The sequence below is a fragment of the Acinonyx jubatus genome, chromosome E2, assembly GCF_027475565.1.
Source record: "Acinonyx jubatus isolate Ajub_Pintada_27869175 chromosome E2, VMU_Ajub_asm_v1.0, whole genome shotgun sequence".
Lineage (NCBI taxonomy): Eukaryota > Metazoa > Chordata > Mammalia > Carnivora > Felidae > Acinonyx > Acinonyx jubatus.
Genome location: NC_069396.1, coordinates 24,309,661 through 24,830,000, shown reverse-complemented (window position 1 = coordinate 24,830,000; position 520,340 = coordinate 24,309,661). Strand labels below are relative to the sequence as shown.

At 36.7% G+C, this 520,340-nt stretch overlaps 1 long non-coding RNA gene and 2 pseudogenes across 2 annotated transcripts; 2 read left to right on the top strand and 1 right to left on the bottom strand.

Moving 5' to 3' along the window:
- Positions 1 to 47,341: 47,341 nt before the first annotated feature.
- On the top strand, positions 47,342 to 296,741 carry LOC113604316 (uncharacterized). Of its 2 annotated transcripts, none has more exons than XR_008293911.1 (7): positions 47,342 to 47,642; positions 161,159 to 161,271; positions 188,876 to 188,978; positions 195,353 to 195,468; positions 283,167 to 283,304; positions 292,968 to 293,225; positions 295,053 to 296,741. It is a non-coding gene; the product is annotated as an uncharacterized LOC113604316 (long non-coding RNA). The 2 variants fall into 2 exon arrangements; XR_003426175.2 differs by having other exon boundaries at positions 161,159 to 161,292.
- LOC106981632 (40S ribosomal protein S15-like) lies at positions 206,432 to 208,031 on the top strand (annotated as a pseudogene).
- A 5,262-nt stretch (positions 296,742 to 302,003) lies between the features above and the next one.
- Positions 302,004 to 304,496, bottom strand: LOC106981631 (AP-3 complex subunit beta-2-like; annotated as a pseudogene).
- Positions 304,497 to 520,340: the final 215,844 nt, after the last annotated feature.

Sequence of the window (520,340 nt, the reverse complement as noted above, 5' to 3'; positions counted from 1 at the left end):
CAGGGTCATCTGATTATGCCTCCTCATAAATGGCCAAATTAATCTCAATCCCTTTAAAAGGTATAATTCCTGTAGAACCCAAGAATATGTGGTTAGTTACTGTCACTCCTGAAAAGTTCTGTTTCTCTGGTACTAACTGATAAAGACGGGGATTTCTCAAAGTCAATCACTCAAAATAAAGAACTTAAATCTCTTTTAACATACCTCTGGGAAGCAGATCTACATTAACCTCGTCTAGGACTTCTCTGGCAATAATAAGGTTTAAGAGAGTGCACAGCCACTGGTGATTTCTGCAAGTGATACAGTGAGAGGACAGAGACAATGAGGCAAACATAAAATGGGACCTGGGATTAAGGGATCTTCCACTCAGCCATGTGTAGAATGTTGGAAATTAATGTGCTATTGTTTAGCAGGCAGCTGTCAAGTTATTGTAATTTGCAAGATGCTTTTTTTTTTTTTCCTCTTCTCCCTCACTGAAGGCATGTTAGAAATGGCTTCATTTCTGAGGGATGACAAAGTTAATCCTATCTTGAGTTCCATTTGAAGAAAGTGACACTCAAAGCTTGTTTTGCATTTATCAAATGAGCCAGTGAGTTCAACATTTACTGAGCACCTCTGAATGGAAGACTCACGGTTGGATACCAGGGTTATAAAGATGAATTGAGAACAGTCACTTCCATCAAGATATTTAATGTCTGGTGGGAGTTACAAACAGATCAGAACTTTGTAATTTTCTTTTCTGGAAATATATGAGTAGAGGTCAGCAAAGGGTAGTAAGGGAAGACACAGATGGACCTAATGGGTAGTTTGAAAGTTTAAGAGCAATGGAATGGAGACAAACCCAGAGAAAGGAGACTAGTGCCCAGACAGGGTCCTGGGTTGGGTATGGGTCTCTGAGGTCTTTAACATATCCAGGGGCAATCTGTGTCTCCACAGAAATATCTCACTGTATTAGAATTATATAACGGTGTTTATTAAATACAATTTAATTACAAGCCCTTGAGCAAGAACTGTGTTTTATCTTCTAGCATCTAGCAGTGTGTGATATCCTGTGTGCACAAAGTAATCAAAAAGTGGCAGAAATTTAGCCACGCCTAAACAGAGATTTTGAGAACACTATTAGTGGCACAAATCTAAGTTCAAAAGAAACAAAACACAGGGCTATGACTGTGATACACAACAGCAGTTCAAAAGCTAGGACAGCAGTAAACGCTTCAGGAAATGGGGATCTAAGGTGGGCAAGGAGCAATCATCTGGCATATCGGCTCTAATAAATAAAGGGATGCTTAGGAATAGTTCATAAGAGGTGGTGAATTGTGAGGGTGCAGGGCCAGTTGGTAAGTTTACCAGTACAGGAGTTGTTCAGATGAGGTGAAGAAATAACTAACTAAATAAGTAAACAAATAACAAAAAGGACCTTCATCCCTTTGCATCCGCTTTATGCCAAGGCATGCCAGAATAATGATTGCTTTAAACTTCCATGACCCCTTCCCTACATTGATCTGCTGATGAAAATCTTCCAATCATAAGGACTGCACTGCACCCCAAATAGAAATGCCATAAAGTTTATTTTGATAAATTGTACTCATTCTGTACCTGAGAAGCCTACCACAGATGAAACATATATCAGATGATTACCTGGGTTCCCACTTGCTGAGGATGTCCTACTTGCCAGTTGGTCAGAAGTGATCAGCCACTGCGGTCTTACTTTGATCCATTGCATTTTATTTTTTCTGCAGCCAAAGAACTTGGCGTCCAAACAGAAGTGTCGTCACTTGATAATGGATATACTTGAATCAGCCAAGCTACCCATTCAGCAGCAGGATATTTGACAGCCTTTCTGATTAAAGAAAAGAAGGTACTTTACAAAAAAGTTCTCTCATGTTCATGAATTTTCAAGGTGGGACTTTTATTTTCCATCTGGCATCTGTTTCTTTCTAATTTTCTCACTTTAGGTGAACAAACTGTAGGGGATTTAGGGAGAGTTCAAAGATATCATTCTGAGGCATAAGGGCAATCACCTGTACCACTTTTTAAAGAACTGTAGGTTAATCGGCTCACTTCTCTGGGCTTAAGCGTATTTGTCTGTAAAAAAGTTCCCATCATTCATCTCTACATTCATTCATTCATTCATTCAACAAGTATATACTGGAAATGTAGTATGTGGCAATCTATGTACCAGTAATATGATGGTAAGAAAAAAATCCTCTATTATCAATGAATTATAAGGGGGGAAACCTTTCCCATTTTTCCCTTCTAAGTTATTTGGTCTAATCATTCAGTTGTCCTGAGACAGATTAACAGGAGAAAAACAAATCTAATTGTGTATATATGGGACTTATAAAAATATGGGAATTCAAAGAAGTGACCAATGCAGGCAGCTTTCAGACAAAGAAACAATACATTTGTGAAGAATGGATAAAACAGAAGGTTTGGGGTTGGGGGAGTAAATAAGTGAAGCAGTAAAAAGTTTTGTTTATATAGCCTTCTGGCTCCTTTACCTTCCCTCTCTCCAGTGATAAGGATGTCTCTCTTCCTCCTGGTACAGGGAGGGCACTTTTCACATGGGAGATTTATTTTCTGCTTTCAAGGGTCAACGGAGGGTCAGTGTGTTTCTTGCACTGGCTGTTTCTTAAGTAACTTTAATTCAAAACAAGTCAATATGCCAAAATGCGTATTCTCCCCCCTCCCCAATCATGAAGTTTAATATGCATTACATGTACTTGAAAGGTTCCTATAGCATGAACACATATAATAGGGACCTTCACGTGCTCAGAAAGAGGCCTGTGCAAAATGACACTTAAATTGAGATGTAAAGTTTAATGATGAGTTAGCCAGATGAAAAGGAACAGAAAAGAGTTTTCAAGGCAGGGAAAATAGTATACGCAAAAGACCTGTGGTTGGAACTGGTTGTGGAAGTCTGAAGAAAAGGCCAGTGTGAATGTAACGCAGAGAGCAGGGAACCAATGCAGCTGTGTCCTTGCTTCTGATCTTTCTCGAGCATATAAAACACCTAGGGATTTTCTTTTCAATGCAGGTTTTGGTTTAGCCCGTTCTAAGTGGAGACAGAGCAGAAGCTCTTCCAGAGAGACCTCCCCATGATGTCAGTGTTCCTGGTCCAAAGACCATGCTCTGCATAGTAAAGTGCTATATGGAGTTTGGTTTCTGCCACTATGACCAGAACGGGGGATTGTGTTGTTTATTTCAGCATTACCTAAGAAAGGTGGGGATGGGACATTAGGCATGCCAAAATAACAACTTTGTCATTCTCTTATTTCTTTCTCTCTTTTCTCCTCACACTCTTTCCCAATTTTTATGTTTAGTCTCTATCCAATGCAAATGTAGAGAGAGGAGCATTTTGCGTTACTGTAGAGAGCCTTTTCTACCCAAGGAGAATGGGGCATGACTCCTCTGACTAGTTTCATGGCAATAGTTTGACCAATCTTTGTAGCTAGGACGAGTCATTGACCCATCATGGGTCATAAGTTTACACCCTGGTCAGGTGTAACCTGATTTACCCAAATATATAGTTATCAAGATATGAACACTGAATAAAGAATAATTGTGAGCTTATCAATGATCCCAATTTATGTCTCCTAATAATATCAAAACAAAAGAATAAATTTAAAGCTGTAGTGTAGGATTTATTAGTGCTTAGGCAAGAAGCAGAAGGAGATGTCATTTTACCCTTTAATAACTCTATTTATTTATGCACTAACACAGGTAAGCAATCATTATTTAGAAGGAAAGCAAGAAAATGACAAATTAAATACTACTACTACTAACCTCTCAAAATGTACATTGGAACTAAATGAACAGAATTCTATTCTGAGTTGCTCTAATTTTATAGACAATTCCTGTGGGTGTTCAGAATAGAGTCAGTAAAGGTCAACAACATTACATGTGATCCAGGACCTTATCACAAGCTCCTCCAGCATGTGAAGAATTATTATGAGACCAGGGGCTCTTTCTTCTCCTAACAGCAGGTCCCTTTTAGTGGAGAGAAAACAACAGTTGAAAAGGAAGAAGTCAATATAAGAATGCTATATCAAGGTCACTGTGATATGGTTATTAAAACAACAACAACAAAACACTGCAAAAAGATGCAAGCTTGACTTATACTACTGTGACCCTGGGCATATCGTTTATTCATTTATAATATGCATTGATTACATATCATGATATGTCCTTGATTTTAAGAGGTTTGGTCTACTAAGGAGGACAATAATAGTTACAAAAACTTCTATAAGAAGAGAACTTTGACAGGGAAGAATATCATAGGGAAATGGAGAACTAAAACTTGCCTATGTCAGTCAGAGAGACCTTCACAGAAGTGGAACCTTTTCAGGCATTTCAGCTGAGGCATGAAGACTTAATTAGTGGAGGATTTTCAGGCTGCAGGAAACTTAAGACAGAACAAAGAGCCACTTACAATTTCTCATGATCTCTCAGGAGACTACACAAGTAGGTCAGAAGGGCAGGTGGATATGGTATGTGAGCATGTGTGGGGGGGAGCTGAGGCAAGAAATAGGATTGGGGATGAATTATGATGAAAGTAGATTAGCCTGAATAGGTAGAAGGGAGATACCACAACATAATTTCTCTGCACTTCAGTTTTTCACCTTTTAGATCAGCATGAGTATGCATATATGTTTTCTCATTTAATAGTTGGAAAAACCTCAGAAGGTAAGCATCTGGCACTTTGTCAACACTTAATTAATATCAGTTGTATGGGGGGGAATAATTTTCCCTTTACCCTTCCAGGTTCTTGGCTGAGACTTCCCTGTAATAAAAGATGGATCAACATGAAAACAACAAACTGAAGTTTAGTAACAAGTATACATCCTGCATACATGGAAGAGACCCAAGAAAACTGTGTAGCTCCCCACAGTGGTCCAAGCCATCACCTTAAATATCCTCTCTACCTAAAGACAGAAGAAGATGATGCTGGGCCAGACCGGGAAGCCAGTTCTGGGAGATTTTTAGACAAAGCACAGTAACCAAAGGTATGATTTTTGTGCAGATTTAAGTCACTGCCTTCTCCATTGATAACAGTTTCATTGATTTAGTCATCCATTGATTTAGTCATCTCCCTCTTCCTGATACAAACAAGGTGCCTCTTACAAATGGAGATTTCCTTTATAAATGTAAATATGTCTCACCAAAGGATAACTTTTACTTTGTTTTCAGAGTTTTTCCTGTGCCTGCTTCTGGTTATTAAAAATAACCAACCTAAAATAGTCATTTTGCCAAAAATGCATATTTTGTGGTGGCCAATTCTGCTCTGCTTCTGTTGAATGAGAATCCTATTGATACTGAAAAGTAGAATGAGGTGTGTTTGTGTGTGCATGTGTATGTGTGTGTGATGTACAAATACAGTGGCAAAACTTCCTGTAAGGAAAGAGATGGAAAAGAAGTACCTTTTCTCCTAGATTTTCTACCCTAAAATAAAAAAATAGATAACCAAAGAATATTCTAGAAGAATTTATAAACACTAAAGTTTGTAGGGGAAATATTATTTATTTTATTAAATTTTATTTAACTTTTTTTAGAGTTTCAAGTACCAGATAGTGTTGGTAAATGTTTCAGAATAAAGATCCTATTTGATCCTAACTGATCCGATACTTCCAGATCTATGTAGTCATAGAGCAACTCCACTACGAAGTTAATTGCTGTCCCTATGTTCAAGTGAGGAATTATGTGTATGTGCAGTTTGGTGGTTAGAGAATTGAATGGAGTTTACACTGTTGAGTAGCAGAAACCATAATCCATATGACTGTAGTAATAGCCTTCTATAAAACTTAGCTGCCACTCTCTTCATGAACTCAGATCCCATACTCTAGCAGAAGTAGAAGGAAGACCTAAAAGATGGCAATAAACTCTGCTGTGCTTTTTACTACTTTTTAAAGTTTATTTTGAGAGGGAGAATGAGAGAGAGTGGGGGAAGGGCAGAAAGCAAGGGAGACGGAGAGAATCCCAAGCAGGCTCCTGATTGTCAGCGCAGAGCCCAATGTAGGGCTTGAAATCACAAACTGTGAGATCATGACCTGAGCTAAAATTTAGAGTTGGCCACTTAAAATTAAGAGTTGGCCAACTGAGCCACCAAGGTGCCCTTGCTTTTTAATTCATTCTCTTCATTAGAGTCCTGTAGTGATCTACATACTTGTGTTTAATGCTCCATTGTGACTTTGACATCTCTATATATCTACCAATTATATTAAATTTCTCCTTTTGAATATTGCATCTGAAAAACAAAACACAATAAAACAAAAAGAGACACACAAATACAGATGCCCACACAAAACAATGCCACAAATTTATTCAAATGGCAATGATAGAAGGGAATACAGGGAGAAGACAGACAGGGAGGTATTTTGCAGTTTCTCAAGATAATGTGTTTGTACTTTGATTTGTGTGTGTGCGCACATCTTTAACATTATTACCTCCTCTGAACTTTAAGGACATGTTGGGGAGGACAAAATTTTTACTCTACTCTTCAAGATTCTTTTGGTTGGTCTAATAATTAAATTGACATGGGGCATCCGGGTGGCTTAGTTGGTTAAAGGTCCGACTTTGGCTCAGGTCATGATCTCATGGTTCATGCACTCACACCCCACATCAGGCTCTATGCTGACAGCTCAGACTCTGGAGCCTACTTTGTATTCTGTGTCTCCCTCTCTCTCAGCTCCTCCCCTACTCATGCTCTGTCTCTACCTTTCAAAAATAAATAAATGTTAAAAAATTTTTATAAATTTAAATTGATATGGAAGAGATGAACAGGAGAAAAACAAATTTAATTACATACATGCAGGGGTTCCATAAGAATATGAAACTCACAGGCAATCAGGCAGTTGAAGCTTATAAGCTGTCCTGAGCTAAAAAGAAGTGGGTAGGGGTCTGGGACTTTAAAGGAAAGAAGACAATTCACAGGAAGATGAAAAAGAGTAAATATTTGGTAAACAAGTGTTCACTGGATCACACAGAAACCATGGGACATGGAGAGGAACTTTAACGAACAGATTTTGCTAAATGCCTCTTTGTCTACCACCCACATTTCATATTACAATGTAGTTACCTGTGGTGATAGCTCTCTTCCTGAAGCAGATCCTCTACCTATACTCTTTTAGACATTTAGGAGAAAGGGCAAAGAGTCTTTCTGAGCCTTCTGTTTCTCAAAAAGAATCAGCCTAAAATAATCCACATGCCAAAGAGACACATTTTGGGGTGGCAAATTTTGTAACCCTACAGACATGTCATGGTACTCCCACAATTCTGCAATAAATTTACAATGTATTAAGAAAATGAAGCAAGGACTCATATGTTCATCTGTGTCAATATGATATATGCTTCATGTGACCTATGGTTTTTAGACGTGATCTGTCATATAGGTGCTCAGGAAACATCTATTGAATGCTTAATTAAAGTTACTTACTTATCAGAGAGGAAAGGGTAGTATCAGTATAGGTAATTATTTCATTATGTCTTTATTTCCTGCTTTTTTTTTCCTTATATCCTTCTCTTTTGATGAAGCAGCCTGTCCAGCTTTTCTCCTTTCTTTCCAAAAAATTCTGTTCAATTCCAAAGGCAAATGGCAGAAGATTTTCGAATGTGTGGGTATATATGTATGTATAAGCCTCTGTGTGTCTGCGTGCATGAGTTTCATTGTGTATCCATTAGTATGTATGTATGTTCCTATGTATTGATATAGGCATGAATTTGTGTACACAAGCTGTTTACATGCACATAGATGTATATCTGTGTACACGTGTCTGCATGTGTGAGCTTGTCTCTGTATACACAGGTCTATGTGTATCTGTATGTATGCACTGTATATCACACATACAACGTGTGTGCTATGTGTGCATGTCTTTATGTGTGTATTTTTTAATCCATATGTATCTGTGTGCCTGTGCAGACATATGTGTGCCTCTGTGCACATATGTGCCTTTGTGTATATGTGAATTTGTGTGTGTCTGTGTATATAGTTACCATGTGCATGTGTGTCTACTTGTGTTAGTTTGTGTGTCTATACGCACGCACCATTAAACCTACTTCCTACTTTTTAAATAAATGAAAGTGTTGCTTGCAGAAAAAATAAGCCACTTAGAGCCTAATGTTCTGGAAAAATTCATATTAAAAGACATCTGCTTATACCAAATTCTGTTTTGTCTACATTTAGCCACAGGTGTTAAAAAAATGATAAGCACTTGGAAAGTAGACAAACCAAAAATGGTAAGAGTATTCATATTTATCTTAGCTTTCACAATGAATCAAACTATAAACAATGAAGAAAGTGAGTTTTCATAAGTGAGTTCTGTTTGGTATAAATGGGAGTCATTTCTCATAGAAATGTGCTGACAGTAGGCACATTCTGAAAGCTTATAGTGCAATGAATCTGCTTACCTGATATTAATTTACTTTTTATAGTTTTTTAAATACAATATTGATTAAATTAGCATTTGGATTAATGACCTTTTAAATTCAGAGAGACTGTACCAGTACTGTCTTAATACAGAATGATCCTTGTAAGACCAAAATGTTTGAAAATCAGGGTATTTTCTAAATATTTTATACCTATATTCTGCATCTACGATTATATATTCACAACATATGTTTATATTAATTTATACTATATAAACATATATACATAAATTTTTAGAGATTGAGGTGTTATGCAGATATGCACACATGCATGTATTTGTTATATATATTTATATACACATGCATGTTAAATATATTTATATATTTATATTTATATATGACATAAATCAATTAATGTAAGTTATCTCAAAAATTCTCTTTGAGCCCCTGATAAATGCTATATTATTATGCTAGATACAGAATACCAAGTGACAAAACACATGCCCGGACTTTAAGGAACTCATTGAAAAATGAAAATATGGGATCCTTTGTTTGAAAAGCAGAAAAAAGTGTTTTTAAAGGTACACACAAAGATTTTTCCTGTTTTCCATGTTCTCTTCCTCTTGACATGTCATGGTGTTTTGTTTTTTAATTCGCTAGCAAATGCTTGTCTAAGTGTAGAAAAACTAAAATCTTAAGTTATTAGCATGCATTTTACTATTCGTCTTTATATTGTGCAGTGACAGTTTTAAATTCAAATATCAAAGCATGTAACCTTTATGCAGAATTGCTGAAATTACCTAGTCTTAATACATGGTTCATCCTTCAGGGGTGCCTTGAACTTCCCAGAAGAGAGGAACACAAGCCAGTCTCCCAAAGTTTGGAAGGAGGAAAGGAGGAGAGCACCAGATAGGATGTTCTGGTGATGCAGAGCAGGGGGATACTTAGGGAACAAACGAGGACTCTCACAGGTACGTTGCCCCTCTTATCAGCACATCAGACCTTATTGCCAGTGTCCTAGCCAGAGATGGTGTGCGAATTTGAGCTAGGCATCTCCCCGTTCTCATGAGCCAATCACCTCACCATGGAAGATGGGCAAACTCCCCAAGGATCTTTAAACCTGGTGCCTGAAAGTGCTAGGTACCTAGATAGAGATTACCAAATCATACTGCCACCAAGAAGCAGCCTCCCTATGGCCAGACACCTGCCAGATAATCTGGGGTCCTGGCAGGTCACTGTGGGAGGGCTGCCACCAAGACCCTCCCCAAGAGACTATGGGTATGTGCACCAAGCCTTCCCTTCACCTAGAGGAGGTGAATGGAGGCAGCAATGGGGAGGCAGGGTGGGAAGGGGAGGCTGGGCTGGGATCCCAGAGGTAAGGGAATGGACAGCTGAGAATCTGTTCCTGGGAGGCTATGGGAGGTGGAACCGCTGGTGAACCAGGTTCCAAGACCCAGGCACATGTCCCACTAACCCATCTTACAATGCACAAATTCAAAGAAATGAATAAATATTTCAAGATAGCAACTACAGAGAGCATTAACCCTTCTGGAGAAGGTGAAGGGACTGGTCGCATACCCGTAACACCAGACATGAGTAGACAAGATATAGTTCAATGGAGCAACAGAAACATATACTTGAGTACAGATTTGTCATGGAGAAAGGTGTTAAGGGACAGTTCCTAAAGAAGTGAAAATTTACCTGAGCTAAATTTTGAATCTGAATCTGAGTTCTTTGAGCCAGTAAAGGTTGGGAAATGGCATTCCAGGCACAAGAAAGCCCATATCCCAAGCCTCAGAAACGTGGAAGGTCATGGCATATTTGGAAAGCTGCAAATGATGATATAGTGGCAATGTGTTTGTGTGTGCTTGCTTACATGTGTATGGACAGTAAACAAAGGTGCAAGGGGAGTAATAGGCATTTGGGAGTTGGTTTGCATTGTGATAAAACTTGTATTCCTCTATAGGAGCTTGGAGCTCTGTAGATACTTGCGATGAATTAAGACTTGGTATGTATACTCAAGCTCAAAAATGAGACCTTCAGTTGACAAACAGCAAAACAGAACAGGGTACATTATACTCTCCAGTCTCAATGTCAGAAATGTGTCATTGATATTCAGCAACATCAAGCCAGCAAAGGTCTTAGGTTGAATGGGAAGAAAAGAGTTCACATATTAGACTATGTTTTTAAGAGTTTTCTGATTTCCCCCTATTAGGGCATGTCATTCATGTTATTAAATAACTTTTGTTAAATTGAACTTGGCAGTGAGGTTTTAGGCCACCATCACTATAGGTATATGCCTGCATAACACCCCATATAATTTTCTTACTAAGCAGAGAAATCACTTTTAAAACTATCTCCATTTCATTTGTGTTTGATTTTTTGGGGAAAAAAATGCGAGAAATAAACATTCTTTTTTCCTGTCCTCTACCTTGCTTATAAAGTTAGGATTGTAAATCTGAGATTACAAACAAAACCAGAAATATTTGCATGGCATATTCTTTGTCAATGACTCATAACAAGAAGAGATTTCAGTGTTTACCATGAAATCTACTTTCCAAAACACAAAATTTAGGGGATCCCTAGATCTTCTTCATCTTCTCACTTTATAAAAGGTCCTGCTTTCAGCATTCCCAAAGTATGCATAGTCTTCTTGTTTTATACACTCCTGAAATCCTACATTAACTTGCCCCAATGATGGAGAATATATTTGATTATGTAATGCTGACATTAAAAACAAAAGAGCCAGTTATTTTACCAGCAAATTGAGTTTATCTGGGAATTGCAGAGGAATTGAAATTCAGGGTGAACAAAGTGTGATGAACCATAGGCAAGTCCAGAAGAGCGAAGAGAGGGACTTGCTTCTATAGGAGAAAGGAGGAAGCTGCATGGGGCTGTTTTGCTGATTTCTTACTGACTAATCTGTTGCCAGTTCAGTTGGTGAAATCCTTTCTTCCTCCTGCTGGGGTGTGTCAAGTATGCTTCCTTCTGTGGGGGAATATGAGCTATGCTTCTTGCTGTCAGTGGTGGCGCCTGAGAGCTCCTCCTTTAGGGCTCCTCAACTCCATTTTAAATGAGGTTTCCTTTATTTATTTTTTTGCAATACATATGTTAAAATATGCTTAATGTAGTATCCCTTTCTAGTCAGATTTCAAATATAACGGGGACCATGTTTTTTTATTCCCTTTGGCACATACAGGCCACTAGCATTGATGTTGGCTAGTAGGCAGCTTTTAATATTTGTTGTATTAAATTGAAATCCATTACATGAATTAGTCAATGGCAATTAACTCATTTTAAAAATCATAAAGTGGAGGCATAGTCTTGAACTTCTTTCTTCAAAACCGGTATTTAATTTCTTTTTTTTTTTTTTAAGGTGTAGCTTAGGTTACAGATTCACAGCCTGAGTCATAGACCCCTTTATCAGGAGTAGGATGTGTGCGAGTAGATCATGTAGAGGTGATGTTGAATTATAAGAGGGATCCAGCAATCCACAAGCATGTTAAGATTTTGCAGTCAACGAACACTAAGTTTTAACTAATATTATGTAGATGTTCATGGAATTTGAACTTGTTAGGGAGGTCTCTTTATTTCTAACAGAGTGAGGAATCCATGGTCTGTTTGAGGTTAAAACATAGTTTATGAGTGTGTTTCTGTGCACGTATGTGTGTTTGGGCTGGGAATATTGTCGGTAGAGATGGGATGCATTCTTTTTTTCTCTTTAATATTTATTTATTTTTGAGAGACAGAGACAGACAGAGCGTGAGCGGGGGAGGGGCAGAGAGAGAGGGAGACACAGAATCCGAAGCAGGCTCCAGGCTCTGAGCTGTCAGCACAGCCTGACACAGGGCTCGAACTCACGGAGTGTGAGATCATGACCTGAGCTGAAGTCGGGCACTCAACTGACTGAGCGACCCAGGTGCCCTGGATGCATTCTTTTTTCCTAGAGTGTGTTACTATTCACTGTAGAACTTGGCTATTTTTGTCACCATCCTCATCTGCTTTACTTTTTTAACAACATTTTAAAAAAATTATTATGCTGAGCATTTACCATGTGTAAACACAAAACAAGCTGATGAACATGCACTCACTTTCATCCTTAAAACAATCCTGGCAGATAAATATTCTTATCTGTATTATGAAGACCTTGAGGCTGCCAGGGAGTTAGAGACTTTCTCCAATTCCTGGAGTCCTTGATGGGGAGAATGTGGGATTCAAACCCAAGTCATTTAAACTGCAAAGCCATTGTTCTTTCCCCATATATGTTTCTCAAAATGTTGTTCATGGATCAGCTGTAGCAGACTCACTGGTGGGCCTAGAGTCCTGGCTAGGAATGCGTTTGCACATATTTAGAGGGTGTCATTCATGGGACATCCCTGCCCGGCCCGATCTCCAGGACTATAAATCTCTGGAGAGGGGGACCCAGGAATCTGCATTTGAACAGGCATGAGAACCACTACACCACAATGTGCTGTTATGTAAGAGAAATTATAATTGATGGAATTTTAAGTCTACATTTAAGATCAAAATTGAGAGAGGTGTAAAATAGCAAAACAGGATCCGATGATTGCTACAAGAAGTCACTTCCTTCTATCTTCCTTCACCAACTCTCAGGTTCATATTGCTGAGTATATACCGGCTATGAACACTTCCATTTCGGGCTGATAGATCTGAGCATCAAATTCTATCATTAGGCAGCATTTCCTGTGGCTATATGTTAGACATTGGAGCTGCTGCATGTATAATAAGTTTTGCATGTGACGTCAAAGGTCTATTCTCAGACCTTTAAGCTGATTGGGATTTTCTTAGTCTTTGTTTATTTTGGGAAATAGTTTAATCTAATCTTTATATATGCTAAGAAAATGTCAATTTTAGCTTCAGTCCAAATACTGTATAATCACAGCACTCTGATGTAAACTCCGGAGCTGAACTTGAGCAAACTCCACACATTCCATTTTGTAACGTAATAACCAAGCTTAAATCTGACTGCACTGGGAAACGACCAAAAACGTAAGGGCAATTTAAAGCCTAATGATCATATTTGCTGCTGCTGATGGCGATGATGATGCCTGTTCTCTAAAATGACTCCAGCCAAGGAAAGCAAAGTAATTGATTCTGAGCTTCTAATTTTAAATTAAAAGGAAGGAATGAAGGATAGGCAGATGGAAGGGAGAAAGGAAGGAACAGAAAAAAGAAAGAGAGAAAAAGAAAATTGTTTTATCCAGCAACTGATCTGCAGTTTTTCCAAAATGCAAAAAAGTTTCATTTTCAGTGGATATACTTCTGTCTTTCCTGGTCCAGATCCAAAATCAGAAAGACAAAGTTGATTGCTCCTCACCTGTGTTGTATCTGCTCTGCATATCCAATAAATATTTATTTCTACCTTTTTGGTCATCGGCTTGCTGCAGGAGGCAGCATAAGCTTAGGGGTTAAGAGCATGTGTACTGTAAACAGACTGCTATGAATCAGGACCCTGCCTCTTTACATTGTGTAAATAAATTTAACCTCGTCGCTCTTGGCTTTTACTCCTTTCCTAAAAGGAGGGATGATAACACCTCGTATCGTTTTTAATATTAATCAAGATAATATATGCAAAACGGTCTGCCCAGAGGTTGCTACACGTTATGTTCTCATAGACATAAGTTATTAATAAACCCACATAGATTTTAGAACAAAAGGCTGGTGAAGACATTTATTAAGGATGATTGATTTGGAGATCCAGCTTGAAAGAAGTTGGTCAGTGGGCTAAGCATAGAGTACAGGTGTTGATGGTATCATAGCTTAACAAGTAGAGCATTTATTTGACAAGTGGTGCTAATGTAGCTCATTGGAAGAAGAAAAGGGACTTTACATTGATCATTTGACTTCTGGGAGCACACACTGGGCTCTGTGCTCCACGTTTATTAATTCTTGCATCCGGGTTTGAAAGGTTGAGAATTAACCAGAAAACAACCACAAAAACATGGAATGAAGAATTTTATTTTGTGGGAGGTCATTGATTATAGTAGAAATGGTAGTCTTAGAGTTTCTAACATTTCCTTCCTCAAAAAGCCTGAGCAAGTCATTTTACCTTCTTTTGCATCTGTAAAATGTAGCACTGCCTGCTACATCCCAGCGGGATGCGAGCACAATCCTGAGACAATGAGCAGAGTATTTACACAATATTAGAATTTATAAAATAATCTTTCAGACATTATAATGTTTCATTTCATTTTATTTCATTTCATTTCATTTCATTTCATTTCATTTCATTTCATTTCATTTTATTTTATTTTATTTTATTTTTCCTGCTCTTCCTTATAAACAGGTATGTCCATAGTGTCACATAAAACTGACCTATAGAGTTGCTACAACTCCTCTACACCAATACACTTATTTATTTATTTTGAGAGAGCATGCATGTGTGTGCATATGAGTGGGGGAGGGGCCGAGAGAGAGAGAGAGAGAGAGAGAGAGAGAGAGAGAGAGAATCCTAATCAGGCTTCACACTGTCAGCACAGAGCCTGATGCGGGGCTCAAACTGATGAACATGAGACCATGACCTGAGCCTAAATCAAGAGTCAGACACTTAACCAACTGAGCCACCGAGGTGCATCCAATACACTTTTTAAATTTCTTTTTTTTTCTCAATAACCTATTCATTTTACTTTGCAGAATCCCTCTTCTGCCCTGTTGGATGAGTTTTTGTTATCCTTTAAGACACATCACTCTCTCAAAAATAAATAAACTTAAAACAAAAATTGGGGGTGGGTAGCCTGGGTGGTTCAGTCAGTTAAGCATCCTACTTCGGCTCAGGTCATGATCTCATCATTCATGGGTTCAAGCCCACATCGGGCTCTGTGCTGGCAGCTCAGAGCCTGGGGTGTGCTTGGATTCTGTGTCTCTCTCTCTGCCCCTTCCCCACTTGTGCACACACATACACACATACACACTCTCTCTCTCTCTCAAAAATAAATAAACTTAAAAAAATGACACATCAAAATGTCCTCATCTCTCTGAAGACTTGCTCTCTCTATCTAGTCTCCTATATCTGGCCATTACCTCTTTGTGGTCACATAACAATTTTCATATGCCTCTTAGTACTCGTATCAAATTACCTTCTAGTTTTCTGCATGCCTGTCTATATCTGTAGACAGCTAGCTTCTTGAAGAGAAGACATATTCATTTTTGTATTCATTGTATCTTGCATGTTATCTGGCAGAGACATGTCTTCCTTTAGTACACGCTTGTTAAATGCAACAATATTCTCCCACTAATATTAGTACCATTAATATTAGAGAGGCATTCCTATTTCAGTTTTGGACACATTACCATTAGTGAGAAAATCAGATATCAAAGAAGAAATTCCCATTATGCTTCATATAAAGCATGAAAAAAATCCTGATATATCTACCATATACCAAGGATAATGGTGCAATTTTAATATAATGTAATAAAGAAGCATTCATAGCATATATTATGTGAGTCGTATCCCTTCTTCAAAATGTATTGTAGGTATTTCTGGCTCTAAATTGTTAAAAAGGTCTTGGGGCTTCTTCCTGCATTCAGTGCCTCCCTCTACCCCTCTACCCTAAACACACGTATATCCTAAATTCAAACACTTCTTGATCTGAACTCTCTCTCTCTTTTTTTTTTCTCAGCAGCTATTCACTTTTTCATTAGCTCTAATAGTCCCAGTAGAACTTTGATCTCACCATTCTTTCATTATATCCATTTTACATTATCCTACATTATATTCAGGAGTTGCCACATCATGGGTATGCTGACACCAAGTAGGGGTATAGTTAGTAGTTTCAACACACTCCTGGTAAGGTTGATTAGCACTGGGCAGCTGAGCATATAGTTTAAAACTCTTGACCAATAGCACTTGGATTTCCTTATGGTCTCATGCCCGTCTATAGCTAAGTGGACATGAAATCAATATGCACTCATGGAAAGCTGGCCCTGATGAGATACATTCTAAATAATGCAGCATATTGTAACAGTCGGATGGTGCGTAATTCCCTCCATCTAAAACAAAATTGATTTTTGTCTTCTAACTATTATCCCTGCTCTGCAGAGGGATCTGTTTCACTTAGTTTCAAACATTTCAGCCATGCACCATAAACAAACACTAAAAGATTCCATAATATTCTCAAGATCGTCCACTCTCAGCAGCAAAGAAGTGCCACTAAGAATGCTAACGGCCAAGAAGTAATAAACCATCAAAAACTCCATTGCAAATGCTCTGAAAATCCCTTTCCTTCCACAGCTCAGCAAGACACAGCTCTGTTTACACTCTCAGGCCATGATCCATAAAGTTGCCTTTGGCCTCAACTGACCCCCTTTCTCCATGTCAGAATTGGAGAGAAGAAACACTCACAAGATGGAACAAAGAATTGAATGGTCTACTTCTTGTTTCTGCCAAGTTAGTGTCTGCTACAAAAAGAGAAACAAATGAAAAAAAAAAAAAACCTAATTAACTTAAGTCTAAGTAAGTGCTTCTTATTAATATGCATATGAATCTCCTGGTGATCTTGATAAGTTTCTGCTTCACTATTTCTGAGGTAAGGACTGAGATTCTGCATTTCTAACAAGCTCCCAGGTGATGTTGATACTGCTTGTCGGAAGACCACATTTTGAGTAGTGTGTTAGCAGAATTTTAATGAAGCCCCTCCCCAGCCAAGGGGAAAGGAGTTTGCTGTTGTAATTAAAGTCTCAAGTCAGTTGACCCTACGATATGGAGGTTATCCAGTGGAGCCTGATCTAATCTCATACGACCTTTAAATGGCAGGGTCTAGAGGGAAAAGAGGAGTCAAAGACATTTGAAGCGTAAGAGGGGTGTGACCAGCTGCTACTTTGAACGTGGAGGGGGCACATGAGAAGGACTCTGTCGACTTTGAAGAGGTGAGCATGGCCCCTAGTTGGCAGCCAGAAAGGAAATGGAGACCTCCAAACTGGCTGACACCTTCGATGAGCTGGATTCCACAGCAACATGAATGAGGTTGGAAGGGGGTTCATGCTCAGAGACTCTGGAACAGATAGCTGCCTGGCTGCTTTCTGCCTTGTGAGGCTCCACGTGGGGAACCCAGCTTGGCCGTGCTGTGCCCAAACTTATGACCCACAGGAGCTGTGAGATAATAAATGGTGTTGTTTTAAGCTGCTAAATAGTTGGTAATTTGTTACACAGCAACTGGAAACTAATTCAGGTAAGAAGGTTCTAATTCAATCCAACCAACTAAAATTTTGCCATTCGTGTCTGGGTAAGAAGTTCTGATCGTTTTTCCCTCAAAACCTAAGGACAGTCTTTTTTTTTTTTTTTTTTTTTTTTAGGTTTATTTATTTTGAGAGAGAGAGAGAAAGGAGGAGGGGCAGAGAGAGAGGGGGAGGGAGAGAATCTCAAGCAGGCTCTATGCTGTCAGTGTAGGGCCCAACTTGGGGCTTGAACCCATGAGGCCGCAAGACCCTGACCTGAGCTGAAACCAAGAGTCAGAAGCTTAACCTACTGAGCCACCCCACCCAAGTACCTCTAAGGATAGTCTTTTTAAGACAGAGAAGAAAGAATTTGCCGTCAACAATTTACATGTAGTAATCTCATCATAAATCTCTCACTACTGCAATAAATTGTCAAACTTCTCTGGACTAAGTGTCCTCAATTTAAAAAAAAAAAGATTAATAACATCTGTTCTAAACAACTATCACTAAAGATAGGTTAGGAATCACAGACAAAATAATGAAAAAAGACGTGTAAACTGGAAAATGCTTGACATATATACAGAATCAGATACGGCACTCGTTGAAATTATGCCTCATTGAACTTTTCTCTGGTCATAAAAAAAGTTCTTGAGATGTTAAAATACCGTAGCTTACTGCTCAAAAATCCCATCATTCTAAGTGAGACTCGATGAAAGTGAACATAAACACTTTGAAAATACCTTGTTGTCATCTGCTCTTTTTATCGGAGATAGTAATTTAACAGCAGAGTCTCAGATACAAATGTATATCATGTCTTCTTTAAGAGCTGTAAAGTAAAAGCTGTATTTTATTGGATTAATTGGAGAAACAAGTCCATTCCAACTTTCTTTCTCCTTTGCTGTCATATGCACTTAGGTAGATTGTAAATTATTCAGGTATTATTTGCAAACAAGATTGTTCTCAGGTGAACAGAATGGAAATTGCTGAGAGAGGATATGGGTGAGCTGTGAGTTAGGAAAGAGCTGTGCAAATGTGCTTAGGGTTAACAGAAGAGTTATCTAATATTTAAGTCTTCCCCATGCATCGTGCCAAATCATTATTTTATGGCAACCTTTCCTCTGTTTTTAGTGTGTGTTAACTTTCTGCAGTGAGCAGATGTGGCCACACACATTCTGTTTGGCAGAAGGCAGATGCCAGCCCCTGAAATGGGTGCCCAGTTCCAAGGGCAACATCTGGATCCCTGGCTTGGCTGTGTTCCTGTCTGTGCTTGTGGCTATAAAATGCCCCCTGGAGACATTTTATGATTAGTCTGCAACAGAGTTGGCATGAGTGTCTTGTCTCCCTGGCAACCATTTTCCCTTTGATTCTTATACATCTGCTCAGTAATATACAGTATTTGGGAAACTGCTCCCCACCTCATTTCCAATCATAAAGCAGATGACAGGGGGCTTTTGTTGAATGGCATATCATTTTCCCTGGTGTCTGAAGCTATTGTTTTCCAGCACACTTGCAACTGCATCAGATTGCAGAGTGAGCCCTCTCTGCAAGGCCAGTAGGTTTAAGACTAAGTGTTAGACTCTAATGAATACTCAGTAGCATGTCTTGAACCTGTGAGGATTTCTCAGAAGCCAGGAGGGAGGAGGCAGTTGAAGCAGCCTGACCAGTCTTCTTTCTTGGATGAGAAGGACCTGGTTGGATGAAACTGTATTCCTTTATTCTTCCTTTTTAATATCTTTCCTCTGCTCTCTCTCCCCTCTCCTCTCCCTTCCCCTCTCTTCCCAACCCGTCCACCACTACCCCCTACCCCCTCCACCATTCCTTAAGGCAGTAAGAACTCAGACTTCTTCATTGAAAAGAGCATTTGCTATGCCTTTATTAACTCCTTATCAGAAAAAAAAAAGCTGTTATTAACCAGGTAGTATCCCTTAGACTGCTCTTTTGTCTGTAAAGAAATGGGGATGTAGGGATGGGATTCAGGCATTTGCCAACACAAGATCAGTTATTAGCCATTCCCCAGGTGAAACAGGAGAAGAGATTGATTTCCAGCCCATCCTTCTTTCCAGCCTATCCTTACCATGTCTGTAAATAAGTACTTGGTATGTGTGCAGAAGGAAAAGAGTTAAAATTTCAGAAGAATCTACTCTGGGCAGGAATTTACAGAAAATAATTAAAGTAATTACAAGTACCCTTTAGGATAGGAGTGTGTGATCCCATTTTATAGATGAGGAGGTGCAGCTCTGAGAAATTTAACAGCACTTTTATTCCAGTGACTTGTGTAATGGGAAGAGTACAACGTATACCAAGGGAGGATGCTTAATCTAACAGGATGCGGTAGAACATGCCTTCAAGAATTAGCTTAACATCACCACTTTTTAGGAAGAAACAGTTGGAATTATCAGGGTGAGATTAAAGATGCTTCCAGAGAGAGAGAGGGGATATCTTAAGCTAGAGCCCAGAGGCAAGCATTAGAAGTCACAATTTGTGGGGCGCCTGGGTGGCTCAGTTGGCTAGGTGACCAACTTCGGCTCAGGTCATGAACTCACAGTTTGTGAGTTCGAGCCCATGTTGGGCTCTGTGCTGACAGCTCAGAGCCTGGAGCCTACTTCGAATTCTGTGTCTCCCCTCTCTGCCCCTCCCCTGCTCACGCTCTGTGTCTCTCTGTCTCTAAATAATAAATAAACGTTAAAAAAAATTTTTTAAGAAGTCATGATTAGCACAGGAGCTGCTAAAAATAAATAAATAAATAATTTTAAACAACTCAACTCTTACCTCCACTAATTCATGGGAACAGATCCCCAATACTGCATCTCATTGGAAACTTCTGTAAATTATCACCTGAACATTCCCCGACTCCTCTTCCCCTCCCCACAAAAAAAAAAAAAAAGAGAAGGAAAGAGAGAGAGAAAACTGTAACAGTTACTAGCTAAATAGATCATTAGGAAGCTAAAAAAATATATAGTTCATTTAGGAATGATGTCAGCCTGAGAACAGGCTGTTGTGAGGCATGTGTCTCTGTTTTATTCAGCTGCCTGCTTACTGCCAACCTTCCATCAGCCAGCAGCTTGTGAGTAACAAGGACTCTTGCATTATAGAACTCAGAACAGGATCTGGCCCACTACGTTAATGTTTAAAACACCCTGTAGCTTCATTTCCGTTTTCTTCTGGATGTCATCAACATTCTGTCCTTTTGTGTTGCAAATATATTATGGAAATGACAGCTATATGGACCTTTTCAAACTACAATCTTGAATGGATCCAGATTACCAACCGACCCCCCACACACACACACACAAAAGCTAAATAAATGAATCGTGAATGAAAATATAATTTCAAAACCTAAAGAGTGCTTATCATAGCTAGGGAAAAGTCCAAAAGCCAGCTAAGAGTGCAAGCTTCTGCTCCCCCCTCTCATGGTATGACCTTCAGTTACTCAGCCATATGCACTGAGGACATTTAGGTTTCACCATTTCAGAAATGAGGATTCATAAGACCAGTGACTTCATCAGAAAGTTGTGAGAATTAAAGGAAACAATTTACAGAAAATGCTCAGAAAGAACCTAATAGTAAAATGGTAATTGTAAGCATTCTGGCTGGTGGGTTTACAGGAAAGCCAATGTTGAGACGGAGGTTAACATGAAGGAAGATTATTAGAAGTTATCTCGGGCTCTGCACCAGAGGGTAAAGGCAAGGAAACTGGACTGGGGAGAGGAGGAAGGTGGGCTGGAAAGCAGTCATGAGAAGGTGTCTGCCAATCCCAGGGAGAGCTCCAGACCTCAAAGAGCCCTTTTGAAGTGTTGTAGATTGGGGTGAGGGTCTGTTTTTGGGTAAGGCAGCTGTCATTAGCCTTAAGCAGTCCCCAGACCAGGCTACTCCAAGTAACTGAGATAGTAATTTCTCCCTCTGTGAGGTCAGATCTGGGAGGCACAGTAGAGTATTACCATGAATTGGATAGTCGTTGTGTCTTGTTATTGCTTTGATGATTCTTCTGGTTCTTTTGTTCATCTTGAACCGTTTTCTCCCATCTCTTACTTCCTTACACAAAAAATAACATCTGTGGAGGCCAGTGCAATAGTATATATGGAGGGCCATATAACACATATCTAAATATATAAAAGGTAGGGGCTCTTGGGTGGCTCAGTCGGTTGAGCGTCCGACTTCGGCTCAGGTCACGATCTCGCGGTCCATGAGTTCGAGCCCCGCGTCAGGCTCTAGGCTGATGGCTTGGAGCCTGGAGCCTGCTTCCGATTCTGTGTCTCCCTCTCTCTCTGCCCCTCCCCCGTTCATGCTCTGTCTCTCTCTGTCTCAAAAATACATAAACGTAAAAAAAAAAAAATTAAAAAAATAAATATATAAAAGGTAGAAAGCAGGCTCCCAGATAATTAAATGCATATGGGCACTGTATCTTTACAATGACCTGGAAGACTAAGTAGGAATTTAGAAATTCCAGACTGCATGGACTGGGACAGGGTGGTATAGGGAAAGCCACTCCCAAGGACACAGACCATGATTGGCTCCCTTTCCCATCCCAACTCAGGCTTCACCACAAGAAGCTCACGTGAATATGTGTGAACTCCCAGCCTGCCTTTCCGAGCACTTATCATAACTTCCACAAATAACTGTGCTTTGCTGTCCCTCTGGGTGAGCGCTGCATACTCTGGTGATGTAATCCATTCTCAGAAGGGCAGACTTAGGGAAGGTGTGTAAAGACATCTCAAAGCAAGCTTGGGACAGTTAGGGAAAGGAATTCTGGGGGGCTACACACCTGGACAAGATCTAGAAGGGGATACCTGCAGGCGGGCCTGTCCATTTGGCCCTAGAGACAGCTTATTCTGTGGAAAGATGCCCAGCTGAAGGACCAGAGTGGGAGCTCTCTAAAGCTTGCATAAGGTGACCTAATGTCTTGCTAGCCCACGATGGAGGGGTTCCTCAGTTGTAGGATATTCAAGGCTGGAATCAGCCAAATGAGTAAACTGGTCATCCTTGTAGGTTCCAAGCCAGAGTCCTGCCTTCTCAGATTGAAGGACGGTACTATGCTTACACATCCCTCTTCCTTCTGCCCAGGAAATATGCACATGCTGTTCCTTCTCTGGGAGGCAGGAGTCTCCATCCTCTCTGTCTACATGCCTAGTTAACCCATTCTCCCCCTGCAGATCTCAACTCCGTAGTCTCTTGCTCAGGAAAGACTTACCGGATGTCTTTCAGAGTGCAGTTTGACCTAGTCTGATGCTCATATGGCAACATGTGCCACCACCTAAGAGTTTATCATGGTGGCAAGTGCACGTGCATGTCTCATTGCAGGCAACCATTTTTCCATCATCAGCAACCTGAGCATCTTCCACATATGCTACTTTACAGAGTGCAGCAGCTCATTCTCAAGTGCCCAGGAACAGACATCCTCTTCATTTGTAGGTCAGAGCCTTGGGGTGTGCTGGAAAGGGCGGTCATTTCTTCTCTGGGCTCTGATTGGACTATTTATTAAATGCTTGGATAGAGAAAAAGTCTTTCAGTAAAGTTCTCCTGTCACTGTGTGGCTGAATAGAGTTTGAACAATTCCCTGGGGTGCAGTACATCGCCTCTTTTGGATTTTGTGATAAACTTCTTTTATCCAGGTAGGATGGTAACCCTGCTTAATTGATTAACAAACATTGACTGAACCTGTATAGCGCCTGCCTCCTCCAATATATACCATCATTTAAGTTAGCAATTAGAGCTGTAATGTAAGTAAAACAGGGTCATGAGGCCAACCCCCTCCATTTTAAAGAAGGCATTCAGGGAAGGCATCTCCAAGAAAGTAACATTGATGTGACACCCGTGAAGACAGAAGAAACGAGCCATTCGGGTATCAGGGAGAACGCATGGCCATGGAAAGGGCCATGAAGTGGGTATGGTTTTGCAGGTGTGCCCCAGAGAAAGAAGAGCCCAGCAGCTGAAATCCACACACAGAGGGAAGGGGGAGCAAAGGTGTGGGAGGACCACATGGTGACCAGAATTCCAAGACCTCTTTATGTGGTGAGGAGTTGGTGAAGAGTAAGTGACTGCTTCTACCCCACCACACCTGCAGACTTAATATGTGGGGTCTTAGTATGCAACATCTGAGACTTGACATTGACATGCTGACAGGGGAGGAGAGGACACCCAACCCAAGTTTCCAAGGAGGAGGCCAGGTGAGGCAGGGGACTATGAAGTGAAGATGGACATGGAATGAAGAGAGGTGAGACACCAGGAAATAGTAAATGCTCAATATATGCTGGCTCTCGTCATTAAAAAGCCAGGCAGTCTGCTAACTTTTAAAATTGTAAATGCCACAAATATTTGCCTTATATGTGTAATGGGGATAATATTTCCTCTCTAATAGAATAGTTAGTTTACACATGTTAAGTAGTTCCTTCAAGGTTAGGCAATTAGTAAATGCCTGGGGCAGGATATGAAATCAAATGTATGGACCCTGCATCCCAGGATCATAACCAGTTACACCACACAACCACCTAATGAGAAGGGAAGGGCAGTGTGGAGGAATGTAGGGAATTCTGGCTGATGGATGCCTGGAGCATGTCTTTTGTGAGCAACAACATTTTAAAATGTAATAGTAATGGGGCACCTCAGTAGCTCAGTCAGTTAAGCATCTGACTCTTGATTTTGGCTCAGAATATGATCTTACAGTTGTGAGATCGAGCCCCACGTCGGGCTCCGTGCTGAGCATGGAGACTGCTTAAAATTCTCTCTCTCTCCTTCTCTCTCTGCCCCCTCCCCTGCTCTTACTCTCTCTTTGCCCCTCCCCCTACTCATGCACGAACTCTCTCAAAAAAGAAAAAAAAAAAAAGAAAAAAATAAAATAAAAGATAATAACTAATTCTATCATAAAATGTTTCTGGGGCACGTGGATTGCTCAGTTGGTTAAGCTCCTACTTCAGCTCAGGTCATGATCTCAGGGTTTGTGAGTTCGAGCCCCGAGTCGGGCTCTGTGCTGACAGCTCAGAGCCTAGAGCCCGCTTCAGATTCTGTGTCTCCCTCTCTCTGTGCCCCTCCCTGCTGTCTCTTTCTCTCAATCTCTGTCTCTCTCAATAATAATAAACATTAAAAAAAAAGTTTAAAAGATTTTTCTGCAGAAATATAAAATAATAAATTATTAGAGGGAAATTTATATAAAATCCCAATTCTTGGAGATATAGATTAAGTCCTGTGAACACTGATTATTATTGTCTGTCATCTTTCTGTAATATATTAACATACATTTAAAATAAAATGTCTAAGTTGTACTATACTCCTCTACTTACTTACATGCTCCCATGACATTAAATGTACTTTGAAGTTATTACCCTGTTGTCTGTATAATACCTTACCATAGATAATTTATTTTACTCATCCCCTTTGTAATCACAGTTTGTTTTTAATTTATTTTTTATTGCAACCAATATTGCAATGAATAGTCCTGTAAGTTCATTTTGCAATATATACAATATATATATATGCAATATCTATATATATATGCAATATCTAATCATTTTATTGTACATCTGAAACAAGTATGTTGTATGTCAATTATACCTGAGTTAAAAAAATGGGAACAAAAAAGGGTCCTCATAAAATAGACAGTGGGGATAGTAGACCAATTTGTGAATCCCACTGAATTTGATACCTAAAAATTGTTAAAATGGTAACTCATGTCTATTTTGCCACAATGACAATTTATAGAAATAATTTTAAGTGTATAAAAATCCCCCCAAATTATTAAATGATCAAAAATTAATTTTCTCTATATAGTTTGATAGAGCTGAAATATATGCATATGTTTATATTTTATACATATTATTCAAGCAACATATGATCTACCTTCTTGATTTTTTTCTTTTTGTTCTCTCTCCTACACTGTTGATCTCCCATGCCTAGATCAGTGCCTGGCTTGCAATAAGGATTCAATAATTCATTGTTTGAACATAATTCCTGGTTAAAGGATATGAGTAAGTTTAAGAGAAAGCATTTTTAAAAGGGATCAGAATCGTGCAAACATTAGGACTTTTCCAGGGTACAAACTAATTCAGCTTTAGCCTTTACACTTTGGTGGGGAGGGAGGCCGTGTGTACACATATTGTAAAACCAAAGCCATCCCTAATTGCCCCGTATTCAGACAGTCCTGGGGTGCACTCATTTCCTGATATTCAACAGAACACCAATCTTCACTTAACACAGTTAATGATATAATTTTTATTTTTAAAAGGGAGAGCTGATGTTCCTACCAGCTTCAGAAGATGTTTCAAATCTGGTTGTGGAGCCATTCTATTTCCAATTAAGCAGTGGGGGGATTCAATTACAAGCTGTGGGAAGCAAAGAGTTTGTGTCAATAAACCAGCAGTGGTATTAAGGGTGGTTTTCTGGTTTGCAAACATTAACAGCTTGAAACCGAAAGGCGTATGCTTTTCAAATTATCTAACCATGCTTCTCATGTAGACAGGATTAAGAATACCTGAAACCCAGCCCGGGGTTTCCTTCAAAAGCATTTTCTCTCCTGGAAGTCACAGCAAATTTGTGCATTAAAGTAGTATATTAAAGGGCTCACTGGGAGCTTGTTAAGGAGGTTAAGTGATTTAAAAAACAAAAAAAAAACCCAACTATCTGGAAGAAGGCAACATAATTTGTAGCAGGGTCTGGTTAGAGAAGAAAAGGGGACTATTTACTTAGAATAGAAAATTTTTTAGTATGATAGGGTTTTTTGGAAATACATACACTGCATACAAAACAGGAAACTGCGGCCTCAAAGGGTGAAAGTAATATCCCAGCCCCGTCAACTAACTGTTAAAAATAAATTAAAATGAAGACCAGACTTGAAAATCTCCCAGACACAACCATTTAAGCTGTGTGAGCAAAACTAAATCCAGCTTATTTCATGAACATAAGTGAAATATAGGTGGTTTCTTGTAAATGCTTCTAATAATCATAAACAAAACTTAAGTCATCTTCCCAACGTGGCAGAAGATATATCTTCGTCATTTTTAACCAACCCTCTGCCATATGGAAGCCCCCGTTGTAAAAACCAATCATTGTAAAGGTGAGACGAAATACTTATTGTCACTTCATAAGCCATCCTGTAACATCAGGCCTTTGAACTTCATACCAGGTTTGGGTCTGAAGTCCTCCGTGAGCACTTTGTTTCTTTGCCAGTAGAGTTCTATCAAGTAAAGCTCCCTGAATTTTCTTCTGACATCATGAGTAGGTATAAATTGCCTAACAACGTGTCAGTGTTCTGCCAGGAGTTAGATACACAAATAGACTAATCCTCAGTATCTGCCTTTAAGGAATTTATAGCTCATCTAGGATCTATTCCTCCATCTGAAGTTCTTTTTCTTCAGTTCTCCTAACTCACCTAAAGCATGCTGATGACCTTCTCTCTTGCCTTTTATGTTTTTCACTATGTCTTCCTACTTGGAAAGACAGCAATTTAAAATTCTTTCATTATACTTAGTTTTGAAAGACATTTTTGCTTATATGACTGGTTGAGAGCATTTAGCCAGCATGTCATTCCCTTTGGAAATGAAATTTCCCTTTTAGAAGGGAACACTTCCCCGCCCCCCCAACCTATACCGTTTGTTTCCAAAACAAGGGCTGTATCCATTTAACTTTCCCCGAAGCTGAAACTAATTCCAGCTTCTCACAAATTCCAAGGGAGGAGAATAAAAATTCACCTGGTTGGTGACTTTCCAAGACAGAATTCAGCCTTTTTCCCCCCTCATTCTGTTCTGCACATATTAGAAGTAAGTTGGGCATCCAGTCAGAGCAGCCTGCTATAGCTTTATAGCTTAATTCAGGACTGAAGAGATAACATACCTTTTTGGTCTCATATTGAAAATAAACTACATTTTCTAATCGGATTTTGGGGGTACCAAGTTTAGGTTTTGACCTCCATGTGTCTATTGGAGTGTCAATTGGTTTTGACTTGGGGAGGGTAGAAAGAGGGTTTTATTGGACTGGGGAGAGAAATCCCGAACCACATTACCTATGTTGGGCCGAAGAGCAACTGTGTATGTAGTAGCTTTATTTTCCTGCTGAAGGAAAAGGTTTCTCAAGGCTGAGAGAACCATAGCCACCACATGGCTCCTGGAGACAGTATTTTCCTGGTCAGCAAGGTAAGAGACTGATGAAATAAGGTGGCTTTTGCTTTTCTAGCTTCTGTCAAAAGAAAGAATGGGTTGTGAACGGGACGAGATTAGTATGGGAGAGAGAAGGGAGTAAGCAGGTGATACACAAATAAATTAAATCAGGGCTTCACAACTTGAATCCTGCAAGGTAATGGATAATTGAAGCTATTCTGGAGAGCCTCAGGTAACTAGGGATGGCAGAGTGGAATTTTACTTGTGCCTTGTTCTCTCCCCACCCCTTTTTTTTTCTTCTTCTGGATCTTCTATCATTTGGAAGGTGTGTGTGTGAGAGGGGTGGTGGTCTTTGATGTATTAAAATGTTATCAATGATTTTTCCCCCTCCAAATATATCTATACTCATGTATAGATCAGGAGAAGCTCATTTTTAACTTAGACCATCACTTTTCCAGGATGGAATTGGGAACTTTATGTGGGTATGTGTACAAGGATGTGTGTGTGTGTATGGATGGATGTATATATATGTATATATATATATATATATATATATGTGTGTGTGTGTGTGTGTGTGTGTGTATGTGTATTTACATATATATGTTTGTATGTATATGTACATATATAATATATATCTGTGTGTGTGTGTGTGTGTGTGTGTGTGTGTGTGTACAAAAAATATCACATATAACCTCAGGTATGTGAGGACAGGGGGAAGCAGTTAAGAAAAGGGGCAGAAAAGGACCAAGAAAATTGGATGTCCACCCTCCTTTTTCTGCATGAAAGAATCAATAACATGAAATGGATTCTGTATGACATCGTGGTAGACTAAAGAATGGCTCCCCAAAGATGTCTGCATCCTAATTCCTGAAACCTCTCAATATGGATTTTGCAAATGTGAATAAATTCAGGATCTTGAGATGAGGAGACTATCCTGGAATATCTGGGTTGGCCCAATGAAATCATGAAGGTCTTTATAGGAAAGAGATGGGGAGTCAGAGTCAGAGATCGATTAGGGATGATGGAAGCAGATGGGGGGATATGAGGCAAGAAACGTGGGCAACCTCCAGAAGCAGGAAAAGATAAGGAAGCCATTTCTTCCATAAAACTTCCAGGGCAGATGAGCCCTCCCAACCCATTTTATACATCTACACTCCAGAACTGTAATAGAATAAATCTGTGTTGCTTTAAGCCACTAAATTTGTGGTAATTTCATATGGTAGCAATAGTAAGCTGATACAGGGATGCTTACTAAGTGGTAAATGAATCAATATTATACAGTTCTTATTTCCACATATTTGTGATGGAGTGAAAACAGACCTTCTTTTTCTACATGTGAGGCCCTCTGAAAGGTGAAGGCATTTAAAGGGGATATTTGCCACTATTTTTCTTCCTACTGAGAGATTTTCAGGTGTATCCCAAGCCTGGAAGTTTCTGGAAGACTCACTGCCAGGGGTTAGCCAATATATGCTTCCTTAGGGAGAGTCTTTGAGAAATTACGAAAAAAAATAAACACCCATCATCTTCTCTATAATCATTTAGTGAACTATTATTATGAACAAGCTTTTAAACACAAAGGATCAGATTTACAGCCTAGACCTAGGCTTAGGCAGAGGGGAGGCAAGTTTAATGTGAGCAGTTCCAAGAGTCTGGCAGGTTGTGAGTGTTGGGATTCATTAACAGACTAAAAGCCCGTTACATACCGTGGAGCCATTCTTTTCTAAGCGTTCAGTTCACTTCTTACATAAGGAAATAACATTTAATAGCTTATTCAGGAAATAATTGGATTTTTAAAACCCTAAAATTAATTACAATATAAAATTATTGCATTTTTTCCTTAAACAAAATAGAGTAGTAAAATTTTGAGTGTCTTAACTAAACTCATCTTTTTTTTTCCCAGATAAACTTCTACTTCAAAGAAGTTCAGATTTTAATAGTTCTTAAAATTATCTTTTTAAAGAAACTCTAAACTTTACTATTATAGTTAAAATTAGATTATAAAATCAATCTAATATAAATTGAATCATTAATTAAGTCAATTTTAAAAGAAATAATTCAATTTCATTAAGGAGTTGTTACACTGATATTACAAAGTGAATGGATTCCTGTAATTAAAAAGCATTGAATTCCATATGACCATTTATCTTTCCCCCTCTTTTAACCATTTTGGTGAATTTCTAAAACAGAATTTAATTAAATGCTGAAACAAAGGCGTGATTCAAAATTAAAATTCTATGGAAGAACTCACTGGCTAATCATCAGAGCAGTCCCCCTCACGCCCAATATTTTGAGAACCCATAACCATGTAAAGTATATATGAAATTATGAGAATGTATAGAATACAATGGCAACTATTGAGATGTTACTCATTATCAGTGTGTTCCCCACCAAGGAAAGGGTTCCTTTGGGGCACCTGGGTAGCTTAGTCGGTTGAACGTCTGACTCTTGGTTTCGGTTCAGGTCGTGATTGCATGGTTTTGAGTCCGAACCCCACGTCAGGCCTGCTGCTTGGGATTCTCTCTCTCTCCCTCTCTCTGTGCCCTTCCCCCACTTGCTCTGTCTCTGTCTCTCTCAAAATAAATAAACTTAAGAAAAAAAAAAAAGGAAAAGGATCCTTTTGTAAATGTTTTAGACCAACTTTTATTAGGCGATTGACGTTGTCTAGGAGTTTAGACTTGAGTTTAAGCTCTGTTTTCCAGAGTTACATATGGTAGTATTTAAATCTTACAGAAAATAAGTCACACATTTGGATGATCATAATTTTGAAGAAAGAGACTTTGAGGTCAGATAGACTTTATTAGTGTTACTGAGCTGTGTCTCACCATTAACTCCACTGAGGCTCAGTTTCTTCATCTGTAAAGGTAGAAACAACGTCTCCCATGTGGAGTTGTTATGAAGATTACATGTAATATCACTTGTAACGTGTCCACTGCATGTCCTGGAACCTAGGAGATGGTACGTAGATATTAGCTTTTCTCCCTTTTACCTTATCAAATTGTGGAATTTTAACAGGAGAGGGAACAGTTGATCTCAGTTAGATAGTACCTACCAGTGGGAGAGACTTTTTTTCTATCTTTGCTTCCAAAATAGTACATTGCAATTTCCACTAGGTAGTTGAAGTGGGACATCTTTTAGGTAAAATAAGCCTGTGGTATAATGGCTTTGTGAGCAAATTTGTGAACTATAAAAAATATACATACACATGTGCAAGTGAAGTAATACTGTTATTCTCCTACAGTTCTACAAATAAGTTTTAGCATATGCTATTTTCCAACTTTCTCTTCAGCTTCTCAAATATATTAATTTGAATGACTTTCATCAGTGATTTTGTCCACAGACCTGCATCTTTAAAAAGCTGTGGCCACACCTCCCCTTTTGCCTTTCTCCAATACTTTGGACCACAGTAGCTAATTGCAGTGTCTAATTGTATCCTCAGTTGGCTGATTGCACCCACAATTAACTAAATATAAGTACCAAGCGTCTTGGTACATTCAATTTTATGCTTCAAAAGTAGCCTGTGTGAGGAGGTAGTTGGCAGTTGGCTATCTTCAGGAAAACAACTTCTCAGACTGGGAATCATAGGTCTAATTTTAAAGCCTTCAAATATTTTTTAGGTGGCATAGGCCATCCATAAAGCTGGTGGCTATCTTAGTGCACCTTCAAGAACATAGAATCCAGATGAGTTGCAGACAGTCCACAATTTCAGAAAAATATCAGTAAAGGCATGAGGTTACATCTCATTGGCTCGTTCCTTATAATAATAGTACTTGAGCGGCTCCTGGAATTGCTGCCCTGGTCAGTATGCATGGAATCATGGCGGACTTTGGAATAGAAGAACCTAGAAGCACTGGGGCCATCCAAGGCAGGTTGGAATCCCCTTCCTCAGCAGTTAGAGAGGCCTCTCTGAAGAATTGGTTGCAACCATGCATTGAATGCAGGTGGTCTTACAAAACAGGTGCTTTCAAAACTGACTGGGGGGCCAACAAAAATCCCACTCTGGAAATCGGGCTGGAAATGCCATTGGGATGGAAGCCTGTTGTAGCCTGTGTGTGAACTTCCAAATAACCTCAAGTCTTTGGCAAATGTGTCAAACTCAGACTTTTGTTAAGACTGTTCAACCGTCACTAGAATGTTGTTTTGAAAGCAAATCAAGAGGCTATAGAAATATTTCTCTCTAGATTAATTAATTAGTAACAAAACAAAACAAAAGTTCCCTATTCGAGTACCCAGAAAATAAACAGATTGGAGAGCTAGAGAAAAAGAAGAGAGGGATGTGTATGGAAGAAATTTCCAGCTTTTGTTTTCATAATTTTAGGCTGAGCAATCCTCAGTGATCTGCCACTTCCACCATAGTCTTTTTTTTTCTTCCCAGCAGCATAGCTTTGCTTAATGGTTTCAAGCAGTAGCTTTCTCTGCCTCAGGGGGTGTCATCATAGGGTGTCTGAGTCCTAACTCAGATAAATAAGTCCCAGGCCAGGGATGAGTCTGTGACTTCTAATTTCTAGTGCAGATTAGCGCGTGCATGGTATAAATAATGACTGCATTATTCTGTATATTTGAACTGGGCAAACAGACCCTATCCTTTGTCCAGCTCTATAAACCATATACTCAATATGTTATTTCAGCTCTTTCTTCTTTTTTTAAAAATTTTTTTAAGTTTATTTATTTAGAGAGAGAGAGAGAGAGAAAGAGAGAGAGAGAGAGAGAGAGAGAGTGCAGGGGAGGGGAGGGGCAGAGAGAGGGAGAGAATCCCAAGCAGGCTTCACACTGTTAGTGCTAACCCTGATGCGGGATTTGAACTCACTAACTATGAGATCATCGCCTGAGCCGAAATCGAATCAGACGCTTAACTGACTGAGCCACTTAGGCACTCCAAGCTCTTTATTCTTCTAATGCATTGAACTCGTAGTACCACCTTGTTATAGACTAGTCTTACATATGTCTCTCAACTCTCTTGATAGGTGAGATTGAATTTTTTTTTTGTAATAGTCTTTGGTAAAATAGTCTTTGGTAAAATAAAATAAAATAGTCTTTGGTAAAAAAAAAAGTATTAAAAAATGTAATAGTCTTTGATAACTATGGTCTGGGTTGTAGGCAAGGTAAGCTTATTATAAAAATTTGGAGATTAAAAAATGCAAAAGAGAGATAAATTTGTTGTTCTTGAGTGTGGCTTTTGGGGGTAAAGGGGAAAATGGGAAAGAGGGAGAAGAGGAGAGGGACCAGGGGAGGATGCACATGCAGCCCACGACAGGGATTTTGGCAAGATTGTTTTAAGACAGGAATGCCTAAGGTGAGACTTAATTCACTTGGGCAGGCAAAGCATAATGCTACCCCAGTAAAGTCTACTCTATTCATGGGAAAATATGTAAGTGAATTGTGTCTGTTGAAACCAGTGTATTAGGTCATGTCTGAACACACATGTTCAGAGGTGTGAATTCAGAAACAAAAGGGTCCGTGGAAAAATAAGTTCCTAGGAACTTTCTTAAATGTAAGGAGGCTGTTGACTTCACCATGTCATGAACAGGGGTGTTCCAGATAAACTTACATAAAAACTGAGGAGCCAGGGAGATCTCAGCTGACATCTGACTTACCCTTTACTCAGAACTAATCCAGGTTCTGCTAAAAACACAGATACGCGTGTAAAAATAAGGCATTCTTGTGAGATGCCTCTATCCCAGTAAGGGAGACCATTCTGGTCAAACATTCACACGGCACCATGATCCATGCAATATCAAGAATGTGAGCAACTTGTCATGGCAATAAACAGAAAGCTCAAATGGAAGACCAGCTCCTGGGATGCTCAAAGTCTTTCTGAGGCAGGCAAATTCTACAGCATGTATTCAGAGGACAGATCCTGCTCTAGCCTGTAAGTCTTAACTTGTGAGAGATATTACACCAGAATTAGATGCATCAGAGTTTCTGGACACCTTGAAAAATCAGCAATTTCCTAGACTCTCCTGGATCCCTTTGAACAAATGTGTTTTTTCATGCATATCTTTTATCCTATTGGATCTTCACATTGGAACTTTTCTGGATAGGGAAAGAGAAATCTGAAGTGAAACCTTGGTATTTTCAGCAATGTGGAGTTTTAAAGAGTTTAGAAAGTTCAAATGAGGTTTGCATGGCAATTTATAATTCTAAGTTCTTGATCAGAAACGATGGGGGAATCACAGCCTAAATGGCCCTCTTTTAATATTTCTTAGAAGTGATTTTCTTTTTCCATCTATAGGAGAAAATATTCTGCCTTTACCAGTAAGCAGGCAGCTGTCATTTATTTTTTGGCATAATTTAAAGCTTTTAAATGCTCATTTTTAATTTTAATAATTTTGGAGGTGTTCACTTGTGCATTAAAATTCAGAAAGCTGGCGTAGCCCTCGGCTTACCTTCAGGGCAAAACTGTGTGCAAGACATGCTTCTATGAGATAATTTGTTTCCTAATTGGCATCCGTTTGCTGAAATACAATTAAAGTTATTGCTCTAATATTAACATCAACATCTTGATTGCTCTGTAAAATATGAATATTTATAAATTTTTTCTTCTATGGTAGATATCTCTTAGGCACTTTATTTTTTGGTATTGGCAGTTTCTTATTTATGAAGAAGTTTTAATTTCTTACAGAAGAGTAATAACATAAGGGGAGCCTGGGTAGCTTGCTGAGGTTTAAAACACTGTAAGTTTAGATCACTTAGACTCTAAATAGCCATGTGTGGTGTCATTTGAATGACCTGTGTTTGGGTTCTGGAGCCAAATTGACATGAAAACCTGAGAACTGAATCACTTCTGCCTACTTTGCACCACTGTGGTCAGGAGCACATGAACTAGACAGTTTAGTGGTCCCTTACTGAATAAAAACAATGCCTCCTTATGCATAACCCTTTATAATGTACAGTAGGCTTTGAATCAATCTCAGGGGTGATTTATTTAGGAGACATGCTCTATCACTACTAAGTTCTTAGAGGTACCATTTTCAGGTTCTCTTCTTTCTTTCTTTGTTTCTTGCTTGCTTGCCTTCGCTCTCACTCTCACTCTCACTCTCACTCTCGCCCTCCCTTCCTCCCTTCCTTCCTTCCTTCCTTCCTTCCTTCCTTCCTTCCTTCCTTCCTTCCTTCCTTCCTTCCTGTCTTCCTATAAAGTAAAACATTTGTAGTGGCTTAAGAGGAAGCATGTAAGAACATAATTCTGTAACTATATATTCATAATAAAAATGATTACTGTTGATCAGTTAAAATGTTTAGATTACATATATTCATCCATTAAACTCTTTTCACCTAACTTTTAAATTGGAAAAGTAATGTAAGATATCATTTATGTGAAGCTATCAAATTTTAGAAAGGGTATATACTAAAAAATTAAAGCACTCTCTCATCTTTGAATATTTAATTCTCCTCTCTAGCAGCAACTTCAGTTGAGTTCCTTAGCTCTTCTTCTTCCTCCCTCCCCTCCCTTTTCTCTTGAATAATTATCTAAAATCATTAGATGGGGCCACACAAGACAGACATCCTGAGGAGGTCAGAGGTTCTCCAATGGTCCAATGCATTCATTAGAGCTGCAGCAAAATGAAGATTCATTCTGTGCCAGGGGTAAGGATCCTACTTGATTTGAGTATAAGACTCCAAGAGGGAGGGTAGTAGGGCATGTACATAGTGAGAGCCACAGCAGGAATGTAACGAGCAGATCTCCACCATACACATGGGTTAGCCAGAAGAGAGATTGGTTACTTGTAGAGTACAGATTATGAAATCAAATGTTAATTATAATAGAAGCCTGGTTTCTCACTGTCAGATAAGAGTGTTTTAAATGCAAAAAGGAAAAAAAAAACCTGTGATAAACCCTGGTGTTGAATTGGAAGATATTCATGTGAGCTTATAGTTTTTAAAAGATAGAGATAAAGATTGGATATAAATATAAATGTGAGACTTGTGTGTGTGTGTGCTCGCATGTGTGTGTGAATGTATTTCTAGCCCTGTCCACTCAAAGAGCCTGTTATCTATGATACCCAATGGCAAATAATATACCTAGTGCGCCCACATCATGGTTTCTAAATGTAATTTCTACCAAATGGAATCAACACACCTTGGAGAAATGGCTGATTCCAAGCCTGAAGCAGGAAAAAATAAGCCAGAAAATAAAAAATGATGAAAGCATATAAAAATAAACAGACACCAGCTTAAACGGGCTCCCTCTGGTCAAATCTGCGTGGATTTTAGCATCACATTAAATAATGAAAGTAATGGATGAAAACTCATGGAATAAGAAGAATCCCTAAGACCATAGTGATATAAATATATGGATAAATTAATTGAAAGGTTGATGAGGAATGAGATTTGTATAATCTCATAATCTCTCTCCCCAAAATACTTATTATTTATAATGGGAAAATAACTTTATAATGGAGAAGCCTGGAAACACCCCCTTAATCAGATGATCAAAATTAACATCACCAGTAATAGAATACATTGAAATTTAGTGCCTTCTGACAGGATGCAATGAAAACACAGCATTACTACTATGATCTTGTTGTCAAAGATACATCACCTAATTCTAGTAATGAGGGAACATTAGGCAAACCTAAACTGAGAGAAAGTTTGCATTGTAACTGGCCTATGAGAAATGTGGTTATAGAAGTCAAGAGAAGATTGAGGAATGTTCCAGATCAATGGAAATTAATAGAAGATGACAACTAAATGCAATGTAAGACTCTGGATCATACATTTTGTTTGAAGGATGTTTGTTGGGATAACTGGCAGAACTTGAAGAGGACACTGGTGAAACTGGAGGTGTCTGAAGGTTAAATAGTAATAATACAGCAAAGTTAATATCCTAATTGTTACGGTTCTATTATGTTGTGTAGGAGAATGTCCTCAGTGTTAGGAAATAATTTTTTTATGCTTGTTTATTTTGAGGTGGGGAGGGGCAGAGATAGGGAGAGGATCCCAAGCAGGCTCCATGCTGTTAGTGCAGAGCCTGACACTCGATTTCACAAACCATGAGACTATGACCTGAGCTAAAACCAAGAGTCTGACACTTAATGGACTGAGCCACCCAGGTGCCCCAGAAAATAACTTTAATTATTCAAGGGTTTGGGGCAATTTACTCTCAAATAATTCAGGAAAACCTCATTTTCACTATTCTTTGATTTTTCTCTGAGTTTCAAAATAAAAGTAAAATAAAAATTCTGTGTTTCTAGAAATACCATCTCCATATGAAATCAGTTGTGAGTATATAAGTCCATGTTTATATTTTGTCACACAAATGAGAGAATGTACATGCTATTTTCACTTGGCATTTTTCTCCTGGGGGTGATCTTGGCAATCACTACATATTAACATATGTACCAGGCATTCAAAAGTACTCATTTTTTTTGGAAAATGGGAAATTAACCATCTGGTTCCTCTGAATCAAAATTCTATAGTCATATTCTGATCTCAACAGAAAGATTCTACTGCTTGTAGTTTGGGTGTCTTTCTTGGGCTTGGATATATTTTGATTCTTTATGCATAACTAAACTTGATTTAATTGCACTCATTTAAATTCATGTTTTTCTCAGGTAAATTCAATTAATGTGTGTGTGTGAGAGAGAGAGAGGGACAGAGGGAGGGAGGGAGGGAAGGAGTGAGGGACAGAGGGAGGGAGGGAGGGGAGAGAGTGACAGAGAGAAAGAGAAAAGGAAAATATACCCAAATATTAATTGTTACTTTCTTTGACTTTGGGGATCACAAAGGTTTAAGATATTTTTATTTTTATCTCTAATTCAACACATTGTTTTAGAAAAGAAATAACATTGGATTATTCTTAAAATACAGTATTGAATGCAAGATACTTTTTGAAGGCTGTAATTGTTTGGCTCCTTATGTGGAGCATCCTTCCTCAGTATACACATTCGTAGTACCTGTTTTGTCACAAAACTCCAGGTGCAGCTTGAAAAGCCCAGAACACAGAGTGACCACGATCAGGAAAAACATAATTCTAGGAGAGTTAGGTTAATAGTTGTTCCTATTTGGGTAAATGAGGCACTTTCTGGAAGTTAGCATGTGAGACGTAGAAAATATGTGGTACAATGCATGTGGAGGACCTGCCAGTGGCTGGCTCATATTCCTCAGACTTTACTGTAGATAGCTCCCCTTTGCCACTGTCTACCTATCAGTGTTTGAACCTTCTTTCAGTAAGCATGGACAGCCACTTGCTCCAGTCAACAAAAGTCTAGAAGTGCCAGAGAAAGGACATTATGCCAGAGCAACCCTAAAACAGTGGCCTATAGCTCATGGTATGTAAACACTTGTTTCCTTACCCATACGGAATGTCTAAAGCCTGAGTGTTGTACTGTTACCCAGATTTTCTCTCCTGAGATGAACACTCCAATTGCCCACATTTAGTCGGCTAAGTGACATATTCTTCTTTGGCTGACTTCCATCCCTGTGTCACTTCCTCATATCCTGTCAGTGTTCCCTGCACTAACCAAGTAACCTACTTGTACTCAAGTCTGGTATCAGGGCCTACTTTTGGAGGATTGCTAGCTGGACTGTTGGTAACAGTAGTATCTGTGGCTAGATAAGGACCTTGGAAAAAAAGATCTCACTTAGGTGTTGGAATATAGTTCATCATGACCTGAGATTACTAAGAGATACAGGATAGAAGTTCAGGGCCAGGTACCCCAAGGTCATCTAGTGGCTGCCATGACCATCTGAACCTTGAATTTTTATGACATGCCCTCTTCAATACCTTCAATGACTAGGAATTCAGACCCTCTTGAGTTAGATTTCTACTTGTCAGAAAATTCTTTGTGTGGACAAAGAATTAGATCAGTGAGTCAATGTTGCCATATGGTTCTCAGAGTGTATGTGATAAATGGTTCAGGGAGGATACTGATTGCTTACAAGTAGAGTAGGGCTCTCACCTCTCTTATTTACATTGCACAAGTAAAAATTCGGCCAGAGATAATATCATCTTTTTCTGCCACTGTTTGACCTGGAGCCAATTTTACCAAGCCCAGATCTAACTTCATTGACCTTCAATGTTCAAATGACCCCTGAGATGCCAGCCCATGGCTATGCCTTTAGCACTGCCGTCCTCTGCAGGGAAGCAAGTGATATTTAGATAGCCAAGAAATTCCTAGCAAGAGCTAACAAACTGGAATTTTCCTTGTCTAACTAGCTTTGGAGACCTGTGATTTTTCTAATCTGGCTGCTCACAGCAAAGACAAGAGCATGAGGGACCATATAGCCATGTGCACTGTGGACGTCAGTTGACTCCTGTCGAGCCAGTGAAATGCATTCTTAACCAAGGCAGCAAAGAAAGCTGCGGGATTCTTTTCCTTTTCCTAAATAAAGTATCAGGATACCATCATCTGCATAGGCCCAGGAGTACCTGTAGACAGGAATGCAATAATGTTTTATTTAAATCGAGAAACAATCCTTGGAAAAGCCTCGGGACATCCCCAACTCTTTCCAAGCTAGAGATTTGAGAGCAACTTTTAGAAATAGAGCCACTGAGAATGGCATGTGAGTCATGCAAGAGCAGCGAGAGGCAGAGCATCCAACAGGTGATGAGAGGTTAGTGGGATAGCACCAATGGGATGTGTCCTGCCAAGCCAATGCAGTGCAATGAGGTTATACAGAGAGGAAAAAATAGACAGGTGAAGTTTCATATTGTGCATTTAATTCCTGTAGGAGAGACAAAGACAACAAGAGCTCTGCTTGCACTTATCTTTAAAATACATTAAATCAATTGCATTCTAAAAATGTTCCTTAAAGCCATTTGAGTGTTGGAGGAAGGCTCTTCTTTACGTTTCACTTACAAGCGTGGAGTCTAGAAGGAAAACCATACAACCTCATCTAGATCAGCTTGTGCTGGGTTGTCATTTCTCTCTTCTCCTGGCATTATATCTCTTCTTTCACATCTCCTTTGCCTATGGGGACCTCAAGGTCTCCCGCAGAATATAACATTCAGTTCTGGACACCATATTTGAACAACATCATTGGCAAATGGAACCAACTTCAGCAGAGAGATGTAGAGTTATGGCACAATTCCTCACAATGTCCAATGAAGAAAAGTGTAAGGAATTCTCTTCTGTGAATACTTGGTATGCACATATCTGTGAGATACAATATGAAAAAATGTTTTAATAATTAATGGATGACTTTTGTCTCTCCTTAATGTCGAGAGTATTCTTGAATGTGGAGATGGTTATTTTCCCTAGCCAAAAAACCCCAACTTTCCTTTCATATAGTAAGCACTCAGAAAATGTTGATTGAAATCTTCTTTAGTTATACATAAAATGATAGTCCTTTGAGGGCTACCATTCTACTTCCACTGACCTTTTGTAAAACCATCCATCGAAACATTTATTTCACTCTACTGGGCTTCTTTTTACTTCTTGATCTCCCTTACCAGATCATGAGATTCCTCGAGGGTCATATATCATTTCTGGTGCTACTGATACCTGGTACACAGTAGCCCTTCCATTAAGGTCGAATGAATGGATGGATGAATGAAGATCCCGTAACCTCTGACTAGAGCCATCAGATGAGTGCACTTGGGTGGTTCATTCTCAATTTCTTCTAGGTATACTTTTTAATTTAGGTAGTGTTTTTAGGCTAGCAGGTAAAGACTATATTTTCTATCTTTATATCCTTGTGTTTTCTCTCTCTTGTGCAAGAAAATGATGCCTTGCTATTCATGATTACTACTTTTATTCTAGCAAGGAAGAAGTGTGTATGAGAGACATGACAGACTCACATACTACAGCTCAACAGATTTCTGGGCCCAATCAATCCCTGCTGGCCCCTAGACTCTGCAAACGACAGGATATATGAATGAATGACAACTTTGCTGTACTAATTCATTTCCCCATTGCCCCCTTTGGCTGGACCAGTTTTTCTTCTCCTGGCATCTAACTCTCTGAATTACCTTCCTTGGGAATTGAGATCTTATTTTCTCAGTGTAATTATATTTGTCAGACTCACCTGCCAGTTTGTCCAAAGAATGTTTCAATGATCCCGTTGTTAGCGGCGGAAGTAGTCCCCAGAAATATGTGGCGTGACAGGTATGGAAACTTACTTGGAAGAGTTGCTAATTGTATTGCTTATTATTTTAGTAGCCTCCAATCACATATATATTCCAGGGTTCTTAACATTTGCATTTGCCTACATGTATGATGACTGTGTTCAGAGATACATTGTTACCCCTCTGCTGAGTCTAAATCCCGTAACTACAGCTGTCCTGCGTCAGTAGTGGAGTTCTCTGATCTGGAGTGCAACAGTCACTCGATAACTAACTATAAGATATGTTAGTTTAATTATCTGGCCCATTCCTCATGCTTTATTTCCATTTATTAGGCACATACCATGTGCTAGCAATTTTCACACATAGTTTTAGAAAGGTTAAAAAAATGAGTCAAAATCAGAAAGCTAGTATATAATAGAATCATATTTTTACTTTAGATTTATATAACGTCAAAGCTTATATTAAATCTACCAAACCATGTGCGTGTGTGTGTGTGTGTGTGTGTGTATATATATATATATATATATATATATATATATATATATATACATACATATATATATAAAATATTGACATTGAAGCAGATATTTCATTGTCATTCATTGTCAATATATATAAAATATTGACATTTAAGCAGATATTTCATTGTCATTCATTGACACATTCATGGCTATATCTTAGAAACCTTTAAATACTATATGAAATATGATGTTCCATAAGCATATGGCAGTTTTACAAATAGTAGATTTTCAAGTTTCCTTTTTTTAATGTTTATTTATTTTTGAGACAGAGAGAGACAGAGTATGAGTGGAGGAGGGGGCAGAGAGACAGAGAGAGAGGGAGACACAGAATCCTTAGTAGGCTCCAGGCTCTGAGCTGTCAGTATAGAGCCCAGTGTGGGGCTCGAACCCATGAACTGTGAGATCATGACCTGAGCCGAAGTCAGACGCTCAACCGACTGAGCCACCCAGGTGCCCCTTCAAGTTTCTTTTTGAATAAAGTATGCATATATTTCAGTCCATGCTGATAAATACCTTTTGCATTATATTCAGTTCCTAACATTCTTTTGTAATACTTAATTGGATTAGAAAACACTCCACTGCTGGGTATTTATCCAAAGAAAACAGAAACACTAATTAAAAAAAGATATGTGCACCCTTATGTTTACTGCATCATTATTTATAATAGCCAAGATATGGAAGCAACCCAAAGGTCCACTGATAGATGAATAGATAAAGAAGATGTGATATTATATATATGTGTGTGTGTGTGTGTGTGTGTGTGTGTGTGTGTGTGTGTGTATAGTGGACTATTATTCAGCCATAAATAATGGGATCTTGCCATTTGCAGCAACATGGGTATTATGCTAAGTGAAGTCAGACAGAGAAAGACTAATACCATAAGATTTCACTTATAGGTGGAATCCAAGAAACAAAACAAATGAACAAATGAACAAACACAAACCATAAACTGACTCATAAATACAGAGAACAAGCTGGTGGTTGCCAGAGGGGAGGGTTATGAGGGATGAGCAAAATAGATGAAGGGGACTAAGAGGTATAGTCTTCCAGTTATAAATAAGTCATGGAAATGAAAAGTATAGCATAGGGAATATGGTCAATAATATTGTAATAACATATGGTGACAGATGGTAACTACATGTATCATGGTGAGCATTGTGTAATGTTTATAGAATTGTCAAATCACTATGTTGTTCACCTGAAACTAATATAATGTTGAATGTCAATAATACTTCAATAATAAAAACTTTTTTTAAAAGGCAAAGGTGATCCAAATGATCAAATTATCTCTTTGACATTGGGCCCTAGTATATGCCTCTCTCTTAAGCTGTAATTAAAAAATATGAGAATCGTTTAACAATGTATAAATATATCAAATTACCATATTGTACATTTAAAATATAATTTATTTGTCAATTATGCCTCAAGATACCTCAAGAAGAAAGAACTCCTAGAAGTTTGCTTAAGGCTCTTCCAAGATTTTTTTCTGTTCTGACCAGGTTTTACCACCATTTCAGTAGAAATGAATGAATCACTGAGAAATTCAGACTTTGGGTCCATTTCCGCCATATCACCACCCATGCACACCAGTCATGTTGTTTACAATTTAGTTAACTTAAGGTTAAAAAAATGATACCCAGTGCTTGCAAAGATACACTGAAACAATCACTTGTTTATAAAGCTACATTTTTATAAGTCATTTGGTAAGGAACTTGGCAATATGAGAAGAGCTTAAAAATATTTATAAATATTGACCTAATAAATATGCTTCTGTGAATATAAACCAAGAAAAATATTCTGACTACATAAAGTGTGTGGGGAAAGGGGAAACACTAAAGGGCAAAGAAGATTATTGTAATATGTTTTACTACAGTACGAAATAGGGGGAAAGATATGAATGTCTCCAACTGGGAATTAGTTAAGTAGCCTATGGTGCATCTGCTTTATAAAATATTATAAGATCTTCAGAATGATAATTCTGAAGATTTTCTAATAACATAGAAAATACTTAATGGTATCATATTAAGTAAATTTACTTTGCTGTAACTGCACGTGTATCTATAATCCCTTTATACCTAATCTTCCATGCTTTTGTTCCTAAGAAACAGTTTGTAGGATTCGAACTCATATTTCTAGCCCCATGGCTCCCTCTGCAACACGTCTTCATTAAAATCTAACAGTCTTTCGTGCTCCTGAGAGAGAAGAGAATCTAAGTAGAGATGTAAAATTGAAACAGGAGGGATGAGGCTAGCCTGCAGATGAGCAATACAACAGTTTCAGTCTCGGATGAAATCCTGTATGTTTTTTTTTTCTTCGTTTGCTTCCTGAAGATCCTTTAAAATCTTATTTCTCAGTGAGTAATTTTGTCTTTATGGTACAAAAGGTAATTCCCATACCTAATATTGTTTCTAAGCACATGTGAGTACCCTGCTGAGTTATATATGAGTTTTTTTATGAATATGACACAAAATGAAAATTCCATTTCTTGAATTGAAAAAAAAATTAAATTGACTTTCACGCTCAAGTGAGTTGTTTCAGGGACTGGAGGGGGTGGTGCAGGATAGATTCAGTGCATCACCTACTCTATATTCATGTGTAATTGATGTAACTTTTAGCAATTGTTCTACATTTTCTAACATCATATTCAAAGGGTAAAGTTACAGACCTTATTGATTTTAAACAGATTTTAGGTTGCCCTCATCAAAAATTGTCTCCTCTTGGGTAAAGGCATTAGCAGTATCTTTAAAAAGATGTTAAACTGCTGAGCATTCGAAGTTTTAGTCCTTCTGTTGTTTGAGTTAGATTCTGGTATATCTCGCAATATGCCCATTATGTAGTAAGAAATGGGCAGTCGGCATTCTAACTGTCATTGCTCATATTTTCTTCAATTTGGGGGCCATTTTTATAAAGCTCCCTAGACGGATAAACAACGCTTTGGTATAGGGCATGGGATACTGTTTTTAGTGGCCCTAGTTGGCCAGTCATGAGGATGTCATTTCTGCCGGAGCAAACAATTAAAGTTGTGAATAGACAACATATTAGTGCTGATATGTGAGAGGGTTTTAAAGCCTGTGCAGGAAGTTTCACAGAGAAAAGATGATAAAAAAGAAAATGCATACACATTGGTGATGTTAAAGACGGCTTGTTCAAATTATAAATATAAATTATGAAATGTCACATGTTATATAAATGAATTTTCACATGGAAAACAATACTGGTTAAGTATCCTTATATTCCATGTGTAATGTTAGGTTCCAAAGCTTTTTAGTTAAGCAAAGGATATTTGCTGTTAAAGATGGAGTTATGGGCTCAAACTCAAGTCATATGACTGCAAGACCATCCATTATGTCATCACACAAGAGTGAGGCAGCCTTAGAAGACACATGTGCGCACATGAATATGAGCTCACCCATGCATGCACGCACATACACACAATGTGTCTTTAATGAACAGTATCAGTTATGTTTGTCTTAATCTCTTGTGTGTTCCTTGAATGAAAGTATTGCATTATACTTACTGATAAATCTGGAAAGTCTATTACTCTGTCAGGCATATAATCAGTTCTCAATTAATATCTCTTAAGTGTGAGTGAGTGACCGTGTATGTAATCATGTATTTACAGAGAGAACATGTTAAATGTTCTTTAGGTGTGTCCTAGAGAAAATCTTTATATATTAATCAACTCAAATAATTCTTATACCGGGAACAAATAACCTTCTTTTTTTACTCAATCAATAGTAAAAGGTGAATTATTCAATTTATATCCACATACTTTAACAGAAGAGGGTTTGGTGAGCAGAGCTGGTAAGCGCAATTGATATCCTTTGCAGAAATTTAACATTCTCACTTCCTGATGGCTCTGCTCTTAGCAAGAATATACTGGCCGAGGTGCCAGGACAACAGACGTTCTAAGCTGCTTATTACTACCTTGCTATGCAGGAACCATAAATGCAGCTTGTGTGAAGGAATTCAAGTGCAGGCTAATTGTTTTAAGTGTCTTTAATTGCAGCCTTCTGAGATCATTGGTCACTATTTGTAATATTATCTTTCCTTCCAGAAAGGAAAATGTAGCACTTATGGGAAATAACACAGACTTCCATACAAAAATTAAAACAATATGTTTAACTGATGATACAGATAAGAGGTGTTCCATTTGGCGCCCTTATGTTAATTAAAATTTTAGGGTGATTCTGATTTCAATGCACTGTTCACTCTCTCCATTTAAGTACATTGTGTGCCATAGTTTAGAACCATGTAAGTGTTAGTGTTAGAAAACACTAGATGGTATCTAGCCAACCTCCTTATTTTGAGGATGGTCACAAAATTTTCCTGAACTCTGCTAGCATAGAAGATCTCTCCGGAACATGAGGAAACATATGGTTTGACATTTCGAATGAAGGATTCTGTGTAGAATTCTAGACATCTAACTCCTCTATAGATTCTCAATTTATGTGATAGAATAACTCAATAGCAAAACTTGCTTCTAGGGAAATCTGAGCCTCTGGCCCTAGACAAATTGAAAACATACCTGCTCTTTTGTATTTCTTATCGACTGACCCTGAAGCTTATGGGTTTTGTTTTTTGGGGTTTTTTGTTTTCTTTTTGTTCACTTTCTTTTTTGTTTGTTATTGCATTTGAACTGAATGATTCCATGAGCTTAAATTTGTATCTGTGGCATCATTATTACTGTTGTCATATTTATTTCGTACAGCATATTTCTAACATGAATCGTTACTAGCTGAACTGACATTTTGAAAATATACTTAAGAGAATACAGCCTTTTCTGAAGGAGAGAGGATGGTTCTGTTATGTCATAATCATAAAAATTCTTTGAGACTATAGTGTGATACTCTTTTTTTATGACATCCTGGACACCCTTTCTTGCTGAGGCTTTTGCAGGGGAAAGGGAAGGCAGAAAAGACTAAGGTGAAGGGTAGGCAAACAGGAGAATCACCCAGTGAGCATGAATTAGAGAAAAGATGGAATCACAGCGTGGCTCTCCAACTGTGAATGGTCAGGATTATTGGATACAAAGTCACTGAATGTACTTAATTCATTGATCAACAAAGCAATTTGGTCTTTGCAACCTTGTGAATATCAGAAATGGGATTTTAAAAGTGATTGTTGTGTGTATTATGTGGCCCAACTCAAAATTCATTGAACGTAAACTTCCTGAGAAAGCTTTAGCGTTTGAAAATAATGCTAAGGCTGAGCAAACAAAGATAGAAGCCAGGCTTACAAACAACTCAGTTTGGTGAAGTCAACAACATAGATCAGCATCTGGGAGATATGTGTTCTAAAAAGAAACCAAGCTCAAAGCATATTTTCCCCCCGTTGGAAATCAAGGTGGAAAAAGCCAATGCTTAAATAGTTTTTTAAAGGGGAAGTAGAGTTCTATGTAGGTAAGATGGTTCAGAATGTCTTTGATATTATGGGTATTGCATAGCAGATAGTCCTTCAGATATCTAGGCAACTCTTCATGATAAAGAGAGGTTGTCAAAATAGATATAGCAATACACATGTGGCAGAAGTAGACTTCTACTTCTTGACCTTAGTTTCTGGGCTTCAGTCATTCATTCCCTGCTTCTTCCTTATCCTGAATGTCCAGTCTCTAAACCATCATTTCCATCTCAAGAAGCTCACATTTTCTATGCTCATTTTTATGCGCATACATTTGAGCATAAGATCTTCCAAAACACACAACAGAGCCGCCAGATACTTACAGGGTTCAGCATCTAATTGCACATATTATAGATTTTGTATTTGATATGAGAGATTTTTTTCTGAAAGTGGTAGTAGATGGTGTTGAAAAATGAGTGCCCTGTTTTTTGTTTGTTTGTTTGTTTGCTTTTACCTCCTTAAGTATTCTGTAGATGAGGGTGTCCTTGCTGCCAAGATCTCTCACAATCCAAGGAAGAGACTACACCATCAAGAAACTCACAGGTCAAAAGTCTCACAGGAAGAGAAAGACATGTCAATATCCTTGGCTAGCGTGAGAAATGTTCGTGGCTTCATTTGGGTAGGAAATTTATGTCTCCTGAGAATATCCCTGCTCTGTTTTGGTCACCTTGTAAAGAATGTCAGAGCGGCTCTGCACTGTGAGCCTAGAGCCTGATGTGAGGCTCAGACTCACAAACTTGTGAGATCACGAGCTGAGAAATTAAGAATTGGATACTTAACCGACTGAGCCACTCAGGAGCCCCTTGGAATTACATTCTAATTGTGGGAGCACTCTACCTAATCAGCATCACCTGCTGTCTCAGTCTTAACTATAGGCGGCATTTAGAGGAAAATGCAGTACTTTCCCCTTATCCGCAGTTTCGCTTTCCACAGTTTTAGTTCCCACTGTCACCTGAGGTCTGGAAGCCAGCGATCCTCCTTCTGACGAATCATCAGAAGGTTAATAGCAGTCTGACTCTACCTCGCAATGCCTGCATCTTTCACCGGGCTTGGTCTCCTTACACAGGCGTTTTATCATCTCCCGACATCAGAACAAGAATGGTGAGTACAGCGCAATGAGATATTTTGAGAGCGACCACATTCACATAACTTTTATGGTACAGTGGGCCCTTGAACATGAGGTTACAGGCGCCGACCCTGGGCAGAGCCAAAAATCTTCCCCTAACTTTTGACTTTCCCAAAACTTAACTACTAAAACCTGTTGACCAGAAGCCTCACCGATAACGTAGTCGATGAACACGTGTTTTGTACGCTATATGTATTATATACTGTATTCTTACAATAAAGTAAGCTAGAGGTAAAATGTTATTAAGAAAATCATAAGGAAGAGAAAGTTTACATTTACAGGCCTGTAAAACAGTCATGTAGAAATGGGCCCGTGCAGTTCAAACCCGTGTTGTTCAGGGGTCAGCAGTGTATTGTTGTAATCGCTCTATTTTATTATTAGTTATCGCTAATCTCTGCCTGTTCCTAACTTCTAAAGTAAACTTTATCCTAGGTGTGTATAGATAGGAAAAAACAGGATGTATGGAGGTTTGCCACTTTCCATGGTTTCAGGCATCCACTGGGGGTTTTGGAAGGTATCCTCCATGGATAAGGGGGACAACTATATAGCATTGGTCTGAATGCCTTGCTTGAATCCATTTTTTTATGGCACTCCATATTGTCTGTTCTTTCCGACTTACAGAACATTGTTTGCTTTCCCTTTTTAACTCCTGCCTCAGTATTCAGAGTGTTACTTGGCGTTATTTTCCCAGCTACATGCAACCTCAGCTGCCCTCTGAAAGTGAGTTTTCTCCTAGCAAGCCTGCCACATATTTCCTCCTGCCATTTAATCGGGCTTATAAGCAGAAATTGGGTTGCTGCCAAGGATGTAACTATCCAGGGACCAAAATGCCTTCCATGTGGAGCCATTTAATGTTAGAGAACATAAATGGATATTTGTATTGGCCATCGATTTCTCTATGAAGGGAAATATTTTTGCCTTGACCAAGCTAGCTTAAGTGGGTTTAGGCCCTGGTTGCAGCTGGACATGCAAACTCTCACACCTTCAAGGGATGATGTGATGATTTTTAAGTGTTAGATGTAATGATACACAGTGCAGTCAAGGTCTGGTCCCTATAATTTGTATTGGTTTTTCTCTCTGCATCCATCTACCCCTGTTGGTCCTGCTTTTAGATGCTATTACTTCCTGGAAGAACTATCACTTTGATCAGAAAATTTGAATTCTTACAATATTCCTAGTCACTCCTCTCAGAAGGAGCATAAAAGGCTGGTTGTGCTCCATTTTCTAGTGCAGTACAGTGCCTGCTACCCAGGAGAAATACAAAGCCTATACCATCAGGATTGGGACTGGATGCATTCATGTGACAATCATATAATGAGTTGTGAAATCAGGATTTTTAATGAAACTCCATTGTCTGCCATACAGATTAGAGTATGTCACCCTCCTGAACAAGCAGAAACATTTCCAGATTGATTGAGGCGTCTTTACCGAAGCAGTATCTCCATTTATTTTGCTGGGGCCTTTAACCCCTAAGAATAGTAGCTGATTGTAATTGCATAAATGGCATAATATTTTAGAGACCTATGGAGAACTTGTGTGGAACTGAAGGCTTTTTTCAGCACAGCCTGCCTTTGTACATAGTTCCTACTCATTTTCCTGATTTCATTAGTAAGGACATTTGTATGGAAATGGATTAAGGTTTATAGGTTTATTTTATTGTGCTGTAGTTTCAGCTGTAATTATACCACTGATGGATTATATTAAACTGCTTTGTGGGAAGCTTTCAAAACATATCAAACTCCGGAAGTGCTTTTGATCTACAAAATCTTTTTTTTTTTGTCCCACCTGGAGTTCCTGAGACACTCTGCCCCTACTTAGCTTGCCCACAGCTCCCAAGTCATACCATTTTTCTTTTTCATTTTTATAGTTAAAGGGCACTAACTTAGCTGTGGTAAATATACTTGAAAGACCCTCTATTCCCAAGTATATAAATGTTCATAAAAGTAAGAAAAATTGAAATAGAAGGAGAAAAAGAATGAATAACAAGTTTAGTCTTACTGTATTTTTTTAAATGCTTACCTATGACATTATGAATAAAAAATTGTCTAGAATGTAGAAACATTTTCATGAATGTTTGAATCACTGAGGGGTGAGAGTGTTGATGTCAATTCTGCTTAATTTCTTTCTAAGGTAATCTATGATTTCTGGGGAAATGACAGAGGACAGTTTTATCAAGGAGTCATTTGACTGGACTTTATGGCTCATCAGTGTCTGTCATCAGATTACAACTTTAGCGGTTCAAAATTTAGAATTTATTCCCTGTTCTTCCTTCCCTAGTTTGGGAGGCTAGGGCATAAATGGTTATCAGCTCATAAATTTTTAAAGGACCACACTCTTAGAATATCCAAATATAAGGGCCCAATCTCTGGCCAGTGTTCTATTCAAAAGGAAGTGAACCTAGAGTCTTACTAATGAGGCAAAGTAGAATTCAGTAGTGAATCTGGGCATCAAATGTATATAGCCATTGACTATCCCATATTTCCAGGTACCTACCAAATACTCATCGGGCATATAACCAGTTCAAGGAGAATGAAAATATCTCGGTTTCTGCACAAAGGCCTGCTCCTAATTTTATAACCCTCACATAATATTTCTTACCAGGTTTGCCCCATTTCAATAAAGGGCATCACCAGCTCAGGCCAAAAAAACCAAGTTGTCTTTTGTCACCCTCTCAGATACCTTATCCAATCCAAAACCAAGTCCTCTTGATTTGCTCTAATTTAAAAATTGATCTCAAATTGAGCGAGTTTCCCAGCTTCAGAATAAACACCCTAGTTCAAGCAACATCGGTTTCCCTCCTGGATTACTGAGATAATTTCCTTCCTAGCATGCTTTTGTACCTTTATTCTTATATGTTTATGGTACATTCTACACCTGGAAACCAGAATGATGTTTTAAAATTGAAAATCTGAACATCAGTCGCCCATTCAAAACTGTCTAGTGGTATGTCGAGGTAGTCAACATTTATTCCAGACCTTGCCCTGGAGCTACAAGGCTCCATTATTTTCTTGCCTTCCCTACCTTCCTGACTACATCCCCCATCCTTCTCTCCTTTGTTTATTGGTCCTGAAAAACACTGGCTTTCTGGTCATTGCTAGAACATGCTCAACTCATCTGTGTCATAGCAATTTTTATGTTCTTTTCACTCTACCTGGAATGTTATTTCTCAACATCTTTCTGTGTCTTGCTTCCCATTCATTCATGTCCCTCTGCAAATGTTGTCTGCTCACCAATGCCATTTATAATCACCCTATCCAAAGTGACTACTCCCCTCCTCCTTTTAGCCCCTATTTTTATTTTACAGAAATGACCTCTATATTTCATTTCACATTTAGTCATGTACTTTTAATTCTTTTTTTAAAGTTTATTTATTTTTGAGAGAGAGAGAGCAGAGGAAAGGCAGAGAGAGAGGGAGAGAAAGAGAGGATCCCCAGCAGACTCTGCATTGTCAGAGCAGAGCCCAAAATGGGGCTCAAATTCATGAACTGTGAGATCGTGACCTGAGCCAAAATCCAGAATCACTCGCTTAACCGACTGAGCCACGTAGGTGCACCTAGCCATGTACATTTTATTCTTGTTTCTCACAATAAATGATAAAATTCTGGGAAGATGGAGATTTTTGCTTTATCCACTGGTGTTTGCTGGTTCGTCAAGTCACGTAGTGTATGACACGTGATAGGCACTCAGTAAGCATTTGATGTCTTAATGACCAAAGCAATGAATGGAACAAAGAGAGGTTAATATTGAGCCCTGAGGAATTTGAGCTTTTAAAACTTGAGGAAAGGTAAATAAAGAGGAGGGGCTGGGGATCTGAGAAAAAACCTAGAGAGCTACTAAATATGGTAGACCCTTGACTTCTCTTCCATGAATATGTATTCCAGTGAGATATTCAGTGCTTCTTAGAAAAACAAACAAGTCCTCAAACTGGCATCTGGGAAGGGAGGGAAAAGCAAAGGAGAAGTGGAATCATTTAGAAGCTGCAGACTGTTCCTTTAGCAAATGACTGAATGCTAAATTTAATTGGATGTGCTCCACTAGAGAAAATAGTCTACTCATTAAAACATCAATACTTGAAGTTCCAAGCAATCTGGCATCTTTTTTGAATTACAATATGTGCAAAAGAAAGACTCCTACAATGTTTTATCCTGATAATAGTTTTTATCCATAATTTGTATTGGGTGTGCAATCTGTGGAGATGAGAATTTTCTAGACATTGATCATCTGATTTTGAATCAATGTTATAAGCGTATCTGTATTTGTAAAACTGATAGAATGTTATATTCTAGTCCCATGAACTTAAATCAATTACAAACACGCAAGTTTTCATAGACTTTTTATTTTGATTTGGAACTCAAAGATCAGCTTTGTATAGTGGAAAGAATGTAAGCATTTCAAAACCCTGACCTGAGTTTTTGTCCTAGGTTTAAACTTCAGTAACTCCTTAACCTCAGGCTAGGTCTTCAAGCTCAGTTTCTGCAGATACAGATTAGAGATTATTTTGAGGTGTGCTTTGAAGATCAAATGATACAACATTTATGCTTGAATTTTATAAATTTAAAAATATCATTAGGGATATTATAACAGCAAGTATTAAAGTTAATGCGGGAGTAAACTTAATAGCTTTGACTTAATAGATTTTTGATTTATATGCCAGTTTGGCAGTAAAATTAAACTTCATCATATGGTCTTCAAAATCCTATACAATAAGGCTCCTGACTATTATTCCCAGCACACTGATCTTGCTTTCCTTCTAACAGGTCAGGCTCATTCCACCTTGATGTTTCTCAATTGTTGTTCCTTTTTCCTGGAAGTTTCTTCCTTTAGATGGCTTGGTCCTTTGCCAAATATATGATGCATTTCAAATAATATGTCCCCAGAAAGTCCTTACTTGACAACCTGAAATAAAGAGTCACCTCCTTTTATATATACCTTCACAAATAGGTGCTTCTTAGCAAATTTGGCCCTTATGCACTAACTGAATGTAGGTATTCATGCATTACTTTATTTCTGTGTTTATTGATTTATTGTGAGAAATAAGAATAAAATGTACATGACTAGACACATCTGAGTGGCTCAGTTGGTTAAGCGTCTGACTTTTGATTTCGGCTACAGGTCATGATCTCACATGATCACGCCTTACTCTCTTTTCACAAAGAAATCTAAGTTTTGTGAGAGCAAGAATTATTATTCATGGGCATAGTCTTAGTGTTAGATCCATGATTGTAGAAGGAAAGAAGGGAGGAAGGAAGGAAAGAGAGAAAGAAGAAATGATGTAAAGTTTGAAAGAAAAAAGAAAATTTAAATTGGAAGATCTTTTGAAGAGTTTATGACATTATGTGGCATACATTTAATCCCTAATAAGTGATAGTTGTAATGTTTATGGCTGTTTTGCCGCTGTTGTTAGCTTTGCATACATTCAGTCTTCAGGGGATAGGAAATAAAACTTTTTTTTTTCCATAGGAAAATAAATCTTAAGAGTTAGCTAGGATATCATTGTTTCTAGAAAATTCCTAGGATGAGTTAATGCCGAATTTAGCACTTAGCTATTGTTCAGTTACCAGTGGAGCCATCAGCAGTGTTATGGGAAATATTATGAGAAGCACATGGGGGACCTAATACCTGAAATTTGAAGAAATTAGTTAGTAAAACCTAGGTTTTCTGAACCATTAAGTTAAGGTATAACCTTTTGAAAATTTCAAAATGTATTTGTTTCTGTTAGGCATTCCATGGTTTATGTATTACAAATATATATTGAGATTATTGTGGCATTTTGGTTGAGAGAAAGATCTATTAACATTTTCTATTCATATTAAATTATCAGTGATATTTTAATAGTTTTTCCATCCTTGGAGAAATGTCAGATTTATTTGTCTTTTAAGCCCACATATTGACCATTAATCCCCTAGGTGTCACCATGTGTGTTGAACGAAGAAATTAAAAAAATTATTTTACTAGGCATAAATTTCGCTTCATTCAACCATGAATAAGGCATCATAAAAAATTTAAAAAAAATTTAAAGTAATTTGTAGGAGGATGATGAAATAATGAAAGAAATAATTAGAATCCATAAGAGTCTGATTTTAATATAGTAACAATGGTAATAATTATTAAAAAATTATAATTATCATCAAAGTCATTATGCATGTTGTTTTTGAAAATTGAAACTATTAATCAGGGAGATATTTGATAGCAAGACAGTTCCTGATCCTTATGCAATCCTCCATGTATAGGCCGGCCTGACAAGCAGACAGTAGCATTAAAAAAGAAGAAAATAAATACGTTATTGTTGACATTGCCTTATTCAAAACCCCTCTTTGCTTAATAGGTTAGGTTTTCCTGATAGCTCAGTATAGACTGAGCAGTTTGGAAGAGGTTCAAGATGTGTTTTAATAGGGCATGTCTGAGAAGTAGCAATTACAAATGAAATACTTATTGTAAGTATTAGGAGGTTTAATTGGAAAGGAAACTATTCTTAAGAGAATCATCTTGAATCATTATCTTGTAGTGCTAAGTGTACTGTGCTATATATATTTTCAAACTAAGTAATAACCCAATTAATATTTGAAATTCCTGAAAGCCGTTCTGGTGACTGCATTCACAATGTGGCCCATGTAGGAAGTAATCCCAGTGAAGCCAGAGGAAGACATTCCTTCATGACTTGTATTTTCTAAGCTTTAGGTGCTTTATATTCTACTGACTTGGTAGCTAATCATTCATTTTCTCTTTTGCCAATTACCTCCATAATTATTTTTTCCTTTCAGAAGCTTCCCTCTTTTGTCAGCTTCTCCATTCCAAAGATTTCAGATCTTTTCAGAAAATCATTCTCAAATAAAGCCTGTAGGAGATCCTTAAGTCATTCTTTCACTTGGGCTGATTTTTATTGTGTTTTTCTCATTAACAGTCTTCCTTGAAGGATTTGAGTGAAAGAAACAGGTGTATTATTTTATATGACCTCATTAGTTGGAAATCAGGGTTTGCATAATTACATTTGACTTAGAGTTAGAACTTTTGTTTATGGTTTTGAGATTTAGAGATTTTTTTTAAGATTTCTTTTATTTTCTTTAGCCCCTTTCCAAAAGTTAAAAAGACTAAGACATTACAGAGACCCAACGGGCATTTTCTAAATTTCCGTTAGAAATAAACAAGGATGTTGAATTGAACAAAAGCTAGCCTAAGCACTCATTTGAAATCAAACCAGAGGTAAAACCTATTGTTTTGGATTACAAAAAGCTTAGTCAGAGGATAAGAAGTTTGAGCTTTTCTCTACTTCCTGATTTGCATTTTTTGAGGCCTAAAACATCTCTTTGTTCTTGGAACTCCTATATAAACACAGTATCAATGCTATATGATTGTCTGGCACATTTTTTTTTTGGTAATGATTTCATAAAAGATTTGGGTACATGTATTTAAGTATGTATTCTTTACATGTTAAAATTTATCTGATGAGAAAAAATAAGGTCTCTAGCAGGCATTGGTGATACATATTTATGCTACTGAAATACATTTAGACCGAGGATTTATTTGTAAATGTATGCTTGACCATTTGTACATGGATGTATCCACTCCTATGAGAAATACTAAGCATCTTGTGAAAAAGTAACATGAATTCAGAATAGTCTCTGCAAATAATATGAGACAGGAACAATCTGTGTTAAAATGGAGTTTAATACACAGGATTATGGGAGTGCAGAAGAGAGACATTTTGGACCATTTGAAAGGGTTTGCCATCTGAGTAAAGCCTTGAGATAGTGCTTGAATAACTGGAAATAGAAAGGAAGGAAAGCTAACCAGGCTAAGGGAATAACATCAACAAAGGCACAGGACATGAAACAAGGCCTCCATTGAAATGTCAGAAATGGGAAATGAAGAAGCAATTTTGCCCAGCTAATGTCATAAAATTGGAACACTTTAACACCATTTCTGCCATCTCTTGTACATTTCTTGTACTTTTACTTTGTCAACTAGGAGTGTTATTACTGTTCTGTGTGTGCATTTAATGTTTGCTTAAATTTGCTAACACACATCTGTAACTTACTTTCTTCTTTCCTTGTATATCATACTTCGTATCTGGAGTCTTTTTCCTTCTGCTTGAAGCACTTGCTTTACAATTTCTATTAGTGAAGTTCTGATGTGATATATGATCTGTTTTTGCCTTTTTTTCTATCATTATTCTTTATTCCTTAATTGAAGGACTTTTTGTATTTGTAATTCATAGAATTATTAACCTATTTGGATATTTTGTGCTTTCTATTTATTCCACTTATTGTAGCTTTTCATTCTTTCTGTCCCTACCTCCCCCCCCCCCACCTCTTACTCTCTGTCTGATTTTGATTGTTTGAGAATGGCTTCACTTTTTCTCCTTACACGTGTGGTATCAATGCCCACTGAATGACTAACCTAGAAATTACATATGCATCCTTAACTCATCAAATTCTAATGTCAATCAAGGCCAATATTTTCTCTCCTGAATAACAGAGAAATTTCGTATAAAGCTTTTACTCTCCTCCTAAATTATATGGTATTGCTTTTGTGTATTTTAATTTTAGTTGATTTAAATTCCACAAAATATTATTTTTTACTGTACATAGTCAATTTTTATCTACACATTAATTATCTATTCCATTATGGAACTCTATCCAGGATCATTTTCATCTGACAGACACATACCCTTTAGGGATTTACCTTTAGTGTAGGCTTGAGGATGGAAACTTCCTTTTTTCTGTGTCCATGTCTTAAATGTCTTTACTTTTGGAGAATATTTATACTGAGAACTGAATCCTAAGTGGGCTCTTGTTTTTTGCTTTCTATGTTTTATTTTTTTCACAATGAAGGCATCATTCCACTTTCTCAGGCTTGCATTGTTCTTGTTGAGAAGTTAGGTGTCAAACTTCTTTGAAAGTAGTGTTTTATTTTTCTCCTGTTCTTTAAAAAAATGCTCATTATCTGCTTTCTATACTGGTTTACTCTGATGTGTCAGGTTGTGGATTTATTTTGAATTATTCTGCTTGAAAAGTTTTGAGGTTTTTGAAACAGAATTTTTTTTGCTCTAGAAAATTATCAACTGTAATCTTTTCAATGTTTCTTCTGCTTTTATTCTTCTTTCCTCCTCTCCTTTTAGTATTTTCACCTTTTTTCACTCTATTTTCTATATCCCAACTTCTCTTTGAGTTTACTCTATCTTATCTTTCCATGCTGAAATGCAGATACTTCAGATCTATATATATTCCATTTCACTAAGTATGTTTTCTGCTCTGCCTAACCTCCCATCAGAAATGTCCAGTGAATTGTTAAATTTAATTGTTTTTCATTCTCAAATTTCTATTTACTATTTTACCTCTTATATTTTCCTGTTCCCTACACATATTTTCAGCTTTGTTCTTTATTTGTTTAAATATAATTATCTTTAAAAAATAATGTTGGTTTTCAGTACTTAAAATTCAGTGTGACTCTCTTTCTGCTCCATATTATTTTTCTTATGGTTTTGTTCAGATTATCTTACTTCCTTTGTCACCAGCTAAGCTTTATATCCTGGTCCTGGCTTTCAAAAAAGTATGCCAGTTTCTGGAGGCCTGGAATAAATATCCTTTTTGCAGAGAGTTGAAGTGTTTGATTCTGCTTGGTGTCTGGGAGAGTACCATTTTGGGACTCTCTAAAATCAGATTTGTGGCTTGATGTAGCCTGCTCCACCTCGATTATGTGTAAACCTAAAGAAACCAATGCTGTGGCTAAAACTTCTCAGGAACGTTTTATTCTCTTGTTTCTCATGCTGGGCTCAACACTCCAGTATTCTTTTCCTTTGTTATTTATTTTTTCAGGAGGGAGAGAGAAGCATGTTTATGCTTGCCCATCCTGAAATTCCAACGTAATACAAAGAAGGGTATTCTCTGAGACTCTTACTTTTGATGAGTCTGGCGCTTGACTTAGAATTTCTCACTGTGTAAAGATAGCACATCAAAGCCCTGAGTGTGATACTGGCAGGTGCCACCAGGGGGACATGGCGTTGCGCTTTAGGACTTTAGCTTACCGACTATCTTTTCAGATCGATAACTCTTTTAAAATGATTACATTAACAGTTTTTAAATGTTTATTTTTGAGAGAGAGTGAGCACTCAAGCAGAGGAGGGACAGAGAGAGAGAGAAGGAGACCCAGAATTTGAAGCAGGCTCCAGGCTCTGAGCTCTAAGCACAGAGCCTGACATGGGGCTCAAACTCATGAACCGCGAGATCATGACCTGAGCTGAGGTCAGAGGCACTTAACTGATGGCCACCCAGGCGTCCCGATGATTATGTTTTTAATTCTAACATTTGTGTTGTTTTCCTAGGAGAGACGCTTAAGACAAATTCACCTACTGCACCGTAGTTTTTCCTGACTTCTTAGTTCTTCCATTTCTGATGACCATTTCTGTAATTATTTTTGCATATTACCAAATTCTATGATGTGAACTTGAGGTTCATAGATTCCTTACAAAAATGAAACAAAAACAAAATAATGGGTGCTGTTGAATAACTGATATTCTTAAAATTTTTATCATTTTGTATTTTGTCATTATTTCCTTTCTTCTTTTACCAGTAAAGTGACACTAATACTTACAGCTTAATAACCATATCTTTCCACTTCAATATCTTTCCTTCCATGAGACAGGGTGTATTTGTGTGGCTCATAATTTTTCACTTGCCAACAATTTATAATTTTGATACATATATAAAACAAATATATATTTGTTTTAGAGCACTAAAATTGATATATGCACATAGTAGGAAATCAGAACAGTAGATAGAAAACAACCTATGATATTTTGGCTCAACTGTTGTTACCATGTAGGAGTATTTCTTTTCACTTTAGCTTAGTAGACTTCTATTATAAAGCTGTTAAGCATAAAGTGATACATCTTTTCTCTCTAGGTAACATGGGTAAATGCTCATGGGTAAATTGGATGGACCAATTAGGACTTTGGCATCTAGAAACAGAAGTTCACTATTCAAATTGATGTAAATGAAAAGGGCATCTATCACCTCACAAATCAATGAGTCTTGTTGGCGCATGGCACATGAGGTATGTATAGGTGAAGCTACTATAAAAATGAGACTCCAAAATTCATGGTTAAACGAGATGTTATCTTGACTGGTTTATTGCTGACATTTATTAGTGAGTGTGTAATATTGCATTAACTGGTAGGCTCGAGTTACAAGCTAATACTCTCAGAATAGCTCATCTCTGGTTGACTTCTAGATCTCTATTTATACCAGGGCGGTTTCCTCAAAGTCATAAATTAGATAAGGATAATAACAGTAGGGCTTATTCCATTAGAAAATACACATAAAACACTTAGACATGTTTCTGGAACATAGCCAGCACTCTGGTATTTGCCATTTTTCATACTCAAAATTTCACACAGGTTGGGATATAATAATACATAGAGTTGGAATGTTATATGCGTTATTATTTCCCCAAAGTTTTAGGTAAACAATGGAGAAAACTAACAACACAAACCAGCTGAAGTTCTTCCTTTTCTGGAATTTTACGACTCATCAAATTAAGAAAGTTAGACTTTGGGCATTTACAGCAGAATTATGTTTTGTGTGTGTGGGAGGTATTTTCTGACCACAGCCTGATTTTCTCTGGTTTTAATAGTTTCTCAGCAGTGGTTCAGCTGATAATCAGGAACTTTCTTTTCTTTTTAAAAAATGTACATAAGGGGCACCTGGGTGGCTCACTTGGTTAAGTGTCCGACTTCAGCTTGGGTCATGATCTCATGGTTTGTGGGTTCAAGCCCCACATCGGGCTCTGTGCTGACAGCTCTGAGCCTGGAGCCTGCTTTGGATTCTGTGTCTCCCTCTCTCTGACCCTGCCCACTCACACTCTGTGTCTCTTTCAAAAATAAATGAAACGTTAAGAAAAATTTAAAAAATGTACATAATATCTATAGTGATAATTAACTGTATCATCACATATTCATATTTCTGTTCTAAATTAAATTGATTTTTTCTCCATCTATGGACGTGGTACGTCTGTAGCGATGTCAGTATATGCCACGTAGACACTTGGATCGCTTCTAAAGCCTCTTTTCTCACAGAGAGTAAGTATCTGCTCTGTAACGCTTACATACAAGTTTTCCAGTTTGCCAGAGGAGCAGCACAGGGTGGGCAAGGGAACCTGTCCCACATTTGTAGAGTGTAGACAGTCACATCTAGAAAGCATCTTAGCGGCCACTTTATTTTTCAGGGGATGACATGGAACCCCTGAGACTGTTTCCTGATCATGCCAAGTGACAGCATATAGCTGCTCACCTCCATCATTTGGAAGAATTGGTCAGCCTCTCTCTTGACAATTTTAGTTTGGTTATTTCCTGTGTCTCTTTGGGCTGTCTCATCAGTGATTCAAAGGACTCCTATAATCTCCCTGGATCTTAAATTCTGAATCATAATGACTTTCCCACAGTACTTACCGCTTTGAAGAGCTGTTCAAGTTTTTCTAAATTCTTCTTAGATTTTCTGCTACATTTACAGACACTTACCCTTATTTCCATTATTCATGAAGGCATGCAAACAGTTGGAAAATCTAAAAATGTTAGCCCATGATTTCTTTATTTTTAATTCCTGATCATATTTGGATTAAGTCTACATTGAAATACCCTCTAGACATTAATTTTCAGTAGTTGCTTTGTAAAGCCTTTATTTTGCTTTTGTTCACAAACAGGGCACAGATGTGAAATTTGGCTGGACCAGTTAGAAAGACGTGGGCATCTAGAAACAAAAGTTCACTATGCAAATTGACTTAAATGAAAAGGGAATATATTACCTCACAAAGCAACAAGTCTTGTTGAAGCGTGGCATATTAGGTGTGTATAGGTTAAGCTACAATGAAAATGAGACTCCAAAATACATGCTTAAACAAGATGAGCTATTTTCTTTCTCAAGACGTAGGTGGACCGTATGTAGAGGAGGGTATTCAGGGCAGGTAGGTGGCTCTACTCTGTGAAGTCCTCCTCCCCAAAAGTTCTGTTTGTTGTTACTCTAGCATCCTTTGTGATGTTATCATTCTTCTGTTCATTTCTGCCTCATTTGGCCCCATGTAATATGTTCTAGCCTATAGGAGAGGGGAAAAAGACAAAATACAAAGCAAGCAATTTCATTTTAAAGAAGTAACATGAAAGTTGAAAACTGGGCAGTTCTGTTCACATTCTGTTTATAAGGACTCCTTCTCAAGGTCATACCTAGCTGTGAAAATGACTGGCCTAATAAAATTGAAATGAATTTGGGGTGCCTGGGTGGCTCAGTCGGTTAAGCAGCCGACTCACCTCAGGTCACGATCTCCCGGTTCATGAGTTCAAGCCCCGTACCTGGCTCTGTGCTCACCACTCAGAGCCTGGAGCCTGTTTCAGATTCTGTGTCTCCCTCTCTCTCTGTCCCTCCCCCTCTCCTTCTCTCCTTCTCTCCTTTTCTCCTTCTCTCTCTCTCTCTCTCTCTCACTCTCAAAAATAGATGTCAATTTTTTTTAATTGAAGTGAAATTTTACTACTAAAAAAGGAAGGAGAGGAGAGTGGATAGGGCTTGCGGGTGGGAACAGTTAGCACTAGCCATAGGCAGGTTTCATGGTGTGTTGATTTAGTAGCTCAATTGTATCAACTTGGTTCCTTTGTTGTTTTCTATCCTCAACAATGTGTCAGTTTTCCCTTATGTCAGTTCCCCTCATTATTCCAAGAAAAGCCAGAGAGGAGCCAATTTACCAGTCTAGATATAAGATATTCAGGGGTAAAAAGGACTATTTTTTTTTAAGATTTTATAGCTAGAGTGATTTAACCTTACCCAGAAGCCCTTTGGCAGACTCTCACAGGGTTACGTGCCCATTGATGGATCCTCAACGAGAATCAGAGCGCTATTATTATTTAGAACAGTTAGTATTCAGCTGAGCTGGGAGTAGTAGGTTCTAACCCGGGGAAAAGCCAGAGGTAAGAGGTAGGTGGTTGAACAAACCTGGAATTTTAAATTCAAGGAAGAAGAGGGAGGATGGATACAAAGTAGCCACTGCTTACTGACCAACTATGTTGTGAGACCAATGAAAAGTACAGCTTTCCAGCTTAAAATGGTTCCAGGAATCTAATAATCACTTTTCTTTCCCAAACAAATAAAGAAATTAAAGTCCAGATTGTTTAAAGGAGTTATACAAGGTCATATGGCAAACTAACGGTTTAACTGTATAATGTCATTCCTCCAAACGCCCCCCAAGCAAACAAATGTGCCTATAAATAAACAAAGCAACCCATTTTTCAACATATGTTTATGTTGATAAAGCAACAGCTATATAAGTTTGTACACATGAATGAACAGCTAGAATTCATTATAACACTTTCTGGAAGGGGCTTTAAAAATAACAACTGTCTCCAAGTTGTAATTTTCCACTTCTGGTCTTCAAGAAAAGCAATCACTCTTTCTGTGACTTCCATCAGGTCCAGACGTTTGAAAGGTATGGTGATTTACATCAGGCAGTGTTGATTCTGCACTTATCATGTAACTAGTTCTGTGTGGAAGGACAGTGGGTGGGGGGTGCGAGAGACAAAAATTCTACATGAGGAACATGAAGCCATAAAGTTAATATGGGTGCTGGAGAAACATGAGGAGTCAGAATAGATACTATGGACTGTAGTGTAGAAACTATTCATCAAGTAGATGGCTGTGGATTTCCAGTTAGGGCAGTTTTGTAAGCGTACTGAATATTAGAATAGAGGTGTCCCTGTGGAGTGCTCAGAATGACAAAGACAAAGACAGGGATATTAAGACAGCAGTGAGAAGAAAGGACACTAGCTCTTGGAGATGAACCAGAGAATTGGACAATGGTCCACAGGGACCCCACTGGAGTCATGCAAGCCTGTTTTTTAGATTGCTCTCTGAACTTCTCTCTGAAGAGTGAGGGAGACCTGTAGGAGGTTTTTAGCAGAGGATGAAAATAAAATTAGATCATTAAAAAAGATGAATTGGATATGTGTGTGGATGATAAATTGGAGAATGGAAAGAATGAAGTCAGTAAAACCAGTTAAGGAACTGTTGCGGTAACCAAGGGGCAACTTTCTTTTTTGTTTTGTTTGCTTTTTAGTAAAGGTTTAGAAAGGCACAAACGGAAACAGAACATAAAGGAGAACATACTTAAAAGGTGGAAGAAGCAGGTCACAATATATCTCCAGAGGTCAAAATTTGAAGAGATGTGTGGCCACACTTCAAGTCAGTATAAGACAGAGCTTTCTCATACGTAGAACTTTCAAAAACTGTAGTAAGCCGTCTCGTTGGGTAGCAGCTTCCTCATCACTGAAAGTTGTCAATCTGAGGTGAAAGGAAACCTGGAAAAAAAAAAGTATTATCTTAACTTGTGCATCCAGGGTGATGAGGCAGAAAGGTGGTAATCAAAATCTTTCATGTAAATCATGCAAATACTTGATGACTCTATTCTGGAAATGTGTCCTTAGATAGAAGAGCTTAATAAACACAGGAAAAATATTTTCAAGAAAACACCCTGCAGGTTTACTAAACTTGAGGGAGGGAAGGAGGGAGGGGGGAGAGAGAGAGAGAGAGAGAGAGAGAGAGAGAGAGAGAGAGGGAGAGAGAGAGAGAGAGAGAAGATAAATAATACAATACAAACTAAATGTAATGTGTGTATTTTAAGTCAGTGGTTTTCAACTGAGGGCATTTTTTATTTCCTAGAGGTCATTAATTAATGTGTGGGGACACTTTTTCTTTTCACAACTGGGGAGGTGTTACTAACATCTAAGTGGGAGAGGCAAGAGAGTCCCCCAGTCCCCACTCTATAGAAAAAGAAAAGTATTATCTGGCCCAGGATGTCAATAGTCCTGAGGTGAGAAACCCTGCTTTAAATGAAAAGGTACACAGCCACTCAATCACCGTTCTTGTTTGGTTTGAAATTGTGTATGCTGTTGGTCATACATTTCGCTGATTTACAGATACACGTGTAAGGGATACAGGAGCTGAGTTATTTCCCCAGTGCATGCTGGAAGTAAAGCGTCAGAAATAAAATGTGTCTAAGAGATTAGAATAAGACCGCATTCTTCTTGCTGTGAATGACTTCTTATTCTATTTCATTATTAAAATAGGTTCCTCTTCTCGGAGGCATAACATTACTGAGTGTGACATCTCATTTAAAATTGTCCTTGAGAACAGTAGATAATAATATTGTACCTGGTTTCATAATTTGACTCAAAAGCTAAAAACCAACCACATTTGTTAAGCACTTTCCTTAAAATTGGTTAACGTGTGCAAAAGTTATAAATTAGAGCGACACCGTCAAAAAGGCCTATTTGAATCACACCACAATGAAAAAGTATGCCTTAAGTTCAATAGCAAATTTGTTATTAATATAAACCTTGTCGATGATCCCAGTAAAGAGGACTTTCTGATGGTGAACATTGTCAGACTCCTAAAAATGATTATGTAGCAGATGAGGGGCTTTCCCTGTGGTATAGTCATTAGAAAAGACCTTAGAAATTGCCCAGTTTCACATGATGAACAGGTGCTCAGAGAAAGGAGTCCAAAGACTCATTTTTGGTATTAGCAGTTTATTTGCAGACGAGGAACCAGGTATTCTGACTCCCAGCCTGCTGCTGCTTCCAGGACTTCAGGGTATCTCAATTTAAGAGGAGAACCCATGTTTCAAGGGATTATCTAATGCAGATTCTCCCAGGTTGGCCTTTGTAGTCACTGGAACTAGATGATGCTGAAGAAGAAAAATGGCAATATTGCAGGGTACACCTCAAGAGTATATTTGTTTCACATTTGCACATGGAAGCATCTGAATTCATTTTAATTAAAATCATAGTTAACTTAAAAGATACTCAACTTTGTCTACAGTAACTTGACTATGGGATTTTAAATGCATCGATTACCAGCTAATGTCCCATGGTCCACAGCTTCATGCACAACGTAAAAACTGGCCAAACTCTATCATGATTAATGTTTTAAGCCTGGTCCCTCTGTCTCAAGTGACTTTCCCTTCTTTCTTTCTTGGTCTAATCCCCATCCCCCATCCCTGTAAGATCTCTTATTGAGTGTCATATCCTCTGAGAAGCTTTCCTGACCATCCTCTGGTTTAGGTGACATTTCTCTATTTTTAAGCCTCCTGTGAAGATAGCTATTACAGGACATTTCACACTATAATTTATAACTTTCTTTCTATTCCACTAAGGAAGGTGACCCTTGAATTGTGTTTCATCCCCAGCTTATATCAGTGTCAACAGTAAAGTAGATTTTTGGGGAGCTGGGTGACTCAGTTGGTTAAGCATCTGGCTCTTGATTGTCGCTCAGGTCGTGATCTCATGGTTCATGAGACTGAGCCCTGTGTCAGGCTCTGTGTTGACAGTGCAGAGCCTGCTTGGGATTCTCTCTCTCCCCCTCACCTCTCTTCCCCTCCCCTGCTTATGCACTCTCTCTCTCTCTCTCTCTCACTCAAAATAAATAAACTTAAAAAAAATAGAGTGTTAATGAATGCAATCTCAGTCAATAAAATTTGTAGTTTCTCTTCTAATATCTTTAAAAAGAATATTCTGTGCCTTCTTTTCAAATCTAATCTTTCCTTTCAGAAAATAACCCACCTTATTTAGTTCTTCCTATTATTCTGTCAACAAAATTATGTTCAGTTAAGTGCACCATAGAATGATGTCTTTCATATATACATGTGTACATATACATATACACACGCACACAATGATAGAGTAGGTTGGGAGAGAAGAAGCTATGCCATTTATAGGTTATTACATTTGGCCAGGTTCAATGTATCACTAATAAATATGTGAATCTCTGAAGAAAAATGATAATTGATATTGTTGATAGAATGCCTACTTTGTGCCAAGCAGTATCCAGACATTTACAAATTTGTACCCCTAAAATTTGCAACTATCTTAAAAGTCAGCTAGACAAATAGTCAAGAACAAATTCTTTGAATTTGGGTCTTGGCTTTGAATTTTTGACCTTTGCATTTGGATTCTGTCATTGATATTATTAGACAACAATACATTCATTAATAATAATATCAAAAGGTTGTCATAAAAATTAAATTAGTGCCTTAAAAACCCTAGCACATGGAAAGGTATCAGCATTTATTGAATACTTGTTTTGTACCTTTTCATTATTATTGTTATGTAGAGAATTTAAACCCATTCAAAAATCTGTCTCCCTCCTTTATGTTTGAGTTGAATAAATCCATTTTCAGTTAATTATCTATTTGAAGAATATTCTACTTAATTGCTAAAATAACAAGAATTAGGGGAGTGGTTTGGTTGACTTTCACTTTACTAACCTGTTTCTCATTCTTTTCATGAAGCAGGGATCTGTTTAAATTTTGTCAAATTTGTGGTTGTTTGAAAAGATAGGTGTAGCTAATTCATCTGCCTCTGTGTGAGCCCATAGCACCGATCACTCTAATCCTGCAGTGCTTTGACAGGCTTACAATCTAAGAATGAAATGATCGAGGAGAGACAGGATGGATATGCTCAGTGGTGTAAACACAGGGATAAGGAAAAGCAGTGTGGCTCAGACTCAAATGTGATAAATTTCAGTAGCTAGGTTTGAAACTTATTACCTTTGATTCTTTCCAGATCCAGTTAAAAGCACTTTCTGTCTGAGAGGTTTGTTCTGGTGATTCCCCTCCAACACCAATGGATTGATTCATGTCGTGTGACACTATAGTAAATACTATGACATGGCATATGAACCCAGCTCTTGGGCCTTCCACCGGACTGGTGCCCCACCTATACACCACCATGCAGGTGGTCAGTCACTGCTCCCCTTTGCCTCGCTTCCACTGTTTGTGGAGGAGTTTGAGTGGACGTGTTGGTGAGCATGTGGATTTATCACACTTTTTAAACTGTGGCTCTTGCTCTTGAACCTGGATTTCTCCTTTTGACCCTTGGCTCTCTTTATGGACTCAGCTTGTTCTCAAACAGAATGCTTTTGTGGACAATACTTACACCCAGTTCTAGGGTATGGCCTCATTGTAGTCCCATGCAACACAAGGATCACTCAGCCAGTCCATCACATTTCTCTGGGTGCAGTACTCCAGCAGGACAGCACACAGGTGCAAAACAATTAAATTTTTAAAGGCTCCTCTGAACAATTAAACAACTTTCTATGGAAGCTCAGCTGTGTATTTAACTGTCTTCTCTGCTATCACAGACCTTCTTATGTCTAGTTTCAGCCCTTACTCTAACTAATGCCTCTCTGTGACCCTTCCAGGGAATATGGGAGAAACTGAGTAAAAGAGGCAGTAACCCATAGTCCAGTGGAGCTCTGAGGGGGTCCCTGGACTAGTAGCAACAGCCACCTGGGAACTTGTTAGAAATGCAAATTTTTGACTCCCACCCCAAACCCACTGAATGAGAACATCTGGGTTTGGGGTCTATCAATGTGTCCTTTAGAAAAGCTCACTGGGTGATTCTGAGGTCTGCTGAAGTGTTGGAAACACGGGCATAGTGGTTACAAGTATGGACTCTTCCTTCGGGTCAACTGGCCCAACTCATTTCTAGCTATGTGCTCTGGAAAGATATTAAACAGCTCTGTACTAGTTTTCTCATGTAAAATGCAGGTAATAATGGAATCAACATTATAGGATTGTGAAGTATAAATAATTAATATAGGTAATGCCCTCAAAAAGGTGCCTGCTGCAGAGTGTTTGATAATGATTATTATAGCAAAGACCAAAAGAAGGCATTAACAACAGATTCCAAACATTAGGGAGGTGGTTAAAATGCCTATATTTCTGAAATCTATTCAGATTTTCACATTATTGTTATTTTCAGTAATTCTACTCTATTGTACTTTCTGCCTAGAATGAGAAACATGATTTGATTTTTTAGTTTGTCAAGTATAACTGCTCCTGTATTTCAAGTGAAAGAGAAAGAAATATGTGTTTTTTTGGTTATTAAGTAAATACTAGTCAGTCTTAGAAATGGAAAGTAAAAGTGCAGTAATTGAATCCTGGGTGTTATGGAATCAAAAAGTCTTCTCTTGGGAAGAGCCTCAGAGATCAGCTGTTGCCATCACCTGACAAACACATGAATTTTCTCAAAAGTACAGCCAACCAGGCTTTGTCATTCACCTCATCTTTAGTAAGGGGAATTTCACCACCTCACAAAGCAAGGAGTTGACTTATTGGACCTTTTTAATTGTTGAAATACAAGAAAATCTGCATTCTCTTTACTCTCTGTCCCTTCATATGCAATCTGCAGGACAAAGTACAAGTCAGTTAACTTCCAGGAGCCTGCAGTGCTCTCCCTACAAGGAAGACAAGCACGTCAACCCTCCAGGTGTATCCTAAGGATTCCATGAGGAGACACCTGTAGAGCATGAAGCCCTGAGATATTATTCACCAAGCGACGTCTCTCTGAAGAGAAATGTCTGCAAAATAGGAGTAGGCTAAGACATGGGGCTAAAAGTCTCTACTTCCGTAAAACAGATGATCATGTTAGCGTGATTTTAATATGGGAGACAAGACACAGGAAGTGGGTCTTACTGGAGGAGATCTAGGTTAAAGAAAAGGTTCATAGCAACCAACGTGTATTTACAGCTACAATAGGTTTGTTTGCTGACTGTCCTTTCCTTGACAGCACTCATTGCTATTTATGAGATAACTTATTTTTGGTACTATTAGAATGTGATTTCCAAGCTTGCCTGCTTATTTAATCTTTCCTACTCCTTGATATAGTTCTTCCCACTTGTGTTTGCAAGTGTTTGGATGTCACCTTTTTGTTAATTAACTCCTTTATTTTTTCTGTCTCCTTTTTGTGTGCTCTGCAGCTTTCCTTTTTTTTTTCTTTTTGTGGTTTCCTAGTGACAGCTTCTTTTCAGTTCGTCTTCTCTGTTTGCCTTTCCTGAGAAGGAGCCAGTGTCAAAATGTTAGCTCAGTCAGGTTTCCCATTACCAGCTCTGCAAATCCCCAGGCCCCTCTTGTATTTAGCAGTCTAGGAGCTATTATGGCCCAAACATCATTTTCAGATTGTCATGTAAATACATTCACAAGGTGCAAGAAAATAGGAAAAATACAAACAACTGTGAAATAATGATTGCTGTTGCCTTACCTCGTGCCCACTCCGTGTTAGAGATATCCAAGTTCTTTCATTGGAAGCTGATACAGCTATGCTGTAACTGTGAAATTAATTATCAGCTAGTAGGGTTAAGGACTTAAGGTGTGAAAATTGCTGGTTGACAAAAGCCCTGGCTCCATTATATCTTAAAACTGAAGGAGATAAAGTGAACTGGTCTCAAAACCTTGAGTTTATTAGTCTGTTAACAAATACCCCTGGAAGGTGTCCTATAGGGAAGAATTAGTCAAGTAACAACAGCAGCAACAAAATAAAAATGAAGTAGGCAACTTCTACATGTGGTATCTTCTTGGACCTTCAGTGTTCTTAAGCAGATACTTGGGCATTAATTGATATTTGGGCATTAGTATCAGGTATTCCTTGGTCAGAAAACAAGTTGGGTTAGATGAGGTGAAAATATGTGGTCTGCCTCACAGGGCAACTTTAAAGAATTGTTCTTTCCCAACTGTGTGGTCCTGGTAAAGTTCAACAGAAAACTCATCTTTCTAGCTCAGAGATTGGTACCAGCAGGACACCTGACCAAAGAAACATGGATGAGAGACTACTTGATATTTGATAAACATATGTTCTATTCCTAGTTGAAAGTTGTTAAGATGCTTGGCTTAGAGTTGTCAGCAGTTACCTTTCCTCTTCCTGGCAAATGTTTCTTTCCAGAGAGAAGCTAACAGAGAGAGGGAAACAAAGATGACACTTCAAGAGGGAAATATAAAGCCCCTGATAAAATGGTCAGAGCCTCTGGGCTCCAGCCATACCTAAGCCAGCTTTGTTTCTTGCCTTGAAGGTTTCATGAGTCAATAAATTCATTTTTATTTGAGCTCTCTCAGCTGGGTTTCTGACCCTTGCTACCAAAGACTTCTGACTAATATAGAAGTCCTATTAAGAACTATCTCAATTCCAAGGTAAGCTATTCTTTTTTGAGTGCCTAAATATGATAGGTCTATAACAAGCATTGGGGAGCAAAGATATGTGACACATACCTTGACTTCAATGACCTGTTCCTCTTACTGAGAATATAGTGCATATTACGCGAATAGACCCTTGTGTACTGGAGGGTAAAAATAATGATTAAATAAGGAATAGGAAATGTGTACTACTAAGTCATCTGAGAAAACTGATTTTAGCAAGCAGATGCTAGGAAATAAAACTATCACAGTGTCACTTTGCAAACAGGTTCAGAAAGCTTCATAAGTTAGTATAAGATCTCTTCAAGGGGAACTAACATTTATTTAAATAAACTCAGGCATTTGGACAAGAGGTACCTGAAATATCAGTTACGAAGACTTGGATTAGTGGCAGACACCATGATAATTAAGAGAGATCTTACATTTTACATTTTCTGGCTATCCACAGACTTCTTGATACCCCCACCCCTCAGTCTGCCCCATTGTCGTCCACCTTAGGAACTCCTGTTATATTAAAAACTGCTCTTACATGTGCCCTCTTCTCTGAAACCCTCCTCCTCCTCCTCAAAGACAGAATGAATTTTTGATCTTCTGAACCATTTAGCTATCTCCATAATTTTGATGCAATAGGTTCCTACCCTCAAGGAGTTTATACTGTGTATGTAGTTCCCTGATTTGCATTGATTCTCCTCCTGTATTTTACTTGGGACTATCCCACACCTATACCAGTTACTATGTGCAGTTATTACATTAAAAATTTTAATAGTTATGATCGTTTCTGCATATAGTGAATAAGCCAGTGTATATTTGTCTTTTTGCTAGGTATTCATTTAAGAGATGAATAGACCTTAACTTAGAAGATCTGAGACCTTGACTAAAGAGGGAAACCTAACCATTCCTCCTGGTGATATTTCTCTTTCTCTCTCCTTTGGAGACCTCATGGTGAATAAGGCCAATGAACTACAGAAATTAGTGTTCATGACACAGTCACGTCTAGGCTAGACATGGTTTTATTTCATGTTCACTCTGTAGATCTCTTTCATTAACCTTATTCATAGACTTTTGAAAGTTCCAGTGTGTCTTAGCAGAGCTACCAAAAGCATTAAATAGTAAATAATCCATGTGGATTTTTCCTACGCTTGATGCGGATGTTTAAAAAGTGCACAGAATACCAAAGGAGACAGTGGAGATACAAGAAGTAGAAAATAGAATGAGAGCCTGTTTGAAGAGAAGGGGATATTAAGAGCAACAGAATTTGGAATACCTGCTCAAGCTGTTCCTCCCCACAGATATTGCCCCTTGGCTAATAACCTTGAAGGTTTTAAGTTTTATATGACCAAGGGATGCCATGCGCCTGATGATAATCATGCATTCTCGATGCGTCCATACATTCATTCAGTACATTCCGAGTGCTAACATCATAACAGGCGCTACTGTAAACATTGAGATCAAGTCTTCAACAAGATAGATGTGGTTGATTAGGTTGCAGGGCTTAAATTCTAATAGGGAAGAGGATCTATAAAGAAGTAAATGCATAAAGAAGGAAAGTAGTCTTTCTACTGCCTACAAAAATGTTGCATTCTGTGAACAGAAGAATGAGATAAAGACTACGTATGAGAAGGGGGAGATGCAAGCTGATATGCTCAGGAGGAGGAGGAGTTAGTAATTTCCACAGCCAGAAGAAGAGCTATCTGAAAAGAGGTAACAGCAAATGCAAGTGCACAGCTATTGCAAGGGGTTTGAAGTTCAAGAATCCAAAAGGCTGCCATTGTGCCTGTGATGTGCTCAGCAGTGAGGTTTCGTGTTAGTGAGCTGGAGACTTCATCCATGAGAGGCAAGACCTTGCATGGCTCTAAAAGAGTTTGTGCAGAGTTTGCTTTCAACCAAATGGTGACAGAAACATTAAACATTTTTAAAAGAGTAGCATGGACAATATTTTCAAAATACCACTATGGTGATTCTGTGGAGGACAGTGCATGATAGGAGAAGTAGAAGAAGGAAGATTTGTGTGTCTTGGATAAGGGTGAACATGGACAGTAGCGAATGCAAGTTTTCGAGGGAGATACTTCTTGGGTTGAGTTTGGTAATCTCTCTGTTCCCTTTCCAGTCTATTCAATCCTTAGGAAGTTTCTCAGTGTTGAAATACAAATATACAAGATTAATGATACAACTCTACAACTAATGTGTGTATTTGGGTAATGTCTAATATAGATACTAGCCATTGCAGGGGCTATCACATAATTACCTACATAATTGCTCTTCCGTTAATATTGATGATATTTGCTAACTTTTTGAGAAAAATAAGAATTGTCCTATGATACCAGGAGACAGGCTTATAATTTCCTGTCTATTATTATTGTTATTATTTGATTTCAGGAGTAGAATTTAGTGAATCATCACTTACATATAACATCCAGTGCTTGTCCCAGCAAGTGCCCTCCTTAATGCCCATTACACATTGAGCCCATCCCCCCACTCAACACCCATCCAGCAACCCTCAGTTTGTTCTCTGTATTTAAGAGTCTCTTATAGTTTGCCTCCCTCTTTTTATCTTATTTTTCCTTCTCTTCCTCCATGTTCATCTATGTCTTAAATTCCACATATGAGTGAAATCATATGATATTTCTCTTTCTCTGACTTATTTCACTTAGCATAATACACTCTAGTTCCATCCACATTGTTGGAAATGGCAAGGTTTCACTCTTTATTGATTGCAGAGTAATATTGCAGTGTGTGTGTGTGTGTGTGTGTGTGTGTGTGTGTGTGTGTGTGTGTGTACAGGCACCACATTTTCCTTATCCATTCATCAGTTGATGGACATTTGGGCTCTTTCCATAATTAAGCTAATGTTGATAGTGCTGTTATAAACATTAGGGTGCATATGCTCCTTGGAATCAGCATTTTTGTATCCTTTTAATTTCCTGTCTTTCAAGGTAGTAGAGGTATGCCTCTGACAGGGTTCATTACTAAGAATAGGTCCTGCTTCAACAAGGTGCTGTCCTCATCAGATCCTCTATGCCAGCCTCCTACCCTCAAATTCCAACCCTATGATCTTTGTTCTGGGATTATCCAGGAACCGATGACTTCTAATGTTATTGCTTATAATTAATAACTGCTACTTTTGAGAATTCTAGCCCAACTTATAATGGTCCTGACTGTGCTTTATGCTAACCCTCCCATCCCTCCAAGGATTCTGACCCCAGTCCATTTCCTCTCTTTGTCCTTTGTAGCTTGGAGTCCCCAGCACTACACAAGCTGAGGCAGGTCAGATCTCAGCACACATCCCCTCATTTTAACATGGATAACATTCTTGCCTCACAAACACAGTTGCTACTATTTGCGTTTCTTCTGGATATCACCTTTAGGACTAAGTCTCCTGAAAATAGTTGCCAGACCCTGCTTCACTTTGCTCTGTCAATATGTTTAAGAACACTTACTGGAGTTAGTTTTCTGTTCAGGTACAGATGGTGGTGGAGAGACTATTCAATGAGAAAATAATATAAAATATAGAGCTGTCACTAAGGCATAATTATAAAAACAGACACAAAACTGAATTTACATGACCCCTGATATTCACATTTATTTCTAGTATTTTAAGATGGAGCATTCTTCTACTTTTTCTGAATGGTGTACAACCAAACCTTAATTTTCAGATCCTTTCTAGCTCAGCCTAATGGATGCCTCTTACTGATGGAATGCCTTGTGCCTTGGCCAAGGGGTGAAAAAATATTCATCTTACCAAGCCACCTGCAGGGACTTTAAAATCATGCTGAGGATTTGGAATTTATCCATTGACAGTAGAAAACCTTTAAAAGGCTAAAATAAAAATGAGCTTAAGTCCCTCAAAAAGTGTTCTTCGAGGGGGCACCTGGGTGGCTCAGTCAGTTAAGCAGTTGATTTTGGCTTAGGTCGTGATGTCATGGTTTGTGAGGTGGAGTCCCGCATCAGCCTCTGTGCTGACAGTGTGGAGCCTGCTTATGCTTCTCTCTCTCCGTCTCTCTGCTCCTCACCCTCTCTCTCTCAAAATAAATAAACATTTTTTTAAAAAAAGTGTTTTTCTGACTCTCTCCCTGTTCACTCCTGTGTTAAGGAGCATTTAATTACATATGATGAAACATCAAAGAATGCAGCTGATAACAATTTTAGTTTATAAGGGAACGGTTCTTGGTATTAGTTATGCCCTTTAATATCCATTAATGTTTGATCATTTCTTTATACATTTTATTTATGTAATTCAGCTCTTTCAGTTAAATTACTCAAAACCTCTATTAGCTTCGTTTTGTGTTACTTGATCTGTCCGAAGCTGAGAAAATTGTATTGAAGTCACATTCCATTTTCAAAGAGCTATTACTTTATTTTGATTCAATATTTTGTTACATAATGATTTATGACTCTTAAGTCCATTATGAATTGTACCTTTTATCAATATGAAATGATGTTTTCCCTCCTACCTAATGTTGTTTAGCTTTGATTTTCATTTAGTCTGCAATAAATACTATCTCAGAATTATTTGCCAATCTTTTGAACATTTTTCTAACTAGCATCTTTTTGAGTTAGGCAAGTATATAATCTGAGAATCCTTATTACAAGTGACATGTTAGAAACCATTTCCATCTTTTGTCATCATTAATATAGATCTCCAGAAATTAGGTGGAAAATTCTGATATTATATAAATATAATTATTATAATTGTTATATTATTTTATATATTATATATAGTTATATATAATATATTTAAATATATAATATATTTAATTGTAATTATTATACTTTTATAATTTGTTATATTTTATTAATATATTTATTATTTATTACAATTTATTATCTTTTGCAATTTATAATTATTATAATTATAAATATTATGTAAATATATAAATATAATAGAATTTTATATTTGATATCATAATTTTATATATATATATATAAATTCACATCTTCCTTCATCTTTAGTAAGTGTTCTTCTGAACAAATGTAATCTTAGTGAAAATTGAGCTAACAAAGGTATTGGTGAATTTGTATAGAACAACTATTAGTTTCATATTTCTCTGCTAGAATAAGGTAGACTATTTTGTAGTAATGAAGGAAGGAAGAAACAGAAAGGACAAAGGATGGAAAGAAGGAAGGAAGGGAGAAAGAAAGGAGGAGAAAGGAAGAAGGAAGGAAGCAAGGAAAGAAGGAAGGAAGAAGGAAAGATAGAAAGAACCTCAGTGGCTTAACACAGTAAAGGACTTTTGTTGTTATGGCACACTGTGAGTCAGACAGTTCATCTAAGGGGTTCTCTTGCAAAGGGTGACTCAGAGATCCAGGCTCCTTTTCCTTCTCTGGCTGTGCTACCACTTGGGGCGTGCGGCTCTGAAGTTGCTATAGAGCAGTGAGGACTGTAGAGTATAGTGCACGGCCACCCACCTTTCCTCCTTTACATCACTTTTACACATTTGCTTATTTTGTAGGAGAGCTTCTTAGTTTGCCTTCTATTCTGTTAATCCATTTTGATGTCTTGTCAGTTCCTTTTTCTGTTTGCGTACATAAATTCTTCTGTTGCATTTTCAGTTCCCTTGCAGTTTTTTTCCTGCCATCATACAGCTGTCTTTTTTCCTCCTAATGACACATTGTTATCCCATAGACAAAGTACTGAAGAGAGCAAACCTGTTTTATAGAGAATGAGGCATTTTGGATTCTTTGGAAAATGTCAGACATTTACCTAAATCTTCTTCTAGTTTTACTTGTAGTTTTGGTTGAATGATAGGATCATCTGAGTCTTCGTGATGATGTGCTGGTCTTTTTTTCAAACTCCGAGGGCTCATTTTCCCCCCATCTGCTGGCTCTGCGGAAATAGAGCAGTGCTCTGAACGGACTCAATTGTGTGTACAGGTGTGTGAATCAGTCTTGATTCTGATTTCATCAGGTGATTCTTTGCCCTGCTTCCTTCTCTTACCTCTGATTCCACTTGAAAATAAAGTTCTATGTGGCTCCAGCTCACTTTGCTCTCATGGCTTCTTGCCTCACTCAGGAGTCTTGCTGCCTTCCTTTGCTCTTAGATGTCAATGCCATGTCACAACTCAGAACAGTGAGGTGGTTAATACTTGTTAAGTTAACTTTTTAAAAAACAGGAAATCAGAAGACTACTACTTCATTCTCCAATTGCCAATTCTGAGAGTGTTTGCTTGTATTCTTTGAAAGATTATCAAATGTAGTTTTAGAGACTGAGATCTGATTCCAGTTGCCCACATGCTTACTTAATAACACACACTTGCATTGCCTTTTTTTCTTTCCTATTTCCCTTTGTATAGTCTTTTGTTCCTATTCCCTTGTGTTTCCACTCAAACTCCTTATGCACAATTCCTCCTTTTCTAGCTGTGTGCTTAGCTATGTTGTAGCTTAACCATCTCCCCCTATATCATGCCCTATTCTTTTCAGTAATTAGCAGTTCATAGTTTGATATAGAAAAAGAGGTAGTTATAGTGTCAGTTCAGCGAGAAATAGTATACTACAGTCATATCAAAACTAGTAACTACATCCAAAAGGTACAATTAGAGAAAATTCTAATTAGTACAAACCTGGGGCCACAGAGGGAAAGAGAGAGACAGAGAGACAGAGAGAGGGAAAGGGAGGAAAGGAGGGAGGGAGGGAGAGAGAGAGAGAGAATGAGAATGCAAACTAATGCAACTGCTTTCTTTTCAGATGAGAGGATTTGCCTACAGTGACAAACCAGAAGAAATTGTTGGCTATCGATTCTAATTCCAAAGTGAGCTATAGAGATGTTAGACAGAATTCACAAGGATCTGGGTTGAAAGAAGTTTACACTGTCTGCCTTAACTTTTGATTGTGTTTTCAGTTTAATGTGTGTTTTCACAGGAAATAGGAAAGTTGAGATACGCACACCCAGGATTGCTGTTTAGATGCCACACTAAACTTTTATATAGTTATATTCTTCAGTAGTTTCTAACTCATAAGGAAATAATATTATCTTGCATTTTCCAGTTTGCTAAAGCAAATTAACCACATTGTTGACTTTTGCGGTCTTCCCTTGAATGGGAAAAGCAATAAAAATGAAATAATGGTAATAATCACAGTTGCTGGAAGGTTCTCTTCACGGTGCATATAGAGAATATGCACCCATAAATGAAAACCCATAGGATCAGATCTTCTTCAAACAGGTCACTAATTAGCTTCTATAATTAACACCTTACTACAGTAGGGGGAGCCAGGTAATTATCTGGCATATTCTGAAGGTGAGTCACCTCATTTTAAGTAGCCATCATCCTGGAAATACAATTGCAGAATAACAACTTTTGCATGTTTAAAGGAGTCATAAACCTCCCCAGCAGTTCTAAGTACAGCTGTGTGAAGTACCTTTTCCTGTCTGTGTCAGCAAAGAGATTCTCGCATGAAAGCTTTATCAATTTGATCATAGTGTCAATGAACAGCTTCTATTTTTTTAAAAGACGCTCTCATTTCTTGATGCAAGAGGCTGAAACTATTTGAATGTTAGAATTTAATCTTTTTTGTTTTGAAGTTGTCTTTTACATAATACTATTTCCTAATCTACTCAACTAGCATAGTATTTATTCCTTGTAATTGGCTACTTCTTACTCAGACAAGGCCTGTGTGAGCTGAGGAGAGTACTCAAGGAGAAATTCTAAGGAAAAGGAACTATCACAGGTCATGTTTTGCAACCTGTAGATATACTAAAAGACATCAAATTTTTTCTTGATATGTTGCCTCCTATTAAGACACAATGTCTTTATTCTTCATCTGACTTCCTCAACTCTGTTCTACAAATCTATCACTCTACCTGGAAAAGGAAAAAAAAAATACACACACACACACACACACACACACACACATACACACACACACATTCATGATCTTATCTGTTCAAGGCAATTGAATTTCCTAAGTTACTGTTAATAAAAATAAAACCACTAGCTATCAACTAAAAAATCTTAACCTAGTATGGCAGTGTGTTAAGTATTTTGCCTATATTAATTCTAATCCTTTCAAAAATTTCATCATGATTCTTACCTGTATTTTTACACATTAGTAGTTTGAGGCTTTGAAGTATTCATATATTCAAAGTGGTAGAAATTCTGACTCGTTTTGATAAACTTCAAAATACTCTTTGCATTGCTTCATATTGCTTTATACATTACTGGGGTTGGTTTGCCAAATAATATGATAGACATTGTACCTTAGATACACACATGTGGATATATCAGGGCTGTATTAGGGAAAAAAAACCCCACAAACTGTGAAGATAGTCACATTTCGTTATTGACTATACTAGGAGTGGGAAAACAATGGCCCATGAACCAAGTTCAGTGAGCCACCTGTTTTTGGAAATAAAATCTTATGACAACACATTCCCACCCAATTGTTTACATATTGATTATGTCTGATTTCACATTACAATGACAGAGTTGAGTAGTTGTGACAGAATTTATCAATTAGAATTTAGCTCTTTTTATAGGCTTAAGGACTACAAGCCTAAAAACTTTACAGACAGTTTATAGACAGTTTGCCAACCCTTGGACTAGAACGTTACTGTAGTAACTGTGCTGAAGTAAGGTTCTATTAAAACAATGCATATACATTTCATTAACACTGAGTCTCAGGGACCTAAGTAGAACATTAATTTTCTTTTTATTAGGTGAAATTCTTCCATGATCCCTAAACTGCTGTTTTTCAGCTTTACTAAAAAAGTGATGGGGTGCCTGGGTGGCTCAGTCAGTTGAGCATCCAACTTCAGCTCAGGTCATGATCTCACGGTCCATGATTTCAAGCCCCGTGACAGGCTTTGTGCTGACAGCTCAGAGCCTGGAGCCTGCTTCGGATTCTGTGTCTCCCTCTCTCTCTGCCCCTCCCTTGCTCATGCTCTGTCTCTTTCTCTCTCTCTGTCAAAAATAAACATTAAAAATTTTTTTTTAAAAAGTGACAATTATATTTTCTTAATGTGTTTCCCTCTTTGCAATATATTTCTTAAGTTAAACCCAACTATGATTGTTAATACTGTGTTGATATCTTTATCTTCTCACAAATCATCTTTGTCTATTTATTAAGTTTATTTATTTGGAGAGAGAGAGAGAGAGCATACACTCATGTGCATTAGAGAGGGGCAGAGAAAGAAGAAGAGAGAAAATTCCAAGCTGCCAGTGTGGAGCCTGACACAGGGTTTAATCCCACAAACCATGAGATCATGACCTGAGCTGAAATCAAGAGTTGGACGCTTAACCAACTAAGCCACCCAGGTGCCCCACAAATCATCTTTAAATAGTGCCTCATTTATACATCTAATCTATTACAAAGTCTTGTAAGTTCTGCCTCTGAAAATTTAAGATTTCCTCTCTTTGTACATTTTTATTCTTTTATAACTTTGTATCTTAAATATTGTAGTCTCTTACTAGTCACTTCTTCCTTTTGTCAAAATAGGCAGTTTTTATTTTCATTTTTTTATATTTTTTATTTATTTTGAGAGAGAGAGAGAGTCCCAAGTGCCCAAGAGAATCCCATTCATGTGTGCCCAAGCAGGGGAGGGTCAGAGAGAGAGGGAGAGAAAGAGAATCCCAAGCAGGCTCTGTGCTGTCAGCACAGAGCCCAACGTGGGGCTCCATCCCATGAATGATGAGATCATGACCTGATCTGAAATCACGAGTTGTATGTTTAACTAACCAGTGTCTCCCAGGTGCCCCCAAAATAGGCAGTTTTTAATTTCTCTGTTCCATCTATAATGAAAATAACAAGAGTAATAATAAAAACAATGGCAACAATAACAAAAATACTTAGGTAGCACTTACCAAATGTATAAACATATTTGATCCAACAGCTCAATGAATTTTTTATTATTTTAAGGAATATGAGGAAACTGAGGCACAGAGGGGTTAAATAACTTGCACCAGAATAAGCATTTGAGCTAACATTAGAATCTGTATCTTTCTCAACAGTCATCCTCATGTCCTTTGTCTGCTTTTAGACATGTCATCTCTTTACTGAGACCTGTTGGGTTGATTCTCTGATCTGAGAATGGCTATTTTGATTTAGGCCTCAGGAATATCCCCAGCCCCTCAACCCATATTCCAAGTCATGATTTCCAGTCTCAGTGCCTTTATCCATTTGTGGTCCATGATGGCAGTGGGAGTGCCTGATGGGAAGGCTTCATAGAGCCTCGAGTGACCCAATTTTTCAGAGGGTATCTTTCCTGTATTGTGGGTTCTGGGCTTAGGGCTGGTTGTTACTTCTTATCTCATTCTAAAAAAGAAAATGTATCTGGTCTTTAACACCTCTTGCCAACTGAATTTTATCTGTAGCTCTAACATTATCCATCCTTTCTTCTGAACCATGCCTTGTTTATATCCGTGCTTAGTATGATTTCTGAAGTATGGTTTTCTAAATACGGTAAAACCTTAGATTGTGAGTAACTTGTTCTGAAAATGTTCCACAAGAGGAGCAAACATGTCTAATAAATTTTTACTTGATAAATTAGCACTGTCTTGCAGTATGAGTAGTACATGATGCTGAATGTCACATGATCACAACTGAGCCAATGGTTCTTGAAATTTACTTACATATATGAGTGCTTTGGATTACAAGTATGTTTTGGAAGGAATTATACTTGTAAACCAAGGTTTTACTGTATTTATTTTGTGGCTTTGCTCACCTGAGCTCCCTTGTGTAGGTTGCCTTGGTTTTGTTTGTCACCTTTTTTATGTGAGAACTGACTTTACAATCAGCAGAGGAAAAGGCAGTAGAAACGTTGGAAGTGCATGCTAGGTAGTCATGATGTCACAGTTTCTACCCTACTCACAGCACTCTGTGACCTGGTAGTCCTTGTCTCTTTTGAGCCTCAGTTTCTTCTAACAGGAAACAGAGGTTGTAACAGTAGCTACCTACTGTAAAATGCTGTTATGGGCACTTGATGGGATATTTCATGGAAAATGTTTAGTATATGGGCTGGCACATAGTAAGCACTCAATTTTAGTATGAATGAACATGATCTTCTAAGTAAAAAAAAACAAAACATCTGGGATAAAGACTGGAAAACTTTTCTGTAAAGATCTAGATAGTAAATATATTAGGTTTTTTGGCCTGAGAGGCAAAGTAGAGGACATTATATAGACATTTGTACAACATTTAAAAATTTAAATAGCTCTTAGCTCAATGGGCCATACATAAATAAATGGTGGGGTGGGTTTGACCCATAGGCTATAATTTGGTAAACTCTGTTCAAGGAGAGAAATAGCAAACATAGCTAACACATACTATATTCATAATTTGGATTATTAATTTTTCCTTCCTTTTTTAAAATTTCTAACTAAATTGAGAACTCTTTGGGTCATAATTCTTATTTTGCCAAAATTATTTTTCTCTTGTTTTCATTGTTCTTTATCTTTCCAAAGATTATACTGTAATATAGAGTGATTATATATTTGTGTGTATAGATAGCCATGTATATATACATCATAGAGAGTGACGTGTGTGTGCACACACACACACACACATATGTATATATTGCTGTTTAATAAGTTACATATACGTATATATATATGTGTGTGTGTATATACATGCGCGCGCGCACACACACACACACACAAATTGAGAGAAGAAAATTTGTATAGGCACCAAAAAATATCCTTATAATAAATAATAATTCATCAGATTACCAGATCCATTCCTTATCTCTGTTGCTTACATTCTCCCATTTGTGTTTATATTACTGGAGGCCCATGTTATCTGTTTTTCATTTTTCTTTTTTTTAATGTGATTTGCTGTGACTGGGGCTGAAACCTGCATTTATAATCACCATTGCTCATAGGATTTGATTGTTTAAAAAATTAAATCACAATTACCTGGAGGGAAAAGGTTGATGGAAACACTGAGAACGAAACTCTGGTAATTCCATTTATGCCTTCATCTTCCTTGCAGAGTCCAAGATTCTCTTTTAGGCCATGCTCTGAGTAGTTTTGTAAAGTTGTGATACAAAAACCATCAGGCACATTTTAAGTGGTGTTTGACTGTTCTTCATTTAGGTTATGAAGGGGCTCTTCTTTGCTGGCTTTTTTATATTTTATATTTCTCACTAATGAGTCACTAGTCTCCAGTACGGAGCAGTAATACAACTTAATTGTATTTATACATAAGTGCAATGTCCGTAGTCATCTAAAGCTTTGGAAAAAGACTGTGGTGATTCAAATTTAAATATCATGCTCTTAGAGGGACGTTCTGTTGAAGGCACCTGTGTACTGGTACAGGCCATGGAGCAGCTGCATTTCTTTAAATTAAGTGGACAAGGCTTTAAAGTAAGTATTAGTAAGAAAATGGCCCAGGTTTTTTATTATGGCACTGAATTGAAGGTTAGTAAATCAACTGCATTTTCCTGGAAGAAGGTAAACCATTGAGGACATTTTTCTGGTTTTTGTTTCCTATCTCTTTGAAAGAGAATTAGAAAGAACATATTTGAGATGCCTGGGTGGCTCAGTGGGCTAAGCATGGGACTCTTGATTTTGCTCAGGTCCTGATCTCACAGTCATGAGATTGAGCCCTGTGTTGGGCTCCTCACTGGACATAGAACCTGCTTAAGATTCTCTCTCTCCTCCTGCCCCTCTTCTGCTCACTCAAATATGTATGCTCCTTCTCTCTCTCTCCTCTCTCTTTCTTTTTCTCTCTCTTTCTCAAAAAAAAAAAAAAAGACCTTATACTACTTAGAGTGTTGAACCCTGAGATGGATATTGTAGACACTTCTGTCATCATCACAGATTTCTCAGTCTATAGATGAAAGAATAGTGTGAGAGTGGTTATATTACTCCCTGAAACTAGCATGGCTACTATGAGGCAAATCTATTAATTCTAGCCCACATGTATTTGATTCCAATACCCATGTAAATACCTAACTATATTTTTATTGCAAAATAATCTTAAAATTAGCAATCCAGCTATATTCTTTGAGCATAATGCAATAATGCATATTATTTTAACTGATAATTACTGTTATCATTATGCAGTACTCTGCCACTAAATAAATACTTCAGTTTCGGAGATTATCTGTGATTTGGTAGGTTGTAAAATGTTGATAACGTGATTCATGGGAGAGAACCATCTCTTTTGTGAGAGCAGGTATACTCCCTTACTGCTTTTTCAGTGGTCCCCATTCTTAAAGCCAGTCTTGATACCTACTGGCAATATTCCCGATATCATGGATCAGTCTGTCTGGGAGACTAGCTCAATCCCTAAGTATCCTTCTTGGTTTTACACCAGACTCACTTTTTCACTCTTCATGCTTTCTCTTTCTGGCTCTCTCCAGTTTCATGGCCTCAACTAGACATGCCCTGTATTTCCAGTCAAATAACATAACAGTCTCCCAAATCAACCTCCCCAAATGGGACATGTAAATTCTGCTCCCAAATGGTCTGACTCCAGAGGAACCATTTCAGTGATTCCAAGGAAAAGGAAGAAGAGCATAGCATACTGATCCTATCTTCATTTAAAATTTTTATTCATCATGAATTTTTGCATTAGTTTGGAATTTGTAAAATATTGCATTACATATTATTTATCTAGATTACTGAATTTTTTGGCATCCCCTTAAATTCTGTGCCTGTAGTAAGTGCCTCATGTGCTTTACCCTTGTCCCTTCCCTGTCGGGATAAACACTGTCCTAAAGGCAGTCTGACTGGGCTTAAATCCTTGGCCCACCACTTCCTGGCTAAGTTCCCTTGACCAGGTTACTTAACCTTTCAGCATTACTTTGTCTCTTACAAACTGAATACAGTAACAAGCTAGCCAATATGAATGTTGTACATTTTAAAGAAATACTTATATGGGAAATATTTGGAATAATTCCTAGCTAATTAAAAAACATTTTTTAAATGTTTTTTTCATTTTTGAGAGAGAGAGAAAGAGACAGACAGAGTGTGAGCAGGGGAGGGGTAGAGAGAGAGGGAGACACAGAATCTGAAGCAGGCTCCAGGCTCTGAGCGGTCAGTACAGAGCCCGACACGAACCATGAGATCGTGACCTGAGCCAAAGTCGTCAGACGCTTAACCTACTGAGCCACTCAGGCGCCCAAATTCCTGGCTAATTTTAAGTGCTATTAAGATATTCACTATTATTAATAGATTTGAAATCTTATAAAAAGGAAGTTTAAAAATAGAGATACATCTTTATTTTGTATTTGAGAGAGAGCGCAAGAGCATGCCAGGGTCCAGGTTGGGGAGGGGCAGAGGGAGGCAGAGAATCCCAAGCAGGCTCAATGCTGAGCGTGGAGCCCAACATGAAACATGGGGCTCGAACCCACACCCTGGGATCATTACCTGAACCAAAATCACGGGTTGGTCAGTCAACCAACTGAGCCACACAGGTGCCCTAGAAATATATCTTTATACATAACTCATTTACTGATTCAGTATTTCTAGTGTGAGGCCCTAAAGCAGTAGTTGAAGAAATAACACAAGATACAATATTTCCTCGTATCATTTTAATGATCAGCTTTGTTGGAAACTCTTGTGGAAGATGAGTCTCCTCAACTCCTCTCATTTTTACCCACTTCTTACTCTCCTCAGTATTCTAACCTAGGTTCACATTCTAATCTCCTCATGCCTATAGGAATTAAAGAAATTTCTACATGGTTTCCCTGCCTCTAAAATTACAGCAATGTAGAAAATAGGAGAACAAGATAATTATGTGAAAACACATCAGATAAAATCATCACCTTTCTTAAAAACCTTGAGGCTCAAAGTTAGAGTGAGACAGAAACTTTGAACTTTTAGCTAGTGGATATAGTCCTCAATGATGTGGACCAGGTCAAAATCTCCAGGTTCATCTTATATGCAGTTTTAGATAAACATTTGAACACCATTTCTCAAAATGGTGTTTCTATTTTTGTGTGTTTGTAAGCCTTGTCCTTATACTGCAATATGGCAGAGAGAAAGAGAGGGAATATATATAACTTCAGATAGTGATACATGCTATGGAAAAAAACAAATCAGAGTAATGGAAGAGAAAGAGAAGGAGTGTGGGCCGAGATTTTTGATAGACATGACTTAAAATAAGATGTTTAACTAGGGATCTGAGGAAACATGAATTCCAAAAAAAGGGAAAAGCAAGTGACAAACCCCTAAAGTAGGAACAGATTTAACATTTAAAAACAAACGATAACTGGGCCAGAATAATCAAAGAATGAAGTTGAGAGAGAAAGATGAGGTCAGACATGTAATGAACTCCATATCATTGGCAGTTTTATAACTTGGGGAAGACTGGATATATATATATTTTTTTTTTCTGAGTGTGATGGGATACTGATGAGTTTTGAATAGGGGAACTTGATGTATTTGTTCATGTTTTAAAAGGTTTCCGTGTGGAAAATACACGTTGTTGGGTGGGAGGAATGGAAGCAAACAAACTAGAGGTCATGATTGTTGTCTAGCCCAGACACAATGATGGCTTTTATTGGAGATTTTGTAAAACTGTTGAGAAGTGTGTAAAGCCTGGATCTTTTTAGAAGGTAAAACAAATGATTGGAAAGAAAGAAGTAATACTGTCCCTATTTGTGGATGACATGATTTTATATATGGAAAACCCTAAAGACTCTATCAAAAAACTGTTACACTAATAAACAAATTTAGTAAAGTTGCAAGTATAAAATCAATATACAAAAATCTGTTGCATTTCTATATACTAATAATGAACGCTTCAGAGAAATTAAGAAACAATCCTTCTTACAATTGCATCAAAAAGAATAAAATATGTATGAATAAATTTAAGCAGGTGAAAGACCTGTACACTGAAAACTATAAGATGTTGATGAAAGACACTGAAGAAGACACAAATAAATAGATATTCTGTGCTCATAGACTGGAAGAATTGATATTGTTAAAATATCCATACTACCCAAAGCAACCTACAGATACAGAGAAATCCCCCTCAAGATTTCAATGGTATTTTGCATATAAATAGAACAAACATTCCTAAAATTTATAGGGAACCATAAAAGACCCCAAATAGCCAAAGAAATCTTGATAAAGAAAATCAAAGCTGGAGGCATCACATTCCCTAATTTAAAACTATACTACAAAGCTATTGTAACCAAAACAGTATGATACTGGCATAAAAACAGACACATAGATCAATGGAACAAAATAGAAATCCTAGGAATAAACTCATGCATATATGGTAAACTAATTGCCAACAAAGAAGAAAAGAATATACAATGGAGAAAGGACAGTCTCTTTGTTAAATGATATGGGGAAAACTGGACAGCCATATGCAAAAGAATGAAGGTAGACTTCTATGTTACACCATATACAAAAATAAACTCAAAGTGGATTAAAGACTTGAATGTAAGTCCTGAAACCACAAAAATTCTAGAAAAAAATAGATGATAAGCTGCTTGGCATCAGTCTAAGCAATGTACTTTTAGACCTGACTGCAAATTAAAGACAACAAAAGAAAAAATAAATAAATGAGGCCACATCAAACTAAAAGGCTTCTGTACAACAAAGGAAATAATCAACAAAAGGAAGTAGCAACCTGCCGAATGAGATAATATATTGCAAATAATATATCTAATAAAGGGTTAGTATCCGAAATACATAAAGAACTCATACAAGGCTATAGCAAAAAAAAATCTGATTAACACTGGGCAGAGGACCTGACTAGACATTTTTCTAAACACATACAGATGTCCAATAGGCACATGACAAGATGTTCAACATCACTATTCATCAGGGAGCTGTAAATCATAGCCACAATGAGACACAACTTCACACCTCTTAGAATGGCTTTTATCAAGAAGACATGAAATAACAAGTGTTAGTCAGGGTGTGGAGAAGAGGGGATCCTTATAGCACTGGTGAAAATGTAGTTTGGTGCAGCCACTATGGAAAACAGTATGGAGGTTCCTCAAAGGATTAAAAATAGAAATACCATGTGATCCAGCCATTCCAATACTAAATATTTATCTGAAGAAAACAAAAACACTAATTCAAAAAGATATATGCACCCCTATGTTCATTGCAGCATTACTGGCAGTAGCCAAGATATGGAAACAGCCTAGGTGTCCACTGATGGCTGAATGGATCCAGAAGTGGTATATATACACAATGGAATAGCACTCAGCCATAGAAAAGATTGGAATCTTGCCATTTGCAACAACATGGATGGACCTTGAGAGAATTATGTTAAGTGACTTAAGACAGATAAAAACAAATACTATATGATTTCACTTATATGTGGAATCTAAAAAACAAAACAAGTGAACAAATAAAACCATACTCACAGATACAGAGAAAAGAATGGTGGTTGCAAGAGGGGAGGTTTGCTGAGCAGGGGAGAAACTGGTCAATAGGGTCAAGAGGCACAAACTTCCAATTATAAAATAAGTAAGTCATGGGAATGTAATGTGCAGCATGGTGACTAAAGCCAGTAATATTGTAGCATACACTTAAAAGTTGCCAAGACAGTAAGTCCTAAGAGTGCTCATCAAAAGAAAAACAATTGTAACTGTATGGTGATGGATGATAACTAGACTTATTGTGGTGATAATTTCCCAATGTATGCAAATACAAAATCATTACATCGTATACCCGAAACTAATATAATGTTACATGTCAATTATACCTCCATAATAAAAAAAATAAGAGAAAAGCAATGGGACTTGCTGAGTGAATGAAAGCATTTCCTCTAGGGTTTTGACATCTCCACACCTTTCTTTTCTCCTTTCCAATGCCTTTTCTTCTGCATTTCTGTCACTTTTCTCTCATTATGCTGCAGTCCCCTGGAACTCTAGCCAAATATGCAGGTCCCCCGTAGCTTTTTATATGCATTTGGTGCTTAATGACAAAATTAAAGTCATTGGAGTTAAAAATGAATCACCATTTGCAAGGGTCTAAGTTCTTTAAATCTGCAATTCTTTTCCTTGTTGTAATAAAGAAGAAATCCTCCTTGGGTACTTCTGTTAAAATGTATGATTGCATGCTTCCTTCTCACCCATATGAGATTAAATGCAATCTCTTCCCCTAATACACAAGTGCCTATGCAGCTTTACAGGTGAATTAATTGTTCATTTCATTTGATTTTCTTCAAATGAGCTCCAGTTTATTTCTCCTCAATTTGTCTTTGGCAGATTTATTTTAAGTCTTTTATTTCAGTTTCTAAAGTATTTATCCTCTGGGTCTATTCTCTTTCCTGTAGGATGGGAGACTAATTATTCTTCTCCTAATGAATGTTCTAAATGTATCCCATATGGTGGCATATGTGTGCTCAGACCAAAGATGCTTTGGGATAAAATAAGTAAATTCCTCTCGTGGGGTTTCCTTACAAACTTCGCTTTGTAACAGTGGTAAGTTCAAAGATTCATAGACTCTAGGTTGCTATAGAGATCATCTTCTTCCCCCTGACCTTCCTCATTTTGCAGTTAGGAGCAGAAGCCTAGGAACTACTTAGCTGCATTATGAGAGAGCTGGAGGCTGTGTATCAAGAAGCTTGAGCTCTATTCCCAACTCTGCCACTGACATTTTTAAATGTCTTTTGTATTACAGTCCCTTGATTTCCAGATGAGAAAACTGGTCGAAGAGAGATATACATTCCTAAGGGGAGTCTTGTCTAGACCTACCATTCCAACTTAGGCTTCTTTCTTTCAAAGTAATTATCTTTGTTTGTAAATAATATAAATCAAGTAATTATACTAATGAAAGTTTGAATCCCTTTTGCTCATACAGTATGTGTATTTTTGTTCATCTTACCTTATAAATAATAGGCAACAAAATATTTTGTTGAATGAGTGAATGAGTCTATTACATGGTATTATAAAATATCCATTAGTTGTATAATAGAATAGCAAGCATTTTATCTACTTAAGTTAGCTTGATCTTCATAGGAAGCTAGTATATTTGGAAATACTGCCTGTTAAAAATGGGAAACTGAGGCTCAGAAAGTTTATATACATTAGCACTGGCCAACTCCCAGAACTAGAATATGAATATGTCATCTCATTTCAAAATCCAAGGTCTTTCCACAATACCAAACAATAGTTAAAATTCTCTGCTGTGTACCAACCACTGTTGCTAATGGCTCTACATGTTTTTTGTCATTAATTTTTCAAAATGACTCTAAGTGAAGTGCAGTTTTATCCTATCAAGAAAACAAAACTTGATATTTATGAATCTTTTTGTCAAGGTCAAAACAACTCATAAGTGGGGTAGGACTTGAATCCTTACCTATTGTTTATCTGAAATTCCTATTTAATTGAATGTTGTATAATTTTATTTTCTAAATCAGGCAATACTATCCATAAGGGATCCTTTCCACATAATGTCTTTGGGATCTCATATGCTTGCATATGTAAAAATTGGACAAGTGGCATTCTGTTATTTAGTTTGTATAGAGAGCCTTCTGTCATGTTCCTTGAGTCATCAAGGAAAATAACGTACTAGGTTGTTCATTTTTATATGTCTAGTTACACATCAGTGACTTGTCCCTACTTAAGTATTTACTTGATACATATGGATAGACTTTGTAGTGGGGATAGAGGGAGGAAGATGATGAAATGGGAGATATTAATTTTTATTTCTAAAAGAGCCATTGATTTCCTCTTACTCAATGCCAATTTTAGGCTCCATATTTTAGTAAATAATATACTTTTCCTGCTGCAAATTGTGTGATTTGGAGGAGAAAATGCAGTTAATTTTATTTTTAGGCCTTGAGTTGGTAAGAGATATGTTAACTGTATCATGTAAGTTTCTGTCTAGTTGCTGCCCAGTGATTATGTGTAATATTTAAATGTGCATAATTATGCAATTTGGGTACCATAAATTTACTATAAAAGGAAAATGGAACATAAGAGAAAAGAATGCCACTTATGGTGAGCTAACTATATGCCAGGCAATGGATTCATTGTTTTTGTGTTATTTGTCCTCATGTCGTAGCCATTAGGGCCATAGGATAACCCTTATGTTGTAGATCAAGAAAATGAACTCATGAGAACTTAGTAGTTTGCCCAAGGTTCTCTATACAGTAAGCACTAACGTAGAATTTAAATCTAAATCTACCTTTACCTGAATCTAAAGCCACTTACTTATTTATTTGGATAAAGAGCTCATTGTAAATTTAAAATGCTATATAGCAAATCTTCTTTGTTTAAATGGAAAACATTTCAGAAAAAAAATATCGGCAGCTATATTCCTACCACCCAGAATTAACAATTGTTAAAATATTTACTTATATACTTCCTATGTTTTTGTTGCTGCAAATGTTGCTTTTAAGGGAAAAAAAATATTTCTACTTATTTTTGCAAAATGAAAAGTATATAGTATAAAATTCAAGAAATGCAAAATACTGCCGAAAGAAAATTTAAAAAAATCACACAAAATGCTGCCATTAGACAATAGGAGCCCATAATTCCAAACATCTTCCTTACATACATAGAAACGTAAGAAGAGCAAAGAGGAAAAGAAACAGAGGGAAGAAAAATGTAGGAATAACAGAAATAGGAAAGGAAATGTAAATATAATTAATTTTACAAAAATAAAATCATTAAAATGCATTCTATTAAAAACTATTAAATTGAATATTACTTGGCTGTTTCATAAGTAAAATAAAGGGAAGTAAATCTGGAAAGATGAACAGAATTCACTTAAGTGTTTCTTTACCACAATGATCTTATTTACTTAAATATTCTCTTAAGCTAAATAATAAAAAGTAAAATAATAAAATAATAGAGTATTGCAGAAAGAATATTGAGCACTGTACTTATTTTTAATGATGTGTATTAATTTTAGACAACAGAGTAGCTTTTTTGTAAAATATTTATGTATTTTTGAGAGAGAGAGAGTGAGCGAGCAGGGGAGGGGCAAAGAAAGAGAGAGAGAATCTCAAGCAGACTTGATGTGGGCTTGAACTCACAAACTGTGAGATCCTGACCTGAGCTGAAATCAACAGTCGGATGCTTGATCACCTGAGCCACCCAGGCGCCCCTCAGGGTAGCTAATTTGAAAGATGAAGACACAAGAACTTTTTCTTCTACCTATTAAAATTTGTGGGTGTATATGGGTGTGTGTGTGTGTGAGAGAGCGCACGTGCACGTTTATAGTTTATAGACCTGGAAAATACAAAAATAGGCCTTTCACATTTTTCTATATCCATAATTCATGTAGTTTTCATTCATTTCAGTGTTATCATTATACTTACATGGACTTCATGTTTACCACTGGGCTTTTTATCATGGATTTTTCATTTTTGGATTATTTGCTTTGATTCTCTTTTTAATTGGTGGGAATTTGTCAAGTGGTTTTTCAAAGATCTCAGAAATTCTCTGATGATTCTATTCTTTAATGATTGAGGTGTCTGCTTGTCTCCTTTGTAGTCTGAAGGCATTTAGGCTAAGCTTAATCTTCTCAAGTGTCACCCTCATTCCCTCAAAACACTATGTATGTTTTGTTGATATGCCACTCGTTATTTTCCTAGAAGTGAATATAGCTGTGCAAGTGGCTGAAACCAACATAATTTTTCCTTCATGCAAGTGATGTCTTTTGTGTGTGTGCCTAAATGCTTGACAAATTCTTCTTTCATTCTCAAAAGTAGACAGTTTATCCAGAATGTATATTGATCCTAAACTTTTGGTATCCTAAACACTTTGTGTTCTTTTGATCTGTGTATTCAAGTAGTCTTTCTTTTCAGCCATATATCTTGCATTATATGATTAGATAAATTCTCTGTTCCATATATAGCTACTTTATTTTAGGGTTACTAGTTACCTCATGTTAAGTCACAATATCTTCCAAATCTGTTAACTAACCTCTAATTGTTTTACTCTGCTGTTTTCATCTGTATTCACTATGATTATCCCAGTGTCTGTAATTTAGGTTTAGAGTCTGTATTCTGTTCTTTGCATATTTTAAAATTTATTAGTTGCATAATGAAAACATTTGATCTCTAGTGTGTTTCCTTCAACCTGTGATTTTCCTTTTTGTTTACTTGATGGTTGTAACACTTTATGGAATTCAAGTTCTTAATTAGTTATTCTATGATACAAAGCAATTTTAATGAATTGTGAGTCAGGCTTTATTGTAGATTGTGCCCTTTTATTCTTATTTGCATGGCACATTCCCTTTTCCTCCCATGTTTTGTTTTAAGTTTTGGATGTAAATTTGCCATATAGTTTATTTTCACCTTTATTAGTTTGGAGTGACTCTGTAGACAAACATTTGTTTTGATAGAGCAGAAAGAGTCAAGTGACCCACACTATATCTGAGAACAGTTCTTTGACTTTGAGTAACTCATGAGGACTTTTTCTTGTGTTTCATCAGCTTTTTTATACCTAAGGTAAATGGGTGGGGTGAGAGTGGGCAGGTGGTGTTGGAGGAGCATAGACAAGGCCAAGTATAGACTTTGTTAAAGTGCATTAATTTTGTTCTTTTCTGGGACTGTTGATACAAGAGTATTTGTTGTACCCTAAGTCAGCTTCAAAATATGAGGTTAGGGATTTACAACTTTTACCTATTGTGGTTATTGCTGTCTTCATTGTGTTCCCTTTCCCCATTTGCTCTTTTTGCCTTCGTGGTGTTTTCTCTGACTTCTAGGTTAGCAGGAGAAACAAGAAAATAAGACTACCCACTAATTAGTGAGAATTCCCAGAATACTGTCAACTCACCACTTTGTTTTATAGGTGATACCTAAACTCTGCACTTAATTCCATGTTCTTTTTTTTCTTTCCCCAGACACCACTTGCTGAAGGTTATTGTATGAGGTTTTCTCCTTCTGTCTTTGTGTCTCTCTTTTTGCTGTTGGTAAATCTTCCCCAAGTATTAATGATGATGCTGAAAAGGTTCAAAATGAGTCTCCCCCAAATCCGAAATGTGCTACTTTGAGCTGAACTAAAAGATTACCTTGAGGTGAAGTCAGTTAAGGCTCAGAAAATTTTGGAAGGGCTTTTACTTCCCCTTGAACTGCCTGAAATAATTCAGACAGGAGGCCTGGTCCAGGAAGAGAACTGTCACCAAAGGTATCTATAAAGAATATGGGCTAAGTGTGGTTAATTGGGAGTAAGCTCTACACGAGATCAGTTTCCTTTCTGTGTCCCACAGTCTCGGCATGGCAGGTGGTATGGCAAGCTTTTGTCTTCCAAATATTTGCTCTTCCCATCTTCTTATCAATTTATTTCTCCCTTTTGAAGTCTGAGACTCCTACCCCTTCTCCTTAGCTTAGGTTGGCATATTAAGTCCCAATTGCCTGTCTGCCTGGGAGTTTTTATATTCTTATGAGGCTCTCATATATACGTAATTAATTTTTTCCTGTTAATCTGTCTCATGTCAATTTAATTAAGAGACCAGCCAGAAGAATCTAGAAAAGTAGAAGAAAACTTTTTTTTTTCTTCTTTACAATGATGATGATATAAGACATTAGGGGATAAAATTCTTTGAGTTTTAATGTTTATTTAGAATGTGAATTTTATTTTTTTATTTTATTATTTTTAGAGAGAGAGAGAGTGCAAGCAGGGGAGAGAGAGAATCTTAAGCAGGCTCCATGCTCAATGTGGAGCCTGACATCGGGCTCAATCCCACGACCCAGGGATTGTGACCTGAGCTGAAATCAAGAGTCAGACACTCAACTAACTGAGCCACCCAGGTACCCCATAAATGTGTATTTTAAAACGTTATAGAAACCCATGGGGGAGGGGAAGGAGAAAAAAGAGGTTAGAGTGGGAGAGAGCCAAAGCATAAGAGACTCTTAAAAACTGAGAACAAACTGAGGGTTGATGGGGGGGGGGTGGGTGGGAGGGAGGGGAGGGTAGGTGATGGGTATTGAAGAGGGCATCTTTTGGGATGAGCACTGGGTGTTGTATGGAAACCAATCTGACAATAAATTTCATATATTAAAAAAAAACAACATATCATGTGTCCTACCTTTCCACCCCTAACTCAGCCAAAAAGCCTACTTCATTAGCTTCTCAATCATATTCTGTTGTTAATATGTATTTGTTCATCTACTGTCCCCAGTAAACTGTGACATCTTTGAAGATAGAGTGTGTGCCTTCTCTTCCTATGTTTATCTTTTACTCATAGTTCCTAGTCCCTTGTGCTATGTGTGTAAAATAAATGAATTTACATGGTGCCTAATCTAAGTTCAACATAGGATTTATTTCTTAAAAGATGGGGCTTTCTAAAAAATAATGTAGAGATTTTTCAAGGAATTACCTACTGGTAAAAATACCGAATATGCATCTGGAACAGCTATGTGAGAAGATTTTCTACATAGTTGAAATTGGACATCATGTTCTCCAGTTATGTTTTTACCAAGAAGCACTTACTTAGAAATTCCCACAAAAACTTTTCCACAGAATTTCCAGCTAGATGTCCTTGAATCAAGAATTCTTTTAAATATTCTAGAAACTTTTGGTACACGGTAGTAGTTCATCGGTAGGAATGGTTCAGTTAAATTTCTTCCACACCACCTCTTTTTTCTTGGACTTTTTCCCAGTGATTTTATATAGCAACAGCAGCAACAATAATAATACCACTGATATGATATTAGGAACAGAAACAAAATAAATATTTCAGTCTTATTAAAAAACCTTTATGGTATTTTTCTATTGAATCTGAAGCTCTGGCATTATCTGCGACTGTTTTGAAGGCAATGTGAGAATTCATTCAGATGCATTTTTAAGCTTATGGTTATTAGCTTTCCAAACTTGGAAGTGTCCCTCGTGGTCTCTTCAATAGCAGTATCCTCTACCTGACTTTCAGTCTTTCCCTGCGAACAATCTTGGGAGTGCAGACCATTTTAAAGTAAGATCAGTTTGGCAGAAAGGTTTATTTCCCCTTCTTTTGTTGCCTTGATATACTACTAGTTTCAAATGCTTAATTTAAACTTGAAAGAAAACTCCTGATGTCCTTGCTTTACGTTACTAGAGATCCAATAGTGTACCAGGTCCTGAGGTAATAATCTATTCATAAATTTATAGGAACAGTGAATAACTTAGTAGGATAAACTTAGACTAGGTCAGGAGCTTTAAAAAAAACCCTTCTGGGAATTCTAAACACAGGCATAAACCTCTTTTCACTTTTTATGTGGCTAAAATCTAAGCATTTAATAAGAATAATAATTTTTGAGCATCCGGTCTGAGTCTGACTGACACTCCAAATACTGTGTGACACCATGTGCATATTGCTTTCTGTTTTTCTGAGATAGAAAATTGAATCTCAGAGTTTACAGCCAAATTTGTAAAATGTAGGACTAGAATTTGAACTGAGTTCTTTCTGATCCTAACCCTGTTATGAAACAGTATCCCCATGCTTAGGCTGAGCTGACTGCCAAATTTAGAATATAAGAAGAAAATGTCTAGCTTTTATGTAAAGGTAAGAACAAATGAAAAGTTCAGGAGGAATTCTATGTCAGAAGTGGAATTTTTTGATAAAGCAATTCATAGAAAAAGAAAAAAAAGAGGAAGGTAGGGGAGATCTGGTGTCAGGAATTCCAGTATTTTTTTCTCCAGCTTTATTGAGATATATTTGACATATAACATTTTAGGGGCGCCTGGGTGGCTCAGTCAGTTGGGCATCCAACTTCAGCTTGATCTCACAGTTCGTGGTTTTGAGCCCCACCTCAGGCTCTGTGCTGACAGCTCAGAGCCTGGAGCCTGCTTCTGATTCTGTCTCCCTCTCTCTGGCCCTCCCCCACTCACACTTGTCTCTCTATCTCAAAAAATAAACAAACATTAAAAAAAATTAAAAAAGAATATGGCATATAACATTTTATAAGTTTAAGGTTTACAATGTGATGGTTTGCTATGTACATATATTGCAAAATGACTAGCACAGTAAGGTGAAGGGGAGCAAAATATCACCCCCAAATATACCTCTTTGGTGTAAGATTTATGTTGAGCTGATTATTTTTAAGAAACAGCAGACACAGGAGTACCTCAGAAAACCCAGTGGAAGTTACCTTTTCTATGAGACATTTACATTTGTAAGGGAAATCTCCATCTGGAAGGATGCTCTTCTCTCTGTACCAGGAAGAGAAAGATGACTCTAAATCTCTAGAAACACTCATCAGTGGAGAAGACAAGGACGTAAATCTGCATAACAGTCATCTCTTTGCTGTGCTTTTCCTGGTAACCTCCCATTATTGTCTTCCCCCTTGCTCAACACCTTTTTTTTTTTTTTTTTTTTTTTTTTAGCTGGGGGTGGTATTTAAGGGGGATGGCTTGCGCCATAAAGTAGAGTTACTCCATTTTCCTGAGTATATGCCATGTGTATAGGAGGTATACATGTTATTAAACTTATTTCTGTTTTTCTGCTTTTAATTTGTTTTCTTTTAATGATAGGGGTGTCTCAGCCAAGAACCTAGAAGAGCATGGAGAAAATTATTTTCCTCCCTTACAAAGATTAGTTAACACTTTTATCACCTTACTTAATTATTATTGGTGTGTGGTGATAACATTTAAAATCTCTTCTCTTGCTCTTAGCAGCTTTCAAGTATGTAATTCAGTATTGTTAACTACAGTGATAATGCTGTATATTAGATCCCAGAACTCAATCATCTTATAATTGGAATTTTATACCTTCTGATCAAAATCTTCCCATTTCCCCCACTCTCCAGCCCCTGCCAACTACTATTCTACTTTGTGTTATGAGTTTGGCTTATGAGTAAATGGTTCCTTTTGAGAGGTTGAAAGAATTGAAGGATGTGAGTCAGTTAGTGCAGGTACATGGATGAAGAACATTAAAGACAGAATTAGCATTTAGTGCAAAGAATCCAAGGCAGGAGCATGCATAGTTAAGTCATAAAACAGTAAAGAGCCAAGTGGAACTGGAGTCATGTGGGTGGAGGTAGGAAGGGGCCTTGGTCAGAGAAAAGTTAGATAACAGAGACCAGATGACATATCATAAACTGTAAAACAGAATGGATGTGAGGCAGAAAGAACTGATGGAGCTTGTGCTGAATTAGAAAGTGCACACCCAAACTAAGGAGCTTTGGGTTACATTTTATAATAAAGAAACACAGTTCTGACCAACAAAACACATTAAAGGATGACATTCAACCAGTGAGACATTAGTTTGCAATTCCTAATTTAAATTCAGCAGTTTCCATTTATAGAAAACGATGCCGGGCCTGTAAAAGTTTAGTGTCACATTTAGCAGTTGTCAAAATTTTGTTTTCTAAATTCCCATCCGTTTTCTTCTTCATCTACAAAATGTGGTGTGACTTGGCAAAATCTTAGCAAAGGGGTTTGAACATAAGCTAGGAGAAACTCAATTTCCATGGAAAGCTTGGAGTGACTGAGATATTCAATAATCTGAAAGAACAGGCTTGCTTTTAAGAGCTGGTTTGTTAAATTCAGAGCAATATCCCTAATTCCTCATGGTAAAGTACAGATTGCCCCACCAGTTGAATGTTCATCAATGGAACTTGGTGAAATGACTTTTGGATTAAATTAATCCTTTCCTTTTTTCTATCCACTTCTGTGGGAACTATAATTTTACATGATAAGGATTCTTTTTCTCTCCTAGTATGCATTTATATCTTTCATCCTTTAAAACATGTTGGGGAGAGAGGAATTTCTCCTTCTACCCTCAGAAGTTCTTCTGGCTGGATAGATAATTGACATGGGACAGAGTAACAGAAGAAAAAAACCTCAAAAAACAAAGTTTAATTACATGTGAACAGAGGTCCAGTAATAAAAGTGAGACCCAAGGGAATGACCAAGGCATATGGCTTTTCTATGTTTTAGGTAAAGAAATATAAACCTGTGAGGAATTGACAGGACAAAGAAAATTTATGTTTGGGAGTGTCAATTAATAGGGAATTCCAGATAGAAGTTTGTTAGGGTAGTAAATTAACAAAAGTAACAAAGTTTAGTTTTATATCTTCAGTACTGAATCCTCATCACAGGTGATACGGTTGCTTCTCTCAGTCTTCAAATGAAGGAGGGGCATCCTTCACATGAAGGATTTATTTCTTGCATTCAGGGAGACAAAGGGTCAAGATGCTCTTGTATCAACTGCTTTTTGAGGAACTTTAATTCAAAATAATCATTTTGCCATTGTAGCAGATTTAGGATGGTCTTCCCTGGGTTTCCATAAATATTAAGCCTTAGGAATGCAGAAAGAGTCTTTCTGTCAGTGCCTGCTGACATCATGTGATGTTTAAATTATTCTCTGTGAAATATCACAATGAAATGGAAAGAGCATACCATATAGTTGAATGTCCCATGTTCTAGGACCTAGTGAGTTCATATGTGTTTTTTTCCCTTCACTTTCAAAGAGTAAAAATAAAATAAAATAAAGTAAACAGTATTAAAGCTCCTGAAGCAAGTGACTTTAATAACTGATTTTAATGACCCCCTAATTATTCACACATCCTTTTTAACAATTATAGAAAAGGTTTTAGTGCATTGTAGGCCTTGATAAATTTCATTTTCCCCTATGTATTTCCAAATGCCATGTAATATGTGAAGCAATATCTGACACATAACAGCTAAGACATACCTAATTGGATGGGTGGAAGGATAGATGGATGGGTGAATGGATAGATGCATGGACAGACACATGAATGCATTAGTCAATCAATAAACTGAATTGCATTTCAGAGTTAATCTTGATAGACATCTAGTATTTAATCTGGTCAATGACAGTATCTAAAACCACATCTAGCTTTGAAAATGTATGGTTCCACAAATTTTGTTTATTTTGTACATTGTCAGCATCATATCGTATGTTTTTAAAAAATGTTTGTTTGTTTGTTTATTTATTTATTTATTTATTTAAATAAATGTTTGTTTATTTATCCATGCATGGATTTGGAGACAGTGCACATACATGTGTGAGTGAGAAGGGGCAGAGACAGAGGGACAGAGAGAATCCCAAGCAGGCTCCACTCTCTGAGTGCAGAGCCTGACACAGGGCTCGATGTCACAGATTGTGGGATCATGGCCTGAGCTGAAATCAAGAGTCAGATGCTTAACCAGCTGAGCCACCTAGGTGCCCCGGGGATACATGGTATATTAAAGAAATGTTACTTCTTTATATGTAAAAGTTAGATATATTAGGAGTTGCTTACATAAGATTATATGATTATGGGGCTCTTCTGATTCACAAAACGCTAAATTGGGTTAAATTTCTTTTAGGGATACAGTGATATATCTATATTATATGTATATGCTATATATAAAATATGCTATATTTTTATTAGTTTTATGTCTTTTTGTTGAAGATTTTTAAAACTAATATCTATATCCAACGTGGAGCTCGAACTTACAACCCCGAGATCAAGAATGGTATGCTTTTAAAAAAATAAGAAATAATTACATGCTCTACCAACTGAGTCAACCAGGAACCCCTAGAGTCTTATGTCTTCACCAAAAAACAATATTAAGACTGATAGGAACATTTGAAAACTATAACAAGATGTCCTTATTTTATAACTGAGGGCACTGAGGCCCAGAATGATCAAAAAGAATCTTAGTTTGATCTTGTTCATTGTACCTAAGTTTCTTTTAAACTTACTGATTTTTGTCAAGCAAAATCAGGAGAGAGTTTCAAGTCACTGGGACCGAGGTCAAACGTTACATTTGGATGAATGGAAACCTAAGATATTGAAGTTTCCTAAAGCTGTACACCCTTTTGTAAGCACTTCATTCTCTTCTAAAGAGCTTCACCAAAAATCCTAAAATCTTTGCAGATTTTTCTTCACCTGATGTGTTAAATTTAAAAATTAATCCAGTGCCCTCAAATCTATGTTTCTTGTTTTACAAAATAGTTTATTGATTAGATGAAGTCTAAACAAAGCTTCCTACATGAGTCATTGATCAAAATAAGATCCAAGAGCTCATTAACTCAGTTGTCAGATACCTTCATTTATTCATAAGCTTCTTTTTTCCCCACTAACCTTTCACAATAATAAAAGCAAAGAGGTTATACACTTTTATGTTTCACCAAGCATGTATCAGTCACCATTATGCTCTTTTCCAAAGGAAATTTTGGAGAAAATGTACATCCCAAGTGTCTTATTTAGAGGATGAAAGCTCCTAGCCATCAAATTATTTGATTCATTATTGTGGCTTTACTAAGAGAAAATGCAGCTGTTTAATGTTTCTGTTTTGATGTCATTAGTGACTAGCATGATCCAACCATAACACAAAATACCAACTCAATAAAGGAGTGAAGGATCTTTTTGAAAATGTTCTTTGGATATTTCTGATGGTGAGGGGACTCCTTAGTAGAAGCTTTCAAACTTGATCCCTGAAACTGGAATCAACAGGTGATTAACCTGGCCTCATACTTACTCAGAGCTTCTATGTACAGAGCCTGAGCTCAACTTGGGTAAATGGTCCCATATTTGCATGCATGGATTTGGATGTATATTTACAATATGTCATCTTTTGCTAGGGTGACTATATAATTTATCATCCAAACCAGAACACTTTTGAGAGTGAAAGATAGTCCTCTGAATAATTATGCTGGGACAAGCAACTCCTGTACAACAGGGACTTATCATCACCTTGAATTTAGTTGAATAAATGACAGGTCTTGCTGCGATTGCCCTCTCCCATACATGAGCCCTGTTCCTCACTGAAGAGGATTTTGCACATTGTTATTCCAGGATGACTTTCAGTACAAACACTTTCCCTCCAGACTTTCTAATTCTATGCATCTCAGGTTACTCTTTTGCGATGAAGTTCCCTAGCTCCCTAGCTCTCATTGATTAATTTTGCTGAGCAGCACTTAGAGTTTGCACTGCACATCATCATTGGCTCTGAAATTGTTTGCTCTTGTTTCATATATATGTAAGTTTTATCTTCCCAAATATACCACAGGTTTCTCAGAAGCAGGGAGGAATGCCTTATGCTATTTCCTCTCCAGCATACTTAACATAGGAACTGCCAGTTAACAACCACAGTCATGTATCGAATCATTAAACTGGGCATGCTAAACTTTTTTCTCCCCCACCTACCTTGTTCTTTCTCATTGCACCCCAGCTGCACTGGCCTGCTTACCATTTCTTTAACATGCCAGGCACATTGAATTGGTAGTACTCATTCAGATGGCCTGCCACCTGTTTTTCTTCATTTATTTACAGGTTGGGTTTCCTACTTGAGGCTCCAAAGTGACTTCTTTAGTAAAGAGTTCCTTGGAACTCATCTATATTAGGTCCTCTTTCTCTCCCATTAGCTCACCCTTAGCTGCTCTCCTTGTTTTATTACTCTATATTATTACTACTCTATTTCTCTTTCTTTTACTTCTTTTCTAATGTCAGATATGCAAAAAGATGTCACTACTTCCCCCAATAAGAAGTAAGCTTTATGTTTTGTCTATTATTAACATCTAGAGATGTGTTAGGAACATAAAGAGTCTTCAACAAATTTGTGTCTCTGTTGAGAGACGATAGCAGGGGAAGAAAAATATGTCCAAAAGAACAGTAGCAGTGGGGAGGAAGGAAAATACGGAGCAGTTTATTTGAGAAAGAATATGAATCATGTTTTCTAGACTGTGGAACCTCTACTTTTGTACTTGAACTCAGATCCATCTTTTGACCTCATTTCCTTTGAAGTTCTTACTAGCTATGCTATGCTGAATGATTACCAAGGATAACATAAATTCTTAGTAGTTTTCCATTTCTAGAAATTCTTCAACATATCTTCCCCGTGAGGAGTTGGATGGAAACTAAGTTATGTTTTTAAATTTGTTCTCAGTTGAAAAATCAAAAGTAAGCAGGTATGAACACCATGCAGAGCTCTTTCTTTTCATGAGATATTAGGTCTGGGAAAGAAAGGGTATGGAGGCAACATCTAACAACTGTGTTAGGTGCATTGCCTGTCACCACTCCTTACAAGACAAATTTAGCCTCTGTTGCTTTAAACTAACCGTACATGGTCCAATGAAAATGGTAGGCTATACACAAAGTATGTTAATGGATTCACTTTTGTACTGTCATTGTAGATAAAATTTAACTGCATCGTGTAAAATCCTTTTCTAGGGATGTTAACAGTGCATGTAAAATTTGTTTGGCTATGAAACACCCTTACCATTTTGAGAGTCACTCTTTCCCATCTATGATTATATGGTCAGTATAGAAGCTGCCACCTTTTAATATGATTCGAGGAGTGATGACAGGACTCAGGCTCAGATCATCACCGTAGCTCAAGGTGCATACCTCATCAAACCAGACCAATGAGGAACTTTCTCATGGTTTTGTTAAATTGGAGCCAGAAGGAAAAGCCCTTTCCTCTTTGGCCACAGAAGTCTGGAAATTAATAAGACTTAAATTACCCTTTATATGTAGAAAGGCAGTATTCACTTTTACCTGTAAAAATCAAAGACAGCAAACAAAACTAAAAAACAAACCAAAAAAAAAAAAAACTCACTCAGACAAAACGACACCAATAACTAAAGTGTGAAATACAGATTGATCATATTTGAGTGCCTGGTTCCAGTTGTCCAACATAAACTCTAAAACCACCTTTTCCTTTGCTTTAATTAAATGATTCAAGAAATTCTGTTCCAGCACATTTGATTTTCTGTTGCTCATTTTTGGGCTCTTAAACTCTAATTTATGTTGTTAACCTTTTTGGGGTGGGAGACTTTTCTCCTGTGATGCCTCTCTTGAAATCCCAGATCAAATTACTCACTCCCTCTTCTCTACCATTTACTCAATTTCATGTTCATACTTCTATAATTACATGTCTCCGTGCAGTGCATTTTTTTGCATGTGAGTTTCCACTGCTGTATTCTATGTTTTGTCAAGAGCAAAGTTCTGTTTTTAACCTCCATTGCTAGAACCCAGCACTTTAATCTCAAATATTAGGTTCTCAGTAAGTGTTTGAAATCATAAATAACCTTGGAAATTGCGCTTTTTTGTCTAGCTAAGAAATTGAGGGTAGTCCACTGATGTGATTCCTGATATTTGACAGAAATGATAATTCAAAAGCAAGTAAATACTATATTGCATATTTGACAGTTGCTAAGAGAGTAGATTTAAAAGTTCTCATCACAAGAAAAAAAATCTGTAACTATGTATAGTGACAGATGCTAACTAGACTTATTGTGGTGATCATTTTGCAATATGTGTATGTATATATATATATATATATAATCATTAAGTTGTACACCTCAAACTAATGTGATGTGATATGTCAATTCTGCCTCAACTTAAATGTGTGTGTGTGTGTGTGTGTGTGTGTGTGTGTGTGTGTGGAGAGAAAGAGAAGGGCAGAAATCAGGCTAAAAAATACAATGCATAGTATGATCCTAGTTTTGAAAAAGAAACAAGGTATAGTATTATTGTAAGTGGAAAGCATATAATGATTTTCTTCCTTATATTTATCTATTCTCAAATTAATATGTATTGTATAATTTTAGAAGTCTGAAAGTAAAACATCTCTCTGTCATGGGATCATGAAAAAAGGAACCCTTGGAACATATTATTCATCATAACTATGCATAAGTGCACTGTAACTTCTGGCTAGTGACCCGTTATTCTAAATGGAGAGGAGAACCTCTCTGCTCCTCTGCAGCATGTTGACTCTTCACAGATTTTACGTTGTCTGAAATTTGAATAAACCCTGCTCCCCCAGGGTGGGCAAAATAAACAAGTAAATAAGCTTCAACAGAATGACATTGATACTGGAGGCTTTCTTGTTATATTCTATGCAACGTTTTGGTCCAATCCAATCTTTTACATTTGCAAACTCAGATATACTCTTTCTGTATGTCTTACTGTTCATCAGAATTACCCTTATCTTTCTCTGCTCCTTTTTGGGGCATTTTATTATAATCTCTTAATTAAATGACACTCAAAATTAATTTGCATTTGTAAAAGAAACGTGTACAATATCCAAATCTTCCACAATCTAAATATTGTTCTACTTAACTCACTTTGCTTCTCATGCTATATAACTTAATTTTTAATAGGAGTAATGTGGTTCCTTATTGGTTATTTTGCATTTTTCTTTCTACTAAATGTAGAGGATAAGAATAATAAGAAAGGCTTCAATGGATTGACAATGGTCATTCTAATGGATCATTTGATATCAGGTTTACTAACGTAAATGCTTTTGCAAAATTATACATATATCACACATTTGTATATACTTCTATAATTTCATCATCCAGATGGGTTCCAGGAAGGGACATTTAAAATATATTTATGTGAAAATTATATTTAAATTGAAAATAATCCAGGGGAAAAGTATAGTAATACTTCTGTTATTATAATGATGCCGTCAGAAGAAGATACAAGTAGTGTATACATTGAAACAGGCTTAGTACAATGTGTTTATCTTGGCTCTGGCAAAAGTAGAGATACTTCTACCTAAAGTTTATTAGATAGGAATCATCCTTGGTTAATTCAAGCTAATTTTAAGAAAAATAAGGTCTCTAGATGCCCACACTTCTGACACTGGAAATGGATTTACATCTGTTTATAATTGGAATTATGATTGTTTGTATTTATATATATTTTTCTGTGTCTAAAGTTCAACCTTGCAGCTATTTTAACCATTAAGAAAAGTATAAAAAGACCAAACATTTAATCTGTATACTAGAAAAACTTTATTACACATGAGAGAGAAGTAAAAAATTTTCCCTGTCTTCAATTTCCATTTAACTTATCTTAGGCCGTTAAAGTTATGTGTACAGTTAAATAATTAGAATAAATGCTATGATGTTGATCCTGAACTGGATGCCAAAGACACTTTGTTAGCTTTCAGTCATAAAGATAAATTTCAAGGACACCAGGGTGGCTCTGTCAGTTGAGCGTACCATTTTGGCTCCGGTTGTGATCTCATGGTTCATGAGTTCGAGCCCCGCATTGGGCTTTGTGCTGTTAGCACAGAGCCCACTTTAGATCCTCTGTCTCCCTCTCTCTGACCCTCACCTGCTTGCGCTCTCTCAAAAATAAACTTTTTTTAACAAAGATAAATTTCATAGCCTGTAACTTAGTATTCCAAGGTTATTTTCTGATTCTTCATTCTAATTTCTTACCATTTATTGATGACTTGGCACTCTATAGTTCAAATATATTGAACTCAGTACACTTTCCCAAATATACCTTAATCTGTGTATGTTTGTGTGTGTGTGTGTGCGTGTGTGTGTGTGTGTGTGTGTGTCTGTCTGCCTGTGTGCATGCACTTCGTTTGAGTAGCATATTTTACTCACCCTTCAAAACTGGGACACATCATTTTTACAGATAGGTAGGTTTCTCTCAGATGGACAAGAGCCTGACTTAAGCATCTATTACCCTAGAGTTAATCTTAGCTCTGTCACTGATCAGCTCTTAGGCCAGGGACAAGTTGCATAATCTTTCTGTATCTCAGTTTTTTCATGTGTAAAATAATGACACAGTAGCATCTAAATGAGCTACTCAGCTGTAAGCCTATAGACATATATTCTCTTCACACAATTTCAGGTATTTAGGGGATGTTTGTGTAAAGACTGCCAAAAAATAAGTTTAATTAATATAATTTTTTCTATACTGTTACTTCTTTGGCCTAGTGATGCACGTGTTAATCTTAAAAATAAAACTGTCAGTTATTTTATCAGCAAAAATGGGCTTTTCAAGAATATCAGAGAACTACAATCTGGGACATGGAAGCTATGGCAAAACTGTAGACAAGTCCTGAAAAGAAAGGAGAGAAACACTCTTTTATAGACGAGAGGGCAGAGTTGGGAAGACTGTTATAAGTAGAAAGTCCATCAGAGTGAACTGGGAGTTTGAAATATAGTGACTTCTCATTGGCCAAGTTGTGACACTCATTGTCTGGGCTGTTGCTGAGGAGGATAAACCTTTCTTTTTCTCTTTTGGGTAGTAGAGTAGGTAAAATAGTATGGACTTGGAAGGTACCTCTCTTCTGTTGGGGTCCTCGGTTGAATGATAGAGTGAAAGACAGAGTCCACTGCTGACCTCCCACCTCCATTTTAAAGATTTCCCTTTGTTAATTTTCACACATGGGTAGGGAAAAAATGATAATTTTAGTGAGAAGCGGTGTGTGTGTATGTGTTTAGTACACACTTCAACTGACCAAACAGCCCTGGGATTTTTGCTGTATTTCCAGCAGTCCCCAGGAATACCTCTTTCTGATCACACACTAACCTGAAGATGGCACATCATCAGATTCACCTGGTAACTCAAAAATACAATGTCCACATTCCTCACTTCCCTGAACCCCATTAGGTGATGATTCTGAGGGTCTAGAGTAAATCTGCGACATTGGGTAATTTTAATTCGCAGTCATATAGGGATGATCACGATGCGTATCTCTTCCCCTTCCTTCTCCTCTTTAATCTTTCCTCTTTCTCTTATTGTATTTGATTATTATATTCTATCCTGTCTGAAAAGCTAAGTGAAGGCATCCCAACTCTACCCCTGTTGCTATGCATTCGTTCATTTATTCTTGCCACAAATCCTTACTGAGTGACTTTCGTGTGCCAGAACTGTTCTGCCTGCTAGGGGCACATTGTTTCTTGTTTGGTCTGAGGGCAGTATTGGTGAGTAACGGGCATTCAGACTGCATGAATCTCAATCCTGCATGAATCACTGCTAGCTCTTGTGTAAACTGTGTGGTCTCTAACCTCATTCATCCTGTTTTAGCATTTCTAGCATGTGGATATCATTGTCCCCAGTTTTCCAGATTGTTTGTGAGATTTAACATGGGATCTTTATTGTATTGTTACCTGATAAGTTCACACACTTGTTATCATCTTATTAATAGCAATATCAATAGTCAGGGAGATAACATATAAAAAGTAAACAAGTGAAAAATTAGAAGGTATGATAAGTTCTACGAAGGGCAAAGATTGGATGCTTGAGAAAAAGCGAGGAAACAAGATTCAATGAGGTGATCAAAGAAAGTTTCCTGAGAAAGTGATAGTTAAGTTGGTATGTGGAAATTAAGAATAGACGTGGTCCAAGAAATCCAAGGGCGGAGTATGTCTGGCAGAGGTAGAAGTCTATCTAAAGGCTTGCATCTGGGAACCATTTGGAATATTCCAGAGACTGAAAGGCCACCGTACAACTATGGCCCATCATGAGAAAGAGATTGGCTGTTTCAAAGGGGTTCTTGCCCAAGACTTGGTGGTTGCTGAAGCACCTGCATCCCCTAAAGCCATTCTCTGTCCCTAGACATTACACCTGTCTCCTGAAGTGTTGGCCAGTGTTGCTGCTGAAGACATATCAGGTTTATTTGCTTAAGCTGTGACAAGCAAGGCCAAGGCTACCCACCTATGAGAAGATCTCTGGGGCAATTACTTACCTAGAACTTCTCTTTCATTTAAACCCTCTGTCTTCTTGTACGTAAAAATGTCACATAGTGTCATGAGTACAAAGGTGTTCCTCTTTGCATTTGAAATGTCTTACAGAAGTTTTACCGAATCAGTTCTTTTAGACTAATTTTTAGGCACATGTTGCTGCCACATGGTTAGGAATTGAAATCCAGAGGCCTATTACAATTTATACTTCCACTTTGCAACTTAATTGCTATATGACCTTTTACATACATTTTAAAAAAATGATTACAGTATAAAATTAAACAAAATAAAACAAAAGCTTAAAACAGCAGCTACTTATTAGTTCACACTTCTGTCATTCAGAAGTCTGGGCATAGTATGACTGTAATCTCAGCCCAGGGTTTCAACAAAGTGGAAATCAAGAACTCAGCTGGACTCTCATCTAGGGTTCGTGGTCGTCTTCCAAGCTCACGTGATTACGGCAGAATTCAGTTCTTTGCTGCTGTGGTACTGAGTGTCCCATTCCCTTGCTGGCTGTCAGCCAGGGGCTACTCTCAATACTAGACACTGTCTTCATTCCTTTCCATGTGGCGCCCTTAATCTTCAAGCTAGCAGCAGAGAATCTACCTCGTGTTGAGTCCTTCTAACTCTGGGAATGCTTTCTTCAGGAAGAGCCTGGTACTTTATAAGGGCTCACATGATTAGGCCATACTTACCCAGAAAATTTTTCCTTTCCTAAGTTCAAATATGCTGTATAAGAAAACCTAGAGTCTGGAGTAACAATCCCATCACATTCAGGGTGCCCAGCCATATTCGAGGGGAACAGCAGAAATGTTGGGGGCTTTCTTAGAATTCTACCTACCACACCTGTCAAGACTTCAAGCCCTAGATTCCTTCTCTGTAAATCAAGGATGATAATAGGCCATGTCTTTGAATTGCCATAATGAATAAATGAGATGATTGATGTAAAGTGTTTGGTGTGGTCACTAGCATGGGAAAGCTCTTTTAAAAAATTAATACTGCTACCCTGTTCTTCCTTCTTCAATCACCACCAGCACCTCCACTGCTACATTCCTGAGGTAGAAGTCTGTGTGGTCTGTGGCAGCTGGCATATCCTTTATATTCATGTTTTCTTTTTTTCTTCGCTCTAAGATGATCATTTGACAAAGAGACCAAGGACCCTATTCGCCCCCAACAGATCCCTGCAAGACTTTCTTCCTCATCCCTCACTTAGCATGTGATTCCTAGATTGAATGCAATAAGGTTTCGTATGTACCCATTTTTTCTGCAATACATACACCCCAGATGAACTCTTCTAAGGCAGACAAGTGATCAGTAAATATGTGTTTTATAATCAGACAAAACAGTATTTATACCCTGGCTCTATTAGGATACTTAACTTCAGGGATGCTCCACTTCCATACCTATGATAAATTACATCAATGATGCCTGCCATACAGAGTGGTGTTAAAAGTAAATTATTCTATGCTGACTTTCAGATAAATTATAGCCGTGTTATTAATGCAAATGTAGCACAATTTATCATACCACTTAAGAAAACTACTCATGTTGCAAATTTTCAACCTTGAACACCTAAAAAAAATATTTAATGTGATATTTTACTTAGTTTTTTTTAGCTTGAAAAAGAAGACAAACATGACTAATTGTTCATCTTAAGCTTTTGCTTTCCAGATGTTCATAGGAGGATAACTTAAAAACAAGAGACAGAGAGTGAGAGAAGTAAGTATTTAGTACTTTGTAGCATTTCATTCTTATTTCTATTCTGTCCAATTTATTCTGGGTGAAACATCAAACTCTTTACATCACAGGACATGAAGAGCGCTATATAGGTGTGGATTTTGATGGATGTGACATCTGTAGGCGTTCTGGTTACTTTTTCTTACCCTGAGCGTTCAGGCTGATTGAGTTATGAACAGTAGTGGGCTGATCGCTTCGATTCATGACATTTCCTGTTTCTCCACCTGAACCCCCTTCCTCCAGATCTGGTGTCGCCAGAAAACAAGCAAAGTGATACAGTTGCAACCACCTGTATCAGTAAATGCTTTTCATAAAATGGAAACTAAAATAGGGGGAGATCTATCTGCTTCCATAACATCCTAAAGAGCTTGAAATGGATTTGGTGACACTTGATGTTTCACTTATTGGTATATTATCTCCAAGGTAGAGCTATTTTTATTATGTTTAAAGATAATATCACCATTTTCTTTTCCTCTTCTTTTCTTTTTGAATGACATAGAGTTATTTCCAGAATTCGAAGTGCATTCCAAGTAAAGCCATGCTCAATTGAAGGGTGATTTTTGTTGTTTGGTACAAACATTTCAATTGTACACTTAAAGCAGTGAAGGTCCCATTTTTTACTAAACAGAGATATAGTTCATTCACTAAAGAAATACTGATTAAACACCTACTTTTGCCAAGTACAGAGTTAGGCACTGAAGATACAGAGTGGCATAGAGTTATTTAAAAGAACAGTCAGGAGCCATACTGTCCAGGATTAGCATTTACTAGCTGAGATACCTTGGGCAAGGTACCTATAATGTGGATAATAATAGCACCTACATCATAAGGTTGTAATGAGGAGTAACCATGTTACTATTTGTAAAATATTAAAAAAAAATTAATGTTTATTGTTGAGAGAGAGAGAGAGAGAGAGAGAGAGGGAGAGAGACAAAGCATGAGTGGGTGAGGAGCAGAGAGGGAGACACAGAATCCGAAACAAGCTTCAGGCTCTGAACTGCCAGCGCAGAGCCCAATGCGGGGCTCGAACTCACTTGAGTTCACAAACCACAAGATCATGACCTGAGCCAAAGTCAGATAACTGACTGAGCCACCCAGGTGCCCCTATAATATATTTTAAAACACTGCCTCTTATGTAAGAAGTTCTCTGTAAGTTTTAAAAGCCATAGTAAAACTGGAACATTTACCTTCGTGTAGTTCACAGTCTTTGGGGAAAAAGACCAGTAAATTGACTGTATTTCTTTGTTATTAATAATTGAGTCTTCATAGAAGTAACGTCATGTAACTAATACATGTTGGGACAGAGAGGTGTGAAGAGAATAAGGAAGGCTTCAAGGAAGGATGATGCTTGATTTACATTTGAAGACTGAGTAGGCTTTGATGAAGAATAGGGGAGAGAAAATTCTAGGCACCGTGTTCTATACTGAGCAACACAGGCAAATGACAGAGCAATGAAACTGTGGGGGAGGGAATCATGGGTGACAAGGGTGGAGGGGCTGTGTGTTGATAGTTGTTTATTTGTTTCCTGTGATGGCAGCAAAGAGTCCCTGAAGTACTAGAACCCGAAGTAGCTAAAATGACAGACATCAGGCATACTATGTTACGAGAGTCCTATTAGGAGGCAAGAGGTAAAGGCAGGGGAACTGGCCAGGAGCCTAAAGCAATAGGCATGGGCCTGATGAGTCAACTGCAGTGGAGTCAAGGTGGGAAAACAGGTGCAGTACTTGACTGATGGGAAGTAAACAATGGAGAGGAAATACATTTGGGCCACTGGGTGAAGAAACACAAGGAAATTGAATTATTAACCCCTAGTCATTCCTGGTATAGTTCATCCATTCACATTGCATAGCAAAGAAGAAAAAAATGTCATTTTTTTTTTTTTGGCAACATTGATGGCAAATGTTGCATCAGTCAGCAGAACTTCATGAATCAGTGGTATGCAACCTTAGACTAAGGGCACTCGTCTTTATAATTAGAGAATTAGAGAAGAGTGGAGTTATAAAGCTTCTAATCTGCACTCCTTTGGATCAGAGAGATTAAGGATTTAGATGAGATTTTAGGTACTTTGTTAGCTTTAGCACAACTAAAAGTGCATGAACTCTGTAATTAGTTAGACCTGGTTTGAATGAGTCACTAGATCTGTTATTCTGGGAAAGTCACAGTTTTGTTTCTGTTTTCTCATCTGTAAAATTCACTTGGTTAATTGACGCTAGTCAGGCTTTGTCACTGGCATGATGGCCACGCAAAAAGAACAGACATAATAGCAAAGAGGGACACTACAGATGGGTCCAACATTATGGTTTGTACTTGGGCTGATCTAACCACTTCTGAGTGTTCAAGTTGCCAGCAAGAGACCAATGTGAAGCATTACTCCTCAAGGTGTCAACAAACTACTGCCTATCAGTCTGGATCCCTTTCACCATGGAAAAGATAGTGGTTTATTCACATAGGAGTAGATACTTCTGGGTATGGGTTTGTTTTTTCTGCTTTCAGGAATTACTTACAGAGTAATTCTACCATTATGAATATGTCTAAGTGATCTCTTGCACACATACACTGAAATATACAAGCCCGAGCAGCGTTGTTCATTCAAAATTTTAGAAACAACACTTGACGGCCTAACATTAGGAGAGTGGATGAATGAATAGACTGTAATAGTAATCCAGTTAAAGGTTATACAGCAGTCAAAATGCAAGTACTGTCACAACAAGCAGCAATATGGAGGAAGGTTAAAAAAACATTAAGTGAAAACATTACGTCTATGATAATACCCTTTTTATCAAATTAAAAATAACTGAGAGGATCCAACATATGTGTATAACAAAGTAACTATACTTAGCATTATATAACTATATAACTAAGTATCTATACATATATATGAATACACACACACATCTTCTTTGGGACTAGGACTATGTGAAAGAAGCAAGGAAATGAAAAATATGTGATTGGAAGTAAAAATTTCTGGGGAGAGTCTTGGAGATAAGATGGTGAATCATTTGGTTAGTTGTAGGCTATACTCAAGAATCAGGGTTTTATTTTGGATGGTACGTTCATGATACTCGTAATATGATTCTAACTAAGTAAAAAAGTGATGAACGAGGGTCATGCCTAAATTGATGGTGTCATCATCAAAAATTATAGTAAGTGTATTGTCATCACAAATTATAATTAATTCCATTCAGTGAAGCCTAATATGTATGAGTGTGTGTCATGAGTGTTTATGCATATTGAGAATTAAAGTCAATGGTGAATCAGAAAAGTGTTTCCTTAGAATATGTATATGCTTTTGGTGTTTATACATTTGTGATGGTTCTCAAATATGAATACATTATTTGACAAGTGTCTTCTCAAAAGGCGGAAACCAGTTCCCCTACCCTTGAGTGAGTGCCAGACTGTGTGTCTTGCTTTTTATGAACAAAATGTGGTAGCGGTGATGTCAGGTGACTTCTACAACATGCTATAAAAGGCATAACAGCTTTTGACTTGGGATCACTCGGTGGGAGAGAAGCCACCTGCCATACCGTGAGACAGAGTTGCCATATTTAGCAAGCAAAATATAGGAAATGGTTACATTGAATTCAGATAAACAATGGCTATGTTTTTAGTATAAATATGTCCCTTGCAATGTTGGGGACACACTTACACTAAAATTTTATTTGTTTACCTGAAATCCAAATTTACCTAAGCATCCTATACTTTATCTTAGGACATTTATAATAATCAAGAGATCTACATGGTAAGGCCCAAAGCCATTCAGAGAGAGCCAACCAGGGAGCTAATTCTCCAGCCCCAGTCAAGCCTTCAGATGACTGCAGGCTGATGCCTTGACATAAATGTCATGATAGACCCTAAACCAGAATCACTGAGCCAAGCCACTCTTGAAATACTGAACCACAGACACTGTTAAATAATAAATGCGTATTGTTTTATACTGCTAAGTTTTAAGATAATTTGTTCCATAGTAATACAGAACTCATAAAGCAAATATCTCCTCAATCATGGTTTTTAGAATTATGATCCAAAGGGGGAGGGAACTGATGTAGATCATTTGTTTCTAAGATATCTCTCAGTATATAATCGTTTTGTTTCAACTCCAGCATCACTAGGCCTTAAATGGTGATTAATTCATGAAATTCTGACCTCTTTTAGAATAATCCATTTTCAAGGTTCACTAAAACTGTTCTGTCCCAGAACAAATCAGAGTCCTTTTTATCTTCATGCAGCCACATTTTATTTTCCTAATTCTGATTTAGATCTCAAGAGAATAGAAAGAAAGGGTGTGCATTTTGATGGAAAGTAAAAGCTGTCATTTTATAAATGAGAATGCTTCTATTTCGTAAAGTAAGAAAAATATCTTCCTTTCCCTACTCCCAATAGGATTATATAGGTCAATTAGTTTTCTCTGTTTCATCACAAGCAGGTTCTGTGACCACTTTTTCTCTTTGTTGATTACTTGGCAGTTTTTTTCCTTCTATAATATACAGTACCCCATCATTTACTTTTGAATCCTGTATGGATATTTGTATCTAGAGATTTACCTTTTTTTTTTTTTTAGTTTCCACGTTGAGCATCTGTGTGTGTATCTACTTCACCAAAAATCCACCAGTTATTTTGTGCTGAGGACTGTTCATTTCTCCACCTCTCCTCCCGCCATGGCTGCCCCTACCCACCCCCCCGACCCCGCTGGCCCAGATACTCCAAAAAGAAATGCCCCGTGATTATGGTTCATGTGGGAGATTGAGAGCAAGTTGATATGTATCCTGATGTTTAGGAGTTCTTGATTACAACCTACAAATGCCCCTGTCCTCCCCTTTAAATAGTTTACCAGTTTAAACTGTCCCAAGAGATTTCTTTGCCATAATAATTCTTCATCAATAAGATGGAAGCATAATGGAAAAGTGCAAACTGTAGGAATACTTAGAGGGAACTAGAACAGCAAATATGACTTCTCATATTTACCGTGAAACACATGGTGGAAAATAGATCAACTTTCCTCCTTAAAATACACAGCTGTTAATTAATTGCAGGGCATTTCCCCCTATAGTATTTTACTCGTAATTCATGTAGTTCTTGGTATAGTAGAGAGTGTACTGCCATTGCAATCAGAAGATCCAGCGCATCCCTGGTTTTGCCACATGTAACTATCTGATTGTTGAGAATAATTCAAATATTCCCTTGACTCTAGCAACTAAGTTGGCCCTTACATTCAACTTTTACTCCCCTTTCCATAATCCCTATCTTGTTTTCATTCTGTGGTTTTGATTTTTAATTTCTAGCTCAATATTCTATTATTTAATGAATGTCTTCTTATTTTAAACCAACTGAAATCCTTTGTGGGTCAACTATGGAAAATACTAAATAATGGAAGTGGCTGCTGTCCTTATAATTTGAGGAGCAGGTTGTAGATCACTTATATTAATTACAGTGCAAAATACTAATTTTCACAAATATTTAAAGTAGACATCTTTTACCCATTTTTGTCTACACAATTAACATATGATGCATAAGTCATTACACTTCTTGCCCACTCCCATATACCTGCTTCTACCACAGTCCTTCTTATCTCTGAGATTCTCATCTTTTTCTTTTTAGACCTCTCACCAGCTAGCTAGCCCCTTTACCGTTGTCCATGATTCCATATATACTCCCACCTCAGGCTTTTCCTTCACCATCAAGTGCAGAATCAAGTACAACTTTTGAATCTCTGCCTATGAAAAAAATTTCCCCTTGACTCTTTCTCTCAAGGTTATGGCTGTCATCAATTTTTGAGTTGCATACCACATACTGATCCAGCCCATCCAAAAGATGTACAGAAGTTGTTTCCTTCCTTTGGGGGTCATATAGGAAGTTCTGTTTTTGTCATAGGTCTGAACTGAGAGAGGGATGCTAAGGGACTTGAGAGATGGGGATTTGAGCTACTGGCTCACACTCCTTGCCCTGTGGTCCTGCTCAAGCTTGACCCTGGATATACCATTTTCATCTTTGATAAATTGTTATTGTGCCTATTCAACTTATTGCTTGCTAGGTCTAACAGAACACAGCTCATGATGGGTAGTTATAGACAAATGGTCACTTAGTATCTTATGGTTGAGTATGCTGTCTCTACCAAGGCCTGTTAGTGTGCTGGGAGCTGTTTACAAAGGTGGTATAATTCTCTGCTGAAGATGGTGTGGCCTCACTCCAGAACTGTGATTTCCCCCCCTGGGACATGCCAGAACCTCCACCCTGCATCTTTTCCCAGTACTGGTATATCCACCACTGCAGGCTCCACTATGCCCTATGGTCCAAGCAATAGGCTTGCTTCCACCATAGCCTGAAACTCCTGGAGAACCTTTTCCTGCCCTTGGCCCCATTCAGAACTGAAAGTTTGAATCATTGAGGCTAACAGAGTAATTCGAGGTGTGGAATGTATGAGCTCCAGAAGCTGAAGAAGCTTCCCAGGTGCTGCAGTTCATTCTTTATGTAGGGGATATAAGAGGTTGCAATTTGTGTTTTGTTTTTCAGAAATATTTCCATATTCCCCTGATCACCAGACCCTTAAAAACTGTATTGATGTGCCAACCCTCTGAAGTGGATATGTTACAAATATAAAAACTGGCTCAAGTACAGGAGCTAAGCAAGGGATTTTATTTTATTTTACTTTAAGCAACTGCTCTCAACCTCCTGCTCATCCATTCTTGCTTTTTTTTGATTTTACATTAAGAGGCACTCTTGTTGGCTGCCCATCTGTTTGGTTCCTATGTATGCTATGTTTTATTAAACATCTTCACAACTCTGTGTGGGTCAAGACCTCTTGGCTGCTACTCACACCTTGTCAGTTTTTATGTAATTATGAACCCCTGGGATCTCGAAGGTAAGCAATGCCACCTGGCCTTTATTGCTTTGGTACCCCCATGTCTGCATTGCTATTAATGAGTAAGTTCTTTGTTAGCTTCTTTTACTCAGTCCTGGCTTGCAGAAGAGAACCACTACTAAACTTTTTCTTGAGGCTTGTTGTCTGTCACCAGAGCATTACAGCCTAGGTAAATAGTGTCATCTTGGTCTTCCCAAGAAAGGTAATACTTCTCTCTTTACATAATATATCAACCACAGCATTTTTACTTTCCTGAACCTTTCAGTCCTTTCCTTCACCATCTCAAATGGTAATTTAGGTACCCAACTTTGCTCAGAATGGGTCATCACTTTATCCTGGATTCTAGAAGACACAAGTAGCAAGAAGTTTCACCATTTCCTAAGGTTTTGCTAAGAGTGTTAGATCTGACCTCCCAAGAGAGTGGCCCCAAGTTAACAAACTCTCCTTTATCCTGCCTGATGTTATGGTCCCCTGGATCAAGTGCTGTCAAAACCCAGTCTGGTACATGTTGGCTAATTCTTGTCGTCCCAATGGGCTATATAGTCCCTTCCTCCATCATCAGGCCTAGCATGGCTCTGGCTGGGTTATGCTATGCCTCAACTCTATTTACTGGATTGACAGAAATGGATTTGGAAACGATACTGATGAGGGCCCAAGTTGCCATGTGGAGAGAAACATATGCAGTGTCTTCTTATAAGGAGAGGTGCTTGCTCTTACTAGTGAGGTACAGGTCAGATTTTCTGGCCCTGAGAGCTGAGAGCAGTCTGGCAGACTAAATCTTTGAGGGCATCTGCCTGTGTATTTCCAGCATATTTGTCAGGTTCCAAGGTTTTACCAACAAAGTTCCTGGCCTTGGCTTAATTGACTTAAATCAGTTAAACTTCAGTTACCTTTGGTGTTTGATGATTTTGACTGTGATGCTGTGATTTTGGGTTTCAGGCTATATAGTTTCCCATTGCAAGAGGTAAATTGCCTCTTTCTAAGCTACCAACTCACCCCTACTTCCTGTACTTTTCAAAAACCTGAGCTATTAATCTGGTCACCGTATTCTCATCTACTGCATCTTTCCCCCAAGTTACAATGGAGAGGAATGATTTATGCCCTATGTACCACCCAGAAATGGGTCCTCACTGCCAGCCTGAAACTATGATGTCAGGTCAAAACCTATATCGTCACTTACTTTCTCAGACCTCTTTTTGCCTATCTTCCAGGAATTAGATCTTGAGGTGTAAGTTCTCAGTATGTCAGCAGTCAAGAGAAACATTTGAAAATCTCCTGCTTTAATGGTGAAGAACAAGAGGTTGGTTGGGGTTGTAGTGTCTGTGAAAGCTATATGGGGTGGGGAAGCAGGACTGGTCATAGAGAGGCTTCACATGGTGATATAGGTCTGACTCTCATAAAAGCAAACAGGACAAGAAGTGGGATTAGACAAGGAGCTCCTCTGACAGAGATGCAGAAAAGGGATGGGGTAGGCTTTCTTGTTGTGTTCCTGATTTTAAAACAAAGACTTCTTTTAAAAAAAGAAATTTAATATTTATTTATTTTTGAGAGAGAAAGACAGAGTGAGCAGGGGAGGGGCAGACAGAGAGGGAGACACAGAATCCAAAGCAGGCTCCAGGCTCTGAGCTGTCAGCACAGAGCCCGATGCGGGGCTCGAACCCACAAGCCACGGGATCATGACCTGAGCCAAAGTTAGACACTTAACTGAGTGAACCACCAGGCACCCCTAAAAGAAAGGCTTCTAAGGTTTCCACATTTAGGCTATGAGCTATGTGTTTTGTTTTCCTACGAAACTCACCATAGAAGTACAGAGGTTTGTACCTTTTTTAAAAAACATAATACTGAAAAGTGGTATCATGAATAACTGCTATTTATTGTGGAATTCTTTCTTTATTACATAACAATTTAGTTTATTCTAATTTAATAAGATGATAAATTACATTTATCAATGTTATGATATTAGCCCATCCCTGTATACCTGGAATAAATCCAACTTGGCCATAGGGCATCATGCTCTGTTTTGTTTTTAATATATGTATAGATTAGATTTGATATTTCATTCATGAATTCTAATACATTCATGAGTAGAACAAGCATTTGGTTTTCATTTCTTTACTTTTTATTTTATTTTTTTTTTTAATGTTTGTTTTATTTTTGAGCGAGAGAGAGAGAGACAGAGTGCTTGCAAGGGAGGGGCAGAGAGAGAGGGAGATACAGTATCCGAATCAGGCTCCAGACTCCAAGCTGTCAACTGTCAGGGCCTGACATGGGGCTTAAACTCACGAACTGTGAGATCATGACTTGAGCCGAAGTCAGATGCTTAACCAACTGAACCACCCAGGCTCCCCGGTTTTCATTTCTTATAATGGCTTTGTCCAATTTTGGTATTGGGAATAGCTGGTTTTGTATAGATTTGTGAAGTATTTGTCTTTTTTCTAAAAGAGTTTGTCTGAAATTGGACTGATAATTTCTGACAGAGTTGGATAAAACTCACTTATAATACACAATTTGGCCTGATGTTTTATTTATGGGAAGATTTCAAACCAATATTTTATATTATTTAATAGAACTCTCTTTGAAGCTTTGTATTTTTTCTTGGTAATGTATACATTTTTTTCTACAAGAGTTGTCATTTTATCTAAATTTTCACATTTTGACAAGTAGTTGTTGATACAACATGTTGTATCTTTTTAATCTCTGTTGTAATTATTTTGTAATATTATTATTATTATAGTATTTGTTATACCTTCTCTGTTTTCTTCTTGATACGTTTTACCGGAAATATGTACATTTTGTTAGTTACTTTTCTGAGAACCAATTATTGTCCTTTCTCCATCTCTCATTGTTTTATCTCCTTTCTTTGAATTTACTTTGTTGGCCATTCTCTAACTTCTAAATCATTCATATTAAGGCTTTCTTAGAAAAGTAAAATATTTACCAATTTGTCTTCAATTTCCAAGTATATAGGAATATTTTCCTTTTTATTATACACTTGTAATATCATTGAATCATGGTTAGAAAATATAATTGATTCAATGCATTTTGCTTAAAATTAGGTAAGGCTTTCTTCATTCCTTAGAACCTGTGATCAATTTTTGTAGATAGTATAATTGTTCCTGAGTAGGGGATGGGGATTTACTATGTACTTTTTCTATGCAGAACTTGATAACTATATTTGTTTATGTCAGTTATCTGTGAAGTTCAGATATCTGTGTCCCTTTTGACATTCTGACATCTTAAAATATAGTGATCAAGAGTGATGTGATAAAATTTCCTTCTTGTTGGCAAATCTGTCTCTATAATTCTATTAACTTTTGTTTTATATATTTTGAAGCTACATTAAATCCAAACATATTTAAAATTACTGTAACTTCTTGCTGAATTGAACTTAATATTCAATGTCTCTACTCCTATAATAAGCTTTGTCTTAAAATATACTTTATGTTACAGAATGTAGTTGCACAGGCCTTTTCTCTCAGCATTTGCCTAATATGTATTTCTCCATTGTTTATTTTGAATATGTGAGTGATCTTATGCCTTAGGTGTATCTTGCACAAAATAGCATATATATGGATTTTTAAAAACATAGTTTGACTTCTGGTTTCCAGTCTGGTATATAAGGAGCTTGGAAGATATCATTTCATTTTAACAAGTAAAAAGCTGAGCACACTGAAAAAAGAAAACATCAACCACTCTTCTCAAATCCTTAAGAGAAATGAGGCTTCAAGGCAAACTGCTGTCCCCAAAATTGGAGAGAAAAATAGGCAAATATAGATAATCACAATTTAATAAAGCAGAATCCTTTATTGGAACCAGTGTCAGAGTAGAAAAACCAGAACTGTAACTGACAAATTTCTGGAGGCTCAGTATGGAAAGTCTAGAGATGAAAACTCTGGGGGACCCAGACCGTATCCTCCTGACTCCCTTTTGTGAGTTTTGCCTCTTGGAGCTCTATCAGTTTCTTACAGTGAATATCATAAAATTTTCCCTCAGGCTCTATTGGGGAAAAAAAGGATCATTCTGTTCTTATGAACAAGGTCTGCCCTCAGGAGAAACTCTTTAACCAGAACCTAACCTGCTAGAGTTTTATCAGACCTTCACTGATCTGAGGAAAGAGAAATTTCCAACTTCAGCCATTCTAGAAATCCTGTCTCACCTACAGGAGGGGGAAAAGCTGAGAAGCATTAGGGAATTCAGTTCTGAGACACAGAACCACTAAAAGACCGAGACCTAATCATAGGACTATAGAGTGCTTCTCCTCTCCCTACAATTTGCCAGCAAATTACTAAAGTCATACTAAAGTCACATTACTAAAAACAATTGCTTTTACCCAGTACATCATGTCCAGCTATCAAGAAATAATTAAAAGACCTAACAAGTAGAAGCAAGCAAGCAAGCAAACAAACAAACAAATAAACCATGGTTTAAAGAGACAGGGAAGCATCAGTACTAGACTCTGATATGGCAGAGATGTTGGAGTTATCAGACTGGGAATTTCATATAACCATAATGAAGTTGCTAAGGACTCTAATGGGTAAAGTAGACAGCATTCAATAACAGATTGACATTGCAAGCAGAGAGGTGAAAATTCTAAGAAAGGACCACAAAGAAATGCTAGAGATCAAAAACAGAAGTGAAGAATGGCTTTGACTAGCTGATTAGTAGACTGGGCATGGCTGAGAAAGACTGTGAGCATGAGGATATCTCTTTATAAACCTCCCAAACTTAAAAGCAAACAAAAATGATGGGAGAAAAGATAACCAACAGCTGTGTGACAACTACAAAGGTATAACATTCATGTAATGGAAATACCAGAAGGTAAACAGTGATGGAAAGGAACAGAAGAATTATTTGAAACAATGATGACTGAGAATTTCCCCAAATTAATGTCAGGCATCAAACCACACATTTAGGAAGCTCAGGGAACACCAAGCTCGCTCTGTCTATCCATCCATCCATCCATCCATCCATCCATCCATCCATCGCCCATCTATTGAGAAAGGGAGAGAGAGGGATCAGTGTATGTTTATGTTTTTCAAGCATGAGATTGGGAAGAAGAAGAGGTTTCTGTAGAGGAGCAGTAAGACAGGAGGAATATTGCAAGGGTGGGGAGTTGCAATATTCTGGAAATAAAGTGAAGAAACTAATTTTTTTCCCCTTGGAATACTGGTTAGATGATGATGATATGTCCAGTGAGAGGATAATTGATAAAAAGCCAAAGATTGCAAAATGACGGTCATTGAAAACAGTCTTGGTGAGGTCTTCTATGTAGTGGTAGGGAGAATGGTTTAGTAGGATCAGCTAAAGAGAAAATGTAAAGAGAAGTTGAGATACAGCATATAAATGTTTGTGGCGATATTTTGAAATTAAAGTGATTTTGTCTTTTTAGTATGTCATTAGTCTATTAAGATATAAATTCAACATTTTTGGTATGCAGTTACATAAATTTTGACAAATAAGTACAGTTGCATAATCACCACCACATTCAAGGTGTGAAACAAGTCCATTATGACCCCAAATCTTAATATGCTCCCTTTAGTCAAGGTAATTTAGCCAATACCAAAATTACTAAGTCCTTGGCTTTGGTGTAAAACCCCCTTACAAGAACCTGTAATTATATTACAGAAAGCCAATCAGAAATTAACATGGTTAATCCCTGAATTGTTTTGTGAACATTATATAATTCAATTACTTATACACAAGTAAATAGCCTTTGAATAAACCAAGATCAGAATTTACAATTAAGTGACTGGACATGGTTGTTTGAATTAGTCACTCAAAAATCCCCCACCACTTAAAAATGGAGGCAAATAATTTGTTGGAAAAGGTTCTTTTGCAAAAACCTTCAGAGACTTTTCATATGTGGTTTAATCAACCTTAGCAGTCTTTCTCTGCTCACTTGTTACTAATGCATAGATACAAAGTTGGAAAGTGTTACATTATAGTAACAAGGAAGGAAAAATGTGTGCCAGGTCCAGACTTTGTTTAAATATTTGTTATACCCTAGAAGCACATAAATTTTTTTAAATATTCTTTTCTGTAAGAAAAATCAGTAAGCTGAAATTTGGCAGACAGTTTAGGTAATTGTTTCAAATATCTAAACATTAAGAGTTTGGTGCAAAGCATTCATTATCCCTAAAAGAACCTCTAACTCTCTTGAAACACCTTGTCTCCTCCAAAGAAGACAAGAAGGAACAGAGGGATGATAATGTTTAGATGTTTTACAGTGGCAAACTGGATAAGCTTGTGAGCATATCCATTATTCCCATTCATTTAAAAAAATAATAGAAGAACTAAATAACATGCTATGTTAAATTGTTTGCTCTAGGAAAACACGACAGGTTCTTCTCCTGATACTGATTTCAGATGGGCACCAAGTGTATAATTCCTGCTCAGTGACTGGTGTAATACATCCATAGTACTTCTCTGTTCAAAAAATCTGACAGCAGAATAAGCACTATTGTAATAATATTCCAAAATGAAAATGAGAATGAATGTCAGAAATAATGATAGGCGAGAGTTTCACAGCCTGCATGTCCAATTTTAATGAGAGAAAAACTGAATTTCTAATAATTCCTCATTATTTATTTCAAAGTACCAGAGGCAGACCTTTGTGTATAATGAAAAATAAAGACATGAGGGTCTCTTTGAGTATTTCTTAGAAGATAAAAGTAAATAAATACATAAAATGTATTTTCTACTCTAATGTAAAAAGGATCATGAAAATTAAACTTCCCAGAATTCTACTGGCTCTATAAGAAATCCACCAACCCTTCTTTCTGGCCCCAACACTCTTGAAACAGCTTTTGATGAACAATACATTTACATCTGTCAAAAACTACCCTTCAGATCTACTTTCTAGATCACAACCTTAGTTTGCTAAAAAGAACAGAAACATCAGAGGTTAAAAAGGTAAAATTTTTAAATGATAAGAAATGAGGACAGATGACAGCACTCAATCCCATGCTAATAACAAGCATAGAGGTCAAGTGGTTGTGAAACCATTGACAAACTGGAACTGTATATTTCTATGGCATTGTAAAGTCATGTTATATTTTCTCCCTAGGATAATGTCAACAAAAATAATAACGATAATAAAACTAAAGGTGTAGACGGTGGTGTTATGAAGGAGGAATGAGATGGAGAGAACCAAGCATTGAGTAGAACCAAGCATTGTCATTTTTCTGTTCTAGTCTCCCCAGTTTTTACCATCAATTTTATAACCTGCACTTTTATTCATTATACTTTCTTTATGTTTACTATTTATTTTAATTTTATAATATTGTAGTTTTAATTCAAGGATAAAGTAATACACAGTAAAGGGTATATTAAAATACATAAAATAGCATACTGACACTTGTCCAAATACCACCTTCAAATAGTCTTGCACCTTTGGTGGTGAATGCACCATTCTGTGGGGAACTAGGCTAGATTAGTTCATCATTTTCCCCGTTAGTTATTATATAATTAAGACTTACTGTGGATAAGATTCTTTGTCAAGTGCTGAGAAAATAAGGGTTCATTGCATATTATTTTTGTTCTTGTGGCACTCACAATCCAGTAGGGAAGGAAGACTCCTTATCAGATTAGACTAAATCACTTTTATGATTCTTTCCAACATTAAGCTTCCATGACATTCTGTATCTATGAAGCAAGTTGGAAGCCAAACTTAAAACATACATAGAGTTTTTGACTTCTCAGACATCCCTGGAAAGACTTAACATTCATCTGATATTCAAGAAGTTGAAAGAGCAATTTAAGGAGAAAAAAGAGGCTTCTTCCCAGAACATATTATAAATCTATTAGATATATCGAAATAAAAGGTCACTGAGTCAAGTGAGCCAGGCAGTTTATATCCAAGAACAATATTTGTAGTTATGAATGTAATGAAATCTTTTGCTTCAAGAATTAATTTCCCCAATGTATAGTTGGCTGAATAATTGGTTTGGTGAAGGCAGACAAGTGTTCATATTTCTCAAAAGCGATATTGGCCACTGCTCATTTGAAGGCACACGCCTTTTTGTGGGATGGCACCTGCCATGTTCCTGTTAAGCAAATGGGGCTTGTGATAATTGTCTGCAAGTGGCAGAGATATGGCAGACACACTGTCACTCAGCATCAATTTAGAATTTGATACCAAATGTTCTTGTCATCATAAGCTGTGTACATGAGTCCCAACATGGACAGTGCTTCAGTTCTGATGTCACTGTCATTTTTCTAGCTTAAAACGAAGGAGATTCAGATATTTAGTCTCTGATGCACCTGAAGCTCAAATTTAGAAATTTTCTTTCCATTTTCAGAAAAATTACCTTTGATGAGTACTTTGTCTAAATTTATTTTTGAAAATACAGAAAGCAGCTTTGTATTTTGTTCTAATTAACCTGGTTTGAAACTACAGATTTGTATTAATTTCAAATGTCCTTACAATGACAAAGTCAAATGAAGTGCTTTTCTGAAGAAAATTTGTAGCCTATGGGCTAGATGGTATTGTCATTAGCATAAGGAAGAAGTTTCTGTCTCATTTACTGACTCCATCTTGCCATCCCCCAGAAGAATTGTCTCCAAAACAAAAGAATTGTCCTTGTTGCCCCTTGTAACTGTGTGTTCCTCATAGTATTCATGGTACACAGAATTAGCAGGGGGTCATCCGACTCCATATGGATCATTTCACAATCCCTTCTGAAAAGAAGGTATGTTCCTAGTCCAAGAACTCAGGGACTCCTGCCTTGACTGTTTTTAGTGAGCAATGACTCTGAAGAGTTGGAGAGAAATATTTGAAATTACTCTAGCTCTGTATCCAAGTGTCCTGTTTCATGGAGTGAGAAGTTAAGAAGAGAAGAGCAATACTAAAAAATGGAAACTCCATCACTGTGTTCTTTTGTTATATGTAAGAATCATTCTGTGCATAAAAAAAAAAGACAAAGGATTGAGTAGAAAAACCTATGGGGTAAAGGTTATCCCTTTGTTTTACAAGAGTCAACATTGGGATCAAATGAACCCAGGTTTGAATTTTACTAGTCATTTGAATTTATTCAGCGTGCTTGACCTATCTACACTAAGCTTCCTAAGTTGAAAAAAAAAATGAAAAGAATATTTGGCATATTTTGGTTGATTAATGCTTAACCCAGTGGCAGTATTATTTTCTAGTAGGTACTTGAAAATAATCTTTGGTATCATTATCACCATCCATGGCATATCGAGATGAAATATTCACTCCTTAGGCATAAGCAAGCCACAAGATAATGGTTAAACCCATAGGAATAATGCTCACATATATGAAGATTAGAGTTAATGGAGAGGTCATAGTCCTGATGATCTCTTTATCCTCCAGCAATAATTCCTGACCAGTTAACACCTCTCAAGAACATGTGTTTTCTTGAAGTTGTAAGACCCAAACTTTGTATCTCTGCAGATCCTATTTACTACCTTATTCAGGATTCCCCAAAAGCAACATGAAGCAAACAAAGGATCACAACAGCATGGCCATTTTTTGCTCTTGGGCAATTAATCATAATTTGAAAAGGTTAGTCAGTGTTGGTGCTAGGTATTTAATCTCTGCTCTTTTTTACTATCTTGCCACTTTTATCCACTTATTAATAATAATTATCTCCCACAATGACTATAATTTCATTTTAGGAAGCATCATCTGTTAACCTCTCTATGAGCCTCCTGTCTTGAATACTGTTGACCCTGTCCTCACCTCTCAGAAACAAATGAAATCCTCAAAGTGAAACTTAAGCTAATCAATGTCTGAAATTTTCAAGGTTTTTAAAGAAATAAAAGAGTTTTTCTAATAAAAGTCTCGTGTAGGTGTACAATACATAAAACAAAATGAACTTGATTTGAAGTATGATGAGTTTAGCATCCTACTCATAAACCCTTCCTTTACTGGATTAAGTAATTTGTTATTTTAGTGATCTAATACAAATTCCTCCTTATTTTTTGTAAAGTCACTAGTGTTTCCTTCCAAGAATTATCACTACCTCAGTTCATGCATTCCCTGTTGAAGCTATCAATCACAACGCCCCTTCTCTCTCATCACTATAACATCTTAGACTAGATCATTACATTTTACCATCTCTTTTGCCTTTGGAATGACAGCAAAACCTAAAGCATGTTCACTGAAATTTGGCACTGAGATAGCAGGGAAAAGATGATGGTACTGTTGGGGGATCCAAAGTTTTAACTTAGGTTTAGAGTAGCTAAACATGATGGAGAGAGGTTACCTGATAATAAAGTTAGCAAAAGAGGATACTGCTCAATCAGAAGTCTTAATGGCATATTTTACCTCTTGATTCAGATGTGCCCCAAGCTAAACTTACCCTTAGATTTACCAGTATTTTGATTCCCCCCACATTATTGCAGTATTGGATTATTGGTAATTATAACTAATTACTGTTAAGTATAATTAATTATTGATAATTAGTTAATTATACTTCAGTGATCCCTGAAAGAGACTTGAAACCCTCCCCTTCACCTTCTTTTCTTCATCATCATCCAGCTCAGACATCAATCCTCTTTTGTCCTAATTCTTTATAATGACATGCATTCAATAAACACTAGCAAGATTTTTAAAAGCAAAAGATCCATACATAATACTTTCCAGAAAAAGAAGCTACTTGTCTTCCTAAAATGTTTGTTGTTCATGAGCCAAAAAATGTATACAATTAACTAGCAATGATGGAGATTAATGCATATACAAATATAAGGGAACGTCATTACCATTCATTTCTTTAGATTACAAAGCATGAATCATTTTAAAATTCACTTTGAGTATAATTTCTTAGCAAATGTCAAATGCCATTGTGGCATTTTCAAATTAACCTAGATATCAGAGTTGAACAAAACCACACACACACACACACACACACACACACACACACACATCATAAAATGTATCCCTCTGTTACTCTGTAGTTAGTAAAGACCATTTGTCTTATTATTTTAAAAAACAAACAAACATACTAGTTAAGGGGAAAATCTAAATATTTCATCATCTGCAATAGTTCCATATGACCATGAGATGGTAATTTAGATCATTCATATTTAAGACGTTAGGAGAAGGTTAGTAAGCAGATTATCTTAATATAATTTAGTAGGAGGAAACTTGGTATTTTCATTATTTTCTAGATCTTGTGAGTCTAATATATATTAATTCATTTATTCCATATATGTTGGTCTCATGCTTACTGTGTGCCAAGTTCTGTGTTGGGTACTGAGCTATGTAAAAGCAAAGACAAAGACAAACTTCTTGATCTCAAGGACCTTACATAATATTCTGCATTTAATACAGATCATTTGCATCAATTATTAAAAATTATTCTTGTTCTCAAAAAGCTTAAAATATGGAGAGAAATACAATAATCATACAATTGCAATGCTTTATGTTTCATTCATATAATATTTTTAAGCACTTACTATGTGCCCAGTACTGTATTAGATGTTAATGACACAGTGAGTGGCAAAACAGTTCCTGACCTTATGATTAAGTGGACAACATTAAACACATGAATAATTTCAATACTAGGTAGAAGAAATTTAGATCTGCCTCTGAGGAGTCCTGGGTAGGATGTTCTGTCAGCATACCTCACCAAGGTGTGCAATTCAGGGAAGGAGAAGCAGTGTATAAATTGCAGAGTAAATTCAAGCTAGCAGGCAAAGAGTTTGTTAAAGGGCAAGAGTGACCAAGGTATAGGAAATGGGGCCCCTTGGGAGTATGTTCATGATATATAGAACAGAGTACTAGAAATAGAAAAGTGTGGAAGGAGAGTATAAGAACAAGCCAGGGCCTGATTATGGAGCACTTCGTAAGCCTTGGTATGGTGTTCAGACTTTACTGACCAGGAGAAGGGGGATACTTAAAGATTTTAAACCAGGGGAGATATGATCGAATTTGTATTTCAGATATATCCTTTTCGCTTCTGTGTGGAAAATGGTTTGATATAGAAACTGTTCACAATGCTTATAATGTGCAGATAAAGAGATGTGTTCTGGAATTATGAGCAGATTCTTAGAGCAATGGTTTTAATGCATGTGCCCAGACATCCTGGTCATTCCTGGAATATGCATAGTAGATTTAAAAAATAGTGGTATATCAGCATTATAAACCAAAAAGGAATGTATTCCTTGCTCAAATCCAGAGATTTAACAAACTGTCCCACCATTAGCAATAGCATAAGTTCAGAGTCAAGTGGAGAGTCAAGATTAAAGCCTTAAGAATAAATGTTTTAGTAAATAAATCTTTGAATGATGGCAAGTATAAAACTGTTAATTTTATGTAATATTGAATATTAATGAAGTGTTATGAGGACTATTATTATATAATCCTCTTGTCAACCCTATGAGACACAGAGTCTTTGATTCACTTATCTAGTAACCTGAAATTAAGAAAGATTAGGTAATTTGACCATACAGTTAGTGAATCAAAAGGCCAGGATTCAAAATGAGCCTGGTGAACTTCAAATTTGTTTTATTTTTCCTTTAAAAGGCAGCGACAATTTTACTTTTGTGGAAACTAGGGAAAGAAACTTCCAGTATGTCTCAGTTCCTTCCTAAATTTTTGCCATACATTTTTTTATTCTGGATCTCTTAAATATAAAGATAAATTGGGACTTTTTACCATCTCTCTCTGTAAAGGAAGAATGCAGAGGAGGCAAGCCCCGATATAAGAAGATGTGGAAAAGGAAACTGCCCCACCCCCCCCATCCCCACCCAGTCTGGGGATAAAATGAGTTTGAAAAGCTAGAAAGCATATATTTCTCCATTATCTTCTGACTGTTGTCACCTGGGTGCAGCTTCCACACTAGCTTTGGCAAATATGTCCCTTTATCTAACAATGAGCAGTTAAATTGAAAACCCAGATATGGGGAAAATATGTAATATTATTACTAAAATTTTATGATGATCTTATCAACAAATTGAAGTTAAATTCTTGACTTATTGTATGTTTTATTATGTCTTTGCCCAAGGGAAGGCAATTTGACTTTCTTGATGTTGCTTTCTTTTTCTTTCCTTTCAAAGCTATGATTAAGAACTAATTTATTTAGATCTGGCTGTGATTAGTTGAATGATTCTTCTTCTTGTTGTAATTAATTTTCAGACACTTTAATTGATAGTACCTGTACTATATTTAATGCATTTCAAGGTACTAGAATAAAAATGTTGCTTGTTGAAGTATTCACAAATCCACTCCACTAAAGAGAATACTGATTTATTCTATATCAACATTTTGTATTTGTTTTTTAATGACTATTATGGAGGAGAATACTTGAAGTCAATTGTATGTTTCTTTCAACATATTTTAGGGAGAAAGATGCAAAATTATTTCACAAAATAATACAGTGGTCCTTGACCTGAGGGCTAGGGATTGCTAAAATATGTATGGATGAGCTTTGGTGAAGCCTTTGAAATTATATATGTATGTACACTCACACACATACTACAGACATGTAGATTTTGATGAATTTTCCATATACGTTCATGACCTCAGCAGTTTTTAGTTTCTCATATAGTTTAGAAACCCTGTATTGAATCACCTTTTGAGCATTTAAAAACATAGACAATCAATTTCTAAATCAGAATTCCAAAGATTTATATTTTGAGGCTTATCCTGGATTTAAACCCAAATTGCATACTGGCATACAATATACAATAGGGATTGTACTGGACATATTAATTAGTTATGTCTTTTAGCCCTTATAATAGCTTTGTGAGGTTGTAATGTCATGATTATTTTGAAGATAAACTGAGAAGCTAAGTTGAAATCTAGGTACTGATTATTAATTACAGTTTTATCCATGCTCAAACATTTAAGAAGTTCATATCTTTAAGAAATATAAGGAGAAGCACCTGGGTGGCTCAGCTGGTTAAGCATCTGACTGGCTTAGGTCATAATTTTGGGTCCTTGAGTTCAAGCCCTGCATCGGGATCTGTGCTGACAGCTCAGAGCCTGGAGCCTGCTTCAGATTCTGTGTCTCCCTTGCTCTCTGCCCCTCCCCTGCTCATGCTCTGTCTCCCTTTCTCTCTCTCAAAAAAATAAACATTAAAAAAATTAAAAAACATATAAGGAGAAATTATTTTTCATTTTATATTCCTGAATTTTAAAATTATTTTTTCAATTAATATCTTCTTGGCTTCTCTATTTTCCAAGAGCAATTTGTATTGTAAGCGAAATATCTAACTTTAGATTTAAGTCTATTGTCCTATTTTATTCTTGAATATGAAATTATTGGAAATGATGAGCTTCTCCTTGAATTTTCTGGTCTTTTTTTCCTTTCTCTGAGGGAATAAATTGCTACCAACTCATCACTTACTGAACTGTATTAAATACCACACTGCATACTTTTGACATTCATGATAATAATCAAGCAACCTGTTCCACCTAATATTTCATTGAAAGATCTTCCGTATTATAATGTTATACCAAATATTGTATATTTTAAGGTATTTTTAAATCATTCCATTTTCTTGCTGAAAGTATCCTGACAGAAATGCATGGGGGAAAGAGCATTGCAATTTAAATGTCACATTTATCTCTGGCAGTAAATTCTACACACAGGCAGGTGTAGTCTCAGAGAGGTTTCCCTGTCAGTTATCAGCAATCTGTTAGTTCCCCTTACAACTTTCAGGAAGACTTTCACAGGTATGGATAACTCTTGATTTAAAAATTTAGGCAATGCCGTATCAACTTTTTTTCTTTTGACTTAATGAACCAGAGTGTAACCTCTGTATATTTTTCTTTAAAATTTTATATTTTAGTTCCGGATAACTTGTCCACACATCAGTGAAAGGATGGAACATTCTAGAGAATATTAATATACCTTTGACAATTTTGTCTTAGAATTAATTACAAATGCACGCGAAGGGATATGAATGTCTAGCCAGCCACTGCCCCCTGTCGAGTCCCTCACTCCTCCTAGGCCTCTCCCAGAAGGGAGACTTCCACTGCTCTGCCGCTCTGAAATAAGGAGTGGTCATCTGAACGCCTTTGCCTGCTGAAAGGTGAAAGTAGTGATATGTGTGGCTTCTGTATGAAAGCCCTTAATTGCTGGGGCCTGATGCCCCACCTCTCTCTCCTCACTGCTCCGGTTAACGTGGAAGTGTGAGTTGATGTGGAAGTACAATACTGAGCCATCCACCTGAGAAGAGTTACCATGGAGAGTCTTCTAACCCACAACTGATTCTCTGCGAAAAGGAAACAAAGCTTTGTTGTGCTTTGCCTCTAAAATTTTGGGTTAATTCTCATCTCATCCACATCTAGCCTATCCTGAGTGCTACTAGTCCTTCACAGAAGAAGAATTCCAATGTGGTGCTGAGCCATCACACTTACAATAGTGGTTTCGAAATGCTCCAAATTTTAGTTAAAAAACCCTCTCTTCTGGGGTGTTTGGGTGGCTCAGTTGGTTGAGTGACTTGTGATTTCTGCTCAAGTCATGATATCACAGTTGTGAGGTGGAGCCTCTCTCCCCTTCTGTCTCTCAAACAAACAAACAAACAAACAAACAAACAAAAAACACTGCCTTCTTACAGATTTTTAATTAACATATAAACATCATCCTTTTCTTCTCCCCTACATTTCAGTAACAGCTTTCCCAACATTGTATTAATGTCTCTGTATTAAATGGGAGGACTTAAGAATATGCACAATAGCAGAATATATATTTTGAAAATGACCACAAAAAATTCTATCAGAGCTTAAAGCAAGAAAGCACCTGTCCAGTTTGCATGGCCCATCCACCTAAGAATGTCACTCAACAAAAAATTGGTAATGGATATCTTGAATCCATGTCCATCTGATTCCACGTTTTATGTTCTTTCCACTAAAATCTAAACCTTTTCCTAGCTAATGAAACCTAGCTCCCAAAGTTGTCATGAGGATTAAGTGGGATATCTTGTGCAAAGCCACCAGCCCAGAACCTAGCACCAAGAACTACTTGATAAATATGAAGTTAGCTTCAGAAATGCTCAAGATGCCTTTAAAATTTTAATCAGGGGCCCTCACATATTAAAATTGTCAAACGGCAATCGTTTCGGTCCTCAGTGATTAGTGTCTTTCCACGATAGATCATAATGCTCTTTCCAGGCCTTTAAAATGAAATTGCAACTTAATTCCGCATCTTTTTTGTTTCATCTTGCTAAAATCTGAACCTATGCCTGGGTTTGCATTATAAAATAGCTAAATTTTTCAGTGGGCTTCCTTGCATAAAATTGCCTTTTTCTAGTTGGATCTACCACTTTTGGCATTGTACTGATAAACTATGGAATAGTCTCAAATTCCATTTTCCTTAGCAAATTTCACTCTAAATAATCTTTAGGAAACACGCGCACACATATGTGCACATACCCATGCTCACACACAGTCTGAATTTTCCACATAGTTGAATATAAATGTATACACCCCTTTATTTTCATTTTTGTTATTGATTTTATCTTTATGAAATATTTCCATTGTTGGAAATATTGGAAAGATCTAAAGATGGCATTTTATTTTTGTTTGTTACATTTCTAGGCAAAAGGTCAATAGTTTATAACTAGATATTATATTAGATATTAGAAATATGTATTTAAGGGAAACAATCAAGGGAAAGGATATCGTGGGTATGTTTTGGGAAAAATAGCCAGAGTTGATGTAGGTTTATATCATTGATGATACTGACACAGGTTTCCTCTGTTAAGCTGTTCGGTATACTGAAAGCATATGAATGCATCATATTAAAAGAACATCTTCATTTGCTCTGCCTTTTCAGTACTTACTGAATATTTAGCACTCAGTTTCTACTTGCAGATTAGGAAATGCATTTATAAACACCTAGAATGTTAGAAATGTAAGCTGGCATATAGCTTACAACTAGTTTCCTGTCTTTGAGTAGAAATAAAATTTACCCTTTTCTGGACACAGTTTGGTCTTATGATACCAACTCCTATTTGTAAAACCTTTAATGTGTCTGGAACAAGGTGAGGCACAAATAAGTAAACCATTTAAAAAAAGAAGACAACAAAGAAATAAGCAAACTAGCTATATTGACTTGGAAAATGCACATAAGCGATGTTATCTCTTCCCCACTTGGTTGTTGTGAAATCATGGAGGATGTTAAAGCATCATGGAGAATGAAGGATTTTTAAATGTAAGCCAGTCTTGGCTTCCCAATTGACACAGGGAATTTAATATCATAAAGTTCAACTTGTTGAATTGTGGGACAGAAGGATAAACTTCTGCTTTAAGAGTATAGACTCTGATGCTAAGTTGCCTGGAACTCAGTCCTAGCTGCTTGATTTTCTAGCTTTAAATTGACTTTGGACGTGTTACTTAATCTTTCTGCCTCATGGATTTTTCACCTTTTCTATAGGACAATAATGCTTTTCAATTCATAAACAAATTAGAAAAATAAACAAGGTAATAAGTGGAAAATAAAGAGGCTTGCATGTAGTGTACATGATGTGCAATAAACATATCATTGCTTTATTATTTTTATTTTCAAGATTTTCTAGAACCTCAGGCCATTATAAGTTCTACATGTCTCCTGTCTAAAAAGTACATAAGAAAGTCTTTTTGCATTTAGTTGGTGCCATGGGTTTGATTTATTGTTCTTGCTGCCACTGATCGTTCTGTGTGATGGTAGCATCTCCTTGCCGAACTTAGCTTTGTTGCTGTATCCATGATTCAGACTCTAAATCTGGGGCCTTAACTGGGTGCTGCTAACAATTTCTGCCAGTTTAATTTCATATAGTTTAGACTTTTGGTAATTAGTCCACATAGCCATTTTTTAATTTAATCTCCAGGGAATTCTTTGGCTCCCACATTCTGAACAGCTTGGATCAGGGTGTTCTCTGCGATGAGAAGACAGCATTTCATATGTAAAGAACACCCTCTCTTTCCTTGCTCTCACACTGTGAGCAGCATCCGGTCATATATAGTTATTACAGAATCTGAATGCAGCTTTCAAATCAGTTCCAGATTTAACTAATCTCAATTCCGTGTGGTTAATATTAGATAGTGATTTACCATTGAGCATTAATTACGTCAGTCCAATATTATACTTTGATAAATGTCTTTGATTATTAACAGTGCTGGCAAATTATTTAATGATTAGGTGCAGGACTGATTAATAAGGTTTGACCGTTAACAATTATATTTTACTATTTCAGTTTGACTCTTATTGAAAGTTTGTCTGCTTTTAGACTGATGATTTGAATGATACATGCTAATTGATTTGCATCCATCATTCTCCTTCATTTACTCGTAGGAACTGTATTTGTAACCGTTGGGTAGTCTATGGTATGCATTTAAGAGGTACTTTGGAAACCAATCTGTCCCCAAATCTTTGCTTTATTGCTCCAGATTTTTAAGCAGTTCCACATTATAGACACAAAGAATGACTTGGGATTCAAATTAAAACAAGTTTAAATAGACTGCAAAGCTTTCCTCAGCAGACTGACTTCTACATTAAATACCCAAATTAATGCACATCACCATTCAGGCAGTGAAGACACCATTTTCTAGACTCTAAGCCATAATGTCTACTCTTAAAAAAGCATAAAGTTTACATAAAATATTTAAGTTTCCTGCATACCATATTACTACATCTCATGTCTGTTTTATAACTCAAAGTAAAACTTATTTCACTTATTATCCTTTAGTGATTATGACCAATATCCAGCAGATCATACTCAAATTGTTCTTAAAGGTTAAAAACCAATATTTTAAAAATGTTCATTCACTAATTTATTCATTCAATCATTTGTCTATTATTCATTCATTCATTCATTCATTCACATCTTTGTTAGACTCTTCTATCCATTTATTAATGATCTCTTTTGCATTCATTTCCTTTTTCTTAGTAATGATCTATATTTACGAGTCAATCATTTTTGTACAATCTTATTTTCTAGGTATGTGTCCTGATTAGCTTAAGCTAATCAAAATAACCATAAACCTGGCCCCAGTAATAAGCTCAGGTTGAATTTGTTAAAAGCAATAATTCATGATGATGATGATGATGATGTAACAGCTATGAATATATACCAAATGCCAAATGCCACAGCACACATCTTCAGAAAGTAGAAGTTCTGGGGGATAAACAAGGAGAGAGAACAGAAATACAATAAACAAAAAGACTACCTTAATAACACTTAATGTTAGTGAATGTTGACATTCATCATTTCATATTACATATCTATTGTCAAAATAACATTGTATAGGAAATAACCCAGAACTTCAGTGGTGTAATAAACATTTGTTGCTTAGGTGCTGAGGTGGTCAGCTGTTCTTTTCTTGGTTTGCTTAGACTTCTGGAGGTTGGCTAGCTGCTAGCTGATTAGGAAGGCCTTACTGGAATAATTGAAATGACTTACCTCTGATCCATGTAACTCTCATCGTCCTCCTGGGATCACTGGGTAAGGCTAGGCATTTCCTTACCTACCATGAGAAGGGAAGAGTAAGCAACCCCAATAGTCCTTCTAATCCTCCCTTTCTGTAGTGTTTGCTAAGTTTCAAGTAGCCCAAAGCAACTCATATAACAACAAGTTGGGGTCACAAAGGGAGGATATTACAAAATTATAAGGCAAAGGGTATATATAAACACATGAAGTGCATAAGAATTGGGACCATTATTATAATCTACAAAATACATTTGACCCTTGAACAATATAGGAGTTAGAGGCACCAACTGCCAGTACAATAAAAAATCTGTGTATAATTTTTGACTCCCCCCAAATTTAACTACTAATAGCCTACTGTTGACTGGAAGCCTTACATAAACAGTTGAGTAACACATATTTTGTATGTAATACTTAATATATACTGCCTTCTTACAATAATACCTATCTTTTTCTTAATTTTGGGAGGCAGATGTCTAGGCTACATAGCTCATTTACAAGTTTTCTCAAATGGACAATTTTCCAATAAAAATAGTTATTTTCCAATAGAGAAATTTTCTAATATACTTATTTATTGAAAAAAAATCCATGTATAAGTGGACCCAGAAGAGTTCAAACCCATGCTGTTCCAGGGTCAACTGTACTTTATTTAAAAGATGCTGCAGGGACACCTGGGTAGCTCAGTCAGTTGAGTGTCTGACTCTTGATTTCGGCTCAGATCATGATCCCAGTGTTGTGGGATGGAGCCCTGCATTGGGCTCTGTGCTGTGCATGGAGCCTGCTTAAGATTCTCTATCTCTCTCCCTCCCTCCCTCCCTCCCTCCTTCCTTCCCTCTCTCCCCCTCCACCCTTCCTCTTGACTCATTCTCTTTCTCTTTCTCTAAAAGAAAAAAAATGATGCTGTGTTACAAATAATTTTATTACTACAATGACTTCAATTTTGTCATGTTTTTATTTCTCAGCCATAATCCTCTATTTTATATTTTCTACCATAGTTACTATTCTATTCCCTTAAATAACCTACCATGTGTACATTTTCCTTATCCCTGGGGCCACCTAAGTACATGGTTTGTGGGGAGAAGCATAGTTACCTTGCTTGGAATGCTCCTCTGCTAGGAAAACCAAGCTGAAATAAAGAAGGGAACCATACAAAAAAAAGTCTGGATTATAGATTTCTATTTTTGAAATCTTGTAGCTTTCACTTAACATTTTATGAGCTTAGGAATGTATCCACATACTTCCATCCCAACTTTCTTCCAATGTGCAACTGAAGCTCGGGTATAATTAGAGAGATTTGTAATGGATAGCATATTTGAGATTTCAAGGCTAGCCTCTGGTTTAATGTATGATAAGTGAATGGAAAATTTTTTCCTCAACTCTCCCTCGTTGGGTAGAAAGAAACATACAGGTAACTTTTTCTACCACACAAGGCTCATACCTAAGAATTTAACTCCATGAAAAAAAAACTGTTCTACTTTCCTTCTAGTTTAGAAACTATCATGAGTGTACAATTATGAGGAATACTTTCAATTTAAATATCCAACTCTGCTAATCTGTTTCAATTTTTAATAGTATCTTTTACTACACGATGCCAAAGTGCTTTCCTTTCTATCGTCTGCCAAGAAAGGTGTATAGACACAGTACATAAAAGGGTAGTCTGTCTCTTCTCTTTGGGAATTGCGTGTTGCCATCTTCTTTAATGTGTACGTGGTTGCCTGTTAGGAATCCATGTTCCTTCTAGCTACAAGTTCCACATAGGGCTTCTAATAAGGTGACCTTTGCTCTAGGATTTCTCTGTTGTGGATGAAGTATTTCCTACCAGTCAAGGTCATCCTTCCTGCTCCGGGTGCTAATTTGTGCTGCTCTTAATCCAGTCATATTATTGATAGTGGAGTCCTTGGTATGTGTTATATTGAAATATTACTAATGTATGAACTGGAACATTACATTTCTAATCTAATCAATCAAATAGCATACATATGCAGTGGATGCTTGGCTAGTAAAAAGATTAATTGCCATGTGCAATGAAAACTAACTCTCTATAAGGTGAAATATTGCGTGTCTCCCACAGAAAGATGGAAGCCTGAACACTGTGTTAAGCTAATGACTACTTCTGCCATTCAACCATATGGATTGCCTTTCAGACAAACTGAAATGAAGATTAAAGGCATGTAAAATCAACTCTCTATTAAAGCAGTTAGGGCTTTTCTCCAGATTCTACAGGAAAATTATGCAATCTGTTGCAAAACCAAGCACTTGTCTCCCAGATGGTGCCCAGAATCTATCTGAGCAAACACTTCTTTCCTGCTCTGTGTAACAAACCAGGCATATTTCTGATTCTCTGTGCTTGATTATGCATCTGAAGACATTTACACGGGAAGGACCTTGTAGAGTTGCTGTGGATTTGCATTGTAAAACTCCAGAATGTTGTAATACACACTTTGAGAGCAAACCTGAAGTTAAGAAGTAAAAGATGATTTGTTTTTTGAAATGTACTGTACTGTTTGTTTTCCTGATTTGCTGGGTATCTTTTTTTTTTTCCCAAAAGTATTCTGCTTCGGCCGATCAAAACTAGGGCCAAGAGTCTTTGACTGTTGATAATCTTTTATTAATTAATGTGCATCTGATTGCTTTTTGGGAGGCCTATGGTGAATTAAATTATTGAGGGTAGGATACATGCTTTTAATTATTACTGAGGGAGTTTTGGACAGAAAGATCATTCTTATTTAAATAGATGCCTGTAAGGGTTTTGGTTTTCTTCTCCTGTAGAGTAAATATGTTTTTACATATCTAGTGAATAGTGATTGTTGGTGAATGCTTCTGAGGATAAAGGTCAGGCCATATTGTTCGGCACATCTTTTCAGCAGTTTTGCCTGGGTTTCCTTGTCTTCTTCATGCTTGTCACTCATTCTGTTCGTCCTTGGCCTAACTAACTCCATATTTCCTCCAGCTCATGTCAGATATTCTTAGTTCAGGAAGATATTTCTCATCACTTAGAACTGAGTTACGTGTCTGTTATTTGTTTCCAATGGAAGCAGTATTATTCAGTACTCAGAAGAAATGAGCTATCAAGCAATGAAAGACAAGGAGGGAGGGGAGGATTAACTGCATATTGCCTACTGAAAAAAGCAAGTCTGAAAAGGCTACATATGTTATTATTACAACTATATGGCATTCTGAAGAAGGCAAAACTATAGAGACAGTAAAAAGATCAGTGGTTGTCAGGAATTCAGGAGAGGAGAATGAGTGAATAGTTGAAACACAAGATTTTTGCGTCATGAAACTATTCTGAACAAAATTTTAGGGCTCCCTGGGTGGCTCAGTCAGTTAAACAGTCAGCCAACTTCGGCTCATAAGCCCATGGTTCGTGGGTTGTAGCCAAGCCGTGTGTCAGGCTCTTTGCTGACAGCTCGGAGCCTGGAGCCTATTTTGGATTGTGTGTGTGTGTGTGTGTGTGTGTGTCTGCCCCTCCCCTGTTCACACTTTGTCTCTCTCAAAAATAAAAATTAATATTTAAAAAATTCTTTAAAAAATTTTAATGGTCTGTGAACCTAAAACTGCACCAAAATTTTTTTAACTTAATGGTGGATGTATGCCATTATGCATTTTGTTAAAACCCCAAGAATTGAACAACACAAAAGGTGAAACTTAATAAAAACCCTGGACAATAGTAATAAGAAGAATGTATCGATATTGGTTCATTGATTCTAGCAAAGGTACTACCTTAATTCTGGATGTTAATATAGGGAAACTATAGACTTGTAGAGTGAGTATGGGGTTGAGTGTGTGGAGTTCTCTGTATTATGTGTTCAGTTATTCTGTAAATCTCACACTGTGCTAAAAGATAGACTATTAATTATTAAAATAATACATTCAAAATGTTGACACTCAAATTGATAGTAGGTACAAATAATACAAGTTTTTAGTCACAATTTTTGGCTTCTATCTCTCTTAATCCTCCCTCAAATAAACAGATTCTCTACAGATTCGTTGAATCGACAGTTAAAAGGAGAAATTAATGTTTTTGTCCATGTTTAAAAGGTGACGGAGTTGTACTGAAAGGAGAAATATATCAATGCTTAAAAATTATATTAATGTGTTTTCCTTTAAGATACTGAAAGGAAATAGATTTTAGTATCATTGAACATAGTTTTCTGTATCACCATGGTTCATTATATGCATTTATTTATTCTTTAGAAACATTTTTTTCATTGACTTACATAATACAATGACATATAAGCTAAGATTCCTGAACAAGGGACTCATAATCAAAGCGAATGAATAACAGACATATAAATAGGTGAAGTTTACTGTGTTGTCACATGTATATAATTCAATTATATCAGTATGTTAATCTCAAATGTAATTTAAAATATTTTTTTCTGAACTAAAATAATGTTAGGCATATTATGGGGTAGAAAGGGGACTTTCTGTGCTTTTTAAAAAAGAAGTAAGAGACAAAGGTGTGAAGTAAGGCTTAGGCAAGATAATTGGCCAAGAGAGGTTGTATCCTAAACTTCTCTAGCTGATGTTTTCATTGTTCATGCATTTAGAGATATTTAAGGGACAAGTTTGAGAATAACTGACATTATCCAAGTCATAAAGCATAAAATATTCTTATGTCATAATGTTATCTCATATACTGAGAAGAAAGGATGTAGGGGCACCTGGGTGGCTCAGGTGGTTAAGTATCCAACTCTTGATTTTGGCTAGCGTCATGATCTCACAGTTTGTGGGTTCGAACCCTGCGTCGGGCTCTGCGCTGACTGTGGAACCTGCTTGGGATTCTCTGTCTCTCTGTTTCTTTGCCCCTCCTCCACTTGCTTTTTCTCTCAAAAATAAATTTAAAAGAAGAAGGAATATAAAGGTTAATGTCTACAAGAAACTTAAAAGGGAGTTTTAGGCAAAGGGTGCTTTTAACATCCTGTGTAATAGAATGGATTTCAGTTTATGAGCAAGAACTAAGTCATCAGAAATTTTTGAATATAAAATGTAGCTGACAAATGGCTCACTTGGGATCCTTGACCCTAAGAATACTATAAGCTATGGCTTCTCTAATAAAGAAGGGAAAAGGACCCAACCCTGTGGCAGTGTCCCATTAGAAGACTATTGTAGTTAATCAGTTGAGAGACTGATTTAGTTACGATAAATAACAAAGATGAAGAAAATAAGAGCTGTATCTGTAAGACATCTGAAGAAAAATCAAGTAGATTTAGCTACTGATGGAACCCTTACCTTGTCCAAAAAGTGGTTCCACATCTTTCATTTAGATTTGGTGATTTGCAACCAGTTAAGTAGGTGACTTCCCTAGGTGACTTTATGTTTGGAACGGCATCGGTCAATGATGCATATATTTCATGCAGGTACTCTTGAAAAGCATTATTCCTCTTCTGCCAATGGACATATAGTTTAAATTTTAGGAGTCACTAGGATTAAACATGTTCATTTTTTGAAAATCCATATGATAGAATAATTTACAATTGAGGAATTTGTAGGGGAAACAAGGTTAGGAAACCAAGTTCCCTGAGAAGAACATTATATTGATAAACTTTTGAATGATATCATGGTTACTTAATATTATACTTAGTAGTATACATTAGTAAAGATGATATCTGTCATTTTATATATCTGAATGCATAAAACCACTTGCCCTTATTCTAAATGGTGTTTATTTTACCTATGTAACACATTCTTGAGATGTGACACTAGATGAAATTTTTCATTATTATCATATCTTACATATCACCTGGAGACTTATTTCAGAACTAACTTTAAGCATAATATATTTCCTTAATAATTTATGTTAGTTTTATGCATGGATCATAAGTAGATGTGTTCTTTTGTTTTATTATCTTTTTTAAAAATAGTATATAGGTCTCTTCAAAGGGAAGCATACTCTGTAATATGGTAGCTTTGCATACACACAATTACACATCTCTTGTGACAGAGGTAACCATTTCATATTTGCTAAGAATTCATCAAATTTAAGACTTTGTGATTTCTGAATTTCAGGTTTAGTTTGGGTCTTTACTATATATATACTATACTGCAAGTATCTGGATTTGGTTGGAAGAACATGGCTCTTCAATCAATGTTTTTGTTTAGGTATTCTTTAATTCTTAAAGAACAGTTTGTACTTTAAGACAAGAAATTTTAAGTTACATTTTGATTGTATTTTGGAATTAAAATGTATTCAGTATTTTTTTCTGTAAAGGCTCAGCAAGCTTTATCTGTAAAACTCCATATAGTAAATATTTTAATCCTAGTGGGCCATATGGTCTCTGCCACAACTACTCAACTCTGTTTTTATCAAAGCAAAACAGCTACAGACAACACAATTAAGACCATTTACAAAAGTAGGTGATGTGGTAGGTCTTGGCCTACAGGCCTTACTTAGTTTGCTAACCCCTGATTGAATGGTATATAACATGGTAAATGAAATTAGAGAGTATACAACACTAATATTTAGTTTTATACCCAGACTTTAGGCTAAATATCTTTCTTATTCAACTTTTAGTTAGTGTGGTGTCAACACTTCACTTTCTATTGCTGACTATGAATATCTTGTTAAAACCACCAAGATGATATGTGTTAAGGAAGAAGGTCTCCCTTGTAAATACCTTAGAAGAAAAAAGAAACAGACACAGAGAGAGAGGCATTAAACAATGCAAATAGATTAAATAAATTGACCAAAGGAAAACAGTGTGAGAAAAAAATATTATTCCTGCAGTACATTTGATTCCTAAAAGGTATATAATAATAAAATCCAAATTTTGGCTTAGTTTTGTGTCCAATGCAAAGAAGGAAACCTGGAAACCTGGTCGATTATAAAGATTTTTTGGCCAAAATATATTTAAATGATTTAAATCATTTAAATGATTTTCAAGACTGAAATTAGGTATTTCTGGGTTCCTGCTAAAAAAAAAAATGAAGAGAAAGTATGATGTAGTACCATATTGAGACATCCAGAGAGATTAGAACAACATATCACATAGCAATTTTCTTTTTAATACTTTCTTAAAGTAAGACATAATAACACCAAACCAGAATTTCTTGAGTGTTTCAATAATTAAATAGCAAGCGATAAATTAATATCCCTGAAATTATACTTTATTGATTCTACTCTTCTGTTAGTGGCTGGTGGCTTTAGGATAGGTGGTGGGATCCAGAAATGCTGCTGACTGATAGTCTGGAATGAGCTAAGGACAGAGTAGAATTTTGAGAATATAAAGTAATTGTGTCATGAGGAATCTGACTAGCTTTTGATGTTTGATGGCTGACAGCTAAGCGTCACTCTTCCTTCTTTCCCTTATACCTTACATCTGGACTAACTGATAAAAATGCCTGAATCTTTTTGTTGCTGGGTAGGGATTCAGATAAGACTCTGCCTCCACACAGAAGTCTCACTTTGGCTTCACCGCCTGAACACAATAAGAACCTGGAGTCAGCCTCCTTTGCTTACTCTTTCAAGCCATTTTGGATCCTTTAGAGGGGACTGCCTTGTTTTTTCCAGACATCTCAATTACCTAAGTAATAGCTCCTTTCATACACATTTGGTGTGTGTGTTGGGGTGGGGGGTTGTTATCAGTGTTGACCACTAAATCTTTAGGTAGGAGTCCCTCCTGTTTTTTGCAGGGTGACTATAACAGAAGTGTTTACAACAACTGATGTGTATCAGATTGTGAAAGACTGAATTTCTGCCTTATCACAGTATGAGCCTGACTACCACCATCACTCTGATCACCATGAACTCTGTACACAGGTTATGGCATGATTAGAGCTTTGCATCAGGGAAATGCTTCTGTTGCCTCTCTAGATGCAGAAAAGAGGTGGAAGGATCTTGAGTAGAGATTGACATTGGCCAGGCAAAATGAAAAGAAGGGTAAATATGAATGAGAAATTAAGAGAATTTTGCAAGTGACTGAATATATGTTTACAGTACCACAAATGGAATGATAGAGGGAGAGAACAGCAAACAGAAAAGAATCAATGACCATACCAAGGTTTCAAACTTCGGTGGTTAGTCTTAGGACTCCAGGAGGAAGAACAGGATTTGTTGGAAAATAAGGTCTTTTTTTTTGGAAATGCTGACTTTGATATTCTGATGGGTTATCCCATTAAAATAACTAGAAGAGAACTAGACCTAGAACTGTCTAGCAGACTAGGCATGAGGATTAGGAGTCATCTCCATTGTGGCAGAAGGAATTCTATGACTAGATAAAGTCCTGAAGGATGAAAGCTTAGAGAGAAGAGCAGGGAATGGTGGGATATTTCACATATTGTAATTATATGTCAGGAAAGATACTGAAGCAATTAGAAGGAGCTTTGAAATACTTAAGTAGCAAAATAGTTCCTTCAGAACTACAGATCAACACCAATACATATGACCAATATCAGATTGTATTCTGTCAAAAAATCAATTGTTTAAACATACTCAAGAGTTTGAGGTACTAATGCAAAATGTGGTTGGCTACAATTATATTTTACTTACTGAGTTGATTAAATTAAGAGACAATAAATTCTGAATGTCGCTGATAGGATTTGTAAAATTATCAGGCTATTCAACCATTCTGGTCAAAGAGGCTAAAGGAAGGAAAGAAATTTATAATTTCATGGTTGAATGACATAATGAGAGCTATTAACTTAATTAGTCATTATTAAAGTAACACTCTATGCTGGAAACAATAGTGATTCTTTGGGGCATGGGGCTTTTCAATTCCACCTAAAATGTTTTCAGAAATCATATATGTCTCAAATCTTTAAATTAACCATGATTTTATTCATGATTTTCTCTTACCTGGCTTTTTAAAAATATTGCCCTCAGAATATTGCTCTACGAAGACATATAACTAAATGGATAGAGATGACTGCATAAAAACTAAGGCATTAAAATGAGTTTGAGATCTATTTATTAGCCTTGAATACTAAATATAGGGATGTGAGAGAAGTTCCTGTCTGATTCAAATATATATCTTTTAAAACAAGAAAATATGCCCTCCCTAGGAGATACAGTTAGGTAAAGTGGATATTGTCCATTGTCATGGACAATGACAACTTGGTGGTTCTTGCCTGATTAAAATCTTCAAGTATTTATTATTATTATTATTATTATTATTATTATCATTACTATTATTATTTTGAGAGAGAGAGTGCAAGTGGGTGAGGGGCAGAGAGAGAGAGGGAGAGAATCTCAAACAGGCTCTATGCCCAGCACAGAGGTCAATCCCAGGACGGTGGGATCATGACTTGAGCCAAAATCAAAAGTCTGACACTTGACCATCTGAGCCACCCAGGTGCCCCTTTTATTGTTATCATTAATGTTATTACTCTTATTATTACTTAATCACTTCACTTATTGAAGCTAGTAATGGATGGAGGTAATTTTATAAATGAATGAGAAGCAGAGTAGATTTTATGTCCACTTTAACATATGTAAATTGGACACATTTCATGTGTCCTAATAGAATTCCCATTAATATAATGACAAAAGACTAATATCACCTCTTTAAGGCTAGCAAACATATCTGATTTCCTTCATATCAAGGAAGGTATCATGATACAGCTGAAGTTCCTTCAGTATTGCTTTGTCTAGTAATAAAGCTGATCTACTTGTTTCTCTGTATGGGGAATGGAAAAGACTGACGGGCATATGGTAGACCATGGTTGGCCTTTTTGCTTAAGTCCTACAATGTGAGAGGATGGTCATTTCACAGATAAACAGTTGTAAACATCTTCTTATAATGAGGTTAATTCCATTCTAATTTGAACCTTGAGGTTCTCAGAAACTTGGGATTCATGTGCTTTAATTAACATGTCCCACTATATTGTCATAACCAGAGCTGTAGATCTGAAATCATCTCCATCATAGAAACATAAAGAGCTCCAAATGTCTTCACTTGCTATGGAAACAATGAATGATTCTGCTATTTATGGAGATAAAAGATAACTAAATGATTGTTCTTAAAACCTATTTTTCTCTTCTTTGTACCCTGGGTTTAGGCCTTTTTCCTCCCTTTTAATTCTGCTGGCCAAATTCAGAGATATCGTAGACCAGTCACCCTTTACTGTGTATATTTTATCAAAGAAACCTTGCCATAGAGTCTGCTGGTTCTACACATCAAATTCAAAAATATAAAAATAATTTAGTGAGATTTATGAGGAGTTTATATTTCTAACATTTTACAAATGTATTACATATCATAGAAGGAATTTTCCTAGGGTAGTATATTGCATATTATTTTTCCATGGCAAGACACATTAATTGCCTGGGAATTGAAGTACAAGTGTGTAAAAGATGTAGCTTTTATTGCTGGGCCAAGTAAACAATTACAGAGAGACTATTTACTGAAGGCCATATTCATGAATAATATGGCAGGAATTTGTCTAAACACATCAGGCTGTTTAACAATACTTTTTATTGTGTTTGTGTTTAAATATTTAAATTGAATTTATTTTGTGTTCTAGTTCTTTGAATTTTGTTGAATATATGTAAAAATGTAACTGTTTTCTTTGTGTAAAAATTAAAAAATTTTCATCTGCCCTCTCTTTCTTAGTAGATAAAACCCCCGCCTCTTTCCATGTTGATTGTACTCAACTTTGGAAGAGAAAAAAATGACTACACCTATTTCTTTTCAGTTTTAACTTTCTGATTTTTTTTCTTTTTAGCTAATGTAGCTGAAATCATAAATCCATGTGAATATTTGGCAATGATCAGTTAGTCTGTTTAATACAGTCACCCAAGTGAATGACTTTGACTCCAAAAAGTAACTGCTTAGTAAAGCTGTACATTTTGCTTAATTATGAGAGAACTAATTCATACTTATATACTCTCCCTATATGAATATATATAAAACTTAGTGATTTTTCCTCTTTATAATCAATTTGCTTCAATTTTATAATGTGTTGGTAACAAGTGGGAAGTATACAAGTAATTGTTAAAAAGCAGAATGATAAATGCAAAGTTTTTTAATGTTTGTTTATTTTTGAGTGAGAGAAAGCGGGGGAGGCACAGAGAGAGAGGGAGACTGAAAATCCCAAGCAGATTCTGCACTGTCAGCACAGAGCCCAATGTGGAGCTCAAATGCATGAACTGTGAGATCATGACCTAAGGCAAAATCAAGAGTCAGGATGCTTAACCAAGTGAGGCACCCAGGTGCCCCAGAATGATAAATGCAAATTTAAGAATCAAAACAGAATATCATTGGATTAATATGGTTGGTATGTCTAATGCATCCCCCATAGTTGATTCTGTGAACTAGGTACTTAAGGAATATTAGAAAAAGCTTAATGGCTATTTTCAAAAACTGTGGGTCTAAATGAAGATGTTTCCATATTTATATCTATTCATAAATATTAAGTAGAGAAACCGAGAATTTCCCATTAAATGGTAGATTTGGGCTGTATGCATGAAATCTTAATTTCCAAATGCCATCCTAACTCTTGCAAATGGTGCAATTTTTCCTGTTAAACTATCACACGAAACTATATTTTAGGCATAGACTCTGGTCGATAGAAGTTTCTTTCTTTACTTTCTTAGAAACCACAAACAATTATGTGGATAAAAAAATTTTGTGCTGACGTATTTCATACCCAAAGATGCTCATGGTGGATCTGTTGCATTACGAGGGCGAACCTTCTAAGGATGGAGACAGACTTTCTTGAAACTATCCATATATTCAGTTCATCCCATACACTCCAAACAAATACATCCTGTTGCCCTTACTGAATGACAAAAGAGTAGTATGAAACTATAATTATATTTATAACTAATACTGAAAAAGATACCCACTTGCCATGCTTAAGCTGGATTTCTACTGGTTCAAAGAGCATAAATGGGACAAAGAGTACTGCAGTTGGCTCAGTGTAGGGAAATGTGCCAAATTTTGTAGTCAGGCCATAGGGATCTATTGCCAAAAGGAATGTGGATTTGCTGTGCAGCCAAGGATAGAGTGGCATCAGTTAATCAGTCATTGTTCCCATACTGATTTCTAATATTGCTCATTTTATTAAAGTTTGCTTTACCTAACTTAAACTAAAAAGAAACTTAATTAACTTAAATTAATTTCCAAGTGATTCCAAATAGCTAGTATACTGGCATGGTGCTAAACAAACAAACTAGCAGACAAAAAGCAAAAACAAAAACAAAAACACATTACTTTTTAGGATTAAACTTTCCTAAAATAAGAGAATGATCAGAATCAACAGAGAGTTTAGAAAAGTGCAATGCTTAACATGTCCCTAAATTCTGTCCTCACCATCTGACTCCTATATAATCCATAGGCTATGTTTTAAGTCCTGGAATTTAGGCCAGAACATGTTTTTTATGGGTGGCCTAAAACAGTTAATTTAACCATTGTGCTTTTTGGAAATAAAGGCAAACAAACAACAACAAAAATAGCATATCTGTAAAATGAATATGACCAAAATTTAATACTTTCTGAAGCCATGATAAACCCACTTGATGTCATTGAGTCAAGGGGACAGGAAAACCGGCAAAGAACCTACATTTTCCAGGTGTTAAAGATTTGAAAGCAGGTTATAGGGACAGAATATCCTGCTCTGAATTTGTTTTCCCAGCAAGATTGCTAACACTAAAGGAAAAGAAAACTAGAATGCCTAAGCAAACCCAGGGGATTTTCCAAGGAGAGGATTGTGAAGGATGTTTGCTGGTACAGATCGCTACATTGGATAAACCCAGTTTTATGTTTCTATTTACATATTAATTGTAATTCAACTATGGCATAATTAGGGAGGCTCAAAACATGGTTGTATAAAAACACCAACTGCATCAACAATAAGTATTGGGCTTTTGAGGACTGACACAAAGTTTACTTAAAATGCTGTCACAGTTCTTGTCTCTTGATTTTATTCATGCAGTTTTCATTTTAATGATTGATTTATTATTTCCCATAAATTGAAATGAAGCTACTTTTGGCAGCAATACTCTTTCATTCCATTATCATTTCACATGGAAAAAATTTTCTTGAAGACTTTAGACATCACAGTTAGTGATTTTTTTTCAAGCAAGGGAATAGAATAAGTGAAATCTATCACAGAAGGCTGAAAATTATTTTATGCATGGAGGTTAGACTAGTATCATGCTAAATTTCTATATTCTGTTCTTTAGGGGTTCAAGAAGATAAAATATTTAGGATTTCAAACACTAAAACAAGTGTAAAAAGGAATTAGAACTAAACCATTACATAAATATAATACTAAACAAATATCAAGTTATTTATAAATGATATGACTTATTACACATACAAAAGATGATAGAAATCTCTGTATAATATATTATGGGCTCGGAGGCAAAGGAGGTGCTAGGTGATTTTGCCAAGTGTGTGAAGAGGAAGCCTGAAGCTAGTGAGATGAGGAAGAGCAAGCCTTTTCTTTGGCTTCATGTTTTTCTTCCTGTCTCATTTTATCCTTCTCTTTTATATCTCTTTGTCTCATCTTTCTCTTTGGTCATTTTTATATCTTACCCTTGTCTTCATACTTTTTCCCAAAACCTGTTAATTAGCATGAAATACCTATTGTGTCATACCTTTTCAGTACGTATGTGATGACTATGGACAGCATTGCTGGGATTTGGTGGGAGTGCAGAAGGATGGAATGTAAATGTGAACTATTTGCTGTGAAGAAGTATTAGTGGTGGCAATATGTTCATGCTTTCATCTCTGTCCCACTTTGTTAAATGACTACTTTATTCATTCAGTAGAATTACCTCTGAAATAGGAGATCTTAAACAGTGTGTACCCTGGACCTCGTTAGCAGTGTGGTCAAGTCTAAGGACCTCTTCTCAGAATACTTTATAAATACATAAAATACTTAGGATTACAAAGGAAACAAATTATGTCAAACATATTGATCAAAATATGAAAAATGCAAATGTGTAATATCATATATGGGTTTTTTTTCACTGAAATAGTAAATAACCTGTTCAGCTGTGGTATAATAGCAATCATAATTTCAAAATTGTGAAGCTATTAATGATATTTACAGATATCTACACAAATGTAATTTAATAGGAAAAATACAGATGTGAAAATATCTAGGGTTTCATATTAGTGACAAAGTCACAAATACTGATTCATTATACTGTGGCTAGATAATATTTTTAATCCAAAGGTAATGCAAACTTTCAGTTAAAAGGTAACAAAATTAAAGACATAATTGTGTTTTATTTGCCATCTAAATTCAGAATAACCCGCATTCTGTCCATAGATCCCATATTAATAACACTTGCTGTAGATACAGAAACCATCATCTCTCAATTGATATCATCAATATCTCTCAACCAGAAGTTTACAAATTGTTGGACCAGCAATTCACCTGGGAGCTTTACTTTAAATTTTCTTTCACAAATACAGCTTCTAGGACCCACCTTCAAACAGAGCAGTGTTCTAGATAACTATAGTGCTCACCTGCAGTGGAGGACCTTTTAAGAGAAGTAGTCTCAGAATCCTTGGTGAAACTATGCCAAGAAAATTTTCTCAATCTAGTTCATAATACTCCTTCAAACCATAGCAATAGCAACGATAGGAATACTTAAGTGAGCAGGTACATAGTTGCAATATCTCTCATGCAAGTAACTTTCAGCAAATTGGCAGATAACCAGTGTTTGTGTGTGTGTGTGTGTGTGTGTGTGTGTGTGTGTGTGTGTGTGTATGCATGTGTGTGTGAGACATCCTAAAGAATTGGCAATATAGAAAGATACAAAGCATAGAAACAGAATATAATCCACAGGGTTGGATTTGTTTTTCTAAAGCTATCTTTATGATAGACACATGCCTTAATTATTCCAAGCTTCAATTTGGAGAGGAAAAAAGGTAAGGCATACCCACAGAACCTATTTTAGTGGATAGCAGCATAAGCACTCAGATAATAGTTGTGGTTATTATTATTGCTGTCATTGTTATTTAATTTCTGCTGCAGGACTGAATTTTCTGTTTTCATGCTCATCTTAATCCCAGTAGGGGAGAATGTCTTTGTTACCATAATAAGCATCAATCTCTTTGTATGTATTTTGTCTATTTCATACTTCTTTTAGGGGAGATTCTCAATACTCTCAAAAATCAGAGATGTTTGTATTATAGCTGTCCACTCTGATGAAGATGAAAATCCCAAACTTCCTCCTTCTACCAAGAGTAAGGACTTGTGCAGTCAGATATAGGGGGATTAGAAGAGACCCTCATAATATGAAGAATATGATTCTTATCTAGGGAGTTGGAGGGCATTATTGAAGATACTCAAGAGATTAAAGAAAACTCTAAATATCCTTCAGAGACCAATTCACTATGACATAAATATGGAAAAAATACTGCCCCTGACTTCCCCCTAGGTGTGTGTGGGGGGGGGGGGTGTGGGGTGTGTGTGTGTGTAGGAACATCTACTGTGGTTGTTGTTTTTGTTGTTTTTCAGTGGTAGTTCCAACTGGCAAAATATGGATAAAATCAAATCAGAAATTCATTACTAAAGCAATTCAAAGACACTCTAAGTTCTAATCAAGTGACACAAGGCACTCCTGGGTGAAAAAAGTGAACGCCATGTCAAAAGGAGGCTTAATACGGTTAAGGTAGAAGAAAGACACTCAGCACTCCCTCTTCCCTTGAATGCAACTAAAAGAAAATATAAAGATACTTATATGAGGATTCTGGAAATTAAATAGGGACATATGGACAAGACAGGAGAACTAAAACCCAACATGATTCATAAAGCAGTGAGTTAGCTATTTTTTCTCCCATATTTCCTGACTTAGACTCTAAATCAGCCCAAACTACCAAATGGATGCAGACAGATAATATTCCTCTCAAACAGAAAAACCAAGAAAACTAAGAAGGGGGTCCCTTGTACAGTGGAGCTCTTTTGATTCTCCTGGCCCTGTCCAAGTCATGCTTCACTTACAGAATGGATTTGTTTTGGCAGCAGGGTGGGCTGGTGGAGACATTGATCCCATAGGCTATTTTCTCTTGCCACTTTGCCCACTGGAGACCCAGACACAGAAGTGTAGAACAGTGCAGGGAAGCTAAAGCCCCTGCTTTCTAGCAAGAGCACTGGGAAACATTAGAAGCCCAGGGAGCCCTGCTGGGCGGGGTGAAAACCAGCATGAGTGTGAGAAACTCCTGATGGCTTTCGTCTTAGGATGTCCCCCACACTTTTGTAGGTTTTTGCTTTTAGGAAATTCACCAAGTGTCATGATATAATGACAAGGGAGATTCCCAATGGCTCTGGCCATAGAAGAGGTGAGGAATGATACTTCTGAAAGTTCCCCAGAGTGGTCTCTATATTAACAGATTGCTCTCTGGGGTAGAATTTACCAGAGTCTTAACCCACATTGGGGTAAACGCATTTCTCCAATTCATTTTCCCTTAAACTTCCTGTCTCACCTAAGTTGAGGGAATGCTAAGAAACATTTGTGTTTGAAACATCACAGCCTAGAAACATGAGATCACTAAAAACTGAGATTTAATCATAAGATTATAGAATGCTGCTCCTCCCTTTTTCCTTATTATCATGACCAATGGACTCCAATTTAATAATAGCAAATTATAGCTAAAAGATCTGCAGGGTACCAACTATACCCAAGGAAGGGTTCTTATGGAAGTCCAAAGACAACAAGAGAAACAACACCAGAGTACTTTGAAGCCCCAGGAATGTTTAGCTATGGCAAATATTAAACATAGACCAACTCCTACTTACATTAACATAAATCCTCCGATGAAAGCCTTATTTGTTTCAGTTTCTATTATCTAATAATTATGTTCAGCTTTTAATGAAAAATTATGAGTAATGTTAACAGGTGAGAAAAACCACATTCTCAAGAGACAAAACAAGCATCAGAACTAGACTCAGATACAGGTTTTGTAATTATCAGAGAATATAAAATAACTATGATTAACCCGTTAAGACCACTAATTGAAAAAAGTAGAAAATACTTAAGAATGGATGGGTAATGTAAGCAGAAATGTGAAAACTCTAAGGAATGAAAAGGTAGCTAGATGTTTTGTATGAATATAAAGTTTGAGAAGTGCCAGTCTCGAACATAATTGCAAAGAGATTTCACAGAAGATTTAATGGATTTGAGGGGTACCTGGGTGGCTCAGTTGGTTAAGCGTCTGACTTCAGCTCAGGTCATGATCTCATGGTTCATGAGTTTGAGCCCCACATCGGACTCCGTGCTGATAGCTCAGAGCCTGGAGCCTGCTTCAGATTCTGTGTCTCCCTCTCTCTCTGCTTCTCCCCTGCTTGCGCACTGTCTCTCTTTCTCAAAAATAAATAAACATTAAAAAAAAAGATTTAATGGACTTGAATCTCTCTAGCAAGGCAGATATCCACTTGATTGCCCCAAGAGTCCTATTCATAATAAGTTTGTATCTTCTGAGCCAGGAGGCCAGCACTTACTCAGTATTTTTCATCTTTTGGGGGGGGGGGATATTTTCCATCTTGAGTAAGGAAAATGAATTATAAAACATTTTGTCTAGATAATGCCCAAGGAACATTTAACCTAATGCTGTCATTACAAATGTAACTACTGTGAGTTAGAGATTCTTATGCTTTCTTTTGATATTAGCAAAATAGATTGGGATTTTCATATAAAGGGGATGTTCCTGGTTCTATACAATACTAAAGGAAGGCAAAGCTGAGTTATAACACCACTGAAACATCTTTTATTTACAATGATCCTTGGGTTCTTTAAGCATAAGAAATTTCTAATACTCTAACTATAAGCTAGGAATCTAAAATGATATTTATATCTAGAAAATAGAAGGCAAAGAGAATCTGGTAAATTTCCATCAGCCTGACAGCTTATCCTCCTCTTATCATCACGCTTCTTTGCCAGTGCCATCAAAGTTAAAAAGCAAGTTGAAAGTTAGTTAAAATCGATCCTCACATGACTCTACAATTTTGAAAGTTCAGGAGTCCTCCCTGCCAGTTTTCAGTTGAGAAAACTGAAATTCTGAGAGCTAAAGTAACTTACATATGACCTTACCTCAGCTGGGCCATGTGACAATAACTGTAATTGTTTGGAAAGGCATTCAAGTGAAGCTTCATGAAGTAAAGAGTGAATACAGGCACACCCTGCTTTATTGCACTTCACTTCATTGTGCTTCACAGATACTGTGTTTTTCACACATTGAAGGTTTTTTGGCAACTCTGCATTGATCAAGTCTTTTGGCACCATTTTTCCAAAAGGATTTGCTCACCTTGTGTCTCTGTGTCACATTTTGGTAATTCTCCCAATATTCCGATTTTTTCATAATTATTATATTTCAATTGCCTCAATCTCACGATAAAACTTTAACAGATGAGGAAAGAAATCAGCGCATCGCGATGGAATATATTGCCAGTGAAGATGCTGTGAACATTGTTGAAATGACAACAAAGGCTTTAGAATATTACATAAACTTAGTTGATAAAACAGCAGCAGGGTTTGAGAAGATTGATTCCAGTTTTGTAAGAAGTTCTGTGGGTAAAATGCAATCAAACAGCATTGCATGCTACAGAGAAATTGTTTGTAAAAAAAAAAAAGGAAAGAAAAGAAATAATCAATATGGCAAAATTCACTGCTGTCTTGTTTTAAGAAATTGCCACAGTCACCTCAACCTTCAGCAACCACCTTCCTGATCAGTCAACAGCCGTCAACATCAAGGCAGGACGCTCCATCAGCAAAAAGATTACTACTCACTACTCACTGAAAACTCAGATGATGTTTAGCATTTTTAGCAAGCAAGTAGTTTGAAATTAAGGTGTGTACATTTTTTTCTACATGTGATGCTATTGCACACTTAATAGACTACAGTGTAGTGTAAATGTAAGTTTTAAATGCACCGGGAAGCCAAGAAATTCATTTGACTTGCTCTCTTGCAGTATTTGCTTTATTGAGGTAGACTGGAAGGAACCTGTAATACCTCCAAGGTATGGCTGTAAATAAATCAACACATGCATGTGTTGGTTTAAACTGCTTTTAAATGTAAACTAAAATATTTAAAACAAACCTTAAGTAACCACATCGGTTAAAAAGCTTGAAAACACATCCAGTGGAATTCAAATCTTTGTATATTTGAAAATAATGCTACGCTCTTCCTATAATAGATTGTTTCCCTTAAATTATCATAATAATTTCTGATAACTGAGGAAAGAATAAAGTCATTTGGAAGTCAAACACATTATAAGCTAAAAAAAACACCAAAACTGTTTTTCAGCTATAACCATCTAAAAGGTATTGTGCAAGAAGGATATTTTACATTGAGGCAATCTCCTTAGGAAATGCTACAATAAACCCAATTTTCTTGTAGAAGAATTTTCACTATTTTAAATCTCATTTTCTTTTATTTTTATAGATTTTTTGGTAATACAGCTCAGGAGATTGGTGACAAAAACAACATAATGAATTTTCAGGCTGCATAATTTATGACTTCATACTCCTAGCAACAGTTTTAACCTCCACTCATATTTACATTTGCCCTCTATTTCCCAGATTCAAATGGTCTTTCTAAGGAGATTGGTTTCATGCAGAGACAGGATAGTAATCAGAAATTTTTACCTTACTCACTATAAATCAGAGTGATTTCTGTCTGCATTTGTGGCCACCATTGAAACAAAATACACCACCGACTGGGGGATGCGTGTGGGCTGTTCTAGAGTTTTGATTTCCAATAAAGATACTTTTTCAATTTGTTTAATGTTTCCAAAATAGGGGTGTGGTTTCCTGGCATATTAGAACAATTTAACTAACAGCTCAAGTCCTTGCTAGTTCATAAAAACATGTGTAAGTACCATAATTATAACCATGTTTGTGATATAGAAAACAAAAAAGAGAAATGAAAACAGAGAAGCATATATTTTACTGACATTTTAAAAAGTGAATTGCAAACAGAGCACCTTTCAACTTCAGCTCTTCTGCAGAACTAAATCAGAACAGGATGCTTCCTCCCATCACCTTAAGTAGATTGGAGTCATGTGGGGTGGGGGGTTGCAGCAGAAATGCTATCAACAATGAAAAAGATGAATAAATTACTCAAAAATTTGAGTCAGAAGAAACTGACATTCAAAAGACCCAGGCAGGCCAGACAGTCCATTATCCATTTAACCACAGAACTGACTCAGACACAACTGCCTGATCATTGCTGGCCCAGATGCTACAGCTAGAAAACTGTCTGCATTAGTGAGGCATCTGGATGTAGCAGTTGCTACAATGAGGATGTGATAATTTACAAGAACCCTAAAAAAACAAAACCCAAGAATTTTTGCTTTTCCAAAGAGAACATTTGGGCAAGTTACCAAAACATCACACACTACATATCCTGGGGGGTAGCAAGGAACCAGCCAGGCATTGCTGTGCCTTAAGTACAAATTCAGACTTGCTCACAGAATTGCACACACTTGAAGTTTCTTAATATCACTTGGGAACAGAAAGTGCTGAATATGCTGATGAGCCTGCCCCTTTGCTATTTTCGTTATTAGATAGTAACTGTCGAGTACATGTTGTTGGATACAAAGATGCGAAAGGAAAAATTAGGTCATGTCATGAAGAGAAAGAAGAAAAGTTTGAGGATATGTTACCATTAGTCCACATCATGATGGAATAGCTAATTAATTCTGAGACAATGTCATTTAGAGCAGCCAGCTGGAGTTTTATTAATGATCAATCAAAACAAAGGGCACATTTTCCAACAGGTTATTCTGGTATTATATAGGTTGGCTGTTCCAGCAGGTAGAATTAAGTGACAGTTATATCACCACTTGACCTGTGACTTTTCAGCCTGATATACATAGGCTTACCTCTTTACTTGCTTTAATATCTAAGACCACTTTGTTGATTCCAGACAAATTCAATAGGCAATTTACTAAAAGACAGAGTGGAGAGTGCTCTATGTTAACACAAGAAGTAAGCTGAGTCAGAGAGGGAGTGCCAAAGCCATGGCTAAATCAAAAAATAGAAATAAAAGTCCCAAAGAAGGTGCTGAATTGTCATTCATTTATTCTGCAGATGCATATTATCGATTTGTTACATGTAATAAGAATGGACAAGAACAGACTAGACTCTTCTTTTGTTAAGATGATCATTTGACTGGTGACTGGCATGGGGTGATTGTTTAGATCACGTATCCCTTGGCTCCAATTCTGCTTTACTTCATCAACTTATATGAGGCTTCGGTTTTCTGAATTCTCATATAGTCAAAGTCTCTAGGTTGTATTACTTAAAGTTTGAGAACCACTGGTCTACTGGGAGTAAGATTGCTAACCTGACAATTGCATTGAAATATCATGACACAGCACCTCGCCTCTTGTTTTGTTAGCAACTCTTTATTTAAAATTTTAAAAATTACATTAATGAATTATTTTTTTTATTTTTCTTAATCCAAATTTTACATTCTAATGAAATAGTTTATGTATGTAAATCTTCTCAAGATTGTTTTATCTAAAACACACTTAAACATTCTAGAAAGTAGACAGAATAACATATGATATTGAAGTGATATTACATCAATTACATTTTACAACAGTTCCATAAAATTTGCTCTTTTACCTTCCAGGAAATCCCTACTCCCTTTCCAGGTTTGAGGCTTTAGCAATAGGGCACAGAGAAGGGGTACAAAGGATTTATATACCATTATCATGAGGAGGGCAAAATGAAGTTTCTTAGAGTTAAGAGTGGAGACTTTAGAATCATAATACATGGACCTCCCAAGCCTGCGAGGTGTTACTTGCATGATATATGTTTTATGAAGTAACCGCTATCCTGATTTTTATCACAATAAATTGCCTTTACCTGTTCTTATACACCATGTATTTATTCTTTTGTGTCTGGATTGTTTTACTAATGATGGCATTTTTAGATTAACCCATGATGCTGTATCAATAGTTCACTCATTATTGCTGACGTTCTTATATTTCATAGATATTCCATCTTTTCCTAATCTTTTTTCCTGTAGATGGATACTTGGTTCTTTTCCAATTTTATGCTGTTAGGAGTAAAGTTGTTATGAACGTTTTTTGCACACATGTTTTCTTTTTTTTCCCAGTAAATACCTAGAAATGGAATTGTGGGGTCATTGAGTAGATGCATCTTTAATTTTATGCAACACTGTCTTTAGTTGTCAAACGTGGTATTTTAATTTTACATTCGTACTAAAAATGTTGAGAATTCCATCGCTCGACAAACAAGCCAATACTGGATATTATTAGTCGTTTTGTTGTTGCTTTTGTAACTTTTATTGTGAATGTTAAATACTGCATAGCTGGGATTTTAATATGCATTTATCATATGAATAATTAAACATTTTTTATATGCTAATTAGTTATCTGTAACTCTTTTCTGACATCTCTGTTCAAGTCTTATATTTTCTTATTGAGTTATTTTCCTACTGATGTGTAGTTCTTTCTTGACTAAATACATATATGTTGGCAGTTACATGTATTCAGATGTTTTATCCCATCTCTGGCCTTTTAATTTAATTAACAGTGTTTGGGGTAAGCCAAAGTTGTGTGTGTGTGAGTGTGTATATTTATATATTCAAACTCCGTTCTCTCCTTATTTCAATGACTGTGCTTTTTAGGTCTAGTTTAAGAAAATTTTGTCAAACCCAAGGTCATGAATATTTTCTCCTATTTTCTTACACAAACTTTATTGTTCCCAGTGATGTGTTTATATCCATGATCGTCTTTGACTTAATGTTTGTATACAGTGTCAACTAGTAGTCAAAGTAAATTTTTTTCTTTATGTGCCAAACATTTATGGAGCACTTTGTAATATGTTCCAAGCATTCTTCTAAATGCTTTCCAATATTACACTAATTACTACAGAAAACTTGTGAAGATTTTTTAAAATAAGCTCTATTTTTTAAAAGCTGTTTTAGGTTCACAGCAAAATTAAACAGAAGATGTAGAAGCTTCCCATATACCTCTTCCCCATCCCAATCACCTCTACCACTATCAACATCCACAGAGAGTGTGGATATACTTCTTTTCATCAGTGAATCTACCCTACCACATCATTATCACCCAGCATCCGTAGTTTACATTAGCATTCACTCTTGGTGTTGTATATTATATAAGTTTGGACAAATGTATGATGACATACATCCACCATTATAGTATCATACAGAAGAGTTTTACTGCCCTAAAAATCTCTGCTCTGCTGATTTACCCTTTCCTCCTCCCTATCCCTTGAAAACCACTGTATTTTTTTACTGTCTCTATAGTTTTGACTTGTCCAGAATATCATATATTTGGAATCATACAGTATGTAGCTTTTTCAGATTGGCTTCCTTCACTTAGTAATATAAATTTAAGGCTCCACCATGTCTTTTCATGGCTTCAAGTTCATTTGTTTTTAGCACTGAATAATAATCCATTGCTTGGATCTACCACAGTTTATTTACCTACTGAAGGACCTCTTGGTTACTTTCAAGTATTGGCAAGTATGAATACAGCTACTATAAATATCCATGTTCTGGTTGGATATGGACATAAGTTTTCACTTCATTTCAGTAAATATCAAAGAGTGTGACTGCTAGGTCGTATGGTAAGAATGTATTTTCTTTTGTAAGAAACCGTCTTCCAAAGTAGTTACACCATTTTGTATTCCCACTCATTGAATATGAGTTCCTGTTACTCTATATCCTCAGCAGCATTTGGGTTTGTCAGTGTTTTATGTTTTGGTCCTAACAGGCACGTAGTAGTATCTCATTGTTGTTTTGATTTGCAATTCTTTTATGATATATGACATTGGTTATCTTTTCACATGCTTATTTCCTATCCATGTATCTTTTTTTGGTGAGGTATATACTCAGGTCTTTTGCCCATGTTTTAAATTGGGTTACTGAATTTCTGTTGAGTTTTAAGATTTCTTTATTTTGAGTTTTTATTTTGAGTTTTGAGATTTCTTTATTTTAATTTATGTTTGTTTTATTTTGGATAATAGTCTTTTACCAAAGTTACTTTTTTCCATACATTTTCCATTTCCTCCAGAACCAAATTTTGAAAAGATATTTAGAGATTAAATATAAATCTCTATCTAGATGAGATTGTTCTAAAATTTTTATGGAAATGCATTGACCCCAGAATAATGAAATCTTGACCAAGAAGAATAAAATAGGAAGAATCACTCTATCAAATATTATGGCCTGCTATCTTGCTACAGTAATTTAGACAGTGTCGTACTGGCAAGATAGGCACACAGATAAATAGGCTAGAATAGAGAACCCAGAAATGGAATGATACAAGTATGTCCAATTGATTTTTGACAAAAATAATAAAGAGAAAGTCTTCATGATTTAGGTCTGGTCAAAGCATTATTGGACTTGACATCAATAGAACAATTAATGAAAGAAAAATGGTAAGTAGGACCTCATCAAAATTAAAAACCTTGGCTCTACATAAGCCCAAGTGATGATAAACTGTGTTACCTCTTTGCTCTAGAATACTACTCGCCAGTGAAAGAAATGGATTATTGATGCATGCAACATCTCAGACGAATCACGGACTTATTTTACTAGTTGATTTTCTTAATTTATGTTTATTTATTTATTTGGAGAGAGGGAAAAGTAGAGAGAGAATCACAAGCAGGCTCCATGTGCAGCTCAGAGCCTGATGTGGGGCTCGATCTCCTGAGCCTAAGATCATGACCTGAGCCAAAATCAAGAGTTAGGCACTTAGCCAACTGAGCCACCCAGGCACCCAGATTTTCTTAATTTTAGAGGAGACTGGGTTTTATACTTAATCACAGAATGTCTGTGTCAGCTTTTCCATTAGCCTGAGGAATATTACTTAGTCCAAGGACATAGTCTTTATTTCTAAACCATGACTATTGTAGAATTTCAGTGGAAAGTTTTCATGACACCCTTTTAAATAGGTGTGATTCAAACATCAGAGTGTGTTTCCCTGCTGTCAATAGTGTGGAACTATGGTCAGATTTTCAATATTCTGTTGTTTTTTATGAGACTTCTTGAAGCCTACATGTGCACAGATAGTTTAGGGTCAGCCAGAGTTTTATGGGAGGTTTGTAGGCATAGTTAGGGGCTCCACTCTCTGTGGTTATGTCCTTAATTTCCAAACACTTTGGCATCCTCAACTTCATTCTCTGACACCTCAATCCAGTAAGATTGTTATTGCTATTTTTGCCTGAATTATAGCTGCCCCACCCAATGCAAACCAGAACCTTTTTGGGAAAGACTCTTTAAGAATAAATCTTGTTCAGTACCATACTTTTTATCAATAGTCATGTTCCCTTTAATTTTTCTCTGCTTTTGTCTCTAAGGGAAGTAAAATTCATTGTTATCTAGAGGCAGATTATTCCTATATAAACTATTCCACCACTCTTACTAGGAATGGGACTCTACCTGGGTGCTTTAGAAGTTAATGATTTTCCCTAAAGAGATTCACTGTACTAGTCATGGTTTTTTTCCCCCTTATTTTCTGATGTTTTGACATCTTGGAGTCTTGCTGGGACTGCCCCTTCCAAGGTTCACCAGTTCCTAGAGATAACTCTTGGGGGAAGCAGACCTTTCAAATGTAAAACAACCAACAATAGGGGCGCCTGGGTGGCGCAGTCGGTTAAGCGTCAGACTTCAGCCAGGTCACGATCTCGCGGTCCGTGAGTTCGAGCCCCGCGTCGGGCTCTGGGCTGATGGCTCAGAGCCTGAAGCCTGTTTCCGATTCTGTGTCTCCCTCTCTCTCTGCCCCTCGCCCGTTCATGCTCTGTCTCTCTCTGTCCCAAAAATAAATAAACGTTGAAAAAAAAAATTAAAAAACAAAACAAAACAAAAAAAAAAACAACCGACAATAGTCTCTGGGCCATTACTCTCCTGCCCTAATCACCCTTGGCCAGGTATCAGGCCACTAGAAACAGTTCCAGTTCTTCCCAAATCCTGAAACCTATTCCCACTAGCCAATACTAAAACCGATTAACTTGCTTCTCCCCTTCCTTTCTGTGAAAACCACCATAAAGACTCTTGTTCACATTTTCCCCTCACTCACCTACCTCATGTCTGATCCCAGCCCTTCCCCCTGTTGGTCTGTGTGGCATGTCCTGTTTTATGTTAATCAAGAAGCAACCCAAAGTGTTTGTTTGGGGTCTTAGGGATTGCCATATGGGAGACCTAGTGTCAATGGAAATTTAAAAGTGTGCTCCAAATTGCAAGGAGGAAGTACAGGCTTATAAAGATAGAAAAACACTAGATTTTCACATAAATTGTTTTGAAAGAATTGTGATTGGTGCTGGCAGAGTTTAATGTGCTGACTGTCTGATACATGATAGGCTATTTGGCTAACAGGCATTCCATTATTTCTATTTCAGTCCAAACTGGAAATTTTCCAGGAGGTGGTCTATTTGCAACTGACAAAAGTCAAAAGTTTGTGGTGTTCCAAGAATTGAAACAGGAAATGTGCATGGGTCCTGCTTCCTTCAAGGTCTGTCCAACTCCATTTTGAGTGAGTCTCTTAGCGGTGCTTACTGCATTTTGAATTATTTTTTCACATTTCTGTTTCTTTGTCTGCATGTCTTACCATATCTTATTAAAGAAAATCTCAGAAATGTTGAAAACACTCGTTTTGTAGATCTGGAGTTTCCTGAGATATTTCTTACCTTAAGCAAATTTGGGAAGCTCTTGGTGGACATATGACACTAGGAGTGGAATGATGTCTAAGCTAAATCATAAAGAATTAGTAAGAGTTATCCTGGTAGATTTCCAGAGAGACACACAGTAACACATACAAAGAAGAACAAGGGTGAAGTGAGAGAACATGAAGACCCACAAGATAGAGTAAATCTGGCAGGATTGAGAGCTAGGGAAGATGGCCCTGAAGTGAATATCATGATGGCCTTATAAGCATTACTGAGAATGTTGGGCGTTAATTGGTTGCCCTTGAGGGAATCATTGAAGGATTTAAATTGAGAAATAACATAATTACAGTGCATCTAGATCTTCTGAGTACTTGTTCTTTTCTCTTTGTAATACATCGTTTTGTCTCCCCTTTAGAATTATTGGCTAACATTGTCCCCTTGCTATATCCTAAACTTGAAGGAAAGTGGAGGTATTGCACATGGCTGTGATCACAGCTTAATCAGTTTGCAAGTTTTCAAATGACACAGCATAAAATATGGTATTGGATTTTTTTTAAAAGTCTAGGCATGAAGGAAATTAAAAGTGAGTTAAATAAAATTGATTGAAATCAACTGTAGCTTAGGAAATCCACTGTGTAGAAATATGTGCTTTTAAATAACAGGTATGGGACAAACAATCTATAACCAGTCAAGTGGAATCTGGATGCCAATAAATAAGAGCCAGGGTGATCATGGTAAAGACTTATGTCTGATGGTCAAATTGGAAAGGACAAAAACCTATGACATTGACTTTAAAGCAGAGAAAACAGAATAGTATTTGGAAGATGAAGAGTAAAAATGGATATTTTATATTTTTAGTGCAAAGCACATTGACCGAGGCTGAAACTGTTTTCGGTGTTCCTCAGGGGCAGGGCTAAGCATCATGGAGGTATATGCAAAGATTAAACTACAACAGGTTGGGTCAGTGCAAAGTAATATAAACTATATAAAAGATATCTGAATTAAATTGGCACATATAACACAATTGTGTGATTTTATGGAAATAAAATCTCAGTGGACAGTCTCAGAAAAGAGCAGGGAATCCTGATGCTTATCAATCCAAATTTCTGTTTTATTCTTCTTCCTCACTGTCCTGGATTCTCTTTATCATGTAGGAGCCCGTTTCTTTAACTCTTGCCTTTGAGTCTGTTTAGTTTCTTAGAAATTACTGTAGGTAATATTAATCTATTAATGAAATCAAAGTTTTCTACAGGACAGTGACATTTTCTCTTTTAGTTACATGTATAAGCTCGATGCTTGGTCAGTGGTAAAAGAGACAATGATATAGGATGCAAATAGAAAGGGGTGTGAATTAACTATGTGACCTTGAATGAGTTATTTCAGCTCTTCTAAACCCAGTATTTTCAAGTGTCAAATGGAGATTGCTATCACAAATCTTTTGGGTGTTAACAAAACCAAGTGAATAATGCTTATGAAGATCTTAACACCACAGGTACTGATAATGAAACAATGACAAAGACAGTACTAATAATCAAGTTAGTATGTGTGGTGACTTAGAAATTCATAATTTATAGTCTTGCTACTGATTTTCAATCAGAAAAGGAGGGATTAATATTCGTATTTATTTTCCACAAAGCCACAATCCTCTTGTGTCACCTAACAGGTAAAATTCAACACTGGTAGATGATTAGCTTTATTGTATATTAGAGAGGAAGAGAAAATAGAGAAATGCTGCCCAGAAAGCCCCAATTGCAATTTTCAGTGAAGTTTGAGGAATCTCTATTTCCCTCGCCATTAAGACCTCTGATTGGCTCAACCTTCTGCTGATCTGTCTTTTGTCTTTATGTACACATATGCATTTCACTAGGCCACCATGAACCATCTGAGGACACTTGGCTATTTTATTCATTTTAAGTTGAGAATATTTTTGGTGCCTTCTTTATTTGAGAAACCCATTCTTAGATCACTGGTCTTTAAATAGTCCTCGACTATTGTATTTAACAATTGTTAAACAGTTGCTAATGAGAAGATTTCCCAGCCATATCCTTAAAGTAAATGTTACATATCAGGTCTCCAACTTTTCAGACTTCCAGGATGGAAATAAAGCATCAGTTCCTCAGAAAGGCCAGAATTTTAGATACCTGATTACTGACAAGCAGATTGAGGAGAAGTCATTCCTGTGACTAAGACACTTCAGATGCACACAGGGAGTTAAATACTGGATGAATGTTAACCAGCAGATTTTTGGAATCATTGCTTAGCTAAGAAAAAATAACCTATGTCCCAAACATAATTGTTTTCTTACCTGTTTTAAATTGTCTGCTAATAAATGCTAAGAATATTCTGTGGACTGTTAGGATTGCTACTTTGCCGAGTGAGGGTGATAGTGCTAATTGAAGACAATCATGACAAATGGAGATAAGTCTGGTATATTAGAGAATGGTATATATAGAGTGGTATATTAATATACTTTTTAAGGGATGTTATTTTTTTATTCAAGTACAATTAATATACAGTGTTATATTAGTTTCAGATGTACATTATCATCAAGAATTTTTATACTTCTCAGTGCTTATCAAAAGAAGTATACTCTTAATCCCATTTATCTATTTCACCCCTCCTACCCACCCACTGGCAACCACCAGTTTGTTCTCTGTATTTAAGAATCTGGGGGGTCTTTTTGGTCTCTTTTTCTTTTTCTCTTTGGTCATTTGTTTTGCTTTTTGTATTCCACATATGAGTGAAATCATGTGGTATTTATCTTTCTTTGATTTATTTCACTTAGCATTATACTGCCTGAATCCATCCATCCACCCATCCATATTATTGCATCCATGTGTATACACCACATCTTATTTATCCATTCATCTATCAATGGACACTTGGGTTGATTCCAGATTGTGGCTATTAAAAACAATGGTGCAATACACATGCAATGGCATATATTTTTTTTTCAAATTAGTATTTTTGTTTTCTTTGGGTAAATACCCAGTATTGGAATTACTGAATCCTATGGTAACTCTTTTTTAATGTTTTGAGGAATCTCCATACTGTTTTCCATGGTGGTTGCACCAATTTGCTTTTCCTCCAACAGTGCACAAGGGTTTCTTTTTTCTCCACATCTGATTTATTAGTCTTAAAATTGTTTATTGATCACCTTTTATAGGAAAGATTCTGTCTTGGTCAGTGAAAGATGAAATGAGAAAAAAGTAAAGAAACAATGTCATTATCCTAAGGTCTCACAATTATGGATAAAGAAACAACAACAACAAAAAGAGAATGATGCATTTCTGTTCAATTGGAAGGAATTTTTCTACCAAACTGAAGCTGTATACAGCATGAGCTCTCAAATGAGAGAACTTGACTACCCCACATCTTGTTAGCTGTGCAATTGTGGGCAACTTCTTAACTCTTTTATGTCTCTGTCCCTTCAGTTGCAAAATTTGGATAATATTAGAACACACTTTATAAAATTGCTAAGAAAAATGAGGAAACCTATATAAGTCTAGTTAATACAGTAACCGATACCTAGGATGCTTTGTGATCATTAGCTTTGATTATTCTTTACATAACAGATGGATGGGCTCTAATCTGTGTATAGTGATAGTGAACAGAAATCCTGAAAGAGCTAATAATACCCATTTGAGCCTCTAGTAATTTTTAACCAGCAACTTGTGATAGAGATGTTCAGATAGGGTTTTCTTCAGATTTTTTTTTTTATTCTTGTAACTACATTTTCTGAACACTTTAGTCTATAACATGGATGTGTTTGATCCAAATGCTCCTATTAACTTTCTGCAGTGATAAAAAGAATTGGACTGTATTCTATGTTGAAAAATAAAAGTTACACCCAAAGAGCTGAAAGCTTTAACTGACATTGATTCTCAGGTTGGCTCTGTTCCTATGTTTAGGCAGGCATTAATTTAATCAGAGCTAGAATCTGCCTGCAGCAAGGACTCAGCAGCTTGGGAAATTGAGCTTTCTGCTCCCCTCACTTTTGAATACATCACTTGGAATTTGTGGTATTAGAATGACTTTATTGCAAAGACATGAATTATTTATTGTGTGTAAGTTTATGTTTCTACATAGTCACATCTATTTCCATTTGAGTGACAGCATGGCGCTCTGATTATTAATTGAGAGAATTTTATACTTTACATATTACATGAGAATATTTTATATTATATGAGATAATCTATTAGTTTCTTTTATGTATAAGCTGGGTTAATCTAGGAAATGTTATTTACCTTATCTGAGCCTCAATTTCTTTAATCTCTAAAATACAGATAACAATGATAGATCATTGAGGAGTGAATTATATTTTATACATGTGCCATGTCCCTCATCTGTACTGTGCATCTTATTTGATAAGAGATTGGTATAGTCTAGAGTTTTACATATGGAGAGACTGCATCTCAGAGACAGAAAGTGAATTGACCTGGGGATTGTGGTTATCCAGTGGCAGAGCTGGGACTGAAACTCTAGTCTCCCACTGCCCTCATCAATATTCTCTTTATGTGAGCAGAGGGATAGCTGAAATTGGAGATAGTAAGTGAAGCCTTGGGAAAAACAGTGAAACAGGGATGTGCAGGAAGGAAAAATTGTAAAAAATAAAAGTAACTATTTCTTGGTACCACAGATAATTACTTGGAGGGGTTGATTGCATCTGATTCCCTTTCTTTATATCTATTTTATGTTGACATTTGAGTAATTCTCATTCTATAGAGAACTGAAGGCATATCAAGGAACCATATTCTCTACCTTTCAGTTATAACCCAGCTATTTGCAAATCAAAGTTAGAGGGTTCTTAATAAAACGACTGAAATGCTTCAAGATACTTCTTATTTTGGCATAAAAAGCTGTAGTAGTAGGCAGAATGGTGATCCCGCACAATGTCCATACTCTAATCTCTAAAATATGTGAACCCGTTAGGCTATGTGGCAAAGGGTAATAAGGTTGCAGATGGAATTAAGGTTGCTAATCAGGTGACCTTAAAATTAGGAGATTATCCTAGATTATTCAGGTGAGCCCAATGTAATTGCAAGCATCCTTAAAAATGGAAGAGAGACACTATGTGAAGACAGTCCCTCTTTCTACCTCTATAGAAATCTACACTAGTTTAGGTTTTGACAGAGTTTTTGTTTGTTTGTTTGATGGGGAGATGCAAAGTAAGTTTAAAGCAAGAGGAATAAGATGAGCAGAGGGCAGATACTGCCAGTTCCCTGACATCTCCTAGAAGTGGAGATGTGTCTGCTCCCAGGAGAGTAACAAGGCTTCCATACAGATGGCTCAGTGGGAAGCAGGCTGCACACGCTAGCCTCAGAAGGTTCTTGTGTTTTAAGTGTGTCCCTCAATTATCCCAGTTTCTAACTTCAAGTCTAGAGCAGTGAGTACTTCAGTGGTAATTACTTGGAGTAGAAGCACTTGACTCTTGCCCCATGCTTGCATACTGGGCAAGACCAAGCATCTTTGCATATTTATTGAGAGGGTATGTGTTTATGTGTATATAGGTTTGTGTCTACCCAGGCACAAAAATCGCTGAGATTATAATTTGTGCCAGCCTAGAGGAAAGGGGCTTCAGAATTATATTTAGACTCCTTTCAGTGAAATAGAGAAGTGTGACTTTTTTTGCATACTTGACTTTGCATAAATAAATATGCCCTATTAACAAAAGAATAGTTTTAAATGAGGTTAAGAAAGGGAATTAAATAACTACCTATCTGAACTCCAAAGATAAAGGCACTTGGTACGCAAAAATAAATACAGATGAAAATAAAAATATTTCCTCTTTTGGCAGAGTAACTTGCAAAGAATAAAGACTGATATATTTTTCCTTCTATAGCTCACCTAGACTTTTGTGGTCCTTATTTTCTTCTCAATTAATTTGCATGTTATCTTCCTACTCTCTAATTCCTAAAAGCATACATAATCCCTTGCAATTCCCCATACTTATTCAGTCATAGCCTGTCTCCTCTTTGTTCTGGAAATTATTCTGCTCCTTCCTTTTGAATTAGTTATGAAAAAATAAGGAAATGTTATTTTTCCTTAAAACTTGGGGTAAGGATTTTTTTAAGTACCCAGAACGTTGCCAACTTGGAAAGAAAGTGCTCATTCATAGGATCATATATATTTGAATATAAATCTTAATTTCATCAATTACTAGCTGGTTGATCTTATCTTACTCTAGTAGTTGTTTTCTCTCTACACAATCTGAAATACATTGCTTAGTAGCAAACTGACATACATATGACATACATTGTTTAATAATTTACTTATATACTTGCTTATTGCCTGTCTCTGCCCACAAAAATACAAATATGATGACAGCAGTTTTTTTTTGTTGTGGGTGTGTGTATATACCATGCTGCACCCTCTTCCACAGTCAGAGAATATACCTAACAATAGTAGGCACTAAATACTTGACATTGAGTAAATGAATGAATGTCTCTGATTTACACTTTAGTCATCTATAAAATGCAGATGTTAAATGAGTTTCACAAATTAATCATGAAAATTAGAATTACCGTAAACATAAAGTGATGGATATAGTGTCTCATGGTATTCAATATTGATCAATAGCATGTTTGTTGGTGGTGGTAGTAGTGTTATTGTTTTTAAAGTAAGAAATAGCCAGAAGCAGGCCTCTAGTATAGATAAGAGAAAGGATAGAATGCTTTCATGGGGAGAGGGACTGGAGCATAGAGAAGGGAATTTGATTTTGGAGGGAGAGATGCTAATTGATTGGCGATGTAGCTTATATACACAACACATGCTGTAGACATGTAATAGAACTTTCTGTGAGGGTAGAAATGTTCTATGCCTGTGTGGTCTCCTATGGTAGCTGCTATCCAGATGTGCCTATGGAACAACTAAGAAAGAGTAGTGCAACTAAGAAACTGAATTTAAAAATTTTTTATTTAGTTAATTTAAACAGAATTGCATGTGGCTCAGAGCAGATCTTGAGCAATGGTTCCCAAAATTAAATGTGCTTAGGGAAGACTCACTTGAGGCTTTTATTAAAATGCAGATTTTCATGGATTACCTAAGAAGTTTATTTGCGCCAGACCAGAGGGTGAGGTCCAGGACTCAGCATTTTAAGGAAGCAATTTTGTGTTACGTAGGTTATCATCTTTTGAATCCTGCCTCTGTGACAGTCTCTGAAGTCTCTTCCTGTCCTTCTCTCTGTCTTTACCTGTCAAGTGTCCCCTGTCCCCTTAAATCCAATGTCACATTCAACGTTACCTGTGGTTTTGTCCCAACCATCCAGAAACAAAAGTATGTCTAGGAAGCAACATTGCTTTTATCATTACCTTTGATGTTATTATTAAATGTGATCTGATTTATAATTCTGTTATATTCACCTCTAAATTTAATCCTTCTTACACTTTCAGATTCAAATCTTTATTATAAATAGGATGAAGAATTCTAATAGTTGCACTATCATGTCTAGACCAAATTTAGCAATGCCCATTGTTCAAACTTTTGTTTGAACATATGTTCCAAAACACTTCTAAAGAAGATAGAATTTTAGAATCTTATGGGTAACTTTGAAGGTCCTCCAGTTTCATTTTACAGATCATAAAATTGATAACAAAAAAGTCAAAGCTAAAGAGCTAATCATTACTGTTTTCTTTTTTCCAACATATTTAATCTTTGGACACCAGAGGCAAAGTGGTCACGAGCAAAGCTTAATGATGACCACTCATTTTCCTGGAAAGGGTTGTATGTCTGCATTTTCATGAGTATAGGGATTATTTCTGTCAACTTACTGAATTAGTTGCAATACCTGGGACATGTAGGTGCAACAGTTACTATGGTTTTGACTGGAAGGAAAAAAAATGCTCATAAACCTGAAAATGGCCTACATAGTTAATATAGCTAATTATTCACAAATTAAGAAGTCTGGAGAGAGGCAGTTGCAGCATTAGGTCAATAGCTCGGTAATGCCTTCAAGATTCTAAAATTTTGAGTCTTTGTCTTATGATGCTCTGCATGTTGATTGTCCATTCTCAAGCCAGTAAACTCCTAGTGACAAGACAGTTGTCACACACCCATATACATCTCCTTTAAAGGCAGAAAGAAAGAAGGTGGGATACTTGGAGCTATATCTTTATCAGGGAAAAAAATCTTTCACATAAGCTCTCAGAAGACATTATTAGTATGTATCAACGGCCAGGATTTTAATGCCTAATGGTTCTTAACTGCAGGAAAGGATTGTGAAGAAAGGACCAACATTTCATTGTCTATGGCAGAAATCAATTTCTGCCAGAAAGGAGGGAGGATGAAGGGAAATGGCTGTTTTCAGGGCAGACAATTTCTGCCAAAGAAGTGTACTTGCTATGGATAGATTAAAACTTTATAGGTATCCAGGGGATGATCATTAACACTTTGCTGTCTTGGAAATTAGCATGAAAGACTTTCTACCCAATGGTTGTCATCTCAGAAATTCTTCTCTTTCTTTTATCACAATCACCAGACAAGAGGAATGAACAATAGCAAGAGAAGGAGTCCTGAAGTTAAGTAAAACAAAGCTCTAACATTTTTACCACAAAGGATTTGGGGAGGGAGTATAGAATAAATTCTTTATAGCTCTCAGTCTTATATTGAGCTGCCATTGAATAAGATAAACAGTCTACTAGTGTGTGATGCAGAGAAACACAGTGTGAATCAAAGCAGGCAATGTTATTGCTTTCCAAGGCAGTGGTTTGACTAGACTGAGAGTACTTTATCTGGTATTTGTCACTATTTCTTAGATGGGGTATAATTTCTCTTGAAGGACTATTGCACTGAGTCACTTAATGATACCAAGCTTCCAAGATTTAAGATGTAAAGGAAGAATGTTAAAAGTTGTGCGTTTGTTCACTGGGAGGTAAAAGGGAGTTTAAATTCCTATTTAGCCTTGCAATTTCCATCACTGGCAAAGACTATTCCCCTCTCTCATTTTTTCTCTTTATTCACTGCCAGTCCATATTCTGCTACTACTTCCCGTACTCACCACTTTAACTGCAGCACTTTATGTGAGGCCACAAGTAAAGCAAAGAATCAGTGCAGTTCTAAGAATCATTTATCAGAGGGAGATTTAAATGCATGTTTCTTACCTGCCTAGAGGAAAATGCAATAAATGTGTTCTGAGGCAGGGACAGAAAGTTATGTGTTCTTAATAACTGGCATATTTATTATGACTTAAACAGGAAATTGCATATTTGCAGGTTGAAAACCACAGCTGAATAGAACAATCAGCTTTGTCCACAGGCAAAATTACAACTAGGGCTATATGTGTGTGGTTCCTTAGTAAAATTAGTAGAATAAGGCAGGCCTGAGTTAATTCCTCTGTGACTGTGACAACTTGAGAAAGGTACATAAGCACTCTGAGCTTCCATTTCCTCATTTGTAAAATAGAGATAATAATTGTACCCATCAATTAGGTTATAATAATATTGAATGAGATAATTGTTGTAAACTTTTGTGTGAAGATCTAATATACAGAAAGTGCTTAATACATATTAGGTATGATGCTGACAGTGATAATGCCAATAAAATCCAAGCAAGTAGTCTGAAGATATTCATACAGCCCTTTTCATATAAGAGAAACGAGAAGTTCATGAATATACAAATAAAATAAAGAGTGAAATACATTAAAAATGAATTCTGAGATGCATAGGTATTAAAAACTTGGCTTTAAAAGGCAGAAAAACCAACAGAACTGTCTGCATTTTAGTTGGATCTATTGCCTCATGTAAATAATGCTATACCAGTCATACCTTAACCTTTTAGCACTAGTGGTTAAGAGGATGGGCTATTTATTGACTCACAAATCTACATGGCTCTTACCAGTATCAATATTTAGTAGCCCTTTGACCTTGGGACAATTGTTTAAATTCTGTGTGATGAAAACTTTCTATTACAAATTGAGGACATTTATATTAGCTGTTCCTTAGGTTGCTTTTGAAGATTTCATAAATTTATTGTACAGAGCACTTAGAATAGTGTATGACATATAGTAAGTATTCAAAAAAAATGTAGCCATTATTAGTGGTAGAAAGAAAGAAAATTCTATCAGTTATAAAAGGAGAAATGACCTGGATCCCCTTAACATGTATGTAGTGTGAAACCAACATTCAACTCAAATCAGTTGAGAATACAACATGACCTTTTTTTAAATTTTATTTTATTTTTAATGTTTATTTGTTTTTGAGAGAGAGACAGAGACAGAAACAGATCATGAGCATGGAGGGGCAGAGAGAGAGGGAGACACAGAATCTGAAGCAGGCTCCAGGCTGTGAGCTATCTGGGAGATCATGACCTGAGCTGAAGTCGGACGCTTAACCAACTGAGCCACCCAGGCACCCCTAACACAATCTTATTCTGTATACATTAGGATTTGTTGCCAAGAGTAATAGTGGCTTACATAAAATGGAGCCTTTTTATTTTTCATCTGACAGGGCATAGTGCAGAACATTTCAGAAAGGAGAGAGCTCAAAGGGAAGAGAAAATAAGTTGCTGCTTTTCAAGGGAAAAGTAGGGAATCATCTGTCATATGACATCTTTATTGAGTCTTGACAATACATTTTAAGTGTAAGAATTGTTCGGAAAAACTTTACTCCTTCATTGATTATTTTAAAATATTGCAGAAATATACATCTCCTTCCTGAAGTGTTGGATACCTGACTACAGCTTTGTTTATAGGAATCCAAGTTGTACATTCACCTCTAAATGTGTTTGTTGTTTTGTCTTCAGAAATTCTTCAAGAGCAGAAATGATGACACTATAACAACTTAAGTATGCTATATCTGAAAAATAAGTAACAACTGCCATTATTTTACCACATTTGTTGTATTCTTTCTCAACTGTGGCATCCAGTGAAAGATGATATTTTTATGAGTTTAATGGGCACACTGATTCTGGATAATTTGAGAGAAGAACTTAGATTTTTTTTTAAACTGCTCACCAACCCCTGTTTTTTATTGGGCCTGGTGTACAGGTAATGGAGACCACAAAAGGAAAGAGCAACAGTCAGTGCTTATTAACTCTAGCAAGAGGGTTTGCAACAACACTTTGTTTTCCGGAGTTCTATCCTACTTGCTGTTAAAGAAGATAAGTTTTTATTCTTATAGACAATATGAATTCTAAGTCTCTTAGCATCATTTGTAGGAATGCAGATGACTGGATAAATCACAAAACTAGAAAGCACTGAAATATACTGGTTTGCCTAGGTGTGGGGATATCATAGTCCTTTATTAGACTCCCACTGCCCCAAATGGTAGCCATTAGCCACCTATGACTGTTAAATTTTTAATTAAATTAAGTTTAAAATTTAGTTCTTCATATGCTCAAGTCACATTATATAGTTACACATTGTAGTTACAAGTCATATTATATTATGGATACTAGTGACCATACTGGAGAGTGCAAGAATAGAGCATTTATATAATCACAGAAAGTTACATTGAGCAGTGTTACTATAGACTTTTCTTAGGACCCTCCTAACCCTATACATATGCCGTTCCCCATGTCTACTGTATCTTTGCACTGCCTCCTTTAGTCTTTAGGATGTTTTTGTACATATTTAATGCAAGACCAGTTTACACAGAGAAATCAACTTAATGCCCTTTCATCTCCTAATTTCAGACTTGGAAGCCTGTTGGAAATGATGGATTTTGACATTCTTTATTCTCATGGGATTTGTTGGTCTCCCTGCACTTACACTCTGTAGAGTCTCAGTTCTGGGCCTGCCTTCCATGAAATGATATGAGCCACATGTCTCGTGGAAGTCACTTTCCTGCTGTTACATGCCCCCTGCTGTAATCCTGCTCTTGGGCTCTTCTCTACACATTGCACGATTAGCATGCACCTCTCTAGGCAGAAATGTTTTTTACCTACAAATCATGGTCACTTCCATCACACCTCACTCCAGTCTAAAACTCTTAGTTAGCTTCTGATTTTTCCTAGAGAAAAAACAGTGATATCTAACATATATTGAAGGCTTTGCTTTGTGGCAGATGCTGTTCTATTTGATTCTATGGATTACCTCTTTCAATTCTTAAAACAATCTTATGAGGTAGTTATTATCACCTCCCCTGACTGTGACAGCAGATGTGACTGAGGAAACTGAAACAGGAAGTAACTGTCTCAAGACTGTACAAGCCAATAAAGTGGCACAGCTGGTATTGGACACTGAGTAGACTGGTTCCAAGAGTAAGCAATCAGCTTGGCGGATTTGGATTGCCTCTCTTAGTGCTAGCATATGTAAGTCACTGTGCTTCAGTCCATGAGGTATCGGCCTCAGAAGAGATGGAGTTTAAGTTTTGCAGCTATCTTGCTTGGGGGTAGGGGAGACTAAACTAGATACAAAGTTTAAAACTTAATGTTTTCTTCCCTACATCATCCTTTGTTATTTAGCCGGTTCAGGCATTAAATTATGTAGGAATATAACAAGACATATTCATGATGTTATATGTCATGCTCTCTTCTAGACACTAAAGAGTTCCAAAATGTACGAATTACAGATGCACATAGTGTAATGAAATGCCAAGTAATGGAATCTCAGGTGACCATACCCTCAAATGACTGGGATTTTCTTAAGCACTGCTGCATTTTGCATAAGTAGGAATTTCATTGTATGACACACTCTATTGCATGAAGCCCATTTCCTTTTAAATGTTATTCGCTAAGAATGTAGCAGCCTGGCATCATGCAGGCAAGAATAAAGCCCCCGTTAACTACTGTGCCCAAAGTTTGAGAGCTGTGGCATAACAAGCTTTAGAATTTATAGAACAATTACAGAATTATAGAACAGTCAAAGCTTTATATAACTGCCACGAATGCTAGCTTTATCACCACAGGTGGGATTTTAGGAAATGCCAGAACTACTATTGCATATGATTTTTAAAACATTTTGTTGTTGAAGACTGGAAGACGGTGAAGTAGTAGTAGGATCCTAGGCTTGCCTCATCCCTCAAACACAGCTAGATAAATATCAGGTCATTCTGGACACCCAAGAAATTGATCTGAGAACTGACCAAACAAACTGCACAACTAGAGGGAGAAAAGAGACCACATTGTGGAGGCTAGGAGGTGCAGAAGGGTGATTTGGGGAGGAAAAGGATCATAGGTGCCATGGAAGGGAGGGAGCCCTGATTGTGGAGAGAGCAGAGACAGAGACAGAGAGAGAGACAGAGAGAGAGACAAAGAGAGAGGAGTGCACAGGGGATCCCACAAGGAAAACACTTCTCCAAAGCCATTGGCTGGGAAAATGAGAGGAGCTGATGATCATGAGTTTTTACCTCAGGTGGACCTCAAAGACTGGAGTTTAGAGATCTGCGCCATGGCTGGTTTTGAGCCCAGCAGGCGCTACGGTACTCCTGTGGAGAAGGAGGTCAGAAGTCCAGGAGCAGATGGCACGATCTGAGGATCCTTTGGGGCACACCAGAGAGATAGTTCCCCTTTCTTGGAGTACATCTGAGAGAGGTGACCTTGCCTCTCTGGGGACAAAGAGCCAGCAGGCACCATTATGCTTTCCTGCCCCTCAGCACAAGTGCAGAGATACCTGCTCTTTACTGCACTTTATTCCAAACTCCAAGCTCCTGTGTGTTGGTGTGACTGTCCCTGTGGGGCAAATCTGCACCAGCCCCAGTGTAGCAAGACCCTCCCCTAGATGTCAAGCGTGGTTATACACCACACCAGGTCCCTGAAGCTTGGAGTTTTAAAACACAGACAGCCTGCCTGGTATAGAACACAGGAGCACTGCTCTGCCAGATGGGCAGACAGCCCAGACACAGACAGGGTAAATGGCAGGGATCTGAGGGACACCTGGGACACACAAGGGGAGAGTGTTCACTTTTTTGGGAGGGCTTCCCAGACAATGGCGGGATTAAACTCCCCTCTCCAGGGATGACAAAGAGGGCTGGTGCCATTCCCCTCCCCCATCCCTCAGCATAACCCACCTAACTTTAGTAAGCAGCACAACACCAAGAGTGATAGCCTAAACCACTTACACCAAGCCCCACACCCCTGCACTCTGCACTCTTCACTCTGCAGGTGCTTCTTTACTAGGGTAAGTGTGCATAGTAGGGAAGATGCTAAAAGCTGGTGGGCCCCTCCCACAGAAGACCAGAATAACATCCCCTGAATGTACAGATTTCTACGGACCATAGAGTGCTGCAAAGCTTCAGCTCTACTGGAAATAGCATCAAGTCTCTTTTATCAAGCAGACAGACCAGAGCACATCTAGTTAAATCTCCCCATACTCTGGCCAAGATCCAAACACTCTTTACCACAGGCAAAGAGAAACTCTGCAAAGGACTGACCTGAGGGAAAGAGCAGTGAAAACACAGTAGCCGAGTGCATGCAGCATATGCCAGAAATACTTACTTAAGTGCCAGGCCCTTGATAGTATATGACCTCTTCTTAACAAAACCATCACTCTCAAGAGCAGGAAATATAGCAGGCTTCTTAACACAGAGAAGAGGACAGAGACCTAGACAAATTGCCAAGATGGAGGAATTCATCCCGAAAAAGAGCAAGAAAAGGTCATGGCCAGGGATCTAACTGAAACAGATAAAAGTGATATGTCTTATCCAGAATTTAAAACAATCATAAGGATACTAGCTGGGCTTGAGAAAAGCATAGAAGACAATAGGGAGTCCCTTGCTACAGAGATAAAAGACGTAAAAGCTAGTCAGGCTGAAATAAAAAATGCTGTAACTGAGATACAAAACTGACTGGATGTAATGACACAAGGATGGTAGAAGCAGGGGAATGAATGAGTGATATAGAATATAAAATTATGGAAAATCATGAAGCTGAAAAGAAGAGGGAAAGAAAAATAATGGATCATAAATGTAGACTTAGGACACTCAGTGACTCCATAAAACCTAATAACATTTGTGTTATAGGAGTCTCAGAAGACGAGGAGAGAGAAAAGGGGGCAGAAGGTTTATTTGAGGAAATTATAGCTGCAACTTCCCTAATCTGGGGAAGGAAACTGACATCCACATCTAGGAGGCACAGAGAACTCCTATCAAAATCAACAAAAGCAGGCCAACAACAAGACATATTGTAGTAACATTTGTAAAATACAGAGAAAAGGAAAAAAATCCTAAAGCAGCAGGAGAAAAGAAGTCACTAACTTATAAGGAAGACAAATAAGACCTCTTTACAGAAACTTGGCAGGCCAGAAGGGAGTGGCATGATGTATTCAACATGCTGAATGGGAAAGATATGAATATTCCAGTCAGCAAAGCTGTTGTTCAGAATAGGAGACAAAGAGTTTCCCAGACAAACAAAAACTGAAGGAGGTCGTGACCACTAAGCCAGCCCTGCAAGAAATATTGAAGGGGGACTCTTTGAGTGGGAATAAAAAGATCAAAAGCAACAAAGACTAGAAAGAAACAGAAAATCTCCAGAAACAATGACTTAAGTAATACAATGGCACTAAATTCATATCTATCAATAATCACTTTGAATGTAAATGTACTAAATTCTCCAATCAGAGGACCTAGTGTGTCAGAATAGATAAAATAACAAGACCCATCTATATGCTGCCGACAAGAGTCTCAATTTAGACCTAAAGATACATGCAGATTGAGAGTGAGGGGATGGAGAAAATTTTATCACTTAACATTTATCAAAAAAAAAAAAAAAAGCCGGAGTAACCGCATTTATATCAGACAAAGTAGATTTTAAACCAAAGATTGTAACAAGAGATGAAGAAGAGCACTATCTCATAATAATGGAGACTATCTAACAGGAAGATCTAACAATTGCAAATATTTATGCCCCAACTGTGTACATCAATTAATAACAAACCTAAAGAAACTCAGTAACACAGTAATAGTGAAGACTTTACCACCCTACTTATAACAATGGACAGATCATTGAAGTAGAAAATCAACAAAGAAACAATGGCTTTGAATAACACACTAGGCCAGATGGACTTAACAGATACATGCAGAACAGTTTGTCCTAAAGCTGTGGAATACACATTCTTTTTGAGTCCACATGAACCATTCTCCTGAATAGATCACATACTGGGTCACAAATCAGGTCTAAACAAGTACAAAAAGATTGAGATCATACCATGCGTATTTTGAGACCACAGTGCTATGAAACTTGAAGTCAAGCACAAGAAAAAAATTGGAAAGACCACAAATACTTGACAATTAAAGACCATCTTGCTAAATAATGAATGGATTAACCAGGAAATTAAATAAGAAATAAAATATATGGAAACAAATGAAAATGAAAACACGATGGTCCAAAACCTTTCAGAAGCAGCAAAAGTGATCATAAGAAGAAAGTTTATATCAATATCGGCTCACCTCATAAAAAAATAAAAATGTCAAATATACAACCTAAGCTTACAACTAAAGGAGACTGAAAAAGAATAACAAATGAAGCCTAATACCAGCTGAATATGAAGATTAGGGCATAAATAAATTATATAGAAACTAACAAAAACACAAAACAGTAGAAAGATCAATGAAACTAGGAGCTGGTTCTTTGGAAGAATTAATAAAATTGATAAACCTCTAGCCAGATTTATCAAAAAGAAAAGAGAAAAGAACCAGATGGTTAAAATCAAGAATGAGAGATCACAATCAACACCACAGAAATATGAACAATTGTAAGAGAATATTATGGAAAATTATATTCCTACAAATTGGACAGTCTGAAGAAGTGGATAAATTCCTAGAAACACATAAATTGCCAAAACTGAAACAGGAAGAAATAGAAAATGTGAACAGCCTGATAACCAGCGAAGAAATAGTATCAGTGATTAAAAATCTCCCATAAATAAATAAATAAATAAATAAATAAATAAATAAATAATCATCGATCAGTCACTCAGGGCCAGATGACTTCCCAGGGGAATTCTACCACACATTTATTTTATTTTTTTTCTACCACACATTTAAAGAAGAGTTAATACTTATTCTTCCTAAACTGTTAAAGAAAATAGAAAGGGAAGGAAAACTTCTAAACGCCTTCTATGAGGCCAGTATTATCTTGATTCCACAGCCAGACAAAGACACCACTAGAAAGGAGAATTACAGGCCAATATCCCTGATGAACATGGATACAAAAATTCTCAACAAACTAGTAGCAAATCAAATCCAACAGTACACTGAAAGAATTATTCATTATAACAAAGTGGGATTTATCCTGGGCTGCAAGGTGGTTCAATATTTGCAAATCAATCAATCAATATGATAAACTACTTTAATAAAAGAAAGGATAAGAACCATATGATCCTCTCAATCGATACATAAAAAGGACTTGACAAAGTACAGCATCCATTCTTGATAAAAACCCTCAACAAAGTAGGGATACAGGGATACAGGGATACAGGGAACATACATCATAAAGGCCATTTACAAAAGACCCATAGCTAATATCATCCTCAATGAGGAAAAACCAAGCTTTTCCTCTAAGGTCAGCAACAAGACAGGGTTGTCCACTCTCATCATTGTTATTTACCATAGTACTGGAAGTCCTAGCCTCAGCAATCATACAACAAAAAGAAATAAAAGGCATCAACAGCAAGGAAGAAGTCAAACCTTCACTATTTGTAGACAACATGATAATCTATGTATGAAAACCCAAAAGCTCCACCAAAAAGTTGCTGAAACTGATACACGAATTCAGTAAAGTTTTAGGATACAAAATCAATGTACAGAAATCAGTTCCACTTATCTACACCAATAATGAAGCAGCAGAAAGAGAAGTCAAGGAATTGATCCCATTTCCATTTGCACCAAAAACCATAAGATACCTAGGAATAACCCCAATCAAAGAGGTAAAAGATCTGTATTCCATGAAAGAAATTGAAGAGGACACAAAGAAATGGAAAAACATTCCATGCTTATGGATTGGGAGAACAAATGTAGTTAAAATGTTCATATTACCCAAAGCAATCTACAGATTCAATACAATTCATATCAAAATACCACCAGCATTTTTCACAGAACTACAGAAAACAATCCTAAACTTTTATGGAACCACAAAAGATTCCAAATAGCCAAAACAATCTTGAAAAAGAAGAGCAAACCTGGAGGCATTATAATTTTGGACTTGAAGCTATATTACAAAACTGTAGTCATCAAGTATTGTACTGGCAAAAAAACAGACACCTAGACCATTGGAACAGAATAGAAAATCCAGAAATGGACTCATAACTCTTTGGTCAACTAATCTTTGACAAAGCAGGAAAGACTATCCAATGGAAAAATGACAGTCTCTTCAACAAAAGGTGTTGGGAAAACTGGACAGTGATATGCAGAAGAATGAATCTGGACCGCTTTCTTATACCATACAAAAAACACACTCAAAATGGATGAAAGACCTAAATGTAAGACAGGAAGCCATCAAAATCCTAGAGGAGAACAGAGGCAGCAACCGCTTTACCTCATCTGTAGGAACTTCTTACTAGACCAGTCTCTGGAGGCAAGGGAAACAAATGCAGAAATGAACTATTGAGACCTCATAAAAATCAAAATCTTCTGCATAGTAAAGGAAATAATCAACAAAACTAAAAGGCTACCTACAGAATAGGAGAAAATATTTACAAATGACATATCTGATAAAGGGTTAGTATCCAAAATTTATAAAGACTTATCAAACTCAACTTTCCAAAACAAATAATCCAGTTAAGAAATGGGCAGAAGAAATGAACATTTTTCCCAAAGAAGATATACAGATGGCTAAGGGACACATGAAAAAATGCTCAATATCAATCATCATCAGTGAAATGCAAATCAAAACTACAGTTATATATCACTTCACACCTGTCAGAATGGCTAAAATCAACAACACAGAAAACAACAGATGTTTGTGAAGGTGTGGACGAAAGGGAACCCTCTTACACTGTGACTGGTGTGAATGGTGACTACTGCAACCACTCTGGAAAACAATATGGAAATTCCTCAAAAGGTTAAAAATAGAACTACCTTACAGTCAAGCAATTGCACTACTAGGCATTTACCCAAAGGATACAAAAATACTGATTAAAAGGGCACATGTACCCAGATGTTTATAGCAACATTATCAAGAATAGCCAAACTGTGGAAAGAGCCCAAGTGTCCATCGACTGATGAATGGGAAAAGAAGAAAACACACACACACACACACACACACACACACACACACACACACACTTGTACAATGGATTATTACTCAGTCATAAAAAATAATGCAGTCTTACCATTTGTAATGATGTGGATGGAGGTGGAGTGTATTATGGTAAACATAATAAGTCAGAGAAAGACAAATACCAAATGATTTCATTCATACATGAAATTTAAGAAACAAAACGGATGAACATGGCAGGAAAAAAGAAAGGCAAACCATAAAACAGACTTTTAACTATAGAGAAAACACTGAAGGTTGCTGGAGGAGAGGTAGGATGAGGGATGAGTAAATGAGTGATGGTTATTAGGGAGGGCCCTTGTGATGAACACTGGGTATAATTTGTAAATGATGAATCATAATTCTGCTTCTGAAACTAATATTACAGTATATGTTAGCTAACTGGAATTTAAGTAAAAACTTGAAACAAAAAATACTTTGTTGTTTCTTGTTTGTTTTTTGGTTTTGGTTTGGTTTGGTTTTGGTTTGGTTGGTTTGTTGGTTGATTTTGTCTATTTTGAGCAAAGTTTTCTCTCTATTCTAGTCCTGTGTACCACTGAAACCTATCTAAGCATCTGTAGATCCAAAAAGTGCTTAAAACATGCCAGTTGCTTTAACCAGTTATAGCATTCAGTCCTTAAAATATTCCTCCTTTGAGAGATGGGAAAATAGAGGCACACTATGGAGAAATAAGCTCCTCAAGGTGAAACAGCAGATAAATAGTGGAGCAAAATATTGGATTCCACTTTGTTGACCTGTAAGCATCCAATTCTATTCTCATGTCTTCCAGCAGATCTCCTTTGCCCATTTCCCTTCTTTTCTGTTCCAGAGTTGTATGATGTAGTGAAAAGAAGGTCATGAATCTTGGCATTGGGGTGGCCTAATTTAGAATTAAGATTCTGGAAAAGTAATTTTTTGTCTTATGGCCTCCCCACCCATTGTAATTTAAGTTGAATAGCTTAATTTTCAATAAAATTATTAGAGAATAAAATAAGACACCCAGTGACAGGCAAAAAAGTCCGGTTCTTAGGTTCCTACCCTCCTTCTCTGCAGGCGGAGGCCCCCTCATGCAGTTTCCTTTCTCCTTTGATTAATAGCATTACGCTTCTACTTCATTCTTTACTATTCTCTTCTCTCCTGGCACTACCATTCTTTCTCCTGTCTCTCTTTCTTTCTACCTCTTAATAATGGAATTTAGGGGGGAAATTTTTCCTGTAATGTCTACTTCAGAACCCCCCCTCCACTCTGCCATTTAATTGAATTGAGTAGAATCGTGAAACGTTTGAAGCATTTTAACCTTGAGTCTGTTTCTTCATCTATAAAATTCAGTAGGTATTCTCAAAGATCTTTCCCAGAATTTCCATTTTATAATGTTGATGATATTTCTTTCAGACACTCTAGGCATTTATAAAAATTTATCTACAGATTCTATCCTAATGTTCCCACATTTCCTGACTTCGGTACCTTACGTTAATTTTCTAATCTTTTATCTACAAATGGCAAGTCATTAAACATTTGAAATGGAATTAAGCATCTTGCTCCATCACATTTCAGTTCTCCATCTGGCTTTTGCAATTGGAATTTACTGGTAAATGCAATTTTGAGCTTTTGGGGGCTGTGTGTGAGCAAGAAATACTGATGCCATCATCCCGCATGTCTGTATAACCCTGAACTTTGTGGTCGCCATCATTTTCTGAGGAACAGATGGTCAAGAAAATAATCCTGAAATGCTCCCATCATGGTGGAGGAAGGGGAGGAAAAGAAAGAGAGAGATTGATTGATTGATTGATTGATTGATTGATTTAGAACTATGCAATGCATTTGTGCATTTATAGGCTTGAAAAGAAAAATAAAGAGAAAGATAATCTCTGTCTTTTGAAGAAAGCACAGTGAATACTTATAAAAGAGGCTTGAAGACTCAGAAATCGTTGGGAAATAACTTGTTTAAAGTTAAGGGTGTGAAAGAGGAGACTAGAAACTAAAATGCGAGATATAAAAGAAAGCCCATTCTTTAATTATTTTGGTTACACACAAATCTGTACTCCCCAAACATTGATTCTCTTTCATAACTGAAGTCAACTATGGGAATGGCTTTCTAGGACTATGCAGCACATACAACAAGACGAGTGAGCACCTGAGTGGAAGTTCCAAAAATCCAAAGTACAAAATAAAAAACGACATGATTTGCCTTGTTATTTAATGGGAAACAATCTAACAATTGTGATTAGTAACAGAACGAATTTTGGGGTGTTTTGGACCACTCTTGCTGTATAATTGACTACTCCCAAAATAGGTGGTTTAAAACAACTGTTTATATACTTGGTCATGAATCTGTAAGTTGCCTGGTGGTTTACAGGCAACTAGTCTGGATGTGGTTGGGTGGCTGTGCTTCAAACTATGGGGACAGTTGGACTTAGCTCCTCACTCTATGGTGGACACAGACTTGGCCTGCATATTTACATATCCCACAGAATATCAGGTTAGCCAGAGTATGGTCTTATTCTAGCAATGACAGATGCCCAAGAGGGGCTGGAAGTAAAGATGTAATTAGTAAGACCTCTTGAGGTCTGGGCTTATAAATGGCACACAGTCACTTCTACCCATATCTTATCATCCAAAGTGACTAGCTAGTTTTCTAGTTACAAATTGCTGTGAAACAAGTTAAACCCAAAATCTCTGGTGCAAAATAACTATTTTGTTGTTCTCTCAGATTCTGTTGGCTAAGTATTTGGGAAAGGCACAGTATGAATGGCTCTTTTCTATTCTATGACATCTGGTCCTCACCTAAAATTATTGAAATGGATAATGACTTGACCAGTTGGTCTGGAGAATCCCCTTCCAAGATTACTTCTGCACTCATATGTCTGGTCTGGGTTGGGATGGCTGGATAGCACAATCAGCTGAGACTTTTGAACAGATTGCCTAAACTTGGCCTTTCCAGCTTTGGGTTCATTAGACTCCTTACATGGTGACTCAGGGTTTTTTAAACAAGTGTTTCAGAAAACCAGGCAGGAGTTGTATGACTTCTACTGATGTGGCCTGAGAAGCTACCCAGTGTACCTTATAATATTTTCTCTTAGTTACAAACTAGTCACTAGGGCTGGTTCACATTCCAGGGTAAAGGAATTAGCCCCTGCCTCTTGATGAAAGGAGGGTCAAAGTTTTAATTTTTTTTTTTATTTGAGTAGAGTTGACACACAATGTTACATTAGTATGTGGTATACAATATAGTGATTAAACTTCTCTAAATATGCTGTGCTCACCACAAGAGTAGATACCATCTGTCACCATACATTGCTATTACAATATCATTGACTATATTCCCCGGGTTGTGCCTTTTATTTCCGTGACTTACTGATTTCATACTGGAAGCCTGTATCTTCCACTCCTTTCACTTATTTTCCCTCCTCCAATTCTCTTCCCACTGACAACCATCAGCTTGTTCTCTGTAGGTATAAGTCTGATTCTGCTTTTTGCTTTGTTTATTCATTTGTTTTGTTTTGTTTTGTTTTAGCTTCCACGTAAGTGAAATTATATGGTCTTTGTCTTTCTCAGTGTTACTTATTTCACTTAGCATAATACCCTCTAGGTCCATCCATGTTGTCACAAATGGCAAGATCTCATTTTTTTATGGCTGCATAATATTTGTGTGTGTGTGTGTGTGTGTATACCACATCTTCCTTATTCATTCATCTATCAATGGACACTTAGAACATCAAAGATTTGTGTCTCTTTTAAACCATTACACTGAGTCTGAATTAAAGTTGCAGAAAAGTACATTTTTTCCTCTAGTGAAAGGGGTTGTAAAATCATGTGGTGTAAACCATGGACACAAGGAGGTGAGAATAACCAAGGCTCATAATTCAACATCCATAAGGAATAGGTGAAAACTGACTGATGGCCATGGGGATGGTATCCAGGTGACATTTTCTCACATATAGTGGGCATGGAAAAGACAATATAGTCCTCAAGGGAGGGATACCTCAAGGTCAGTTTATGGTTTTTAGATTAAAGCAATAAAAATCTGGTGTCCAAGTTCATGTAAGTGTAGTGCTAGGCAGAACACCTGAGAAAGAAGAAGTCTACTTACAAGGATTAAGCTCAGATGGTGTGATTACTGCCATCAAGTACCAAATCTAAGAGAACAAGATTGAAATTAAGTCCTATTTCACCAATGAAGCTAAACTTACACTATTATCTCTGATCTAATACAACTGAACTCAGGAGCTGGAGTTTCTAGATCAATACATGGAAGTTATTAGTAATTCTAGCAAAGATGGTATGGAAAAACAGATGCCAATACTCTAATAAATTTTACATTTCTAGAAATATTTGCATAGTTGCAATACCAAATGGAGATTTGCTTATTGAATTTCAGGGTTATTAATTAGAATATCTAGCACTGGAATAGTTTATAAAATATCTTTCACAGTATTTCAGATACTGGAGTGTGCTCAAACCTGTTTGTGTCAAAAGTTACCTACTTTATAAAAAAAGTGAAAGATGAAAATACTCAATGATATTTGTATCTCCTTTAAAGGAAATATAAATTATTTATTCATTTAAACATATGTGTATTCTCCCTTCATATTAATAAATTTTCTTCACTAATGGAGTACTCCAAATCAGATTTAGTAGTAGTAATATGAAAACTGAACTATCAAGGGACCATAGAGATTCTAAACCTACACTTACAGAAGCCAAAAATGCCAAGAATTTATTGTCACATACTAAAATAAGAGGGTTTTAAGGCTCCCTTGCCAAGGCTCAAGGATATAAAAGTGGGATATGACTAATTTACTTAAGTCTTTTTTTTAATCCCTCTGACACAAGCAGGTCACACATTAACAGAGATTAGCTGTGCAATCAATGTTTTTGGTTGGAATTTCCAAAACAAACACCATAAATAGTTAATGCATATAAAGGTACATTGGTTTAATAATTATTATTTTAGTTCTAAATTAATTATTAAATCTTTATAATATTTGTGGTGATTATGTGTATTTCCAAAAATATATCTGTATTTTTTGTATGGTGTTCACACAGACTTCCTCCTATCCATTAGGTATCTTACATTAATCACCAGCGACCTTGAGGAAAAGCTTGCCCTGACATCAATGTTTTAGTTCTCTGAAGCATAGAGAACTGAAATATATCAGTTTCTTTTTAATTTTTTTAATGTTTATTTATTTTTGACAGAGAAAGAGACAGAGCGTGAGCGGGGAGGGGCAGAGAGAGAAGGAGACACAAACTGAAGCAGGCTCCAGGCTCTGAGCTGTCAGCACAGAGCCCCACGCAGGGCTTGAACTCACGGACCGTGAGATCATGGCCTGAGCCGAAGTCGGACGCTCAACACACTGAGCCACCCAGGCGCCCCTGTCACTGTTTTTGTGACTGAAAATTTTAGTCTTCTTGGTATTCTGTTGATTTAAATGCTGCTAAATACTTAAGTTGCAATTCAAAAACCCATAGCTCCCAGAATGGATTTTTGTTCTCCAAAAATGGAAATGATGCAGTGTGTTTGTTTTCAACAACCATGGAACTTTCCTTATGCTTGTTCATGACACTTAGCACTTTGCGGCTTCAACTGAGTTTTATTTGACAAGCTTTCCCTACCACATATAAGTAAACTCTCTATTTTCCATAGAACTGATTTCCATGAGCTTATATGTGGGATGTGATAAATAGATCATAAAAAATAATTTTGAATTAAAATTTTTTTCTTTAATGTTTATTTTTGCAAGAGAGAGAGAGACAGAGAGAGAGAGAGAGAGAGAGAGAGAGAAACAGCATGAACAGGAGAGGGGCAGAGAGAGAGAGAGGGAGACACAGAATCTGAAGCAGGCTCCAGGCTCTGAGCTGTCAGCACAGAGCCTGACACGGGGCTCAAACTCACAAAACTGCAAGATCATGACCTGAGCTAAAGTCAGACGCTTAACTGACTGAGTCACCCAGGCGCCCTGTAATTTTAATTAATTCATATATCTATCACTTCTTCTGATGAACAGAATGCTATACACCTTTTCCCAATGGCATCTTGAATGCATACATAGAAATATAAAACATCTGCTTAACATGTGAACATTTTACTGTATATAAAGTAGTCTCAATTAAAGTAAATAAATACTAGGTCATATATTAAACCAGTGTCTGTCTCTTAACGACGTATTAGCCATAGTAATGTATTTTTTATTTTTTAATTTATTTTTAACATTTATTCATTTTTTTGAGAGTGAGAAAGAGAGCATGAGCGGGGGAAGGGCGGAGAGAGAGGGAGACACTGAATCCAAAGCAGGCTCCAGGCTCCGAGCTGTCAGCACAAGGCCCTACACAGGGCTTGAACCCATGGTCTGCGAGATCATGACCTGAGCTGAAGTCAGATGCTCAACTGACTGAGCCACCCAGGCGCCCCTAGCCATAGTAATTTAAAACTAGGCCTTGAAGACCTTTGGCTCTGATGCCTTCATTCTGTGCTGCTTCTTGATTTACAAAAGAAATGTAATCTAGGAAAAAAGACATATATAGAGATACAGCAATAACTTTCTGTCTCAGAGTTGCATCATTTCGTTCCTCCATATCAGTTGTGTACTTGGTAGATTTATCTTCCGAGGAGATCTTTCCAAAATGCAGACACCAAATTACTGTCTCTTCATTATCTTCAGTGTAACATTTATGCTCACTAGGATGGCATATACAACCTCCAAGTTTATAGCTACAATTTCTGTTCACCAGTCACCCCTTATTCTCCCACACCTCTGAGCTTCTTTGCATATGTTGTTCTCCCGGAAGCTCCTTTCTGATTCTTGTGTTTTATTCTCCTCACCTTTCAGATCTAGCAGCATCTTTTCTAAAGCCTTCTATGAACTCTTCTATACTTTAGTCTTTTACAAAGACCTTTCTTTCCCAGGAATCCCAGAGTACCGATGACATCATCGTGCTACCAAGTGTATTAATGTAATAGTTTAAAGCAATTTATATGGCACCGATACCTGAAAGATAAAAAAAATATTGGTAACTATTTCTTTTTAATCATTACTAAGTACATACTCTGTTACTCACTTACAGAAGTATCTTCTAATTGTTCATCTGTTACACCTGTAAATCTTAAGTTTATCAAAGATAAAGCTATCTTTAGCAAGCGTGCAAAATATGAATAAAAGAGGTGATTAGTCACAGTGTAATACTTACAATGTTGTTTTATTTGTTTGGAAAATTCTCATATGTTTTTGAATGAGATTTTATATTTGAAGAAGCTTCTATACGCAAATTATATCTTGGTTCAGGTATAACACTTTGTATAATTTAAGGAACTTCTGATTATAAATCATGTACCTTGATAAATAATGTATATTGGTTACAATTGCAAGCATAGTCTTTTCTCCAGGGACACCAACAGCTAAATTACTTAAGATAAAATATAAGTAGAAGGGTATTGTTATTGCTCCTAGCATCCTTTTAAGAAGTTATTTGCAATCTGGTAAATGCTTACATTTCTGGACCAGGTGGTGAGAATTTTATTCCTGTGGAATCTGGGAGTCTGTGTATAGTGTATGCACATCAGTGTTCAAAGTACTGCAGTTCACATGCTTTGGAGAGGATGGTGCATGATGATTAAGGACAAGGGCCTGGAGTAAGACAGCCTGGCTTTTAATCACAGCTCTCTGATGAGTGTTTGACCTTGGTGAGGTTACTTAATTTATGCTTCAGTATTCCTGTGTATAAAATAATAATAATGCTAGTATCTGTCTTATTGCATCTTTGTGGGACTTGAAGAAGCTTTTGTGACTGCACCACATACCATAGTGCTTCTCACACAGTAGGCATTCAGTAAGTCCTGATCCTCATTTGTATTATATAATGTTAATAATGGACTCCCGGTCATTCCCCAAAGACAGAAGCCATGTATCAGCCAATCATCAGGTACCTGATAATATCCAAATCACTACCCCTCTCTAACTCAGTCCGATTTTTTATTTCTTCTACCCCCTTCCATCTTCTCACCATCCTTGCTTGTCTCAAATCATTGTGGTATATATAAAACGCACAAGTGTCTAAAAAGAGTTTAGACTTCACACTCTTTTCACGTCCCTTTTATCCCTGAGATTTTATAATAGAGAACAGGGAACATGGTTTCCCATAAACAAAGTCAAGATTTTTGTGTTTTTTAAAAAAATTCTATTTTCTTGTTTATAGCAGGATGAACTTCCATGTAGAGATATTGAGACTTAAATAGTTACAAGCTTGTGCATGCCATTTTAGAAGAAGCCCAGATTTTTTTTTTGTGCATTTGCCTACAAGCTGTTTGCTTTCTTCTCTTTCTTCCAGCTGGAAGTCACTCATGATCCCTTTCAGAAGGAATTGTCAGCACAAACAATGCAGATTACAAGATGAGAAAATCCAAAACAAAGCACATGCACAAACCTCCCAGGTACATATGTTTCAAAACTAAATCTTTTCATTTGTAGTTTTCTGTACCCAAAGAGTGATTTTTACTTGTGGTTCTCAAGTACTTTGAATCTGTATTATGTGAAAGCAGGCCATTTGTGGGAATGTAGAACTCACTGGCATGATTTCTATTGCTTTGATACTACCTCATGTATTTGTCATCCAAAGCTATTCAAGGAGGAGAATGCCATACCTGAACTAAGTTCCTTGACCACTAGAGCATATGAGCTGACATAAAAGTGAGGAAATAAATGAAAATGAGAGACTGAGTGACAGAGTCTGTCACAAAGTCTAAAGTTTCTGGGGGATGCATGTGGTTCTAAAAATAAAATGATGGTTCTATTCTCAAGAAGCCTGTGCTAAATCTGAGAATGAAACTAAGCGACAAGAATACCCAAAGAAGAATTAGAGGAGGTTAGCTGGGCCTACAGGATGCACAGTAAAAGCTAACAGGATCCAGCGAGTATGCTAAAATCCTGTCAGTGATGACAGCTAATATGTATAGAACAGTTACTATGTGCCAGGAGCCTTTTCATTTTATCCCAACAACACCCTGAGAAGGAAGTTACAACTTGTATCCCTTCCTTGTATATAGGCAAACTCATGCACAGAGAAATTAAATATGTACCCAAGTTCACACAAATTCTACAGAATAGAGCCAAGCTGTTTATCCAGCTGTGTTGTCTCTAGAACCTGCACTTTTAATGGTGATACATTCATTTTCACTGGGAAGAACAAGAAAAAGTAGAGAGGAAAGTGGAGAGGAGAAAAGTGAGCCTGAGTGTATATTCTCCATCTATCTAGCATTCACGTGTAACATAACTCTCATAAACTATAGAACTTTAATTATGGAATATATTTTTTGTTAACATGTAATTATATGAAGGCTGAGAATGGTTATGGAACATGAAGGTAGGCCACTGTCGTGCTGAACAATAGACCAGAAAAGGATGGTACAAAAGTAGTAATATATTCTTTGCTTCTCACTTTTCTGGACCGGGTATTGGGAAATAGGTCTTCAAAATTATGATCATTATGTATGAGTGAATAATCGTCACTTTAATAATAACTGTTTCTTTTGACACATACCCATAGTTAGGTCAGTTTCCTCTACCATATACATTCATATCATCTTTATAATTTTTACTTATCATAGCTATCATTTCTGTGTACAACTTCTCTCTTTAATTGCCTCCTAGATTAGACTCTTATTTTATAAAGGTGGGGACTTCTTCACTGGCTTTTAGCTTAACATTATGTCTCCTATATATTGATGCACAGTAACTATCCAAGTAAATATCCTTTCCATAGGTTAAGAGGACAGGTTTGATTTTCTGATTTCCAAGCATAGAACTTATTAGAAAGAACAGTAGTAGACTCTATCATATTTTTATAATGAGGAAAGATGACTGATGCGAAGGAAAAAGACAGGCAAACCAGAAGAAAACTAACATAAGAATGAAAAGAACAAAAAATAGAAATCGAACAGGAATGTTAGACTAAAGCCTTGAGCCATCTAGTTAAAGGAATGAATAGTGTTGTGTGATTCAGTAGTCCTTACTCCATTAATTTCTTGCTTGTTTATCATACACAGTGGTAAAACTGATGTGCACTTCTGCTATTTTGACATAGTAATAACATCTGTCAAGCACATTGTCTCTAAAAAGTTTAAATTTGACTGTTAATTGATATTTACCTGGGTATTTCTAAGTGTACAGATATTACATATAGACTGTTACACACATAAATGATTCTGAAACATAGCTGTTAGGAACTAGAGTTCTTATAACTTCAGTGCCATGATGTGAAAACAGTGTAGTCCATGTGCCTACTATATTCTCTGGGCTTCTGTCAAATGGGGAGAACAGGTTAATAGAGTAGGGGTGAGAATTTAATTGTATCATGCGTCTATAGCACTAAGAATGAGTGTATGATGAGGGCTCAGTCAGTGCTTTAAGATTGTTTTATTGTTTTTGATATTATCATTTTGGTTTTAGTATTTAGTAGACGAACAGCATCAGCTTTGAGATCCAGGATATCAAAATTTAAATCTTTTAATCTCTTTCTAAGCTTGAATCTTACCTTTGTGAAATAATAACATTGACCTTACAAGATTGTTGTGAGGAATAAATGAGCTTCTGTATACAAACTAATTGTGCCTGTCACAATGGAAGCACACACACATTTATATACTTATATTTATTTTTTATATTCATAAAATATTATATTAATAAGAGTATATATGTTGTGGATAAAATAAGATATATTAGTTTAAACACCGTTATTTTTGCTAGATTCATGAGCTTTTCTTTTTCTGCAGTATTTTAGTTGTGCATCCTGTTTGTTTTCCTGGGTGCCTAATGGGCATAATAACTATACAGAAAAATAAGCAGACCTCAAAAACTACCCTTGATGTATATTTTATATTTGAAAATAGACAGTAAAACGAAAACTCTTTTATTGTCTTCTGTCTGTCTGTTTCTGTCTTGATACAGTCAAATGCTGTTCTTTTACAAAACAAAACATATCATTGAATGATTGTCTAAAACAAATGGTTTTTCTTGAACATTAACTGGGAACATTGCTGGCAAGAAAATTCAACATCAGAATGGCCTACAGACAGAGACATTTCCTTATTTGTTCCCTGTTCAACTGTTAAAAATATGGCCTGTCTGACACATTTTTATAGAGTTGGTTAGGAAAACTTTTTTTTACATGAGCTACTGGCCCTTCAGGCAGAGGGACGTGACAGGTAAAATATCCTATGGGCAGAACATAAATCAATTAGCATGAAACGAATACCTATTATGAATTAAGCACAATGTTAACCCTATAAACATGAAGTTTATGTGATTCATGCACATAAGGGTTTTTAGTGTCATGGGAAAGACTGGTATGAACAAATAGTCAATAGAGGCAGTGAGCTCAAGAATAAATACCTTGGTATTACACAGTAAGAAGAACATAATATCTCTTACAGGTAAGTAGTGTATTTCCAGAGAAGTAAGTTGACTTCTGGGCTGGACTTTGAATATATCCTTATTGATTTTTAGGTGTAAAGACTGGGAATAGGCCATTGAATGGATGAGAAACATCATGTACAAAGATTCACAAACCTATGTGGAATGGCATGGTAGGTTTAGACAACTATAAATATTGTTAACTCCCCAATTTTAGAGTATTAGGATAAGAAGAGAAATGGAAGGAGTTAAGGCTAAAACAAGAATCAGAAACTTGAAATGTCTTTGTTCAAGCTCTGGTGACTGGAAATCAAGGACGATATTTAAGCAAAAGAGCATTATTTGCATATGGGTTTTGTTGTAGTTGTTGTTTATTACAAAAGTTGTATTTTCTTTTTTAAAAAGTCTTACTGAATTTTTCACATAAATAGAAAAAGTTATATGTCCATTTTTTTTAAAAAACAGTTTTATTGAGGTTTTCACATAAATAGAAAAAAACAACCTTAAAATTCACATGGATACACAAAAGACCTCAAATAGCAAAGCAACCTTGATCAAGAAGAACAAAGCTAGATGCACTACACTTTCTGACTTCTAATGGTATTATAAAGTTACAGTAATCAAAACAATATGGTACTGGTATACAAGCAGATAAATAAACCAATGGAACAGAAAAGAGAATTCAGAAGTAAACCTATACATTTACAGTCAACTGATCCTCAAGGAGGAATACACACAATGCAGAAAGGATAGTCTTTTTTTTTTAATTTTTTTAACGTTTATTCATTTTTGAGACAGAGAGAGACAGAGCATGAACGGGGGAGGGACAGAGAGCGAGGGAGACACAGAATTGGAAGCAGGTTCCAGGCTCCGAGCCATCAGCCCAGAGCCCAACTCGGGGCTCGAACTCACAGACCGCGCTATCATGACCTGAGTCGAAGTCAGATACTTAACCGACTGAGCCACCCAGGTACCCCAAGGATAGTCTTTTCAATAAATGGTGTTAGGTAAACTAGATATCCATATGCAAAAAGTTGAAATTGTACTGGTCTCACACACACAAAATTCATTTCAAGATGGATTAAAGGATTAAGCATAAGACCTGAAACCATAAAACTCCTGAAACAACAACAACAACAACAACAACAGCAGCAGCAGCAACAACAACAACAACAAAACAACAACAACAATAAAAAACCAGAGAAAATCTTAACACTGGTCTTGGCAATAATTTCTTGATATAATACCAAAAGCACAGGCAACAAAAGCAAAAATAGACACGTTGGATTACATCAAAGTAAAAAGTTGCTTCAGAGAAAGAAAATAGCAAATGAAAACGCAACTAATGGAATGAGAACAAATATTCGTAAACTATAAAGGGTTAATCTTCAAATATAAAGAACTCATACAATTCAATACCAAAAATACAAATGATCTCATTAAAAATGGGCAAAGTACTTAAATAAACACTTTCATAATAAGTTCAAATGGCTACCGTACATGAAAAAGTGTTCAACATTTCTTTTTTACTTATTTATTTTTTTAGTTTTCTTTATTTTCGAGAGGCAGAGAGAGACAGAGTGCTTATGGGGGAGGGACAGAGAGAGAGGGAGACACAGAATCAGAAGCAGGCTCCAGGCTCTGGGCTGTCAGCACAGAGCCTGATGTGGGCCCGAACTCATGAACCGTGAGATCATGACCTGAGCCGAAACCGGACGCTCAACCGACTGAGCCACCAGGCACCCCTCAGCATTTCTAATCATCCGGGAAATGCAAATCAAAGCCACAATGAGATAGCACTTCACATGTGTAAGGATGACTGTAAGAGAAATAGTGATGGTCAGGAAGTATGGAAGAGGGAATTCTCGTACACTGCTGGTGGGAATACAAATTAGTAGAGCTATTTCAGAAAACAGTGTGGAGATTCCTCAAAAAATGAAATATAGAGGGTCACCTGGGTGGCTTAGTTGGTTAAGCATCTGGCTCTTGATTTTGGCTCAGGTCTAGATCTTATGGTTCCTGGGATCGGCTCCTGCCTTGGGCTCTGTGCTGACAGTGCAAAACCTGCTTGGGATTCTCCATCTCTCTCTGCCCCTCCCCCGCTTATGCACGTACACTCTCTCAAAATAAATTTAAAAAGTGAAAAAATGAAAAATAGAACTACTCTATGATCTGGTAACCCCACTTCTGGGCACATATCCAAAAGGAACTGAAAACAAGATGATAAAGAGATATTTTCACTCCCATATTCATCAAAGTATTACTCATAATAGCCAAGATATAGAAATAACCTAAATTTCCCTTGCCAGAAGAGTAAAGAAAATATAGTATTAGATTACATATACAGGGGAATGTTATTCTGTCCTAAGAAGAAAAGGAATATTACATCTATGTGATAACATGGATGGAGCTACAGGGCATTAATACTAAGTCAGAGAAAGACAAACACTGTATGATTTCTCTTGTATGTAGAGTCTTTATTTTTATTTTTTTTAAAGTTTATTACAAGGGAGGGGTAGAGAGAGAGGGTGAGAGAGAGAATCCTAAGAAGACTACGCACTGTCAGCACAGAGCCTGATGTGGGGCTCAATCTCATGAACCATATGATCGTGACCTGACCTGAAATCAAGAGTTGGACGCGCAACTGACAGAGCCACCCAAGTGCCCCTTTAGAATCTTTAAAAAACCAATCTCATAGAAAGGGAAAACAGATTGATGTGCCTAGAGACTGGCAGAGAGGGAAATGGGGTGACGTTGGCCAAAGGGTACAAAATTTCAGTTGAGCAAGATTACATTCTACATGTACAGGAAGTAACAATAGTTAAGAATACTGTGTTTTATACTTGATTTGTACTTGAAATCTGCCAAAAAGATCTCAAGTTAAATATCATCACACACACACACACACGTGCGTGAACACACACACACACACACACACACACACACACACATACATACCATACACAGTACACAAACACATGCACAAAACTTTGGGCATGTTAAGTTGATTGCAGAGATCCTTTCATAATTTATATGTAAGTCATATGGTTTATTTGGTGTTCAGATTTTTTGTTTTTGTTTTGTTCTTTTATTTTCATTGAGCTATGAAGTATAACTGCAGCTTTTTGACAAACTTACCCCTGGTTTTATAAAAAACTATCCTTGGTTTCTTTCTATAGGAAAAACACAGCCTTCCCAAGTAAAAGCAGAAATACAGCACTGGTTAAAAACAAAGAGTTTGGAATCTGGCTAATGGGGATTTTTGTCACACACAGGCTAATTCACCTACTCAATCTTAAAAAAAGGGAAGAGGTATCTTAGTCCATTTGAGCTGCTAAAAATATCTACCATATAGTGAATGGCTTATAAACAACAAGTATTATTTTTTTTCTCACAGTTCTGGAGGTTGGGGAGTCCAAGATCAAGATGCCAGCAGATATGGTATGTGAGAGCCTACTTCCTGGTTTATAGATGGCCATCTTTTCACTGTGTTCTTTCTGCGTGATGGAAGAGGTAAGGGAGCTCTCTGAGGTATCTCGTAAGAGCACTCCTCCAGTGCCGTCATGACTTAATCACTCACAAGGCTCCCCACCCCCAAACACCATCATTTTGGGGATTAGGTTTCAACATATGTATTTGGAGGACTGGGGGACACAAACATTCAGTCTGTTTTAATAATAATTATCTCTTCCTACTCCATGTCTAGATCTTTCTCATCACTCAGGTCTCACCTTCTCAGGAAAAACTTCCTAACCTCTGTACATAATTACTCTCTGCCTCACAGTCAGGGCTGGCTTCATGGGCATGTGACCAATGCAGTTGTACAAGGCCTCACATTTAGAAGGATCCTGTACTTGGGATTTAGTGTTCTGCATTTGCCAACTTGAAATTCCTAGTAATTTTACTTTTGAATTTGTATTTTATAAGTGAAATCCAATGGGTCAATGGAGCACGTACCCAGGCTTGGAACTTTACCTCGCACAGAGTATCATGTCACAGCAATGCTGTGGGATGGTTTCTTGACCACCTGCCTCCCTGCCCCCTGTTCCCTAGGCCTACTGAGCCTCCTTCTCTCTCCTGCCCATGACTACTTTCATTCTCTTCCCTGTCAGGGCATGGGCATGGACACAGCATGTCAGAGTTGGTCACACTGCCCTATAACATCTTGGAGTAGGACATGATACCTTACTCTAGGCTGGCAGCACAATGCCCTGTCTGGCAGGTGATTGACCAGAGATTGTGTCTCATCAGGGAAAAGTCTTTTGCCTACCCCCAGTCCAATTACCGTGTATGTCCTGTCTGGGAGGTTTAAAGATCTGTAGTACATGCTCATCTATTGTTGGTCTCTGCAGTGGCAAGCCTGCAGGAAAGGGATAAAGCAGATCCTACTCCTGAATACCCCACCCCTGGCCAGGGCACAGTGTGTCAGTTCACGAGCTCGTGGATGGAGACCCAGGCACCGGCAGGATTTTTTTCATGTGGCAGTGCCTATGAGCACCTCTGAGAGTCTGTACTCACCCTCAAAGATCCTTGTGTCCAGGAGCAGTCTCTCAGTCAGATCTATTCCTGAGCAATTCTCTCTCCTTCCAACCTTCCTGAAGCTGACATGTATTTGTCCCATCGGATGAGCTTGAGACACCCTCCAGAGATGAGCCATGAGATAATAATTGAGTAATTTCAGGACATGGAGTCAAATGAGATACAAATAATTAGCAGGTAACATGTATCAAGCTAATATTAATTATAAATTAGGGTTCCATTGAAGTAGAGTCTACATCTGTTTTGTCAAATACCAAATATTAATTGCATTCCTGTCAGAACGGCCGGTATAGGTTAGGTATTTAATAAATATAGGTCTTGAATGGATGAATGAATGAATGATGAAATGAATGAACATAGGTTTGTATAAGGATTAAATGAGAAAACCAGCATAGTGTCTGGTACATAGGGCTCAAATTGGTGGTTGTGGACATCGTAGCAATGATAGTAATAAAAATGGTAATGATGGTGGTGATGATGACGATGATACTCTTCTACCTAATACAATATATTTTCTGTAAAATTACATTTCTTAATATACAAATTAATCATTTTTTAGGATATGACTTGTGATTTCTTTCTCTCGTGCTCTGTGGCTTTGCCCCATATATTCTTCTGACTGAAATATTATTCATCGTTCCCTCTTATCCTGTAGCTTATTCGTAACTTTTATTTCCTCAATTTATATTTTAAAAAATAGCTAAATATTATACACTCCGAGAGATCTGTCTGGACATATCTGGCCAGGTCATATCTGCCTATCTTTTAACTCTTTCATCCTTTAAAAATTTTTTTTTTCAACGTTTATTTATTTTTACGACAGAGAGAGACAGAGCATGAACGGGCAAGGGGCAAAGAGAGAGGGAGACACAGAATCAGAAACAGGCTCCAGGCTCTGAGCCATCAGCCCAGAGCCTGACGTGGGGCTCGAACTCCCGGACCACGAGACCGCGAGATCGTGACCTGGCTGAAGTCAGACGCTTAACCGACTGTGCCACCCAGGCGCCCCTCTTTCACCCTTTTAAAAAAATATTTATTTTTGAAAGAAAGAGAGCATGCACACATGTGAGTGGAGGAGGGGCCGAGGGAGAGGGGGACAGAGGATCTGAAGGGGGCTCTGTGCTGACAGCAGAGATCCTGTTGCAGGACTCAAACTCAAGAATTTTAACATCATGACCTGAGCCAAAGTTGGACACTTAACCAACTGAGCCACACAGGCACCCCTCTCACACTTATAGTACATATCAGTCTTTCAATTCCTGTCTGTGTGATTTTTGCGTAGTTTTAATTATCTCTCACTCTTGCTATATGTTCTGTGTATATAGGGCCTACTTTTTTTTTTATACAATAATCATTTATTTCTCATAGCTGTGGAGACTGGGAAGTCCAAGACCAAAGTGCAGGCAGATTTGGGATATGATGAGGACCAGCTTCCTTTATGCTGTTTAGGTCTCTTTTATAAGGGCACTAATCTCTTCATGTGTGCTCCACCTTCATTATGTGATCACCTCCAAAGGGCCCCATCCCCTAATACCATCACAGTGGCGGTGAGGATTTCAATTTATTAATTTTGGAATATAGGGTCTTCATTTTTGCTTAATGTGATAGCCCAACACATAGCTCAGATCCTGGCACGTAGTTCCCATGTAACACACATTTACTGCATGAATTTTTTATTGAAGATGTTAAAAAAAAAAGTACAGGAAATGAAGATGGTGGGGCTGCAGCAAATGAAGATGGTGGGGGATTAATAGAAGCATTATTCTAAGTAGTAGAAACATTTCCTGTGTCTTTATTCCCAAATGATTCTCTTTACTGCTTCTCTTTCAACCCTTTTTTGAATTCTTGTGATGCCTATTCAAGTTTGTGCGTGTATTTACTTGTTTCTTCTTCATGTTGTTCCTTTCTCCCAAAGAGCGCCCCTGGTAGCTCTGACAAATCAAGGGAGGATATTCATTCTTTGAGCTTGCAGAGCTCTGCTATATAGCCTCAGGTAAAATTGTTCAAAGAGCCCAAAAGGAAAGTAAAAAGAGCCAACAGAACACCTAACATGATGCCATCTTTCCCCTTGGGTTTACCTTTTCTGCATTTCTGGTTGCCTCTAAGTTGATTGAACAAGAATTCACTCTCAAACACTTGAAAAGACTTAGCCACATCTCTATATACGTGGAAGATATTCTAGATCAGGGACATTCATGTTTGTAGGTGTTGAAGTTTTACAATATGAATGGAGCCTTCTTTAAGATAAATACAAAATTATGAATTTAAATCTGTATGAAATACCATATTTATTTAGAATGAGTAAAGAAATCACAACAGAATATAATTTAAAAAATTACAAATATCACATGATGCAAAAGAATAGCATATTTTTAAAATTAATTCCTTGAAACAGTACCTTAAGACTTTCTGTTTCCTAAATTATTTGGCAGCATAATCTTATGATAGCTTTAGATTATTTTCTCTGGTAGAGTGAATAGAAAGTTAACTTCAGGCTCTTTATTTATTTATTTTTTTTAACGTTTATTTATTTTTGAGACAGATAGAGACAGAGCATGAACGGGGGAGGGTCAGAGAGAGGGAGACACAGAATCTGAAACAGGCTCCAGGTTCTGAGCTGTCAGCACAGACCCCGACTTGGGGCTCGAACTCATGGACCGCGAGATCATGACCTGAGCCGAAGTCGGCCGCTTAACCGACTGAGCCACCCAGGCGCCCCAACATCAGGCTCTTTAAAAGGAAGTTTGATTTTTTTAATTTATTGTTCTTGAATTGCCAAATATACTCTTGATGGAATAAAAATTGTAATTTGATTAGGCTTCAATGAGAACCAAATCTTTTTCTTTTTAAGTTTCATGTGTGTGGGTTGGAAAAAAATTCTATTGACAAGCTTTAAATTTTAAATATATTTTTTTCTTTCTTCTATCAGATAATTCTGGTGCTGGGGGCCAAATCACAAATGTACAAATCACATATTTGTACATGATACTACACTCATCAGTGTGGTGCTGTGGTCAGTGGAAGATAGGTAAATCTTTGGAAGTCCCTACATTGCGACACCTAGCAATAACTATGATACACAAAGCTACTGAACCATGTAAATATATTCTGCTAAATCCACAAAGTCCCAGCAGACTCTCCAGTCAGCTAGACCCCAAAATGTCCACAGGGTACGTCACTCCTAACCCATGGGAGAAGAAAGGCAAAGAGTGATTGGAGAAGGAAAGAAACAGTGGTCTTGACTAATTGAGGTTAAAATGTCTTTGCCAATTTTATAAAAACACGACCATGTGACTCCAGGGTTGGTCTCTCTATAGATAATGGGCACCTGTAGATGAGAAGCCCTGAAATATGTTTCACTCCCTGTTTGGTAAACATATCTTTGCTTCCTACACAAATTTCTCTCAACAAATGTCATTTAGTTATGCTGGCCTTTCTCCAAATCACTGAGATAATACTTTTTCAGGGACACAGTAGAGGTGCAATATGGTTGTCATGTTGCCCTTCAAAGGAGAGTTATTGAATAAAGGTGCTGACTTAAAACCTAAATAGTACTAGATTCTAGATTATGCTAGAGGGAAAATAGAAAGAATAACTGTCTTCATGCCTCTCACTGCAAACATTTGTTGACTCTATACAATATACTGGACACTGCATTGAGTGCTTATGCGTAGTTGTTCATTGGCTGTTTATAATGTCCCTGTGAGGATATCTGTAGTGAGTTCCACTGTATAGGCAAGAATGCTGAAATAGACAAATTCAGTAAACTACCCCAAGGACAAGCTGATGAAACTGACATTTTCATTAAGGAAGTCTGATTCCAGCATTGGCACTCTCAGCCACTCTATTCTACTGCTTCATGTTACCCCCCGCCCCGGCCCCCCCACCCACCATTCCTCACTACACTGAAAAGCAATGTACTCATCTCTCCCTATGATGTAGAGAAAATAACCTAAGGTGTGGAATGAAAGCAAGTTTAATTTACATCTCCTTTAAATATTATTAGTTGAATGAGCCAGTTACTTTATTGTTGAATTTTTTGCCTCTCATCTGTAAATGAATATTTTTATGACCCTTTTTTGAAGAAGAATTGAACTATTGTATGAGACAACTTTCAGCTTATTGGACAAGTTCTTTGCCTGAACTTCAGATTGTTTACACGGTAGCTGTTTGGCCTTAAGCAACTCCATTCCTCTTACCTGCACAATGGGATTGCATCATTCATTTCTATTGGTGAAATGATACAACAAAAAACAAAGGTGAAAGGGATCCATCAGTCCTAATTTGCATAATGCAAAATGTGTGCTACTAAAACCATAATTATTTCCATATTTTAAATTGATAGCAATTATGGATATCAAGTTTATGAGCATAAGATGTCTAAAAAATTAAGACTTGAACCTGTGTCCATCTTTGAGGAGGATGAGGAGAAAGGAGGTTTGGGTTTGTCCAGTCAATTAAAACTAAATTCCTGATGGCACAAGTTGTTTCTGATTTTGACATTCTGTTCCCATAGCTGGGGACAACAGAACTTAGGTTAGCCACTGGGTCATTTTTTTTTTTTAGTTTTTTAAATGATTTTTAAAATTTAGAGAGAGAAAGAGAGAGACAGAGGACAAGCTGGGGAGTGGCAGAGAGAGAGGGAGACACAGAATCTGAAGCATGCTTCCAGGCCCTGAGCTTCAGCACAGAGCCCGATGCACGGATCAAACTCATGAACCATGAGATCATGACCTGGGCCTAAGTCAGATACTCAACCAACTGAGCCACCCAGGCACCCCTAGGTAAATTATCCCTAGGTAGTTTTTTTTCTCACAAAGAAAGAATCTTCCTGGAGTTCAGAAATAAAATTTTAAAGAGCAGACAATAAAAGAAATAAAACACACTTGTTTATGTACTTAATGTAACTGCATTTCAGACATCTTCTCTAGATTTTGTTTCTTTTTTATAATGAGCATGACATTTTCTTTGGTGTTACTTTAAAAATGTAGGCTGTAAACACTGAGAAAGAAAAGGGGCAATTGTTACGTAGTAAACTCAAGTACATTATATTAATCAATTTTACATATCTTTACTCAACCTCATTCATTCAATCCGTGTGTCTTCCCTGGACCACAATTTACTATGAAAGTCATGTCTCTACCTCCACTTTAGTTTGGACCAAGCCCAAGTGAAACTATGAAAAAGGCATATATAAAGAAAGATAGATGTGGTTTACGGCATGGGGACAGGAAGCAAAATGACCTCTCAAATGTTCCCAACTGAGGACATGACATTTTCAGAAGAGTCAAAAAAAATTGTGAAGTCACCTTTTCCATATTCCACCCATTTAATGTTGATATATTCATGGCTGGTTACAAGAAAAAGTCAGGGTAAAGTCGCACTAGGAAACAGTAATTCACTTTGGGTGATTATCAGAAAGGACTAATGGCGAAGTTTCCAAAATGCCAGCGTACACAAGATATTGTTGCGGTAAGACTAATGAGCCGGGGTGAGGGGAGAAATCCCCTTCACGTAGTGACAGTTGCCAAGCGCTCTGACATTTTACCATGTGGCCACGGTCTCGTAAATTCCTTCATATGCTGTGCTCCACTGTAAGATCAGAAAGGCAAATGAGAACAAGAGCAGAAGTTCATTCTTCTTATGAATGCAAGTTTTTTCCAGTCTAGTTTCTGGATCTTTAATTGCTACTGCCAATAACGCTTGGCCTTCTTACTGATCTGTAGTCTGTCAAGTTCTCCAGTGAAGGTTTTCAGCTCTGTGAAAGTTTTCAAAACCACAGAGGCTCTCTCCCTATGGCCAGCCCTCCTTGTCAGGTTTAATATGGCTTCTGGGTTTCTCCCTACTGTCCTCAAGTTTTTAACTTGATTGTTTTTCCCCTAAAGCTTGTATATCTATCCTTTGATCATTCACTCATTCATCATCTTTTCCTGCCCTCCAAGCCTAGCACCAGACCAGTATACTGTCTATTAGCCCTTCCTTCCTGTGGTCACCTAGACACATGCACATGTGCCTTGTGAAAATGTCACTAATATTTCAGAATTACATGAAATTATCACAGTTCTTATCCCCAGACTGTGATTTCTAACTGACCTCTGAAATAACAGATGGACATTTCTTTTGCCTCAATTTCTTATATTTTTTCCTGTGCTTTGGTCTGTCCACATATTTCTCTTTTCTACTTTGGTATTCTAATAACTCTTTTTTTAATTTTTTTTAACATTTATTTATTTTTGAGACAGAGAGAGAGCATGAACAGGGGAGGGTCAGAGAAAGAGGGAGACACAGAATCTGAAACAGGCTCCAGGCTCTGAGCTGTCAGCACAGAGCCCGATGCGAGGCTCGAACCCATGGACCGTGAGATCATGACCTGAGCCGAAGTCGGACACTTAACTGACTGAGCCACCCAGGCGCCCCTCTAATAACTCTTAAAATGAATGTGTCTCGTGCAAGCATGCAGCATTAACACAGAACAAGTTGCTTCCATATTCCAATGGCCAGTTTGCATAACTGTTGAGCACTCCAGTCTGGGTTACATTTCATTTACCACTCATCCCACCTGCGTGACTCTCATGTCCCTCCCTTTGGATCATATTTCCGTAGATCCTGTGTTCAACTTTTAGGATCTTCCAGCTGGTAGGTAAATCAGCAACTGGATTATTACAACCTGATATCCAAGTCCCTTTCTCCTCCAATTCTAGTGATGGGATCCCTGCCACTTCTCTCCCTTCCTCTTTCTGGTATCACCCTCTGCTCTTAGGGTCATTTCTTACCCTTCTGAGGTTTACACTCCCCATAGCAGTTCACCCATAGTGTAAGAAGTCGCTCGTACCCCTGGAACCATATATTATCTATGAAATCTCATTGGATGGTTTGGTAGCCTTCTTGACCCCTTTCTATACGTCTCATTCCACCCTGTGTACAGCATTTAGACTCTGTAAAAGTGGCTTCAGTTCAGATATGGGCATGTTTGTCATTACAGAAAAATCTATTTTGATGCACACGATCATTTCTGGAATAGGGAAGTGCATAACTCTCAGGACCTGTTCTCAGGATCCTCCACCTGCTATTTGTTGGTCCCTCTCTGCCCAGCCCTGCATAGATCACCACTAAGTATGTCTGCATCTGCAGGTTGTGCTTTGCTCTGTGGCTCAGTGCCAGAACTGGAACAAGAGTAATAATAATTGGCATTGTTTTTGAATACTACTCATGTCAGGCACTGGACCAATGCTTTACAAACAGCATGCCTTTTTATTCATCATATATATGAAAATTGAGGCTCAGAGATTAGTTAATTTACTCAGGATGGCAAAGTGATTAAGTGACAGCGAGCTTTCAAAACCAAATCTTTCTAATTCTCAAGGTCCTTGCTCTTAATGTTAGTATCAAAGCTGTGCTAGAAATGCTTGCCCTACTGCAGTGGGATCTTTAAGTAGAGACCCACTTACTTGAACCAAAGCCTAAAGGGCATTCGGGGAAGAAAATCACTGCTGAATTCCCATCACCTAAAGCAGTGCCTGGAACGTTGCAAATGCTCCATACATGTTTATTGAGCAAATGAAATCTATGGTAGTCTACTCTTCAAATACAATTAGAATCAAATGTAGGAAATCCCAAATCTGCCAACTTTCTGTTAATCCCTTAACAATTAAGTGTGCTCTCTGGACCAGTGGTATGGCTTCTCTGAAGAAAAGTTTGTTAAAAATGCAGACTCTCAGGCCTGACCCCAGAGGCAGGGAATAAGCATCCGTGTTTTAATAAGATCCCCTGGGTGTTGTGTCTGCAAATTAAGCTGGGTCAGGAGTGGCCTAATTTTAGTCAGAGTTCAATGAGGCAGAATGGCTTTGAATGTCCCCTTACCTACATAAGAGACTTCTGTTATTTTCACTCTGCTGTTTGAGCATCCTCCCTAGGATAAAGATACTGCTCTCCAGGACAAGTGCCCACTTACAGCCTTTTATAAATAAAGGTACAGTTGGAAAAGGTGGAGACTTGTCTTCCTGTTTTATTGAAAATTAGAGTTCTGTACTTTGTGAGGTTTAGCTTAAGAACTAATCTGCAGTCTTCTGCCCCTGGTAGTATTGGAGAGATAGAACATGACTATTGTAAATGTGCATCAACAGGTGATTTCCCTGCCCCACTAGTAACACAATGACATCCAAATGAGTGATTATGGTGAGTTTGGGAAGGAAAGAATTGGTATAAAGAAACTTAGGAAGCTTGTTTTTAAAAATAATTTGGAAACTTATAAAATCTCTTAAGCTATATGAGGCCTTTTTTAAAAAAATCATGAAAAATAGGAAGCCATGTAACCAATACTGCAATGTAATATTCTACTATCCATATGACCCCTTTCCTTTGAATCCCTATTTATATTACCTGAGGAACTTAGAGAACAGTGGTAAAGAATGTGTGCTTATGGAAAGGAATAGTCTTTGTATTTATTTTCGAATTATGTAACTCATGAACTCAAAAGAAATGATTACTTAAGCTATGTTGCGTCTCCATACTTTTAAGAAAAAGTAAGTTAATTCAGAGTCATCAATGGAACACACAAAGCTGGTATGATCCAGAGCTGAAACAAACGTAGGAAAATTTTCCTATAATAGTGCTCAATTGATTGTATCTGTTTTCTGATCCTTAAAATAATATTGCTAGGCCTAAAATAGTATATGCAGTTCTGGTTGTAATGCTTAAACATATAAACAAATTAGAATGTTTTCAGTGATGAGGAGTCAAGATGGTAGAGGGAAAATTGGGAATGACAGAAGAAACTGAGAGTATTTCAGATGGAGGAGACATATTCCAAGGAGAAATGACTGTCTGGCATAACTATGGAATGAGTGATTAGAAGTCCTGTGAGTGGCTTCATGCCATAGAAGGGCAGTCTGTGGTTGGAAAAAATTTGTCTCTGGTGGTTAGAACTATCTGAGAAAGAGTCTTGCTACAGAAAATTTCTGTGATGCTGAGGGAAGGGCCGGTCAGGAATTGAATCTCGCTTATCCTTGTATCTAGGGCTTGCTATTGAGTGGATGACCAGGAAGTGTATAAAATCAAACTCATTATATTTTGCCTCAACTTGCCCTTGTGTCTGACTCTAGTATCAGTTCATCCCACAAATCTCAGAGATGACGAGAGATGGGCTTGTCCCTAAATATTGCTAAAGGACTCAGGTTTTTTAGCATTTCACCTTGCTTCTTCTCCAGATGTGCAGTGTTTTTCAAGTTCAGTAATTATATTACATTGTCATGATTTTCACCATATCCGCATAAAGTCTCTACTTATTTTCCTTTAAACTGACTCCCTTTTAGTGTAAATAAATGTATCTTTAAAGGAAACTTTGCATTACTGCACAGGAGAAATTAACAAGTGTTAATAGACTGCTAAAGACATGTTAACATGGTATGCAAACTTCTTTATTAATGTAACTAGAAAGAATGGAAAAATAAATAACTTTCTCAGCAATTCAATGACATTTGGTTGGAGTATCTGCCATTTAAAACAATTTTGAGTACTACTCACACTTTCAGTGATATGGTAATGTCTTGTGTCTTATGTTTTTGATACCCATTGAGCTGAAATCTTTGGATTTGAGAGCTAGTGCAGAAAACATTTTGCTCTGATTTGTTTTCTGTAGGGTTTCCCTGTCTTCCAAACTTCTGTGGTATTCTTCTCTGCTAGTATTGGACATCCATTTGTTCCATGCTCTAATGTAACACAGGCATACTTCAGAGATAACATAGATTTGATTCCAGACCACTGCAGTTAAGCAAGTATGGTGATAAGGCAAGTAATGGATTTTGGGGTTTCCCAGTGCATATAAAACTTATGTTTACACTATACTGTGCAATAAAGTTAAGCGTGCAATAGTTTTATATCTAGAAAAATATGTACATATCTTTGCTTAAAAAATAGTCCTTTGCAAAGAGTTGATAAGATGGCATAAGTGGAGCAGAAGAAGAAGCAAGTTCACCTCCTGCAGCTTGGACCTTGACCAGCTGCTGGGCAGGTCCTATGAACAGTTGATGCAGCTGCACACTGCCTTTCAGCAACAGAGGGTTTGCAGAGGAAGCAGCTCTCACTGCTGAAGCGCCTGCACAAGGCCAATAAGGAGGCCTCCCTAATGGAGAAGCCCAAGGTGGTTAAGGCATGCCTTCAGGGCATGATCATTTTGCCTGTGATGGGGGGCAACATGGCAGGTGTTTACAGTGGCAAGACCTTCAGTCAGGTGGAAATAAAGCCTGAGATGATTGGCTACTACCTGGGTGAGTTCTCCCTCACCTCTAAGCTTGTGAAGCATGGCAAGCCTAGCGTTGGGGCCAACCACTCGTCCTGCTTCATCCTTCTGAAGTAGCCTGTTTGGCTAATAAAAGCACAGACTTCTCTGGAAAAAAGAGAAATCCTTCATTGATAATTTAAAAAGTACTAGTCATCATTGGGCTTTCATCATGTCATAATCTTGTTGATGGAGACTCTTGCCTCGACGTTGATGGCTGCTGACTGATCAGGCTGGTGGTTGCCGGAGTTTGGGGTGGCTGTGGCAATTTCTTTAAAAAGACAACAGTAGAATTTGCTGCATCGGTTGACTCTTCTTTTCATGAATGATTTCTCTGTAGCATACTAAGCTGTTTGATGGCATTTTACCCACAGTATATCTTGTTTCGAAATTGGAGTCTGTCCTCTCAAAGCCTGCTAAGTTTACAGAATATTCTAAATCCTTTGTTGTCGTTTTAACAATCTTAACAGCATCTTCACCAGGAGCAGATTCCATCTCAAGAAACCAGTTTTTTGCTCATCCATAAGAAGCAACTCCTCAGCCGTTAAAGTTTTATCATGAGATTGCAGCAATCTGGTCCCATGTCCAGGCACCACTTCTGGCTTACTGTTTCCACCACATCAGCGGTCAGAACACATACAACATTTCAGTTAAGTTTGCCATTTTAAAGGGTCTGGGTTTTGGTGCCCCAAAACAGTTATAATAGTGATATCGAAGATCACTGACCAGAGATCAGCGTAACAAATATAATAATAATGAAAAACTTTGAAATACTATGAGAATTACCAAAATGTGACAAAGAGACACAAAGTGAGCAAATCCTGTTGAAAAAGTGATGCTGATGGACTGGTTAGATGCAGGGTTGCCACAAACCTTTAATTTGTAAAAAACAAACAAACAAACAAACAAAAAACAATATCTGCAAAGTGCGATGAAGCAAAATGCAATAAAAAGGAGGTATGCTGGGGGCACCTCGGTAGCTTGGTTAGTTAAGCATCTGACTCTGGATCTCAGCTCAGGTCATGATCTCACAGTTCGTGACCTCAGGTCCCACATTGGAGTCTGCACTGACAGCATAGAGCCTGCCTGGAATTCTGTCTGTCCTCTCACTCTCCCTCTCTCTGTCCTTCCCCCCCTCCCCAACATGCATGTATGTATGTGTTCTCTCTCTCTCTCAAAATAAACAAACTTAAAAGAAAAAGAGGTATGCTTGTATGTCACTTGAACTAATGATTCTTTTTTTTTCCTCGAGCAATTCTATTACGAAACCCTCTGAACTATTAATTTTTCCGTGTGGCAGCTTTTATTTCCTGGGATCTCCAACATTTCATTGCTCTTGAGCCATAATACTGATGACAAAATCCTAAGATTCTATTTTTAATCCTTATCTGCTTCCTCTTGATAAACTCTCACTAGTTACCAGTAATAAAAAAAAATTGGTTAGAATGGTATTAAAGATGAATCTGTTTTAATACATCCAGGAACAGATACATAATTGAAAATGTAAATTCCTTTTCCACATGAGCCTTGTTTTTGGAGTCATGTGCTGTGTATGAGAAAAAGGCAAAATGATCAGTGGCAGGATCTGGCATGCATGGGGGATCGATGCTTTGTGCTGAACATTCTGGTGATACATGCTAAATCTGACATGTGTCTGTGATTTTACCCCATTACAGTTGGCATTCTGAAACTTCCAGAAGCTGTGCAATATTCCATAAAGAACATAGGCCTTTGACTCTGACAAATCTGAGTATGAGTCTGAATTCCCTACTAATTAAGTGTGAGGCTCTGGGCTAGTTGTTGAATCATTCCAAGCTTTATATGCTTTCTCAGAATGTTAAAATAAAAATGTCTTCATGCATGGTCATGAGAAATCTTAGCACGTGCCTTTGAAGTGAACCTGGGTTAATATTTGTAGGGAGTTACAGAGTGGGTCTAATTCCCTGTGTATCTCACATTGGTACACAAAAATCTAAAGGATCTTGGAAGGATGTTGTCAAATATTAAATCTCTCACTCTAAGAAGAGGAAAACAAGGAACTCAGAAATTCACCTACTTGAAATCTTTTCATCAATTCAGAAGGTGAAAATACACTAGACTTATCATCAGGGCTGATTTAGGAATACCATTATCTAAATGACCAGTGTAACTTTATTTGCGGAAATCTTATCCTCCAAAGAGAGAACCATATTAGTTTTCTCCTTTTTAATTATGGAAGTTTTCATTCCTTGACATTATTTAACAATAACTAATTCTTAAGAAAACAACATGTGACAAAGAAGATTAAAATGAAATGTGAATTATATTCAGCCTTTTAAAATGTCTGTGCATGCATGACCTCATAACACACACTCAGACACACACACACACACACACACAACTTGCAAAAATTCTTCTTGATATTCTATGATGGCTAAGAAAAATGAATATGTTTGGGAATTACTGTTCAGTAGTTTAGAAAATGGAATTTAAGATTGGTTTAAACAATGTGATAAAGACCTTTCAGCCCTTTTCCCTTTTGTTTTATATAGTTTCATTTTGTTAATAATCATTTTTTTGGTCCAACAGTATACCCCAGGTAGATATCTACATGTTTGACATAATGAAACAGTGTCATTACTCTGTTATAAAAAATTCCCAGTGTAATAATAAACCAAATAACTTCTCACCTACTACAAACATCTGTGTCAAAGGAAGGAGAATTGCATAGACTGGAGCTATTTCCTACTCCTCAAACCTCCATATCTGGATGTCTTTTTTCATAGTGTAAGCTATAAATTGAATGGCATAATTTGATGATGGACATAGAACTGTATATTAGTTTTTATTTTGACAAAATCATTAAACATCACATAGGTTGAAAAATGAATCACGAGGCCCTAAGCCTGCCTTAGAAGATTGCACTTCATAAACTGAATTGCTCACATGGGCAACATTTTGGTGGAAGTTATAGATTTTCTAGCATATCTCTGATAGATAGGACTAATATAACTTCAATAAAAACTCTGGATATGTCAATATAAAATTTTTCCTACCATTGAAAGATGTAAGATACTCCAACTAATAAATCGGACGACAACCTATTCCTTAAGGTATACTAACATACATATTGGGTTACAACAAGCAACAAAATCATCGAGGTAATAAACCACAGCCACAGAGGGGCCATTGGAGAAGGTTTCTTTCCATTGCAAGAGCCCAGCATGATGTCTGTAGGTATGAATTCACCCCCCTCCCCAGAATGTTAATTTTCAATAATTGACTCAGTTATATGTGCAGTGATTTAGAACTACATATAAACGATACCTGAAAGCCATATGTACACTTCTATTTTTGACACTTCACATAAATTATATCCCATAAACTAGTGGTGATGTGCAAATTCATTAGGGGCCTTCAACTGTGAAACACACCAGTAATGCATCTTGAGTTTAATATAACAGTTAGCCCATGATATATGAGCTTAATACCTAAATATCTGGTTAGGTAGCAGTAATGGTTTTGGGTCATGTGTGGGGTTTTATCAGATTAGGTCTGAGATCCTAGGTAAACTAAAAAACACAACTATAATAAAGGTCTAATTTATGCATTTTTCCAAAATTTTATGGTTGCTTGAGGCTGTATATTATTTAGCTTTACAGGCCTTGATATCATTACTTGAAAATTAAAGGTGATAATGAATATCTCCTATTAAGGCTAAGGGAGTTAAATTTTGAAGCAAGAAGTACAATTTTTGGTAACGAAGAGATGTTCGTTCCCTTGTCTCACCCATGCAGGTCACTTTTCATCTTTATGGTAGATACTACTTTGGATACTATACTTTATTTGTGATCCATTGTTTTCTATTTCATTTTTTTATGGGACATTAATCACCCCCTTCTCTCTTTGTATTTGTCAAGGTTCTCTAGAGAAACAGAACCAAGACGGTGTGTATATACGTGTGTGTGTGTGTGTGTGTGTGTGTGTGTATGTGTGTGTGTGTGTGTGTGTGTGTATTTACGTTAAGGAACTGGCTCACACAATTATAGAGTTTGGTAAATCAGGAATCTGCAATTCAAGTCCAAAGGTCATCTGCTGGAAGAATTCCCTCTTGCTTGTGGGGGGTCAGTTTTTATTTAATTAAAGCTTTCAACTGATTAGATGAGGCCCATCACATTATGGAGAGCAATTTGCTTTATTCAAAGTTCATCAATTTAAATGTTAGTTACATCACAAAACACCTCACAGCAACATTCAGAATGTTTTACCACAGATTCAGTACCACCTTCCAGCTGAATTGACACACAAATGTAACTATCCCACCTGTCTTTCAGAAACATACTGTCGTGTGTCCTCCTCAAACAGTGTTCTTCTTTGCCCAGAATCCTACTCCTTGGCAAGTGAGAGTCAACCTTACTAGATTTTGGTAACTGATGGCAGCAGGTTTTAAAATAGACATTCTGGGAAAAAAATTAAATTTGTATAAAATACATTTAATAAGAAGGAGGTAGGTTTTATTTTTAATCTTTGTAGGTTCTCGTCCAGCACTTTGACCTTCAGAAGTCCAAATCTGCATCATACAAAATATATTAAAAAGCTTTAAAATGTCAGTTTTTATAATAAATAGAAGACTTTTTATAGTTGGCTTTTATAATAATTTGGCCATGAGTAACTTATTTAGTTTAAAATTGAATATCCTTTTTTTAGCAAACATTGGTGCCCACGTAACAGCTCTTGCTAAGTCAGAAAACTTAACATACGACATGTTTTCAATATGATGGGTATTTTTGATGGCTAATTTAACAACTTATTTATTTAAAAATTAATGAGTTTTCTTAATGTTATCTTTTTAGGCACCAAAATATTTATTAATTCGTATTAGTGATTTTGCATTTTTCATGTTATTTAACCTCATTTGCTTAATGTCTGTATTTGAAAATTGAAGATACTAGTGAATGTCTTTTAGGGAGGTCATGGGGGATAGTCTTGGGAAAAAAATAGCACAATACTTTGAACCAAAAAATGTTGTGTTTTCATTTCTTTAAAACAGGATATATTTCTCCTTACAGAGAACTGAGGAGATTAAAAATATCTGTCTAGGTCTTTGAAATTCTTTTGGGTGCTGGGTGTGATGGTGACCATGATCAGTGGGAAAATTCAACTATTTTTCTCTAAATTTGAAGAAATCATCTATCATGTTCTCTATTATCTCCCCTAACCATAGTCCCTGAAAGAATACAACTCTTCACTCCACTAGAAATTGAGACCAGGGATATTAGTTATCTTTATGACTAATTCCTTCTTTAATTCTAAAATAAGCATTAAACAGATTTATTATTGACATTGGTTTGGAATATCATCTAAAGAGAGTTTAAATCTTTCCATATGAGGTAAAATCACAGTAATCACCCTCTGATCCCAAGAATGATCTTAGAAAGCAATCAAGATTAAATATGAGACTCAAATGACTCTAATTTTTTTTTCTCAACAGCTATCATAGATATTTGCCCCTCAAATATGATGGCATCCTGTCTTAGAAAACACACCTATTTAGAAAATATTCCAACCCTCAAAAGTCACATTCTAGACTTAATTTTGGTGAAAGACCACAGCTTGGAGTTATTGCCAATCTTATTCTGCCTTGTAATAAAAAAAAAAAATCACGTAACAGGGTATCTCTTTTATTCATTGCTTCTACTGTTCTGCCTAACTCATAGGTTAATGTGATCACTCCCAACATTTTTAAATTCAGTTTAACAAACTGAACTCATGTTGGGTGATATAGAAATCAGGAGCTATCCAAGAGTTAGGGCTATCCTCATGTATCAAAAATAGAATGGAAGAGATTAATATTTCAATGGTCTATGTGATTTTAACTTTTAAGGAATGTGATGAAATGAAACCACAACAGAAAACAATGTGCATAAATCTCTATTACATTTTACATGTAAAAGTGGTCTAAACACTTAATGGAAATATAATGACAGAAGTGGGACGTGTTTCCATCTGTGGTAGGTAGAATGTTGTCCCTCCAAAGACACCCATGTTATCATCCCCAGAACATGTGAATATATTACCTTGCATAGCAAAAGAAATTTTGTTCTTTGAATATGTGATTAAACCAAGGATCTTGACATGGAAAGATTATCTATGATTATTCTGGCTGGCCTAATGTAATTACAGAGGGCTTTTGAAGAGGGTCAGAATCAGAGAGATAGCTGAGGATGCTACACTGCTGGCTTTGAAAAGGGAGGAAAAGAACACAAGCCAAGGGATTCAGGTCAACTTTAGAAGAGACAAAGGCAAGGAAATTATTTTCCCTTAGAGCTTCCAGAATGAAAGCAGTCCTACTAACACCTTGATTTTAGCTCAGTGATATTTCTGACCTACAGAACTTTTGGACAATAGATTCATGTTGTTCTAAGCCAGGAAGCTTATGTTAACTTATTGTAGCAGCAAGAGGAAATAAATATATCAACCAAGAAAAATTTCAGAGAAACTAGTGTTTCTCTGAACATAAACATGAGATTCCAAAGACAGACCAGCAAAATAAAGTGTCTATATGTCATCTTGAACTAAGGAGAAGGGCACAGGGGTCTGAGACTTCAGAGAGAAAAAAAGCAATTCACAAGAAGATGAAAAAGAGTAAATTTTTGGTAAACAAATGTTCGCTGGTCCATACAGAAACAATGGGGCATAGAGAGGAATTTTAATGAATTCTGCTAAATTCCTCCCTGTCTACAATACATAGTTCATGTTATACTGTAGTTACCAAAGGTGATAGCTGTCTTTCAGGCGCAGTTCCTATATCTAAATTCTTTTAGGTAGTTAGGAAGAAGGTCAGCTTCTTCCTGAGTCTTTTGAGCCTGACGAGTTTCAGCTTGAAATAATCTGCTGGCAAAGTGGCACATCTAGGGGCAACTCATTCTGAATCCCAACACTGGCATTTAGGGTATGTTTTCTGTAGGTAGAATGGAGGAACAGCCTGCAACAAGGGTTGGAGAGGACCATAATTGCTGCTATTGAAGAAGGATATGTTTAATAAATCCCAAACAATACAGTGCGAAAGATGGAGGAGACAGAGGAGAATTTGTAGGTTAAAGTCTGTCTGGGAGTCAACATTTTTCATTTCCATTTATTCAGTAGAAAGACAATGAACACTGGGATATATACACTCACCTACCCAAACCCATGCATTCTCACACAAGCACACACACACACACACATTTACATACACAAACATGCAGATTGCTGCATAATCTATGTAATGTTTTAGTGAGTGAGTGGTCATTGATCTTCTTTGCTATCACTATGCCATTCAGCAGTTATGGTTATTTTTGAATTGTTGTTGTTATCATTTCCACTATTATTTTGCAAATGAGCCCTTTTAGGCACTAATGAGAGGTGCCTGAAAATGGTGAACCAAATTGTGGCAATTGCTTTCAATATCCTGGGGCTATATGGGAAGGAACTAGGCAAAAGTCAAAAGTCAAAATATTTCATGTGTATAACATTGCTAAGTTTTTTTTCCTGCCTTATGTTCCTCAAGAATAGACTGATGCTACCAAATACTCCCTCAGATGCTTAGACATTAAAAGATACAATGCACTCATATCACCTAGGTGGATAAGAAGAGGAAGAAGAAAGAGAGAAAGAAATAAAATACTAATATTCATTAAATGCATATCAATCCAATGACATACTGTGTTTATTTTTCAACAAAATACATTTTTGATAAGATTTAGTTTTCTATTTCCCTAGTAATCTTTCCATTCTGAAGTTCTGAAGAAATGACAGAGTTGCTCATCAGGGAAATGTTGGTGTCTCTTTACAAATAGATGTTTAATTTTATGGCTGAAATTGCATCCTAGTAAGCAAACAAACAAACAAAAAAAAAACAAAAACAAAAAACAAAACAAAACAAAAAACCCCCAAACACCAAAAACATGTAAACAAAAAGTTTCAGACTTTTTCTGTGAAATGAGTTGATTCTGGGTCACTACAACTTTCTTATCCCTACCATATGTCGATTTAGAGGAAAAAAATCAAAATAAACTGAAATTATTTCCCATTGAAAAAACTAAAATTACACATTTTAAAGTACGAATTCATAATTCTCTTGGAAACAGCAACAAAGATAAACATTCCAAATTACTAGGGTTCTGAACAATGCAACATCATGGTTGAGTTAGCACGCTAAACTTTCCAAAAGAATGACTGACAAATTTTACCCAGGCTAGTGGAAATGTTTTGTTTTTCATTTTGTGTAGGAATTAAAAAGGAACTGAGAATTCGCTAAAATGACCTAAAATAGACACAATTAAGAAGAGACAACTTTGAATCTGCCTAAACATAAAACATGGCAGGAGAGCAGGGGGAGTTCTATTTCTATTAAACACAGTGTCTTCAGTGGGAAAATTGAACTGGTCAAGGCTCGTCAGATAGTATTAAGTGAAAGAAGATGGCTAATGGCATGTCACAGAGATCGATGTGTCGCCCACCTCTGTCCACCTATAGGCATGGCTTCCCATCACAATGGACAGATGTGTAAATCACATTTGGAAAGAATAGTCAACTGACAAGAGGAAGGGTAGAGAAGCAAGTTCCTTTGAAATGTCAATGCAGGGCCATTCTGTGAGATTTTCAGTTTATAGCAAAGACTATAAAACAAAAATGTCTAACACCCTATTTGCATAAATGATTGTATTACAATGCTTCATTATGAAAATTGGTTATATAGTGACCTGTAGTTTGTTTTCAGTTATGAAAGTTAATGCAATTGGCACATGGAAATACTAGGTATTAGCATACAGGTCCTAGTCAGTCATTAACTGTTTAAAAGATACTATTATTAAATGAGTAATTTTAGCCTCCACTATTGCTTTTCATTTGTTGTATGATTTCATTTTGCTGTAATAACTTTAAGGATGGCAACAGTGCTCCTTCAGATGTGAAGACTGAATTTCAGGGAACTTGTCACTTGCTGATGTTAATGCTACAAAAATAGTAGAGTTAAAATTCCAATTTCACTTTTATCTTATCTCAGAGCTTAGGGCTTTTAACAACTACGTGTAAATACAGATACACACAAACAGCCTATCCTGTATATGTATGTACAAATGCATGTATGTATATGCCTATCTATCTACCTGTCTATACATACACCATTGGTTCAAATAGTTCTTATATATATTTTAGAATTGTCCCTCACCAGAGCCATTTGAGGAAGTGATAGGCACTATTCTTCAGGTGAGAATAGAGTGGCCTTGGACGAGGAGAGCGCTCAGGTAACAGGAGGAGGCAGAAAGAATGAAAAATCACTTAAGTTTATTTCTACTATGAGAAGGTAAAAAGAACCAAGGTTGCAATTTAGAGCCCCATGTATCTTTCAAAGCATTTCAAGAGGCATATTAAAGCCAAAGTGAGAAATTGATAAGGTATTTTACTGAAGTAGTCAGAATTTCCAGATTGAGGAGAATAAGCCAATAAACCAATCTTTAGTTCTTTGGATATGCCAAAATCTCATCCTTTGCCACTGACACAACCCATTCTTTTTAAATACAAGACAGTTTTCCTAAAAGTGGCAGTAATTTTTTTTTCATGTAAGTACTGTATAAGTGTGGTTAGGTCCATGAATATATGTCAAGATACCTATCTCTGTAATATAGATGCATAAATTCTCTCTAAAGTAGAGACTTTCTCTTGAATGGAGTGATGAGGCAAAAAGACATTGTAATTCTGCAAGTGATAGTTTAGGTTCAAATCCTAATTCTTTTTTGTTGTTGTTTATTTTTTTGTTTATTTATTTATTTTGAGAGAGAAAGCATGAGCAGTAGAGGGGCAGAAAGAGAGGGGGAGAGAGAGAGAGAAGAATCCAAGCAGGCTCCTTGCTGCCAGCGCAGAGCCTAATGCGGGGCTTGAACTCACGAACCGTGAGATTATGACTGGAGCCGAAACCAAGAGTCGGACGCTTACCTGACTGAGCCACCAGGTGCTCCTGAAATCCTAATTCTTAATGAATTTTACCATTTTCATTATGAAAATGAAAATGGTGGGGTGCCTGGGTGGCTCAGTCAGGTAAGTGTCCAACTCTTAGTTTCGGCTCCAGTCATGATCTCACGGTTTGAGTTCAAGCCCCGCATTAGGGTCTCTGCTGTCAGCTCAGAGCTGGCTTCAGATACTGTCCCCTTCTCTCTTTGCCCCTCCCCCCTCTCAAAAATAAATGAACATTAAAAAATAGTATTACATAGCACTTAGGATTCTTGTGGAAAAATAAAGCACTAAAGTATGCATAAAGTCTCACAATAATAACAGGTCTTATTAGGGCCTCAAAGTTCTTTTTACTCGTCATCCCCGTATCATATAGGGGTTTCAGGTGATATGTGGAAAGATATATTTCTTGGTCCAGGGTAGGGGCGTGTAGCAGAAGATGATAATTTAAAGTCATCCAAAGGCGAATGAAATAACAATACATTAAATGTGTGCTGTCAGCAGTACATACATTAAATTACCTCTGACTTCTATTGTGAGTTGAATTATTATGCAACAGCATCTATCTCTGTGCCTGAAACATCCTGGACAGGCCATATTTTGTAATTAAATCTACATCTGAACTTTTGGCCACATGCAATATCCTGGGTATGTACCAGCTTCTATCTATGGACACAGAGACAAATAAAACATGGTTCTTATTTTTGAGAACTTCAGAATATGGAGGCAGAGATGTGTGAGACTCAGTATGATGGTTAAATATATTATTTTAAATATTAAAATAAAGTTGAATATCAAATTCTTTGTGAATCAAACTTATCCTTTGATAATATAGGGGAGACCATTTTGTCTTTCAAAATCCTGCATTGCTCACGAGTTGACTCAGGGTTAATGTAAAAATTCTGACAAGGCCATATGTAACTGTTTTTCTGTGTAACTTTATGACTTCCACCTCTTACTCTTTCCTTCTGCTTACTCTAATCCAGATTTTTTGCTTTTCCTCAAACATGTTCTCCTGCCTGAGGTTTTTTGCTTCCTTGCCTACATCACTCGTCCTTAGGTGTTCATTTGTTTTACCCCTTCAGCTCTTTAAAGTCTGTGTTTACATATCACCTTCTCAATGAGGCCATCTTATTGACCATCCTGTTGAAAACTGCTACCTATCCAATCCCTTTTTCTTTCTTTCTCACTAGAACACAAGATTCTAGGACAGAAATTCTAGTACAAGGACAGAAATCTTTGTTTTATTTATAAAAGTGTTCTAAGCACGTATAATGGCAGTTGGTGCAAAGTTGACATTGAATTAATATTTGTAGAATGAATTGAGCAACTACTTTGACTGTGGAAATTATATATGTCTTCATAGGGGGGATTAAAATTGATCAGGCTCTTGTGAATGGAAGAAGATTAGCCAGTTGAAGAAAGTAATGCTCTCGGGTAGAAAAAATAATGTGAACATACAGTGTCTTTGGTTGGACATTAGTAAATACTAAGTTTTTTAGGATGCGAGGATGCAATTAAAGCAAGATCAAACTGGAAAGTTAATTCAGTGTCTTATATATCAAATTTGGTAGCTAAATGTTTAGCTTCAGACATTTCTTTAAGGTTTTAAACAGAAGTTATATCAGATCCATCTTTAAGTGATAGCCTTTGTGACATTGGTAGAATCATGACCCTTTAGAACACAATAATGATTCAAACTGGATTCATGGTGGTGAAAAACAAAAGAAATTAGCAGAGTTAAATAACATTTCCGATAAAGGCTCAACAGAATTTGGCAATTTAATGGATACAGGAACCAAAGGAAAGAAATGAATTGAGAAATTGGAAATTTTTCTTGGCTAAAGAACTGGCTATCCATTAATATGATTGGGGAACGTAGAGTATATAACATGAGGATCAATAGATGATGGATTCAATTTTACACGTGGGGTAAGTAAAGCATGCAGCAGAAGAATTGAAAAATTCAATTTGCATAAAGTTCTGAAGCTCAAGGGAAAGAGAATTTAGAGAGATGCTTAAGATTAATTTATATATACATAGCAGATAGAGTCATGGGCATGGATACAATCAATGAAAGAAAGATAGAATTGGGAAAATGATCAGGAGACATCTCTGGAGAATAATAAACTTTCACAAATAGACCATGCATAAGTATTATGGCACATCCATATAAAAGAGTCATGGAAGAACAGAGGAAGGACTGTATAATGATAGTTTTTTTAAGAAAGTCATCACAGAGGAGGTCTCAGAGGACTCAAAAAGAAAGGGATCTTGCTCAAAGAGCCTTTCAGACCAAGACCGATAATTTTGCTTGTAAATATAGTAACTTAGGGGTACTTTGCTGTAGCTAATAGACAAGGTCATGGGTTTGGAGACAGACATTAAGACAAAAAAATTAGCCTGATTTATAAAACCCCTACACAAACTGGTTACCATCCTAAAAAAAATCATTGTTTTCCATTTTATGTACTGAGCTCGTAACAAGCTTTAAAATAAGAGTGAAATAGTAATAATAGTAATATGTATATTTCGAAAAGATAAGGCAGCATCTTTAATATTGATGCACTGACAGGGGAGTCAAGGAGCCAAATTAAGAGAGATAATAATAATTATCTCTGACCGTGGGAAGGAAGGAGAAGAGAACATATTTGAGAAATGTTGGAATGAATAGGCACTAGTCATAGGACTGAAAACATGAGCTATTGTGGTAGGTAAGGGGAAGGAAGAATTGGAGATAGCTACAGCTTAGTGCAGTGTTTGAATAAATATTCTATTTATCAATGTCAGGAAAAATTAAAATTTTATTTTATTTTTAAAATAAAACTGCAATAAAGTTTGGATTGAGCAGATACTTAGAGTTGTGAATTAGCAGTTTCCATTAGCTGGTATGAGCTTGGGCAAGTCATAGGAATCAGGCAATGTTAAACTTAGGTATTCTGACTTACGGTATTAATGACATACTATGTCTTTATTAATAGGACATGTGCACTATAACTTTTCATATTAGTGAAATTCTTATGAAATGATTTAAAATAAACTGAAATTTTGGTAGATTACTTTGGCTCTTACATCAGTTTTCATAATGTGGGAAGTTTAGGTTATCAAATGTAAAAACAATTTCAAATTATAAATTATCATTAAAATCTTTACTTCAGGCTGTAATGGGGGGGCCTAGTATCATACCAAATCTCTCTCTTGGAATGACCGTAAAAAAGTTTTCAAAGCATCATAAAGCAAACCAACATACAGGAAAAAAGGAGAGAGCATTGAGTTGAACCCAGTATTTGCCGCTATTTTTTTTAATGTTTATTTATTTTTGGGAGACACAGAGACAGAGCACAGGCAGGGGAGGGGCAGAGAGGGAGAGGGAGACACAGAATCTGAAGCAGGCTCCAGGCTCTGAGCTGTCAGCACAGAGCCCAACCTGGGCCCTAACTTGTGAACTGGGAGATCGTGACCTGAGCTGACGTTCAACCAACTGAACCACCCAGGTGCCCCTGGAGCTTGCAACTTTTGATCTTGGGATTGTAAATTCAGGCCCTACTTTGGATGTAGAGATTACTTAAAAATAAAATCTTTTTTTTTTAATGTTGATTTATTTATTTTGAGAGAGAGCTCACATGCAAGATGGGAAGGAGAAGAACGAGAAGGAGAGAGAATCCCAAGCAGGCTCCATGCTGCAGCACAGAGCCCAATGCAGTGCTAACCTCAAGAACCATGAGATCATGATCTGAGCTGAAGTTGGATGCTTAACTGACTGAGCCACCCAGGCGCTCCTGCCACTATTTTTATATGTTCCTTTTCTCTCTTAGTGCATTTCCTGATTCTCAGAGTGAGGCACAGAAATGGGAAGTTGTACCTCAGAGCTCATAGTGGTCTTCTAGGGCTGGGAAAAGGCCCCCACAATAGAAATGGAGGATTCCAAGTCTTCTAGGTCTTGAGGAATAAAGATCCCTCAAAAAAAATCACCAAAAGTCAACCTGTTATTTTGTTCAGTTTGATCACAAGGCATTTTCCCACTTACAGATTCAAGGAATAAGAAGTGAAAAATTTTGTAGAAGGCTGAGGTTTAGAAGTTAGAAAGCCTAGCAAAGTGTTGGCAGTCTCACAATGCTAAGTAAGGATCTGCTGAGGACCACGAGTCCTTGTAAACACATGAGGCTTTCAGTTTAAATCCTAGAACAGCCCAATTCTAGGGGTCAAGGCCTACAAGTGGAATAGCCTAAAACTCCACCTTGAATCAATTGAACTATTAATTGGATCAAGACAATCAGACAATGTTCCAATAATCTACCAGACAAACAAAAAATCATCTCTGAGGGAAGATAGCATGATTTACACTGTGTGCTTTTGCATATACATTGAGACATTTGATCAAAGATTACCAGGCAGGGACTTATGGTTTCTCTTAGGATACAGAAAGTTGCAGGAGAAGTTCCTCCTGTTTTAGCAATTCCAATATTCTGGATCACCCAAAAACTCAAGTTTGTAAATCCCAACAGATAACTAAGAATGTGAAGAAATCTGATTAACTAAAATTGAGAGTGTTGAGCACATCCTAGGAGAGAAGAAACTCATGGCTGCTGTTACTGTTAGTGGAGCAGTGGAAAAGGGGGAAAAATCACTATAGGTGTGAGTTAAAAAAACAAAACACCTTAACTTTTAATGAATTTTTAAAGTTCAAGGGTGAACTGACATGGCAATTTAGAATCCCCGAGAGCCACAGACAGAAAAGACAAAACAGCCCTCATCTGACAAATCTTTTCACCAAGTGCTTTCAGGAAAGAACAGTAGCAGGAAAGGTACTCAGTGCCAGGCCTAGAAAATCTGGGGTGGAAGGTTTCTTGCAGGAAACTCTGCCCTCATATTTCTGCCCTAACATCTGTACATTAGCAGGTTTGTTTTTCAGTTCTCAAGCCACTTTGCTATTACAGGAACCATCTGCCTCAAAAGTGTAAAGGCTTGGATTCCTCTAGGGTTTCTTTCTCTTTTGCTCTGTTGATACTCATCAGTAGGCACTGAGGTGATACCAATGGCTGTGACAAACCATTCAGACTCTTGGAACCTAAAGCCTACCAAAGGAAGGCTCATGATTCCACCCTCCATTTGAAAACTATAGTCCACTGACTCTAAATAATGTAAAATGAAGCCCAAGCACAGACCAACAGATTGACCAGTCCTCCACACAAGCAGCCTAACAAAAGAAGAGATGTGTCCTTTTCTGTATGTAAATCTTATCCTTACAAACAGAACTGTTTAACCCAATGTCTAGCATCCATCTACAAGTACTAAAAAAAGAGACTTTTACTTTTAGCCAAGATGAGGCAGTGAAGGCTAGTTTTCACAAAGATATGGAAAATAAGGTGATGCCTACAGTTGCCCAAAGTTACTGCCTATAGAAGGTTTCCAAGTTATGGTGAAAGGAGGAGGAATTTAGGAAAAGCCTGTCAGGCTAAGAGTTAAGGAGACAGGGTTGGGATTCTGGGAAGGCAAAGGCAAATCGAGTTTGCAAGGCAAAGTATCAGAGAGCAGATAGCTCCCAGAGATAGACTCCAGACATCTGCAGAGTTCCCTCCAGTGTTCAGTTGAGTACTGGTAGTACACAAATATAAGGAAACTAATGATAGCTAGCAGAGAACCATTTAAAACATTCAGAGGGAGCAATGTCCAGAGATTTCATGGTACCAGAAATAAAGTCTTTTCCCACCAATCGGAGTAAAAAAACTCATAATTTATAGGACATCAAATGGAGTGCAGCAAAGGGGTCATGTTCCAGCAAGGAATGAAAACATACTCTAGAGTAAATGCTGACTGGCCTCACTTAAAAAAAAAAAAGAAAAAAAAGCTTGAAAGGAAAACTCAGAATATCAGACTGTTCTAAGTAACTTTGTCACATCTAAGAATATATGGCACGTAATAAAGAGTACAATGAATTGAAACTGGCCAAGATCTGACACAAATGATATAATTAGTTGGCTAATGCAATAAAAACAAAATTATTAAAACTATATTCCGTATGCTTAAGAAACTAGAGGGACACTTGGATGTGTTAACTGAAGACATAAAAAATAGACCCAAATCAATATTTAGACATTAGGCTTATAATACTTGAAGTGGCAAATATATTGAATATGATTATCAGCATATCATATATTGCAAAAGATGAATGAAGTGGAAGACAGAGCAAAGGAATCTATTCAAAATGAAAAACAAAAGGGAGAATCAGTAATAAAATGAGTCATAGACCCAAAATTAAGAAATAAACAAATCTGAGAAATAGAAAAGAAAGAGGAAGATAGCAGTTTTAAACTCAACTGTATTAATGATCACTTTAAATGTAAATGGTTTAGAAATCCATTTTAAAAGTAGAGATTGTCAGATTTGATTCAAAAGAAGAAAAGCAAGACCTAACTATATGCTGCTTCCAAAAAAAAATTAAATATAAAGACACAAACAGGTCAAAAGTGAAAGGATGGAAAAAGAGATGTTATGCTAGTATTAATTAAAAGAAAGCTAAAGTAGTTATTTTAACATCAGAGAAAATAGATTTCAGAATAAAGTATATTATCAGGAATAAGTGGGGTTATTTCATTATTTCTATCTATCCATCCTATATCTACCTACCTAGCAATCAATTTATAAAAATTTTCCATCAATTTAATCCATTAATTCAATTAGAAAAAGCTGGGCAATCTAATGCATAAGGCAAAAGTCTTTATCTGGCGCCTAACCCAAGAGGATATCTAACATCATTAGTCAGTAGACAAATGAAGATTAAAACCATGTACAAGTGCATTAAACACTTATTGGAATGGCTAAAATTGAAATAAACAAAAAGGTTATACCCAACAAAAATATAATCAAATATAGGTAGAATCAATACCTATGAGATTGTTGATAGTAACCTGATCTAGAGACATCCCATAGCAAATAGATAATGAAGCCACTTCTATATTCTATGTGTGACAGCATTGATGAATATCACAAATATAACATTTGGGAAAATATTCAAATCTATACATATTGTATGACTCCATTGGTATAAATTTTTAAGTAGGCAAAATTAATTTATGTTAAGATGTCATAGAGTTTTCATTAGGGGTTATGATGACTGGGATTGAGCATAAAGGAAACTTTTGGGGCATCAGTAATGTACAAATTGATCTGCATTGTGATGAATCAAGTATCTTCACTTCTTAAAGTTTACTTATTTTGACAGAGAGCAAGTGTGAGCAGGGGAGGGGCAGAGAGAGAGAGAGAGGGAGGGAGAGAGAGAATCAGAAGCAGTCTCTACACTGTCAGTGTGCAGCCCGATGTAGGACTTGATCTCAGGAACAGTAAGATTACGACCTAAGCCAAAATCAAGAGTCTGTTGCTTAACCGACTGAACTACCTAGGTGTGCCAAATATATTCACTTTTCAATAATTAATTGACTTACTCCATTTATGAGTTGTGTACATTTTCTAAATATATGATTTATTACTCCAAAAAAAGATCTAAACAATATTCAGAATCAGGTTTTCTCAGAAAAATGTCCTTGAACATTTTTGATGGAATGTACATATTCACATAAAAACTGTAAAGGGTATATAAAGTTAAGATCTAGGGAGACATACTTACCATTTTGTCTCTGAAAAATATGATCTTTTAGGTATAGTTTGTATGGCTTTGAAAAAAAAATACAATGGCTCTTTTCTTCATAAAAGCATTAGCACAGTGATATAGTAATTCAATATGAAAAAAATGATGAAGAGAATTTAGTGTCATAGGTGAAAGCTGTATGTCTTTGCAAAGTATAAATATCATAATACACGTCTAATCACAAAAATGGCTTCAGTCTACCCTCCCTCCATTAAACACTTTAATTTCAAACTGAATAAAACACTCCAACTGAAAGAATAATTTTTGCATTTGTATGCCTGATGTTCTTTTTTCTCTTCTTTTTATTAACTAATGCACAGTTTGGGTCAAAATGCTTTCTATCTGTTAAATTTGCACAAATTATTTTGGATATCGCCAGAGTTAAAAATGCATGCCAACATTAAAAAAAGAGAGAGAGAGAGGAATAATGTTGCTGAATGTTTCATGATCAGCATTTCCAGTTATGCCTGCATGTAAATACAAATGACACCCTGTCTCTGATTATGGACTATGAGTCTTACACACTTGAACAGCCTTGGCTTCCTCATGCTAATTTCTGCCCTGTGTGAAATCCCATAAATGTCACATCTGCCACAGTCCCTTTCCCAGCCTAACATATGCTTTCAATAGAGTTAAATATTCATCATTATCAAATGAGAAAATGTATGTGGAAGTGCCTTGAAAACTACAAACTACTGAAGAAATAGATATAACCCTCTGTTGTCACTGAGGGGGCTTTGGCTTCTGACTTAGCAAATTAGGACCATGGAGAATTCCTGGAAGAAGAGGAATGTTGTTTACTGGGAGATAAAAACTTGCTTCACAGTAATTCTCAGAGACCAAGTGGGACAGAGCTGTTTCTGGAACTGAAGCGTGTCAGGGTGGGTCAATTTGTAACACTCATTTTCTCCCTGGAGACTGAGGAAGTTTTGAGTAGAGGGGAGGAGAAACCCAAGGAAAGAGATGGCTGTCTCTTCTAGTTACAGCCAGGAAGTTTTGAGTATGGATTCTTGTAAACCTTGTTCACTGGGTGTCTGTTCTCTGGGTCTTTGCTTAAAGATAAAGCCAAAATATGTATGACAATGTCATTAGAAAATGACTCAGGCTTTCCTGAACTCTGAACCCAGGAGATTATTAGCCTTCATTTTTCTAAATAAGATAGTTCTGTTTAATCTGCTCTTCCGAAATGTAAACCTTCCCTTTCCTCCACCAACACCCTCCCCATTCCAACAAATAGAGATATTTAACACTCAGGAAGGAAGATGATCAGGCAATTAAGGCATTTAGATATCATTAGGTGCTCAAACTGCATCTTCCTGTTATTGCACACTTCCTATCTCAGTAGATGAAATATCTGAAAACAATCATTGCAAGGAAGAACTTTAAGTAAAATCAGATATAAGCAACTAAAATCTTGAGAAGCACTGAAGCTTCATGAATAATTCTTGAATAGCGTGGTGTGAATGCTGCCTCGCTCAGCTCCGACTCTTTCAAGATGTTAGTTTCATGTTTTATTTAAGCCCAACATAAATGTTAACGTGGTCCTCATCAGATTCCTTTTATCTAACTCCGAAGACTGATGTGTTGATGTTGTAATATGGGAAGAGGGCCTTGGGGATAGACTTTAAATGCCCATCCAGGTATTCTGTGAGGAGTCACAAATAAATTTACTTTCTAGGAACTGAGTTGTAAATTTGTCTGTCTTAGAGCACCACATCAGCAGATACATCTGCTGATCAGTGTTAATGAGTCTTCTATTGTCCAATTTGTAATCTAGGTATGTTTTATGGAGGTATAACTGAAGAAACATCATTATATGTAATATTTTCCTGAAAAGATTCAGCTGAGCAAGTGACCGATAAATTGTAGGTAATGCAAACATTAATCAAAGAGAATGTCATTAAAAGCTTACTATAGCAGAGTCTCCATTGAGAAAGAAAACGAATCTAACTATTGGCCTATCTTCATTATAAATTGTTACTATTATGATTATTTTGTGATTCTACCAGTCAATAGTTCTCATGGGATATTTAACTCCCTGAGTTACTTACAAATTAAGTTTTGGACCTCAAGTCATTTGTAAATCAATTAGTTGTTTGTTTCTCAGTTCAAAATCTGCTTTAGGCTAAAGTGTTTTTTTGGTAATTAGGGCCGCTGGCTATTATGAATGGTGTATTGCCATTACATTTGAACATTAGAAGGTGGAACAAAGACGATATTTCATGATGCCTATGGTTGAATCATTTTTACTAAAACATTATTCCGTTAGTGTCATGAGTTATTTAATAGAAACATTATAAGGGCAATGCAGATTTTTACATGGCACTTTAAGAAACAAAAACAAACAAAAAAAGTGAAACTAATATCTGGAAAGACTTTACCTTTACCAATGCAGCATTCTCACTAATTGTCCTTAAATGATTTTTTTCAGGATTTCCTAGAGTGGGAGTCTTCTGACTACCATATATGTCAAGAGAGTGGCTCGAGGGGCCTCTGAGCAGTTCTTCCCAGAATACAGCTTAGTAGGTTACACATATAGGATGCTTATAAAATTTAAGTGGAGAGCCCCTAAAGTTAAATTCTTTATTTTTGGTGGGTGAAGAGATGCTCCTATAGTCCAGAGACCAACTATACTAACAATATACTGTACTCCAGAACACCTAGCCAGAACAGGTTGTTTAATAATTTTGGATAAAAGAAGTCCTTTGGTGTGATAATGATTGTCTTCCAAGGGTTATTTAGGTTGAGCTAACCCATGCATTTCAACTATGGCCAAATATTTGACTCCCTGTACCGTGACTTACAATGTGGTTTTCATTTGATTGAACTTTACAAGACTGCAAAAGGATTTGGAATCCAATATGTCAAAACAGACCATCTGCCTATGTGTTTGAAGCTAATAAGATGGAATGTTTTGGTTTGTGTTCAGTTATTATATGAAAATTGACCAATCTCTTCTATGCCTCTTTATTCTCCGGAGATAAAAACCACACTCTTATAGAACGTGGATGAATTTATCAGTCTAATGGGCTACATCCAAGTGCAAGGCAAGGAAAGTTCTCTTTACTATCATTAAGAATAATAATAAATCATACTAGCTTCCAATATATATTTAGGACTAACTTTGGACTCCATAGTTTGATAAACATTTCATGTACATACATCTAACCATCATGGCAATTTTATCAGTTTAGAACTATGATAATTCAAATTTTCCAAATGAGACAACTCAGCCACAGAGAAATCAAGTAATTTAGCCAAGGTCACATAAATAGAAGTTGTAGATATTAGATTTTAAGTTAGGGACATCTCACTCCAGTGTAGTGATCAAGCATTTAAATTGTTCCTGTATTACCTCACTTTGCTGCACAGCCACATAGAATAATATTAGAATTTGGTCTGAAAATGGTTGAGATATTTGAAACTATTCATCATCAGTAGTGGGGTCAATAAAATGTTCAAAGTATCATCGTTGAAGTTTTCTTTGAATATGTGCTTGATTTGTGGGTCATTCAGGTCACAGAATAGAACACAATGGGAGGGCAGACATTCGGAAGTAGGAGATCTCGTGCCTCGTTTCTGCTCTTGCTAGTTATGTGAACTTAAGCAATTCTCTTGACCTCTTTCGACTGTAGCATCCTCATCTTTAAAAACAAAGAGACCAGACTAAATTATGTCTAATTCCTTTCCAGCTCTGACCTTTTGTTTCTAGAAAACCATATCCTTTACATTCATGAAGGGACAAAGACAAAAAAAATAGTAATAAAAATAAATGTGTGTAAATACCCTTATAGATTTTGTTAACCTTGTACTCCATAGATAGCATCTCCATTGCATTGTCTGAAATCTCATCATGCATTTTTCCCCTCAGCCCTGGTTGACACATGCTAATTAGAAGAAAAATGCCTTCCTAAGTGAAGGGGGCCTCTTCATCTTCCACTTTACCATATAACTCCTGGGCTCAAAGAAACATTTTATGGGCATTTTTTAATATGCTACTGTTTTAACCTATTGACCTTGTCTCAGGCACTTTATTTTCTGTCTTCAGCTTCAATATTTATTAGCAACATTGTGACAAAAAGGAACATGAATGGCTTTCGGAAGTTGAACCCCACTCAGGCTAACAGAACATTGCAAGTGCTTACACATGGTGATGTAGCTTAGCTGTTTGATGTTTCCATATGAAGGCCTGATTTGAAAGGGCTGTGAAAGTATGCAGCGACTTTTCATATGAACAGCACATTTAAAGGCAAATACATTTTTAAAAATAACAATAAAGGCAGAATTTAGTTCCCCAGCCCAAGTTAAAACTTCATTATGTGTCAAATATATTATTTGGGGCTGGTGCGGAGCATGACATACTAAATGCTCTGACCGTTGTAGCATATGCATAGATAATACATGGCTCATACAACTTTCATAAGGCCTCTCTGCTGATCCTCTCCTAATATCTCTCTAAAGACATTTGTGGTATCATTCTTCATTTATTTTGCATGCTGCTTTCACCCATTGTGGATAAACATGAATAAAAAATTCTGGAGGTATGAACAGTCATCTTTGCTGATGCTTGGTGAGGTTTTAAAAAAATATACATGACTTCAGTGTCCGGGCATGTATCTGTGGATCATATAGCAGGGAAGAAATCCAGAGATAATTATGATCTTTTATGGTGATAGAGAAATTAGCACCTCAGTAATATGCGATACAAAGTAGCATGGACTGTCTTCTCTTTGCCCTTCAAACATTTGATATGAATGCATGCAGTTAGTATATATGATTCCAGTTTTGAAGAACCTGTTCAGGAATGTGGAGAGGCAAAAGATAGAAAGAAAAGGACTTGTCTAATTTACTAGAGAAAATCCTCAAGTTAGTTAATCTTTAGTGCCTAGGCATCTCCCATCTGAAAACAAAAGATCTCAGAAAGGAAAATCCAGACTTCATGGCTTAGAAAAAAGGGATTCATTCATTTCCTTCCACTTCGCCAGTGTTCCTCAGCCCTGTATAAAAAGCAAACTCCTCATGTATTGTGGACGAAGTTTTCTATAGATTATATCCTTTTTAGATTCTTTGAATTTATAAAACTAAATTATGTACACACCTATAATTTTTGGCTTCAGAAAAACACAGGACATTTCCAATATCAGTCACTTCCAGTTTGATCTATGTGAAGACATCTGAATCATTAAAGAAAGGCTGTACTTTATAGCACTTAACAGGCCAGAAATAACTTTGTATTCAAAAAAGAGATCAGTGTGTCATAAAATGTGAAGAGATATACACTGTTAGGTTAACTGTGGTTGCTTTTCTCTGATCAGTGATTTCTTTTTATATTTTTATATCTGATACATTTTAATATAACTTTCCATTACAAATTTACAAAAATAATAAAGTTAATTAAAAGCAAGCTAACAAAATTAATGGCACTCTATGCCAGTAAGTATAGTTACTTTTGTTTCTCAACTTTAAAAACTGTCAGTGAGTCAGGGTGCCTGGGCAGCTCAGTCAGTTGAGCATCCTACTCCAGCTCAGGTCATGATCTCACGGTTCCTGAGTCTGAGCCCCACATCGGGCTCTGTGCTCGCAGCTCAGAGCCTAGAGCCTGCTTCAGATTCTGTGGCTTCATCTCTCTCTGCCCCTTCCCTGCTGGTGCTCGCTCTCTCTCTCGCTCGCTCTCTCTCTCTCTCTCTCGCTCTCTCTCTCAAAAGTAAATAAACATTAATTTTTTTAAAGACTGTCAGGGAGTAAATGCTCTGATATTCATTTACTTATGTATAACATCACAATATTTAGGATGTACTCTATACCAGAAAATAAAAGGTGTTGTGTGTGAATTAACTCGAATCCATATGGTATTTCTGCAAGGTAGGCATGGTTTCTGTATTGTAGTGAAGAAAGAGATTCAGAAACTTTATGTAACTTAGAAACAGCAGTACCACTTGACCTATTAAAATTTGTATGAGATCATTTTCAAAAAAAAATTTTTTGGAGGACACCCAAGACCATACTCCACTGTCATATTCTTCTATGAGTGTCTCTAGGCCATAGTGTGGCTAGAAATATTAAAGTCACTTTTGTAGTTAGTTCTTCAAGTGAAGCTCTTTAAAGCTTAGTTGAAATGTAATTATACCTTTTTCTATTTCTTAAACATGTTACACTGAAAGCTATTAATTCAGGTCAATCATATGATTGTGGTAGAGGGCACACATTTGAACAATTCTGGTTATCTGGTTTTTGTTTACTACCTCATGAAAGAGAAGACTTTTATTTGTTTAAATCAATGCATCACTTTTATTACATCAATTCTACCTCTTGCAACTTTGAGATTTTATTCCTACCTTTACTGTCACATAAATGTCTTTGTGGGAAAAATACTATGTTCTATTTAAGTATTTAAATGTTCTAATTATGACCCTTACCAGCTCGGATGCTCTCAGGATGTTTAACCTGGAGATCAGCAGACTCACGTTATTTTATTGATTCCTAATAAGTTGTAGTTTCCCCCTGCTCACCCTCCTCTTAGATGTCAGAGTTGAGCTTTGGTTAGGCTTTGGGGTTGAACTTCTTGGCTTGAAGTCCAAGCTCTGCCACTGTAGTTCTGTGACCGTGGGAAAGACACCTAACCTCCACGTACTTCCATTTCTTCACTGTAAGGGAGAGATGATGGGTTTATGGGACTTACCTTATAAAGTTGTTAACCCAGTTGATACAATACTAACTATAGACGTGTAGTAAGTGCTCAGTATGTTGTTTATGTGCTGATTATTGTTATTTTTTAATAGCCTCTACAAATTTTCTTGTCAAAAGTCAACATAAAGCAAATAACCATTGAAAATGTGACATCTCTTTTCATCTTAGAATGTTGTTTGTTCTGTAGAACCATCTTGATCAGGGAGTACCATGTATTTTGAGGGAAAAGGCAAGGATTGAATCAGGTATCTGTTCCCTGTACACTCTGTTCAGAGCCTTCTGTACATCGTACCATGAGAGCACTTTACATACTATGCTGCAATTTCTTGTCTCTACTATTCCTATTTGACTTCTGAGCCTTTTATGATTTGAGACTGTATCTTTTTCTCTATTTCCAGCATCAGACCCATTTTAGACCCACCCAAAATACTAAATAAATATAATATCACTACAATGATCAAATCTGGGATAATCAGAAGAGGGAAGTAAAAGATGGCCACCTTCTTTTCTTATATTTTTTCAACCTAACATCCCTTTAGCTTAATTTTTAGTCAGATGACTCTGGTGGCAACTAAAACACAAGTCCTATGTCTTTCCAAAGTCAGAACCCAATGAAAGTTGTAAGAATGAAACAGTGAATTACACAATATCAGAATCAATCTTATCATCTGGAATCTTTGTTGTTGAACAAAAATAATCCAAAATATTTTTCTGTTGTTGATATTCGTGATGACAAGCAAGTTAAATTGTAGCACTTATAACTTGAATTCTGGGGATTGTTCTGTTGTTCGGAGTGGATGTTGTAGGTTATTTTCTAGAATGCTTCAAGAACAAATAGGAGATTAGAGCATGTAAGTCAGATATTTTAGATGGACTTTAACCAGCTATAAGCCCCTCTCTGAAAATTTTAGTCTATAGTAAGAATCTTGATCAATTTAAATGGCTCTAGTTTTTTTTTTTCTAAACCCTTTGAAAGGGATGATTTTTTTTAACATTTATTTATTTTTGAGAGACAGAGAGAGACAGAGTGTGAGCAGGAGAGGGCAGAGTGAGGGAGACACAGAATCTGAAGCAGACTCCAGGCCCTGAGCTGTCAGCACAGAGCCTAACTCGGGGCTTGAACTCACGAATCATGAGATCATGACCTAGGCCAAAGTTGGATGTTTAACCAACTTGAGCCCCCAGGTGCCTCTCAAAGGGATGGTTATTAATGAGGATGGAGACCTTGATGAGCTGAATCATTGCCATCATAGTAAAACACGTTTTATAATAACCTCCATTAAAAAAAAATCCCTTGACTTCATGGCCCTCTAGCTACCACCCCAATTCTCTGTGACCCTTTCTAAACAAATAGTCAAAAACAAGGTTAAACCTACAATTTCTCCATTCTTCACCCCCCTCCCCATTATTTACTCAATACACTCCTATTAGTCTTTTGGCCTCCACATGTCACTGACTAGATCACCAGATTTTCATCTACATAAGTCCAGTGGTAATTGTCACCTTCATCTCATTTGAACAAAATAGTATTAATTACCTCTTCTTTATGTAGTACTTTTGTATTTGGCTTCTAAGGATCCTCAGTCCTCTGAGTTTCTTCCTATCTCTTGGGCTAAGTTCTTTTCCTGTTGTTTTTTTTTTTTTCTAGCTTACTCCTGGTATTTAAGTGGTGGAATGAACCAAGGATCAATCTTTGTTTCTTTTCTCTAAATAAATTTTGTGTTCTTACCTTTAACCTCACATAACCTGCAGACCATATCTCCAGTGAACTACTCTGCATCTCCTCTTAGATATTTAATTGGTCCCTCATGCTTACAAGTTGCAAACAGAACTCCTGATTCCTAACTCCCCCAAATTGATCATCCAGCAAGCTTCCCATCTCAATAAATGTCAAGGATATTCATACAGCTGTGTAGAGCAAACCTTGTGTTGGTCTAATTTCCACTTTTCCTCACTCCTCATAGCCAATGCATCAGCATTTTATCACTTTTACTTTCAAAACATATCTCAAGTCCAACCCCTTCACAACAGATTTATAGCTATCAAGTCCTCTCTTTCTGTCTTCTAGACAATCATGTTTTCTTGTAACTGCTCCCTTGCTGTCCTTGTTCCCTTTTGTTCTGTTTTTATTTTTTTCTACACAACAGAATGATCTCTTTTTAATCATCAATAAGATCTAGTCACTCCATAGCATTTCCATAACACTCCTCACACATAATTCCTCACCATCCCTACAAGGACCTCTGTGGCCTGGATTCCTGTCCATCTCTGGACTTATCATGACTCTCCAGTGTTCATGCTACTCATTGGGTAGGGCAAGCTTATTGGTCTACAATAGTTTTCCTCAGGCCTTATTTACATGGCTCTCTTTCTTCATTTGTAATACACACCTGCTACTTCTGGGTGAGGCCATCCCAGGCAAACCTGCATGGAACAATCTTCTCTTCATTCCACACCCGACTTCATTTTCCTCCCTAGCCTTTTAACAGTATATAGTCATCCTTACCTGATACTTCCTGATTATACCATACCAACTATACTCTAAACACCATAAGAAAGGCTGTTTACTTACTTATTTTTGTCATATCACCAGCTCCTAAAGAATATAGGAGTTTAACAAATATTTGCTATGTAATTTGATTCATTTTGGATGGAGCATTTGTCAACGTAAAAGCCAATAATTATATTAATTTCAGACAAAGATGCTGATAACCCTCTGTACCCATTTTGAAGTAAAAAATAATACTGTAATAGGTCTATTATTCAAGATGTCTGGTCTCTTATTTGCTTTTCAACATGTTGAAGCAATTTTAGCAGGTCAGGGACATGCTCTATTCCCTTGCACACACTGGGAAACACCTGCTACTAAAACCTTCACTCTGTGGGGTGGTTTTACAGACCATCCTCTCATCCTGACAGAGAGCAACTTCCAGGCTGAGTTATCTGAATAACGAGAATGAGTGGTTTCGATGTCTTCTGGAATAGAATTCTCAAATATTTTAGAAACTTTCCATTAAACACATAGAAAAGACAGTTTTGTGATTGGTCCTCAGGCATATGAGATATTCAATTGAGCAGAATATGAATATTTTTTACATTTCCAATTAATTGAAACATCATTTATATTTTTACATGCTTGTATGTTTACACACTTAGTAACATCTGTTTAAACTACTGCATTGGGAACTGGTCATCCTTGATAAATGAGAACTCTACCACTATAAATATACCTGTGAATTTAAAAAAGAAATAAATGGGTAGATGTAGGTACAGATATATCCATGAGTTAAAAAATTCTTTACAGCCCCCATTATTATATTGTATTAACTTAATAGCAAAATAGCCTCTAGATTTAAAGCTCAAATTCTAACTGCCATCCAATTATAAACATTGCTATTACTTAAGCCAGCAAAATGTTTGATGTTAGATATTAACTTGGTATAAAATAAGGTACTTTAAGTGATGAAAAAGCCCATCTTTGAAAAGGAAATGTTGTGTAGATTAATGAAATTATGTGAGAGGCACTTTTGTCTCCTCAGAAGGATATTAAAAGGAAAATACATATTATTAACTGATTTAGAAACAGCTAAAATGGAACTTCTTAAATAGTAATTGCTGTTTTAGAATGCTTGAAGGATTCCAGGCATATAAAGTAAGAGCAGATGTATCTTAGTGTGGACATCTCTCCTTGTATACAGTTGGTGGCAAGGAGTCCCATTCACTGCTTCCAGTGACACTTGTTTTAGACCTCACTTTTGGAAGTCATATGACCCAAAGTATTCCCCATTCCATTGCTATGCAAGCTGGCATAATGCCTATTAGTGTGGAGTAGGTGGTGATATGCCTGCAGGGATGGAACTCTATAGTAACCATGGATGCTGTTTCCTAAAGCATACATTTTATTAGCAGATTTGGGAGGAAACTAATGTTTTTCATATGTAAACTAACATGGCTATATTATGGGTAGAATATAATGTTTACATGAATTTTTCAAATAAATTCAAAGACTTAAATTTCACTCCTCTAGTTGGTTGAGAGCCTCTGGGGTCTTCGTTCACTCCCCTTTGCTATTAGAATAATTCAGTGGGAAAGTTTGTGAAACAGTGCATTGCCGACTCTTGGATATTCTGCATTAAATAACAATGAATTTCTGTCAAGATGGCAGCTATGCATATTCTATAGAAACTTGCTTCTTCTGCTGTCTTAAGGACCAGCTCCAGCCCAGATTTTGGTTAGGAGAATTTGGTATTCAGGGATCTCTTTCCTTTCTTTCACTGCCTCTTCTTCCCTCCCTGACTTAATTCCTTCCTATTTCTCCGTGTTCTCCCTTCCTCCCTCTCTCTCTGGCTTTCTCCCATTTTCTCACTTTTCTTTTCTTACTTCCTTACTTCAAATAATTATTGGATATCTCCTATCTCAGGCTCTGTGCGTATACACCATGGTTATAAAACTGGAAAAAGTGAGTGCTACAACACTGAACTTTGCCTTAAGCTCCAGGATAAAATGATCTATATTTATTTATTCATACTATACTACTAGTGTCTTATATAATGTCTAGCATATATCAGATGCTTAATAAATATTTATGAATAAACAAATCAAAGAATACATAAGTAAATATAATAAAGTAGGAGCATAAAGAAGCTCTTTTATACATGAGTTTCATTTGATCCCATCATTTGAGACTTGAACTCATTGATAAATGAGGAAAGAGGAATGGCTAGAGAGTCAAATGACATGCCACCAGAAAAGTGTGTAGTGTTGACTCTTTGCCTTGGTCTTGGGTGAAGTCTTCCAAGAGTGAAAGAGAGGAAGAATCATCCCATACAGGGGGAAATGCACATTCCGAGATAGTAAGGCAGTAAATGGGATTATGTGTTCAAGAAATGATTGAACTTTATTTCAGTGTGGCTGATGATTGGTAGAAATAGAGGAAAATGTGTTGTACACCTGAAACTAGTATCACATTGTATGTTAACTGTACTTCAGTTAATATATGTGTGTGTGTGTGTGTGTGTGTGTATATATATATATATATATATATGGGAAAACAGAACAAATGAACTTGCAGACTATCTCAAACCCTTTTGCATTCTTAAAGAAAAATGGAAAGATTGAGGTATTAAATTCGAGATGAATAAAGGATGGCTTTATAAATTATTAAAGTTGAAGCATCCTTGGGGTACCTGGGTGGCTCAGTCGGTTAAGTGACCAGCTCTTGATTTTGGCTCAGGTCATGAATTCACTGTTTGTGAGATGGAGCCGCCATTTGGCTCCATGCTGACGGTGTGGTGGAGCCTGCTTGGGATTCTGTCTCCCTCTCTCTTTGCCCCTCCCCCACCTGTGTGCACTTTCTCTCTCTCTCTCTCTCTCTCTCTCTCTCTCTCTCTCTCTTTCTCAAAATAAATAAGTAAAAACCCCCCAAAAATGTTGAAGAATCCGTAGATGAAGAAATGTTTGCTCTCCTCAACAAACTGATTAGAAATTTTATTACCATGTACCTGTGCAGCCACACAGTTTATTTATTCTTTTGTTCATTGAAAATTTACCAAGTACCTATTGTCTATGCCCCTTTGTATTATAGTAACTAATGAATTAAATAAACCTATGGATAGGGCTTTTGGTTTGGGGTTAACAATTCATCATTCTTGCCCTCTTGTTTTCTTCACTGAGGTTTCAGATTTTCTTCTGTTGAAATACTCACTGCTCCCTGAAATGCTCTCCTCTGGCTTCATCCTGTGCTTTTACCTCTATGTAATTAGTGGTTGAGAACTTTCACATAGAGACCATGGTGAGTATTCTAAAGAGAAGGAATGAGCTGGTCAGGTGAATGTTTTCCATTCACTTCTCCAAAGATTTGTCTGAGGAGACATTTTGCCACATTGTCAAATTTATTACTTAATTTCACTTCACCGTGTGTATGTTTTTTGCACATACTAACAATATCAAGTGTTGGTGCCAAATAATATTCTGTTTAAAATTTTTTTTACAAACTTACGTGGCTATCTCTGGATTATTTTAACTAAATAACTTTTTGCATTTTTCCTCACTTTTTAAATTTTCTGCAATTTTTTCTTTGTGTTTGGGAGTTGGAGAATAAACAGACATCCACAAGCATCAAACCTTCACAGAATTATATTCTCTCCTTCTTCCAATAAGCTCTGTAAAGAATATGCTAGAGTCTCTATTTTTTCAAATTGTATGTTTAAAATTATTCTAAAATAAGTACTCTCTCCCTTTCTCCCTCTCTCTCTCTCTCTCTGTATAGATAGATAGATAGATAGATATACATATATCTAGATATACATATACATATAGATATACATGTAGATATAGATATACATATATATGTCCTTTTTCCTTTACTGCAAGGTGCTTGCATACAGGCACCATATATTATTTTTCTCTGTATCCCTAGCATATAATGCCATGTTTGGCATATATAGGCTCTCGGTAAATATTGCTCACGTGAACTGTACAGACTCAGAGATGGAGAAGGAGGTTTGGATTAATCTGACCCTTCTTTCTAACCTAACATTATAAATTATTTAGCTTGCCATTTTTATGGAACTCTTCTAATGCCTTCATTGGGAGGGGGGAACAAGGGGCAAAGAAGTATTATTTTGTTGGCAGACAAACCAGTGGTAACTGGTCTTTGAAGAAAGCCTGAACTAAAATGTGGATGTGCTTTTACCACATTTTAGGAAACCATGATAAATCAAAATATTTCACTTTGTTATATTAATAAATCATTTTTAACATAAAGTTTCAAGGAGTCTCTCCTTTCACCTCTCTTTACAATCCTTCCAAATATCCCAACCATATTATATCTATCTGTCCATGCATACCAGTGGGTGTTTTGGCAAACTTACCTCTAAATTCATGAATGAACAGTTATCCCAGCAGTTCCATGCATTTTCGCAAAGAGGGAAATGCCTTACATATTTGCTCTCCAGTATGGTAGCTACTAACCCCACGTGGCTATTGAGTACTTGAAATGTGGCTAAGTCTCAGTGGGGAACTAAATTTTTAACTTTATTCATTTTAATTAATTAAAATTAAAATTTAAGTAGTCACATATGGCAAATGTCTACCATATTAATCAGTGCAATGGAAATTTCTTGAATAAATATAAATACGTGATCTTGTCAGGGCAGGTTGCAATAATAATCCATTCATTGTAATGCCCTGTTATTGAAAGCAACATCATGAGGATGTCAATGAGAAATCATACTCTTCTGTTTTTGTTGTTTCAAGCCTAATGTAGTAGGAAGCATTTTGAATAAGGAATTAGAGTAACTAAGTTCTAGTTCTGAGTGTTCTTTACTGTTTATTTTTCATTTGTATACAAGAGATAGTACTCTACTTGGATTTCTCATGGGGCCTTTCTGATGATAACATTTACATTTTAAAAATTATTAAGCACATGCTAATTGCTAGATGTTAGGCAAATTGTTGGTTTACAAAGATAAATAAAATATGGTCTCTGGCCTCAAGCTTACAGTCCAGCTTTAGACTTCCTGTGACAATTTATTTAATATTTATAAGGTTCAATGGAAAGTAAAGTATTATTATTTTTCTTTATTTATCTACTATAATGATTCCTATATATGAAGGTCAGACTTCCAATAATATAAGATATTGAGGGATGAAGCAAAAACTATACATGACAAAAGACTCAAGAAGGGACACCGTTAAAAATCTGATGAGAGTTCATTACATTGCAGTTCACAAGGAAATCTGATTATCTGTGTGACACACATTTCAACATTTCAGTCATTAGAATTTCGTGTGATGACATTATAACAAGACATGTTAAAACTTCAGGAATTTCTGGAACAATTATAGCATTTACCCACACAACATAGCCTAGGAAGGTTTATCATCACTTGTTTGATGTTTGCCTTATAACATATGAAATAAATAAGCTTAGTAAAAAAAAAAGGGGGGGGGGATTGGGAAGGCACCAAATCAGAATAAAAGACCAAATTAAGGAAAGCTGAATGTTCTAAGACCACAAATATCTCTCAGGGGGTGGTATCAGAGAGGTGACAAGAAGGCAAGAGACTTTCTCTTTGATTGGAAGTGATAATAAAAATTAATATCTGACCAGTGTTTTAGGTTTATGAGGTCTGGTCACAATATATTGGCCCACATTTAAGGTGTGAAATTTAAACTCTGGTGTCATGGAAAACAAGAAAAGGTAGAGAATGAAAAAGAAAAGAAATTTTAAGTGTAGAGGAGAAGTCAGACCAGGAACAAGAAAGAAATTAATTAAAAGCAGAAGCTAGATAAAGCAGCTGTGTTGTTTTCATAAAATAAACCAAATATGGACAAAAAAATGAAATGGCTTCACAGGGTGAGACCAATGCCCTCCATGTTTAAGTAGCCACAGTTGTATCTTTGGGACAAGTCTGAGAAACATGATGTGCATATTAGTGAGATTGTATTTATTGCAACTATTCTCATAGATCTGAATGCATCTCTTAACAATGAGAATAGATTTATCACTGTGTTGGGTTTTTTTTAAGTATTTATTCTATGCCAAAAAGTGTTCTGTAACTTTTAAACGTAATAACTACCTTAAAATTCACACCCCAATGAATTAATAACCATGATCATCTCTGTCTTACATGGGAGGATACTGGGTCATAAGAAGTTAAGTAACCTGTCCAAGGTTAAGTGACTATAAAATGAGATTAACTCTACTTCATTTTAGATGATATGTGTACAATTAAAAAAGAAAAAAAGATCTTCCTTAAAAGCAAAATAAATGACCAAACAGCGATTTCCAAGCTTAAAGTTTAAAATTTCACTTATGGGACTAATCAGTGATTTAGTACAACTTTTTTTTTTCTTTTTTTAAATACTACGTGCTCAGTAATTGTTTTAAGAAAAATAAATGGCTTTCCCAGGAAATGTGCTTGGCTTACATATTGGGCTATCAGATAGGTATAAGATGAGATTCCAGCTTTTGATGAACTTCTACAAATCTGTCACTTTCCACTGATGCCCAAAATTCAATATATCCAGTTAATCCAACTGAAACTCCCTTCCTCAAATTGAGATTTCCACCTCATTACTAACATTAAAGAGAATGCCAAGATCCTCAAACCTTCTACCTGAAAATTCAATATTTCTTTAAGATTTCTTACCTATTTATTACTACCTATCTAAAACTGCTTCTACAATACTAGTCTCAGGAAGTAGACACCCTTTCCTTAATCCCATACCCCTGAGACCAATTGATGGTATAATAGGACCTTATACACTTGAAGGGGTCATCAAACATTGTCTGTAAAGGGCTAGTTTGTTTTTGGCTTCATATTATGGTATATGTCTCAACCATGCATCTTTGCATTTGTGGTGAATGTGGCCATTGGCAATACATTAACAAATGGCCACGACTGTATTACAATAAAACTTTTTTTTACAAAAACTGGCTGCCTGCAGATTTGACCCGTGGATTGTGATTGGCTGACCCGTAAATACAATTAACACAGAAAGAGCTCACTGTCACCTAAGGTAAAAGTAACTGAATTTGGGTTCTGTGTCTGTGACTCATTTTTTGGTTAGGCATCTGAGGTATCTGAAAGTTCACTCATGCATTTCCTGGAGGTAAATGATGTATAGACACTCATGTTTATGGGAAATCTTGAAGAGTAGACACATTTGAGTGGCGGAACATGGGATGAGAACATTCACCTCCTCACCTACTGTTCAAATGGTTCCTTCTTTAAAACTTTTAAGGACTGTGTGATTTTTATTGAAGTAATTCATGGTTTCTTTTCATACAGTTTAGTTTATTGGCCTTTAGGCTTTAGTTACAATTTCTAAGAAAAAGATAGATCTGAGAGGCTAGGAAAAAGGAAGATTCAGTTCATTATACTTGCAGGAACAAAAGAAGAAGAAAAGAATCATGGGAAGATGCTGAGACCTGGTGGCAGCTAATGACATGTTACTGCCTTCTGGATCAGTTAATTTCTCAGAATCTTCTTTGAACTATTTATATTCTCAGGCTCTAGGGAAAATAGAGGTATAGATATGCTACCTACTGGGTTAAATAGTACTTACTTTTATTTCTTATAATCTGACCTTTATCAAGATTGACAAGGGGGTGTTCACATTGCTTCAACAAATCTTAGAATGCCAAATCTGTGTTCTCTCGCTTGAGTCCTCTTGTGATATGCTAGGCTATAATCATCCACCCTCTGAGCCATCATCATTGTGGTTAAAGATCAAATCCTCTTGTGACTAATCCCAGATTTCAGGGACTCTTAAGAAATTTTCCATCTAATTCGAGAGTTGAGAGAAATTGTTCTGGAATGAAAAGACACAACCACTTAGAATACTATCAAATCCCATTCCTTTAGGGTTGTTTTGTTTTGTTTTGTTTTGTTTGCTGTGGGAACTAAAATCAGTCAATCACTTCATCATTAAAGGGAAAAACACATTTATCAAAGCACGAGACATGGTATCAAGCCCTAGGAAAAAGTGTTGAATAAGAGACACCACTACACTCTCTTGGAACTTGAGGGTGAGTAGGGAAGAAAAGATAATCTAACACACATACTTTGCTATGGATATATCTTAATCATGCCTACTGCCTTGTTTATTACAGTGGGTAATACAGTGTGTCAGAAAGACTTCCATGAGGAAGGAAGTTTAATCTGAGACCTGAATGATGAGTTGGGATCATCAGTCAAGGAAAAACAAAGGCATTCTAGTTAAATACAATAGCACAGGTCACATTTTTGAGATGAGAAAGAGAGGGAGAAGTATTATCAGAAATGAGAGGTATAGTCAGACTGGATGAGAAAGAGTTATATGGAAGGTCTTAAAGATGAAAGGATAAGGCTGCAGAGATAAGAAGGTGGAGTTCTTCCAGGTTCTTGTAGCCAGTTATTATGAAGGTTAAAAAAAAAAACAAAAACCTACACCATTGAAGAGTTCTGAGCAGGAAATTGACCTAAACAGAATAAAATTGCCTTTTTGAATGATTGTGCTGACTGCTGTTTGGATAAATGAGTGGAAGAATAAACACAGAAAACAAGAAAAGCAGCTTGAGTACTTCTGTGGTATTGGTGGTGAAAAAGGAGGTGAGCCTACTCTACACTAAGTTTTTAGGGAAAGTGTGTGTGTGTGTGGTGTGTGTGTGTGTGTGTATTTATATATGTATATATTTATATATTTTATATGTTTATAAAATATATAATACATCTATTATATATATGTACATATTTATATATTTATTTATGCCAGGGTTTTAGCCATGGGTTGTTGTTGGCAAAGCTGGAACTTGGTAACATTTCTACTTCCCTACCAGGGTGATTCTCACAAATGGAAGCAACCTCCTTTCCTCCTCCCTCCTGTGACTAGGGAATGAGAGGGAAATGCCAGAATTAAGGGGATGAGAGATTTTGATGGTCTCTTACCCCACCTCCCAATTAAGAATTCCTGTATATAAGAGGATCCATTAAAGATGAAATGCATTCACCAGTAAATGGTACAGAAGTAGAACAGAGTGTCTCAAACTTGATTACATAAAGGATGACTGGAGATTGGCATCCCCTCTCAGAGGTGCTGAGTTAATTGTTTGGTGGATGCAGCCTGGAGAACTGGCTTTTTTCCAACCCTCCCAGGTGATTCTTCTGTTCATCCACAGGTCAAGAATTCCCAGAGTGAAGATGGAGAGCCACTTCTCTGTCACCTTATTCCTGTCATCTTCCTGTATTTATGCCCAATTCCCCCAATCAACAAAGCTGTGACAAATTCCTGTTCTAAACCGACTTACAAATGATCACTTTCTGGCTATTTTCTCAATGCCTAGTACTTGAGCACTTCCAGACTTATTAGCATTTTTGTGTTCCAGGGTAAACATAAAATTTACCATTTTAACTATTTTCAAACTGTACAGTTCAGTGGCATTTAGTACATGCACAGTGTTGTGCATCCATCACCAGGATTGCTTTTAAAGGGCCTTTTGAAGCAGAGCCGAAGACAGATTCTTGGAATAGCAGACTCATTCCAATTTCGATGAGCATATGTGGACCATTAATTTTAGACTGTCTCTGACCTCTTCCATTTGTTGTTGTTGTTTTTTAATTTGGCCAATTACTTTGGACTTGTCATCTCTCTCTCCCTCTCTTTTTATTTTCTTTTTTTACATTTTCTTTTCTTTTTTATTTTGCTTTTTAATTTTTTTTTCAACATTTATTCATTTTTGAGAGACAGAGAGAGACAGAGCATGAGTGGGAGAAGGGAAGAGACAGAGGGAGACACAGAATCCGAAGCAGGCTCCAGGCTCTGAGCTTTCAGCACAGTCTGACATGGGGCTCAAACCCATGAACCATGAGATCATGACCTGAGCCAAAGTCAGACGCTTCAGCAACTGAGCCACCCAGGTGCCCCTCTTTTTTTTTTCAAGTAAGCTCTGTGCCCAACATGGGGCTTGAACTTATGACTGGGGATCAAGAGTCACATGCCCTACCAACCAAGCCAGCCAGGTGCTCCTGGACTCTTCCAGTTTGAACAATATGAGCTGAAATAGGCGCATCTGCTCTGCCAGTCTTTTAGGGAAGAAGACTATGATGAACATATTTGTTATAAATATGAAAAGTCTTTGTAGCAGTTATAGAAATACACTTGGAAAAACTTCATCCTGTAACCAATGACTGGCTGTATCTTCCCTTATCCCACTGTTACAGGTTTCTCTAGAAGCAGATGCTGAGACAGAGATTGGTATGCAAGATGTGTACTAGGAATCAAAACCTGTAAAAGAAAGGAGAGAGTGTCTGGATTGAGCAAAGGGAGAAATCAAAATGTGATTCAGACTTGGCAAAATCTTGACCAACTCTTGTGGGGTCTCTGAAACAAATAGTACTGCCCATCAGAGTTGACCTTCACTGGGCCAAAATGACTGAGCATGTCCAAGATATTTCTCCAAGAAGCTTTGCCTTTCCTATAACTTACATCTTCTCCTTACTGAGGTGCTGTATGGTTTTGCAGGTGACTGGGAGGCATCTTCATTTTCCTCATAGTATCAATCAGAGGGAAACTCATGAGGTGATTTTTCTACTCCTCCTTAGTCCTGTGTCCCTGCCAAAGATCATGAATTTGATCCTTTTGAGCAGTCTTATAGTTCAGTGCAGGTTTCCAAACATGCACCCCCAGGCCATCTCCAGCGCATGCAGATGAAGACACAATTGCCTTCCTTTGCAAATTGAAGTTCTCAAAAGTTGGTTATTGAAAGAATTAAAACACTCTGTTTCACCCTTCAATTTCTGTCTGCCTACTCAAGCCTAACTTTTATTGTAAAATAATGTTACTCTAAGCTTTCCAAACCTAGGTAGTGAGCTCCTTCAGGGAAAATATCATGGCTTTTCTGACTTTATAATCCTGATGACTCTCAGTGGTGAGAACTAGTTAGGTTTTGATAATGTGTATCAAATGTAAACAGCAATGAGAGTAGTAAAGCTATATTCCCAGGTATTGTTTGCATGCATTATCTTATTTATTCATCACAAGAATTCCATAACTCTTTACAGATTAGAGAATTGCAAAGAAAAAAATACACTTTGATAAGATTACCACATCACAAACAAAAGGACTATTGTCAGAACGCAAAGCTATTGCTTCCAAAGTTCACACACTCTTAAATAATGCCAACCAGGCATGGGGTGGTTAGGAAAGAGCAAGAGAAGGAAGAAAGGAGAGACAGAGACCAACAGAATAGAAAGAATACACTCATCTGAGTATCTGTATCACAATGAAATATAGAAGAAAAAAGTAACAGTTGGATGAATAATTTGGGCAGCATGTGAAAGGTTGCAGGATACTTGTTACTGCAAAGAAAGCAAAAGGTGCTTTGTAATGCCAGAAGAGAGGGTGGCCAATTGGAGTTTTAATTGAAAATAAAAAAGAAAAAGTAGACAAACAAGGCAGAGAATTGAAATGGAATGGGTCTGGGGTTTGAGGCACTGTTGTTTGAACTTGATCCATTCAAGGAAGACAGTGAGGGCACCTCATAAGAAAGAAGGCCCTATGGTCCATGGGATGAGAGAGGATTCAGCATTTGATAAAGCAAATTCTGAAATTGCTTCCACTCATGTTATCATTCACTGCTGAGGACTTTGGTCTTATCTCTTCTAAAACATAAAAGAAGGCTAATTCATTTTAAAAGCAGTGTTCTATTTGTCCCTCTGCAGTCCACTCAGTGAGCTAATGTATTTAGAGAGCTTTTATCGTGGAGCCAGCTTGATTTCTCCCTTCCTCATACTAAGTAAATTTCAGTGAATTAAATGACAAAAAGCCATCTGCTTTCTATAAATAAGCTCTTCTAATACCTGGCAAATCTTAAAAGTCAAGCTGACAATGAATTTCTGTATGATCAATGATCCAAATTGTATAATTCATCTTGTGAAGACTGCTGGTCTTGTTGTGGTCAACAGGAAGAGTATGTGTCCATGTTTGTGACTTGGAGGTCAACGTTTTATAGGAAATTCAATTTTACTGTTACAATCATTGCACATGCTGTTCCAACTGTCAGGATTAAATATCCTCTTCTGCAATGTTGGGATAGCACCTCCTCATCCTTAGAGTCATCTTGAATACATCTTCCTGTGACAGCTGCTCTAATTCAGTAGTAGACCATTTATTATTCTTATTAAAAGAACCACAATAACTTATTGGTACTAATAAGCATTATTGTCATTTGCTTATTAGAAAACAATTATATGCTAGCCACTTACATGCGCCACTTACATTTCCTTTTCTTGACGATTCTTGGAGATAAATACAAGTATCACCTTTATTATCTAAGTGAGGAAAGTGAGGCATAGAAGAATTTAATGGTTTCCTAAGACTACACAGCTATGTAATGTTGGAATGAAGTTTGGAATCATAGTAGCCTGCAATCCAAAGTATTTTTGTTAATCATTGTGCTGTGAACATGCACGTACAGTACTTTTCTTATTGTTTATATTTATGTATATGTCTGTCTACTGCAAGAAAATAAGAATACCTGGAGAGGAGAAACCATAAGTGACTCATTTTTGTTTTAGCTCCCCTTAAGATAATGACTGACTCATAGGAGAAATTCAGTGACACTTTTCTGAGCCTCCTTTGCATATTACTCTGAGAGATGAATAGGCACATTCCAATTTGTTAAAATGATTCTATGAATTATCCCATGCTAAGGTCTTTAGAGTTGTTCCTGACACACAGGAAATGTGTGATAAATATTAACTACATGAAGGAGGTTGGAACTAAGTCTCAGTAGAAGTATAAAGATATTTCTGATAAGATGACTTTTGGATAATTAGAAGAGAAGTTTAAGTGTGCTCTCCCTCCTTAAAATATTTACCTGGAGATGGAGTGAGGAATTGACAGAATCTTCTGTTTAGAATAAATTATATGTTGGCTAGTGGTCCAAAAGAAATTTTCTAGAAAGACAATTCTGAGGAAATATGTGTTGTATTTAATTACCTACATTATAGATATCATGGGGCAAGATAAAAGGAATCTGGAAATTTGCTGCCTATGTCCTCAGAAATCATACATTCTTCTTTCCTGTATAAGCTTCCCTAAGTTTGTGATTGTGTCTATGGCTATCACTTGTCCCTTCCTTTCTCTTCAGCAAATATTTATTGTGTTTCTACTATGTGCTGGAAGCACACTATTAGGCACTATTAGCACACTATTAGGCACTATTAGGCACTATAGTGCCTACACTGGTAGGCACTATATAATACTGTAGTGGGAAACAGAAATAGCCCAGCCATCATGAAGATGACAATCAGCTGTTACCTCTCATGGATTATTTCCAGTTCTTTAATGTGTTAGTTGGCCTTGGTCCTTAGTGATGATGTAGTATTAAAAACTACAGATTCTAGGTGAGTTTGGTATAGTAACCATAAGTCCAAAATTTTGTGGAAAGTGCCTTTCCTAACTTCAATCACAGATCCTATTAATTGTAAGTATATTCTAGAAATTCCAATGTCTCTATCTTTTTATACCTGGAACCACAGTTTCCTAGTCTTTTAATTTTGGACTTGGAAAATGTGGTCTTTTTGGGGTTGGGTGACTTGCAAGGTGTATGAGATGAATGAGTCCCAGAGAAGCATAAGTGAAGCAGTTAGATGCTCTCTGACTAAGACTTACTTGTAGTTTTCAAGACCTGGGAATATTCAGGAAGCCAAAATAATGTCTGATGAGAGATACAAGGAGAAAGTTTTTATAGATAAAACACCAGGCAGGGAGCTCAACCCTCATGTATACCCAAAGAAGACTCAATCCATCAGTACTGAGTGCAAAATGGGCCACTGACACGTTGTGTCTGGTCTTTAGTGCATAATGTGTAATTCACTTCTATGCTGCGTAGTAAATTGTCATATATTAAGAATGCCAATCAAAAAGAGAGGTTAGAGTGGGAGAGAGCCAAAGCATAAGAGACTCTTAAAAACTGAGAACAAACTGAGGGTTGATAGGGGGTGGGAGGGAGGGTAGGGTAGGTGATGGGTATTGAACAGGGCATCTTTTGGGATGAGCACTGGGTGTTGTATGGAAACCAATTGGACAATAAATTTCATATATTAAAAAAAAAGTGCCAATCAAAAAAACAACAACAACAACAAAAAAACAAAAAAGACCTGGATTCAGAGTAGGAGTACAGATCAATGAAACAGAAGCTGTGGATTAAACACATAGTGGGGTAAAGCCCATTAATTTAAATTCCGTTTTATTGAAAAACATTCTGAATTAAAATCAACAGAATTCATTGAACCGGCTCCTTATTCTCTATCACACTCAGAGTGTGTGTGTGTGTGTGTGTGTGAGAGCATGTGCGTGTACATACCATCTGCACAAACTAGTCAAGGACTGATAAATACACATGGAATGAATGGAAAAAAATGAAATTACGTTCCCAAGAAAAGAAATCTTTCTGAACTCACACATTTTGTTTTCCCGTAGAATGTTTAAGAGATCTTTAGGAACCTGGGACTCTATGACATCATGGTGGGGAGTCAGAAAGGAAATTCAATTTGAGTTAAAAACATATTCTCAGTGGAACAATTTTAACAAAAGGATAAAAGAGGGCTCAGGAGATAGCATAATGAGAAATAGTAATAACCCTTCCAGCAATCATGGCTCATGGGTGAACATAATCTGAGATTAGAAGACCCACCAGGGAGCTGCAAAGTTACAGGACTGCTTGATGAAATAATTTAATACCTACTGGCTCCAATAAACAGTATGTACAAAAAATGCTTGGTGACCTGGCAGTCCTGTCAACCCAGAGCATGAGGGACTCTGCTTGAGGCAGAGATGGAGCTCACATTTCCCAAAGGTTTTCCACAAGCCCCTCTTTATTCCTCCTACCATTTGCTTCAGCTTTACTCTATGCCCGGAGTGTTAATTGGTCTCCAATGCCGTTGTCTCAAATCTCAGGAATAAGATGTATTTGAGAAATAACACATGATAATACACAAAAATAAAAATAAACCAGATACTTTTACAATTATTAACATCTTGAATTTGCATGGAACCACTTACATTCGACATGTTCTTACGTCTATCAATCCTCATAAGAAGCCTAGGAGGTAGTTTTTGCAAGACAGGTGTTGAAAATAACCACAACAATAATAATGACTCCTTACCCGTTGTAATAGAAATGTTATAACCAGTGTTATTGTGTGTTTACTCATGGCCAGACTAAGTTACATGTATGTTCATGAACTATTTTAATTGCCCAAGAGTCACACAATGGTGAGGAATCGAGGCAATTGTGGCTGGGGGAGCAACATGCCTGATTGTTGTACAGTTGTTCCATGCTGGAGCCGGTATTGGAATCCAGGCCATCTGTCTTTGGGCCAGTGCTCTTTATATTATTCACTCTCTTGCCTTGAGGACAGTGTAATGGTTAGTGTTTGCCCCAAACTCACGCACTTGTCTAATTCAGTTCCTCTTCCTCCTCTGCCAGTCTGGAATTCTAGAGTCATTTTTGTGCAAGCTGGGTAATAGAAGCAGGCAGCCATATCAACACCCTGAATTCCTCTAGCCTGGAGCAGGTCCTTTCCCATGGGACCCAAGGCCTTAAACATCACCATTTCCCTTCCATAGGCCCCCTTCTGGGAAAAAGAGGGGGCAAGATACATCATCCCCAACTTAATAAGCCAGATCTCTAGGACCCTACAGAGTGAAGGCATGATCTGCCAGAATTAATCTTTGATTTATTTACATCAAAGCCCAAGATAAGCCTAGATAAACTTCACATCTGTCTTTCGCATCATGGGAAAGCAACCAAGTACAGAGCAGGAATGTAATTCCATTTTCCGTTGAAATGGAAATACCTCCATTTCCACTGCCTCCTTGAAATACCAGTACTTGGGCCAATTAGCTCCATTTGTTTGGATGGTGTTAGAGTTCTATCTGGTAACCATCAGAGTGAAACCAGTAATTCATTTCACATAGGCACTGCAGTGCCATCAGATAGTAATGCCTTTTAGTTACTGCCAACTTGGGGCATTTTTGAAATAGTGACCTCAAGATTTAAGCGGCAAAATTCCATTATCTATCCTCAAGCCAGCCAGAGCTGAATTTTTGAAATATCCTATTAAGTTTTCTGCTCTGATAAAAATTCAGAGGCCCTTTTCATATTAATCTCCCCATGGCAAATGAAATTTGCTGAGTGGTAGATTTAATTTGCTTCTATTTATGTATTACCGTATTTGGGGAAAAAAATAATAATTGCTCTCAGTATCACTTTTTCAGCATTACTCGAAAAACATCATAAAAATTTAAGTCCTTTCCCCCATTTATTTCATTGTTTAGACTCCACACAGTAAATAGCTTATTCTTCACCTTTCCATCACTTTGGCATTTTAATTAAAATATAATTACCATTCAAAGGGTATTAATGTGCCAGTTTCTGTAATTGTCTATGTTAGGCCGTTAGGTATTTTTTTAAAAAGAAGTTAAAGTAACCTAAAATATTCAATAAAAATATACCTTATACATATTTACTTAAGACAAGTGAATCCTAGCATATTTTATTATTTCCCTAAGGCCACTTCCCCATTTTAATTATGTAATGAAATTGAGAAGGAGTGTAAAAGAGAGAGAGAGAGTTCCCTGTGGAATTTGTAATAATAAAATATAAATGTTTTTGCTGTGGTAGATTTGTAGAAAATCTATAAGATCTTGAAATAAAAGAAAATTGATGGCTCATATTTCTATCAAAAATGAACAAGGAAAAATAAATGCCTTTTAATAATAGAAGAGAGACCAATGTTTCAAGCTCACATCCTTGGCTCCCCTTGCCTTTTCCACGCATAACCTTTTTTTCATGATTTGAAGCCTGTACCCGTGTTTTGGTGGATGGTTTTGGAGCTTTTGATGATTTTTTTTTCTGTTTTGCTTTGATTTCCTGACAGAATTCAGTTTAGATGCTTACTGTGGGGAGGGGATGTCTAAGTGATACTAGAACAACATACAGTGCCCTGATATTAGCAGCTTCTCACAACAGAAGCTTTTTATTCTCATTCTGTAGTCTCTTGTGGATTGGCTTGGATGCGGCTTTGTATCCTCCTACCTGGAAATCAGTTTGACTAAACAGCTGTCCTTCAAATATTACAGGTCGCCTTAGTGGAGGATGACACATCAGCAATTAAAACCTTCAGCCTGGCAGTGACATAGGTCACTTCTTCCCAAAATGCATTGGACAAAACCGTTCACATGGCTCTGTAGACTCTTTAGCATGCTATCCTGCTACTTGCCCCAAAGCAGAGAGCTAGACATATTTGGTGAACGTTACTAATGACTACCCCCAAATAGTATTTGTTACATATTATTATAACAATGTAGCCTTTGGCAGTATTATGATTATATAGCTTTATACAAGACATGAGATCAGAATCTTTATTTATCCCATGACCAAGATTGCCTCAAATATACCCTCAACCCGACTAAACTCTACAGAGGTTTCTTCCTGGACACCCCTGACCTCCCTTTTCATAGGGTATCTACTTTATAAATTACTTTTAATTTCTATTGTACATTCTTTCTCTGCCCCGTGAGATGTAAATCTCTCAGCCTATTGCCAGTTTAACAACCCAGATACACCTTTCCCAAGGATCTGAGAGACATTCTTCAAAATGTAATCATCAAGAAAGATAGAGACCCTATTTCCCAGGCTGTATGTGTGTGTGTAGGGGGCGGGGGGGAGGAAAAGAGGGAGTAGGTGCCCAACTTCCATATGTATCAGTTACAAACACAGATGGTGATATCACATTGACCAACCTCTTCCCTAATCACCATCAGTACTTTTTCATTAGCTCACCCCAGAGCTCACCCTGCTTTTTATTTCAGGAGAGTTTAGTTTAGTTTTTCCTTTTGTGCATTAGTTTTGAAAAAGTCTTCCTTGACTGTTTTAACTATGTCTGGTTAAAATTCTTCTTTACTTCAGCAAACCCTTATTGAACATATACAGTAGGAAGGCCCTATGCTAAATTTGGAAATAATAATAATAACAACAACAACAACATTAATAGGTAGTATTTGGAGAGTACTTAATGCCTACCTAGCATAAACAGTGGGTACATTACTGTATTTCTCAGTTAATCCTCAGAACAATCCATCTCATGAGGCATTTACAATGCTTTGTGTTACAAATGTGAAAAACAAGGGCACCTGGGTGGCTCAGTCGGTTGAGCTTCCGACTTCAGCTCAGGTCAAGATCTCATGGTCTGTGGGTTCGAGCCCCACGTCTGGCTCTGTGCTGACAGCTCAGAGCCTGGAGCTTGTTGCAGATTCTGTGACTTCCTTGCTCTCTGACCCTCCCCCACTCATGCTCTGTCTCTCTCTGTCTCAAAAATAAATAAACATTAAAAAAATAAAAAAAAAACAAATGTGAAAACCAAGGCACATGGGGGGTTAGTTAAAATATTGCCTGGGGTCGTATAGTTAGGAGGTGACATGGCCAGAAGTCCTACTGAGTATAGCATAAAATAGACTATTCCTTCCCATTACAGGGTCATAATTTATTAGAACAGAAAAATAAGTAGAAATCACCTTCATAACATATAACCAGAGCTTTAAAGAAGATATGTATGTTCAAGATGCTATAGAAAGACCTAATTGAATGGATTCTCAAGTAGGGTACAGGGAGGGAAATGAAAGTCCAAGGAAATATGTCCAGAGGAGGAGACACTTCATCTGAATCTTCAGCACAACATATAATGCCCTTTTGAAGTGCCTACTGTGTACTGAACATATATAGGTTCTGAAAATACAGCAGAAAATAAGACATTGTTTTTCTCTTCTTGAGCTTATAATGTGAAAAACAGAAGACACATGAATTTAAAGAATAGAAATTTAGATAACTAGTAAGTGTAATTAAAAAAAATAGGGTAAGGGAATAGAATGTAACAAGTGGAAGATATTTCATTTTCTACGGTGTGGTCACTGGAAAGCCTCTCTCTAAAAGAAAGGAGCGTGTGAAATGAGACACAAATGGTTTGAAGGATCAAAGGAAAGACAGCAGCACGTGAGAAGTTACTCTGATGGAAATAAACGTTTTTTTGCCTGTTGGAAAAATAGTAAGAAACACTGGGTACCTGGAAATGAGGGCGGCATGGTAAAGTCAAAGTGGGCAGGGGCAGATCATGTTAGAAATGTAGTTTAACATAAATAAAATGGATTTTACTTTAACTGGAATGTGAAAGCACTGGAAAGTTTTGAGTAGGATGGTGACATGATAAAATTTAATGAAACAGTGATTCCTCCGATCATCAAGTACAGGAGAAACCATAGCGACTGTCGAGAGCGTCAGTTGGGAAGCTGTGTCATTGGATCAAGTAAAGGAGGATGGTGGCTTGAATGGGACACAAGCCAGGAGAAAGTGGTCAGGGTTGAAACACATTTCACAGATAGAACTAACAGAATTTTCAAAGGGTTGGAGTGTGAGATTAGAAGAGACGAATTGAGGTTAAATTTATTTTGCCTGAATTATGGTCCTATTTACTGAGATGCTAATATTTCAGGGATGAGCGATATAAAGTGATGAAAAGTCTGGATTTGGATATATTAATTTGGGGAGAAATATTAGCTTTAACATAACTATTAAGTACCCATGATGAGATTTCAAATGGAAAGTTGAGTATTTCATTTAAAGCTCAAGGGAGTCACCGGGATGGTAATGTTATTTAAGACCATGAGGTTAAATGAGGCAATTTAAAAGGTTAATATAAAGAGGAAAGAAAATAGGTTTTCTTGGCCCTATTTTGTACTATATTTCAAAGTGCTTTCTAAATACTTTGAAGAAATGATTAAATGAGATAATGTGTATTTATTCAATCATTACAAGACACTTGAGGATAAATAATGTTATTATCCATATTATACAGACAAGAAAATTACAACTCAATGAAATTAAGTAAATTGAATAAGGTTGCACAACCATTAGACGCTGGGATGCAAAACCAGATCCGGCTTTCCAGATCTTGGCTTTATTATGCTACCCAAAGAAACTTTTATGACCTGTACCAGCATCACTATTCTGAGGGCCAGGGATTACAGAATGCCAGTTGGAGGGTCTGTTTTCACAACGCACCTTTTGGGGAATCCCACAGTAAACAGATCCAAGATGATGACATGGTGTTCTGTCATCTTTCTGCATTCCTCAGATCCCAAGACCTATTTCTGTATCCTTTACTAGAGCTATCCTCTCATTTTGCAGAAATGGCCTCTTTCTGTTATTCCTTTGTATGCAATTTTCATAAAATCCTTATTGTAAGCCAAACATCTAGCGCCATCTCTGCCTAGAATCGGTACTTGCTGAGTGAATGCGTAAATGTTTATTATGCAACTTTTTTCTTGTTTTAATAAGTTAGAAACCCCTGCTTCCCTGTTTCTTTCTCCTATTTTGAGATCTTTATAGAAAATTAGCCTTGATTATTCTTAGTAGGCCGGCTCACCATCTGCAATTTGACTTTCATTGAACACATTTGTCTCAAATGATGGAAGGAAACTATAATTCTCTCTCTAGGGCTTGGTCCCTAAAAGGAAAGATAGCCAAATCACCTTGCTGGCTTGTTAAAATCCACATTCCCAGATTCTACCTCCAAAGATTTAGAATTAGGGAGTCTTTGAGGAGCGCTCCAGGCAATCAGTAAGTACTTCCAGATTGAAAACCTATCTCCTATCCTGGAGGATTTGCTTTAAGGTGCCTGATAATCCTCCTTTTGTATTGATTGGGAAAGCTTTGCCCTTTAGCCACTTCTCTAAAGCATAAACTTGGAGTTGACAGTGTTAACCCCAAAATTCAGCTGCTATTCTTACAAGGGTTACAACCTTGTATGAATTTCATACCCTTTCTAGGCTTATTTCTATTCATTTTAAATGAATTACCTGTTATTCTCTCAACATTTACAGAGAATTCGTATTTCATCTTTATTATAAAGACCAAGGACGTGCTTAATACTCTGGGCACTCAGTAAGTAGGAGAAATCATCATAGATTTTATTTATTACAAGTAGTAATAGCTTACATGGGGTTTAAGGGCCTGGCCAGTTAGGCAAGAATGTGTTGTTTGCAGAACTGCCCAGAACAATCTGGTGAGCAAGTCTCTCCTCTGGGTGATTAGACTGCCCCCTGTAGGCATTAAGTTCTATACAGGATGATATAACATTGCTAAGGTATGAATGAAATAAAGATGCAAATAGAATGTTAAAGTGTAGAGAAGAGCCTGGCTTTTCGTGATATTTAAAGAATTTCTTGGCTTCTTGTGAAGGGGGCAGACATGTTCATGAAGCCCTGTACTGTTTCTATAACAACCATGACTACATCTAGGTAGACTATAAAATAGCGGTTATTAAGGTTTTCTCTCTAGTACAACTCAGGTAACTGGAAATAGACTCTGGGCCATATAATTACAGTTATATAATTTCGAATTTTATGTGCAGTTGGGGCATCTGTGCAAAATGGTAAAGTAGGCCCAGTGACCGTAGACTTATAAAATGGTGAGGAAGCATCTTTCTCTCTCCTCCCTACATGCTTCACAGAGTGGTGAATGCTGCTATTCTTACTCCTACCTGGAATATCCCCAGGGCTTACTTCACTCAGGATCCTAGAGGTGCTGGGAGATAGAGCTCAAACTGCTTGTAGTTTACTTGTAAATAAAAGCCTTCTTTATTTAAAAGTAATTTTGCTTGAAGAACAAGAGTCTACTGAAAGTTCTGTCTTTGGAACTTGGAATTAAGACTTTAACAAGAAAAAGCATGTTCACCTAAAGCATTCTGAGACGCTTAGCCAGAAAATTTTAAAATTATTTTCACAAATGGAAGTAAAAATGGTAGTCAGAAGTTAGGCCAAATATCAGATCCAAGTAAAAGGATAAATGGTAAGATGAGAATAAGTATAAGAATGAGAATGAGAATGAGAATAAGAAGAATAAGAATAAGAATAAGAAGAATAAGAATGAGAATGAGAATGAGAATGAGAATGAGAATGAGAATGAGATAAGACATGTTAAGGCATTCATTATAGGTTAGTGCAGGTTGCCTGAGATTGAGGCTAGTAGAAGAAGCTTACAGAAACCTGGAATATGAGGGGCACCTGGGTGGCTCAGTCAGTTAAGCCTCCGATTTCAGCTGAGGTCATGATCTCATTGTTTGTGGGTTTGAGCCCCGCATCCGGCTCTGTGATGACAGCTCAGAGCCTGGAGCCTGCTTCAGATTCTGTGTCTCCCTCTCTCTGTGCCCCTCACTGACTCATGCTCTGTCTCTCTGTCTGTCTGTCTCTCTCTCTCAAAAATAAACACATTAGGAAGCTAAAAAAAAATAACTTGCAATATGTGATGAGAGATAAAAATAATATCCAATAGTTTTTGAGCAGCACTTATCTACTAGGCACAGTTTAAAGTATTTTACATATAATATCTCATTTAATATCAACCATATCTATTTGAAATATTTGGGAAACATAGGTGTAGAGAGGTGGAGTCCATTGTTTGTAATTCCAGGTATGTCTTTAGAGCAGTGCTGTTCAATAGAATTATCTGTGGTGATGGAAATGTTTATAATCCCTTCTGTCCAATATGGTAGCCATAATCCCATGTGGCTATTACGCATGTGGATGCTGCTACCGTAACTGAGTAAACGGTCACATGTGGCTAGTGGCTTCCTTATTGGACAGCATAGATCTAGAGCCTGAATACTTAACCATAGTGTCCTGTGACCAACTTTTGGCAGAGTGGCCTATGGTACCAGGGAGTATGTGCGATCTCCACATTTGTAATGATACCTTAGAGCTAGAAAAGGAGTTAGCCATTAAGAGATGGCAGGAGAGGGGTGCCTGGGTAGATCAGTTGGTTAAATATCTTGCTCTGGCTTTTGATTTCAGTTTAGGTCTTGATCTCACAGTTATGAGATCTAGCCCAGTGTCAGGCTCTGCTCTGACAGCTCAGAGCCTGCTTGGGATTCTCTCTCTTCACCTCCCCAGTACTCTCATTATCTCTCTGTGTCTCTCAAAAATAACTGAATAAACATTAAAAAAAATGATGTCCAGAGACAACATATACATTACACACACACACACACGTACATATACATATATATATATATATATATATATATATATACACACACACACACATTCTACATATATATACATATAATGTATATGTATATGTACAATATAATATATATTTAGAATTCTCCTTGAGTTTAGTGGACCCAAGAAAAGACTACATGAGATGAAGCTAGAGAGGTTAGCAGACAAGTGCGGAAGCACAAGTTTACCTAGCTGGGGGAGGGGGAGGAATGATGCTTCCCCCAAGCATGTGATCCAACAGAGGCAATTTTCAACCACTTACTTATTTTAGTTTATGTATGATTTAGGATAACAGTGGCCGTTGGAAAAATGTCTCAAGAACTTGTGTTTAATCAAACATGAGAGAAGTTTATTCTCACCCACCTGAAATCAGAATGAGTAGACAGCTCTACTCCAAGAGGCAAAGTGAAGTCCCCCTTCTATTTCTGTGGCCTTGCTGCTTTCAACAGAACCAATGCACTATGTTATATCGTGGGAGGGAACAAATAATATCCAGGAATCCAGGAAGTCAATGAAGAATATCCAGAATCCATGGAGGTTTTTGTGAGCCACTCCTGTTTGTGGTGCATATCAATTCTGCATATACAGCATGGGCTGGTCACATGTACCACACAGCTGGTAAAGGTAGCCTAGCTGTAGATCCAAGAAAAAGATAAAATGGACTTGGGGAGAGCTGTACTTTCAGCCACATGATAGTTTTAAATAAAACCTGTGATGAAATACATGAAAGAAATATCATTTTTGGACCAAAACACACAGGAAAAGATAATCATCATCTACCTTATGTGATCCCTTTGTTTTTCCACAACTCCTCCAGTTTGCTCATTGTGATATTAGATTTTGGAATTTTGGGATAGGTAGGGCAAGGTACTGAAGATACAAGGGTAAGAGAAAAAGCATGCATTTGGCATTTGATAAGCTGAATGAAAGGGGGATCTGTGAGTCACATGGAGTACTATGGGAGATTAAGAAATAATGGAGTATGCAGGGGAGCCTGGGTGGCTTAGTCACTTAAACGACTGACTTCTGCTCAGGTCATGATCTTGCAGTTCACAGGTTCGAGCCCCGTGTCGGGCTGTGTGCTGACAGCTCAGAGCCTAGAGCCTGATTCAGATTCTGTGTCTCTCTCTCTGCCCCTCCCCTGCTCACACTCTGTCTCTCTCTCCTTCTGTCTCTCAAAAATAAATAGACATTAAAAACAATTAAAAAAAAAAGAGAAAGAATGGAGTATGTTGAAGTAACTATGGAGAAGATGAGCTAGCCATAACTCTCCACACTTGTTTCCCTCACCATCATGCACTCAACAACATTCTTAGAAAAAAAAATTCCAGTGCTTGGCTAGTGCTTTTCATTGACAAAAGTTATTTCAACAAAATCTTGAAGGAGAGATCACCTTAAAACATCTGTAGGACATTGGGCAAAGACAGCCATAGTCAGGAAAAAGTAACATACATAAAACAAAGTCATAGATGCTCAGAGCTGGGGGAGTATGTGAATCTTCTATTTTAATACATACATACATACATACATACATACATACATGCATATATCCATACATACATACAGTAATGAAGTTAAGAACAGAGGTTTTGCAACCAGAATTTGTTTTGCATTTTAGTACAACTATGACTGTATAACCTTGGAAATGTTACTTAGTTCCACAGCATCTCAGTTTTCTCACCTGTTAAGGAGGGGTATGAAATCTCCCACATTTTGTTATTTTGAGGATGAAATGAGATAATCTGTGTACAGTACTAAGAATCATGGTTACATGTACTAGACACATGTAGTCATTATCTTTAGAATCATCTGACTACAAGTGAGGGCCATCCAATCCCAAGAGTTTGAATGAATTACCAACTTCAAACAGCAGAAACTTGCCAGGTTTCTTTGTCATGAAACCTAGCACTCGTGGGATATAAAAGATAAAGAGTATCATCCTGGACTCTTGAGTTCCCATTCTGGCTCTTATTTGTTAACTGTGTGTTAGAAAAAAAAAACACATAACATCTCTAAAACTCAATTTTGTCTATATAAAAAGGGAAGTACAATAATAGCTCATTCCTAAGATTGTTTTGAGGTTGGAATAACATTTCTTAGAGCACCTTTCTTAATGCTCGGCACATAGCCAGTACTCAATAAACAGTATCGATGATGATGGTGATAATGATGCAACAGTGATAGTTACATGATGATCATTCTGCTACATTATTCTTATCACACAAAAAATTATTTCCATTAAGCGAATGATTTAAAATCATTTGAATAAGCAATTCCGTTTCTTAATAGGAAGAAAAAATATACTATGATGACTTTTTTACTCTATTGCTGGTGTTTTAGACTATCTCTAATTGTTATAGATGATATTTTTAACAATTCAATTATATGCCACTAAAAGGAAAAGAGAAAATTAAATCAGTATCAATACATGCTTTAAACAATAAAACATCTAGAAAGTCATTTCAGAACATGCTGAATTTTAATAATTAATAACTCATTGATAGAAATAGTGGTTAATATATTATGATTGAGTCTTCACCCATATTTCAGACACATAACTAATATTTAAATATAATGTATTATACTCCTGACATTTGTGCAGACAACTCTTGAACTAGAGCCTATGATTTATTCACATCTGTTATAACACACTCTGATAATTTATTTGGAAGAAAGCAATCTGCATTAATCATTTATTAATTATTAAATAAAATATAAGCACTGCATTAAAGAACTGCTGTTCAAAAATAACCTTTTCTTCTTGAAGCCAAGGACCTATTTATTTTCTCCTTGCATTTTGTAAAGATTAATTACCTTTTTAGGTGTTGTCCTCTGATTCGACCCTGTAAGGTTCTGGGGGAACACATTTTACATTCAGATAGGAATCTGTCTGCTATGGGTTGAATTGCGAACCCTAAGGAATATGTGTGGACACCCTAGCACCCAGTAGGTTGGGATGTGAACTTATTTGTAAGTAGGATTGCTGGAGCTATTGTTATTGAAGTTAAGATGAGATGGTAGAGGAGGGGAGTCTCCTGTACGATGGGTGCCCATACAAGAGTTCAGTCCGTGTGAGAACACAGAGACATAGGGAGAAGCCATGTGAAGACAGAGGCAGAGAGTGGAGTGATGCATCTATAAGCCATGGAATTCCCAGGATCATTGGCCACCACCAGAAGGCAGGAGGAAAGCAAGATTCTTCCTCAGAGCCTTCAGAAAACAACCATGCCAACACCTTGATTGTAGATTTCTAACCTTCAGAATATGAAGGAACACATTTCTGTGGTTTTAAACTACCCAGTTTCACTTTGTCACAGCAGCCTTAGGAAAGTAATACAGAGTGCTGTTTCTGTCTTTACCAGTGTGCCTGTGAAGGTTTCCAAAGGTGTTACCCAAAAAAGACCTTGCATGTTGTGGTTAGAGAGTTGCAAAGTAAAAATCCCCAACTCCTGACATTCACTCGTGTGTGTTACAGTGTTTTTTTTGGGGGGGTACATTTATCTAAAACTGTACATCTTCATCTGTGTAACAGGGATAATCGTACTACCCTTGTGGAAATACTGTATACCCTTGATAATTTACACAGATTGTTGTGCTTAATTCTGTGTCTGCTTTTTAATAAACATATTCTGGTTGTGAGGGTAGTGGCATAATGCTAATAATACTAAGCAGTACTTAGTAGAATAGTACTAAGGTACGAATATTCTTTATGTTTCTTATGTCACTCATAAAGAGATAGCAGTGATGATGATGATAAATGTCTTTGTAACAAAAGGTAGTGTTTACTCATCTTCTGAATTTAATCTATGTCGCTTGCTAATCAACTTGAGGACTTTAGTTCAGTGTTCCTGGTTTGTTTTTGATTTTCCCGTCCAATTAAGACATTTCCAAACTTTGAGCAATTAGAATAATTGTTCAGGCTCCTTGAAGTGAATGTCAGAGACAAGCTGAAAAGGGAGAGGATGCTGTTGGCTTGTCTGGTGCAAGACAGATGCCACTTCAGGGACTTCAGGTATAAATCTGATGAATATCAGTTTACAGTGGTAAAATTGCATTCTGTCTACGTCTTATTTCATTGTATGTCTGAAAAAGAAGAGAGAAAGATGGAAGTAAGGAGAAATCCAGGTAAGGAAAGAATAGAAGAAGGAAATGAGGCAAAGAACAATTAGAATTGTAGATATGTTCACTCACCATTTTACTACTTATGCTAATATAGCAGAAAGAATTTACGATAGGAGATTCTGGATCTGTTTTTCTCAGTATTTAAGAGTCCTCATAATATTTACACCTTATTCTGATGCAGTGATTCAAGCATTCAAAAATAGAGAATATATTTTTTAATGAAATCCATCACCTAAACCCATATTTTAAAAAAAACAGTTGTTTCAGTGCTGGAGGAAAATAGAACTCTGGGGATTTGTTGAATGAAGTACACCCAATTATAATTATGGAGGAAATTTTAAGGAATTTTTATAGATATGTGGAATAATGGCTCTCAAAGATGTTCTTTCCCTAAGCCCTAAAACCTGTGTAGATATTAAGTTGGTGAAAGGACTGAATATATGATTAAGGTTATGGACCTTGAGATGGGGAGATAATCTTTGATTATCATGGTGAACTAAATGTAATCAAGTGAGTAATTTAAAGTTAAAAAACTTCTCTGGTTGTGGTTTGAGAGATATTTGAGGCAGAAGAAAGGTTAGAGGGAGATTTGGTTTGACCCACTATTGCTGGTTTTGAAGATAGAGGAAAGGATTTAGGAATCCAAGAGATGTGGTGGCTTCTAGAAGTTGAGAACATTCAGCTGACAGCCAGGAAGAAAACATGGGTCTCAGTCACACAACTGCAAGAAAATGAAGTCTGCCAGCAACTTGGAAAAGCAGGAAACACATTGTCTCCTAGAACCTGCAGAAAAAGCACAGCCCACAACCTTGATTTTAGTCAGTGAGACTCATACTGGACTCCTGACCTAACAGAGCTGTAGGATAATAAATTTGTATTGTTTTAAGTCACTAATGTGCAGTAATGTGTTACAGCTACAGTAAAAAAGTACTATAGATAATTGACTATAAATGTTGATCATATAGTAATACTAGTTCTTTACTTCTTTTTGATATAATCTACTTCTGTGTATCAGTCAATTAATTCAATAAATTTTTATTGAACATATATTATGTGCAAGACAGTGTACCAGGCACTAAGATATAATAGCCAGAAAATTAAAATTTCACACAGAGTTTACTGAACTAGATGTGTATGATTTTTTTCTTGTTTCTACAAATAATCAAGGGAATAAATCTGGAGGTATAAGAAGAAATTCTCATAGTTCAGAAAACTAAGAATCGGATTGAATCTAACCAATGATATGCTTGAATATATCAGGTTTGGAGGAATAAATCAGGCAATACCACATACTGAATTTTAACTTGGATTCCTCAGATACTGTAGGGCCTTTGTATCTTTAGTCATGATAAAAACCACAGGGGCTAATGGTCAGCTATCTGTTTTTTAGCCATGCTCAATGTCAGGGAAAACCTTAACATTTTAAAGTGCTCACACTAATTTACCATTCAAAGCGTATTTTTTGCTAAATTGATCTGATCCAAGTTTCCATGATCTCTTGCATGGATTACTGTAGCACCCTTATGACTGGGCTTCCTATAAAAATTGTTGTCCCTTCCAACTTGCACACTTTAACATATTGTTTATATTTATAATTAAAATTGAACAAATTTTGTCACTTCCCTGCTAAAAGCCTTTGTATATATTTTTTTTAATTTTTCTAAGGATAAACCACATGTTCCTGAATATTGCTCTCTCTTCACTAAAATCCCATGTCTGTCCCCCCTTTACACTCTCTATCTGCTCTAATTCCCTTGAACATGTCACATACTATCTTTGAAGTCTTTGCACTCATTGTTTCTTCTGCAAGGAGTGCTTTTCTTCCCTATTTATCTGCATTTTTCTTACTCCTGCTTTGGCAGTCAGGGTAAAGACATTTTCCTTGGTAGCCATATGCTCATCAAATAGATCGAGTTGAATCGCCTTTGCTAATGGTATTTTATGAATCTTTACACAACATTGTACTTAATTTTCCAAATTGATAGAAAATCCTCTTTTAAATGACAATTCAGTTGCAGGGTGATCTAAAACAGCTCTTTTCCGAAAATATGGGCCTTATCCACAGAACTTTCCTTCTTATTATTTGACCATTGTTTGGCCTTGTGCATTTTTACATGGTAAAAGACTCCAGCCACCTGTCTGCATGTTGAAGCTTCGCAAATTACTTGTTGGCTGAAGTTTGTCCAACTAGTTTTTAGAATGTATGAGATTCATTGAGAAGGGTTCAGAGAAAACATACTCTAAATGTCTCCACGTTTGTGACATTTTCCCTATAATCTTTATCCTTGGAGAATAGTTTGGCTGGATATAAAATCCTTGCTTTATGTTTTCAATCCTTCAGTACCTTAAATATATTACCCTAATCTTTCCTGAAATAAAGTATATTTTCTAAATAAGCTGATATCAGTGTTCTTTCTCTCTTCTTGAGGTGATTTGAACTTTTAGCTTGAATGAACACAGTATATTCCATTTGTTCAAAGTTTAATGATTCTACTACAATATGTCTTGCAATCAACCATAATGTGTCAATTTTTCCCAGTTTGCCCTTACAGTATGAAAGTTCACATCTTGATCTGGGAAAGGTTTCTTGAACTGCATGTCATGTCATTGTGTGTGTGTGTCTGTGTGTTCCATTGCTTTAGTTTTCTTTTCCATGCCTGATTACTTTTGCTTTCCTTCTGTATGCCTGTTTGCAAATTCTTTTTATCATTTTCATCAATAATTTTCATTTTTCTTATTTCCGTTTTCTATTTTCTTTATGACATTCCCTATTCTATCTATATGTTCATGATCCTTCTAAGTGCTAGTTCCAGCATTTTGGGTGTTTTTTTTTTCTTTTGTTTCTAATCTTTCCTGATATTGGCCAGCTCTCTTGTCATGGCCTACTATTGCCTGTCAACTTATTTAATAATCTTTCTAATTTTCATTTATTTCTATTTTTCTCATTTCTATTGCCTCATATAAGGTATTGTGTGCAGCCATTTTTTTTTCCTGTTACTTCTTCAATTTCTACAAGTCTTTATTTAGATTGTTATATTGAGATAGTTTGATTGCTTGTTTTTTTCCAGGTAATATCTTAGTGTCGGTTTGAACCACAATCCTTTGCTGTTTCTATTAAAACTATAAGTGCTTCTGTTCTGAACAAGATGGAGTAATAGGAATCCAATTTACTATCCCCCCCCACTTAAAAAGCAACCACATTATATATATTTAAGAAAAGTTAAATTATATAGAACAATTACATATAAAAAGATTAGAGATGACGGTTATGCTAATTAGATTGATCATGGTGATCATTTCACAACATACAAGTATATCAAAGCATCACGTTATACATCTTAAATGTATATAGCTATTTGTCAATTATACCTCAGTAGAGCTAAAAATTGATTTATAATGTTGTAATAATAATAATGTTAAATGTCATATGAATATATAGGAATAGCACCTGGGCTTGGAAATCAATGAGATATGTGGAAATATATATTTTTTAATTAAATATTTTCTTTTGAAACTAGTTTAATGTCATCTTTTAATACCTGAAACAGAGGGATTCCCAGATATTGCTGAAAGTATCTGGGGGTTAGACTTTTGCTTAAAACTAAACATAAGTTAAATAAAATTTATTCCTCAAAAAAAATAAATAAATAAGTAGACAGGCAATGAAGGACAGTGTAGTGTTCTCTGAGAATCAGGAGACAAACAAAATGAGCCTTACAGTGACCTCAGTTTACCGAATGAGGGGAGTATCCAGGCCATGTCTCAGAAGAGGGGAACACAGGGAGAACCCAGAGAAATCCCTGATATGAAGAGATGAAGCAGGAAACCTCAAAAGGCGAAGATGACTAAAATTTGCAGGAAAGAATACCAGAGAAGAAAAAGCTGCACTAGAGAGAATAGTGAATATTTGCAGAGCATCTCCCTCAAGTCTTACTGGATACTGAGCAATGAATGCATGCATAGAAATTGCCCAAGGCCAGGGAAAGAATTACCTGAAAGTATTAGAGGAAAAGGTCCTTGAGACTCACACAAAGCTGGAAATATCTCTTGTTCCTACAAGGCAGAGTGGAATCCCTTGTAAGTGTGATGCACTGGGAAACATACTCAGAATGGGTTTGGCTCAATTAATGAGGCAAAAATAATTCTAGACCAAATGCTATTGTAATCCCAACAAAGTTTAAAAAGAAAATGCTATTTTTAGAAATACAAAAATATCCACCATATCACAAAAGTAGAATGAATACTGTATGGAATCCGATGAAATTTATAGTCATTAAAAATATCAAGAAACTATAACCCATGATGAGGAGAAAATTTAATCGATTAAAACTGACCCAGAAATGACAGATTATATATTTCACAAAGACATGAAACCAATGAATTTAACTATATTCCACATGGTTAAGAAGATAGAGGAACCATTAAACACAGTATGCAGAGACATAAAAATGTAAAATGACCCAAATGAAACCTCTAAAGGTGAAAATTAAAATATCTGAGACGAAAATATAAGGAATGGTTTAAGGGCAGATTAGACGTTGCAGGGAAAAAATACTTACATTGAAAACATAGGACTAGAAATGATCTAAAATGATACACAAAGAAAAATAATTATGGACAGAAATGAGCAGAGAGCATCAGCGAACTGTGATGCTTACATGTCTTAGTATAAGTGCCATTGGCATTCCTGAAGTGGAGGAAAGGGGGAAAAAACACAATGCGGAACTAATGGCTGAAAAAATTTCAGATTTGATGAAAACTATAAATCCACAGATTAAAGACAATCAATTAAATAAGAAACATTAAGAAAACCACACAAATGCACATTGTGAACACATTGCTTAAAACCAGTACAAAGAGAAAACTTTATGACAGCCACCATAAAGACACGCAACGCATAGAGAGGAACAAACAAGAATAAGAGCCCTACTGCTTGCTAGAAACAGTGCAATTAAAAAAAATGGAACAACATTTTTGTAGTACTAAAGGAAAACACACACATCCATACACACACACACACACTCGCGCGTGCATGTGTGCACGTGCACACACACCCCTGCCAACCTAAAATTCTATAGCCTGAGAAAATATATTTGAGAAATTAAGATAAAATAAGACATTTCAGACCTAGAAAACAGCTTATTACAAGCAGTCCTGCACTGCAAGAAAAAGATAAAATATATCATGTCCTTTAGGTAGACAGATATGGTATCGGATGGAAATCTGGATATACACAAATAAATGAAGAGCACAAAAGAAGAAAACTACATGAGTACATAAGACTTTTTCTTACTATTTAAGGCTTTAAATTTTATTATTTAAGTTTATTTAAAAGATAATTGACTCTTTAAAGCAAAACTAGTAGTAATATACCATGGTGTTTGGAAGATATTATGACCTAACGTATATGATGACAGTAGAATAAAATTTAAGGAGGGACTGCAGAGAAGTGGCTGTATTATTGTATGGTCCTTATACTGCATATGAAGTGGCATACTTGTCCTAAAAGGTAGATTCTGATCATTTGAATATACATATTATAAACCCTAAATCAAATAAGTAAAACAAAATGGAAATATAGGTAAAATAAGTCAATAATGGAAATAAAAATTAAATCATATCATCTCAGTTGATGCAGAAAAAACATTTGACAAAATCTCACATCTGTTTCTGACAAAATTTCAATAAACTAGGAGTAATAAATCTTTTGAACCCGATAAAGTATATTCCAAAATCTATCTACAGAAAACTTCATACTTAAATAGTGAAGGACTGAATGCTTTGCTCCTAAGATCAGCAGCAAAGCAAGATCAAACATTCTCACCACTTCTGTTCAACACTCAGATTCTAGTCAGTAGAATAAGATAAAAAGAAAGAAAAATTATAAAGACTAGAAAGTCAGAAATACACTTGTTTTTTTTATAATTTTTTTTCAATATTTATTTATTTTTGAGAGACAGAGACAGAGAATGAGTAGGGAAGGGGCAGAGAGAGAAGGAGACACAGAATTCAAGGCAGGCTCCAGGCTCTGAGCTGTCAGCACAGATCCTGATGTGGGACTCCAACCCACAAACCATGAGATCGTGACCTGGGCTGAAGTCAGACGCCCAGCCAACTGAGCCACCCAGGTGCCCCAGAAATATACTTGTTTTTAATAGCAGACAGCATAATCATATAAGGAGAAAATCCCTAGGAATCTCAAAAAAGCAAATTCTAGGACTAACTAGTGAATTTACCAGCCTTGTAATATGTGAAATATACAAAAATCAACTGTATTTCCTTATATTGGTAAAGAAATACCAGTTGAAAATAACAATTGCCTTTGCAGTCATATCAAATATACGAAATATTCAGCAATAAAACTGACAAATCACATGCAATTCTGGTACATTGAAAACTACAGAACATTTCTGAGACAGGAAAGAAAAAACAATGCAGATAAAACATACTCAGGGAAGACTCAGTGTTGGTAAAATGTCAATTGTCCTTAAGTTAATTGCAGAGTCAGCACAATTTCAATCAAAACCCCAATAGTATTTTGAAGAAAATGAAAAGCTGTTTCTCAAATTCATGCAGAAATGCAAAGAACCTAGAATATGGAACCCCGCTTAAATAAGAACAACAAATTTGGGGGACTTAACAGTCCCTCAATTGAAGACATGGTATAGTGACAGTAGTCAACAAAAAGGTGGTATTAGTGTGCAGATAGACAGATCTATGGCACATACCAGGGTCCAGATACAGAGCTATAAAATGTGTTCAGCTAATTTTGAATAAAAGTGCAAAGGTAATTTAGTGGAGAAAAACATCTTTGTGTTCCTTCCATTATTATCCTGTGCCCTAAGTATCCGTTCCCATACATGTTCCTGCAATTTCTATTTATATAAACTAGACAACTCAAGTAGTGTTTTTCGGAGTGTAGCATACCTCCTCATATAAACATTTGGTCTGTGTGTCTTTCTACCTGTCTATCTGCTTATCTATCTATCTATCTATCTATCTATCTATCTATCATCTGTTTAACATGTTTAAACTTAGCAGTGTTTTCACAAATGTAGCCTTAAAGTATATGCTTGTCCTTCACCTCAAAAGAATTCCATTGTTCCCTTTTTGATGTGTACTTTTTATGTCTAGATTTGAGCAGTTTGTAGTTTTAAAAAAACCATCTGTGGAAACCTATCCATTTTTCAGCCATTGTCTCCTCTTAAAAGTAATGAACAATTTCTGGGAGGCAAGTGAATAAGCTGTCTGTGGTGTATTGATATAAAACTGCTTTTTTCCCCCACAGTAACATTGGAAATCCTGTAGATAACAAATTATTGCAGTCAGGAACAACAACTAACTCAAGAATGCGTTAGACAAGATGACTTCAATAAATCCTACGATGCCTTTTCTCAGTGAAAGTTTGGAAACAAACTTGTTACCGAGACAATTCCTTTTGTCTCTTTCACTGAGAGGAAAGAACAGTTAAATACTTTTCGTAAAAGAATGTTGATCTATTGGGCCAAATATTTAGAAACTTATAATTTGTGCTTATGGTCAAATTCTTGTAAACGTACATAGAGAACACGGAGTTCAAGCTTGTACATCAGACTTTAAGAGGGATAGAGGCCAACAAGACAGAACTAAAACTATTATATGCAGGAACGAGCTAAAATTTCACTACTTGCTACATATCAGTCAGTGTGATGGTTTATTAATTATTTCTTGTTAACAAAATGTGAGATAGTTATTTTTTATTTCTCTTTATTTGAGTGAGAGTGTGCAAGCTTGGAAGAGAGGCAGAGGGAACGAGGGAGGGAGAGAGAGAGAGACAGAGAGAGAGAGAGAGGGAGAGAGAGAAAGAGAGAGTGAATTTGAAGCAGGCTCCATGCTCCATGCAGAGCCTGATGCAGGGCTAAATCCCATGGTCCTGGGATGATGATCTGAGCTGAAATCAAGAATTGGACACTCAACCAATTAAGCCACCCAGGTGCCCCTGGTCCCCTGGTTATTATTATTATTATACCTGTTGTACAAAAGGGGTTACAATTTCCAAAAACATTTTGTAAGCAAAGGGTTTCCAATCTACATCTACCTGATTAGAAGCTTGGGGCTCCTAGAGCTGAGCATAGATCCAGAGAAGTGCTTGAAGGAGAGGCTACTTACACTGAAGAATGAAGTAGTAGATTAAGAAATAATTTGGAGAGCTGTGGCATCAAGGAAGGATTTGTCTTTCTTTATGTGGTTCCAGAGGATAGTGCTAAAAGTTATTTGAGGAAAGTATGAGAAAACACATTTTGGCTTTCAAAGCAAGGAAGATGACTATAGGTGTCCAATGACACATTGTGTGTGTTTCCTCTGTGGTCACCTCTCTGTCCCCAAAGGAATTCATACTGAGGCTGGAATCTAAACCCGCATTCTCTAATGCAGCAGCCCTAGCCACGTGTGGATATTTTAATTTAATTAAAATTATATAGAATTAAAAATTTAGCCCCTCTTTTGAACTAGCCAAATTCCAAGTGCTCAAAGGCATGTACCGCTGCATATAAACTATTTATTAAAAAAAATTAACACTGAGATCCACACGTTTAGTTTCATGATTCCTTTATAATTTCTTTGTTTCTTTTAGAGCTTAGCAATATTTTTATATCTGCAAAATACTCAAGTCTTCACAGTAGTGACTGGGTGAATGGAATTCTTCGAGGGCATTGGTATTAACACTTCCCTCCTATCTCCTTTGTGTCTTTCCTATCTGAGACAGATGTCAAGGCAAAGTCATCATTGATGCGTGTGTCTCAGCCTTTTTTCTGAGTCATCAAGGACAGAGTACCTGGGAAAAGAGGTTTGGTCATTGACTTACCTCTGTCATTACAACTACAGTTACCTAAAAACTATACTAATAAGCTGTTTTTTTCAAGGCTATGGTGGGAAATACTGCTTTCGGACTTCAATTATAAGTCTTATAAAAGCATAAACATGCAGGAGGAAACTGATGCGGAAGCAGAACATAGCCAGCAAGTGTTTGTCAGACTCCAAACTAGAGTCTACATTTCCCAGTTAAACTACATACACAATCTCCTCTTCAAAAACCTTTCTCCAGTCTCTTTTTATTTTTAAGTTTTCATTTAAATCCCACTTAGTTAACATACAGCATGGTACTCATTTCAGGTGTACAATGTAGTGATTCAATACTTCCATACCTCACCTGGTGACATCACAACAAGTACACTCCTCAGTCACCTTCACCTATTTAACCCATGCCCCCTCCCACCTGCCCTCTGATAACCATCAGTGTGTTTTCTGTAGTTAAGGGTCTGTTTCTTGGTTTGCCTCCCTCTGTCTTTTTATTCCCCTTTGCCCATTTGTTTTGTTTCTTAAATTTCATGTGAGTGAAGTCATACCGTATTTGTCTTTCTCTGACTGATTTCACTTAGCATAATACTCCCTAGCTCCTTCTATAATCATTTCATTTTTTAACATTTTTTTTTACATTTTTATTTATTTGTGAGAGACAGAGAGAGATAGACCATAAGCAGGGGAGGGGCAGAGATAGAAGGAGACACAGAATCTGAAGCGGACTCCAGGCTCCGAGCTGTCAGCACAGAGCCCGACGCGGGGCTCGAACTCACAAACTGTGAGATCATGACCTGAGCTGAAGGCGGATGCTTAACCGAATGAGGTACCCAGGTGCCCTTATAATCATTTCAAATGGCAAGATTTCATTCTTTTTTATGACTGAGTAATATTCCATTGTAACAATTATGTTTATATAATAAAGTCAGTTTTCCTTGTCCTGATCATTGTTCTGAAACAGTGAGTATGTTATAATTTCTAGGGTTTGATATGCAACAGAAACTTTACAAACTGTACTTTTAGCATAAAAAATTATCATCAAATATTTATTGAGTACCATTATGTTGAAGAGCCAGAAGTTTTCATTATAATCTTATACTATTTAAAAAAAAATGGTTGTCTATTTTTGACAGAGCATGACGGGGAGAGGGGCAGACAGAGATGGGAACAGAGGATGTGTAGTAGTCACAATGCAGGGACTCGGACTCACAAACCATGATATCATGGTCTAAGCTGAAGTCGGACACAACCGACTGAGCCACCCAGGCGCTCCTCATTATTATCTTAAGGACATTTATGGATTTATATAAAATGTTAGCTGTATTAGAAATCCACTTAATTAAAATCCAAGAGAATATTAAACTGTACATTTGCTTGCACTGATTATATATCTATATCTCTGTGTGTGTATCCATCCATCCACCCATCCATCCATCCATCCATCTCACTGCCTTAAGAAACTTACCTTCTAGAAGTAGAGTGCAATATTTCATTACCCCTTCATTATAGATGACTTTCTGTAAAAGTTGTAATAAAGATATGCACAGGGTATATTGACTGGTAAAAGTTATCTCAAATAGGAAGTCTTTACAATACAGTTGCCAACTCTTTCTGGAACTTGAAAGCAGAGGAGGATTTTCAAAGGAAAATACTTCTTGCATTCATTTTTTTTTTAAGATAACCCTGCATCACCATACAGAGTACTCTGGAAAAGGGGTTCCCAATTTTGGCTTCCCATTGGAATCAACTGGGGAGCTTTCAAAATAGACATGCCAGAGTCCCTGCCCTCGAGACTATGATTTGACCTCAGGAGATGCCTGGTCATAAGGATTTTTATAGGCTCTCCAGGCAATTCACAGGAGCAGCCAAGGTTGAGAACCATTGCCTTAGACAATAGTCAAAAGATGGTAGGTGAGGAAAAAACGGTTGTTTTACAAGACTGTTATAAAAATCTCCCATGCATAAAATAATGTTACTTGTGAGACTTGACACTAATTTGATATAATCCATTTTTATGTGGCTGAAGGAGAAATAAAATAAATTTACTACTGCCTTATGTTAGAGGCAAATAAAATACAAATAAAGATACAATAAGATATGTAAAAAGATAAGTATGTAATCTTAATTATTTTTACAGCAACCCATGCTAACATGTCTATTCCCCACATAAGAATTTTATGTATGTATGTGATTGCATGTATAGATACCAAAGTAAAGGATTCTTAAATGTAAATATTGCATTAATAAACATTTTTCCAGGGAAAATATTATGATTTTTTTAAGTGGGAAGAGCAGTGGTTATGACATAGCTACGTTCTGACATACCTTGGGTTAACACGAAGGACAGAGTTTCAAGTATCCCACAAGATTGCTGCCTATTGTACCAACATTCTTATCTCCAAACCATAGTGTTCCCATGGGCATAATGCTGGTTGGAACTCATTCACAAACACCACTTAATCCGGGAGTAACAATGGTTAAGCAGTAAGGAACAGAACATAACTCAAAGAAGGAAAACTAAGGCTCCTGGGGTAATTCTTCTAAATTTATATGAAGGAACTATGGTGGGCATTATCAGACCGTTTCGGGCCTCTGCTCCCTCTTCAGCTTAATTTCCTGCCACTAGCCTCCTCACTCACTGCTTCGCACTCTTTGAAGACAATGCACTCTTTTTTCACCCCTGGCATTTTCACACTGTTCTCTTTGGGATGTTACTAGACTGGAGAAGTTGCACCTGACTGCTTTTGTTTAAATAGGCTGCTCCTGTTTCTTCTAATAATTTTATTTTTTTCCTGTGAATTTATTCCAGGTTATAATTATGTTTTTATATCTCCCAAATATAAGCTTCATGAGAGTAGGAAGCTAATGTGTTTTGTTTGCTGCATTCTATCAAGCACCTAAAACCAATTGATTCATAATACTCACTCATAGTTGTTAAATGAGTAAGATAAGTGATCGAAGAAACACAACTCTGACCTGTGTATAATACAGAAAACCAATCTGGCAGTTGAAATGGAAACTTCCATGAGTTTTTCCATGAGTTTGGCTAACTCTTTATAGATTATTAGGAATTTGTAGAGCAAGGTAAGTTCAGTTTCTCTTTCAGCTGTGATCAAAAGATTCAATTAAAAAATAAATTATTAAAAGAACAGAAGGTAATTAAAAGATCCCCAGCCCAAAATAGTTAATATTGAATGATTTTATCTAACAGGGAAAATTGCAGTTTCTGTTATTAGAAGAAAACAGAATTCTTGTAAATTATTCAAAAGGAACAAGACAGCAACATGCGAAGTTGGATATGAAATTGAGAAATGACTAGTTTTTTCTAATGGTGATATTGTTTGTTTTAAAATAATTATCAAAACTCAGGGGTAAATTAATCTGATTCCTGGCCACAGTGGCATTCCTGGATCTTAAATAAAAATGTGATGGGATTGATTTATAACCTCCGTGGTACACTGTCATAAATAGTTCTTTCTATAGCCCGGTGTCATGCGTCTGCGTTTGTGATATGAATAATTTGAACTGTAAAAGTGTGATAACAGAAGGCAGTTGTGAAGGAATGGTACCTCTCTTACAAGATAAGGATGTCACACATCATGAGGGCAGATCAAGAGGTGTGATCTTCATGATATGTGAAAAGATATTAAGTGTGGAAATGATGTTAATTACTTTCGAAATGTCATTTATTCAGTGTGTTCATGCTATGTTAGCAAAAGAAACATCTATTATCTCTTAATGGTTACTGGGACAAATAAATACCATATTGCTGCAATAATTAAATCCCTTTAAGAGGAATGTGTTTGGTTCTGTTAAATTTATTTTTACATATTAAAGTTTTAAATGGGTTAAAGGTACAGTGATCTGAGTAATAGACACAATGTTAATCTGTGCTTTCTAGAGTGTGTCTCAGTTCAGTTATGTAAACAGTATAAATCATAGATGTATCAAGAAAGGAAATCCAGATGACCAGGCATTGAATGTCAATGAAGAAGTTGCATTCATAGAATAGCACGTCAGCCTGCCCTTGTTCTTTGTGGATTACCTTTCACAGTTCTGCCTTGTGAAAGCAAATATTTCATGATACGCTACTGCACAAGCTTTCTGATATGTATATTATAGGATTTGTTTAAATCATGTATGTCTTTATTAACATCATGTATGTATTTAAATCTTTTGTGAGACTTATTGTGCAGTATTTGCAATGTCAGGGGAAGACTCTTATCCCCCTGCAGTTTGATGTCTGCTTTTCCCAATCATCAGGTACATAAGAAACTACAGGAAGAGTAGGAACAAGTAACACATTCCTTAAGAATGCTGTGTCTCCTGGATCATTTTACTATTTTCCAATGTCAATTTTACACTGACAAATCAGACATACAAGGAATTAAAATTGGGTCACCCAATGGAAGGCAATATTTACTGATCTCTTACTATAATGAAGGATCTTGGCTGGATTGTGGGGAGAGGAAAAATGCTCTGAGAATAAGGATAGGGCTGTTAATTGGACGTATGAGTACATATCTATACATGAAAAAAATAAATTTTATTACCATAAGTATAACATACTTATAAGACATAAAAATCATGTTGGTTTTTATGAAATATTACTTTAACCTTGTTTTGTAATGTATGTTTTATGTAATACTAATCCTACAAAATGCCTTGACCCATATCAGATAATTAATACATGTTTTGACTGAATTAGCGACTGACTATTTTAAGAAAATATTCCATTATTAATGTATATCAAATCCCCTTTTTATTGATTCAAGATGCACATTATTTTAGGACTCTCAACAACCTCTGACAGAGAAAAAAAACTTATTTGTTCCATGATGTTTATTACATTTCCTCAACTTTTTAGGTGTTATAAATATTTCCACTTGTTTTAGGTCAAATAATAGGCAGTGAATATATATTTCATACAACTCATTTTGAGAAATACTGCTATGATTATTTAACTTCTATTACAGGTGTTACCACTTTTGCAGTAAAATGTCTGATGTACACATTGTCCGTGAGCCAGAGTGAGACAGAGAGGAGCATAAAAATTGTGTCTGCTACCCCTGTTCCCTGTATGGAGTTCTGCAGGCCCCTTGAAGTGTGCCAAACTACCTCAGACCAGAGCTCCTGGACAACAAATAGGCCTCTTCCTCCGAGTGACTGGGGGTGTGCCTTAGTTGGTGGTGCCCTGGTGGTGGTAGTCTGCAGAGAACGGTTTCTCTGACTTATAGTCCTGTGGGACCCAGGAAAGCAAACCCCACCTAGCCTCCACAGTCAGGCATCAAGGGGTGCATTGTGAGCTGCAGCGACAAAAAACAGGTCACCCGATGTGTGTAGAAACTCCTCTCTGGGAGATACTCGTGATCAGGAGCAAGGCAGAGGGACAGTGCAAAGATGGCACCTGCTTAAAAAAAAAAGTAAACAAAAAAGTAATAATAAATTAAAAAAAGATTAAAAAAATAAAAAATAGGAAAAGAAAAGGAGATGATTCCCTCCAGCTTTAGCAAGGCTGAGAAAAAGCATGAAGATAGCCTCCAGGGGCTGGAGCAAAGAGACCGAGCCCACTGCGTGGGTGGGGGATAAGATGGCCCCTGCTGCCCTAGCAAGGCTGAGGGAGAGCGTCTCCCAGCCTCTGTCCCTGCAGAATATCCCAGCAGGCCCCTGCCTCTCAGTCTGATGCTTTAAAATTAGCGTTGAGCCTCTTTCACATAAAGTCTGGGTCCTTTTCAAAGGTTGCTTCTGCTCTGGCCCCTGCAGCAGGTGAATCTGCAAAAGCCCTTTGAGAGTCATTTCTCAGTTTGGCACAGCCCTGTGGGTCTGGTGGATGAAAGCCCTGTTGGTTTTCAGAACTACATATTTTGGGGGCTCATCTCTCATGTGAAAGCTTAAAAGTTGGGGTGTCCAATCTTGGGATATGAACCCTTTGCTTCTGAGGGAGAAACTCCACGTTTTGAGTTCCCTCACGATTGTGGGTCGCCTTGCAGGGTAGGGAGTGTTTGCAGAGAATGTGTCTCGGCCTTTCCTACCTGCTTCAGTGTTTTGTTTTGTTTTTCTCATTTCCTGCATAGGAAGGAGTTGTTCTGTTCATTTTTAGGATTTTTTAAGAGGAAATTGTCCCACAGGTAGCTGTAGATTCAGGGTGTCTATGGAAGGAGGTGAGTTCAGGATCTTCCTACTTCACCATCTTAAACTGGCTCTTAAGTATTCTTATATGTACTAGTTTGGGTTCCTGAGAAGTGGACAACAGGACCGGATTAGACATGCAACAGATTTATTGGGGGAGGCAGTTGGAGAAGGTGGGTAGAATCTTCAGAATAAAATGCAGATCAGACTCCTGTAAAGGAGAGACAGGATAGTCATTGTGGCAGGAAAAATCTCAGACTGCAGCACAGTTTTTAAAAAGTTTCAGGCAGGTCATTGGAGAGTCCTCAAGCTAAAATCCATCATTGAAAGAGTTCACCTTATCAGATAATTCCTTAGTAACCGCACCATGTTCTATTACTGGCTTAGAATAGCCCATATGTAGCTTAGCCTTGGTGTAAACTTGGTGGAGAATACAGAGGGATAACAGCCAGAGTCTTCATGTCTGTAACAGGACATAAGAGCAGCACGTTTTCCCAACTGTCATATTATAAATAGATCTATTTCCTCTAGGTTTGTTCCTATATGTCCAGATCCCTAATGTTATTTTTTGGATGACTGAACAAGGGATGTAGGCATTTTTAAGGCCCTTCATAAGTGTTTCGAAATGATGCACTCTCTAGGGGCAAAGCTGGAGGTGTTCATAAATATGTGGATGAAACACACCTTATTATATACTTGTCATCATTGGATGGTATCATTATTATTAATTTTAAACCTTCATGAGTTTGATATTCACAAAATGATACTCAGATTTGATTGCAAAGCTGTGTTTTCTGACTGCTTTTGACATTGCTTAGGGCATAATGGAAACAGAAACTCAGTCCTCATGTCGGTAGCATGTGGGTCCAGGGTTTCCATCCTTTCATGATATAGTACTTGCCTTTCCCTGTTGCCCAGCTAGGCTTAATGCCAGCCCTGTTTTTCAGTTCCGCTGGTTCCTGTGCCTCCCATTCACTTGTTCATGCATTTGGTACTTGAGACAGTGGTAGGTGAGCATATGGAGGAGCTTGCCTTTGGAGGATTGCAAACAACAGCAACAGCAGGCCGGCTGGTGGGGAAGCAGCATCTTGTTTGTTAAAGTCAACCCTCTTCCCACTGAATCAGCCCCAGGCAGAGGGTCCACACAGCTGAGAATGTCAGAAAACATGGGGTGTCTCAGACCTTCACCAAGATTGGCATTTCAGGCAGAAAGGCAGCCTTTGCCTAGGGGATATCTCTGCCGAGTTTGATAGTTCTTGGTAATTAATCACCTGCTTCAGTGAAGGCATCAGGCTGTATCAGGAAGAGTGAAAAAGGACAGAACTTCACATGGGTATAGAGGAAAATAGAATTATTGTCAGCATAAGTGATACTACACTGCTATATCCTCTCCAGAGGAAGGGGTCCCTACACATACAGAGAAAATCAAAGTGCTTCCCACAGCTTTGTCAGTAGCCTTAGAAGTAACCGTGGGCAAAGCTGTATCTTCATTTCCTTTACCGTAAAATGAAGCAGCTGAAAATGGGGTCCCTAAGAACCCCTCCACATTTAATATTCTGCGGACCCAATCACATCTTCCAGCTCCTTCACCTTGATGACTCTTTCTGACCCACCCACACTTAGGGTCATTTGAATTATTTCTCCTAAATCTCTTCACTTAGTACATTTTTTTAATGTTTACTTTTATTTATTTTGAGAGAGAGTTAGCAAGCAGGAGAAGGGTGGGGTAGGGCTGGGGGTGGGGGTGGACAGAATCCCAAGCCATCCGTGCAGAGCCCGATGCAGAGCTCGAACTCATAAGCTATGAGATCATGACCTGAGCCAAAATCAAAAGTCAGGCACCCCACCTAGTACAGTTTTGACAAGTGTGTTAGTTGGCTTCCACGGCCATAACAAAATACCAGATATCTGGCGCTTTAAATTACAGATATTTATTTTTCATGGTACTGGAGGCTGAGAAGTCCAAAATCAAGGTGCTGGCAATGTCAGTGCCAATCTGAAGCTGTCTCCCTTAGTTTGTAGACAGCAGCTACAATGGTGGCCTCATTGTGGAGACAGAGGGAGTTCTGTTCTCTTTTCTTCTTAGAAAGCACTCATCCTACCAGATTAGGGCCCCATCCATATGCTCTTGTTTATCTTGGTTATATCTTAAAAATCCTATCTCCAAATGTGGTCACCTTTGGGGTTCAGGCCTTGGCATACGAATTTGCAGGGCAGGGCATAATCAAATACATAGCAATAGAGTTGTGATCATTAAGGAAGCATCAGTCATTTCTGGGAAGTGTGTCTAACCCACACCTCAAACACCATGCTTTTTCATGTTTCTTCAGTATGTTCCATTTCTCTACAATGGTTTTTTCCAAAGCATTTCCTTTTCCTAACTTGTAAATTCCTGCTTATCTTTTAAAACTAAAAAACAAAAACAAAAACAACAAAACAAAACAAAACAAAACAAAAAGCAAAAAAAACCAAAACCTCCTCTCTGAAATTCCCTCTTAAATCCTTCTCTGTTTAGGGTCTCCCACAGTCTGCCTGTATTTTCCTACATTAGTTTGTATATATTTTTATAGTAACACACATTTTCTTCTCTTGGGGATAATGCCATACCCTTGCTTTCTTTTCTCTTAAAGTATTTATGTTAATGCAAGTACTTACTACAACACTTGAGATAATGCTTCACTCGACTTTCTTCTAGAATAGATTTTTTTTTTTTTTTTTTTGGTTTGGGGATGAATAAGCCTGCATCTTATGACAAGAGACAGTGTCAACCATTTAATGTAAACACATTAAGTTGAACACTTTTTTTGTGTATGCAAATCATTACCCCTAAAATAATTCACAATGACTAATGCCTGCATTTCTATATCTGGGTTTTCAGTTGTAGCTGAAACAGTAATCTGGACAAAATAGAGTAGTAGAGATTTTAGATTGTCTTGCTAGGATTTATGGTCTGTCAAACAATTTGGGTTTAGTGATATTTATTTGTTTGTTTATTTTTAAGAGAGTATTATTATTTTTGTTATTTTTCTTTATTGACTATGGATCTATTCAGATTTTTAAAATATTTTTCAGGAGTGCCTGTGTGACTCAGTAGGTGAAGCATCTGACTTCTACTTAGGTCGTGATCTCACAGTTCGTGGGTTCAAACCCCACGTCAGGCTCTGTGTTGGCAGTGCAGAACCTGCTTCAGATCCTTTGTCTCCCTCTCTCTCTGCCCCTCCTCAGCTCTCTCTCTCTCTCTCTCTCTCTCAAAATAAACATTTAAAAAAATAGAGGATCAATTTTACATTTAGTTGATTGTCTCCATTTTTTAAAAAGCTACTTCAGTTTCATATTTATCATTTCCTTCCTTTCCACATTTTTCAGATTCACTCTGTAGTTAATTTTTAACAGAATTTTCTATAGAATGTTTAATAGAACATGTGAGTCTGCATCACATGTGTGATCTTGCTTACCCTGCCTCCATCCTCACCACACCCTATATAGGACATGGTAGAATCTGGGGTGGTGGGTGGTCATTAACCAGGAGGAAATGGGCATTTGTTAAGGTACTCTTGTTACAGCACCCCATTAAGCCAGTAGAGAAGGAGAGCAATTTATTCAAACTCACCATTCACCATCTCAGATTTCCTTGGTGTTTATTTTGCATTTTATGGTAGAGTAATTTGCACAATACTAACTTTACAAATTGGAAAAAAATTGAGGTTGGGAAGGCTTAATTGATATTTGTAAGTTCTGTCAGAAGTAAATAAAAAACAGAAAACCAGTGAATCATTTGAGTAGTCCTTTGAAGAATTTTATTGTGCACACACCCAAAAGATGGTTTGCAAACCAGGAACACTCAAACCACAATGTGAATGAGGGTCAGATGTATATTGTTCCAAAGTAACTAACATAGGGTGCAGGCAATGTTTACTCTTTACAGTGATTGGTTACAATGTTAGAATTGTCTTAAATGAAAGAGAATTGGTTAATGGTTACCTCATATGGATTTGGGGGAAGGATTTAATTTTCACCTATGATTTGCTGAGGCATAAGCAAGAAGTGACCCAGGTCAAGTCAGCCTCATTTTTCTTACAAAATAAGCTAAATTAAGCTTCGCTTTATGCCTAACCTGGTTTTGTCTGTTTGGGGGAATTTTCAAGCCTGATATCCATTTGTGTTTGGTTTTAACAGTTCACACGGTTAGAAAGTGATGGTGTATGGTTCAAACAATGTAAAAAAGCATGCACTGAAGATGAAAAAAAATGGAAGCTAGGTATAACGCAGTGTTTTGGGGTAAGCTGGGAGAAGAATAAGAGACCAGCAATAAATCCAGACATAGAATAATTAGGAACAGAGTCCCAGGAAGTAGGCAGAGCTAGAAGGTCTAGGATAATTGCCTTAAACAAGGTTACAACTTTCAAAGCCCTATGAGGTAAGTACATGGGTCAGTATGAGGCTAGAGTCTTGGAGTATTCCCCAGTTACTATGACACTGATTTAATAAATTGTTTACCAATATTGACAGTTCACTGAATTGCCTTTGTAAGGTGACTTTGACTTCCATTTTGAAATACCCAGAGAGTAATAATGGGAAAACATAGACAAATATATATTTGTTAGATTGTACTGCTCAGATATGTTTGCCTAAATGCGAGGTTAGAGATGAGTTCTTTACTTTGAGATCCTGAAATAGGCTGTCTAGAATGACATCATCCCTGCAACACAGGCAATATCTTCTTCAGAACGTTTGTGGTTCTAAACATAGGTGGCATATATAGAGCAGAGAACAAATGGATTTCTAGATTCCACACATTGTACGCACACACACACACGCACACACCTGTATCTTGGCCTGGTTCAGGAGTTTATTTCCCATATGCTCCATTCTCTGGCTTTCTAATGGTTCATTTTATGATATAATATTCTTTCACACACGAATGAATTGAAAAACATAAGTAGCAATCTTCCTGCTGTGAATTGACTTCTAACTCCCTGCTCCTTTCTTAATGTCCATGCAGTTGAGCCTCCATAAGCAAGTGCCAAGAAAGAGGTTTTCACTGGTTGGTATTTACACTCTGTCTGCATATCCACTCTACCCCACCCTCAAAGAAAACATTTGGACATAGTTCAGAGTTCTGAAAGAATATTTGCATTGTAGATTCACTTTTAACATTTGCAGTGAAAATAACAAGAGACAACTCATTCCCTAATGTTCCCATTACAGAGTATTTGTGTAAAATTAATTAGGAAAGAATTAATATTGTATATGCTCCATTTATAGACCCAAATATTTTCTTGGAATTGATTTGATGTCATGTAAATGTGAAAAAAGTTATGTTTTATTTTTTCAGAATAGAGTCCACATGGTGCAAATATTCATTTCATTTTCATTTATTTCTATTAAAAAATGAGCTTTTACTTTTGTGCTTATAGATCTCTATGTACCCCTATCAAAAAATCTAGCCATGGTATTTCTTTATAAAGAAATAAAATACACATTTTATATATAGGAATACCTAGATAGATCAGACATGGTCCCTGACCTATAGGTTATAGTCTAATATGGAAGAAGGTTATTGAATACATAATTATAATTACCTATAATACATAATTATAGGTAAGAATATTCATATTCATAAGTTACATTTTTAACTTAGTCGGTGGCAGCATTGAGAACTTCTAGAAAAGATGACCTTAAAATTAAGACCTGACAGATGAGTAGTCTCTCCCTAGCTTCTCTAAAAGGAAGTATAGGTTATGCAGATCAGGCAAGTATAATTGTTAGTCCTGCAGGCAAGCACACTACCTACATGCCACCTTGATTAAAGAACGCTCATTTGTAAGACACCATGTGCTTCAAGGTTTCCCTAACCCGCTGCAATTAAGGCTGAAACAGCTGCCAAGTTGAGGTGGAAAGTCTACAGTGTGGCTTTCCTTCCTTCCCTCCTTCCTTCCTTCCTTCCTTCCTTCCTTCCTTCCTTCCTTCCTTCATTCCCTCCCTCCTTCCTTCCTTCCCTCTTTCCTTCCTTCCTTCCTCCTCCCCTCCCTCCTTCTTTCCCCCCTCCTTCCTTCCCCCCTCCTTCCTTCCCCCCTCCTTCCTTCCTTCCTTCCTTCCTTCCTTCCTTCCTTCCTTCCTTCATGTCTTTCTTTTTCATTAGACATAATGTTAAGAGCAAATTATAATATTTTATTATTCATGAGAAGGATGAAATAAATTTATTGTAATAATGTAAGTCAGAAACCTTATTGCTTTCCTGTTACATGCACTGGTCAGTGGTTTCAGTTAAATTAAGCATTTGCCAAATTATGGAAACAGCCCAGGTGTCTATCAAGTGATGAATGGATAAAGAAAGATGTGGGATATATATACATATAGGATGGAATATTTACTCAGCCATAAAAAAGAATGAAGTCTTGCTGTTTGAAAAGGCATGGATGGAGCCACTGGAGAATATTATGCTAAATAAAATACACCAGTCAGAGAAGGACAAATACCATATAATTTCATTCATATGTGGAATTTAAGAAATGAAACAGATGAACAGGGACACCTGGCTGGCTCAGTCAGAACAAGTGACTCTTGATCTCAGGGTGGTGAGTTCAAGTCCCACATGGGGTATGGAGATTACTTTGAAAAAAAAAACACCTTTAAAAAATACAAGCTAAGCAGAGAAATGAGAGAGAGTACGAGAGAGAAAGAAAGAGAAAGAGAGAGAAAGACAGAGGCAAACGAAAAACAGACTTAAATATAGAGAACAAACTCATGGTTACCAGAGGAGCGGGGAGGGGATGGCTAAAATAGGAGATGGGGATTAAGGAGTGCACTTGTCGTGATAAGCATTGGGTGTTGAATCACTGTATGTTACACCTGAAACTAATACTACGCTGTATGCTAACTAACTGGAATTTAAATACAGATTGAAAAAATAAACACTTGCCAAACATTTTATTTAAGTAAAAATGTGCAGTAAAATTGCAAATCGCAGAATTTTGGGGCGGGTTGAAAGGATCATAGAAATGGGTATGGCAGGAGTGAGGGAGAAGACGAGCCAGGAGGAGAGTATAGCAGGTATTGCCTTATAGGCGTTTGAGAAAGTTTCCTTGCCGGTCTGTTTATTATTAACTTATTTAAGTGCTCTTCACCAAATTTCAATATCATCACTCTGCTTTGGGTGGGAAAACTTTTTTTTTTTGACATCTAGATGATACTCTTACAAATCTCTAAGTAACCTTGGAGAATGAATAAGATGATACACTTGAAGATGAAGGATGATCTCAATATTCAAAAATTAGGGAGAGGTTCATTACACAAAGAAGAAATCAGTGAGGTCACTATGAATTTGTATAATTTGTATCAATATCTATTAACAGGGCATTTAAAAGATGTCTGACAAAAGTTAGGACTCTTTGATTTCAGGTAGCTACTATCCAACTTATCCAAGTTTAAGCCATAAGAAAATGCATGGACTTCTGTACCTGAGAAGAAACTGGAAAGAAAAAAAAATAACACAGAATCCAAGCATGAGCTGAAGAAACTGGAGCCCCAGGAACTGAAGTGAGTATCTCAAAGATGTTTGTCTCCATCTATTTTTTTAAGTTTATTTATGTATTTTTGATAGAGGGAGAGCAAGAGCAGGGGAGGGGTAGAATGAGAGGGAGAGAGAGAATCCCAAGCAGGCTCTCCATTGTCAGCACAGAGCCTCATGTGGGCTGTCATGAACCGTGAGGTCATGACCTGAACTGAAATCAAGAGTCAGAGGCTTAACTAACTGAGCCACCAGGCGACTCTGTCTCCATCTATTTCTTATCATTGTTTCTCTCTTACTGACTTCATCCTGCAGATCATCTTTCTCCTTATGCCAGAAAAGATGGCTACTGTCACCTCTAGAGTTCCACCCTCCTCCTGGTTAAATAATCCCGAAGAAAAGGGAAAACATTTTTCTTCAATCTTGTAATATATTCCATACTGGGTCAGATACCTGAGGGCTGCATCACGAGTTCCAGAGAAATAGGATACAAGCATTTAAAGGAATGGTTTTCAGGGGGGAAAAAAAGCTACCAAAGTATAGTGCATTAATAATAAGCAATATGAAGTACTTGGAAATCAGTGACTTTTTCCCCCCTTTAAGTAAATAAGCAGTATATCACAGTGCTGTTGAAGGGTGACTGTGCTGTTGTTCCTGTAGAGGGAGCTCAAATGATCCTCTGACTTCACCTCTGATACATTAAGACCCTAGATTAGACTTTTGACATTACAGACAATCCAAATGAATGGTTAGAAGGAAATAATATTCAAGTAGGACAATACTCAGGGGGACACCAGAGATTAATGCAAAAAATGGAACAAAAGATATGAAAATTAAAAAGGAAATTTTAATAGACTATCTAAGAAACACTGTGAACCAAGCTGAAGGCTTGAAACATTTGTGAGTTTCAAACAATGGAGTTATAATCACCATGTTATATAAAATTACAAGTGATTGTATCTACTTGTCTATAATTTATGACTTTAACATGACTAGTATGAAAATAAAACCAACAAAAACTCTTAGAACAATTTTAATTATAGAGTTGTAAAAGTACCAAATCAAACACCAGAACATGTATTACAATTATACTGTTAAAGTATTGACCCTACATAATTAAGGGAGATGAATGCAGGAATATAGCATTATCTTAATATTAATTTATTAATATAGTAGAGAAAATCAATAGTTCATTGGTAAATAAAAAAAGTAATTGATGGAATAATATGATGTGATCTATAAAGTCAATTTTCCTTTCTCACAAAATAGTAATTTTTCCCTTAGATTTCATTTATAAAAGGATAAATAAGGTTAATCTTAAACCAATAGCCAAAATAATACTTAGGGTAATAAAATATATCCTGGAATTTTAATGATTGGGGGAAAATAGGTTTCCTTTGCTAAATTTATTTCTTTTTAAAACCTCTTTTTTTTTGTTAACAGGGTAAAGCATATATGCATGTTATATATTAACGTGTTTCAGGAGGTTTGCAAACTCCAGAAACTGAATGCAGTATTTGAAGGTACTCCATCACCAAAGAGACGTTACTTTGGGGCACTTGGGTGGCTCAGTAGGTTAAGCATACCACTCTTGATTTTGGTTCAGGTCACCATCTCACCGTTTGTGAGATCGAGCCACACGTCGGGCCTTGCACTGACAGTGCACAGCCTGCTTGGGATTCTTGTTCCTCGCTCTCTGCCCCTCTATTGCTGTTTCTTTCTCTCTCTGTCTCAAAATAAAGAAACTTTGAAAAAATAATAAAATAAAATAAAATGGAAAACTAAAGCAGTAAGGGTTAGGATACTATCTTTAATAGTATTTTGGAAATTCTGACCATTTTAACAAAATGTAGAATTCATTCATGCACTCAGTCATTTGTCTGTTGTGTATTTAATCATTCTGAATTCTGTTTTTGTACAGGAATTATGTTTTATGCTAGAAAATATGGGTGATAATACTCAAAAAAATAATTACAGGTGACATTCTTCAAAGGAATATTTAATTATTTTCAAATAGATTTTTGTTTGGTAAATTAATCAGGGATAAGTTCAATTAAAAAAAATTTCTATTTTTCTGCCTAATTAGTATACAATGCAATGAAAAATATCCAGAATATCAATCACGTGAATTATCTAAGAATAATCCTGAACAAAAACTGAATAGCAGAATATGTGTTAAAATTGTTTCAGACTTTACAAGAGATTGAACAGAATACATGAAGAAGTGGAAAAAACTTGAATCTATCTGTAGGGGAATACCCAGCATCATTAGTATACACATACACACAACATATATTTACATATGTGTAAATATAATTATATATACATATATATAATATATAATGTATATGTATGTATTAATTTGTAGAAACTTGAAAATCTCAGTCTTTGGAAACCTTTGGAAATTAATAAAAGTATTACAAAAAATAGTCTTTTTAACAGAAATATTGAGGATTTTGTGAACAAAAAGACTAAAGATTGTTTTCCTATCAGCTGTAAAAACATACTATAAAGTGGAAATGATTTAGAAAATTGAGACATAATGCATGTAACCTAACTGATCAATAGAACAAAACAAATAGAACTTCAGCTTATTTGGAAGATACAGAAACATATATTAAAAAACAGACAAACAGGGTAGGATCTATCACAATCAGTGGGAATATTGATAGATAACCCAGTAAAGGATATTAAAAAATTTCTACAACTTAGGGGTGAGTTAGACATCAAGTTATATTGCTCTTTCATATTATGTATCAACAGTGTTTAATTAATAAAAAGTTTATATGTGAAAAAGATGACATCTGTGAAAACAAATACAGATACACACACATTTGGGGACAATAATAGTAATTTATAATAGTTATGATGAAATTATTAGGAAACATATTTGGGTAGAAAGCTAAATGCTAAAAAAAACCTTGTATTGACAGGAAACCACAGAAATGTAAAAATGTAAAAATTATGTCAAAGAAATAATGCCCTGATTTGAAGCATCATAAAGTTTAATAAAAATTTTTCCAGTAGTGGAATAAACAAAGGATATTAATGGAAGAATTTCTAAATAGTCAATAAGCTTGTGAAATAGATAATAAACTTTATACTGATGCAAATGAAAACAACAATATGCCATTTCTTCCTTGTTTAACTAACACCTGATAAATGACTAGAGATTTTATGGAGAAACAGCCTCACTAACATGTTGCTGGTAGAAATGTGAATTGATTCCATCTCTCTAGAAATAAATCCCTTTGGCAATGCAAATCGTAAGACTTAAAATATTCTAATATTTGAACCACTATATCTTTGTCTAGTAATCTATCAGAGAACTGATCATATATATGAATAAATGTTTGATTTTAGTAACAGATATAGTATTTAAAAATTGAAATAACATACATGTCTAGGAGGGAAATTGGCAAATAAATTATAATAGGCCTTATAGCAGAATGTTTTAAAACAATTAAAAATCTCATTTTGAAGCATTTAAAATAACGGGTCAGTGCAGGGCACCTGGTTGGCTCAGTTGGTGGAATATGCAACACTTGATCTTGGGGTTGTGAGTTCAAGCTCCACGTTGGGCAAAGAGATTACTTAAAACACACACACACACACACACACACACACACACACACACACACACACGGAGTTTAAATAAATAAATAAATAAATAAATAAATAAATAAATAAATAAATAACAGGTCAATGTAAAACTTATATATGCATACATAATATGCAGATATATAGAATATATATGACTGTTTATTGGACACATTTATCAGAATGTCATCCATAGCTATATCTTAGTTTTTCAAATACAGATTTTTCTTCTCTACTTTTCACTTTTGTTTTTGTTTTATTTATTTATTTATTTATTTATTTATTTATTTATTTATTACTTTTCTTGTTGGTTTTAAACTTGAGACCTATTATTTTCTCAGTCTGTAGCATTTTCATGATGGATCTTCACTGTCTCTGTGGATACCTTGAACCTATGGGGCACCTGGGTGGTTCAGATGGTTAAGCCTCTGACTTTGGCCCAGGTCATAATCTCACAGTTTGTGAATTTGCACACTGCATGGGACTTTCTGCTGTTAGCACAGAGCCCACTTCGGATCCCCAGTCTCCTTCTCTCTCTGCCCCTCCACTGCTTGCATACACTCTCTCTCTCAAAAATAAACATTAAAAAAAACCCAGAAATCACATAGAAATTTTTGTTCAATATACACTCTCTCCTGACATAATAGCACACTTTCTGCTAGAAAAGGAACTTAAAAAACAAACAAAAAGAAAAAACACCTTTTTCCAGTCATCTTTCTCCTTCCTCTACCCATTTGAATGAGTTCTATCAGTGGGTATGATTTTGAGTGATATAATTTGGAATTTATGACATGGATGAATTATGTGAGAGAGAGGGAGAGATGATAATAGAGAAGCAGGAAGAAATAGGGATAGAAAAAGATCAGGTCTGCATAGGTGGAAATTCAAGGAAAATTTTATATGTTGAATAACTGTCTAAGCAAGTGAGTGGCTTGAGCAGTGCCGGATAGAGAGAGAATTTGAGTGTAAAAAAATTATACGAAGGGGTGCCTGAGTGGCTCAGTCAGTTAAGTGGCCAACTTTGGCTCAGGTCATGATCTCATGTCTCAAAGGCTCGTGAGTTGTAGCCCCATGTCGGGCTCTGTGCTGACAGCTCAGAGCCTGGAGCCTGTTTCAGACTCTGTGTCTTCCTCTCTCTCTCCCCCTCCCTGCTTCCCCCTTTCTCTCTCTGTCTCAAAAATAAATAAACATGAAAAAAAAATGTTTTTAAGTATATGAAGAAGTGCTGCTTTGGGATGTAAATGGGATCTCCTTTAATATTCCCTAAGAGATGCAAGTAATATTTGCAACCTTTCTAATATTATTTTTATTTGCTGGACTCTGTTTTTTTAAATTGTTTATTAAATTTTCTTAATGTTTATTTTTGAGAGAGACAGAGAATGAGCAGAGCAGGGGCAGAGACTAAGGGAGACACAGAATCCGAAGCAGATCCCAGGCTCTGAGCTGTCAGCACAGAGCCTGACGCGGGGCTCGAACTCACAGACCGCTAGATCATGACCTGAGCAGAAGTCAGACGCTCAACCAAATGAGCCACCCAGATGCCCCAGATGGACTCTATTTTTAACACAATACCATGTTGTGTATGTAGTAGGACAAATGTGAAATTGTTTATTTATTAGGATTACAAATATTTATTTGAGGGAAATTTCTATATAGGTTAAAAAATTTTTTTTAATGTTTGTTTATTTTTGAAGGAGAGAGAGACAGAGGGTGAGTGGGGAGGGGCAGAGAGAGATGGAGACACAGAATCCAAAGCAGGTTCCTGGCTCAGAGCTGTCAGCACAGAGCCCAGCGCAGGGCTCGAACTCATGAACTGTGAGATCATGACCTGAGCTGAAGTCGGACATTTAACCAACTGAGCCACCCAGGTGACCCAAATTTCTATATAGATTAATTAAACTTTAAAAAAAACCCATGCTTTTGGGGCGCCTGGGTGGCTCAGTCGGTTAAGCCGCCGACTTCGGCTCAGGTCATGATCTCGCGGTCCGTGAGTTCAAGCCCCACGTCGGGCTCTGTGCTGACAGCTCAGAGCCTGGAGCCTGTTTCGGATTCTGTGTCTCCCTCTCTCTGACCCTCCCCCGCTCATGCTCTGTCTCTCTCTGTCTCAAAAATAAATAAACGTTAAAAAAAATTTAAAAAAAACCCATGCTTTTGAGAGCAACATGCATGTATATTGTATTTGCAAATATATTTATGATTAGAGGGAAAGTACTGTATAGAATAATTTTCAAGAAGCGTTCCTTCAGTGGTGATCACCTCATCTGTATTTTTTGTTATAGGGTTTTAGTAGGAATGTAAGAATCTCAGCATTTTCTCTTCAACTTCATCTAAGGTCTTCTATAATAATTGTATCAGGATCCCGGGGTGGGGGCGGGGGAGGAGGCGGGGGAAGATAACATATTCAAAAGCAATAAAGAGAATTGAATGACAGGACTTTTACAAAAGTGTCACTAATATTTTAGGAAATGAACAAAGTACAGAAGATCTTCTGGATTTAGAAATAACAGAAGGCATTGCCATTCCTTGTCCTGTGGTCTAAGGAGAAATTATTGTAACATGGGAATTGCCGTAACTATAGCAGAGGGACCACCCAAAACGGTTCAAATACAGACTTCTAAACCTAGATCCAGCAGGGAGGGAGCCAAGACTATAAATACCATGATCTCCCATCTCTTCCCACCTTCTCATCACCAGCCAGGTCCTCCGATTGGATGTGTCCAGTGGGACTCCAGAGGGCAAGGAGGCCTCGTCGGTACAATCCACATATGCCAGGCCTGAAGGATGAGCAGATCAGGGAGAGAACTGATCTCGAGGAGCAGTGAACATCCAGAACATTTGAAATCATTATCTGTTAGATAATTCATTATCTCTGTGTGTGAAATTGACTTCACAACACGCACACAAAGTATATAAAGTGTAAGAATAACGTGACTACAAAGATAATGATGGGGCCTTGTGTCTCTAAATAATCATCAGTTTCTCCTTCTAGAGTCTGAACTACTGGATGTATTGCCACCTACTCTGAATAAGAGTATTTGAGCTCTGGGGAATTAAAGAACAATCTTCTTCTTTTCATTTTTTTTTACACTTCAATTTATTTTATGTTTATCATCTTCCCAAAGTGCTGCATTAAATCAAAAGGTGTGTTTTTGGAGTAACCTCGAAGTATATTCAGATTCCAGGTCCACCATTACTCAAGATGTAGTGATTATTTAACTTTCTTGGCTTCTACAAAAAAAAAAAAAAAAGAAATGAAAAGTCTCCTCTTTGTAAAGAAGAATTTTAGTACAACTTTCAAAATTTTTGAATATTCCATAAGATAATTTGTACAGTGTACATGTCACTCTCCTGCCACACGATACTAACAAAATGTTAGTTTGAGGCTCAACCCAAAGGTCTAAAAATCCCTCTTTTCCCAAAGTAGTGGACTCATTCTTTCATTATAGAGAGACTAAGAATATTCTCTGGCTGTGATAGCACTAGAGATTTAATTAAAAAAAAAAAGCCTCGCATGCATGAACATCTTTAGCTTAAATGGAGGAGGTTTGCATGCTGGTGTGTATACATATGTGTGTAAGTCAGTCTGTATATGGTCGATGGTCTGGTTGGTAGAGAGGAAAGGAAACAAGACATCAGGGATATAAAACTTTCACCATGCTTAATAAAGTGGAATGAATAGAACAAAGACGATTGCTAAGTGGATGAAGCTCTGAACTTTTACCACTGGAACTGTAATTCAAGTTCAGTGTGATGCCTGACTGCTATGCCTGGGACTCTGGTTGAGGCACTATCCATGCCACCCATGAAGGATGTTGGAATTGGCTGCCTAAGCATAAACAGGACACATTTATTTTCTTAGCCCAGGGCCCAGAATTTGAAATTTTGTAAAACAACACAACAAAAATTAAAAATAAATTCTCAGGGATGGAGTCTGTGAATTAGGAGCATATTTCTGACAGAGGCCATCATCACCAACCAGTGCATGGTTGACTTTACATCTGCCTTGACAATTTTTCTGTCAGTTAAATGAGAGATATTTAGGGTACATGCAAATACAGTTGCATTCACTTCACTAGAAGCATTCTTGTGTGCCTAGAGGGACCTTCTGAAATGTCTGTTTATGATATACCACTCCAAGCATACAAAGTTTTCTAATGTTGAGTTGTGATCAGCTATAAAAATCATGAATGTTAATAACTCAAAAGATATCTCTGTAAAAACAAGGTGACATTCTTCCCCCCCCCTACACACACACCCTCGCCACATTGCCAGGTTATCATAATGCAACATAATATCACACGATGATAATTGTCTGATGATTCTTCTATGTATAAAAAAGGAGTCAGAGGTGAATACCTTTTAATGAAAAGCATATCTCTGTGTGCAGGGTTAGGGACATTGAATGATAGGTCCCTTATGAAGCACTTGGCATATAACAGAGAAACAACAAATAATAGTTACTTCTGAAATAGGTTTCCCATTGCTGACCACCTCGACTGTGTCCTGCAGTGACACGTGAGCCTTTGCTCTCCTTCGTTTTCTTTAATACAAACAAGGACAGTAGTTTCTGTTGCACGCGGATACTAAGGAATTTGACTGAAAGGATGTCAAGTACCTAGTATAGTGTCTTGCCTGTAGTAGTATTCAATATATTTTTTAAAAAAATCCTCAATATGCCATAAAGCTGACTCTTTAAATAAAATATGAATCAGTTAATGAGCTATTGGTATAAATATATACAGATGTCGCTCCAAGTTACAGACACCGATCTGAGAATACTTGATTCCGAAAGTGTTGCTTGTCATCAACAATTTATTTAAGGAGCCATTAATTCCTATTAAAATTAATCTAAAACTGACAGTGTGTCTATTCCTGGAAAAATAAGTCCAGCAGCATTGTGGTGATATTGATGCTATGCATTCATATTTACATACTGTAGTTAAGTGGCAATTTTGTTGCTACATTAACATTTAAAAAAATTCCCGGAGCAGCCAGGCCCTTAATAGCAACTGCAATACCAGCCAGTTTTCAGTTGTTCTGAAAGCAGCACTAATTGAAATTGTTCACATCATTCATGGGTTGTGTCAAATGCCATCTCCTACATGGCTTGCACCTGGGAGGGGCACTGATTTTGTGTACAATAATAATTTCATAATAAAAACATATTTAATGCAAAATATTAGTCACAATATCATACCAACACTGTTTTATACCAATAACAATGAAAGCATATATTTTAATAGACTTTAGCAGGTTCTGACATTGTATTAAAACTTTTTAATGTCTATTTATTTTTGAGAGAGAGACAGAGCGCAAGCAGGGGAGGGGCACAGAGAGAGGGAGACACAGAATCTGAAGTAGGCTACGAGCTCTGTCAGCATGGAGCTGGACGCAGGGCTCGAACCCACTGACCGCAAGATCATGACCTGGGCTGAAGTCACTTAACTGGCTGAGCCACCCAGGTGCCCCTGACATTGTATTAAGTACTACCCCCCAAAATAAGTTTGTATACGTATCAAAACTGGGTATATAATGCCTTATATTTTATAAGAGAATTCTTACCTAAAAAGAGAGGATTAGAAAATAAATAAGTCATGGGGATTAATATACAGCTTGCTGAGTATAGTTCATAGTGTTTGAAAGTTGCTAAGATTGTAGATCATGAAAGTTTTCATCACAAGAAAGAAAATATTTTTGTAACTGTATAAAGTGGTAGATGTTATTAACTAGACTTATTATGGTGATCATTTTACCATGGATACAAATATTGTATCATGATGTTTTATACCTAAAATATAATGTTATATGTGAATTGTAACTCTGTTTAAAACTAGCAGAGAGTGGAGAGAAGAGTGTGGCCCTGTGCCTGAAAAATCATCTGGACCAAAATACAATCTAATATAAAACCATAGGTATGATATGATATATTATGCAATGTAATGTATTTCCTTGATATCTAAAAAAGATCAATGTAGTAATTCAGTGGCTCCCAAACTGTATTTTCTTTTTAAGAAGAAAAAACCATCTTTAATTATGAGACTGTATTTGAAATGCTATTTCTCTACTTTCTCCTTCCCCACCCCACTTCTTAGGGGACATCAGACTGCAGCTAGGCTGTCGTGGACAAGCTGACTTCGAATCAAAACTAAACCACACTAAACTAAAATTACACAAAGCATGAGATTGAGATAAGGGGATGACAAGTATCCAGCTGCAATCTGCTAAATAACATGATGATAAATATGGGCTCTATTGCTCCAATAACATTGCCGCAGACTTATCAGATCAGAAGGTTTTTTGGATCCATCTGAATAAGAGGAGTACCTGATAGACTTTTCACCTATGGAAGGGTAAAGAACAAAATTATGTGGGTGTTTTCTTTAACCGTAGGTAAGTCTCACGCCTTCCATCTTGAAGGCTCAGGATTCCAGCTTTAATTTAATACAATGTAGATCACGCCCAGGAGTACTGATTTCAGTAGAAGGGCTCACGAAAGCCTATGTGCAAATGAAAAGGACAAAATAAATGACTGTTTAAGTACCTAGAGAAGTGACTTTCACATTTGCCCTAACAGCAATATAATCAAGTTAGACAGAAGCCAGGTTCTCAGAACTTGGCTTGAAGAGGTTTGTGATGTGAGCTGAATGTGCAGCCCTGTCAGGGACCTTTAATGAGATGCTTCTATCCCAATGGAGTTTTAACTCTTGGCCAGGCAAACTTGTCCTTTACTCTCTCCCTCCGGGACAGCATTTGAATTGACAGTGTCCTCTTGCTCTTTTACACTGATTTTTTTTTTTTCTCCAGACTTACAGGTATCCTATTTGGTACATTTGTTGAGTGGATATTGGAGATCTGTTTGGGAGTGCTCTCTTATGTGCATCTATAGTTAGTGTTTAATCTCTGTGATGTAAGCACTTAGACCTTAAGAGAAAAAGGCGAAATGGTGAACCAATGGCAAATCAGACCAGGTCTTTTTTTTTTTTTATGTTTATTTTTTGGAGAGAGAGAGAGAGAGTCCGAGCAGGGGAGGGGCAGAGAGAGAGGAAGACGGAATCTGAAGCAGGCCCCATGCTCTGAGCTGTCAGCACAGAGCCCAACATGGGGCTCTTAACTCCCAAACCTTAGAGCTGTGAGATCATGACCTGAGCTGAAATCAGCCGCTTAACCAACTGAGCCACCCTGGAGCCTCAGACCAGATCTTTTTCTTGGAGGCAAAGCGTATCATGGAAAACCATGGATTTAGTGAAACTTACCTAGGTGTTAACCCTTAGTTCTCATGAATTAACACTGTGGTCTTGAATAATTTGTCAAATAGCTCTGAGTCAATTCTTTCAAGTGTATTTACCTCATGTAATGATCATTGATACAAAGTGCCTGGAACCAAGTAGGTATTTCTTCTCCATTTATGTTTCTTTTGTTCTTTCATCTTACCCTTAGGACACTTAAAACCGGCAAGATAAACTCACATGCATATTTTGAGAATTACATGATTCTCTTGCAAAGAAGTCCATCAAGCAGCACAAACAATATCAAATGACATCTGAGTCATTTTCTCTCTCCTTAAAACTTTACCATATAACAACAACTAGTGGATTTCCAGGTCATCAATATTTTTGGTGCCATATTTTCTTTTTCATCACAGGTCCTTCTTCCCCTATTTATAAATTTTGTTCTCTAAATTGTTTTATCTTTCTTTCCTTGAGATAAATATGCTAAAAATTCACTCTTCTCCAATGAAGTTTTATTTTTATTTTTTTTAAAGTTTATTTATTTTGAGGTGGGGTGGAGAGAGACAGTATGCGTGGGGGAAGGGCAGAGACAGAGGGAGAGAGAGAATCCCAAGCAGGCTCCATGCTGTTAGTGTAGAGCATGACTTGGGGCTTAAACGCATGAAACCGTGAGGTCCTAACTGGAGCTGAAATCAAGAGTCAGATGCTTAACCAAATGAGCCACCCAGGTGCCCCATCCAATGAAGTTTTAAAAGATACCCTTATCTTGTGCTTGCCAGAAAATTAAAGTAAAATATTAGCAGAGTGCCTCATTTATTCATTAAACTTAAAACCAGTGACTTCGTGGCTGAGCGGGTGTTTAATTATAATGATAACTTCCATTATTTACTATTCACTGCTGATGTGTGTTTTGTTCAGTTTGTAACTAGTGTTTCTTCTAATTCACAGCTGACAGCAAGGAGAGAAAGCAGAAACTTCCTTTGGCTTTATCATAATGCTGATGAGGAGGAAGAGGGGAAGAATCAAGAGTGCTTCAACCTTTGCATGGAAATCACATATGTAACATGAAAGTATTTCTCTGCTAACTATTATCTATTAATTTGGGGGAGAGTTAGGAGGACTATATGTTTTGAATCCCCAATAACTGCCAGGCATAATAGCAGGCATTTTGGCTAACGAAAAAGAACTAACATTTGCTAAATGTCTCTAGATACTAGAAACCAGGCTCCTTTCAATATATACATTTCATTGAATCCACTAATCCTCAGAATGTGAAACCTTCTTTTTGGCAAGTGAAGAAATAATTTCCAAAGGTTTGCAGACAAAGCGAGTAAGTAGAAGAGGCAGGGATTAAACAGGTCTGAACAATCACCACATTTTACTCTTTCAAAAATACCAAGTTAGTACAACCAGGAAAGTAAAAATCCTATTAACAACTAGGGGATCATCGATACAGCACTTCTTAGAGTTATTATATTATTAACATTTTTTTCAAATGCAGTTTCTATATTGAAGGGAATGTAATATGCAAATATTTTAAAGGGTCTTACAGGTAATTAAAAATATCAAAGACATTAAAAAGCATGCCAGGTATTTTTGTTTTCATTCCAAAATTTTTCAACAAACCTTTTTTTTTTCTTTTTAAGCCTAAGGTAAATTTCAGAACAACCATTATCAACATTATTTAAATCTCTTAATAGATGGAGACTAAAGTATTAAAGTTGTATCACTATGGATGAAGAGCTTCATTCTCTTAGAATGGCTGTCTTGTCAATTCTCTGAATTTATTTCATAATTGCTGATACACATCTTCTTACATAATCCTACCACTTAAGAGAATGGCTGGAGGCCTACCCATTTCTCATCCAGGTTTTTTCAAATCTCTCCTCTCTCATCTGATCTCATAGTTTCTCTGCTGTTTTTGTCTGGTGACCATCCTCACTAAATACATTAGGTTCTAGACTTTTTTTTTAATATCAAAGCTATTTCTCCTGGTATGTTCTAAGCATATTGAGGGAAAGGACAAAATGTTATCATTTTTTCTATCATTTACAATACCCATTAACAGGCAGATACCAAAAGAGATACATGACAGTCAAGAACTATGGAGTAGATTTAAGATCAAATGTATAGGTTTGTGATCAAATCCTTTTGTGTCACTTACTTAGCTGTGCAAACTTAAGCAAATTAATTAACTCTCATTTATAAAATGGAAACCCAAAAGCTTTACAGGTTTTTTCATGAAACTTTATAAAGTTGTCTCACAGCCCTTATTTTCAAAGAATAGCCAGTGGTTATTAGAAATATACCAATAGTATACATTGAATAAATTACTTAGCCTTGTTAAGGCATAGTTTTCTTGTCCACAAAATGAATATGAAAATAATTGTTATCTCGCAGGACTATAATGGCTATTAAATAAGGTGATATAACTACATTTCTTAGCAGAGTGTTTCCATAAATGTTCAACTATTTCAGCAGTTTGGCCACGTGCCCCAAAATGACACCTGACATTCCGTCTTATTAAATCCAGTCTACTTCCTCAGTCCCTGCGTGCTTTGCTTATCCTGGAAGAAGTCTAGAACTTCAAGTAGAAGAGAAGAGGACAGAAGTTGTCTGCTAGAACAAGAACAAATGGCTAAACTAGAATGGAGGATGAAGGGTCCCAGAGTTGAATAACTGCCCTTATATTGTTAAGTGAAGAAATACTCATGTGAAATCATATTGTCAAACAGAAAACAAATATTAAAAGGAATGTTATGAGTCTTTTGAAATGCGGCAAAAGGAGCGATGGTTAAAATTTTAACAAGTGAGAGTCATTAGCTAAACAAATCCTGACAGCTTCACAGTCACAGAGACACCTAACAAAGGCTTGATTTGTGAGACGGCTTTAATAGTCCCTTTGCATTTCCCTCAAACATTCCGTTTTGTTCCTCTACTGTGGACCCTAAAGTGTCATTCCCTATTTCTCTCTGCTAGCCATATATGTTTAAAAAGTATAGCTAACGTTTCCCTTCATCGATGATCAGAAGAGAGCTTCTCTCCTGCATCTTGCTGTATTGATCCTCTTTAAAAAGAAGGACATTGCTGACAAAAATGAATCAATTGATGCCTTTAAGCTTTCAGAATGAAGACTTTCTTTCTTAGGTTTTGCCATTTTCTCTCAAATGATAAAACAGCAGTTGGTTCTCTTTGCCCCACTCTAAATAAGACTAAAAGGTTATGGATTATGCCATACATAATTTATAGTACTTAAGACAAAGGCGACCTGATAGAAATACACTTTAATGAACACCTACCAAATGCGAGGCTATATGGTATTTAATTTACATGTAATTCTCTTGTAATTCTCATAAAGGTATAATGGGGTAGGAAATATTAACCTTATTTTGCAGTCAAGGAAACCAAGGTCAGAAGTTTGAAAATAAATGACAATAAAAATCCCTCACGGAACAATACATGTAGAAGTGCTTGAGAGAGAAATGGAATGAGAAATGTATTCCATTTATTCACTTTCTAGCAGGGAAAAATATTATTATTACTAATAGTTCATGTTATATTCATACTTCAAATTTATTTTGAGTCTTATTATATTTTCATTTCATTTCAATTTTAATATGAACTGAATAATAGAACTTTTAGTTACAATTTTCTTACTGAATTACTTCAATCCCCCCCTCCCCCTGCCATAGAAGCATATCCCAAATTTTCCAGAGCAGTTGGTTGGCTAAGAAAACCATATTTTTTTGATAGAGAAATGTACTTTATACAGAACTGGCCAAGAGTAAATGCCCTTTTACATTAGCTAAGTATAAACATGTGCATTGACTCAAAAATAAATGTCTGTTATTTTAGATATATTTATTAATGGACAGTCGTCTTAGGCAGTAGCAGAAACAATAAACCTAATACTTTTGAAATCTCTGTGGAAAATTGCCATAATAGAGAGCTGGTGTGGAGAAAGAAAAAGGGTGTGCAAAACTGATTTCATTGAATTTTCAGTATTCTCCCCTATAAAGAAATATATTTATTCATTTATATATTTATTTTTCTCCGATGAGCTCACTGTGAAGCACAAATATTTCTCTAACCAGAGGTTTTATAGGAGAGTATTTTTTGTTTGTTTTGCCACCTGTCAACCATTTTTCTCCTTCCAGTGGATCAAACTTTTGAAATCTCAGCAACTTTTGAAAGGAAATCGGAGTCTCTGGATGGAGCCATCATATTGTTCTCTGGCCACTGGTGCGTGGTTAGTGATGTAGGGAGAAGAATGAAGATGTGGAACCCAGAGATATTTTCTCTCTGTTCAAGGCCCCAGAGTCCACCTTCATACCCTTGGAAGGGAACCCAGGGTCCATTCTTCCTGAGTACTATCTGAACATGCTGCATAGGTGACTGAAGGCTAAAAAAAGTTTGATGGGAGAGTGAGTGTGTGTGTCAGAGGGAATTAATTCCTAGTATTGTTTAAGTTGAGGTAATTTTACTGAACTTTTGTGAGAGCCATAACCACAGAAGAGTGAATTTCCATGCACATTTTTTTATGGCAAATCTATCCACAAATCAACCATATCCTTTAAAAATAAGGAATTGACAACATTATTTTCACGTGTTTAAAAAAAAGGTTTGAATAGACATTTTATAAGAGTATACTGACTGAAAACACCTATGGAAATATTCTACCTCTAAGCAATCAAATAAATACAAATCTGGCTTCAGTGTTAGAGAAAATGAGCAAATACAAAAATTACAATATTTAATATGAGAATGGTTATAGTATGTGGACAGTTTTACCCTGATGGTGAGGCAAAAATTGAGGTAACCTTTTCAGAAAATGTCACAAAATGCATTACACTCTTAGGTATGTCTTGATCTTATTTCTGGAAAGAAATCCTGAGAAGTCAACAAACCAAAAAATCAAAACCAGCTAAAAGTTAAAATATGCACATTAATATCCATATTGTATAGCCTTCTTGAAAATTTTGAACACTCGAAAATGGCACTTATGATTGAAAGAAGAATGGACAAATAAAATATGGCACACTTTACATGAAGAAATAGTATGCAAGGATTAACTTTGCCTTTGCAAAGTATTGAAATATCATGGACACATATTTGCTTTATATTACATGAAAACATGTACTTTATATATACAATATTTAATATGATCTCCAAATTATGTAAAGGTTAAAATATAAAGCATGAGAGAAGTACAGATTTCCCCACTATCTAAAAGTAGAGTTTTTCTATGAAAGCTTTTGCAAGCTAAAATGGCATAAAGCAAAAAAACAATTACTATTTTGTAAAATGAAAGTTTTCGTCAGATTTTGTTTCGTTAGTGAAAATAGCTAGTACTAATGTAGGTTTTCATAAAAGCAAGTTGGAGCAAAGCAAAGAGGGGATAATTGTGGGGGTATATATCTGGGGAACCTGTATACCAAAAATGTTATAGAATTATCAGTGATTACATCCGATATTATGAGTACTCTTTTTTTTTCCTATTTTTCTATTTTCTGTATCCCAAATATTTTTTTATGAGCACATATCAATTTTTAAAATGAACAAAAATACACCCATCAAAATTATTTTTAAAATGAACCTTAGCATTTGGAAGGCTTTTTGAGTAGGAACTACCATTTTATTAAAACCTAAAATAATCTAACACTGACACTGGAACCACCCCCCACAACTATGTTGAAAGATGTCATCTGAATAGCATGGATTACACCTCCACAAAACTAGATTACATCCCTAATTCATTATTATTTTAGAAAACTCACCTTTCAACCACCTGCAATATGGGCCATCATTCATATCGAACTTAATTAGAAAACAGTTTGGATGTTGGAGGAATTCCTAATTTAAATCAATTAAAGGGAAACTTGTCAAGTTAGCTTTGGGTTTGCTTTTCTCTACTCTCACAGCAGGACCGAAGAGATCTGTCTTTCCCAATCTCCTTGTCTTCATCCAGGATTATGTCATAGTGTTCAGTGTGTAAATCTAGGGACTTATGGTGACAATTAGCATCTGAGACTCCTGCCACAGCTAGGAGAAGGAGGCTGGGTGACAAACGAAGCCATCCCAGGATTTCACACTGGAAATTCTTTGATGGGTGCTTTCATTCACAAATGACATATCTCCACTTGGTGGGGCAAGGCAACCCCATTCTTTAGCCCTATTTCTGTTCTATGTTGAGAGCTCTTCTTCCTTCCCTCCCCATGCCCTAAATCCTATTGTGTCACAGTTAATCTAGTTATCAAATGGAAAAAGCATGTCAGATAGCGACTATTTAAGGAGCACATTCTTTTCACTGAGTAGATCATTACAGGTCCTTTACTTCTGCATTGCTAAAATAAGATTCTTTGCCTTATCTGTCACCTACCCATATCCCTGCTGGCTTAAAATATGTGCTCCCTCTCTACCCAACTTACATAGAACTACTTTCTGTGTAGTAATTTCACTCATTTCCATGCATTCTAAAATCATTATCTGCCAAGCAATGTGGAGGTACCTGAATGGACCAAGTGTTCCATCTGGGGAAAGAGGAAGGAGAAGAGGAGTCAAGCCCCACGGAATCCACAGATAAGCAGCCAGAATCTGAGAGTGAATCAGACAGTGATGTACTGTGATATGTTGCATACGTATATGTATGTATATTCTAAAATCAGGACATATGATTATATATATATATATATATATATATATATATATATGCCATACACACACATCTATATGTATATACATATATATATGTATGTGGATATAGATCTAGATATAGATAGATATATGCTATATCTCTCAAGCTTTGGATCATAAGAATAGGGACTAAGTTTTAACAATCTTTAGTATCCAAGGATATAGATTACTCTGGGTTTACTAATTTGATTGAATGAATGGAAAAATAATAGCTGTCATGTATTACTTTTGACTACAAAAGCAGTAGAAGATTTGAAAGTGATTGAATTTCTGATTCTAATTTGAGAAAATAATGCAGGATATTTGAAAGGAGACATACTTTTAAATTCTAGGTTATAGTCTGTTATAGATAGAGTAAACCAAAATAAATTTCCAGACAAGAATCTAAAAAGTCTAGACTACATTATGATTATGTATTTGGGATATTTGATGGAAAACCCTGGACTGGAGGTTAGAAGACTATTCACAGTTTCAACCTCTATAGTTGAAATAGATTTAAACGTCAAGACAGTTACCCAAGTAATTAAGGTGACTATATTTTCTTTTTTCCTCACATAACTTTTATGTGTAACATTGTCTCCTATCAGATTGTAAACTCCTTACGGTTAGAAATCCCACTCTTCTTTGAGTTTGGAGAATTGCCTCTCAAGAACTGTGTCTTAGCAGATGCTCATTTGTTTGAGTATTGTTGAGTAGCTCCTGTAGAATGAGCAGCATCCTGAGATATCAGTTATTTACCTTTTTGGTAATTTTCTCAGGTGCCTCAGTGACAGTTAATCAGAATCCCCTCTGAAGGGCTGGTCCAATATGGAAAAGCCCAGGATGGAGAGGGTGCAAGGGTGAAACTAGAGGTGTCTAAGGCATGCCATTAACTTTTTTAAAAAACCTTTATGCTGCTTTAAAATCATCTTGGACACTTTTTAAAGGAAGATTTCTAGGCTCACCCCCAGATATTCTGACTTGATGTTCCTGGACTATAGCTCAGAAATACACATTTTATTTTATGTATTTATTTTTTATTGAGATGTAACTGACATACAATATTATATTAGTTTCAGGTATACAGCATAATTATTTGATATTTGTATATACTGCAAAATGATCACAATAGGTCTAGGTATTATCCATCATGTATATATGTTATAAAATATATTAGGTAGAATACTGAGATCTTGCTACATAAATAGCTACAGAGATCTGGGAGGACTGAAGGGAGCAGCTGCTATGTCTCTCTGCACAGGTCACTGGAAACTCATGGAGGGGAATTGTTGGGGGAGCCTGGTCATGACCAGATGGAGAGAGGATCCCCGTGGATGCTATCTTGGATAAGAAGTCTGATGTGAGGGAAAGAAAGAGAGAGGCTAACAGCCCAGATGTCATGATGGAGTAACAGGTAGGGGCCAAAGAGGTCACAACGCTTGGGAATTACTGGATAAGACCATGTACCATGTCCCTCACCAGCACAGTGCCAGTCACCATCTTTTCACTGTTGACTATCAGTGAGGCAGCTCCAGCAGGCAGGGTGTCCAGGATCAGCAGGGCCAGTGTCCCACTGGTCAGCATCCTCCCTTCAAACCTGTACTTGTCATATGTCTGACAAGAGACACAATCAAGGTTGGCAGTGGCAGTCACTTTCTGTAAAACACTGTGGTCACTCTGACAGGTGTCTGGCAGCTTGATCTTCTCTGTAATCTCATTCATGTCCATCAGCCTTGCTTATATTATACCTTCTTGAACTCATTCTCAATCTTGAACACACTCAGGAGTCATCTGCTATGCAATGGGTGGCTGAATGGAGATGTGAAACTGTTGGGTTTGGATTCATAGCTGGAAGTTGAGCACCTAAGTTGAGTCACAGAAATTAATGCCCATTACAGCAGTGACAGATTCTTTGGGTGCCAGGGGCTCAATTTCAGGATGCTAATACCTGCAGGCAGTTTAGGGGTGCCCATCTGCAGGCCCTTGGTGGGAGTATTGGAGCTGTTGGAAAAGTGGGTATGCACAGATACCATGTGGGGGCCCTGGACAAAAAGGCTGGATGCCCTCACCAGTTATAAGGTGCCACAGCTCCTGCCTTCCAGCCCTCGATACTGGACCCAGCAGCAAGGGCATCAGGGCCTTTTTTGTTTGTTTGTTTGTGAATGTCAGGCCCTCCAGGCCAGCAGCCAGACTGGTGGATACACTTGTAGGAGGAGACACAAGCTGGACGCTAGGAGGGAGAAGTCCTCTAGATCAAGCCAAGACATTTCTTTGGCTGCAGGGTTACTTGTTCCACAGGCAGGTTTTAATTTTGTTTTGTTCTGTTTTCTTCTTCCTTTCAGGAGGTAGGTTCCACCTGCTGCTCCTCAGGCTCCAATGTCTTCTCAAGCTGATGAGCTACAGCTGGAATCTCTGCCCTTACCTGACGACAAACCTTCTCCTTGTCCCTCTGGCACCTTCTTCATTTTCTCCTTCTCATTTTCCTCCTCACTGGGTTCACTCTCACTCCTTCTCCCTTTCTCCTCACCTTCATCTTGGTCTTCACTATTGGACTCACTGGTGGACCCTTCAGCTTCTCTCACTGCTGCTCCCACTATCTGATTCATTCTTGGACTCTGGGCGTCTATCTGTGGACTCTGGGGGGCCTGACTCCTCTTCTTCTCTTTCCTCTTCTGCCCTATTGAACACTTGGTCCATTCAGATACCTCCACGCTGCATGCAGATGTGTCTAGAACTTCTTCTGGCCAGTCTGGAAGCTCTTGGTATCCTGTGGCCTTGGATTTAGTAGGTGGGATAGTGAGCCTGGCTGGAAGTGGTCTGGTCTTTGAAGGATGACTCCAAGTCTGGGGTTGCTTTGGGTGCCAGGAGGAGCTTATTTGCATGGTGGCTGAGGGCTCCATCCTGCTCTGAAGAGAGGATAAAATGCCAGGTAAAGTGTGGTAAGTCACAGATACCATGGTTCTGGTGGGACTTGGCCAGACTTAGTATATACAGGGTCAACAGCTTGTTCTGCTTAGGGTTGGTCAGGTAGAGCTTGGCTGCCAAGTTGATGACCTGCAGTTTGATGGTGTCCTGCTCTGCTGTGAAGGACTTGGCCGCTTTTCCCAGGACATTAGGTGAATACTGGAGACTTGCTCACAGTACTCATCAATGAGCCACAGGATCCTGGCTCAAGCCAGGAGCACCTAGATGTTGTCTGTGAGCTTTGCCAGCTTATGAACTCTCGTGCTGTGCTGGCTGCATCTGCAGCAGCTTCTTAATGATGACCACTGACTCTGTGATGAATAGCGCATCACGGTGAAACAGTGGCTGCATCAGGCCATTGAGGCAGGTGTCACAGACTCATCCTATGTTAGCTGCACAGCGTCCAATGGCCTGGATCATGATGCCCTAAAGTCTCTGACCATGCTGTGCATATAGGTCTGGCATTTCTGTAGGACAATAAGGATTTTCGTTTCATTAACTAGTTTGCTCAGCACTTCCAGCTTTAGGATTTTGATCTGGGTGGAGTTGATCAACCTGATGTAGAAGCTCTTCAGACTTGGTTGAAACATACTGGATGCTTGATGGTGGGCCCATAATGCACCTCACTGCAGAGAGAACAGCGTCCAAGGTACCTGGGAACTTGGGGTAGAGCAAGGGGCAGTAGGTGTGGGGACAGGAGGTGGGCCAAATAGAACAGAGTAGAAGACAAATTGGAGGAGGGCAATAGTAGGAAGAAGGCAGGATTGGGGTCAGTGCAGGGGTGGGTGAGCCAAGATAGAGGGCTGCATGATTGATGTGCCCAGCATCATGAAGGCTTTTTTTTTTTTTGAGAGCACAAAATATTTTATTTAACAATTTTCAGTGTAACAAATGTGCATTTTGGAAAAATAGGAACTCCTGCCTCAGAGGAAACTTCTTGGAACAAAGTCATTGGCAGGAGCCACAGAGAACACTGAGCAGTGCTGGAATGGAAGAAGCTGAGGAAGCCAAGAGGGTCTCACATCTCAGGAATCATATCAAGTGCTGACCTAGGGGACATAAGAGACTGCTCTGTCAGCAAGGCCAGGCATTTCGCAAAGTGACAAGAATAACTGGATCTGGTCATACAAAACTCCAGAACATTTTGGAAAACATTTTGTGGGTCTTTCCTAGATGATCAAGTGAACCAGAAAAATGCAAAGACCTGTGCTAATTACACTTGTACACAGTTTCTACACTTAGACTTAAAATACCACACAAACTGTTGGGGCTCCTGGGTGACTCGGTTGATATCTGATTCTTGACTTTGGCTCAAGACCTGAACCCAGTGTCATGAGACTGAGCCCTGCATCACTCTGCACTGAGCTTGGAACCTGCTTAAGATTCTCTCTCTTGGGGCGCCTGGGAGGCTCAGTCGGTTAAGAGTTTGACTTTGGCTCAGGTCATGATCTCACGGTTTGGTTCATGAGCTCAAGCCCCACATCAGGTGATCTGCTTTCAGTGTGGAGCCTGCTTTGGATCCCCCCCCCACCCCCAATCCCGTCTTTGCCCCTCCTCCACGTGTGCTCATTCTCAAAGAAAATTCTCTCTCCTTTTGCCCCTCTGCTCTGCTCATGCTCTCTCGGAAGGAAGGAAGGAAGGAAGGAAGGAAGGAAGGAAGGAAGGAAGGAAGGAAGGAAGGAAGGAAGGAAGGGTGGGTGGGTGGGTGGGAGGGAGGGAGGGAGGGAGGGAGGGAGGGAAAGAAAGAGAAAAAAAACCCACTAAATGAGAGGCACCTGGGTGGCCCAGGTTATGCTCTCTCGGCTTTGCGCTCACAGCTTGGAGCCTGGAGCCTGCTTCGGTTTTTGTGTTTCCCTCTCTCTCTGCCACTCCCCTGCTTGCGTGCTCTCTCTCTGTCTCTCAAAAGTGAATAAACATTAAAAAAATAAAAAACCTAACTAAATAAAAATAAAATACTGGCAAACTATGTTCTTCCCGCAGAATATACAGAAATTAATTTCTGAAGATTTTTATAAATATTTCAATCTTTTCTTCAGCCCATTCAGAGTTAAGAAGTCAGATAGCTTTAAGAACAGTCCATGAAAGCTCAAAACTTTGAGTCCAATAAGAGGAGGCCTTCCTTTGCAATTTCAGAGGGTAACACCCTATCAGCTGAAGAAGATCTTCCTGCGGCAGGAATACCACCACCTGTGGGTGATGGACCCCACCTGGTGGGGGGAGGGGCCTAGATTTCGAAACAAAGATGGCGAGACGCTGGAGCTGAGCAGAGTGGGAGCTAGCCTGCCGGCCAGCAGCCTCTGAGTGTGTGTTAAATTAGACGCCCTGGCACCTCAGACCCACGGTTTGCGATTAGAAAATGCGCATCTTTCACAGAGAGTCTCGGCACTTCCGGACCGGCCGCCTCTGCTGAGCCCTGGGACGGGTGAGTCCACCGTTGTCCGGTTGTTTGTAGTCCTGTGGGTCTCGCGCTCAGGAGCCCTCCTGGCTTTCAGAATTAGGTGTTTTGGGGGCTCCTCTCTGAGGGGAAGGCCCCACTTCCCCACACTGTACGTGGCTGTGGACTTCAGGTGGGGCTGGGGGGCTGGTGATTGGTGCACCTCAAGACTCTCCTTCCTGCTTCCTTGTGGTCCTTATTTCACTGGATATGCACGAGTGGCTCAGCTGAGATGTTAGCGTTTTTCTCAGAGGGAGTTGTTCCATATGTGCACGCAGATTCAGTTTGTCTGTGGGACGAGGTGAGCTCAGGATCTTTCTACCTCCCCATGTTGAACCCAGGAACGTTCTGGAGTCTGGAAGCCCCAGAGCAGTGTGTCAGCATGGTTGGGTGAGGGCCCTACACTTTTTAAACATACATTAACTATTCTTTTATATACGGGCGGTGATATGGAGAACAAAGACAAATTAAATTTCCTTATAACTTAGAGCTCATGGACCTTCCTCAAGCTACTCATCTTCCGTAATGTTAATAATTTGTTAGAGGCCAAGGCAATCTTAGTTTGATATTAGCCTACCTTCCAGCTCCGGTTAGGTCTACTTTAACATATGAAAATGCCTTTGGAAACTTCCTTTATCTCTACTCCTACAGCTGTTCTCCAAGATAGACCTTAGCAGTCAATATCCAAGCATATGGTGCACTGATATACATGTGAAGGGTCTCATGACTAAGGTTTTACTAGACAGTAAATGACCTTAGTCTAACAGCAGCTAACCCCTCAAAGTCCTGGAAACCTTGCTTCCAAATTCCTTAGAAGCTTAGGCTTTCCCTAACTGCCTCCCAACTTGTAAGCGTATCATCAACCATTCCTCCCAACCCCATTGCAACTCTTTCTGCCCATGGGTTCTGTCTCCATACTTGAATAAAACCACCTTCTTTGGGCTGAAGACTCCTCAAGAATTCTTTGTTGACCTTTCACTTCCAGACCCCAAAATTTCACATCACGTGGTTCATGGACCATACACTGAGAAACAACCACTTGTGCTGCTACCATGAGGAATATCACCCTTTTCATCCCTCCTCCCACTTAATAGTAGTCGTGGAAAACAGCAACAGGACTATCAGTGTGATGTTTTAGTTCTAGTTCTACAGAACTTTCGTTGAAAGTTTATTTTTCCATCTCGTCACAATTGACACCTGTTCTCCATCAGCATAACAATCAATGTCCCATTAAAAACATCCAGGCATTACTTGAAAAAGTAAAAGTGTTTTTCATTGGTGTTTCACTTCAAGATATATCTTCTTGTGGGTTTTGGCATGTTTTAATTCTCCACCAATGAGCTGTGTAAGGGTCTAGAGGCAGAGGGCTTCTCCCCTCTTGGCACTGGGTTGATAGAAAACACACATAGCAAATGAAGAGTTAACAAACAAAAACCAGTTATGTTCAAAATACAGCATCCATATGTTGGTATATATTTGTAAATGCATAGGGACATTTTTTCCCCCTGCAAGACATACCCTGAACTTTCCTGGGCTATCCTCAGGGAAGGGAACTGGACTTTGGGAATAGTCATCTGGCCTTTATTATTTTAATTTTGTTAGTGTCATATTTCAAAATTTCACTTAAGTTTTTTTCATTTTGTTTTACAATTGTCAAATTTTTCAAACACCTTGAATACAGATTTTTAAAGTTGGCCATAATACATTGAAAAATGTTTTATCCTTATGTATATACTAATAACAATGGAAGATTGTGCAGGTGATAACACTGCAAGTAGGATTGAAAATCACTAGATTTTCAGTAGAAAAAAAAATACATCGTACTGGGTGGCAAAGTATATTAACAGAGCAACCTGATAGCAGTCAATTGATAAGAATTGCAAACTTGAAAAATACTGTGATCACTTGTAAGATCAGGCATAAATAATACTAGGAAGAATTCTGAAACATGGGAAAAACCAAGTTGTAGGACACAGTAGAGCTGCACAGCACTTGAGGACACATTAAACAGATGAAAGATGGGACACCTGGATGACTCAGTTAAGCTTCTGATTGTTAATCTTGACTCAGGTCATGATCAGTTTTTGGGTTTGAACCCTGTGTTGGGCTCTGTGCTGACATTGTGGAGTCTGCTGGGGATTCTCTGTCTCCCTCTCTCTCTGCCATGTTCATTCTTGTGCTCTCTCTCTCTTTCAAAAGTAAATAAACAAACAAACCCCAAAAGAACAAGAAGAAAGACCAGACCAGCACAACTTATTCTAAGATCTGGATGCTGTTTGCTGAACGACACTGGCTCGTGGTTCTTAATTTCTTATTGAGAAAGAACTAGACAATCATTTTGGAGTCTGCTATACACCCCCATGTAGTCTATTATTGATATTTACAGTTAGGTTAGCAGAGTAAAACACTCCTGGCTCTCATTATACGTTTGAGCAAATTGGATCTCAGTAAATTTTTTCAGTAATATACAGAAGCAGTTACTTTGTAATAAAACCTGTCCTAAATTCTGGTTGATAGGGTTCAATAAGCATTTATTGGTCACCTAATAGGAGTTGAGTATAGAGCATCTATTCAATAAAATCATAAAGATCCCTGCTGCCAAAGAGGTTACATTATAAGTGAGGGCAGGTCAGTTCAGCAGGGAAGGCAGTTCTTTTCGAGGTGTTTTTACCTAGCGATGAGTACTATGAATTCAATGAAACAGAGTCCTACGGTAGAGTATTTGGGGGGTGGGAATGATGGTGGGGTCTCTAGATAGGTTGGTGAGAGAAAATATATGAAATGAGGCCTGAGTGACTCTAACAAAAATCTGGGACAAAGGATGATGTTGCAGAGAGTACAGCAAATAAAAAAGCTCTGGACAGAAATGGAGCTATTAACATCAGCTGGGTTAAAGGATTCACCTGAAAAGTAGTTTAGTGGCCAAATAAGTACTCACCCCCTAATCATCTTCTGATATGCTTAACAGGTTCAGTGCTGTTCCTGAGAACTTGCTGTTTTGCTTAATCAAGCACCACTCAATTTCAGATGTTCTACCTAACTCCTTACCCAGGCCGAATACATGGACACAAACACAAAGTCTGCTCATAGACTTACTGCACACAACCTCACAATGCTCAGTGGGATGCTGGTTTGATAATCACAACTGGGAATAATTGATCTGGATGGTTCTGTCTTCATTTTTGAAAACACAGCCTTAAGACTATGCCAAGCAAGGATGAGCTTTCTTTAATTCTGTGTTTCAAGTGTACTTCCCATGTGTTCTGCTCTGGCCTTCTTGGGTCCATCAGTCTCCTCCCTTGCCCTGTTAGGTTGGTCGGGAAAATGAGAGTGGGGCTCTCACCCCCTGCGTATGTCACATTTTATGTATGCATATCATAATCATCCTGGCCTTCTTGTTGGCTCAAATCTCTAAATGGATGAGGCTTTGACAAGTTGATGGTACTATTAACAAAAGAAGCAAATGAAGAATTTGCTAGACTCCATAAGCGAATGGACTATTCACACCTTGGATGGTTTTCTGTGTTAAATAAGGGGCAAACACCTTCTTAAATTTTGATGTTTTTTAAAATATTTTTTAAAGCCTTTTAAAATGTTTAAGTGTTTATGTATTTTTGAGACAGTGAGTGAGCATGCACTTGTACAAGCAGGGAAGGGGCAGAGAGAGAGAGAGAGAGAGAGAGAGAGAGAGAGAGAGAGAGAGAGAGAGAGTGAGTCTGAAGCAGGCTCCAGGCTCCAAGCTGTCAGCACAGAGCCAGACACGGGGCTCAAACTCAACAACCATGAAATCAAGACCTGAGCCTAAGACAGATGCTCAACTGATAGTCACCCAGGTGCCTCAAATGTTTGTTTATGTAGAGTACATGAACGCATGAGTGGGGAGGGGCAGAGAACGAAGGTGAGAGAATCCCAAGCAGGCTCCACTTTGACAGGCGCCCCCCTATCCCCATGCAGAGCTTGGTCTCACAAACCATGAGATCATGACCTGAGCTGAAATCCAGAATTGAACACTTAACCAACTGAGCCACCCAGGTGCCCCTGACTTTTCATTTTTTCAAATAAATTTCCATGTTATTTGGTGAAGTTTGATATTTAAATAGTCTTTCTTCTGTTTGTGTGTTTGTTTTTAACTTTAATCCTTTTTGAAATGATCGTGGAGACGAGCGTGAGGCTTTTGGATTACTTGTATTTTGGATGTTCTTTAATTGTAAGTTTAAAATTTTGATACCATATTTACTAGGTAATAACCAAGTAACTCAAATCATATTTTTGGCTTAGAAGGCTTGACTTTTTAAAGGATCAAGGTGAGGATTATCAAGGTCTATGATGATTTCATCTGGGAAAGTTCAGTGCTTTCATGCTAGTAGTATATTGACTATTGAGATTAAGTTAACTCTCTTGTTCATTCACTGTCAAAAAAGAAGAGGAAAAAAAAAGCCTTAAAACACTGGAAGTGTAGATACGTGTGTGTTGGTGGAGGGGACATTAAATGATTTTATAGTAAAAGAACAAACTAAAGAAAATTTATAAATGTTTGCCTTTCCTTTATAATATAGTTACAGGGTTATTTTGTGATTGCCACCTGTAATACATTTGAAATTTGAAAATGCTCAGCCTCTTGGTACAGGCAATAATATGTCTTTATACTCTACCATTTCATCTTAAAATACATCTAGGAAGAAAATGAAGTAATTTCTTGTACTGAGAAAATAAAGATGATTTTATTCTATTTAAGGATCTCATTGAAGTATTTATTACCTGAAGATAATTTTCTAAGGTATGTCTCATAGTGGTCTATAAATAAATCCCAGAACCTGTATTTTTGAGAACTTGTATCAACAGTCATTCCAAATTACTTTAATAATATTTATTGTTAGTCTCAATACCTAGGTTATACTTGACATTTTTAGAGATTTAAGAAAAATAATCCATATTCAAATCAGACAATAAAATGTTACCTGAATTTTTCTTTTAAGATGGGACAGTCATGGTCAGCATATAAAACTTGATTGTAAGGGGTTTATATTTTAAACCTAGAATAGTTAATGGCAGTCCATAAATAGGATTGATGGAAGGAGGGAAACTAAGTTCCACTGTCTCCCTGGAGAATTTTTATTTTCCAAAATATGCATACATACAACTTACATGCCTAGTATGATAAGGGTCTATTGTTCAAAGTTTTTGTTAAATTTTACTGGAATGGCCATTTTTTACGATATATGTGGTATCAAAATACAAAGAAATTGAGACTAAAAATGTTTATCTTATTTCTGTGGCTAGTCTTTTTGTTTGTTTGTTTTTGTCTATTTTGAAGGAGAAAGAGGGAGTGTGTGAGCAGGGAAAGGGCAGAGTGGGAGAGAGAGAATCCCAAGCAAAGTCACAGGCTGACTGTGAAGTTCAAACTCAGGAATCTTCTGTGAGATGAGGACCTGAGCCAAAATCAAGAGCTGGATGCCTAACCAACTGAGCCATCCAGGTGCCCCTCTGTAGCTTGTCTTAAGAGAGTACTAGTTAACTTTGTTTTATTTTTGAGAAGTACTAAACATGATCTTTGTCAGTTATGGGGCAGGGAGTGCATACACACCAGTTTTACCCATAAGCAGTTATTTCGGATTCAAAAATTCCCAAATAGATCAAGCTCAGTACTAATGTGGAACACATAGCTTCATTTTATTTAAAAAATTTTTTTAACATTTATTTTTGAGACAGAGACAGAACATGAGCAGGGGAGGGGCAGAGAGAGAGGGAGACACAGAATCCGAAACAGGCTCCAGGCTCTGAGCTGTCAGCCCAGAGCCCAATGTGGGACTCAAACTCACGGACTGTGAGATCATGACCTGAGCCAAAGTCGGACACCCAACCGACCGAGCCACCCAGGCGCCCCATCTTCGTTTTAAAAGTTCAGAGAGTCAGCTACGATAAGTTTATCAAAATCCTATCCTTTTTTTCCCTTGGATTTCACAACTGGGTCAGGCGTATCATGAAAACAGAATTTTCATAAAGATTGCAGAAAGTTATAGACAAATGTATAAGCAAATAAAAAATCAAATTGTTTCTGAATCAATAAAAACAATAACAAGAAAAATTCCAAATATAGATAAAGTTTTGTTTCATGCCTTCAATCAAGTATGCTGTCTGTGCAGTTTAATGAGTCTTTCATTTTATTGAGCTAGCTTACCAATTTATAACAGAAAGAATTTAGACAGGATCTATAGAACACCATCCATGTGTATGATGGAAAAAAAAATCTGCCTTATACATCAGGAAAGTATGAAATTTCGGGGTAAAGTAAAAGCAGAGCTTTCTCTTCTTTCCTAATTATTCTTTGTCTTTTGTATCATTATGGATTCATGGAGTCCTAATTTATTCAGTGGGTTATAATCTAATACTTATTTAGATGCTCAAATTTTTTCCAGAATGGGGGACCCATCAGTATGCTCTTGGGTCCTTCTGAGAAGTCTCCATTATTTCTCAGTGTGCATCTTTAAATTATAACTTAAATATTACTCTATGACTTCATGTGTCCTATTCTCATGACCCCTTCCAAACCCGCCCCCCACTCCGGCCTTGGTAACATTGTTGTCATATATTTAACTTCTAAATATGTTATAAGCCTTACAGTTCACTGTCATTTTTTATAATAGACATTAAATTCATTTTACAGAGATGAAAGAGGAAAATGTTATGATTACTCACATTTTATAATTTCTGGTGCCCTTAATTAGTGCGGATACACATTTCCTTTTTGTATCATTTTCCTTCTGTATGAAGGACTTCTTTAGCATTTCTTGTAGCTCAGGTTTGCTGGTGAATTCTTTTAGCTTGATATATCTAAGAAATTATTTAATCTTTATTTTTGAAGGCTTATTTCTTTATGCTATTAGTTATTAGGTTGACTGTTGGCTTTAGTAGAGTTGTTCAGTTCTGACTTGGGTAGTTTCCTATGAGAAATCTTACCATTCTTCATTCTTTTGTGTAAAACGTAAGCTTTTCTCTACTTGAAAGATTTCTCCTTTATTATAGTTTTTTAACAATTGGTTTAAAATGTGCCTTTGCATTGTTTTCTTCATGTTTGCTGTACAGGGAATTTATTGAGTTTGTTGGATCTGTGGGGTTATAGCGTTGATTAAACTTGGAAAGAATTCAGCCATTATTTCCTCAAATTGATTTTTTATTTTTTGTTTGTATTTAATGTATCTTTTTATCCTTCCCTGATTTGTTTTCCTTTGACTCCAGTTGCACATATGGTAGTCCACTTCTAGTTATCCCACAGCTCACTGATACGTTCTTTTTTTTCTTCTTTTTGCATTTTTCCTCTCTGTATTTCATTCTGGATGGATTCTGTTGATGTGTCTTGAAGTTCATAAATCCTTTCTCCTGAAGCATCTATTCTGATATCAGTGAAAACCAATGTGTTTTTCATGGCAGACACTGTAGTTTTCACATCTGGAAGTTAACTTATTTTATATCTTCATGTTGCTAACATATTTAATATTCCCATTTTCTTCCTGAACATAAGGAAATAAAATAACATTTTTAATGTCCTTTTCTAGGCATTCTATTAAAAACATACATTGGAAGTATTGCATGTTTAGTTTCAGACTACCATAGTAAAGCCCATATCACAATAAAGTGAGTCAAATGAAATTTTTGGCTTCCCGGTGCATATAAAAGTTATGTTAACACTGTAGTCCATGAAGTGTACAATAGCATTATGTCTTGAAAAACCAGTGTACAAATGAATTTAAAAGTTAAAATAGTTAATAAAATTAGAGCTCTAGAATAAACATAAATATAATGTAAATGTAACCATTTCAGCAAGTTGTAATCATGGATCACAAATGGACGTAACAAATAGTGAAAAATTTGAAATACTGTGAGCATTGCCAAAATGTGACACAGAGACTTGAGGTGAACAAACACTGTTGGAAAAATGGTGCCAACAGACTCGATGCCAGCTTGCCCTAAAGCTTTAGTGTGTAAAATATGTAGGTATTTGTGAAGTACGATAAAAGGGGTTATGCCTGTGTCTGGGTGTTTTTTGGTCTGCTTGTATTGATTTTTTTTTTCCTTGAAGAATCATACCTTCCTCTTTGCCTAACTGATAGCTTTTAATGGAATGCCATACACGGTGACTTTTAACTTTGTTGTTGCTGAATACTTTGGCATATCTGTAAATGATCTTGAGCTTTGTGCTGGAACACAGCTACTTGGAAAGAGATAGATCCTTTTGAGTTTGCTTTTAAGCAATATGTTGGGTAGCCTTAGACTAACCTTCATCTAATTTTGCCCCACTACTGAGTTTTCTTTGTTTTTTAAATCCATTTTCTTACTTAATTTATATCCAAATTAGTTAGCATATAGTGCAGCAGTGATTTCAGGAATAGATTTCTTAGTGCCCCTTACCCATTTAGCCCATCCTCCCTCCTGCACTCCCTCCAGTAACCCTCTGTTTGTTCTCCATATTTGAATCTCTTATGTTTTGTCCCCCTCCCTGTTATATTAGTTTCCCTTCCCTTTTATCAGTTTTGTCTCTTAAAATCCTCATATGAGTGAAGTCATATGATATTTGTCTTTCACTAATTGCCCTTAGCATAATACCCTCCAGTTCCATCCACGTAGCTGCAAATGGCAAGATTTCATTCTTTTTCATCACCGAGTAATACTCCATTGTGTGTGTATGTGTGTGTGTGTGTGTATATATATATATGTGTATATATATATATACACACACACACACCACATCTTCATTATCCATCCATCCATCGATGGACATTTGGACTCTTTCCATACTTTGGCTATTGTTTATAGTGCTGCTAAAAACATTGGGGTGCATGTGTTCTTTTGAAACAGCCCACCTGTATCCTTTGGATAAATGCCTAGTAGTGCAATTGCTGGGTTGTGGGGTAGTTCTATTTTTAGTTTTTTGAGGAACCTCCATATTGCTTTCCAGAGTGGCTGCACCAGTTTGCATTCCCACCAACAACACAAAAGAGATTGTCTTTCTCCACATTCTCACCAACATCTGTTGTTTCCTGAGTTGTTTCTACTGAGTTTTCTATGTACTCTATCTGACGTCATGTGCATTATGAGGTTTTTCCTTTGTGGTTGGGTGAGTCTTTTCCTGCCCTCAAGTAGTCTTGGTCATAGATGTGCTTGTCGGTGATGAGACCAAGATTTGAGAAAATGCTCCAAGATCTCCATTGCTTTCTTTCTGTGTAAGATCACTTGTCTCCAGTGCTTTGACCCACAAACTTTTCCTATCTTGGCCTCCCGCTCTCAATTACCTTCTATTGACCTCATTGGTGAGGAAGATATTTTCACCCTAGACTTACTAGGATAACCAAGCCTATGTTACCCAACACAGGATGGAGGAGATTGACCATAATCACCTGTATCATTAGTTACATAGATTGAGCCTGAGGGAGGAGGACACAGCATGCTACACGTGACCTCATAGAGGTGGTCAATAAGTGGAGTCTATGGGAGGCAGGTTTTGTGGTGTTGAGAGGGTGTGGTGACCCACAGTTCCTATGAGAGAATGTCATTGGTTTATTGGATAATTCCATGTGTTGTCAGGAAACTGGAATCCACTGTAAGCCTGAAGTAGTCCCCTTGATAAGGAAGGTTGTTTGGGTAGGGAACCTCATCTGTGGGAGCAGAATTGGGGGGTGAACTTGTGGTTATACCACTTGAGACCCTCTTGGTTTCACTTGGTAGAAAGGTAGCACATAATATTGGATCTCAACTTTAGGCCTTAAACCACACACCTGACTCTCGTCTCCCTTCTGTCAGCTAGTGGCATTGCTCTGCTCTGACTGGGTCCTTCTTGTCAGTATTGCTATCTGAAATCCCTCATTAGGCCATAACCTGGGGATAGTCCTAGAGTTGATGTCTCTCAGGCATCACTGTTCTGTGCCACCATATGTGCATGGTTGGAAAAATACTATTTCATTGACCTCATTCATTATTTTTAATGATAAATCTGCCACCTGTTACTCCATCTTGACTTAAGCTTACATTTTAGAGAACTGGGGCGTGGTACACATGATATATTGAAATTTAATGGGAAGTTTATCATTACTAAGCAAATGTTAAATACATGATCGTCAAAAGGAGGACTTCAACACTATTACTTTTAAAATGTTTCCTATCCCTCCAGAATTCTATAAAACAATGACTGTAGTATGATTAGGGGGGCATAAAAGGTAAGAACAATCTAGTGAATATTTGACAAAAGGAGAGAAGGAAAGAGTAAATGACATACCAGTACAGTGTTCTTACAGTTAGTATTCTCCTTTTATTCCTAGGCTTGAACCTGAAGGCTCACAATTTTGCAAATAAAGAGACCTGTAGGAAGTTAATTTTGAATAAGTATTAAACTCTTTGAACACAATGCTCCTATGTAAAAAGTAAATAAACAAAATAAATAATAACAATATGGGAATAATATGGACATCACTGATTTGCTGCAAAGACGTGGTGTAAGACCTACACAAGGACTTGATACAGGGTTTGGCTCACAAAAGGTGCTCAATAAATATCATTTCCACTTAAGCTATTTTGATTACTTGTGAAGGAGTTTGATGTCTGAGTTTCCCTATCTGCTTTTGTACAGACTAAAATTATTTTACCAACTAGCGGGTTTTGATTTTGTTTTTGCCATTTTCCTTTTGCTTTTCCTCACTCTGGGAGGCTATAAACCATGCTGTGTCCATAAGTAAATAAAAAAGTCCTCAGCTTCCCCAACAAAGAATATTTTTTGGCAAACACACTGCACTTACACAAAGTGTCAGAATTTCAAAGCCTCCCCAAGGAGTCCAGCAAACATATCTAAGGAAAGGTAACAGAGTGATTATGAGTCCTTTTCAAGGCAACAAGACCATTCTTCAGAAGGAAAGTCAGGCTGTGTGAAGAGTCAAATGTTGATCCTACAAGACTTGAGCAGCAGCAGAAAACACATGCAGGCAAAGAATAAGTTACTGTTAGCTTAAAAAGGGGAGTTCACTTGAAAGTTGTGAGTTATTTCTAAAAGTTTGCTATATCCTAAGTATATAGGAAAAATGCAACCCTTTTGATTGTGTTCAATCCATATGATAGTTGATTGTGTTAACAAGTATGTATTGAGCAAATTAAATCATTTTCAATGTATTGTTTGGACATAGAGATGCTGTGAACTTACCTTTATAGAGGAGGATGTGCCAGCATGAACATTTCAACTTCTCAATTACTAATTCTGTAACCTTGAGCCAATTATCAAAGATCTTTGCACCTCACTTTCTATCTCTGTTAATAATGGACATTTCATGGAATTTTTCTGAGTGTTGAGTAAACCAACGCAAACAAAAGATGAGTCATGGTCCAAAATTCCTAAGAGGTCCCCAGTGAAGGATTGCTCTGTTGATGCTACTACCACTGCTAGCAAATCATGAACTATTATTACATTTATCATTAAATGTTTTTTAAACAATGGACATTTTGAGATTCTTCCAATGCTTGCCAAAAGCAGAGCTCCTAAAATCACAAGGAAACAGAAATGAAATATTATAGGCACTGTGATGACTGTGATGGAAACTCAAAAATGGAATCTATCATGTAAGAAACCATGACATTTAAAATATAAACTATTATTGCTCATATAAAAAGAAAAAAATAGGGAAAATAAAAAGCATTCTACCATTATAACAACTTTTGGCCTTGTGTATTAATTCATTCAACAAATACTTATTAAACACACATCATATTTGAGCCGTTTTTCTAGGCATTGTGGATAAAGAAGTTAAAACACAAATTTGAGCTGTCATGGAGATGACAATTTAAGAGGCGATAGAGAATAAGTACATTATGTCCTTGCCTATCTTACTCCTCAGAGGGAAATATGTATGAAGAGGAATAAGGAGTTTGTGTATCAGTAGAATGGATTGCAATTTTAAATGAGATGGTAAGAGACAAGCTCAGTGAGAAAGGATGAACAAAGACTTGAAGAAGGTATAATTGTGACCTTAATGGATAGCTGAGAAGAGAGTATTTGGACAGAAGCAAGCAATGCGTAGCTCTGGGGTAGGATCATGCCTCTATTGTTTGTAGAACATAGAAGATAGGAATGTAGTTACGTGAGCAGGGGTCAGTCCTATTATTTGAGGCTAGAGAGTTAATAAAAGATAGTATACAGAGAACAGGTGGTCTTCTAGATTATTCTCAGGGCATTAGTTTTTTCTTTCAAAGAGATGCAGAATCATTATGAGTCTGTGCTGAGTACATAATAAAAAGAAATAGGGTAGGTAAGTTAAGTTAGGAGTGATTGGATTCTTGGTATGTTTTCTTGTGATTAAATATGGAGTATAAGAGGAGGAGGAAAGTCATAGATAACTGTTACTTGAACAACTGGTGGGATGGAATTTCCAAGTAGAGAAGAAAATGCAAGTGGAAGTCGTAAAATAAAAGATCCAGAGCTTGGTTTCAGGAGTGTTAAATTTTAGGTGATAATTAGATATTCAAACCTTGATGTGGAAATATTTGCATCCAAGCTGAGAGTCCAGCATCTGCAGGCTGGAGATGTAAATTGAGAGTCATCAGGATATAGAATTATTTTCCATTTTTTTTCACTCCTTGTTTGTAGACATTTAGAATTGATATATCCTATTTTCCAGCATTACATTAATTTTTTTCTTAATATTGCATTATAGCAACATTTAGTATTATGTTGAAAGCAATGGAAGGTATGTGGCAGATTTGGGTATTAATGGTCTGTTTTACCAGGTGTCATTTTGACAGCTTTGAGATTGGACATGCTGTTTTACCTTTGTGGTCTTCAGTTTCTCACTTGCAAATAAGAGACAGTACTATCTATTTTATATGATTTTTGTGTGCATGGTCACATTTTATACCATTTTTCACAATTTTAGTTTTTAATTATTAAGTGATAGAGGGTGTGCAGTGTATTCAGCGCTTCATATTTTATCACCTAGTTTAATCCTCACTAAAAATACAGAGGTAGTTGGAATTATATGAGTAGGAATATGGAGCCTCAAGAAGACTGAATAATGTACTCATGTTAGCATATTTAACAAATAGCAGAGTCAAACATACTGTAATTGTTTGTATTTTGCTTTTGCTTTTGTTGTTTCTATATGCATTTTATGATCAGAATCTAAAGTCTGAGGAGTAGAATAAGGAAACAATTCCTTACTGTTTTCATTATTAGGCATGTGAGAACGTTGGCTCTCAGCATTAGAATAGTGTCTAGTTATCTGTGAAGGTCAAAGTTTCACTTGAATGAATAGTGTATGTATAATAGCTCTGGTAGTAAAAGACTTTGAAATGCAGTAACTTTAGTTAAGCTAGCTAGCTACCTAGGTATTTATGAAAATGTATCCAAAGGTGAATTTCAGTTGCTCAGTCTGTGGGAAGGTACAATATAACCAACATGTTATTCAGTGAATTGCTTTAAGACCAATGCAAAGTGGATCTGTGGAGCCTCTCTCATTCATCGAAAGTGTCCACCTCGTTGGTGTATGAAATATTCTCGAGTACTTTTTACTATCCCCTTTTAGTGCCTTCCATTGAAAAGAATCTATCCCAGACATCTAAATGCAATCTCCTGTTTATGTGCTAGATGAAACCAGCCTAATAACTGCCAAATACAGTTGAAGAGGTATGGATGGTGAAATCTTTCAATTATCTCTGTTATAATCGAGCCCAGCTTCAGTAACTCATGATTCTGCACATAAATAGTGTCATTTTATAGTTTGCTTTCTTCTCAAATGATGATTTATCACGTATGTTTTCCTTCCTTTACTTACATAATAGATTTTTTCTTCAATCATATATGTCATAACCTCTATTATTATATTTGATATATAAATGCTGAAAAATCTGTGCCATAGCAGTCAAGTGTGTGGAGGAACACAAGTGTTGGGCTTGAATTGTGTGTTTGATGTCCCATTCAGATGAATCTGATTTATGTGGGTAAGTTCTCAGGGAATTAAGTGTTCTCATTTGTAAATTGGCAAAAAGACACTCCCCTTAAAGGGTTTATAGCATAAACAAATCCTGTGCTTGGCAAGATATAAATATATCTATGACAACAACTTTAAGCCCAATATTAATAGAGTACATGTAGACTAAGTAGGTGCTAAATACTTACATGAACTAGGTAAAATAATCTTTACAATGGCCCTTAAAGGCAAGCATTATAATTACATTCCTTTTACTGATAGCAAAATAAGAAATTGCGGTATAGAGAGGTTAAATATCCTTCTCAAAGAGGCATAGCTGACATTTTCCTCCCTGCTTTAAGAACAAGATTAGCTAGAGCAATTGTATCCAATAAAACTTTCTGCATGCATAAAATATTGTATATCTGCCCTGTTCTGAATGGACGGACAACTAGCCTCATGTGGCTATTAAGCATTTGAAATGTGATGAGAGGGATGAACAGAATTTTTAGTTTTATTTAATTTTAATTACGGTTTAAATTAAGTAGCCATATGTAGCAAGTGGCCACATATTGTACAGTGACTCTGGAGTAAAATCCTGTTAAACTGTGAGACCCTCCAGGGCTTGTACTGTGTCTCATTTGGCATTGTGTCAGGGGCTAGTACTGACGTGGAGCGCAAAGATGTATAGTGAATGTTAGCTGCGATAAAGGAGAGATTTATTGATGGGTTCTACCCTCAACTTGCAGGTCTAGTTTCTGGTTTGTGGATGTCCTGGTATGTCTGTCCTTTTCCATACCTCCATTGTCTTTTAAGTTCTTGTTATTGAGCCTGGCTTTGGCTTCATTTCATTCCCTGCAGCTAGGTGTAGACACCAAAAGTGTCACTATTTGCTAGGGAGGAAGGAAGTATGAATAGTAGTTGAGAATGTGGATTTGGGGGCAAGGCTGCTCTGCTTGACCTCCTGTCCCACAACTTCTGAGCTGACTATCCTTTCTTAGACAAGTCCTGTAAACTCTGTGCATCTCAGTTTCCTATTGTATAAGGTGTGTGTAATAAAAGTTCTCTTTGCATGAGGTTTTTGGGAGAGCAAAAGGATAAGATTTTGTAGGATATCTGAGATGTAGATTATAATCAACAAATAGGATCTATTTTCATTATTTTTCTTTAATGTTTCCTATTTGTGCTTTTCCTTCAAACCTCTGTGCATCACAAATAGAAAATTTTGAAAACATTTTGAAACCTCTGTTAAGACTGTGTCTACAGGACACTGATTTGCATCCTTAATTTAAACAATCATTTCTTGAGCTGCCATACCTTGCCAGATCCTTGAGGTAGAACAAGGAGGATAAGGATAAGTAAGACGTGTCCACCACCTCCAAGGAGTTCACAGTCGGATAGGAAAGATAGCTAACACACAGATTACAGAGTAGTGTGAGCATTATAGAGGAAATAACTATGAAGAGTGAAGAGCCTATTATTAGATAGGCAGGAATTATCATGGAGGTCTTCATGGAAGAGGTGCTATCTCACTGAGTTTTAAAGATCGCTTAGCATTTGCTGGATGCGTATGAATGAAATATAATCTGCATTGTTCAGTATATAATTTGCTGTGAGGAACTTAATGAATAAATCATGCAAAGTAGTTCCTCCTCTTTTTTTTGTTTTTGTTTTTGTGAAGGTCGAGTTAAAAAGAATCTGGAAAATGTATCCAGATCATGCTTTCCTACAAAGTATTCAAATTGGTACTAGGAAGAAAGAGACAACAATCATGAGTGTATGATTTGGCTTGAGGTCTCAGACTAGAGAAGATGCCAGATTAAAGGCCTAAAAAAGTCCGGATAACAGAAATATTGCAAACAAAATACAATTCTTGTAAGTGTTGAAAAAAAATTATGCAAAAAATCACCACAGCTGGCAAGTTGACTAGCAGCATATCTGGAGGCAAGCGTGGGGTGCACTGAGGAGAAGCTCGATCCTTAAATCACTGTAATTATGTACGAGTCCGGGACAATCTGTACAGCCTTACCCTGCCTAGACTCCTCATGTAAATGCACAACCCATACCTCCAACAGGACACACTACACAAGAAATTACATATTTTAAATGAGATGCTGGAAAGCTCTCGAGCATAGTGAAGCCAGCTGCACTAAGATATTTGGCCATCTTTATTTTCTATGGTTTTAGCTCAATAGGTTAAAAACAAGTGACATATTTTATATCTCTCCAAGGCACTAAGGCACGGTGATTGCGAGTTGTGGAGATAGTTTTTATTCAGGTGCTACCTCTGATCATTCCTACTTGTGTGATGTTGGGTAAGCTATTAAATCTATATATGTCTCAGTTTTCTCAGGTATAAATTAAGACTAATAATAGTACCTCCCTTGTAACATTGTTGTAATAATTAAATCAGGTAACATATAAAGTGGTTAGGCAGTGGCTGCTGTAATTAGTGGCCAATGAAAGTTAATGCCTGTCCTCTTCTGTCAGCGTAGACTGGGTATTCTTCATGCATTATGTTCTTGCAACTCATTGGGCCTTTAAACAGTGGTTGTTCAGGGGTGCTAGGTGGCTCAGTTGGTTAAGCCTCCAACTCTTGGTTTCAGCTCAGGTCATGATATCATGATTTATGGATTGGAGCCCCACATTGGGCACTCTGCACTGACAGTGCAGAGCCTCCTTGGGATTCTCTCTCTTGTCTCTCTTCCCCTCCCATGCTTGCCTACTCTCTGTCTCAAAATAAATAAATAAATGTAAAAAAGTTTTTTTAAATGGTTGTTCAGTGAGGCAATGAGTAAATTAGAGCCTTATGTTGATAACAGGTTTTGGAATCATGCCAACAAATCATTTTTCTGATTCCAGCATTGTAATATTAACATTTTACTCCATAATTTGAATAAGTGGTGCCTTTAATAATAAAATTACATTACTACCTATAATACTGCATATTGGGGACAAAAGATGGTGTGTGGATTATTTTTAGGAATTATTTTAATGTCCCTATTGATATTCATTCATTGCTTACTTCATTTTGTCATTGGTTAATAATCACTTGTGGAAAAATGTTTGCCAAATCTAAAATCTACACACACACACACACACACACACACACACAACCTTACAGACTCATTGTGTAATGTTAAAAATGGGACTTAAGCAAATGATGGAAAGCCATGTTTTCATGGGAGCAGTTACGTTGTTAGGTTTATCATTTGAATGGGGCTTTTGTACCCTTTCCATTAGTACTTTCTACCATGGATGAATGGAAGGCTGGTGCAGATTTTCTTCAGGTGAGGCAGAAGATGAACAAAGTTGTTTGTACATTTTATTGTAGCAGATTAAATATCAGCTTTATTGGGGTGCTTGGGTGGCTCAGTCAGTTAAGCATCCAACTTTGGCTCAGGTCATGATCTTGTAGTCTGTGCGATTGAGCCCCGCTTCGGGCTCTGTGCTGACAGCTCAGAGCCTGGAGCCTGCTTCGGATTCTGTGTCTCCCTCTCTCTCTGACCCTCCCTTGCTCACACTCTGTCTCTGTCTCTCTCTCAAAAAAAAGTTAAATATCAGCTTTATTATTCACAAAATACATCTTTATTTTCCGAGGCTCGCTCTCATTTTTTTTAGCATAATTTGGGAGGGTTTGTTTTGACTGACCCCTTTCTAACCCCAACTCCCTAGCTCTCTTTGTCTTCTTAAAAAACATTTGTGTCTGTGGGACTTGTTTTCTCAAATTAACAACTGCATTCTTTAGCCTTATTCTTGAGTAGAGAGACTGGTAGTACAGGGATGCTCTGAAGGTCTTATGTTAAAATATAAGATGTAGTGGGAGGGGAAAAAGAGAGTTGTCAGTAATAAGGTTTTATCTGAATGTAGTCAAGTGACTTCGGGAGTTATCCCTGGCACATTTGTGAGTATTTGCCTCAACGACGGAGTCTGGGTTACAAAATCATTTTGTGCCAGAAGAGACTGTTTAAAATTGTGCTCATGGTGCTGTCTCCAGGCGGGAATTTGTTATTAGCAGCGGTGATAAGGAAGGCTGCAGACATGTCATGCCATTGGTTACCCTCAGGATAAGAGTAGATCAAGGCATTCTGAGGAAAGGGCAGAAGGGGAGAATTACTCCTTGTCACTGCCAGACTTTGTGGCTACCAGCAAAGGATCATTTTAAGCTGCTTCCAACTCAGGAAATTGGGGAAATGGCAGCTCCTGCACCAATGACTGCTCCCCTCAGCCTGCCTTCTTCAGAGCTGTTGATTACAGAGACTTCACTCAGGTCCACGGTCATGGCAGAGTTTCCCCTGCAAGTAATTGAAGAATTACTTCATCTGTGTGTACAGAGGCCCCAGGGTCAGATGTAGTGAGCTGAAGTACTAGTAGCACAGTTTTTATACATCTTGACACACTCACCCACCCAAAGGCACACATGTAGTTTTGATGATAGTGGCTATGAAATAAGTGCTTAAGAGGGGTGTGTGTGTGTGCGTGCGCGTGTGTGTGTGCGCGCGCGCGTACACGTGTGCTTGTGTGTGAGATTTCCCATTAATGAGAACATTTTTTATAACCCAACAAAATAACATCGACTTAATGAAAAGACTTAGGTACTCACAAATTTGAAACAAATACCTATTAATCAGTTTCTCCCATCTCTGAAATAAAACACATGAAATGACTAAACGATTTTTGGGTTACATCAGTATAATTATGTCATTTACTCATACTGTGATATTGTTAACAAAACAAGGAGCTATAAAAACCAAAGACTTATTTCTAGCAATATGCTTATTTTACACTGAAGATTAAGCATTATTGGATATGAAACTTGCAAATCTTTAGTTATATTCCCTTTTATTCAAAGATTAAAACATCCTTTATACACCAGAGAAGAAAATGCTGGGTACATTTGGATTCAGTAGATACCACCAACTCTTTTTTCAAGTGTTCTGACTTTGGCAGAAGCCAAGCAGCAGTTTGCAAAGCACTTTTCCTTAATATTTAAATTCCCTTTGAGGTTTAAGAGAAATTTAATCCACATGTTTCTAATTCATTTGCACTCAACTCATAAAAAAAAATGTTCTTCAATTTGATCTCATTGTGGTCCAGGGGCATTAAAAAGCTTTCAAATGAGCCTTCCTCCTTGAATTGAAATCCAGATGTTGTGTTTTGTCAGCTTTAAGCAAATTCAAAACTCAAAAAAGTCTTGGTCATAAATGAGAAGGCACAGATGGTTTTGGATCTTAGGGGGGAAAAATAAAAATCCATAGATAATAGAAACTCTGTTAAAATATAAGGAACTATCATTTTTAAGGATTTCATTCAACTGGTGAGTAACATTATGCTCATTTAAAGATGGCAGTCTCTGCGGCTAAGGGAAATAAAATGAGCTGAGGCCAAACTGTGAGTGAGAATATAGCCAGGAATAGACTGTCAGAGACCTTCTTTTTACTAATCACGAGTAGTGATTAAAATAAATAAATAGTAGGAGGGTGAAAAGGATGGAACCAAATGCTAAAGCCATATGGTAACACCATCAGGGACAGAAAAAAATAAGGTTATTTTTTACATTTCAAATATTCCCTCACATTAGCCACAGAAAACATAGGGAGGGGAGAAGGCACTGAATACTGTGCAATTAGAGGCAGTAAGAGTCACCTTCTAAATAATCCTATTCCTGGCATTTCCCAGAGGGTTCAGTTTTTCAGCATTCAAATTTTTGATCTGCATTTACTGTATCTTGGGGCAAATGGGGATTCCATCCCTCTTAAATATGAATTCTATTTGAAAGGTGCTTAAGCTTTTTCTAGTTTTAAACCACTATGTTGATCCGCACAAATGTAAACACATCACTGCTCACCAGTAATCTTTTTCACCTCAGATTGGACATCATTATCTTTTCTGCCTTAGTTATAAATTTCTTCATAAGCAGGATGGACTTATCAAAGTACTGTGTATTTTTTGCTGGTGACTTCCCCCTGAGAACTTTGTCATGGCTTTGAAAATCTTCTATTTGGAAGACGCTTTAATGCAAACTCTGTAGATAAATGTTTGTCAATACTTTGCTTAGTAGGATGTGAATATTGGTGGGGGCTTCCCTTAGAAATTGCTTAAGAGTTAACCCAATTTAGGTTCATATTCTAGCTCCACTCTTATCACCTGGGTTATTTAGAGACTTTATGTTGCTTCTCTTATCTTCTATTTTCTCATCTCTGGAATGCTGATAAAATCGGTACATTTGGGAAGTCTGTTGTGAGGGGTGAGATGTGCAGTATTCATTTATTCATTTTTCATCCACCTTTCTCTCCCCAATACGATGTGTCATGCTATATGGGTTTAGCTCAGTCCTTGATAACCTCATGAAAACAAACAACTTGGTGGGAGATTTTCTCTTCAGTTTTTTTAAGACCTCTTTACTCTTCTTTCAATTGTGTACTTTAAAAGAGAGTGCTATGCAATTCCTCTTGCATGTAAGTTTTTCATAAACATTGACTCCTGGTCTGGATTTAGCGTACTTCAAATCTAAGTCTCAAATTCCTCTTTACCCATTTCTTCCCCATAGAGCGATGACAAGGTATCTGTACCTATTGAGTAATCATTCACCCAAACTCAGAACAGCATCCCAACTTTGCTCTTTATTCCATAGGAGTGAAGTGGGGTAGACATCAGGCCAGGGCCAGCAAGGAATCTTTCATAGCAGCTCATCGGGAGCTGTCTTTGGGTCTTGATGAGAAAATGGGTTTGATATCTGGAGTTGTTTGTAGCTTCAGTCAGTATGAGGGGGGAAAGCTTGTCAGTAGTTGGAGCCTCATGTAAGACAAGATAGCAAAATCATCTGCATTCTGGTAGCCCGGAATCAGCCATACCTGAAGCCTTTCAATTATGTAAGAAAACAGATTTTTCCGTTTGCACCAGCCACTTTGAATAGGAGTGTTTTACTTAATACTAATATGAAAAGAACATGTAGATATATGTATGTTTTCAATGCATAATAAGGTGGCTTTCATGAAAACAGTGACTAATGGCAATTATTTTTCCTCTTTGCCTTACTGTTATTACTATGGTTAATACTTGTGGCTGAAATTAGCAATAAAAGATAGTTTTCTTTTCTCATCTCAAACAGACTTTAAATGGCTTTTAATTTTTTTATTTTGTTAAAAGTTTTCAGTCCCAGCCCCCAGACCTCGTGGTGCTTGCAGACACAGGAAACTACTTTGTTCAAAGAAAAAAGCCATTCCTCTTCTTAGATGTGCCCAGCAGGTCTATTAAACGCCTGTGATTTCTCAGCCATTCACAGTTACCGCATGATGCTTACAACTGTGTTTCAACAGATCCTTCACACTTTTTATATCTTTTTTTATTCCCTTTCTGCAGACAGGCTTACTATTTAATACCTGCTCGGGTATAACCTGATACTATTGATTCTAAATGAGTTCCACTGCCTCTGATTGTTGACTAGTGATGTGATAGTGTCCTTTTCTTTTGAGAATGGATCCTAATTTATACCCTAATTTCGATTAGTAATGTTGATCGAGGAGCCAGAGAAACGTCTGTAGATGATAATTTTGATAAGAAATTGGAAAAAGAAATGATTTTTACAGAAAAACAGCATATACATGGTGGGGCTAAATATAAAGGATGAAGGATGGGGACCACGAATACGCTTGGAGAAGGAGCCACATGTGAATTGCTTTCCTTTGTACCCCAGCTGCTATGAGAGATGCAGGCATTGTCCTAAATTCTCATCTTCCTTTACATAGGGCTGGAGTACTCCTGATAGCCAGGTCCTCAGCAAAAAAAAAAGATGGTAGGAGTGGGTTTTGACGTTTAGTCTTGTTCTGGTGAGTTTCTACATGGAATTATTTAGGGATGACATAAAGAATCTCTAAGCCTGTTTCAGGGAAGCTTTTAGAAAAGTTTATTTGAGCAAAGGCAGTTTCCCTGCAGCTATATTGTCCTAAGTAGACAAAGTTGCATGAATTTGTTTTTATCACAAATATCTAATCATTTTTCTTGTGAAACTTAGGCGATCAGGAAGGAAAATTCAAATATTTTAGGTCTTGGTGCAGTGGCTAGGGAGAAATGCAGATAGCATCTCTGCAGACTGTTGGTTAGATGTGGAGGATTGTGGTGAATAAACACAGTCTGGTTTCTTTGAGTTGAATGCCCTTTTGTGAGGGCCAGTGTATCCCTGAAACATTCTGCTGGTGAGAATAATATTCACAAATAGCATCTGGGGCTTTATTTTTGACCACTGCCGGATGCCCACTAACGCTGTGGTGTTAAGTTTTACTGCTGCATATCGCCATATGATTCTTACACTGCACAAGAAGATCACTAGTTATTAGCACAACATAAAATTTACCTGATGTTTTTCTAAACTGGTGATAAATGACTTCTGGCCAACCTTGCCTGCCATTCTATCCATGTTTTTTGAAGGGCAGAGATAACTACTTCATGGTGTGCTATAAATGCAGTTTGCCTTAGAGTAATGTCTTGGGAGTCAGTATACCTCATACATAGTATGAGAAATTATTACATAAAATAAAATTTAAAAATATATTTACATGATATGATAGGATCATTTAACTTCCCAGAGGTATTCTGCCAGTCCTAACATAGGTAAAATCAGAGGGTTTAATTGTGTAATCAGTGGTTCTCTAAAGAGATGAAATTTGGTGTCTAAAACAGAGAGGAAAGGGGTCATTTTAGCAGTTGCGCAGGAATGGAATATACCACACCTAGCCCTTGCGAAGTTCAGGTATTCTCAACTTTCACTTGAATTGTTCATTTCAAACCAGCTGTTCTTTTCCATTGATGCCACCAAACAAGCATTTTTTAAGAAACTACAGATATTTGTACATCAGTTGACCCAGCTTAAATTTATGTTTTCGTTATTGTCTGCAAATAAGTACTTGTGAAATTACCTAAATATCTATGGCAACTTGCTTCTTTTCTTTTATAATGTGAAGGAAAAATGTTTAAAAATTTTATAACAGAGAAGGAAACTGTTTTATGTGCTGACAGCATAGACCCCTTCAGACTGTCATTCAATTCTGTGTTTATTCTGTAAAGCCAAATTTAAAAAGTTAAATAACAAGACTTGTATGCCTCGAAAAACATTTTTAGAGATGATCATTAAAATGTGAGTTTTCATTGAGAAATTTAAGATTACATTTTAGCTATCTGGGAATGGATAGCTTTTGCTTTTATGAGACTGAAGCGCTACCTACTGCGCTAACGAGGCACCTGATAGCTTTTGTTTTTAAAACATAAGCCTTTATGTATCTAGGATGACTTTGTGTTGGGAAATAAGGGCCTGTGTATAGGTTGCTTCTTTAGAAATACACTTCATTAACAAACTTGTGTCTGAAGTTTATTGCTATTATCTCTTAATATTTTGGGTATTTTCTGAGTCTTAATAATCTGTATAATTTAAGTGAGTTGATAGCAATGCAAAGATTCATCACTCCAAATAGCAAAGAACATTCTACTAATGGCTAAGAAAGAAAAGTTTTTCCAGAATATATTTTCTATCCAGCCCAACTTTTCTATCATCTGGTTTGTTTTATCCCTAAAATTCTAAACAATCATTTTGATGAAAAAATTTTTAATGTTTATTTTTGAGAGCGAGAGAACATTACAGGGGTAGGGACAGAGAGGGAGACACATAATCTGAAGCACGCTCCATGGTCTAAGCTGTCAGCACTGAGCCCGAAGTGGGGCTCGAACTCAAAAACTGAGATCATGACCTAGGCTGAAGTCATGCTTAATCGACTAAGCCACCCAGGCACCCTGCTTTGAATTTTTTAATGATGTTATTTGGAGCATTAAAAATACCTCCTAGTCCTCTTCTGTCAAGTTCCCAGGCAGTGACCATTGCCCTATCTGCTTTGTAGCTGCACTTGGTTCATTTTGTGGAATAACATATTTATCCTAACTTAGGATGTTGGCAGAGATGAGTGAGTCCTATCCCATATGACTCATTTGGTAACAGCTACGTTAAATCACATTCATTCTAGTTGTCTGACATACAGACTATGACTCATTTATTCGCTTGCTGACACATGTTGAAAATCTGCTGGGTGAAAGGTACTGTGTATGGAGCTGGATAGAAAGGCAGAGGGAGAGTAGGCATGACTAAGAGGCCTTGCTTGGTGGCAAACATGAAAGCACATCATTACTTTAAATTGTGGTTCTAGCGCGGGTATTCAGAAGTATGTGCTAAGGAGAGGCAACAGCTCATTCTGTCCATATGAGATTATGGTGGCTTTGTAGAGGATAGAAGACTAATTCCATCTCCCACTAATCATCTTGGAGGGTTTCTTTAGCATGTTTGGGTTTCAGTATGATTTTTAGGCTTGTCTGAGGTTAGTCAAAGGATATTTATGCTACTCATTAATCCACTGAGAAAAATGAATGTTGACATACTCCACACAATCCATTCTTTTCTATGTCCACTCTCATCAGACAGTTCCCATAAGCCTTTGTATTGGTTCTCCTGCTTCCGTTCTTGACAATTCCAGTGCATTCTCTACCCACAGCAGAAAGCGAAGCTATGCCAATCTGTCATTCCTGCTATTGACTTTCCAAAGGTTCACTTGAATGGCCTGCGAGGTTCAGCAAGATGGTGCCTCCTCTTGATCACGTCCACACCCTCTGCCAGGTACCTTAAGTCCTCAGGTGCTTCTGACAAGAGTAGTCTTCGTTCTACTCTCCACTTGGGTGATTGAGACTCTTTAGAGTCTCAGATTAAATATTACTTCATCAGAGAAGCCTTACCTAATACTTAGCTATATTATTTCTTGGAATCCTGCATTTACCCAGTGTAACCTGCTTCATTATTTGCAATTTGCATGTTGATTATCTATTTTCCTAGATTATCAACCTGACAAAGTTTGAGACATTTGTAGACTTGGCTCCTACAACAGTATCTGCCAGGCATGGAACATTCAAGAAAGCTCTTTTCTGGATGAATTAATGTCATAACATTTGCATCCAGGCTAAATATTTCATCAATATGTTCATAGTGTATATTTACCATTGTACACTCTGAGTTTAAGTTCCTAAGGACTGAGGCGGGGGGGGGGGGGCCAGGGAGCAAAGGTCTTAAGCATTAAATTAATTGGAAAACATACTACATATTGGAATAGTCTTACTTGTCTCTTCTGTGCAACTTGGACCTAAATTCATTGTGTTCAAACCATAGGCCATGTTTACTAAAATCAAACTATATTCAGCTATGGATAACCTGTCTTTGAACATTGCTGTAGGCTGCATTCTGTCCGAGGAGTGGGCAGCAAGCTGTGAGACTAAACGTTTATCATCATATCTATAAGTCAAAATAAAAATCTATGGACTTCCTCCTGTGGGCCTTACACTGCCTTTAGAAAAAAAGAAAGGTGAAATATTTAGATTGGAAAAAAGGAAACATAAAAACAATTATTTGACCATTAACTATTAACTATCCCATTAACTATTAACTATCCCATTAACTATTAACTATCCCATTAACCATTAACTATCCCATTAACCATTAACTATCCCATTTCCTTAAAAAAATCTGGATGACATTCCCAAATGCTATAAAGCACAATTGAAGATACCGGAAAGAACGTAAACAATATTTTAATATCTCAGTTTATGATGCCAATTCCAATGTAAGATAAGTTCCTTCAAAATCTTTTTTTTTTTTTAATTTTAGAGCAGGAACATGGGAGAGGGAGAGAGAAAGAGAAAGAGAGGGAGGGAGGGAGGGAGAGAGAGAAAATCTTAAGACTCCATGCTTAGCATGGAGCCTGACATGGGGATCAATCCCCTAACCTGGGATCATGACCTGCGGTGAAATCAAGAGTCAGACATTCAACCGACTGAGCCACCCAGGTGCTCCTCAACATCTTTTTTTTTAAGTTGAAGTATAATCGACATACAACATTTTATTAATTTCAGCTGTACAATATAATCTAATATTTGTCTATATTGTCAAATTACCCCACCCACAATAAGTCTAGTTAACATTTGTCCCCATACATAGTTTAAAAAAAAAAAAAAACCTTTTCTTGGGATGAAGGCTATTCTCTTAATCTGTATTGTACGTTTGAAAGTTACTATATATAATAACCTTTTTTTACATGTTTTGAGCTATCCAGTTTTTCTCCAACGTAAGTAGAGACTAATTCTAAGCCACTTAAAAGCTATTGTTTCCATCTTGCTCATCCTTTTTTTTTAGGTATATTATAAACTTACTGCCAGGATAAAGTTGTCTTTATTTTAGATTTGGAAAAATGAAAATAAATTAAATGGAATACAAATGAGGACATGTATCAAGCTGCATATCAAAAATGAGAAATACATAGATTGATATGTGTGTGTTTGTATATATTTTAATATTGTTGACAATCTTATTTTCAGGTTTACAGTTTAGTAATTTGACAAGTTTATGCATTATGCTATGTTCACCACAAGTATAGCTACTATCAGTCTGATTATTGCTATTACAATATCATTGACTGTATTCCTTATGCTCTGCTTTTTATTCTCGTGACTTACTCATGCTACAACTGGAGGCCTGTTTCTCCTTCTCTTACTTTGCCCGCCTCCATCTGTGTCCACTCTGGCAGCCATCAGTTCTCTGTATTCATAGTTTTGATTCTGCTTCTTGTTTATTTTTTTAAGATACCATTTATGAGTGGAATCATAAGGTATTTGTCTTATTCAATCTAACTTACTTCACTTAGCATAATACTCTCTAGGTCCATCCATGTTGTCTCAGATGACACAATCTCATCCTCTTTTATGGCTATGTCATATTCCATTGTGTGTGTATGTATGTAATATTCCACATTTTCTTTATCCATTCATCTATTTACGGACACTTAATTTGCTTCCATGTCTTGGCTATTATAAATTGTGCTGCAGTAAACATAGGATATGTATATCTTTTTGAGTTAGTGTTTTCATTTTCTCTGGGTAAATACCCAATAGTGGAGTTACTGGATCAAATGGTACTTCCATTGTTAATTTTTGAGGAACATCCATACCGTTTTCTTCAGTGTCATACCAATTTACATTAATACCAACAGTGCACAGGGATTATTTTTTCTCTACTTCCTCTCCCACAGTACTTTCCTGATTGTAGCCATCCTAAGAAGTGTGAGGTGGTACTTCATGTTGTGGTTTTGATTTGCATGTCCTTGATGATTAGTGATGTTTAACATCTTTTCATGTGTCTGTTGGTCATCGCTATGTCTTTTTTGGGAAAAAAAATATCTATTTAGGTCCTATGCCCATTTTTTTACTTGGATTGTTTGTTTTTTTTGGCATTGAGTTGTATGGGTTCTTGATACATTTTGGATATCAACTTCTTATCAGATGTATCATCTGCAAATATCTTCTCCCATTCAGTTGGTTTTCTTTTGTTGATGGTTTCCTTTGCTGTGCAAAAGCTTTTTATATTGATGTGGTCCCAATAATTTTGATTTTGTTTCCTTTGCCTTAGGATATGTACCCAGAAAAATGTTGCTAAGGCCAGTGTCAGAGAAATTACTGCCTATGATCTCTTCTAGGGCTTGCATGGTTTTAGGTCTCACATTTAGGTCTTTTAATCAATTTTAAGTTTATTTTTGTGTATGGTGAGGAAAGTTGTCCAGTTTGATTCTTTTACATGTAGCTGTCTGGTTTTCTCAGCACCATTTACGAAAAGACTGCCTTTTCCCCAATGTATATTCTTGGCTCTTTTGTCATAGATTAATTGACCATATATTTGTGAGATTATTTCTGGACTTTCTATTCTGTTCTATTGATCTAGATGTGTATGTTTGTGTCGTTTCCATTCTGTTTTGATGACTAAAGCTTGATGCTTTATCTTGAAATCTGGAATTACGATACCTGGTAGCTTTGTTCTTTCTCATGATTGCTCTGGCTATTTGGGGTCTTCTGTAGTTTCATACAAATTTTAGTATTATTTGTTCTAATTTGGTGAAAATGCTGTTGTTATTTTGGTAGGGATTGCATTGAATCTGTAGATGCCTTTGGGTAATAAGGACATTTTGACAATATTCTACCAACCCATGAGCATAGAATATCTTTACATTTGTGTCATTTTCAATGTCTTTGATCAGTGTTTTATAGTTTCCAGAGTGTGGGTCTTTCATCTCTTCAGTTGAATTTATTTCTAGGTATTTATTCTTTTTGGTGCAATTATAGTTGGTGGTGTTTCTCTATTTTCTCTTTCTGTGACTTCACTGTCATTTGTAGAAATGCTACCATTTTTGAGGTATTAATCTTGTATCCTGCAACTTTACTAAGTTTTCTGGTGGCATCTTTGGGATTTGTCTGCAAATAGTGACAGTTTCACTTCTTTACAAGTATCAATGCCTGTTGTTTCTTGTCTGATTTCGGTGGCTAGGACTGCTAGCACTATATTGAATAAAGATGATGAGAATGGACATGTTGGTTTTCTTTCTTTCTTTCTTTCTTTCTTTCTTTCTTTCTTTCTTTCTTTCTTTCTTTATTTTTTTTCTATGTCATTTATTTCTGCTCTACTCATTGTTTTCCCACATTTGGCTTTCGAACATGAATATCTTGAAATCTAAGGGCCACTAAGAATTCTAGATACTTTTTTTTTTAAATAGTCATTAAAATGGTTTACAATTAACTTGCCCAGGTGTAATGAGTAAATCAGATATACACATACTGTAGGGTATGTTACATATAGTAGGCAAACATTAAAGATACATGTTTTGAATAATTAGCTTTTAAAAGAAGAAATGGTTACTTTTAGTAACAGAGGGAGTCTTTTTCATAAATTTTAAGGCTGGATTTACTTCATCTGTAAAATGAAAATTAGAACTGCATTTCATACTACCAACCTTTGTGCACATTAATCTAATATAAATACTGTTTAAGTGTAGCTCACTTGCTTTTCACTTTAATATTGAAATAATGGAAAATAGACTTAATTGTGACAAACATGCTTAGCTTCTACATAATAACAATGTTTTCAATTTTACTGCTTTTTCTTTGGAAGGTTTCCAAATACTTCCACATATTCTGTCATATTTGCTCCTCTCTTCATTCTGTAAAGTCAAATGCAAAAATGAAATTTGGTTAGAACCTAGGGAATTGGCTATTAATTTTATTTTCTTTGTACCTTCTGATTGATGCATTTTTGTGAGTAAATGGCTAGATCAATCAATGCCTTAATTTCTGCAACTATGAAGTGGAAAGTTATCCTTGCTATTTCTTCCTGCTTGTTTGATCAAATGAAATATGAAATTAAATATCTATGTCTACAGAAAATGTTGTGACATAAACTCAAGCATACTACTACGTATTTTCTAGTTGACTAACTGGTTTTATTTCCTAAACTAGTTATTGAAAAAGATTGAGTCTTGATACCTTGAATCTTTGATAGCTCGAGGCAGAAATTCCTTAGTTGGCCTGCATCAAAGAGAACTGTGATGCTCTACTAATGTGTGGCTTAAAAAAAACAAATTTTGACTCACTTTGACAGTTAAAAATGAGTCCTTGTGTGGAGCCTGAAACTAAAATGTAGGAGGTATAGAGGGAAATAAACTCTGTTGAGCAACAAATCTGTGTCAAGCATTGAGTTGTTTGTTGCCAGATAAAATACAGGACAGCCATTTAAATTTGAACTTCAGATAAACAACAGATAAATTTTTAATATAAGTATGTCCCATGCAATATTTAAGAAATACTTACACGAAAAGAATTTCTTGTTTTTTTCTGAAATTTGAACTTTATTAGGAGCTTTGTGTTTTTATGCGCTCAGTCTGGCAACTATATTCTCATCGGAATTCTATAAGGTAGAATCATACAAGGTAGTACAATACTGCCCTATATTATACTTACGAAAAGTAAGGTTCAGAGAACTTGAATTACGTGCCTTAGATCACACAGATAGTGGGAGGGGGGAGATTAAACCCGGGCCTGTCTTCACCCAAATCTAGTTCTCCTTCCAGTATGACCTTCTGCTCACATGACACACGAACACATTTGGCTGCAGAATCAACAATGATGCCTCTACCAATGCATACCTTCCTCCCTGGCTAAACCGATCAAGACAAAGGGAAATACTTTATTTTATTCCACCTCTTCTCCGTGCACAGTCCCCCCCCCCCCCCCCCCCGACTCTCCAAGTTCTGTCGGAAAAGAGCACTCTCATTTTCTCCCAGCACGTAATACAACTGCAACTACATTCCCTCAAGGCGATAAACCCAGAGTACATTTAGAGAATGGAGGGGACATATTTATAGTCTCCCAAGATCCCATCCTTGCTCCTTTACCACAATTTATCATTTTTGTGGTGAGACGTATTTGGGGAAGTGCTGTGGTAATTCCCTCAAAGCAACAGTTCCAGGACTTCATACGGCCATAGGTGGCCATCCATGGTCTGTAGATTCTGAAGGATGAAAGAAAAACTGAGTTTATTTGCAGTTAAAGTGATGAAAGGGGCAGCTATTAAAGCTATTAGTTACTATTTTCTGTTCTAAAAGAAAAAGAGAGGATATTAACACTGAGGGTAAAGGAAGATGGATTGCTGAGCTTCAAGCTTCGGAAGCCTTGCCCTGCAGCCGGTGCCGCTGCTCCCACACAGTTTGGCAGGGGACAAAGAGCGAAGAGTGTTCTATTTTTAATTTTAAACTTTTAAGCAGAAGGCCATCAAGAATAATCTGCTCAGTAAACAGTTGGTCTGGAGTCTCAGCATTTCTCTTCGTTTGGCAAACAGTATCACAAATGTTAAATGTTAGAGAAGAACCAATGGCATGTGTGTTTTATCAAATGAATCTTTTGCCAAGAATATCTCTGGATTTTTTTTTTCTGATGAAGTTTAGGGAAGAAATGATAAACATAGCGGGAAGGCAGTGAATCTGGGTATAAGGCATGGATTTTCTAGCCAGATAGACAAAAGTAGCTTTCTAGCCAGACAGACAAGTGCCAACTCCTTAACTTACCTGCTCTGTGACCTTGAGAACGTTACTTAAATTTACTACATCTGTTTCCTCTGAGGATGAAATTAATAGCAGTACCTACTTGATATTAATATTGCAAAGATAAAAAAAAGAAACTCAAAACAATACCATGGATATTAGATACCCCCCAATGCTTATCAATTCCTTTTACTTTTTTCTATTTTTTTTTTTAATTTTGAAAATACAATTGATTGAGACAGAACTATGTTAAGCAAAATAAAACTAGATTTGAAGGCATCATTTGCTTTTATTTAAAACTGTATTATATGTTACTGATTCTCTTGTCATAGAGACATGATCCAAAGGCAAAGGTTTCTGTTGATATAACCTTAATATTTCTCAAATTTCTGTAGTCTATCTTGGATGGGTTCAGTGTGGAAGCTACAAAGGCCATATTATACTTTAACCTCAGAAATTGTCAAATATGGTCACTTAATGTTTTGGAATTAAGTGATCCCTGTGATCATGAATTTTGTTTCCAAAGATACTCAACTAGGCTCACAATAACGACCCATCAGAAACTCAGTGGAAAGAAATCATTTTCAAGGAAAACACATGGATCCAGATAGATTTTAGGCCAGGATTATTTTCCACCTTTCAGATTTTGCATTTCTAAGTACAAATTCCAAAACTGATTTATTGAATCTGATTTAATTAATTCATTTATTAGGAATATACTGTGTTCCTACTATGTGCTCAGTCAGTACTGCTGTAAGCACATGATTAACACTATGTGGAAATCACAGAAAATAGAGTGAAATGTTGTGAGAGAAAAAAATTGTCAACCAATAGTTCCTTGTTACTGTACATTGAGCAATATATTTTATCCCATTACATTTTATTTGTGTCACTTCCATTCTGCTCTCAGTATGAACAGACAAGGCTAATATTGTTTCCGGTGAAGGCCTGACAGCTATTCTGTTGATTTGTTTGGCATTACATTTGAGCTGCACTCATGCGGCCCAGATTGCTGAAGGATGGCTTGGCTGAAAAGAACAGGCAATATGCCCTAGGGAGAAAGGGCAGGGTTTTGGAAAAGAAAATTTTGGAACCAATATTTGTGCATGTATGTACTGCTAAAGGCTCTGAAAATTCCCGCATAGCGGCCATAGTTGAGGTAGCCAAAAGAGAAATTATCTTTATCTCCTGTAATAAAGCCTGGAGCCTCAGAGCCTAATTTTTAAGAATATCAGTTTTGATGTGACTTGATCCAGTCCTGCTTCTCAGCAGCCTTTTCCACAATATGTACCCTAATTTTCTTTCTAGAAGTTCTATTCTTGCCCAATTTGATTTGGGTGGGTTTGGGCCCACTTTTTGCCAGAGGTCTAGGCCATCTTGGATGTTTATAAATAAGGGTAGCTATCCCAATCTAGATACAGAGAGATTTTTCTGGGACTCCTAGACAAGTTTGTTTCTTAATATTCCATTAATTATAAGAAGCTTTTCTAACAGTCATTTCATTTAGCTCTTAATGGTGTGGGATGCGATGTGAGGTCTGATTATCAGCAAGTATTTGCTCTCATGGGGCAGCCATCCTGATGAAGAAGCCTTTACATGCGGTATGGTACAGTCAGGATGCTTTGTGAAAAATAAGCCAGCCCATACCATGAAACTTGGTATCAAATTATCCCCAAGACTGACCTCCCAATGTTTTAGTCACATGAGCCAATAAATTCCTTTTAGGTAAGATGATTTAAATTGGATTATCTGATAGCCTCAAAGAGAAATATTCTAATAACAGATTCATGTCCTGGCTGTGTGACTGTGGGAAAACAGCTTATCCTCACTGAGTATTCTGAATGTCTATTCTACACATTTCACAACTTTATTTCCTCTTCTGTAAAATGAATATAATGATGGTTTGGAATATATCTCTTGAATAATACATTGCACAAGATATTTAAACAGTTGGCACAGTGCCTTGAACTTTTTACTTCTTCAGTGCATATAGTTATAATCAAGTTTATCCGTACATATTCACATTTTCACACATATATGATGAACTTCCAATAGTGCACAATTCAGGGTATATATGGGAAAGCTTGAAAATGATGACGAAGATAGTATTCTGATTTTCTCTTTCAGGGAAAAAATATGTCAATAACTACAATACATAGTTGGTGGAAAAGTACTTTTTTTTTATTTTTAAGGTGTCAGAATGAAGACCTGCTATTTCTGAGTAGAAGGATCAGGGAACACCTTATGGGAGCAGAAGTGGAATAATTGGTTGCACTCACAAAGGTAGACTTTAGTAAGCAAAGGAATAGCTTCACATCTTAGTCTTTGTTTACAGTAGAGATGCCTATGGGGGAAAGGGTGTTGGTGAGGAAAGCAAAGAGTGAGAAAATTGACAAAGAGACTGAGATTTTTACTGGAGTTTGAAGCTACACTAGGCTCCTTGGGTGCAGAAACTGTAGCTTGTTTTAACTCTTGTGTGAAAGGTGATGTCTACCAAATGAAGGTAACTGTATGTGTGATGATTGAAGTAATTCCAAAAGATTGTCATATCTAATGTGTATTTTATTATTTGCTTCTCCTTTTCTCCAGTCTCTTACCAAGCTCAAAGGAATCCAAAGTAAAAAGTGTATGCATGAGTACACAACAAATGTAATAAGGAGACTTAATATTGTTGAGTGCCTACAATAGAACAGTCAATATAAATGCTCGCTCTCTGCTTCTCTAATTTTATCTTTCAATTAATCCTTTGATACAAGCATTGCTACCACTATTTTACAAATGGAAAGAGACTCAGAGTTTAAATTATCTGGGTTTATTATAACTAACCAGTAGGGTCAAAGAAAATGTGTGTAATTGCTCTACTCAGTTTCATAGAACACAGGGTCATGGCATGGGAGAAACATTGACTGCCTCATAGTTGACTTTCAAAAAGCTGGTAGCTCTAGACCTCTATTTTTGTTGTGTTTTTGTTGGACTCCCTTTTATTTTTGTCATCTCATACCATCTCATACCTGTTCCTACTGGTGCCCACAGTTGTCTTGGTCCAGTACCATGAGCTAACTTTATAGACCTCCTACTCACTCTGTTACAAAGGATAGGGATACCTCATCTGTATTGAGAGACAATTTTGTACCAAGGATTATCACAAATAACTCATTTTTTTTCTTGATCTGAGTTTCAATAGTGTGAGGTAGGCCCTATTATTCTAATTTAATATCTTAGAAAACCAGTATTAGGCAATTGGTTTAATTTTCTGGCCTCAAACATCTAGTACTAGGGAGACATACTCAAAGTATGGGCCAATTCGACTAAAAAAAATACAGTGGAAAGCATTGTGCTTCAATGGAGGAGAACTAAGAGAACATATGTAGAACCATTAAGATATAAGTAAAAGACTAATGGTAACTGAAGGAATAAAGACACTTGATGACCTAATTGCATAAGCCTACTGTAGGGACTGAACACAGACCATGTTAGTGAGGTAACATTTCATGCTCCAGCTTGCCACTGCATGGTCACAAAATGACTCTGCTGCATAAGTCCAAAAACTGTATCATACACTGGTGTCCAACATAGGAAGAGAGGGGAGAGGCTTGCTTCCCTGCTCGTGTCTTGGTCACAATGGGAGATCCTCTGAGAAAATCCTGTGTCCCAACAGATACTCCTTCACGTCTCAGTGGCCAATATCAGGTCATTGGTCACTCTTGAGAAAGATAAAGAGAATGGCTTTTGAGTAGCAAGCAATGATTTAAATCATAATAGTTTTTCTTCTATTTCTTACATAATAGTATTTTTTTTAATGGAGAGGATTGGTAAAACACCATATAGAACATATTAAGAGGACCATTATATTTTACAGATCAAAATACATAATAGATACATATGTTAATATCCATAATTTTGCAGAAAGAAAGAAATACCTACTTAGGTAACACTCCTTGTCTGAGGTTTCCTATGTAATAAGACACATTGTACCATATCTCATCATTGGACATGTGGATGTCTTCGAGGCTACAGGCTATTCCTTCCTATCCTTGGGCTGGTCTTGACAACGTTAATGACCACTCATTTTTCACTGAGGTGCTTCCAAAGTGTGTGTTATTTGGTTTTCTAAATCAGTTTTACAGCTGATGCAATTCAGTATATATTAGAAGAAGATGAAGTCTCCCTAAATACTTACATTTGTAATTAAAACAAAATTCGTAATTAAATATAGACAAAGATACCACCATGTCTGTTCTTGGCAAAATCTTAATATTTGGTAATGTTAACTTCAGAATACTTAAAAATAACATCAATTAGAAATAAAGTTTCCTTTTAAATATCCCTCAATCACATTTTCACATAGGAATGGTAATTTAAACAGGATCTATATCTTGCCAGTCAATTTTTAGTAACATATTAATAACATTATATTAATTTAAAAATACATGTTAATATATAAGCAAAACATACTGGTGATTCATATAATATACATCATGTACATTTAATTTTGTAACTAGAATTTTTACATAGCATTGTTTTAAGATCTGTTCATACTTGTCCTCTTCCCCGTCCTTCCCCGTCCTTCCCCTGGTGTATAGCATTCTGTCATGTAAACATATTGGTGGTCGTTTATATTATTTCTTGTATTTTTTAATATTATGATATTTTTAATTAGAGAGCGCATGCATGGGTCGGGGACAGGGGCAGAGGGAAAGCGAGAAAGAATCTTAAGCATGCTGTCTGCTCAATGTGGAGCCCAGCGTGGGGCTTAATCCCACAACCCTGAGATCATGACTTGAGCTGAATCAAGAGTTGAACATTCAACTGACTGACCCACCCAGACACCCCTCTTGTATTTTTCAATTAAAAATATTATGTATGGTTACTTGGGGGCTTGTATGGGATTTAACAAGAGTGAATGCCTAGAAGTGAATTCTGAGTCAGAAAAAGTATACACATTCTCAGTGGTACCAGATAGTACTAAATTCATCATTTTCCCACTCCTCAACATTATATCTAACTATCTGAAGTAAACTAATGATAATACTAGAGCTTTATTTCTTGAATTGGATCTACTTAAGAAGGTCAAAATGATTCCATCACTTTCTTCATATCCCTCCATTTGAATCAATTACTGACTGGCTGGAACTGATCAATAAGTGCTTACACCTTCCTTTTTCCTGATCCCTAGTAAACGCTCAGGTTAAAGGAAATTGATTTCTTTTTTTCCAAATGATACCACCAAAGTCTAACTCTTAGGTATTTCTACTGTTAAGAAATCAGAGGATGGGGAAACCTGGCTGGCTCAGTAAGTCAAGTATCTGACTCTTGATTTCCACTCAGATCATGATCTCAGGGTTATGAGATCGTGCGCTGGATTTGGCTCTGTGCTGGTCATGGAGATTCTCTCTCCCTTTGCCCCCACTCCTTGACACATGCGTGCGCATGTGCTCTTTGTCTAAACAACAACAGCAGCAGCAGCAGGGGATAAAGTAGGAACAAAGAATCAAGTATTGTTTTTTAAATGTATGTTGGATGGGTCAGATGTTTTCTTCTTCCTGTAGAACCATCAATTGTTATGTTCTGTTTTAGAAACAGGGAATGTTACCATATGTTTGTGACAGTGTTTTAGACAACTAGCTATGGAGACTGCTTTAGCTGAATTCAGTAGTGATATCCACTCGAAATCATTTATTGATAATTTCTTTTGTACCTGGAAATGTCCCTAGCTGGGAATACAGATATGCTTCTCTTTTGATAGACTTTATAATCATCTATGAGGGAGGCAAAAGTATAAGCAAATAATTGCTGTTATTAATGTATTTTAATAGAGTTATGTATAGGATTGAAGGAGCATTTCAAAGAAAAACAGAAAAGTACCACTGATAGGAGTGTGCTTAAGAAAGGATTTTGCCTTAAATTTGTATTTTAAAACTATTTGTAAGTCTATAAGAAAGGAAATTACCCAACTTTAAAAGGCTAAGATCTAAACAGGTATACGACCAAAGAAGATACACAGACAGCAGCAAATAATCAGAAGAAAGGATGCTCAATATCATGTGTCATTAGGAAATTGCAAATTAAAACACAAAACGAGATAGCACTATGCTCTTACTAGAATGGCTAAGATCCTAAACTGTAACATTAAATGCTAGTGGGGTTGTTGAGAATAGGAATTCTTACTCATTGCTGGTGAGAATAAAAAGTGGTAAGCTACTTTACAGGACAATTTGGAGATTTCTTACAAAATTAAACACAATCTTAACATGAAGATCCAGCAACTAGATATTTATCCAGATGAGTTGAAAGCATGTCAATCCAAAAAGCTGCACATGAATGTTTATAGCAGCCTTAGGTACATTTGCCAAGACTTAGAAGCAACCATGATGTTCTTGAATAGGTGAATACATAAATCACTTATATCATACAATGTAATATTATTCATTGATTAAAAAGAAATGAGCTATGAAGCCATAAAAAGACATGGAGGAAATTTAAAACTTATTGCTAAGATGACAGTCTGAGAAGACTGCATATTATATGATCTGAAGATACAGAACTATGGAAAAAGCAAAACTAGAGAGATAGGAAAAGTGCAGTGATTTCCAGGAGAGAGGGATGATGAGGGGGAGAACAGGATTTTTAGGACGCTAAAATTATGCTGTATAATAGTCTAATGGTGAAGACATGTTATTGTGCATTTATCAAAACCCATAGAACTGTACAACACAAGGTGGAAATCCTAATGTAAACTATGGACTTTAGTTGACAACAATCTTTCAATATTGGTCTATCAATTGTAAGCAATGTACTGGACTAAAGTGAGATGTTAGTAATAGGAAACTGTATGCCAGGGCTGGGATAGAATATGTGGGGACTCTGTAGTTTCTGCTCCTTTTATTTTTTTTAATAAACCTAAATGTGCTCTAAAAAATAAACTCCACCAAAAAAAATTTAAAAAGACTATGTGCCTTCTAGGAAAACAAAGAGGGGATATGGACTCCAAGAAATGACATTTCCCGCTAAAGCCAGGAGCATGGAGTACGTAGATAAAAAAAGCCTAGAGAAGAATCTCAGAAGATACTGGTTAGGAAAATACTGACTCTACAGGAGATCTGTGATGTGGGTTTTTGCCCAAGTTAGATTGTGGACATGAGTAAGAGCTAGCAAATTGTAGAGACAGTAGAGGAAAAAGGCAGAATCTAAACTGCATTGATTGTAAAACCAAAATGCAAATGCAAAACCAAAGAGAATTTACTTCTTTTTTCTCTTTTACTGTGTGGATTAAAACAACAACACACCGTGAGCTTCTATGTATTTCAAAATTTATCTCGGGAATTTGTTGCTAATTGAAATTTAGGCACTTACAAAATATAGAGAATATAGTAATGACACAAAATGTAATCAGTAATTGAAACAAATATATCCTTTTATTGGAATAATTAAAATTTAATTTTAGAAAAAACCAGTGTGTTCCTATAAAATTCATATCTTATTTCTGACATATTCATAGGCAAAAATAAAAAAGTTGATACTATATGTATTTTCAGTTGCATATCAAAAGAATTATGGCAAAAATTGATAGAAAAGAGCATCAAAATTTCAGATTGTAAAGATAGGTATTTTTAAATCAAACATTTACCTTAATGTCTTGACATTGGGAAAACACAGAATACATTTTTGGACGAACTGTGAGAGATGTTTCAGAAGAGGTGTTGTGGTTTTAGAAATGCCATAAATGTTGATGAGCTTGGCTACAAGATAGGTGGAATGAGAAGTAATTCCAGAGGTGGATGGTAAGTGTTTGGGAGATTGGGAAGGAAAATGATTATATTTCAGATTCTGATAAAATCAGGATCCAAAACTATCTTGGTAGTGTACTAAAAGAATGAGTCAGAAATCAGCAATAAAATTTAATAGAGTAAAACCTAGGTCTGCTAAAACAATCTGGTCGTTTCAAGGTAAGAGAGAAATGAATGAGTAAAAGAAGCAAATAATAAAAAGTATTAAGATTTTAGCTGATAGCAATTTCATCAAAACCTAGCACTGATGGGCTATTGAATCGGCCTAAAACTGATCCAGAACTTTGGGTCCTAGAGAATATTTGGCACAATGTGGTTGGACAGACCACATTGTTGCCAGGTTTGGGTGTGGTCATGAACGAGAATACAGAAAGACTGAATTTGTCCAAAGATTATCATTTAGAGACTCTGAGAATAAAGTACATAAAACATAGGTGAAAGAAACAGTTTTTTCTCTGGTACAGTATCAAGGAATACTTACAATATTGTCTTAATGCCACCTTTAGTAAAAACCAGGCTTCTAAATAAGGAAGTAATAGGGCTCTATATAGGAACCAGGACAATTAGGCATGAACTAACTACATGTTGCTTGAAAGGTAGGAAAATCATGAACAAGAAGCTGTGAGCCAAGTTTTATATTTACCTTTTACACATAAAACTAATTGCATATTTTTGCATGAAGTGAGACAATTTGATCACATGGTATGGATCTAAAGCTAAAAAGGAAACCAATTAAATACACTAGTTGCTCAATGTTGAGATTTAATTTTCAAAAACAACCACTAAAATCAAAATTAAACTTTAGAGAAAGCCTATTAAACTCTTTGTGCTTAAGGTTTTTAAGCAAAGTAGTCTTTATACTTTTAAAATTATGAATCCATGTAATATACCTTGATGAAAAAACAAAAGTGTAGAAAGATAAAGATCAGTCCATTAAAAATCAGTCCATTATTTTATAATATAAAAGAGGGATTACCTTCATTAGCTTAGGTAAAAAAATTCTCAATAATCATAATGATGGATCATTTTTCTCAGAGCTAGAAAAAAATTTAGCTGCTGTCAGTTTGAAGAAAAATAAGAGATCTTTTTAAATAATAATTCCAGTTTATTATCATTTGAACAGCTTTGCTATGAGCCAAAGGAAAATGCAGCTCTTTTATTTCATAAATCCACAGTTGCCAACACTATGCCCATACGTTTAGATGGAATGCAATCTTATAAATCTTAATTTGTCTTGAATAATGGAAGCCTGTGACTTAAGCACAAAATATCTCCAGAAACTAAAAATGGATTGTTGCCCCTGTTTAATTTGTTTTCCAAATTGTCATCTCCATGTTTTGTTTACTGACATGGAAAACCAATTTGAAAATAACAGAGAATATTGTGCGATGTGAGTAAGAGATAAAAGGCTTCTGGAATCCTAGATTGACCCAGGGGTAGAAATCTATAAAATGACACAATTCCAGAAAAGGAAATTAAAGGCCAAGTAGTTGGGTATCATAAAAAAAAGCTATAAAGTCTGTGGTGCAAGTTAAAAGGAGAGAGAAGTTCAATAGTGGAATTTTACTTATTGGTGATAAGTAAAAAGGAAAAACAACCACAAAAGTTACTAAAAAAGACTAACTTTAAATCATCAAATATTGTCGAAACTACACTGAATGAAGTCTGGTAAAGAGAAAGTGTTGAGGGAAAGACCAGGCAGGTCTTGTTTATAATCAGCTTGCAAGTCCAACATTCAATATTTTATTTTAGTTAAAAAATTTTTTTTCAATGTTTTTATTTACCTTTGAGGGAGAGAGAGAGAGAGAGACAGAGAGACAGAGAGACAGCGAGCGGGCAGGGGCAGAGAGAGCTGAGATAGAATCCGAAGCAGGCTCTAGGCTCTAAGCTGTCAGCACAGAGCCTGATACAGGGCTAGAACTCCCGAGCTGTGAGATCATGACCCTAACCGGAAGTTGGAAGCTTAACCGATTGAGCCACACAGGTGCCCCACCAACATTGAGTTTTTTAAGCTAAGTTATTCTGTCTTGATGAAACCTATAAAGGAAAATGTGGCCTTTTTAAGTTGCCCAATGAATACTCAGTTTTCTTTGAATAAAATACAAATACATTGCTAGATCAACAAGGGTGCTATAGAGTTAGTGAAAAACCTTGAAATGTTAGGCAATTGGATTTGATGGAGACTGCTGTTGGATTTTGTGATGCAAAGATGACCTTGGGTTTAAATTTCTTTCATTTTAATGAGAGCTAGGAGAGCAGTTCCCCATATAGTTCCACAATTGTCTGTTACCCCTTTAAGAGAGATGGGTGTCTTCTGGAGGAAAAAGTATTCTGGTTACATGGTCAGATAGAGCCTTAGCAAGTGTAAGTCATTCAAGCTTCTCACTCTCAAGAAGTTTGCTGGGGTATTTTATCCTTAGGTATGCTCCATGCTTTATCCAATTTAGGATGCTTATAAATGCACACTAGTGTCCACAAATGTGAAGTTGTTCTGCTTGCGTTTGGCTGCCTGACCACTAAAACCTCCACCCTGAAAAACCTGCCTAACGTTTTTAATAAAATCTTGCTTAGTTTTTTTTTTCCAGTTCTAGTAACCCACTCTCTACCCATGTGACAAACACAGAGAAAATATTTAAAAAGGCTAAAATGACAGTAATGAGTTGACAAGGATCTAAATCAATGACAACTTTAATACAATGCAGGTGGGAGTGTAGACGGATATAAACATGTTGGACAACTCTTGGGCAAAATTTGCAAAATGTTTCACTTCTGCATGTATTCTGAGCAATATTTCTATTTCTGACTATAAGCCCAAGAAAACTATACTAATGTGCACCAAAAGGTGCCTGCGACAAATACTGTGGGATTACTTACTTTAAGAGGCAAAAACATTGTGAAAAAACTCACCTGTCATTCCAAATCCAATGGTGGGGGGCGGGGTGGGGGGAAGATTGTTCATTTGTATAATGAAAGACTATACAACAGGGAAAATAAACTATTGCTATGTGCCAGCTTTTAAGAATTTCACAAGTATGATACCAGGCAAAATAAACCAAATTAAATTTTTAAAAAGGCTACATAAGCCATGGTACTATGTATATAAATTTCAAGAACAGACAAAATTTACCAGTTGATGATGGAGTCGGATTAGTGATTACCTTCCAGGAAAAGGAGGGCAAGTAATGGGAAAGGGATATAAAAGGGAAGCTTCTTGAATTCTGGCTTATGGTATGGGGTGTGGCTACCTGGATGTTATTGCTACATGAAAATTCTTCAAGCTGTATGTATACTTTCAGTCTTTATAGCTTTCTATTTATGTAATAAGTAGTATACATACTATTAAATACATAAATCTGTATTATTTTAAAAAGGTAATATACTTTTTAAAAAAGAGAGAATTGGATATCCAAGATACCAGGATGTGAGGATGATAATATGAATGATGGTGGCAGTGGTGATGTGACAACTTTGTGTTCTACAAGAATATGTCGTTGAAACTTTGATTTTAGGTTGACATAGACTTAAGTATAACTCATGGCATTTACCAGTTATATGATGTTAAGTTGTAGAAATACTATGTAATGTCACCTCTCTCCCCATTTGCAAATTTGAGCTATGAACATTACTTACCTAATAGTGTTAGGGTGAAGATTAAATTTGATAATTCACCTCTTAAGCTTTTTTTGATACTAGTATTTATTTCTATCATTATCCTTGTTGTCTTGTCCTCTTGATTATCGGTGTTACTATTTCTAGAGCAGCCTCTACTATAGGAATGCCCTCTAACATTCCTATGTTAGGTGGAGGATAGCTTTGATTAATCTCACCCTTATGAGTAGGAATCGACCACATAGGTAAAGGGGTTTCAAGTGCCCATATAATGAGATAAATGGAAATAAATTCTTTAGTTTTTCTAACTGATACTATATTTTTAAAAAATTATAAAAAGTTTACATAAGAGCTAGAATTAGAAAAATTGGGCAATAAACATGTTATATCATCTTAGCCAAATAATGATAAAAATCCTGAATCTTAATTCATTTACCTGGTCTATTTACATGAACATATGGTTACTGAATTCATCATTGTAGGCATGTGTTAAGTTTTTATCGTTTGGACATCAATTGCTTCTTGTCCATAAAACCTAACACTTTTTTTATTAACAGTGCCATAATTGGTCTTCTTTCTTACTCCATTTTAAGTTATAAGCTAAGGTATAATAAACTGTTGATTAATTGCACAAAAATTCTGATGTTGAAAAAAATACATATATATATACACACAGACATACAAGAATATGTCTTTGAAACTTTGATTTTAGGTTGACCTAGACTTAGGTATAACTCATGGCATTTACCAGTTATGTGATGTTAAGTTGTATATACATATATATATATATATATATGTATGTGAGTATATATATATGTATGTGTGTGTCTATATGTATGTGTGTATGTATGTGCATATATGTGTATATATGTATGTGTATATGTATGTGTGTATATGTATGTATATATGTATGTGTGTATATATGTATGTGTGTATATGTATGTGTGTATATATATGTATGTGTGTGTCTATATGTGTGTATGTATGTGCATATATGTGTATATATGTATGTGTATATATGTATGTGTGTATATGTATGTATATGTATGTATGTGTGTATATATGTGTGTGTGTATATATGTGTGTGTACGTGTGTGTGTTTATATATACACATATATGTGTGTGTGTGTGTATATATATATAATATATATAAAGATGAAACCAAACAACTGCTGGGTGGGAGGCAGCACTGTCATGTGGCAAGGTCAAAGAATCTTTGACCTCTTGGTCTTTGAAAGTACTAATGTATTCAAACAGTTTAGTGTAGCAAATAGAAAGTATTGGAACATTTAGAGGATAATAAATAGGAGTTAGTACACATACAAGCAAACTGAAAAAAGTTAAGGACTACTAGAATAATTTTAAGTTTGTTATTTCTCTGTTTTGTTTACTTCCTGTCTCTATGTTGAGACTGAATTGTATTGAAACCTAGGACAGGGCCAGTGCAAGTGTGGTAGGCTGCTTACTGCTACAGCAGGTCAGCAGAATGTGTATAGGAAGGGAAGGAAACTTTGTCCTACTCCATGAGAGATTTTGGGTAAATAAAGTTAGGATAAAGCTATCAATACTAGAAGAAAAATTTTTGTGAAGATCACCTTGAAGGAAAGAAGACATAAAGACTTAATCTGGGCCACGGAAGTAGGGCTGTTCTGTCGTAGCTATCAGGCCTGAGGATATTTTTTGACAGTTTTCTGGGTAATAAGTATATTTCTGGCTTAATTGAATTTTTCCCCGTGTGTTCTTTATGTTAATAATGTAGACGGCTATGGTGGTATGTTTCATACTTTATATATAGCAAATACACATGTAAGCTCTCTTGAAATTTAAGACTGCAAATTGAAAAAGACACTCAGATTTACTCTAAAACAGGCTTACTTTTTGTTTGTTGTGATGGGAGATGAAAGTGGGCAGTTGTGTGCCCCATATTGTTAACGGTCTTTACAAGGCAACTTCATTATGTGATTTTCTTTACAAATCAATTGTGAAAGTTCAAACTTTTTTAAACCTAAAAATCGAAATTTCATTTTTAGCACATGTAACTGTTAAGTGTTGTTAAATGATTATTTTCTAATGCACAGTGTTAACTGTGTGACACTGGCAAATCCGTTGGCTCCACTGATCCTCACTTTGTTACTTCCAAAATGGCTACAACAATAGACACATTCTGAATCCTAAGAGTAGATATTTCTCCAAAGAAAAATGGCCAACAGGTATGTGAGAAAACACTCAACATCACTAAATGTCAAGGGAAAAGAAAAAGTAGTAGATCAGATTGAAGAACAGGAACCCTTCTCACTTTGGTGACCATGTAAAATGGTACAGTTGTTATGGCGAATATTAGGGAAGTTCACCCAAAAGTTGAAACTAGAACTAGTATATGATCTGCCAGTCCCACTTTTGAAATCTGGTCCTCAAGGACATCTCTGCATCCCATGTTCATTGAGCCTTTAATCAAAACAGCCAGTATGTTAACCCAAATGTCTATCAAGAGAAGAATAAAGACAGTGTAATAGTTATATTTACGTACACATATATATAATTGTGTGTGTGTGTATAGAGGTATATTCAGCCTTAACCAATAAGGAAATCCTGCCATTTGTGACCACATGGATAAACCTGTAAGACATTATGAAAAGTGAAATAAGTCGGTCACAGAGGGACGAATGATTATGAATACTTCCTCTTCTGTGAGGCATCAACAATTGTTAAACATACAGAAGTAGGCAATAAAAAAAAGACTGGTGGTTACTAGGAAGATAATAGGAGAGAGTATGGGTATAAATTTATACAAGATGAGTAAGTTCCAGAGATTTGCTGTATAACATAGTGCCTATATTGAACATTAAGTTATAGTGGGCTTAAAAATTTGCTGAAAGAATAAATCTCATGTTAAGTGTTCTTATCACCCCTCTCCTTTTAAAAGAAGGGACACAAGAAAACTTTTGGAGATGATAAATATACTTATTACCATGATTTTGGTGATGATAACATGGGCTTATGCATATGTCCACATTGACCAGATGATATAAATTAACTAGTTAGACTTTATTGATGTATAACCTATACACAAAAAACCCGGGGGAACAGAGAACAGAACTAAGAAAAAAAAGTTGCCAAGAAGATGAAAATGGAAAACCTGTATTAAATCAGTTAGCATAGTACTTAGCAAATATGTAATAAGTTGATTTATATTTTATATTCTTCCTTTCTTTTTTCCTTTTTACCTTCCCTTCTTCATACGCTGCTTCTACTTCTCTTTGCTCTGCCCATAGTGAGAAAAAGAAAAAAATAAAACACATCATAATTTACAGCATCAACTTGTTTACAACATGTAAAAATTTAAAAAGAAAATCTAAAAAACATCTTTTGGAAAGTTTGCAGATAATCTAAAGCTACTTTTTAAGTGACAAAGTTCATCTATGATCCTGTCAAACATGATTCTTACAACATATTCAGTGCAAGAAAATAAATGACAAGTGACATAATGAAATAAAGACACACTTATCCTTAGAAAACACAAGGATAAAGCAGATTTGTGAGGAGGCTGCTAATGACTGCAGTCAGTTGCCTGCAAATCAGAATGGCCAAGGTCAGTAGTGAAATAACGTTCAGTGCACTAACCTGGAGATACTTCAAGTCGGAAAGATCAAGTTTGAAGTGCCTTGATCACTGGTGGTGTCCATCAAAACAGACTGTTCTTAAAATATGACCTGAGTTCACCCACTGGCCCAAACCAGAATTTTACCAGTAAGAAACAATACTAATCAAAGAACATTTTGTAGTTCACCCTAATGATCCCTCATTTTCAAAAAAAATACTATTATTCATTACATTATGATTAGAAGAACTTTTTTGTTAAATTTCCCTTTACCATAAACCCCTTCCTGTGTGAATGCATTGAGCACATGATGAATTTAAATTAGCCTTTATTAAACAACATTATCTCTGTACTCTGGGGCTTTCATTTTGCATAAAAGGCCAAAATTGACATATATTCCTTTTTAAAAGAAGGAGCTCTAAAATCTGTTAACCTCAACTTCAATTTTAGTGCAATATTTTACAACATAAAACAAGACTCTTAAGAAAATGTCATGCTGCTCTGAAATATGCACCCCAAAAATAAAATGACCCTTCTAGACTTTGGATGGCATTTTTAGGAAGTGTTTAATTTGGTTTATGAGTCAGATTTCTGAGTTGAAACTTCAAAGATTTTAGAGTTTCTCAACTTTAAAAATGTAGTTTTTAATAATGATGTTTGTGAAGTTAAACTTAACATTGGCTCAAAGTTAACCGACAAAAATTTTATGTATCTTAGAATATTCTAATATAAGTTAATGCTAACATTGGTGCCATTGTGATAGACTCTGAATATCTCAAAAGTACATGAAGGATGGTATACAGTTGTGATGGTATACAGATGTATACTCCAACTATTCTACCTGATGTTTGAACATTTTCTGCTCTGGCCCTAAATTGTGGTTGCCTACTCTCTGTTTGAACATCCCAGTGTCAGGAGTGGCTAAGACATCCTCTACTTTGGTAATAGATGTTTACTGTGAAAAAAAAAAAAAAAGTTTTCCTTACCTTGGGATGCCTGTAAATTCTATGTAAGATAGTAGTTAAGAGCGCAAACTTTGGAGTACTTTCTGTAGATTAAACCAATGCTGGGTAGGTTCATGATTAACAATCTTAAATGAGTTAAAGTTACAGGGGAGAGGTTGACTTGTTGCATCTGGCAACATTTGTGGTGTAAATATTTCTCTCAGGTTTAATTTCAGGCTATCAGCATGACTTTGCTAATAAGTGTACAGGATTGGGAAGAGGTGTATACAGTCAGTTGTTGGGAGACTCTTGGAGGTGGCACCAGCACACCACTAGTTAAATCTCAACTCTACCATCTGGAAAATGTGTTATCTGGGGTAATTTATATAAATATTAATTGTGTTTCACTTTTCTCAAACAAAGTGATAGAAAAAAGCACCTGTGTTATAAATGTTCTGAACCGTCTAGCACAGAGTAATGCTAAGTGCTCACTATCATTACTAGTATCCTGTTCATCTGCTGATGCCCAATACGGAATACTTAAGATCCTCCTTCTACTTTATGATCTTGCAAATATTTGAATCCAGATATTATACTCCCTCTAGATCATCCCTTCTGAAATAGAAATCTTAGTTATTGTTCTCCTAAAGTAAATTTTTATATGCTTTTCACATTCCTCTAATTGGTTGCTCAGAGACAGAGTCTATATTACAGCCTTCCCTCCACCCCCAGCTTAGATGCCAAAATTTTTGTCATAATGCAATTTCGTGCTTATCTTGATGAGATTGTCAATAATCAGCTCGACTGTCTTTTTAAGTCAGGATATGCACCAGGTGTCTCCAACACTGTTGACTTCATCTGCAATGCTGGCTTTACCACTGATTTTCTCTGCTTTGTTCTCATTAACAGATCCAAATTTTCATGTTGCCAATGTAGTAGATATCTTTCTTAATGTAGGCCACCCTGAAACAAATACAGCATTCTTGATGTGATGTAGGGAGGTGAAATAAAGCCGAATCATCATTGGTTTCATGCTGGGCCATGTATTTGTGGTGGCAGGACCTAAATTTACTCATGTTTTACCTTTTTGTTGTTGCTAAGTTTGTTTATTTTGAGAGCGAGAGCAAGCGAGAGAGAGCGCAAGAGAGCTCACAAGTAGGGGAGGGGCAGAGAGAGATGGAGAGACAGAGTCCCAAGCAGGCTCAAATTCAGGAACTTTGAGATCATGACCTGAGCTGAGACCAAGAGGTGGACGCTTAACGAACAGACTCCCAGCTGCCCCAGTCATATTGTACTTTTGAATCATCTGAAAAAAAAATATTTCAGAAATAATTCTCCCTTTTTCCTGGAAAATTATGAGTTATTTTAGAAACACATTTCCCCCGCTAATATTCCTCAAGTTTAGTATAAGATGGTCCAAAGAAGAGAATGTGTTTTCTTAACCCAAATTCCTTCAAAAACACAAATACTGAAACTACACCAGAAGAAATCTGAAAAGCTGTGTTTCTTTCAGAGGAATTTTGTTTATAGCCAAGAACCTTTCTAGGAAGAATGAAAACCTGGGTGGCTTCATAAGTGAATTCAATCAGACGTTTAAGGAAGAAATAATAGCAGCCCTGCCCAGTGTTTCTTTAGAAAATAGAGAAGGGGAATCTTCCCAACTATTATTTTTTTTTACAAGAAAAGCATAACAACCCACATGCTAAAATTTGAAAAAATCATTACAAGAAAAATAAAATGACAAATTAAAATCCTTGAAGAACATAAATGCAATAATCTTAAAAATAATTGGTAAATAAATCTAGGAATATATTAAAAGTGAATTTATTACAGGAATGGTTCTGCATTAGGAAAAAAATAATGTAAGTGACAAAATACAACAGGTAAAGAAGAAAAATCATAACCTCTCAATACATGGAGAAAGAGTTCATCCATTGATAATAATCCTCAGTGATTTGCTAAAAAAGAAAAATTCTCAGTTTGACACAGTGCATTAGGAGGAACCTACAATTAACATTGCTAATGGTGAAATAAAACCACTTAAGTGTTGGGGGAAAATGCTGGCACAAATAATTCAAAGTCTATTTCCAAAGCTGGACAAAACTAGATCTGCAGTTTTAAAGAAATGAACCAATTAATTTCAAAGAATTGATGAATTCCTAGAGAAATCCTTTCGATATTTACTACAGAGAAGGCAGTGTCCTGCATTTATTGAGGCAAAATTAGTAAGAAAATTGCTGGCCTCAGACTTCTCCTCTGAAACACTTAAATTCAGAAGGCAGTAGAGCATTGCCTGGGGAGTTTGTCAGAGGATCCAATCAGACGTAACAAAGGCATTCTGTGTGTTCAAAATTAAGGGTACAGAAAAGGTTCTTTGAAATATGCAGAAGTGCTTTAAAAAAGAACAATGGAGCAATTTAATATAGAAAGGATATCTTGGTTTGATTTCGGGCTTGGATTTACATTAGAAAATATTTACTTATAACTAAATCTGGATAGGAGTGTCATTTATATAGAATTACCATATTTGAAAGCATAAAGGTCATTTTTGCATAATAACTGCACTTAAGCTTGAGAATCAGACGCTTGTCATTTAGATATGGCTCCTGTGTGGATTTGCTGAATTACTTCCATCTTTTGACTTGGGCACCAAAAATAAGCGTATCAGCTGGGGACACTTGTGATGAAGGCTGTATTCTCAGCAAGCCTATGTAAGCGTTTCTCCCCCCCGAAATGATTCATCATTTTCTATCAATAATAACTTGTTTACTTGAAGAGACCCAAGTTTTTTATTCTAATTATTTAAACTCATGATAGTATATCTGACTAGTTTGTACCATTTCTCTTGCATCCCTCACATACATGGCCTTCAGAAGCCTTCACTGGCATCTAATCTATCATCTGTATAATATGTATTTTTTATATTACAGACCAAACACAAGTTTTCTTGAGAAAATTTATAAAATATTTAAAATGTAGGAAAAAGAACAAAATTAAAAATACATATCCTAGCATCTAAAAAAAGAACAAAGGAAAGCAAAATAAACCTGAATAATGTTGGCATATTTATGCCACATATTTTTTTCTCATTGATCATTAAGTGGAGGTATTCTTTTTTTTAATGTTTATTTTAGAGAGCTCCCAAGAGCAAGCATGAGTCAGGGAGGGGCAAAGAGGTGGGCAGAGGATCCAAAGTGGGCTCCGTGCTGACAGCAGAGAGTCTGATACAGGGCTAGAACTCACAAACCATGAAATCATGCCCTGAGCCGATGTCAGACACATAAGCAACTGAGCCACCCAGGTGCCCCAAGTGGCGGTATTTTTCTCAACACGTAAAGCAATACTTTCCAACTTATTTCTCCAACTTACTTCTCCTCATTTTACCTGATTCTTCCCTATAATCCACCTACATGTTTTTTTCAAATATGCAAGTCATTTCTTGCCACAAATCTTTGCCTAGGATTATTACTCCCATGTGATCTCTGATTTGCCCACTGAGCCCTATATAAATGTCTTTGTAATCACCCTATCTAGTCTTAGTAGACTTTTATATAATAGTGTTGGGGTAACTTGTCTTACTTCTCCTACTCTACCTTGAGCATCTGAGGAATAGAGGCTATCAACCTTCCTAAACAAGACCAAGACAGAAGCTTGGCACATAGTGGACATGCTAATCAATGTGTATTAAAGGATAAGTGAAGACGATTGGAGTCAAATACAGGCATGCACACATCTCAAACTAAGACAAAAATAAAAAAAACCCATACACATGTTTAAATCTATCCACTAAAGCCCTCTTCCCATGACATTTCAGATCCTGGCTTATGAGAAGCCTTTGCATATTTCTGTGAGAGCTGGCATCATGAACTATGATTCCCTTCCGATGGAAGATTGAGAATGGTTTAGGTTTTTTTCAAACAGGATGCTGTCAGAGAATGCTCATCTGAGCATCAGACTACTGGGATCTTTATATATCTCTTCTCTCTCACCTACACCAGATAGGCAATTTTAAAGAATCCCACACCCCTTGTACCATGAAAAAGTATCATAAATTTTGTAAGAAACTTAGTCTAAGAGCTCTGAGAGGCTGGATATGGTAACAGAGAATTTCATTAGAATTTCCATATTTGTGTTCTTTCATGTCTCTGAGCCTTGCTGTGGGTAACATTGTTGCCTCGCTTACTGGGCATAGAGTTTTACATTAGGCCTTTGCTAATTGCCTCCTTTTACTGCTCAAATCTCAACTCCTATGAATGGGTGAATCCCTCCATGTGCGTTCCCAGAGCATCACTTGTGCGATTTTGCCAAACCTCTTGTCACACAGTCTTGCAGTTACCTCTTCTGTGTATGTGTCAGTCGGCCCCCCATGAGACCCTGAGCTCTCTAGGACAGGTGGGTGGGTCTTACTCAGTGCTCATTCTCTAGCATCTCACATGGCTGGTAGAACATAGCAGACATTCAAGTCTCCATATCTCCTTTGCTACTCATTCCCTCAGCAAAAATTTCCTGCTTGGACTTCTTCCATGGAAAAGTGAAATTTAACCACAGTTCACTTAAGGCGAAGTTAGCAGACCTACTGCTTTGGGAAGAAGTCCCCAACATAGCTGAGCAAAACGACAGAAGGACTTTGGGATTTTGTCAGCTCACTGTTCTGCAGACCTTTTCCCATCTCAAAAGGAGTCAGATGTTTGATGAGTCTAGTTTGATGGTGATATTAAACACACACACACATAAAGAAGAAATTCTCTTCTAGAGGGAAAATCAGTGTTTTACAAAACTCTTGATTAAATTAAGCTAATCAATTTGGTTAGTAACCGACTATATGCTTTGATATATAGCTATACATATACATTCTAGCTTTGAGCTATACTGTTTCCTGTCGCTAGATCTGTTTTCTCATTTATAAAAGAAAAAAGGTTGAGCTAAGTGTCTTTTAATCCATTTTCAGCTCTAACTTCTTATGATATAGGGCAAGTAAATTGCCTACACAAGATAGACATAATTACTTCTTTTAAAGTTAAGAGTGTATGAGTTGTAATAAAAGCAACTTCTCCTCCCCACCTTTTAAAGTTCTTTTGATTTTTCAAATAAAACCAAAGCTACATTTTCTCTTTACTGTCACAAAAGTCACTGTAAAGTAGGAAAGAGAGTTTTTCATTCATGCATGATTTTCATTCACTTAGCAATTATTGAGGACCTACTATGTATCAGGCACTAGGTTAGGTACTAAAAGTATAAAGGCAATGGAAAATCAAGCAAGTGAGCTCCGCTCAATAAATGATGAAATCAAATGGTAAGCCAGGAGTAGAATCTATGAGAATCAAACCTGATCTCTTTAAGTCAATCAACAAGTCAACTATTATTCCATAAAACTTTGAAGCTCCTTTCATTTCTGGGTTCTGTTTTGGGAGTCAAGATTTAAAAAAAAATAGATATTTTTAAAGATGGTACATAGCCAGAAATATATGTACTCGTCTGAAAACTTGGCCTAGAAACAGATTCCACTTGGAAACTGGCTCTACTCCCCAGTTGCCAAAAGAGCCTCATAGCAGGAATGTGACCCCAGCAAGAGAGATTATCGAGTATGTGTGAGTGAAATCACTGAGGGGTTGGTGCGAAACAGCTGTGTGATTAAGGAGCCAAACTTTCAAGTAAAAAATAGAATTAATGGGATAGTTAGCCTCGTTGAAAAGAAATTGAAAAATGAAACATGTAACAGGCTTGATTTTCTTTTGTAAATGCCGGAAAATGAGTACGTTACACCTGGTGCAAGGGCAACATAACAATGCTGTGAGCAATGTACAAATTCTGCCTGCATTCTGCTCCAGGAAAAAACAGAAGGTAGAATTTTGCCCCTTCTTTGTTTCTCACCTTGCTTATTTCTTCTTGACTTCACTTCACATTCATCCTGTTGTATTTTTTCTCCTCTATGCCCTTTTTATTTCTTAAAATGAACATTGAAAACATATTGCTAGACTCTATATTAATCCTGTAGAACAAATATGTAACACCGAGTCAGGAAGAGGCACCTGGGTGGCTCAGTCAGTTAAGCATCCAACTCTTGATTTTTGGCGCAGGTCATGATCTGAAGATTCATGAGTTCGAGCCCCATGTCAGGCTCTGTGCTGACAGTGTGGAGCCTGTTTGGGATATTCTCATTCTCTCTCTCTCTCTGTGTTTCTCTCTCTCTCTCTCTCTCTCTCTCAAAATAAACATTAAAAAAATAGAGTCATAAAAAGACCCTGCTTTCAAGAATGTCATGATCTATAGAACAGATGAAACCTATGGAGGCATAAGTATGGATGCAACCTGGATAGAACTATGGCTTCTCATGGTCAGTCTTTGACCACATGGAAAAAAATCTTGATATCTAAAAACTGTGAGTGAGTACACATATTTTAAATAACCTTAACATCTAAGAAGTTACTAGAATTACTATAATGATTTACTTCCATCATTCTCAAAAACTGGTAAGAATTTATGCATTTGGATGTAGGAGATCTATATTTAGTACCCAGAAAAAACTTTTTCTAGAATTTTCTGGTGAATCTGTTTCCTTTTCTCCAATCCTTTATGTTCCCTTCTTTAGCATTCTACTCATCAATTTCATACTTTGCTCTTCTACTCTGGTTTTGGCCATGAGGAATTTTTTTCTCCACTTACCAAACATGTCAGGTTGCTCTAGGAAGAACAGATACCTTAAAACTTGAGCTCCCCTGTCCTTCCTTGCTTCTCAGGGAGGAAATGGTGTAGGATACTCCATAATTCTCTCCCTGATCACCTTTTCTGTGAGAATTTGCCTATACTTTCCAGTGATTCTCCACTTATTTCTTCCTACCTTTATGTTTATTTTTCAATGTGTCACAGAAGGAGGAGATGGTGAATGGCAGGAGTTGCAAATGGTTTCCTAGTGAATGTGGCCTTAGAGATTACAGTGGACCCTGAAAAGGGCAGGGGATGATAGCTCAGGAGAATTTGTCAATGCTTGCTTTTATTTTATGGAAACCTTATTGAAATGTATAGTGAACTGCTATTGGATTATATGACCTTGCATGTTATTTTCTGGGAATAGCCTTCACCCACTGTAGAGAATTAGATATGATATGTGGAAAGATACAGAAGAAAAGAGAATCTTGAGAGTATCCAGACCCTTGCTACATCTACCCGTAAAGCCCAGCCGTTCCTGGCTTTCCATGCTGTGAAACAAATCCACTTCACCATGAGAAGTGAATTCCTTATCACTTTTAATTCAGAAGGTTTTAACTGTTTCAAAACGAGTTAAAATAAATCCTGGTGGGATGATATTTTTATCCTGATTTTATAGGTGGCAAAATTAAGGCTGAGAGAAATGGAAGTTATAAATCATGTGGAAGGATTCGTTCTGAGTGTGTTGTGTAGACATGAGAATACCTGCAGAGTTTGTTCAAGGAAAATACATCTTCATTTTAGGGAGTGTGGGTGTTGCTATGTTTGTGTGTTTCCAGGTGATTGCATCTCTGTCCCTTTCTGTGTGTACGCATGTGTGATGAAGAGGTAAGAAAGAAAAATGGGAAGGGGAAAGAGTGAAGTGCAATTTGGAACAGAAGAAATGAAGGCTATGTGTGAAATAATGCTAATCTTGTGCTCGACAAAACGAAAAAAAAATCTGTAAGTCATTGTAAAGGTGTTAGCAATGTCCTTATTTTCCAAGCCACTTGATCTTCATGTTATTTCTTTCTACCTATCGTTCGAGTACCCAGTAATCTGGAGGGAAAAAAAAAAAGATGATACACTCACTTCTCTCTGTCCCTTCTGACAAATGAAGACAGCTCTCAACAAGATGGTAATGGCAGTTCCTCCAAATTATTCTAAAAATACTTCCAGGGTATCAGCCTTTCCCTGAACTGCCTTGTTATCCTAATGCAATTATGTAACTTTCTAATCTTTCTGTCAGTGCGTAGTCAGGAGGCAGGAGAAAAAAAATACCCTGAACTAGAAGGACTGAACATTTAAAGTGGAGGTGACTGATTAACCACTGCCTCTGCTTTCTTATCAAATCTATTAGCTACTGGTGTCTGGACCTCTAGCTTTTTAAGGTTCCCGAGCTGGTCAACAATTTCATATTCAACAAATTCGCTTCAATGCTCATGTATGTTATAACCTTCCTAAGCCAGCTTTCTACCCCTACTTCCCGCCACCCCTTATTCCCCACTCTAATCACCCTAAGTGTGGCCAGGGGTATTTGACACAGCTGCATGTTCAGTGGTCACTAAAATGAAGTCTGAGCAGGTAATGAGGAATGGATGGGATGCTACGCAATGTACAAAGAAACACTGTTGCTGACTTTGTCATCCCTGTATGGGAGGAATTGAACTGTCCATGGAAATCTGCCTATCTTTCTGTGTGGATACATTTTTTTTTCCATTAAGGAAACTAAAATATGAAAGCAAAATCAGTTGAAGGATAAAATCATAGGATTTGAAAGCTGTGAACTGAAGAAACACTATGCTTTTGCTTCAGTTTAACAGATGAGAGAAGAGAGGATCTCAGAATTTCAGTGAAGGAGGCTTGTGTACTGAAAATAACGTGAAGGATATATCCGAGAAGGCTATCTCTAAGTGGTAGATTCAAAATCATTTAGACTTTACTTTTTATCTGCAGTTCTGAAATTTTCTAAAATGAACATGTATCACTCTCTAAATAAAGTGTGTCTATTTAGGTTAAATGACATACTGAACAATTGTCATTTCCTGTTTGGGCTTCAAATCTCCTTTTACAACCAGACAGCCTATTGCAAATCCCTTGGACCACACAGGTTCAGGTAGTGCTTGTGAACGATGCGGTTTTCATCACTAAGACAGAAATCCTTAACTAAATTAGGCTTTATGACAGCAGCCCGCTGAAGGCCAACAGATTTCTTTTGCTATTAAGAGCTGTGTCTTCTGGGGCACCTGGGTGGCTCAGTTGGTTAAGTGTCTGACTTTGGTTCAGGTCATGATCTTGCAGTGAGTGAGTTTGAGCCCTGCATCAGGCCCTGTGCTGATAGCTCAGAGCCTGAAGCCTGCCTCAGATTCTCTGTCTCCCTTTCTCTCTGCCCTTCCCCTGCTCACACTCTATCTCTCCCTCTCTCAAAAATAAACATAAAAAAAAACCCAAAAAACAAAACAAAAAAAACTGTATCTTCCTTTGCACAGACATGGGGTGCGGGCCTAATGCACAGGTCCTCTGGGACAGTGAGTGTGACCTACGTAATAATAAAGAGGATAATAAAATAGCTAACATTTATTGAGCACTTATATGTCCTTGGCCCTATGCTTGGTACGTTAATAGTATCTGTGTAATCATTGCAATATGCCTGTGAAGCAGTTAGTATAATCTTTGCTACACTAAGGGTTAGTGAATCATTCAAGGTCATGCAACTATTAAGTGGTAGATCTGGGAATGATCCCTGAGCTGTTGGATGCCAGATACTATTATGCTCTTAAACCACCAGTGTATCACCTTAACCTTGTTGACTGTGATTGGAAGGCTTAGGGGGCAGAATAATTGGGGACGGGATTCTGAACATGACTTGCAATGTGACAACTGAGAAAAAAGATTACAGCTAATTAGAGTATAATGTTAATATTGAAGAAAATGTCAGCATAGGGGCCCAGTTCTCATCACTCATTCAGGTTTTTCACTTTGTAACTATTGAATGTCTACTAATCATCAAGCCTATGTCTAAGAACTGGAGATACTATGAAAAATAAAGCATGGTCCATACTTAGAGCCTACCCAGTGTCAAGGTCTTAATATTTACTTGCTGGTGTCAAAAGAGAATTTCCTGATGTATTTTACCTAAATTTCAAGTATTATTTTATTGATTGCTCATAATGACCACATGAAGTATACAGTATTGCCCTCATTTTATAGATGAAACTCTAAGGTACTAAACATGTTGCCAGTTGACTAGGTTGGGACTTTAAGAGCTGTGTTCTCAACTACACATCTGTGCTGTCTTTTCATTTATTAAAGGAAATGTCTATTCATTTCATTCTTGTGCCCAGAAACTATGCTTCCTCATTCAGTCTGGAGGAAGGGATGGGGTGGGAGGGGAGGTTTTATTTAACATCAGTAACTGAAGCAGAGGAGCTGAAATTACCTGACAGTTTCTAGCTCAAATGTTCTATATATCTGTGGCTTCATATTAATACATTTATTGCAAAATAGTTTATTCTTTTAATTATGTGTCATTTCAATTATAATGTGTCCATGCCCCAGATGCAGTAGTTTCAGAGGTAAGAGTAAAAAGAGTAATTCAGGGCCAACAAAGAAAGACAAATTGCAACATAATTTTGCCTTGCCTTGTCCTCGGGCTTATCTGAGTTAATAGTATCTGAACATATAAATGTGAAGGATAATGATCTAGAACAAGTGTTGGCAATTTTTTTTTTTCTGTAAAGGGCCAGCTAGTATATTGGAGGATATCATACAAGCATTTTTATAACCTTTAAAATGCAAATACTTAAAAATGTAAAACGTTCTTAGCTCTCAGGCAGTACAGAAACAGTCACAGGATAGATTCGGACATGGATCGTACTCTGCTGACACTTGATCTAAAAGATTAAAATTTATTCCAGAGACCTTTGCAGAAAGGTTTTTGGCTGACGAAGTAAATAATACGTAGGCAGAACTGAAAAGTAGTTCAAACAATAATAAAATAGTTTAAAATTCATAATTGAAGAATTTGGAAAATGCATTTAAAAATTTAAGTGCATGCTTGTTAATGTATTTTTTGTTAATTCACTTGGTCAAATGAGGTCATTCAGCCTTCCCTTTATGGAAGATGTTGCTACTATCTGGACTGGAGGAAGTATGTGTGCAGCACTGTATCCCAAGTGAGGCCAGACTGCTGGAGCCTGACTCTCATAGATGATAAACCCCTTTCTTGATACGACCTTTTTAGAGACTGTTCTCCACATTCCACACCATGAGCATCCTTTCCATACACAGTTTCCTCTGTAACATTCAAGCTTTGTTATTAGAAGTCTCATGAATATATTACTTTAAAGTTTTGGGATTTTAAACAGCCTCCTGATAATCTATCACCTGGGGTAAAAGGAAAACAGTTGAAATGGAGGTCAGTTTATGCTGTGAAAACTCCAAGGGCAGATAGGAGATTTGCCTTTTATTTTTCCCTTTTTACAAATAGAATTGTTGCATTTAGGATATGGCCATTTCTTTATTGAATACCTTTTGGGAAAGGGTGTGTGATTTGAAAGTCCTATGAATAAAGAAACTGAAGCTTCACTTAATTCTTGCATTTTTCCCTTAGGGAATGCAGAAATAATGGATTAAGACGGATGCTGAAAAATTATAAATCCTTTTGCTCAAGATTTGGTAGTCAACTGGAGAGTTCTTTAATATTCACTCCATTAGCTATATTTCTATCACCTGAACTAAACCACTTTAAAATACATTCTCGGGGCGCCTGGGTGGCTCAGTCGGTTAAGCGTCCGACTTCGGCTCAGGTCACGATCTCGCGGTCCGCGAGTTCAAGCCCCGTGTCGGCCTCTGGGCTGATGGCTCAGAGCCTGGAGCCTGCTTCCGATTCTGTGTCTCCCTCTCTCTCTGCCCTTCCCCCGTTCATGCTCTGTCTCTCTCTGTCTCAAAAATAAATTAAAAAAAACATTAAAAAAATTTAAAAAAATATTCTCATGTCTGAAAATAATACAAGTTCCTCCTTTATGTCTTGATTCTATTCATATATATTTGTTCTCATCTTCAAAGATGAGCTGATCCCCTCTGGGCTTTCAAAACCCATTCACTGGGCTTTAATTACCCTTTCAAAACCATCATGAGTCTCAGGCCAGTGACCTACTTAGCCAACCACACTGTGTTAGAACTGTCCCTCAAACGGCTTGCTGTCATTTCCTGCTCCTACTTAGTCGTGGTGGCTACTTCCATTCCAGTGCTAAGAAGCACGAATCAGAACCTTACCAACATACCTTAGTGAGCGAGTTACAAGCAAGCAGGGCCGCATCTTTTAAGCTTTTTTTTCACCTCTTGTTTTTAAATGTATAAGACTATAAACGAAGTCAAATTGCAATACTTGAGAGATCCAGAATATTGTCATGGGCACTATTGTTAAGATAATAAGGAATGGAAGTTTTGGCCTCTTGTATCATGGCTTTATAACCAGCCAGGTAGTGAACCTCTCTACATTCAGTGATATGAGTGGTCTGAGGTAACGAGTATATATATTATTACTATTCTTTCCTCTTGAAAACCTAGAAAATGCCAAATATCTCCCAAATTACTATATTCTCTGTATCACTAGCGTGAGCTTTAGTACAAAACAGTCTCCCTGTCTCCCTCCTTCTCTCCCTCCACACGCACATACCCCAATAGGAATATCATCCTGCTTTGGTCTCTAAATATTTTGTGCCATTTATGGCTCATTCTTTCAGTCTTCACTCCATTCACAGAAACAGGATATACAGTGCCTGCTGTGATGAGGGAAATCATGATGAAAGAAACATGCGGAACATATCCTCATGGAATGTGAAGACCTTTTTCCACTATTCTCCTTTTGCTACTGCTTGCTACCTTCTTTTCCTGGCTTCCCTTATAACACTTGTTTTCTTTTCTTCTCCTTTTGATACTTCCTGCCCCGAGCAGAGCTGCAGTGCCCAAGTACCAGATCTCTCTGGGCGTTTCTGTTGACAGGTGGTTTCACCTGCTGTGGTTACGGTGTGTGAAAAGCACACATATTTTTGAAGGAACAGAGATAATTGGAAGAGAAAGTGGAGAGCAGTTGAAGGCTATACCATTCAAAAATGGGAACATTCTCTTCAAAACTATTATTGGTTGAAAACATGAAGTCAAATAACTCAAATCCCTGACTGATTCCCTCTTTCCACCTCTCATCCTCAGTGGTGATAATAGCATAACATAATGTGTTCTTAGACTTTGAGTAAAACATACTCTAAATAGATTAAAATGTACCAATAAAAAGTAGATCCTATGAAAAATGTTGTATCTTCAGAACTAAATGAAGTCATGGGTCAGAACCAAAGACTTCCTAGGAGTACATTTCGAGTGTTATCTATAGTTAAATTATAATTTAACAAAAGGCAGCTGGTCACTGCATGAAAGAGAGTAATAAAAGCTACAAGACTAGTAACAAAGTTGACAAAAGAGGTAACAGACCAAAAATACAAGAATTTCCTAAACCTCTCTGTTCCTGAGGTTTTGCTCTTTGATGTGTATCTAAGTCATTTTTTCCTCAGCAACTAAATCATTCTTTGGTCACAGACCAGAAAACCAGCACTGGGGAGTATTCATTTGGGAGACACAAAATAATGTGGTTTGGGAATGGCATTTTCTCTTATTTTTGAAAAAAAAAAAACTATCTTAAACTATCCATCTGGGGCACAAAAAAATCTGTCAACCGTTATCAAAATGATTTACTTAAGAGCCATTTAATGAGATTCATTAATTTAAAGAGATTAAAAATAGTCTGTATTAAAGGACATTTTGACAGGAAAAAAATAGGTTATAATAAAAGCTAAAAATCAGCAGTCTCTCTTTTTATCAAAGATGATGCAGAACTTATGGCAAAGTCTTCTTCATTCAAAATGAAATTCAAGATCTGATTCAATTAATAATAGCACTCTTTAAACCGAAAATAAAGTTTGCAGTAGGTCAGAGTGCTAACTGTAATACTGACAAGAGCACACCATGTTTGGTTTTTTCCTACACAGACATCTAAAATGAGATGGAAAGGGTGAAAATGGAGGAGGAGTAAGCCTATACACATTTAACAATAGAGGGAACAAACTGTCCTAGAAACAAAGTTAACTTTTGACAAACAGAAAAAAAACAAAAAACAAAAACAAAAAACAAAAACCCCAACTTTCCTATTCCTAGTAAACTTTGAAGAAGCAATTGTTTAGCGACAGCTTCCTTTTCTGAGACCTGTGTCTTGAGAATGTATTAAATACATTCAACTCCTTCAAACAGTAACATTTACTCTTTCTTTTAAATACAGTACAAAAATGTGTACTAAATTTACAAGAATTTACAAGAATGCCTATGTGAGGATAGTAATTATGGAATAGATACGTGTACGAATAAATACATGAAACTTGAAACATAACGACATGTCAATTCATACTCATCTAAATTACATGCACATGTATGTATAAATATGCATATGTACATAAAACTGAAGAGTTGAGGTATGTGGATCTTTAAGAAAGAAGGCACTGTATTAGCTGGATCCTCTGGGAAACAGGTGCTAAAATGGAATAAGGAATGCAAAGCTGTTTTGTGGGATCATGTTTTTTTTTTAAGTTTGTATTTAAATTCAGTCACCATACAATGTAGTATTAGTTTCAGGTGTCCAATATAGTGATTCAGTACTTGCATACATCACCTAGTGCTCATCATGACAAGTGCCCTCCTTGAACCCTATCACCTGTTAAAACCAATCCCCCTCCCCCCCTCACCTCTCTTTTGGTAATTATGAATTCTCTATAGTTAAGAGTCTGTTTCTTGATTTGCTTCTCTTCCCCCACTCCCACCCGCCTTTGCTTATTTCTCTTGTTTCTTAAATTCCACTTAGGAGTGAAACCATAAGATATTTATCTTTCTCTCACTGACTTATTTTTACTTAGCATCTATTCTAGCTCCATCCATGTCAATGAAAATGGCAGGTTTTCATTCATTTTATGGCTGAATAATATACTTTGCGTGTGTGTGTGTGTGTATACCACATCTTTATTCATCAATTTATGGACACTTGAACTTCTTTCATAATTTGGCTATTCTAGATAATTCTTTTATTCACATAGGGGTTCATATACCCTTTGAATTAGTGTTTTTGGATTCTTTGGGTTAAGTACCTAGTAGTGCAATTGCTGGACATAGGGTAGTTCTATCTTTAACTTTATTTTTAGGGAAAAAAGTTCCATACTTTTCTCCAGAGTGGCTGCCCCAGTTTGCATTCCTGCCAACAATGAAAGAGGGTTCCCTTTTCTCAACGTTTTGTTGTTTCTTGTGTGATTTCAGCCATTCTAACAGGTGTTGGGTAATATTTCATGATAGTCTTGATTTACATTTCTCTGATGATGAGTGATGATGAACATTTTTTCATGTGTCTATTGGCCATCTGGATGTCTTCTTTGGGGAAATGTCTGTTCATGTCTTCTGCCCATTTCTTAACTGGATTATTTGCTTTTTGGATGTTGAGTTTTAGAAGTTCTTTCTATATTTTGGATACACTAACCCTTTATTGGATAGATGATTTGTGCAGAAGCTTTTTATTTTGATGTGGTTACAATAGATTGTTTTCCTTTTGTTTCCCTGGTCTCAGACATATCTAGCAAGAAGTTGCTATGGTCAGCGTGAAAGAATTGACTGCCAATGTTCTCTTGTAGGAATGTTACGGTTTGGGGCTCACATTGAGGTTTTTCATCCACTTTGAATTTATTTTTGTGTATGGTGTAAGAAAGTGGTCCATTTTCTTTCTTTTGCTTGTGGTCCAGTTTTCCCAATACCGTTTATTGAAGAGGCAGTCTGCCATTGGATATGCTTTCTTGTTTCATCCAAAATTAATTGACCATATAATGATGGGTCCATTTTAGGATTTTCTATTTTGTTGTATTGATCTATATGTTTGTTTTTATGCCAGTACCATACTGTTTTGATGACTATAGCTTTGCAGTATAACTTGAAGTCCAGAATTGTGATGCTTCCAGCTTTGTTTTTCTTTTTGAAGACTGCTTTGGCTGTTTAGGGTCTTGCATGGCTCCGCACAAATCGTAGGATTATTTGTTCCAGTTGTGTGAAAAATGCTGTTGGTATTTTGCTGGGGATTCCATTAACTTCAGATTGCTTTGGGGAGTATAGACATTTTAACAATGTTTGTTCTTCCATCCATGAGCTTCGAATGTATTTCCATTTTTGTGTGTCCTCTTCAATTTCTTTTATCCGTGTTATATACTTCTCTGAGTATAAGTCTCTGACCTCATTGTTCAGGTTTATTCCTAGGTATCTTATTATTTTGGGTGAAATTATAAATAAGATTGTTATCTTAATTTTTCTTTCTGCTGATTCATTATTGGTATATATAAATGCAACAGATTTCTGTTCATTGATTATGTGTCCTATGACTTTACTGAATTCATGTATCAGTTTTAGCATTTCTTTGGTGGAGTCCTTAGCGTTTTCTATGTATAGTATCATGTTATCGGAAAATAGTGGAATTTTATTTCTTGCTTATTTGGATGATTTTATTTCTTTTTGTTGTCTGGTTACTGTGGCTAGGACTTACAGTACTATGTTGAATAAAAGTGTTGCAAGTCAACATCGTTGTCTTATTCCTGCCATTAGGGGAAAAGTTGTCAGGTTTTCCACATTAAGGAGGATGTTAGCTGTGGGTTTTCCATAGATGGCCTTTATTATTTTTAAGTATGTTCCTTCTAAGCCTACTCTTTTGAGGGTTTTTACCATGAATGGATGTTGTACTTTGTCACGTCATTTTTCTTTGTCTATTGAAATGATCATATGGTTGTTACCCTTTCTGTTACTGATGTGATGAATCCCATTGATTGATGTGCAAATTTTGTACCACCCTTGCAACCCAGGAATAAATCCCACTTGATCGTGGTCAATGTTTTTATTAATGTATTGTTGGATTCCATTTACAAGTATTTTGTTGAGGATATTTGAATCTGCATTTATCAGGGATATGGGCCCATAGTTGTTTTTTAGTGGCGTCTTTATCTGGTTTTAGTATCAGGGTAATGTTGGTGTCATAGAAACAATTTGGACATTTTCTTTCCTTTGCTATTTTTTAATAGTTTGAGAAGAAATGGTGTTAACTCTTATTTAAATGTTTGGTAGAATTTGTGAAGCCATCTGGCCTTGAACTTTAGTTTCTTGGGAGTTGTTTGATTACTGATTGAATTTCTTTGCTGGTTATTGATCTGTTCAAGTTTTCTATTTCTTCCTCTTTCAATTTGGTAGTTTATATGTTTCTAGGAGTTGAACCCTTTCTTCAAGGTTGGCCTATTGTTTGGCATACAGTTTTTTCATAATCTCTTATGATTGTTTGCATTTCTTTGGTGTGAGTTGTTGTTTCTCTTGTGTGTGATTTTATTTACTCAGGTTCTTTTTTTCTTTTGTATAAATCTGGCTAGAGGTTTATCAATTTTATTGATGTTTTTGAAAGAACCAACTCCCAGTTTCATTGATCTGTTTATTCTTTTTTTAGGTTCTGCAACATTTATTTCTCAATTTTTATGCCCTTCCTTCTGCTGGCTCTAGGCTTCATTTGTTATTCTTTTTCAGTTCCTTTAGGTGTAAGGTATAGGTTATTTATTTGATATTTTTTTTGCTTTTTGATATAGACCAGTATTGCTATATACTTCCCTCTTAAAACTGCTTTTTGCTACATCTCCAATGTTTTGGACTATTGTTTTTTCATTTTCATTTGTTTCCATGTTTTTTTGATTTCCTGGTTCATCCAATCATTGTTTAGTAGCATGTTGTTAAACCTCCATGTATTTGTCATCTTTCCAGACTTTTTCCTGTTGTTGACCTCTAGTTTCATAGCATTGTGATCAGAAAAGATGCATGGTATGACTTCAGTCTCTTTGTATTTCTTGAGGCTAGTTTTATGGGCTAATATGTGATCTATTTTGGAGAATGTTCCATGTGCACATGAAAAAATGTATATTCTGCCATTTTCTGATGTAATGTTTTAAATTTATCTGTTAAGTCCATCTGGTCCAGTGTGTCATTCAAAGCCTTTTTTTTTTCTTTATTTCCTGTTTCGATAATTTACCTATTGATGTAAGTGAGGTGTTAAAGTCACCTACCCTTATTGTATGACTTTCAGTTAGTTCCTTTTCTGTTTGTTACTGTTTTAGATACTTGGTTGCTCTTAGGTAGAATGTGTAAATATTTTCAATTCTTATATCTTCTTGTTGGATTGTTCCTTTATTATTATATAGTGTTCTTTGTTGCTTGTTTCAACCTTTGTTTTAAAGTCCGTTTTGTCTGTTAAAAGAATTGGTACTCCAGCTTTGTTTTAACTTGCATTTGCATGATAAATGTTTCTCTATCTCCTCACTTTCATTGTGCAGGTGTCCTTAAGTCTAAAATGAATCTCTTATAGGCAGCATATAAATGAATCTTACTTTTGTATCCATTCTTACACCCTAGGTCTTTTTATTGGAATGTTTAGTCCATTTATATTCAAATTAATTATTGATGGATAAGTATTGCCAATTTATTCCTTGTTTTCTGGTTGCTTCTGAAGTTTTTCTCTGATCCTTTCTTTTTTCCATGTTGTGCAGATTTTCTTTAGTGATGTGTTTGGATTTCTTTCTCCTTACCCTTTACATGTTTATTAGTGGTTTTTGATATACAGTGACCATTAGATTTGTATATAGCCTCTTCTGAAAATAAAAGTCTATATTAAGTTGATGGTTGTTCAGGTTTGAACTCATTCTTTTAGCCTCTCCTCACCATATTTTAGGTATATGTTATTATAATTTATGTCCCTTTTTTTGCGAGTGAGTTCCTTGCCTTACTTTTACAGAAAGAATCATTTTTAATGCTTTTATGTTTTTCCTGCCTTTATACTGTCACTATTGGTGTCTCTCTTCCACTCAAAGAACCCCCTCTAATATTTCTTTCAAGGCTGGTTTATTGGTAATGAACACCTTTAGTTTTTGTTTAGCTGGGAAATTCTTAATCTCTCCTTCTATTCTGAATGATAGTCTTGCTGGATAGACTATTATTTGCTGCAGTTTTTCTTTTTCCCATTCAGCCCTTTGACTATATCATGCTACTCCTTTCTTGCCAAATTTCTTTAGAAAAATCTCAAGCTACCTTTATAAGTTTTCCCTTGGAAGTTAATAACTTCTTTATCTTGCTGCTTTTAAATTTTTTATCTTTATCACTGTATTTTAAAAATTGCAATATATCTTGTTATTAGACTACTTTTGTTGATTTTTATCGGCGTTCCCTGTGCCTCCTCGGTCTGGATTTCTGTTTCCTTCTCTCAATTAGGAAAGTTCTCAGCTATTATTTCTTCAGATAAACTTTGTGCATCCTTTTCTCTCTCTTGTTCTGGGGCTTCTGTAATAAGAATATTATTACATTTAATGGAGTCACTAAGTTCCCTAAGTCTATTCTCATTTTGCATAATTCTTTCTCTCTTTTGTTCAGCTTCATTACTTTCCATTACTTTGTCTTCTAGGTCATTAACATGATCTTCTCTTTCCTCCTCCTGTTGTTCATTGCTTCAAGCATGTTGCTAGTGCCATTTAGTTCACTCTTCATCTGATTGATTTTTGTTTTTAATCTTTATCTCTGTGGTAAGGGTCTCACTGATGTCTTCTATTCTTTTCTCAAGCCTAGTGAGTATACTTGGAATAATGGCTTTAAATTCTCCATCAGGCATATTACTTATGTCTGTTTTGCTTAGATCTCTGACCATAGCCTTATCTTGTTTCCATTTGTTATAAATTCCTCTCTCATTGCATTTTGTCTAAGTTTCTACCTTCTTCTCTCTGTTAGAAAACCCAGTAATGTCTCCTGCTCCTGAAAGTAAAGACTTTTTGAAGTAGAGTTCATGTAGTGCCTACAACCTTGTGCTTCAGGGAGTCTCTGATGTGTGCCACATACACTCTGCTGTTATGTTCTGTCTGCTTTATCCTTCAGGCCAGTAGTTTGCAGAGGCTCTGTTTGCCTGCTGTGGGCACTGTTTGGCCCCTGGCCTGAAGGTAGTGAATTTTAAATAAGTGTGCTCAGGTCTGCTTGTGAAATGAGACCTGTTGTCACCTACACCAGAACTCATGCCCTGTAAAACTCTCTGGTCAGGGAACTTGGTATGGACATTACTTTGTGCAGGTCTTCTGGGGGAGGGCCCTGCCCTGCTGATGCTGAGGCAAGCATGACTGAGAAGGCCAGTTTCACCAGAATGCAGAGGGGTGGCGCTTGGTGTAAGCAAGTTTGACTGCCACTGTTGGTGTTGTGCTGCTTCCCTCAGGTGGCTTTATGTAGGGGAGGGAAATGGCACCTGCCAACTCCTGTGTTAACAGAGAGGTGTGTCTGTGAATGCTGCCTCTCAGGGAAGTGCTCTAAGAAGAGCAAATAATGTCCCCACTGTGTACTCTTCATGTACCTGTTTCCATGCTGTATGCCTTCAGGTTGTTTGCCTGCCTTCTCTCCAGAAGCAGCAGGGTGCCCTCCAGTCTCTATCTGAGCCACACCTACTGAGTTTTAAAACTCCAGTATTTAAGCACCACTAGTTGCAAAAACTGAGGAAATTCAGCTCTTTTTGCTTTCCGATCCAGTGACTCTTGGCGAGTGTTCTCCTTGTGTGTTGCCCTGTGTGCTCCTCCTTCTCTCAACATTCTCTGTGGCCATTGTTCTCTCCCCTCAACAGCAGCCACAGTGCATGTCTCCCCCAAACCATATCTCCACACTTTGTATCTTCTTCATTGTGGCCCACTTTAGTTGTGGATTATCTTCTGTCAGTCTTCAGTATGATTCCTGGGGTATTTAGGATGATTCGATAGTTATCTAGCTGTGTTCCCAGGATGAGGCAAGTCTACGGTCCTCCTCCTCTGCCACCATTTTTCTGCCCTTTGAAGGTAATGTTTTTCAAAGATCAGAGAGGGCAGAAGGGGTATTGTGCAGGGAAGCTCCAAACTATGATGTGGATCCTTTCCTGTGAGAAGGAAGAAGCATGATGGCAGAATTGGAAAGGAAGAACCTCAAACTGCAATGTAGATCTGGATATTTCTTGGGGAACCCGAGGGGGAATCCAAAGGAAATCATCTCACTGGATGAGCCCAAGATTGGATACAAATAGTTAAGTCTCAGTATCTCTGTCAGGTTTAGTCACTGGTGAGGGCTTCCCAGGAGGAGCATGGCCTTGTTAGGAAAACTGAGATGGAGCCTGAAGACATTAGCAGGTGGAGACTTTTAGCTAACTGTACTTTTTGCCCTTGGACAGAAAGTTCTTTTTTTTCAGGGGAGGTTTGAGTAACACATTTCCATAATGACACCGCAAGCTTTTTTCTCCTTCAGTTTCATGGCACTTTATTCCTTTGACTTGAAAGAGCGTGTTAGACGGGAAACACACTCTCACTCTGTACTTTTTGTCTTATTAAACAAAACTGCATTTCAGGCAGATTGAATGACTTGGATAGGATCTCACATAATTTGTTGGAATCCTTTAGCAATTTAAACATCATTTTCCCACTTAATCACACTTCCTTCTTCCTCAGAAAAACACAATGAGTTTTAACTATGCCTACTGTCCTAGCTACTTTCTGTTTTTCTTTCTTTACTATATCTTAACCAGACATCTTACTAGAAACTATACGTATATTAACGTTTTTTCTTTATTAAGATTCCTGCTATAATATTAAATGTCTGAAAAAGGAAATTAATATTCAAGCATTGAAGAAAAAATTTAAATGGGAATGCTTCTTGACTGACATCCACTCCCTTCTTCAGTGATTACTGATTTGATCATTTCTTCTTTTAATTCTTCTGGTGGTTCTAACACAATTCTAAAATAATAATAGTCTTTTCTGTTTTCTTATGTTATACTTGGCTATAAGCTATGAAGGATGATAGATTTATCTCTTTTTAAAACATTACATTTCCTCTCCATTCCTAGTATTTGAAATTTACCAATAATATTTAGGTGACAAAATGTGACTATTTCCTTATCTCTCAACTATAGACAATACATCTTGTCTCTTTATTATATAATCTATAAACCTCTTCTTCACTTCTCCCTTTTTTGTCTTCCCAACTCTGTCAGCTTTACCACCATTTTTTAATTTTATGGTATATGACATTTACTTCTGCTAAACCTCTTGTTCACTTTTCCCTTTTTTGGTCTTGCAAACTCTGTAAGTTATACCACCATTTTTTAGTATTATGGTTTATGACATTTACATTCTCTGCTACAATCTAGAACAATGGTCACCTTTTCTCTGAATTTTCAATACCAAAGTGCTAAGCAAGAATGTAATATAATCTTCTGCTTCTAAATCTGTGACGCTCACATGTGAAGGTTTAGAATGTCAAGGTCAAGCATTTCTCTTCTTTCAGTACTCAATAGGTGGAAAATTATGCAGCACTTTATTTTGATGTCTATAAGCACGGCAGGTTACTGCTATAGATTTTTCTTTCTTGAAGTTCTATTTTTCACCCCTTGTGGAGAGAAATATATAAATATAGATGCATTTATTAGTTACATACTTAAATATCATCTTCAAAAGGTTTATTTTGTGTGTGTGTTTTAAAAGTAATTTACTCATTATTACTGTTTCATAAATATTTTAAAATATGGCCTTTTTTATTTCAAGGGTTTTAAGTCTAGTATCTCTTTTTATTGTGCTTCTATTTATTATTTGAAGACTTATTTCTTTTTTCCAGGAGTACTTACTGAAATAGATATATATTTTTTTAATTCTAAGGAGAGGAAAAAATTTCTGTGGCAGTTCCTGACTGAAAACATAAAACTTGGCTGTGGACAACATTATAATTTCAAAACCATTTTACTTTTTGTTTTATTTTTTAATGTTTATTTATTTTTGAGAGAGAGAGACAGAATGTGAGTGGGTTGGGGCAGAGAGAGAGGGAGATACAGAATCCAAATCAGGCTCCAGGCTCTGAGCTGTCAGCACAGAGCCCGATGAGGGACTCCAACACATGAACTGTGAGATCATGACCTGAGCCAAAGTTGACGCTAAACCGACTGAGCCACCCAGGTGCCCCTACTTTTTGTTTCTTAATATAATACTCAACAATCTCTTTTTCTTAAAGCGTTTTTTTTTTATTTTGAGGTAATGGTAGATTTATATGCATAGCTGTGAGAAATAATTCAGAGAGGTCTCCTGTACCCTTTACCAATTTTCCCCAATGTTAACATCTTACAATATCACAACCAGGGTATTGATGATGTTGTATACATTCAAGATACAACATTGCCCATCACAGCAAGGATCCCACCCCTTGCCTTTTTATAACCATCCTCCTCTCTTTTCCACGCCCACTGCTGCTAAATCATGGCAACCATTGACCTCTCCTCAATTTCTGTAATGTTACCATTTTAAGAATGTTTTATAAGTCAAATAATACAACTTGTAACATTTTGAGGTTGCTGTTTTCACTCAGTATAATTTCTTTGACAGTCATCCAATTGGTTGTATTTATGGTAGTTTGTTGCTGTTGTTATAGTTTGTTTCTGAACAGTATTCCATGGTATGAGAGTACCATAGTTTGCTAACCATTTACCCATCGAAGGACATTTGTGTTGTTTCCAGTTATTGGTTATTACAAATAAAGCTGTTAGGAGCATTATTGCACATAACTATAATTTTCATTTCCCTAGGATAAATGTTCAAGATTGTGATTGCTGCTTTGTGTGATATGTGCATATTTAGATACATTAAAAAACTGCCTAAATGTCTTAAAGTAGCTTGAGCATTTTACATTCTCAGCGTCCATGTACAAGTGATCTGTTTTCTCCATCTCCTTGACAGCACTTGGTTTTATCATTTTTTTATTTAGTCATTCTGATAGATCTGTATGGGTATCTCCTTGTGGTTTTGACTTGTGTTTATCTGGTAACTAATGATACTGAATATTGCTTTTTGTTTTAATTTGCCAGCTCTGTATCCTCTTTTGCAAAGTGTTTCTCCCTGTGTTTTTCTAATTGTATTGCTTGTGTGTGTGGGTGTGCCCTTTACTGATGACTTGTATGAATTATTTACATTTAGATTTAGGACTGATCTGTTTTTGGATATGTAGTTTATAAACATCCTTTTTCTATAGTTTGTGTTTTCATCCTCTTAAGATCTTTTGTAAACCAAGTATTTTAATGCTGCTGAAGTCCAGTTTCTCATTTTTCCCTTTCATTGATTGTGCTTTCTCCTAGCCTTGTGTCCCGATGAATTTTTCCTTTTATTTTCTAATGTCATTGGAATTTCACATTCACAATTTTCCTTTATGCCCATGACTCAATTTGAGTTAATTTTATATAGAATATGAAGTTAGGTTGGAGTTCCTTTTGGATGTCCATTTGCCTCAGGACCATTTTTTTTCAGGCTATCCTTCCTTTGTGAATTGTTTATACATGTATCAGAAATCAACTGAGCATATTTATATGGATCAAGCCACTGTTAAAGAAGGAGTATCTACATTTAGGAAAAAGGAGGCAGTTCATGTTCATACAGCTAATCAGTGCAACATCACTTTGAAACCGGGCTTATTGAAGTCAAAGGGGTTTTGTTTCTCAGGTTTTATGGGCTGTATCTAAGTCTTCTTTAAATTCCCACAGTTATTTGTACTTAGTAGATACTCAAAAATGGGGGGGAAATGAATCAATGTATGGTTGATTAAATGATCACTAGAGTACATTGTATCTTTTAATTGGTTGGAGGTCTTCGAGGAAAGTGGACCTCTGTCTCTAGGTCTCTGCATTACAATTGAAATATCTACAAAAGGTACCTGGTTTCACAAATTTCCTTTCCCTTTACTTCTATGGTTTCTCTTGGGAAGATGCCTTACAAGGTAGCTGTGTTTTTAGAAACCTGACAGTACTTGTCCATCTTGAACACAGAATATTAGAACAAAGGTGAAACCTGCCATTGCTGCAAAAGTGAGTTTTCTACAGTCACTAATTTAATGAATAAGTGGTCTCCTACTGTGAGACCAAATTTGATTTTTTTTTTCTTTTTTATTATCAATCCATACAGTTCTCTATTTTTAGGGAAATAGTGACAACTGTGGTGTAGTCACTACTTGATGTCACTAAGGCCATGTGCCTCAGAACTCCTGGAGTGTTGTTAAAAATGAAAATTAAGCCGTTCTCCCCAAGACCACTTAATCTAAATACTGCTGTTAGGTCCTGAAATAGTCATAAATATATTAAGCAGATGATTTTTTTTCATGACAGCATTTGAGAAACATAATCCCACAGGAATGTGCTAGAAAAATTCACCTCCTTGAGATGAAGGTATCTAGATTACTTGTTGATATAAAATCCTTAAATAACTGGACATAGATAGGAAACTGTACATACCATGTGGCATCTAATTGTTCCAGAACCATCTGCTTTATGATACACGTTTAGTGATGATGTCATTGCTGCAAAATACAAATAGCAAAACAGATATATTAAAAAGGCCACATGGATTATTCCCCCACCCCTGCCCATGGTATCTGAGCCTATTTAACCAGATAGGCAGATACAATGGCATTTTTTACAGAAAATAGAAAAAAAAACAATCCTGCAAATTCATATGGAACCACAAAAGAACCTAAATTGGTACAGCTATCTTGATCAAGAAAAACAAAGCTGCCAGCATCACACCTCCTGACTTCAAACAATATTACAGAGATATTACCATCAAAACAGTGTTATTCTGACATAAAAACAGGCAGATAGACCAATGGAACGGAGTAGAGAGCCCAGAAATAAACCCACATATATACAGTCAACTCATTTTCAACAAAAGTGCCAAGGATATGTAATGGGGAAGGGAAGGTCTCTTCAACAGACAGTGTTGGGAAAATTGGGTAGCCACATGCTAACGGATGAAACTGGATCCTTACCTTAAACCATGTGCAAAAACGAGCTCCACATGAAGCCTTAAACATAAGACCTGAAACCATAAATATCCTAGAACAAAACATAGAGGAACATCTTAACAGTAGTTTTTGCAATAGATTTTGGGTTTGACAAAACCACAAGCAACAAAAGCAAAAATAAGTGGGACTACATCAAACTACAAAAGCTTCTGCACATCAAAGGAAACCATTAATAAAATGAAAAGGCAACCTACTGAATGGGAGAAACTATTTGCAAATCATATATTTTGATTGATATCCTAAATACACATAGAACTGATACAAGTTGATAGCCAAAACAAAACTATCTGATTAAAAAATGGATAAATGAACTGAATAGACATTTTTTTCAATGTCACTATGGTCAATCCTCCATTTGATCTCTGACTTAGGAGTCTGAAACAACATTCTTCCTTAAGTTGAATCTCCTTCTGTAGCATCCTCTTACATAGTAAGATAAGAGGACAAATGTATAATGGGTGTCAATTATGTTCCAGCCATTTTATATTGTTTATCACACTAATCTCCAAAATAATATTCAAATAGGTATTATCGGTGTTTGTAAATGAAGGTGCTATAATTCATCAAAGGTTACACAGTTGGTAATAGATGATATCCAATTGTCTGATTGTGAAATTCATTTTTCTTTCTACTACATAATCCTACTCTTGTCATTCATCCTATCAAGTGGCCTTATCAGAAAATCACCTTTGGCAAAATCACCCCTTCTTTTTATTCAGAGCAGTTTCCTGTGAGTTAGTTTCACAGAGAAAGCTCAGGCTGCTGCCACTTTGTTTGAATCAGGTTTTTTTAAGTGCTTAAACTGAAGGTGAGTGGATGCCCTAGTCCTTTGTATTTTCAGAGTGTCAGGAGCATTTAAACACAAAGTAAACTAGGTTATATACAAATTAAGCATTTAATATTTTCTGCAGATGACTTTATAAGAGAAAAAGAGCTCAGATCCATGAAAGTGGCTCGTTTGTCTACAAATACCAGCATATTGTAATTTCACAGCTTCTTTCCTTAAGTTCCTTTTCTTTTTCCTCTTTTTATTTAACAAAATACTCTATTTGATTTTTAATGAAAATCTGTGGATAAAAATAAATATGATTTTGAAACTGAGAGGCTTGGCAGTGTTGTTACCTTAGCAACACTTATCAAGAGTGCATCAAAAATTTTTAAGTAATAACAACAACAATAATAATAATAAAGGGCATAATCCTACTCGTGAAGAAAAAAAACGGAAGAACTTACGAAAAACTTCAATGAATCTGTGAGAGAAATCTACAAAGTGGAACATGTGGCGAATTAACATTATACAGTGAAGATTAGTAAATTTCAGTACAAGTGCTACTACATTGTTATAACACCATTAAAGCAATTCTGAAATCAGACCTAGGACAAGTAAAAGTAAATATGTAAATAACAATGCATACATTTTACAAAACAAAGGTGGGGGATTATATTCCAGTTATGCCTTGAAAAGTTAGGAAACTCTTTTTCCAGGGAAAATGACAATTAAGTTGGTCTTTGAAAGGTTAAGAGTTGACTAGCAGGGCATGATGGAGGGAGGATAGTTCTTGGTACTGCCAGTACAGTGAGATGGCTCTGGGCTGCAGCTAGAGTCATTAATTATGGGGGCACAGAAATTAGCTCTGAATACTTCTTGAGCTGGATACTAGCTTGGTTGAGCCTTCAGTCTTATGACTTCTTAGAAACTAGCAGGCTGGATACCTACTGTAGGTATAAAACTCAGGATGAGGATATGAGACTTGACAAGGTCTTGCTCGTACAGTCAGAGATTGTCATTATGTGTGCCTGGATTGGGGAATATGACTAATTTTTAACAACTTCCTAAGGTTACAACGATATATTTTACCAGTAGACTGTATTTTGTACAAGTTCATTGAATGCCGTGGGATAAGAGCTTATAAATGGTTTTGAGGAGTTTTTTTGTTTAAGTACTCCACACACATTATACCCACTCAGCCACACTAAATAAGTAAGAGCACACCATTTCCTCCAGAGTATTTCTACACAGCTTACTATGGGTGTTTACAAAACTGGGTTTTACTTATTTTTATTTTATGTCAATGTCCCTTAGAGAAGAGTGTATTTTATTCATCTTTGTTTTCTGCATAGCCCCTAAAACCTAATCTATGTGTGAGCAATAAATAGGTAATGAAGGGAAGTTATATTTTACAAGGGAATGCTGATCATAACGAGGTAAAGGGCTCAGCTGGTAACCGGAACCAATCAGGCTACCTGAATCATCATGGACTGTAAGTGGGTCACTCTCATCCATTGACAGTGACACAAATCAGTGAAGTATTATCTGCTGATGAGTTGAGATTTAGAAACAAGCATAGGGGTATCTGGGTGTCTCAGTTCAGTCTCTTACTTTGGCTTAGGTCATGATCTCAAATTTTGTGAGTTTGAGTCCCACACTGGGCTGACTGCTGTCAGTGTGGAGACTGCTTTGGATCCTCTGTCCCCCTCTTTCTGCCCCTCCCTGGCTTGTGCTCCCTCTGTCAACAATAAGTAAATGTTTTTAAAAAAAAGCCTATAAAATTGGATGGGTTGGAGCTGAGGGGACAGAGAATTAAAAGGCAGCCTTAACATTTGCTTCTGTTTTGTCAAGACCTAACGTTGGAGATCATCAGAAGATATTTAGGGTTATGAGAACTGAAAAGCCACTGGAAACAATAGATTTAAATGGTAGCTAAGGCAGAAAGGTGTCAGATTTGTTATGGGCAAATACCTTGGGAGGGAAGATCATCAGAGGCAGCAAAGAACCACCTGCTGCTTGAAAACAAGAAAGGGTGTCTTTATATGGAGGGAAGAGGCCATTCTCTAGGCCCCAGGGATTGGATGATACCATGTAGGAATGTAGGATATGGTGAAGTACAACCATAAAGCTGAAAACCTGAAATACGAGTCTGTGTCTTTAATTGGTCTCCTGGTCAGAGATAATCTAAAACTACACTGAGGACTGGAATAGTATTGACATGGTCTGAGAGTAGTCTGAACTGAAGACAAAGTAATTCAAAATCTCATCTCTAGATCTTTTCCCACCCTACTTCCTCCTTGGGTGCAGTAACCTCACATAGTTTAAACTCTTTTTCTCCTTTCTTTACTTAGTATTTTCTAACAAAGTCATCTTCTAGATCTAAAGTATTTCCTCCCCCTGGAGAGATTAGAATAAAGAGGGAGAAGATTCATAGCATAGATTTTAACTCAACAAACCTTGTGTAAATTCAGTGATGAGATGCTTCTCAGGCTCCCACACACATACACATACACATACACACACACACACACACATATATATACCTACATAGACACACACCTGGGTGGGGTGGGACTATTTATCTCAGTTTTATTCTTAAACTCGTTATTTCACACAAAATGAATCATTGTGAAGAATCATTGAAGGATATTCATTAATTTTTTAAATATAGTTTTTTAAGTAATCTCTACACACAATGTGAGGCTCGAATTCAGGGCCCTAAGATCAAGAGTCACATGCTCCACTGACTGAACCAGCCAGGTGCCTCAATCCTTAGATTTTTAAACTTGAAATCAATAGAAATTTGATACTGGAAAATGTGTGCCTGCAATTTGCTGCTTCAGGTAGACAATGGGGTGTGAGGAGAAGCAAGGAGATGACATGGTTACGTTTGCAAGAGTAGTTTCTAACTGAAGCTTCAAGCATTTACTAGCTGTGCAACTGAACTAGTTGCTCAACCTTTTTCTGCCTGTATTTTTATGTATACATGTATGATTTGTAAAATAAGATGTTAGTGACACATAGCTTCTGAAGCTAGATAGAGTTAATTTGCATAAAGCATTTTGATTGGTGCCTGACCCATAGTATACTTAGTGCCAGTAAGGATACCAGTAATTGTTACTTTGAGAAATGAATGGCTTACACATTACAGGGGCCTGGTCTTTGTCAAGTATGGCTATGACTACATGTTATGTCCACTAAGTTATCATTTGGTGCAGTCAAAACTGTTATGTGGTGGTAAAGTTCTAAGCACCAGGCATAGAGCAAACAGAGGCAGTGTAATTTAAGTAAAGTTGCAAATTTCTCTTCCATTGTTTGCCTTATTCTCTGTATCTGTAAGATGAGGACCATAACAGCTCTACCTCATCACATATTTGTGGGGAGGATTAAATGAGATAATGAGTGTTGGTGCTTAGTGCTGGATTGAGTGCCGTCTATTTATTCTGTCATATAATCTTCAACCATCTGAAGTAGGCATTGCTGATGTCTCCATTTTGAAGATGTGGAAGCTGAGGCTTGTAGTAGTTTTGCAAGTTTATCAGTGCCATACCTGTAATGAGCTGCAGGATTCAAAACAAAGATCCTCTTAAGTTGAAATAAATCCTGTACTCAAAACAGTGTCCTTGAATTGCATCCAAGTGTTGGGGTACTCAAGGTTTTGCGGGTGAATCAGCTGTTGTAATCCTCACGTGCTACAGATCTAGGAATAGAATCAGATTGACACAAGGCTAAGCTGTAAAATGAGTAGCTTTTTCATCACAGCAGATCAAGTGTTAGGTCTAGGTTGGCTTGCCCTTTGATCTGGTAAAGGTGAATAAATGGCCTTATTGAGAAGTGATCTATCTTTCCCAGTAGTACACTTCCAAAAGAAGTTCAGGATCCCCTGTCCTTAAACCATTCTTTGCATGGAGTTCTGACAGAATCACTCACATGGCAGGTGTTCCAGGCCATTCATTCTGTGTGTGCTTATTTGAATTCTGCATTTCTAAACATTTGATATAATTATTAACATCTTAAATTTGGTACTCTAAAAGGCTAGGCACTTATTTCTGTATTTCTTTACATGGACATGGGTGGTATAATTCTCCTGTTGGATATGCTTAACACTTCAGCCACACAAGAATCCAGAAGCTCTCCCTTGCTCTGTCTTACTTGAGACTTGGTTGTTCACTAAAACTTAATGATTGATAATGTGAGATGTAAAGCCATATTTTCAGATTTAAATCTCAGATACCCCATGTGAGAACTGTGTCAACTTGAGTAATATGTTGAAACTATTGGTACCTCACTGTCTTTACCTAAAAAATGGGCTTCGTGGCAGTACCAACATCATAAGACTAGGTGAGGTTCACCTGAGTTACTAACCACAGAATGCTCACTCTAGAGCCTGGTATATAGCAAGTGCTCAATAAATATTCACTATTATTACTGTTTCAGCAATCCTAGAATGTCTTAATTTCATGTATTTACTGATGTGCAAACAGTTAAATATAAATATAAAAACATAAAATTGTACAAACATTTTTGTGTTTGGATGCCAGGCAGATTGAAAAATAGAGCTGGCCTTCCAATGGCTTACATAGGAGCAGGAAAGACAATATGTAAACTGATAATTATATCACAGAATATGTCCCCTGACTCAGATTCCCCAGAATGTTACTGGGAATGAAGGACAATGAGCAGACTTTGAAGGAGTTTGGAAACTATTGCTGGAGGATGTAACATAGGAGCTACGTGTGCTAGAAGAGTGAATCAAATAGAAAGGCATTCTAAGAAAATTAAACGCAAAAAACATCAAAAAAAAAGTCTGGTGTGTTTGGTGAACATACATTTGATATTATTGGAAAAGTGGGTGGACAGCTTGGGAGTGGTGAATGTGGGCTATAGAAGTAGCCTGGGGCCTGAGCGAGGACACTTGTGTCTCACTGTAGATACACATGGTCTCTCATGAAGCTTCTTGAGATTCATAGTAGGAGTTCTTAGTGACAGCAGTGTATTGCCTGTCTATAAAGCTAGACTTCTTCTTGAATCCCCATTCTGTCATTTCCCAAATGTAGGCACATCATACTCTTTCTGCCTCAACACCCTCATCTGTAAAATGAAGATGATAAAATCATACTTATCCCAAAGGGTTTTGTGAAGATTTGATGACACAGAAATTAATGTAAATCCTGGTGGTATTGTGTTCTTACGTATTAGTGATTCTGAATATAACTCCAGTTGCACTACTGGCAAAACCAAGGATGTGTAACTTAGAAACATTAAAGACAAGATTGGAGCCAAGAACTGATGCCAAAATTCATGGTAGTTTTTTTGCCACAAGCTGCCTTTAAAAAAAATACATGCTTTGTATGTTTTTATTTTTTTTATTTTTTATTTTTTTGCTTTTTTCAAATAGACATTAACCTTTCTCCAGAGCCTGGCGAGGAATGTGATTATTTTTCCTCTGGAGCAATTTCTACTGTTACTCTGATCCATTCAGTGAATAGCATTTGGCCACTTCAGAAGCATTTTTGCACTTCCATGTAAATGGGATGATTAGATGTGAAAGGTAATCTTGAGTGCTGCCATGTTGTGACATTAAAATAGTAATTCAATTGTTAGCAACCCCTCACAAATAACTATGCAATCCACTTGTGTTTAATATCTCAACGTCCTTGCATGCCTTTCCTTTTTGAAACACAAAGCAGTATTGATTTCTCTTTATAACCAAATAAAAGTATTTTGAACAGTTATATCGTTTCATTATCCAGCAGTAAATAAGGAAAATAACTTGCAAAAATGAAAAAAAAATCCAAGTTGATGTGCTACTCTTATCCCTTTCCCTGCAAAACTCAAACGCAGACAAGAGTGGCTTTTTGATGGATTTGAATATCTTTATATTTGAAGACATCTTAGCGATCATCATGAAAGGCAGCTTGCAGTGAAAGGCTCTGAACATAGAAATGGAAGCGCCAATGTATTCATCTGCTTGGGCTGCCATAACAGATTACTACAGACTAGGTGGTTTAAACAACAGATATCGATTTTTTAATGGTTTTGGGGACTGGAAGTCTAAGATCAAGGTACTAGCAGAGTTGGTTTCTGGTGAGGTATTTGTTCCTGGCTTGTAGATGGCCACCTTTTCACTATGTTCTCACAGTCTTTACTTTATGTGCAGGACTCCTGGTGTCTCTTCCTCTCTTATAAGGACATAGGTCCTGTTGAATTAGGGCTACACCCTTATGACCTTCTTTAACTTTACTTCCCTAAAGGTCCTATATTCAAATATAGTCTCAGTGGGGGTTAGGGCTTCAGCATATGGTTTCTGGGGGAGACACAATTCAGTCCATTACATCCAGTTTGAAAACCATCCCTGCCATTTACTGGCTGTGTAACATTCAGAAAGGTACTGGTTTCTCTCTCTGTGCACTTCTGAGTTTTTTTCAAAAATAAATGAAGGACCCAGACTACAGCTGTGAACAGGGGAACATTTCCTACTGAAATCAGGAACCTCTAGAAGGATTCCTTCTGGATCAGGACCCAAGATCTTTATTACTCAAAGCAGGCTCCATGAGCTTCATGTTTATGTCAGTTCCCCTTGTCCAACAAAACCTGTAGAGGTGACACAGAGTGGCCTAGGAGAAACTGGACATACAATGAGCTTGTGTGTTCACACTGAGGAAACCCAAGCTTAAGATGCTCGTGGTCTTAAAACAGGCAAACCTGTCCAGCTTCCCTGTAGGAAGATATTGTCTTCATTACGATGGTCAGGAAACAGTCTTCCCTCTCTCTGGTAGTACCTTTATCTTTGAAGGTTATTGCCTATGGAAACACCATGGAAAATATAATTGAAGATAAAAATGTTCACATGTGGTAAAGAAATATCATTTAGGATTTTTCTTTCCCTACAACTGTTTGTCCAGACTTACCTCTTGCTCCATTTTTTAGACAAACCTCATGTTATTGTTCCTTTCTGATGTCTTACTAGTCTCCTGTGTCTGAGAGCCATGTTCAATTGGAATAGACTGTGTGGCTACTTCTTTTCTTCCTGTCCCAAATGTTTTCCTTCTCCCTGAGACAGTCTTCTCAAATCACACATTGTCTTTCCATTCCCCGGAGCTGCTCTGACAAGGTTCCTGACAAATTTTTCCAAGCAAGAGTTGTTCAAAAAACACACTTTTCTAGAAGTCATATCAGTAAATATTTGTCTGAAACCACTGTGAAGGGAAGAAAGTTCTTTGGTCAAACACAGGGAAGGGGCATATAAGCCACACCCAGGAAATAGGAATTTATGAAACCTATTCTACTTCTTACATAGAATACAAGGCTTGGGAGATTGATTTTTCCTGTGACTTCTATAAACGTCTGTTTCCTAAACATGGAAAATGAAGCAATTTTCAAAATACCTACTAACCAAGAGATTGTTGTGGCTACAAAAATGAACAGACGAAACAAAACCTTTTTTTCATTGTAAATTTCAGCACAAGCTAGACACCCTTGTGAGCGAAGCATTTAATCATGTTATTGTCCATTATCTATATATATCCTAAGGCAAATTGGCCATATTGTTGCCTTTAATTCTTATGTGAAGTAAAGGAAGGGTCATACCCCCCATTTCAAGGGTCCAAATTTGAATGCCAAAAGTGGCTATGCAGAAAATGTAGATGAATAAGTTGGCTGTAGTGAGGGGAGTGTGGAAAATATGAGAATGTAGGTCTCATCAAAAGGGGCAGATCCTACTCCTCTCCAACTGAGAATTGCTATGTAGGAATGCTGGCTCAGTGTTCTCTGATTTCTCTACCTTTCAAATAACTGGATGTTGGGTTTCTTAAGTAAAACACAGATTTGCTTTGTAGCTAATTAAATTTGTGAAAACATTTGGAATATCAAAGAACCTATATATCTTAGTTAACAGGCCTTCATAATGAACCAATCCCAAATTTAATAGTGTTCAACAGTGTTTATTTTGCTCACAAAATAGTAATTCAGGTAAGGCTCAGTGAAATTAGCTCCTCTCTCTTCTACATAGCTGTAACTGAGGTGGCCAGGAAGCTAGGGCTAGAATCATATGAAGGTGTGTCTAACTAGTACACAGACTGGGAAAATTGAAAATCAAGTTCTCACAACATGAACTTGAGGCATCTCTATTTCTAAGTAGTCTTGCCACATGGCCTCACGAACAAAATGGTAACTGAGCACCCAGACTTTCTCCACGTCAGCTTAGGACAGCTCAAGATGAATGTCTGAACATTCATGATAGGGCTCTCAGAAGCCATATCATCTTTCATGAACTAGCCTTGTAAGTCACTCATCATCACTTTTGTATTATAATAATCACATTCTATTGATTCAAACAGTTGAAACATCTACTCAGTTCAAGGAGAAATCTTCCCTATCTTCCAATGGAGGGATCTTAATGTTACACTTTGAGAAGAGTATATGGTATACACATATACATAGGAGTATTTGTATTAGTATGGACATTTTTGGAAAATATAATTTGCCATAACATATATTCACTACATTTGGCTCGTTGGCCATCACTTGGCACCAGCTTGTACTTAAGACAGCTTGGTGTGCTCTAGAATTTGAGGAAGTACTGCTGAGATGCCTCTAGTGGTACCTGAAACTTTGTTTTCCTTAGTACAACCTTATTATGCAGAAAAATATGATTCTACCTAAGTGTACTCAACAGTCTGATTTCTTTCTTGTAGAGGTATGGCCAATTCTAGTAGTTACCCAAAAGTCTAGACAAATGCTGCAATTGGTTTTGGACATGGGGCTGGATCGGATCAGGAAGTTACTGCAGACAGAAATAGATGGATAACTAGGATGGTTACTAATATATATTTCTTGAAGAGAAATAGGTCAAATTGGGAAAGGTAATTACATTCTTACCTCAAGTGTATGGGACAGGTACTAGGACAGGAGGTTAAGCCAAAGTAGCAAGAGAGAGACTGGTGATGGCAACAGATAAAAAATGGAATACTTTAATGTACCTGGCATTGTGTAGAAGCAGATAGGGAGCAAGAAGCCAAGATGAGATTTCTTGTGGGAACTTTACAAGAAAGCAGAGAATTTTTGTTAGGATCAGCATTGGGGAATCCAACTCTACATCTTTCTGTAGTCCGCCCACATGCCTTGTGGTTGAACTGTCTGAGCAAATGATACCACAGGTATTCTTTATCGTGAGATCAGACAACTTTCAGGTGATTTTTTGACATGTCTGAAATACAAAAGCTGCAAAATTGAGTTAAATGATAAGGCAGTTCATGTGCCCACATTACAAACAAAAACAAAAAGTGACAATAGTTCCTGATGCAATAGGTTTACAGAAATGACATTCTGATTCTGAATGTGTGTTGCTCTCCCTGTACATTATCTCTATATAGATACATATACACATTCTTCATAAATATTTATTGGTTCTCAGAGGCATGGTGACCAATCACTATACTTTCCTTTAAATTAAAAAAAAAAATCAGACTTAGGAGAGAGGAAGACCATATAAGAATCTCAGGAGGAAATCTTCATGAATTACTCATGTAAATTGTATTATCTGTTGTATTGTTACTACTTTTTGGTGGGTATGTTTGATGTTAACATTTTTATTCACAAATGTACTTCTCTGTTGTGCTTTGCTATTGAAAGAGAGCCTGCTTTATTTTATCTTGGTCTGGCCTGGGAGAAATCCCTCAAATTGTGTGTGTGTGTGTGTGTGTGTGTGTGTGTGTGTGTGTGTGTGTGTGTGTTTTAAAGATACAGCAAAAATAGTTCACTTTGAAACGGGTTCTTATGAAAACAAAATGTGATACTTATTTTTATACCCAGATTTTGTCCATAGGATGATAAAAACCATTTTAGGATATTTTTTCTCTCTTGCTGCTGCCTTTATTTATGTATGCATCTATATGGAGTAGAAAAGTAAGCAATAATTCAAGAATCAGCAATCTTTGGTTTGGGGCCTCTCTATGCTGCTTATTAGTGGCATAAAATTAGAAGTTCTATAGGTCTTTAGCCTCAATTTCCTGAATTGCAAAGTGAAATGGATGGGCTTGGATGGTCTCTAAAACCCATTATTTTCTAACAGATAATACTATGTACTATATCATTAAGTGAGAAGGTGCCAGAGTTTCTTGCCATCATAAAAATACTGGACTTCCTAGACATTCTCATTTAATCCCCCGAATTTAGTTTCCAATAAAGGTCAACAGAGAAAAGATAGCATTTGATATAAGCAGGGTAGGGGAAAAAAGACCAAAGGTAATACTACAAGGTACCAAGATAAGTTAACTCATTTAATTGCAAGGACAAGCACAGAAGCCATTAGGTCTTGGCCACTACAAGGCAGCTTTCTCTCCAGGGTTGGAACCCTTTTGTCAATTTAATTCCAGAAAAATCTATCTTGAGAGGTCTAGACTGACAATATTTGTGCTGAATGCCTTTAAGATTTGTGACAAATCTGTTTTCCACAATAGAAATCAAGGATTATTAGAGCCTTTTGTACCCAAAGTGGTATCTCTATGATGATTCCCTTCATTCTGCCCAGTTTTCTGACAAATTATCAATGCATAGTGATAATGTGTAAGTATATACACTCTATAATTAAACATATGTACAAAATACATCTATAAAATGCTGTGTTTGTCCCTCTATCAAACTTTAGGTTCTATGGAAGATAAACTGGTAAGAGGTTCCAAATAATATTTAGGGGCCAAGGAGGGTGAGTCAAACAAAGCTGTCTCTTATTTAACTTGTCATAGAAGAAGCTCACAAACATTAGGAAATTTACCTAAATTTTGATCAGAAATCTGTAGATACATTCAACCAATCAGAAAGCACAAGGGAACGTGGCAAGTAAATTTGTGATGTGTGGAGGAAAGAAATGGTAGGATTATCTGTTTATGCAGAATTCCATTCCCAGGCCAACTTAACTCTAAACCAACTCAGTTTTTTAACTGGCAAGATTTAAACTGTTTACTTGTATCTCTGGGGAATAGATAAGGAAAATGAAGAAATGTACTGAATAGAGACCCACTGATTTCTGAAATGGGTGTCTGTGTGGGTGGGTGGGTGACTGTGTACTTTTTCATTGGTGCACAGAGAGCTCAGTATAAAAAGGCATTTTTTAGAATGCCAAAGCCAGAATTTCTACATTAATTTTGAGCCTATGCAATGAAGAATTATAGGAATGACAAGATAGCAACTGGGAATATGGAAGGAATGAGTCTTACCAGAAAGATGAATGATAGGCGTGGAGGACAGGCAGTCAAGGACGACAGTTTCTGCTCTTAAAAAGACAAGAAAAGAGAAACTTAATGAAATGACTTACAGGGGGAAAACATTTAAAATATATTAAAATACCAACTTTCTCAGAGTATCAGTGGTGTTTAAGTGAGTTGCCTAGTGGAAATGTTCCGGAAGTGATGGGACCCATTTTATGACACTCAGACTCTCTTTAACAAAACAACAAATGCCAGAAGAACCAAGGACTATGATTTCAGCACAGCATAACATAGAAGCAGAAAAGAAAACAAGGGGGCTGTTCCCTACCTGCATTTGCACTGGGCTGTTTCTCCTGTCACTGTTACTTTCAAAAATGAATGACTTTTTCACCATACATATTTTGCATATTGAAGATATCCCTGTATTAGAACGTACTTTTAACTTTGATATTAACTGGTCCTGATAAATTAAATACTTAAATTAAGCCTATTTTGTTCACCAGTAGCTGTCAACATACTGGTGTCGAGTATCAGAAAGAAGCCAAGAATCTGGAAGGGAAGGAAATGTTTGCAAATTAATCTTAAGGACTTAACTATGTTACGGATGTCTCTGTAGACAGGATCTGGACATGGAGTAAACAATCAAAACAAATTACCAAAGCCTCAACATTGAAATCCAAATCTTGATATGGCAACACTAAGCAGTGCACTGGAGTTGGACATATCCCAAAAAGGTCATTAGGAGAATGAGTTATCTATGTATTTTTTTCATGTGCACAATTTACTCCTGAGGAAGCTTTTATTTCCTAAGGATAACCACATGATTCAGACATCATTTAGTGAGTTCTTAATCATAATTTTGAACAAAAGCCAAAGTTAGATGCTTTAACTATATAATGCTTAATACCAAAAGAGAGCTTAGACATAACCTGTGAAGAAATTTTTTTGAAGGAAATAGGCCTATTCAAGTGGAAGAACTCATGGTGGTTAGAAAGCTGTGATCTTTGGGGGCGCCTGGGTGGCTCAGTCAGTTGAGTGTCCGACTGCAGGTCAGGTCATGGTCTTGCAGTTCAAGGGGAGTTCAAGCCCTGTGTCAGGCTTTGTGCTGACAAACAGCTTAGAGCCTGGAGCCTGCTTCAGATTCTGTATCTCTCTCTCTTCGTCTCCCCTGCTCATGCTCTGCCTCTCTCTGTCTCTCAAAAATAAATAAATGTTAAAAAAATAAATAAACTGTGATCTTTGGATATTTTGAAAACTATGAGCAATAAAAGCAATACATCTCCTTCTCTGCCTTAACAAGACAAGATTAATCATTCATTGGAAATTTCAGATGAGGGGGTGCCTGGGTGGCTTAATCGGTTAAGTGTGCGACTTCAGCTCAGCTCATGATCTCCTGGTCCATGACTTCAAGCCCTGCATTGGGCTCTCTGCTGTCAGCACAGAGCCTCTTCAGATCTTCTGTTTCCCTTTCTTTATGCCCCTCCCTTGCTCATGCTGTCTTTCTCTCTCAAAATAAATAAATTAAAAAAATAAATTAAAAAAATGAAATTCTAGAAGAGAAGATTCTTAGAACAGGACCTCACCACCTTTGAAGATGCAGCATTAAAAACAACTCATTAAAAACTGGGCAGCTTTAACAGTTAAGAAATGGGGTTATGAGATGAACAGAGAAAGTAGGCCTTGTGGCCAGAAACAGGAATGTATGGCCCTGGGTAGATGAAATCTCTTAGGCATGCCTGTAGAGGCTGGAGCCAGCAGCACATGGGCCCAAGGTCAGAAATGTTACACATGTCATCTTGTTCCTTTGCCTTCCAGTCCGATCCTCACCTTCCGTTGTCCAAACTCAGCCAGAAGCCAACTGACTTGGTAATTGGGGAAACAGTCACCAGTGCATCTTGATGCACAGCAAGGCAGGGAAAAGGCAAGGCTTCTCCTAGCCAACATGACAAAGATTCGCAAGGTGATCTAGAGAATTCATATTTTCATTCCCTTTGGGTTGGGAATGACACCAATTTGGAGATGACATAGAAGGAAGGCATCTAGTGTGGCTGGGTCATTGTGTAAGGGTGTTGGGGGGAGCGTGTTAAGGGAGAGGCTATAAATGGACTTGAACCAGATTATTCTAGCCATGATGAGATGTCCACACTTGCTCTAAGAGCAACAAGTGTTCCCTGAAAGGGATTTACTAGGAGGATAATGAAATCTGATTATTGTTTTGAAAATATCACCCCAGTTGCACAGAAAGAAAAAACAGCTGAAGGCACAAAAATGAGAATAACTGTGGGCCATGCTTTCATTAGTATTTATTAATAGACTTTAGAGCAAGTTAATTTATTCAAAAATATGATTGAAGTAATAATGCAGTTATATTCTAATTTAAAATGTGAATGAAAAAGTACAACATTTCTGTGATTTGGAAATATTTAACATTTTTCACTCCATAGTTAGTAAATTGGTACACCAAAAATTATTTGTAGGATTTATTTTTAAATCAGGTTATAGTTTTCTTTTCACATGTTATAATATATGGCAACATAAGTCCATGATTTTAGAAGATCAGTAATATCTGGTCCCAATATCAAGTGGATCATAGATGTATTGTAAGAATCATATTTGAAAATACATACAGACATATTTTGGTCTTAACTGCTATTACAGGAAAGACAAAAATGAAGGTTTATTTGGGGGCTTCCTTAGTGGAATCTTTTTGACTATTTTTTTCCCTTACCACATCTATCTTTAAAATGCAGTATTATTATAGTAGAAAACCTTATTTTGACTATGTTGAAAAGATGTGCACAGTTGGACACATGAATATGCAGAAATCTGTGGGTAGAGCTTTGAATTTTGAAATCAGGATTTTAAGGTTCTAATGGAGGAGAATGTCATGCTTCTCGTAAAGGTGTCTGTTTAAAGATTGATCAGCACATATTCACCCAAAGGAATCAGATAGCAAGGTCTTCTTATCTTCCTGCTAAACTATAAACAAGTATTTATTGAGATTCTGTTAGATCTTGTTAGTCATTCTTAGGCAGGTGCATAAGCCTAGGTCTTATCTTTTACATAAGTACAGCAACTGTGAAAAGAGCTTATCTCCCCACTTGCTGTTATGGGGAGGATGTAGGTAGTTGGGGATAAAACTTTTGTTTAACTCTTGAAATCTACTAGATCTGAGGCTTAGGGCAAGACACTGTTGCCCTAAGAAGTTGTAGTTTCTCTATCTGGAGACAGATGATATATCTCAATTGATAACTCACAATTTTATTGAAAACTAAAAAACAAACAAACAAACAAAAAAACACCCCAAACACAGGAAATAAAGTTCACACCAAATCTACCATCTCCTTCTCCCTGGTGGATTGGAATTTTTATTTTGCAAATCTGATCTTCACTCCTCAGTTGAACACGTTTTGATGGCTTTCTCATGCCCTACAATAAAGTAAAACAGCTTTAATGTGGTCTCATATCTGATTAATCCCCATCTTTTCTTTTGTGGTATTTTCCTCTCTCCTGTATCTAGCCATATGGACCTACATTTGTTCCTCAAATACTTTATGTATATACCATTCAGTAGCAGTTTGGGGCTTAAATTATCTTCTGGATTCTCTAATGGGGACACAGTAGTGAAGAAAATAATAAAAATCCCTCTTTCATGGCACTCAAATACCAGAGCAGTAGTTACTCATACAGTTGTCTAGGCAAGTAAGTTCATAAAACGAATGTAAAGTGGAGCATGTGGATTGTGGCATGGGAAACAGAGAATAATAGATCTGAAGAAAAGGCTGGTATTGTTCAGTTGATCTGTGCCACGAAGGCATGTGGTTCTAGTATTGCCCCTCCTCGTATTTTCCTACTGAAAGCAGATAGTTTTCTGTGTTCTCCCCTGTTCTATGCTGTTCTAGGCATCAAGTCTGTCTCAGGACCTTTTCCCATGTTGTTGCTGTGACTCAAAACATTTCTTGCTCTCTTCCTTATTTGTTTGTTTTTCATTCCCTCCCTCCCTCCCTCCCTCCCTCCCTCCCTTCCTTCCTTCCTATTAATATAGTGTCATATTAGTTTCCTATGTACAGTATAGTGATTCAACACTTGAATACATCACCTGGTGCTCATCACAACAAGTGCATTCCTTAAACTCCATCACCTATTTAACCCATCACCCCCGCCTCCTTTCGGGTGGCCATCAGTTTGTTGTCTGTAATTAAGAGCATGTTTCTTGATTTGCCTCTCCCTCTCCCCCTCCCTCTCTCTCATTTCCTCATTCGGTGTCTGTCTTATATTCCATATGAGTGAAATCATAGGTTAATTGTCTTTCTGTAACCGACTTTGCTTAGCATTACACTTTACCTCCATTCATGTCATTGCAAATGATAAGATTTCATTCTTTTTTATGGCTAATTTTCCATTGTATGTTCTTTACCCATCAGTTGATGGACACTTGTTTGGGCTAATTACATAATTTGGCTATTGTAGATAATGCTTCTATACAGGTAGGGATGCATGTATCTCTGTGTATTAGTGTTTGTGTATTCTTTGGGTCAATACCTAGTATTGCAGTTGCTATATCATAGGATAGTTCAATTTTTAAGCTTTTCAGGAAGCTTCATACTGTTTTCCAAAGTGGCTCCACCAGTTTGCATTCCCACCAACACTGCTTGAGGATTCCCTTTCTCCACATCTTGGTCATTACCTGTTCATTCTTGTTTCTTGCTGATTTTAGCCATTCTGACAGATGTGAGGTGATATTTCATAGTAGTTTTGATTTACACTTGCCTGATGATAATGGTGCTGAGCATCTTTTCATGTGTCTGTTGGCCATAGGGATGATTTCTTTGGAGAAATGTCTGTTCATATCTTCTCTGTATATTATATTTAGATTATTTGTTTTTGGAGTGTTAAGTTGTAGAAGTTCTTGATATATATTTTGGATACTAACCCTTTATTAGATACTTCTCCCATTCCATAGGTTGCCTTTTAGTTTTATTGACTCCTTCACTGTGCAGAAGTTTTTTATTTTGATGAGTCCCAATAGTTTATATTTGTTATTATTTCCCTTGCCTCAGGGCCTCAGGAGACATACCTAGAAAGAAGTTGCTATGGTCAATGTGAAAGAAGTTACTTCCCATGTTCTCTTGTAGGAGTTTTGTGGTTTTAGGTCTCACATTGAGGTCTTTCATCCATTTTTGAATTTATTTTTGTGTAAGGTGTAAGAAAGTGGTCCAGTATCATTCTTTTGCATGTTGCAGTCCAGTGTTCCCAACACCATTTATTGAAAAGACAGTCTTTTTGCCATGGGACATGCTTTCTTGCTTTGTCAAAGATTAATTGACTACATAATGATAGGTCTGTTTGGGGGTGTTTTGTTACATTGATCTATATGTCTGTTTTTGTGCCAGTATCATACTGTTTTGATTACTGTAGCTTTGGATTATAACTTGAAGTCCAGAATTGTGGCACTTCGAACTTTGTTTTCGTCTTTGAAGATTGCTTTGGCAATTGCTTTGGTCTTACATGGTTCCATACAAATTTTAGGATTGTTTGTTCTAGTTGTGTGAAAAATGCTGTTGGTATTTTGCTAGAGTTTGCATTAACAGTGCAGATTGCTTTGTGTAGTATATATTTTAACAGTTCTTTGAATCCATGAGCTTGGAATGTGTTTCCATTTTTTTGTGTGTGTCTTCTTCAATTTCTTTTATCCGTGTTTTATACTTCTTGGAGTACAGGTCTCTGACCTCATTGGTCAGATTTATTCCTAGGTACCTTATAATTTTGGGTGTAGTTGTAAATGGATTATTTTCTTAATTTCTCTTCCTGATAATTCATTATTGGTGTAGAGAAATGCAACTGATTACTGCACATTGATTGTGTATCTTGTGACTTTACCAAATTTACTGTATCAGTCCTAGAAATTTTTTGTTGGATCCTTTGGGTTTTCTACGTATAGTGTCATGTCATCTGAAAATAGCAAAACCAGTACAATGTTGAATGAAAGTGTTGCAAGTGGACATCCTTCTCTTATTCCTGATACTAGGTGAAAAGTTCTCAGGTTTTCCACATTAAGGTTGATGTTAGATGTGGGATTTTCATAGATTGCCTTTATTATGTTTAAGTATGTTCCCTCTAAGCCTATTTTGTTGAGGGTTTTTATCATGAATGGATGTTGGACTTTGTCACATGGTTTTTCCATGTCTTTTGAAATAATCATGTTTCTTATTGTTTCTCTTACCCATGTGATGAATCACACTGATTGATGTACAAATATTGAACCACCATTGCAACCCAGGAATAAATCCCACTTGATAATGGTGAATGTTTTTTTTAAATGTATTTTTGGATTCCATTTTCTAGTATTTTGTTAACGATTTTTTCATCTGTGTTAATCAGGGGTATTGGTCTATTCTCTTTTTTAGTGGTGTCTTTATCTGGTTTGGGTGTCAGGTTATTGCTGGTCATTCATAGAATGAATTTGGACATTTTCCTTCCTTTTCTATTTTTTAATAGTTGGGGAATAATACATATTAACTCTTCTTTAAATGTTTGGTAGAATTTGTGAAGCCATCTGGCCTTGAACTTCTGTTTGTTGGGAGTTACTTGATTACTAACTGAATTTCTTTGCTGGTTATCAATCTGTTCAAGTTTTCTCAGTTTTGGTAGTTTATATGTTTCCAGGAATTTACCCCTGTCTTCTAGGCTGTCTAATTTGTTAAAATACGGTGTTTCATGATCTCTTAGGATTGTTTGTATTTCTGTTGGATTGGTTGTTGTTTTTTCCTCGATCATTTGTGATTTTATTTGTGTCCTTTTTTTCTTTTGGGTAAGTCTTGGCTAGAGGTTTATCAATTTTACTGATTTTTTTGAAAGAATGAGCTCCTGGTTTCATTGATCTATTGGTTTTTGTTTTGTTTTGTTTTAGTTTCTTCATCATTTATTTCTGTTATAATCTTTATTTCCCTCCTCATGCCATTAGGCTTCATTTGTTGTTCTTTTTCAGCACCTTTGGGTGTACTTTAGGTTTGCTAACTTGAGACTTTACTTGAGTCTTGAGGTAGATCTAGATTGCTGTAAACTTCCCTCTTAGAATTGCTTTTGTTGCATCCCAGAGTCTTGGAAGCATTGTTTTTTCATTTCATTTGTTTTCATGTTATTTTGTTTCTTCTTTGATTTCCTGCTAGACCCATTTACTGTTCAATGGCATGTTATTTAACTTCCATGTATGTGTGGTACTTGTAGATTTTTTCTTCTGGTTGACTTCTAGTTTCACGGACTTGTAGTCATAAAAGAGGCATGATAGGACTTAAGTGTTTTCGAATATATTGAGGTTTATTTTGTGGGCTAATGTATGATCTATTTTGGATTGTGTCCAAGTGCACTTGAAAAGAATGTGTTTTTTTCTGTTTTAGGATGGAATGTTCTGAATATATCTGTTAAGTCCGTCTGCTCCAGTGTGTCATTCAAGGTCACTGTTTCCTTGTTGATTTTCTGCTTAGATGATCTGTTCATTGATAAAAGTGGGGTGTTAAAATCCCTACTATTATTGTATTGTTATTTATTACTTCCTTTCTGTTTTTTATTAATGGCTTTATGTATTTGGGTGCTCTATTTTGCATATGTAAGTATTTACAATTGTTATATCATCTTGTTGGATTGTTGCCTATATTATTATATAGTGTTCTATTTGTCTCTTGATACAGTCTTTGTTTTAAAGTCCTTTTACCGAGGGGCTGGACGGAGTGTGTTCTGACAGCAAGCGGGACTTGACATCTGGAAGGTTATAAGCTAACAGCTCTGGTCAGAGAGCAGGAGGCCTAGAGGACAATGGGAGGGAGAGTTGTTGAGCCCCGGATGACAGAGCTCAGCTTGGCGGGGAACAAAGGTGCTCTGCAGCACCATCTCCCTTGCCCATCCCCCAGCCAAAATCCCAAAGGGAACCAGTTCCTTCCAGGGAACTTGTTTGCACCACTCACACACCCAACGCTTGCTTCTGCAGATCCATCCCTCTGGCGGGTCTGACTCCCTCTTGGTGCTGCAGGGCCCCTCCCGAAGCAGATCTCTGAAGGAAAAGTGAGCTGAGCCTGCCCCTCTTGCCCCTATGCACCTTGCCTATCCACCCCAGCTAATACACCAGATCCCCAGCACCACAAGCCTGGCAGTGTGCAAGTAGCCCAGATGGGCCATGCCACCCCACAGTGAATCCTGCCCCTAGGAGAGGGGAAGAGAAGGCACACACCAGTCTGACTGTGGCCCCAGTGGTGGGCTGGGGGGCAGACATCAGGTCTGACTGCGGCCCCACCCACCAGCGCAAGTTATTCAAGACAGCACAGGGGAAGTGCCCCGCAGTCCCGCACAACTCCAGGGACTATCCAAAATGGCGAAACGGAAGAAATCCCCTCAAAAAAATGTCCAGGAAATAACAACAGCTAACAAACTGATCAAAAATGATTTAAACAATATAACAGAAAGTGAATTTAGAATAATAGTCATAAAATTAATCGCTGGGCTTGAAAACAATATAAAGGACAGCAGAGAATCTCTTGCTACAGAGATCAAGGGACTAAGGAACAGCCAGGAGGAGCTAAAAAATGCTATCGATGAGCTGCAAAATAAAATGGAGACAACCATGGCTCGGATTAAAGAGGCAGAGGGGAGAATAGGTTAACTAGAAGATAAAATTATGGAAAAAGCTGAGAAAAAGAGAGATAAAAAAATCCAGGAATATGAGGGGAAAATTAGAGAACTAGGTGATGTACTAAAGAGAAATAATATACGCATAATTGGTATTCCAGAGGAGGAAGAGAGAAGGAAAGGGGCTGAAGGTGTACTTGAAGAAATAATAGCTGAGAACTTCCCTGATCTGGGGAAGGAAAAAGGCATTGAAATCCAAGAGGCACAGAGAACTCTCTTCAGACGTAACTTGAATCGATCTTCTGCATGACATATCATAGTGAAACTGGCAAAATACAAGGATAAAGAGAATATTCTGAAAGCAGCTAGGGATAAACGTGCTCTAACATATAAAGGGAGACCTATAAGACTCGTGACCGATCTCTCTACTGAAACTTGGCAGGCCAGAAAGGCATGGCAGGAGATCTTCAATGTGATGAATAGAAAAAATAAGCAGCCGAGAATCCTTTATCCAGCAAGTCTGTCATTTAGACTAGAAAGAGAGATAAAGGTCTTCCCAAACAAACAAAAACTGAAGGAATTCGTCACCACTAAACCAGCCCTACAAGAGATCCTAAGGGGGATCCTGTGAGACAAAGTACCAGAGACCTCGCTACAAGCATGAAATCTACAGACATCACAATGACTCTGAACCCATATCTTTCTATAATAACACTGAATGTAAATGGACTAAATGCGCCAACCAAAAGATATAGAGTATCAGAATGGATAAAAAAAAACAAGACCCATCTCTTTGCTGTCTACAAGAAACTCATTTTAGACCTGAGGACACCTTCAGATTGAGAATGAGGGGATGGAGAACTATTTATCATGCCACTGGAAGTCAAAAGAAAACTGGAGTAGCCATTCTTACATCAGACAAACTAGACTTTAAATTAAAGGCTGTAACAAGAGATGAAGAAGGGCATTACATAATAATAACAGGGTCTATCCATCAGGAAGAGCTAACAATTATAAATGTCTATGCGCCGAATATGGGAGCCCACAAATATATAAAACAATTACTCACAAACATAAGCAACCTTATTGATAAGAATGTGGTAATTGCAGGGGACTTTAACACTCCACTTACAGAAGTGGATAGATCATCTAGACACACGGTCAATAAAGAAACAAGGGCCGTGAATGATACATTGGATCAGATGGACTTGACAGATATATGTAGAACTCTGCATCCCAAAGCAACAGAATATACTTTGTTCTCGAGTGCACATGGAACATTCTCCAAGATAGATCACATACTGGGTCACAAAACAGCCCTTCATAAGTATACAAGAATTGAAATCATACCATGCATCCTTTCAGACCACAATGCTATGAAGCTTGAAATCAACCACAGGAAAAAGTCTGGAAAACCTCGAAAAGCATGGAGGTTAAAGAACACCCTACTAAAGAATGAATGGGTCAACCAGGCAATTAGAGAAGAAATTAAAAAATATATGGAAAAAAAACGAAAATGAAAATACAACAATCCAAACGCTTGGGGATGCAGTGAAGGCAGTCCTGAGAGGAAAACACATTGCAATCCAGGCCTATCTCAAGAAACAAGAAAAGTCCCAAATACAAAATCTAACCGCACACCTAAAGGAAAGAGAAGCAGAACAGCAAAGACAGCCTAAATCCAGCAGAAGAAGAGAAATAATAAAGATCAGAGCAGAAATAAACAATATAGAATCTAAAAAAATGTTAGAGCAGATCAACGAAACCAAGAGTTAGTTTTTTGAAAAAATAAACAAAATTGAGAAGCCTCTAGCCAGGCTTCTCAAAAAGAAAAGGGAGATGACCCAAATACATAAAATTATGAATGAAAATGGAATTATTACAACCAATCCCTCAGAGATACAAGCAATTATCAGGGAATACTATGAAAAATTATATGCCAACAAACTGGACAACCTGGAAGAAATGGACAAATTCCTAAACACCCACACGCATCCAAACTCAATCAGGAGGAAATAGAGAGCTTGAACAGACCCATAACCAGCGAAGAAATTGAATCAGTCATCAAAAACCTCCCAACAAATAAGAGTCCAGGACCAGATGGCTTCCCAGGGGAGTTCTACCAGACGTTTAAAGCAGAGATAATACCTATCCTTCTCAAGCTATTCCAAAAATAGAAAGGGAAGGAAAACTTACAGACTCATTCTATGAAGCCAATATTACTTTGATTCCTAAACCAGACAGAGACCCAGTAACAAAAGAGAACTACAGGCCAATATCCCTGATGAATATGGATGTAAAAATTCTCAATAAGATACTAGCAAATTGAATTCAACAGCATATAAAAAGAATTATTCACCATGATCAAGTGGGATTCATTCCTGGGATGCAGGGCTGGTTCAACATTCGCAAATCAATCAACGTGATACATCACATTAATAAAAGAAAAGATAAGAACCATATGATCCTGTCAATCGATGCAGAAAAGGCCTTTGACAAAATTCAGCAATGTTTCTTAATAAAAACCCTTGAGAAAGTCGGGATAGAAGGAACATACTTAAAGATCATAAAAGCCATTTATGAAAAGCCCACAGCTAACATCATCCTCAATGGGGAAAAACTGAGAGCTTTTTCCCTGAGATCAGGAACACGACAGGGATGCCCACTCTCACCGCTGTTGTTTAACATAGTGTTGGAAGTACTAGCATCAGCAATCAGACAACAAAAGGAAATCAAAGGCATCAAAATTGGCAAAGATGAAGTCAAGCTTTCACTTTTCGCAGATGACATGATACTATACATGGAAAATCCAATAGACTCCACCAAAAGTCTGCTAGAACTGATACATGAATTCAGCAAAGTTGCAGGATACAAAATCAATGTACAAAAATCAGTTGCATTCTTATACACTAATAATGAAGCAACAGAAAGACAAATAAAGAAACGGATCCCATTCATAATTGCACCAAGAAGCATAAAATACCTAGGGATAAATCTAACCAAAGATGTACAAGATCTGTATGCTGAAAACTATAGAAAGCTTATGAAGGAAATTAAAGAAGATATAAAGAAATGGAAAAACATTCCATGCTCATGGGTTGGAAGAATAAATATTGTCAAAATGTCAATACTACCCAAAGCTATCTACACATTCAATGCAATCCCAATCAAAATTGCACCAGCATTCTTCTCAAAACTAGAACAAGCAATCCTAAAATTCATGTGGAACCACAAAAGGCGCTGAATAGCCAAAGTAATTTTGAAGAAGACCAAAGCAGGAGGCATCACAATCCCAGACTTTAGCCTCTACTACAAAGCTGTCATCATCAAGACAGCATGGTATTGGCACAAAAACAGACACATAGACCAATGGAATAGAATAGAAACCCCAGAACTAGACCCACAAACGTATGGCCAACTCATCTTTGACAAAGCAGGAAAGAACATCCAATGGAAAAAAGACAGTCTCTTTAACAGATGGTGCTGGGAGAACTGGACAGCAACATGCAGAAGATTGAAACTAGACCACTTTCTCACACCATTCACAAAAATAAACTCAAAATGGATAAAGGACCTGAATGTGAGACAGGAAACCATCAAAATCCTAGAGGAGAAAGCAGGAAACGACCTCTCTGACCTCAGCCGTAGCAATTTCTTACTTGACACATCCCCAAAGGCAAGGGAAATAAAAGGAAAAATGAACTACTGGCACCTTATGAAGATAAAAAGCTTCTGCACAGCAAAGGAAACAACCAACAAAACTAAAAGGCAACCAATGGAATGGGAAAAGATATTTGCAAATGACATATTGGCCAAAGGGCTAGTATCCAAAATCTATAAAGAGCTCACCAAACTCCACACCCGAAAAACAAATAACCCAGTGAAGAAATGGGCAGAAAACACGAATAGACACTTCTCTAAAGAAGACATCCAGATGGCCAACAGGCACATGAAAAGATGCTCAATGTCGCTCCTCATCAGGGAAATACAAATCAAAACCACACTCAGATATCACCTCACGCCAGTCAGAGTGGCCAAAATGAACAAATCAGGGGACTATAGATGCTGGAGAGGATGTGGAGAAACGGGAACCCTCTTGCACTGTTGGTAGGAATGCAAATTGGTGCAGCCACTCTGGAAAACAGTGTGGAGGGTCCTCAGAAAATTAAAAATAGACCTACCCTATGACCCAGCAATAGCACTGCTAGGAATTTACCCAAGGGATACAGGAGTACTGATGCATAGGGGCACATGTACCCCAATGTTTATAGCAGCACTCTCAACAATAGCCAAATTATGGAAAGAGCCTAAATGTCCATCAACTGATGAATGGATAAAGAAATTGTGGTTTATATACACAATGGAGTACTATGTGGCAGTGAGAATGAATGAAATGTGGCCCTTTGTAGCAACATGGATGGAACTGGAGAGTGTGATGCTAAGTGAAATAAGCCATACAGAGAAAGACAGATACCATATGTGTTCACTCTTAAGTGTATCCTGAGAAACTTAACAGAAACCCATGGGGGAGGGGAAGGAAAAAAAAAAAAAGGAGGTTAGAGAGGGAGAGAGCCAAAGCATAAGAGACTCTTAAAAACTGAGAACAAACTGAGGGTTGATGGGGGGTGGGAGGAAGGGGAGGGTGGGTGATGGGTATTGAGGAGGGCACCTTTTGGGTTTAGCACTGGGTGTTGTATAGAAACCAATTTGAGAATAAACTTCATATATTAAAAAAAAAATAAAGTCCTTTTAGTCTAAGTGTTGACACTCCAGGTTTCTTTTGAAATCCATTTGCATGATAAATATTTCTACATCCCCTTCCTGTCAATGTGCAGGTGTCTTTAGGTCTAAAAAAAAATCTCTTGTGGGGTGCCTGGATGGCTCAGTTGGTTGAGTATCCAACTTCGGCTCAGGCCATAATCTCACAGTTTGTGGGTTTGAGCCCTGTGTCAGGCTTTGTGCTGACAGCTCAGAACCTGGAGCCTGGTTCAGATTCTTTGTCTCCCTCCCTCTTTCTGCCCTTCACCTGCTTGCTCGCTTGCTCTCTCTCTCAAAAATAAATAAAACATTGAAAATTTTTTTAAATAAATCTCTTGTAGTCAGCATATAGATGGGTCTTTTTTAGTATCCATTCTTTCACCCTATGTCTTTTGATTGGAGTTTTTAGCCCATGTACATTCAAAGTAATTATTTACAAGTATGTATTTATTAATGTTTTATTACTCATTTTGTTGATTTTCTCTGTTCCTTCTCTCTTTCATGTTTTGCTTATTTAGTAATCTTATTTGGATTTGTTTAGTTGTTTTCTTTGCATGGTTATTGGTGGTTTTGATACATGGCTATCAGTAGGTTTGTATATCTCTTCTGTATATAGCTGTCTATATTAAGTTGATGATTGTTTAAGTTTGAACCCATTGTTTACTCCTCTCCTCTCCAAGATTTATTTATTTTAAATCTATTTTAAATCTATTTTAAATCTTATTTTGTGAGTATTGTGAGTGACTTTTACATAGGCATTTATTTTTACTGCTTTTGTGTTTCCTGCCTTTATACTGTAACATTTGGTTTCTCCTTTCCACTCAAAGAGCCACCCCCCCCATCCCACTTTAATATTTCTTGCAGGGCTGCTTTAGTGCTCATGAACACATCTAGTTTTTGTTTGTCTGGGAAACTATTTATCTCTCTTTCTATTCTGAGTGATATCCTTGATATAATATTCTTGGCTCCATATTTTTTACATTCAGCACTTTGAATATACCATGCTACTCACTTCTGGCTTGGAAAGTTTCTAATGAAAATCCCTTACTTGACTTACAGGGTTTTCCTTATGTATTATTGTCTTGTTTGGTCTTAATGCTTTTGAATTTTTTCTTTATCACTATATTTTGCAAATTTAGTTGTACAATGTCTTGATGTGGAATTTTTTTTCTGTTGGGGGTGTTTATGTCTCCTGGATCTAGATATATGTTTCTTTCCCCAGATTAAGTAGATTTGCAGATAATATTTCTTCAAAAAATTTTCCTCCTCTGTTTTCTTACCCTTGTTCTTCTTGTGGGACTCCTGTAATACAAATGTTACTATGTTTGATGGAGTCACTGAATTCCCAAGTATATTCTCATTTTGCACATTTGTTTTTTCTCTTTGTTTTCAGATTTATTATTTTCATTACTGTCTTCAAGGTCCTTAATTTGTTCCTCTGCTTCTTCCAGCCTGCTATTCATTCCATCCAGTGTGTTTCTCATTTTTATTATGAGCCCTTTATGTCTGCTATGTTATTACTTAACTCTTTGTTAGTTTCTCACTCTTTTCTCCAAGTGTCCTCCACTCTTTTCTCAAGTCTGGTGTGTAGTCCTATCATTATTGCTTTAAATTCTCTATTAGGTATGATACTTATATCTGTTTCACTTACATGTCTGGCTGTGGCCTTGTCCTGTTTTTCATTTGGGATACATTTCTCTGTCTACTCACTTTGTGTAAGTGTCTGTGCTTTTTGCTGTGTATTACAGAAGTCACCTACATCTCCTGTTTTTGAGAGTAATGGCCTTAGGAAGAAGAGGTCATGTAGTCCCCTGCCATGTAGTGTTTCCCATTCCCCCAAGCCTGGTGGTTCCAAGAGTATTTCCAGTGCCTGCTGTGTGTTCTGCTGTTTGTCCTGGCCAGTGGTATGCAGAGGCTACCTTTGCTTGTTATGAGCAGTGTTTGGTCCCTAGCCTGAATGTAGCACATTTTAGCTAGGTATACTCTCGTCTGCTTGTCTGATAAGACCTGTTGGTACCACCACTGGAATTGAAGCCCTGCAACACTCTCTTTTTAGGAGACATGGGATTGGCAGGGATTTAGGTTGGTCTTCTCGGGGAAGGATCCTGCTGCTTTAAGAATAAGGAAAGCATGACTTGGATGGGCAAGTCCACCGAAGCATGGAGGTAGCAGGGTTTGGTGTAACCAAGTGAGGTTGTGGGGATCAGCACTGCACTGGTTCTCACACGTAGCCCTGTGATTGTGCTGAATGATGGGGGAGGAAAATGGCAGTTCCTTTATTACTGGAGGAGCCTTTCCATGAAAGCTGCCCCTCTTGGATATGCTCCAAGATGAGTGAATAACCTCTGCACTGTAACCCAGTTGCTTTTCAGATCACTGCCTCCATGCTATTTGTCCATAGGTTATTTGCTTTCCTCCTCTCAAAGAGCAGTGCAGTGCCCTCTGGGCTCTATCCCAGTCAAACCCTCTGACCTTTAAAACTCCAGGCTTTAAACCCCACTGGTTGCAAGAACTGCAAAATTCGGCCCCTCGTGCTTTCTAAGCCACTTGCTATGGGGATTTGATTGCCCCTTGGGCTTCCCTGTGTGTTAATCTGTCTCTTGCCCTTCTCTGCAACCATGGTTCCCTCCTTAACACAGTAGCCATGATCTGTTTCCCTCCTAAACTGTGTCTTCCCATTTCCTACCTTCTTTGATATGACCTCTTTTCTACCCCTGGCTGTGAAGTTTGTTCTTCCATTGTTTATGTCAATTTCTGGGGTATTTAGGATGATTTACTGGTTACCTAATTGTATTTGTGGGATGAGGAGAGCCTAGGGTCTTCCTTCTTCACTGCCACCTTCCAATCTCCTACCTCGAAACATCATCACGTACCATCAGCAACATTCTTCACTTTACTTGGGTAATTACTATTCATCCTTCATGTCTCAGGGGAAAATTCTCTGATCTTCTAGACTAGTTATTGTTACATGCCATTTTCTTTATTTTACCTTTATAGTATCACATTTATTTTGTTATTAATTATTATTAACCTGTGTGCTTAGTTCTCTAAATCCTTCAAGACTGGGTCTCTGTTTATCCTGAACACCAACCCTAATATCTTCTTCTTAACAAAATTTCAATAAAAATCCAGGAGCCTAACATTAAGGGATATCTGTTCCCTAAAGATAAAACATTTGCCTTTCTAGAATTTATCCTCAAATGAACCCATGATCAAGTTAGGGATAAAAATTTTTTTATTGCAAATTAGGCCACTTGATGGGATGACTTCATTGCTGTGTGACTTAAAAAGTAACTTGAGTAAAAAGCTAAAAGAATTGCTTTATTGTAAGGTGATTCTCATTGAATAACTTGGTCTGCATGTAACATCAAGACACTGGTTACAGAGCACTCATTCAGGAGCCCACCACAATTGGACCTTCTTTTATCAGTCTCTGGAAAATTCCCATGTGTTTGTAACAACTTGGAATCCAACAGCCAGGCATAAAGTTCATCACATCTCAAACCTTGTTCAAAAGAATAAGAGCTATTTTTTTCAAAACGACATTGTGACCTATAGTTTTCAAACTGGGTTATAACACACCTATAGAGATGTATTGTTGCACGTCAGGTTGTGACAGCCACAAGAGGACCCTGGAGGAATGGGTCACCTTCTTGGAGAATCATTTTTAGCAAGAATATATTTTTATATTGATTAGAAAAGTATTATTCTGAAGTTGAGAAATTAAGTGAGAAGTACATAAAACATGCTTGGTTAAAGGCTTTCCAGAGGAAAATATATAATCATACAGTTCCATGTGTTTGGAAATACTTTGCATTACATTAGTGCAAGTGGAATACACTAAATCAGTAGAATTAGGTGAACACGGCTCAGTCAGCAAACTGTGCCTGTCTCACTCAGCAAGAAATTTGGGAATATAAAGTTGACTGAGGAAGAATGCACGGTTCTGTTTTTCTAGGTACTATATGAACTTAGAGGGATTGAGTTGGATTTTGGCAGGAGCTTGTACTGAGACCACAACTGGAATTTAATAAGAGACCATTTGAAGGGTAAATCTACAGGATGAACTGGGTTGTAGACTCAGCACTTTCTCAGGCACCATTTCTCATCTCATTGGCGTGGGCACCACATGTATAGGAAAACCAAATGTGAATGGATTGTGTCTGATCTGCCCTGCCTGGCTGGCATTGGTATTTGGAGGAAATTTTGGATTGATTAGCTTAGTTCTGTCAGTGACTTTTATAAAGTGGTTGGATTAGTTAACAAGTGTGAGAATAGATATCGATCTAGCTATCTATCCTCTATTTGGATCATCTATCAATATCTGTCTATATAGCAAGATAGGAACATTTGTCAGTAGTCAAGTAGTACTTAAGGGCTTGACAATGCAGAGCAGTTTGTTTACCTTATTCTTATCCTCTGTGGATTAATCATTTTAATATCCACTGATTCATTTCATACCTACAAATATGTACTAATTTACATTTCTCCCAGAAGCAGATCCTGAGACAAAGAGTGAAATGCAAGTAGTTTATTAGAAACGTGAAAGGAAATGAGGAAGAGACACAGGGAAGGACATGGAGCTATCAGAGAATGTATTGTTAAGTCAGTCACCCTGATGGGGGAGTAGAGATTAATCTTATAGGAAAAATCCAGGAAAACTATATGCAACACATACCTCACAAATCGCCTACTTGCTGGTGGAAAGAGCTGGTATATTTGTACACCTTTTGGCATCAGGTAATTGTTGAGTTCTGCTCTTGGGTGGTTGTTAATTCTTTTGCACTTCTGACCTACCCTAGCAGTGGGCAGAGCGACCTCCTGGTAAAAGTCCTGAGGCACAGACAATCAGGTAACTTTTATCTGGAGTATATGCAAAGTCCAAAGGCATGTGGGGAAGACACTGACAACATCAACTCCAGTATACTTAGGCTAAATATCTTAATGTTAATTATTTTTCCTAATTGATTATTCTGCCTTCAGAGTAAAGATCGAACCTACACAATAGTCTTCAGTTAATTTTTTTTGGCTCCCCAAAAATTCATTACAGTTTTTGTTTCTGTGTTGCTTAGCCTTGTATGTTTATAATAACGCATATCCTATCTGCCTTCTATAGCTAATATGTTTGGTACCCCCCTTTATATGTTCTAGCAATCTAGTGTATTTGTAAGGGGATTAACTATTCCAGTCCAACCTACTTCTTTCTCAGAATAATATAGAAAATTCCCTTTGAGATAAATACATTAGAACCACTTACTATCTCTGATAGTTATCGATTCTTTGCACATTCCAACTCCTGTCTTTTGTGTATATACTTTCATAATCTAATTAATTTCCTATATGTGACATTGTGCTGTATTTCTGTACTCTGCTGTAACATTTACCTTGTAAACAGTTTGCTTATAGGTTGAGTCTGTAATTTGAAAATTAATAATACCATAAGATACATGCAATCACATTCCAAATACCATCCAATATAGATTGTTGTTAAATATCTGTAACCTTCTGCTTTACTCTGGTTTGATAACTTTTTATGCTTGATCTGCAGTTTTCAACCTGGGAATTTCTTTTATTAGTGGTTGTTTTTTGTTTTTTGTTTTTTTGTAGTTGGAACTATTATTTCGTAGATTCCCTATATTTTTTCTATTTTACTCGAACATCTTCTCAAATTACTTCCTAAGGAAAGGTGTACTAATGAAAGTGTCTGAGTGCATAAGCCTGCATATATATGAAGACATATTTTTTCTTAGTTTACATGTTTGATAGTTTACATTAGCATATAATTCTAAGTGGTACATTATAAATCGTTAAAACATTCAACACCTTTTTCTACTGTGTTCTAACATTATGGTTTCTTTGTAAGGGACTTACTGTTTCACTCCACACCAACCTCCATCTCAGAATAATTTAAAATGTTCCTTTTGTTCACTATGATTCTGAAATTTTGCGGTAATGTCTAGCCATGAAGCACTTCAGTTACTAGACAGGCCTTTTAATTCTGATGACGAATGTTCTTTGACTCTAGGGAAATCCTTTTTTTTTTTTTTTTAAAATTCTTGAATCCAGTTTTTTTCTTGGTTCTCTTTTGGGATGATTAATAGCAAGATATATTTTAGATTTTTAATCTGTATTCTGTTCTCAAAATTTTTATGTTTATGATGAAGTCACAAGACTGTGTTGGCTTTGTCTTCCAACTTATTTTTGTCTTAATTTTAGCAGTTTTAATTTTTAAGACTTCTTTTTTGTTGTTGTTTTGTTACTTTTCATAACATTTTGTTCTCGCTTTCTGGATGCTTATATTAAAAACTCTTTCAGAGCACAGGGACCAAAACAGGGAGAAAAAAAACCTGTTGAGGCTATGACAAAGAGATTCATTTGTTTATGGATCTTGACTTTTTTTTTAATTGTTAATCTTCCTTGAAACATCTGGTAAGCCCTGGAAAGTTATTATGCTTATGAGTGAGAACATAGCGCATGTTATTTGAAGCAAGGTAGTCAACAGAAAGATACCCTATTAGGTTAAGGAGGCAGGAAGCTATCCAGTATTCCTTTAGAACCCACCCCACTTTGTTCTTTTCATTTTGAGTATTAAGCCATTAAAAACTATTTTATGATTATTAGTATTGCAAGTAAGTTAAATCTGTGTCCTCAATCTAGTTTTTTTGATCTAGTAGTTTTACATATTTAAAAGATAATCTTCCATTTTTTACCTGAGCTGGTCATGTTAGATTTCACCCTTCACAGCTTCTGCGGATGTGCATCTCATCACTCTTTGGTTATGGATCCTTCAGCAGAAGTAAATATTGAGAAGTACTATGAGATAAGGAAACCTGGGGGCTGATACAGTTTCAGCTCCTCTTTTTAAGATTACAGTTGACCCTTGAACAATATAGATTTGAATGGTGGAAGCACACTTACATGTGGGTTTTTCAATTAATAGAGAACAGTACTGTCAATGTAACTTTGCTTTTGTATGATTTTATTAATAACGTTTTCTTTTCTCTAGCTTTATTTTAAGAATATATAATACATATAACATAGAAAATATGTGTTAATCAACTGTTATCAGTAAGGCCTCTGGTCAACATAAGGCTATTAGTCGTTAACGTTTTGAGGGGTGAAAACATAAGCATGAATTTTCAACTGTATGGAGGCAGGTACCCCTACCTCTGTGTTTTCAAGGGTCAAGTCTACTCATTTTAGAATTTTGAATTCCTCACTTTTTTGAGGTCAGTTTCTTAATTTGACAAAGGACAGTAATAATACTGGCCTACTTCATCGGGATTTTCTGTACCAAAAATTATATGAAACTATTTGGAACACTTTTAATATGGTGCACTAAATTAGGGATATAAAGGTAAATAAAATACAATCCCTCTGAAAGAGCATGACACATTCCACCTTAGAAGACCATCAATAATGTCAGAATAGAGAGCAATAAATGTTACTAGAAAGTAATATTATTTCAAGCAGTTATCACTTACAGAAATTTTATCGTTGGCAATCTACTTACTATAGGGAAACATATCCTTTTTTAAACTGATTTCCTTTGGGAGAATGTTTCACTGTGTGTATAAGTAGATAAGTATAGCCTCAAAAAAGTAAAAGCATTTGCTCAAAGTCAAACATCAAATAAGTGATAGAAGTAGTACGTAAAAATAATTCTCATTAAATCCTTCTTTCTTGCTTCCTCATGGAAGCTTTACAAGAGCATATTATATTTCAAAAGAAAATTTGCAAGATTTACAAAATGTGTTACAGAGTAGACAGGAAAGAATAAGCTCTAAAGAGCAAACGCTTGTCATAAAATGAAATGAAATTTATATTTAAAAAAACTCATCAGTTGATTAGTGAGTTTCTTTAAAATAATGTCAAATATAGATGTCAGGTGAATTTCTTTCATGATGATCATCATGACTTTTCTAGCTAGGAAAGTAAAATTGGAAAATCAGGCTTGCAACCAGGATGATCTGATGTCTCAGACTATAAGAAAAATAGAATAGCATTAGCTAAAAGCAGAAAGCTGCTGTCCCTTCACTTTTTAAATATGAATCCTATCATTAGAGATTATATAGGATCATGTGCATGGATATCAAAACGGGAATAATTTATAAAGACAGGTGTATTATCATGAAGATTCACCTTCTGCATTCTCCAGGAACAGCATCCAAAAAATCATCATGAGCAAAATCTCCAGAAAATGAGAATTATAATAATCCTGGCCTGAAAATCAGAAGCATTTACGTATAATGAAAGTCTTTGTGCTGATCTTTACCCATAGACTGGCTAGGTTTATTTTAGCAGGGAAAGTAAAAGAAATAATAGTTTCAACCTCTACAAATAATCCAGAAAAAGATGAAAATTCAGGTGTTTAGTTGAATATGATGTAACATTTTGCTAACTATCTTGGAAGTGGACCATTATAAAAACAATGATGTAAATTACTGGATCCTAGTTGCTACTGTGAGAAAACTTACTAGTTTGACAGTGGTGATTCTTTGAATAACTGGCATGTTATGGTATGATTTCAGATAGTTCTGATTACTAGAGTGCTAACACATTTCTGTACTGAAATACCCCAGGCAAAAGGAAGAGGCATCAGGTAATTAGAAATAATATTCTGCAATCCAGAGTGACACACTCTACAAGAATTTGTAGAATTCTTTTAATGGTTTAATGTTGATAATCAAGTAATGTGCATTGTAGGGCAAAGAGAATATTATTGGATTAAAAACAAACTGAATTTCGGGGTGCCTGGGTGGCTCAGTCGGTTAAGCGTCCAACTTCAGCTCAGGTCATGATCTCCTGGTCCGTGAGTTCAAGCCCCACGTTGGGCTCTGTGCTGACAGCTCAGAGCCTGGAGACTGCTTCCGATTCTGTCTCCCTCTTTATCTGCCCCTCCCCTGCTTGTGCTATCTCTCTGTCTCAAAAATAAATAAAAACATAAAAAAAAACCCTGAATTTTAATGTCAATGCTGTTCTTTAATCAGGTAATCGATTGGGTCTGATCATACCTATTGCCTTATTTTACCTGGTGAGGGGATTGAAATACTTGTCCCATAAGATTCCTTTAAGCTATAATATTCTAAGACCAACTCTATAATCTAAATGTCAGTACCATTTGTTGTAGATTCTTCCAGTGATAACTCCCAATGAATCATGAATTCGGGTAGCCATAAAGTTATATATTCTCCCTCACATTTACTCTTGGCTTGGCAACATTACTGTCTTTGGGCAGTGAGAACATCAGCAAACATGTTGCAAGCAGAGGCTTAAAAGCTACTTATGCCTTATGTCTTGCCTTCTTGGAATACGAAAGAAATCCTGTCCAGGTTACTGAAGGATAAGAGACTGACATGGAATTATCTGAGGCACCTTAGCTGATAACCACGACCAACTGCCAGACCTGTGAGTGATGCCTTCTTGAACTTCAGAGCCATGTAAGCATGGTTATATATGATCAAGCCTAGGCAAAACCAGCAGAGAAACCACTAAGTTAATTGAGAATATCATAGGAAATAATCAGTCATTGTTTAAGACACTAACTTTTAGCTTGCTACAGAGCAATGAATATCTGACACACAATTCAAAAAGGATTTCCCACAAATAGAATACTGGGCTATTTCTAAATTTAGATGAGACCATTTTTTTTTTTTGATTACTAGAATATGAGCAGTAAGAGCGAGCGAGCAAGCTTGCTCATCACTACATTGCTAGCACTTAATACAGTGTTAGCATGCATTAGTTATATATTACTACATGACAAATTACCCCAAACCTTGTTATTTTAATACACCTTCTATGTATTATCTCACAGATGTTTTGGTTTAGGAATTCTGGGATGTCATATCAGTGTCCTCTGTTTCCGAGTCTTACAAAACTAAACTGCAGTCACTATACTGAGGAGGATTGTGGTCTTATCTCAAGGCTCAAGTGGGGAAAGATCTGGATCCAAACTTAGTACCAAGGTTGTTGGCAATGTTCAGCTCCTTGCAGGCTGTTGGCCCATTATGGCCAACCATCCTTTGCCATATGGACCTTTCCAACATGGCACCTTGCTTCATCAAAGCCAGAAAGAGAGCGTGCCAAGGAGATGGAAGACTTAGTACTGTGTGACTTAAACATGGGAGAGACACCTTATCACTTTTTCTGTATCCTATTTGTCAATCTCTAGGTATAACCTTCACTCAAGGGCAAGGAATAACATAAGGATATAGATTCCAAGAAGGAGGGATCATTATGGGTCATCTAAGGAATCTTCCTATTATTGGTCCATAGTAAATGCTGAATAATTTTTTGAAAAGGTGAATACATAACTGAATAAGAAACCATGTTTTGATCAACAAATATGTGTCAGGCATTGTGTTATGTGATGGTGATACTTAGGTGATAATGACACTGACCCTGCATTTCAGAGCATACAGTACAGTGTGGAAGACAGAGTTATAAAATTTAGTGCAATACAATAAAAAATGCTATATATCTGTGGAATACATAAACTAAAATGGAATTTAAATAGAAAATAATTTTCTTGGATAAGGATAGAATTTTTTAAGAGTCTGCTAACAGAGTTACGGTTTTAAGGATGATGCATCCTTTTCCATCTCTAGAGTTGGAAGGAATGGAGAGAAGTACTTTTCACATACAGTAATGTTATAAGGGGTGTGTGTGTGTGTGTGTGTGTGTGTGTAGCAAAGAGTGAGGGACAGACAGATAATTGGATTAGCAGGGATTTTCCCCCTGGTTTTTCCCAAACAGTATATGCTCTCCTATAAAGTTTGTTGAAGAATGACCTGTCCCATAGTCTTTAATTGACCCAGTGAAGGTTTATAAAGAAGGCAGATAGCCCAGTTGATGAGAAGATAGTATACAGATGCAAAGAGGAACCCAGGTGTAATTGATTGCACAGTTGCCCTTATCTCCAGAATTGTTCAGGTTAATTACACATTGGAGAAAATTGAGTAAGTTAGAATCTTTGAGCAAAACTGTTCTAAAACCAGTCCTTTCAGATGGAAAAGAGGAGGTCCTTTGACACCAGGGCATTTTTAAGGATGGGTTGTGGAGGAGAATTTAATGATGTGTAAACTTTCACATCTGTTGACAGTTGCTCTCCACTGATATCACAGAGAGCAAAATGAAAGTGTGACTTTTAAAATGAGCCTTCCGAAGGATTTATTAAAATTATGAAAAGAAATAAAGTGCATAAAGCTATCGAAGTGTCATCTGGGAAGGACTCTCTTACTATATTTTGTATTGGATAAATGATACTGGTAAAAGTAGATTTAGAATATTCGAGAGCATGACTCAGATTCATAACCAAATTCAAATCCTGGCTCTATGAGTTTTTAGCTACAGGCCTTGGGGTAAGTCCCTTAACATCTATGGGATTAAGAACCATCATCTATAAAACTAGGATATAACTACTAACTAATTTGTGTTAGGAAGTCACTGAGAATTACTGTAAAAATGCTTTGATTTAATAGGCATTTGTGTTTCTTTCCTTTTTTGCTGTATGACCCAAGATGTGGGGAAATGTATCTCAGAATTCTTCCTGTCTTGGCCTCTTCATATACGTCACAATTTATAGTGTTGTCTTTGGCAGTGTTGTCACTTGACCAAAAATCCATTATCAAGAACATCCCCCAAAACCTAGATTGACTCTAAGTCAAGGCAGCAAAGGTGATTATATCCCAAGACCTCCAACACTAGGTAAGTCCTGAGTTGCATTATTGAGATGGTGATGCAAAGAGATGACCTACCTAATCCAAGAGAGACCAACTGAGTATCCAATCATGGGTGGCCAATATTGTAATTTTCCAAGAACAGGTATACTAAAAGTTTGTCTAGACCATAGACCCTGAAACCAGTTTATGGGAAGTGACATTGGTTCTGGTGCCTTAGAGGAAGAGGTTATGTATTCATACTCTAGATGTCAGAATTGTGCTGCTTGACATCTTAAACAGCACATGTCTGGCTAAGAGAAAAACTCAGCATTAGCAGATAGAAAGTATCTAGCTTCAGGATATGGGGTAGGGCAAGGGGGAGTGAAGGTGGAGAAACTAGAACCACCTGAAAGTCTTTGAAGGAAACCTGATCTTATAAGTAGAACATCATTTCTGAAGGCAAAGGCAAGAGACCATGGTAATAAATCAATCAAATAGTGTTACAAAATGTATATGCATAATGGTCATAGTTTAAAATGAATGAGATGTACCAGTGGATAGCAAAGTAGGGGGAAGAAGGCATTTTCTTCCAATTTCTCATAGTGTCCAGTCTCACAGTTAACATTTTTAGGCAGAAAAGTTTAAAAAACCACAAAATTGATAATTACTAATGAAAAGTTCTTGCTAGTAAAATCTTCCTTAGAAACTGCCCCCAGAGGGTACCTGGATGACTCAGTTGGTTAAACATCTCACTTTGGCTCAGATCATGATCTCACAATTTTGAGAGTTCGAGTTCTCCATCGATGAGCTCAAGCCCCACTTCCATTAAGCTTGTGCTCTCTTAGGGTATACATGAGTCCTGCTTCAGGTAAACATTAACCCCCCTTCGGGTGAGCCTGAGTTCTCTCTGTTTCTCTCTCTCTCTCTCTCTCTTTCTCCCCACTCATGGTATATTCTCTCTCTCTCTCTCTCTCTCTCTGCCCATTGCTCACTTGCACCCTGTCTCTCAAAAAACAAACAAAAACACCTGCCCTCAATGACCATGAGCCCATAATTCTTGGTTCTTTGTTCCTCTTCCATATACAGCTTTGTAGACCTTCTACTCTGTGCCGTTCTCCCATCACCACCACCACTAACACCCCCACGCTCATAATCTTCTGTCACCCAGGCTTTTTGCCTCACATTCCTTAACCACTACATGTATTATAGTTTCAGGATGTCTCATCATGTACCTGTCTTTGTCCAGAAAACGGACAAGTCAGATACCCTGATTCTGCTACTTCCAGACAGTTTCCTTAACTTTTCTGATTTTCAGTTCCATATGAATCAAGTATATAGTTATTGCATACCCTGCATCTGAAAATTGTTGCAAGGGATGATAGAGAAGGCTGTGTATGAGGAAACTGTAAAATGTCTAGGATAGAGCAACAATGAAATGATGGTCAATTATTACTGTTAAGGCTGATGTTATTAGTACTATAGCATTATTATCATAACTATTACTATCCCTGCTTTCCTTTCTAGACTCCAAGCTTCTTGAGGACAGAGCTTTGGTTTTCCTTATACATGTCTTGCTCATTACCTAATGTGGGACCTAAATGTATAAGGTGACCAAACATTTTCAAGTCAAACCAGATTTCATGGATTCTGAGAATAAACAACTAATTGAACATTAGCACTCTGGGTTGTTATGTGGAGCCAAAGTTTGAATATTCTTGACTGGGAGTCCACCTTATATTCAGATTTGCTGAGCATCTTCGTAGAGTTCTCTTGCTTTTGAAGGCAAGCCCGGGCTACAGGATGCAGAAAGAGTCATACTTTACCTATTAGGCAGTGGAGGACAGTGTTACAGTTCATCATCACATACAGGTCCCCTGGGCTGTCGAGGTAGAGATAGAAAACACACATAAGCAACTCTCCAAGCCAATAATTCAGTGGTCCTTTTTATTGATAATTATCTCTTACGTATCTGATTAAGCTTAGGCTTCTGAAGGTGTAAAAAATGCCCTGGAGGTATAGCTAGCAAAAATTAACACTCCACTGCACACCCTAATTAGAATTTAATTAGGGAATTAAAAAAAAATGCCGAGCACATGTTTTTAGCAAGTGCATAATCACTGACTTATTGCTTGTAGGTTTTTTACATATTTTTCATTGTAAATATCCAATTATAATTGTCATTTAGGTCAGACTTTAAGAATTCAAAGTCTTATTCAAAATAATGAGAATTTGTTTCTTTAAGCATAATGTCCTCTAGTATAGTTTTTATATCTTTTAATTTACTATGTATTCTACCCAATTCCTTCTCCTAACATAGAGTCTGGGTGGTGTTCTCCTCATGATGTGATGTATTACTCTTCAACAAAGCCCTGCATCTTGTATTTACAACCAGTGCATATGAGAAAAAAGACAAAGTGACAGCCGCATCTGTGTTCTTGTTCCTGAGAGATTTGTAACAAACCATGATTGTAAAACTGCAGTCTCTTTTTCATAGTGAATGTTGTGTGTATGCCTCCAACTCTGACCAAACTTCTGGAGTGATTTATAGCACATCTGTTTTGACCTGCCCCTGATAATATTCAAATTAAAGTCACAGTTGGAAAAGAAAGTGGCCTGTGCCATATGAGTTACACTAAAGGTATAGAAACCATTCCAAGCTTGATTTGTGACCACTGCCATCAGCTTTGAAAAGCCACAGCTGATGGAGAATAATGTCTGATGTTGATTTCTTAATCACACCACCATTATGGAAATAATACGTTGCTACAGTGATAATCATTACCCCTTTCTGATGGTATTTCAGTGCCTTTTACAGCCACTTCTAATGACCATTGAACTGTTTGGTCTAATGAGTGAGAAGACTCCAACATCTTTATTCAAAAGTCACTAATGATAATTGCCACCTATCACCCCGTTCTCCAGAGCCCAGAACGTATGTCCACTGAATCCCATTATCATCCCTGCAGGTCCCCATCCCAATCTTACTCAACTCAAGTAATTAAACCTAATTTATATCTGATCCAGTGAAGGCTGTAGTCATTTTTCTCAAATTCATGTTTTCTGTTGCGTCTGCATATCACCCAATGCTAGAAAAAATTTTAAAGTTTTTATTGAAAAATCATACATATGATTAGTGACAGCTTTAATGTCAGCAAATCAATGAAAAATTCATAACTATTTTCATTTTTATAGTATGGAGTGATGGTTAAGAGCAAGGCCTTTTGTAGCAACGTGGATGGAACTGGAGAGTGTTAAGCTAAGTGAAATAAGTCATACAGAGAAAGACAGATACCATATGTTTTCATTCGTATGTGGATCCTGAGAAACTTAACAAAAGATCATGGGGGAGGGGAAGGCAAAAAAGAGAGAGGGCAAGAGCCAAACCACAAGAGACTCTTAAAAACTCAGAATAAACTGAGGGTTGATGGGAGGTGGGTGGGCACCTGTTGGGATGAGCACTGGATGTTGTATGGAAACCAATTTGACAATATTTCATATTTAAAAAAAAGCATCAGAAGTGTAGTAGAGTTGGCTTTAAAATTTGGTTCCATCTCTTAGTAGCTATTGCGATCCCAGGCAGTTCAACTCTGAAACTCGTTGTGTCTCTAAAATGGGAATAAGAATAGAGCTTACTTGGGGCACCTGGGTGGCTCAGTTGCTTAAGGGACCGACTCTTGAACTCTTGATTTCAGCCTCAGGTCATGATCCTGGGGTTGTGAGATAAAGCCCTGTGTTTGGTTCCACACTAAATGTGGAGTCTGTTTAGAATTCTCTCTCTCACCTACCCACTTTCTCTCTCTTTCTCTCTCTCTCAAAATGATAAAGAATAGAGCTTTCTTGATATAATGGCTATTAGTATTAAACTGAAATTTTATATTATCATCACAGTTATTACCATTATTCTCCTTTATGTAGATGATTATTATCTACATAATTCAGTTATCTTCATAAATTCCAGTTACCAGAATAAGCACATGATTGGGATTCCCTCAGTGTGAAACCGTAATCCAGATGTGGACGCAGAGTGGATTGTGTGCATCATTGCTATGGGTCTACCTGTGTGGAGCAACTGACCCTTAACCCTCTCTTCTTGACTTACGTGACATGAGGTAGAGGAGGTGGCAAACGGTTGAAAAACACAAATGTAGTGGCAAAGGAGGGAAGCAGCTGGTGCTTATTCTTTCTTAGGTTTACAAAATTGATATGAGGGAGATAGGAACATTTGTACTGCATAGCTAGATAAGCTAACCTTACAGCTAGACTGAATGAAGTCTAACTGCAAAGAACTAGTAAGTGGTAGAATGGTGGAGCTCCTTCTAAGTCTTGGTTAAAGCTCCTTAAGCTATGTGACCTTTTGAAGAATTCATGAAGTACAATCTGGTTAAAGTATATATTGAGAGATGAACCAAAGAATGTATAGAGGAAAGCAACAATAATATATGCTGCATAAAATTCGCAGGTGTTAGAGGACATCAGAAACGAGAATGTTTCTTTGTGTTTTCTGAAACCTAAAAACAGTGTTGTGAAAATGGCATATGCAAGTAGGAAATTCATCTTGTGACTGTATTTTGTATTGATCAGATTGAAATTTAATACATGTGCCCATTTTCACATGTACACACAGGAAGAAAAGGTGAATATTTTTGGAAAATGGAATATGAGGACATAATGACATAAGAGCTATGTCGTGTTAGAGATTAAACAGTTTCCCTTCTAGATGTTTTTTCCATGATAATTTTCATGACAGAAGGTTATTGCAAAGGGACATAGATATAGCCCCAATAGTCTGAAGTTAGAAACAAAGACATGTTTTCAAATCACATTCACATTTCAGATGATTAATTGTAAACTGTAGTTCTCCCTTCAGGAAAATATTAAGACGTGGCTAGGAAACAGTGATATGGCTTACATCTGTAACAGTAATTCAGCAGTAATATGTTAATTATCATTTTATAGGTACAAAAGATTGTGACATTGTGGCAATATATTGCCTCCTCCCGTCAAGAGATGGAGCTTAATTCCTACCACATAAACTTGGCTGGCTTTGTGATGTTCTAATCATGTGAGAATTCTCACGTAAAGCCTCCAGAAACCTTGCAGCTTCTATTCTGGCTGCTCTTGAACTACTTTAACTGCCATGCGAACAAGCCAAGGCAAGCCTGGTAGGGGATGAGAGACCACATGGAGAGAGGTCCCATCCTTATGGCAGCCATCCTTACCTAGGCATATCGTGGACCATCCACCCCCAGGTACCCCACCAAGTGACCACAAATCTAAAAGCCTAGCTGGTATCAGCTAAGCCAGGACCAAACCTGAAAAACTGTCTATATGATCTCAACCTAATCTGCTGATTTACAGAATCATGAGCTACATAAATAGGTGTTGATTTAACTCACTAAGTTGTGGGGTGGTTTGTTATGCAGCAAATGCTGACTGATAAAAATTAGTCATAACTATCGCAATGTCCTAGTTTTGTGAAATGCTTGCTCAGTATTTTGAGCTACTTGAGGAATTTTTCACAACTTTGCTACAGAAATATTTTTATGTCATTTTTGAATAGATTGCATTCACATGATTCAAAATTCAAAAGTTACAAAAGGGTACAGAATAAATTTCTCCTTCTAGTGTGTATCCCCTAAATACGCCTTTTTATTTTACCCAGAGGGAAATTATGTTATCAGCCTCTAATGTATACTTCTAAAGATATTTTAACCTTATAAAACATGTGTTTGTTATATGATACACATATTCTGTACCCATCTTCTCTGAGATGTCTTCTAGGCTAACTACTTCAAGTAATGACTTGTTAATTACCTTTTACTAAAATTTAGACTTGTTTTAAGAGCATTTTTAGGCTCACAGAAAAATGGAAAGGAATAGAAATTTCCCATGTGCTCCTGCTCTCATGCAGTTTTAACCTTCCATATTATCAATATCCAACCCCCCCCCCCCCCACGAGATTGGTATATTTGTTACAACTGATGAATTTACGTTGACCCATTGTAATCAGCCAAAGGGCACAGTTGATACTGTGTTTTACTCTTGGTGCTGTATATTCTACGAGTTTGGACAAATGTGTAATGATATGTTTCCTTACTGTGGTATTATATGGAGTATTTCCACTGCTCTAAAAACCTCTGTGCTCTGCCTATTCATCCCTTTTCCCACCTCCATTCCCTAATGTCTGGCAACCACTCATCTTTTCACCATCTTTATAGTTTTTCCTTTTCCTCGACATCACATAGTTGGAATCATACAGTATGTAGCCTTTTCAGGCTGATTTCTTTTACTTAGTACCATACGTTTAAAGTTCCTTTATGTCTTTCGTGGCTAAATAATTCATTTCTTTTTAGTGTTGAATAATACTCCATTGCCTGGATGTACCACAGTTTATCCATTCACCTGTAGAAGGACATCTTGGTTGCTTCCAAATTTTGGCTGTTCCAAATAAAAATGTTACAAATATGCTTGCACGGGCTTTTGTGTGCACGTAAGGTTTTAACACCTTTTGGTAAGTACCCAGGAGCACAATTTCTATGTCATAGGGTAAATGTATGTTTATTTGTGTAAAGAAAGAAAAGAAAAGGAAAAGAAAAGAAATCTCTGCCAGCTCGTCTTTGAAAGTGGCTGTACCATTTTGCATCCCCATCAACAGTGTATGAGAGTTTCTCATGCTTGGTCCACATCCTCACCAGCATTTGGTGTTGTGAGTACTGTGGATTTTGACCATTCTGATGGGTGGATATTACCTCATTATTGTTTTAATTTGCATTTCACCAATGACATATGATGCAAAGTATCTTTTTATATGCTTATTTTCCAGTTGTATATTTTCTTTGATGAGGTGTCTGTTAACATCTTTGACCTGTTTTTCAATCAGGTTGTGGTTTTCTTACTGTTTTAACAGTTACTTGTATATTTTAAATAATAGTCCTTTTTCCAGATACTTCTCTGAGGATATGGCTTGTCTTCTCATCTCTTGACATTGTCTTTCACTGAGCAGAAGTTTTTAATTTTAATGAAGCTTAGCTTATTATTTCTTTCATGGGTCCTGCTTTGTTGCTATATCTAAAAATTCACCACCCTTCCTAAGGTTTTCTAGGTTTCCTCCTATTTTATCTCCTAGGAGTTTTATAGCTTTGTGTTTTCCATTTAGGTTTGTGATCTTTTTGAGTTGATTTTTGTGAAGGATGTAAGGTCTTTGTCCAGGTTCATTTTTTGTATGTGGCTGTCCACCTGATCCATTGCTATTTGTTGAAGAGGCTATCTTTGCTCCATTGTATTGCCTTTGCTCCTTTGTTAAAGATCAGTTGACTATGTTTATGTAGGTCTGTTTTTGGGTTCTTTATTCTCTTTCATTGATCTCTTTGTCTATGCTTTCACCAATACCACAGTATTTTGATAAATGTAGCATTATTGGGTATATGAAAGTTGGAGAGTGTCAGTGTTTTAACTTCATCATTTTTCTTTAAATACTGTGTTGTCTATTCTGGGTCTTTGTCCTCTCCATATATGCTTCACAATTGTTGTGTCACTATCTATAGATAACTTTTTGGAATTGTTATTGAGGTTGCGTGTAATCTATAGATCAAGTTGTGAAGAACTGACATCTTGATAATATTGAGTCTTCCTATATATGAACATGGAATATCTCTCTCTTTTTTACGGTGTTCTTTGATTTTGTTCTTCAGAGTTTTGTGGTTTTTCTTATATCCATTTTGAACATATTTTGCTATATTTATATCTAAATATTTCACAAACTGGATGCCAACACAAGGGAGATTTAAAAATTTACAAATTTCACTTGTTCATTATTGGTATATAGGCAAGTGATGAACTTTTATAAATTAACCTTGTATCCTGAAACCTTGTTTTAATTGCTTATTCCAAAATTTCTGTGTATGTGTATATTTGTATGCATGGGTGTCTCTAGCCTTTCAGATTTTCTGTTTAGATGGTAATATTATTTAAAAGAAAGACAACTTTAGTTTTTCTTTTCCCCAGTAAGAATACCTTTTATTTTATTTTCTTGCCTGTTATATTAGCTAGAATTTCCAGTGTAATGTTGAAAAGGAGTGATTAGCAGTGATATCCTTGCCTTGTACCTCACCTTACAGGGAAGGCTTTAAGTATTACACTGTTAAGTATGATGTTAGCTGTAGGCTGTGTGTGTGTATTCTTTATAAAGCTGAAAAAGTTCCCCTCTATACCTAAGTTACTGGGAGTTGTTATCATGAAAGAATACTGGATTTATTTCAAATGCTTTTGCTGCATCTACTGATGTAATCATGTCATTTTTCTTTTTTTCCTGGTTGCTGGGATGGATAACATTAATTGTTTTTCAAATGATGGATCAGCTTTGCATATCTGAAGTACCATTTGGTCACAGCATATATTTCTTTATATACATTGTTGGATTAAATTTACTAATATTTTATTGAGGATTTTTACATTTACCATGAGGGACATTGGTATGTAGTTTTCTTAAGAATTCTTTGCCTGGTATTGTTATTAGGGTATTCCTGAATTCATTGAATGAGTTAAGATGTATACATCTGCTTCTACCTTCTGAAAGAGATTATAGATATTTAATATTATTTCTTCCATGAGTGTTAGGTATAATTCACCAGTATATACATATGGGTCTCCTGCTTTCTGTTTTGAGGGTTATTAATTATTGATTCAACTTATTTAATAGATCCATAACTATTCTGATTGTCTCTCTCTCTCTCTTTTTTTTTTTTTTTTGAAGTTTATTTATTTTCAGAGAAAGAGAAAGAGCATGAGCAAGCTGGGGGAGGCAGAGAGAGAGGGGGAAAGAGAGAATCCCAAGCAGGCTCTGGGCTGTCAGTGGAGAGCCCGTTGCAGGGCTCCATCTCATGAACTGTGAGATCATCACCTGAGCTGAAATCAAGAGTCAGATGCTTAACTGACTGGGCCACCTAGGGTCCCCTGATTGCCTATTTCTTGTGTGACTTTTCACAAATTGTGTCTTTGAAGAAATTGGTTCATTTATTCTAGGTTATCAAATTGTGAGCATAAAATTAATTATTCCTTTATTATCCTTTTAATGTCCATAGGTATGGTAATGATGCCACTTCTTTTCGTTTCTGATATTAGTAATTTATGCCTTCTGTTTTTCTTAGTTAACCTGGCTACATTTAGGACTTTGTTAAACAAGGTTTATCTTTTTCATTAATTTACAACCTGACTCCCAAAGAACTCCTGATCCTCCTTAGTGGCTTTCATTTTTTATAGCAATGCCACTTTCTAATTTATTATATATAATATTTATCACAGTTAATATTTACGTACATCCTCAAAACTTCCATGAGGAAAAGGGTAATTTTGTGTCTTTTTTGTATATACTTAGACCACCTGGTATATTTCCTGCACATAGTCTGTGCTCAATCAGTACTTGTTAAATCAATGACCACATCCTAAAGGTGAAAAAATGTCTTAGGAGAAACTTCACTTAAAAAATCAAAGCTATTGTTTAATATCATATTCAGAGTAAGTATGTATAGCTTTGATTCATTTATTCAAGTAATATTTACTAAATTTAAGGTAATGTTTCTTGGTGCTATGAGGAATAAAATTAAATAGACATGATCTTTTCTCTCAAATTGATAGATTGAAACTGATGGGAGTGATAGGTATATCATAAAATATCTTCCACATACTAGGATATTAATTGACTTCTGATACAAAGCTGCTAAAAAGCATTTATACTAATAATTCATTGAATTAGAAAAAGGTAAGTAACATAATTGTAAGTATCATAATTGCTTCTTATTCAGTAGAAATATAATTGCTTTTTATTGGAATAATGGGGGCTTTTTATAGAGGAGAGGGTAGCATGCAGTTTGTACTTTGAAGAATATGTAGAACTTAGTTAAGTTACAAGGAAGGGAAGTTGGCTGTTGAGGAAAGAAATTGTGGTACTAAAGATGAAGGCAAGTACAGAGAGGAGGCTGCTAAAGGTGGGTCGTAGAGGACCCTAAAAACTAATTTAACACATGGATCTGATGAACATTGTCCCACGTGTACTTTTTGTAAGACACAGTGCTCAGCATGACACCTTGAATATGGCTAATTAACAACCTTTCATCATGTTAATGAAAATGATCTTAATTGCTTTGGGGACATATGGTCACTTCACTATGGGATGTCTTTTTGTTTTTAAGGTCTTCCTTTATTAGAAAAATGTGAAATACAGGGATATGTGTGTATTATTATACTAATTTTTTAAACTGAGTATTAATAATATAAGTGAAATCGTTTGATTTCAGAAAATGAGATTAGTAAAGTCATGGTTAAGCTGACCAGTTGAACAGCATTTGTTATATATAAATGGTCTTTGAGATAGTATTCTCTGAAAAGAGTTGCTTTGCCCATTTCCTATTATAGTGGAGATTGTACTTTTGCTGTTGGTCCTTTGGGTAACCACATTCACTGTTTTCAGAACTGCTTCTAAAGGACAAAAGTTGTTTCTCTCCTATATTCAGGGAATGTGCTGACCAAGCTGATGAACAAGTACAACGCCTTTTGTATTTAGAGTCCTAAGCTATAGCACTAGCATCCAGGTATATGGCAGTACTTGCAAATGAAAGAAAGCAAATGCAATGGGGTCACAGAAGAGGAAGAAAACCTCATTTCCAAAGTATCTTGTTTCAAACTTGGAATGGTTCTTCCGTTAAGGTAACAGTTTTTCAAGGTGAAATCTTCTAACACTTCATTAGATAGTTAGAACTAGAAGGATCATTGGAAATGAATTGGTGTAGCATTTGTCATGTGGAATGGAAGGAAAGAATTGTTCAAAAAGATGACCTGGCTTAGCCCAGTTCAGAGAATATGTTGCTGGTAGAGCTGGAAGGAGTAATAGCAACATTATCCTTGAGGGTGAATGGGCAATGAGAAGAGGGTGCTTCCATTCTCAAGTTGACTTTAAGAAATGCAGAAGAAAATTGAGGAATGCTAAGGTAAAGGTTTCAAGATTAAAGTCATGAATAGGGTTTTGGTGCAAAGTATTTTAAGGACAAGATAAATAAAAGTGTTTTAAAGTTTCATAAAGGGGCTCCTGGGTGGCTCAGTCGGTTAGGCGTCCGACTTCGGCTCAGGTCATGATCTCACTGTCCCTGAGTTTGAGCCCCGCGTCGGGCTCTGTGCTGACAGCTCAGAGCCTGGAGCCTGTTTCCGATTCTGTGTCTCCCTCTCTCTCTGCCCCTCCCCTGTTCATGCTCTGTCTCTCTCTGTCTTAAAAAAAAAAAAAAAAAAAACAAAAAAAAAAAAACAAAAAAAAACGTTAAAAGTTTAATAAAAATATGTTTACATGCATCCAAATTTACCCATTGTAAGTATATAGTTTGATGCGTTCTCAACAGTGAATATAGTCAGGCAACCACCAAAAATATTAAGATTTAGAACACTCAGGTTGATCTTTGGTTTAAGATAATATATTTTCTTCTGTGCTTCAGTTTTGCCTCTGTAGAACTGCGATATGATAGAATCAAACAGTATATAGTCTTTTACATTTGGTGTCTTTTGCTTAACGTATTTTGAGATTTATCCACATTACATATACTAGAAGTTGATACATTTTTATTAATGAGTAATAGTCTTTTCTATGGACATACCACATTTTATTTATTCATTCACCAGTTGATAGCTCTTTGCTTGTTTACATATTTTTCGTAATTAAGTATAATGCTGCCATTAAAATTTGAATACCTCTCTGTGGAGATGTTTTCATTTCTCTGTAGCATATCCTTAGGCTGGACATTTTTAATCTATGTTTACTTTTCAAATGGGATTATTTATTAAGTTGTGACTGTTATTTATATATTCTACATTTATGTCCTGTGTCAGATACATTTTTTTCTAGTCTGTGGATTACCTTTATGTTTCTTTCTTTTTTTTTTTAAGTTTATTTATTTATTTTGAGAGAGAACAGGTATGTGTGCATGAGGTGGGAAGGAGCAGAGAGAGAATCATAAGCAGGCCCTGCATTGTCAGCACAGAGTCTGATGTGGGGCTCAAGCTCATAACCTGAGCTGAAAGCAAGAGTCATATGCTTAGCCAACTGAGACACCCAGGTGGCCCTGTTTCTTTTCTAATTGTGTGTGCATCAGCAAAACTTTAAATTTTGATGAAGTTTGAATTTCTCTCTTGAGATTTGTTCCTTTTTATGATTCAAGAAATACTAGATTAGCCCATATCACAATTGCTTTCTTTTATATTTTCTTCTAGAAATTGTATGGGTTTTGAATTTTGAATTAATTTTTGTACAAGGCTTTATAAAAGGGTCGAGATTTACTCCATATATACATTCAGTTACTTCACCATTAATTGAAAAGACTATTTTCTGTCTCTTTATTATTTTGATATTTTTGTATAAGATTGTGTTTGGACTCATAGTTCTATTTCATTGATTTATCTTCTGTCATTGTGCTAATACTAAAATATTTTAATCACTGTAACTTTATAGTAAGTCTTCACATCAGGATTAATAGTCCTCCAACATTGTTATTCTTTTATTTATTTATTTATTTATTTATTTATTTATATTAATTTTTTTAATGTTTATTTATTTATTTTTGAGAGAGAGAGACAGAGCACGAGCAGGGGAGGAGTATAGAGAGAGGGAGACACAGAATCCGAAGCAGGCTGCAGGCTCTGAGCTGTCAGCACAGAGCCCGACGTGGGGCTCGAACTCAAAAACCATGAGATTATGACCTGAGCCGAAGCTGGATGTTCAAGCGACTGAGCCACCCAGTAGCCCCCGTTATTCTTTTTATTTAAATTATTTTGACTATTCTAGGTCTTTTGAATTTTCATAGAGATTTTTAGAATCAGATTCTTAAGTTGACTTTAAAATCATGCTGGCATTGACTGACTATGCACTGAAAGAGAGTTGTCCTTTTTAACATTACTAAGTTTTTCATTCTATGAACATGGTATATCACTCCATTAGTTTAGGTCTTAACTTCTCTCATTCCTGCATTTGTAGCTGCTAGTATACAAGTTAGACATACTTTTATTAAACTTATTACTAAATATTTTACTTACTCATTTGTGATTGTACTTTTATTTATTGTAATTTTGTGCTTTTATTGATTGTGATTTTTAAAGGTTTATTTACTAGACAGAAAGAGTGCACAAACACAGGTGTATGTATGCCCCTTCCCCTCAGGGAGAGAGGGAGGAGCAGAAAGAGAGAATCTGAAGCAGGCTCCCCCGTATCTGAGTGGATCCCGATGCAGGGTCAATCTTAGGAACCATGAGATCATGACCTAAGGCAAAATCAAGTGTCAGGCACTTAAGCAACTGACCCACCCAGCTACCCCTGTGATTGTGTTCTTTTTAACCCAATTTTAACTTTCATTTTTGAGTTGCTTGCTAATTGATTTTTGAATATTGATATGTACCCTGTGGATATGTGTATATAAAAATGTAACATGTGTTTTGTGCACACACTTTTTCTTAAGATGATTCATCACCCCAATTTGTGATCACTGATAAAAGCCTTAGGCAGAGCATTGACTGAATACAAGCTTTGTATTATGTATGATAAAACTATTCTAAAATGAAGTACTATTAAAACAATAAGCACATTGAAAAAAGGCATATATACATTTTCCTGTGTTCTTGTTGAATACGTAAAACACCAGTAATTTATCTTTTTTTTTTCTTGATGAGAGCACTTAGTCTACTCCCTTAGCAAATTTCATTTATGCAATATGTTATTATCAACTATAGCCACCATGTTGTCATTAGATAATCAAACTTTATTCATTTGTTTTTAATAACAAAGTATTTTTCAAGGAATATCACAAAGTTAACATGCAGTTTTAAATCTGGAATATATTCATAAGGCAGATAAAAGATGAAAGTAGAAGATAAAGGTATAAGACCTAGTTGGATGATTATTGAATTTCCAAAAATTATCTTTCAGTGAAAAAGGGAATATAAAGTCAATAACACAATGTCCCTGTTGTAAAACTGGAAAAGGTAAAACTGAAAAACTTGATGTCTGCATTAAGTGTATGATATAAACCTCTGAAGTTTTATATATGTGAGGAAAAATCTGGTTGATAAACCCTGTTATTAAATGCTCCATGGGGAGCAAGGCAGAAGCATGACTAGGAGGAAATAATAAAAAAGGAACTTAAAATAGATAAAGTAATAAAATTGTTTATTTATGTAATATAAGCATACTTTTCTATATAAATTAAAATAAACACTTGTAATGATGGTCATTATTTATATATTTACTTTTTCCTGGGAGCATGCTTCCAAATTCCACTCAGTCTTTACTCAAGTTCTAGGGTGTATTGTTATTAATCTAGTTAACAAATGAGGACGTGGTTGTTTGAACATTTTTTCACTTGTCAGAGTTCACACACCTGGAAAAGGGTGGAGCTGAATTACACCTAACCAGGCTAACTGTTGTATGTTGCTTTTCTCAACACTGTACCTATATTTCTTTTTTCAGTTTCCTTGGGCTAAATTGGCAGACAAATTTGTGGAATATGTAGTGTATACAGAGAGATGATTTGATACATAAACATTATGAAAGGTTTCCCCCTGATTTAACTAACACAAGCCTAGACTCAATTGTGTGTGTGTGTGTGTGTGTGTGTGTGTGTGTGTGTGAGAGAGAGAGAGAGAGAGAGAGAGAGAGAACACTGAAGTTCTACACTTGTAGCACACATGAGTTACACAATAAAGTGTTACTGGGGCGCCTGTGTGGCTCGGTTAAGCGTCAGACTTCAGCTCAGGTCTTGATCTCACGGTTGGTGAGTTCGAGCTCCATGTCGGACTCTGTTCTGACAGCTCAGAGGCTGGAACCTGCTTTGGATTCTGTGTCTTGCTCTGTCTCTGCCCTTCCCCCAGCTCATACTCTATGTATCTCTCAAAAATAAACATTTAAAAAAATTTGCAATAAAATGTTATCAACATGTCACCATGTCATATATTAGATCCTCAGAAACTCTTCATCTAACAATTAAACGTTTTTACCCTTTACCAATCTCTCCCTATTTCCACCACATCCTATGCTCTGGCAAACAAAGTTTTACTTTGTTTCTATGAATACAACTATTTAAATTTAGATTGCAAATGTGAGATCACACAGTATTTCTTTCTCTCTTTGTCCTGTTTAACTTAGTGTAATGACATCCAGATTCATCTATGTTGCTGCAAGTGGCAGAATTTCCTTATTTTTAAGACTGAATAATAATTCCTGTGGATGTGTGACACATTCTTGGTCCATTCTTTGCCTATTTTACTAATGCTTCAGTGAACTGGGAGTAGAGATATGGTTTTGTTTCCCATGGGTATATACCCAGAGCACGATTCCTGGATCATATGGTAGTTCTATTTTTAATGTCTTGAGGAACCTATATACTGTTTTCCATAGCAGCTGTGTGAGTTCACAATCCTCCCAGCACTGTATAGGATATCCTTTTCTCTATAATCTCCTAGCATTTGCTTTTTCTTTTCTTTTTGGTAATAGCCATCCTAACAGGTATGAAGTGCTACCTCAGTGTGGTTTTGATTTACATTTCCATGATGATTAGAAATGTGTTGAGAATTTTCATGTTCCTGTTGGCCATTTGTATGTCTTCTTTGGAAAAAAGTCTATTCAAGTCCTTTACCTATTTTTAAATAGTTTTGGGTTTTTTTTTGTTGTTGTTTCTGGTATTGAGTTGTATGAGTTTTTTGTATGTTGATATGCTAAAATTCATATTTTAGAAAGAAGTCTTTGTTGAGCAAGTAGATGGTGGATTATAGGTTAAAAATAAGAGCTAGTATGGTGAGTTAATACATTCCCAGAAGAAGTAGAGAAATGGAAAATATCCCTTAAGAAATGACACTAATAAAGGAATTAAAATAGGATTCTAAGATACTAATATGTAACAGTTGATTTGAAAGTAGAGGGGGGAGACATTGAGGATGATTTTTAGGATTCTAATTTGAATGACTATATTGTAATATCAAAACATGATATAGACAAAATAGAAGTGGAGGAACAAATTCAAAAACTGTGTTTTGGAGGAGTGGGTAGAGGGTGTTTAATGAGTTCACTATTGGTCTTGTCAGATTTCAACTGCCCCTAGGTGTGTGTGTGATGATAGGCACTGCATAGTTGGAAGTGCCGAAACAGTGCATAGATTGAGGTGTCAATTTCCGGGTCATCAGCATAGAGGAAGCCATGGAAAGTACAAACAGGAATGTACACTGAGAAAATAACAAGATGAAAAACCTAGAAGACCTTGCCAAAGTTAGCCCTGGGGGAAAATTCAGTGAAGATGTAGAAGACCAAATCTAAACATTAGGAGGAAGACAGAGAGGAACTTTTACTACAAAAGCAAATGAAGGGTTTTGAGAAGAGAAGTCAAGTTAGTCAATATGGTGGACTAAGCTGACTTCACATATCTCTTTTCTTGTGACAAGTCCACAGGTATGCTAGATAAAATGCATTTTAAAAATATTCAGTCAATTTTAGAGGGGCACCTCGGTGGCTCCGTTGGTTAAGCATCTAACTTAGGCTCAGGTCATGATCTCTCAGTTTGTGGGTTTGAGCCTCACGTTGGGGTCTGTGCTGAATGCTCAGAGCCTGGAGCCTGCTTCCTATTCTCTCTCTCTCTCTCTCTCTCTCTCTGCCCCTACCTGACTTGCACTCTGTCTCTATCTCAGAAATGAATAAACATTAAATTTTTTTTAAATATATTCATTCAATCTTAAAAACAAGAAGTCTCAGGGAACTAGAACTTAGAAGAAACTAAAACTTAAGATACAAAACATTTGGAATAAACAAAAAAAGATTACTGTCTCCAAAAGAAAATCGCATTGTTTAAACACACTGTTCTGAGGTATCTGACCCAAATCTTTCATTGCCTTTGAGCTATTTTACAGTTCTATAAATTGAAAACAGATAACGATGCAAAATAACTCTTGTCTATAGACATGCAAGTTTATTCTTTCAGGGGAGGTTTAAACTGACTCCCCCTACCTGGTAGAAGAAAACTAATTTTGCATCCCTATGTTAATTCATACCAGTTTCTTTATTCTACATAAGTGATTTCTTCTTTAATTTGTCCTTAGAACCTGCTGTAACTTATGTCACGTTTACTCATTAAACAATGGGTTAAATACAGCATTTAACACAAGTTTATTTTATATCCATGTGAGTCATAATTTTACCTTTCTTTTAAAAAACAATTATCCTTTTAGAAAGGTGAGATTTTTTCAGGGTCTCTTTGTGAGGATAGCAAAGACTTCTGTAATTCCTGCTCCTGTCATAAATGGATCTGAGATCTTGTCTCTCATCCTTGAAGAGAAATCAGTGCCCCAGACCTTGAGGAGTATGTGACTCTGTAACATGTTGACTATTCACACTGGTCATGCTTGTGGCAAAGAAACTAGAGGAAAGCTAGTGCCATAGATGGAAAAAGAGACTGAGGTTTAGGAAAAAGAATCTCAGTGTACTCTAACAAGGTGGTCTTGGGCATTTCAAGGTGAGAATAAACATAAAATCTAATTTCAGAATGTGAAAACATTTGCAGTGACAAATGCGAGACCATTCTGCAGGAGTGCATCCATGACCCGGATGAATGGATTCCCAGAAAAATAGTTCCTCTGAAAGCTTACAGCCAAAAATTACTAGATACTGTAACAATCAGCAAAATTCACACCCCAAAATTAATGATGATGCAACAATGTCCAAGAGATTGTAATTCTTTGAATATCTCAAAATTTTTTTTTCTAGGGCGGAGAATTTGTGAGGCAAAAGACATTTTTGTGAGGACAAAATGGATTTTTAAATGCAGAAATGTTTTTAGACATAAAAAGTGGAAAAAATCAATAGCAATATTGAACACTAGATTAAAGAGAGAATTAATGAATTGTCTGCTAGACAAAAATCACTCAAAAGAAAGAAGAGATAAATAATGTGAAATCATGGAAGAGAAATTAAGAAGTGTAAAAGAATGAAATGATCAAATGGGAGCAGAATTTGCATGCCCCCCCTAAAAAAATGTGCCTTTTTGATTTAAGAATTATTTTAAAGCTAGTTATTTTTAAGAAATAGCAGACCCAGGAGAAGCTCTGAAAACTGAGTAGAAATTACCCTTTTGTAAAGTACATTTGTAATTTTAAGGTAAATTTTCATTTGTAAAGTTGTCTCCCTCTATATACAGGGAAGAGGAGGATGACTTAATCACAGAAACTTATCAGTGGAGAAGGCTACAACTTAAATCTGCATAACAACCTTACCTTGTTTGCTCAGACTTTCCTGGTAACCTCCCTTAACTGGCTTCCAGCCTTCTCTCAACATTTTTTGTCTTTAGCTGGAGGTGCTGTTGTAGGTGACAGCTGGAGCCATTTCAGGGAGTTACTCAGATTTCCTGGGTATCTCCCATGTGTGCAGGAGGTATACATGTAATTAAACTTTGGTTTGCTTTTCTCCTCTAGTCTGTCTTTTATTACAGGGATGTCTCAACCAAGAACCTAAAAGGATAAAGGAAAAGTTATATTTTTTTCCCTAGATAATCTTAAATTTTCTTGTAGGTCTTCATATATAGGGAAAGGGTGATATAGGAGGGGCAATAACAGCAGAAATAAGTTTACATCATTTTAAGGACAGAAATATAACCTTAGACTGAAGAAACAAACATTCCAGATTCCATGTAACATAAACAAAAATAAATCCATGACTAGGTACTGCCTAATAACCATGGTAAAACCTCAAAGACAGAGAGCTAACTCTTAGACTTTCTGAAACATTGTCTTCTATCCTTAAGATAAAGGTTTACATGTATCTATTGGATTGTAAATATAAAATGAAATATAGAAAGCAGGCTAATTGTTATAAAACTCACTTACTTTTCTTAGCGAATTATAAATTGAAGGAAAATACTTATTACTTTTGTTTCCCAAAGGGCTTGAGAGTTTATAGTTGATAATTGAGAGAATAGGAGACAAAATCATGTGGTTCTGAATAATAATAAAGAGTTAAAAAGGAAAATTATAAAGATAGGAGAGAGAGAGACAGAAGGAGACTTAAAATGGCATGTTAAGTAATAGGAAAGGGTATCTGTTATAAGTAAGGTAAAGATTGAATCTTGATGTTTTCATTTTCTACTAAGAATGAAATTCATAGATTGACCAAGAGGGAGTAACATTCCTGTCCAAAAGAAGAAGAATTTGTCCTGGGGATGTTCTTGTAAGGATCATTGAACAATGTAATTGTCTATACCCTAGATTATAATATGTGCCAAAAGTGTAAAGATCCTTTTCATATATATACCCTGTGGTCAACCCAGATCATAATGTCAAACAAAATCTTGAGATTCACGGGATGGCAAATACAGAATGTGAGAAGTATGTGAGTTTTTAAATATGGCATTCTCTGGTTATCTTTGTAAATGAAGGGATTAAATTGGAGTATCTCAAAGAGTAGAATATGGTTTTAAAATGATACAATTGCTTAAGCTGGCTAATTCTCTGTTATGAAAAACATTTGGTGAAGACGAGAAAAACAAAAAATATATATATTTCTTTAAAAAAAAAAAGCAAAAATTTGTGCTTGTGTTTTTGACATGTTTCTACCAAACCACATTTGAAATTATATGCCACCATCCACAAACATTTCTTGCAATATTAATTTGGAATATTTTATATCACGAATTGCTAGGTGCATTTTTGAGTTTGAAATTGGGAAGCTTGATTTCAATGTCTTTTAATTTTCTTCAGATTCATATGGCATTGTTTCTCATCTCATTGAATTGTGTCAAAAATAGAGTAAGAAGAGACCTAGGTTATTTTCTTAATTCATGAAAGAAATAACGAGGCTCAGGGATTTGGGAGACATTTGGAGATAATTACTAGGTCGCTTGAGTCAAGAAGCAAACTTTTCTAACTGAAATATAGTGCTCTATTAAAAAAAATCTACATTCTCTGCCTGACAAGTGAAGTACATTGTTGGATGTAGAGAGAAAGGTATGCTAATTTAATTATCTTGAGCACTAAATACCCAATGGCAAAACTATCACATGTTGATTTTTAAATTAACCTATTTTAAAAACAGGAAGCAATATGCTGGTTTAAGAGCGATATATTGGGGTTAGAACAATCTGGATCTTAATCCTAGCTCCACTGGACATACTTGATGGAGTTAATTGATCAACAAAATAAGAATAAAATTCTCACTATGAAGTGTTCCTAGAGTTCATTGAAATAAAAAATTAAAAGGTCCTGCCATTTTTTGTGGGCCCATGGTTACTATATTTTTGAGAAGCTGGTTTAAGTACTGCCTATATTTATGTTCCCATCTACCTTAAATGGGTATTTACACATCCATAGTGTTTTCTAAATTCTCTCAAACTGTTCCTCTCATTTTCCTCCCTGGTGTTCCTATAACTTTTTTTTTTATTTAAAGAGACTTTCCTTTTCATTCAGAGTATTCTAATATCCTTACTGTGATTCCTTCACAGTCTTCCATGTCCTCATTTCAACATTGAATTAATCTAAATTCAGACCAAAATAATCAAGTGTTTTTCATCTTATAACTCTTCACTGTTGCTTCATCTCTACTCTTGGCCTCATTACAGCAGATTCTTTTCATTCCAGCTCTTAACCTTCTTATACACAGCTGTAATAAAATCACTAACCATTTTAGAAAAAAACCCTATGCTCTCTTATAACTCACCACCCTTGTGCATAACTTGCCCACTGTCCTTCTCCGACTATAAACTCACCATCTAAAGCCGGAATTAATTGTAACATTCTCCTTAAATTAGTCTTGAATAGTGCACATTCACACACTGCTCAGGGTGGTTTCACACTCACAGTGCATATATGTGTACTTCATTATGGTGTTTAGCATATGCATAGTTGTCTCCTCCATTGCAGAGAAACCCCTTGATATCAGGAAGCTATTCATGTTTCTATCCCAGGATTGAGAATACAGTATGCAATCATTAAATGTCTGTGGTGTATAGAATGAGCTAAAAGCCATATAAGACAGAATATATATTGATATGTGACTATATTGCTAGCTTAAGACAAATATGTATTAACAAAGTTGGCTGTAAGCAAAAATGAAAATGTGGGTAATTGGTTCTGCTGTTAGTATTGCTTTCTAGAAGTATGTTGAGTGTGATGATTGAGTAGTTATCCTAGCCCTCTAGGTCTGGGGTGCACTGATCCTGCCACTCAAGGGGAAATTTCTTTAAAAAATGGAACTGTGTGAAGCAGACTCCATTGGGCAATGAGTCTGCTTTGTAGAGGACCTCAAAGTTCCATAATCATTTCAGCTCACCTGAAAACTCAGAGTGCAAAACTGAATGAATGTTTTGCCAAAGGTCAGGAAGTCTTCAGAATCAGCTTCTAAAATCTAAATCTCAGCTGTCTACAAAAAAATGAGTAAGAACTCACTTTAATTAGGTGGCAGTATTTCCATTCCACAGAGGTCCATGGCATTAATTAAAGCCATGACTCTAGGTTTGTGTCTCAGCTTTGAAATTTCAGCCATTTGACCAGGTTTGACTTGGACTGAATTGAAATTTTCTGAAGGGCCTTTTTAAATCGCCATAGTTCCAAATTTTAGTTCTGCAAAATATGTAACAAAGATATTGCGGGAATCTTTGAATAACATTTTATACCTATTTCACATGTACAAATACCTTAATAGGCTTTGCACGTTTGGAACTAGATAATCCTCACCCTTTCTGAAAAGTCTGTTTGTAAATCTAGTTGGTTATTTTTATGTCAGTAGGTTCTGTGATCCTGTAGTATTTGGTGCTCACATTCATCTCTACACTAAAACTCAAGTGTTCCCTGAAGTCTGCTTGTTAGAACTTAACGTTGGTTGATAATATGTTAACAAAGGAACATTTAGTTAAACTAGAGAGTACAGATTTATATCCTGATTTAATATCGATTTAAGTCAAATGCTTTCCCATTTGGTGATAATTTCAGGCAGGGCTGGCTGAAGGCAAAATTGTGAAGTAGGTTAAGCTGCTTTTAGCTGTTTCCAGCTTTCTCTAAAGGTCCATGTAGGAGGGTGGATCTTTCAAACTGGAGATGATCCTTTATAAAAAGAAGGCTCTTTCTTTACTCCCTAGATAAAATGTAAGGAGAATGGCCACCAATGTCAGATGAATGTTATGGATTCTATGATATATTTTTATACTGCTCACAAAAGTTTTTTACTGAGAAATGTTTGGATACAAAAGAATTAGGAAAACCAAACTCATCCTGCATATTTTGCATTCTTTGACCATTGCCTATGTGATTAGATAGTTCTAATGCAGGGGGTTACAAATTCAATAGGATATGGTCACTTCCCAACAAAAGATGACAATCTAGTGAACCAGGTAAACTTGGAAGCTTGTAAAAGGCCTTGTAATGCAGCACATGCAGTTATAAGGGTATGTAGAGAATGCTTTGGAAACATAGAACATTAAGTGCCTATTTATACCAATGTGAGGAAATTGGAGACAAGTTTTGAAGAAATCCTTGGAATTTCCAGGAGAGGCATACAGGCAGAATTCTCTGTGGAGAAAAGTAATGGCAGTAAATTCTGAAACTTCCTGGCATGCATAAGGCATATCCATGTGACAGGAGACGTATTCATGGAAGGTAAAACTGGCAGTCCCAGTTCAGGGCCAGATTACAGGTGATGAATGTCTTAGGCCAGACATAATTACAATTCAATTTATAGGCAACAGGGAGTTAAAATTTCTAAGACAGGTGACATGATAAACTCAGTTTTATTGAAGTTAATCTTATGGCAAATATAAGGGTCTACTCTGAGACATGGTAGGGGATATGGAGCTGAAGTAAGATTTATTAGTTAATTTGGGGGTAGAATTGTGTGGATTTGATAGATTATGTGTGTGTGTATATGTGTAGATGGGAAGGTAATGCAAAGAGAGGGTTAACCTTAGTTTAGGTTCCCCCAGAGAGTGGCTACTGAGATACAGAAAATCAAATGCAAGTATTTTATTTGGGAGGTAATTTCAGGAAACAATAAGGAGAGAATGAGATGACAAAGAGAAGCCAAGGCAACCAAAGGAGGGTTTATTATCAAGCTAACTGACACTGCATGTGACTGGTACTTAATGCTGTGGGAAACTCTGGGAAAAAAGTATTAAATACATAAGTCAAAGGTACCATAACTGAGGAGTGAAGGAGATAAAATATTTATATAGGATCTCACTGGTGTCGTTGTCCACTACCAGGGATTGTTAATTTGGCAGCACTTTTGCACTTCTGCCTGCCATGATTTGGACAGTCTTGCAGCAAAGAGAAATAGGTATTAACATGAAGAAGCTGGCTAGAGGGTGTGTTAAGGATGAGGTCCCAGGTATAGAGTTAGGGCACCAAAAGTGTCTACAAAATCTAGTATGGTTAATTACAGTATCCTCCGGTGTTGGAATGCACGTTTTTTTAGCTTCTAGCTCAACAGTGTTACCCATATATATGTCTATTGCATGCTAATCCTCTGTGCCCTTATACCTGTTGCTTCTTAATAGATTTTTTTTCTATTGAAGAGGATGGAAAAATAAAAATTTTTGTTACTTCATGTTCAGTCATTTAAATTAGTATTTGTTAACCTTATTCCTATAACTCAAAATCTCAAGGTAGATGTCATCTTCTATAACAATTTGATTGTGAGGTAGCTGCTTTTTCGAACACCATGATAGGAAGGATTCTGATGCTGCGTCTGGACTTGGAGAAAGGAGATCCATGGGCCTGGATGCAGTGGGGTAAAATATAAGCAAACTATTTGCTATATTATATTAGCAATTTGCGTTTACCTGTTATTTTTAAAAATCATAAAATTCTTGTCCAAGTTTGAGATTAAGAACACAATTTTGTAATCCACAATTACCCGATGACTAGGATATGGTAAGAAATTAATGTCTGATCAGACTCTTCTAATAATTAATTTTGGGGAAAATGTATCCTTGTATATTGTCTGTTACAATCGCATATTGCTGCACAGTTTCCCTGCATATATCAAAATACTGGGACTAGTTAGCCTTGGATTACTCCCAAATTATCTTCCTAAATTCTCTTAGTCCCTTGAATTTTTATGTTAGCACTCAAGAAGAAAACATCTTCTTCACTCCTAACCATGTACAATATACGCATAGTGCCTTAGCAGGCTGGAAGCAGGATTGATAGGGCTGGAATTACATGTTCCTGGGTGCTAAGAATTTTTCCATCACCAAAATGAAGATTGAAGATTAATTAAGGATGGAAATAGGATATAGGGAATTATTAGGAAAAGAATGAACTAGAAGCCAAGAAGGATTACAGGTTGGAGGTGAGGAGAGTAGAGCAGGTCAGAAGCATCAGCATACTCTGATGCCTGCTGTCATATCATGTTATATTTGGTCTTGGAGGACAGATAGAGCTTCATCAGAGTCACAATCATTATTTCCCAGCCAAGATATCCTGCCACTCTGTCTTGGCTTTTAGCTTTGATTGTGCTTGACAAAAAAGTTCCCAGTATATCAGAGCAGTTTAAAAACATGGATATTGAGTCAGGAATACATGAAGTTGTATCTTTACTGCTAATTTTTTATCCTTATCGTTTGAGGGTAAGTGTTAATTTTTCTGCTCCTCATTTCTTCAACTGGCAAATGAGACAGTATGTTTCTCTTATGTTTTTTTACTGGTTGGTTTTGGGTTAATATCAAACGAAATGTAACTTTAAAGAGCTTAGTAAAAAAAAAAAATCACAAATGGCCTTGCTGCATCGTCCCTTGATTTTCTTGCTTAATTTAAACAATCTGGTGGGTAACTAGGACTCTCTTTCTTAATAACAATCTTTGTGGCAGATGGAATTAGATTTTATAGGAAAGAAAACTAAGATGGGGGTAGGTAGTAACTCATCTAATGTTATGCGGCTGGTAAAACACATTAACTAGTATTATTCTAGTTAGAACAGATCCTTTGTACTCTCTTTGCACTTTATTTATTCACTCATCAGATAATTATTGGACTCTGAAGGTTGCCATACATGATTCTAGGCTGTGAGGATGTAGCAATAAAAAATACATTTTTTTATGGAGTTTATATTCTGGTGAGGGGAGATAGGCAATTAAAATAAGAAAAAAATCATAGTAAGCCATGTGGTTATGTGTTACAGAGAAATGTAGGACAGACAAGGGAAAGAGAAACAATTAAGAAAATATGTGGCTTGAGACTAAAGGAACATGAAGAAATGGAAAGACTCACGACTATCTGGTACCTCAAGCACCCAACAAACACTCGAGTTTGACCATCAAGGTGCAGATCTCGGAGCCTCCTGTGCCAGCTTGCTTAGTTCCATCTCTTCCTGGATATCAGTTTTTCATCTCACAAATCAAAGTGTGTCCCAGATCACTTCCACTCTTCACCTTGTAGTGACTCATTTTACCTTTGACCTCTGGCCTGCATGATTTTCTCTCTCTTTTCTCTTATGTTTCTTTCTAAGTTTTACTTTTTTCCTAATAATTATTTACTTTGTTAATGTCCCCAAAACAGAAGTTCTTTCTACCCACTTACTTCAGTAACACTTTTAAACAGTGATGGAAACATCAATAAAGAGGACAAGCATTTTGAAATTTTTTTTAAAGGCTGATGCCTGATTACCTTTATAACATTCTAACTGGCCTTATTTCTTTTAGATACTGAATATATGATAATTTCCATGGCAGATATACTGTGTATGTTTGCAAAAAAAAAAAAAAAAATAGCAGTGTGCTCAGCTGAGATGGGAGGAAATATTTTGATAGATACCAGCTTTCTCAACCTAATTACACAGACATAACTAATTTTACCCATCACCCATGCATAAGTTCGTTGCTATTTCTAACACTTTCCGAAACTTACACTGAAAGTATTTTTGACACACATCCCTTCCCCAAATCATGCATTAATATTTGCTCTGTTAAAAATAAATAAGTAGGAAGGCTTTTTAAACTGGTTTTTTAAGGGATCCTGCAGACTATTACTACAGCTACCAATTTTAAATGCCTACTATGTGCTAGGAATTATAGACATTGCTTGGATTTTGTTTCATGCTATTTTGTTAAAAAAAAAAAACCAAAAAACAAAAAAACTTTAAAAGGATATTCAACTGTCCCAAACTGAGAAAGGAAGAAATTCAAATGCACTGTTACAAAATTTACGTGGATCATACTTAACTTATGTGTGGTCTCCTTTGGATTGCAGAAAAACAGATTTGGCCAACAAAAGGGCCAGCCAATCAGGTAAGTAGATCTCTTGTTTGAAGAAATTACTGTTTGTGGAATTATTTTAATTAAACATTCAATGTAGTTTTGTGATTAAATTTGGTATTAGATCTGGGAGTGACAGAGAAACTTAGGGAAGGATAAACAGGTAAATCTAAGAATTTAGGAATATATGGAATTTTATTTTATTTCGCTTTTTTTTCATTAAAACATTTTTTTAATTTAAAACCAAATTAGTTAGGGGCACCTGGGTGGCTTAGTGGGTTGAATGTCAGACTTTAGCTTAGGTCATGATCTCACAGTTCATGTGTTCAAGTCCTGTGTTGGGCTCTGTGCTGGCAGCTCAGAGCCTGGAGCCTGCTTTGGATTCACTATTTCCCTCTCTGTTTGCCCCTTCCCTGCTCTTACTCTGCCTCTCTCAAAAATAAATAAAAAACATTAAAAAAAAACCCCAAACAAGTTAGTTAACATACAGTGTAATAATGATTTCAGTAGTAAAATTTAGCAATTCATCACTTAAGTATTACACCCAGTGCTCATCCCCAAAAATGTCCTCCTTAATACCCATTCCCCATTTATCCCATCCCAACTCCTAACACCCCACAACCCTCCTACAACCCTCAGTTTGTTCTCTATAGTTAAGAGTCTCATATGGTTTGCCTTCCTCTCTGTTTTTATCTTATTTTTGCTTCCCTTCCCCTATATCATATGATACTTGTCCTTCTGTGACTGAAATAATACGATACTTGTCCTTCTCTGACTGACATTTCACTTGGCATAATACATTCTACTTCCATCCACATCGTTGGAAATGGCAAGATTTCATTCTTTCTGATTGCCATGTAGTATACGGTTGTATAGATACACCACTACTTCTTTATCCATTCGTCACTTGATGGACATTTGAGTTCTTTCCATACTTGGGCTCTTGCCAATAGTGCTTCTATAAATATTAGGATGCTTGTGCCCCTCCGAATCAGCATTTTGGTGTCCTTTGGATAAATACCTAGTAGTGCACTTGCTGGGTGGTAGGGTAGTTCTGTTTTTAATTTTTTTGAGGCACATACATACTGTTTTCCAGAGTGGCTGCACCAGTTTGCGTTCCCACCAGCAGTGTAAAATAATTCCCTTCTCCACATCTTTGCCAACATCTGTTGTTTTCTGAGGTGTTAACGTTAGCCATTCTGACAGGTGTGAGGTGGTATCTCATTGTGGTTTTGATTTGTCTTTCCCTGATGATGAGTGATGTTGAGCATGTTTTCATGTGTTGGTAAGCCATCTGGATGTCTTCTTTGGAGAAATGTCTATTCATGTCTTTTGCCCACTTCTTCACTGGATTATTTGTTTTTGGGGTGTTGAGTTTGATAAGTTCTTTATAGGTTTTTGATACTAAACCTTTATCTGATATGTCATTTGCAAATAGCTTCTCCCATTCTCTTGATTGCCTTTTAGTTTGGCTGATTGTTTCTTTCACTATGCAGAAGTTTTTTATCTTTATGATGTCCCAGTAGTTCATTTTTGCTTTTGTTTCCCTTGTCTCTGGAGACGAATCTAGTAAGAAGTTGCTGTGGCTGAGGTCAAAGAGTTTGTTGCCTGCTTTTTCCTCTAGGATTTTGATGACTTCCTGTCTTATGTTTAGGTCTTTCATCCATTTTGAGTTTATGTCTGTCTCGTTTAAGAAAATGGTCCAGGTTCATTCTTCTGCATGTCACTGTCCAGTTTTCCCAACACCGTTTGCTGAAGAGACTGTCTTTATTCCATTGGATGTTCTTTCCTGCTTTGTCAAAGATTAGTTGGCCATACGTTTGTGGGTCCATTTCTGGGTTCTCTATTCTGTTCCTTTGATCTGAGTGTCTGTTCTTGTGCCAGTACCATGCTGTCTTGATGATTACAGCTTTGTAATACAGCTTGAAGTCCGGGATGGTGATGCCTCCTGCTTTGGTGTTCTTTTTCAAGATTGCTTTGGTTCTTTCTGGTTCCATACAAATTTTACTATTGTTTGTTTTAGCTCTGTGGAGAATGCTGGTGTTATGTTGATAGGGATTGCTTTGAATATGTAGATTGCTTTTGGTAGTGTAGGCATTTTAACAATATTTCTTCTTACAACCCATGAGCATGGAATGTTTTTCCATTTCTTTGCCTCTGCTTGAATTTCTTTCATAAACTTTCTACAGTTTCCAGTGTATAGATATTTTATCCTTTGGTTAGTTTTATTCCTAGGTACAGGAATATATGGAATTTTAGAGTCAGAATGGTTCAACTGTATCTGGTAACTTCTGTCAGTAGAAAATACTTGTAAACTGGGCACTGCACTGGATTGGACCATGGTTATTTTCGTATATCCATCTCTCAAGTATTTCCCATATTGTGTTCTGAATATAACAGTTATTAAATGAGAGACTAATAACTGTTAAACAAAATTATATTATTACTACTAATAAGAAAGTGTTGTGGGCTCAAACAGGTTTGAGAAATGCTTTGTCTTACATCCCAGACTCTACTTCGTTGATCCATGATACCTATTAACTGTCTACTGACTTTTGTAAGTTTTGCAGTGAAGAAGCCTGTTCTGTGAGGTTTTCCCCTCACGATTTTCAAAATACTTTTGAGTTTGGGAAACATTTCCCCTTACAAAACAAGATAACACCTAGAAATGTTGTAAAATCGAATCATTCATTAGAACATCATGATGCGTGAGTTGTGTGAGACCATATTCCTTAGCCTCACATAGATGCTCCTCACAATTTGTCCTTCTGTATACTTGCTGCTCTTCCATACATTGTGCTGTTGTATAAAACAGTTTGAAAAGTTATTTTGATGGTGCCCAGTACATTTGGTTCATTTACTGAAGTCCAATTATTACTTCTGAGGTAGGAAAATAATCTTATGACTTTCATAATCTGCTTAATGTTTATGTAGAAAAGACACATTTTTAAATAATGATGTTTCCTGAATCAAGAGTTAGTATAATGAAATTTATTTTAATTGACTACATTTTAACTGTGCAATGGATAATGTTTCAATGTTCTATATAATTACCAATGAACTGTCACAGCATCTAAAATTATTTATTTTCCAATTTGAAATGATTAAGTCTTAGAGAAAGATATCCTTCACCATTGCTGCCACTGTATTTTTGAGCAATTTGACCTAAAATAAAAAATATTATGTACTTTAGTGTATTACTAACTTAAAAAATAATTTGTCTCTATTATACCATATCTGCCCTTTTCTTTTAATGGTGGAATATGGCAGCATGCTTCTAAAACTCTATACCATTTTCAGAGTTTTTCACAGTGGGTAACTACATCAGGTGTCTATTTCTAGAACTTCTCTACTTCAGCTGGCCTCCCACTCACTTTGGATTGTGGAGTTTATTAAAAATTTAAGCAATGGAAAAATTATATTTAAAACCAACACAGTATTTTAAGAATCAATCTCTCTCCCTCTCTGAAAAAGTTGTCTTTAAAAATTAAAATATAACAGGTTCTCAGTTTGGGATGGATTCTTACTCTATGTAATACTTACTACTTACAAATCTTTGTTCATCGACGTTGGGCCCACTTTTCCTTGAATATCTTCAGTGTCTGAAATCTCTAGATGCTGCCTCCTTTTTGCTGGACAGCTCAACTAGGAAATGTTTCATGGGATTGAACAGAAATAACTCCATTTAGAACCTTCTAGATAGATTTTAGTTTTCCCGTCCTTCCCAAAGCATACTGTAGTCTTACACATTCTGGATAAAATACATGTTTCTGGTAATCAAAATGTTTCATTTAATTGAGAGGTAGCACATAATTCTCCTATTTGCATAAAGAACAGACCTTGTCCTTTCACGCATTCATGCTTCCCCCACACTGTTTGCTGAGGCTGAAACACCTTCTTGTGTTTTGAAACTCCAGTTCCTGGGACTCATTTCAAATTCATAGTCATCCTTCAAGAATTTGCTAAAATGTTCCACCCTTCTGACATTTTCTTCAGTTGACTCATTAAAAGTTTCCTCTTTATCACTCCATTTCTGGAATACAACAAATGGCCTTCTAGCCATTGAATATCCCAGTGAATTTTGTGACAAAATGGATGCCCCTTAATTGTCACTATGGGTGAGTAAGATTCAAATTTTCTGAAAAAACCCAAGGAAGTCCAATTTAGAAGAAAAATTAATGTTAGTTTATATTAGAGAACAAGCAGGCGAGGGGCAGAGAAAGATGGAGTATCCAAAGCAGGCTGCAGGCTCTGAGCTGTCAGCACAGAGCCCTATGTGGGGCACGATATCATAAGCCATGAGATCATGACCTGAGTTGAAGTTGGTCATGTAACCAACTGAGGCACCCTTGAAGCCCTATTTAAAAATCTTACAGATACCTTTTTTGCTTAAACCGTCTTAAACTTTGACCACCATTGGTTTGAAATTGTTCTGAGTTCAATCTGGAAAGTAACAACAGAGACAGCATAACTGGTTTAGTGATATTTTAACTTATATATAAAAAATGGCTGTGATGTTAAGCTATGGGAAGATTTTTATTTGTTTCTAGATGGTACTGATGGAATTAGTACCACTGAGTCAGGGTCAATTATTAGAACATATTACTGCTTAATTTTATGTAATGGCCAACACTTTGTACAGATTGGCTTGTATTAAAACCATGTGTTTAAAGCATATAGCACAGTACCTACACTTTAAGCCATATAAATGAAGTGATTCTTTAAGAATGTATATATAGTATATATATGTATATATATGTATATGTATATATACATATATGTAGGGCTGCCTGCATGTCTCGGTCAGTTGGGCGTCCGACTTCAGCTCAGGTCATGATGTCATGGTTTGTGAATTCGAGCCCCACGTTGGGTTCTGTGCTGACAGCTCAGAGCCTGGAGCCTGCTTTGGATTCTGTGTCTCCCTCTCTCTCTGTCCCTGTCTGTCTCAAAAATAAATAAAACATTAAAAAAAATAAAATATACATATATATATATACATATGTGTGTGTGTGTGTGTGTGTATATATATATATATATATATATATAGTATTTTAACAGGGGAAACTCGGAAAATATACCTTCTGGGCATCATAAAGGGCCTTTGTTCTCATTTTGGAGGGAAGAGAAAGCCAACTGCCTATTAAGAAATTCTTAGGACTTCTAGGGGCACCTGGGGGGTTTAGTTGGTTGGGTGTCTGACTTTGGCTCAGGTCATGGACATGGACATGTCATATGAGGTCCGTGGGTTTGAGCCCTGCATCGGGCTCTGTGCTTACAGCTAGGAGCCTAGAGCCTGTTTCAGATTCTGTGTCTCCCTCTCTCTTTGCTCCTCTCCCACTTATGCTCTGTCTCTCTCTCTCTCTCCTTCTCAAAAAGAAATACACATTAAAAAAATTAAAAAAAAAAAGAAATTCTTAAGACCTATGATGGCAACAAAATGATGCCCTTGCTTTCCAAGTCACACAATGTTCAAAGTGCACAGAGAACCCCTTTCTGCAGATCAGTTCAGGTAATCCTGTCCTTCATCTTCCTTAAGGCTACATTCCCAGTTCTCAGCATCATGTCTTCCATTTGCTACCTAAGATGAGTAGATAAACCAGTGAAAGAACCCTTACCTCAACCTTACAAAAATATGCATTTAATTAATTTTTAATTAAAGTCTTTTTTTCAGGACAGATAATAAAATTCATAGACCCTTCATATTAGCAGAAATAACAAAAAAAGAGGAAAAAACCTATTGTAACGCCAGTAAATATATTAAAGTTAAAAATGTTAATATATTCCAAGACCCTCTTTGGGTGGTCTAATATCCTCTTCCATCTCCAGCCTTAATGTCACATCACTTCCCACTTTATCCTTTCACATTTTAAAATATTTTTAACCCAGGGCTCTGTTACTTAGGCCTCTTGTTTGTGCTTGGAATTGCTTCTCTCTTATCTCTCTTATCCTTTTCTCTATTGCCTAGTTAATTCCTGCATATTCATTATTCATGTGCTCAAATGTCCATTCTATGGGGATATTTTTCTGGGTTCTTTATTCATGGTTGGATTTTATTGTTATAAACTCTTCTTAAAATGCATTATTTTCCCTTCAAAACAGTTATCTGACCTTGGAATTATTTAATCACTTGCAGTTGTTTTTCTGTAGCAATTTGTGTAATAATTTTAGAAGTTTTTATCCCCTCTATCTAGATTACAAAACCATCAGAATAAAGCGTATGTCTCTACCCTGACCATTGTAAATCCATTACCTAGTATGGTACGTAGCTGATAAGAAAAAAGACTTAGTAGCCAAGTATTAATGAAGAAAGTAAACAAAAGACTCCCAGCTATTTGTGCTGTGTATGAGCTGTACAAGAAACTTGTATGTGGTTTACAAAACTCTATGTTCCATGCTTATAGTCCCCCTCTAGAGGAACTGTACTTGCATATATTTTTGAAACATTTCTTTATTTATTTGGAAAGGGAGAAAGAGTGCACATGCTCCTGTGTGAGTGGGTGAGGGGCAGAAAGAGGGAGGGAGAGAGAGAATCCCAACCAGACTCTGTGCTCACCGCAGAGCCCAACACAGGCCTCCATCCCAGGAACTGTGAGATCATGACCTGAGCCGAAATCAGCAGTTGGACGCTTACTGAGTCAGCCAGCCAGATGCCCCTGAACTTTACTCCCATAAACAGTACTTGGTTTAAAACAAAACAAAATAAAACTTAAGTTATTTAAATATATTACTAATGAAAAAAAATCATTATTTAGTAATTAGTATAAGAAAGATTGGAGACAGGCATTTAATTCAAATTTGGAAAATCATGTTTTATGGATAATTTAAATAATCTTCTCAGCTTTTACTTATTTGCCTGCTTAGCCCATTTTGGCACATGGCATAGTAGCCATAGCTTTTACCGTTCTGAAGTAGTCATGGGTTATGTCTTACAAAAAAGGAAAGGTTCACTTTTTGCGAAGGCAGTGCAGTGTTTCCTGTAACCTTCATCCAATATCCCCTCATGTCATCGTTTTATAAATCTAAGTGAACGTCCTCTCAAAGACCAAAGTCAGTTTTGGTCTCCAAGAAAACTTGGAGTTGGCCTGATGGGGAATTGAAAGGAGAATGATTATTACTGGAGGCCATCATCCGGTCTCAAACTCCTTCCAGCCTTCATCTAATATGGAGTTCACAGAGAAAAGCTGTCACTGGGAAGGCAGGCAACCAAAACCTTTCTGAAGGTGCTTGGTTGTGTGCTAAGATACTGCAGAGATGGGGCATCAGGGTAAAGCTGTTGATAGGATTTTACAGAAACAAAATCACTCAGGCTCAAGGGGAAGAAAAAAAAGCTTGACTGACTCTGGTTGCCTTACATGCTTTTAAATATATAAGTAATGACAAAATCCTGAGATTGTAAAGTTACTATTTGAGGAGAAGAGTGATTCATGCCTAAAACACACACACAAACACTCATACTCTCATGCTAAGCTTAGAGCTACAATATCCTTATGTTAGTCACTAATCAAAGGTGGCTGTTGATCACTCTAGGTGTGGCTAATCCCAATCGAGGTGGGATATGGATATAAAATATTTTCAAAGTCAACCCCAAAAAAGAATGCATACCTCATTAATATTTTATATAGATCACATATGGAAATGATAGATTTTAGAAAAAAGTTAAATATATTAAAATTTTTACCTCTCAATTTACCCTCTCAATTTACCCTTCTAATGCGATTTCTAGAAAATTTAAAATTTCCTGTGTGGTTCACATGTTATTTGTATTGGGCCATGCTTAAAGACCTTGGAATTGGAAGGCTTTTCAGGAGACAATACAGTATAATGGTTAATACCCTGAGTTTAGGCATCAGATTGTTGGAATTACAATTCTACCTCTGATATTTCTCACTTTGTGGCCTTGAACAATATGTTTAACTTCTCTAAAGTAAGCTTTGTCTTCTGTAAAAAGTGGACAATAGTCCATTCTAGGTGAACGTTTACATGAGATAATAATACATATAAAATTTATATCATAATTTGTCATATAGTAAGATTTGCTCCATAACTTAAAAAGTATTTATTGAGCACTTACCAAGTGCAGGGCTGTATGTAAGGTAGCACAAATACTTAACCAGTTTCTCCAACTTAACAGATAGAATTCATCTACATCATTAGGTGTGTGGCCTTAAATTTCAGCTTGTTCATGTTTTAAATTAGATATTTTAGAAAAAGGCATAATTACATCTACATGGAGAGTTGTGAAGACTAGATGAGATTAGAACTGCGTAATATAACAGTATTTATAAATGGAAAGTGGTATCCTAGTTCATGGTTTTGTTTTGTTTTGCCCCTTTGCATTCTGATCCAGCTTTTTTCAGACCTCTGGGATCTTGGCTCACGCCAAGATATTCTGATGGTTAATCTTTCCATAAACATGGGAAAGACAACATAGAGAGCTTTAGGCCTTTTAAAACTCTGGTCTACAGATCACTGGCATACGAGGAAGTGATATTTTTGTTCCATTTTGACTGGTTAGTGCTAAAATTCAGTATCTTTCTAGAGGAAGTTATGGTGCAAATTGAACTTTTTGTGATTCTAATAAAAAAAAACTTCCAGCAGATCACTAGTAGTTGTTTATTATTGTTATTTTTGTCTTTACATTTCATAAAACTCTGCTCAAGTGAGTGAAAACAATAGCCTGATTTGTAAAATACATATTTTAAAATGTATTTTAGGTTTTAAACTATCCATACATGATTTAAAATAGTAATCATCTATGGAAGTAGAAGTTCTTCCTCATCAAAGCTTTTATAAGTCATATGATAATTTATTAGTTCCTTCCCTATTGTACTTGTTAAGAAAAAGATGGATAGATGTAAACAAGACTAATGGAGGGTGAGGAATTTGTGGAAGGGAAAAAAATTCCAGGGGGTGATGGGTAAAAATTTTATGGTAAGTTGAATGTTCCATTTTTGAAAGCATGGAATTAGGAAATGTATATTAGATTTTGTTATGTTATTATTTTAAATAAAAAGCCAGGAAAAATAAAAGAGGGAATTAATAGAATTGATTTTTAGTTTCCATTTGAAGCCACTTTTATATGAGAATTATTTTTGCTCAACAGTCCATCTCTTTATTTCCTTTTTTGTGGGAATTCTCCTGAATTGTAGCTGATGTTGAAAAGAGCAGATGCAGTGAATATATTGTTATCACATGATTCCCATCCTTCTCTGTCTAAAACCAAGAGCCAGTGTGTAGTGGTCAGTAGATCTGATAGGTCTTTTTGGCCCCAGAATTTATGTTGGGCTGTCTGAAAACAGGAGAAGCCAGGAAAGAGTACAAGTTAAAGCAAGAACAAGAGAAGGAAGATAAAACACGCAAGCATCCATGAGAAAGGAGAAAGCATGCAATTCATTTGAGATAATCAGGCTAGTTTTAAAACAGTTTATTCTTAACTTCAGTCTCCAGAGTTCTAACCATCCTGAATTGTGTATGTCTAGGGGAAGGCAGTAACTACCACCATCGCTTGAGCTGAAGGAACCTAAAACCACTCACGCTAGTCCAAAAAACCTCTTTGACTAAAACACTTCAGTATTGAGACTATTCACTTATATGATCCAATTAGTATATGTTTAAAATGTGCCCATTTAATATAACACTTTTAAAATGCAACTTGTACAATGAAAATTCAGAGGAGAGCAACTTCCCATGTAAATAAAACTTGTTGCAAAACAGTCTTTCACTTTTGCCTCTAAATTGACTCATTAAACATACTAATTTTTTTTCTTAATTTGGGGGATATTTGACTGTAAATAATGAAGCAGTGTCTTTCTGAATGAGGCCAGCAAATCCTCTCCTGTATTGCTGTAAGTTTTGTATGGTAAACAGCTTAATCAGTAGTCATATATGTAATTCAGATTCTGGCATTTCTTTATCTGAAGTAATATCAACGACAAATAACATCGCATCTTTCTTTTCATTAAGGGTTATGGAATGTGTAAGAAGAGAACTGCAGGGGAGTAAAGCTGATTTTTTTTTCCCTCTGACTCTTTTAATCTTTGAAAATACCTAGCAAGCCACCATACAGTATCCTTTCTTCCCCCTCCCATCAATATACTAACATAGATCTTTACAAGTGTTGGAAGCAATATCTGACAGTTCAAACAGGTCAGTGAACATATTTATTCTTCCCAAATAAATGATAGTAAAGATTGTGTCAACGACAAAAGGGAAGGTGCACATGAGTTGTGGGTAGGGTCACCAGAAAGGTGAAATGCACAAATGACTCCAAATAGATCAAAAGATCTCGCTTGCTCCAAAATGGCATTCTCCTCAGTATGCTTAAAGTGGAATGAAGAGTCATTTGAACATAATTGATAGAACCAAGTGAGAGGGAATTTTACAAAGGTATCTGGATAAATATCAGGCTTAGCTCCAAAGAGAGAGGAAGAATGGAAGGTAGTATGGAGAGAAGTTTAGGGCGTTTAGGCTTAATTAGTGACATAAAGTGTGACTAAATCACCTCACCTCTTGACCCTCAAAAGGAAAGAGTAAGCTTGGAAATTTTACACATCTTGACCTTCAAAAATTAAATACTTGTTATTTTTCATCTCTTTAGATTATAGTTCTCACAGAGTAGTGAATAACATTCTTTGATTTGGGGAAACTCTCAACACAGGAGTGGTTTTATCATTGCTGTTATCATTGTACTGAAGTACATCTTCTGAGATGTTTTTCATAGAAAGTATTGGAAGATAACTTAAAAGCCATAAGTTCAGTGTCATGCCTAAGAGTCCTAATGTATTTCTTTGTCTCATTTGCAAGGAAAAACTGCTGAGTTACATGATACAATGGGTATATTTAGAATTTCCAACTTGGTAAAGTAAAAAATGCTAGCAGAAATCTATTGCATGTTAAAATGCTAAATAATCAATGACCTCATTTTGTGATACTTTGGCTACTACCCATATACATGCCCATAGACAGGACTATAATATCCATGATGGAGAGAGAAAGAGAATGAGGGGGAATGGGTGGGGGAGGAAAGAAAGAAGGGAGGAAGGAAGGAAGACAGGAAGACAGGAAGGATGAGAGTTACTCTGGTAAAAAAAAAAAAAAATGAAAATTTAATTCTATGGGTGTAGGCTAAGCAGAATGTGCCCGGTCTCATTTGACTGAGTTCATATTAAGGTTAAGCTTATGCATTTAGAGGAATAGATATAAAATCTAAATATCATGGCAGGTAATTGATTCAAAGGATTCTATTCCTGACTGATACCACATATAACTGACCCCTGTGAACTAACTCCATAAGACACAATATAAATCATTTGGTGGCATGAGGCAAAGATGGTTTGCTAGAGTTGCAAAATATTAATTTAGTCCTTTAGTATAAACTTTTTAATCAGTGATGTAACAACGTATGTACTCTATTTCAGTAATTTTCAGTATATTATTCCCGAGGATAGGATATACAAGTATGGGGATATAAATAGATGCAGGATTCATTGTGGAAATATGCAAATACTAAATTGAAGGATTTACCTGAAAAGACACGGATCACCAGTAACCACAAGTTTTGGCATAAGGTTATTTCCTACCCCTGATAGTGCTGATGATTAGCTCACTTAGGATTCGAAGAGTGCTCCTGTCTGCTTCCCTTCTCACTATAATTATCCCAGGTTGCACAGTGGTGACAAATGTGAGTGCTTAAGTCAGAAATCTGTGAGTAAATACCATTCCTGTAACGTAATGGATATGTGGCCTTGGGCAAGCATTATTGAAACACGGAGTTTCTCTTCTCTTTGTCTCTCTGTAATAACCTAAGAAAAATGATGCGCTAGTACAGGTCTTCTGAGAAGCATACACCAAGATTGGGTAAAATGGGCAAGGATTGTATGACCGTAAATCACTGTGTGAGGACAGGAAGGGAAGGAGGAGAAAAAGACCAAGAAACCATAAGATGTGATGCAGACATGAAGAAATGAGAGAGTTGAGACTGAATGAAGTGTTGTAGATGGCCATGCTATCTATGAAAGGTTCAGCTAATGCATGAGGGAGTCTTGAAGCCAAAGCTGGTCATCAGAGGCCTCCTACCCCTCCCCCCCGCCAGAAGTAGGTTCCTTAATATTCCTCATGCGTTCACTTATCAACAGGGAGCCGCACCCACACAATGATGACCATGATTTTGAAAGTATAGCCACTGGAGCTTCCTGCAGTTGGAAGTCAGCAAGACACATTTTCTTGGCTACCACAAATTAGCTCTTTCCTTCATGGGCATAGCATTAAAGGACTGAATGCATGTAATATTGCAATGTAAGCCCTTAATGGATATAATCTATCACTGTTTCTATTATTACTATTGCTATACTTCTATTACTACTACTACTATGATTACCTTTTAGAACTAACTGATGGGCCAATCTCTTAGTCATATATAAGTTTGACGTAATCACTTTTAAATAACTTTGATTTTTTTTTGAGGGTGGGGGATTAATCATCATCCCTCTTAGAAGTATCTAGCACAGAATTCTGATGCATTGTTGTTCTTAGTGCCTTGAGCATTGTAGAACACAAGAACAAGAAGGCTGCTTTTGTGTGGATGAGGAATGAGCACAAAGAAATGAGACCTTCATAGCTGGGACAGGAGTGCCCTTTGGTCAAGTTTGTAGTCACTGGAGACAATCCCAAACGTGGATGTCTTTGCAGCCCACCCAGAGTGGCAGTGTCCATCAGAGGAAGGGAGTCAGCACTCTACAAAGATATGTGGACCTTAAATATGTTGGACAAGTTATCTAACATACATTTTTTTAAAAACTTGATTAAGAAAGAGAAATGGTTCTCTTCAACTCATTGCTGGTATCAACTTACCTACTTATCCTTCGTTTCAGTGCAAAGGGAAAAATTCATTTTGCCAGATCCCTTAATTGAGAACTAAAGATCTCTAAACAATAGTAAAAACTCTTGAGATTTAAGTACAATAAATGCAAAAACATAAGTTTTAGATCTTTCCAAGAAGAATAACCTTATTTAAAAAAGGAGAAGTGAATGAGGCAGAGAAATAGCGAAAGGGGGCCATGGAGACATTCCTGCCCTATGAATTGCTGACCCTGAAGCCAAATGCAGAACTTTTGCCTTGAACTTTGTGGAGCTTTCAGTGACTTTAAAAATGAATTTGATTCTTATTTTTGACATTATTTCTTTACTACTGAGACTAGGATAGCCCAGTTATTACATGGTGGTCACCTTAGAAGTTCAAGTCCTGCCCCTTTCCTGAGTACTTTGATCATTTCTCAAGGAGGCATACAAATTGATACCACTTGGCTTGTCTGCCTCTGTCCAGGTACCATGCTGTCAGTGCATTGGCTCTGATGTGTCTTACAAGAAATGCACAAAGCCTTTGGACTCTATTAAAGCTTGATGTTATATTTGTCTTTATCAAACTGTGTGGTCTGAGGCAAGTTACTCCACAACTATGTACCTCAGTTTCTTCATCTGAAAAATCGGAAAATGGCTTACAACCAAGGGATGGTGAAGCATGTTTTGGTATATGCATAATCCCTAGTGTACAATGGCCACTAAATAAATAAATGGTTGCTATTCTCATTTATCCAGAAGTTAAGCACATTATCTTACCTTTTCAACATTTACAATTTAACACCAACCCTATCAACCATCCAAAGAAATCAGTACCTATAAATTGTCCTTATTCAACAAATCTTGAGTAGTGCTGAAGACCATAGTCGTTTGTTCATCTTTTGATTTGATCATCCATGTCTTTATTCACTTTTCAAACAAACAAACAAAAAACAGCACAATATTGTGTTAACAACATAGTTTGCTTCGGTTTGTATATCCACCCTGGCACATAACACCTGCATAACATGGGAAAGACCATGTCCTCTCTGTGTTTAGTTCCCTTAGCTATAGGATGAGTACAAGAAGAGCACTTGTTCAGTCCCTGTCCCATTCACCATTAATTCAACATAATTGAGCACATACCATGGGACAGTATCTGTGTCAGTCATGGTTGATTGTTATTTGATGGCTAAGGATAGCTTCTCAACAAAATCATTGTTGAGGATCTTTCTCAGTATATTTCTAAGATTATATAAAGAATTTTGTCAAAGCAGAAATAATGGCAGCAGCGTTTACTTCTTTGTCCATCTTTTTCTTTTTTGTCCTACACCATCTTACTCCTCTGATACTCTGTCATCTCTTGAAAGGTGATCTATATAAACCACTTGGAGATCTCTAGACTTTCAAATCATTTTTGCCCTTACTGTCATTTACAGTATTTGGAAGCACTAGGGAAAAGAAGATCCACATGTTTATTACCAAGTAATGGAGTAGCAAGTTTCTAGATTCAGTCATCATGTTATCCTATAACGTTATTCCATTAGCCCTGGGCAACATCTCTTGAGGGAGGGGAATGGAATGAATCACCAACTCTTCTCTTGTCAGAGCATTGCTGCTTGTTTGCAATGAATATGATCTGTATCAAATGGAAAAGGTATTTTCATGTTTGATTTTTCCTTTTCAAATTTTTATTCCTTTTTCTGTTTTTTAAAATTTATTTTTTATTTTCATTTATTTGTTTGTTTGGCTGACTGGGATTTTTTTCCCCTGTTCGATGCAAGGCAAACAGTTATAGAGTGTCTGGAGAGTTTGCATAGGGCTTGGATAGTGAAGAGTGGGCTTTGCTTAACTTCCTTTTGATGCTTTGCTTCCAACCTGTATTTCCCACCGACTTGTCCACCAATATGAAGAAGCCAATGTGAATGAAATATAAGGTGGGAGTTAATTAAGTTTATGTTTGTGAGAGCAGAGAACAGAATCATGGTATGATTTACTCAGTAACTCTACTGGATAACAAAATAGTCTATACATCCTATAATCTAGAAATCCCTAGAATTTTAAGTATCAAGATAATGTCACACTAAGTGTGTGCACGTGTTTTGACCTCCTTAATATACAGTTAAAAAAACAGATTTTCATCATTATATTTAGTGTTCAATACATACTCCAATTAATATTTTAAATTTCCTTCCTAATATGTTTAATGAAGTAATATATATATATATATATCTTTATCATATTTTCATTAATAGTTATAGTCTAATGTAACATCAAGGAAGTGATTACTTTCTTCCTTTTTTTTCTTATTACCATAAAATGCCATCAGGTTTTGCTAATCACTTAAAGTTTTAAAGTAAGGCAGTTAATATGCTTATTTCTGGAAAAATATTTTTGACTAAAAGTCATTAGAATTTTACTGATTATGTTCCTTCAGACCCACTCTCACTCAGTCTTATTCACAAAGGGCACTCTTGGTTTCTGCCTTTTAGTTGGATTTAGCCAAAAGGGGCCCTTGCTGGAGATAGGAGGGAGGGAGCAGAGTGAGGTCAGGTATTTATTTCTGTTGCTTCCTCCTTTTAGTGTCTCTGTGGGTCTATTGCTTCCCAAAACCAAGTCTGTAGCTAAAGTTAAATAGTCTTGTCCCTTCAACCGTTTCATTCTGGGTTGTGGGATGACTCCCACTTCCCACCCTGAAGCCTGAGAATGGTAATGGACCATCTACACCCTTATGAACCCTGTAGCTCCTCAGCACTATCCCTTTTGGTGTCCCTACATCCTGTTGAGAACTTACAAAACACCTTTTATTAAAGTCTATCTGTTAATTTTGAGAGAGAGTGAGAGAGTGCGTGTGCACCCAAGCGGAGGAGGGGAGCAAGAGGGGGACTGCGGGTATGAGTGGGCTCTGTGCTGACTGCAAGGATTCTGATGCTTGGCTCAAACTCACAAACCTGTTGGATCTTGACCTGAGCTGAACCAAGAGTACACGCTTAACCGATGGAGCCACCCAGATGCCCCCAAATACCTTTCATCAAATTACCCTTTGCAGATTCCCAGATTGGAAGGCCCCATCTGTTTTCTGCCTATGTGCTGACTGATGAAGTATCAGTAAATAGTAGCTCTTTATTTCAACCACAAGTCAAGCATTGTTGTGTTACATGCTTATTTGAAAAATCAAAAATGTTCATTTCTTACTGGTATTACTTAACAACAGTAACTAAAATTGTTGAGGAATACCACCCTGTTCAATTCAAGCATCATAACTCTAGCTTGACAGTTTTCTTCAGATTGACTCAAGGGTCAATCCTATGACCCAGTTATATATCATGTATGGAACCAAGTTTTATCCATGACATAAAGTTCATAACATCGTGTATGTGTGCAAAATCAGTATGGAAAGCACATCCAGGAAATGTCTCCTGTGGAAAAACTTTGTTTTTTTACATAATTATTATTTTCCTAATCCCTAAGATGTGAAGGATCAGAGTGGCCTTGCATAAGGAGTATGTGGGTATGTGGAGCCAAAGGAGAATAGAGGAGGTTTCCTGCATTGATTCAAAAAAAGAAAAAAGAAAATCAGGAACTAAAGACACCTTAAAGTAAATTGGATAAGGAACAAAGGTCTAAGTGGAACTTGAAACTTGGACTCTGCAACAGCAGATACTTAGAAAGAAAAGGTAAACTCGAGAGAGGAATGACACTAACAATGTTACTATATCTTTATGCCTATATTGAGCCCTCACTATGGGCCAGGCACTTTGAGCATCATTTTCCTCATTTTTATTTTACATTTGAGAAAAATGAAATAAAGGAAGTTCTCCAAAATTCTCTAGTTAAGCAAAGAATTTTAAACCTAGTTATCTCTGAGTTCACTTCTAAGTGTGGTATCCAAATTCATGCTGTTTGATCTCCTTAAATGAAAATTCATTAGTACAGATAAGAGCCAACTTCTTTCTGCCACGTCAAATGATGTGGTCAGCCCATATTTTATGGTGTGTTGAGATCATAAAACAGGGAATGAAAATTCTGTTTGGATACCTAAATGGCTTCCATGGCTCTAACAAAACCAACAGGTACTGGGTGGCCCCAAGTAGGGCTAAATCCCCAAAGATGAAGTTGGAGAGTCTTAGACTTCATTTCCTGGAGGAGTTCATGGATAGTCTTAAAGCCTCTTTTATGTGAGGATAGAAGGGGGAATACTTAATTACCAGGATCATGATTAGACTAGAAGGTCTTTCTGATTCTCTTCCTGCTTGTGTATGCATTGCTCCTCACAGTTGGAGTCTTACTATTATTTTTTTTAATAAGAAAATCCTCTTGATTGAGTGACTACAAAGTGAGTTATACTTTTACTTACAAGAAATATTTCTAAGTCTCTTCATCTGATATTTGCTATGATCTATAAGCGGCTTTGAATCAGCTTGCTTTAAATACGTACAGTTCTCTGGTTAGATACTTCTTACATTGTACTTCTGATCATAAACTTGCTCAGAAAAGTCTGAAATTAAAACCATTTTACTTGCTGCTTAGTCAAATAACAAAACACACCAAAAAAAAAAAAAACAAAACCCCTTTTAACTAGGATTAGTGAAAGAGTGTGTGTGTGTGTGTGGTGTGTGTGTGTGTGAGAGAGAGAGAGAGAGAGAGAGAGAGAGAGAATGATTTTAAGTAAGGATTTATTTTTCATTATAAAGCCTATTTCATGGTAGAGTATGGGTGAGTACTCACAAATACTTGGAGAAAAATAAACTTACAAAATTAATTCTTTTGAAAACAAGGTTATTCAAAGTTGATCAAAGCATGCCATAGTCAGCGTAGGTATTCCTAGAGAACTGTTCAGTTTAATAATTCAAAAGTGTTAGACATTCCAACACACACTCCACTCCTTGCTACTTGTGTTTCTAATTTTATTTTTGAGACAACAACTGAACATACCCTAAGATATATACCAAGTCTCTTTTGGTTGTCTGAAACAAAAGCAATGTCCTTCTTTTTTTTTCCTTTTCTTCCTTTCTAACTTTGCTATTTTATGATGAGATGTCTTGTCATTTGTAAAGTCGAGTCATTGGGAGACCACTGTATGACTTTATGTTTCCAAAAGTTTTTGACCGTATATAGTGTTGATCTGACTTACATTTTAATGACTATGCTGTTCAGAGAGGATTTGTAGAATATTCTACTTGGAGAAATGTAAGAATAGTGAATATGGATTACAATTTACAACATTTTTCATGTGCTTATCGTTAAGGAAAAATACACAAATCTCTGCTTTCTAACTTTCTTGAACACTGAGTTTAGCATTAATGTTTAAATGCTGCTGTTTACTCTTTGATTTTTGAGGAGTTCATACATTCTACACTAATGCCAAAGGAGATATCTTCACCGTGTAATCTTTTGATTTGCAACTTAATGAAATCATTTTCACAAAAGCAAAATAAGCTGACCTTTCTTTGCCTTTGTCTAATTATATATACACATATCTAAACATACTTACATTTAACAATGACATTGGATATCTTTTGAAAGAATTCAGGATAAAGTAAAAGGGGGTAAATTTACAAAGGAAACTGACATGGAAACATTTTATTAGTGGTATTTGCATGTATTTTCCAATTTATTTTAGGATTTTTAGGCCCATCGTTTCCTTAAACGATGGAAGGGTAAGGTTAGGAAGGGTAACCACCTCTTCCAAAGGAAAATGTATCATTGTAGCAAAGGTTACCTATTCAGACAACATCAATAATCCTAGCATTCAGGATAGTGAATGTTTTTTTCTCCCTGTTGACAGGCTTGAGGAATATTACATATTATTAATATGGCTGGCTAATTCCTAATTAGGAACTCATTAGCAGCTCTACAACTGTAGAGTTTGATGGATTTGCAGCCAATCTTGAAAAAGGTCACAGTAAATGACCTCTGGCCCAAGACTTAACCATCTGTCCATCATTTAATATCATTTATTTTATGCAGGATAATATAATCATTCTGGTGCCCCTTGAGAAGGTACACAAGACCCTTACAAAATTATTGTATTTAATCATACATATATATTAATAAATTCATTGTTGGCTTTTGATTTTTAGTAGGATATTTCCACCCATTCTTCCTCTGAGAAAATAGTGGTTCAAGGCAGATGTGGATTTATCAACTTATGAGAGATACATGTTAATTTGGAACATTGAGATAAACAAAAGGAAAATGGCATTTTGGTGATTCCCATAGCAACTGTAGAATGTACAACATAATGCATTCACTACTCCAAAGGGAACACTTTTGCATTAAAAAAGATAAATTATTAAAACAAATGTTTTAATTATTGTCATTCTTAAAAGCCAGAGAAGGAAATCTAAGTATTTCTTAGAGTGAATATGGAGCACAACTCTAAAAAATAAATCATTTTAATTTAAAATTTAACAGTGGTGCACTTAGTTTCAAACTATGTTAAACTCAGTCATATATTAAAACATGGAGTGTAGTTTTCTCTCTCTCTCTCTTTTTTTTTTTTTTTTTGTTTTCTGTTTTCTGTTTGGGTTAGGTTCATATGTAATTGAGAGAGAACTTGAAGTTCAGTGGGGAAAATTTTAGAATCTTAGGTTCCCCCATGATGTCCTGAAAATTTTCCAGTGAGTTTAAGGAGAAATTTGTGCTACTTGGGGAAAAAGAAGTAGAAAATTTTAAACACTTTAATATTTTTCAAGTCCTCAGTGGATAAGAGCAAAGAAGCCCCATGCAAAACAACAAAGGGAAGAAGTGTATGGTTGCAAGAAAAGTTCTCTCTTCTGATCCCTTAATTTTAAAAATTATGAAATGTGAGATGTAGAATCGGAAAGTCACATTACTGAGTTCTTTCCTTGTCCCCCTGTTTCTTTGTTTTCATGGTTTGCTCCCAAAATAGAACTTGCCTGGTAGGTTCTTCCACATAAACCATGGTAAGTTCCAGTTCTTTGTTATTCATCAGACATAGTTAGCCTTTGTTAAGGTGTTTGACTCTCACAGGACAGGGTATAGAGAAATTATAAACAAATGGTATGATTGTCCTATGGAGTTGACCTCGGACAGAGAACAGACATTCAATAAAAAATTAAAATAATGGATAATGGGGATTGAGATGTGAAAGAACAGAGTGTGATGGGGGAATATTAAGGACAGCATAAGCAAGTGTATGGGGCTTAGAAAAGGCTTGCCTGTGGAATGCTATGTATGCTGAGGCCTGATAGACTCAGTTTAAGCTAATTTCATGGTTACTTTTAAACACATAAATGGGGAGGAAAAATAAATCAGACTTCCTCAAGTTGTATCAAAAGTCAGAGATTACACTGGTATTAGGCAGGTTGCAAATCTTTGCATTTGATGGCTTATTTGAAAACTTAATTTGTTTAGTTCATTTATGTATTTGTATCTATGTTTCATCCTAGAAAAGAAGCAGTGGGTTTTTAAAAGTGAGAAACAGTGGAGTGAAACAGATTTAATATATATTTAATCAATAAACTTCATATGTTTTATGGACTGTTACCCAATATAAATTGAGGGGTGGAACTTAAATTATGTGTATTTTTGTCAGAGGTCTAATTGAAAATGGAAATAAACAGAAAAGAACTTTATGAGAGCCACTGTTGTATGGTCTCATGATAGCTTGAGATTCAAAGAAATAAGAGAATGAAAAAAAAAAAAAGGGCTGAGCTGCCCAGCTGTTGAATGCGTGACCTTGTGAGTGAATGAACAACTGTTACTACAGTGGTTCCACAAGAGCTGGAGTTCTTTAGAGATTAAATAAAACTGGAAAGAGGTGAGAAAGTTTCCCAGATAACACGCTTCAACCAGGCTGAGTTTTCCCTTCAGGTCGCTGGGAGCCACTGACAGGTAATGAGCAGCAGCGGGACAGAGCCCATAAGCCAGTCCTATAGGATAAGGTGGAATGCCTGGATGAAAGAAACTGCAGTTAGTAAAGGACCAGAAATCAACTAGTTGGTGTAGGAGAATATTCAGCCAAGGAAAAGTGGCATATTTGAATGAAGGCTGTCTGGTACCATACTTACTTAAACCCTAGTGCTTGCAGTATGAGATACTGTTCCTAAATTGTTTGACCTGTGTTCATTTTATCTCCACGAAGAGTGAAAAAGTGCCTTGGAGACAAGGTCCACACCTCATAATTATTTAGCAGCTCCAGTAATGATCTGAGAGCAGACATTCAGAAAATAGTCTTTCACCAATGCAGTAGAATTCAGTTATTAAGATGCTGTACTCATTGCCCTGAATTGACTGACATTTAATGTCTCTAACTTGAGATTATGTAGACACTGACTCTGATCACTAGTCAAACTGGATGTTCAGTCAATGCAGATGTTAGCAGCATTTAAATTAAATGAATCATTCCAGACTTAGGGTCAAAATTATCCTTCCTATCATTAAGAGCTTAAGAAGTCATTTTCTCTTAGAAAACTTCTCAAACCAGGTCATGGTCCTCTTTCTCCTTTAGAATTTAATTAAATATAATTAAATCATTAACTATTAAAATATTTGTTCCAAGTTCCCTTTCCTCAACAAAAAATAGCACTGCAGGTAAAAAAAGAAACCGTATCGGTTTAATTCACCAGTTTTTTTTTTAGCACCTTCCCATAATATTTTGTTCATAACAAGTGCTCTATAGACATTTGTGACATAATTACAAATAATAAATGTGGCATAGAGTTTGGGAAACGTGTTTTTTTTTCCTCAGCTATGCTGTGATCTAAGCAGGGTAATCACCTTGATGCACGTTTTCTCTCCTTACTTGATGTAATCAAGTTTGTTGTGATGTTCAAATGAGATTGTGAGTGCTAACTTGAGCTCTAATGACTATGTCTACAAACTAGTTTTGGAAAGTTAAGTAAATCTCTTTAATTTGTGAAATGAAAATGTTGAAAAGTTAACAGTATAGCATGGGGCATCATGGCAGGCAAGTAGAGAGGGAGTTCAATAGTTAACAACTGCAGCCCTGGGGGCTGATATTTTTGACACCTGGCTCCAACCCCTCCTGATGTTTGGTCTGAGAGAGGTGACCTCTTCAGGCTTCAGTTTCCTCATCTGTCAAGCAGGCTATAATAAGAACTAACTACATGAAAACACATCAAGCATTTAGAACCTTTCTGGGTATTAAATAGATGCTCAAATGTAATATGATCTCCTACTAGATTTGGAAATTTCACTTGAGATCCAATATGATGAAAGTTTTACAGGAGGACAAGAGCTTGGTTAGGAGATGAGTTTGGAGTCTACTTTAGTTAACCAGGTAACAAATGATGCTGGTGTGCATGAGAATCATGGCAGAAAATGTGGAGAGATATGAAGGCTGTCAGTTTTTCAGAGTATGAAATCAACAGAGGATGATAAGGTTTAGATTAGGTTTAGGGGATGAAGACAGGTGTGATCTGCAGGATTTTGCTTGATCAATTGAATGGCTGTTGGTGCCACTCACTGAGTTTAAAAGGCAGCAGGAATAGGTGAGTTCTGTTTTGAAGCTATTGAGTTAGAGCTGCCTATAGGACACTCAAAGAGAGCTTCCCAGTAGAGAGTTTGATATATGGCTCTGAAATAAAAGCAAAAGATCTGGAATGAAGAATGCACTCTAAACGAAAGATCAAACAACATAACAGTCAAAGGAAGGATGTATTTTGAGTGGAGAACAATTAGAATCAAAAGTCTTCAGTATATTTATATGCAGATGTGATGGCCAAGAGTTAGGAATAGGTTGGAATTAGAAGTACTATCAGTATTTCTAGGACAGAAGTGAAAGGTGGAATTCAGAGCATAGATCTAGGTAAAAACAATAAGGCCATTAACATAACAGGTGCAGAGAAAAAGTACATATGTTTGGATATTTGGGTAAAATTGAATTATTTTCTTTCTGATATGTATTTCCTATAACTGCCTAACAAATTACACAAACCCAGGGGCTTCAAACAATGCCCATTTATCATCTCACATTTCTGTAGGTCAGATCTTTGAGGGGGCTCCGCTCAGGGTCTCACAAGGCAGAAATTAAGGTGTCCACCAGTGTACTCTTATCTGTAGGACCTGGGAAAGAATCTATTTCCTCATTCAAGTTGTCGACAGAATCCATTTACTTGCATTGTAGCTCTGAGATCTCTGTTTCCTTGTCAGGATGCATACTCTGTTATTAGAGGTTTCCACATCCTTCTCCCATGACCCCTTCCTTCCATCCTCAAGTCCCAGTAGTACATTAGATCCCTTTTATGCTTCTTCTCTCACATCCCCTGACCTCCTCTTCTCCCTCTGCTTTTAAGGCTCATGGGATTACATTTAGCCTGTCCAGATAATTCAGGATTTTCTCTGTAACTTAAGATCAGGTAATTAGCAACCTTCATTACATCTACAGAGTCTCATTGTCATATAAGGTACGATATTCACAGGTAACATATCATGTGCACACTCCCAGAAACTAAGACATGAAATATTTGGGGGAAACACAATTCTACCTACTAGAAATGTTTTTTTTTTAATTTTTAAAAAATGTTTGTTTATTTTTGAGAGAGAGTGGGTAGACAGAAAGGAAGACACAGAATCTGAAGCAGGATCCGGGCTCTGAGCTGTCAGCATAGAGACTCACTTGGGGCTCAAGCTCATGACCCAAGAGGTCATGAACTGAGCCGAAGTCAGACACTCAACTGACTGAGCCATCCAGGCGCCCCTACCAGAAACGTTTGCTCTTCCAGTGGAGTAAGAGGAAAAATAACATAGGGGTAAATTAAGAGAGTGAGTAAAGGGTAAGGTAGGAGAAAAGTAAACAGGGAAACCATGGTTTGTTGTTGGCTTGCTTGCTTTTTCTTTTCACCTACTGGATCTAACCATGGACTGCTTTTGGTGGCATTTGTGTTTGTAGTGTTAAACTAAAATAATTAGGGTAGTGCTTTGGTCGTCTTTCCATCTCTAAGCTATTTCTTGTAGTTCACAGTCCTCCAAAGTTTCCCTCTTTTAATATCCCTGATGATTTGGATTTAGATGTACTTTTGCACACACTGTCATTTTTCTGAAGTTGTAGTTGGTGGGAGAGATTATAGTTTTAAGTCTACATCTTGAAAGGGAATTGAAATAATGTAACAATGATGCAGCATTCCAATGAGTTGAGGCAATTAAGAGAAAAAGAAAAGCTTAAATATTTGTATTAATGTAGAAATATTTTTACTTTATTATCTATAACATGATGTAGAAATAAAGTCTTATTACTTGTCAAGCATTTTAAATTATGCTTAATATTCTCAGTTCCTAATTAATTTTTCTTAAATGGTATTTGAAATCCATTAAACTGTTTAAGCTGTTCCAACTTGCAAATAGGGATCAGTATTTTCTATCTTCATTAAAACTATTCATAGGATGAGCAATATTAAGTGGAAAAATTGAATTAAAGACAAAATGAAAGTGATAGTTTATTTAGAGATCGAATTCACAAAAGTTATAACAAACTTTATTTTTTGAAATTCAGTTCATTAAAAAGTATGATTAATAATTTTAATAATATAAAACCATATTAATCTCTAATCATTGTAGTCATGTTGTATCTGCATCATAATTAATGATTTTTATGTTAATGTTTTTTCTTTACATTGTGAGTTTTAATAGTTGTCCAGCCAATCATTTTGGAAGGAGGAGACGTGTTTCCCTTTCTTCTTTGCAGGAGTTAATGTGTGTACAAAAATCAACTTTATTTTCTAACAGTTTTTTCTTCTAAAATGTTTTCTCTTCTAAATAGTTTTTTAGTATGTATTCTCTATTGTATTGGTTAATAGTGCCAGCTTTAGAAAAGGAAGATGTGACCCTTTCCCCTCTGGGACTTCGGTTAAGATTTTTTGTTTTCCTTCTTTCCGTTTTGTTCTTTAGCATCTCATGAAACAAAGATCAAAGATGGATTAAAAACACACGGAAAATAATAGTGTATCTAGAAAAATATTAAGTTAAAAATTTATTTAAGATGTACCATTTTTCTGATGTATGAAGTATGGATAAACATTATAATCAATGTGTATGTTCAATAGTATTTTTCTGAAAATACTATATTAAGTCAATTATGTATCTTGTACTTGGTGCCATCTTAGATTTAAAATAAAAAATCACTAAACTCAGACAATCAGGTTTCTTAAAGCATATCATTAAATTTTGTTTAGGCTTCCTGGGAACTAAAGTAAAAGAGGTGAGGTGACCATTAGTTAATTCCCATCAAACAAGGTTTTAAATTATTTTTTTTTAATTTTTATTTTTGAGAAAACGAGCTGGGGAGGGGCAAAGAGAAGGGGTACAGAGGACCTTAAGCAGGTTTCAAGCTGATGGAAGAGAGCCTGATGTGGGGATCCAGCTCAGGATCCATGAGATCCTGACCTGAGGCAAAGTCAGATGGTCAGTCCACTGAGCCAACCAAGTTGCAAAGATTTTTATTCAAATAACATCACAATTAAGCTCTCTATTCCTTTTGCTGTTGAAAGGAAGCAAGTTGTTTTTATTTCCAAGGAGAAATTGGAAGTATGAAAATAACTCAATCAGTGGGTATTTAGTTAACCAAAAATAGTCACTTAGTGTCTTTAGTAGGACTAAGACAAACTTCTCAGGGACTTCTTCCAGTGCTCCGAGTAGATCTAATTTTTCAAGGTATAGAGTAGGTGAAAAATGCACACTGTGCAACTGGTGGCCACGTCACCAAAATGACTAGTGAACTCTTAAAGGACGGGAGAAGTCAACAGTCCAGGGTAACAGGCTGGGTGGAAAGAAGGGGCTCCCGGTAGACAGTAAGTTTAAGTGTCTCTAGATGATAAGATGGTAAACAGATAATGTAGCAGAGTACATACATAACAGGGCAAGAGGTTCTGAACAGAATTGATAAATAATGTAAGATTATGAGAAGCTGGTGTCTTTAAAGTAGAAGAGTTTCACCGTCTTTACTATGCCAGGTCACGGAAAGACAAAGGCTCTGTGGAAAAAGAATGAATTGTGCTTGTCCTTGAAGACAGAATGTTACTGTGGAACATAGAGAAGTGAAGAGAAGCAATATAATTAAATGACAAAAATAAAGCCTGGCAAGTTTTTGGATATGGAGTCAAACCCAATCTCTCCTAGAAAAATAATGGAGTGTACACACAAGATTTAATTAAAAAATCAATTACTAATAATTGAGAAGGGATTATTTTATTGCACATGTATTTTGTAGGAATTAATGCTTAGATTTTTAGGTTCACTCTCTAACATGCAAAAAACTCATGGTTTCTAATAAAATTTTAAGTGAATTCTGACTACAAATAAGAATTTTGGGTTGAGTTTATGCATCCAGATTTCCAAGAATAACCAAAGGCATCAATAGAGGTTCCTTTTGTTCTTGGCAGTTGTGAGTGTGTGTGTGTGTGTGTGTGTGTGTGTGTGTGTGTGTGTGTGTGTGTTGTGTGTGTTTATAGTTTGCTTTGATTTAATGTTTTCTGACATTCAGTGCTATTTCAATTGTTGAAGTAAAAGACTCACATCTGTGATAAAAGTTTCTGAGAGATTCAGGAAGTCAAACAGCACTTTATTAACTAAATCACAGATTTTGTTTGTAGCTTTTGTTTCTTCCTCATTGTATTAACCAGAAGTCTTTATTCCCTCTAGAACTGTAAATCAGAGAATCTTGGGCTATAGATAGGAGCATTAAGAATATCTTGGCTGTCCTGAGCAGTAACTCAGTTCTGTGAAATTATATCCACTGGGATCTACGGGGTGCTTGAGACAGCTTTATTTCTCAAATTTATTATATTCCTTCACAGCTTCTCTTAAAGATTTCATAAACTCACAATGAAAAGTGGTCACTTAAAATCAGACTCCGAATGTAGCAGAGGTAATCAGACTTGGCTTTTTCTGTGCCCTACATGAATAGCAAAAGCATTAACTAATGATAAAGGAACCTGTTGACCAGAGAGCAACAAACCCCAGCTAGTTCTCTTCTGCCTTGTGATGATGGTTGGGGATTTTTCTGGGTCATTTAACAAACCAACTCTGTTACTACCAACCTTAATTTTTATAGGACTATTTTTTAATTTGAAAAGAACTCGTAAGACATTTTCAAACTTTTTGCTATTTGACCTATTTGCAGGTTGTGGAAAAAAATTTATATTGTTTTATCACAGGAGCAATAGATGCTTTTCTATTAGAAAACAGTGACTCAGATTTTTATTCTCTTAAGATTTTACTGATAACTTTGTTTTATGTCTTGGGGATCAAGATGTCTTTGTTTCTTTGCATTGTGTTATTAACTTCAACAGATTTAAGAACCCTAGAATGAGCTGGATTCAGTAGTTAAAAAAATACAAGTATATGGTACAGTCTGGAGCAAATCAATGCATTTGCTCTAACAAATTTTAAATAATAAGAAAAATAAACACTTGGTACAATTGCAAGCTAAAAGATCCAAGTTAAGTCCAGTGTATATTAATGTGTTAATAATTAAATAACTTATTTATTTGTTTAGCAATTCCAGTATAATTAACATGCAGTGTTATATTAGTTTTAGGAGTACAACATAGTGATTTAACATTTCTATATATTACTCAGTGCTCATTAAGACAAGTGTACTTTTAATCTCCTTCGCCTAGTTCCCCCATCTGCTCACCTGCCTCCTTTTTGGTAACTACTGGTTTGTTATCTAAGAGTCTGTTTTTGTGTTTATTTATTTATTTACTTATTTATTTTTTATTGTCTCTTTGCTTGCTTGTTTTGTTTTTTAGATTCCATATATTAGTGCGATTACATGGTATGTATCTTTCTCTGACTTGTTCCATTTAGTACTATACTCTCTATATCCATCAATGTTGTTGCAAATGAGAAGATATTCTTTTTTTGAAATGGCTGTGTAATATTCCATTGTGTATATATACATCTTCTTTATCCTTTCACCTATCAGTAAACATTTGGGTCCTTCCATAATTTGGCTATTGTAAATAATGCTGCAGTAAACATAGGGGTGCAAGTAAATGTTTTTATATTCTTTGGGTAAATAACCAGTAGTGGAATTACCAGATCATATGATAATTCTATTTTTAATTTTTGAGCAACTTCCATACTGTTTTCCGAAGTGGCTGTACCAGTTTGCATTCCCATCAACAGTCCACAAGTGTTTGTTTTTTTCCGCATGCTTGCCAACACTTACTGTTTCTTCTGTTTTTGATTTTAGCCATTTTGATAAGTATGAGGTGATACCTCATGGTGGTTTTGATTTCCCTGATGATAAATGATGTTTAGTATCTTTTCATGTGTCTGTTGGCCATTTGTATGTCTTCTTTGGAGAAATGTCTCTTCATGTCTTCTGCCCTTTTTTAAAATTAGATTGTTGTTTTGGGTGTTGAGTTTTAGAAGTTCTTTATATATTTTAGTTACTAACCCCTTATCTAATGAGTTATTGGCAAATATCTTTTACCATTCAGTAGGTTGTCTTCTAGTTTAGTTGTTTATTTCCTTTGCTGTGCAGAAGCTTTTTATTTTGATGTAGTCCCAATAGTTTATTTTTGCTTTTGTTTCCCTTGGAGACATACTAGAAAAATGTTGTTAATGGCCAGTGTAGGAGACATTACTCCCTGTACTCTCTTCTAGGAATTTTATAGTTTCAGGTCTCACATTTAGGTCTTTAATCTATTTCGAGTTCATTTTTGTGTATGGTGTAAGAAAGTGGTCCAGTTTCATTCTTCTGCATGTAACTGTCCAGTGTTCTCAACACCATTTGTTGAAGGCACTCTCCTTTTCCAATTATTTATTCTTGGCTCCTTTGTTGTAGATTAATTGACCATATAGTTGTGAATTTATTTCTGGGGTCTCTATTCTGTTCTAATGATCTATGTGTCTATTTTTCTGCAAGTATCATACTGTTTTAAGTACTATAACTTTGTAGTATATCTTGAAATGGGATTGTGATAACTCTAGTTATATTCTTCATTTTCCAGATTTCTTTGGCTATCTGGAGTCTTTGGTGGTTTCATACAAATTTTATTATTCTAGTTTTTATGAAAGATGATATTGATGTTTTGGTATGGGTTGCATTGAATATGTAGATTGCTTTGGGTAATAAGGACATTTTAGTTGTATTTGTTCTCCTAATCTATAAGCATGGATGCCTTTCCATTTGTTTGTGTCATCTTCAATTTCTTTCATCAGTGTTCTATAGTTTTCAGAGTACAGGTCTTTCACCTCCTTGGTTAAGTTACTTCCTAGATAAAAAAAAAAAAAAACATATCTTCTAAAAATTATTTAATAGATTTCAAACGTGCAATTACAAAACTTATCCAAATAAAGCAAATGTATGGGGCACCTGGGTGGCTGAGTCAGTTAAGTGCCCGACTTTGGCTCATGTCATGATCTTGAGGTTTGTGAGTTCGAGCTCCGCGTTGGGCTCTGTGCTGACAGCTCAGAGCCTGGAACCTGCTTCGGATTCTGTGTCTCCCCCTCTCTCTGCCCCTCACCCACTTGTGCTCTGTCTATGTCTATTAAAAATAAATAAACATAAAAAAATTTAAAAACCAAACAAATGTAGTATTAATACTAGGATGTCTAGTATGAAAGAGTGTATCATTATCCATCCAAAATAGTGAACCATGGTAACTCACGCTCCAAAGATATTTTACATTTTCAAAGGAAATGCAGCAAAATTTGGTATCTTTGTGACACTGTGTGGACTACTAGCTTGGAAGAGTTATTTGCTTCAGCATTAAATCAGGTTACATTACTTTAATGACATCATATCCTTAACAATTTAGATTTTTCATTGTAGTGCCAATAAAAATAAAATGTCAAAAGTCTTTGTGGAACCATTAATAAGGTCAATAATGTCTGATTTGGTTTCAAGATTTGAGAAGTTATGTGGGGCCTCAGGCATAATATGTCATCAGAAATTGTGTTTTTCAAAAGGGAAGTGAAATGGGGCGCCTGGGTGGCTTAGTCACTTAAGTTGTTCAACTCTTGAGTTCAGCTTGGGTCATGTGATCTCACAGTCTGTGAGTTCGAGCCTCATGTCAAGCTCTGTACTGACAGCAAAGAACCTGCTTGGAATTCTTTCTCCCTCTCTGTCTGCCCCTCCCCCACTTCTATGCTTGCTTGCACATGTATGCTCTCTCTCTCAAAAATAAATAAACGTTAAAAATGAAAGTGAAATGATTATTTCCAATTTGTATTTATTAACCTTTTTTAAATGACTATTAGGTTTTTAGACTAAAAATGCTTATTATGTAGTCTGGACTTTTATACTTTATTAATGATTCTGTTAAGTATTTGTTTTGGCCTGGAGTGAGATGAAAAAAATACTGAAACTCTAAAGCATGTTGTGAAACCAGAAAGTTTTAGAAGTTCTTGTATATGAAAAATCTTTATATAATTTTTGCAGATTTTATCAACTTTTAAAAATAAAACATTTAAAAATAAATTTTATTAGCTGAGCTTTTTAAAAAATAAAGATGGTTTTTTCTAGTCTTACTTTACTATGGGTTTTTTTTGCTACTAGATACTGAGTTAGAAAATGATTGTTTCATTTCATTTTTGGCCTTACCTCCCTTTACCCCCAACCCCCTTTATTTAGATTTTATTTTTATAAGCAGTTTTAGGTTCAGAGCAAAATTCATCAGAAAGTACAAAGATCCCATATTATCCTGGGTCCACACTTGCACAACTTCCTTCACGATCAACATCCCAGAGTGTTATATTTGTTACAGTTGATGAACCTGTGTTGACACATCTTTATTACTCAAAGGGCATAGATTACATTGGAGTTCACTCGTGGTGTTGTACCTTATATGCTTTTGACAAATGTATACTGACACGTATGCACCATTATAGCATCATAGAGGTTTTTTTTTTTCCCCTCCACTGTTCTAAAAATCCCCTATGCCCTACCTATGAGGAATAAGAGGCACCTATTTTGAATAGGTGCTTCCTTCTTAGCAACCACTAAACACTTTCCTGTCTCCGTAGTTTTTCATTTTCCAGAATGTCATATAGTTGGAAAGAGTATATAATACTTTCAGACTGGCACATAATAATAGGCATTTCAGTTTCCTCCATGTCTTTACGTGCCTTGATACCTCCTTTTCTCTTCTCCTCTCCTCTCCTCTCCTCTCCTCTCCTCTCCTCTCCTCTCCTCTCCTCTCCTCTCCTCTCCTCTCCTCTCCTCTCCTCTCCCCTCCTCTCCCCTCCCCTCCCCTCCCCTCCCCTCCCCTCCCCTCCCCTCCCCTCCCCTCCCCTCCCCTCTCTCTCTCCTCTCTCTCTCCTCTCTCTCTCCTCTCTCTCTCCTCTCCTCTCTCTCTCCACCTCCTCCTCTTCCTTCTTCTTCTCCCTGGTTCACAAAATAATACTCCATTGTCTGGATATGCCAGAGTCTGTTTATCCATTCACCTAATAAAAGACACCTTGATTACTTACAAGTATTGGCAGTTAGGAATAAAACTGTTAGAAACATTCACATGCAGGCTTATATTTAGATACAAGTTTTTAACTCCTTTGGTTAAATACTAAGGGGATTGACTGCTAGATCTTATGGCGTAATTATGCTTAGTTTTATAAGAAACTAGTAAAATGTTTTTCAAGATATCTATACCATTTGCATTCCTACAACCAGTATATGGGAGTTCATTGCTACAAATTGTCACCAGGACCTGCTGTTGTCAGTATTTTGGATTTGGCCATTCTAATAGGGGTATAGTGGTATCCCATTGTTTTAATTTGTATTTCCCTAATGATAACATGAAGTCAAACATCTTTTCATGTGTTTATTTGATATCTGTATATCTTCTTTGGTAAAGTACCTTTTTTCCCCAGGTCATTTGCACATTTTAAAATCAGTTTTGTCTTTTTATTACTGAGTTTTAAGGGTTATTTGTATAATTTGGATACTAGTTGTTAATCAAATACTGTCTTTTGCACATAACTTCTCCCATTCTGTGGCTTGCCTTCTCATTCTCTTGACAGTGCTTTTTGTAGAACAAAAGTTTTTAATTTTAATGAAGTCTAACTTACCAGTTACTTACTTCATGCAATTAGTGTTGCATCTCAAAAGTTACTCTTATATGTAAGGTCCCTTAGATTTTCTCCTGTCTTATCTTCTAGGGATTTTATAGTTTTGAATTTCACAATTAGGTCTGTGGTCCATTTTGGTTCAATTTTATGAAAGGTGTAAGGTCTATGTCTCTATACATTATTTTGCCTGTAGAGATCTATTTGTTCAGCACCATTTGTTGAAAAGAGTATCTTTTTCTCCATTGTTGCCTTTGTTCCTTTCCCAAAAATCAATTGATACAGTTATGTGCAGTTCATCCTTGGATCTCTGTTTTTTTCCATTGATCTTTGTCTATTCTTTCACAAATACCACATTATCTTGAGTGCTAGGAGTCTCTAGAAAGTCTTAAATTCAGTCCTTTGAGTTGGTTGTTCTTCTGTAGTATGTGCTGTCTCTTCCAGTTTTGTTTTTGTTTTTGTTTTTTGCCTCTCCATATAAACTTTAGAATCAATTTGTAGATATCCACAATAACTTGATAGCTTTTGAGTGGGATTTTGTTGATTCTAAAGATGAAGCTGGGAAGAACTGAAATCCTAATGATAGTCCTCCCTTTCATGAAAATTGGATCTCTTTCTATTTATTTAGTCCTTCCTTGATATCTTTTATCAGTTTTATAGTTTGTGTCATTTAGATCACATATATATATGATATATATTTAAATTTATATCTGTATTTTATTTTTTGGGTGCTACTAATGTAAATGATATTATGTTTTTACTTTCTAATTGACTTGATCATTGCTGGTATGTAGAAAAATGATTGGCTTATGTGTACCAATCTTGTATCCTGAAATTTTGGTATAATTGCTTATTAGTTCTAGGAATGTTTTTTGTTGAAATTTCAGATTATCTACATAGACAATCACATTATCTACAAAGATAGTTGTATTTATTCCTTCTCAATGTGTATACCTTCAATTTGCTCTTGTTAGTGCATTATCTAAAACTTTCCATGGAACATTGAGAAAGGAATGATGAGAAGGGATGTAATTGTCTTGTTCTTGGTAACACATGGTTTTTTAAACAAATTATTTGTTATATTTTTTCTGAGTGGTGAATTACATTGATTAGTTTTCAAAGGCTGAGCCTAGAATATACCTGAATGTGAATAAATATATATGTATAATATACATCATACAATATAATTATATATAATTACATGTGTAATAAATGTACATAATATAATTATATATATGTATAAATTCAGAATCTCCCCAAACAATACAACATACAACATATTTAATATGTGGATACTTTATAAGGAGATTCCATTTAGATTTAATCGACTTTCTGCCTTGAGTTTTAAGTTTCACATTTAGATATTTATACATTGTATTTTGATAAAAAAAAAATGTTACCTCACAAACTCAGTCCACCTTAACATGAACCAAGGCTTAGTCTTCAGTTTAACAAATATGTCATCCAGTCCTAAATGAGATTGCATGAATATTGACAGGTTTGTACAAAAGAATTTAGATTTCCATTACCCAAAGATTGAAGAATCAGGTGGCTAGAGACTTAAAGGTTTAGATTTGGGGGCTTGAATTTAGAACATCATGCACTGGCAACCTAGTAGCATTGTGTATGATTTTGCTCAACGGGAAAACAATAAAATTTTGAGATTTATTCCTTCCATTAATTCTCTAGAAAATTTTAAATGATAAAAAGTACCAATCCTGTTGGTTGGCACTAGAAAACAATACATGTTGTCCATTTTAAGAAAGAGTTACGTTCCTGTTTTTTCATCCTGTTTTCCGTTGTAACTGATGTCTAATTTACAGAAATCTGTGATGTTTAGTTTTGTATTTGCTAACCTGCTGTGTTGAAAACTTTAAAATATGTGTTATGCATACCAATGATAATCTGCCTCATTAAGATTTTATTGTGCTTTTCAGTAACCTGGAAATACTATTTTGGGAAAACTCTTAGGGACGCTCACTACTGTTCCTACTTCATTAATTATATAGTATGAATTTGAAATGGGATACAGTAGATTTTGGCTGTATAAAGTAGAATTTAAGTTATTTACAAACATGGTCTCACTAGTTTACAAACAGAACAAAATTACTAAAGTTGGAGGAACACTAAAACCCCATCCTCACTTATGGTGACATTAAATCTGGTATTTTATCCACTATTTCTGGCTGTCACTCTTTTGATGTACTTCAAATGTTTATTTGTTTGGACTTAAAATATACATAACCCCTAATCTCATCCTACTGTTGACAGAGCCTCTGCTAATTTTGGACTCTTGGTTCACTTGGTGTAATTGTAATAAAACTCGCTCTGAATAGTCAAGAAAGATGAAGAGTCTATTTCATTAACCACATATTCATGGAGTTTTCACTGCTTTGGCATAAATTACAAAAGTAACTTTTCCCCCCAAATGTGAGGTGACCTAGATCTCAATACTTCGTTTAAATTGCAAAATGTGACATATATACAGAAAGATAGATTATTGTAAAAGGTAGAAGAAATTGTATACATATTGTCAAATGTATCTCAATGAAAATTGAATCAAATTGCTTTCTTACCAGCAGAGAATGGAAGTGCCAATGTCTTAAAAAATTTGCATACTGCTTGACACAAATTTCACTTCTAGGAATTTATCTTGGAGAAATGAGCATAGGTGTGTTCTGTTTTAGGATGTTGTTTGCTTTGTTTTATATAGAAGTTGTAAAAAATGAATCAGCCTAACTGTCCAAATGTATGGCATTATCAAAATAAGTTGATATATCCATAAAATGTAATATTATGTATGTCATCAAAATAATATTTCCAGAGGTGTTTTAATTCTGACATAGAAGTTATTCATTCAATACCGTTTGAATTAATACAAACTAAATATATTTCCCATTTGTGGTTTTATTGTTTCTTTCCTTAAAACATGCTCAATACTATTTGAATAAATTCAGGATCATTAATGCAGAAGCTATGGAAGAGGAAAAATATGAATGTTTTTTGCATGACAATTATAATTTAAAGCCAATCAGTATGATGGTATAATTGCCTTACTGCAGATTGTTGGCAGACACAGGTCTAGAACCCACTTATGTATTTGTGATTTCAGCAAAATAGTATCCCTTTTCGACTCCAGAATTAAAGAGCACAAGATCCTTTCAACTGTAGCAAAACTATAGACCACCAAAATTAGAGGCTATCTATATGTAAACAATAGTCTAATTCCTCTTGGCAATGAGCTGATTAAAAAGATTTTGTTTAATCCATAATTTGTTTAGTATTCTTGAGCGCCCTGTTTGTCTTTCCCAATTGAGGGGGAGAAGTTAAGTCCTATTTTGGACATCTTTATTAATCAAGCAAAACTGGAGAACAGATGTGGGATTCTTCAGCTGTTAGAGGAATAGACAGAAGGAGAGCCATAATTTTTAGTCTTGTCACTTTAAATGATGCCCATGAGACATGGCATCAGAGACAGAACCACTGAGATGCAGTATCCAAATGGCAACAGTATATTCTAAAGGAAAAGTAAATAAGTTGTTCTTCTTTGCTGATGTGCATTCATTATGTAATAATGTACATGCATATTGCTGTTGGTTGTTGACTGGAAGCCAAAGGAATCATAGTTGGTTACAAGTTCTTCAGGTTTTCTGTTCACATGGAAGGTGCAGGAGACAGATAATTAAAGAAAGCTACCCTCTTAAATATTTTTAAACAACTAGCCTTATTCACATATGGACTTAGAGTTTTGAGGGTCAGGACTAACTGCCTTTCACAGCACATTTAAAATATATGGTATATTGATTCTTCAGTTATCACATTTTGCTTTGTTTTTTAGTAATAATTTTTAACCAATTGCCTTGTAAGAATAATTGTTGTTAATATAGCAACCTTAGGGGCACCAGAGTGGTTCAGTTAGTTGAGCGTCTGACTCTTGAATTTGGCTAAGGTCATGATCTCACAGTTCCTGAGATCAACCCCTGTGTTGGGCTCTGTCCTGACAGTGTGAGGCCTATTTGAGATTCTCTGTTTGTCTCTATCTGCCCTGCCCCCATTTGTACATGATGTCTTTCTCTCTCAAAATAAACAAACATAAAAAAAGAAAAAAAAAACATAGCGGGAAAACTGTTTTTCCCCACTGAGGATATTAGCTGTGGGTCTTTTGTATATGGCTTTTATGATCTTGAGGTAATGTTCCTTTTGTCCCTCCTTTCTTGAGGGCTTTTAACAAGAGATGATGCTATATTTTGTCAGATGCTTCCTCTGCATCTGTTGAGAGGATCATGTGGTTCTTAATCCTTTCTTTTATTCATGTGATGTATTACATTAATTGATTTGTAGATATTGAACCAGCCCTGCAATCTCAGGAATAAATCCCACTTGATTGTGGCAAATCATTTTTTTAATGTATTGCTGAATCCGGTTTGCTAGTATCTTGTTGAGAATTTTTTCATCTATGTCCATCCGGGAGATTTGTCTATAGTTCGTTTTTAGTGGGGTCTTTGGTTTTGGAATCCCCCTTAGATCAGGAACATGGCAAGGATGTCCACTCTCATTGCTATTATTCAACATGGTGTTGGAAGTCCTAGACTCAGCAGTCAGATAACAAAAAGAAATAGAAGGCATCCACATCTGCAAGGAAGAAGTCAAACTTGCGCTCTTTGCAGATGACATGATACTCTATGTAGAAAACCCAAAAGACTCCACCAAAAAACTGCTAGAACTGATACGTGAATTGAGCAAAGTCGCAGGATATAAAATCAATGTACAGAAATAGTTTGCATTTTTATACACCAATGATGAAGGAGCAGAAAGAGAAATCAATGAATCAATCCCATTTACAATTACACCAAAAGCCGTAAAATATGTAGGAATAAATGTTACCAAAGAGGTGAAAAACCTTTACACTGAAAACTATAGAGAGCTTATGAAAGAAATTGAAGAAGACACACAAAAAAAGGAAAAATATTCCCTGGTCATGGATTGGGCACTCTTCACAGAGCTAGAACAAACAATCCCAAAATTTGTATGGAACCAGAAAAGACACCAGATAGCCAAACTACTTTTGAAAAAGAAAATCACAGCTGGGGGCCTCACAATCCGGATTTCAAGCTGTATTACAAAGCTGTAAGCATCAAGACAGTATGGTACTGTCACAGAAACAGACACTCAGATCAATGGAACAGATTAGAGAACCCAGAAATGGACCCATAAGTGTATGGCCAACTAATATTTGACAAACCAGGGAAGAATATCCAGTGGAAAAAGGCTCTTCAACAAATGGTGTTGGGAAAACTGGACAGCAACATGCAGAAGAATGAACCTGGACCACTTGCTTACAGCCTACACAAAAATAAATTCAAAATAGATGAAAGACTAAATGTAAGACAAGAAGTCATCAAAATCCTACAGAAGGAAAACAGGCAACAACCTCTTTACCTGACAGCAGCAGCAACTCCTTACCTGACATGTCTCCAGAGGCAAGGGAAATAAATGCAAAAATGAACTCTTGGGACCTCATCAAGATAAAAAATTTCTGCACAGTGAAGGAAACAATCAGCAAAAGTAAAAGGTAACTGAATGGGAGAAGATACTTGGAAATGACACATCGGATAAAGGGTTAGTATCCAAAATGTATATAAAGAACTTAAACTCAACACCCCAAACACAAATAATCCAGTGAGGAAATGGGCAAAAGATATGAATAGATGCTATTTCAAAGAAGACATCCAAATGGCTAACAGGCACCTGAAAAGATCACTCCTTACCAGGGAAATACAAATCAAAATCACAATGAAATACCACCTCCCACCTGTCAGAATGGCTAACATTAATACCTCAGGAAACAACAGATGTTGGTAAGGATGGAGAGAAAGGGGACTCTTACACTGTTGGTGGGAATGCAAACTGGTGCAGCCACTCTGGAAAACAGTATACAAAAATGTTGATTTGAAGGGGCACATGTACCCCAATATTTATAGCAGCACTATCAACAATAGTCAATGTATAGAATGATCCCAAATGCCCATTGACTGATGAATGAATAAATAAGATATGGTGTATTTTTACAATGGAATATTACTCCAAAAGAATGAAATCTTGCCATTTGCAGCAAACTGGATGGAACTAGAGTGTATTAATTTAAGCAAATACGTCAATCAGAGACAAATATCTTAAGATTCACTCATATGTGGAATTTAAGAAACAAAAGAGATGTACATAGAGGAAGGGAAAAAATAAGATAAAAACAGGGAAACAAACTATAAGAGACTAGTAACTACAGAGAACAAGCTGAAGGTTGCTGGTGGGGTGTTGGGTGGGAGGATGAGCTAGAAGGTTGATAATCTCATTTTTATTAAATGTAAGTTCTTGCCCCTGGTAGTTAAGTATATCACGTCCATATCCTAAACCAACATATAATGCGCACTCATGAATTAGCAATGTATTAAGTGATATTTTATTTGGAAGTATGTATTAAAGTTTTGAATGATATGTTTATGCTTTTGTAATTCTAAGTCAGGACAGTAATTCAAAGTCAAAATATTCTTTTTAATTCTCGTTATATTTCTAGAGTCTATTTAGCTGTATTGTAAAATTGTTTGCTTTGACTTAATTTTTTCCAAAACTATTAGTGCAAATCTGAAATAGTTATCATAACATAAAAGTTCTGTGTGGCTCACACAATACTTGAGTCCTGGGATTTTATGAGAATAAGACATTTTTCCTATTCGCTTAGGTTTTTGATCTAGTCAAAACTAGACTGCCAAAAAAAAAAAAAAAGTCATACTCCCAGGGAATTTTGAGGGGATTTTGATTTTATAATAGTTTTTCTAAATATAATCCCATGTTTATCGAATTTGAACAGAAGGGTTAATGATCTATTGATGTCCATATGAAATATGTCCATATGAAATATCCCAAAGATTTTACTTTTTCTCTACAAGAGCAATCGTGTTATTGGATTAAAATTAGTAAGAAGTGTTCTTCACTCTTTGGGGAGAAATGAAAATAAAAAATTATTTATATGTAAGCCATAGTCAAATCTAATAGGATTTTTAACTTGAGTTTAGCAACAGAAACAGCAGCAAATGCACTAGGTGTTTTCTATGTGGTGGGTATCATTTGCCTTAAAACTTTTGGCCAGTATGTTACTGGAAATATATTTCAAAAACATATTATGCAAATATACCTATGTTATATAATAAAATATATGATAGAAAAAGTGAAAAATAACAGAAGAAAAAATGTAATTATCTCTTAATTCCCTATGTAAACAGACACTAATTAATAGGTGGATAACTTAAATAATTTACCTTATAAGTGCTTATTTTAATATACTGTATGTATCAATGTGAATGTCTTATTTTTTACTATATAGTATAATATTCTTTAACCACGTTACAGTGATGATTTATATATCAGTGAAGACAAAGCAAAACTATTTCAAGAGTTTCGTGCATGATCAAGTATTTTTGTGAGCTTTACTGTTAACATTACCATTTTCTCATAGTTGAAACTAAAGCACAGAGTAATAATTTTAGGTCTATTTAAAAATACAGAATATTTCTAAAATGCGTGTAGAAGGTTAGGGTTAGCAGGAATGTGTGGGATACCTTTGGAACATACTTAGGTTTATTTCACTGAAAAGGATAGTTTTTTTGTGTGTGACATACAATATTTTCTTGGGGTGGAGAATTATAGAACACCTTGGAAAGAAGGCAGTGCTTGCTAGGGTGCATGGCTGGCTCAGTTGGTAGAGTATGTGACTGTTGATCTCACCTACTGTTGATCTCATTTGTAGAGTATGTGAGTCATGAGTTTGAGCTACACATTGGGTGTAGAGACCATTTAATAAATAAATAAAGATTTTTTTTTTCTTACAGATGTAGTTCTTTTGAAGAACAGAAACTAAATTTAAGAGCCAGTTATGAATGTTGATCATAGAGAGAATTACTGTAATCAAGTCAAGACACCACCATAGAAAAACAAAAGATGGGCAGGTGCTCAAAATTATTGCTCCTGGTTATAAGGCAGATTTCTTTCCCCGCAGCAACTCTACATAGAATAAAGCAAGCCAGAGGAGCAGAAATTTTTGTTTACTATGCTTTATATGTGCTCATAGTAACAGTACTGATAGCTAACCTTTGACTATTTTATATGATACTGCCCACATTTGCATGAATTAGCTCACTGTAGCCTGATAAGACCCTATGAAATAACAAATAGTATTTTTGTTTGCATAATAATATGTGTATATATGTGTGCATGTGTATGTATACGTAACAATAGAAGTAATCTCTCTCATTTCAAAGCTAGTGCTCACATTATTTCAACTTTATACCCTTCACAACTTTGTAACTATACTGTTACTTGCTTATCCTTTCTTGAATTTACCTCTTATGTTCATGTATTAACACATTTAGTTGCTGGATTATTGCCACTAGCTCTTTGTTTTCCTTTCTCTCTATCCAGCTCTTCCTGCACCCCCATTGTTTTTTGTTACTTTAATTTTAAATAGGTAAGATAGTGTACAAAAATAAAAATAAAAAATTGAAGGAATATGCAATGAAAAGTAAATCTTCACCTCACACCTACCTTTCACCTGCATTTACCATTTTCAGGATCTCTCATAGTTGCCAGTTCTTCAAAAGCTAATGTATTGTCATTAAGTGGAGCAAAAGAAATTGGCTGAGAGTTTATTGCAGTCTTTGACAAGAATGTGAAGCACATCTAAGCCCAGAGAGGAAGTGAAAGACTCACTATTTGAACCGGGGTCCTTCTGAATTTTTACACCATTAATGCTACATGACCCTCAACCTGATTTCTATTACAAACTTCTGAAAAACCTGTGAAAAGAAGAAAAGCCTCAATAAAAGAACATATTCAAAATGTACATCATTATTCTAAAATAGTTTGTTTTATTAATCATTCAAATTCTAGTGTGTGGGGATCAAGTTATTAGTATAAATGATACTCTATTTAAAATTTGGAGGCACAAGAGCACACACTCTGTACCTTCTCCTCTGTTGTAGAAAACTGTGATGTGCTTTAAATCTTGTCAAAACATATTTTATTTACCAGTAAGTTAAATACATTTATGTTTCTTTTTTATGAGACTGAGGTCATGACCTATGTTTCTCTTTTATACAGTAAATCCCAAAATGTTGAAAATTAGAAAAAGAATTTACCAAAAAAAAAAAAAAAAGGTGGAGGAGAGAGGGAGAAAATAAATTCCCAGAATTCTTCTACTCAGAGAAAACCACTCTTGTTTTTTTGACATTTTGTGTTATTTATATGCATATATTTTACATATTGATATGCATGTCTGGCATATTTATAGATACATTTATTACAGCATCATGCTATTTTTACTTTTTATTTTTTTTATTTTTATTTAAAACAAATTTTAATGTTTATTTTGAGAGACAGAGACAGAATGGGAGCAGGGGAGGGGCAGAGAGACAAGGAGACACAGGATGTGAAGCAGTTCCAGACTCCTAGGTGTCAGCACCCAGCCCAATGCAGGCCTTGAACTCAGTGGATCATGAGATCATGACCTGAGCCAAAGTCAGACACTTGACCAAGTGGACATTATGCTGTTTTTAAAACTTTGTAGTGTATACTTGTTCACCTGTCCATTTATTTTAAAGGTCTGTTCCATTCACTAACTATAGATACTCATATTTATTTTAATGACTGCACTCATCTGTTGTATGAGTTAGATTTAAATATAAGCATTTAAGTGCATAATTTAGTTTGGCCTGGAATTTTCCTTTAATTTATTTTTAAATATTTATTTTGAAAGGGAGAGGAGAGGAAGGCAGGGAGGGAAAGCATGCGCAGGGGATTGGCAGAAAGAGAGGGAGACAGAGAATCCCAAGTAGACGCTGCAATGCCAGTGCAGTTCCCAACACAGGGTTGGATCTCAAAAACCATAAGATCATAACCTGACCTGAAATCAAGATTTGGACATTTAACTGACTAAGTCATCCAGGTACCCCTGGAATTTTACTTTTAAATGTTGATATTTTCTGACCTTGTGTTCAAAGATACAATAGCTTCATAAAGGGACTGAGTAATATTTTGTCTTTATTTCCTTGTCTACATATCTTAAGATTTGTTTTTTGGTTTTTTTTTGTTTTTTTTTTGTTGGTTTTTTTTTTTTTTTTTTTTTTGCATTATGGTGTATATAACCCTTTTGGTACTAAGCAAAATGGAGTAAGTTTTAATAGCCTATTTTTCTACTGATTATTAGTAAAATTGCTGGACAAAATACAGCTACTTAAGAATTCTAAAACAGGGGAGCCTGGGTAGCTCAGTCGGTTAAGCATCTGACTTCAGGTCAGGTCATGATGTCACAGGTTCATGAGTTTGAGCCCCGTGTCAGGTTCTGTGCTGACAGCTCAGAGCCTGGAGCCTATCTCAGATTCTGTGTCTCCCTCTCTCTCTGCCCCTCCTCCGCTCACACTCTGTCTCTCTCTCTCAAAAATAAACAAACATGAAAAACACAACAACAAAAGAATTCTGAAACAGGTATATTTGGGGAGAAGGCCAAAATTTGGACAAGGGACATGTACAGAGAAAATTTCCCTCTTCTTATTAGGTATTTCTATCAACACTTTTTTAGAGGTTGAACAGCAGAACCAGGGCCTGTTAGGCAACATGGACATCAATAATTGTGAAAGACATGTCCATATTTATTGCCAGAGGGCTAGGGAAATGGGCCCCTGAAAGGTGGAGAATGTGAAGGAAATCTCCATTTTTCTTTCATTTTATCCCTCTCTCATATCTCCTACCTATGCCCTGACGAGAGACCCCAACCCACAGGCAGCAGACAACTGAAACTCCAAAAGAAAACCCATCTTTCTGGCCAGAAACACTGGCAGAAAGGCCCCTGTGGATTGAAGTATGTCAAAAGATTCATCATTTCTCTCTATTTTGTCTCATAGAATTGATACAAGTGTGGGTCTTCTTTGTCAAGTTAGAAATGTAGCAGCAGTACCTAGTATGAGAAATTCTAGACAATTCAATAAAATAATAATGAAATAATAGAGATTGAAAAGTAAAAATTAAAACTGTCAATGTACAGAAGACATGACATTTTACATAGGATATCTTAAGGAATCTATGGAAAAAAATTATCAACAGTAAGTTTATCAAGTTTTATTTCTTTATGCTAGCACAGAACAAGTGGGAAAAATTATCTGTAAAGTAATATTTACGATAGTACCAAAGATATATGAAATATATTTGAATCTAATAAAGCATATGCATGATTCTATGCTCAAAAGTATAAAACAGTGAAGCTTAGAGAATTTTTTTATCAGGGAAATGATCACACTTCCTGAAAAGTCTCTGCTAAATATAGAAAATAGAATTGATATTTTTCATTGTTGTTTTGCTTTTCTTTTTTTTTTTATCTGTGGCAGTAATTCAGCATCAATGCAGATGCTTCAGACCTTCTGATTTCATTCTCCTTCATATTAGCATATATGAACATCTTGACACTTAATGCCTGTGCCTGAAAATACTGACCTTTCAATCCTGTTGTGGTTCCTAAAACTGTAGTACTGTGACTCTGTTTATGTCTGATCTTGCTTTCAGTCATTACTACCTCGGCTGTGTAGCTTTGCTGGCCCATTGGCCAGCCTATTCCTATCTCCTAAAGTATTCCATACTTCTATGTACCTTGAATTATAAATTGTTTAGCACTGATCAACTCTTTAGAAAATTTAGACCCTTTAGAAAATTTACATCTATTTTGTTTAAATCTTCCAGAAAATATTTTGTACATTGACACACCCTTTTTTGTTTCGTGTGATTACCTCTGGGTTTCCATTTTATTTCCTTACATCTTTGTTCATATTGTTCAAGAGAAACTGCATGAGACACTTGTTAAAGATGGCAAGGAAGACATGGTTCTAGACTAGTGCAGTTGAGAGAGATTGAACTCAATTTTGCTAAAGCTAAAAACAAGATTTTTAAAACTTGGAGGAGCTAATGGAAAAGTACAGGAGGATATTAAGGAGAAGGTATGTCGAGGCAAATATGTTTGCCCATTGATGCTTATTGAAGTTAGACTTCTGTCCTTTCATCGAGACTGGGAGATAGGAATGGCTTATTTGTTGATAATTACATTTCAAAGGTGGTGGCTACTGTGTCCTAGAGACTTTCCTGGGTTGTAGAAGATTTACGTCTCAAGGGGGCAGAGAAACAGCTTACAATTTTAAGTTTTCTAAAGCAAAGTTCTAAGAAAAGGGAGGTCGGAGGATATAATCAGGAAGATGCCTGTCTGAAGTTTAGTAAAGTGGGGGGGAACATTAAGACCATTTTGGTAAATATCAAAGCTAAATGAATACACATAAATAATAAGATAGTATTTCATGCACTATGGTTAAGTGTGCAGTTGATGCATATTTTAAAATCTTTGTCATATAGCTTTCTTCTTTTGTCTAATCTTAACTTTGACCAAAAATGGAATCAATAAAAAATAGTGTCCTTTGTAAGAAATATATCTTTATCTTTCAGTTAATCTGTTAGAATATGGTTTGATTTTTACACAAAATATTTCAATTAAATAATCACAAATGCCTTCAGTTTGTGATATTTTATGAGTTTAGGTCTCTTTCTCTTCTTTGATAAAGTGCCATATATTCTTCTTAAGAGTTCGTCTCTAAATCCTTCAGTGAAATAATCACAGTTATGAAGAGCTTTGCACCTAAAATCCTATTTCCTGTGTCCTGTCAAAGATCTTTAATCTCTTTTTATGCATGTAGTCTTGGGCACATATATTGGTGAGGAATGGCTGCCTCATATGGTAATTCTGTGTCTAACACTTAAGGAACTGTCCAATTTATTTCCAGAGTGAGTTCACCATTTTATTTTCCATTCTGACCAGTCAAGTGTACTGATTCCAATTTCTCCCCATTCTCACCAACGTTTGTTCATGTCTGTGGTTTTTTTATTAGAGATACCAGGTGGGTGTGGTGTGTTACCACATTTTGATTTTCAGTGACCTAATGGCTAATAATGTCGGCCATCTTTTTCTGTGCTTCTTGGCCATTTGTATATAGTCTTTGAAGAAAGGTCTCTTTCTAATACTTGCTCATTGTTTAATTTAGGTAATTATTTTATTTTTGAGTTGTGAAAGTTCTTTGAGTTGTGAAAGTTCTTTATTCTTATCACATATGTAACTTTTCAGATATTTTCTCCATTATGTTTTTTTTTTTTCATTTTCTTGCTAGTGGTACTTGAGAACAAAAGTTTTAATTTTGATCAAGTACACATTACCCATTTATTATTTTCGGTGGCTTGCCCTTCTCGTGTTATATCTAAGAATTCACATCTAATCTGAATTCATCAAGAATTACATCTATGTCTTATGCCAAAATATTTATAATTTTATTTATTTCTTTTAGGTCTTTGTTCAACTTAGGTAGTTTTTTGTATGTGTGAATTAACTACCCAATTTTATTCTTTTCCCTGTGGGTATCCAGTTATTCCAGATCATTTGTTGAAATAACCATTAATTTCTCATTGAATGGTCTTGGCACCTTTGTCAAGCAGGATGTAACCATGAATATGAGGCTTTATATCTGGACTCTAAATTATATTCCATAGATATATATGTCTATTGTTACGACAGTATTGCATTGTATATATTACTGTAACTTTTTTAGTAACTCTTGATATCAAAAAGTCTACATTCTCCATGTTTGTAATTGTTTTAAAAGATTGTTTTAGTTATTCCAGGTTCCTTGTATTAATTTTTCCTATGAATTCTATGATCATTTTATCAATTTTTACCAAAAAATTGAGTTAAAATCCTGATAAGAATTACTTTTAATGGGTAGATCAATCTGGGGAATATTTCATCTTTGCAGCATTACATCTTATATTCATAAATAGGGAATACTTTTTATTTAGCTCGTCTTTAATTTCTTTTTTTTCTTTTAAATCGTTTATTTTGCAGTTTTAAGTGTCCATTTCTTGCATCTCTTCTGTTAAGCTTATTACTAAATATTTTTATGTTATTCTAAGTGGAATTGTTGTCTTAATTTTATTTTGGGATTCTTCATTGCTGGTGAATAGAAATAAATTTGATTTTTGTATACTGATCATGTTTCCTTCAACCTTGATGAATTTGTTAATTAGTTCTTGTAGGTTCGTACGCTTGCGTGTGTGTGTATGTGTGTTTATGTGTTTTTATGTGTCTGTGTTCGTAAAACTTTTCTAGATGCAACACACTGTCACCTGCAAATAAATATTTTTACTTCTTCCAATTCGGTCTGGATACCTTAGTTTGTTTTAGTTGTCTCACTGCCATGGCTAGAGTGTCTAGTACACTATTGAATAAAAGTAGGGATTATGAACATTCTTGTCTTGCTCCTAATCTTTGCAGGAAAGGTTTCAGTCATTCAACTTACAGTATGATTTTACCTGTGAGTTTTTGTAGATGTGTTTGCCATGTTGAGGAATATTTTTCTAGTTTGTTGATTGTTTATCGCAAAATTGTTGGATTTTATCAAATTATTTTTTTTGCATCTATTTCAGTGAGCATGTATTTTTGTTCTTTATTCAGTCAGTACAATACATTGGACTAGTTGATTCCTCTATGTAGAGCAAGTCTTGTGTTCTTGGGATAAATCCCATTGACCATGGAGTGTAATCCTTTTTAGATGTTGCTGGATTCAATCTCCTTATATTTTGTTGAGGATATTTGTATTTGTATTCATAAGGAATATTGATTTGTTACTTTCTTCTTTGTGATATTTTTGGTTTTAGTATGAGGGTAATACCTCATAGAATGAGTTGGAGAGTATTACCTCATTTAAAAAATTTTTGGAATTTGTGTGAAGCATAAGTGTTAATTCTTATTTAAACCTTGAGTGGATTTCACCAAGAAACCTTCATGCCCTGTGGGAAGTTTTTTTCATTTGTTTGTTTGTTTGTTGCTTTTGTCTTTTTTTAAAAAGAGAGCAAGCAGGAGGGGAGGCGGGCGGAGGGAGAGAGGAAGAGAATCTTAAGCAAGCTCCTTGTCCAGTGCGAGCCTAACTTGGGGCTCAATTTCACTACTGCGAGACTGTGACTTGAGTCACCTAGGTACCCCTGATTACTAATTCAAATCCACATGTTTGCAGTGTATTCAGATTTTCCATTTCTTACTGAACCCTTTCAGTAGTATGTGTCTTTGTTGAAATTTGCCCACTTCATCTAGGTTTATCTAATTTACTGGTATATACTGATTCACAGTGTTCTCTCTCTATATAGTTATACATTATACGTATAGTTTTCATATATATAATTTATGCAAGGTTGTTAATAATATCTTACTTTCATTTTTAATTTTAGTAATTTGGGTCTTCTCTTTTTTCTTAGTCCCACTAATGATTTGTCAATTTTGTTCTTGTCTTTTTGAGGAACCAATATTGGATTCATTCAATTTCTCTATTGTTTTCCCATTCCCTAATTTATTTTTGATAAAATACTTAAAATTCCTTTTAACCACTGATTTGGCTTTAGTTTACTCTTTTTTTTTTTTCTCGATTTTATTATGATGGAAGATTAGGTTATTAAATCAAACTCTTTTTTTTAATATAGGTATTTACAGCTTTAAATTTCTCTATAAACACTGCTAAGCTGTATTCCATAAGTTTTGATAAATTTCCTTTATATTTTCATTAATCTTAAAGTATTTTTCTTTGTTTCTCAGACTAAAGAATCTCAATTATTCTGTCTTAATTTCACTGATTCATTTTTCTGCCTGCTCAAATTAAGTCTGTCTAGTGATGTATTTTCATTACAATTATTGTACATTTCAACACAAGAATGTCCACTTGGTCCTTTTGTAAATTTCAGTCTCAACATTTATATTCTCTATCTGGTAATGCATTATTCTCATATTCTCTTTTGCTTCTTTGGCCACATTTAAAATAGCTGACTTAAAATGTCCATCTAAGTCCAAATGACTTAGATGTCCATCATCTAGATTCTCTTGAGTTATATACTACTTTTTTCCCCTGTATATAGGCCATACTTTTTGGTTTATAAATTATCAGTCCTTAATTGAAAATCTGGACATTTTAGATATGACATTTTAGACATTTTAGGTATAGCAGGCTTTGAAATTAGATTCTCTGACTTTCCCAGTATTTTTGGTTGATGTTTGGTATTGTTATTGGTTATTTGTTTACTGTCTTTTCAGAACTGATTTTTCACAATGTGTATTCTTTGCCACATATGACCAATGAAGTCTCTGCTCACTTAGTTTGACAGAGATTTCTTTAGAAGCATTGAACCATTGTATCTTCTGGTCTTTGGGAAGGGTTCTGTTTGCATGTTGGGACATGCTTTTAATATGAAGCTCTGGAGATCACACCATAACTCCACCTTAGCCTTTATTTCCTACTTGCATAGAGCCCAGAGTGGCTGTTCTCATCCCAGTTGTGACTGGTTTTCATGGTTACCCAGAGGTTGGGAGGGGGACAGAGAAGAGGGCTGGGTAAAAGAAACAAAGCTTACTGTTCTAAGATTTAGTCGTGTTGATTTGGTGTGTGTGTGTGCTTTTTTTTTTTTTTAATACTCCTTGGATTACTTCAAACCTTTAGTTAACTTCCTGAATTCTGGAAAAGTTGATTCTGATCTTTTTGTCCTTATTTTCACTGCTTGAGTGAAAACAAGAATTTTGGAGTTTCTTACTGCACCATTTTCATTGATGTCAGTATCTCCTTTATCTTCAGTGGATTTATCAAGTTTATTTTTCTGTTTATTTCTCTTTTTTAAAAAAATTGTATGATGGCAATTCCAAGAATTACATTCTGGTTGATTGTGAGGATGCATTGAGAACACACTTGGAAGTTTGCTTTTATTGGTATTAGACAGTAAATGTAACTTTAAATCTTCATTTTGAAGATTTATTTTTTTTAATGTTTTTTTTTATTTTGTGAGGAGAGAGACACTGTGAGCAGGGAGAAGTCGAGAGAGAGGGAGACATAGAATCCGAAGCAGGCTCCAGGCTCGGAGCTGACAGCTCAGATATAGGGCTTGAACTTAAAACTGTGAGATCATGAACAGAGCCAAAATCAGACACTTAGCTGACTGTGCCACCCAGACACCCCTGAAGATTTGTTTTTTACTTTATTGTTATTTATTTATTTATTATTTTTTTTAGTGACAGTGTAGGGCTTTACTGTTGCTAATATATTCTATCATTTTACTCCAAGTCTATATAGATGTTTCTAAAATAATGAAAATAATGTTCTACCCCAGGTCTTCATCTTTGTCCCAAGAATTCATTTGTAAAAATAGACCTAAATGGTTTGTGATCTTAGATAGCCATGACATAAGCTGCCTGATTATAATGCATGCAAACTTCTCAGTAGTGGCATATAAATAATTGATGGAAAAACAAAGACTCCTTCAAATGGAAGTTTTAAGTTTCCCTTCAAATGTCTTGCACATCACTGTTCACAGATAATTACTGTTCTTTCCAGAAACCATGCACATGTTCTTCAAGTAACTGTGCTGTTGGTGAATATCAAGTACTTAGTATGATGGGCAAAGGTTTATACCCAGATTGGTTATGCCTCATGTCTCATTCTTTGGTATATTTAACTGATCTAGGCTTTGAGGTATTCTGTTAGAAAATAGATTTCCCGAAGAAAAGAATTCCCAGCAGAAAATTGTGGTTTAGCCACTAAAAAGAAATAGACGATTGTCAAGGAAAATATTAGTCTGGACTTTTTTTTTTTTCCTTTTTCTACTGCTCTGGAGTAGAAGCAAGTTTTAAAGCTGGTATTTATAGCTTTAACTCTGGGGCATACTAACCTGGTATTAACTTCCTCTCTCATTAAGTCTTAAAACATTTGGCCCTACTATTTGGTTTTAATTGCAGAAGGAACTATGCGTTATGACAACAGGACCTGAATGTTTTTGTATGAGTGTGCGTATGCACATGTCTTACATAGATCTCCCCATTTAATGTTTTTTTTTAACAAAAGAACACACCATTTCCCACAGTGAATAAGCCAAATATGATTTGTGGCCCTGAAAATATAGAGGTCCATATAGTTAATGCAGTTTTGCTATCATCAAGAAAGAGACCACCATTCGATACTTGAAATGAAAACCTGAATTCATTTAGCTTCTAATGCAAAAAGAATAATTTTTCTGGAACATCAAACTAAAGTCTCATATAGGATTAGGGATATCAGGAGTGCAGGGGTTACAGAACTTGAGAAATAAGTTCTGAGTGTGTGTATGATTTATTGACCTTCAACAGCAGAATTGTACTACATTGTAGATATCAGTGGCTGACTTAGAATCAAATGGGGCTATGACCAATTGACTCGCTTTCAAAAGCTTGTATTCTGATGAGAAGGTGACATACTGATCAGTTCTGATGAGTTTGTAGTCATTTCTGGTGGTCATACATTTCTGTGATCAAAGAACAATCTTATTTTCCTTTCTTGAATTTGAAGTATAAACACTATAGAGAGTTTGGAGGTTAGAAGCAGTTTAGACTCTCAGAGTCAGCTCATAGAACCAGAAAATGGCCTGATGTTTTGATTTGCCGTTTGTAGATTAGGTAATTGAGGTGTAGCCAATTTAAAAGATTATAAATTTATTAACTGGAAGAAATCTTTAAGAAGTTATCTCATTATTATAAGCTAATTACTGTGGACATAATATGGACAATTTCTCACCTTGTTCTAATAAGTTCTGTGTTTCACTTTTAAGAAACCACAGTGAAAACAGGCTAAGTCCAGTATTGAGAGCAGATTTTCTGCTCAAAAATGTCTTCATTTAACACTTACTAGCCTACCTCAAACTTTTATAAGTACCCTCGGAAGATTAATGTCTAGTGAATTATAATTATTTCCCATTTAAGTTTATGAATTATTATATCGGCTTAACAAGTCAAAACCAGAAAGAAAAAACAGGAGAATGAGGGGTTTGAGCATTTTTTCTGCCATAGTATCTCTATATAAGTATCTAAAGAAAAATATGTAACTAAAAGAAAAAATATATATAGAAAAAGCTAGAGTCAGATTTCTGGATGTTCTTAAAGCTACAATATTGTATTGTTTTATCCAATAAAAGTAGTTATCACTAATGTAAGCAGGCGTCAAATTAAAAATCATTGTATATTACAGGAATTTGTTTTCACAAATATTTGTTTTTTTTTAATTTATAGTTTATTGTTTCACATAAATTATGGGTGGATTAGTGTTTGAGATTGCAGACAATAACCAAAAGTTTATTTAAACTCCAATATATTTGAAATGGTATCACAATAGCATTATTTCATTTATTTCTAACCACTATTTGAAAATGGTTTCTGTTTGCAACTGCATTTTGAATTACATATCAAGCAGTCAGAAGCATTCCACAATACTTAGAATTTAATAACAAGGAAAGCAGTCCACATAAAAATTTGTGTGATACAGTTAAAGCAGTACTTGGAAAAATGTGAAACCTTAAATACAGTTGTCAGAAAACAAGAATGAGTGAAAACATAGGAACTCCCACAACCACATGTAGTTGACTGGAGCATGAATAATGTATAACTCTTTTTTTTTTTTTTTTTTGTAATGACTAAAGAGAGTGGGAAGGACCTCCAATAAGCTAACAGACTAGTTACAGGAAAGTCCACATTTTATTTTTCATTTTTTCTATCCCCATGGACTTCAATATTTAATCAATAAAAGTCACCTAAAGAGGTGATTGAAATGTAGATTTCTCAGCTGTAATCCCAGGAGATACTGAATCTGCTGCTTTAGGTTTTGTATGTAATGCTTCATTTTAGCAAGCAACCTAGAGGATTTGGATATAAATTTTAAGAAACGATATCTCTGCTTATATGACTATGTATTATTGACTCTCATTTCTCTGATGCTCTGAATGGGGGAAATAGAAGTTGGGATAGTGCGCAATACTGTTTTCATCACACAGCAACAAACATCTTTTGATTTTGTTCTAAATTGAGTATATTTTAGATAGAAAATGCAATTGTTGAATTTTCTATGTGTGTATTTTCGACTTCCTAGGACTTAGGTGAAGCACGTTTACTAGATCTTTCAGAACTATTATGCTATTTTGTATTTTACCTAGACAACCTGATGATGAAAATGTGCAAAGATAGGAGCATTTCTACCACCCCTTTTCCAATAATTGTTACCATAAAGGTTTAACAAAAGATCAACCCTGCCTTTGATATTCTATCTAAATTTCGTCCGAATTCGTATCTATTGACTCATCAAGTAATATTTCTCAAGGTAAGAGGTACAGTCATTTTGAATTGTTATCTCAAGGATAATATTAGCGGAAAGAATGAACATCTCTCCATTAAATCAGAATGCACAGTGAGTTTTCCATTTTGAATGTAAAAAGTTTTTCATACATTTGAGGGAAAAAATGAAGTTTTTGGAAATATTGAATTTTATCTCTAAAGCCCGAAGGATAAATAATGGATCTCAATTTTAAAGGCTTTTACTGCTCACAAACAACTAGCATGATCAAGGTGAAAAAATTTATCCTTAAAGTAGCATTATTCCGTAAGTCTCGCTCTCAAGCTAGAAGCATATAATTAAACATTAGACCTAAAATTATTAACAGCTTATTTATCTGGAAGCCCCAAGTACTTTTTTTTTTTTTAACTTTACTTCTGTAAGAAGTTTGCACCTAATAGTGTAACTAAAACGCTGTTTCAAGGAACATAAAAGATAAGTGTCTTCCTTGTGGTCCAGTTTTTGTTTAAAAATTTATTGTACAGTAGACTTTTGGAAGTATTCCATTTGATGGTATAAAATGTTTAGGAGATTATGAATTCTTAGTAATACAAACTGAAGTTGGAGGCTTTTTGTAGATGTACCTGATGAAATAAATGTACATTAGAACATGAATATGAAAGAAAAGTCTTGGATCACTTTTCTGTTTTGAAGAGACAGCTTAAAGGAATGTGAATGACTCCTTAATTCTGCAGAGTATGAACAGATTCACATGGGATCTTATCCTCCCTTATGGTAATTCCTATCCCTGTCCCCAAACTTCAAGTGCCAACCCAAGCTTCTATTTACCAAGCTTAGACTCTACTGTTCTCCAAACACTCTACAATCAAATTCATTTCTTACAAGGACGATAGGAAGATGTGTACAGTTTTGTTTTGTTTTTGTTTTTGTTTTTTGTAAGATGTGCACAGTTTGGGTGGGATGATGTTGACTCTTAGAAATCATTATTTTGGAATCTTGGTACAGCATCCCTCAGCACTTATAACCAGAGTTTTTTCTTCAGTAGAACACTCAGATCCCATTAGTGGCAGATGATCTCTTGTGTGGTTATTTCTTCGGTCAAAGATAATTTGACTGTAGTTACTAGACTCAAGCTAATGGTGTTTACTAATCTGTTTGCTGCAAGTGATAAACCAAGGGAAATAATGCTGACAGAAAGATATCAGCACGAATTATGAGCAGCCAATGTACCATACAGCCCACTCTTGGCTGTTTTTCTTTTCTCTTAATAGAAGAAGGGAATGCACTAATACACAAAGCCACAGTTGATCTTTGAACATATTACAGAGCTTTAGTTCACCACACATCATGCACATTATATCGGATAACATTCATTGCTACTTCTTGAGGTGGATTACTATTTACACATGAATTAACAATTAGAATTGGAGGGAGAGGAATTGAATGTGAGACTAGCTTTCTGAGGAGTGCTTCATAGAAAAGCTTTGCTGCACCTTTCTTAGTCATCCAGAAATATTGAACAATAACAAGCATAGCATCCAAAGCTCTCCTCCTCTCCAATTAAAGTTTTGGCCCTTTTAGATCTGACTCATTAAAAAAAAAAAGGCTCAAATTGGCCTCATGCATTTCACCTTGGTTGTTCTATCCTATAAAACGTGATAGATGTGCTGTCAGCCACAGGGGAAAATGGGAGTCTCAGAAGTTAAACAGATGTTAGTTGATCTGTAGTTAGATTCTAAAAAAATAAATAAAAATAGAATTTCAGACATTGAATTACTGTAGAAAAAAATAAGCAATAACTCAGCCCGCTACCAAACATGTAAAATACTTTCCAGAGTTAAGCTTTGGAATTTAATTATCCTTTCATGTTTGGAGTGGAAGATGAATCTATGATTGTTAGGACTTCAGGTTATATTTGAGACAGTAGAAACTTACATAGTCATGCAGCAACTTTAGATTTATTTAGTCTTGTCCGACCCAAAACCTGGTGCCTTGTTCCAGAGCAGTGATCTCAATGAAAAGAAAAAAATGCTAGACTAATAGACTTAAATTTAAAATACACTTCTGCTAACCAATCAGGTCACCTGGAGTAAATCTCATGTGGGTTTTTAAAAAATTATGCTCAGGTGCCTATTCCCTCATGTTTTTTCATGGCAAGTTAAGATCAGTGTCATGTACCTTACATCTTTACTATCCTGAGATAGTGAATTTATAATTGCTTAGCATCATGGTTAATACATAGAAGATATGCAAGCATGATAATGTCTTCAATATCCTTCTGTCCTCTGTTCTCTATTTGAATTTAACTTTCCTAAGTAGGTAAAAACAGATTTGACTAGATTTGGGGAATCTTTAAGATACTTTTCTGTTCACCTAATAGTCATTGACACCTTTCCCTCAAATAGTATCTATCTGTAAGTTGCTAACTGGGTTCATAGTCTATATTTATTGTCATTTAAATAATTGATGGAGTGTCATACAGTTATATTAAAATGAAATTTTCTAGGACACCTGGGTGGCTCAGTCGGATAAGCATCTGACTTCAGCGCAGGTCATGATCTCGCGGTTCGTGAATTTGAGTCCCACATCGGACTTTGTGCTGACAGCTTGGAGCCTGGAGCCTGCTTTGGATTCTGTGTCTCCCTCTCTCTCTCTGCCCCTCCCCTGCTCACACTTTCGCCATCTCTCTCAAAAATAAATATTAAAAAAAATAATAAAATGAAGTTTTCCACTCAGCAGTGTAAGGACAATCATGTATTCAGAGGGGTTTTTATTTCCCTCCATCTTAAGATAACAAAAAAACCCTCCTTAATCTAGCTACAGGTGGAAGGTAAAAATGATTTAATAATAATTGAAAGAAAGTGTTTATGGAGACTAATGCATAATATGAGGATTAGTAAATAGCTTATATATTGATACAAATGTATTTATAATAACACTGGCATGAATACTGTGGAGCTTATGAAAAAGTGATTAATAATTACGTTGACTCAGTGTTGAATATGTTAGTGCAACAGTCTCACAGTAAATCATTTGATTCTCACAACCACCCTGGGAGATAGGCATAGCATCTAATGAGGCCAAGTTTATCTGATTTGTATCACAACTACAGTAGTAGAAGAGTTCCGGGAGAAGGGAAGTCTCATTCCACTGGAATTAGCAAGAGCAGGCTCTTGCCCCTGATTTAGATAGCCTTCTGTTGATAGAAGGATCTTGCTTTACCTGACTCTAAAGGAAGGGGGCTGTGTTTTATACTGTTACATTGCCAGAACCTTGCATAGTTGCAGGTATAGACTAGATGGTTGTTTTGTTTTGTTTTGTTCTATGTTGTTGAATGAATGAATAACTGAACGTGCCACTTAATCTCTTGCATCTAACATAGGATCTTGTGTGTCTTAAATGACTTAAATAACTATGCCCTGAAGTTTTAATTATAATGAAAATTTGTCATAGACTCTAAGTCTAAAGTTGTTTCTTGTCTAGCAAGAAAGCAGGACACAGGATTAAACATGAGAGATGGTTAATGCCCAGGAAAGACAAGAGCTCCAAATAAGGGTCCTTTCCCCATTTTTATAAGGATCAGAAGGCTTACAAACATGGTGATGGACGTGCACAGAGAGACAATGCAACTGTGAACATTAACTCATGGGCGTGAGGGAAAGGGGATCTTGAAGGTATTTGGGGTTAGCGGTTTGTGTTAATAGAAAACAAAATCCTCCCTCAGGGCAGCCAGGTGGAAGGCAGTTTACAGCGGACATGAGGCATCACCTGTGTTTATCTTAAACAGTGTAGAGGATGAGACATATAGGACAGGTGACCTCAGGGTTCACAAGGCACCTTTGTTAATAATCTCCACTCTGGGCAGCTTCATCTGCAACATAGCGGTCTACAGCCCTATTTACCTGTTTACCTAAAGGAGTATCCTTCCCTCCTGTGAAAGCAGCTTTCTGCTATAGTACTAAATTGGGGGGCACTTCCATCTTGAATACCTAATCTTGTTTATTTCATATACCTGTGTTGTATATTGGCGCCTTTGCCCCGCCCTCTCTATACTGGGGCTTCTGCCCCACTGTCTCTTTACTTAGTTACCTAATCTTGTTTACCCAAACTTGGGTGTGAGCATCCTATGGCTTTGTAATTCTTTATGCCTTGTTAACCCATTGGTGCAAGCCTGGGTAATTTCTAAGCTTATTCCCCACAAAACTTAGTTCCTAATTCGGAACCTCAATTGTACATAGATGTACATAGAAGCCCTATAACAGTACTCATGGAAGAGCCTACTGGTCGAATCCTGGTCCAAACACTTGGTGTTGCACACATGTCCCTCCACCATCTGTGTCACATGGGAGTTCCCAGTAGAACTTCGAGGCTCAGTGGTGAGGAGTGTGCTGCTTTCTGATGCAGAACTCAAAGGTTTCCTCCTATTTGGAATACATCTGTGACTTTTATGTGAATAATTAATCATCATAAATTCTTCACTGGACTTAGGAAAAACCTCATGTTCTTCTACTAGGAATGTTATGCAGTAATGATGTTTATATTTATGTTTTTTATTTATCATGTATTTCATAATTATGTACCAATAAAAGCTTAAGTGCAGATCATACTGAAATACTTGCCTCTCAATAGCAGTCTTGGCATATTTTACACTTTCAATAATGTGATGTTTAGTAAAAATGTGCCAAAGGACCTAAATTAATTTGAGTAGAATTGATCTGTAGGCAAGACTGATTTAGAAGCACAGCAGGTATTTCTGCCATGCCTCGTTTTCAGTTTGAGAAGATCCATTACTTAGGGCAAAGACTTATAATAAAAATTAATTTTAAATCATATGCCATAAAATGGAGATTATTTTTTCACTTTGCCATTTTTGTGTAATAGCCAGCAACTTCTAAATCATCATAAAAAGGGTTGAGGGATGATGAGAATATATGATTTTTAAAAATGTTTCCATGTTACGGAAAATTCACAAGACATGTGGCATATTTACTTACGTGTTCCAAAATGTAATATTTTTAATTTATTTTGAGAGAGAGGCAATGAGTGGAGGAAGGGCAGAGAGAGAGAGAGGGACAGAGGATCTGAAGCAGGCTCTGTGCTGACAGCACAGAGCCCACTACAGGACTCGAACTCAGGAACCATGAGATCATGACCAGAGCCAAAGTTGGACGCTTAACCTACTGAGCTACCCAGGCATCCCTCAAACTTTAATATTTAACTTCAACTTTTACTGAGTTCTATGTCATCAAAGCTAAGTATGATAAAAAATTTGAGGAGACATGAAATAAAGTTTGTCTTTTCAAAAATCTCTCTATTGGCAAACACATATAAATACATTACAAGAGTACCCGGACAGGGTAATAATAGTGGGAGCTATAGGAAAACTAAATTGTCTGCCCTGGTTATAAGTAATCTTGAAATTTGTTAATAATACCCATTACTCACTAAGATCATTCACAAATTAATAAAGTGTCCTATCCTCCTTCTTTATTTTTCTCTTTGCTTCATGTGGACTGTCTTTCTCTCAGACATGTATTTTCTCTCATATACATTATTTCCCCATTGTTCTCTCTCCTAACCTCCCTTTTCTGTATGAATTCTATGTTTCTCATCCTTCTTTAGCATTTCATTCTTGCTCTAACTTGTTTAATTTGCAAGAAAATCATTGCTTCTGTAAAATTGTTAGAGTCAAATAAAATGGCAATTGTCACAGTACATGTAAAATGCAATTAAAAACCAACTAAGATGAAGGGACTTGCTCTGTATGAGACTCTCTTTTGCCTTACCCCTCACTTCAGGCTTATTTAGACAGAAAGTAGAGATTACTGCTGTTGACATTTTTCAGGTGAGGAAACTGAAGCACAGAGTGCCACATGCATGTGACAATGTCAGACCATGCTCTGTGTTGAGTCCTAGGGAATGGGTACCATTCACATTCAATAAATGTACAATAATAGGGTTTTGACTGCTCTTCAGTTCTCCTTCCCATGCAGACATGATCATTAGCCACGGCGTATAGAATGAACTGTCATGCCGCAGTGTGTAAGGTGAGGTTAGCCCACATTCAGATTCTGGTTACAGAACTTACATAGTGTGGCCTCTAGGCAGTGAGAGGTTAAACACCTTGCCCGAGGTTCCTTGTCTGTAAAATGAGAAAATAATAACAGCTACTTCATAGGTTTGTTGAGGATGAAAGGGCTTAATAGGAGTTAAGCACATATAAAATTGTCACACATAAACAGTTTAAGGTAGAGTACTGGTAAATGTTTAACAACCGGCTGGGGGGGGCGGGGTTGCGGGGGTTGGGGAGGGCCTTTGATTTGTAGCATTTGCCGATTTCTGGGCTGTATTTAATTCTGTCAGGGCCACTTTAAGCTCTAGTGTGGCGTCACCAAATTTGGTATTGGAAAGAATTGCACAGTGACATCTGGAACACAGATTTCCACTATACGGATACAGTAGATGTAAATATCCTCAAGAGCATAGATAGTATTAAAATGTAGTAAAAATAATTAGGATATGGTAAATTTTGATATTTCCTTATCTTTCTAGTGTTATTTAATTGTATATTTATGTTAAGTTTTTAATGTTTATGCTTAACCACTTCACACAATTTCTAATTATATGATGATTGGCTCTTACAAGTCTATAAGTCAATTTCAATATATCATTGGGTACCATATGCTTTTTTTTTTTTTAATGTGTTAGTGTTTTTGTTGTTGTTGTTTTGTTTTGAGAGAGACAGAGCATGAGTGTGGGTAGGGGCAGAGAGAGAGGGAGACACAGAATCCAAGGCAGACTCAGGCTATGAGCTGTCAGCATAGAGTCCAATAGAGTGCTTGTACCTATGAGCCATGAGATCATGACCTGAACCAAAGTGTAGATCAAGTATAGATTCAGAGTTCTTCTCAATAGAATACCCCCTATTACCAGTGGATTAAATTTTCAAATGATATGAAAAAGTGATTTTCATCCTTGGTCTAGGGAGTTATCAGTAACTTGTATAAGCTATTTAATTAATCTTATGAGAGAAGATGAGAGCATAATAGTAAAAGAAATTTGGCAAATAGATATCTAGTTAGTGGAAGACTAACATTTGAACATATTTTCCTTATTTTCAGGCTGTGATTTTGTTATTATTTTCCCACCCGACTTCAAGAATTAAGAACAAGGACAGGAATATGTACTTTGGCAGTATATATTTTCCTTTTTTTTCCTTAAATGTTAATTTATTTAGTTTATAGACAGAGAGAGAGAATGCAAGTAGGGGAAGGGCAGAGAGAGGGAGACAGAGAATCCCAAGCAGTCTTCATGCTGTCAGCAAAGAACTAGACACAGGGCTTGAACTTAAGAACCATAAGATATGACCTGAGCCAAACACAGGGGTTGAATGCATAACCAACTGAGCCACCCAGGTGCTCCACAGGATCTGTTTTCTAAAGCACAAAGCTAACTGCTACAGTATGACATAATCTCATATGAAATAAGCTCTTACCTTTTAAGATCTGGGAAGCCAAACAGATCATTTAAATTCTGCAGTGATTTTAAAATAAACATAGTTTAGGTTGACCTACAACTTTTCAGAAAACCTACTAAAATCTTTTGGGAAGTAGTTGAACAGTTAAAGGAGGGGAGAAGCTAATGGTCAAACTATGTTCCCTCCCAAAGTTTAATATGATTTAAAAGAATAGATAACTTTTCTCTTGAGCAGCTTACTGTATTCCCTTCCTTACCTATAATTTTTTTTTAATATTTTTAAAGAAAATTGTCTTAAGGTTAAGATAAATAAGTAAAGTTTATTTAACATTTTTGCCAAATGTTGTTTCTTCCAGTCCTCGTGGGGTCTCAAGGTGAGTTTGCAGAAAGGCTATCTCTGAGGGGAAATTTAGTAGGCGAGATGTTTCTACTGAGGGATAACTTGGGGCCAACACCCAAGGAAGGGAAAAAGAAGAGTGAGCCAGAGTGGTCAGAGAGAGAGGTCAGACTGCGAGGCACTTGTCATAGCAACTGTGCCCAGACACACAGTAAGCTCCAGAGCTATAATGGCCCTTCAGAATTGTCCCACATGGGCCATGATGTTCAGCCCTTTCTATTCCCACACCGCTCTTCTATGGTATGTATGACTTTGATCAAGGTGGCTGTTTGCAAGGGAGGAAACCCTGAATGGGCCCAGAGCTGACAGAACCTCCAGCAGTAGGACCAGTGGGTCCTTTAGGGAGGGGGGAACCAGGAGGCACATCAGAGTGTCCACCAGCTATCATGATAGTCCAGAAGCCCTCTCTGGTTTTGAAGAGCCTTTAACCTGACTGTACCTTTCATGACCCAACCTTGTGCTGTTCTCTGTCTCCTCATTCTCCAAATCTAACGTTTCCTCATCTCATTTCTTGAACAGAAAACTAACCTCAAGATGTGTGCCTAATTTGTCTGTGCCTTTTTAATTTCTGAATCATCAGTACAAAATGGTGTTCTGTATTTTCAAATATAGTCTCCCTTGGAAGTAGCTTTACTTTTTCTTCATGAAAAGGTATTTCATTATCCATAGAGCAATGACACCTAATGTGCATTTTCATATAAAAGTTTTTATATGTATCAAATCACAAAGTATAGAATTTTTTAAGGCTTTTTCATTGACTTTATGATTGTGAAATATGGCCACCATGTCTCATTAAACGTTATCAGTAAAGAACTATTCATATCCAGTACTGAGATGAATAACTAACACAGTTGTTGCCAGGTAAATTTACATTTCTCAGGAGAAAAAAAAAAAGCATCCTCTTCTACATTTATGGGGGGTATCATAAGTAGTTTCTAGAACAGTACTAGATTCAATTTAGTACTGAGCAATCTCCTGTGAAATTTATCAAGTGTCTGTTAGGACTATAAAGTGACATACAACCAAGATTGTGTATGTTCTGATGAATGGACTCCCAGGTAGCCGTATCTCTAGGGGTGATTTTCTATTTTTTTTTTTTTTTTTGGTTTATTTATCTTTTGAGAGAGAGAGAAGGGGAGGTACAAAGAGAGAGGGAGAGAGGGAATCTCAAGCAGGCTCTGCATTGACAGCACAGAGCCCAACTTGGGGCTTGAATTTATGAACTATGAAATCATGACCTGAGCTGAAACCAAGTTTCAGATGCTTACCGACTGAACCACCCAGGTTCCCCTCTAGGATGGTTTTCTGATTGTTTTTTCAACAGTCAGTCTAAATCAGGGAAGATCACCTCTTGACCCCATTCTTGTTTTTGTTTTTTTTTTTAGAAAGAATATTTCTCAAAAAGAGAGGCTCAAGATGCATTTCATATATATTAGTGCAGAATCTTTTGAGAAGGAACAGAGTTGTATTCTGATGAATGTTTCATTGGCGACATTTGCTCATAATACTAGCCAGGGATTAAATGTCACTGTCCCCTGGGAAGTGACCTGGGTATATTTCAATATGCAGCACATCCCAGACCTGAATGTTTTAGGAAGATAATAATGCTCTGTAGTGTGCTCACTGCCCTGCCCTCCTTTAACACAGAACAAATTCTTAGAAGGAAGTGAAGAAAAAAAAGCAAAAACAAAAGATTTCTAACAGTTTGTTCAACTCCAGAAGTGAAAGTTTCCACTATATCCATTATTTTCCTGACAAACCTGGGATGTGAACAATTATGAATCATTCATGGTGTTGAAAATGCACCCAACGTGGCCCCTCTTCAAAATGGAATGCTATGAAATATAAACTAACTCACTTTCTGATGGAAATGGAATGTCATTTAAATATTTCTCTTTATGTCATATTTTAAAAATAAGGTTCCTCTACACCTTAAAATATTTAATATTTTCAAGTCCATATTTGTCTATACGATTTCTTTGCTTAAGGAACACATGTTTATCTTTTAACCGAAGAATCTTCAATGTTCTTAGTAAGGGCTGAAGTTGAGCAAATACACAAGCTGACTTTTTAAATGATTCCAGCTCCTTTTTTAAAAAATTCTTTAAAAGTTCATCTGTGCTTACAAACTTGTGGTAGGAATTGGAAGCCATTTTCTTTGGGTTTATTTGCTATGTCTTAAAAGTTTCGAAAGTACTCTGGAACTGCCCCTGGAAATGGAATATTTCATGAAAAAAATAAAACACTGTTAAAAGATTAAAATCTTAAAACTTCCCAAAGTCCAAGGTTGCAATTTAATATGAGAAACATGCATCTATATTGCAATACTTTTCTCCTCTCCATAGAAACCTAAATTTGTATCTTTGAGAAACCTTGGTGGAGAATAATGTATATTTGCTTAAGTATAGTAAACCTAATACATTTTGCTAGCATTTACATTTAAATGGTCTTGCTCTGATGTGGGTTAAGTTATAATTCAGATGATAAACTTTTGGATTTCTTGTTTTTCGCACACCTAAATTATGTGTTTTTTGTGTGTGTGTCAATACAGTCACATAATGATACATAAGAATTAATGTTTCCATATATAGCAAAAAAAATTATGTGTCCAATCTGATTATACAAGGAAATTATGCTTCTGTGAGAACATTTTTTACTATCAAGTCTATAGTTTATGATTTAGTTCTGAATTTGAAAGGCTTTATAGAAATTAGGAAAAAAACATTTTTGTGTATTGCCTTTTTTTTTTCCTTTTCACCCTATATAGATGGTGATCAAATTTCTTTAAAATGTACAAGCCAACTGTGCTGATAGCTCAGAGCCTGGAGCCTGCTTCAGATTCCCTGTCTCCCTCTCTTCCCCCTCCCCCACTCACGTGTGCGTGTGTGTGTGTGTGTGTGTGTGTGTGTGTGTGTCCATCAAAAATAAACATTAAAAAATTGTTTTTTCAAAGCCAATTTTGGAAAAAGTCATGATTATTAAAATGAAGAAAAGATTGATTTTTTTCGATATAAACATACAAAATGCATATGAAGAATAAGAATAATTGGATTATGAATTCTCCCCTTCGAAGAATTGCAAGATTTGTTAAAAGAGAAATGTATATTCCTTTTGTTGTTGTCGATTGGGCATTAGCCACCAATTAATGGTTGAAAGATTATTTGAGTCGCTGGAATAAATCCATTCACTTTTAGAACTGTTTCTATCCCATCTGAGAGATTTTAGAAAACACAAATCAAACAACCAGAAATGATATTTTAGAGATACTGAAGAGTTTTGATTTTTTTGAGGAAAGCATAAGCAACCCAGAGTTTTCCAGGCTTCTTCATTAACCAGTCTGAAATCCAGAGTCCCATAGTACATATTCAGTGATTAATCCATTGAGCCTTTGTCTTTTTTTTGTTATTATTTTTTAAATGTTTATTTTTGAGAAGCGGGAGGGGCAGAGAGAAGGATACACAGAAACCGAAGCAGGCTCCAGGCTCTGAGCTGTCAACACAGAGCCTGATGTGGGGCTCAAACTTCCCAGCCTTGAGATCATGACATGAGTGGAAGTCAGATGCTTAATCAACTGAGCCACCCAGGTGCCCTTAGGCTTTGTTTATATTAAACACTGTTGCTGGTTATTAAATAGCTTTGTCTTTTACAAAAAGCAGATGTTACTCTATTTTAAGGGGAAAATATACTATCTAAAGATATTAAACAACTTGGAGAACTTCTGGACACATAACAGTCAGACTTGGAAGCTATAAAGTCAAATACATATAATGAGCAATGAATTCTGGCAAAGAATTTAATGATGAGGTTTAACTGAAATTATTGTTTCTAGACACATTGGCACAAAATAAACACACTTTTGGATATAGTGATTGTTCCAGTATAACAAAGAAGCATGGTGCTTAATTTATAGAACAATCAAAGTTTGATTAGACACAGATTCCAAGTGCAAGTCCTGTGTATTTTAATACCAGACACATGTCTGTGTACTGGATTTCTGAGGCTAGATAGAGGATTTTTTCTTGAAATAAAAATAGAAATAAATAGCATTTGACAAATCTTATGAATTCCCCAAATAGACTTTTCTAATAATTACTGTAGTAATAGTTGTGGAAGCTACTGTTTATTGACTTTTTGCTATGTACCATTTGTTTTGGTTGATTAGTGGGTCATAATTAGTGTTAAATAAAAGGAGAACATCAGAGAGGTGACTTGAGTTTAAACACATATCATGTCCCATAAAACACACAACAGTTTATTTTAAATAGTTCTGGATTTAGTGCCAAAACAGATCAGGTTTCAAATATTGGCTCTGACACCTATTAGCAGTGAAACTTAGTAAATCTTAGTTACCGTACTGAGTTTCAGTTTTCACAACTAATAATGGAAATGATACCTGCTTTGTAGGAATGTTGTGATTTTATAAAATTTAAGTGCTGAAATGAATTTCACAAGATGTTAGTAATGTTCACCCTTAGTATTATTCAAAAAGATGGACCAGTGATTATTGCAGAAGAAAATGTCTACTCTTACCCCAATCATACTTACCCATTCTCAAGTTATGTTGATGACTTTGTTTCCTGTTTGAGTTATGATGATGACTTTGAGGAAATCTTTCTACCCAGAACCAGAGGAAAGTTCAACATAAATACAAGACATGTGTTGTGTAAACATGTGAAGATAGGTTGGTGTGTAGTTAATATTTTAATAAAAAAGGCATGGAGAAACCTGTAGGGTCTAAATTACATGGTGTTTTCTGAGTTAGAAAGAGAATAAGGTAGAAAAATAGTTAGTGTACAGATAAATGAAGATAACATAACTTAAGAGATACTGACTTGGCCAAAGTCATGCACCGAATACATGGAAGAACTTAAGCTAGAGTTTCAGTCTATATAATGTCAGCCTCCAAACTCCTTACCATTAAATCAGTGAAGAGGTAGGTCTTCAAACTGTGTTAGCTACTGGGAGGTAGCCTAAGGATTTGCTATAGGGCATAAAGTTGGGGCCACAATTAGCAATATATTAAATGTCCATTAGAGTTGTGTATCAGCCATGTCTTAGGTTGGGATCACCCAGAACAGACCGTGGGACAAGGATATAAATTCAAAGTTTATTTCCATGTTGTTCCCAGGAAGCACCCATAGGGAAACAGAGAAGTCAGGGAAATAAATCCATTAGCGTATGTGTTAGCAGGCAGATTACCTCTGTGGACAACTGGGGCTCAGTCCAGCCGGGGAGCCCTGTGAGACAGTATGATACATACCTCAGAGTTCTACCATTACAAGACTGAGGTATATTTACTATAAGTTCAAGGTAAAACTTGGTCTTTCTTGATAAAAATTAAACAGACATTTCTAAAAACTATGAAAATTATCACGTAAGTATGATTCGCACAGGGTGCTCATACACTGAACCTGTGTTGCGCAACTTAGTCAGTTTACCAGTTTTGTAATCAAAGGGATCTAGAAACCAGGCTGTCCTGTGAGTTAGCCAATGGTCTTTTATGCTGAGGTTGGTGCTGAGCTTGGTTCTGGCTTCTAGGCTTTGGTCTGGATCTTGACCGACTGTTGGCTCTTATTTTTGGCTTTGTCCTATCCTAATACTTGCTATATATATATTCCTGGGGACACTGGGCTCAATTGGAAGGTGTGAACTCACTGGATTAGGGAGGGAGATAGTGACAGACTCTGCATGTCCATTATATTCTAAAGCAGGAATATCCTTAAGCTGGACTGCACCCTCAAGGATTATGTGTTACAGCAATTGGTAGAGTGTATGTATGTGAGATCTATAAGCCTTTCTTTAATTAATCTTACAACTCCACTCCCTTAATACGAAGTATCTTCACATCTTCTCAGCTATCATATTCCCTAAGAAGTAGTAGGCAAATGTAGGCAATTAATCCTAGAGAAAACAGGAGAATTGCTGCATGGCCGGGAAAGAAAATTGTGGAGACAGATTGATTTCAGAACAGTGCTTCTTCCTACAATTTTTCTTTGTACTATTAACCTAACTTTGAATATATAAGCAACTGAGGGAGGGAGTTAATTTAAAGTAGTTTGTCTACGAGACTTTGGAGCTAAGAATACTATGGATCCTGATACTTGTTAGTTTTAACTTGGAAAAGTTAGTTAAGACCTCCTAATTCATTTTTTTTTTGTATCCGTTAATGTGAGCTAATGGTATCTAACTTGAAAATTTATCTGATGTTTGTCATCCTTTTTTCCAGTATCATCACAATCTCTATTATCATATTTTGCCTGAATTATGCAATACATATTTAAGTGATCATCTCACCTCCTGCCTAATGCACATTATATTTGCTAGAGTGACTTTTTTTTAAAAATGTGAGATCATATGACTCTCCTCTTTATGACGCTTTATGACTCAGGTAGGTATGTAATTTCCAGCTCAATCAGAATAGACCCAAACTCCTCACCATGACTTACATGGACCTACCTGTTCTGGTGAAGGGCTGACATTCTGACCTCCTCTCCATCAAAGTCTGTGCCTGCTTAGTTGTCCTAGTTACATTAATTTTCTTTTCCCTGTAGATTTATTGAAATATAACTGACTTATAATATTGTGCAAATTTAAGGTGTACAACATGATTTGACATATGCATACACTGCCAAATGATCAACACAGTTAAGATTGGTGAATATCTCCATCACCGCACATCATTAACTGTGTGTGTGTGTGTGTACCTCTAAGTTCTGTTCTCTTAGCAACCTTTAAGTATATAATACATACCGTATTATTAACTATAATAACCAGGCTGTGCATTAGATTCCCAGAAATTAATCATCTTATAACTGGGATTTTTTACTCTTTGACCAACATCTCCCTATTACCCCCACCTCCCAACACGTGGCAACCACTATTCCACTCTCTATTTCTGTGAGTTCTGAACATTTAAATAGACATATAAGTGATATCTTAGAGTAATTGCTTTTCTCTGTGTGGCTTATTTCATTTAGCATAATGTCCTTAAAGTCCCTACTTGTTGTCACACATGGCAAGATTTCCTTCTTTTATGATTGAATAATATCCCATTATGTATGTATGTACCACATTTAAAAAATGTCACTCCTCCCAGTTCTGCAGGCAGATGCCTTGCCTCTGGGATCACCATTGTTCTGTGTTAGGAAACTATCACTGGGTCTGCAATAAGGTCCACAGTTGACAGGCTTATTATTAGGGGCCCAGGTGGGTGTGGATCCTGGCTGGTCCCTGGGCAGGTGGGACAGCCTCTAGTAGCTGGTTCGGTAGGGTGGCGCTGGGACGAGGGTCCACTTCAGGATCTCTGGTTGGGTCCTCAGGCAGCAGGCTTGGTGTGTGGGTAGGTGTGACTCCTATTAGGTCCCTAGGAGGGCTGGTGCTTAGTCATTTTGTGGCTTCCTTGGTGGACAGGACTAGCCCTGGAATATGGCTGTGAGGCCCTGGGACCCATTCCCTGGGCTGTTTCAGGATCTAGAGGCAGAGATGGGTATGCCTCCCACCACATCTCTTGACAGGCTGGACTGCTCACAGACTGCACAGCTGGGTGTTTGTGTGTGCGTGCATGCACGGAGCTGGAACCAATCACATACAGGGCTCTTTCACCACGTTCAGTGCCTACCATGTGTCCTACCATGTCCTGTGCTGTCAGGACTGTTCATTGGTTGTGGCTGGGACGGCCTGGAGTGTAGTTACAAAGTCCTCTCAGAATCTACACTTTGGCTGAGTTTGGCAGGTTCACCTCCAGGGCCTGCGGGACCATGGCAGAGAGAGGCTGGAGCTGTTCATGAGCCACTTCAGGATCCACAGCAGGGACCCAAGTCCGTATGAGGCATGGGTGGGCATGGCTTCTCTGTGGCCCCGTGGTGTCTATTGCTGGTGACAGGACTAAACTCAGATGGGACTAATCTAGCCTTCAGGGGTGGGGAACTGTTTCTGGGTCTGTATTTGAGGCCTGGGTACATCAGCCACCTAGGTGGGAGCTTGATTAGCAAAGTGGCTTTCTTCAGTCTCAGCACTGGGATTTCAGTATCTCCTACCTGGATTTTCCAGCAGACTTTTCTCTGTGGATAGGTGTCAAATTATTATTGAGGGAGGATAGGAGCAGAGGAACTTCCTCTTCAGCCACCTTGCAGATGTGTCTCAACTCATGTTTCTGTCCTGATTGTTCCTTTACCAGGCCAAATACCCACCCATCCCGGGACCTTTACTGCTTTCTCACTTTTTCTTCTTCTGAAACACTCTTTCCCATCTATCTGTTAGGAACATGCCCTCACTTCATTTACGTCTCTGCTCAAATGTCACTTTATGCTTTCCATGCTTTTACTCTGCTTTATTTTGCTTGATATAATATACTTGTTCTGTATTATTTTGTTGTATTTCTCCCTACACAGATTTTTGAAATCTGTAAGAATGTGGAATTTGTGTCTTCTTTTCTGCTACATTCTGCACATTAAGTAGGGTTTTCAGTGTGAGAATTAAGCAAAACATACATTTAAAAGTATTACCAAGGTTCCCATTGGTCAATTTAAATTATATCTTCTTATGTTTGTTTGTTTTTGTTTTTGTTGAAGGCACTCGGATCAGCCCTATAGCTCTTGGGCAAATCTGGCTTCCCATCTGTTTTTGTAAATAAAGTTAGTTTAACACAACCACACCTATTTGTCTTTGTATCTTCTACAATGTATTGCATTGTATCATATTGTATTGCTGTTACCTGGCACAGTTGAATTATTGTGACAGAGGCAATTTAGCCTGCAAAGAATAAATATTTATCATCTGCCCTTTGTGGGGGGGGGGGGGGAAGGCTTTTAATCCAGAAGAAGTTACATACCTGAATGGGCTGAATGAATGAAAATAGTAAGAATGAATGAATGAATGAGTAAATCTCAGGCCTCCATGGGTAATGATAACAGCCATCAGTATGAATTTCCTTTTGACTTTCTTGGTATTGAGATTAAATGAAGGAACTTTGGCATTTTAACAAAATGTGAAATGTTGCCCTTGTACATTTAAAAATAAGATGCTTGGACTAGTTGAACCCAGGCACAGAGACTGAGGATTCTCCAAATGTCGCAGAGCAAGTCAGGTGCAGAATGGAGTCAGAGTCCAAGGTCTCTCTATATTTAGCTCCTGTGTTTCTTCAGTGTATGTCTGGGTATCTCACACACACACACACACACACACAAAATAAGCCAGTTCAGCACTTTGCTTAAAAGTTGATTAAAGCCTGCATTGCTATTATTGTCAAATTGTTGTTGGCAATTCTCTTCTCAATTAGTAAAATGGATATTTTACAGAGAAGCTTAATTTTTAAATGCTTTCTTTGATGAGGTATACGTGCTTTCATGGCTGAGTTCTAGTAAATGAGGGTGATATTTTGTGTCTTCTTGAAATGTTACACATTTTGGAAAGAATTATCATTCCTCTCTTTGGGTGAAATTATGTTTGAGCATTTTTTGCTATTTCTAGGCATAAGAATACAGATTTCCATCTAACCAAGTGGGGGAAAAAAACAGTGTCACTATATAAAAGAAATAGGTTTTTATTTTAAAAGGAACATTGTAAGAGGAATCAGAATTCCAGAATTCCTGGATTCCATTCTAGGACATCTTTGGTAAACTTGAACACCTGTTAAATAAATAAATAAATAAATGAATAAATGAATAAATGAATAAGTGAATAAATAAATAAGGATGTATGTATATATCTTTAATAATTACTGTATTTGTTTTTATTTTCAACCCGGCATCTGGTATAATGCCTGGTTCCTAGTTGATATTCATAAATATTTGTTGAGAGACTAAAGGGATGAGTAAATGGAAAATGTAGAGTTTATGGTAAAAAAAGAAAAATGGAGGAAATTATACATACAAAATAGGAAACTATTTTACAGCAGAGCCTTCTGTGATAATAAAAGCCAAGAATTTGGAAAATTAAGAGGTTAATAAGCATTACAAACCAGGTTAAATGTGTTTTGTTGTTACTGTGTTTTGTTACATTTTGTTTGGAGGTTTTAAGCACATTTAGGTGGAGCTAGGGCACTGTAGCTTTGCTTACTGGGAAAAGGGTCAAGGTTCATCTTTGGGAATATACAAAATTTTCCACTATTTAAACCATGGTAAACAGAGTAAATATTACATCAAACATCCAATATAAAAATTACCCAAGTCACTGTACATCTAAAAAGCCACTATTATATCATCTGAAGTGATGATGGAGCGAAGTAATACTATAGAGTGGGAGAAAGGAGGGTTATGTTGGTCAGTACCCCTTCTCATGGTTAGTGAGAGAAACACAATTTGACTTAGATTAAGTTGAAAGAAATTGGGGGTGAACAGGATTTTACTGGTTGATTGAACCAAGAAATACAAATTTGTCCTTATCTTTACAACTGGGTGAACCCAGGTACTCATGATTGTCCAGGAAACTCTGTTCTATCCTTTGCTTAGACCTCCTTTACTCTGGGTTGAGTTTATTATGTTCAGACAGTTTTCTCTATGTTGGAGTACCAGGTAGATATACTTACAGTTCTTTTCTTTTTAATTAAAAAAAATTTTTTTTTAATCTTTATTTTTGAGAGAGAGACAGAGTGGGAGCAGGGGAAGAGCAGAGAGAAAGGGAGACACAGAATCTGAATCAGGGCCCAGGCTCTGAGCTGTCAGCACACCTGAGCCAAAGTCAGACGCTCAACCGACTGAGCCACCCAGATGCCCCTAATTTTTTTTTTTTTTAATGTTTACCTATGACAGAGAGATAGAGCACAAGTGGGGAAGGGGCAGAGAGAGGGAGACACAGAATCTGAAGCAGGCTCCAGCTTCTGAGCTGTTAGCACAGAGCTCTATGTGGGGCTTGAACTCACGGACTGCAAGACCATGACCTGAGCCGAAGTTGGAGGCCCAACAGACTGAGCCACCCAGGTGCCCCTACAGTTCATTTAGTCAAAATATATGAAACTCTCGCCCAATCGTTGTTATATATGTGAGTGTGTGGCCTGGGCAAGGATAGAGAAGATACATCTATTTGGGTATTAGAAGACAACTTCCTTTTGGGAAACCAACCTTCTTAATCAATGTAATGATTCCTCCGGATATTGATTAATGTAATGATTCCTCTGGATGTGTCAAAATAAATTTTGATGGAAATTTTCAGGACTTCCAATTTCTGGTCTGGTACATGAGACTTAGAAGTTACCACTGTGTTCTAACATCAAGTTAGAAAAACTGGACAAACTGAAAATTCACCACCTATTCTTATGAGAAGTGAGGTCACAAGATGCCTTAGACTGTTAGGACTGCTATCACAAACTATTATGCACTGAGTAGGTGACGTGACTTAGATACAGCAGAAATTTATTTCTCACACTTCTTAAGGCTGGAGTTGGAGATCACAGTGTCAGCATGGTGGGGTTCTGGTAAAAGCCCTCTTCTGGGTGTGTGCTTGGCTGTCTTCTTGGTGTATCCTCCCTCCTATGGCAGAGAGCAGAGACAGGAGAAGCCAGCTCTCTCCTGACACTTACAAGGGCTCTAATCTCATTCATGAAGGCTCTACCCTAATTACCTCCCAAAGGACCCTCATAATAAATACCATCACACTGGGGGTCACAGACATTCAGTCCATAACACAGGGAAAATTCTGCCTCCACAATTAGAGAGGCAGAGAGGCACGTACAGAGAATGGCAACTGACTGTAGTGAAAATCCACAAACGGAAACCACCCGGGGAAGCAGTGCCAGGATCGGAAAACCTGACATGTCATTGACAAATTGCTGGGGACTTTGTGTACAAGTCTGAGAGAGAAAAACTCCAGGGGGACCCAGTCGCTGGAGGACCACCACACTTTTGTAGAGTTTTTACCTCCTGGAGCTCTGTCACATTCTCACAGTGAACATCAGAGAAAAATCCTCTTGTGCCTCAGGCAGGGACAGGGGAAGGGAGGAACTCTTTCCTTAGGGGAAACTCTTTAACCAGAAACTAATCTCCTGGAGATTTATCAGAGCCTAACTGACCTAGGGGAATAAAAATACTCAGCTCTAGCCCCATCCACCCTTCCTTGAGGGAGAAAGGAAATACTGACCTCTAGCCTAGGTCATCTTATCTGCCTTTGGAGAAACAAAACAAAACAAAACACACAAACCACAGACAAAAAAAACAAAACAAAAACAAACCCACAAAAACAATAACAAAAACCTACAACACTTGCTAAAAGGCAAAAGACAGTTTTGTTTTTTTTTTAATGTTTGGTTTTGAAGGATGATGTTTGTTTCTGAGAGAGAGAGAGGGAGAGGGTGGGAGAGAGAGAGCTCATGTGCACAATCAGGGGAGGGGCAGAGAGAGAGAGGGAGGCACAGAAACTGAAACAGCCTCCAGGCACTGAGCTGTTAGCAAGGAGCCTGATGAGGGGCTCAAGCCTACCAACCAAGAGCCAAAGTATGATGTTTAACCAACTGACCCACCCAGGTGCCCCAAAGACACAGTTTGTAAAAAGAGAGGACGCATTAGAACCAGACTGAGAAATGGCATGAATGTTAGAATTATCAGACCAGGTGTTTAAAATTACTATGATTAATATGTTAAGGGCTCTAATGGATAAAGTAGATAGAATGCAATAATAGATGGGAAATGCAAAAAGAGACAGGAATCCTCAGAAAGAACTGAAAGAAAATGCTAGAAATAAAAGAACAAAACCAAAACATACTGTAATAGAAGTGTCTTAGTTGGGCTTCATAGTAGAGTAGGATGAGGAAAGAATCTCTGAACTTGAAGATATTTAATTTTTTTAATGTTTATTAATGTTTGAGAGAGAGACAGAGCATGAGCAAGGGAGGAACAAAGAGAGAGGGAGACAGAATCCAAAGCAGGCTCTAGGCTCGGAGCTGTCAGCACAGAGCCTGATGCAGGGCTGGAACTCATGAACCATGAGATCGTGACCTGAGCCGAAGTCTGACCCTTAACTGACTGAACCACCCAGGCGCCCCTGAACTTGAAGATATTTAAATAGAAGCCTCCAAAACTGAAAGCAAAGAGGAAAAAGATCATAAAAATGAAAACAAACAAAAAACCCAATCAGAATAAATAAGCATAGTGGGAAAACTACAGAACATAAAATACAAATAATGTGACTACCAGAAGGAGAAGAAAGAAAGAAACAAAAGAAATACTTTAAACAATGACTGAGAATTTCCTCCAAATTGATGTTAGACATCAAAAAATTTGGAAGCAACTAAAATCTGTCAGTAGGCGAATGGATAAATAAACTGTGGTACATGCAGACAATCAAATATTAGTTAGCAGTAAAAAGAAATGAGCTATCAAACCATGAAAAGACAGGGAGGTAACTTAAGTTCATATTAGTAACTGAAAGAAGGCAATCTGAAAAGGCTACTTGAGGTATGATTTCAACTGTAAGACATTCTGGAAAAAGGCAAACTGTGGAGACAGGAAAAAGATCAGTAGTTGCCAGGGATAGGTTAGGAGGGAGGGAGGGATGGGTAGGCAAAGCACACAGGATACTCTGTATTATATAATATATAATCTATATAATATATAATAATAATACCCTGTATTATTATTAATGGTGGCTAAATGTCATTATACATTTGCCAAAGCCCATAGAATAGGTAACACCAAGAGTATATGTGGATGGAATTTTAGTGATGATGTATTAACATAGGTTCAATTGTAATATATGACAGTGGGTGTTAATAATGGGGGAGCTACATGCATGTGGCCAGGTAGGCGGTATATGGGAAATATCTATGTTTGTAATTTCCGTGTGAATCTAAAACTGCCCTAAAATTAAGCACATTAAAACTTGTATGAAAAATGTGAATTTTAAAGGTTTAATGAAATAAACTCATCTCATGATTCTCATTTGGTTTGAGTCATGAGCCTAGTTGCAGACTATTCACTATATTTAGTAAGAGGAGGCCTGTTAATCTTGCCTGATCTTGGGCAAGGAGGGGGTGCCTCATGTCTGAAGGCTTAAACTGTACAGACATAAAGATAGGGAGAATGCTCAGAAGGTAGATATGTAAGGCAGAGATAAAAACACAACAAGAAATCCAGTCCTGTGTACAGGAAGTAAGCTAATATTCACCACATTAATGGGAAAGTAGGGGGCAGAAGAGCCTATAAAGGTGATTGTTATTCTTTTTAATGCAGAGTAGACCCTCTAACTATGCAGAATCTCTGGAATGCAAAGTAGATATATTGACTATCATGATGTACATGGAAATTGCTTTATTTGGTTTGATTTCTTCTTTGTGTAAACAGAATAGGCTTTACAAAGGAAAGGCATATATAGATTTTAGAGATTATCTTTCCCAAACAGTTAATGTTATCTTTAAAGGGACTGAGAACACTCAGAGAATTAAAATATTTTTTGTAAATAACGAACAATCTGCTCAAAATTTGTACTCTACTCTCAGGTCTGCAAAGTGTGTGTGTGTGTGTGCACCCTCTCATTTTGATTTTATTTTCTTATTATCTTAATATATAGGTCAACTACACTGTAACTGTATAATAATAAAGACTTTATTATGCAGTCAGAAAATCTAAATAGAAGGGAATTAATATTTATTTTATACTTAGGATAATCTGAGTTACGTGCTGAGAACTTTAATGATTCATTTGACAAAAAGAAAATATTAAGCATCTATTACATGCTGATTTTGAGGACAGAAAGCAAAAGAGATAGGCAAAGTCCCTTCTCTCACAGAATTTATAATCTAGAGATTTTGCTAGTCACTTTGAAACGTAAAGAGAGTGAACAGTAAACAAGGAAAAGGATGATGGGGCAGGAATCACTAATTTATGTTGTGAATTTGAAGATGTATCTGGAAGAGGTAGGCAGAAATGCAAATCATAAGAGACCAGTTATATGTAAATCTACAGAATGAAGGCTCTGAGCAGTGGGAAACAGTAGTACAAAGGTGTTCGAAACAAGCGCTCATAGTAGCATGTGAGACTCACAAAGAAAGATTTGGTTGAACCATGTGAAAGCTGGAGCTGTGTCATGTGATATCTTGTAAGCCTTGTTAAGGGTTTGGATTGTACTAAGTGAAATAATTAGAGAATTTGAAAAATGGTGAGAAATACATCTATTTTTAATACAACAGGAATCCTGTGTTTCAGATACTGTTATGCCCGTTTTGTGGATGGGAAAAACTGATGCTCAGAAGTGCCTGCCATGACAACCTAGTACCTAAAACAGCCTTCAGAATAGGATTCATATGATTAAAATGTCCTTTTTCATTAGACTGGAGTGGCTCTAACTAGAGACATGAATTTGATTCTTTCCCGCAAAACCACATCTGTATGATATGGGTGGAATAAAAAAGACATTGGACAGTTAGCAGCCTTTTTTTCCATGGGAGATAAAATATTATGTATCTTTCCCCTATCTGCATTCATACACTTCTTAATACCTTCTTCATTTATTATAATGTTCTTTAACTCTTTTTCAAAGCTGGATATCAAAATTCTTCTGTCCTTTTACGTTACTGTTTTTGAAAACCAAAATCCTTTAAAGCATTTCTTGTACTATACTGAACAATCTGAATAAATCCAACATGCATGAAAATAGTATCTCAAATCTGAGGATCAAGAATTAAAAATAATGATCGAGGTTTTTATCACATTTGTTAATTGTCAATTTGTTGAGCAACATTTTCAACTGTTGCTTCTTTAGTCATTGTTCCTAAAGTAGGATTATGTATAATTAAGGAATTGACCTGAATTAATGTTTTCACACCTTTTTCTAGCATTGCTGAGGGATAAATAGCAGAAACGTAGTATGATTTCTCCTTCAATCTCTCTTCCTTTCTTTCTTTTTTATGTCTTTCTTTTATGTCTTTCTTTTATGTCTTTCTTTTTTATGCACTTTTTTATGAAAGTGCTTTAAATTTCTATTTCAACACTGCATTAGTAGACATGGGTTAATTCTGTTTTTTTTTTTTCCTTGTCAATCACCTACTGTGCAAGATTGTAAATATTATTCTACCGGGTAAAGGAAAGCACGAGATTGCAATTCCAGTTTTACAAAGCACGTGCATCAGCAGGCACACACACACTGATTCCACGTGAAACGGAAAGTGGGCTGTGGATCTGACAGGCTGTGATATTGGTCTTGACATGTTTAGCATATTTGCAGATAACTTGCATAATGCCCCAGTGTAAGGTGATCACATTGGCAGGTGACCAGGAAGTGAGAGAAGCACGTACGTTGAATGATAGAAATAAGATTCAAATGTTTCGTTATAACTTAGAATGATGTACTCTACCCTATGAATTCCGTTTACATTTATTTAAGGCAGAAGCAATAAGCCCAGAAAAACAAAACAAATACAGAGAATGGGGGAGATATTGTGTAAGGGGTAACCATGGGAAGAAGAAGAGCTGAGTATATGGCAATGATTTGATGGGGCTGCCAGGGAGACTGTGTCTCAGGCTTCCATTTGTAGGTATTTTGGCTCTGACTGGGAGGAAACGTATCCAGCGTACTGTGCTTAGCTACCTTACCTGATGTGATAGACGGAAGCACTGACAAAGGAAGCACATGGGATAGTGAAAGGGCTCAATAATAACTTTCTCAGATTTTTAAAATTATTTTAGAGACGGGGCTCAGCAATCAGATTGTTTTCAATTCCCAGATCACTCTTTTGAGGATCTTAGTTTAGTGAACAGGATATATAAGCGTCTTGGTGCTTCAGGTAGTGTACCTGTTTAATTTTCCTCATCTGTGAAATGGGGAGGTTACATCTTCAGAGGGTTTTGTTGGATGAAACAAGACAAAGCATCACACATACCTGACACATTTGAGATGGTCAGTGAAGTTCATCTCTCACTTTTTTTCTTTTTATCATAATAATTATTGAAGAAAGCCAGGGAATAGTCCTCACAAAAAAAGAATATTTCTCAAAAAGATATTACCCTACTCCCCAAAGAATTATTTCAGCCCTTAAGATTGCTCATAGCAGCTACGGCAGTCTCATGCTTTAACCTAACATGTCATACCCATATCATTTTTCATGTATACTTTGACATAAAAAATATTGGGATACATTTTGCAAATAAGAGAAATGGTAAAGTCAGTTAATTTGAAATAACACTGTAGCAAGAGTCAAGAATAATTTAGTTGGGGATGGTGGGAGGAACATGGGTTAAGAAAGTGAGTTCTTAGCATAATTTTATGTCTGTATTATTGCAATATCCAAAGTGTTTGTAAAGATGATAGATAGGACGGGGGCAGGGATAGGACAGGAAAATATTACTGGTGATATTTTCATTATTTCACTGTAGTTTTCAAAAAAAGGTCTTTAGCTTATTGTGAATAGGAAACTAACATATAAATTAGGATTAGGTCATTTCACCAATTCCTTAACTCTGAGGCACTGTTCTCTAAGGCATATACAAATGTAGAAAATACCTGTAATAGGTAGTCTGTTTCTGATTTGTCAGCCTTATGTGGGTTCACTTACTTCCTATTCCTCCCGCCGCAGATACTCTGTGATCTTGCGATCATACTCCTTTCAGCCATATAGGTTAAAGCATTTGAATGGAAAGGAGGAATGTAACCTTTTGATGTCCCACTTTTATGCATGGCTTAGTACTAGGTTTTTAGATAGCTGATTTGATTCAATAATCACAACAGGTGAGGAATCAGACTTCTAGTGTGTTACCTACTCAAGGATACCCTAATTGAGTGGAGTAAGGATTCATATCCAGGGCTGTCTGATGCCAAAGTCTGATGTTTTCCCTTCATATTCACGCTGCAGTCTATGTCTAGTAAAACTGCAGTTTTAGACTCTGTCATTGACTTTGTGATAGCATAATTTTTCCACAGGAAATAATGTAGTTGAATAACAAAGAGGTATATACTGCAGAGAGTATTGCAACCATCCCCCAATCAGGGGCTATGTTTCTGCTTGTGTGTGCCTATGAATGTGATTTTGGGTGTGCTTATGCGGGTGAGTTTCCCGTGTACAGACTGCTTTGAATCTAACAGAATGGATGGCTTCACGAAATTCTAGAAATTATATCACCAACACATCCGCTTCTCATAAGGGCAGCATCAGAGAAATACCTACAGAGAATAGCAATTAGCACTTTCTAAAATAGTCTAATTAATGCAAAATCCTATTTCACTAGCAGCCAAAATAGGATTTTAATTTTAACCCATTATTAGTAGTCCTATTTTATGAATGCCATTACTCAGTGTAATTTTGAGGGAAAATCAAAGAATCACAATAATCATGATTCATTGAAACAGCTTCAGATGTTTAACCTTTCCAAAAGTTACTTCTAACATTCACCACCCAGCAACTGCAACTGAGTGATAAGGAACCACGGTGGAGACCAGGGAAAAGGAGATTATCAAGTATGAACAATTAATTTGAGTACTTCCCTCAAACTCAGTGGGTAACATAGGTTGAGTTTACTTACAGTCCTATACCTGAAATTTAAATGCTTAAATTTTTTGGAGG